General features: G+C 46.0%; 1 protein-coding gene across 1 annotated transcript; it reads left to right on the forward strand.

Annotated features, from left to right (window-relative positions):
- Window positions 1-29,570: 29,570 nt before the first annotated feature.
- Window positions 29,571-429,570, forward strand: DKK3 (dickkopf WNT signaling pathway inhibitor 3). Its single transcript, XM_069623641.1, has 8 exons — window positions 29,571-29,713; window positions 52,683-52,991; window positions 134,459-134,599; window positions 159,398-159,481; window positions 323,733-323,825; window positions 347,954-348,095; window positions 390,357-390,513; window positions 428,748-429,570. Exons 2-8 carry the CDS (start codon window positions 52,776-52,778, stop codon window positions 428,995-428,997), a joined length of 1,083 nt encoding a protein of 360 aa, XP_069479742.1. The 5' UTR covers window positions 29,571-29,713; window positions 52,683-52,775; the 3' UTR covers window positions 428,998-429,570.
- The last annotated feature ends 147,146 nt before the right edge of the window (window positions 429,571-576,716 follow it).

Raw genomic sequence — 576,716 nt, forward strand, 5'->3', positions numbered from 1 at the left:
CTTACCCATGTTTAGATAGCTGTGGTTTATTTTCTCTGGATGCTCAATTAGAGCTGCTAAAACAGAATGCAGTCTAAATGGACTGGTGGAGAAAATTATAGATGTGTCTTACTCATGACATCCAGGACAATTTTAGAAGCCAGTTTAATGTATAGTAACCAGGATAAGCGTGCCACCACTGCCAGTCATGGGAACCATGATCACAGTTTAAAGGAAGCCAATCAGGAGGAATAGATAATGTAATATCTCATTCATGCCCACAAGACAGTCCGGGTGAATAAAGAATGCATTCTCAACCGTGGCTTTTGCATCACATCTCTTTTATGCCACCCGGTATATCAGTAATGCCACTCTTGTTCTCCAGTATTACAGACAATGGGCCTCATTCTAAGTCTGGTGGTGCGGAAATAAGGGTGCTGGTAGCAACGAACCAGCAACCTTTCCGGACCGCCAGACTACAACTATGTCTGCAAAGGCCGTTGCTCATGGTAGGTCTGACCTGCCAGGGGCACCGCCCCCTGCAGGCATGGTTATCACAGAAGCACCGGCATTGTTAACAACAGTGCTGGTGCTTCCATGTCCCCATTCCCGTGGAGCCCTATGGGATTTCACGGGAATGGGGACCTACACTTTCCACCGCCTGATATCCCGGGCTGCCGGGACTTGTCCCGGTGGCACCGGGATATCAGGTGGCGGAACAGTGTTACGGATTCGGCGGCAACCGGTGGGTTAGCGCTGAACTTGTAATGAGGCCCAATGTGAGTTATAATAGCCATTAGAACATTTATGTTAGCATTGTAGCTATGCCAGCCACAGTATCCGCTGTGCCAAGAAGAACATCAATTCTGTCAAACTATATTTTGTGTATGCCGATAGGGATGTCAGCTACAGCCAAGATCTACGTTATTCCACTTTTGACAAAGTTATGTCTGTCTGGATTAGGGTCAAGTATGACAGGATAGCACTTATTGACCTGAATCAAACCATGTGTCTGCATCTACTCAGCTATCATTGACAAAGTCAACATTTTTGGCTTTTGCATGAGATTTTTCCAGGCACTGCCATAATGGTACATACGATGGCAGCAGCTGGCAAAAGGTGTTAGTACATGGGCATATTATGTCAGTGCCTGGCAAATCCCTATGTAACGTTCATATGAGAGCACAGACTATTGGATTTGCCAATGCTTGTTTTAACAGGCATTCAATGCAACGAATACATGTAAGTACACATCTATTTCTTATAACTTAAGTGGCCGAAGACACACTTGGTTAAGACATATTTATTAAATCCTGGGTTGCTTTAGAACTGCAATTAAACCAGTACCTTTGAAAAAAACTGCTGAGAAATAGCATTCGCATCCCCTTAAAATCACTGATCTAGCTGGGCATTTTGGGGAGGGGCAGGTAGTGTATAGGAATGCCTCACAAAAGGGAAAAATACTCAAAAGGCATCCAGAGGACAAATGAGCAGAACAATAAACACAAAATGGGGGGTCCCTAAAACAAACCACTTCAATTTTTGATTCTCAAAAGGCTGACCTCTATTTGGGTACGGCCATTACATTTGGTAGAGAATAAATCTATGTAGAGGCACACAAATAGATATAAAACAGAACAATTTTCATTGTATTTGTTGCATAGGCCAATAGGTCCGACCACCTAACACTTAATAACAATTGCATGTACTGTTGATCAGTTTTAAATTTATACAAATTGATCAAATACTATTTTACATGTAGTGCATATAAACACCGTTAAATCACCACTCAAAATCTGAAATTCAGAATGAACATCACCTGTACATAAGTTGAAAGTGCACTCAATACTTTTATACGTATTTGTTAACTAAATACTGAAAATCACAAAAACAAGACCAATTCTTGTTCAAAATCCACAGGTAAGGAGTGGGGTATTACACACATGGGTGTGGTTACAGGTCTGAATTGATCAACTTCATGAATATACAATTCCAAACCTGTTTTACTGGCCCTATCTAGCTAAGCTAAATAGAATCCATGTATACCAATGCCACATGGTTATTACAATTACAAAGAAAAAACTGTATTTGGTGCCACGTTTGTATAGGCTTTGACTAAGAGCCTGAGTTTGGGTTGCACTTGGGTTGCTTTCGTTGTCCAACACCCCTAATTTTAGTTTTAACAATGTTCACTGACCAGCCATGTTCCTCATAAAAGCAGCAAGGTCTGATAAAGGTTTCATCAAGGCAAGCTGTGTTTTGGCTATGATGACTGTGTGATCTGCCAGCAATAGTATTCGAGTGACCCACCCTTTGGTCCTTGGAAACTCAGGCGCCATGTCCTGCATCCTCAAGATGAATCATTTAAATTCAAATAAGATGGGGACCAGGATACATTCTTGGCGTATGCTGCATGTGACCGCAAATTATTTGGTCTATTGTCCCAAGCTGCCATATCTGACGCCAAGCTGTGTTATCCTTGTAAACAGCCATAATTAAACGCTTGATGAGGCCTATAGGTGCACCAAGGATAAACATAATTTGCTGAAGTTTGGTACAAGATACTAAGGGTCTAATTCACAGAAGCGTATTATAATGGCAAAACCCCATTGGAAAACGCTCTGTGAATTAGGCCCCAAGTCAAACTCAATGCTTCGGTCAACAAAAGCTCAAAATGCCTCCTCTTGTCTGACGAGGCAGCTTTTGGCCATAACTAGATGAAGGATTAGACATTGCTTGGGGATACTATTTCCTTTCAGGAAACCAGGCTAACATGGGGATACAATATTGTCCTCCTTTACCCACTCCCATAATTTGCACTGTATTGCATTTCTTAAAAGCTTGCCATATGAGTCAATAAGGGGAATTGGGTGGTAGCCTGTTGAATCTGCCCTTTGGCCTTTCTTGAAATTAGGGATCATTCTGGCCACTTTCCAGAAGAAAGGATTACCAGGATACATACACCAAAATTCAAGACTCTTGTTAACAAGGTTACCCATATCAACCATTCCATTTTGTTCAAGTATGGCAAACAGCACATTCCAGAGCCCCTTGTCATAAGCCTTTATTGAGAGCCATATACTGGCTCCATGCTAATCGAATTTGGGCAGTGTCATTGTCTGCATGTTTCTATCTCATTCCACAGATTACCTCTTTGGTTTCCTGCACCCCGTATCAAATCACCATTTCACTTTAATTGGGTGTCTGGGGTCACTCACTGTCAGGGTTTGGGGCATCATTTTGACTTTGCTTTAAGGTTCCAAAACATTAGGGCCAAAAACCTCAACGACTAATATGGTCTGAGTGGCAGGCAATGCTCTTCCAATACCATCCACAGGCCGTTGTTTGGAATGTAAATTCTTCCGCCTAAGATTGCTTATGGTGCACCTTTGATCTCCAAGCTATCTAATATCACAATGCCTTGAGTATATTTCACCCTAAAGACTAAGTTTGAATAAGTTCAAGCTGACATCAGCAAATGCTAAAAAAAACTCCGAGGTAAAAACACTGGGCCTCATTACGACCCAGGCGGTAAGTTACCGCCTGGGCCGTGACTTTACCACCATGGCGTAAACTATGTTTACGCCATGGTGGTTGGCGGACTTACCGCCCCATTCCGACCTTGGCGGGGCGGTAAGTCCCCAATCCCCATTTACCCTTCCCCATTCCCATTTTTGCCCCATAGGGCATAATGGGAGTGGGGAAGGCGTTAATTACGCAACCGTAAATTACGGTGGCGTAATTAACTCCATGGTCCCTTAGCGCCATGGATTTTAACACCTGCTAAAAGCAGGTGTTAAATCCGCCATGGCGCTAAGGGACCTCGTACTCAGGCGGTAAGGGTCGGCGCTGTTTACGCTGCCGTAAACCCCTTACCGCCTGGGTCGTAATGAGGCCCACTGTCTATATTCATGGAGAACTGTGCCTACCAGAATAGTACTGGCACATCCAAAAATACAACAGCCCATGCTTGTAAGAAATGTAATTCAGCTAATAGAAGAAAACAGCCTGTGCTACAGAAATACATTTTAAAGTGAGAAAAGTCAAATTAATTATTCAGTGATTGTATATGATGTTGCCATGTTTTTCAAAGAAGCACCTTTTTACTGTACATGAAAGAAATTACTTAAATGCAGCTTTTAAACTTTATACCATAGTAAATCTAATTAGAAATGACATTTTATTTAAATTGCCAATTATGGATGTATTCAGAGTTACAAATACCTTGTTATGTGCATGGCAAAGTATGCCTTTTGTATGGACTTACTTTTTGTCATTACAAATAGAGGTGAGCAGGCCTTTCAGCCATACAGAAGCATAAGCTACTACGAGAGAGAGCTTGGGGCAATGCTGAATAGTGTTCCAGTGAAATCACTGATAGACTCACTCCACTTCAGCCTTGCTAAAGGTCTCCTTATGGGGGAGGTTAAGACTACTATGATACTAGCCTGGGCCATTCAGGGTGGAAAGATTCATTGGGTGCTTTAATCACGAAGAGCCCATGTTAGGGTTGGTCTTCCTTCCTGCTTGTATGAGGTGTGCATGGACTTATGTCTCCTGTTGGAATGTATGTGGTGAGCTTGGAATGGTGAGTGTGGAATGTTTGTGGATGAAGAGGTTCCAGCCCAGGCAGTTGGAAGATGTAGGCCTGGGTGGTGGGAGCCATTGGACTCTTATCCTGATTCTTCGTAATCTCCTGATAACCCGATGTAATCTGATTGCAACTGAAGATAAAATTAAAGTAACCGTGAAGAGTACCTGACAGCGTATAAGAGGATACACTGTATACGCTGTCTGGTACTCTTCACGGTTACTTAAGAGTACAACTGGTGGCAGGCTAGTTTGAAACTCTGGAGTTTTGAGGTGTTTTGTTTTCCGGATTGGTGGAGTCTAGTTCTGGAGCAACTGGTGGCAGGCTAGTTGTTTGAAACTCTGCAGAGTTTTGAGGTGTTCTGTTTTATGGCTCTGTAGAGTCAGGTTTTAAGTAACTGGTGGAAGGCTTGTTAAGTGGCTATACGGAGTTGTGTATGGTCAGGGATCCCTGCAGAGATCCTGAGGATGCAGGTGCGCTTGCATCCTATTTTTATTTTTTTATTTGGAATGTGGTTTCTGGAATCATCAAGGGTGTCTCTCTTGGTGGATTTTTGAGCTTGGCAAATATCACCTTTCTGGCTGTTTCACTCAGTAATGTTAGTGTAACTTTGATGGGGCCCAAGTGTCTGGCCAACACTTGCAGCTATGCGCTGGTGGTTTGGGTGACTGGAGTGACAGCTGATTGCCATTTTATTGGTGGTGTGTTTGTGTGTGTGATTGACCTGTTTAACTGTGTATGTGTAAGCTTCTGTTTGGATTGTGTTGGTGTGTGTGTTGTGTGGGTGCATTGTTCCATTGTTCCGGTCAGATCTTCCTGGGCTGATTGTTTGGGTACTTAGGTAGTTTCCTCGCTCAGGTGCGGTAGGACTTTGTACCAGTCCCGAGGTGAGGAGTTTGTACTTTGGGGTGACAGCACATTGATTCACCTGTGGCAGGGGTGGATAAAAGGATGTCAGAGTTTTTTGAGGGTTGTGGTTGTGTTAGTTTGGTAGCCCAAGGTGGGGCTGGTGATGCTCGAAGGTGTCATTTTCTAGGTTCCCTGGTGGCAGTGGGGAGCACAAGGAGGTCAGGGTTGTATGGTGGTTTAGGAGTGTAGTTGTGGTGGTCGAGTCCTGACTGCGTCTATGTCAGTTACGCTTGGATGTACAATAATTCTGGGAGTTTGGAATTGGGTAGTGTGTGTGTTTGGTTTGGGTGAGTGGGTGTCGTGCTGAGGTAAGGAAGGAAGGGTTGTTAGGGTTGCCTCCTTCCTGCATGGTGTATGAGGATGTGTGTGTTGTTGTATGTGGGTATGCTTGTTGCAGTAAGAGAAGGAGGTGTTAGAGTTTGTTTGTTTGTTGTTTTATTTTATTTATATAGCGTGCCTAACCCAGGGTTATCTGGTTTTATGAGGTGTGCATGGAATTATGTCTCCCATTGGGATGTATGTGGTGAGCTTGAAATGGTGAGTGTGGAATGTTTGTGGATGAAGAGGTTCCAGCCTAGGCAGTTGGAAGATGTAGGCCTGGGTGGTGGGAGCCAGTGGGCTCTTGTCCTGATTCTTCTTAATCTCCTGATAACCTGATGTAATCTGATTGGAATTGAAGATACAATTAAAGTAACCATGAAGAGTACCTGATAGCATATCCAGTGTATCCTTTTATGAACCCAATGACAGAGAGGCTGTCATAACAGTCCACTAAACTCCCAGGACAAAAGGCCTTATGAACAGACCTTCCGAATAATGAGCTTCACCCACTTTTGCAAGTCCATTGAATGAAAACATCTTCTTATGCAAACACACTAAAAGACCAACAGAAAATTAAATTCATGGTGTTAACATACATTAATATCTGAAGTGACCAGAGAGTGTGGGCTCTGGTCAGGCCTGAAAGAATACATTATTGCACTGAGAGTGTTCACCTTTCAGCCCTGACTTCAATTAGATAGACCACATAGCTTTTCTAATGGAAACAGAACAAAGGGGCCTGTCAAAAACCTTAATAATCATTGACTTAGAGGCGCGCTAGCATCTTGAGTGTCATTACTCCAGAAACGAAACCAAGGCTGGGAATACATAGGAAATCAAGGTCCATTTAAAATTGACTTGACACTTGCATGTGGAAACCATTTTGGCTCATAACCTTGAAACCATTTCATGTGTGAACAAAGGATTAGGTGCACTTCAAAGCTAATAGCCTCCTCTTCTATTCGACCACATCTGCCTACTCTGCAATTTGTAATATTTAATAAAATGATTAATGAATGAATCAATAGCTTTATTTCAACAGTCATTATAAAAGCAGCACAAATCAAGACACACAAAGGTAAAATGTACACATGTGAATTCATGAATATAATTATATATAAAATACAATTTTAAACAGCATAAAACACTTTAAAAAGGAGCAATACGTTTGAATCAATTCCAGTGTCATATGTAGTCAATATATCATATTAAAGGGTCCTGAGGGGAAGCACCCAAGCAGGTAGTGACACAGCGCCTCAGCTCCGCTCTGCACTGACAAAATATCCTGAAATAAATATAGTTAAAAGCTGCTTTTGAATCACTGGAACGGCTCCTGTAGTACCGGAGGGCCAACAGTCCCCTGTGGTGTGGCTACCGCTTTGGAGGACTGGAGAATGCAGAACAATTGAGTGTCTGCCTCACTGGACAGTGGCTGGTGCTGGCGGGGAGGTCAATGCAGGGATTCAGGGCCTCTGCAGTGGCACGGCTCCCCAAACCTGCAGCATCCGTATAGTGGAGTCAGTGTTGTGATATCACTGATATTCCAGACTGCATAGCTGGGAGAAGCAACAGATGGGATCCGGTGGCCTCTTCTCCTCCTTGTGGCATTGCTGCTACCCAACCCTCCCTGCCCAGGGGTCGTTGCTAGAGGGAGTGAGGCACAGTGGATCTGAGCGGGATAGGGGTATTGGAGCAGGGTGGCAGGCGCCATTGACTGACGGGGTGCTTGGAACAAGGTGAAGGCACCAACAGGTCAGGCTGAATTGACGGGTTTGTCGGGGTGGCCAAAGATGGTGGCGAGGGACGGCTGAATGCTAGGGGCACAGCAGACATAAGAAGCTGAATTATTGTGGGGAGCACAGTGCGCAATGTGGACTGGTGCAGTGGGTATAATTAAGGGGTGGTGTGCAGTGCCCAGCGCTACGGCTGGGATAAGTTTGTGGTGGCATCCGCTGTGATCTTTCACAGCCAGTAGCGTGATCTAGATTTTAGGGGACAAAGACAATGGCTGTGGGGCCAGGGCTCCCATCCCTGGGAGCTCAGGTTCCGTATGGGTGGTCACGGAGTAGTGGAGTGACCACCGAGGTCACTGTCTAGGCCGGGGAGCCAAAGTGAATGGACTATATCCTGAAACACATTGGGTGCTCTGAGTACAGCCGGCTCTAAGTGCCCAGACATTAATTGTGAGATTGATACAGGAAAATGGTGGATGAAAAGCTGAAGAGGGGGTGCACGCAGGCGACAATGGAACACTACACTACCCCTCCACCACCCGCACCCAAACAGGCCACGCAAGGGCTAGTGGAGGATCGCTCAATGGACGCCGCTGGGCTAACTCTCACAGATGTCATACAGGTCATCATGAACTTCAGATCGGCGCTTGAGCCCAAGATTGATTCTGTTGGCTCGGAGGTGACACTACCTGGCCATGACATTCACAAGATAACCTCTAGGATGGACGCAGTCGAGCAGCATACGTCAGTTGTGGACGATGCACTACAATCCATGAAGCACCAAGTATTGGAGTTTCTTGGCCAGACCAGGGCACTCGAAGAGAGAGACGAGGATGCTGATGGCATGGCTTAGAGGAGCAGCCTGTGCATAATCGGATTGCCTGAGAGGATGGAGTGCCCCTCAATGAAATTATAACTGGAGCTGTGGTGCTTAGAGATTGTGGGTCCCTTAGGCTTTTCAAACTTCTTCTCAGTTGAAAGGGCACATCGGGTGTCAGGCCAGCCACCACCACCACCCTGTGCCCCCGTGCGTGCAATAGTGGTCAAGCTCATCAATTTCTGGGAACGAGGCACCATCTTATTACATGCCACAAAGAAAAAGTGCCCTCTAAATGTGAACGGCGCTAAGGACAACATATTTCCAGACTATACAAGAGTGGTCCAGAAGGTGCAGCAATCCTTTGAAGCAGTTAAGAAACGGCTGCAATCGTGGAGGGTCAAGTATGCCCTTTTTTTCCATCAGTGCTAAAAGTCCTCCACGAGGGTAAAGCATACTTCCTCGAGAATCTGCAGGAAGCCTGTAACTGGATCGACACCGATCTACATAGTACCGGGATAAAGGAGCGATGCAGATCGGGTGACAGCCGGAGGAACAACTCAATGGACATGGCGCCACTGTCGGCTGAAGAGATGGCTCACCAGATTGATGCTGCCTTATCTACACAAAATGATTGCCCACAATGAGTGAGAGCGGGGGGATGCACATTTTCTGTGGTGGCCAAGGAGGCACAGATATTATTCAGTGGAACCGCAGTGTCCGGTTCATGTCAGACATGAAAAATGATGTCCATAGAGTGTGAACCGGTCTTTCCGGTGCAGAGGGGGGACAGGTGGGTGTAAGGTGCAGGAATTTCCTGTTCTTGTTAACCGCTAATCTTACGGTTTGATGATGACAGGGGGGAGTGACAGATACTCAAGGGTTGGGCGGAGTATAGGGTGGGGGAAATGGGGAAATGGCTTTGGGGTTCTCATGGCAGATAACAGCATTAACACTTGCTCCTTCCTTACCTGGAATGTAAATGGGCTTAAGAGGAGAGTGGTATTATGTTATCTTAACAAGGTTAAACTTGAGATAGTCTTTATTCATGAGACCCACTTAAATGGGGTGGAATGCAAATTCTTTGCATGCACCACCTAGTACAGCGGGCTACACTAGTGGCTTGCTGGGGGTGTTGAATATGTTCAGAACATCCTCACCATGGTCCATCTCTAAAATTGGGCGGGACTATAGTCGATCCTTTCTTCTGGTACTGGGGGACTACAAGGGGAGCGCTGGGGTCTCCTGAATATGTATGCTCCTCCCCCACTGCAGCTACATACACTTCACAACGTACAGGAAGCGTTGAAAACATACACAGCAGATACATGAGTTATTGGGAGATATTTCAACAATGTCGTGGGTCCCGCACTACATCATTTTAGCAGGCACAAGTGGGATGGCTAAGTGGCGAACAAAGCTTGCTGCTTACACACTGGCAGTGGGTCTGATGGATATATGGCAGGACCTTCACCCGGATCGCAGGGATTATTCCTTTCACTCTGGTAGACACCTCACGATGCCCCACCTGGACTGCTTTTTTGCACTGCACGACTCTATGCATTGGTTTAGGGAGGTGAAATTCACTGCCCATGGGATCTCAGACCGCTCTCCCCTGTTATTATACTCTCATGCGGTGCGGCCCAGAAGGGGTAACCGCTGGTCTATCTTATAGCATACTGTTAGTTATGTATGATTTACTATTCATCAAGAATTGTGGTGGTGTTCAGAAAGTCACCCGTGACCCATATTTTGATCTGAGGTAGAGGTGCATTGGCAAGAAAGACCGTTTGTAAACTAATTACACAGTTGCTGGTAGCCTTTTTTATATGGCTAGAACATGGGATTTGTTTCATGTTAATCATAGTTCTGGTTGTAAAACAATAAAGATGATACATACCAGTTTGCCGTAAATCAACAAATGAATCAGAGCATGAGTCTCAGATTTATAATGAGCCAGGCATTTTTAAACAAACAACAGTTTGAATTTGAACACAGTATGAGTGGAGGCAAGTGCATCACATGATTGAGTGCCAATATAAACATAGACACATATACAGTAAGCATAATGGTACAGATGTACATATAATTCAAAGAAATGTGATGCAAACAAGTTTGGAAGGGGGGGGAAATAAAGCATATGTGTCCTCAGAGATGAAGAACCCCACTGAGTGTGGGTCTTCCTGCAGTTGAGTGGTGACCAATCCTAGGTAATTGTGTAATTAGTTTACGAACTGTCTTTCTTGCCGTTGCACCTCTACCTCTGATCAAAATATGGGTCACTGGTGACTTTCTGAACACCACCACAATTCTTGATGAATAGTAAATCATACATAACTAACTGTGTGATATAACTTAGACCGTCGGTTACCCCTTCTGTGCCACACCCTGGGCTCTAGCCTAAGGTTCTGGCATATAGGGCTGTCCCTCCTGTTACAACACTATACTCTCATACGTCTACGGCAGGCCAATATCTTGAATGGAGGTTGAACTCGTACCATTTAAAGGGACCTGACAACCTCTGAGTATTTCGAGAATAATACTGTGGCCATAGCAACCCCGCAGACATAGCCGTGCAGGCAGCTAGAACGCGCAGCAGAAATGAACATTTAGATAATCTGGAAACTGTGGATAATGAAAGGGAATTTCTCTCCGGCAACGTAGAGGGCCCTGAAGCGGGTAGGATGATCGCCTGGTTGGAGCGCAGAGGCGGGGGTCCTCAAAATATCCATTAAGTCGTGAATGATCAGGGGGAGGCGGTTTCCGCACCGGAGGAGGTGGCTGAGACGTTTACTGCATACTATGAGTGCCTGTAACAGGCACTGCACACATATCCCACGGAAAGGGCACATGAATTGGAACACTCCTATGGCCTCAAAAAGTTAACCGACCAACTGAAAACGGGTTTGGAAAGGGACATTATGAAGGACAACATTTGAAACACGCCTTGAAACACCTGTGTATAGGCGCGTTACAAATGCCATTTCATATCATAACATTTGGGAGGCCATGTCAGATTTCCTGGTGGAAGTGTGGAATGTATTAGTGGAGAGGGTAGTGGAGCAGGTATGAAAAATGTTCACCCATATTAAGGCTGAGTTCTCACTGCTCCCTGACCTCTGGAGGGCTTTAGTAGTGGTCTTCCCTAAGAGGGACAAACCTCCCGCATTGAGGTAGTCATATAGGCTGATCTCACTGATTAACAGTGAAGCGAAGGTGTTAGCAAACCATTTGCCCAGCGTAATGCCAGCGCTGGTGCATGCGGACCAGTGTGGTTTCATGCCAGGGCGTTCCACTGAAATGAACATCCACCGGGTACACATCGCAATTGATAGGTCCAATTTAACTGTCTCCCCGACAGCCATCTTTTCGATCGATTTTTGAGAAAGCGTTTGACTCAATCTCCTGGTAGTTCTTATGGGACGTTATGTTAGGAATGGGGTTTGGAGAAAAATATATGGGGTGGGTGAAGCTACTCTATACTGGGATAACAGCATCGATTCTAGCCAACAGCTGCTCTTCACAGGCTTTCCCACTGTAAAGAGGGACAAGAAAGGGGTGCCCCTTGTCTCCTCTCCTTTTTACGTTAGCAGTCAAACCCCTGGTGCTGTGGCTTTGATTGGATCCAGGCTGGACCGGTCTGGTGTGACCCACTGGCTGCCATGTAGAGCGGGAGTCCCTATATGCCGACGACCTCCTTTTATTTGTCAGTGACCCGGCAACCTCTTTACCACGGATAGTTGTGAATTCTCAGAGTCTTTGAGGTTTGCAGCAGTCTGCAGCTGAACTGGGATAAGACTGCTATCCTCTTCCCTATACGGGGTGGGGAACAGGAAATGCCTAGTGGGTACGGTTATCAGTTCCAGCGTAACTCATTCAAGTATCTAGGAATACAAATATGTCGGACACAAGAGGATTTCCTCAAGGAAAATCTAGATCCGGTTATAAAACGCGTTCAGGGGGATGCAGTGCATGGGACCTATCTCTTGTTGTCTCTGCTGGTGGATGCAGCTCTTTTCAATTTGCGTATTCTCCCCAGATTCCTGTATATGGTGCAGAAAACACCATAAGACATCACGGAGATGGAATTCAAAAGGATAGAGACAGTGCTACGAACATTACTGTAGCAAAATTCTCAGCCGAGCATTGCATTGCAAACACTCTACTGGGAGGTGGGTATCGGCTTTCCTGATATTTGAAAATATTATTGGGCATCGCAACTGCCAACAAATGGTTGCATATGGATGTGACGCCACCATGCGTGGGCTGCAAACTAGCATGGATGCAGCCGGTTATGCTGCAGCAATATTTATACAGGGGCAGACAAGTGACCAACCTGCCCAAGCCCTGCAGCTAACGAATGGTGTAAAGGGCATGGCACTGAGGAAGATGGGCTGGGATCGCGTAATTACTCTTGAAACCACCCCTGTGGAAAAATAAAACGAAGTCAGAAAATCTGGCAAGGGGTTGGCGGACAAGAACATTGTTCAACTGAAAGATGTGGTGGCGAACGGGAGGGTTATTCCCTTTGCGAGTCTGGCACAGACCCATGATTTACCCCAGGCAGAATATTACCACTATGTCCACCTGACACATGCACTACGGGCACAAATACCCGATATGGAGATACTCCCAACACAATCACCACTCGAATGTCATGATAGAAAAGATAACAACTAAAGCCATCTCTACATTGTACCGGTCCATAACGTCATTCACCTCCTCAGCAGAACTGCAGAAAGACAGATGGGTTCCGGATCTAGATCCTATAGAGGCAGAGGACTGGATTGAGGCACTAACTCATGCGAGGGAGTTCATTATCCCTGCAAAGCTACGGCTAACACACCTTAAGAATATACACAGGGTATACTAGTCTCTGGACAAGCTTCACATACAGGGCTCAGCACTGACTCATAATTGCCTACAGTGTAAACACCCACCTGCACATTCATACGCACAACATGGGATCGCCGCCATGCACTACAGAAGTACTGGTCTGTGGTGGCCACACATCTTTCCAACATCTTGAAGTAAGAAATACTGATCGATCCCAAGTTGTGGTGGTGCAAGTGAGCCGGAATGACAAATTATTCTTGGCAGTAGCAATTGGTGTGGAAAGATATGTTGTCCCACAGGGTTGGAATGACCCTACTAAACCGCATCTCCAAGTAGAAAATAGCGGTGGACACCTGTATGGCACTGGGGCAAAAGGTTTACCAAATGCAGGGTTATCCTGCAAAACACAACAAGATTTGGCAGAAATGAGAGGAGACTGGATGATCGGGTTCTCTGTGTTATGCAGGAGGGGACGACCTGGGTCTCTGACCCGAAGGTCAATAAGTATTGCCACACTGATTGGGCTAGCTGGTGCTTCAGCCTCTATCATTGGCAGCTCCAGCCCCTATCAGCTGGGGATGTGAGGAGGTCTTTTACTGGGGAGGGGTGTTCACTGGTGGGAATGAAGCAGGTCACGAATCACAGGGTCTGGGATACACAGGTTGTCGATCTCTATTACAGGAATAATAAATATATTGATAAAAACAAAATATATTATATTATAATAGTACTAGCCGCTTTGCCCCTGCGAAGGGATGCTTTATATATGAAGCTAGAAACAGCTAAAAAGATTGTAGCTTCAGTGGATAATTTACACAGCTGCAGAGTATCGCTAATACACCCAACACTATGATTTCTCAAACCAAGTAAGCAAATAGGATATTCTCAAACCCTTGTACGAGGGACAAACAAATAGGACATGATAACATTATTCCACTACCCCAAGGCAAAACAAACAACAATCATTGGCTGCAGTATTCCATACCTTCTGCATACATCCTAAAAAGCCTACTCCTTTGGCAATCTGCAATAGTACAGTAAAGGATCATTTCTTCATAACGAGTCCTGATCCGAGTTTTAGTATTGTCCTTAATATTGGTAGGCATATTCCAAAGATCAATCAGACCTAGACATCTTATGACACTCTTGATGTGTCTACACTAGGGCAAAGATTATGCCCCATCTTGATTCTGAATGTCCAATAGACCATCCAAACATTTGAATAAGGTGGGGGACGACCACATTCTAATCCCAAATAAAATTGTCAGGAGCTTCAATTCCATAGCTAAATCAATCCAATCTAACTTCAGCCTTAAACAAACATTTGGCATACTTTTTTGAAAACATAACAGCTTCATAACAAATTCTCTATTGTCATTAACTTGTTAATTTTGACATAGCCCTTAGCTCAGCACCATACAAAATAGCCTTCTAAGCTTTAGCACAGTATATTTGCAAGGAAGGGTGTCCGGCACTGTGGCCATGTGTATTCGCAAATGTACAGATTGCATTGCTAGTTCTTTCTAGCATAGACTCTGCTCTCATAATATATCTGTCCCAAGAGCATTTATTCATAAACCTCAGACCAAGATATTCCTATTGTGTTACCTGCTCGAGTGGTATATCCCCACTATGAATCAATAGCCTGGGCAATCTCTTTGATGGTGTATTTAAGACCACGGTCTTGGTTTTAATCAAGTTAATATCCAGGCCATTATCATGACAAAACTGATTAAAAAGGTCACACTGCTTGCGAAGACCACGCAGTGACATAGAAATGAGCACTGCGTCATCCACAAAAAGTAGAAGCAGGGTTATGTCCTCTCTAAGGGATGGAGCATCCGTTGGAACCTTATCTAGAATACTGAAAAGGGGATTTATAAACAGAGCAAAGTTGGGGCCAAGACACAGTCCTGAGGAATACCCTTTTCAAAAGGAAACATGTGTGTCAGGAACCCTTCCAGAGCCCAACGTACTGTAGCCTTGTTATTGGGGTAGAGAGAGAGATGATAGCTCTCACCAGGGACATTTGAGTTCCTTATCCTATCAATCTTTCCAATAATCTGTTGTGCAGGACTGCACTGACGGCAGGTTTAAGATCTACAAAAGAAATATACAAAATAGTCTTTCCCAAGGAAATATGTTTGTGTAGAAGCAAATCAAATATAATAATTAATATTCATACAATTATGAAAATGAACACCACAAATGAATGCTGCATATGTAGGCGTGCACCTTAGAAAAGGGAGTACAGCAATCCTATATTACTGCGGTCTCGGGATGCTATCAGAAATTATAAAACAAAAAACATTCTACAGTCAAGAATATTAAGAGTACATTGGGCCCTCGCCTCTTTCTAGTCACAAGTATAGAAATTATAATCATCCAATGAAGATCGGGGATGCGTGTTCAATAGAAGTATCTGACGAGGCAGCTGGATAATGGGAAGATTGGGCCAATCACTTAGTGTGTCATAGTTATGACATGGGCATAGGCATAGTTGACAATTTAAATAGTATGAGCATCGAGTGGATAGGGATTCTGGAACTGGAAAAAGCTGCAAGAAAGGCCACCACCTGCGATTATGATTATGAAATGGATGGGTCAATTTAAGGGCTGCAGAAAGAAAAAATCCTGTTCTAGGGGATGAGTCCTGTCGAATAGTGGAACCTGCACAGAAGGGAATTTGATGCAGTCCTACTTCACAGAAGCAGATCAGGAAGGGCCTTGTTGACTGGGAGATGGTCAATCTAAAGGGTCCAGGGTGCTCACAAAACAAAATGTATCCTCTCAAAGGTGAGTATGAGAAACATTGTATGCTCCCAGAAAGGGAAGGTCTTATCAAAATATATTGATTTAAATGGGAAACAAAGAATGCAATCTCATTGCATAAAGAATTGAGTAAGATGTCATTTAATCCAACTTAAAATACGTTTCTGAGTTGTGTGTACAATAATATAGATAGCACGTCTCTGCATTTGGCGCACTGCTCTTAAAAAAATCATTGGCTCTTTGAATTGTAACCTAAGTGTTTTTGCTGAAATAATTAACATGGGGTGTGATATGAAGATGTCTATAGCAGACCCTAATGCATATTTTTCTTGATAATGTATGTTCTGTGAAGGCCATGCTAGTTAATAAGGATGGGAAATGAGAGCGCATTTAATAGCGTCATTTCTACTCACATAGAAATTCTGCAGATATAAATCCTATGCAATCCATTCACTCTTAAATACATAGTACAGAAAAAGAGTCTCACGCCAGTGGGACGTGATCTGCAAAATAAAAGAGATGGGGCACCTATATCTGTTTAATGGAATCCTAAACCCATTCCCCCAAATTGGGTGGGTGAATGGAAAGTCTGTGCGTTCTGAATCAATAACAAAACTTCCCAAACCCAAAACCTGCAGAATTCTAGTGCAAGTTATTGCAAGCATATTGTAAACTGCATGTTGGGGAGCAAAAGCCAGCAGACTACTTGCTGCAGGATGAGAGAGGAATCAAAAGGACTGATCCCTTGGCCTTAACAAACGTCAAACTTTCACAATTTGAATTGAATTTTAATTAGATTTTTCAACACTACTTAGTTGGTTTGATCCATCACGTCCACGTGTTGCTTTTGTGGTATTTTTAATAGTAACGTCAATTTGCAAGTAGCATGTAAATGTTTTGATCCTAATGAATCGTCATCAGTGGCTTATGGCATATCAAACCTCGTGCCTTCCAAACACTGAACTCCTTTCCCAACTGTAGGCTGCGTTGTTTTTTCAATATAAGGAATAACCTGTCTTGATGGGGAAAGTGGCAGACTGGCAGTAACTCTGTAATATGGAGTGCTCATTTCCTGCTCTTCTCATGTATTGTCAACTGCACACATATGTTAGCAGCCCACAGCACCACATTTACACCGAAGGTATTAAGCATGCAAAGGTTCCCTGAAAACAGAATTTGTTGGTAATATAATGTCCTGTGCATTATGTGCAATGGTAACTTTACGTGCAGTTTAAAGATGTTTGCATATTACAGAAAAGAAAATGTTTGAAGTATCCTTCTACTGTTACGGCCCATCTGCTATCTTGATTGCTATGTGGTAAGTGGCAGAGTTACAATTATAATTATAATTAGAATGTTTTAATTATTCAGACCGCAATATGCATACAGAATTGATTACGGAAATGAATGCTTGTGTGTGAGAAATAGTGGGACAAATGCAGGCTGGTACATTTCGTTTTTGTAGAAATGTTGCCTGTGATTTTGTGACATTGTGGTGACTCCACCTGCATGATACTGGGGACCACCTTTGCCTTGATTTCACCTTCAATACAATGATTTAAATAAATGTTAGTTTTGATTAAATCGCCTGTTTCTTGGCAGGAATGGTGGGGTGTGACTCTATTCCTAGGGGGCATTAGATCAAGGTGTCCACTTGATATGTAGTAATCAAAATATAACCACAAAAGTGATAGGTGGAAGGTTTTGAATGAAGCTGATTGCTCTGGGCAACCTTCCGCACCACAGTTTTTTAGCCCGTCTGCACCATTGCAAAAGTGGTCCAGCTATATGCAAATCAGTCAGGTACTGCCACCAATGATAGCAGCCCAGCCAAAGTGCTAGGCCAGGTCCTCTCTGCACGGAAACACAAGCAACCCCAGACATTTTTCGGCCTTGTTGGGCCGCCTCAGTGAGATGCAGCTTGGTCCCCTATGGCACAGCGAGCAAGGGACCCACGTCTGGGCATACTCTGTCTCACATAGTGAGACAAACTATAACCACAAAAATGATGGGTGGAAGGTTTTGAATGAATCCGAACCACAGGCATTTCTCTGGACAACCTTCCACATCACTGTTTTTAAGCCTGCCTGCGCTATTACAAAAGGAGCCCAGCCATATGCAAATCAGCCAGGTACTGCCACCAATGGTAGCAGCCCAGCCCGAACCGCTAGGCCACATTTCCTCTGCATGGAAGCACAAGCAACCCCAGACATGTTTCGGCCTTGTTGGGCCTCCTCAGTCAGGTGCAGCTTGGTTCCCTATGGCGCAGAGTAATCAAAATATATCTTACAAACCGGGGAAAGACATTGGCTGATTGCACAGCAGTTAGTTACTCTGCTAAGAGAGACCCTCAAAATCATGAATTCAATGAGGATAAAAGTAATAATGGAGCAGCATTTGGATTCTAAAATGTCAGCTGGTTACTTAGGTCGCTCTGAGCATGGATGGTGAAGTGTCTTTGCTGCTCTGACAATGTTAGTTTAAAAAGAAGTTTGGGAACATGATCAATGCTCAAACATTGATCCTAAAGATGTACTAGTATAGGTTAGGCAACATCAAAGATGGAAGACTTGGTCCTTGACATTAAGTTGCAAAATGAGATCTACTATAATTAGTCATAGGTATAAAATGTAACTTTCGCCACAGAGGTTGGGTGGGAATAAGGAGGCAATTGGACAGTGAAAGGAGTACCCAGCCAACTGAGATGACAAGTGATTAGTAATTGGAATTAGGAAATATCTCGGGGTGAACGCTGATGGCATCATGTACTGCTAGAAAATCAAAAGAGTTAGAAGTAGGATTGTAACACCAGTATAGGGTAATGGAGCCCATTCACAAGTGTTTCAGAGCGCAACAAGGCAAGGGAGGGGAACAAGGGAGGACAAAACGACGATCTTACTAGGCCCAGTGACATTGAGAACACGCAAGTTCAGGGAAGATGGAATGGGGAAAGTGCAAGGGGAAGGGGAGGAGTGGAAGTGCTGAAAACGAGATCAAAACAACAACAGGTAGTGCTGCCAGCAGGTGCTAAGGCGCAGACAGAGGGTGTCTAATAAGTGCAGGAAGAGGACTCTCGGGTTGCAGATATAGACCCAAGTGCAAGGGTTGCCAGGAGGCAGTGCCGGTATGTGGCTGGGTGGGCAGGGATCTGTGTCCGAAATCAGAGAGTAGCCAGGTGCAAAATGCAGAAGCAGACAGAGATCAGCAGGGCAGAGGAAAAGCGAAGGAAGAAGCAAAGATGAAAGTCTTGAGGTGCTTCCGTAACCGAAGATGGTTCTCCTCAAGTTTCAGAGAGGCAGGGAAGCTATTCCAGAGGGAGGCCTCAGCCGAAGAGAGACGTAGAGTACAGGGTTAAACAAGCATTGGCATAGCCAACACTTTGAGCTTTTGTTTAGGCATGAGCATTGCCTTTGATAGGCACTGCCATAATGGTAGCAACTGCCCATTAGTGGCAACAGTGCAAGTACCTGGGAATATGATAGCTGTGCCTGGCAAATGCTTCTCTAAAACCTATATACAAGCCTAAACTGCTGGATTTGCCAATGCTTGCTTTTAACAGGACTTCAATACAAGGACATGCATAATGCTTATAATTTCAGTCCCTGAATGCACACTTGATTAAGACATTTTTATTTCACCAGTAGAGTATTTACAGCTCCAAACCATTAACTCTCAGAAATAACACTGGCAGGTGCTTAGTAAAGGACAGAAACAGAACCGGTACTACTATGGTGCAAGACTTGCATGACTACATGCTGTATACACAGAGAGTACAGAGAACAGAAGGTTTCACGGTGCTGCTTGGAAAAGAAAGCTCAAAGAGATCACAGAAGGATGTGTTTTGGATGGGGAGGAGCAGGAAGTGGGTGGGAATGGCCATAGGGATTGGCATGGTCACAGGCAGTCAATGGGTGGATAAATAACCAAACAACACCCTCAAGCTATGTGTCTCTCCACATATCCCATCTCCCTCCTGGCTGTACTATAATGCAACAGTTTGAACGTATAGGTGGCGCTTTAGCCACAACTAATAGCTAAAGCTAAAAATAAGTGGAGTCTTCTTTCCCGCAAGATCACAATCCACTTTAAACTCCTTGCAGAAGCTCTATGAATCCAAGATGCTGCATGTCCCTGTGCCCGGTGTTCCACCGTAGCCGAGAGGGTGGAAGGCGGTGACAGTAAGACAGACTGTTATAAGAATGAATTGTAGCAGTTACTTTACATTAAACATGGACATTCCAAATAGATACAAACCCACCGTTAGTTATACACCAGAGCAGGGGGCTGCAATCTTTGGATCTCCTTATATTTTGGATTACAACTCCCAACAGCCCTAGCCAGCGTAGTCAATGTGGGGGGATAACGGGAGTTGCAGTCCAAAACATCTGGAGAAGCACAGATAGCAGACCTCTGCACTAGAGGGGGGCCTTGCCTGAAGTTTCTGTGCAGGTGTTGGAAGTGGTGGGTTCATGAAAGAAGAACAACCAGATCTGCCCTTCTCTAAGTGAATCCGTGACATCGCGCCCCAACCTTCCCTTACAAGGTATCCAAAGCTGCACGCACACATAAAGAATCAGGATTCCCGTGCCCAGCCCATCTCTAGTTTTACAGACACTAAGGTGTGAGACTGGTAAAGTCACTACAAACCGACCTGAGGTCATGTGGGTAAGACCACCTTCCCTCAACACAGCTTCTCTACAGGCTTGGTAGCTCCTCAGGGCATGCTGCTAATTTACTGATTTGAGACATCTGTCTGATGCTTCTGGGCACTAGCCAATGTCAGGTGCATCAGGTTGGTACGCTAGGGTATGAACCAGCTCACGCATAGTGGAGTATCAGGTGGACTCCCTCTAATGCCCAACACGCAGGGCAGAGAAATCCCTGCACTGAGGAACAGAGGCCTGCAGTGTCAGGACCGAGCGGCGAATACCTCTGACTCCACCACGAAGGTACATCTCCTCTAAAGGATCCATGAAACAAAGCCCCTTACACCCTGAAAAGTAAGGTCCATGAGCTATCCTCACAAATAATTAAGCGTGTGCGCTATTCCCACCCACACCAAAAGTTTGGTTAGCAATTGGCAACTGTAGAATATTTAGATTAAGTCAAGTGGTGTCATCTGAGTTAAGGGCAGATGCCAGTATGAATTAAGGACAGATTTCAGGTACCCAACGTTGCCTGGGAGTAAGGCCACACTACCGGAGCAACCGTGGAGTGTCCAGGGAGTGGCCTGGGGTGGCACGTGCTGCCCCTGGCATCTGACTGCCCACCCCAAGTGCCACCACACTATTCTAAACTATGATCATTATGTGTGTGTGTGTGTGCGCTCGTGCTTCATGCCACCCCTGCATAAGTCAGTGCCCCACTTGGGCCACCCCAATCAAAAGAGTCTGGATACGCCACTGTGGAGCAACCCATCTGCCATGTTGGAATTGCTAATTCAGCGGTACCAACCAAAAGAATTGTAAGAATGGCTAAACAAGTTCACCTTCCCTGTGTGGTTTTAATTTGGTGCCACTCTGTGGCGGAACGCTCACATGTAGTTGGTTATTTATTGGAAATGGAAACTGGCTAAGCCACAACAGGACAACAAACGCATGTGAGACAGGCATATTGCAAAAATATACAGCACATCCCAAAGAAACAGCACAACACCTACGCGCATAGCTTCCAAATGTCCTCGACCTACTCAGGGCTCAAGTCGAGGGTACACGCGGGGGGGGACGGAGTCCCCCCACTTTATTTAGAGGGGGGACTCAGTCCTCCCCAGCTAAAATAGAAACATTGGATGTACTCTTTGAATTCATGAATTAAAGCAGACTTTGACCGCAGTCATTAGGTTTGGAGCCGGACATTTCACCACTGCACTATATAACCGATCAAAAATAACAAACAACTAAACGTGAAATATCCCATTTCGGTACTGCAAGTCCCAGGGAAAACATTTGTATTGATTCTTGGAGTTTAAAACAAGCACACCTTTCACCGTTTTCAAAATCACTATTAGAAGAAAATATCCTTTCTTGATTTTGTGCGTGTGTTGATTTTATGAAAGGCAAATGCCATTCGTCCTGTTCAATTTGGGTGGTTATGAAAAGCCAATATAATGATTGATTGATTGATTGATTTCTTGATTGATTGAGCGCTTTATGAATGCGCATATTTCACCTTGATATGCTAATTTCTGGCGACGTCACATCCCATTGCGTTTGTTGATGAGTCCCCTCACTTTAATTTTTAGGACTTGACCCCTGGACCTACTTACTGTATCTTCATGTACACTTTGCACAAACAATACACTACGCACTTTTTATTGGGTGCAACTTTCTAATTCTTACGACACATTAACCAAAACAATGTGTGATTTCTTTGGAACTCAAGCAGTGTTTAAAAAAAAAAAAGAATTCACCGCACAACAATGAACATTTTTATTGAGAGCTTTGCAAAGCGTAACTAAGACTTTGAGAGTTGAGCGCCCACTGACGACATCTGCACTCACAGATGGGAATCCTGGCAGGGGCACCTGAGTCCATCTTCCTTCCCGGGGCGATACATTAATTCCTACTGAGTTAGGTGATAACAGCAGCTACTGCCAGGTGCCAGGAGACAATCCAGTTTGATCTCTGTGTTATGTAAGTGGAATTTTTTTTACTGCTTTAATTTATTACTAAGTTTTTAGCAAACACGAACAGGAATAAACAAAACTGTCCAGAAGACATCACAAGACAAGAAAGGGGGGAAAGGGTACTTAGACAAGAGAAATACTTCCCAACTCCTTCTTTCCAGTCTTATTCCATCAAGGTTTCCCCTATGAAAGAAACAGTGGCCAATACCAGCGAGGTCTTGTCTCCTCGCAGGACCAAAACCCACCACTCCTCTGGGGTCAATGACCTTAGATCCGCTATCAAATGCCCAAAGTGTTTTGTCCTTAGTTCAGTCAGCCCCTGGCATGATCTATAGAGATGTTTTAGAGTTTCCACCGTTTTCTCTTTCTCACAAAATCGACATAGATAGTCTTTTGGTGATGTCGCTGCCATTCTGCTGCAAATATCTCTTTTGTCAAAAACAAATTCAATCGAATCCTTAAAAATTGGTCCCGATACTTTCTGCTCGAGAATTTGGCCAAGTAGCCTGGCAATTCACCCAGGACCCTGGCTTCCTGTTTCAATTAATAGAACAGCTTGTAACGGTTTGCCACTTGTACGTGGTTATACAGTCCAGCTCCATCAGCTTGGTTTTCACCCGGCACAAGTTCTATTTTAGTTCCTCCTCTGTGTATCCTGTCTCCTTCAGTTTGTTTTGGTTGGCCACTACCCAGGCCTTCAGAGCTCAGTTCGATCCCTTCAAGATTTTGTTGTATATAATCTCGGTGGTTCTTACTCCAGAGCCCAGAAGGCAGTTTCTGTAGAGTGCCAGTCGCTTCCAGTCCACCGTTGCCCTTAATGATTGAAGGCCCAATTCTCTTCATACCACCTGAATTCAGATGGAATATGGGACTTTCATGACTATCTTCTAGAAGATCCCTTCCAGTAATGGCCATAGCTTATTAGAGAACAAAAGTATTGTCTCCGAGTCGCAGGTCAAAATAGGGGCAGCTTTCATTTTATAAAAGTTCAAAGTCGGGATCAGTGAAAAGTGACCAAATTTGATATTTAGAATAGTTGCTTGAGTCGCCAATGTTCTAGCCTTTCGGTGCAAGGATGTCACCATTGGGGCTTCAGATATGTTGGTATTTATCACTAGTCCCAAGTATCTGAAAGAGTCAACTTGTTCAATTTGGGATGCCCCAGCCTCCATAGGAATTTTGATTTCTTTTACTTTGTTTTTTCTAATACCAGGATCTTTGTCTTCTCTGTGTTTATCTGTAAGTAATGTTTTCCACATACTCTTTTAATTTATCAAGCTGTCTCTGGAGACCAACAGGCGTTTGATCTATTAAGACCAAATCTTCTGCATAAAGAAGAAGACGACTCAGTGGCACTTCCCCTATACGAGGAGGAACACTTCTAGCTGTGTCTAATGTTTGGTCCAGATCGGCTAGAAAGAGGTTGAAAAGAGCTGGTGCCAAGGGTCTCCCTTGCTTCAAACCACTGGATAATTGTATCTCTTGAGACAACAGACCACACTTATTTAGTTTTACCAGCAAGCTGGTGTTAGAATGGAGCCAGACTAATGGCTTCAGCATAGATCCCGGGCAATTCCACCTCTGCAGTTTGTTCCACAGGCGGACACGTCCCACCCGGTCAAAGGCTTGGACAAAGTCCACAAATGCCAAGTATATCCTAGGTTTTTTGTCCCAAACTTCACCCATTAAGATATTTCTGAGCAATAGGTTGACACTTGTCCCTATCCCTCTTACAAAACCAGTTTGAAACGAGTCATTACAGTCCTCACGATGTGACCATTTGTTCAGTTTTACAAGAAGAAGGGAGCCAAATACCTTATTGATGAAGTCCATAAGGATGATCGGGCGGTGATGAATATTGGGACTGCGGTTGGCTTTCTCCAAGACTCAGGGAGGGTGTGAGTATGAACAATCTGGTCGAATAAGGGATGAAGAAAGTTGGTCCAGTGTGTCAGGTCTTCTTTTATCATGGAGTTGGTAAGGCTGTCGGACCCTGGGGCTCGTGAGTCATTCCGTTTTTTAGGTTCTCCAAGATGTCCTCTAGTCCATGGGAGACGTCCCATGTAACAGATGTATAACATAGTTCTAAGGGGACGAGATCCCTGAAAAAAAACTCAGATGTATTCCCAGTGTTGGAAGCTTGAGTGGAAGGTGCCTACATTTTGGCCAATGCAAGCTGAGTTTTGTTCTCAAGAATTGGTTCTTGTCAGCAATACATTATTTATTTAAGTTTTATAACATGCTACAACGCGGGCAAGCCTGACTACTTAACAAATTATGCTTCATCGTCAACACTCCTAGCATGTACACCCAGCAAGGAACCAGACAGGGCAATGGTCAATAGTACTCAAGGCCAGTTGTACCATTTGTAAATCAATACAATGTGGCTAGCCGGCACCAGCCATGGGATTGGGTTGGAAAAAAGTATGGTAAACTAGCTCAGGTACAGTTATCATAAAATGTCCTAAGCCTGTAACCAGAGACCCCTCATCCTAGGAGGAATTACTCAATGCTCGAAGTGCAGGAACAGAAGTAGTGGATTACTATGTTCCTTGCTGGCCAGCCGCCGCTCACCACAAAACCCATTGCCAAGCCCCCTTCCACGTGGAATCCAACCCCCCCAAACAAACACACCTGCTGTTTAAGGGAATGTTCAGTGCATTGAAGTGCAAGTTTCAACTTATTCCTACACTTTTAGTTTAAAACTAAACCATTCCAGAACGGTTTCTTTTTAAAATAAAAGTAGAGGAACAGTACACCTTTTTGTTAAAAGTAGAGAAGCGCTGCTCCCAAATGTTCCCACTTTTGTATCACTGAATTAGTCAGTCTTTCACGCATACACTATATGTTAAGTCATAGGTCTGAAACCATTGGCTCTCCAGGTGTTTTGAATTGCAATTCCCACCAGCTCTAACCACCATAGACAATGGTGGGCAATCATGGGATTAGAGTCCAAAACATATGGAGAGCCACTGAATTTAAGCAGTGCCTTTGCAATGCTAGGCTGCAGGAGACACCTGCATCAGTGTTGAGTGTTGACAAGTGTGGCAGGCACTCTGACCAGTTACAGCATCTATTAAGTGTTAACGATTGGTAATTAGCAGCACTGTGATTGGGACATGCATTACTAAGCTGCAAGTTGGGTCTCAATCTGCTTCTTGCAAAGTCAATTGAATAGCAAAGTAAGCCTATTTTTAAAATGTTGAAATGCTGACTAAACCATGATATTTGATTGTTAAATGCACAAAAATGTGTTCACATTTGCTGTAGCACTGTACATTTATTTTACATCATGCAAAGCAACATGTTTCAAGCTTGTGCCAATAAATGATTAAAAGCAGCTGACTCTATCACACAGGGTTTTCTGGGCTGTGTCTGAAAAAAGTCACATGTCAGTTGATGACAATCTCAAGTTATCCTGTATCAGCTGAGAAATAATCAGCCTAAAGCTATCTTTTAGCCTCATTGTCAGTATCATTGTGCTACATCTAGTCCTGCATTTATAATGTGCAAAACTAAGAGTACTGCACAAGAATGTAAAATGAACTCCCAAAAGAAGTTAGAACGGCAGAATGCGACTTGTAAGCTTTTTCCAGCCCCATTTCTTGGGGTGGGCAAAGGGGGCGGTCACCCAGGGAGCAGAGCTTTAGCAACTCAGGGAGAGATGCAGGAAGGGGCCCACCCAGACACCTGCTTCTGAGTACGCCGGTCAAAAGTTAAGCATTTCTTTGTTTCCAATAAAGGAATGCATATTCCAAACGCAGCCTCAGAGATTCTCTGGAGACACACATCCCTCCACCCACCCTCTCCAGCTTTATGTTGACAGAGCCTTTAAAGTACGGGGGCAATTTATAAGTGATGTCTCATTTAACAAACCATTGTTTTTTCACCACAGTTATAAGAACTGAACATGGGGCATTTTTGTTCTGAAGGCCAGCACAAAGCATCAGTTATCTGACCACATCTATGCATTCTTCAAAGAGAATTAACATGCCACACAGAAAGTTTTAAACTATGTTCTTTATTTTCATGTCTTTGACAAACCAAAGGGTTTTTTTTTGTTTTATGTTCGTTTTTATTTACGTATGGTGCATGCCTGAGAAAGTACAGGCTACTTTGAGATATGGACTAAATGCATCCGCTCAACATCAAAGAACGTTTAATTTTCTTAACACGCCAACCACTGCCTGATGGGCCCTCACTGGAACTTGGCACCTTGATTAGGAAACCATCGTTCATTGTGTCACAATGCAGATTGTAGTCTGTGGCAAATCAATACAGTGATATGTGGGCAGCAATGATTTGTGTACTGCCCAAGTCACCACTCTGTTTGTTAAGGCATCTACGTGCAGCTCCTCTATGTAAAAGCACATACAACTGTTTTTGTCTGATGTGTCCCATGGCCATACAATAGCAAACTGGGTGTGCCATACTACCCCCACACTTAAACACATAAAGCAATCAAAGAAGTTGCCTGAAGTTGTACATACACTAGGCCAAACACCCTTTCTACACTGCCACACCATGATTTTCACTAGCTTCAGGCCAGCACTAATAAGCAATGCTAATGCCAGCTCTTTTAGAAAAAGCATGGGCCAGCTCTCTTTTGCAGAAATAACCCCTGAGGCCTGGGCAATGGTGAGGAGGTAGTGGCTGAGTAACTGTGGGCCCTTACCACATATTAGAAGACGGTTTTGTTTAAAAAGCTTTATCAGCTTATTACTGGTCAGGCTAACGTTTGTAAGAAGTACAGTCCTTTCTGTACATGTTCCCTTTTTATTTGATGTCTCTTGTAGGATATTTGTTCTGGTCTATAGCTATTTTAATGTTTTGGTGGGTGTTGTGAACAGTGATGTGAGCACCAAGCCTTGTGTCTGTTATGTAATTACTGATTCACACATACAACCTTTTATTCATAGACTTGTTTATCAAATAAAGAGATCTCTGATCATTGTTATATTCCTGAAATACTCTTTGATTTAATGCAAAGCAGACAGGAGCACTCATTGGTGCTATTTGTCCCCCTTTCTCTCACTCATAGGTGTATTTTGAGAAAGTACAATAGGAGTGTAACAGACTGTCCACCTTGGAATGATAACCTTCTATCAGAAAATAATTCATATGGTTAGTCTAGTGTTACCCTTTGCAAAACACAAGTGGGGTGGTGCGAACAGAATGCCTGAAACACAGGGCCAGTGGTCAGTGGGACCTCAGACCGCAGCAGGCTGGCCACACCACAGTGTGCCAGTATGGGCAGTTTAAAACTGCATTCAGGCAAGGCCTTCCTTAAGAGCAGGTGGAAGAGGAACCATTTACTTGGGCAGCAACAGCTGTGTTTTCACATTAGATGTCTTCTGTAAAGTACTTGAATTACAATGTAATGAAACTAGATTAATTTGTTTAGCAGCGATTTATTAATATTGAGGGTGGTTCCTGTGTAGTTTGGGAACAGTGGCGTCGCCAGGAATAAAATTTACGAGGGGGACAGAGAGGGCCAAAGACAAAAGTAGGGGGGGCACAGACAAAAGTAGGGGGGACGCCTATGAAAGGTAATGTGTGACGTCACAAGCACTCCTGCAGATAGGCTTTTGTGCACACCAACTAACCACACCCCACTGCACTTCCCTCCCATCAGAATGCAGGCACGAAACCATTCAGTGACTAATGGACCATCATGAGCAGTTTCGTGGCTACATTCTGATGGGAGGCGCTGCAATACATTCTGATGGGAGGGGCTGCAATACATTCTGATGGGAGGGGCTGCAATACATTCTGATGGGAGGGGCTGCAAGCTGCCCGATCACGGCTAGCTTTGAGACAAAAGGAGTATCGCCGTGTGATCTGCAGGCATTTGTCTCAGTGAGTGTCACAAATAACATCATGAACAGAGAACATGGTCACTGCTCGCCTTAGGTAGGGGTCGCAAGGGGGGGCACAGGATTTTGGAGGAGGGGCACTGGCCCTCGCAGGCCCCCCTAGCGACGTTACTGTTTGGGAGTGACCAGTGCCAGTCAGGAGGCGCATTCTAGTGTTTCGCCCTGGGCACCAAGTTGGCCAGAAGCTGCCTTCAGCTTCTCGCTAGTGATGATGGGTGGGAAGCGTGGGTGGTGTTTGGCGGATTGGCATACTCTTATGTTACTTCACATGAAGATCACTGCTGTGCAGCAGAACACAGGCATTTTGCAGTGCCTCTGTACATGGAAATGGGGGACATTACTAAGTAAAAGTGCCAGTCTTAATGAATACGTTAGGTTGATGCTTGTGGACACTCCTAATGGGCATTGTGTGGTCGTGTAATAAGTTGGCCTAGTAAGCCCACTCCCCCTCCCAAATTTGGGAGTTTACTGCGCATCTGAAAGGGGGCCCAGATTGGCCCCTCAATCCAACGATCCGGCCGAGGGGCCTCAGAGAGTGAGTGGAAGTGAAACTGGAACTTCCTACAAGGCAAATGTTCACATCCCTCACTGAAAAATGTGACAGCGTAGCGAAGATAAAAAGGATTTTCCACGATACCAACAATGAAAGCAGCATTATCTGTGCAACTGCAGCCATCCTGAGAGCCAAGAGAGAACTCACGTGCTCATAAATACATTTATTTTTGGTAGCTCTGGATCTTGGCCGCAGGAATTTGGCACCTTTGCTGCATGCACCCTGCCAAGGCACACATTTAATTCGTTGCGCCCATGCCAATCGTTTTCCAGATTGCTTGAATGTCCCTACGAACGCTCTCTGTTGAATTTGTTTTAGCACTGTACTCGGGCACGGTGAACAACAATTAAAATGTGGAAGCAAAATGCAACACCAACCTTTCGGGGACAGACCCATTGTCAGAATGGAGGCTCCACGCACTGCGAGCCACCAGGCCCGCCCACTTCGTCCCAGGGCCAATGGCAGGCGCGGACGGGCAGCCTCCTTTGCATGATGCTGCTGGCTGCGGCCGGTGGCGGTACTGAGCGCTGAAGGGAGGCGTGGAAGAGGCCGGGCAGCATCCTTGACAGAGCAGCCGAAGCCAGAGAGCAGCGCAGTCACCTAGGGTCCAGCTCTTCTCCGTGCTCTGCGCCTGCAGAGCTGCCTGTCGGGGCGTCGAGAGCAGAGCGCGGCAGCGGAGCCTCCCTGGCTGGGTTTACAAGGTGAGGAAACGCGAGCCGTGTGTGGGACTGTAAGGACGGCGTGCTGGTGTTACTTTACCTGGCCCTGTACTGACTTGGCGGGCACGGTGCGGTACCCAGGAAGAGCCTGCGCCCAGGCAGGGCACTGACAAATTGCACAAGTGTCATAAGGCGGGTCAAAATAGCACCATCTATAGCGCCTGGGTTTCAATATGTATCGGTGGGGGAGGACTGTGGTGTCTGCTGGGCAGCTCCCGTGCCTCATCCTCCGCGACCATTACCTGGTTTCTAAAGGTCACAGGGACACTCCCAAGGGTGCCCGACGTCACCCGACTTGTGGTATCTGCACCACAGGCCCCCTATGCCAGTGGCACTCCGCATGTTCACATCACTCGGGCTGTAATATCTGTAACCCATATCATAAACCACCACCTCTCCAGAGCTGGAGATGCAGCACAGGGCTGTGTTGGTACCAGAGGGCGCTCTGGCATCCTGGCTGCACTGCAGGCTCTGCATTCGGGGGTGCTACTCGTGGCACTGTGTGGCTGCATCTGTGTCCACGGGATACCCCCTCCGCTCACCCCTTAGCTGACCCATGCCTATAACCACGCCCACCATGGACCCCATCTTTTTGCCCTTTCAATATTTGCTCACAGGGACCAGAGTTACTCTTCTCTCCTGCTCTGGGTGTCCTCGGGACTCAACGGGCAATATCAGATCCCCATTAGAATGCCCCTCGTTCTCTCACCACCTTACCCTTCTTGTATTTGGCCCAGGAGGGGTCCCTTCCCAGCTAGATCTACCCAATGCCCCTGTACCAGACGCTTCTTTGATCTCGATTCGCAGACCATATGAGGTGGCAGTGCCCTTGTTGCAGAGGTATCCCACTGCCTACTCCCCCTTCTGGCCCGACTGAAGATGTGTGGGGGCCCATTACAACATGATGGTTGGGGTCCCCTTGCTTAGAGCGGAAAAAAGCCTGAGGCACACGTGGGTTGAATATATTATAATGGAGACAAAGATAAGGTTATTAGCCTCCAATTATCACAAGACGGTCAGACAGAAGGGATTTAAAATGCTAAATGCACGCTGAAAAGCTATACATCCTTCTTTGTCAGCACATAACTGTTGTGGAGGAATCAGTGCTTAAAAGGCAACAAATTGATAACACTTCTGTACACGTGAGGGAAGTGCCATCCTTAAGGGCTCCAAGAAACGCATCTTGTAAAGTGAGCACTGCACAACACACATTTCAAGCCCCAGAACGAAAGTAGTATAGAAAGGAATATTTTGCAGTGTTATAAGTGCTGACTGGCAACACAGGGGCTGTTGCTCACTCTCCCTCTCCTGAGACTCGGGGTCCAATTCAACTGAAAAGGTGGCAAGGCCCTGACTCAGTCCCTGCCCCACTTGGAAGCTTCCATCCCTTGAGCTTTTACGTTAACATGAACTATAAAAGCTGTAACCACCCTGCACCCCCACACATGGAATTCTTGCCTTGTATAGCCTGAGTGCACCCTGTGTTTATGCAATTACCCACTACCCACAGCTTGTACATGCTTGTACGCCCAGATGCCCCCGGGTTTTGTGTGCTTTATAAATGTCAAAATAAATAAATAAATGATGCATTCCCCACTGAGCCTTATTATGTACAGAAGGCCTTAGGAGAAGGCCAATTATTTCTCGCTAATGCAGGCAGCACGAGTCTGGAGTATGCTCACCCTACTGCTTGCTTGGGTACAGCCCCCTGGCAGGAATGCTCATTGCAGGACCGATACTCCTGCTGGAGAGCATGGTGGCCTCCTGTTCATGCAATATGAATACCGCTCACATCAGAAACGATGCAGTGGGTGTTATTTTATGTATGGTTTGTACAATAACTGATGCACATTTAATTAATCTGCACTGATTCTTGCATTGAAGGTGCTCTGGTTTCAAGTGGCTGATACTCCCTTTGGTATGATGACTGGCTTTTCGTGTTGCATTTTATTTATACAAAAGTCAATGTTGTTAATTCTTACCAGCAATGGCTTCAGCCTATGCAAACCATTTGGTCACATTGCAAAATAACGCAACACAGTAGCACACACATGGGGGAGGAGGGAGGAGGGAGTGCGTCTGATTTTGGGCAGTGTGCTGTTGAAATTAGACAGTCCTGTTGATTTTGGTCTTTGGCATTTGCTGCTTGGGCTGTTCTTGCAGTATGGGGCAGAGGTTAGTGGTGGAGGCAGCTTTTGTTGTCACGGGCAGCGTCTAGCTCCAGAAGGGGCACCAAGATTCTAAACGATTCATGGGTGAGCCCTCACAGGGGATGGTGCATGTTTTCATCAGAGAGTTCCAAATGTTTCCACAAATTAGCGCGAGCAACCGAGCGAGGAGCCCTAAATAACCAAGGGAGGTTTGATTTTTAAAAATGATAATGTGCTGAAATGATGCACTTGGTAGCAAAATGTGATGAAAAGTCATGCAATGAATAATTGTTTCTCTACAGAAACAAAGATATTTAGTAAATTTCATTGTTCATGGACAGTTCTATTTTTATTTGAGGGGCCTAAATATTTCCTCAAATTAGCCGCGTGACTAAGCGCGGCGAGAGAGCACAGAATAATTAAGTGGAGAACATTTTTTAAAGTAATGTGCTGAATTAATGTGTTTTGAAGCACAATGTATGACAAATGATGTAAAAAACCATAAAATTTACTGTTTGCTCACATGAAAAACACCCAGAAATGCTATGCCAACACCAGTACTCTAAATAGGAGCACTTTCTATAATTTTTATTAGGCTGCTACCACAACCTATCTATGCCAGTAATGGGCACTTTAAATCACATGCATGAAGCACTTCAACCGATTTGTTGTGGAATGTGTTTTTCTGGTGAGGACGATCTCATAACACACCGAAGTACCATACTGTCCTTGTTGCATGATGTGCCAGCATTGAGAATAATCTCTACAAAGTATATTTCGCGGGTGGAAGTCATCTTAGATAGCAGATTGTATATCTCTGTCGTTGATATACCTTCCTACTTGATGCAAAATCAGCTGCTAGCTTATGTAGTTAAGCCCTTATGGAGAAAATCAGGTTTTCTCTGCAACCTTTTTGTCAATTCCATGTTCAGGGAGAAACTTTGATGCATGAAATGTAAAGTTAAATTATAATCCATTGAGCCCTATTGGCAACATGTAATCATACTTGGGCACCAGAAGGATTGGCAGTTGATAACAGAGACATACACAAATAGGCCAGGTTTTTAGCATCGCCTGTTGGAATTCTTGAGGTTTCAAGAACTTGTGAAGAAAATGCTATTTCAAGATTGGGGGATTTTAAATTAATTGTAATTCAAGAAGCTTCTTTGACTGACCGGGTGACCGTGGATGGTATCTGGGTGTCAATAGATGGCACTGGCTAATCAAAAGGGAAGGCCTCGGGTAGGATTGTTGATAGCTGCTAAACTAAGTTGGGCACGAAAAAATGATCTTTTATATGACACAATTTTCGGCAATGAAAAACTCATCACCACGGCACTGCCGATACAAATACTGTGGAGCGACCACCTCATCATCCCATTCACGATCATCATGCCCAACCAAGTATGCATCCAACCTCCTAAACTCACAGCCACCACAAAAAGAAACTGGAAACACGTCAAAGAAAGCAACCTATTCGAACAACTGGAATTAACCAAGCCCTCAACTGCAGAACTAGAGTTAGCTGACCTAGATGGGAAAGCGGAACTACTACACAAATGGATTTCAGACACAATAGGTAAGATCGCGCCTGAAAAACCATTCACCCCATAAAAAAAAGAGCAACGGCAAAATGGTTCACCCCACTATTAAGCACCATGAAAAAGGAAAACAAAAAGATGGAACTGGAATGGAGGAAAGAATACAACCCAGACAAAAAAAACACTGTTCCAAAAACAAATGCGCGCATACAAGAAGAAAATTCAAAAGGCGAAGAGAAGGCATTATGATGGCAGAATCACCAATGCCACCAACACACAAAAAGAAATGTTTAACATGTTAAAGAGATGAGAAACCCACCCGGCTGCAATAATACCCCAACCCCCTCAGAGAAACTTTGCAACGACCTGGAAGACCACTTCAAGAAAAAAATCAATGATATCCGACAAACCATACAAGAACAACCACCCAACCACGAGATACAACCGAAAGAACCTAATACAGAACCACAGCACAAACTCAAAAACTTTTCAAAAATTTCAGCAGAGGCATTTGCAATGCTAGTAAAACGCAGCAAGAAAGCTGGATCACCCATGGATCCCTGTCCCCCGGACATCAACAAATCAATCCTCGCACAAGGAACGCCAGCAGAATACTACAGAAACCTTCTAAATTTATCTCTCTCGCAACAGGAACCGTACCGAGGATCTTCAAATCGGCATATATCAAGCCACTTCTAAAAAACACATGTGGCGATGTAGAAGACCTCTCCAACTACAGGCCGATCTCAAACATACCCTACCCGGCAAAACTCCTGGAAACCTACGTATATAAACTTACCCAAGAATACATAGAAAAACACCACCTGCTGGACCAAGCTCAAGTCGGTTTCAGACCAGCAAGAGGAACAGAAACAGCATTACTATCCATCTGGAATGACCTAAAAACCAATGCAGAGTCAAACACAACCTCAGCCCTTATTCTGCTCGACCTCTCTGCAGCCTTTGACACAATTAGCCATGACACCCTGACCAAAAGGCTAGAAGACATAGGCATAACAGACACGGCACTACTCTGGACTAAATCATTCCTAGCAGATAGAACAGAAACCGTATGGATTAAACCCTTCAAATCCACTCCACGAGTTAACGACTGGGAGTGCCACAAGGATCTTCACTGTCACCACTATACTTCAACATCTACCAGACTCCGGTCATCAAAAAAATACAACATTACTTGCTACAACTACGCAGATGACACTCAAATCATCTACCAAATCAAAGATTCCGAAGCGGATCATTCAGCTCTAATCGACTGTCTCAAAGAAATCTTCAACTGGATGAATACCAACAACCTGAAAATCAACCCAGGAAAGACAGAAATGATGATCATATCCAAAGACCAAGAGAACGAAGCCGCCACCCCGTGGCCAACGGAATTGGGAACCGCACCAACACCATCTAAGGTAGTAAAAAATCGGGGAGTACTGATGGACAATACCCTAACCTTAGAGCCACAAATAAATGCAACAGTGAAGAAATGCTTTTTCCTCCTCCACACGGCAACAAGAATCCTACCTTTCCTCTCCCTCACACACAAAACACTCACTATCGTCGCCTTCATCATGTCAAGAATCGACTATGCAAACAGCCTCTACCACGGAATACCAGAATACCTCCTGAAAAAACTACAACGGATCCAAAATGCTGCAGCCAGACTACTCCTCAAACTATCCAGAAGAGACCACATCTCTCCTGCCCTACAAACACTACACTGGCTCCCAGTAAAACATTGCATCACCTTCAAAACCATGTGCATAATGCTCAGGGCAATCAGTGGACAAGGAGCAGAATTCCTACAAAAAAAAAATAACATTCTACAAACCAAAGAGGCCCCTCCGATCCAGCAACGAAATCCGCCTGGAACTAAAACCATACCTTAAGAAAAAACTTCTAGGCACCTCCTTCTACCACTTAGCCGCAAAAACCTGGAACAACATCCCAAAAGAGATCAGAAACACAGAAGATCACCACAAATCCAGGAAATTACTAAAAACCTGGCTCTTCAAGAGTACAGACTCAACCTGAAAATCGAAACAGGAAAAAAGGATGACGGAACAGGAAAGGACACTAACATCCCTAGAAACGACAGGGAAGCTCCCGCAATGCCAGGCAGGTGACACAGGAAAGACTTAAAACACAGGTAACACCCATTGAGACAGAGTCTACTATCCCAGCCAATCGCCTCTTCACTCCCCCTCAATTGCTACCATGTACCAAAATATCAATAGGATTGCAGAGACACTTGCAATCACCACATTAGTTGAGTGGTGGACATTGGCAGGCGCACTGGAAGAAAAAAGGGCAGGTAAGGAGGACAGGAGGGGTTGTGATGGAGGCTGGTTGAGGTGGGGGCCAGATGTGAAAGGAACCTTAGTGCAAGATGGGCCCATTTCAGGACAGAGGAGCTTCAAGAGAGACTTGCAAGCCCAGCGCCTCAATTAAGAATAGAGATGCCAACTAACCAATTCTACTAACAATTAACACCTATGCACACACCTCTCAAACTCCAAACCAAACACAACCACAAACCTACAGCACAACAAACCGCACAAACTTCACTACACTGCAAAAACAAAACAAAAACACACATAGACCTCCACAACAGTACACGACGAGTACCGGCTCCAAACACCCCAGGCCCAGCCAACTGACCCACCGGGCTGTGGCCGTCAACAGCACATCACTGCTCTCTTGCACTTTTCCTGCTTCCTCCCACTAACTGACCCTACCTTCCTGTTTCAGAGCTGCCAGTGTGCCAGGGGACCACTCCGGTGGTGATAGTGTGCGGTACAAATGTCCTTTAACATTAACATAACATTAACATGATAAACCCCTATGTATTCAGGTTACTCAAGTCAAGATGCAAGGTGATTTGGGATCAATGCTGGTTATAAACCTTTATTGTAATTACCGAGAGATGAGTCAAGAAGAGCTGATTGAGTATTTAGAACCAATCCTTTTGCTACTAATGAAATGAATCATGTAATAATTGCTAGAAATTTTAATGCGGATTGCTTAACACATTTTCACAATGAGGAAAAAAAGCCTTGTATGGAGCAATATGTATAGTAAGAAAGGTTTGAAATAGGCAATGTTTCTGAGGTAATGGGATCTTCCTCCTCTTAATGGAGGTTTATTTTATTTGATTTGTAGAGTGCACCAAGCATCTGGGCGCTAGTCTTACAAGTTACAAATTTGCAAACTCTTATTTTACAATGTGCACAGTAGCATGCATACAAATAGTTATGAGCAATACATACAATAGTTATTTTATATGGGTAATGACCCGCAAGTCGCGCTCTTCCTTAAATTAATATAGATTTGTAGTATTTAATTTTATAATTGTAAACATATGCGTAGATGTTTGTAGTCCATCAGTATGCAGTATTTATTAACACTTGAGGTCAGCCGACATGTGTTTCGACATCAACGTCGTTCTCAAGGCTGACCGAGTCAATACAGACATAGTTACAATCCAAGAATAAAGAAATGACATAACATCATGCATAAGTGTCAAAAAATATCAATTGTTCAAAATAAATACATATAGGGTTGACATACCCAATATTTGTAGACGCGTGCATGTGCTGTGGGGAAGGAGCAGAAAGATGCAGAAAGTACAGTACGTTACTTATTCAGTATATACATTGAGTAATAAAATATGTTAGTATTGCTGAATAGCTTGTATGCCATGCATTGCTCATGCTAGAATAGCAACCCGAAATCACACCAATATGAGAAGCCCCCAATAAGTTTGTTATATCGAAAGAATTTGTTGACTTACTGTTAAGTTAAAAATTGTGACTTTCCAACTATCTGTAAGGATTCTGAAATTGAAGAGGAGGTGCTACCTTAATGTCCTTGATGCATGCAGTGTATTAAGAGAATCAGATTAAATTATCGTGCTCAGCGCAGATTGATAGAAATGTTATTGAATAAATGAAATCTCACCTATCATCTTTTTAGTCTATATGCGGTAGTTCCAGACACAAAATGTATTCGGAGTTAAGTCCTAGTGCTGTGAGTCTTAAGGCAGACCTTTGTCAATTAGATCATCTGTTGGTACATATCGGTGTAGAATGGGGAAACCAATGTTAATATAAAACTGTGGCACTCGATACCAAATTACACAAGAAGTTGAAAATGCCATCGAAAACGAGCATGCTCACCTTCCACGGATACTATTTTAGTTACGTGGTCATTCAAGGGCTGTTAGTCTGAAATCCCTGTTGGGCACGTATAATTTCAAGAATTCCTGTAAAGTGATAAACAACCTATCAGCTAAGGTCTGATTTGTTATTGCGATCTTAAAAACGTAGCATTATATACTAAGCACTCACCCGTATATAAGGGTTGAATCCCTGTCTGTGTGTTGGTAAGGTGATAAAAGACGAGACTGCTGTGCCCAGCGTCTTATAAGCCAACTAGTCTGAGCCTGTGTGATTCCCTCAGATGCATGAATGCGCATGCGCGTATGTCCTAATACACAGACTTCAATGGAAAACAAGTATTAAGGGTGTGCGCAGGCGCGTTGCATTTGTCCGCTATTGTCAAAGCTCTAACTGAATCTTAATAATGAAAACTCCCTTAAAGAGTGTCAATAATGCAGGAAAGTATGTTAGATGATGAGTGTAACATCCAGAATTAGTATATGCCGGTTAATGGCTTAGATAATTGTAAATCACTATATCCTGATAAGAGGTGTCATTAAGTGCGCCGGCCGAGCAGAGCAGTGCAAGACATAACTTCCTTAATATACATCTTGTGGCACCAATTATTGATTTACATACATTATCCAAAGTTGGTTGAACATGTGGTGAAATCTAATCTTGAGAACTACTTCTGTATTTAATCATACTTGTTCATTCATCTATGGTCATTATAAATCGAATCACCGTTACAAAACACATTGATTGAGGAGTAATAGACATGCTAGTTTCTTCTTTGTATATATTAGTCATGAATTGGTATACATGGATGCCTATTCAGTTATTTAACAGAAGAATTGTGCACATATTGTTGGTTGGCACTAGATAGAAAATTCATAAAAATACATGCATCTCATTATCAGTATTGAGGCCAACTTGTGTGCAGCGCAGAAGACAAATACATTTTGCTTCCATTTGCCTCAGTTTGTGGGTGATGTCACCTCCTCTTTTCCCTAACTTGGCTTTCTTCAGTCCCACAAAAATCGAATGTTTTCCTTGTTATCCATTTGATGCTTGCTTTGCCAGTGTATTGCTAAGGGCAGTCTCGGATCCTGACTCCCCAGACTTGCCAGATGCTCACAAATCCTAATTCGTAATTGTCTGATAGTAGAACCAATGTAGGTCTTTGCACAAACGCATTTCAATGCATATACAACATGCGTAGTTCAGCAATTTAATGAAGTCTCAAATCTGTATCTTCTGTCCATTGATTTCCATGTATTGGGTAACACTGCCATCTACATATTTGCACATTGAACAGGTTCCATATTTGTGGAAACCTGTAATAGGGGACAACCATGTTCTGCTCTCACTGGGTCAAGTATTTTTGATCTGTAGAAATGAGGGACTAGTCTTGTTCCATATGGTCTCTGATCTGGTAAATACAAATCTTGGTTTATCTCCCAAAAACGGTCTAATATCCTTATCAAGTAATAGTATGTTCCAATGTATAAGCAGTAGTTTCTATAGGCATTTAGAATCCCTTAAGAACTTGGTAATAACATCTACAATAGGCTGAATCGTGGATTCGTGCTTGTTAGACTGGAAGGTAGTGGCTCTATCCATTGTACGTTATCTTCTAAGACTGTTATTGATACTCTCCTTAGAATAACCTCTTTGGTTGAACCTGGTTGATAAGAGTTCACATTCTCTGTTAAAGTCTTCATCCTTATTGCAATTCCTGCGTGCGGGCCCTATAGATATGGATTGTAACTATGTCTGTATTAACTCGGTCAGCCTTGAGAACAACGTTGATGTCGAAACACGTGTCGGCTGACATCAAGTGTTAATAAACACTGCATACTGATGGACTATAAACGTCTACGCATATGTTTACAATTATAAAATTAAATACTACAAATCTAAATTAATTTAAGGAAGAGCACGACTTGCGGGTCATTACCCATATAAAATATTTCACTTTACTGGGTATGAGTAGGCGTGCCCTGTCTTTGACCTTTGCAGCGCAGCTCAAATCCCAATTCCTAGCTTGGAGACGTGTAGAGCTCACGCATCGGGTCTTTGCCTACTATTCCATATAATAGTTATGTTCAATGGCAAAGAGAGATACAGTGTTATAGTAAGAACAAGACTAAACTTACATAAATTACATATTTACAGATACTAAGAAGCGTAACGTTCAGTGAAAATCCTTGTCAAGTCAGTGTGGAAGAGTTCAAAGGTGGGCATGTTAACGGGAGCTGCTGCTTTCTGTCTCTTGGAGCCAGAGTTTTACATGCTTCCTCAACAAGTGGAAGGAGGGTTCAGCTCTTAGTGTTAAGGGCAGAGCGTTCCAGATTTTTGCTGCTAATACTGGGAAGCTGATCCCTCCAGCCCTTTGTAGAGTAAACCTGGGGATCTTGAGGCAATGAGTCTGGGCAGATCTGGTGGGACGGGTTGGTAAATTGCGTGCAATGCTGTTTGTCAGGTATTTTGGTGCCTGGTTGAGAAATTATCCTTATTGGCTGTTGATGGTAGGCTTTTCCAGAGTGCTTCTGCATTTCTTTTAAGTTTACGTAGGGATCTAAGGTGCGGGGTAAACCAAGGGTTTAATTGCACACGAGGTTTAGATTTGCGTAATTTTAGAGGTGCTGGTCTGTTAATGGCATTGAGTAAAGTACGATTATAGAGGTCAACTATAGCAATGGGATCCATAAGTGTTGTTGCGGTGTTAATGATAGGCTGAAGTAATGGCTGTAGTTTCTCTACAGTTATGTTGCGTTTGTTTCTAGTGCTTATAGATGGAGCATGGTTCTGTAGATAGGGCTGGTTGTCCTCCTTTATGGTAAAGGAGATCATGTGGTGGTCTGTCCATGCACAAGGTAGATTGGACATCATTTTTATGTCGCAGTTGAGATCGGCTATCCAGTCTAGGGTTCTACCTTTGATATGTGTTGGTTCAGTTATACGGTGTGGGGAATCCTAATTCTGTGATTGTGTTAGCAACTGCGAGTGCCTTGGAGTTTTTAGGATACTGAAAGCCTAAGTTCATATCACCCATAAGGATAACTTGCTAACATGTCTTGATGTTGGCCGATAGAATAGGAGTAGAGAGATGTCCTCTTCGAACATCGATGTGGGGCCAGTGGATCTGTAGATAAGATGGATGGTGATGGTGCACGATGGTGATGTGAGTAGCTTAATGGATAGTAGTTCTGCTGATTGCATGGTTTGGCTGGCAATGATTCTTAAGCCTAGTGAGGTTTTTGAAATGAAGGCGATGCCCCCGCCTTTGGTTAGGTTGGATTCTCTGTCATGACGGATGACGCAATAATTATCCAGAATAGCAAGAGAGAGTAAAGGTCCTGACGCAGTATGGAGCCAAGTCTCTGTGACAGCGAGGAACTCGAGGTTGTGAGTCGTTATATGGTCAGCAATGTCTAGGGCATGGTCAGGCAAAGATGTTGCATTGATGAGGGCCCCTTTGATCAATGAGGAGGTGTTGTTTAATTTAGGTTTGGATTGTGTGGTGCTTCATTCGGATCTGGGTGCGTTGCTTATTGTTTTTTTAGGAGAGTTAGCTGCAATGGTGGTGGGTCTTGGGTTAGAAGGATGATGCCTAGACAGGAATCTGGAGCTTCATCTCTGATTTTTATTTTTTAATGGGCATGGGAGGTTAGGTCTGGGAGTGGTGGTAGAGAGATTGTGTCTTGGGGTAAGTGTGGAGGGGATAGGGTTATCTATCAATAGTGAAGATGTTTGTAGGATGTTCAGTGTTGTTTTGAGACAATGTTGTAAGACTCCTGAGGGGGGGTATTGTCCAGGGGTGGTAGGCTCAATGGTGTGTTTAATATAATTTTGGGTGCTAATGGAAGACATGGTAGCAGGAAACTAGAGAGTGGTATGTCGACTGAAGGGGGTAGGCTCCAGGACATGGATAAACGGACGCAGGGTGATCTAGAATTGGAGTTAAGGTCCATGACAGGTAACTTTGGTGAGCTGCTTCTGATGACGGATAGATATGTAATCCTGATGAGGATTTGGAAATAGGCTAGGAAGAGGAGTATCATGCTCATGGCTCAGCACGTTAAGTTTTATACTAGAGTCAGAAGTAAGAGCAGGTTACTAGTGCTATGGACGTGCTAGAATAGAAGTTGCATAACACCTAACCGCTAGTATAATGCGAGCTAGACGCTTTGAGCTAGCATGGGTTGAGATGCAATGCTAGCATACTGAGAGCAGGCAAAGATGGCAAGGAGCAAATCACGTAGTGTTATCAGGCATGAATGGCAAAGTACAAAAATAATATTGGCAGGCAGGAATGGCAACGTGCAAATCACGTAGTATTATACCCAGGTGTGCTAGGTGATTTGGATAGCAAACACACATGGAGACGTGGGGAACAGTTTTTGAGGATTGATTTTGTTCTTCTATCGGCTAAATTGTTTCAGTGGTCTGAGCATTTTTGTATTAGAAATGGGGAGCCTAGCAGTCACTTGGTACTAGTGGGGATCTTTTCCTGCCCTTACTTTATAGATAATGCTCACCGAGTCCCTGGATTAAAAATTAACAACACAAAAAACAGAATATGATGGAATTAGAACTCCATGACTAGGTCTATGAAGTCCTTCGGGGATCATTGTTTAGAATGTAATGATATGAAAGAAAATTTGAGTAATTATCATTAAAAGTTTTCTGAAGTTCTACAGTACACTATTTCCTGTACTAAGTTTCCAGGTCTATGGGGAATTCCTGTTAGAAGGAGTAATTATTTGCCTGAGATCCAGAAAATTAAGGAAGAGATGCAGAGGAATATTAGAAGGCTTAAAAAGAACTCCTCCCCGAACAACCTTGATAATGATGTTAGAATAAGGAAGGAAAAAGTCATGGACATAAACGAAATAAGACGGTTGTGTGTTATGAAACATCGCATGGCAGGTGAAAGTATGCTGGCCAGCATCCTGCAGAACTCGGATGAGAGTTTCTGGAAGTTAATAAATGAGAAGGATAATCCTCAACTGGAATTGCAGGAAAATGCAATTGTAGAGGATGTCTGGATAGCTCACTTTGTCAACTTATACAAGTCTCAAACCGCAACCCGTGAGTAGGGCTGAAGTGTGGGATTATGAATTTAACAGTATGGACATTGAAATGATAATCCGTAGTGCCAGTGAGTCCCGGGCGCCGGGCTCAAATGTTCTCTGTAATGAGATTCTTAAGCTGGATCCCACTTTTTGGGCTTCCCTATTATAGTGGATTTAAGTCAGTGCTGAATCAGCAGAGGTTTCCTTCAACTTGGCATAATAGTACCTATCTTTAAAAAAGGAGACACATGCAATCCTCTGTACTACACGCCAATAGCCCTTTTGGATACATATTGAAGCATATATCCATCTCTTGTTCTGGTCGAGCTGTCTGCCTGGGCCACCTGCTCAAGGGTGCTAAACCCAAATCAAATAGAGTTTAGACGGAGAGTCGGCTGGTCTCGTTGCGGACTATCTACAACAGATTGCCTGGCAAAAGTGCACATCCAAAATCTATGTTGCGTCCATTCATTTCAAAATGCCTTTTGATAAAATTGATAGGCATCTGTTGAGGTCCATATTAAAAAAAATGGGGGTATCCCAGCAAACTTGCTGTCCATCCTGGTTCATTTGCACTCAGACACAGTGTTGAGACTGAGAGTGACACGGCAAGGTAATACGACAAGGCCTTTAGCTACGTACAATGGGCTGCCCCAGGGCTGTATCCTGGTGCCACTCTTATTCAATATTTATCAGACATTGGGGAAGAACCTGCTGACTCTGTGTTCATCACCATCCATCTTATCTACAGACCCACAGGCTAACCTGTGCAGATGTCCTCTTGCTTTTGGATTGTTGTAGGGTAGGTATTGCCCGCCACTTAGAGGCCTTTCAACAGTACGCAGATAAACATTTCTTGGTTATAAATTCTACAAAATCCAAAATATTGGTTCTTAAGGCGGGCAGGAGAAAAGTTAGTACAAGTTGGAGACTGGGCACTCAGAGCATAGAGGGGGTACGCACTATAAAGTATTTGGGTTTTAAAATACCTGGAAGTAAAATGAAGATGCAACTGATTGATCATATTCTTGTTAAGGCAAAACATATGCTCTGCCAAATGAAGGCACTTCACAGTCGCTATGGACGATTTTCTCTCAAACCGATGGTGAAACTCTATGAATCCATAGTGAGGCCGGCAATTTACTACGGATTTGAAGTGCACCACCAGCAGAATTATTCCAATTTTGATCTTATTGAAGGTCTTTTATGGAAGGGCACTTTGAGCCTTGCTAAAGCTATACCAATGGCCATTATTAGATACAAACTGGGTATCATGGAAGAAAATCCAATTATGCCTCAAGTTCTATCACCCACCATTGTTATGTTATGTTACTTGGCATTTATATAGCGCCTTATATTTCATTGGTATGACCTCAAAGCGCTGGTAGGTTGAACACCCTTGGGAACCATAGTTCAAGTCAGTAGAGAGAGAGTGTTGTATGGTGCGTGGGCGCACCGGATATGTGTGCAGCTGGTGTCGTTGTTGGATGATAGCTGCTTCTTAGCGGTATGTGTGGTGCTGAGGAAATCAGTTGGATGTGTTCAGTCTGGAGGGTGGACACCCAGACTGGGTTCTGGCTGCGTTAGGCCTGAGGAACGCCTAAGCTAGCCGGAATGTGCTCAGCTAGCTGTGTTTTATTAGGGTGATGAGGTGTTTGTGGGGTCATGTTCGTATGTGAACAGCTAGGCCGAATTATCAGGGTATAGCCGTGTTTTAGTTCAGTGATGGTGTATAGGAGAGAGTAAGCACAGTAGTCTGATATGGTGGTTATCAGTAAAGTGCCTCAGACCAGGAACCAGAGCAGGACAGTGTGGACGTACATAGTGACAAACGTATATAAAGTGGCAGGATGGATAGGGGTATATATGGGATACAGATAAATATGGGGATACAGGTACATAGCATATATAGGAGATACAGATATTTGGTAACGTCTTGGTGAATAGGTGTTGCCACCATCCGCACCAACGGCAACATCTGCAACATCCGCAGCATCCGCACCGCACCATCCGCACCGCACCATCCGCACCATCAGTAACATCCACACCAACCTTAACATACGCACAACCATAACATACGCACCAAACGTAGCATACATACTATCTTTAACATCCGCACCTTCAGCCCCAGCATCCGCACCATCTGTGACATCTGCACCATCTGAAACATCTACATCATCCGTAACATCCGCACCAACCATAACATACGCACCAACCGTAGCATATGTAGCATCTGTAACATCCGCTGCAGCATCCACACCAGCTGCACCATCCTCAACATCCGCACCATCCGTGCAGGAATGCACCTTCCGTGACGTCCGCATCATCTGTACCATCCGTGACATCCGCAACATCCGTGATATCCGTAGCATCGGTTCCATCCTCTCCATCGGTTCCATCTACTCCATCCGTTCCATCCACCATTGCATTACATTTATGAACATATGGATAGAGGTAAGTCCTGGTTAGATAATTCGTTCATCCAATCTTGTAGGACACTTCTTAATAACTGCTTGTGTACTATGGAGGAAGCAGTTGACAACATATTGCTGGTTAAAAAGAAATTATGGTAGAGCGACTAAGTTGAAACATTTGAGAAATTAAATGGTTATAAAAGATACAGAGACCTAAATATGATTAATTGGGAATTGGGTTGCTGTGTTCCATATCTACAACTATACCCATCCCAGAGGTTTGCTCGAACTATTCTGGGCTTTTGTTTGAATGTGTTGCCAACCACGGAGAATAGCTTTCTCTGGAAGGATGAAGAATGGACTGGCTCAAATTGTCGTTATTGTTTTTTTGCACTTTGAGTCTCTTAGACATGTATTGCTTGATTGCACCAAGTAAGCTATCTTGAGAAATGACATTTTCTAACGTTTTATTTTGGGTATTAAGCTAAACCCATGGGAATTTATATGAGAGTGATTTTTATTTGGATTATAGTTTTAGATCCTTATTAATGGCCTTGTATCACTATTTGAAATTGTTAGATTTTTAGCAAATTGTAATAAACGTATTTTATAATTGTTGTGATGATGATGTTTGGAAGTGGTGTATTATTGTTATGCATCATCTGTGTATTGTCTTGTGTTCATGTCTATTTATTTAGGCTATAGGACACAAATAGAAAAAAAAAATCCAAAGTTTAAAATTGGTTTTGTAGTGCATCTCCAATACAAAAATGATATAGATGCAAGCTGCCAACAGTACACAGGGACATTTTACAACAGCCACGGTATATGTCAGAATAAAAAAATATTCACACTGGCTCTGCCCATACATTTCCATGCTGGATGCACCAATATTTGCCAAAATTCCTATATAAGAACATATTTGTGTTTCCTTTGCACAGAATGCCAGTAATTATACTATAAGGAAACATGTCCACACTGGCTCGGCAAATGTATGGCATTATCCCAACAAAAGAACATACTGCTGTTGGCTTTGCTTTAAAAAAATACCACATCACAATAGGAACATATGTCCAAACGGGCTGCACAATGTATTCCAGGCTAGACACGTACTAACACTTATCATGTTTGCTTTATTCTTGATGGACAGTGAAAAATGTCATGCCACCGTAAGAAATTGGTATATTGGCTGAACCAAAATACCAGTCTAGCTACATAATAACACATACCATGCTTGGTTTATCATAGCTTTCCAGTCAAACATGTCATGCCACAGTAGAAAAGGGTTAGACTGGCTGTCATGATATCCAGGTAATTGGCCTGATTCTCCTGTGGTCCCTCACTATTGACTATGCTGTTTTGGGGTGTTAGACATTATAGTTCAAAACATCTGGAGGGCCAAATTTGCAGACCCCTGCTTCAGATCATACACAAGGTTTTCCATGTTTGGCCTCACAATGCTCGCCACATCAACCTGTAGCCACATCCCGAGGTATTTTATGATCTTGGGGAGCCATTGAAAGCTGGGTCAATCTAGCTCATACCTTTTAAATGTTCTAGAGATTGTCAGGACTTCCGATTTGGACCATTTGCTCCAGTAAACAGATTTATCTCCAAAGGAATCTATAATCTGCAAGAAGGTCTGTGTTGATAAAGAGGCCTTCTTCAAAACCAGTAGAAGATCGTTGTCATTTAACAAGATCTTTAGTGATTCCCAGTCACAAGCGATACCTTCCAGTGTCTATGTGCTCGCCAACTTCACAGCCACTAGTTCCATTCCCAAGATCAACAATAAGGGTGAAATCAGGCAACCTTGCCTTGGCCGTATTCATTATCATTGATGCTGATGGAGATGCGTACAGAAACATGGTCATAGCCATGGATCCTTTACTGGAGAACTAATTCTCCATAACCTGGGATGTAAACTCCCATTTATCAGGCCAAAAGCTTTCTCAAAGTCTAATGCAAAGCTGACAAAGACTCTCCCGACTCTTGCCCCTTTATCAATGTATGGAACAATTTCCTTCTGTTATCAGGCACATTTCTATGTTTGACTTATCCGCACAGGTTCTCGTTATCTAATTGTTACATCACTTGCTCAAGTCTTTTAACATATTATTAACATTGCTCCAACAATCGATGCACACATGCATACGGTGAAACTATAAGCAGGGCACAAGTCATAAGTCAATAAACTGGGGACAATTTAGCACAAGGAATGCACACCACCAAAGGAAATTACATCGAGGGGCATTACGTCATGGGAGGGCAATGCCAGCTCCTTTTAGTAAATGGTGGTGTACCTGGCCCTTTGGGATACATTCACTTTTCACAATAAACAGATTGTCTTCTACACAGTAGTAATCTGCATGGAAAGTAGCTGCTGAGGAGGAAAGGCTGAATTCCAACAAAGCACAGTAATGTTGGCAAACTACTGCCCACTGTTCCCGCTTATCCTCGCTCCTTGGTCACTCACACTTATTTTATAAAGCTACGCAGGGACTGCAATTGAGATTCTGCACAACCTGGCTTCTAGTGTAGCCTGTTTTAAGTTGCTGTGATATACTGGTAGTATTTCCTCACCTTTATAAATGTAGGACCACAGTTAGGCAAAATGCAAAGGAATGTCAGGTGAGAAGCCAGAATTAGTGACCAGCCGACACCTGACAAGGTATTTATAACTGAAGGGACAGCCCTAAAGTCGGACAGGATATAGTGAGCTGAGAAGTCAAAGTATGTGTACATTGGGTGGTCCTGTCCTCCTAAATTCAATGCTGCAAACAATCTTAAGCAGTAAATGATTTACCCTTCCCAGGTGCCCCATGCATTGGTAGAGAATCCATATCATGTTGTATCTGTCTGTATTGAAATGGTTGGAAATGATGGCCAGCAAAGGCTGATCCAAGACCAAGAGAGACTGCTCCAGTCTACCACTACAGACTGGACCAGTCTACAACTACCACTATCTACATTAGCCCTTCTAAGGCTAAATACCAGTGCCCTACATTAAAAGGACCTGCTGTTTTGTTAATTTTGTTGGTCTGTATAATTGTATGTAAAAACAGTAATTGAATACAGTACCTTACAGCATTGACACTATGAGGATGTGATCATTATGAAGCAATGGCGTGGATACCTCTAGTTCATCCCTTAGTCACTGTGCACTGTATATACAGAACTGTGAAAAATTGAACCTTAGTACTGTTAACTTCTTCTTTCGTTTATACACACAGTTTTTTGACCAGTCCTTGACCCAGTTATGTCATGTTAAAATCATAATGTTTTTGTGTTTTCTCTTTTCTCTTTTAACCCAATGCTTTTCAAGCAAAACTCATAAGAATAGCCACAAAAGTAATAAAAGGGCTACCACGAAACCAAACATAGCTGATGGTTGTTTCTTCACCTCATGATATGGATTCTCTACCAATGCATGGGGCACCTGGGAAGGTTAAATCATTTACTGCTTAAAATTGTTTGCAGCATTGAATTTAGGAGGATAGGACCACCCAATGTACACATACCTGACAAGGTATGACTTCAGATCTGTATTCACACCTCTGCTATTTTGCAGAATAAAAAAAGCCCTCCAGAGGAGTCTCTGTGATATGATACAGGTATACAGCTTGCCGTGATGCATGATGACATTGAATCTTCAATTCAACAGAACAAATGTTTTTACAGGTCAAACAAGCAGTCATCATGGGAATTCAATAAATAACCCTGAACATCTCACTTTTAAATATTTTATTTGTTTTTTTTAAATGCAGGGGAATATTGAATAGTCATCTGCGGGTTAGCCTTAAAATGCAGGTGTGCAGATGACAAACACATCTTAAAACAAACACTAACAGGTTTAAAAGCTTGCAACCCAGCTTGCCACATTGCTTGTGACCCTCACTTAACCAACGGATACTGAAATGGGGCACTATTCATCCTTCCTCAGCTAGCCTAAGGGGGTCATTGTCAACGCACTTAAAATAGTAGAGTGGTCTGGCCACTTACATGTATCATAAACGTGTACTCTAACTCTAAACCCACAGGAATGGATATGGAAGTTTAGGATAATGTATTGGTTCCCATTATCCCACAAACAAATAGGATTCAAGGTACAACTCTCGCTGGGTACCAGATGGCAACAATGTTGCTCCTTACTGTGTTGCAGCAGACTCTCCTCAGTGATTAATCACCCTGACACTCCCATCACCACCTTGCTTTTGTTACATCAATCAGCTAAGACACACCCCAAAGTGGCTCAGTTTCTGATATCGTTCCCTCACCAGACTTATTTGCTATATTATCCCACCACATTCCATTCCCACACCTGCCCACCATGCTCGTTGGATGATTCTTGTTGATATGCAATAGAGCATTCATTCTGGGGCCCATACAGCAACATAATACCCACGTGTCCAACTCACCTAGGATTTCACTTGCACACAGATACTGGCTACTTCCAAATCTGCACTTCTCAACAACTCAAGATCCAACCCTTGTCTCTCCCTATCTTGCAGAACCTAGCACCAGGAGGCCACCAAAATAGAAGTTACACTATCAAGACCCAGTTACATTACATCACATATGCTGGGGCCAGTATAACAGCATGGAGCTTTCAAACAGCCTCACTGCTACATCTGTATAAGTAGTAGAAGGATCCCCCTTTTGTCTCCATCAAAATGTTGACAGGTGGACACTCCCCTGTTTCTGGTCTTAGTTACGCCCCCTTTTGAAATGCTTTGATGTAAACGTAATCTAAATTTGATATAGAAAGATATCCACAATATACATTTTATATCAATTGATATAAAATTTGTATGTTATATAAACTGAGTATACATTTTATATCATTTGATATAAGTGAATATACATTTTATATCAAAATGCTCTAAAGATGAGGGCACCTGGGGGCAGTGTTGTTTGGATGAGGGTTGAGGGCAAAGTGAGCTCTGAAGACAGGTACTGTGAATCTAGGGTTTTGGAAAGTGATGCAGTGATGATGTTGCAGAGGGGTTCTTCCTCGATGTGATAGGAAGCAGAAAATTATATCAAACAATGTTGATATCTTAATAATATACAAATGAATATAAAAAGTAATATTTTGAATATAAAAATGAATATATGCATAATTCATATTTTTGATACACACATTAAAAATGTATATCAACAATAATATTTTTTGTTATAGGAGTTTATATAGAAATGTATATATTTTTAGGATATAAAATGTTTACATAATATTTTAATATAGAGTTGTCCCCCCAAAAATTAAATCAATTTTGATATAAAAATGTATATCAATGTTATATGAACTGGACATAAAGTCTATATAGTATAGATGGCGTCATGATTTTATAATCTCAAGGACACCTGCTAGAAAGTGAGTATAGATGGATATAGCTTTGATACAGAGTGTAAATAGAGACTGGCACGGTAGCCCTATGTGAATTCACTAGTCAAGTGTGCTTCCCAGAGCTTGTACAAAAGTCAAACTGTTGTCTTTTTTTAGTCTACTGCACCTCTTGCGCATCTTGCATGTGTCCCTCTGCCACTCAGTGACCCAGCAAACAGCGTGTGAAAGGGGAATGAGGGAGCTGAGCAGCTGTGAAACAGCACTGTTATGGGAGGGGGCTTTGTACTTCTCATCCACAGATGACTAATACACAATGGAATGCCAAGAATCCCGGCCATTCTGATGACTCACACCAAGGCTCGTGCATTTTCACAGAGGGCAACAGAAAACACAGATCAATCTTTATATTTAGCTTGCCAGAATACAGGATGTTCTGCCACAGCTGTGTAAACACACCCCAGGCAAATACATGCAGACATTTGTTTATCAACTAAACCCAAAAGTAGGCAACACAGCTATTTTTAACTTATGACTGAGTGATGGCACAGGAAACAGCTGCAGGCTGAGCTTAATTTTAAATATTGCTATAATGATATGGGGAGCTTAACTATTCATAATCTATGATGCCAATCTCTAATTCTTGCTGAGTAGGCATGAAATAGAATGCTGTGCTTTGTTGATAATACAAAGTAAATGACTTATCATATCATATTTCCCTGGGGTGTGTTTACACAGCTGTCATAGAACATCCTGTATTCTGGCACGCTAAATATAAAGATCCGTCTGTCAACAAAATGTATATAAAAATGGTATATATAAAAAATACATCTTTATATACACTTCTATATAAAAATAATATTTTTATATGAATTATCATATAAATATGTATATCAACAATATTGTTATACTCATTTTTATATACATTTTATATTAAAAATATTAATTATACTAATTTGGAAATACATTTTTATATATTTTTTTATTGTTTATTTTAGTTTAAAAAAAACCTTTTACACATTTTCTCTTTACATGTCACAGTTACACAATTTTACTATACTTTCTAACATTTTTATATTGAAAAGATTTCAAAATAATTTGATAACATTTTCTGCTTCTTATCACATTGGGGCAGAACTCTCCAAAACCCTAGATTCACAGTCCCTGTCTTCAGCACTCACTTCGCCCTCAATCTTCATCCAAAAACACTGACCCTGGATGCTCTCATCTTTACAGCATTTTGATATAAAATGTATATTCACTTGAATCAACTGATATAAAATGATTACCCACTTCATATACAAATATGCATTTGATATAAAATTGATATAATCTTTGATACCTTTCTTTATATTAAATGTATATTAAGTATATATCAAAGCATATCAAAAGGGGGCAGGACTAAGACCGTAAACAGGGGGCCTGTACACCTGTCAAAACTTTGATGGAGACAAAAGGGGAATCCTTCTACTATTTATGTAGATATTCATGCATACAATTTCAAATTTTTGTTTTGTGTTGAGCATTTTACAAAGCCATACAGTATATCAATTTACCATTTGACAAGAGAACTATCAATTTCTCCGGAACAACTGTGCTCTGGATTTGATTATAGCAATCGCCATAAAAGCTATTTTACTAGGAATAAATCGTTTTGCAACAGGAACTATGAATCATACAAAGATTCAGCCTGGGAAAACCATGGTGGAAGGGAGAAAGAGAACACAATATCTGTTTGCATATATACACATGGTGAACAAGTCTAAAAGTATTGCTGTGTGGATACCACTTTATTGCTTTCTGGCATTAGAAAAATCTCCACCCATTTGACAATAGACGGGATAGAGTTGCATACAGCCCGACACCCATTTACCTAGTAGGAAATACCTCATTTTTAAAATATACTGTATCCAGAGAGTGTGGAAATTTGGAGTGCAGGGTAGCGTCACAACAGTCTAGCTCCACTGTAACATTCAATATTTTTAAGTAGTCCTCATACAAGACCACTAATGTAAATTTTCGACCATAGTGATGGTGGGATTGTTACTGCAGAGCTAGGCATTTTGGGCATTGTGGCTGATCGATTTGACCAGTACAACCAGTGAGTTCCAAAAGTGGTGTTGAGGATTCTGGCCAGTGCTGCTGCTTGGCATTGGAGCAGTGCTGTTGGTAAATTTGGACAATGATGATACATTTGAATTAGTGAAAATATAGCTTGATTGTGTTTTTCCCTTTTTTTTCTCTTGCAGTACCAGTGTCTGGTCTCTACGGTGGTAAAAAAAGAACTCACCTGCACTTGGTCTTTGCTTCTCTTCACTTTTGTGCTGCCATATTTAGCAAAGATGCTGCCGTTCATGCTGCTTGTCCTGGTCCTCAGTTCGGTGGATCCCTCTCCTACCCCACGAAATCTTGAGGATGCAGAGCATGCGGTGGCAGCAGATTCCCTGAACCCCGTTTTGGGTTTTGCCCGAGACGAGTCGAGTTTAAATGAGATGTTCCGAGAGGTGGAAGAACTGATGGAGGATACTCAGCACAAGCTGAAGAATGCAGTGGATGAGGTAATGCACAGATGTGTGCAAACGTCATGCAGCCATAAACTCTCATGTCACTTACCTTTACCCTCATAAGAAAACAGGTGATCTAAAATAGTTAAGCAACAGTAGTCGAGCGGGAGGGGCCTCCCTGGTAGTTACTTCGGGGGCAGAGTTGGGGTTCCTAAAGGACTCTGAAGGCCGTGTTCCACACATGTGAATAAATTCTTAGGAGGGCCTTCCAACTGGGTAATTGTTGCTACTCTGAGTCTTGCCCCTGGAAATTAGTCCGGAATCATAATAACCTCTGGCGAAAACTATTTTTTCACTTCAACATAAAATAACCGTGATTTTAGGTTTTGGAAAAGGGCAATTTCCAATTTATATGCCAAATCTCTTGATTTGAGCGTATGGTTTACTCAGCTATTGAGTGGACCTTTTGCAGTTCATGAAATTTTACCTTCAGCTCAATATGTACATTTACCAAGCCACTTTGGGAAAAAGCACTAGTTGAGAACAGAATGCACCAATTAGCTGTAAGCAGTCATGCTGTGCAGATATCACCGTGGAGTCCCGGCGGGAGCATGGTTGCCCATGAGTGAATGCATTGAAAGGAGGTGAATAGTTGTCCATGTTACCGACACACTCATTGTTTTTGAGAGGCCCTTTTTTAGGTTCAGTCACTCAAAGCAACAGTTAAAATAATCGTCTAATCAAAAATGATTGTGTTTTTAAATGTTACAGAATAAGCATGTATTCTTGGTTCCATGTCATTTCATCGCCTGTAATTTCATCCCCTGTCATTTTAACTTGCACATTCCATTGAAAATGCTCATCAGTTTTTTTTGTGTTTTTTGTGGGGGGGATCCCCCCAATCCCCTCTCCCACACTTATTTCTGCTATTGCCTACCCGCCCAAACCCTTATCTGCCCTTTCCCACCACCCCCTAAAAATTGTGATGAACACATTCGATGGAATGTGCACGTTAAAATGCCTGGGGATGAACATGCAAGCGATGAAAGGACGTTGTACCGTATTCTGCGCCCTGGAGCACTGAGGCTTTTAAGGGTGACTTTTCCAGCCAATGACCAGCCTCTCGAGGACACTCGTCTAAAATTCAGCTTTGGCCAAGTACTTTATTTCACTATTGGATATGGGATAAAATGCCCCTTAGTATAGGGATATTGCAGGTCACTGAGGAGGTTTCTAACCAAATAGAGGAACGAATCCAAGAGCGCAGATCCTTTATCAAGCCACGGATCCCCAAGCTGACTTGATTGGGTAGGGAGTATTTAATCTCCTTATAATGCACACCATCATCCCATTTTAATAGTTTGATCCCTTGCTTACGCTAATGAAAGCGACCCTCGAGCTATGGATAATCTAATCATTGTACAATCCGCTTAGAAGAAAAAAACACTAATATGCAGCATGTAATATGTCTTGCAAAAATATATCTGACACATTTTAATACAATACATTTTAATGGGGGGCTGTGCCTTAAAATAAGTGATAACATGCCAATTGATTCTTACTTTGGTGTTAAATTTTAGCAGTGCAAAAAATAAAATGTTCCTTATCAATTAATTGCTGTAAAATATCACAGAAAGGTACAGTGTTTCAGAAGAAAGGATTATGAAAAGCTAAATCCTAAAGGTCTCCTGTGGCAGCTGGTATTCTGCTCTGTGCTGTCTTGAGCTGCAGGCATTGCAACGTCACTATCCAACTATCATAGACTAGTACAGTTACGGTACTGATGTCATGTTCTTTTGCATGAGAGCTGGGGTGTCACTCCTATGTTGAATTGATGAAACAATTTACAGGCTTTTTTTATAAGGCTGCAATGTATTATTAGCAAATCTGATCTGCATCAACATTGCGTTTTAGAAATTGAAATCACATTTTGATGGTTGACAATATATTGTCTTAATCCTATGTTTTAATGTCTATGTTGTGCTGCTAAAAAGATTCGGGGTAAGAACAATTCGAGTTTGCTCATCAAGTAAAGTGCATAACACTTTTATGAAGCATGCCCATGTGATATGAAACGTTAGCTGAATGCCAAGCGGAAGTGACTTTTCAGAACTAAGTCCAATATTTGATCAACTATTACAATGTTGAACTAAATACTTAATGGTATTGAGTACAGTGCTCCTCAGTGTCAAAGACGTTCAACGATCACACAAGCACACACTTGACGCCTCTGGGGCAGATCAGTACAATATGATCTGTAGTTATCTGAATAAAACACTGGAACCCTAAATAGGCTAATAACATTATTTATTTGCAAGGTTTCATGACTAGGCAGATTGTTCCACTAAGCTACAAAGCAACTGTTGATATTTAGCTGCTGTGAATAAAATGGACACCATTGGTCTTGCACACTGAGCTGATATCAAAGAAACATCAAATGATGCACCAGGCATGTGCACAACAACCAATCTGGTGGCTCCAAAAACGGGCAATACCGCTGGTGGTCTCAGAGCACTTACCTGTGGTCTCCTTTCGATGGCAGCGCTCCTGCCCACCTTTGGTTCCTGAGCCTGGCTCGCACTGGTTCTGAGCTGTTCATAGAAATAGAAAGGGTCCTCTTTCTCCTCATAGGATCTTGCTTCCTATTCTCCTGGTGTCCACAATAGACTTCTGTTTTTACTGTGGAAAACATGTTCACACACCCGATCGCTGAGCATTCGGAGCACAAACAGATTGACCAAACTGAAAACAAACGAGCCGAGTGGTGGCCCGAGTGATATTAGCCTTGCAGCCCTCAGCTGCGGGCTGTACTAAATATATCTGATAAACAGTGTTCGGAGTGAGAGGGAACGGTCGGGAGCGGTGTTCCACTACTTTTACATTTGACTGTTAACAGATCCACTACTTTTTGCAACCATTTGCACCATTCCGGAACTGCTCTTTGTGAATTTAAAGCACACTTCTCCGCTTTACCACTGGATATCATTTACAGCTAAAGTGAAATCTGCTTGCACTCAATTGGCTGTCAGCCAGCATGACTGCAGCACTTGAAAAATGTTTTGCACTTTCCACCTTCCTTCCTACTCTGTCCACCATCGAAGTCACAGTTCCACTACCCTTTTGGTACACTTCTACCACCGCTGATAAAGTAATGTACTTTTTGTGAGACTAATCTATAACTCTGCCTCTAAGAATACAAAAAAGGTAGCAGGCGACCCTCTCTCGAAAGAACACGGCGTGCAGAATCTGCAGTAGAGAAGAGAATTGTAAATGGCCTAATGCTGCAAACATGTTTAAGAAAGACTTATTTTAATAGTCTAAACCGAAGGCAGGGCCAGGCACAGAAAGATGGATTTCCACATGCTAGAGAGGGAATAAGGCAATAGGCTGAAATAGCTGCTTCACTGGGGCTGATCATCCATAAGAAGTTTGGAAGGTATTCATGTGACCCTGTAGTGATTTATTACAAGCAAAAGGTTGTCCCAACCCTAATTTATGGGGCGGAAACCAAATTGATTCACAGAGATCTGGACTGGAATAAGATAGAGGGTCTTTTTTTAAAAAGGGGTTTGACCCTCCCAGGAAGCCTTCCATTCCAGATGATCTGTTACAAATTGGGGTTGTTGTCCTTAGCAATTATGGTAAAGTAAAGTGAAGAGCCCTGGCTCGCCTGAGGAAGTGTCTTTTGGGACATACAAACTCGATCCTCCACGCTATTGGTATATTGTTGGAAGTCCAGATTGGTCGATCTTTGCAAAAATAGAAGGAAAATTGCTTGGAATTGTTAATGGTAGTGGACATCGCTCTAGACACCATGTTGTTGACCTCAGATAAAGCTAAACAGAAATGATGCTGGTATGATTGGGCTAGGACAAGTGAACAGTGTAAACAATATCAAGTTTTAAAAATGTCCAGTATGAAATAAAACTAATGAATTGTCTGCCAAATTATTTACAGAAATGTCCATGTTATGAATATCGTATTTAGGTTTTTAACATTGCGCCTTAACCTGTGGCCAACAAGGAAGTCAGAGGAACAAGGTTGAAATGGCCAACAGATGAATGATACTGTTGTTTCTGTGCTACCCATGATGAATTGGAAACTTGGAGACACTCGTTGGTTGTCTGCCCTAAATTACTCGATAAAAGGAACTTCATTTTGACCAAGTATTTTGAGAGTTTTAGGGCCTCATTACACGGTAGGCGGAGATACAGGCACCATCTTGATGGAAAGGGGAATTGCCTCCCCATTACAAGGTTGGCGGGGCGGTAATTCCCCCTTCCACCATTGCCCTTCCCCATTCCCATTTTTGCCCCATAGGGCATAATGGGAATGGGGAAGGCGCTAATTACGGTACCGCAAATTGCGGTACCGTAATTAGCTCCCTGGGTCGCTTTGCGGGTTGGTTTTTAACGCCTGCAAAAAGCAGGCGTTAAATTCCCCAACCCGCAAAGGGACCTCGTAGTAAGGCGGTAAGGGTTAACGGTCACCGGTACCATTAACGGTGACCGTTAACCCTTACCGCCGTCCGTGTAATGAGGCCTAGACTTTTAACGGAAGAGAAATTCTTGGGGATGATTTTCCGTGGACAACACGTATCACACATTTTAGCAACTATTCGTTTTTTGCTGGCGCTTAATATTTTACCAGATGATGAATATATGGCCAGCTAATATGAATTTGGGTTAATATGAATTTGGGTTAGTAAATTTAACTAATTGTGAATATTGTTTAATTAAATGGACCGTATTAAGTGTTTGGTTTCATGTTATGAATTTGTATAATTGTATTGTAAGGTTGAATTATTTCAGCCAAATCAATAAATAAAAAACATAACTCTGCCTCTAAGTGCAGAATCTGCAGTAGAGAATAGAATTGAAAATGGCCTAATACTGCAAACATGTTTTCCTAAGTCCCTTAAGAAAGACATATTTTAATAGTCTAAATGGCATAGAAGGAGGGATTTCCACATGCTAATGCCATGTCCTCTGACGTTGACCCTTTGAGCCACCATTTAACAAATCGAGCCAATAGAGCATAGCTTGCAATGGTCCATTCTAAAAGTAATTGCTTTGGAAATCTAGGTGTACACTAACCCTCTGACGCCTTTAAGTACTAGTGCCAGTCGTGGTGTAGGTGGCCCTCAATGTGAGATCAAAGAGATCAAAGAGTGATAACCCACTCTTTAACTGCAGCTCTATGATCTAGAGGACGCATGTCGAGCAGCACACGGGTTGCGTTCTAGTGACGTAATGCTGGGTGTTCCCCTGTTCATCACTCCTGCTTCATTAGTGTAAGAAGCAATCCCCTCCTTTTTGAAAAAGTATGTAATTCCCCAACTCCTGCTATAGCAGGGAAAACCCACAGGAATATATGTAAGAAGTAAGAAATAGTGTAAGTAGCCATCCTGTAAGCTCCCCTAGAGCCAGTGTTAATTATACCACTTAGTTGTGACCGGGCCCAGTGCTAGAGGACAAGCCAGATGGGCCAGTTCCAGCACGCAAAGCAGACCCTGGCACGCCCGGAGGGTCGGACTGGGACAAGAAATAGGCCCGGCCACCCAAAAAAAAGTGGCCCACCTCTCGCCTCAAAAAAGTGCCCCACCCCTCGCCTCATGACCCTTGACCTCTGGTGACCCCACCCAAAATTGACATCCGAGGAAGCGATGAAACACAACCTTTCAGCCCTTGAAAAAACAGGAAGTGGCATCAAATAGCATTGTTCCTAAGTACACTACGAAAAATATGGTTATGATTTCACTAAAGTGATACACATGGTGATGTGTATCATTAATATCTGTGTGTATAGATCCATCTTGTCAATTTACTGTGAATGCAAGCCGACGTCCAAGGCCAAATGATAATATGTTATTCTATAGCACTTACGCTTAAGCTCCTTTTTATAGAACAAATATGCATACAATATCACCCAACCTGTGTTGGTACTCATTTATCGACCTCAGAAGGACGAAAGGGTGAGATGGCCTTGCTGGGATTCGAACCTGCAACCTGCAGATCACACACACATCACAGCAGCAAGCGCTCAACTCACTGAGCTATCATATCGGCTATAGTAAAACGAGCAATTATTCTGTAGTAGATACCATTAAACTGGTAACTGAGAATTAACAGCAGACCAGTTAAGTTCATCTGCAGGTCTGGTGCAAAGTTGGTCGCATGTCAAGCCTGCATGCATCTACTTTTAGGCTTCAGAGGTTGGCAAAATAGGGAAAAAAGCGCACTCACAGGACATCCCATACTCTGAGCACTTGTTACCTCATACAAACAAACAAACATCCTGAACAGTATGCCAGGGAGATTGGAAAGATAGACACATGATATGATATGATAGTTTATTTATATAGTGCCTATGCACAATGTGTTTCAAAGCGCTTCAAGGCAAAGGAGGGAACAAGGGACAATACAATGACATTCTTACAGGCCATGAACAGTAAGGATGTGAAATTAACTATCGTACTCGGCCTGACGACATTTCAGATAGTGCAAGAGCTAAGACATAGATAAGGAAGGGATGGGGAGAGTGTGAAGGAAATGGAAACAGACAGGCGACTACTGTGCTAGCCTTGACGGCATTTCTCGCAGAGCCGGAGAAAACAAAAGGTGAGGGAGAGCGGTGCAGAAAGGGAGGGTAGGAACAAAAGAAGTGACTATTCAGATAGTGCTGGATGGGGGGACTAGTAAGGGGTGGGGAGAAGACAGACGAGGTTGCTATCATACTAGGTCCAGGGACAATTCTGATAGAGTAAGTGCATAGAAGAAAGTAAGGGGAGGAGGGGAGGAGATAGGAAAAGGGAGAAGGGAAAAGGAGGAGAGAACAGAGAGTAAGCAGTCAAAAAGAGTGGAGAAGCAAGAGGGGAGAGGGAATACAATTGCAAAATTCAGTAGTAACACAATGTTGCAAGCCAGGATACAAGATGAAGATGGTAACAGCATGATTCAGGGCCACCATGAGTACAAGATGCAAAGGAAGTCCAGCATGAGAGTTAAGAAAGGGTGATACACCGTGAATCAATGAAGTCCATAAAAGTCAAATCCAGCATTGGCCACAAGACGGTCATGGTTAAACCAGAATGTATCAGGACAGACTCCTGCAGAAGTAGGCTGGAGGGAGCATGGCAGGGTAGAAGAATCAAGAAAAACAGGCAACACCTGTGTGCGAGAAGGGGAGGAGCATTACTTGACCCTACCATATTCATCATTACCCACAGAAATATACCACCTGGCACCTTTCCCCACTATGCAACAGTGGCATATAATAAAACCCCTACTCTATGATGCCACACTACCAAATGATACACCACCATGCACAGTCATGCCCCACTACCATTTGGTACCACAATGCTACACAACCCTACTCTGCCTTGCCCTGATAGCATATCACACCATAAATTACAACTGTTCTCCTTCACACCACCCTACCAAGTTGTACACAATGTTATCAAGTCATACCACACTAACGCGCCACTCTATTTTACCATGTAATCGTTTGATGCTGCAACACCAGACTACCTAACTCTAGCATGGCACGCAACCATTCCAAACCATAGTAGCCCATCACACCAAAGGACTGTGTGGCATTATTATGTATCACAATAGTGTACGCCCTGTGACTCTGCCAACTTTATCACAATAGTCCAGTACCTGCCATTCACAGCTGCCAATACCAGTCTACTACATCTTGCAATTATGTAACTGAGAGTCTAGCAAATGACTTCCTTCCAGAGTAGCCAGCCTGTCAGAATCTCATGGAGGATCCCAAAAGGCCGGCCCATCAGGATAGTGGAAGGCGCACTAACATTGGGATGCGCTTCATCCTGGCTTGTTAGGTGTCCAGACACTGGTTGCCAACTGCCAGACCTGCCACTGGTCTTCTGGTGGGAAGCTTGGGGTCCCAGAAGCTTGATGAAACTCGGTGCCCAGCTGTTCCGCTTCATCTATTCTTTGGGGAGCTATTCAGTGTCTTTAACCCCGTAAAGCTGAACCCCTACCTACTGCTCTCAATCAAGACTTAGGCTTCCCAAACACTTTCTAGATTGACAAAAGGACTCAATATCACCAGAACACACAATTTCCAGGCCTGGTTCCTTTAGTGAACAAATGCATGATGGGAGTTGTAGTTATGCTCTATTCAATGCAACAATGCTGATACCAATAAATTATTTAAAGCAATCTGGTACTGGACAGTGTGGCCTTCTCCTGAGTCTCTCAGCGGATAGCATTGAGGGCAGCAGCCCTTTAAACCAAACTCCATTTGGTGAAATTTCTATGCATAATCAGAACTTTCTGGAGGTGCAGATGAAATGCTCATTAGCAGCATGGCAATGCACTAGCTAAATGTGTATTGAAGTTAGAAGGGACTGTTATGTATCCTAACATGTATCACGATATATTGGAAGGCCCCTTCTCTCCCCGAGTTTTAGATTGAAAACATTTAGGAATTGTTATTTATGATCACCTTCCACCAAGTTCAGAGTGCCCCAAACTCGAAATATCAAGTTGTCCCATCTCATCTATGTGCAGTCCCTCCAGTCTTGTGTTTACCTCTTTGCATTCTGGGATATGTAGTCCTGCATTCGCAATGTGGAAAGTGCAACTAGGGAGTACCCGAAGGTGAAGAGTAAACTCACGATTGGATGAGCCGTACACTTATGAGAGTTTAAGGGAAGGCATGAAGCGTGTAGCCATTGGCAGTTTTTTTTTCGTTGGAAAAGCATGTGCAGGCTTCTGAGAGACGCATGGCAGCCCAGAAGCCTGTAGCTGGAAAAGGAACCACCACGCTGTGTAATGAGAAAGGGTTTCAGGTTCACCCTGCAGCTGTCAATAACAGCCGCCTCCTGAACTCTGAGGCGCGCTCTGTGAAAGGGACCAGCGTTTATTGCCAGGGGGATGCTGCATTTTCTCCAGTGCCAGGCAGAGGGACTTGCAGGGGATGGGATTTACCAGTGAGTTGGTCATAGGAACCGTGAATGAATATTCTTTAAAAATAAAATACATAATTAGCATCACATTTTATCAAAAAACTCCCCCGTGGGTACTACTCAAATGAATGAATGAATCGCCAGTTGCACTGTTGGCCACTTTTTCATGGGTGCCCCAGAGTCCGTCCATGGCTGGCTGAGTGCTGAGGAGGTGCCAGGCATGGTGTTGCTGCTTGGTGCTGAAACTGAATTTTCAGTCTGCAGTGTTCGTTACTTTATGTCTGTCTTGTTATTGCTGTGTTGTAAGTTCAAGCGCCCTGATGCCCGCGGGCTACCGGAGCTATACAAAATAAAATACATACATACATACAGTCCTACGGTTGCATTTTTTTTTTATTGCCTTCTACTAGTGACGCTTCCGAAATTGCACACGGGAGAACAGAGCAGACAGTGTAATGTGTAGGCTATGCAACCAGGAGCCAGGGGTTTGAGTCCCTTTAGTACCCGTTGTCCACATAATATTCTATCATTGTGTTGAGGACAACCCATCGCTTTCATAGGCTGCCATCAGCGTCAAGTGCTTAGTAACAGGATAAACCTATCCCATGATAAATGCGCATACATCATGATTCATGCAGGTCACTTCCTAATACAGTCAGAGCACGTTACTACTAGTATACCCCTTCCCCAGGGCCCAGCGTCACTGTGTCTTTCCCAGGACATGGGCAGGACACATGGCCAGGCTAGAGGCTCCCCCAAACTGCCCCCCCGCTGTGGTGGATGCCTAATGCCCACATACCCGTCCCTTACCTGATTCGATGATGTTCTTGTGCTGCAGCAGCAGGCCAGCAGCACTGCTGTAGTAGACAGTGGCACTGGCGGCCTCTCTGCTCCTCCGACAGCTCCTCCGACTCGCCTGGACTTGGTATGCACAGTGGTGCCGCTCAGCTCCCTCTCAGTCTCTCTCTGTGTGCCCGCGGGGTGCCGTGGTGGCCAAAATCATGCCCAGGGTCAGAGAGGCCCAAGGCAAATATCCTGAGAGTTTGTCACGTCACGTGGCGGCACAGAGTCTGTGTTGGGCGGGCTGCAGCCATGTTTTTTATTGACCCGCCCTGCTGTTGTTCCGGCGGCCCCCCCAGCCCCAGGCACAAGTTGCTTTCAACTTTGCAAAAAGTACTACACATTTGTTGTTACTTCCTGCATAGCTGAAAGCAACTTAATGAGAGTGAAATGTTTATGTGTGTGTGCTGTCACTGTGCCGCAGAAAGTGCTGGGGTGGGGGCCCATGCCCAGCAGCCAGCTCCCTCCCAGCCCTGCAGGCAACCTCCAGACCAGCCTGCCCTGCCCCACAGTGTTAGGTGTTACTTCTGACACTAGTTTGCTTTGCAAATTGCACTTCAATCAGAGTCCATATCCCTGGAATCAGAAAGGCTTGGTTTCCTACCTTTTCCTCGCATGGAGCCGCAGGTGCACGGGCGCAGGTGGGTTTAATAAAAAGGGGTCACATCCCAAAAAAAGGCTTCCAACTCCTACGGGTTGTCTGGCTGCCCAAAACATCACTTGCTACCAGTACCCAGGGTGTCTGTTGCTCCTGTGAGCGGACCGCACAGCGTCTCCTCGGCAATCCCAGAGATGAAGCGATGAAGGCGGCAGCGGGAGCGAGACTCGCCTGGACCCCTCTCCGTCCGGAGCTGTATTCTCTGTCTCCCCGTGTGTGATCCCGTCTCTCCGAGCCGCTCAGTGGGGGTGTCGGGAGGAGTGAACATTACAACAAAGCATTCATTGTGGTACAATGAAGTCAATGGCCACTTGATGTGCTATGGTCAAATATTTCTACACTGTACATCAGCTTTTAGGCACAAGGATTTTGTCAAGTGACCGAGGACACAGAGATGGAATGTCTTGTGATGATCGTAACAGAGACAACAGGAGAAAAAAAGTTTTCTTTTTTTTTTTCTTTTTTCTTTTCAAACCGGCCCAGGTGTGTGCAGAAACTGGCCCCCAGTGACTCACCCGCATACACATGATTTCGGCCCGGCCATGGACCAAGTGGCCGATGGGCCAATCCGACCCTGCATGCCCTGCAGGCTTCACTGGGATTTCAGCCCTGCCGAAGACAATCACAAAATTAGCAGTGATCTATAGAGCCTTCATATCATTGCAATATACAATTCTCTTTTGAGCTACCACATTTTTGCTGAAGCATGATTCTTAAAAATATCAATGAAAAATCCTGTTTTTTGATATTTTCGCTGCTCTTCTTACTAACAGTTCCAACTGAAATGGGTCTTATTTTCTTTTCCTGCAAAAATTGAAATCAACAAGAAGTGATCCTTTTAAATTTGTACTACAGAAAGTGACCCACTCATTCATGGCTAATTGGCGTACAGTGCGGCTCCATATATAATAATATTGTCAATTGTCAATCATTTATATAGGCCTAAGCTTGCTCCTAGGTACTGGCACTGCCGCTTGTGTGAGCCGTAGTTCTCCACTAAGGGAAGAGATAAAGAAGTGATGCTGCTATTTGGCTTTGAACTATGCTCCTTTGCCATTGGATGGGTTCTCTTGCCGCTAATGGCCTTGGAAAATAGGGGATGTGTTTGCTTAATAAGATTAGAGGGAACAATGTAAGATAGCTGTGCTTTTGCGTTGGTGCGTGCAGTTCGGAAGAAGTCGAGTTCTGCTTGCACATAGGTTCATGAATGATTAGTGTTGAGGGCACTTGAGGTGTCTGTTTCCAGAGGGGAGGTTCAAGTGCCCAAAATCTGATGGTGTATTGGTTTTATAAATTGGTGGAAGAAGTGTAGATTTTGGATGTTTGTAATGCATGTTGGGAGTGTTGTTTAGTGGGTGTGTGTGGTTGTGGCTTAGTTGATGAATGTATTATGAGGTGGCAAGGAGAATTGGGGGGCATTAGTGAAGTGCATTTGCTTATCTTATCCGGTGGAACCATGCTGACATCCTGATAGTGGTGCATTTCAGAGCAGAGTCACTGTGGGGAGAAGACCAGAGTGACCTGCTGTGGGGGCTAACATCCCTGGTAGCTGACAGCAGGCAGCTCCTAGTGAGGGGGCTTGCTGGATGCATGATCCTTGATTGTGTGGGGTGTCTTCCAGATCATTCCTTTTTGTTCTTCCCTCACCTGGCTCAGGGCCTTTGTCGGCTAGGAGGTCTACATCGGCATCTCTGTGAGTGCGGTGGTTGGGGGTGAGGGGCACAGTGGTCTTGATCACGGGTATTCTTGCTACCAACCACACGTTTGTCTCCCCTCTCTTCCACCAATGTGGGTGCCCCCTGCTGCTCCCACTTTGCCCCGATCCCCCAGGCACTATGCCCGCTAGCAGCTCTTCTTGCCACACCCCCATACATCAGTGAATGAGCCATCTTAATATTACTCATTTTATGAGCCCCGAAAGATGGATTGCCATTGCTTTGAAGGCTCAGCCTCCCTGCCTCGTCGCGCCTTGAAACACTTGTGTATAGGCGCGTTACAAATGCCATATCATATACGCTTGCATCCTGCAGCTTGCACGCAGATCTCGGCAGCAGGTGTTTGAAGCAATTGATTTACTTCATGAATGTCATCCAAAGTATCTCATCTGTAGGTTTACACGTGTTTAGGCGCATGAAATAAGGTTGGTACACTGGAAATGTTATTCTGGAGGGGAGAGCAAAGTAATATCAAAAAGTTCACTGCTTTGAATTAATCATTGCCACTGTCATTTTTATTGTCAGAATTTCATGCCGTAATTGTTTAGCGAGCGTGCACAACTACAGAAGTGGACCAGCCATATGCAAATGAGTCTTGGTCCTGCCACCAGCAGGTGCAGCCAGTCCGAACGGCTAGGCCCCGACCCCTCTGCATGGAAACACAAGCAACCTCTGCTATGTGGCATTAGGTCTAGCAGTTCGGGCCTGGCCGGCCACACTAGCGGTAGGACCAAATCTGATAGACATGCACATGGGCTGGAAGCCTGCACAAAGCAATGCCACTGCTTATGGGTGATTCAAAGCCTCTGACCCATCCCTCTTTGGTTCTGCTGAGTCTCCCTAGGTGAGAGCGTATGCACAGGCTTGGGTGATTTCCTCGCTATGCCCAGGGAATAAAGCTGCGCCTCACTGAGGAAGTCCAACAAGGTTATACCTAAAAATGTCACGGCTAGGATGGGGACTATGAATTGCCCTTGCTGTTATGCGTACCGCAGTGGTGTTTTCGGTTCTATGTGATTATGCAAGTTTTTTTCATCGCAGTAGATTGAATCGATTTTTAACAGTTGACTTTGTCGCAAATATTTGGGGGGGCCCTCCTACATTAACTATTAGCCCAAACCAACCCCCACATATATTTTTGGCAAAATCTGTTAACAAAACTCGATGAAATCTGCCCTGGTGAAATCTGGTGCGCCAAAACCTTCTCTTCCCGTGTTTTCGGCCTTACTAGAATGCATCTTTGTCTGTGCTGAAACCTGCCCCTGACCAGTGAGCGGGAGCGGTTGGGAGCAGTGCTCCTCTGCTTTTTTTAATGAAGTTTTACTGTTCCTATACTTTTATTTTAAAAAGAAACCGTTCCGGAATGGTTTCGTTTTAAAATAAAGGTGTAGGAAGCAGGTGAAACGTGCACCTGATTGTACTGCAGTGAACGTTCCCTTAAACAGCAGGCGCATTTGTTTGGGCGTTTGTATTGTGTGTGGGAGGAGGCGTGGCGACCGCGGGGCAGGCCCGCAGGGAAGACAGTTCCACTCCTTCTTTTCATACACTGCGACCACTGTTCGGACAGATGTTGTTATGACGGCGTTTGGCAAATACTACGGCCCTCCAAAAGCTCATGGTGTGTGAGTACCTGGTTTGTGTGGCGTTGCCCCGTAAGGGCTGCGCACGCGGCGGCGTGACGTTGCACGTCGCCGCGTGCGGCTTAAATAAACGGGGCGTTCCCGGAAGCATTAGAGCGACCGGGGAGCCCGAACCTGACGGACGTGTGCGTGTGAGCTCTGTTGGGTTGGGGGCTCACGGGCACACCTGGGGGCAAAGGACAGACCCCCAACAGTGGCGATGAGTGATGTCGGATGCCCGGGCCCGGCGGTGAAAGGCGTCTGGAATTTTTTCAAACGAACGGAATGTTCACGGACGTTTCGTTTCATGCCGTGGCTGCGGACCGCACATGCGGCTGGCGGCCATTTTGTATACGAGGCCGCGGAACTTCTCGGAGCTCCGGTTCGGACCGAGAAGGTGATCCGGGTCTAATTTTTGGATTTTGTGGTTTCTGAGTGCATGACCTGCACGCCCATACCCAATTTGTGTGTTTACATCAGGTTTTGGGACTGTTACGTCGAGTGTAAGCCAGGATAAGGACTAATATGGTAGGGCCTGCCTAGTCCAGTCCATACACGTGGCTCAATTTTTGGGACTTCTATACGGCAGTGCTTTGCTGCAAGGCGGCAACAAGGCACTTCCTCGCCCCCTTCATCATCAGGACACTCTTTTTGATCCTCTTCATCATCACGAGGTGGTGGCCGTTCTGGGAAGTTCTTCGTGTGTCTGCACCAGGCTGTGTGTGGCAGAGGGGTGCATCCTTCCGCATGGTGATGGTGGGAATCTGAGTTGCGGCCCCAGGTCTGGTAGTGGGGTGCCTGTGCGCTCAGTCCCATGTCCGACAGTGACCAGGACGGTGACACCGCGGATCCTGGGGAAGAATCTCAGGACGAAGGTCAGGCGGCCCAGCCTGCAGCTCTGCAACCGCTGCCACCGGGGAATCAGGGGCCTGCACCACAGGCACCACTAGGGGCACAGCCTGTTGCTCCACAGGGCCCCCCATTATGGCTCAAGCTAGAGCCCAGGCGGCCCTGCAACCGATACCAGAATTCGATCCTACGGGCCCCCCGTCCAGTCTGGGGCCCCGATGGAAGAGGTGGGTGGCCCGCCTGGACATGTACTTCAGGGCTGCTCGAGTGGATGACGATGACAGCATGGTAACCACCATGCTGTACTCGGCGGGAGCCGCGGTTCAGGAGATCTTCGAGTCGCTGACTCCGGTGGACCAGACCTATGGTGAGGCGAAAGCGGCTCTCCTCGCACACTTCCTTCCACTTGCCAACGTGGACTTTGAGAGATTCGTGATGCTGTCGGCCAAGCAGAAGGATGATGAGACCCTGGACACGTTTTACGGCCGCCTGCGCCGCCTTTCCCAAGGGTGTGCGTGGGGGGACGCGGAGGACATTATACGGACAATGCTGATCCAAGCATGCTCCTCCGGCAAACTGAGGAGACAGGTCCTCAGAGAGCCGGGAATCACTCTGTCCCGTATACTAGAACTGGGTCGATGTCACGAAGTGGCTGAGGCACGGGCAAACAAGATGGAAGCGGGTTCACGCTCGATCAAGGCCGAAGAGGTGTGCACTGTGTGGCGGGGCGGCAGAGGAATAAGAAGGCCTGGTGGAGCCCCCCGAGACAGGGCAGGAAGATCGGGGGAGATATGTCAGAAATGTGGCTATGACCTCCCCCACCCCACAGAGTGCCCAGCCGCAGGAAGAACATGTGGCCGATGTGGGCTGCCGGATCACTTCTCGAGAGTGTGTAAGTCGGCTCTACCTGTCATGGTACCCAGAGGTCCTGCCCGAATCTGGACTCCGCGCCAAACCCGGCCATCCAACGTGGCCCAGGTGGATCAAGCGGAAGAGGAGGCTCAGGCAGAGGAGGCTGAAGTAGAGGAGGAGGAAAACATCTTCTTCGTCTCAAGCATGGGGATCCTGAAAGGCAAAAGCAGGAGACAGCCAAGGTGCGTGGTGGAGGTGAACCGCTCGCCTGTTCCCGTTCTGGTGGACACCGGGGCATCGGTCAATGTTATGGCGAGGGGACATTATGACGCTCTTGACCCATTACCGAACCTGGCTGTGCCAAGTGCTCGCATCTTTGCCTTCGGTGGACTCAAGCCCATACCGCTGGACGGAGCGTTCGTGGCGAAGGTGGAGCATGAAGGCTCGAAGATCGGAGCCCGGTTCTATGTGACCCCCATAAGCAACAACACCCTGCTGAGCTGTGCGGCTGCGGAGGCACTCGGGATAGTGAGTTTTGCGTACTCAGCATACCTGGAAGATATCAACGATCTGCTGGACAAGTACGCAGCCCTGTTCAACGGCATTGGGAGAATGACCGGTGATCCAGTCCGGCTACACATTGACGACTCAGTACAACCAATTGCCCTGAAACACCAGAGAGTTTCTTTTCATCTGAGGGAGCAAGTCGACAAAGAACTGGACAACCTGGTGGCCTTGGACCTCATCGAGAAAGTGGAAGGCCCAACACCATGGGTGTCCCCCATTGTCGTGGCCAGGAAACCAAAGCAGCCGGACTCCGTTCGCATCTGTGTGGATATGAGGCTACCCAACAAGGCCATAAAAAGGGAGCAACACCTGACCCCGACCATCGATGACATAATTGCTGAGGTACAGGGGGCCAGATTCTTCTCCAAACTCGACCTCAGAGCAGGGTACCATCAAGTTGTCCTCCATCCGGAGTCCCGGTACATTACTACATTCACCACCCACCGGGGACTCTACAGGTACAAGAGGTTGAGCTTTGGGGTATCGTCGGCTGCCGAAGTGTTTCAGAACATTATCCGGGGTGCACTAGCTGATCTTGAAGGGGTACTCAACATCAGTGATGACATTTTGGTGTTTGCCAACACGGAGGTGATCCACCTGAAGCTCCTGGCCAAGACCTTCGAGAGACTACAGTCATTGGGCCTCACCCTCCATAGGGACAAGTGCGAATTCTTGCGCCCATCAATAGAATTCTTTGGGTTTGTGTTCAAGGAGGGAGGGGTGTCACCCGACCCGCGGAAGGTTCAGGACATAAAGAGTGCACAGCCCCCGGAATCTGTGTCGGAAGTGAGAAGTTTTCTGGGCATGGTGACCTACTGTGGTCGGTTCATCCAAAACCTGGCCTCGAGGTCTGAGCCGCTCAGAGCTCTTACCAAGAAAGAGACCGCCTGGCACTGGGGTCCACTGGAATAGTCGGCGTTCGAGGACATCAAGAGCGCCCTAACAACGGAAGACACCATGGCGTTTTTCGACCCTGCGCTACCCTCGGAGATTGTGGTCGACGCCAGTCCGTTCGGCCTGGGGGCGGTCCTGACCCAGGTGGACCGGGATGGAAACCTCCGGCCCGTAGCATACGCCAGCAAGGCGCTCTCGGAAACGGAGCAGCGGTACTCCCAGATCGAGAGGGAGGCCCTGGCGGTCTTGTGGGGATGCCGACATTTTCGCCTCTATGTGCTGGGGCGCCCGGTGACTGTGGTGACTGATCATAAACCCCTGCTCCCGATTCTGGCAGGCTCGTCATCTAAGTCCCCGGCCAGAATTGAGAGATGGATGCTCGCATTTCTTGAGTACGGGGTCAGGCTGGAATACCGGCCAGGTGCCAACAACGCAGCGGACTTCCTTTCCCGTCATCCCGGAGTGCGTGGGGGAGTGGCGGGAGACACCTGCGCAGAAGAACCGGACGACCATGTCCGGATGGTGGTGGAGGGAGCAACACCAAATGCACTGCCCCTGTCGGAGCTGGAGGCTGCGGCGGCCGAGGATGGGTGCTTCCAGATACTGAAGCAGTCGATGCAAAGCGGTTCCTGGAAGCGTGTCTTGGAAGCTCTCGCAGGACGGACCCATGAGGCGAAGACCGCCCTTGAACAGCTGTGGAAGGTGAAAGATGAGCTGTCCTTCTCGGAGTCGGGGCTCCTGCTCCGGGGGGATCGCATAGTGGTCCCCCACTCCAAAGTGGGTGAGGTGATCGCTTTGGCCCATCACGGACATCAGGGTGCTGCCAAGACGAAGGCGAGGCTGTGGATGAAGGTCTGGTTCCCGGAGCTGGAGAAAAGGGTCGATGACTTTGTGGCAGCCTGTGTATGGTGCCAGGCAGCCTCCCCGGTGCAGAGGGAACCGGCTATCGAAGCAATGCCTCGAGGGACCAGGCCCTGGGAGGTTGTGCATGCGGACTTAGGGTCCACGTCCGTGGGCACCCATTTTCTGGCCATAGTCGATGAGTACTCCCGGTACCCCGAAGTGGAGTTTGTGGAATCGGTGGCATTCGAACATGTGGTAATCGGCGTGGAAAAGATCTTTGCAACCCACGGATTTCCCCTGACGCTGTGCTCGGACAATTGGTCGCCATTTCAAAGCAAACGTTTCTCAGAGTTCCTGGCCAGCTGTGGAGTTCAACATCGAAAGATATCCCCTTTGTGGCCTCGGGCCAACGGCGATGCGGAAAGACTGATGCGAACACTAAACAAGACATTTCGGATTGCGCAAGGACAAGGCCAGCCCCTCCAACGGGCATTGTATCAATTCCTGAGAGTGTATCGCATCACCCCACATGCCTCCACTGGTGTCGCCCCGGCGGAAGTGCTGTTCCGGCGATGCCCCCGGGGTCTACTGCCGTAGATACAGGAAAGAGAACCCAGGATTATCAACGACCAGCAGGTTGAAGCCGACCGACTGGCCAGGATCAGCCAAGAGAACGTGCGCCGGGGCCTGCGGCCCCAGCGGCTGGAACCCGGGGATGAGGTGCTCATCCGGAACCGCCATCCTCACGGGAAGTTGTCCCTACCTTATGAACCAGCGCCTCTGGATGTGGTCGCCGTGAAGGGGTCAATGGTGACGGCCTCCGATGGGCGAACGGCTGTCACCCGTAACGTCAGCTTCTTCAAGAAGCTGGGGGACTCGAGAACTGAACCCCCTCTGGATCCTGGTGTCGCTGAGATCCCTGAGGAAGATGGGCCCCCTCTCGGTGTCCCGGACTCTCCGTGTTGGGAGGCTACTGGTGATGGACTGCCGGTGCCGGAGGTGAGCGGGAGGTACCCCCAGAGGACTGGGCGAGGGAAACCCGCTTACCTCAGTGAGTATGTGTTGGGACAGTTGGAGAGTCGTCCGGGGTGAGGGTGGCTGACATTAAAGGGGCCTGGGTCCAGTTTGGGCAAGTTGTTTGTTGTGTGATATGTTGTGTTTAACTAATAATGTAACTGTGTGTCCTCCTGAAAAAGGAGGAGTGTGGCGTTGCCCCGTAAGGGCTGCGCACGCGGCGGCGTGACGTTGCACGTCGCCGCGTGCGGCTTAAATAAACGGGGCGTTCCTGGAAGCATTAGAGCGACCGGGGAGCCCGAACCTGACGGACGTGTGCGTGTGAGCTCTGTTGGGTTGGGGGCTCACGAGCACGCCTGGGGGCAAAGGACAGACCCCCAACAGTTTGCAAACACTCCATCCTGTGTATTGTGGAGCGTTTTTTGGGGAGCCTATATGATGTAATTACTGGCGGCGGCTCAGACGATTCCTACACCCGATGGAAATGGACATCTTTGTGATCGCACCCCCAACCCCCCCCCCCACACACCCCCCCCCCCCTCCGCCCACCCAGATAAAAACGAAATCTGAGCCCAGGGCAGGGGTAGATGTGACTCCGGCCTGTAGCAACATCGACAAAAATTAAGGAACATAATGCTTCCTGTGTGAGAACATGAATGCTCAATTCCCTGTATTTCTACAGAGTGTGCTTTGTCGGAGCCTGCTTCCGCTGTGCCAATAGACACGACGAACGGGAATCCAATTAGAACACTAAAGCGGCACACAGCTGCTATTGCAGACTGTAGCCTCCGCTTTGCCACCTCTTCCCAGTGGCGGCAGGGGGGCGCTGGCATTTACGGTCACTTATGTGGGGTTCCCCACATCGATAGTCCCCGACTGCCCTGGGTATGCAGATCCTATTCACAAAGGGTCCTTGTGTGGCAGACCATTTCACTCCTGCCTGCCATGGCTGCAGCCAGGGACGTCATTTCACCAAAACGCCAGGGGTAGCGGAAGTGACATCACAGTGCCACGCCCATAAGAGTGACATCACAGGAAGTGATGTCATTTGACCACACCCCACTCGACATCACAGGAAGTGATGTCATTTGACCACGCCCTCCACATGACATCACAGGAAGTGGCCTCATAAAGCATTATCCCCTCAGTACACTAAGAAATATATGGTTACGATATCAGTGTTTTGTGACATTTCATACAAGAATGGATCATCATATGTAGCAGTGTCAAGGTCCATGTTGCCACGCGAAGTGTATGAACCCAAATCCCCTCTTAATCTGGATCTGCCCTGTTAGTTCAACAGGACTACAGAGCGAAATCACATTCTGGGGGGACAGGGACGGATAGGCGGGTATGGGGATAGGGGAAAGCCAGGATAAAAGGCGAGAGGGAGAATATTTCACCAGAAAACATGTATGGCATCCACAGTTTTTAATAATTCTTCTTCTTGTGTTATTTTGGCTGCCAAAAGATTAGTTCAAAATGTGTTCAAGGTGTACAGTGCATTACTGAGCGATGCCACCTTCAGTACCAAAAGCCTCATAAGTCATGTCCCCATATTTTACGGGGAAAAAATCCTGGCTGCATTTTGCATTACTCCCACACTCACCAACACTCTTTATATGCCTAGGTTTCTGTTCCTACATGTTCATTGTCCTCCACACCCCTCACCTCTCCATAATGGTACACATTCCAACAATTAGTACTATTGTATAGATTTTGGGATAATGCCCAACCCTTCACTCTGATCATAAGACTTAAAATGTAGTTTCTTACCAGATTGAGCAGAACAGTGGCTTGACAGATGTGTCCGAGGCTGCTGTTTCAGTGGCATGTAAGGTGAAGATTCTGACACAGAAAGGAAGGAACTCCACATGAAGATGCAGGTCTGAAAATAAAAAACAAATTATCAGAATGGAAGAATCATTTGTACAACAGCACACCAGAATATCATTTGTCATAGAGACAAGATACTGACTGAACGCACTGAGGGGTGTGCTTTCCAGACTACCATTAACTGCAGTGCCCTGCTTCTGACCTTGCAATCCGGTCACCCAGCAGCCTATTCCACCCTCCGTTTCCCGGCATCCCTGGAGCCTGTGGTACCTCTCATCCCGGCACATCTAGCCTCCCCTCACTCACATGAGCACTTGGGGTGACGTGATATTATCGAATTATACTCCTGAAACTGAATACCCTACACCCAGTGACCCTAATGTGGCTGGGAAGAGGTGGATGGTGACGTCCCATCACCATGTGAGGTCATACACTGGGAAACTGGGGCGTGCAGCGTAACCCCTCACTATTTACCCAGAGGCAGAACTGATTATTGTGGCAGATATTCATTGGCCCATTATTTTTATGATGATGATATTTTGAATGCACAGAGCTGGATTCCAGCGAGCACTGAGCAACTCAATATGATCTCTGCTGCATAGGAGGCATTTCAATGAAGATGCAGGAAGGACAGTTGTCTCAGGTAAGGAGCGATTGTGCTGCGAAGTGACTCTGTTGAAAAGTCTACATGTCCCCTTTGTGTGAGGGACCGGCAGGGTTCCACGACTCCCACCACACTTGCCCAGTCAAGGAGGCGTGAGAGAAGGGAGGCCACAGAGAGACAGTACACCCTGCACTCCAGACACACCTCCACAGCACGGACCCAGGGGCCAGAGAAGCACCCCAGGCACAGGGGTCCCTTCCAGATACCAGGGAGCGCACAGACCACACAGCTAGGGGGCCGAGAGCGCAGCCCGCAACACTCCAGATAAAGCCCCCTGATTTGGGCCAACCAAGCCCTGCAGCACTCCAGATACAGGCCCCCCACATCCCACAAACGCACACACAGACTAGAGCAAGCAGACATTTGCATGCATGCACACCCCCACCCCGAAAGCAGAGCTCCCTGCCCTTGGCCACAGGCACCCTGCCAGTGGAGTGTGTTGGGACCCTGATTACATTCTGCTTGAGGAATCAGATTTTAGGCTTTTAGCTCCAATTGTGTATAAGTATTTGAGGTATTACAGATGTGTGCAGCGCACTTAGTTGCTGTATTGAATGCATGCTCCTTCGCCAATGAGGTAAATTCACAAAACCCCCAATTCTATGGAAAGAGGCAGAGAGAAGCTTCATCATTCTCCAATGGTACTGTGTTTTACTTTGTGTATAGGCGCGTTATAAATGCCATAGTATATCATATGTTGACATTCCTTGCCAAAGACATTTTAGAATATTGCAAGGCCGGGACACACATGATACTTTATAAATCGGGGCCACTGTCTATATTCTAGGGACTCTAAGGGGGAGAAACTGGGGTGGCTAAACCTTAGCAACTCGACAGTCCGTGGGGCAGATTCCTAGCTCAGGGGCAACTGGAAGCAAGACGACGTGGGAGCAAAACAGGTTCGATCCCCAGGTCCATGCTTAGAAACCTCTGGGTATTAAGCAACACGTGTAGCTGTTGTCGCCTGAGGTGCCAAGCTATCCGCCTGCGGCCGCAGGCGGGTAGTGGGCTAGCACAGCACACACGCAACCTAGGCTCCACCTGGTCCTGGCGGCCGCAGGGGAATGCCACAAGAGCACACATCTGACCTCAGCCTGGGGCAGGGCTTTAAGTGGGCCGGGGCCTGCCGGGGCTGGGCCCCGGCAGGTTCCGAAATTTCGTTTTGAGGCGGGGGCCTGCCGGGGCCCACTAATCTCCCCGGGCAGCCCCGGCCACTACACGAAAAGGCATTTTTTTCTACAGCCTGAAGCTCTCGCTCGTGTGCGAGAGCTTCAGGCTTCAGAAAAAAATGCCTTTCAGCTATAATGGTGGCGCCGCACCTGCGAGGCATCCCTTTAATCAAGGGATGCACGTGGGCCGGCGCCACCATTATGGAGAAACGTGAGGCCGCTGGAAGCAGAGGCCTTGCTTCCTAAATACTGAAGCTCCCGCGGATTCGCGGGAGTTTCAGTCTTTAGGAAAAAGGCCTCTGCTTCCAGTGGCCTCACCCTTTCAGCCTTAATGGTGACGCTGCCCCTCCCCAGCTGGCGAGGGGCAGCACCACCATTAAGGCTGAATAGGCGAGGCGCTGTCCCCTGCCAGGCAAGCCTATAGAATATAAATGCAGAGATCAGCACCCTCTCCCCATAGGGGAGAGGGTGCTAATCTCTACAAAAGGCTGCCTGGCAGGGGTGCCAGTAGCCCATTGAGCCGGGGCTCGTCAAGGGGGCGTGGCCTAACGGCCCATCAAGACCACGTTGTTGGGCCACGCCCCCTCGATGGGCCCCGGCTCGATTTGTAGTGCCACTTAAGGCACTGGCCTGGGGCCTACGGCGGCACACGCCAGCAACATTAATCCACCCAGCAGCTCACACACACCCGCTCGCCCCCGACCTCAGTCACACACACAACACAGACTGACTCACCGCTGTGTGTTAGCTTGGAAGAAGTTAGTTGGCCTGGACTTTCTGGCACCAAGAGAAACCACGAAGCTGCTGCTGCACGCTGGCTTCGCTGCAGTGCTCACAAAATGGAGGACCACCAGCACGCTGCACCGCTTGAGTGGTGGCCACGCCCCCTCCTCCTCTGATTGGAGGAAATGCCAGAGGTCGCAAGAGAGTGACAGAGGTCGCTGGCCAATCGGCAGCGGTCGCTCTTGCGACCTCTGGCGACCCCCAAATGACGTCCCTGGCTGCAGCCTTTGTGTTGGCAGACTCCTGCTGGCATTCCAGAAGGCTGCTGCACGCCGCATCGCCATTGCCGGATATTTTCACCCCTGTCTCTTTAACGGAAATGGATCAAAATGCAGCCTCATGGCCAGTGCCGAAGCAGCGGCAGACGTCTACCCGCCCTCGCTGGACAGTCTGCGCCCTGCAGATTGCTGCTCTGTGCCATGAGGTGCCCATGCAGGAGACTCGTGACTATGTCTAAAGAGGCCGCCCATCTGTGCAGCATTGGGCTTAGCCCCTTTGCGCTGCATAGGAATTTAGCAACCCATGTAGGGCAAAAAAACGGGGATGATCACGGCCCTGCATTCACGCCAGTTTATGCCTCTGACTGCTCGGCACTGAAGGAGCAATAACTAGAGGAAAACATCCTGGGAAGGTTTCATGGAGCCATGACACTCGCAGAGCGCCCCTCGGCTACATCTAATCAGGTTTGCTTATGACTCACTGAGAGAGGCCAGAGCCAGAATTGAGAACTCACTGTCAAAGTATCCAGTACAAAAAGCCAGCAGATACAAGATACAAAAAGCATCTTTTAAGTAACAATCCACATGGACGCCACACCACAATGAAAGTCTCGCATATAAGAACGATCGGGAGCAAAATGGCACATTTCAGCATATTTCCTAAATGTTCTAGCTGCCGCCACGTACTCACTTCTTGGTCATTGAGCGTGATGTGGAGACTACTCATTTGTTGACAGTTTTACAGACTGGTACATCTCCGTGCCACAGCTGAACAGATAGGTCAGCGAGTTAAGTGCTCACTTCTGCGATCTGTATGCAATTTGCAGAGCCACATATTTCAATCCCAAAGGACCGATTCTGAAGTTGATCAATTGTGTCCCTTTACATTGGAAAATGGTAACACCTACAATTTAAAATGCCACGAAAGGGCAAAGCTGTGGTGTCAAGCACTATATAGCAAGTTATTATTCTCTTGATGCCTCCCCTTGCCTTCCAATTAAGATTAACCATGGCATTCTTTAGCCCCACTCGCAGACGATGAATACATTGAATTGCTCATGCTTTTCTTCAGGCCATCTAAAGTTTGTGCCAGTTCTTTCTGTGAGATGAGAAATCGAGGGGGCTGTTAACAAGCAATGAAAGAGCGGGGTTTGAGCCGTCCCTGCTGCAGCTGAAGAAGCACAAGTAACTCAGTCGGGAGGGTGGGGGCGGGGGCAGTCGTCAGGCATTTGGTGATATTAGCCAAGATGGCTGTGGGCCTAAGAATTGGCAAGCGCAGTCGCCTTTGTGCTGTTGTCAGACTCTACCATCTGCCAGAACCTGGGTTGTGACCTTTCTGCCTAGCATGTGCCCCTTGATTCTGGCACCTCCTCCTCTTCCTGGTCGATCTGGCTTTCCCCTCTACTGACTAGTTCTACTTCCCATCCTCATCAACAAATAACATTATTCTACGCCAGACCTCCTACCCTCTTGGCTTTCCACTTCTCTCCCTGTTTCTGTTTTCCTTCCAGCTGGTACCTCCTCCTCCTTACTTTACTTCCCCTTTGGATGTGTCCCTCTTACTTCAGCATCTCCTCTCCACACCTGGGTTTCTCGCCCCCTCCTCCGACCTTCCCCGGAGGATGTGTTCCCTCCTTGCCCTACACTTCCCTCCGGATATTTGCTGCCACTCCCTCGCCCCCTCCTTTACTTCTTCTCTTTTTAAGATGTCACTTACCTTCTTCACCCTTCTCTTTTCCTCTCTCTTTCCAGCTTGTCTTCACCCCAATAAATGTTGCTCCCTGAACCTGTCCTTGATGACCCAGTTCGCCCTTCCCCACTCCTCTGACACCTCCTGTTTCCCTTCCTTCTGCTCCACCGCCTCCTCACCACACCGTATGCAATCCCCATTTTGCCATTTCTCACACTCCTGCAGTTCCCCCTGTGAGATGGGTTATATTATACATTGGGGTTTCACACAAAAGACTAATAATTGAGGGATTTCCTTCAGCTGGCCACAAGGACTACCAAGCCTTTGGAGGTTTCCAACTAACTGTATTTGAATTCCACCATTGACCAGGGCTCTGGGGACCCAACCCTTATCGGGCAGTCTGCATTCTTGAGGCTTTGTTGTTAGGCAGCACTTCCAGGTCCACATCCTTAGGCTCCAGTGAACTGTTGAGATAAGGTGTGTAAGAGGATTCAATTCAGCACTACAGCCAAGTCAACACCTAGTCTAGAATACTGAATGAAAACCCTTATTGATATATCTTTATGTCCAGTTCATGCGTTCTGGATGACTACCCCTATATAACACCCCTCCCTTGGAATCCCCCTGACCCCACTGAGCCAAGAAGTAGTTCTGTTTTGCAAGTTTAAAGGTTTATTTGATAACTTAAACAATATATATTATATCACGCTTTATAATAAATTAATAATTGGATATCACACTTAATCTGGTATGATAAAGATTAACAACGGAGAATCTGGCACTAGCACACTTCTTGATAATCACTAAGGAGTTGACATGAAATGGATAAGGTAGCAACAATACTTTTATGGTTTCAAATGGATGCAATGTGGAATGAAATGCAGTACAGAAAATACTCAATATGATTTCAACAAAACAATGTAATCACTTTTCTCTGGCAATCCCCTCCCCCCTTTATGCAATGCAAGGAAATGGAAGGAAAGCACACAGTTCTCAGAAATGCAATCAAATGTAATTCAGTTCACCGCAGCAACTTAGACTACAGAAGTTGAAAACACAGGCCCAAATGCTTTTAAAAGTGCTGGCAATGTAGAAAAAAATATGCTAAAATGCTTTTAATTCCCTCTAGGAGGTTCAGGGTGAGTGAAATCAAGTTAATATTAGTCCAGGCTCACTTTAGCAAGGATCTAGGGTGTAACTAGCAGGTTAAACGAATGTTTGGCAACTGAAAGGCAAGCAGCAGCAGATTTTTACACGTGAAGAAATTTGCAAATCGCGGTAAAATGTCAAATCGCGGCTAAATTTGCGAATGCGCCGTTACTGCAAGTCTCTAGCACAAACGGTCACAGAGATATGAGCGATTAAATAAAGGTCGTTTTTCAGATTTGAAATTTTAAAGTTCAAAAAGACAAGTGCAGCTTGCAACTAGAAAATGACAGGTGACAGCTTTGCAAATGACAGGTGACAGTTAGGAGGCAGTTCTACTTAGATTAAAATAGCTTGGATTATATTATTTTAACTAAGAGATTGGTTCTGCACAGTTTTGCTATGTACTCACACTATATTCTTGAGTTAAATGGGCCTCGCCACGGATCTGGTCAGGTTTTAGACTGGACTCTGGTCTCTGCACTTCACAGTGATCTGGGTCAGCTCTCTCTGCTGGTCTGGTCTGGTCTGGGTCTCTGGTTCTGCTAACAGCGGTCTAGGTCAGCTCTCTGAAGGTTGATGGAGGTAAAGTATGGATTTTCCAGCAGAGCGTCCCGCAGCAAATGGATTTGAAGGTCCCTATCTGTCCTGTCTGTCTGCTTTTATGTGTTTTCAAAATGGGTGTGTGTGCAGCATCACTAGACCCTACCCCTCTCCACTTATCATTGGCCAAGCTTTCATTTCTCCCCTGATTGGGGGAGCTAAGTTGTGTCAGAGTGATGTCATTTTACAGCCTGCAGAAAGTCCACTCCTCCTGTCAACTTACACACAAATCTAGATTTGAACCAAATACATATTTGCAGAGGTACATATTGTTTTAAAATCATATGCACCCCTCACATATCACAGGAGGTATACCCTGTTCAAACTCTGCTCTTCCTGGGAGCTTGCATTCAGAAATGGCAATATTTTGCACTTTTTAACTGGTTTGCAATACCGGACATTAACCCAAATTTACACACATGTGCGCAAGGAGTATGGACATTAGTTGATGAAGTGTCAGATTTTTCACATGCACACATTTTGAGTAATATCCTCTTTTCCGCTAAAACCCCCCTGAACATACCACCGGGTCCTAGCACGTCTTAAAACGTGGGCAGAAAAATCACAAGAATTATGGTGTCATTTAAATAATTTTCACAAGTCCGTACTATGAGTTATTCATCTTTTTAGAGTTATGTTCTGGCCGCAAAGGGGTGTGGTTTTCCTCCAGCACAAGGTTGAATTTCTGGTTTTTCCAGTTCTGCCAAGCCAGCTTGCTCTCACAGGCAGTGCCCCTCCCCTTTGTCCTTCCAGGAGGAAGCTACATTTACGACATCTGCAATAAACCATCTGCCTGGGTCAGGACAGGGCTTTGTTCAGAGCTCCTGTATTCTGTGGGGGCTCCCCTTAATTCAATTATCAGAGAGATGGCATATCCTTAGTGTGGCCAGCAAAAGGCAGATAGGCCTGGGAACACAGCTGTGACTCAAGTTTCACTCCTGATGGGGGGTAGTTGCCAGGCAGAATTCAGTTCCTTAAGCCAGGTTTCAGATAAAATGTCACTTTTTGTTCCCCAGTTTAAGTCAATACAATTTTTTACATATGCAGCTAGAATGCTGATTCTAAGTTCAAAACTATGACATTTAAACAATTGCAACCTATGTGACACTCAGAAATAGTCACTCATTTCTTTTAAACATTTAGATTTTTAGTGTCTTTCAGTCCAAATTTACTTAAACTGCTGAAATCCACAGCTCAGCCAGTCTTGTTATAAACCTTCAAGTCACTTCAGAATATAACTTTACATTGGATCCACCTCTCAGTAAGTCTTTCTTTGGCATGTTTTGGGTTCATTTATTCAGTTTTACAAAAAGTAAAATCTGGTGGTTTTAAAACGCCGGCTTTTGGATAGTGGTGAGTACTGGTACTGCACCCATTTTTGGGATTTAAGAAATGAATTCCCCACAATTCTAGGTGGCTTTTGGCAATCAGCATTGCCATTCCCAATGGTTTCAGGCTACTGTGTGGGTAGTCCAATGGTGGTTTTAGGCAGTGTCCTTCTGTGCCCATAACATCGGCAAAAATGAGTGGCAGCCTATTTTTCATGCATTTCCCTGTGCATTTTCTGGGAAGCTCTGGCCATCATGATGTTTTCCATGTCAGTACTGCACAGTTTTGAGGTAGGGCTCGGATGCATGGGTAAATACATCCCACAAGCCCCCCTCTTGCGATGGCCAATCTGTTTCCTGATGGGACTCGCAAGACCTGGGATGTTTCCTCATCTTCTTCCAATAGATGGCACAGTTCAGCATCTTTTCCTCCATCCGGTACTGGTCGATCGGTTCTCCTCGCCGGTCCTGATGGGAATATTGGGCGGTACTCCGGGCCCATTGCATCTTCGTTCCCGTCTCCGGATCATCCTCCTTGGCCCGTCTCCAGGTTTTCTTTCTCCTAGGACGACAAAGGAAGAGCGGCAATACCTATTCATAGACATTTTTCCACCACTGTTGAGATAGTGGGGCAGCATATGCATTTCATCATAACGAAACATTACATTCTTATTTTGAAAAAAAAACAGTATAACTAAGAGACAGTTTCATGCAAATCACAATATTTTAGAGACTAGATGTGGTATGTTTTATGGTTGGAACTGAATTAATCTGAGACAGTACCCGCTAGGATTCCAGAGGATTCCTCCAGTTGTTGCAGAGTGTGCCTGGGATGGCAACATTTCAACTGGTTTATGTGGACCCACTTGTCTTCCCCCGCTGCCAAAGGACCTTTGGGGATGTGGATTTTGTAGGCCACAGGGGAGATCTTGTCGATGATCTCAAAGGGTCCCTTCCATGTAGGCAAAAATTTGCGCTGCTTGGCCTGGTTCCTTTGGAAGTTGTATAGATAGACCCGGTCTCCCACCTGATATTCCTTCCTGGAAGTTTTCAGGTCATAGTGGGTCTTCATGCTATCAGCCGATCTTTCTAGATTCCGCTGAGCATAAGCAAAAGCATGTTGAAGGTGTTTCCTTAAATTCTCCACATACTCATGAGTTGTGGAGGCATTTATCAGTGTCTGCTCTTGGGTCCTATAGAGCAAATGCTGCGGAAGCACCATCTTGCGTCCAGTCATCAACTCAAATGGTGACATTTTGGTTGCAGATGAAGGGGTAGATCTGATAGCCATTAGGACCAGAGGTAATCGGATATCCCAACTTGGCCCAGAATCTGCCACAAACTTTTTTAATATGCTCGCAATGGTTCGGTTATATCTCTCTACTGCCCCAGAAGAAGCTGGCCTGTAAGCAATATGCAACTTCCTTTTGACCCCCAGTATCTCCCACATCTTTGTCATTACTTCACTGGTGAAGTGGCTACCCCTGTCTGACTCAATCCTTTGAGGTAGACCAAAACGAGAAAAGATGTGGTTAATCATCAAGGCCGCTGCGGTTTCTGCCTTGCAATTTGGGGCTGGGAGACATTCCACCCACTTGGTAAACAAGCATGTCACAGTCAACATGTACTTATTCCCCCTAGCAGAGCGAATCACGGGGCCTACAAAGTCGATTTGTAAATCTGACCATGGCAGTGTCATCCCCCGCTTTTGGAGAGGCGCGCGGTGCGTGAGGGATGATGGCTGAAATTGTGCACACACAAGACACCCCTTCAAGTATTGGTCGAGGTCCTGCCCCATGTGTGGCCAGTATGCAACCTCTCTTAAGATTTCCAATGTTGTGTGAAACCCCCTATGACCGGCGGTGGCCGCATCATGGGCGTGACTTAACATCAGGCTTCGGAATGAGGTTGGAACCACCCACTGATCGTGGCCAGCTTTGGATTTCCTTACCAGCAAACCGTCTTGGATTCGGAACATTTTTGGACATTTCATCAACACTCTTAGGTCCTCTTTCCCAATGTAATCGGTATCCGTCAGGGGAAAGTTCTCAGGGTCCTCAAGGTGTTGGTAAAACTTACCAATAATTGGATCCCCCTTCTGAGCTGTAATCAAATCAGCATCAGGGGTCTCCTCACTCCATTGTGCAATTGAAAGGTCGTTGTGAGCATTTGTCTGGGACCTAGTGATAGCAGTGACCTGGATTTCCCCCAACAGGGACTCAATCTCAATTAGATCCCCTTGGATGGCCCCGGTTTTGGCCAGCTGATCAGCTAAGTCATTTCCAGTTTTGTCTGGTCCCTCTACTTTGGAATGACCCTTGAACTTTTTCCAATAGATGGTCATCTCATTCGAGGTGACCAGATCATCAATGTTTTGGATCAACTTCCCATGTTTCAAGGGTTTGTTGTTAGCACATAAAATGCCTCTGGTTTTCCAATTAACCAGGTGCTCCACGAACCCGTTCCGTACATAATCCGAATCTGTGATTATGACCAGTTCGTGGAGTTGATGCTGGACAGCAGTGAGGATGGCCTGATGCACAGCCATCAATTCTGCCACCTGACTACTTCGGGGACCAATTTTGTATCCAGCGGAGGGTTCTGGGGACTCATTCACCCATGCATTCCCTACGCCGGCCACCAGTTCTTTCTCCCCGTTGTTGTCAACATGGTACGAGCATCCATCCACATAGACAGTGGGCATTCCCTCACACTTGTCATCTTCAAAGACTTTGTGTGGGGAATTAAGGTATGCCTCTGTGTTGTCCTTTATTTTTAGACTTTCGTCCTCGAGACAGTTTTCTCTGGCACAATCATGCAAGTCAGCCAGACCTTGCGCGAGGGGACTCTTCTTGTTTTGGCCATATCTGACCTCCACAGGAAAGCCTTGCATTGACAGAATCCAGGAAGTAATTCGGGAATTACTCACATTTCCGGCCCGGATTCTGTCACTTTGGAGATATTGCAGAGGCTGGTGTGGAGTCTCCACTATGATGTGTTCCCCCTGGATAAACGGGCGGTAATTCTTCAATGCCCACACCGTCGCCAGGAGTGCCTTCTCACAATCGTTGAATTTTTCCTCCACAGAGGATAAGGTTTTGCTCGCATAGGAGATTACTTTATTAACCTTGTCATGCTTTTGGTATAATACCGCCGTCAAGCACGTATTAGAGAACCCCGTCTCCAGGAAGAACTCCTTGTTTCTGACAGGGTAAGCTAGGCAAGGCGCTTGTGAGAGGCTTCTCTTGAGTTGTCTTACTGCCTCGGCTTGTTCTGGACCCCATTCCCACTTGACCCCCCCCTTCAGGAGATGAATCAGGGGTCTGGTGATCTCTGTGTAGCCCTCAATGAACTTTCTGCTGTAATTAGTCAGTCCAAGGAGGCTCCTTAGTTCCCGCAGAGTTGTGGGGTCTTTCAATTCTTGAAGTGCTTCCACTTTCTTTTCCTGGGGACAGAGACCCTGAGGAGTAATCTCATGCCCCAAGAAATTAACACGGGTTCTACACCACTGTGCTTTCTGAAAGGAAAGTTTTGCTCCGGCGGCCCTCAACTGCGTTAGAACATAACGGATCTCTGCTATGTGTTCCTCCACAGATGAACTTTTGATGAGGACATCATCTACATAAGCCAGGTTACCCCTCGCACCCAGGTCGGGCATGGCCTTATGTAGGAAAATATTGAACTCATTACCGGAGTTAAGGTATCCGAAGGGAGTCCGGGTCCATGTGTACTGCTGGCCCCCAAAGGTAAAAGCCAGTTTGTATTGGTCCTCCCTACTGACAGGCACGGTCCAGTATCCATTTGTCAGGTCTATTGCAGTGAACACCTGTGACCCCTGGATCTGGGCCAGCCCTTGGTCAATGTAGGGCAGAGGCCATCGGGAAGTATGGACCCGTTTGTTGAGCTCCCTGAGGTCGGCGCAGAGTCTCCACTGGCCGTTTGGTTTCAATATTCCCAGCACCGGGTTATTGAAGGTGCTGTGGACTGGACGGATTATTCCCCTGGACTCAAGGTTCTTAATTATTTCAGTAAGGGACTCCATTGATGCGAGAGGCAAGCGATATTGCTTCACAAACACTGGAGTCATGCCAGGGTCCGTGGGGATTGTTGTTGTGTGGATGTCAGTGCAACCACAGTCATATGAGTCTACCGCAAAGAGATCTTGGAAATCCAAGAAAACTTGTTTCAACTTTTGCTTCTGTTCCAGAGTCACACAGGCGTCAGCTAGGTTGTCTCTCTCTTCCACCATCTGCCTGAAGCCTGGAAAGACTTCTGGTTTGGCTATTTCAGCGGCCTCCTCCAGCTAGGTGGAGAAGTCCCTGGTCAGAGTGCTGATTTGGACTGGAGGCTTCAGGTGGGAAAGGCAGCCCTCATGGACCTGGAAAATCACCTCATCCCTCCTGAAGTCACAAGTCACATCTTCCTTACCATAGGGGCAGGAAGTGTACACCAGGAAGTTCCCCCCATGCCGGGTAAAAATCCTGTCTGGTGTTGTATTGTCCTCACTGTCACTGTCAAAACAGTCCTTGGGGATTGGTCCTAACAGTTCATTTACTAAGTCGATGGAAAAATGTCGGTCATCAACCGCCATTCCAATAATGGTGCCTGCGGCTGGAGTAATACTCTTTAAGTCGCTGTTATCCACCTCTATTAGAATGGTGTCATGTTCTATGTTGACTAATGGAGTTGGGTTTACCCCCAACCCTTGCTGTTGGAGAGAAGCGTTTAGATGTATGTAAGCATCAGGGTTTTGCAAATATTGTCCTCTTTTAGCTTTCACTTCCAGGGAGAATTGTCGGGTCCTTTCTGGGATGGTGACTTCCTCTTTGATCTGAATTTCAACTGCATAAGGTAGCAATTGAGCTGACCTAAATGCTTTTTCTGGATCATCAAAGCCCATGGGATTATCCGCTAATCGGGACCAAGTCTTGAAGTTTATTAGGTCCAAACTAATGGCAAAGCGATTGAGAATGTCACTGCCTAAGTAAAAGGCGGCAGTGACGTCTCGCACGACCCAACAATTATGGACTATGCTCTTGTTGCCAATGGAGATTTTGAGCATACACCTGCTTGGCAGGAGATGTTTGGAATTAGGTGCTTCCAGGTCCATTTCCCATTTGTCTATCAGTTTGAAGGTGGGAATGGCTGGATCTTTTGGGAGTTGGCGGAACATGGCTTCGCTGATGAAGCTCTTACCGTTGTTCACACACACTCGAGCGAGAACAAAGTCCTTCCCATCATTTAACTGAACAGGGATGAACAACTGCTCTCCAATTTGCTGAATATCAGCCAGGCTCTGAGCTGATTTCACATCTTTCTGGACTATTGGAGTGGGAGTTTCTGATTGTGGATTAGTATGGAATCTCAGAGTGTTTCCTTCCAGCGTGGAGTACCACTTTAGACTGGAAGGCAGGTTGATTTTCAGAAATAGAGAGGACCCTCCATCACCAGTCTGTTGTCCTACTGCTATTACTGTCACGTCTGGAATTTGGCTATTCTGGAAGTGAAATTCTACTTGGTCAGATTTTTGTTCAACCATGTGGCAGGTGCCGTTTAAACTAACATGGTTGACACTCCATTTTAATTTTATTGGTCGGCTAGTCTGGGTCCAGAGGACCTTGTTTACGCAATCTATTAGGGGTGACAACCTTCTCAGGAGATCATTCCCTAGTAAACAAGGGGTGCCCTCTGGAGTCACAACTATGACTGGGTGTTTCAACTTGTGTCGCCCAATTTTAATGTCCAAATCTGCCGTCCCCTCGACGGGAATTTCCTTCCCGTCAAAGTTCTGCAGTTGTCCAGGAAGAGAGGTGAGAGGAATTTGGTAATTCTCTCCCCTTCCTGCATTCAGTTCATCAAAGGCCCTTCTGGACAGAAGGGTAGCTTGAGATCCCGTGTCCACCAGTGCCAAAATTGTACCCTGCCCCTGTACTCGGACCGGGGCATAGTATCTTCCCTCCTTCTCCTCAAGGGGGCACAGATAATGCACATTTTTGGACAACTGGTGGGCTAACTTTCTGGTTTTGGACATCGCTAGCGAAGAGATTTGGGCAGAAGTCTGTGGAGAGCCTTGGGAATCTGAAAGAAAAATTTGGCAACTGGAGATCAGAGCCATTGTGGGTTCCCCTGGCTCCGGTTCTGGGCCACCCCCCCCCTTTTGGAGGCAGTCACCAGGATGGGTTTGAACCAGGGGATTTTCTTGCTGTTGGTTCTGGGATGAGATGGTGGGCGGCGGTAGCTCAGTCTCCCCATCTCCCCAGTCTGGATTTGCATCCCTAGGGACCCATTTTTCTTTGGGAGGAGTTCCCCCCTCTCTGAAGGAGAAGATCCTTTTCCCAGGATCCTCTGAGGATCCCTCTCCCTCATATTGGAAGATCTGTACCTCCTCCTCAAACTGTGTTTGGGTCTTTTGTTTCTCCTACCACCCCTCTGCTCCTTAGGAGGCAGACTTTCAGGGGCAAGAGATTTTGTTTCCGGTTCCTGGGTTTCCAGGGGCTGTTTACAAGTGAGGAAGGAAGCTTCCTCCAAGGCTTTACACCCCCCTTCCCCTTGTGCCTCCTCCCTGGGAACCGGTGAGTTATCGGGGTGCTGCCCCCGTCATTGTTCTGGGGCACCAGGTCCAGAGTTGGGTGCGTTCTGCGCCGGCATGCCGATCTGAGGGTTCTGCTGAGCCCTCAGTATGTGACCCAGATCCCGCGCCATGTTTTGAACCTGGCGCTCTAACTGGGAAACCCGCTCAGGCTGATACGGGGCCCTGTTTTCTCCCCTGGGCTGATCCCGGGAAGGGTAGCTGTCCCTCCTCTGGTAATACCCCGGGTTGGGAAGATTTGGGTACCCCTCCACCCTTGGCCTCCCCTCTCCTGGATTCAGTGGTCTGGGCTCAGGGAATTGGGGAAAGAAGGATGGATGGTTTTGGGGCTGAAAGTCGGGTGGATATCTGGGGAAAAAGTTTTGCCCAGGGTTTGGTAAATTTCTGCCCTCCTGTGGAAAGTTTGGAGGGAAGTTCCCTGGGTTCGGTGCTCGGTTGGATCCCCCCCCTTGGGCTGGGGGAGTCCACACATAACCCAGGATGGGTCGATTTCCCTTGTAACGGGGACTTACATAATCAGGAGAGCGAGGGACCCCATTGGTGGGGCTGCCTCCTTGGCTCCCTGTCTGTGACTGGCCCGAGGACCTTCTGGGCCTAGCATTATTAGGTGCAGGTAGGTTTTTAGGCCCCCCCATCTCCAAATCCAAAACGGGGGTGACCTTTACCTCTGCCACCTTGGCAGCAGCAGCGGTGCTGTTGGCTTTGGGGTTTTTCTGGGCATTACTTTTGCTATCTACCGGTTTCTGCACCTCATAGATCCGGGTAGCCTGTTCAATGACCCATTCTAAAGATCTTTTCTCGTGAAAATCCCTCACGAGCTGGGTCATTATGTATTTGGGCAAGGCATGAAAAAATGTATTAATGAATTCTCTACTGTCTGTGCGCACCCTTCTGGTGGTCTGCGCAAAAGCACGTTTCAGTTCTTGCACAAATTCTTGTGGGGCCTGATCCTCCCCACATTGCAAATTGTAGGCTGCCTTGCGAGCCTCTTGAGGATTTCTATGAATGGAAAAATGTTTCAAGATGGCCTCCTTATAGGTGGACCATTTTAAATGATTTTGGTCCTCCAGCCCCGCAAAGAAACTGGAGTATTCCGGGGAGAAGGTCCACTTTACATATTGAATACAGCTTTGGCTGTCCTTCAAATGGAAAGTCTCCATCATTTGTTCAAACAACTCTAAGTGTTCCCAAACAGAATACTTAGCGTTCTTATGGTAAGGCGTGATGACGCTCCTGATCGCCTTAATCTGCTTTAAGGGGTCCTTAAGCAAGGCCCTTTTTGCCTTATTGGCCTTTTTGGTTCGGGTAACCCTTGTCCATTCATCCTCTGACTCAGAGGCACTGCTCCCAGAGGTTCCTGTCTGCTCTTCCAGGTTTTCCCAGATTCTGCGAGCCTGGGAATGGCTGGCAGAATGTGGGGACCTGGTCTCCTGTGTCCTGCGCAGTTCAGAGGAGTCTTCAGATTCCTCCTTGCTGCCAGGATTTGATGGGTACCCCCTCCACTGACCTAACTGGGCAGAGGTTTTCAGGATGCCCTTAATGGGCTTACTCTCCTGGGGTTCCCCACTAAATTGCACTGCGCTTGGGTGCCCATACCCGGATGCCCGCCCCTCCATACCTGGGTGGTACTGGCCTATGAGCCCCATACTTTTGTCTGGATAGTAGTCTGCCATCCCGGTGGCCCGGTGCTCATGTGCGCCGGGGAACATGGGGGTGGCAGAGTCCAGGGACTGAGAGGTATGAGGGCCTCTGGTACTAGGGCTCCTGAGGTTATGCTCCGGAGTTTCCCTTTCCCAGCGAACCTCATCTCTATCCGCCCCTGCTCCCTGTTGCAATACAAGAGCCTGCATTTGTGCCTTTAGTTCCTCAGTTAAGTCCTTACTGGACTCTATCAGTCTCTCCTGCATCGCTACCTGTTGTTGGAGCCTATCATTGTGTTGACAGAGGGCCTCATTTTCCCTCTGTGCTTCCTGGTTGGTCCTGGAGAACTGGGCCAGTCTTTGCTGCAGGAGGGTTACCTCCTGAGCTGTGTCCCTATTGGCCTGCTCCTTTCTTGCTAGAGCATCCTCCACCCTTCTGGTGTGCTCTACCAAGTTCTGGTTTTCTTTTTGGAGATCACCCAGCCCCTGGAGGGCCAGGTGATTTTCTTCAATTTCCTTTTTTAAGTGGCAGACTTCCTGGCCTAAAGTGTCTCTTTCCTGACTAAGAGCCTGCATCTGTGCCGCCAGGTCGTCCCTTTGCCTTTGGAAGGCACCGGCTTTCTGGCGCTCCTGATCAAACTCTGCCTGGGTATCCAGGTCTTTCAGGATCAGTTTATTGCTCTCCTCTTTCTCTCTGTCTAGTTGGATTTGCAGGGTGGCTACCTGCTCTGTGCATGCCCTGTTGAAATTGATCTGTTGCTCCAGCTTTTTCTGGCTTTGCAGTAGGGAGTCCAAACTGTCTTGGCGTTCCTGCTGCAAAGCCAGAATTCTGGTATCCCGGTCTGTCTTTTCCTGTTGCAGGATGTCCATATCCTCTTTTATTTTAATGATGTACTGCCTACTATCATCTTCTGACTCCTGGCTCCTCTGCAGCCTCTGCTCAGAAGAGACCAGGTCAGATTGGACCTTCTCTAACGCCATCTGTCGCTTATTCGCCAGATCTTGGCTTTCAGTACATCTATCCTGCATGTCTCCCATATATAGGTACAGGTATGCCGCTATCCTATCTTGTCGTGTTCATCTTTGGCCTTCGGGGCCATGTATAGTTCACTGAGGGCCACATGTAGTGGACCCTGATCTCTATATATATCTGACCCCGTTTCAGTGACCTGTTGTGTGATTGCCTGCAACCACGCATCCTGGCCCTGTTCGGTCCATTCACCTCTCACAAATACCTTATGTAAGAGGTGCTCTCTGGCTATTTTCATGTCCACGAGTGTCGTCATTCTGGAAATTTGATTTCCTTCCTGACTTACAAGAGTTAGTATTTTATTCTTGCAAAACAGACCGTTTCCTTGGAGCGTTCCTATGAGGAGTGCTTTACAGCGTAACACAGCGTGGTGATCCGACCGGATATGTGTATCTGGTCAGCTGGCACGCTGCATTAATCTGCACAAATGGTAGATCTAACCCAAACGTCCGGCACGAGCCCCCAATTTGTAAGAGGATTCAATTCAGCACTACAGCCAAGTCAACGCCTAGTCTAGAATACTGAATGAAAACCCTTATTGATATATCTTTATGTCCAGTTCATGCGTTCTGGATGACTACCCCTATATAACACCCCTCCCTTGGAATCCCCCTGACCCCACTGAGCCAAGAAGTAGTTCTGTTTTGCAAGTTTAAAGGTTTATTTGATAACTTAAACAATATATATTATATCACGCTTTATAATAAATTAATAATTGGATATCACACTTAATCTGGTATGATAAAGATTAACAACGGAGAATCTGGCACTAGCACACTTCTTGATAATCACTAAGGAGTTGACATGAAATGGATAAGGTAGCAACAATACTTTTATGGTTTCAAATGGATGCAATGTGGAATGAAATGCAGTACAGAAAATACTCAATATGATTTCAACAAAACAATGTAATCACTTTTCTCTGGCAATCCCCTCCCCCCTTTATGCAATGCAAGGAAATGGAAGGAAAGCACACAGTTCTCAGAAATGCAATCAAATGTAATTCAGTTCACCCCAGCAACTTAGACTACAGAAGTTGAAAACACAGGCCCAAATGCTTTTAAATGTGCTGGCAATGTAGAAAAAAATATGCTAAAATGCTTTTAATTCCCTCTAGGAGGTTCAGGGTGAGTGAAATCAAGTTAATATTAGTCCAGGCTCACTTTAGCAAGGATCTAGGGTGTAACTAGCAGCTTAAACGAATTTTTGGCAACTGAAAGGCAAGCAGCAGCAGATTTTTACACGTGAAGAAATTTGCAAATCGCGGTAAAATGTCAAATCGCGGCTAAATTTGCGAATGCGCCGAGCACGATTACAGAGGAACTACAAGGACTATCACTATCGTTTTGGGGTCCTAGGAAAGCCCAGGATCTCAGCTTCCAGATGAAAGTTACTGCAAGTCTCTAGCACAAACGGTCACGGAGATATGAGCGATTAAATAAAGGTTGTTTTTCAGATTTGAAATTTTAAAGTTCAAAAAGACAAGTGCAGCTTGCAACTAGAAAATGAAAGGTGACAGCTTTGCAAATGACAGGTGACAGTTAGGAGGCAGTTCTACTTAGATTAAAATAGCTTGGATTATATTATTTTAACTAAGAGATTGGTTCTGCACAGTTTTGCTTGGTACTCACACTATATTCTTGAGTTAAATGGGCCTCGCCATGGATCTGGTCAGGTTTTAGACTGGACTCTGGTCTCTGCACTTCACAGTGATCTGGGTCAGCTCTCTCTGCTGGTCTGGTCTGGTCTGGGTCTCTGGTTCTGCTAACAGCGGTCTAGGTCAGCTCTCTGAAGGTTGATGGAGGTAAAGTATGGATTTTCCAGCAGAGCGTCCCGCAGCAAATGGATTTGAAGGTCCCTATCTGTCCTGTCTGTCTGCTTTTATGTGTTTTCAAAATGGGTGTGTGTGCAGCATCACTAGACCCTACCCCTCTCCACTTATCATTGGCCAAGCTTTCATTTCTCCCCTGATTGGGGGAGCTAAGTTGTGTCAGAGTGATGTCATTTTACACCCTGCAGAAAGTCCACTCCTCCTGTCAACTTACACACAAATCTAGATTTGAACCAAATACATATTTGCAGAGGTACATATTGTTTTAAAATCATATGCACCCCTCACATATCACAGGAGGTATACCCTGTTCAAACTCTGCTCTTCCTGGGAGCTTGCATTCAGAAATGGCAATATTTTGCACTTTTTAACTGGTTTGCAATACCGGACATTAACCCAAATTTACACACATGTGCGCAAGGAGTATGGACATTAGTTGATGAAGTGTCAGATTTTTCACATGCACACATTTTGAGTAATATCCTCTTTTCCGCTAAAACCCCCATGAACATACCACCGGGTCCTAGCACGTCTTAAAACGTGGGCAGAAAAATCACAAGAATTATGGTGTCATTTAAATAATTTTCACAAGTCCGTACTATGAGTTATTCATCTTTTTAGAGTTATGTTCTGGCCCCAAATGGGTGTGGTTTTCCTCCAGCACAAGGTTGAATTTCTGGTTTTTCCAGTTCTGCCAAGCCAGCTTACTCTCACAGGCAGTGCCCCTCCCCTTTGTCCTTCCAGGAGGAAGCTACATTTATGACATCTGCAATAAACCATCTGCCTGGGTCAGGACAGGGCTTTGTTCAGAGCTCCTGTATTCTGTGGGGGCTCCCCTTAATTCAATTATCAGAGAGATGGCGTATCCTTAGTGTGGCCAGCAAAAGGCAGATAGGCCTGGGAACACAGCTGTGACTCAAGTTTCACTCCTGATGGGGGGTAGTTGCCAGGCAGAATTCAGTTCCTTAAGCCAGGTTTCAGATAAAATGTCACTTTTTGTTCCCCAGTTTAAGTCAATACAATTTTGTACATATGCAGCTAGAATGCTGATTCTAAGTTCAAAACTATGACATTTAAACAATTGCAACCTATGTGACACTCAGAAATAGGTCACTCATTTCTTTTAAACATTTAGATTTTTAGTTTCTTTCAGTCCAAATTTACTTAAACTGCTGAAATCCACAGCTCAGCCAGTCTTGTTATAAACCTTCAAGTCACTTCAGAATATAACTTTACATTGGATCCACCTCTCAGTAAGTCTTTCTTTGGCATGTTTTGGGTTCATTTATTCAGTTTTACAAAAAGTAAAATCTGGTGGTTTTAAAACGCCGGCTTTTGGATAGTGGTGAGTACTGGTACTGCACCCATTCTTGGGATTTAAGAAATGAATTCGCCACAATTCTAGGTGGCTTTTGGCAATCAGCATTGCCATTCCCAATGGTTTCAGGCTACTGTGTGGGTAGTCCAATGGTGGTTTTAGGCAGTGTCCTTCTGTGCCCATAACGTCGGCAAAAATGAGTGGCAGCCTATTTTTCATGCATTTCCCTGTGCATTTTCTGGGAAGCTCTGGCCATCATGATGTTTTCCATGTCAGTACTGCACAGTTTTGAGGTAGGGCTCGGATGCATGGGTAAATACATCCCACAGGTGGAAGCATTCCATGTCCACTCCGCTGAAGCATCTGAGAGCCTCACCAAACCAGGCTTGCAGGGGGCCCGTATGAACGTGATCTGATGCTTTACGCTCCCTCTGTGCAAACCAGTCTGAAATCCTAGATTCAGTTCATCCATGGGTTCCAGCAGCCCCTCATTCATGGGTGGCTGCCATGAAGAAATTATCTATTCTAAAGGGGCCTTTCCCCACTAGTGGTCTCATAGATGATCCTATTTTTTTGCAGCAGGAGTGTTGTGGAGGATGAACTGCATGTCGTGCTGAGAAATTGTGTAGGGGTCTGGATCGTCTGAAACTCCCAAGCTAGTGATGGACTGGAGAGTCTGAGGGATCCTCCATGTTCTGCTTCCAAGGTCTGCATCAGAGGGAGGGTGGGCCATCTGGCCCCTATTGTCTCCACAGTTCCAGTTCCATCGCCCAGCTTCCAACATGGGACTCCATCACACAACCCGCACACCACTCTGCAACCACCCACATTGGCTCCTGCAACACCTTTGAGCCAGTGGACTAAGGTCAATGTATAGACCTTCACAACATGACTTTGTTTTTCAGTGGATTTTGCACTGTTTAGTAGATGTCTGTGTAGCCAAGCTCCAAATTGTTGAAATGCATTCCAGTCTACAATTCTTGTATTGTCTCGGGACATGTCACAACTCAAGTAAAGCTAAACAAAACGTTATTTTCTTCAGTTTACAATAAAAAGAAAGACTTTTCCTTCATTAAATCTCAGTTTCTCTTTCTTTCTCGGATTATTCTTTCTCTCAGCTGGACGTTGCTGTGAGTAGCCACAGTTATGTCTCTGTCAGCTGGCTCACGATTATTACATCTCACAGGTCATGTTTCTTTGCCTCAGAATAACAAATTAATTATTCAAATTAATTAATCTTTTATTACACGCTTAATACCTCAGCCAGTCTCTAAATGCGGGAGTGAGAGTCAAACCTGTGCTGCTCTGCGTTGTCTTGCTTCAAGACAAACGTGTTGCTTCTGATCTACCCTCTTGGCCTAATCTAATCTGCTCTTCTCTATTGGGCAATGTTTCCCTCTCTCTTCACCTCTTATGTGTTTATTATGATTTGCATAGCCCCAACACACAAAGTAATAACTTAAAGAAGCTTACATGTACACATCTGGGTACAGGTATCTTACACTACAAATAGGTTCAACATATTATAAGAAAACATCATCGGACATAGGAAAAATGTAGACGTACGGGCAATCCATGAAGTCAACAATGTTGCTTTCTGGGGTGACTTGAAGTGCTGGAGAATGTGTAAGTGTTCTGTGGGTTGGGATGTTCAGGTGGCACCAAGATGCTAATCTAGGATTTCCTGAGCATGTTTAATTTCTTTTAGAGCTCTTTTGTATCTTTTGGGCTTTAATTCCAATCTAAGTTTGGGTGTGATGCTGTTACACAGAGCTTGTCGCTGTGCTATGAAGAATCTGTTGGTTGAGCTCTTTTTGTGAAGGTGGCATGTTCTATTTTCATGGATGTCGAGTCCCTCAGGGTTCAGGGTGAAACGTGATGATTGAGGCAGTGACCACATGTCTACCAAAGAATTGTTTCGGTGGTGCAGAGTGTTTTGAGTTTGATACTCTTCTCCAGAGGATGATAATTTAGTACTTTTACAGAGGGAGAGATATGGGCCCTCATTATAAGTATGGTGGTCCGGAAATAAGGGTGCCGGTAGGAACATACCACCATACTACAACAATTCCGGGTTTTCAGGGCCCTACCAGCATGGTTGTCACAGAAGCACCGGCACCTTTAGGAACGGTGCCGGTGCTTCAGTGACCCCATTTCCATGAAGTCCATGGAAATAGGGATTTACCATTACTGCCGCTGCTTGTGATATCCCGGTGGCATCAGGATATCAAGCGGTGGTAAGGGTGCTGCAGGGCTGCCGGTAACCCACCGCCTACCAGCAGGTTTTACCGGCATCCCCGTAATGAGCCCCCATGGTCTTATTTTTTAGACTTAATATTAGTTTGGCTGCTCTGTTCTTCACCATTTGCTTTTGTTTGAGTAATCATTCATGTATTCTGAGGTAGAGGGCATTACATTAGTCTAATTAGCTCTGTACAAAAGCCTGTACTCGTTCGGTCTTTAGGTCTGTTGCTAGTAGTGGGAGCATTTTCTTAAACGAAGTTGCAGGTGCAGATTTTTAATGCGTGAACTGATTTGTTTGAAGACTGAGCTGTTGTCAAAAATGATGCCTAGATTTTTGGCTGCTTCTTATAGCATAGGTGTTGACCCAGACTGTGTGGCCATTTGAAGAGTGTTTCATTCCTAAAGCCATTGCATCGATTGTTTTTTCAGCACTGAAACCAGCATTATTTCTCATCATCCATCTTTGGAAGATAACAAGGCAATCAGTAGTTTTGTCATTCTTCGTTGTGCTAAGGGTATCATAAAACACTAGCTGGATGTCATCTCTATAAATTGAAGGTACTCTGTGTAGTTGTTCCTTAATTTTGCCACTGAGCTTATGTAAGTGTTTAAAGAGCCATGGGGGGGAGAGATAATCCTTGGGGGGTACATATTGTAGTAATGTGGGAGTGAATTGTTATTTGTACTTGAGTTGACCTATCACTAAAGAATGGCAATGGCCATTTATGTGACTTTCCTCCAGTTCCTTGGTTACTGTACAATCAGGCTAATAGGAATTTGTGATCAACTGTATCATAAGCCACTGACAGGCGTAAGTAGAAAAGTATGGTATTCTCCTTTTTCGTCTAGTATTTTAAGATATATTCTTTCATGCCCACAAAGGGAGCTTTGTGTTCTGGTTTGGTTGGAAACCAGATTACCTGTCATGGTAGTCACTCAAGGTTTCACTCTTTTCTTGAAGTTGGGCAGTTACTAGCCTTTCTAAAATCTTTGAAAAAAAGGTACATTAGTCGAAGGTCATTATTTGACCATGACCTCTGTACCATTCTTGCTCTTAGGAGTGGTGGGATGATAGCATTTTTAGGGGTGGGTGAATCACAGCCAGATTGTAAGAATGCATAGAAGAGTTCTGTTAGGCTTGGTGCAAGAATGTGGATTTGTTCCCTAATTATTGAAACTGGGGAGGGGCTGCTCAGAGTTATTGGGGCATTAATTTGTCTTACTCATTTTGTAATGTCAGACACTGACCTTAGTTGGAAGTTATTAATGAGAGAGGCTGATGCTGTTTTTGGTGCAGCTAGGAACGTGTATAGGGGCACCAGACCCCTCTCCCCTCAAACCAAGTACAGATAACATGATAAGCTGATCAATGGTTCCAATATTGCAGAAATTAGAATTATAGTGTTTTTAAAGATAAAAAGGTGCATGTGAGCCGCACATATGTTTGTGTCAGAATGACCCAGGAAGTGAAGGGTGCCTCAAGTATTACACGCATATCATGAATATGTAAAAATATATTCTGGAAACTGGATAGAAAATGAGATATGCTTAAAAGTAAATATTGAATCAGCATTTGGTAGTGTGGCCAAACAAACTGAGATATGTTTTAAAATGGATGCCAAACACAAAATGGCATCGTAAGGACAGGTGTCAAAAAGGCCTGAATCATGCTTACGCAGTAGTAGGCTTTTGGCAGCATTTCTCTGTGAAATAATTGAGTCTGAAGATTAAATTTGAAACTTTGCCTGGAAAAGCAGGCATGATTGATGGTAAATCAGATAAAGGCAAGAAAGTTACCAATCAGTACAGATCAGATTAATTACTTGGCAGCAAACAAATGAGCTTATTGGGTTTTCATGGTATGGGACATTGACTGAATCTTGGCAGGAACTTCAGAAGCAGATAAGAATTGTTTTTGGCAGGAGTTAAAGGATGTGTAATTGTATTCGGCTGGATGTAAAATAAGCTTATCAGTCTACATGTCAATCAGCAAGTGGTTGCCAATAATGAGCTCATGTGGGCTTTATGAGTGACAGATAAGCCACCCAATCAAAGATAAGGAGGGTGTTTTTCTCACTAAGAGGACCAATCAGATATGTATCCTGAATTTGCATGTGGGTATTGCATCATTGAAAAAGGCCTACATAAGCAAGTTGATTTCAGAGCTGTGTGTGCCTTTCTAGTGTGTCTTGGGAGCCTGTATTAAAGATGACTGTGAATCACATCTGGGCATCCGTGCCTTTGTTCTTGTCTCAGTGCCAGATTTCACAGATGCCAGAGAGCTTGATGGGATGCAGAAGGACTTCTTTACAAAAGGGTTCCTGCATGTCTACAACTTTGGAAGTTCCCGATGTTTGTAATGGAAAATGTAGCCGTGTTACCATTGAGTTTCTGGGTTGGTATGATTTTATTTTTTGTTTGAACATCCTATAAAGTAAAAATGACCCTAATTTTGTTTTGCAAATCAAAAGTTCTCTTTGAATAAAAGTGTTGTTTATATCTCTTAATCACTTGTCCGTAGCCGTGGCATGTCTAGGGCAGGTGTTTTCTATTTTGTCCACACTAGTGTTAGATGCTTTCCCTTTCCTTTCTAGTCTTCCCCCTTATCTATTCAGTGAGGCAAGTTGCAGTCTGTAGTACCACTTGCTATTTTGTTTGTTCTCCTGTTCGGGTTTTTTCCATGAAGTTGTTGCTAATTTTTTAGTGCTATTCTCCAACCCTCTTGATAAAGCTTGTAGAATAGATTCTTAGGAAACCTACTTGAATTATTATTAGGGTGTCCCTGTGAATTTGGATTGGAAGGCTTCCTTATTGATAAGGCTCAGAGGTCTTCATAGGGTTCTGGGAATGATACAACCTCTTTGTGTTTGTTGGTCTTAGGAACTATTAAATGTTTGGTGACACGATAATGGTCTGTCCAGAATAGGTCCATGTCTTTTGGGTCAGTGGAGGCTACATTCTACATGACCAGCTCTTTTAGTGTACGTCTAAGTTTATGGGTGGGACTCGTCACTCTTTGGGATATTCGCAGAGTTTCCATGTTTGACAGAAAATTCTTGCTTGTATTCCTCTCTAGCCAGAAGATTAGATCCCCCAGTATTATGATTTTATTATTAGTATTTTGGACATCGCTAAGGAACTCTAGCAATGGCGAAGAAGTGTGGATTATAGCCTGTAGGTCTGATTATGACCAGTATGACCACTATTGTCTGTGGCCTGGGGTTTCATTTAAAGGGGACGTTCTCTCAGAAATTGTATTCCTCTAGTGGATAGGGCTATTTTTTTAGCATATTTCAAAAGATCCAATCCCATGCGTCTTACCTTAGATTTTCTCACATTTACCCATGCGAAGCTCACACATTGGAAGCCGCCATCTTGTGCTAATCTAATCTGTTCGTCCATCGCCCTCAGTTCCAAGTGCCCCCATGGCAGTGAATCATAAGACCCGCCCCTAAGACTGACATCATTAGAAGCTTACATCCCTTGTCACAACACCACTGCACATCTCATGTCTCCCATCCACAGACCAACCAAGGCTGATCCTGATTAGCTTCATGGAGCAGGTTAGGCAAATGATTACTAGCATTCAAGGTGCTAGGCTGAAGCACTGTTTGTATACAGCTTATCTGTCCTGGATGGGGTCAACCCTGTCGCCCTGTAAAGCTAAGCAGGCTCACCCTCTGTTGGTTTGCAGATGGGAGACATCATGTTATTATATATTTTTTATTATGGACAAGATTTTTAAATCATAAGATTTTTGAGTGAAATTACTGAAACCTGCACCTTGCCCCTGGTAAACCTAGGCTCTAACCAGTCAGCTAGTGTGTCTCTTGTGCTAGCTGTGATCAAATTAAATTAAAACTTATAAACACAATACAGGTTCAGCAATCACTGAGCTTGGTACTTCCCCTGCAGTCTCCTATCTGCAGACCAGCCCAGGACAATCCTGCTTAGCTTCACAGTCGGCAAATGATTTGTAGCATTTACGGTGCTAGGATGAAGCACTGATTGTATTTGGCTTTACAGCCTGGATGGGCTCGACCCAAAACGCAAAGGGAAATCAGCCCAGGGTCTGGACAATGCTTGAGAAGGAGGATCATGCACTCTCACTGGACCACAATAACACCGGAAAACCCGGTCCGCATCCAACAAGACTAAAAGAAGGCAGTTGCTTGTATTCTGTGACATGCTGACCTCCCCACTGGATGCCCATCACCCGTGGATGCTGTTATTTCACTGCAGTCAGTCTGGTTACTGCTTGGGTGGGTTCCTCCTCTGCTTTTGTGATCTGCACATTGACTAAGGGCATGTCTAAGTGGTGTGTATTCCTTGATACCTCCAATCCAAGTAGAGCTTATGTTGTCAGGAGCCCTGCTCAGAGGGCCAGCCCAGGCAACAGGACCAACAAACCCTGTCTCTCCCCAGCATAGTCTTCACTTGAGCATTTCAGCGCAACGTATTTTGCTGAGCCTGAACACATGGTGAGAGAGGGAATTTGAACAGTTCTTGGAGATTATTTTTGTTCAGTGGGCATGGTAAGTATTATTTGCAAGCCCTTCTCTGTTACAAGCACCCCACACTCAGTTCTCAATACCTTTGTCTCTGCCCAATAAATGTTCGGTTCTGCAGTATAGAGCAACTCACCTTTGAAGGAGGGTGGTTTGGAGCAGCAGGCTATCTAAACTGCAAAACACAAAGTTTAAGTGTACTGCTTCTGACGATTGAATTTATGAAAATTGTTTACAAAAGGAAAGTGCAAGTGTGGATTTTAATAATGTTTCACATTCTATACATTTGAATGTCTAAAGGTAGTACAAAGAAAGATCCTCCTCATTGAGGTAAAACATCATCTTTGCACATTTCTATATTCAGATTATCCATCACAGCATGTATATTTATTCATTGAAGGAAACAGCATATTTGTATCAGAAACACTACAAACAAGCCAACGGGACATGAACATCCTGTGTAAATGAGATGCATAAACCAGTGACAGAACCCAGTGAGACTAGAATTGTACAAAGACCCAGGTGCAGTGGGGGAAGGGGGTAGGGTAGTTACAGAGGGGGGTTATTGGGCAGGGAGTTCAATGTCCTCTTTGCAGGCTCAGAAGGTGCAATTTCAGTGCAGATTTTAAAAAAGTAGATGGTGGTGGAGGTTTCGACTTGGCAGAATAGAGTATTTAAGTGGTGGTCTTTTCAGGGTGGGGTGAAGGTTAGAGCATGATGAGAAGTGGGGGAAGCAGAGTGAACAGCTTGAGAGGGGTGTTCAAGGAGGAGCAGGCACAGGGAACGATTGAGGGGTAGGGAAAGAGGGAGTGCATGCAGTAGGTCAAGTGAAGGAGCCATTGCATTGGGATTGGGTGAATGGGGAGTAAGAGGTGGGGATCCAATACTAGTGAGGGGTGGGACAGTGATCAGAGCAATACAGATCCTTTAGTGACCAAAATGGCAACATTTCAGTCACCTTGGGGCATGAGCTAAAATGGAGTACAAGGGCTTGGAGGTTTACCGTAACAGACTAAGCATAATAAAAAGTTCAAGAACTAGGAATGCTCACGTAGATGGCAGAAGATGTCAAGATAGTCATTTATGATGCTGAAGAGCAGGGGCAGGTACATTGAAGTGAAAAGTTTAGGGGGCAACTTTAGGCCTCGGGGGAAGTGGAATATGCTCTGGGACATAAAATGGCCAAGTAGTCAACACCCTTACCTCGAGTGTCTTTGCAGTGGCGGCTGGTGTATTTTTAACTGGAGGGGCATAAATATGTGTGCCAGATATGCAACCGTGACCGATCGTAGCGAAGGAGTCCGCACCAATAAAGGGGGAGTTTGAGGAGTTCTCCCCTAGAGAAATTGTTTTAAATAATGGGTTAAAATGGTGCCTTTTACAGCACAACTTTTAGAAAAATTGTGTGAAAAGCCAACAGTTTGCCATTGGTTTTCTAGGGTAAGGGTAACTCAGGAAAAAATCCAATAGATGCAAGCCACCAACAGTGCACAGGATCATTTACCAACACATGTTCATGATGCCTTTTCCCACGATATGTGCCCATACAAAACATTTTCACACTGGCTGTGCCCATAAATATCCAGGCTGGCTGCACCATTATACCCTAGTATTCCCATATAAGAACATTCTCACGTTTGCTTTGCGCATAATGCCAGTAATAATTCTATAAGAAAACATGTCAATGTTTGTTCTGTCAATATATGGCAGAATCCCCATGTTCGAACATACTCCAGTTGGCTTTACCATTACAAAGAGTTTAGGTCTACTTGGTCGAAAATATGTGACCTTTTCACATTTGACTGAATTTATTTTGGTAGTTTTTGGTCAAAAAGGCAGGGGGAGACCACCCGCAGGCCCCCCCTTTCCATTAACCCATGCAATATATATATATATTCACTAAAAAAACCTTGTTAAGGGGATGTTATGGTTAAGTTGTGCTACTAAAAACCTGTGGAATTCCCAATTTTTTTCTTTTTTTTATAAACTTCACATTATGGTTCCAATTAAAACCGAAAACCCCCTGAAATTCGCCAGTTATGGTAGCCTAGGCAACCATAACTGCCCGCACCACTGTGCACTGATAACACTAACACCCAGGACATCAAAGATGACATCACAAATGTCATTGATGACATCTCTGATGACAAGGGGTTGTGAATGTAATTTTGGCAAAAAAGTATCAGGGGTTATCGGTACATGTGTAATAAACTCTATACTTCATCACACAATGTAGTGTTCTAAAGAAAATTCCATTACAGTGTTCTTTCTAGTACAGGAACCTACTCATACTGAAATGTAGATATAGGCTGCAGCATACACCACAGAGGTGCTATATTTATATTTTCCAAAGTTGTATAATAAAACGGTGAATGCTCCTGTTTGAGACTTTTCTGGTCTGTGAAACATGTACTAAGTTGCTAATAATTCATCACATACTACATATTTCTAGTAATACCCACAAAACATAAATGGACTACAATTCATACAAATATGAGGCTTATATGTGGAGAGAAAAGTAAGCAAACAGGAGACAGTATCATTAGCAACTGTGTATAATGTACATGATTGTATTCACGCACATAAATGATAGTGTCATGATCTCTGCTTCCAAAAGATCAGGACTTGCCCGACTCCCTTGGAAGCAGACCCATAACCCCGGTTCCGAGTGCCAGCCAGTCCCAATTGGGACCTTTTGGACCCTGTCCTGGCGCCAGTGGCACCAGGTTCATAAAGATGCCCAGTCCCAGCACTGGAAGCGCCGGGCTCATAATGCTTGGGTGGACTTACCTGCAGCAGACCATGCTGCTTACTTACCTGCCAGTTGAACCCCTGATCCTCTTCTGTTTGGGACTACTTTTCCTGTTGGGTGGGGCAGGAGCCACTCCCTAGGTTCAGAACACTGGAACTCTTCTGGAAAGCAGGAACTCTTTTCTTACCTAGGCGTGGCTGTGGAAGGAGACACCTAAGCACTACAGGAGGCTATTTAAACCACACCCGATGGATGAATCTTGCTTTGCGTTATTCTGCATTCTCTGCAGCAGAACGCTCATCGTGTCTTCTGCTTCTGATCCTGGGCCTAAGGGAACAAAGGCTTACCATCCTGGAATCCAGTCTTCAGCAGCACCTGTAAAGACAAAGAAAGAACAGGTTAGCACTACGGTCTTCAGTGGCAGCGCATCTCTTACCTGGTCCATCGGCTGTCACCAACGCCTTGCGCTGCATTCCGGCATCTGAAAGACAAAGGCTTACCTACTCTTCGCATGCTCCGGAGGTCTTCGCACTGCATTCCGGCATCTGAAAGACAAAAGCTTACCAGCTCTTCGCACGCTCCGGAGGCCTTCGGCGCTGCATCCCGCATCTGAAAGACAAAAGAAGGTGCGTTTAAAGACATTGGGCAACTTTATTACTCACGTGCCATTACTCCTTCCCACGCCGAATCCAGTGGGTATTCCAGCACCCTTCAGCTTCTCTAAAGCTCCGAACTTGTACCTGCAAGATAAAAGGGACAGTTAGTGCGCATCGTGAAGCAGGCTACAAGCGCTTACTTACATGCTTCCAGGCGCTTCTATTCCTCACGCGGGTTCGATCCTCAACTCTCATCAGCCAGCCATCCGCCATCGCCGGAACCCTGCAAAACAAGAGATATCATTACAAAAGACTTTTAAGACATTTGAAGTGCCCAGAACTTACCGTTCGTGCAGTTAACGACGGACAGCAGTCCTCTGAGGTCAAGAGGCCTGCACCCTTATCCAGTGAAGAAACTGGTTACGGCACCCTGCCCCGAGGCAGGTGGAGAGCTCGGCGTTCACTTACCTAAGGTGAGGGCGTTAACCTTTGGGGTTCTACAGGAGAAGAGAAAGGGAAGAGGAGAGAGGCACCCAATAACCCCAGTTCATTAATCCCATATTTTCTATCTGCAGACATCTTACTCTTCGAGTCAGACATACAGTGCACAGAGGTCCAGCCCAAAGAGCCAACCGTGTGTTACACATTACCTTTGAAGATACGGCATTCACCCAGTCAAGACCGGCGCCTCTGCGGGAATCAGGTGAGCGTTACAGAACGCAAAGCCTACCGCAAAACTCCCACCCAGGCGCTATGGAAACCTCGGATACCGACCAGCTAGCCCAGTTACTTGGGGAACTAAGAGCAGAAGTGCATGCAGCCCGTCAGGAAACGAATGCTCTAAGAAGGGAACTGATTATTTCCAAGGAGTGAACAGACGATCTCGCTAGACAATTGCTACAGTCACAAGCCGGACAAACTCCGTTACCCGCATCAGGGGCAAATCTTCCTTCAACATCCTCTACGAACCCAGTGCAGATCAACCTACCTGGGAATGTACCTCTGGCTCCGCCCGAACGATTTTCTGGTGACCCAAAGAGGTTTGCAGTATTTATTAATCAGTGCCGGTTGCACTTCTTATGCCGGCCAGCAGCCTTTCCAACTGATCAAGCTAAGGTAGCTTTCGTGCTTTCGTACCTTAGTGGCAATGCGGCAGACTGGTCGATCCCTCTAGTTAATCAAGATGATCCGGTTCTCCATGATTTTCAAGCTTTTCAGCTCAGTATGGAAAAACTGTTTGCAAGACATTCACAGGGGCAGGTCTTGGACAATGAGCTCCTTTCATTGCGACAGGGTAATCAAGACCTTTTGGCTTATATTGCGTCTTTCAACAGACTGATAGTGGAAACTCGATGGCCTGAGGACAAAAGGATTACGCTGTTTTATAGAGGTCTACGTGGAGAGCTCAAAGATGTGTTAGCCCAAGTAGTGAATCCCCCGCAAGACTGTTCGGACTATATTGACTTAGTCGTTCAAATTGACCACAGACTGCAGAACAGAAAGGCCGATCGTTCCAAGTTTGATGCTCGAGTATTTTCCAAACCACCAACTCCTACCAAAGGAGTAGACTCCGGGGAACCCATGCAAATAGGGGGCCTGAAAGGACCACTAACACAAAAGGAGCGGGAAAGGAGAAAACAGCTGCAATTATGCCTCTATTGCAGAAACTCGGGGCACTTTCTTCGAGACTGTCCGGTGAAACCAGCCAAGAAGGCAGTAGGAGCTGCAGTTACCAGGGTCACAAACTCTGAGCAGGGAAACAACCTCGCCCGACAAGAATAGAGGTCCTCTTGCCGAGCGTTAAAACCAGTTCTGTGACCTCGCATTTCGTGATACCTATGGTCCTCATTAGCCCTGAACATCCGGATCGATTACATGTGATTGAAGCTTACCTCGACAGCGGTGCCATCGGCAATTATGTGGATCATGAAATGGTTTTGAGGATGAATCTGACTCTTTGTCCAAAGGCTGTAAAGGACGTCATTACTACGGTGGATGGTACGGAGATAGCCTCCGGACCAGTAACGCATACCACCCAAGAAGTGACGCTAGTAAGTCAAGATGGACACCATGAGAAGATTGTGTTCGATGTGATCAAGGCCCCTCAGTTCCAGATTATTCTAGGAATTCCTTGGTTAGAGAAGCACAATCCTCAGATCGATTGGCGAGCAAGAACGGTTCAGTTTCCAGAATGTGTCTCTACTTGTCACCCTCGACCTGGTGTTGCACTGGCAGCAATTTCCTCAGAGGCTCCCCAGTTACCTCCTGAATACCTAGAATTCCAAGATGTTTTCCGGAAGGATCAGGCTAACTCTCTACCTCCTCATAGGTCTTATGACTGCCAGATAGACCTGATACCTGGATCTACTCCTCCTTGTAGTAGAATTTATGCCCTCACCGAGCCTGAGAATCTTCACCTCCGACAATACCTGGATCAATACCTAGCGAATGGGTTTATTCGTCCTTCCAAGTCCCCTGCTTCCTCAGCTTTGTTCTTCGTTCCAAAAAAAGAAGGGGACCTTAGAACTTGTATAGATTATCGCGCCCTGAACCAGATCACCGTTAAGAATAGATATCCGTTACCTTTGATCCCTGAACTCCTGGACCAAGTCAGAAAAGCATGCATATATACAAAGCTGGATCTTAGAGGAGCCTACCACTTGGTACGAGTAAAAGAGGGTGATGAATGGAAGACGGCCTTCCGCACCAAGTATGGGCTATTTGAATATCAGGTCATGCCCTTCGGACTTTGCAATGCCCCGGCCGCCTTTCAATATTTTATGAACGATGTCCTCAGAGAGCTCATAGATGTGTGTGTTGTTGTTTACATTGACGACATCCTCGTTTATTCTTCATCGGAAACTGAACATCGGAAACACGTGAAAATGGTCCTCGAGAGATTGCGTCAACACAAACTTTTCGCTAAGTTGGAAAAATGTGTTTTCAACGTGACTGAAGTTGAATTCTTGGGATTCATATTATCACCTAGCGGAGTGCGTATGGATTCAAAGAAGGTCGATGCAATTCTCAAATGGCCATCGCCATCCTCCGTAAAAGGTGTTCAAAGCATGTTAGACTTCGCTAACTTTTACCGCAGGTTTATCCCCAAATTCACTCGAATAGTCCAGCCCATCACCGCCTTGTTAAAGAAAAACAAACGTTTTGAATGGTCTACCGAGGCGGAACAAGCTTTCCAGAATTTGAAGACTAGATTTATCTCTGCACCGATCTTAAAACATCCTCGCCCAGAACTCCCCTACATCGTTGAAACTGATGCTTCGAGCCTTGCCATGGGGGCAGTTCTATCACAAAAGGACCCAGTAACCAATCAGTTGCATCCCGTGGCATTTTGGTCCCGCAAATGGTCTCGCCTCCTGAAATCAATTACACTATTACTGATAAGGAACTTCTAGCTATCAAGTCCGCCTTTAAGGCTTGGCAGCATTATCTTCTGGGGGCCCGACACACCGTTACTGTGATTACAGATCACCGAAACCTGCAATATTTGAAAAACGCAAAAGCTCAATCCTCTAGGCAACTCCGTTGGGCACTATTCTTTGCCGAGTTTGACTTCATAATTACCTATCGACCTGGTACAAAAAACGGTAAAGCTGATGCCCTTTCTCGGATGGGAGTGGAAGAACATTTGATCAATCCTAAACCTGTACCTATCATTCCCGAACAAAGAATTCTCGGTGTAATCACCACACAATCCATAGAGGAAGTTAAGGATAAAGCCAGGCTACTGGTAACTCCAGCAGACATACAGAATTGGCATCTGCAGGGAAAGGACTTTACGGTGAAGGACAACCTATTATATTACCAAGAACGGTTATACCTGCCCAGCACAGATTTACAGAAAAAGGTAATCTCTTGTTATCACGATTCTTTAATGGAAGGACATCCCGGTATGACCAAGACCTCGGAAAAGATCAAGCGCTACTTCTGGTGGCCGTCTTGGAAAAAAGATATCAGAGACTTTATAATGTCCTGTGGAGTATGCGCCCAAAACAAGAGTCAAAAGGAAAAACCAGCCGGCCTCTTACGCCCTATTGACATCCCGCCTCGCCCTTGGCATACGCTTTCTATGGACTTCATCACCGATCTACCTCCATGCTCCGGATACAATACGATCCTAGTAATCGTGGACCTATTCTCCAAGATGGCGCATTTCATTCCACTCAAAGGCTTACCAACAGCAGCAACTCTGGCCCGAGAATTTCTCGAAAACATCGTCCGACTGCACGGTTTTCCTTCAGTTCTAATTTCGGATCGAGGTAGTCAATTTATTTCTCATTTTTGGCAAAGTTGCTGTCGGTCGGCTCAAATTGATGTGAGACTTTCGACCAGCCACCACCCTCAAACCGACGGACAAACCGAGAGGACCAATCAAACTCTGGAACAGTATTTGCGCTGCATGCTACAACAAACGAAAAAACTTGGAAAGATATCCTTTGGATAGCCGAATATGCCTACAATAATTCTGTCCACTCGGGAACTGGGAAGACCCCGTTTTTTCTTTTATACGGTAGTCACCCTCGAACCTCGGAGTTGGATCCACTCCAAGATCTTGGAACACCAGCAGTAGACCACCTGCATTCTACCATCACCCAAGCCTTTAAGGAAGCCGTTTCTCACCTTCAAAGGGCTAAAGAACAATACAAGAAAGGAGCAGACCAACATCGGAAGGAAGCCCCCCAATATCAAGTAGGAGATCAAGTCTGGTTATCCACCAAATATCTACCTCTAAAAGGACCACGCACATTCAACCCAAGATACCTTGGTCCCTATTCCATCACTACCATAGTAAATCCAGTAGCGGTCAAGTTGGACTTGCCCCCTCACATGAAGATACATCCGGTCTTCCACGTCTCTCTATTAAAACCCGTGCAACCTCAAACCCGACTAACTACATCTCCAAAACCTATTCTAGTTGATGGAGAACTCGAGTTTGAAGTCAAAAGCATCCTGGATTCCAAGATCTCCAAATCTAAACTATTTTACCTGATTGACTGGAAAGGCTACGGTCCCCAAGAAAGATCCTGGGAACCTGCAGAATATGTCCACGCGCCTCGTCTAATCAAAAGATTTCATCGAACATTTCCTAACAAGCCCAAACCCCCGGAGAAGCCCGGTTTGGGAGGGGCCTTGAGGGGGGGGTGCTGTCATGATCTCTGCTTCCAAAAGATCAGGACTTGCCCGACTCCCTTGGAAGCAGACCCATAACCCAGGTTCCGAGTGCCAGCCAGTCCCAATTGGGACCTTTTGGACCCTGTCCTGCCGCCAGTGGCACCAGGCTCATAAAGATGCCCAGTCCCAGCGCTGGAAGCGCCGGGCTCATAATGCTTGGGTGGACTTACCTGCAGCAGACCATGCTGCTTACTTACCTGCCAGTTGAACCCCTGATCCTCTTCTGTTTGGGACTACTTTTCCTGTTGGGTGGGGCAGGAGCCACTCCCTAGGTTCAGAACACTGGAACTCTTCTGGAAAGCAGGAACTCTTTTCTTACCTAGGCGTGGCTGTGGAAGGAGACACCTAAGCACTACAGGAGGCTATTTAAACCACACCCGATGGATGAATCTTGCTTTGCGTTATTCTGCATTCTCTGCAGCAGAACGCTCATCGTGTCTTCTGCTTCTGATCCTGGGCCTAAGGGAACAAAGGCTTACCATCCTGGAATCCAGTCTTCAGCAGCACCTGTAAAGACAAAGAAAGAACAGGTTAGCACTACGGTCTTCAGTGGCAGCGCATCTCTTACCTGGTCCATCGGCTGTCACCAACGCCTCGCGCTGCATACCGGCATCTGAAAGACAAAGGCTTACCTACTCTTCGCATGCTCCGGAGGACTTCGCACTGCATTCCGGCATCTGAAAGACAAAAGCTTACCAGCTCTTCGCACGCTCAGGAGGCCTTCAGCGCTGCATCCCGCATCTGAAAGACAAAAGAAGGTGCGTTTAAAGACATTGGGCAACTTTATTACTCACATGCCATTACTCCTTCCCACGCCGAATCCAGTGGGTATTCCAGCACCCTTCAGCTTCTCTAAAGCTCCGAACTTGTACCTGCAAGATAAAAGGGACAGTTAGTGCGCATCGTGAAGCAGGCTACAAGCGCTTACTTACGTGCTTCCAGGCGCTTCTATTCCTCACGCGGGTTCGATCCTCAACTCTCATCAGCCCGCCATCCGCCATCGCCGGAACCCTGCAAAACAAGAGATATCATTACAAAAGACTTTTAAGACATTTGAAGTGCCCAGAACTTACCGTTCGTGCAGTTAACGACGGACAGCAGTCCTCTGAGGTCAAGAGGCCTTCACCCTTATCCAGTGAAGGAACTGGTTACGGGACCCTGCCCCGAGGCAGATGGAGAGCTCAGCGTTCACTTACCTAAGGTGAGGGCGTTAACCTTTGGGGTTCTACGGGAGAAGAGAAAGGGAAGAGGAGAGAGTCACTCAATAACCCCAGTTCATTAATCCCATATTTTCTATCTGCAGACATCTTACTCTTCGAGTCAGACATACAGTGCACAGAGGTCCAGCCCAAAGAGCCAACCGTGTGTTACACATCACCTTTGAAGATACGGCATTCACCCAGTAAAGACCGGCGCCTCTGCGGGAATCAGGTGAGCGTTACAGATAGCTGTGTTGCAGGCATGCTTCTTCCCCTATATATGTACATCATAAAATGGGATTAAAATGTAAGGAAAGTATTGTAAAAACATGTGAGAATAGCAATATGTATAAATGTAATACATTTTGAAAAGTTAAGTTTCTGACTGTCAGTAAATAAATCCACCTTGCCTAGATATGGCAATGAAGAAAAACGAAGGGGCTACAAATGTGATGTCATCAGTGATGTCATCTTTGATGTCCTGGGTGTTAGTGTTAGCAGTGCAGAATGGTGCGGGCAGTTATGGTTGCCTAGGCTACCATAACTGGCGAATTTCAGGGCTTTTTCGGTTTTACTTGGAACCATAATGTGACGTTTATAAAGTTTCTTTTAGGGAATTTCCCAGGTTTTTAGTTGTGTAACTTAACCATAACATCCCCATAACAAGGTTTTTTTTTAGTGAATTTCACAGGTTTTTTGAAGGGGAACCTAATCATAACATCGGGTTAATAAAGTTTTTTTGCTCAATATACACTATAATCATGTGATCATGGGAGATATATTGTATAATCTGCTTACTTTATATACATGTAACATAGAACATACATAACCCCCTTGCTATTCATATTTGAAAGGCACGGACTGAGCGCCTGTCTGGAGACAGGCGCGAATGAGCCGACAGTACCCAAACAGTCAGGGGGTATCTGAAATTGTACTAATGTCTTACATCAAAAAATGCGCAACTTAGAAAAAGGACACACAAAGACATTATAAGTACTAGTAAATAAATAGGGAAACCTAAACGTCTGAAACAAAAAACATGCATTTAATGACCATGTGGAATTAAATGGATTGTACCTCTCCGTACCACTCACAAACGAGATAAAACTTGTTCCTAGAACACACCAGGAGGCGTGAATGTCTGTAAAAGAGCAAAGTGGTAGTGTCCTAAGGATACTATAACCGTCCGTATCGTCCGCAGTCAAAATGGAACCGTCCGTAGAACAGGCCGGCATGTTCGTAGTCAAACAAAGTGGAGGTGTCCTAAGGACCCTGGACCTGTCCGTACAGTCATCAGATCATGTACGCACATGCGCAGTACACCCATAAGTACTGGGAATATTGCGCCTGTCCCTAACCGTCTGTCTCACTTGTGTCACACTTTTAATTAGTTTCACGACCCGAACACTGTCTGTAGAACACTGGCACGCATGTGCAAGTTTGTTACAGTGCATTTACTGTCCAGCACATAGGCATTTCCCGCGCAGATGTGTTCAGGATGTCATCATGTGACCGCACCCACGCTGAGCGTGTGGACTAATTTGCGCAGTTTGTCTGCTTCCGCGACATTGCAAAAGAAGTTATACATACATAAGAAAATATTTTACAGTATAAAATCACCATTTCACATGTTGCATGCAGTAGATCTACCTGAGAACGTGTCGTTTAGAATTTTTGCAGCGCTTTTGAGTGGTCAATATGGTCACGAGGCGCACCCCTCCACCCCTATAAATAGCCACACCCCCAAGCTCATCTTCATTGTGCTTCTGGCTATAGCTGTTAGAAGTGTGCTGCCTTTACTGCTGTAGCGACCATTAGGTAACTTATCCTTATGGCATCCATGGCTACTGTTGCTTCATTAGCTTCAGCACCACCCCAAGACCCTCCAGCGCCACCACCTCCCCAAAGGCCTGCAGACGGATGTACGGGTGAGGATGTAGAGATGGAGGAAGAAGAGGATGAGGTGGAGGAACTCCGCACTACTAAAACTCAGCGAGAGTCGTGGGTGTGGCGGTTGTTTTCCGTTTTAGGGAACGTACCGAAAGCACGTGCAAACTTTGTCAGGTGTAACCGGTGCAAGTTGGTGCTCAGTCGCGGGAGACCTGGTGCGTACAGCTTTGGTACGACAACCATGAAGCGACACCTAACTTCGTTCCACAGTGCGGACATTCGCAAGGTGGTGCCATGCGAAGAACGTAGTAGATTGAGTTCCTCCACAGCATCCTCCTTGTCCGATCCTCTCACCACAAGAGACACTTCTGTGGGGGAGCGCATCCCTCCAGCTACCTCACAAGCCATTCGTAATGCTGTTGACCCTTACCTTTCAAGGGTCACAATATTGTGTGTGTATTGTGACGCACTACTCTGCATGGGGGAAGAGTCTTTGAAGTGCTTTTGAGGCTACGGTCACAGAGCACCAGAAGAACTGCTCCCTACCTAAGTAAAGGCCACCCTATATCTTTATCTCTCCACCTGCCCCTTCTTATCCCCGTGGTTGGTGTCCCTTCCTTACCCTCCTTTGCCTTCCTCTCCTAGTGTCTCAAGTCGTCAAAATTAGTAAACTGGAAAATTACAAAAATTAATTAAAAAGGCTCTTTTCAGAGCCGCGTTTCTCAGTTAAAGAATAGAACTATTAAGTGATCATTGTAGGCCCCCGTGCATTTTTGGAAAAGTCCACGGACAGTCATAGGACACACAGAGTAAGCATAACAAAATCAATGGACTTTTTGCTGGGAGTAAGTGGTGGCTCTGAAAAGAGCCTTTCGGTGTTGATGTGTTTCCATTAAAAATAGGAGGTAAGAAAAAACGGAGTGTCAAATAGATGACTATGATGTCAAAAAAAGTCACAAAGCATTTTGTACATTGTGAAGAAAGATCTGATTGCCAGCATATGTGAGATGGACTCCATCTCCACGAAAAATTAAAAAACTACGAAAGAAAATGTTTTCATTGTGGAATGAGGACATGCCAACATCTCTTAGAAAGGCACAAACTGCCTTATTCACATTACGCCTCGCCTTCTCCATTTGTGGACCAAATGCAGAGGAACGCAACCATATCTGTCTTTGTGCAATACGGGAAAAAAAATTTGGCAATTTGGAAACATGTCCATGACCTTTGCAAGTCCTTCCTTCATTGCAAATTGCAAAGAAATTCCAGACACATGGCCTAAACTGTTTCCTCCGCAATGAATGATAAGTATGTCCGGATGACGCTCTGTCTGTAAAGTTGCACAGAGCGGTACCAGTTCCACGCACGCCATGCCAGTGCACTTCTACATTAGGAAATCCAAGATCTGCACATAGACCGCAACTTTCAGCATGCACCTTCAACCAATGTATCCATGAGTCTCCCAAAATCCAGATAATCTGTTTTCGAGAACACAGAGCCATGGCTGTCTGGTCTCCTGTCAGGGAAAAGACGTTCTCACTAAATGTCTCCGTACAAAACACGCCCACTGAACTTTACTGACCAATCCCTAGCTTCGCACATTCTCATTTGCATGTGTCTCCACCCCAGAATCGGCGCCGCCTACAAACTACCGCCATGTTCACAGACAAGTACAGGATTAGAGCGTGAGGATTGTACATTTAAATATTTTCCCATTTTCCCCTTTAAGGTGGGCTCTGAAAAGAGCAGTTTTTTTTTTTTTTGGGGCAGATGCCTTACTGACATGTTATTTTGTATTTTTTAAAATATATATTTTTTCTTACTATACTCCTACAACCATTACAGAACCTTCTCCAAAGTAAGCCGTAAGCCTCACATTCCAAAATAACATGGCATTTCCCAAAGAAGATAACGCAACACCATCTGCTTCAAAATAAGCCGCATTACTGGGAACAATGTTCTCGTGGCTCCAGAAAAACATACCAGCGCGTAACATAAAAGCACGCATGCTGCGATTGATGGTACACCTCCCAATTCCTTGATCAGGACGGAAAACAGAACTGTTGTCCATTTTCCTCTAGTGAGAAACCCAGAAAAAATGTATTTCTCAGTTGGAAATATGTTCATGACTGCTTGCACCAACTGTTCCAAATGGTCCAACAAAGTACGTGCACTCACGTAGCCCAAATGACAAGCACCATAGTGCAAAAGTAGCACATGAGGAGTGGTCATCGCATGCATCTCGGTGCAAACTGGGAGAATAGCCGCAACATTGCAATCAGTCTCAGCGCTCCACACTACCTTTACTCCTCCCAAATGGAAATGGTGCACTACATTCCTACTTTCGGCATAGTGCTGTAAACCATGCACAAAAGTATCTGCAATGACCAAAACCTTCACCCTCTGCACCTCTGCCATCTTCAGTATCTGCACCATCTTTCGATACAAAAGAGCAATGTGAACATCTGATTGGCTCATGGCTACAGTTCACTTTCCATGCTAAATTTGCTGTAGAAACCTGTATGTGACACGCCCTACCCACACACAAGCTTTGTGTACGTGCAGCAAGTAACTCTTAACTAGTACTTCTACCCTTTCAACATCACTCGCAAATCCATTCCCTCATTGGACACAGCTAAGCAGTCACACAACCATCCACCAATCAGATTCAACATCCCTACATCTAACTCCGTCATCAAAATTTTGCACTTCAAATGTACTATTGATCATTCTGAGTACAAGTCGCATATCATTGCAAAGTACCTACTTTGAAAAGTACTGTACAAGTGTCGCAGATTTCTACATACAGCTCCATCGATGCGCACATGTATGCGTATAAAGTACAGGCATGCATATTTTAATCAGAGAACATATTCACCCATGTGATTTCATTTAAACAAATTAATGCCACTAAATTTTCCATTAGAAATGTTTTACTATATACCGCCTACATCAATGCTACTTCCAATACGATCGTATGAGAAAAATAAACGCTCCCGATTGCTGTGGTGACATGGCCCTCTGAGGGTCTCCCGATTTTTTGAAATAGTACTTATAATAAGAAAGTACCAAAATGTTTACCAGCAACTATAATGAGCTATCACTTACAAACCTCTCTGCTATAGATAACACAGCTTAAAAGAAAGGAGGCAATTTCATAATCTAAAAATTTTGCTCATTTCTGAAGCACTTGCAACTAACATACTGCAAGTAACATACAAAGGCAGCACATAGTGAAGTGAAATGCACACATGCACTGTGTGAAATATCAAAGGAGAATACTCTGACGACAGATGCAAAATTAACGGGTACAGTAACATCAATACTTTAAATACACAAAGTTACTAACTTCTTCTTTTTACAATCGCAGTGAAGACTACTGTCCTGAAAATCAACAGCATCTACATTGGAAACGACATATCCGAAGAAACCTGGTCATTCTGCAAAAAAAGTAAGTACAGGACGACCTTTATATTCTAACTATTCCTGAAACAGAGTGTGTGGGTTATGTATTTAGTTTGCACACCAAAGCAAACAGTGATTTCTGAACCATTCTACCCACAAATCCCCATTTATTAAACAAAGATTATCAGGCAGAATGGCTCACAAATCTCCGTCTGTTTGGAACCCAAATAACATACAAAAGCCTTACAATGTTAGTACTAGAAAACAAATACCTGTTTCAATTTAATGCCATTACGTTTACTATTAATGCGTCTCCTCATCACTAGGCCTCTTTGTACTCTCATCTGAAGCACATTGTAGTAGTAATATACAAACCGAAAAAATATCCTCCCCAAATCATTGTAAGAGACCAATGCACATTCACACACCACCACAAAGAGCTTCCCCATCAAACTCATGCACGCATGCACACAGCACACATACATTGTACAACAGACCAAACCATGCCTTCTTTCAACAGACTCCAAAGAATGCCTACCAAAAAGCAAGACCGTAGAAAGGAACAGAGAAGTAGAGCCAATAAAAATAAAAGTGTCCAACCTTACCATCCATCTGTAACAGAGTTTGTAGAGAGCGTTGGAACAATACAGCTAACACAGTCATTTAGCAAAACAAAGGAAGCTTCAACTACCAAAACCTTACCTCCTCCAACAAAATGTGGCACGAAAGACAAAACTCTTCACAAAAAATCGGTTACCAGTACTCCTAATAATGCTACTATTAATCCTGATATAGTGACAAGAACCTATAGTAAAAAAGGTATTTTAGCCAAAATGTTTCGCCATATAGTCCTTCAGAATCTAATAAGAAGAGGACCGAAATCATCCTCAACCCTTAAAACCTACCGTAGAAAATGAATCTTACAAGCTCTCGCGGACAGTGCAATCATGAAAAGGAAGTTGTTTATATTAGTATTAAATAGGATGAAACCACTAACAAAACTAAGTACAAAACTACAAAAGAAACTTATCAATAAACGGACTGTGAACAAAAATAACTTCTTACATATTTGTGGAGGTGAATGGAGTCACACAACAACCACAGAACTATATTTTAATGAAGAAGCATACAAACAAAATCAAACAAACACAATTGCCATCGATAGCAGTGGAGAAGGGTATGAAAAAATCAATCATAGCATCATGAAACAAGAAACACTGCTTAGAAAAGTATCTCCTGAAAACTCAGAATTACCTCTCGATTCGACTAAATCGGACCGTCCAGTGTACAAATGGCCATGCACATCAATGTGTGCCATTCCTGACAAATTATTCAAATCTTTATGTCAGTTCCTCAATCAGTATGTGAAAGGTAAAGACAAAATTAAAATTAAAGTGCTGCAAAATATAGATATCTGTCCAGTGCGCAAATACACAGGACTACAAGGACATTCATTAGCCTGCATTTTCGGACCTATTTGCAAAAGCACCTTCCATGATATCAAAAGGATATCAATACATCATACATATGTAAGAAATCTAGTGTATAAAATATACTACGCTAAAAGTCCAGCTTCAGGATTAGACAATTTAAATAACACTCTTCTGCATGGACACCCAAATATCTACAAGAAGAAATGGACCGTATTCAGAGAAAATATTTTGGAAGTCAAACCCACTTACAAAATGCAATAGTTGTAGAACAGAGTGCCAACAATTCTGCACATAGCAACCTTCTATTACACGCATACAAAAAAGAAATACTACAATTTAAAAGTGCATCAGCTGAAATACCAAACCATGTGTGTGTGTGTGTGTTGCTGCAGAAAGTTTTACAAAAGGAACACAAAAAATATAGACGTAGCATTCAAAATAGAAGACAATGAAGATTACAAATGGTTTGAATTAGCTCTCTTCCTTTAAGCCGAATACAAATATCAAATAAGTGAACCACTAATATTTTGCAGTTACTGCACTACAAAACTAGACAACAACCAAACTCCTTCACATGCTATCACAAATAATTTGGAATTGTTCCGACTACCAAAAACCCTGCAACAACTCAATTTGTATGAGAGCATCATAATTCAAACAGTTCAAGCAATTATACGCCTTCATCCAAAAACAGCAAAAGTACTTCCCTCTGAATTGGTGAAAGGCATTTGTGGCAAAGTAGTTTATTTACCATTAGATCTAACAGAAAATGTACACACTCTAGGAGTGGAACGTTCAATAGAGCATTCTTTAATTGTCTTGGTAAATGGTGTACCAACAAAAGACAAAAGAATTTGGCAACAACTGGTGGACTTACATAAAGTTAGAGAAGTCTTGCAATATCTAAAAGACAATAACGAATACTACAAGGAAATAAATATTGAAGAAAGCTTAAGGGAAACAACTGAAATAATTGAAGAGTCAACAGAAACTGGACAATTCGAACTTCTGGATCCTACTGCAGTATCCACTCTTTTGGACCAGTACACAATTCATCCATTGCATTCCAATGAAAGCATAGATAATGCACTAGAAACTTACCAAATGCGACAAATCAAAGGTTCACCAATGAGCATATGGGAAAAAAGTATAGAAGCACGTGCCTTTCCACTGCTATTTCCTACTGGCAAAGGTGGAAGATACGATGATAGACCCACTCAAATTACAGCATCAGAATACCGCTCATTACGAATGTATTCGCAAGATCCTAGGTTTAGACAAAATGTAGAATACATATTACACCTACTCTTTGAAAGTGAACTAGCAACCCTATGTTACGGAGTTGCACACATTTTGAAATCTGGAACCCACTTTCAAAATATGTCAGCTATGCAATTAATACAAAAAGTACAAGAAAAAGATGAGGTTTTTCTATCAAATATAACAAATTTGTTTGCAAACATGCATGGTACAAAAGAATACTGGTTCCGACGGCATTGGAGACGTACGTTGTATGATCAGAAACCTTGGACCACCGACTTGGTTTGTTACACTAAGTTGTGCAGAATATGCATGGGAAGATTTACATGAGTTCCTACGCATATCAAACAACAACAAAACCGACATACATTTATTAACACCTGGAGAACTTTGCTCTCTAGATCCAGTTAATATGGGCACGACACTGATGCCACTGTTTTGCAGTTCATCCAAAAATATGTCCCTTGTGAAATCCCTTCACAACGGACACATAGTAACCTGCATGGGCAGATTTTACAATTTCAAAGACACAAATGTGGCAAATATTGTCGTCACAAATACAAAAACAAAGGGAAATACTACACCAAATGCCGTTTTGGTTTCCCTAGACCAGTTACAGAAACAGGTGAAGTCAACAAATTCATGTCTTCCGTTCAACACAGTGTTAAAGGTAAATCACCTAAGAACACGTATTACATAAAAAGAAAAGAAGAATCAAAATACATCAATGATTACAATGCAATCATTGCCCTCTTATGGAATGCAAACATAGATGTGCGGTACATTGCAGACAATTCCACTGCTGTTGCACGATATGTTACAGCCTACTTAACAAAAGCAGAAAAAACAGAGCTTCAAGACCTCTGGGATGACCTATCATCAGACAAAACACTAGCTCAGAAATTGTACAGCCTAAGCATAAAAATGCTCTCTCATAGAGAATGTGGTGCCTATGAAGCGGCAGATCGTTTAACCGGTAGTGCTTTGTATGGAAAATCAGAGAACATAGTATGGCTAAGTCTTGGTCCTGCTAAATGTAGAAAAAGAGTTCTGAAATCATATGAGGACCTAGAATCAATTGCCATAAATGATCCCAACAGCGAAGACATTTTAAAAAACAATTTACTGGACAAATACTATCCAAAGAGGAGTAGAACTTTGGAAAGCATGTGTCTATACCACATAGCTCAAAACTTTGCATACAAAAATAATATAAAACCCGATGAAAACAAAGGCAGATATAGAGTCACAGATTGTGAAGGCAGCTTAGTGAAACTTACCAAAGGAAGCTTAATTAATCATGTTAAATTGTCATTAAAAACTCCTCAACAGAAAGAACTATATTGCATGTCTCTGCTACAACTTTTTAAACCATGGAGAGAAGAGGAAGAGATACTAGATAACTATGACTGCTATGAAGATGCTTTCAAAGCAAATGAAAGCGCTATCACCGATGTGAACTTTACGCAGTACAAAACAATGTTGCACAATGTACAGCAACACGAAGAAGAACTTCAGGCCCAGCTAGACAAGGACTCTTCCGACAGTAGTCAACCTTCTGTAACAGGAAGCCAAGAACCACTAGGACAGCCACTAAAGCAAATGAGGCAGAATTAGCGATGACAGAAGTGGAAAACACCATGTGTCACTATCAAGAAAATATAGAAGACTTAACTGTACAACAAGCAAAACTTAACAAAGATCAGCGCACCATTTTTGAAGACGTAACAAAACAAATGGTACATGGTGTACAGCACGAAAATAAAGAATGTACTTGCCAAAATTACAAACCAATACTACTGTACATCAGTGGTGAAGCTGGGTCAGGAAAAACATTCTTAATCAAAATCGTCAGCAAGTTCCTTCAGCAATTGACAAACAACAAACTGTCAGCTGTTGTAACTGCCCCCACAGGTTTAGCTGCCTACAACATAGGCGGTGTCACTTTACACCGATTACTACTTCTTCCAGTAGAACACCAAAACAAATTAGACTATTACAAACTTTCTGCAGAAGCTGCAATGGAACTACGCAGAGTATTCAAGCAAATGAAAATGCTACTAATAGATGAAGTAAGCATGGTCTCCAACCTAATGTTGGCTTTGATTCACCTCAGATTGCAAGAAGTACTTAAAACAAACTACGAAGAACTCTTTGCAGGGAAACACATTATCGTTTTCGGAGATCTTCTACAATTGACACCAGTGAAAGGTGAACCTATTTTTAAAACCTTAGGACACAAACTATGCCGCAAAACGTTTTGCAGCATAGGAAATGTCAACCTTTGGCAACATTTCCAATACAAAGAATTAACAGAAAACATGCGTCAATCTGCAGATCTCACTTATGCCAACATCCTAAAAAATATTAGAGTTGGTGTACTATCTCAAGAAGCACAAGCAATATTGAAAAACCGGCACATTCATGCACTTTATGGCGATAATGCATGTGCTACTGATGTTATGGAAAAATTAGCGCACAAAAATGTCAATTGTATGGCCTTAATGCAAACTCTTTCAAGCTGTTTCAAATTCAATGAAACAATGTTAATTAAAGAAATGCAACCAATAATGGAAATTTGCACCACAGACAAACTAGACGTACATGGTATGACACTACCCATGTGTCAGCAAGCCACAACAAGACTAAATAGCTTAGAAAATTCAATCTCCAACTCAGATGGGTTGGAAAAAATATTAAAATTGTCCTTAAATTGTAGAGTAATGCTTAAAAGTAACCTTGACGTAGAGCAAGGGCTAGTTAATGGAGAACTGGGTACAGTTGTTGGCTTTCAATCATACCCACGTGACACCAACATTCAGTTTGTCAATATTCGCTTTGACAAACTTTCAGAAGTGAAAAGAATAGGGCGCTCAACTGCTCGATTCCTTCTGTTCAAAGACATGTACGTACGTAGAGAAAATCTTTCTCTAACTCTTGCTTATGCAGTCACCTTTCATAAATCCAAAGGTCTTACCCTAGACAAGGCATTGATAGATATAGGAAACACAGTCTTTAAAGAAGGCATGAGCTACATAGCACTATCACGGTTACGTACACTTGACAATCTATTTCTAATCAACTTTGATGCAAGTAAAGCGAACGCTGATATTCCTTGCATTTTAGAATACAATAGATTACGTTCACTGTACATCCCCCATCTCAAATAATATCCTGTTCCAGAAAAAGTAAAACGTGGTAAAAGAAAACTAATTGGAACAGAAATGCAACAGAATCTCACAGCAAATCCTTCAAAGAAAACAAAGGAAGGCAAAGGTTCCTCAAGTACCATAAGCAAAGAAGAACCTATTAGGGAAAGTAAACCAGGTACTTCTTCAAATAGGGAAGACAAACTCTGAAAAAAAGCACTCAGAGTCAGAACTAGCTGGTCCATTCAAATTTTCAAATGAAACTGGTGTAAGTTGCTATCCAAATGTAGCAATAAATATTCTATTGCAATTGCCACCAATCTCTAACAACATTTACTTACCCAGTACAGACCAATTGTGTTTACAAATGTTAGTCCTTCATAGAAATGCAACAAACAATCCTGACAACACGTACAGTGTTCACGGAATAAGACAAGAATTGGACTACTGTGCTGGAATAGTGAAATTCACTATAAACTCACAAGAAGATCCACAAGAATTTCTAATGTACTTACTACAAGTACTGGAAAACAAAAGCATACCTATAAATGAGATTTCATACACCTGGAAACATGCATGCACTCTCTGTAGCAATGTGATACAGGAACAAATCCCAAATGAGCGATTTGTGTATGTATCCATACCTAATTGTGAATCCATTTTATTTCAGCATCTTGTACAGAATGCAAACCATGGCAGATTATGTACTATGTGTAATTCAGACAATCGCTCCAGCTTACTAATACAAACACATAGTAAGTACATAATACTTATGCTGCTACGTTATAAAGCAGATGGTACCAAAAACAACTGCAAGCTGACTGGATTCACACACGGTCAAGTGTCACTTGGAAAGAAAATCTTTACAACAGTAGGTATAATCTACCATGCAGGAGCCACAACCAATGCAGGTCACTACACTGCATACATTAAAAAGAAATGTGGATGGGTGGAATGTAATGATAGCACTATTACTCTAAAGCAGAGATTACCAGCAAATCTTACAAATGCGTATTTAATCTTCTTGAAGGCAAAATTTAATAACTAATGTGTACTTCTACATTACCAAAAAACGAAGTGAAAGACTACAAACAGTTAGAATACGCATTCAGGTATCTAACTGCCCAAGACTGTATAACAACGACACAGATAAATGAATACCACAGATCCGTAACAAATGCACAGTTAGAATACGCCAACTGGTATCTAGCTGTTGTTTAAAAATCAGCAACAAGGCAACAAACATAACATTAAGCAAAAGGAACAAGGAAACACTCAAAGAAAACAAAGAAATAGTTTGTAGCATAGCAAATTAAGGCATTTTTTTAATCCGACAAGGATTTCTTTTTCCCTTCAGACCCAAGGATTAGAAACACAAACACAGAAACTGAGCACAATGCACAGTACACTGGTTTGTGAACTAAATATGAGGGTAAAAAAAAACTGAACTTTCTATTATACTTTGTAAAAAATCTTTATAAAATGCAAACACTAACATGCTTTTTTCTTTTATCACAGAAATTTAAAAAAGGCTACTTTCGCCAAGTACTGCAATCATGTAACACATGTATGAATTCTGAAAAAATTAAAAAGTAAGTATAATAACAGTCATTTCATACATATGCAAATGTACACGGCTAATCAATGGCAGTAATATGGTGCACTGCCTGTAGGCTGGGCCTAGCATCTTTGATGTACAACCTACCACCTACACCCTACAGCCAAGCAAGCAAGACTATAGGTCCTACCCACAACCATCACTCCATATGAAAACCATGGTGCTTCTATTTTCACTACTTCTAAGTTTAGTTTTTGGTGCATTGTCTGCAGCCATGCAGCCAAGACACTACAACCTGCACACAACCACCGCACCACACCACGCCCATTAACCTCACTGCTTATGACTTCAGTGCTGGCCAAAGGCCATGCACCCAAGACTCTGGGTGCTGCCAAGAACCACCAAAGCATATCGCAACCATTGTGGCATCTAATTTCAGTACGTATAAACTTGGTTTTGGGAGCAGGGCCTTTGGCCATGCTCCCAAAACGGTGCGCCCTCCCACAACCACCTGAATAATGTTTCATAGTACGAGTGTACCTATACCTGTGATATGCTGCAGTAATTGTGGCCACAGGCTACATACTTGGCTGTAAGTCTATAGATTTCTCAATGTATGCAGTATATAAAATCCATAGTGTATTACAACTGCAGTGCTTATATCTTTGTTCTTGGCTGCATGCCCTTCGGCCATGCACCAAACACTCTATGTCTGGGCCACAACTACCACACCATATCATATTCATTGTGCTTTTAAAACACTACGGATGAATTTGCTGTTGGGTGCAGGCCCTCCCCACAGCCACCTGAGTGATGGTCAATACTATGGGTGTATCTATAGCTGTGATATGCTGCAGTGGTTGTGGCCAGGGCCTAAAGTCTTAGGTGTATGTCCATACATATTTCAATGTGTGGGTATGAAGTGATTTATAGCTCCAGTGTTTACAACTTTTTTCTTGGGTGCATGGCCTTCGGCCATGCGGCCAAGACTCTACACAATCCCCACAAGCATATGAGCGATAATGAATACTACAGGTGTACCCATTGCTGTGACATGCTGCGGTGGTTGTGGGCAGGGCCTAAATCTTTGGAAGTATGACCTACGGCCTACAGCCTACAGCCATGCACCCAAGACTCTACGGACCTGCCCACACCTACAAGATACATACTCTATTGTATGGGTGGCATGTATGAATATCATATGCTGCTGTGGTTGTGGGCAGAGTGTACATACTTGGGTGTAAGGCATACAGCCTGCACCCATACATCCAAAAGTCTACGTCTTGCCCACAACCACCGTAGTATGTAAAACCCATGTTGGCTGATAAGTTAAGAGGTTATAACTTTTTTGTTGGGTGCATGGCCTTTGGCCATGCACCCATGAATGCAGGGCCTCCCCACAACCACCTGAGTGATGTGCAATACTACGGGTGTGTCTATAGGTGTGTATGCAGCAGTGGATGTGGCGAAAGTATAGACTCTTAGCTGTATGTCCATAGATATTGCAATGTATGGGTGTGCAGTAGCTTATTACTCTCATGCTTACAACTTTGTTCTTGGGTGTATGGCATTTGGCCATGCACCCAAATCTGTGCACACTCTCCACAACCATCTAACCCATTAGCAATACTACAGGTGTATCCATGGGTGTGACATGCAGTGGTGGTTGTGGCCAGGAACTACAGTCTTGGAAGTATGGCCTTCGGCCTACAGCCTACGGCCATGCACCCAAGACTCTAGGCCCTGGTCACAACCACTGCAGCATATTACACCCATGCTCGCTTATACATGAGTAACACACCCATATAATGAAACATTATAGCTGTAGCATGTACTCATTTTGTACCCAGGACTCAAGGCCCTGCCCACACCTACCAGATACGTAATAGAATGTATGAGTGTGATGTATGAATGTGATATCCTGCACTGCTTGTGGGCAGGTTCTACAGTCTTTGGTGTATGGCCTACAGCCTGCAACCATGCACTCAAAACTGTACGTCCTGGCCACAACCACCGCACTATGTGAAATCCATGTTGGCTTGTAACTTTAGAGTTGACAAGTTTGTTCTCGGTTGCAGGGCCTTTGGCCATGCACCCAAGACTGTACTCACTCTCAATAACCATCTAATTGATAATCAATACAACAGGTGTATCCCTTGGGTGTGACATGCTGCGGTGGTTGTGGCCAGGGCCTAGAGTCTTGGAAGTATGGCCTTCGGCCTACAGCCTACGGCCATGCATCCTGGCCACAACCGCCGCAGCATGTCACACCCAAGGCGGCATACTAATCAACAACACACCCATAGGATGTAATAACGATATTTACTCAATTTCAATGTTCGCTAACACCACGCGTGTCCTTAGAACAGTTTCAAGGTGCCTTTGCACAGCACTGTGTGAAATACGACCCTTATTAAAGCCTCATTTTCTGTAGGTGCAAACATTTCAAACAAGGCGGGCATAGAAAATACATCATTAACACCTACTTCCTGAACAAATACAGTTTTTCTCCCATCTCTTAGTGTGTGCACCTCCCCAAGTACTGTGACACAGCAAAATAGTTTTGAAATAGCATGTTCCCGCTGGTTGCCGCTGCGCTGTCGGCAGATCCAAGATGTCGGGCGCATCCAAACAATCTGAAGCAGGACACGTCTCACTGCAGCCAATCGGCAGACACGTCCCGTGTCCGCGTCCATGATGCCAGCCCCTTAGCCAATCGCTATCTTGTCTGCTGAGCGAACAGGGAAGTGTGACTGCGGAGCGGACATAGATATCACTAATGTTTTGAGACCTACTTTTTGGTTGTTTTAAAGAAAATTACTGCACAGATTGTCACCAAATTTACAAAAGCACGCTTTCGGGACCAAGCCCCTGCCCCTGCCGCAAATTTGGTGAAAATCCATCCAGCGGTTTAGACTGTGGGCGTGCGCAAACTTTTTCCCCTATTAAGTCTAGGGGAAAAAAATACGTTTTGGGACCCCCCCCTATAACTTTTCCCCCCCTGGACCAAACATCACCAAACTTTGCAGAAAAAATCAGAGTGGCCCATATACTTTTTTCTGCAATGTTTGGTGAGGATTCGTCCAGGGAGAGCGGAGTCATAGGCTGCCCAAAAAGTGCTCTTCCTATGGAAACAGTAACTTAACCATAACTACACGGACACTACCATGTCCGTGTAATATATATATATATATATATTGAATGTGATTGTGTGTATGTGAGGTGCTGGAGGGGAACAGAGGTCAGGCATGGTATTTATTATTGGTCATCTATCATAGATGGGCAGTAAAAAAAAATGACATGCCTGTGCCCCGGGTCCCACAGTGCCAAACACACTCACGCAATCAAAGTGATTATCTGTGTATGCAAGGCTCTGGTGGGGACCAGGGAGGCAGGTATGGTATCTCTTATTAGGCATCTCTCCAGTAAAAAAATACCAGGCCTGTCCCTTGTGCTCCAAAGTGCCTAACAAATGCACACAATCAACATGGTTATGTGTGTATGAGAGGTGCTGGGATTCCCAGGGGTCAGGCATGGTATTTTTTACTAAACATTTATCATAGATGCCCATTAAAAAAATGCCATGTCTGTCCCCTGCACCCCACAGCACCAAACACACGCACACAATCAAAGTGATTATCTGTGTATGCAAGACACTGGGGGGCCCAAGGGAGCAGGTATGGTATTTTTACTAGACATGCGTCATAGATGTCCAGTAACAAAAATACTATGCCTGCCCACTGGGATCCAAAGTGCCCAACACGGAGACACAATCAATGTGATTATGTGTGTATGCAAGGTGCTGGCGTGGCCAGGGGACAGGCATGGTATTTTGACTACACATTGTGGGATTTACTGACCCACTAGGCTCTGCCCTGCGACATCCCTGCGTGCTGGTGGCACCAGAACCAGCAAAATGGCAGCAAAAAGACCTATGCGCGCTAAACCTCTGAAAATTGCACAGTGAAATCGGAAAAGATGGCTGCCAATCTACTTTGCCTATGTCAGTAGTGGAAGGAGACCACACTGCTGAAACGTGTCACTGGGCTGCCCACAGAGTGAAAATGGAAACTACATGAAAGGCAGTGCTTTATTGCGAGGAAACCCAGAAGTGCTCTGAAATCCAGAAAATATCCAACATCCTTACTGGGTGTTACCTGTCACTTTATTTAAGGAATGAACATGAGCACACAATGTCAGGAAAAGCAAAATCCATCAGAATACCCACATTAAAAAGTGTGCTTGTCTGTGAAAATCTGTCAAGATATGGGCGCAATACCACCGGCCGCCTGTATGACAGCTGTCATTTAATTACATTGGAAGCTTAAACCTGTGCAGGTAAAATCAAATGGTCGGAATTACGTGACTTGCCATCAAAAGTAATATAGGTTGAAACTATTTAATCTCTATGTTTTAAAAGACTGGAATTAGAGTTCTGTTTGCCTCTTTTGAAATTATAAGTTTATTTTAATCAAAGAAAAATTTAAACAAAGTGATTTTTAAAGTAACTGATGCCAGCCAAAACTACAAAGCAAATTCCACAGTTTATCCCAACAAAAGGCACCTCCCTTCTGCTCTCTGGCTCAGGAACTCACATGAAGGTGTTAATGAAGAGGGGAGGGGATCTGAGCTGCTGCTCCTGGGAGAGACAAAGGACTTCCTTGATTGAAAAGATATGCAGATGCAAGTGTCAGCAGAAGCCCCTGTCGGAGGAAAGAAGCGGGGATTGATCTTGAGCCACCAGAACTTTGGGGGCGGGAACAGACAGTTTTGTTTATTCTTAAAGCACAGAAAAGTATATTTTTGAAAAGGACTGACAAAGGACTGTGTGAATTTGTAAAAATTGGAAAATTACAGTATTGTTAATGTGGAATTTTTGGTCATGTTTTAAAAGTACTCAGGACTCTGTGCTATGTTCAGGTACATGACTGCAGACATTGTCGTTTTGTAGCAATTGTATTGATGCAAGAAACATGAAACTTCATATGATTATGCCCATATATAATGTGCACATATGTGTACATTTGTGGACAAATCTGACATTGGGTACCATACCAAAAGTGTGAAAAATTGCCAAATCTAGACCCAAGCTCTCACCGCGACGGGGCTTGGAGGAACACTTGCTCCAGAAAATCTGTGATAAAATATGCTGTCGCTATCAAGTTTGTAAACTTGTAAATATGCATTATAGGAAAAGTAGATTTCATGTGCAGAAGCAAAGGGGAGGTTTTCCCTGGATCATAAAACACATCGTCATGATGACACTCTGTTTTCTTCTCAAATCAAGGGAGAGGAAAGACCCTAGCCAATAGAATACCAGGGGGTGTGGTTAGGATAAGTCAGCATACCCAACCCTTTAGGAAATACATAAATAGAGACAGCTTAGGACCTAGAGGACACACACATTCACCCACCAACTGATTGCTGGCGGAGCACTTTGCAAGAGAAATCCATATTCCAGACTCCAGAACTTTGAAAGCAGAAAGGCCCATTTCCAAAGCTGAACCATTCTCAGCTTGGCCTTTAAAAAAATCCAGAAACCAGATTTTACCCCAGACCTCTAAGGGGAACCAAAGAACAGCCTGGCTGTGCTATGCTGCTTTCTTGCTAAGAGTTCTTGCCAGAATCCAAAGATCCAACCCAGTAGCCGAGCTGTGACCAGATAGCTGCGAACCAGAACCCATCAGATCCAGTCCACTCCCACCGTGCGGTGTCCAGAGTGCCTTGCTGATTGCAGAACCAGAGCGCCTTGAGTCCACTCCGGTGTGCTAGCAGGATTCTTTTCCAGAAAGATCCCTGACCAGTTCCCTGATGGGCCCATTCCAAAAATTGGTAGTGAGTATCCATAGCATAGGATTGTCACTAGCATATGCATTGTCAATAAGTAATCCTATACAAACCCATTCTCTTATATCCAGAACTGCATTGTTAAAATCTTTTTGTCTTGCCTGAACTCTTTCTCTTACCCTATAGTCCTTTGTAATAGTAGTGTTTAAAATCATCTTTGCGCTGATATATATTCTGAAGAAAGGCAAGCGTCTCGGCAGGCCAAACCATCCAGTGATATCCTGGGCTGGTGGCTGCGCTGTCGTCTAGTTTGCATCTTCATAGTCTCCCCTAGTGTAAAGAAACCTTGTTTGTTAATTTTAAAAAGCGCATTCTGGTTTTGCTATTTTGACTCTCTCTGAAAAAAATTACCTCCACAAAAACCTTCATAACTTCTTCACCATTTATGCTAGAAACGGAATTTAAGTGTCTAATTGAAGCTAACATCCTCAACCTTTTAACAAACCCAAAACCGCATAGTTATTCCGCAATCGCGCATACCGCACGCAGAAAAGTTTGCCGCATATTTTTCATTTGGCTCAAATCTATCATGTGTGAAATAGCTGTTCATTGCATCTGGCCTCAGAATTAAGTTTTCAACTTGCTAGTTACTCAATAATCATTGCTAGTGTTTGTCTGATACCATACACAGTGGCTCCCACTAGTATTGAACCCATTTTAGTGAAGTAAATCCATTTTCAGTGTTTTTACCATCCATGCAAAGCCAACTTTATACCATTTTTGACAAGTTTGCAATAATTCCTGTTTCTCTCTCTGAGTTTGCTGGGGGGAAATTGGGATTGATACTCCTTTGTTGAATTCTGTATTCCTGAAACCTGTTTTCTCTCCTTCCAACTCTTTATATTGCATATTGGGGGGATTGAGTAGTGTGCAGGGGCAAAGAGTAATCACATTGCATTTTTGATTGAACCCACACCAAAGTATTATTCTATGCTGCATTATTTTTCCTATCATTACTCCGTGTGATTAAAGTGATTTATTGGGACATCACCCCATTGGTGATCATTGTATAACCATTAAAATAGTGATATATATCTATATAGTGAAATTCATATAATAAATATTTTTAACTGCGCAAACCAGCCTGCTTCCTGGTTCAGTGTGACCGGGGGGGATTCAAAGAGAAGGGCGTGATATAAGGGTACATCATTCAGAAATAAAAGAACTTATAGACATAAATAAATAATTAAGGATTTCAATTGTGCATCACACGCTAGGCATTGACTAAGGTGGAGTGCCGGGTTGAAATCACTTACAACATCTATGAATGATGTCCAGTAAAAAATGCAATCCCTGTGCCCTGGGCCCCACAGCGCCTAACATACGCACACAATAAAATGGATTATGTGTGTTTGTAAGGTGCTGGGGGGCTGAGGAGGCAGGCATAGTATTTTTTTACTAGAAATCTATGATAGATGTCCAGTAGAGTAAATGCCATCCCTGTCCCCTGGGCCCCACGGGACCCACAGCCCCACATACAGGCACACAATCAAAGTGATTATGTGTGTATGCAAGGTGCTGGGGGGCTCAGGAGGCAGGCATAGTATTTTTTACTGAACATCTATGAAAGATGTCCAGTAAGAAAATACCATCCCTGTCGCCTGGGCCCCACAGCGCCTCAGAAGGAGAGCTTATTTTGGCCGGTGGGGAGTGGGATTGTGCCACAAAGGCTTTTTTTTAAATGCCTTTGTTGTACAAACCTCCCACCCCCACTCGCCAAAATCAGCTCCACGGACAGCACAAACATACACACACAGACACACTGTGTGTTTCCGCTGGTACACACACACACACACACACACACACACACAGATATTAATATAGCATTCACACAAGCGCCCATCATTATGCACACACTCCTAACACAAGCATACACACATCCGTACACATTTAAATTATAAATAAATGCACATACACACGCATTTACACAACATACACACAGAAAGCACTCTCTCAGTCACACCAGCATCCATCATCATACATTCACCTAACAACACAAGCATGAATGCATCCATACACATAATTTAAATAAAATAATGCATGAACATGAACACACTTACCTATTGCCATGGGTCCTGAAGTTTCCTCTCCAGTGCTCCAGCCCCTGCTATCATGAACAGGAATCAGGAAGCTTCCTGGTTCCTGCATATGCGTGCAGGGGCCTGAGTGTGGGTGAACAGACGCCCCACTTCAGCCTTCTCTATCTGTATGTGCGAGGACGTGCAGGAACACCCCCTTGCACATACAGACATGCAGTTCCCCAGCCAGCATTTCCAATGAGCCAGGGAAGGCTGGGGAAGTAAAACGCCTCCAGCCTTGCATGGCTCATTGAACTTGCTGGGCTGGGGAACTGTAACTGTCCAAGGGAAGCAGTGCTCCCTCAGCTGAAATAAATTGATGAGGGAGCGCCCTGTAAATCACTGAGCTGGCTCCTCCATCATGGGTGAGAGGGGGCCAAGACCCAGTGGGCCGACGCCCCCGCCCCTTTGCTGTGTATGCCAGGCACAGGGACACCTGGAGTCAGGCTAAGAGGTTGGGAGGAGACTGTATGGGGCAATAGAGTTCTACTCTTCCCTGGAAATGTCTGACTCTTTAAACAGACCAGGCAAAGCAGTCCGTATGGTGGAGTGGGCTCAGCGCCTGCTCCAAGCAATCTGCAGGCTCAAGTATTGGCCCATAATTGAGGATGGCACTTCCAAGGGTTCTACTTCCGTCTGTTCAGGCTCAGCTTAACTGCCCTAGTCATATTAATCCATCATGCCTTCCCACATTCTCAAAGCTAAGGCCCTATCATCACCTTGTTTATAGGAGCAAACATTTCCTATTTCACAAAACCCAATAAGTACAATGACTCAGTGTAATGGTATGTCTTCCAATGTATCACACTCACAGATTGTTCATTCAGGCTTTTAATGGCGCTCGTGTGTTCAGACAATCTGTCACACGGTTTTCAAATAGTGCTGCTATATACAATTTACGCGAAACGCAAGTAATGCGATACATTTCAGATTATGTTTGACAATTGACTGCAAGGTTCAGCCAAGCCTTGCAGCAAACTAGGGCATCATGTATCCTTTAGCTTAGGCAGCTTTCTATATGTAATTAAAGGTTTTCATTAAGTCATTTTTCAGATCATTAACAAGTTGTAATAAGTACAATATGCTGTAATCATTCAAACATTTCCTCATCACGAGTGTTGGTATTTAGTCTCTTAGTGGTCAACAGATAATTCCATGCATTTCCTGAAACACTGGTCACTATAGCCCCAGTAAGAGAACCATTGTATCAATGTTGTCAGGAAGTGAGTAGTGTGGTGCCTGGATATCCAGCACCCGCTACCCCCTTTAGATATGGCAATCCAAAGGTGGTAGAAAAAACATCTGGAAGGTGATAAAAGAAATAACGTGGAGAGGGATATAAGTTCCAAAGGAGCCTGTTCCCCAGTCCCCCTCCCCCATGCTGTAAGAAAAGAAAATAAGGTTGGTTAACAGTGCCAAGAAACAATACCCTGCCCACCAGTCTCCAGAGAAACAGCATACCTGATTACCTGATGATCAGTCCGGGGTGGCATTTGGAAATGGGTTCAATAGAAGGGTTCAATGGATGGGTGGGCCCCCTGATGAATGGAGACTCAACATTGCAATCAAGGAAATGCAGAAGTATGGGTGTGTGCAGGGGTCAACCCAAACTGTCTGGAATGAGCACGGGCAGTCCAAGGATGTGAGGCTCTGAGAAGGGCAATGGGACTAACAAACTGGTAACAGTCCATTTGAGTCTCGAGGTGCAATCAGATAGGGAACCAGGGAAGAGAGGGATGGTCAAGGAGAAGTCTAACAAAGAATGTACCACAAGGAGTTTCAAATAAATGCTCTGTTTGCATGCAGGCCAAGTGATCCACAAACAGACGAAGGAGGGCAATCCATAGAAGTACAGTGATCAAAAAGGAAGTTGGCAACAGAGAATTCAATGTAGGGGTACAACAAGCACTCATTCCAGCGATGAACTGAGGGTTACCACGGCCTATGGGAAGGAGCCTTTATGGCATTGAGCATGGCATCATGGCCTCTGCTATCTAGGTGTTGTAGTGATGGTTGCTTCAGTTATAATCATCATTCCCTTCACGCGTAAGTGGTACAATGAGGAAAACATCAGTGAAAGCATCAAATAGGGTGCCGCAGCCTAACATGCGTACATGCTTCAGAGTCAAAAATGTCTAAATGAGTGCAATTGCCATGTGTTTTTAGTGATTCGCCATAAGCAAGGCTGCTCATCAGCTTTTATGGGTGTGTGTTCTCTGCATACAGCACCAATTTAGTCGGATCAGTTTACTATGCATTCTTGTTTTATTTGTACCTTCTTGTTTAAGCACAAGGTCCAAAAAAACCACTCTCCCTTTGTTCCATTCCAATGTTGGTTATATATTTCTAGCATTGCTGTTCAAACTAGCTACACATTCTTCCAAACTCTTGGATATAAATCTCCAAATATAACTATCGTCTGCAGATAAATAAAATGTTTTGTACTTCTGGTGTATATATGCACTCCATTTCACATTTACACATACATAATTGCCATTCAAGGGGTAAAGGATTGCCCCCATCAACGTGCCACATGTTTGGTGATGAATTGTGTTGTCAACCATGAAGAAATGTGTATTTAATTTAGGATCCAGCTTATCCAACATCATCTTACTCTGTTAAAAATAGGTCACTGATTTCTCAAACAGGAATGAATTATCTGGCAGATCCAGTGCCCACTGTTTGTTGAATCGGATTTGTACCAAGCACGGCTGCCATTTGTATGGTCTCCAGGTGCTCTGGCAGATATGGGAGGGAACTTATGTTTGATTAGTTGGGAGAAGTGAACAAGTGCAGCACGTTTTATCCTGGGCATCCAAAAACAGGAAATGGTTGTGTTTTCTTTGTATACAGTGCGTTATCCTGGGCATCCAAAAACAGGAAATGGTTGTGTTTTGTTTGTATACAGTGCGTTACCCTGACGACGGGGAGCTATGCTATATGCGGTGATGGATGCAGATAAGCGTGCAGGTGGGAGTCTAGATAGGTCCAGTTACTTAGTAGCTCTACGCACAGTCCATTGTGTGGTACTGTGCAGTGTGCTCCTCCTGTGGGAACATTGATGCAGATGGCAGTATAGTGAGGGAGCGGCTGGATGGCCAGCCACTAAAAAGTAAACGCTAAGATGAGATATGCGAGTGTATTGCCACCAACATGCAGAAAATACATTGGTATTGTGCTGTGGCTAAGGAACGATTGGTTGCTGCGGGGGGATTGCTTTAAGGTCAGCTGGAATCCACGATACAGTTCGAGGGAAGAAGTTTGGACTACGTTCTAGAACAGAAGTCATGAAGCGTGTATTAGCGACATATGGAATGTTGACCTGTGTTAACTGTATACTACGATAATACGTTTTTTCTAAAAGCAATCACTATTCGTATAGCTTCCAAGTTTAGGATATGGCCTTCAAGGATACAATGGGGGAGAAACCTGTAGAATAGGCCTCTCCGAATACATCTCTGGATCATATAATGTCCTCTCGTCTACGTAGCTCAGGAGCTAAAAACTGTTTCCCAGGTTTTAAATGTCAGGGAACTCATCAACTTGTTGGAATTCAATATTCTGCTGTTGCAGCGCAGTCTGCTCGACTGTTTCAGAGAAAGCCCTAATGGAGTATTATGCAATAGCAGTCTCCTGAGCTGCGATCTAAACACGATAAATAACGCTTGACGTTAATTGGTTGGGGGCCGTTTGAAACTGCTCAGCTGTTGCCCTGTTTCACTGCTGCTGTGTTGCGCCCAGTTGCTGTGAAATAAACCCCTCTGTTATGATCTTGTAGATGGAAGTGGAGGCGGAGAGTCCAGAGGAAGCACGACCAGATGTGGACCTGGAAAAGCTGCCACCAAACTACCATAATGAGTCCAGTGTAGAGGCGAAGGCTGGAAACAAAACCATTCTCACTCTCCAGGAAATTGATAAGGTACGACTCACTGTGCAGTTTCTTTCTAAATCCTCTCATCCTGTAAACGGAAATGTCTTTCATGTCTCATAATGGATGCTGTTGTACCCTAGGCTTGCCTATAAGTCCCTGACTAATGGTTAACACATGGCTTAAGCAGTAAGATTGCTCAGTGGGTAGAATTTTAGCTGAGGAAATCTTATAACTAACAGGACTGAATCCCTGTGGGGAGACGCAGTCTTTACTTATCCTGTGGTTGATCAAACGATGACCACTGATTTGGGCAATAGCCATTATTGGCACCAAGGGGCAATTCTGTTTATGGTACATGCATTCCTTAAACAACAAGTTAACACTGGAATTGGGTACATGGTCCTGGCACTGGATCCAGTGCTGCATTACATTATCGCAAGCTGGTACCTACTCTTTTTGTGTACAACTGTCCCCTCCGGCGCCTGTATCACAATGACACAGAGGGCTGTTTTTATCTGCTCCTTTGTGATTGTCAGCTGCCGCTGGCGCATACCTCAGTATATGTCCGGTTGGTACAATCCCAGTGTGCTTCCAAATTGACAATCCCAGTAGACTCACACTTCAACATTACCAGTTTTAAAAGACCAGTATATTCCCAGTTTGACTATCGCAGTATATTCTAAGTTTGCAAAATCACAGTATTTTTACCGTTTCACAGTCCCAAAATACACTGTTTGCAAAAAACCCAATTTAGCAATCCTAGTATACTCCACTTGACAATGCCAGTATACTCCCAATTTGAAGATGTCAGTATACACCAAATTTGACAACCCAACCATAACTCCAGTTCACACTATTTCAGTACCCTATCAATTTGGCAGTTCAAGTACACTCCAGTATAAAAACCTCAATACACTCCCAGTTTGCATTATCCCTAAATAGTCTCAGGTTGTCCATCCCAGTGTATTGTGAGGTTTCCAATCTCAATATGAATCCCATATTTGTACAAACCTACTTTATTGCCAGTTTCACATTTTCAGTAAACTCACAATTTGGCAGCCCCAGTATATTTGCAGTTCGTAGTAGTTCAGTAGCCCTCAATTTGCTGTTACTCAATGGGGGTCATTAGAAGTACAGCAGTCCAGAAACAAGGGTGCCGTACCGCCAGACTACAACTGTGCATACCGGTGCCCTTGTGAGCAGCAGGTCTGACCTGCTGGTCGCATCGGCCCTGGTAGGCACAGTTGTCATGGAAGCACTGGCATCGTTACAAACAGTGCCGCTGCTTCCAAGTCCCCATTCCCATGGAGTCCTATGAGATTGGGGATTAACTTTTTCCTCCGCCTGATATCCCAAGCCACTGGGACTTGGAATGTCCCGGTGGCACCGGGATCTCAGGCTGCTGAAAGGGTGTTACAGTCTGGCAGCAGCCTACCAGTAGAACCGGCAGGTTACCGCCAGATTTGTAATGACCCCCAATGTGTATATTCAAGCTCAAAATATATTTACCAACTATAAAATCTCAGTAGTACATTCTCAGCCTAGCACACCCCAGTCTACTTTAATTGTAATGATCTCAGGTTAATCCCAGTTGAATTAATCCCAGTATATTCCCAATTTTCACAATACCAGTATAATTTCAGTTTGACAACACAGAATGCTGTACTGAAAAATCCCAAATTAGCCCCAAATACCATGGAGGGCAGGCCACCTGCTGTTGGAGAAATCCTGCTTGGCAGCACAAACTGAAAAGTCTCGCCACATAGCCCTATCCCCCATAGGGCATAATGGCAGGCATGTGGAGAGGCACAGGAGCCACCTCACTGAAATATGCCTACAGCAACAAAATGGGGGTCATTTTCCAATGAGCAGAGTCCACTTCCAAGGTGTAGCAGGAGTTTGAAGCATGAACATTCTCCCTAACACTCACCCCCTCCCACCCTCCAGACTAAGGTACACAAGGATTTAATCCACTCCTGTATGAATCACTTGTTCCAGTCATTCATACTTTCTGGAGAGACCATCAGCATTTTGGCGATTGCATCCTGACCTATGCTCAATGGTAAAATCAATCTCTTGGAGGCTGATAGACCATCTAAGTAATTTAGGATTTTCCCCTTCATTTATATTAACCATCTCAAGGGTTGGTGGTCAGTTTGAATAAGGAAATTAGAACCATGCAAGTATGGCCTAAACCTCCTCAATGACCACATAATGGAAAACACTCACGCTGTATGGTTGCCCACCTTGTTCCATGGTCCTTCAGTTTTTTTACTGATGAAGCAAATATGGTGTTCCCTTCCTTGCTCATCCAGTTGGCTTAAGACTGCACCTATTCCTGTATTTGAGGCATCTGTCTGTACAATAAAGGATTGGGTATAATTAGGAGCTCTTAAGACTGGAGCTTTGAGGAGGGCCTTTTTCAGCCCTTCAAATGCCTTGTCACACTTCTCATTCCATCTGACTTTCTTAGGAAATTTGGGAGATGAGGTGACATTTAGGGGAGAAGCTATGCTCACATAATTTTCAATGAAATTCTGGTAGTACCCAGTGAGACCTAGAAATGCTCTCACTTGGGTTTGAGTAGTGGGGGTGGTCCAGTCCTGTACAGCTTGTACTTTACTAGGCAAGGGTCTAATCTCACCTCCTCCTACCCCATGTTCAAGGTAGACCACTTTGCTCTGACCAATTTGATATTTACTTGCCTTTATGGTAAAATGGGCCTGTTCCAGAGCCTGCAAAACATATCCTAGGTGGTGAAGAAGGTCTTCCCTAGTGGGGCAGAACACTGCAATGTAATCCAAGTATGCCATGCAGAAGTCCTCTAACCCATTTAGAACCTGGTTCACCACCCTTTGGAATGCAGCAGGTGTATTCCTTAGTCCAAAAGGCATAATCCTAAACTGGTATAAGCCTCCTATTTATCTATCTATCTATCTATCTATCTATCTATCTATCTATCTATCTATCTATCTATCTTTCTATCTATCTATCTATCTTCTATCTTCTATCTATCTATCCGTAGGCCTCAGAGCGCTCGCAAGACAGACAACGATAAAAAAACAGGTCATCAGGAGGAGGGGCACGCTAGGTTGACTTAAAAATTGTCTAATCCTTTATCAAACTGGAATCTTTTTATGCACTTTTTAAAAATGGCATTTGATGCACATTCTCCAATGGAGTCATGTTCCATAAGGTGCCCATACATCAAAGTTTGAACCACCAATTCATTTTTGGGTGGCTCATGGTTGATGTAGTGTGAGGGCGTTTGAGCCAATGGTACATCTGAATGGGATCTCCTGGGGTGGGGAATGCAGTGTTCTCCTTGGCATGGTCTGCCAGTGCCATGTGCCATTTGCCAATAGCTCAAGGTCACATCAAATGTACTGAGGAACTTGACAGCTCCAGATTTGTCCACCAGCTCATCTGTCCTGGTAAAGGATGTGCAACAGTCTTTGTGACTGCATTCAGAACCCTATAGTCCACAAAGAATCTCAACTCCTTGGTTCCTGCTTTTGGCACTAATACAACTGGACTAGCCCGTAGACTGGTGGATGGCTCTATAACCCCAAGGTCAAACATCTTGTTGACCTCTTCCTTTATGTGAGTTCTGACATAATGAGACATTCTGTAGCCCCTGCTTTTGACAGGGAGACTGTAGCCTGTGAGTATAACATGCTGCCCCCAAGGGATCCAGCCTGGTGTCTCTGAAAACAGGGAGGCAAACTGAGTCAACAGAGCGTTGCACTCCTCCTGCTGCAGAGTCAGATCTGAAGATAGCTTAACTCCTTCATGTATCTCATCTGAAGGGCGTCCCCTGAGGAGATCAGGCAGCAGAGCTTCTCTCTTCCTCCTCTTGATCAGAGGCTAGACGCAAGGCAACTCGTTCTGGTCTAGAGATAGGCCTTCAAATGATTAGTGTGAAAGACCCTAGGGGCCTCCTTGGGGTTGCCCACGTTCACTAAATAATTAGCCTCTCCAGGTTTGCCTACAACTTTAAAGCGTCCAGTGCATTTGTCCTGTAAGGGCCTCTGCCATGTAGGAACCATCACTAGTACTAATGGATTTGGAGTAAACTCCACCATGTTGGCCTTCTAGTCATGCCAATGCTTGACCAGAGCCTGACCAGCTTTCAGGTGTGCATATAGTACCATCCTCCTTCTGAGGCCTAGTACATAGTCAGTGACACGGACTGGCTTTAGGGATGGAGCACTCTCCAACCCTTCTTTGATCAGGACGAAAGGGTCTCTGACTGGATGACCATAGAGGAGCTCAAAGGGGATGAAACCCACCCCAACTTGAGGCACCTCTCTATAAGGAAATAGAAGGCGTCCAGTTAAACCTTTCTACCAGCCCATTCGTTTGTGGGTGGTAGGCAGTTGAGAACTTGCAAATTACTCCACAGTTCTTCCACATGGTCTGCATGTAGTGGGGCATAAAATATAACCCCCTGTCAGAGATAACTTCCTTAGGAAACCCAACACTGGTAAAAATACCAAGGAGGGCCTTAGCCACTTCTTGGGAAGTAACAGTTCTCATAGGTATTTCCTGGGGATATCTGGTAGCATGGTCTACCACAACCAATATATATTGGTTGCCTGAGGAGGTTGGAGAGTCTAGGGGACCAACAATGTCAATGCCAATCCTCTCAAAAGGAACTCCCACCACTGGGAGGGGCAGTAAAGGTGCCACATTCTTGGAACCGCTTTTACCAGAGGTCTGGCAGGTGTGCCAGCTCCTACAATGTTTTTCAACATCTGCGCCATCTTGGGCAAGTAGAAGTACAGAAAAAGTCACTCTTTGGTCTTCTTGGAGCTCAAGTGACCAGCCAGAGGAATCTCATGTGCTAGTTTTCGGAGCTTGGATCTAACCTCCTAGAGTACTACCAGTCACCTGAAGTTCCCTGGGCTAATTTCTGTAGGCTCACTATAGAGGAGACCATCCTCCCAATAGAGTCTATGCTTCCCTGGCTCTTGGCCTTCCAGTTGGGAAGGTGTCTGTTGTCTCAGACCTTCTAGAGAGGAAAACTCTATTTGTTATATACTGAAATCTACCCTAGAGCGTCCATCTTCTGCAATGAACGTCTGCAGCTCAGGATGGTCTCGAGGATCCAGATCTTCCAAGCAGGGAAGGAACTCCTCCAGCTCTGTCTCACCAGTAGCTGGCTCTTTGGGAGTTGGTTCGTCCACCCACTTAGCCTCAGCTGGGGATGGACTTTGGACCTCTCCTTGGTCTCTTTCTTCTTTCTTGAAGTGGAAGGTTGTCCTGCCTGCTGGTTTGATCTCAAACAGTCTCTAAAGGTTGCCTCTCTGGCTGATCTTGTCAGATCCTGTTTCTTTTTGCTGGGAGGCCAGGGGGTACTGGAGACTGCTCCAAGAGTCTTTAAGTCATTACCCAACAGGACTCTTCCAGGTACTTCGGTTTGCACACTAACAGGAATTCTCTTACAGTCATGTTATTGCACTGGATAAGGGCTGGCAAAATAGGAACGATACGGATCTATTCCACACACACGCAGTACAGCACATGCTGCATCACATAGATATTACCGTTTCCAGGGCAACCTACCACAACAGAGTAAGCCTGAGCCCAGACGCGAGCCACACAGCGTTGTGCTCGTATATTTCAGCAGCGACCTGCCACCTCGATGTTTAACATTTCAGGTAACTGACTAGGCATGCATTATGATATCCTTTGCCCACTTATACAAGAGCGACACTTAATGAAGCTCTATCTTTTTCACAGTTCCACGATTCTATGAAGGCGTTTTAGCTTCCTAGGCAACCCCACATTACTCTGTAAGCCTGAGCTTACACACGAGCTACAACAGCACTCTGCTCGGCAATTTCAGCAGCGGTCAGCCGCTCCCACGCTTTGCATTTTTTCAGGTAACAATGTCAACTCCATTATACAGAATCGTCACAAACTCACGTAAAAGAGCCTAAACATAATTAAGTTTTATCATCTTTTCAGACCAGCAATCACGACCATATAATCAGACACTAATGATTGCTTTGTCTCCGTGAGACTGCTTTATGGAGTTCCACACATGTGCATAGCAGGTCAGTCCTTTGACCATTCTCTTAAGTTCAGCCACGCTATTAACAAACATTTTCTATTTCTAAAAATGTGCTCATTTGCCTTTTACTATTATTTGCTTTGAAAATCTTTCTGACATCGTTCTGATCCACCATAATTGATGAACATTTTGGATGATGACCAAACCTATTACCCACTTTGTGATATAATATTGGTAATGTATGTGAAACTCACTACTGCAATTTGAATGTCCAATCATGCTTCTGTTTAATGTTCTTTCTAATGATTATTATGCTGTGACTCGATGTATGGTTTCTCATATTCTAATTGTGGACACTATGGTTGTCTTGTTAATTGTTATAATTATTTAAGAGATTTAACCAGAAGGCAAATTTAAACACATATGTTCACAGGCCCTGAGGAAGGGTTTCTTACCCAAAATGCATAGGCCTTAATGTGACATTTCAGCCTCAAAATTCTAATTCCCCTGCAGGAATTACAGTTTATGAAAATAATAAGCAGATTAATATTAAATAAAGAAGTATTTGTTTTATAAACCACAACAAGTTTTTGTTGAACTTTAAGTACTATATGAAACCACACCAGAGTGGTACATAGGAGTGCGGCCCACACCGCTGGCTTCACAGCCAAGGTCTTTCTTTTGTGATTTATACCGTGTTCTACCACGGAGACACTCTTTCCAGCGGGTTTGCACCCTAAATTTCCAAAGAAGTATTTTTCCTATTTTCTGAACACAAATCTTGTCAAAAACATACGTAGTGCAAAGCTCACTGCCATTTTTATAGTTTCTGGTAACCTCCCTCTGGTTTGGCCCCAGAGGTTTCACTAGACCTTCATGGCTTCCCTTGGTATTTACCCATGGGGTGTTTGTGGCCCTCTCTAGGTGGTGGAGGATTAGAATTGTCTTGACTATCTTTCTTGTGCTTTTTCCCCTCATCCTTTTTCAGAGTTGCCCCAGAATCCTTATGAGTGGCCCTGTTGGCTACCCATAGGTCAGCAGCTTGAACTAGGCTCTTGGGATAAAGTTCCTTGGAGTAAACCAGGTGGTATCTCAGCTCAGGAGAGCAGGCATCAAACATATTCTGTAGTAAAATAAAATGTCTCATTCCTTCAAAGGAGATCACTTTGTAACCCTTAACCTAGCCATCTATGTTTTTTCAGGTATTCACAAACCCAGGTAGCTGAAGGGGTACCATCTTTCTTTTTATGGTCTCTGAATCTTTTAAAGTATTGTGAAAGAGTCTTCCCAAACCTGACTATAAGAGCCTGTTTGACTAGTTTATAATCTTTCCTGTCATTGGCATTCAACTCCATAATAGCAGATAGTGTGCGGTACAAATGTCCTTTAACATTAACATCTTAACCATTCTGGTGAAGCCTAGACATGATCCATGCAACTAAATAATTCCCACAAATAGTGTGCAAACCATTAGTGAATTCAAAAGTACTCAACCTATCCAACACATCAAGTTTAGGATTAGACCTACTTACAGCGCCTTTTGGTAGGCGCGGTCTCTTGGAACTAGTAGTATGAGAAGACCCTGTAAAGGAAGCAAACTCAAGGGACACCTTTTTCATATCATACTCATGCTGCATTTCCCTTTCTCTGAGCCTTCTCTTCTTGTCTTTGTCCTCGGACTGTGTTGCAGGTTTCTCAAATTTTAGTTCCAGTCTCATTCTTTTCAAGTGAGAGATGAAGAAGGAATTATTTTTGCCAACTACGCTGACAACATGTAATGTGTTATTCCATTATCAGGGCTACATAGTGAGGATGAATTTAAGGTGAACAAAGCATATCGGGCCATTCAATGTTGGATGATCGTGAATGGTCTGGCACTGAATAGTGCCAAGACAGAGCTCCTGATCATTGGCTCAGATGCCAGGCTCGCAAAGTTAGGCTTAATGTACAAGCATTTCAATATAGATAACTGTAATATCGAGGTCAAGACGAAAGTGAAGACCCTAGGCTTCTTTATGGATAATAACTTAAACATGAAAGCTCAGGTTAATAGTCTAGTCTCCTCTTCTTCCTATTTATTCAAGCTGCTTTGGCATCTTCGCCCACTGACCTCTGAGAAAAATGCAGAAACGCTAGCCCGAGCCATAATTGGCTCTAAGTTGGATTACTGCTGTAGTCTTCTCATTGGCATAGCACAGGCAGGCCTGCCCCGTCTCCAGGTCATCCAGAATGGAGCAGTAAGGGTCGTGAAAGGACTATGTCGAAGGGTCCATTTGTGTCAGAATCGAGACAGAGCCTGCATTGGCTCCCTGTACATGCCAGAGTCCGCTTTAGGATGCTCCACATCACCCATACATGCCTTAATGGCAGGATGACATTTAGTAGAAGCGATTGTTAAAAAGCAAAATGTGAGATCCCTCCGATCCAATAATTCGAACATCATAAAAACCCTGCGCTGTAAATCTACTAAAACCCACAATAGAGCCTTTAGCATTGCAGCTCCATTGGCGTGGAATGCACTGCCTCCCGAAATCAGAATCATCAAATTCACGGAAATGTTTATTATTCTGCTAGACCCCAAGGAACTTGCCTGGATACTTAAGTTTGTCGACTCAGGTCTCTGATCTCTAGAGCACATTATACGTACCATTCTTGTCTGTTAATTGTTTTTTGTTGGTGCCCTTAAGCCCTTGGGTACCTGGTGCGCGATATAAATTAACCAACATAAACATATTCTCGGGTTACATTATGACCCACAGGCTTGTGATAGAGGTTGTTGAGGTACAGGAGAAGGCGGTGGAGGGGAGTTACTCACCTCCTCACCTTCTGACCCATTTGGAAGATTGGACCGAAGCTCTGAACTATCATTCTCACCAATTTCTTCCATATCAATATTGGAAGTAGGGTTATGGGCCTACTTCCAGGATTTTGGTGATTAAACAACTTTGTAATCAACTCAGTTTTCTTCCTTTTAAACTCAGTCCCCTTGTTCTATACACATCTTTCAATTGTTCCATTGTAAGTGCACCCAGGGACTGTTCATTAAAATTATAAATTTCTGGCTTTTTTCTTACAAGTTAACTTTACTTTTTGGTGGAGCTAGACTTGTGGATGGTTTATTTGGGCACAATACAACCAATAGTCACTGTAATCCACTCTACACCAATCCCACCACCGGACACCGGTTTTAGGCAAGAATTTGTAAAGTCTAACTGGTGTGGGACTTAACAAGACTTATCTCTTGGTATTAGAAAACCCATCTTTTAATATAGGCCTGAACTACACAGGTTGGTAGAGTGACCGAGCAGCCAGGCTTATCTTAAGAGGAGTAATGTGCGGTGTACAATGAAATCAGTTAATACAGGTATCCAAGTAAAAACTTACACACTTAAAGTTATCGTATGGGATACATTACTCACCGTAATCGTATTTCTGATGCTTGTATCTGCTTAGATTCACATGCTGTGCATAGGCCGACATCTAGTGGAAGCTGCGGAGTATTACAGTTTGTTTTTCGAAAGTCGAAAATGGGCGTCGACACAGGCGTGCCAGTAATACTATCCCTAGTGTGACGTCCACTGTACCCAAGATCCCTCACGCGTCTAGGATCCTCAGATTGTATTTTTTCTGACATGAGGAAGCATGAGGAGTAGCGTGAGTACAGATAATCCAAGCAGATAGACAGAAAGGTAAGACTACAAGTAATCATGCGCCTTCTCTCGGAGGGGAGGAAGGGTGGGTCGCATGTGAATCTAAGCAGATACAAGCATCAGAAATACGATTACGGTGAGTAATGTATCCCTTCTGAGGCTTGTGGAATCTGCTTAGATCACATGCTGTGCATAGATTAGCGAGCAGTACCAGAAGAAGGAGGTGGGATGTGAGAAGGGTCATGAGCAAACAGGTGTCTTAGAACCGCTTGTCCCACTTGTGTATCTGTCTTGGAATGAGTGTCAATGCAGTAATGCTGAGTAAAAGTGTGAATAGAGCTCCAAGTAGCTGCTTTGCAAATGGTGTCGAGGGGAACATTTGCAATGAAAGCCAGAGTGGCACCAATGCCTCTAGTAGAGTGGGCCCTTGGCGTAAAAGGCAGAGTCTTTTCAGAAAGAGAGTAACACAGCTGTATACAGTTGATAATCCACTTCGAGATAGCGCCCTTAGAGACGCGATCCCCCTCTCTGCCTGTAGCTACGGAGACAAACAGTTGATCTGTTTTCCTTAGCGGTCTGGTTTTATTTACATAGTATAGGACCGCCCTACGCACATCTAGGGTGTGTAGTTTCACCTCAGCCGAGCCTTGCGGGTTTTGGAAGAAAGCCGGAAGCTCGATGGACTGGTTTACATGGAACTTGGATATGAATTTAGGTGAGAACCTAGGGTGTGTGCGTAAAACCAGTTTGTCCTTGTGGATAGTAAAGAAAGGATCCTGCACTGACAGAGCCTGAATTTCACTGACTCTTCTTATGGAGGTAATGGCTACTAAGAAGGCCGTTTTATAAGTCAGGTGTTTGAGACTACTTTTATGCATGGGTTCGAATGGGGGTCCCATGAGCTTAGCTAGCACCACGTTGAGGTCCCATCCTGGCGGTGGGTTCGAAATAGGAGGGTGAAGTCTCTTTACTCCTTCCATGAAGGCTTTAACCACCGGTACTTTCCACCACGAGACCCTGTTATGGGATGTGGTGTAAGCCGAGAGGGCTGCCAGGTGTACTTTCAGCGAGTTAAAAACCAACCCTGCATCCAGCAGGTGGAGCATGTATGTCACAACGTTGGAAGGAGTGCAATCAACCGGGTTGATTTGTTTATTCTGGCACCAGATAACGAATCTTTTCCACTTATCAAAGTAACAGTGCCTTGTATTTGGTTTCCTGGACTCCTTTAGAATGTCCATACACCTCTGTGGTAATTTGAGATGTCCAAACTCTATGACTTCAGGAGCCATGCTGCTAGGTTCATAGAGTTGGGTACCTGATGCACTGTTTGACCCTGTTGCTGGGACAGTAGGTTGTCCCAGGCTGGGAGTCTGATGGGCTCGCACACCGCCATCCTGCGTAGGTGTGGAAACCATGGTTGTCTCGCCCACATGGGAGCAACTAGGATGAGCGTCATCGATTCCTTGTTCATCTTGTACACCACCTTCCTGATGAGAGTAGTTGGTGGAAAAGCGTACGCAAACATCCCTGACCAGTTCATCCACAGGGCATTCCCTTGGGAGTCCGGCTGAGGGAACCTGGATGCAAATCCTGGGCATTGTCTGTTTTCGCTTGTGGCGAATAGGTCTATAGTGGGGAAACCCCACTGAGAGAAGAGATCTTCTACTACGTCTTTGTGAAGGACCCATTCGTGTTCTTTTGGGAGGGAGTCTCTGCTTAGAGCATCCGCTATGGAATTGAGCTCCCCTGGAACATGTTGCGATGACAGGAAGATGTTCCGTCTGAGTGCCCATATCCATATTTTCTGGGCAAGCTTGGACAGATTTGGCGAACGAGTCCCCCCTTGCTTGTTCAGATAGAACATGGCTGTCGTGCTGTCCGTCCTGATCTGCACCGACAAGTTCAGTAGATGGGGCTCGAACGCCTTTAGCGCTCGGAATACTGCCAGAAGCTCTAGCAGATTGATGTGGTTCTTGGCTACTGAGTGAGACCAGAGACCCTGAGCTGTGTGGTGGAGATGGTGAGCTCCCCATCCAGTCAGGCATGCATCTGTAGTCACCACGGCTTGTACTTCGGGATCGTAAAAGGGTTTCCCCTTTGCGAGATTCTCTCTTGTCCACCAGTGTAGGCTCTGTACGAGTGTTGGCGAAACGACCACTAGATCGTCCCACTGACCACTTGCCTGAGACCACTGTTTCGCCAACCATTCCTGCATGGGACGCATGCGCAGACGCGCGTGGGGGACCAGGTAAATGCATGACGCCATCATGCCCAGTAACCGCATAACTTTGCGTACTGTTATCTGTTGACCTGACTGATAATGCGGAATTTGCAGAAGTATATTCCGAATTCTCTCTTCCGAAGGGAAGGTTAATCCTTTCTGAGTATCTAGGATAGCTCCTAGAAACTGTTTTGAGGTGCTTGGCACCAGACTTGACTTTTTCTCGTTGATAGAGAAGCCTAATTCGTGGAGGAGGTCGAGAGTCCTCTGAATGTTTGACCTGCAAATTCCTGGGGTTTCCCCCGTTATGAGCCAGTCGTCCAGATAAGGGTACACCGGGATTGCCTCCCTGCGTAGGTGTGCAGCTGCCACCGCCAGTACCTTGGTGAATACCCTTGGTGCTGAAGCTATCCCGAAGGGCAGTACCTTGAATTGGTAGTGGCGACTGTCCACCTTGAAGCGCAAGTACTTTCTGTGCGCTGGGAGCATGGAAATATGAAAATAAGCATCTTTCATATCCAAGGTTGCCATGTAATCCCCCTTTTTTAGGAGGGGGATTACCTCTTGTAGCGTGGTCATACGGAATTTTTGGGGCTTGACATACTTGTTGGCAGGCCGTAAGTCCAATACTGGGCGCATTGTCAAATCTTTCTTTGGCACAAGGAAGTAAGTTGAATAGATACCCTTGTTTACCTGGTGTCCTGGGACGAGTTCTATCGCGTCCTTTTCTAGCAGAATGGCGATCTCCTCGAGAAGGATCCTTTGATGCTCTAGGGAGTGCACTCTTTGTCGTGGAGGATGGTTCCGGGGACGCTGCAGTAGTTCTATACAATATCCTGCGGATACTGTTGACAGCACCCATCTGTCTGAGGTGATCCCTTCCCAAGCCTGGGTGAAGGTGGAAATGCGTCCCCCTACTGGGGTTGCGTGACAAGGGACCCTGAACTGAGCGTCACTGTTTTGGTGGAGGCGTGCCACCTCCCTTGTTGGGGCTGCCTCTGCCTCTTCCACGACCTCTCTTGTTACCCCTGCCGTAACTCTGGGTAGACTGCTGGTTGTTATTCCATTGTGTACCCTGTCCCTGGGCATAGTTGCCTCTTTGTGAATTTTGGCCGCGTGGGCGACGAAAATTACTGTTCCCCCTCTGGTTAGGGGGTTTGTTGGTAAGCTGGCCAAGGGATTTGAGAGTCTCATATTCATCTTTGGCATTTTTAAGTGCGTCTTCGACCGCTTTCCCAAACAATAGGTCGGGTTCCACTGGCTTGTCTATTAAAGAAGCCTGGGTTTCTGTCTTGAATCCCGACTGCCGTAACCACGCATGTCTCTTGATAACAGTACCTTCTGCTATCAATCTCCCTGCGTTGTCAGCGGCGTCGAAAGTTGCTTTTAAAATGCAACCAGACACGGCTCTCCCCTCTGCCGAGATCCGAGCCAGCTGGCTCTTTAACGGTTCTGGAGCAGAGGCAATGAGCGCCGCGACTTCTTCCCATTGATGGCAGTTGTAACTAGCCAACAGGGTGGTGGAATTCGCAATCCTTGCTTGGTAGGCGGACGTTGAGGCTACCTTCCTGCCAAACCCGTAAAGTTTTTTGCTCTCCTTGTCGGGAGGAGCTTCTGATGAAGATAAGGGCGTGCCAGCCCTTTTTCTAGTGTTGGTAACCACTAGGGAATCTGGTTTAAGATGTCCCCTTATATACAGAGGGTCAGACTGGGCTGCCCGGAAATCTTTTCAATTCTGGGGTTGACAGCTCTGGTGAGGTTAGGATTCACCAGGGAAGGCTCTATTCTTCGTTGGATGGATTTGAGGATAGGGATGGTCTGAGCGACCGGTCTCCTCTCTCCTACAAACTCCTCCGCGAAGTCCCTTTCCTCCTGTACACCGTGGGTGTCGATGTGGAAATGTTCCGCTGCTCGAGCGAGAACCTCGTTAAGGAGGGGCTGGTTATCAACTGGAGAGTCGGTAACTGGGGCTTCGCTTTGTGCTGGGGAATCTATTCTGTAAATTTCCTGCTCATTTTCTCCCTCCTCCAGGTCCTCATCATCTGCATAGTAATCTGTCCCGGTTTGTTCTTCCATAATTTCAAACTCCTGGTCCTCTTCAGGGAAAACTTGTCCCTGGTAACTGGGGAGTGGAGTAGAATATGGAGTGGAGTAAGGTTGAACCTCGAAGGGTTCAGGTCTTTCGAACCGGGGCTTTTTACTTAGCAGGATAGGATCGGAGGAGCCTGAGGGTGTGGCCCCTTGAGGGTTATATGAAAGAAAATGTTCTGGGTTCTTATCATAAAAATCAGCCAAGGAAGACATCCTAGACATAACCCTGTCTATGTCTTCACTGGACCATTCCCTGGAACAGGGTATTACCTTAGTAGGTGTTGATTTATGGGACTTTTCAAGGGTAGACTTGTGTTTGCTTGTCTGCCTAGGGTGAGAGGATGGCTTTACAGGAGTGGAAGGCTGTGCTTTCCGCTGTTTCCCCCCCTCCCCGTGCGTGGAAAAATGTTTTCCCTGTCCCTTGGAGGCCCCAGAGACTTTCGACGCCTGGCGCCGAGGGTCTGGAGAGGTATCTGTGTGCTTCGGGCGTGGGGCCTCACTGGTGTTAACCGCGGTCTCGGTATCTTGGAGCGCGGCCTGGGGGTGGAAGTCGTCTTCGTCTCCCGACGATCGAACTTCAGTTAATGTGTGTAGCGAGGCACTCTTGGCAAGAGTGGATGATTGCCTTGCGTCGTGAGGTGATCTCGATCGAGAGCGCCCAGAGGACACCGAGTCGGACCGTTCTTTTTGTGCCTCTTTCCGGGAAGTCGACGTCGTCGAGGTCCGGTTGGTCTTAGTGTGTTTAGTGTGTGTTAGGTGTGTAGCGCTTGCGTCGCCGGGGGTCTTCCCCATAGCCGCCCTGCCGGACGACCTTCCGAGGTCGGGGACCTGCGCTCGCCGGCTGTCTTTCGATGCCATAATGCCCTCGCCGTCCGAAAGTACGGCGTCGCTGCCATCGCTGAAGGCGCCCTCCGCTGCCATGGCTTCCTGCCTGGCGTGGTGGGCCCAACGCTTTGTCGAACGGTCCTTAAGTGTCTTAGGTTTAAACCTACTACACGCTCTGCAGTTCGCTTCGGGGTGATCCCTCGGCAAGCAGAGATTGCACGTGGCGTGCCTGTCGACCCAAGGGTATTTGCGATTGCACTTGGGGCAGAATTGAAAAGGGGTACCCTCCATACGCACCTTAAGGCAGCGGGCTGCTAAGTGTAGGAATATATAAAATGTAACTATATATCAAGAGTGAAGAGTATGTACCACCCCCCACTCTCTCTACTTGTAAGGGCCGAGGCCAGCGGCCTACTAGGCCCGGGCCGAGGCCAGCGGCCTTCCGAGGCCCAGATCCGTCGTGCAGCAGTCGACGGTCGATGACTTCTCCAGCCGTCGTCGAGGTCGAGGGTCGACGTAGGGGTGGGGAAGGGAATGAATAAGAATTATAATTATAATAACAGCAAAAGTATGGCTAAGGCCAGGGAACTCCGCAAGATGCTTCCGACCAGTATGGCGGAAAAAAACAATCTGAGGATCCTAGACGCTTGAGCGATCTTGGGTACAGTGGACGTCACACTAGGGATAGTATTACTGGCACGCCTGTGTCGACGCCCATTTTCGACTTTCGAAAAACAAACTGTAATACTCCGCAGCTTCCACTAGATGTCGGCCTATGCACAGCATGTGATCTAAGCAGATTCCACAAGCCTCAGAAATATATTTATTTATATATACACAAGGATAATTAGACAATCTTTATAAAGCAGCAGCTAATAGTAACATTAATCCAAAAATGAAGATTCAATTCAACAAGAGCAATAATGTAGGTGAGTAAACCTTTCTTGTGCTAAACATATTCTAGCACACTAATTGACGTCATTTGAGGTCAGTATTAACACTTATTCGTGATCACCATTACAATATTGAGTTTCAAGGAGGGAAACGTTAAAGTCAGATCAGAACATACTTTGCAAGTGGTAAAACAGTTAGATTCTCCCAGAGGGATGTAGGCAGTCTTTTATCCCAGCAATAATAGTGTTCAACAATTAAAACCTGTATGGGATCAAGCACTGTCAAAGCCAACAGGTTCAGAAGGGGGCCTTTAGGGCGCCAGGGCCGCCAGAGTCAATGGGCCAGTTCAAAGTTCTGATGCTCTCTTCTTAGAATATATATTTTTTTAAATAGTCAGTAGTTCAGTAGAAAATCACAGAAGCTCAAGAGGAGCCACCTCGAAGAAGCACAAGCTTGGAGGCCAGTGCAGGGGAGTAGAGGTCAACTCAAAAAGGTTTAAAATAGTACTCCACAAGCTAGGAAGTACCACAAATGGCAAAAGGTAGATGTACCCCAAGCCCCACAGTAGCTGTGATTTGAAGAATTGGTTCCAGCTAGATGCCTTCCTGTTGCAATGTAGCAGACTATTGCTCCTGGTCCTTGGTCATGGTGACGAAAGGGAGGACATCTGACGGGCTTCTGCGGCAGCACTCGAGAGAGAGGGGGACTCTGCAGAAATTGATTCTTCTTGATTAAGCTGCCTTTTGTGGTTTTGGTGCCTTTTTCTCAGTGCCAAAGAAAAATGAACAGGTCTGGTTGAAAGTTACTTGATCCCTCAGTCTCTGACTCTGGCGAGTGGACTCTGGATAAATATTTCCTGCTTCTGTAGGGTTCTCTGGATGCCCACAATGTTTTGGCTGGATTTGCACTTTCGAAGACAATACACTCAATGATGGTCAGAGTTCCCCGGGCATTGGGATTCTGCAACCTTGGAAAGTCACAGTAGGTTGGAAGTTGTGCCAAAATTAAGCTTGCCTCAAGGCTAGTTGGTCCCACCTAGGGAGGAAGTTGTCCCTGGTGGAGCTTCCCAGTTAAAATGAAAACAGGGTCAACACAGCTGCAGGGCTTCACCGGGCACTTTGTAGTCAAGGAGGGTGCTGCTGGTGTCTCTCCACATCTTCTTTGATGGTTGTTGTCCTCCAGTGGTCGACTCTGCCTCTAGTCCCAAAGCCCTTGCCTTTTAAGCAAGTTCCCATTCATTCACAGCCCCTCGGCTGTCAATCACCCAATCTGAACTGGTTTCACTCAGGCACACCTAAAGACAAAGGACAGGGACGTTTCAGGACCCTCCCTCACTTCCTGCCTTTCCAGGCCCACTGGAGCCTGGGCGGGCTTCAGGAATGAAGCCCGCCAAAGGCAAAATGCACAAAGGACTTAAACCCAATTCAAACAACAGAGTAAAAGCCCAGAAAGAACTAACTGACAGGAAATGGTAAAAAAAGAAGACAGGGGCCATTTCGGGAAAACGCTCACCCTTAGGTGCTATACAGCAGCTGAGAAATCAGCCTGCAGATACATGGCACAAAGGTAGTAAAAAAGAAACCACTGCCAATATCCATTCAAGTTAGTGTAGCAAAATGTTACATGAGAAGTCGAATAAGGAGTTACTATGTAACACCCCCATCCCCTCCCCCACACACACAGCACTCCACATAGGGTGGTGTGGGCTGGACCCACAAAAGAAAAGGTAAGTAAGACAAAAGTCATCTAATGTTCTTAGGAACAGTAGTTCACCCAAGAAAATGTATTTAAACATTAAAGGAAGTCCAAGGGACTTCGAAGTTGCACTGCACCGAAGGTGCTGTGTGTCACCATGCAAAAAGCAGATGCTATGGAGTTTACCAGACTCCATTAAACAGTAAGAAACCCAATAATTCTAGTCAGAAAAACACACGAGGGAGTGAGGGGAAAAAGTCCCACTCACTCAGGAGTAAAAGTTAAACAGCCCTGAGTCCAGCAAAAGAGCCTGGGGTCTCTAAGGTTAAGTGGAATGGGCACAGAAAGCAGAATTCTCCCTAACACCTGCTAATGAGTAAACCGATTCTATAGGAATCCATTAGTTAGCGCCACCTGCAAAGCATCATTTGAAGGCAGTGGCTGTTTTAAAGAGTGGATCGTAAACCTCAAGAATAAAGTTCATTTTGCCTGTCTGCAGTTTCACACCAGGTTTTGAAAATTGAATGGAGTGGAGCAACAGCACACGAGTGCCGACGTTGGTGGTCCCATACATGCAATTTACATTCTTGTTTCAAATCTCCTTGGATATGCAAACAGCTGCACTTGACTCCTAAAAAAGTGTGCATTGATAATTTAAAAAAAGAAGGCATAGCCATCTGTTTATCATATTCTTTATTTGGATACGCCCATCTTAACATGACCTCAGACTTGCATATTGCCTTACTTTCCCCCTGTAGTCCCTCCTGTGTAGGAAAAATAAAAGAATTGCACCTGCCAGGGCTCTAAGTAGGATGAAGATGTGTGCTCAGTGCTTCACAAAATAAGGCTAGGGCTAACAAGCAGGCAACTAAGTAGGTATCCTTTATGGCTAGGGTAGGAGCCTACTATGTGCCCAATTCATGGAAATATCTGCGTGGAAAATAGGGGCTTTGCATGCCAAACCACGCACAAAATTCCATTTGTCCCTTCATGGAATCGACTGTGCTGTACTTTTTCTTACTTTGCGAGGACTTTGTGCAGGCTGGCCACGTCACTGCAAGAGGCAGACTGCCTTGCGCGAGACACCATGCAGAGCATGGTGTGGCTTGCACAGAGGGCAGGGTAAGGGGCGGAACTTGGAAAATGAGGACGAACAAGGCAAAAAGTGGGCGTTACCAGACAGGGCCCGCAGACAGTCCATCGCCCGCCTACTGTTGTGAGGAACAATACATATTCATGGGTCCAAGCGTGCATCCTGTCGAAGGGGAAATGGCCACGCAAAGCCCTCATACTACGGCCACCCGAAGGAAGGCGTAGAGAGACTTGTGCATAGGATTCATCATGCAGGAGTAAGATCGGGTGTCAGATTTAGGGGTGTGTGTATGCAGCCATGGTTCCAGTCTGATTTAGGAGTGCACATACACAGTGTAGCGGGATGCAGGAATGATTTACGGGGGTTCACGCACAGAATTTCAGAGTTTTACCTGAGTTGGGATAAATTGTACGAATGTTGTTGTGGTACTGGTAACAGTTACGGGGAACCCTGCGCAGGATCCCCGAGAGGCAGGCCTGCTTGTGGGGGACACCATGCACTGTTTGAAGGGTGTGTGTATTTGCACCTGGGGGAGCATGCAAAGGTAGCTGTTCTGGCTGTTTTTTGCTTTGCGTGGGGTGTGTCGGGTGTGTTCCGGCTGTGACTTTTTATACCGTTACTTTGCAGACAATAACATGAATACATTGATCGTGCATTTTTTATTACGCTAGCAGGCTCGCGCAGTGTCGTTCTCTGCGTGGCCTTTGCAGGATAAATGCACTCTTTTGCAGGAATCCGGCCCTGTATGTCGACAAGATTCTGGTATGAGTTGAGCCTGTGCTGCTGAGATATAGGTGTAAGCTGAGCAATGCAGGTGAGAGGGGTACTGTGGTGCATGCACTTGCTGCAGGGATTTGGCTGTAATGTACAGGTTCCAATCCAAGTAAGATGGTGTAATTTTTTGTTTACAAACCAAATATGTTCAATTAGAAAGCGTCACACATACTCTCTTGTGAGCAGGAGTGGATCTGATCGAGGACAAGTCCCCAAAAAAGTGACAAGAAGATGTTACGGTAGTGTTCCGGCAGGGCTTCATTGGGGGCCAGAGTTTTATTTTTTGGCCAGTCTCTTTGTTTCTTTTAAGCAGCACATCTGGAAGCAAAAGGCATATTTTATATCCGAAGGCTTCAATAGGCACAAGCATGCCCTGGACAGTGGGAGTGGTCCTTTTCTTGGGTGATTCGCATGTAAAAGCCCCTTCTAGACTTCTCAATCAGTGCCTAATGCAAAGTACATTCTTTTCTGATGGACAAATCTTCGTTTATACTTAACAATTCTGCCAGTCTCTTATGTCTGCTTGGTTTTGGAACATTGCAAATTGTATTCACATCATGCATTATAACAAGTGTTTGCCGCGTTAAACAATGACTGTGGTGTGTGGTTACATTTTGGTGTGCGTTTAATTTTTCAAAGCAATACCAACCATATGCTTGTACTCCGAGATGTCAAGTTAACCCCATGACATATGCCAAATAATCAGCTAGAAGATCACAGTCTATTGGGTTCTGGTACTTGGTGTTCCTCAATCATAATGTGGGAAAGCTACAAAGAATATATAGGAATTCAAAATGGCATGCAATAAACAAAAGAGAGGACTTGTGGAACCTAAGAGCTTTATGTCTGCATATTTTGAGAAATAAAAGTGTCACTGAAAAAGTTCTGGCAGGTGAGAAAAGTGGGTAGTAATGGGTCTGCCTTTGCAGCTGTACAGTTAGTAGGCATGGCGATTTCTGTTGTGTGGCAGAAGAGAATACATGTGCCTTTACTTAACATGCGGGCTTACCACCTGTCGTCATGAAGGTGAAGGTGGGGGTGAGGTGTGCGGGCGCACACACATTACGGTCAAGTAGGAACACTGGTAACAAGGGTTACACAAACATGCTATTTTCAAAGAGAACTGCAGACAGGAAATGGATTTTATGGCAGTGCAGCAAAGGGAAATGGGTACAGTGGAATGGTGAAGAGGTGATTCTATGTTACGTTACTGGGATTTATACCGCGCACCGCTGCCATTTGCATGGTCTCCAAGCGAGACAGAGAGATAGAGAGAGAGACACAGAGAGACAGACACAGAGAGACAGAGAGAGATCGAGAGAGATAGCGATAGAGAGAGACACAGATAGAAAGAGATAGCAATAGAGAGACAAAGAGAGACAGAGAGAGAAAGACAAAGACAAAGCGAGACAGAGCGACGCGGATAGACAGAGAGAGACATAGAGAGATAGACAAAGAGAGAGAGAGACAGGGCGAGACAGAGAGAGACAGGGCGAGACATAGAGAGACAGGGAGAGACAGGGAGAGAGAGAGAGAGAAAGAGGAAGACAGAGGCAGAGAGAGAGAGGGAGTGAGGAAGACTGAGGGAGAGAGATAGAGAGAGAGCGAGAGAGATAGAGGGAGACAGAGAGAGACAGAGAAAGAGAGAGAGAGAGAATAAACGTAAGATAGATTTGCTGCTTTGTTGATGCTGTGGGTCTGTTTCTAGGTGGCCTGTGTCAATGTTATACAGCAGGGGCGAAGTGTGAGAGAGATGATGGGGAGAACGTGACAAATATGCTTTCTGAATGGAAGCTGGCTGAGGTTTTGTATATGTATACGTATCTGCAGAGTGCAAGGTGTGTGTAGCCCTGTCATGTGAATGACGCTTGCACTGCCACCAACTGTGTTAAACCAGTTTTGTGGTAAGAAAGCTTGCCCTGCTGTACTTGTGTTGCGATAAAGAAACTGAAACTGCTGCATCCTTGTAAGAAGCTTGCACTACTGCCACACGCGTGCGATTGTTCTGTGGGTGACAGACATACATGGCTGCTACCTGTGCTGTAGATGTTCGCTAGTTTGGAAGCTTGCCCTCCTGCTCGCAGGGCTCTGTTGGCCTGAAGTTTGCGCTTTAGTTGCCAGTGCTGGAACTGTTGTGGGATGGAAGATTGCACTGCTGCTGTCTACGCTTACTTGTCTGAGGGACCTTTACATTTCTGATACCCATCCTACACACACCTTTGCAGTCGATGGGGACCTTGAGTTGCATCTGGCTCTGCTGGGCGAAAGCTAGTATCTTGAAGTGCTGCTGTTAGAAGAGTGCGCGGCTGCTTCCTGTGGTGAACCACGTGTGTGGGCAAAGCTTGCGCTGCTTCGATTTGGGCTGCATCTGTTCCGAGACTGTTTTGTCTTTGCCATACTTCTTCAGCGAGTGGAGTGTATCCTGCTGTTGCCTGCACCTCGCCTGTTCAGTGAATGTGAAGGACGTTTGCACTGCTGTCTGTTCTGTCTGCAAAGCATAGCAGCTAGGAAAGCGGCCTGACAATTTTCTGTGGGCAATATAGAAACTGGCAGGTCAATTAGAACCTAAGTAGACGATGTATTTGGCCTGGATTGTCATATGAACCTGTGAAGCTATTTCTGGCGCATGGATCTGTAAATGGGTATATGCGGCTATACTTGAGAATGTCAACTTCTTGAACCTAGGGGTGGACTGGCCTATAGGGAACTCTGGAGATTTCCCGGTAGGCCTCTGCACCCTGGGCCTCTTTTGTGTGGTATTTCCATATTTTCTGATAGGAAAGGGGTTGGGAATGCTGAAAATGTGTAATATGGGGCCACTTTGAACATTATTTTCAGGGCCTCTTTTGGTTCCCAGTCCACCCTGCTTGAGCCTCGGCATAGGAAACTGTTCCAATAGATGAGGGAGTAAGTGGTAGGTAGCAATGTGAGGCTGAACCTCAGCACGTTGGCATATGTGTAAATATCGGGGTGAATGAGGGTTACACCTGGGTGCACGGTGCTGGACCTGGGCGCATGAGACTAAACCTAGGCATGTGGTGATGTTCCTGGCATATGATGGCCGTGCATTGGTATGTGATCCTGTACCAGGACATATGAAGGTGTTTCTGGCATATGCTGACTGGGCATGCCAGGCTTCTGCCATGCATCATATGACGGGGTCTCCAGGGGTGGACCTGAATGAGGGGCATAGGCGGAAAACTGTACCTAATGAGCATGTCTTGCTGATGTTTGCCGGCAATCCAAAGGATATTGGGTCCTCCATTGAAACCTCTTCTCAAGTTGTCTTATAACCCCACCCAAATAAAATGGAGGCTGGCTCCACCCCTTCCCGAGAGCACTAACATGTTGCAACACCATTTGAAACATTCTATATTTAGAGAGAAACCACATTCCCCCCGTGAGCACCGTTTTTCAGGGTTGTTTCACCAAATCGTTAAATTCCCAATGCCTCTGTCAATGGCAGTTCGCACCCATGACCGTGCGCTCCGGAGGGTGCTGGGTGCATGGGTATGAGGATGTCAAACATGGGCATCGAGGCTTGACGGGTGGCAACAAACACGTCACGTATTCACATACACACCCACTTTTCTAAACACCTCGAGAGTTCACTAGGGAACATCTCTGCAATCCACAAGAACCAGTGGACTCCAGCCACTCTGATTTACTGGGCTCTAAAGCATCACCCAAATGAACAAAACCCTGGCATCTTCTTAGGAGCACAGGTGCTGAAGAGTGCATCTAATCACTCCTAAGCGTTGCCCTGCCTCGCAGGAGCCCCATTCAAAAAGGCAAGCAAGTGGGAAGCAGGGGGTTGTATTTCAAAGTGTGTGAACCACTTTTAAGGCACTGGACAAGGTACCTTACAAACTAAGCCGCATAGTTAAAATAGTAAGGCGGGGAGCACAGTTCTCACATCCCTGACCTGTTCCTACACCATACGTTGCATTGTAGCCCGAAGTGAAAACTATCTTCATTTTTTTCGTTAAACAAAAATAGTTTTTTTGCACAAAATGCACATTTTAAAACTTGTTTGTATTAACATGCTTAATAATTCACTTACCCAGTGTACACGGGGGAACCATTGATCAGTTTGCTAGCCTATTTTTACTTTAAATTAATGTTACAAAAAACAACCGCGATATGAAATGGGGACTTGTTTTTAAATATGAACTATGGTCCAGATTCTAAAAAAAAGTGGTGCAAGTCAAACCAGCATTAGCAAAGCAAACGGTTTTGGCTTTTGTGTAAGCATGGGATAGGCATTTGCCGGGTACTGTCATAATGGTACTATCAAGCCATAAGCTGGCAATAGCTGGAAAATTGTATGATTATCTACGAAGATGCTAGCAGTTAGCAGTGCGTGGCAAATGTCTTTCTAATACATGTACATACGCCCACATGGTTGGCTTTGGCAAAGCTTGTTTTTAACAGGACTTCAGTGCAAGAACAGATTTAAATCATCAGGTGGCTGAAGGCACACTAGGTTAAGACATTTTGACTACACCAGTAGCACATATAACCTACTTAGAAATAATGCTGGCATGCCAAAGTTTGATGTTACTGTTTAATAGAGCTATCTCAACGAGATCCTAGGAGATTTGTTTGGGGCGACAAAGGGCAAGTGGTGGGTGGGAATTGCCATGGGGATTAGCATGGCAATTGGCAGCCAATGGGTGGGTAAATAACCAAACAGGATGCACAAGCTGTATGTCCCGCCTCACATTTCATCTCACTCGTAGCTGTACTCTTATACAATCGTTTTGGCTTATAGGTCACGCCGATAACCAAGACTGAAAAGTAGAGAGGATGCACTATTTTTAATTGTGCCATGTTAAGACATGTTCAGGTCACCTTAGTCACAGAGGTGACCTGTGCATTTTTTGGGGGTTGCGTGGCAGCAGATAATATGCACAAGCCTTACATACATGTATTACAGGCTCCCAACATCCCGGTGGTTGCTGGGAGCGCATTTCACGTTGGCAGACTATTTAAGGGCCCATTATTGTGAATAATTATTGAAAAGAAAAATGAAAGCATTTCTATCGCAGTTTGAGGGATAGAAATGCAAGTGCAACCGCAGCTTTTCAAACCGCGGCTGTCACTGTCAAGTTTTGCACATCCCCTTGCGCCAGTTGCCAACAGATTCAGACGAATGTGTTGCCTTTCTGATCGTGTCAAGACACATTCCATTTGTGAATTGAGTGTGCGCACTGAAATGTGCAGACATGCCCCATTATTTGAGCAAATGCGCCAAGGAGGTGGGAAAGAGCATCTCAATAGGCGCATAAAATGCCCTTAGGAATAGGTTTCTTTTGCGCAGGTGATGAGATGCTCATTTGGTCTTAACTGTCAATGTTAGACTGGGTTAGATAACCCATTCCCAAACTAGGGAGATTAAAAATATATATATTAACACTAGTAACTGTGCAAGAGGGAGTGCCTTCGGCTTTTTCCGAGCAGACTGTATTCCACAGCTGCAGATGTTGATACTGAAAACATGAGATCCATTCGAGGGCAGCAGCGAGCGCCGACCAGAGTTGTGTTACCGATTAAAGTCACCTTTGCTTTGCCTTGCCAGGTAACGGATAACCGGACCGGATCAACCATCTTTTCTGAGAGCCTCCTCACATCCGTAAAGGGAGAAGAAATAAAGAGGAATCACGTAAGTGCAAAGAAAGATCACTCGCTCCCTTTGAATCCTCCTGGCAAATCCACAGAGAGCTGCCGCGCGCCCAGCGAGCTCTGGGGTTTGCTAGATATTCATAGCCAGGCGCCTTCTCCACTGAGCGCAGAAACCACACGCAGCCATGCCTGCCAGGAGCTGGCACTCGGACAGAGCAGCTCTGTGTGCCTGCTCGAGGATGCATCAGACAGTGGCCTCCCGTGCGCCGCACCAATGCCATCTGTTGCAGGCTCGCGCACGCCGCGGTTGCTTGGAAACCTGGTGGAAGAACTCTTTAAAAAAAACCGTTTGGCATTTGATTATTGCTTAGCAGAAGCTGCTATTACGAAAGGTCTAAAGCATGCGCGTAAAAAATGCTCATTTGTTATATACTGTTCAATTAAAAGGGGGATCTTTTTAAGCAGAGTTTAGCAATTGAGCGCTGCATATCCAGAGCTATTGCACTGTTATGGCTCTGTGGTCTATGGTGTGAATTTCACAAAGATGTCACCTACACTGGAACCAGATTGTGGTTTATTTTTCCTACCCCATCACCACTTCCTGGAATCATTTGTTGTTGAATATTCATCTTTTTTTAATCGTGTTACAATCGAAATTCGGTTTTTCACAAATATAATAAAAAATGTCATACATTAAATAAAATAACACAGAAGTCCAAACGGGTAGTATATTAAAACCACATAAAAGATAAGGAAATACAAAAAATGTAAAAAAAAGAAATTAGTATTTTATCAACTTACTTCCGAGACAAAAAAAGAAAATAATACCATTGAACATTGATTCAAAAGTTGAATATTCATCATTTGCACTATTTTCTTTGACATCTATCTCCCTTGCCATTGTATAACTGTCCCTTGCATACATTAAGTTTTGGCCTACAGAGGTGGCACGAGAACCCGCATGAGAAAATAAAAGGCACGGAAAGTGTATGTGGTTTGGTCAGCTTTTTTCTAGCTTTTGTGGAGGGATACACATACGCCATTGGTGAATGTTTGTGTCCTTAACGAAAAGGCTGCTTTAAATCAATCAGAACCTGTATTTGCTCTATTCTGAAGCCCGCAGTAATTTGGTTAATTATTTGTCTTTTGTAATGACATGTTTTCTTTTGTTTTTATGATGAAAAGGTAAAGTCTATTGGTGTCATGTTGCTCATTTCATTGGCATGATCTGAAGAAAGTAGCAATATATAAAAGTTGAAATGTCAAAACAAAGGCCTTCCTCCCCCTAGTCACATATGTCTGCCTATTTGTTTTTGACTATAATCAAAAAGAAATTGATTTTTACAAGAAGAAGAAAACTGAGTTAAAATCATTCTCCCGATGATCAGATGAGTCACACAATTTACACATTTAGTTGTGTGCTTATTAGGAGCAGAGAGTCTCTGTAGAGTTACTGACCCTTGGAAGGGAGGAAGAGAGTTTTGTTCTGGGCTGCTGAAGGAGGAAAAGTCCAGAGAAACGAAGATCGACGATAGCTTAGGGTTGGCTTGCGAGCTGTTGTTGGATTGGCTCGATGGCATTTGTTTTCGCAAAGGCTGCTTCCATTAGCTTAGCTGTTGCCCCCGCCATCAAGCTTTTTCACCCGAGATCAGGCGGCACCACCATGTGTCTTCTTCTACAAACACTGAGTTGACCCACAAGGGAGCCAAGAAGGCTATGCACTCTGCGTTTAAGATTGGACAGTTTAACAGCAGGTGGGCGACTGTTTCTTGGTTGTCCGGAATTTTGCAGTCTGCAGGTTGTAAGATTGGCTTGGCTTCTTATCGCTAGGATCTCTCTAGTATGTAGTAGATTAAGCGCGCTCTTAAGAAGATTTTAATGAGCTTTTTGTCTGGAAATTTTGTACAGTAAGCCAAGGGGCTTTTTAATTTATTGTATGTTGGAGGTAAGTGTTTCAAGAGCTTGATCGCCACTGCTTTTTCACCTGTGATTATCCAGTCTTCGTTTTTGAGCTTTTGGATCACTCTTTGTGGATTGACTATCAGGTCATCTGTGGTGCACGCTAGGTTTTTCAATTCGTTTTTTTGATGTTCAGTCCAGTTATGGAGTGCTTGGCATTTAGTTGACTTGAGCTCGTTCTCGATAATGTTGAACATTGGGAGACCATCTTGTATCAGTGTCTTCCTGTAGAGTGACATTGAGGACACACTGACAGTTGCTTCCAATGACAGGAATCCCAGCTCTCTTCTCACGCCGATATTGGTATTGAGTTGGGCAGACCCAAAACCGTTTTCCAGATGTATCCTTCCAATTTCTGCCAGACAGATTTCGGCATGGTGATTGTTGCGTCCATACCATATGTTAATGCTGGTACTATTTTGCCTTTGTAAAAGTTGATAGCTGGTTACAGCGAGAATTTGCCGAACTTTCGGTCGATCAGCCTCATTTGCGAGGTCAAGTGTTTTGCTTTGTCCCAAAGATATTGTTGCATTTTGGTCTCCTGTAGTGACCCGTCGATGATGACTCCAAGGTACTTCAAGTGATGAACAACTTCAATTTGCATTCTGTTCACTGACCAGGTTTTGTTGTTTTGCGGAGCTGTTGGTTTTTTAGCAAAAATCATGATTTTAGTCTTGCTGTTGTTTATAGAGAGGTTGTTGGCTGCCATATATTTGCCAAGCTTGTCCAGCTGTCGTTGGAAGATGGGTTTTTGCCCAAGGTTGTGGACTCATTGCTATTTGTGACGGGTAGAATTTTGGCAGAAGTAGCTCAAGTATCTCCGGCATGCCATGTGGCTGTATCCGAGAATCTGTTGCTGGCATTTGCTTAGTGTTGTCTGTTGTCATCAGTTCAGGTTGAGTGGCTGTCCCTGTATCAGTGGTATTTACCTGCCTATGTGGCCGTCGGATTACTTCGCCCACCACAGTGTCGGATTGTTCCGCTAGCGTAGCTAGTGTTTTTCTGAGTTTGGACAGTGAAGGGTTTTCTTCCAGAGCTTCCAAAATTTCCGCATCTGAGGGTTTGAAGTCAGTGGGTAGTTTCCGTTTTCCTTGTGTTTTGAAGAAGTTCAACAAGGCGTTCGGGAGTAGAGGGGTCGGTAAGATGTTTTTCCCAGTGGCACGTTTTTTGCTGGTCGTTTTGGTTCGCTCCATTCTCTTTTGTGTTAGTTCCGTCTTTTTTTTGTGTGATGACGTTTTCATTATTACCTTGTGTAGAGGGGACTTTGGATTTAGGACTTCCTTTTTTTTATATGGAATTCTTTTTCTATTTATAGAAAATTTGGGGTTTGATTTCATGATATCAGCCGAAGTAGATTGTTGAGCAAGGTCTAAATCTGAGTTGGCAGCGTGTGGTCCACTCTGATTTGTTTGCCCCATGTTTAATTCTTGGGCAGGTAAATGGTTCTTTTCAGCCAGTAGGTCTTGTGTCTGCCTCAGTGTCTCGACTGGGGTCTGAATAGTCAGAGTGGAGACTGTGTCGTTGGAAGTCAGTCGAGATACTGGAGGCTCTGATGTTTTTTCTGGCGAGTGAGCTTTTTCTGAAACGTTGATTTTGGAGGATGCCTCCTCCGCGGATGCGTGTACAATAGCCATTGTACTGGACCTAGCAGATGTTCCCCTATGCAGCTGGCATGCATCAGAGTTAATAGGCCGATTGTTATGTTGCCCCGGGATCAAGTCCACCGGGGGCAGTCGTGCCACTGGGGCACTTTCGGTCGTCATAGCCATTGAAGAAGGCAACTGCGTGTCACAACTCTCAGTGCTTCGGTCCCTGGGTAAATCCAGTTGGAGAGCTGGGTCACTCCCCTCTACCTGAGCCGCAGCCCCAAGGCCCCCTGCGAGGGGTCCTCCGACCTGCTCGCAAGTAAGGCCACTCACCGTGATGGTAGGGGGGCGGTCGGCGCAGGCAATCGTGTCGGGGAGCACCCGCTCTGATGATGTGTGGCTCCTCCCACCGGGCCCGCCGAGGGGAGCCACATTGGAGACATCAAAGACGAGGGCAGCGGTGGTGGCGGTCCGCTGCCTGTTGACGGGGAGCACCTTGAGTTCTTATCTGAGATTAGTTGAGGTATTTGCGTCATTTCTCCCGTATTACTGGGATTCAGCAGGGGTTGAGGTAGAGCCGAGGGAGCAGGGGGGTCAAATGTTCTGCCCACTACAGGTGTGGAAGTTGGTATACACAGGTTGATGAGTTGTTTCAGAGTCGTGTTTTATTTTTTTGATGTGGCTCCTGAGGCAGCGTTGCTCAAGGTCTTCCTCCATTTTCCACAGGCAACGGGCGTTGTGGGTCTAATTGTGAGCGCTGGTGTTGATTTTCCTGCTCTGGCCCTGGTGGGATTGAGGTAGTATGAGTTTCTGTGTAAATAAGTGCGTAAAAGTGTGTAAAGACGGGAGTTTTCAAATACATTCAGGATGTTCACAGTTCACAGTCACTTCAGAGTCTTCAATAAATCACACACAGGACTGCCTAAGAATCTTTCGCCTACCTCAGTGTCTGGATGACGGAGGCCCCCAGCCCCCTGCTGCGGACTGATGCAGACTGATACTCTGCACGATACTCAGCGCACGCTCTGCGCTCACGAGGTCCTTTTAAACGGAGTTGCCCTTGCTTTCCCTTAAAGCCACAATCCACAATCCACAAGGTTGGAGCACAAAAACAAAGCGAAGAACGCCGATTCTGGCAGCAGGTCCTCTCGCTGCGAGGTCTGATGCAGACTGATGCAGACTGATACTCTGCACGATACTCCGCGCGTGCTCCGTGCTCACAAGGTCTTTTTAAAGGGAGTTGCCCGTGCTTTCCCTTAAAGCCACAATCCACAATCCACAAGGTTGGAACACAAAAACAAAGCGAAGAACGCCGATTCTGGCAGCAGGTCCTCTCGCTGCGAGGTCTGATGCAGACTGATGCAGACTGATACTCTGCACGAAACTCTGCCTATAGAAAATCCCAAACTATTGGCCTCACATTGCTTTTTAATTTTGGGTGCAAATATAATCAATTGGCAGATTTTCTAATTCTGCTTTTCGGTGCTATTTGTTGTTTGATTTACTTTTGACTCTGGCCCTTTGCCAGCGGGTACCCGCAGGTGCGTGCGTGCTTGTGTTTTTCGTCCCTCTAGCTGTGCTTCATATAGAGTCGGTGCGTGCCACTGGAGATATCTGGTTGTCTCACAGTGCCTGCCCGTCACTGCATTTCTCCCTCACGTACAAAGTCTCTGCTGTCTCACAGAGTCAACTGGCTGATGGCACCCGTGGGTGTCCTAGAGAGTTCGCGAGTCTGTACGAGATTCTGTGCGTACATATGTATGAATGTAGGCACTTTCTAGATAGCAAGTCTAGCTGCGCAGAAGCACCAGAACTCTGTAGAGATGAAGGGAGGGTACAGCGAGCAGCAAAGCGGGCATATGAGATTCTGCTAGGATCTTAAATATCTGATAACAAGGCGCTCTTTGAAAAGTGGAGTATTTCCTCAGCGGACAACACCCTCATGTACATTCGAATGGTGTTCCATTTTATGGGTTCAGCAAAATAACCAGTGGAGCCAAGATGCTGCGACAGTTACCCATATTGTTTCCCCAATGATTACTGACGCATTGTGTAAGTGTTGGCAATAAAAAGGCTGTGGGTTTTTATTGTACATTACGTAATATTACAAAAAATAAATAGTCATAATAATAATAACCATATCATGCATGATGTACACTTTTGGGCAAGAGGTCCAGGGTTGTGCCCCCTGGCCGTGCCGCCTTCCTCTTCCCACGAAGATGTGGGCCCTGTTCGTGGCCCTGTAACATGGACCCCGTTCATGGCCCTGTATTTCTTTTCTTCTCCACTTTTGTCCTTCTTTTCTTGGGTGGGTGGGGTCTTGGGAAAAGAAAAGTTATCTGCATAAACAGATCAACTTGTGGTGCTCTGTACGGAGTACCAGGTTTGTATTATTTGCTGCCCAGGCAGCCCCTTATATTCTCTTAGAATGGCCCTAGGCACTGCATGTGTGTGGGAGTGGCTTTCCCCGCCCCCGGCCAGCTGGTGCCAACAGCAGTTAGTGCCTCCTGGTGACCCTCGCAGGTCACCAGCTGTTATTTCCTGCCCCTCGGATTTCTCATGTAGGTGCGGCACATGTTAAAGTGCTTCCCACCTTGTGAGGCCCCATCCTGTCCTTCCGGTCTCTTTGTAGCTGAGGTAGATGGGAGGGGGGTGCAGACCATGTGTCTAGCAGCCTGTGTTCTGCCCCTCCCCTTACTCCCTCTTGCCCCCCAGGTTACTTGCCCGGGCTTGCGAGCTGCGGGGTGCCCCCTCAGCAGTGCTGGCTATAACCAGTGGAGCCAAGATGTTGGCGACAGTTACCCATATTATGTTTGCCGAATGATTACTGACGCATTGTGTAAGTGTTGGCAATAAAAAGGCTGTGGCTTTTTATTGTACATTACATAATATTGCACAAAATAAATAGTAATATTAATAATAACCATATCATGCAAAATGATACTAGAAAACTCAGACATCTTCGCACCCATACTATTTAAAATTATTAACACCTCTTTCAGGGATCAGTCAGTCCCTCAGGCCATAAAAAGGGTCACCGTAACTCCCTTGGTTAAGAAACCAGGCTTAGACCCAAGAGACCCCAGCAAACTCAGGCCAGTCACAAATTGTAATTTCCTACTGAAAATCATGGCTAGGGTAGCGACCTCACAATTACAGGCGCATGTATAAGTTTCTGAATCACTTCATCCGCAACAGTCAGGATTTAGACCAGCACACAGTACGGAGACTGCCATGATAGACCTTCAGACAAAGATGCTTAGCATCATGGATAAAGGGAAAGCAGGTCTTCTTATCCTACTAGATCTCAGTGCGGCCTTCGATCAGCTACACCATAATCTGCTCGAAGTGGCGCTGGGTAAAACGGACAATTGTTAATCAGCAGCAAACAAATGGATAAGGTCATTTCTAAAAAACAGGACATCTCGGGTCCATTGGGGAGACAAATTCTCCACAGAAAGAGAAATTCTTAGCGGGGTACCACATGGAGCCAGCATGTCACCTCTACTGTTCAACCTGTACATTAGATTCCTATGCCACGTACTAGATCACGCAAACATCTTTTTCACAAACTATGCTGATGATACGCAGCTAGTGATGGAACTCAGTGGGGACCACAAAAAAGATAATGATAACTTACTCTGGATTTACACCATCATAGAACAGTGGATGGACACAAACTGGATGTGCCTAAATGGCAAGAAAACCGAGTTGATGGTCTTCGGATCTCATCAAGCCTGAAACTCCCTCTTTCCAGTTTACTGCTCGTTACAGATTGAAAATACACAGATCAAGGTTCTGGATAAAATCAAAACATTAGGCATGATGATGGAAGCATCATTAGGGGCCAAAGCACAGACGCAATATATACAAAAAACATGTAACTACTACCTAAGATTTCTCAAATCCATCAGACCATATCTGTTGGAGGGCAATTGTGCCACTGTGGCCAGGGCAACCATTCTATCCCACCTCGATTACGGGAATGTGCTGTTGGTAGGGGCAAATAAAAAATGCCTCCAAATCTATCAGATCATACAGAATAATGCGGTCAGGATTATTAAGTACAAATCCAAATCCGACCATATCAGTAATTCCAGGAAGGAGCTGCACTTGCTTAGAGTTGAGAGCAGAACCCAATTCAAGGCCCTTACCCTAGCCCACAGATGCATCCATGGGAAAGCACCAGGGTACTTGAAATCTAAAATACACACATACGCACCCATCCGCAAATTAAGATCAGCGGAACAAAACAGGATTGCGGTAGCCACGCACAAACGCAAGCTTGGACTGGGCAAATCCTTTCTGATCATCACAGCAGGCCTATGGAATAATCTGCCTATTAACATAAGAAAAGAAGCTAACTGCCTACGCTTCCGCAAACTGGTGAAGACTGATCTCTTCAACTAAAACCTGCATATAGGTTCACTCAGACATATGCACTAAGCACCCAGGTTTTGTCTTGTTTATTCATGTTTGTTTTCACGTGTCCATGTATCTGCGCCCCGAGACTTGCAAGTTAGAAATTAATAAATAAATAAATATTATGTTTGCAGAATGATTATTGACGCATTGTGTAAGTGTTGGCAATAAAAAGGCTGTGGGTTTTTATTGTACATTACGTAATATTACACAACATAAATAGTCATAATAATAATAACCATATCATGCATGATGTACACTTTTGGGCATGAAGTCCAGGGTTGTGCCGCCTGGCCCATGCCGCCACACCTGTATGGGTTATCGGACATCCAGGATCCTCCAAAAGTTGCTCCTCTATCTTTATCAATGGCCAAATTATCTGCCAATTGCAGGTGGAGCTCACCCCTTCCCTGTGACCGGCATTGCTCCTTGTGGTTTTTTTTTTCATTACCTGGTCTAACTCGTGCAGGGTTGTATTCTAATGCTGTAATTATTCCACCTGTTATTGGTCCAGCTCTTTGCTATGATTATAGCTTGGTATGGTCTTCCCTTATGTCTTGGACTCTTATTTACCCCTGCCTAGGCATCTGCTTTTTATTAAAACTTCTGTTTGTTTAAGGTAGGCTGTCCCCTGTCTTCCCCTGAGCCCTGGTGGCTGCTGCTCTAACCGTTTCTGGTTTTAATCGGTTCTGAGCACCCTTCTATTTCATACATTTGCTGGAGTATTTTCTTACAAACTTCTGGCCATTCTGCTGGGTCTTTGACTTCCCTAACCCTTCTCCCTGCGCCCATTCTGCATGCGCAGTGTTTGTGGTATGCTGCCCTAGCATGACTTTATACTGTATTCTATGTGGGCTGGCCCAGTATTTGTTATTAAATGCACTTACTATTATGTTAGTTTTTGTACATATTCTTTTTCAGAGCCCCCAAGTACTAACTTAGTTTATAGTATTGCTGTTGTTAGCCACTTGCTATATTGTGTTGAGTGGTGTTCCCCACTGCTTTTGTGCTACCCACAGCCCCTTCTCGGCCCACGCCGTCTGGCGTTGACCTGGTATATTGTGTTGAGTGGTGTTTGCCACTACTTTCTCAGCGAGTCCCCTTTTATTTAAAAAAAAAATCAGTTTTCCTGCTAGTTGCAGTCCTTTGGCCGCAGCCATCTGGCGTTGTCCTGTTGTTGCCTTACTTATTTGTAAACTGTACTTCCTCCAGAATTTTCCAGTGTCTTGTGCGCTATTGCTGCCCTATTTACTAAACTTCTAAATATCTTTTAACTGACTTGTTTTTGTCTGTGATTTGTCTCCTTACTCATTTCTTTTTTGTCTGGGTTTTCCTGAAGTTCTCCGTTGATCCCTGTCTGCTTCAATTGGGCTTCTGTTGGACCCTATTGCCTTTCATTTTCTAGCCGCCGTTTCTCTGGTTTGCCCCGCCTGTGTCCCTTTCTGGTAGTTGCTGCTAACTCCTTAATTGCTTACTTACAGTTTTGTTATTATTTGTCTAAGTACGTCTGTGCTGGTGAACAATGTGTGTGCGGGGACGTCCTTATGTTATGCCCCATCATTATGCATTTTCCGGGTGACCGTGTTGGCGCTGCGCTATTTTGCCAAACCCCCCTGTAATGGATGCGTTTTTTGGTTGTGGGTGTTGGATACATTCCTACCCCTATCTGCTGTTGTCTTTCTTCTTCTTGGGGTGTGGGGGTTTGATTGGCATGCCGATTCTAGCCTCTCTTGACCCTATTTTGCGGAGGGAAAATTGTGTATTGCTCCTGTAGGAGGTTGGTTGTAACCCCTGCCTCCTTTGTGTTTACTTCACCATATACCGCTGCCCCTTATTTTGGCATATTCTTTATAGTTTCCTTCACCCCTTTAATCTTCCCCCACTTTTTCTGCTCTAACGCTGTTTTGCAGTAGCGTTTATGTTATTGGAAACTATCCCCCCTGTTGCCCCTTTGGCTGCCCGTTGGTAAGTGCCTCGATCTCTTGTTCAGGCCCAAATCTTGGTTGCATTGTGCACTGCTTTATAAGCTGTTGTGCCTGTTTCTTAACTCTGTCTCTGAGTAAGCTCTTAAAAGGAAAACTTTTTAACAATGTTTCATTATTTGTACGGTGCTGTCACCAAACGTTGTACCTGTTTATCTGTAAATAGCAACTAACCGAAATCCGTGCTCTTTCGTTTTCCTTGGGCGGATAAAAACTCCGTTGTCCTAGCCGAGATCTGAAACTGGAAACTGTGCTCCCCATATTATCAGTCTTATATTTCTGTGGGGGTTTTCTGTTGTTGTCCCCCGGCATGTTGGCGCTGGTCGCCAAAAAATGCGGCACATTATTGTGTCCTTTGCTGGCTACTAGCCCTTGCCCAGGTTGTCTTGTGTACGCTGCTCTGTTCAGTACTCCGCTCGGAGTCCTGACTCTGCCTTTACTTTCGTTCTGCTTGTTTAGTTCTCCTAAATTTCCAGGGACTAGCCTTGGCTTTTGTCTGTCTGTGTGGGTGCTTTTCGGCCCGACCGGCTGTGCTGACAGCATTTCTCACTTTGTGTGCCTTCTCCCCCCACCTCCCGGGGTGCTTTCTTGCTTACCTTGACCTTGGTGCTTGGCGCCATTTCTGCTTCTCCTCATGGCTCATTGCTGTCTCTTCTAACTGCCCGGAGTCCTGCCAGTTTTTGTGCTTTTTTGCTGGATTGTCGTTGCCCCGTTCGGTGCCTCTGTGCACTTGTACCTGCCTAACTCTGTGCACCCGACCTGCTTTTCTTTCACTCCTTATGGAGTGTTGCGTGAGACTGGGTCCCCCGTCTATGGGTTCTCCTTATATTGTGGCAACAACAAAACACAGTGTGTGGTGTGTTTACCCATTTTCAGGGCTTTTCTTTTTCTTCTTATTCTGCATACACAGAACTATTTTGCTGTGTTCCGTTTGGATTGCTGCGTGGAGTGGAGGCCCCCATTTGTGGGTTCTCCCTCTATTTGCTCTCCATCACCTGGCTGGCCTTTTTCTTTGATTTCATGTTCCCCTGTTTGTTCGGGACATTTTTTTACTTGTTTGTTCTCTTACTGCAGATGTTGTGGCTGTTTCCTGCTATGCCTTGGTCAACCATTTTGTTCACCATCGTTGCAGCCCCACTTCTCGTTCCGCTTTCCACATGTCAATGTAAGAGTACGTCTGGCTGGTCCAGATTTGGCTGTGAGTCCTCCACTCCCAGTAACTGGCCACCGCCTAATATTTTTGTTGCATTCCGTTCGGATTGCTGCGATGAAAAACTGGCGACTCTTTCTTGCGGGTTCTCCTCTTAATCGCCTCCCTTTGTTCTGGATGCCTTACTTGTGGTTCTTATCTCTTCTTGGTTCGGAGAGAACATTTTCACCCTGCGGCATTGCCCTCACAACTTGTGTCGTGAAGGGGTCTGACTCGCTGTCTCTTTTTTTTTACTGAGAGCTCTCTGCTCCTGTTACGCAACAGTCTTGGTACGATTTGTTAGTTGTAGTTGCGGTATGTTTTTCTGTCGTCCATCTGACCCTCTTACTCTTGTTTGAAGAAAAACTTTAAAGTCACCATTGCTTGGGGTTCCCAGAGGAAAATTAAACCCACCTTTGTGAATTGTTGCTTTATGCAGGGTGGTGGTGTTGTGGTGGTTAGTTGATGTAAAAAATTCCTGGTCTTTCTACTTTTGCTTTTGCATTCTGTTGACTCCTCATCTTCTCATCGTGTTTTTAACATTACCAATGCTAAAAATTCGGCTTGTTTAAATAATTGCTTAATTCCTAGTCGTGGAATCGGAAAAAACAAATCTATGCTGTTACTCAGTGTCTTATTTTCAAGACGAGTGTGTTGTTCTGGAGCTATTTGCCTAGACACGTATCTCTTCTTTGCTTGGGGGCCTGCTCCCTGTTGTAACCTCCTTTGATGTTTGCCCCACTGTATTTTGGCTTGATATGTTGCTGTGGTAACCTTGGCTGGGCTTCCTTTCGCTGCTTGGCTGTGTCTTGTTTTTTTATCAGGCTTTTGCCCTGTTCTGAAAAACAAAAAGTGCCTTAAATGTGGAAAAACGTCCGACACTTAAATGTCTTCACGTGCTTTCTCCCGCTCAATTCCTCTATGTGAATGCAGAGGAACTTTTTCGTTGTAAAATACTTTTTATTTTATTTTATCCCTATTAGGGACTTGAACCCAAGCCTTGTTGATATCAACCCAGTGCAACATTGCACTGCGCTATCTTGCAAGTGCCTGTTGGGGCTGCTCCGGGTCACCGGGCAGCCCCATACTTGTGTCGGGTAGCACCCGACAGCACACACAGAGGTGTGGCGATCACGCCGCTAGATGAAGGGTGGGGGATCATCCCACCTGCTCCGGAGACACCGGAGCTCCACACGTGGCCGGCTGGCAACCGGCTTACCGCGGCCCCGGCTCTGGGGGCACCCAGGCCGGGCTCGCCACCCTGGCCTGACTCAGAGGGCCAGGGAAACACACAGGGACGGTGTTGCCTGGCAGGGGCACCGTCCGGACGGCGTTGCCCGGCGTGGGCACCGTCCTGGAGCTGGGCCCCCTCCTCGGGCCCAGCACACATGGTGAGGCGCCAGCATGGCGCTCACAAGACACACACACACACCACGGAGCCAAGATGGTCTGACTGACGAGCCGGAAGTGGCTCGTTCTCTTTATTAACTTGGTCATGTGGTTCCCCATGTGACCAAGACAACACCCGGGAAGATACCATGTCTCCCAACAGGGGAGACATGTAACAGTGCCTTGATCTGGGGAGATTCAGCTTACTACCTAAACATTGTCTACTTTTTCTGACTGCCTCCCTGCTTTTATTGCACTCCTCGTGTCATTTTGTGGTTTATTATTCGTATTCATTTTACCCAAGCTGTGTGCTGCCATTTGCTGCCTTCCTGAGCTCGTGTAAGTAAAACCATGTAGCCCAGATTTGCTCAATAACGTGTGGCTGTTCGTGCTCTGCGCTCAGTTTTATTGCTCTGCGTGGTCTTGCTCCCAAGACCCGTGTTTCTTGCTACGGAGCAGAGCACCAAACTCGTTGGGGAAACTTCCCTTTGCATTGTTTGTCAATTTCGGTCACTCCCGTTGCCTGGTAACCCTCACCGGGACTTATCTCCTCTGCCATGCTCTTTCACTGCTGCTCGGCGTCCAGAAAGTGCGCATCCCACGCGTTAGTCCTTGAGTACACCGCTGCTTCTGGCTGCACAGGTCGCCCGCTGGAGCTTCACCTTGGCTGCCGCTGAAATCGTTCCTTCTCCCTGCCTGGCACGGTTTCACCGGTGAGTGTGTTTTCTCGTCTTCTATCAACCTTGCTCACTGTGCGGTATTGCTAATTTAATTTAACCCATGCCCCCACTGGAAGATTTTTTGAGGCCTCACTTGTCACCATCGGTGTGTGGTTCCAAATTCTTTGGTTTAGTCGGCCACCAATGATCACGGTAACCTTTCTTGCTCATGCAGATGAAAACCCTGGCAAGCCAAAGTTCAAGTTTTACCTTTCTTCTTACTTCCGTGCTGTAATATATTTCTTGCAATCGAGCGCTTCACTGCGTGGTGATCTTTCTGCTTCCTTTCATCAATGTAATTTGGTTTTGCATTGCAGTTCCTTGCCCTGGAACTGTACGGCAACAAAACTCCTGCCTTCATAGTTACAACAGCCCGTGCCCCGCCGTGCTCACTCTTGCTGTTTAGCTGTCCCCACCTGCTGCCTTTTGGTGCCGACACGGCACCTGGTCCTGCAGCTCTTTACCCCTCTTGTTCCCAGAGCACGGTAAAGCTCACGGGCAGCAAGACATGATGCTTGTAACACATTGGAGCTAGGCCAAGCCAACAATGTGTCGGGGAAAACAGGACAATGTTTTAAAAAAAAGAATAGGTATCTGCATAAGCAGATCAACTTGTGGTGCTTCGTACGGAGAATCCAGGTTTGTGCTGTTTGCTGCCCAGGCAGCTCCTTATATTCCCTTATGATGGCTCTAGGCACTGCATTTGTGTGGGGGCGGCCTTCCCCACCCCCGGCCCGGCTGGCGTCGGGCAGTTAGTGCCTCCTGGTGACCCTTGCATGTCACCACCGGTTCTTTCCTGCCCCTTGGATTTCTCATGTAGGTGCAGCACATGTTAATGTGTTTCGCACCTTGTGAGGCCCCCGTCCTGTCCTTCCTCTTTGTAGCTGAGGGAGATGGGGGTGGGGGCTGCAGACCATGTGTCTAGTAGCCTGTGTTCTGCACCTCTTCTTACTCCCTCTTGCCTCCCAGTTTACTTGCCCGCGCTTGCGAGCTGTGGGGGGCCCCCTTAGCAGCGCTGGCTAGAATGCTTGTTCCTTTGTTTTTACCTCTTGCCTTTCTTAGTGATGATCCGGCTTCTTGTGTTTCACTGGCCTTAGGAGATGGTGAGATCTAGGCCCAGGTGTGAGGGTGGGGCCAGGGAATTGGTTTGTCAAAGCCTCTTAAGTGCTGCAGGCTAGCCGGAAGCTGATGGGGCTGCAGCAGCTTGAAGTTGGGCCTGATATAGTCACGCTTCCTGGTGCGTTTGATGAGATGGCTTCACTGGATGGCTTTCAGAGGAACTTGGATGGAAGTGGAGCCACCAGCGAGGAGTTTGTTGACACCATCAATGTGAGAGGATGAGGGCTTCAACCACGGTTCTGAAGTCTGAGGCCTGGATAAAAGGTTTGATCTTTCACAGGAGGTTGAGCTAGCAGCAGGCAGTCTGTCATCTTGGAAATGAGAGCAATGTGTTTATGGTCAAACCTATTTACTTAGAGATGGGTGCGAGCTTGGGGGTGAATCCATCCAGCTTCATTTCTGTCAATCAGCTATGTACTTTGGTGAGCTACATTGTTTTCCTGAAAGAGATGGATTTAGCTTTTTGTTAGATTGAGCTTCAGGTAATCATTTGAGATCCACACTTGAAAGAGGGAGAGGCAGAGTCAGGTGATAGATGTCTCTGGTGAAGCTGACCTTCAGAAAGAGCCAAGTATCATTGGCGTATAAGTCAATCCTGAGGTCCAGGAGTTCCCCTAATGGCTCGGGATTAAAGATGACTGGGGAGAGAATGGAAATCTGCAGGGTTCTGCAGGCTATGGGATGCCAGCAGTTTGTGTTGGTAGCCATTTGGAGAAGCTGGTGTCTGTTTTCAAGGCAGGATTCAAACCATAGCAGGATTGGTTAAAGCCCATGTGGCGTGCTTTGCGAGTGGCTGTGATGGAGATAGTGTAGATGTTGAATAGGACTTGAAAACACAGGTTCTCCCTGATCAAAGATGTGAAGGTTGTTGTCAATGACCTATGTGGTTCTCTCAGAGTCTATGAGACTCGAAGAGAAAATCTGTGGAGTCTTTTGGAGAGCCTGTAGATAATTCAGATAGCCCTGGGAGCTCCCAGGGAGTCTTGGGTTCTTCATATAACCAGTAATTTCCAAGCGCCAGAAAAAGGGAGGATAGAAAACAAATATGTCATGGGGGCCATGTCTGAAGTGACACAGGTGAAAGCTGAGCATTGGAATAGTTTTGTTCAGGATCCTGAAAGGGAGATTGCTAGATAATAACACTACCATAATGTAGTCCTTTATAGAGCAAGTATGAATACAAACAAGCATTGGCAGAGCCCACCTGTTTTTAAAATAATGTTTGTGTTGATTATGAAGGTGTGCTGTATTTTCCTAGTTTTGTGATATTATGTTTGAAAATGCAACTTGCAAGTGTTAGAGAGAGCAAACACTGAATGGTAATGGAGTTCCCTATTTATTCCCTGAGCAGTTATGTACACACTTGTGTCAGGTATGGGAAGGGATCAGCACTCCTCAGTAGGGCTGATATCAAGTCACTGGGCCAGTTCAGCACACTTGCTGCAAGTATGCTGGCGCATTACCAGAGTGCAAGACCTTATCTGCAGGGCTGCTTAGCTTTCAATGGCACAATACCTGCAACTGTCAACAGTGTTCTTTTAATTTGGATGCTGCAATTGACTACTCAACTGGGCTGCTATACAATATTATTGTACTGACACTTATTGGAAGTTTTACCAGTGAGGTTAAGGAATGAAGAGGCATATAGTCGTACTTCCACTATTACTCATCTTGTTGTGATCCATACTTATATAGCTTAAATAGAGCATGTTTCGTAGCATCTACCCTAACTTAAAATGGCTAAACAGACTAGCATTACAGAAATCCTGAATAGAGGTGGCTTGGCCATGTGAGCTGCAGAGTAGCTGCATAGCCCACAAATCTATTTTAACACTGTACACAAGAAATATACCCAATGCCTACAGCAAACAGATTCAAGAAACACAAAAAACGAGTACAGCACTAAACGAAGCAGTGCAAGCTTCCCTATTACAGAGGGAAGATACAGCCCAAAGAACGGCAGTGCAGGCCCTATTCACACAGAGGCAGGAGCTGTTTAATCCTGGCATGTGCTGTTCCATGCCAAATATTAAGGGCCCTTCACAGACGTTTTTAAAATGTTCTCTATTCCGCTGGGGCTTGGTCATGACTTTTGTTTCAAGAGGGTGGCTGTGGCACCACCCATCCTTCAATAAATGAATTGGAATTGTGCTGATGGATCCTGGAAAATTGTGACCAATTGGATTCTGCTCTGCAGGAGTACGAGGATGAGTAGCGGCGAAAATGTCACCTCAGCACATTTCTACAAACCAAGAACCAATACAATCATAGAAGTAAAACAGGCACAGGTAAGAGATATACCCTCCTCACCTTTTGTTGTAATGTGGGCTGAGAGAAGGCTATGTTCTGAAGAGGGATTTGAAGGTGATCCAGTAGTGACCCAAACAACACAGTAATACTATCCAAAATAAGGGGAATGTCCAATCAAGGTTCTAGAAAAATATATATATACTTAGTCAAACACACCATCTGCAATAGAACTATCTAGAAGACACTGTACAAAATCCACCCCTGTGGAAAGACAGAGACAATGCAACAGATAGAAGAATACATACAGGGGTGGTAGGCAAATTGTCAACCACAAAAAAGATATATCTTTGAGTGAAAAAAAGTGAAACATTGACCTAACCAGTCTCCAGCTCCCAAATGAACCAAGAGGGCAGTTATTGGCCACAGTATCTCGTTTCAGGTCTTTGGTGGGTCGACCTTGCCTGAACCGTTTTTGAGCAGTGATGAGAGTTGATTAAGCTCAGTACGAGCATGGTGGATCGTGTGGGCCCAAGCAGCAAGCGGGCATCAAACTGGTTCAAATGCGATAGCTTAGTGTGGCTCTGAGGCTGCATTTGGTCAGAGTGCTCATCAGGATCTCTTTGAGGTTGGGCTGAGTTGAATCAGGTTGTAAACGCCGGAAAGGGCCAATAAGTGACACTGCTGCGGTTCAAGTCAGCAGGCGGCGGTTGTGAAAATGTTGATCCTGTTGCTCCAATGTCGGTTCAGTGGAGCAGCTATTCGAAGGGTGAGTCGGGTTGAGTCGCGTTGTAAGCACTGGTCTGAGTCGGCAAGTGACTCACTAGTGGTTCAAGTTGGGTCTGGGTAGCGGGACGTTGACTTGAACCTAGCAGGTGTCAGACGAAGTGAGGGCATGATGCAGCGACGAGCGGGATGTTTGTGTAAGCATTTGTTCGGAGGAGTGCCAGAAAATAGCACCGGCAGGATCCCTCAGCATCGAAGGCTTTGAATTTGCATCGATGGCCGTCTGTGCTGTGAAACCCACTTCAGGGGCTCAAAGACAGGGCAGGAGTCCTTTCAGGGTCTGCACTACCAGCCCTGGGAGATTCTGGTGCAGAATGGCAGACCCTGCCCCACAGCAAATGTCACCCCTAATGTGCCCTGGGAGTGGATAGGGGCAGAGCTCTCATCTGCCTTGGACTGCTTCTTCTTCCCCTCAGTGGTTGAGTACTACTCTCCCAAAAGAGGTCCACTGAATCCATCTCCGGTGTTGTTCCAGAGTGAACCAAAGAAGTGTTAGGAGACTCCTTTTTTATAGGTAAATGTGCACAGGTGATTAGACTAAAGTTAGCCTGCCTTCGTCGTCCAATCCCTGTTCTTGAAAGAAGAGGCCTTTGCCCTTCTGACATAACTGCGAAAGTGCTTTGTTCTAGAGGTACTGGAAGGGAGAGGAAGGAGAGAGAAAGGCAGATAGAAAAGAAATGGTGGAAGTCTTCTTGCATGGCACAGAGCTCTCCTGATTACTCTGACCTTGACCCCTTCATGTCTCACTAGTATCAAAAGCCTTAAAAAATGCAGCACCCACGTGTGAGGCTACTATGTATGAATGGGTGTGCTCCTTTGATGCCTGAGCCCAGGGCAGCACCTGTTGGATGGCTGTCTTTGGCAGAGGGCGTTACCTACCATCACAAAGAGATAAAAGAAGAGGCATGGCTATTCAGGTTCCTGTGTTGTCATTTGGCAGGCTTAGCCCGTCTGGCCAGAATATACCTTCCACAGCTGAGCTGACTCACAGAAGCTGACATATCAAAATGGATGAGGCTGTAAAAAATTAGAATACCATCCGCCATTCCCTAAATCAAGTATGGCTTATATTTAAAGATTCTTCTGCCATCAGTAAGTACACCCATAATTACAGGGTTTTGGAACAGGGGTGCATATCTTCAATGCAGCCCCTGCACTGCAGAGACCTGGCTGTCACTCCATCTGTCAAATGGGCACCTGTGACGTCTGAACCTGCTATGTACCACTGGTAGGGCAGACGCTGCAAACCAGGGTACTGATACAGCAGGACACAGGTACACACTATGCTTTTGGCATGGAGATTATGAAATAAGAATCTGATAAGAAGTTTACCTTTTTAGAGATGGAATTAACTGCATCATTTTATTATTTAAGGAAAATCAAAAAAGCCAAGGCTTTCACACCCTTGCCAGATGGCAATTCATCAGAGTAGCAGTGTGTAAAATGGCAACAGAACAGCCATTGAGGGGGCATGCATGTTTCAAGCTGTTTATGTACCCCTGCCTGAATGAAAGGAAGGCTTGGTTCCTTCACTGACACGAAAGCCGGGTTGCATCTCGACGACAGACCAGGTAGGCCCAAATTATTGAGTTATCACTCTACTATATTTGTAGCATAATTATATATTTGTATACATTTTCAAATGCTGCCTCTCACACATATTTCAATTTGAATGACTTTACCGCTTCAGACTATAACCTTAGATGTACTACTTACCAGCCTTCGGGGTCAACAAATCTCATGTCAACTCTTATGTGTACGTAATGCACGCAGGGACCCTCTTTATATTGCATAACCTCATTTACACTTTAAGGTCCATTGTACGCCTTTAGCTTTTGACACCTTTAAGTAGATCAACAAATAAACATCTAATGGGTGCTAACATGCACTCACTGTACAACTCTTGTAATGCATGTAAAACCTATGACAATATTGCCTGTGTTGTAGTTTGGCAATGTAGAAATACCTGCTTTGTAGTTTTAGGAGGCTAATTCAATGGGCTGGTACATATACACCGCCTAAACTGATTGTTTCATCCATTGTGATGAAATAGGTTTGCTCCTATGCCACTGAACAGAGCCTGTGTAATGGGTTTGGTGTCTACTTTCCTATTGCAGATGGTACATATTACTATGACTTGATACCCTACTCCCAATCATTGCACTAATGTTTACTCACAGCACCTAACAACGATCATTCATGTTCATCCCTCATCAAGTTGCAAAGCAGATGGGGGATCACGAGTAACCCTCCTTCCAAATCCCCTTTCCCTTTTGTGCACATTCACCTTTACCACGCCAACCCTTACACTTCCGGCAGTTGGCTTGGCACCCCAGATAATCCACCTGGTTTATCGAAAACTGTATATGGTGAAGAAGTCTCCACACTTCATATGCATGCTTGAGCATATCTTGAGTCTATGCACAACCGTGGGCCGACTAATTTCAGTATCACACAATGAATGTGCTAGAAGTTTCCCCTCACAGAAAATTGCGTGGCATCATAGGCAGGATTGTGTTGCTTATTTTCCGGATTTTAGTACCCTTTCACTGATTACACGTACACCTATGCTACCATAATCATACGCCCTCCCCTTTGACACCCTCCCCAGTTGTTGTCCTACTTCTTTGGTGATGTCTGGCCCATCTTTGTACCTTTCTCCCACAAATCACTGTCTGGTTAACTTTGTCTGGGGGCACAACACACCATTATGTGGCATACGGTCAGCAACATCAGACCACTACAGTGGTTATGGGTGCAGTATAAACACGTATTAGCTTAACATTTGAAAGCGCTTCAGTCCTGCAGAAAAGTGTCAGTACTGCCTGAAAGAATAAACTTCAGTCTTGCAGAGAAATACAGTCATTGCCACTTTCAAAACTCTGGGCCTCATTATCACTCTGGCAGTGAACGTTCCGGTAAATACCGGCATGGCTGCCGCCGGAGTCATTTTTTTCCCGGCGGCAAAAAAATCCCCATTCCCATCGATTCCCATTGGACTCGATGGTAATGCGGAGGATGGATGCAGCGGCACTGTGTGCAACAGTGTGGCTGCATCCGTCAAGGTCTGCGAGCGGAGCGGGTGCCATTCTGCTCGCCAGGTCAGACCTGGCGGGCTGAAGGCACGCGCTCGCAGAACTCGTAGTTTTCCAGCCTAGAAACAACAGTACCAGCAAGCTTACCGATACCGTTGTTTCCAGACCGGCAAACTCGTAATGAGGCCCTCATCCTGCAGAGAAATAGCCTTACTTTATTCTTTAAATATTGCAGTCCTGAGGGAAATTCTGTCACATTCCATACAGTGTTTTCCCAAAGTGAAGTGCTGGAACTGTCCGATTTCATGTACAGCAAAAGGTGTGTCATCCAGCACCCAAGGGGTATCAATGGTTCTGCATAATAAAATGTGATGCATAACAGAATGTGACCTTAAATAAGGCATTACAGGTGGTATAGTGAGTGGTAATAAATGGAAAGTGCAGAATGAGGGAGGAGGAGGAGGGAGGAGGAAAGAGAAGGAGCGAGGAGGAAGAGGAAACATTGTGGAAAAAATATGCGTTTTACAGCCCACTGAGCCACTGATATGTCTCACAAATGCACAATTTTAAACAGTTATGTTCTCCCAATTAATGTTTAGCAAATGTTGTAGCAAATGAGTCATTCCAAAGCACAGTGACCAGTGTCATTGATCAAATAGAACATAACTTCTAACAATTATACAGGGGATTTCCCCTACCTATTTAATCTGTTAAAAGTGCCGAAGTGTTTTTTTTATTTGTTGTTTACGTTCCCAGCTCACTGAAGGGTTGGGCTCTCCTCTGGTCCCGGGGAGATCGTTTTTATTACTTGGAGTTGCAATAAATAAAGCAAATAGGGAATGGAGGGTCGGTGGGACTTAATAAAAGGCATGTTAACAAATATAATGAGAAGTATGGTCTGAAAAGTTGTAATGATGTAGAACCTTGTTCCCGAAGGAAAATAAAGGCATTAAAATAAAAAAGTGAAGACATGGGCATATTAACATGCTATATATAGATCTAAAGCTTCAGTAGCAATTTGATGATGTTTTAAAGGGGCTTTCACGTTGATAAGTAGACTCCTGTAATCGATTCCCTTCATAAGCAACTCCCCACAGTGGAGTCCATAATCAATGCTAAGGAGCACCAGCACATCTGGCGGGAACCCACCCTGCTCAATCGGAGCCAGTCCTCCAGCGACCCCTTAACCATTGAAAATGCCCATCAGTTTACAGGTCCCCTTCTAAGTGTACAGCAGCCTTCGGTAACCAAATTGGGGCAATGCACATAATAGTGCATGACATGGCCTCATATCAGCACATAATAGTGCATGACATGGCCTTATATCAGCACATATGTATTTCAACTTTTCTACAAGGAAATTATAGCTCAGATTGTGTAATGCAGTGCAGAATAGATTACTAATTATGCAAGCGCAGCAGTAGTACATCTATTCCGTCCAGTGTCCACAATGCCACACGAATATACAATGTAGCTCGAATTAAATGATGTTGATGTATAGTTATTAGCCAATGTAACACACATGTGCGAGCATTGAGCACAGTTCCCCGGTAATGCACTTATTTTGCTCCATGACTGCAGCTCCACAGCAGTACACACATTTGTTGCATTTTGAAAATGACAGGCATTGGTATTTAGAAACCCATTAGTATGTTAAGACACAAAGTTACAAATAGAAATACACAAGTTAATAGGTGGGGCAGGCACACCCACACATAAGAAGAGACACTCATGCAGTTGCCCAGAGGCAGGCACCATGTGCACTATGACTAACACTGAGGCATGCATTCACTCACAGACAGACTCACAGGCAATCTTGCACAGAGTGAGGCAATGGCAAACAGCGAAATAGGCACTTACGCACATGAACAGCTCCAACCCTCTGCCAAGCACTGAAAAGATAGCAGTATGCATATGCAGCAATAACATTAACTTACCCCCTTAGGACAGCTGTCGCATCCCAGTACAAAACATTGCCCTCCACCTCGAGCCAGATGACAGATGTAAAGACAGTTTGTACTACCTTGCAACTGTAGCCTGAGCAAAAACCCAGCCCCATCGTTGGGGTGGGAGATGCTTTCTGCCCTTTTCTGCCCTTTAGTGCGGGCCCAACGGAGGAGATAAGAGCAGCAAACCTGGGAACACACTCCCTCCTCCCGCTGCCCTACTACCTGCACTGCTGAAGCTGGGAAGAAAACGTCAGACACCAAACAGCTGCAAGCCTTTGATCGACGCCCAACCCAAGGAGTGGGGCTGCAGGGGGTGGAACTTGAGGCTATTTCAACCACGGTTGGAGGTGAACATCAGTAGATCACTGGAGGAGAGTATAAGGAGGCGGCATAGGGTAAACATAGGCTGTAGGAGAAAATCAGGAAGTGGTGGCAAAGATTTGGCAGCAGAAGGCTGGGAAGCGGAGAGAATCCAGCTCTGGTGAGCTTCTAGTTAGAAAAGCGTAAGCATTGCCCAAGGCAAGGGTGTAAGGGAGAGGCCCTGATCAGAAGGGGTTGAACCCATGGTGGGAGGGGGAACGGACATGTGGCATGGTGTTGGGGAGTGCAAGGAACCGAAGAGGAGTAGAGAGGAGAGACAGAGGGTAGAAACCAGGTCCCTGGTTATAAGAGAATAGTAGGGCCCCCACAAACTCCTAGCAGGGAAAACTGAACAGAAGACCCTAGTGTGTCCTCTACACAACTGAAACAAAGGCTCTGACTATTCCTACAACTCAGTGCAGAGAAATGGCAGCAGCTGCAGAACCTGAAGAAACTATCAGAGGTGGCTGGTTGAGTGTCAGGGAGGAAGCCAAAATCAAAACGAGACCTTTGGACTAGTGGAATGCTGACAAAATACTTCCCTGACACTTTATACTTGAATCTCTTTGCCCACGTTTTGACCCACGTATGACCCAAGTATGAGCTCTTTTGCATTGTGGAGAGGCAGGGGAAAAGACAGCCCAGCAGAAGGGGATAATGTTGAAGTTCCGTCCTAGTCCGGCAACTATTTGTTTTTTGTTCTGTTTGAAAGCCATACATGCACTTTATTGAATAAAAAACACTACACACTATACATGAGGTAAAGGAGTGCCCAGTGATGCAGGAAGTCGAAATTGGTGATGTTGAGACCAAACCTCTGGTTCCATGTGGAGGGGGTTGAGCATATGGTGCTAGACTCCCCTCCACTGCCTCTCAACAGCTTTTCTTCTGTTGATTCATCATTGAGATTAAGGTCCTCCTTCACCACCTCCTCAGCATCTCCACTTTCCCGTTTCCAACACTACCCTCTTCTCCTGCCACTCTGAGGAAAGATTAAAGCCACAGCCTGCCAATCTATTACACACTGGGGCTTTCACAAAGCTCCTGGCCTCCACGTCAACTTTCACCCTTCCCACCCCACCAAGATCCTGCAGTCCACAATTGGTTATTAAAGAGCACGGGATATGAAGTTTCTTGTGCTGGTTGGTTGGAGTAACCTATGCAGAGGTTCAAGCAAGCTGGGCAGCCATGTAGGATAATGGCCCTCATTACAAGTTTGCTGGTAACCCGCCAGTAATTCCGGTGGGATACCAGCAAACTGACTTACCATTTCCACTGCCTGATATCCTGGAATTACTGGAATATTACAGGTGGCGGAAAGGGTGGTAAATACCCACTCCATGGAGTCCAGTAGGACTCCATGTAGTGGATTGCTGGTATTTCCGGCACTGGTAATACCGGCTGTTTTCTGCAGGTGGGGGCCTGATTCACCTCCAGCTCTGGGCTGGAAGTACATCAGGGAACCCCCACTGGCAAACGTGTAGTTTGCTGGTCTGGGGAAAGTGCTGGTCACGGTATTAATGCCACGTTTACTGCCATTTTTCCCAGACCGACAAACTTGTAATGAGGGCCTTTGTCTTGAGAGCTTTCGTGAGTAGAGGTGGCCCTCCAAGGATCAGATGTTGGTGGGAAGAGAGTTCCAGATTTGGCGCTTGCACAAAGAAAGCAGAACATCTATTGGGGATTGTTCTAATCTGGTTGTAGCTTGACAATTTCCATTGGAGGAATTCTGGTCTTACTTTGTGAAGGGCTCAGTGAGTGATGCACAATGCTTTGAGGGTGGCCATGTGCTTGACCAGAAGCCAGTGAAGAACTTGCAAGGCTGGGCAAATGTATTCTCTCAGACCCAAGTGTGAAATTAATCTTACTGCTGTGTTTTGTATGTGTTGCATTATTTGGGCCAGCTAACACAAGTGTGTTGTTAAGTAAATTGGCACAGCCAACATGAGTCTTCTACAGTGGCAATAGATATATATATATTTCTGAGGCTTGTGGAATCTGCTTAGATCACATGCTGTGCATAGGCCGACATCTAGTGGAAGCTGCGGAGTATTACAGTTGGTTTTTTCGAAACTTGAAAATGGGTGTCGACACAGGGCGTGCCAGTAGTACTATCCCTAGTGTGATGTCCACTGTACCCATGATCCCTCATGCGTGTAGGACCCTCAGATTGTTTTTTTCCGCCATACTGGTCGGAAGCATTTTGCGGAGTTCCCTGGCCTTAGCCATACTTTTGCTAAATATTGTTATATTTACCCATTTCTCCACCCCAACGTCGAGTCACCGAACTTCCACACTCGACGCCGGCCCGGAGAAGAATTCGACCGTCGACAGCTGCACGACAGATTTGGGCCTCGGAAGGCTTCCGGCCTCGGCCCGGGCCTTGGAAGGCCTCTGGCCTCGGCCCTGCAAGTAGGGAGAGTGGGGGGTGGACAAACTCTACACTCTTTTGGTATATAGGTACATTCTTATATATTCCTACACTTACTAGCCCGCTGCCACAAGGTGCGTATGGAGGGTACCCCTTTCCAATTCTGCCCCAAGTGCAACCGCAAGTACCCTTGGGTCGACAGGCACGCCATGTGCAATCTCTGCTTGCCGAGGGACCACCCCGAGGCGAACTGCAGAGCGTGTAGTAGGTTTAAACCGAAAACACTTAAGGACCGTTCGATCAAGCGTTGGGCCCACCACGCCAGGCGTCAGGAGGCCATGGCAGCGGAAGGCGCCTTCAGCGATGGCAGCAACTCTGTGCTTTCAGACGGCGAGGGCAACGTGGCGTTAAGAGACAGCCGAGCGCAAGTCCCCGACCTCGGAAGGTCGTCCGGCAGGGCGGCTATGGGGAAGACCCCCGGCGACACAAGCGCTACCCATAGCACTTCCACAAAGCACATGAAGTCCAACCAAGACTCGACGCGCACGTTGAGTTCTCGGAAAGAGGCATATAGAGAACAGTCCGATTCGGTGTCCTTTGGATGTTCTCGATCTAGATCGCCGCATGACTCCAGGCAATCATCCACTGTTGCCAAGAGTGCCTCGCTCCCCAAGGTAACGGAAGTTCGATCGTCTGAAGAAAAAGTCGACTTCCATCCCCAGACCGCACTCCAGGAGTCGGCGCCCGCAGACCACGTAACAGCGGCTCCCGAGTCCCTACCTCCACGTTCTAAAGATAGGGACACTACCCCCGAACCTCGACGCCAGGCGTCGGAAGGCTCCGGAGGAGCGAAAAAACAGGGAAAACACTCTTCCCACTCCACATAAACAGATAGACAAGTCCCAGTCCTGTTATCCCAAGGACACCTGCTAAAACCAGTAAGTCTAGTCAGGATAAGGCAGAGAAAGCCCCAGAAAAGATCATTCCCAGTTCTAGAGAATGGTCTAGTGATGATAGACAGGGTTATGTCAAGGATGTCTTCATTGGCAGATTTTTACACAAAAAACCCTGAACACTTTCTCTCCTATACTCCCGACGGGTCAGCACCCTCAGGCTCTAAGGATCCAATACCTCCAAGTAAGAAGTCCTGGTTTGAAGCCCCAACACGGTCTTCGGACCCCTTCTATATACAGCCCTACTCCCAATATCAATGGGATACATCCTTTTGTGAGGATCCAGATTTGGGCATGTTGGAAGAGCAAACTGGTACGGGCTACTATGAGGATGATGAGGACCAAGAAGAGGAAGACCCTGAGACCTACAGAGTAGATTCCCCGGTAGAGAAAGAACCCCCGATTACCGACTCCCCTGTCGACAATCAACCTCTCCTGAATGAAGTTCTGTCCCGAGCGGCAGAACATTTTCAAATTGACACACAGGGTGCTCAAGAGGAGAGGGACTTCGCAGAAGAGTTAGTGGGAGAAAGGAGGCCTGTTGCTCAGGCCATCCCTATCCTTAAGTCTATTCAGAGGAGAATAGACCCTTCACTTTTAAATCCTAACCTCACCAGGGCAGTGAACCCCAGGATTGAGAAACTTTTCAGGGCAGCCCAATCAGACCCACTGTATATAAGGGGGCATCTGAAACCGGACTCCCTGGTTGTTACTAACACCCGTAAGAGGGCTGGAACACCCTTGTCATCGTCCGAAGCTCCTCCGGACAAGGAGAGCAAGAAACTGTATGGTTTGGGCAGGAAAGTAGACTCCACTTCCGCCTACCAGGCAAGGATTGCCAACTCCACCACCCTGTTGGTCAGCTACAACTGCCATCAGTGGGAAGAAGTCGCGGCACTCATAGACTCCGCCTCAGAACCCTTAAAGAGCCAGTTGGCACGAGTTGCGGCGGAGGGAAGAGCCGTGTCCGGTTGCATTTTAAAAGCAACCTTTGATGCCGCGGATAACGCCGGAAGATTGATAGCAGAAGGAACTGTTATCAAGAGACACGCTTGGTTACGGCAGTCTGGATTCAAAGCTGAAACCCAAGCATCTTTGTTAGATAAACCGGTGGAGCCGGATCTGTTGTTTGGTAAGGCGGTCGAGGACACGCTCAAAAATGCCAAGGACGAATATGAGACACTCAAATCCCTAGGCCAACTAACCAACAAACCCCCTAATCAAAGAGGGAATGGCAATTTTCGTCGCCCACGTGGCCAAAATTCCCAGAGAGGATCTAACTATTCCCAGGGGCAGGGTACACCACGGAACAATAATAACCAACAGTCTACCCAGGGTTACGGCAGGGGTAATAAAAGAGGACATGGTAAGGGTAGAGGCAGTCCCAGTAAAGGAGGCGGCATGCCTCCACAAAAACAGTGACGCTCCATTCAGGGTCCCTTCTCACGCAACCCCAGTAGGGGGATGCATTCCCAACTTCACCCAAGTTTGGGAAGGGATCACATCAGACAGATGGGTGCTGTCCACAGTATCCGCTGGGTACTGCATAGAACTGTTAGAGCGTCCCCGGAACCATCCTCCCCGACAAAGAATACATTCTTTGGAACACCAGAAGATCCTCCTCGAGGAGATCGTCAATCTGCTAGCAAAGGGCGCGATAGAACTCGTCCCGGGACACCAGGTAAACAAGGGTATTTATTCAATTTACTTCCTTGTGCCAAAAATAAGATTTGACAAGGCGCCCAGTATTGGACTTACGGCCTGAAAACAAGTATGTCAAACCCCAAAAATTTTGCATGACTACTCTCCAAGAGGTAATCCCCCTCCTAAAAAAGGGGGATTACATGGCAACATTGGACATGAAAGATGCCTATTTTCATATTTCCATGTTCCCAGCGCACAGAAAGTACTTGCGCTTCAAGGTGGACAGTCGGCACTACCAGTTCAAGGTACTGCACTTCGGGATAGCTTCGGCTCCAAGGGTATTCACCAAGGTACTGGCGGTGGCGGCAGCACACCTATGCAGGGAGGCAATCCCGGTGTACCCTTACCTGGACGACTGGCACATCACGGGGGAGACCCCAGTAATTTGAAGAACAAACATTCAAAGGACAATCGACCTCCTCTTCGAATTGGGCTTCTCAATAAACGAGAAAAAGTCAAGTCTGGTGCCAAGCACTTCCAAACAGTTCCTAGGAGCTATCCTAGACACTCAAGAGGGGTTGACCTTTCCTTCTGAGGAAAGAATTCGAAATATACTGCTGCAAATTCCGCAATATCAGTCCGGTCGCCAGTTAACGGTACGCAAAGCAATGCGGTTGCTGGGCATGATGGCGTCATGTATTTACCTAGTCCCCCACGCGCGCCTGCACATGCGTCCCATGCAGGAATGGTTGGCGAAACAGTGGCCTCAGGCAAGTGGTCAGTGGGACGATCTAGTGGTTGTTTCGCCAACACTTGTACAAAGCCTAAACTGGTGGACAAGAGAAAATCTGTCCAAGGGGAAACCCTTTTACGATCCCGAGATACAGGCGGTAGTCACAACCGGTGAATGCCTGACAGGGTGGAGAGCTCACCATCTCCACCACACAGCTCAGGGTCTCTGGTCTCACTCAGTGGCCAAGAATCACATCAACCTGCTAGAGCTTCTGGCAGTATTCAGAGCACTTCAAGCGTTCGAGCCCTACCTGCTAAATCTGTCAGTGCAAATCCGGACGGACAGCACTACAGCCATGTTTTACCTGAACAAGCAAGGAGGGACTCATTCGCCAAATCTGTCCAAGCTTGCCCAGAAAATTTGGAAATGGGCACTCAGACGGAACATCTTCCTGTCATCGCAACATGTTCCAGGGGATCTCAATTCTCTATGCTCTAAGCAGAGACCCCCTACCAGAAGAACACGAATGGTGTCTACACAGAAGAGTCGTAGAAGATATCTTCTCTCAGTGGGGCTTCCCCACTGTAGACCTATTCGCCACAAGCGAAAACAGACAATGCCCAGGATTTGCATCCAGGTTCCCCCAACCAGACTCCCAGGGGAACGCCCTGTGGATGAACTGGTCAGGAATGTTTGCGTATGCTTTTCCACCAACTCCTCTCATCAGGAAGGTGGTCAACAAGATGAACAGAGAGTTGATGACGCTTGTCCTGGTTGCTCCCATGTGGGCGAGACAACCGTGATTCCCACACTTACGCAGATTAGCCGTGTGCAAACCGATCAAACTTCCGGCCTGGTACAACCTACTGTCCCAGCACCAAGGTCAAACAGTGCATCCTCAACCCAACTCAATGAACCTCAACACTCAATAACACAAATTTCTTCCTACAGCATGCGTACTGTACTTCAGCTGCAATAAAAGGCTCGCATATTTTGAGCATGGCTCCTGAGGTTATAGAGTTCGGACATCTCAATTTACCACAGAGGTGTATGGACATCCTAAAAGAATCTAGGAAACCAAACACGAGGCACTGCTACTTTGACAAATGGAAGAGATTTGTTATCTGGTGCCAGAATAAACAAATCAACCGAGTTGATTGCACTCCTTCCACTATTGTTAAATACATGCTCCACCTGCTGGATGCAGGACTGGTTTTTAACTCACTGAAGGTACACCTGGCAGCTCTGTCAGCATACACCACTTCCCTTAACAAGGTGTCGTGGTGGAAAGTACCAGTAGTTAAAGCCTTCATGGAAGGAGTAAAGAGACTTCACCCTCCTATTTCAAACCCACCACCAGGATGGGACCTTAACGTGGTGCTATCTAAGTTCATGGGCCCCCCATTCGAGTCCATGCACAAAAGCAGTCTCAAACACCTGACTTACAAAACGGCCTTCTTAGTAGCAATTACATCTATAAGAAGAGTCAGTGAAATTCAGGCTCTGTCAGTGCAAGAGCCCTTCTTTACTGTCCATAAAGATAAACTGGTTTTACGCACACACCCTAGGTTCTCACCTAAGTTTATTTCAAAATTCCACGTGAAGCAGTCCATCGAGCTTCCGGCTTTCTTCCAAGACCCACAAAGCTCGGCTGAGGTGAAACTACACACACTAGATGTGCGTAGGGCGGTCCTCTACTATGCAAACAAGACCAGACCGCTAAGGAAAACAGATCAGCTGTTTGTCTCCGTAGCCACAGGCAGAGAGGGGGATCGCGTCTCTAAAGGTGCCATCTCTAAGTGGATTATTAACTGTATCCAGCTGTGTTACTCACTTTCTGAAAAAACTCTGCCTTTCACTCCTAGGGCCCACTCTACAAGAGGCATTGGGGCCACTCTGGCTTTCATTGCAAATGTACCCCTTGACACCATTTGCAAAGCAGCTACTTGGAGCTCTATTCACACTTTTACTACTGCATTGACACCCATTCCAAGACAGATACCCAAGTGGGACAAGCGGTTCTAAGACATTTATTTGCTCATAACCCTTCTCACATCCCACCTCCTTCTTCAGGTACTGCTCGCTAATCTATGCACAGCATGTGATCTAAGCAGATTCCACAAGCCTCAGAAGGGATACATTACTCACCATAATCGTATTTCTGATGCTTGTATCTGCTTAGATTCACATGCGACCCACCCTTCCTCCCCTCTGAGAGAAGGCGCATGGAGGCTTGTAGTTCTTACCTTTCTTTATATCTGCTTGGATCATCTGTACTCACACTTCTCCTCATGCTACCTCATGTCAGAAAAAATACAATCTGAGGGTCCTACACGCGCGAGGGATCATGGGTACAGTGAACGTCACACTAGGGATAGTATTACTGGCACGCCCTGTGTCGACGCCCATTTTCGAGTTTCGAAAAACAAACTGTAATACTCTGCAGCTTCCACTAGATGTCGGCCTATGCACAGCATGTGAATCTAAGCAGATACAAGCATCAGAAATACGATTACGGTGAGTAATGTATCCTATATATATATATATATATATATATATATATATATATATATATATATATATATATATATATGAACAGCCAGCATTAACAGGTCTTCTTCCTATGGCATATATCAGGAGTACTGGACAAGCATTATAGCATTATTCATTGTGTTATACAGTAACAACGTTATGCTGGAACATATTGTGGGGCAAGGCACCATGTAAATGTGTTGAGAAATTCCCCTGCATACTGTTGGCACCCTTACCAATTTTATTCACAGAAAAGTGTGCTGTAATAAGCACCATTATCACCCAATATTTTAAAACATTTTCTAGGAGAGAGAATCCCCTGCAAAAACACCCTTGGTTGGTTGGGGCACCCTCACTACACTCGATGTTTGCCTCTCACTAGTGGTAAATATTTAAGACCCTCTTGTCAAATTGCCAGCCACCTCTGCTCCCCACCCCTGTGCTTTCCTCTTCAGCTCCCAAAAAGTTATTCATTCGAAAAATACATAGTAGCTAGGACACTTTCTGCAACCCGGTCTAGGGGCTCAATCCTAATTGTGCCTGCTTCAGAGCAACGAGAAATGAGATGGCAGCAGGGCAGACCTGGGCAATCACTGATGGGGATCACCTGCCCCGTATTCTGCCGCACACTGTCTGGAGCCTTCTACCTCTTCAGGGCACTGCACAGGCTATCCTGAATGCACAGAAAACAGAATATGGTGGTGGCTTGATTGCTTTTCTAAAAAAACACAAATTGACTTGTTTAATAATTGAATACTACATTTTAAGATGCTGAAATATGAAGTTTGTTCAGTTTAGTTTGAAGACATCAATATGTGTTCATTCAATGACAGGAATACTTTTGGCAGTAGATGGAGCCGGGGGTAATACATTAGAAGCAGCCCTGGGGAATGTTGACCCCTGACTTTAGCCGTGATCAGCTGCACACTTTGCCAACGGTATGAACATTTGTCGCAGCTTTTGGAAAAGAGAGAAAAGTAGATTAGAGACAAAGGGCCGGATCCATGGAGAGTTTTCCTATGGGATTGCACCATTATAAAACACTTCTGTGAATTAAGCCCATAGAGTGAGCAGGAAAGAGAAACAATATACAATTATTCATGTTTGCTTCCTATGTTTTCCATCAACATGACTACGTGGCTTCGGTTAAGTGTTCTGATGAGCATCACTAACATAGACAATGCCTCCAACTATACCACACTTATGTTAGCAAGTCCTAATAATGCCGGCAATCTCACTTCGATGAGTGAAAATAAGTGTTACGGTATTATTAGAAAATGTCTATTAAACATTTACATCCAGCAACTGCGGCTCTTGCTTGCTTTGGCTGCTTCCCTATTCCCTTGTGAACTCCAATTTCTTTTTCCAAAGCCACAATTTAGCTGACACTGCAAATACTGCTTTTGTTATTCCACTGTCTCGGGTAAGATGTATTGGTTAAGGTTTCTTCAAGTACACTTTAAGCAGCCAGCTTCTAGTATTTCATGAGCTGAGGCAACTCTAGAGCGATTCTTGTTTTGTCGTTGCAGCATGTTTGTGTAAGGCACGCTTAGTGTTGGCGCCTTCTGTTCCATAGCCTTGAACCAATGTACATTTAATACAGACCTGAATTTTGCATCTAAATAGACTTTCTTCTCTGCTAATGTGGAACATGCTATTCTGGAAGAGGCTTAAATAACCATATATATTTATATATTCCTCTTACGCCCTTAGTAATTAAACCTGTTCCTATAAACGCAACTCGGTTTACAACCTCTGAAGAACACAACATCCCTGGTAGGGTTTTGCAGGTGACCTTCACGTTACGCCAATGTTCTATAGTGGGAACAGGATTGCCGGAGCCATTTTACAAACCCTCTATATAAATGTTTAACACCAAAGTGCTAAAATATGGGAGCCTTTTATTGCAGCTGAAGTACAGTACGCATTCTGTAGGAAGAACTTTGTGTTATTGATTGTTGAGGTTCTTATTGGTGGAGTCAATCTTTATTCATTTATTTATTTTGTATTTATTTATTTATTTATTTGAGCGTTTCCATGTGCCACAAGACAAATTGGGGGAGAGCAACATAGGAAAAAAGTAGAACAACAAAATGTTTATGTTGGCCTTGTGACAATCCTACCGTGCAAGTGCAAGAACAAGGTGGTAAGCGATGGGGGTGAGGGGGAGTATTGATAGGGGAAACAGGGAGGACAAATCAAGGCCTAGTAGGATCGTTTTGTTTTGTCCTTCCTGTTTCCCCCCACCCTCCTGTCTTGTTGCGCCTCGAAACACATTGTGTATAGGCGCATTATAAATACCCAATACATAAAATAAATAAAAGGGTCACCTTGAGCACTCTGATGAGGGTCCCATAGCCGCTGATACAGACGTGAACCTCTATATAGAACCTAGCCCCAGCAGCAAGGCAACCTGCTGTGGAGCCCATGACTGCAGTGACATTACCATTACTTGATCATTGCTGACTGCTGCCGCTGCACCATTGATTCCCACGTCCAGCATGCCCTCAACAAGCCAAACCATTTGGCAATTGGAGTCTTCTGACTCATGTCCTTTATCCTACGGACAGACAGCCAAATACCCGTCGAATGAATGATCTGGGTGACATCAGCAGCTCATGTGACTACTCCTCAACTTCTTTAAGAAGCATCCCAGGGTGCCTCCACCTGGGCGTCCATTCTAAATAGCAGATGAAAATAAGGGCAATTCCTGCTTTAGAGTTTTAGGGCATAAAAATGTCAAGGGCCAAAACCCATGCTGGCCTTAACCCATGTAATCATATGCATCACTCTCCGCTGTCTATACCACACTTTCACTGGCATACACAAACACACAACCCACAACCCAGTACCAATGCATCTTTAATCCACACAACCTCTTCAACATCCCACTCACAACTGCCCAGCAAATGCCACTGGAAACACTAACTAAGGCTCACTCTGCAGTGCTCCAGGTCACAGCAGTTGCAGGTCTTATCTTTTCATCTCACTTCATGTATTCATCAACACGTGCTATGACAATACAATTGTAATCCATAATAAAATAGGAGCAATAAACAACATACAAGTGCCTTAAGGGGGCAATTAAACCATCCATCAAAACATTTCAAACTCTCAGAATGAGCTTGTTTTAAAATGCACCCAGGTCTGCTACCAGAATGAGTTAGCAGAGCACCCAACTTATCTTATGACCACACGCAACTACAACAGAATCTTCATAATAGAAACATGGCTCAGTCGCACAGCCCCCAACCACCTTGACATCCTTGTCCAATTTGGGTACAGCACTCAGCAGATCAACAACATAGAGATGACCGGAGGTGGCCTTGCTGTTCTCCGCAACAACCCATACATGTCTTACTACTCAATTCCATGGATATAGAAACGTTCTACTGCCCACTCTCCTGTGCTCAAAATGTTACCTTCCACCTGACCTACAAACCACCCCAGATCATCATTGCGATTAGCGAAGAAATCTCTGACCTCATCAGAGCAACCGTCAACCACTGTGTCAACTTATTCCTCTGAGTTATCAATCTGACAGAACATTAAGTAGCAATACACAGAAGCAATCTTTCATCTCCTGGACTCATTTTCACGACGCACAGCCCCTCACAGGCCCCACCCACAAAGAGGAAACCCGCTGGACATCATATTTATTGCATCACCATATTTCAACTGCCTTCCACCTCTATGACTATACTAGCCTCACACCACAGCCATGTCTATCCCGTTCTAGCACACATGGCCCACACACCAGGGATTCCAAAACAATTTGCTTCCCTAAAAAAACTCAACGCACTGGAACACCTCACTACAATGGCACCCCTCATGCGCACTGACTGGCACTGCTAACATCCTTGCACTGATGAAATTATCATCCAGCAAAAAAAAGCTATCAGTATCCTGGTATACACAAGAAAACATTGACCGCGAAGCTGCCATTTGCAGGCAAGAAACAATATGGAGGAAATCCCAACAACAGGAGTACTTCACGGCCTTTAATACAGCGAGTTCAGCTCGGAGGACTGTTATCTCCTCAAATATCATCACTACACAACAGCCAAAGGGAATGCCTCCAACACAAGCGGATCCCTCTAAGGCACTCTTCAAGACTTGTCAGTCACGGAATCAGTCCCTAGCTGTTTCCCTTGCACCCGAATCCATAGAGAAAAGCAACAGAGTCCACACGTTGTTCACAGACAGAATTGGCAAGATTCCATACTGTGTTAATGATACCAAACCCACTATAGATGTACCAACCAATCCACCATGACATCGCCCCAAACAGTCAGAATTCAAACTCATAACACTGAAAGTGCTCATCAAAATCCTTGCAAAACTAAGTTCAAATTATATAAGGATGATGTCATCACATCCACCATCTGGAAGAATATCCTCATTATAAAGGCCTCACTCCCTCAAGGCATTTTTCCTGGTGTTCTAAAAATTGTGCAACTCCTTCCCACATTCTACTCTGATGGCATAGCGAACTACTGCATCACTCATTTACTTTTCATTGGAAAGGTAATAGAAACAATCCACAGCTCCACAACACGATAGCTGACCTCCCTCCCTTTCAAATACCAATTTGCTTTTAGTCCCAGATGCAGCAATGAGTTCTCTACCATCGAAATCATTGACAAGTCACTCCTAATCATGGGCAATGACCTTCCATTCCTACTCCACCTCTGAGCCACATTCAAGACGGTTTTTCGCACAGCACTGCTCAAAAACCTCTCCACCTGCATGTGGTTTGATGCCTCATTTCTTCACTAGTTTAACTCCTCACTAACCAACACTAATTCATCCAGAGAGACACACGCAGATCTCAATGACAGCTAGTAGGACACACTAGCAACAGAATACACAGGGGTCAATAAAGTTTAACACTTTTATTCAATACTGCAGGTCGAGTGAGGTAAACACCGATAGGGACTAGAGGATTCAAACTACAAATCATAAAGCATAGTAATACAAAGTGTCAGAATGGGATGACCTATGTGTCATAATGTTCTATCTATTGGAATGCTCGCCCTCTCTAGTATTCCCAAGCTAGCACACAGTCTAAGGGATTTAGTGTCCAGTACGCCTCTTGGCTCTAAATTATAATCTCAGGGGTGTAGCACTCTGCCTGATTCTTGGCTCACAGACTCAGGGTTGTAGCACCTAGATCACGCCTGGCCTCATAATTTAGCATCCAACCCAAATCGTGTGCTTGTACCTCCAGGCCATGGGCCAGCACTCACTCTAATTCTGTTTGTGCCTGGCTCGCAGACCTCCCGTGTCTGCTGCCTTGCCTGCCTCTCACAGAAAACCTGGCATTCCACTGTCTCTCAGTCTATTTAGCCACCCACTGCCCTCCAGATCTTGCAGTACCTCCTGGTGGCATCTACAATGCCCCTTGTTCCTTGGGCAATCCTGTCTCCTAACTTATCTGCAGGCATCTTGCCAGAGGTTGGTAGGTCTCTCTCCTTTCCTGACCTCGCTGCTGACTTCATACTTCTGCCTCCATGACTCATAACCCCTCCCACAAATAGGGATCTTTCGTAGAGTGTTTCATCTTGGTCCACCCTAGTTAAGGTCATAGCACTTCCTGCTCACAGAACTCTCTTGGCCATGGTGCCTCCAAACTTCAATAGTTTCCACCTGTATATCACCTCTTCCAGTCCTCCACAGATCCTCCCCATGTGCTGTTATGTTGTTATGTTAGGCCATGTTATGTTATGTTAAGATAACTTATAAAGTGCACGGTCACCCAAAGGTATCATGGCGCTGAAAGAGAGGAACAGCTAGCATAAGCCATCTAAAACAGTTAGGTCTTCAGGGCTCTTCTAAATAGAAGATGATTAGGCACATTTTTTAGCGAGAGAGGCAGGTCATTCCACAGTTGGGCTGAGGCCACAGAGAAGGCCCGCCCACCCATGCAGGAGCGACAGAAAGGTGGCACACAAATCAGGCTGGTGGAGGCAGATCGCAATGTTTGATTTGGGCAATAGCGGGTAAATTTAGCCCGCAAATATTCTGCACCTGCATCATTCAAGGCTCGATGAACCAAGCAGAGTGCCTTGAATTCAATACGCCGGGCCACAGGCAACCAATTGAGAGAGCGAAGAACCGGCGTAATATGAGCCCCATAAGGGGATCCAGTCATCACATGTGCAGCCAGATTTTGGAGCCATTGGAGAAGGCCCTTAGGTTGGGCCAGGTATAAGGAATTACAATAATCCAGCCGACTAGCAACCAGAGCAGCTACCACCGGGGCCTAAGATCCACAGGTAGAAAGGGAAGTACCTTTTGTAATATTCTCAAAGGATAATGGCCAGCTTTACAGACCTCAGACACCAGTGCGTCCATCGCCAAAGTGGAAGAGATGACCACTCCCAAATTCTTAACCATGGCGACTGGAACAGGAAGCGGGCCAAAGAAAGATGGCCAGAAAGAGGACACCCAGAGTGCAGGATCAGGAGGAGAACCAACCATCAGTACCTCCGTCTTGTCTACATTTAGCTTCAGCCCATTGTGGTTCATCCAAACCCCTAGGGCTGACAGGTACCGCTGCAAGCACAACGGCATCTCAGCCTGATCGAGATCAAGCCGGACCAGGATCTGAGTGTTGTTGGCATATGAATAGCACCTGAAGCCGAAGGAGTGGATGAGACACACCAATGGCCAAATGTAGATGTTAAAGAGGATTGGAGACAAGGCGGAGCCTTGGGGCACCCCACAAACAAGGGAACAGAAACAGAAAAGGAAAGGGGGAGTGAGAGTCTTTGAGGTCTATACGTCAAAAAAGAAGAGAACCAAGCTAAAACTTGGGCAGAAATTCCGATCTGAGCGAGGAGAGCCAGCAGGGTAGGGTGGTCCATGGTATCGAAAGCCGATTAAGTAAAATCAGGGCAGCCACCCCCCTGCATCAACCAGCCTTGCCATGTCCTGCACGCACACCAGCACACTTTCTGTACCTCGTCCGGGTCTAAAACCCGATTGGGCAGGATCAAAAATGCTAGATGACTCCATAAAAGATGACAGAAGAGGTGAAATCAAAGACCCCAGAAGTGTCATAAAGGCAGGGAAAGGTGAGATAGGACGAAAATTGGAAGAAGTGCAGGATCAAGAGAGGGCTTTTTGAGAAGGGGAATCGTTGTCGCCATCTTCAATTCTTGAGGAATAGGACCCATCTGACAGGAGGCATTTATAGCTATTGTGATCCCACCAAGTAGATCAGGGAACATGTCCTTCAATACTGCCAGAGGGACAGAGTCAACTGGTCAACTGGGGGCGCTGATTTAAGATGGCAGATAGCGCCAGAGATTTCCAACTCAGTGATCTTTGGAAAGAGGGACCATCCCCTGCTGTGCCTATTCCCCTCCTCCTACTTCTCTACCCTTCTCTCAATTGGTGTGAGATCACATGACTTGGTGTGACTTGTCCCATTGGCCTTCTAGTCTTTGCTGCCCCCTCATTCTTTATTTCTGACATTTAGTCACCTAGTGTAGGGAAGAAAGGTTATAAAACCTAAGGGTGGCACCTTGGATTACATTGTTGTTTTCTCTCTGGAGGCGTTTTGTCAGAAGTCAGTATTCTTTTCTACTGTTTTAAAAAGGTTAACCATTTGTATTTCTGTTTCCACAAATGTAATCATGAAACAGGTAAGGCACCTTTTTATGGTTATTTGTGATACTTGCATTTCTCACATTACCCTCTTGCAAGCACTAACTTTGATATCATAATTTCAGACTTGTCTTACTAAAATTGATAAGAGAAACATATGGTGGGCCAAACAGTATGAATATTCCCCAATACATGACTCAACTAAAGTTGAGTTAGGTAGCTATCTCAAACATATTGCCATTTGTCACAAAAATGTTGTTGTCGTCTTCTGACACCTGTTTACCATCTTAGTAGCTTTTATAAAGGTGAATTATCACATGAACATCTTGATTTGATTGATGCCAATTTTGTTAATTGAATTAAAAATAAGAAATGGCAGGTGTCAATGCATTTGAATTATTTCATTAAATGAGCATGAACCTTTAGGTTATCACACCTTAAATTCATAGTGTGACTTTATATTAATGGTAATGCAGCCATTACATTGGTGCAATGATACATGATGCTGAGTATTAATCCATTCTATCTTAAAGTACTGAGAGTTTGCAGTGTAGGTCCTTGATTTGATCATTACCTTGCATTTGTGAAAGTGGTAATGGTCAGTGTTCATTTGCTGAAGCGTATTGCAATGTATCATTAGCCTTGCCAGTGATGGTTTGACATTATGAGGGTGAGGTTTGTATCACTATTAATGTCAATTCTCAAGATACATGAAATTTGCCAATATTATTAGTAGGTGAACTGAACAGCAGTGTTGTTACCTTTCAATCTGAGGTCTACGCTTCTGGCGACATCTGCCTCTGTGATGTTGTGAGAAAATGTTAGATGGAATGTAGTGCTCTCCATTAAATAATTCAGGTGAAAAATGGCTGAACATTGAAATATCATTTAGTTAATGTTAAACATAAGACCAGATGTTCTACTGAAAAACGAAATTAAACTCAGGCAAAATACCCAAGATGGCAGATTGAAGCATGCACACATCTCAAGTGTCAGATCTTTTTCATACATGTACTGCCAACCCAGGCCAGTGGTTGTTTTCTGTAGAGTCCGGTTGCTGGTGGAGATGATGTAGTACTGGACTGGTGACCACATACGACAGTCTGTATTGTGATTGCAGATTGTGCCCAGGTCCTAACTCTTAATGCAAATGTAGCAGAGTGGACAGGTTCTCCACCTTCCACACCTGGTACTCTGATGATGCTTTATTCATTTCCCACCATACTTAAGTATACGTTTCTTAAACTGTGAAGGATGAGACAGTGCGTTGCAGCAATTCGTTGACTCTAGATCAGAATTCATACCTATACAAATTAAAAAGATTTTTTAAAATACAATCAAGATAAAATCTAAAATGCTGAATGGACACTTAAAACAGTGCAAACATACACAATACATTTTAAACGCAGCACAAATACACAATAAACGAAATAAAAACCTTTGAGGACCCCAGATTCCAGACAGCAGAGGAAATTTACCCAACTGAAAGAGGCAGATATTAATCTGGCAATATTCAAGCAATGAGTCACCCTGGAGCCACCAGAAACAATGAACCTTGTTGAAAGACAAGCGTCTTAGTCTTAACTGTAACACAGCATGGCACAACGTTTTATTAGGGAAGAAGAAGCCATGAAGGGTGTTAAGGTAAAATGCAATGTGCTTATGTCTGTCCTGTGTGCTATGATTAAGTGGGCCATGGATTGTTCGCCCCAAAACAAAAAAACTGTTGCCCTTTTCAGGCCTGAGCACAACAATGCTTCAAAATAGGAACGCAATAAGGCCAGGGGCTGTGAGAAGTTGCACAAAGCTGAAATGATCACAGAGATGGGAGCCTTGGAATCCAGGGAGGAATCAATTGCACAGAACCGATGGATTGTACAGAAAACACCAACCTACTTCCAGTATCCAGAGAGGGCAGAGATGAAAGTCAAGGAAGGTCATGAATTGTGCAACAGGAGACACTCAATGTTTAATAGATTGGGTTGCAAAAAGTGAGGCCACATCAAATACTCAATTGCACCGAGACCACCCCCATGGCTTAGGACATATCTCAATGATTGCATAGAATTGAATGTTGCATGGGTTCTGGTGAACCAGGAGCCCCTGACTCAGCAGCACCTCGGAAGCTGATCCATATCAATGCTAAACAAAGTTAAAGACAGGATCAGCCTGGGACACCCCACACAACATGGGAAGAGAGAGACGGAGGAGCTAATCTGTACAGCCAGGAATGGGGCACACTGGTTTAGTACCCATCCCTTGTTTCCCATATGTGTGGACAGAATGTAATTCAGTGTGTTCCGTATTTGGTTATGCCACAGGCAGGTCATCAGTATATCGAGGCATAGCAGCAGGCACGCGTTCCAAATATCTGTATGCACATGCTGCCCACCACCTCAAGAGTTGGTTTCTCAGTTCTGCAATAAACCTGGGAGTCACACTGCCAAGAAGATGATGAAAGGTAGGAATGCAGTTGATTTTCTGTGCAATGTTCCTGAAACTTGAATGAAAAAGCAAACAGTGTCTAAAGTCTCTGGGGTCTATGGAAGCTATTTTAGAAAGGACAGGCATCTGCCCGTCTAGAGATAGCGGCACTTTGGACCAACATCAAAAAACAAATCCACTCGCAAAAGTGAGAAGCCATCAAAATGTGGAGGTGACCTTTGTGTTGCAAGTGGTAAAGCCTTGGTGAAATTGTATTGTTTACCCATGATCTTTGAGAAATCGTGTTAATGTTAGCTGCAAAGAGAGAATTCATTTAATTAGCTTTGTCCAGGTGTTACTGTTTTGGAGAATTGGTTAACACATTTGTAAAATGTTTATTTGAGTCCTGTATAGAAAGTCAGTCTGTCTTGGGCTTCTAACAGACTGTGGGCCTCATCACGATTTGGGCGGTATCCCGACTGTAATACCGCCCAACTGTAATAGCGTTAGCGCCCACCGGTCCGGTGATATTTCAGGTTTTGGTGTTAACAGTAAATCCCCGTTCCCCATTCTGTCCATTGGATCCAATGGGGTATTTTTTGGCGCTAATGCCAAAAACAGGGCACTAAATGCAATTTTCACCTCCAGAAATAAGCTGGAGGTAAAACAGCCCATTTAGCGTTCAACTCGTGATAGGGCCAGCCCTTAAATGCAGTGGTAATACTGTTACCGCCGCATTTAAGCGCTACAGCCCAATTCGTGATGAGGCCCTATGCCAGGTTTTTTCACAATATCCAATGGTGATTTGTTCACATGGGAGACTTTGGGAGTCCCAAAGGACACAGTGGCATTGCACATTTAGAAATGAAGAAAACATGTCCAAGTGATATCTGATAAGTGTAAGGAACTCATGGTGGCAACAGTAAAGACAGACACAAGTGATCACAGTTCAAGGGTGTTTATTAAACTGGATATGCATGTTGGAAAAACGCCTAATCTAAACCTAAAGCTAAGATGGGAGCAAGCTACGACCATCAAATGAAAAATAAGGCAGTCCTAGTGGCGTCTTGTCATATAAAAAGGGCATATACTAAAAAATAACTATTTCCAGTCTCTACAGCTAAATATGAAAGAGTGTGGGATAGGATACACAAGAAAGAAAAGAAGTGTTCACACATGATAAGTCAGGATGGGTTAACCAGGGGTCTCCCTTCCCCACATTTTGAGCACGGGACAAGGTGGGACTCCTGAGCACAGCACACTCTCAAGCTTTCCCAGCATGAGGCGACAGTTCTGTTTTCAGCTATTAGGACCGCCCATCGTCAAGTCACTTTTCTCTTAAAAGTCTCTTGCCTTCAAGGACCTGACGTATTCAAATTAACAAATCAAAGTTCCTTTTTAAATGGATCTTGGGTGATGACTTTTCAAACAGTTCCTAGCAATATCAGGACCTTCAGTGGTTAACTTTCTTGCTTCTGATGGCCTGATAGATTCAAAATAACAAACAAAATGTCCTTTCGGGTTGCACTTGGGGTGATAATTCTCCACCCCTGGGAACCCCCTTCCAGGCTCAGACCCTCTCAAATATCAGCCTCCCTCTGTTGGGATCACTACGGCTTGTGTGGTTCAAAAGATTCCTCTATCAAATTCACCTGTTGATGGGGTGATGCTTCTTCCCCCCTGGATCCCTCTTTCCGGGCTCAGACTCTTCTCCAACATCAGCCTCCCTCTGTCGGTTTCACCGTGGCTTGTATGCAAAGACATTTTCAACGTTTGTATTACCAAATCTTACTGTCTTTTTTAAACAACGCTTGATGGACACCTCTATGTTGGGTTCACCTTTGTCAACACACTGTTCATTGGGACTTTATTCTTTGCCCTGTTCTGTAAGCATCCCTCCATCGGGTTCACTCTTGCCAATTTTACAGTTTCTATGCTTCCTTTGGTTTACAATCGTTTGCCGGTCAAAGACTTTCGATTGTACATAGGATATTGCAAGACCCCTGTATAACCACTTTGACCTCTCTTGCTTGCGGCTCTCCCGAAAACAATTTGGTATCAGTAGTTTCAACCAAACGTGGGATCAACCAGAGTCTCTCGAGTGAACACCCACATGGTGTCGGACCCTTCTACTGTGTCTCACCCATCTGTGTCCCACTTCCACTCCCTGAGGACCCCCCATCCAGGTGATCCTCCCTCACTGGTCCATCTCCAGGAACTGGATCCAATAGCGAAGGCCATGTCCTGGCCACCTGGAGGACAGATCCCTGGGGACTAGTCAGGGAGACACCTTCAGGTTTCTCACATAAGCAATCAGTCAAGATAGCACAAGGTAGACTAGTTTACTGTGGCTCATTGTTGCCTCCCCACATAAAAAAAAAAGATGGCACCCTTCCCGCGTGTGAATACTTTTAATACATATTCTAAATTAAGTGTGAAAATTCGACTTCTTGCTGTGTTGGCATTGACGCTGTCTTTCTGAATTAATTACTAAGAATATTGTACCAGTGCCGTACGGTGCAGCACTACTACATTCATTATTTTAATTAGATTCACCAACATGAGGTAAATAAAATACCAAATGGCAGTAACAAAAATATGTGAGAAATTAAAAGCAAACATGATGCTACAGCAAGAAGATGAGAGGGGACAGCAAGCAGATGAGATTTTAAAAAAGAGTGGAAGGAAGTGAGAGTTGGGCCAGAACGTAAAGAGAGAGTAAGGTCAGAGTTTATGGGCCAGGAGGTCAAATGGACTGAGCATGCGGCACAAGTGTAACAAACAATAAGAAAAGAGAAGAAGACTAAAGAGGGTGGCTAGGAGCAGAAACAGAAACAAAAAAGGATACGCTGCAGGGCCGTGAGTGCATTTGAAAATAATCCATTAATGATTAAACTGAAGATAGGCAGGGAAGGAGAGCCAATGAAGAGCACCAATAAATGGAGAACGATGAGAATGGGGAAGGGTCAAATATCAAAAATGCATAGTAGAGTTCAAAATGAAATGGAGCAGAGAAAGAGAATAAGCCAGGTGACCCAAAAAGAGTTGAGAGCAGTAAAGCAGGCTGGAAAAAACAGTATAACAATGAGCACTGTAAAAGCAGTAAGAAAATGATTGCTTTTTACGAATGTTGTTGAATTGGAAACTGCATGACTGAACAACAGACGAATTTTGATTATTAAATGGAAAGAGAGGAATCAAAAAAGACAATAGGAATTTGGGAAAAGGAAGAAAGGGTAGAAAGTTAGGAAGTAAGTGAATGGAATGAGGAAGATGGGCAGAAAAGAAAATAATTTCGATCTTAGATGGATAGAGTGGAAAAGCATCGAGAGTAAAATGCATTTCAGAAATAGAAGCATGAAGTTGATCAGTGGAGAGAGAATAATTTGGGAGCCATCAACATAAAAGTAATAGCTTAAGCAAAAGGAAAGAATAATAGGGGACAGATGAATGGTATGAAGAAAGGATAGCAAGGAGACAAGAATTGATAGTTGCAAGACCCCAGAATATAAAGGGAGAAAATAATAAGAGTTGCCAGCCTTGGAAACAGAATTGGAATGATTAGAAAGATCAAAGGAAAATCTAAAAAGAGCAAAGCCCGAAACATCAAGAATAGAAAGAGAAGAACAGACAATAGAATGATCCACTGTGTCAAAAGCTGCAGATAAGTCCAAAAGAATAAGAAGAGTGGATTGCTTGGAGTGACGGGTTGAAATGGTGAAGTTAGTCACATGGAGAAGAGCAGTTTTGATTAGATGAGTAAGACGAAAATCAGATTCTTAGATAAGGTAAGGTAAGGTAAAGTGGTCTTATATAGTGCCCTTCTGCCAATAATATTGTCCTTGTTGTATGGTGTGCTATAAAAAAAAGGGGGGGTTAGTGGGATAGGGGAGTTGACGATGAGCGGAAAGGCTTTGGTGCTGAATGAGCACAGGTCGTAAGCACCCGTTATCAGTGTGTTGAATATGGGTTCTGCTATGTCCATACTGGGAAATATGCTTTGGGGCTTGGTAGCTGTAAATGTGGTCCAAGGTTTAAGACAGGGACGCCAAGCGCGCAGGTGCGCAGGTGCCTGAGCACCCACTGGAAAGACAATGTGTACTAAATGTTCCTATACTCTCAATGGAGAGCCCTGAAAATACAGTCACTGGCACCCCCCAGCAAATTCAAAAGTTGTCTCCCCTGGTTTAACAGGATAGCCGTGGATGCATTGGGGTGGAGTGGAATTGGGGTGTTGATAGGGAAAAGATAGGGTAGGAATATGTCTATAGTGTTCTAGGCCTTGTGGGTCATCTGATGGAGAGTGGATGTGGTGGAGTGATAGGGATTTTTTCAGATATATTCATGCCTCATTTGCTTTGTATCTGCAGCCTAGACTTCTTCATAGGGTTTTGTTGAATTGACTGTTTGCGTGCCTATACACTTTATGAAATGAGATGTATGGAAATTGGCCATTCAGGTTGGGCTAATTTGGGTTTGTTGTTTTATGTCTAGTTCGCTTAGCTGAAGAGCCATGTTTTGAACTGTTTCCTGAATGTCGGGTGGGTTGCTTCCAATCAAAGATCTTTGAGTAGGGAATTCCCAAGTTTGGTATCCAATATGGAGAGGGAGGATCGCCCTTGTAGTGATGAAGGAGTAATTATAATCAAGATAGAGAGATTGAATAGATGGGTGCATTCAACCAGTTCACAGAGAAAGGGAAAAAGGCGGGATGTTAATTTCAAGGAAGAGATGCAGCATGGGAAGGTGTTTTTTAAGAATTGGTAGAATAGTGGCATATAAGAAACGAAGAGGGAAAATGTGGGAGGAAATAGAGTTGATTAAGGAAGAGAAAATGCTGGCAGCCATCACCTCTTTGTATGCCCAGACGTGGGTCCTGTGCCTGCTGGGCCTAGAGACCCAAGCTACTCCTCACTGATGAGCCCCAACAAGGGCAAGCATGTTTGGGGATGCTTGTGGTCTCGTGCAGAAGGGATGGGGGACTAACAGTTCAGGCTGGACTGCCCCTTTTGGGGTGGGGCCAAGCCTGATTTGCATATGGTCTTTCCCCTTCTGTAATGGCTTGGCAGGCGAAGAACTGTGGTCTGGAGGGTTGCCCAGAGCATTGCCAGTGGTTAAGATTCATTCTAAACCTTCCAGCCATCACATACATACATATATATAAAATGTAATTTCCATAAGCACAAAATACCAACAAAGATAAAGATATCAGATCCATTTACATAGACTATACTCAGCAGTCATAGGGCCCCATTTCCCAAGGGGTGGGGCATTTCATGCTGGTGTAATGCTTTTACACCTTCATTTAACATTTTGCCCCATTTTGCAGCAGTGACGTGGTGGTTCACAGGGCAGAGATAAAATCTCCACTGTGTTCACCTCATCTGTTTTGTCAGTGCGTATTAACGCACGCCTGTATGAAATGTTTAGGCATGCATAAAACAAATGGATCCGTCTCGGTTTTGCACCTGTTCAAAATCAGGCGGATTTCATAGGAATCCATTTGTAAACACCAGCTGCAAAGCATAATTCGTAGGCAGCGTTTACTTTCCACAAGCAAGAGAGGTAATGGAACAGTAAAAGCAAGTTTGCCTTGCGTTTGCTCTTTCCTTTTCCCACTTGCCTCGTAACTGCTTTAAATTGCATGCAGGGGACCCAATAGCAAGTACAGTCTAACGTTGGAGGTCCCGATGCATGCCTTTTAGATTTATTACAAAATGCGGGTGACAATGTAGCATGATCTGTGAAGACGACCTGAATCAGCGAGTAAAGGATAAAGCAAAAATAAATGTTCACAAAGTTATTACAGCAGTGCTACGCTGATGCTCACTGTGAGGCCACGGATGAAAATGGGCAGAGTGGATCGGGCTGGTTAATAGACAGTTTGGTGTCAGACTGGTTAATACCTGCCCCTTTGTATTTAATGAGACTTTCATCTAATAAGATTTGAAAAAAAGTTCACAAAAACAGGGTTGCACATTTTAAAGCATTTCTGGCCCAATAATACATGTGTGCAGTTTTCCCCCACATATTGTTTCACAAAATAGCACAAAATTGCATTTTGAAAACTCATCTCAATTCTCATTTGTAAGAATGAGCGTCTGTTTTAAATGCATAATAGTTCATGGGTTCAATGTGGTTTCATTTACACAACGATGTTTCACAGTGACAATTTCACATTTGCCATACAATCATTTTCACCCTTCATTTAATGTGGGGGTCAGCCTGTGCTTCCCTCCTCTCTGCCCTGTGCGATCACCTGGGAGGAGACAGGGCCCAAGGTGGTGAGGAGATTCCGTGGGCTGAGACACTGTATTTTCCCTCTGACAGGAAGACTGCTCCCAAGCTACCAAAAGAGGCAATGGCTTATTGTCATTTTAATGTCGCTAAACCTCACATTAGATCTAGGGTTGTAACGTAAGGTTATCAAATCTGAGCAAACTTTACTAAAGGAAATATCATTGTGGGTATCCCAAACTAAACACCCTCCTCAATCCCAAGGGTACAATGTAAAGGATTATGGAAATTCTGTCTTCAATAAACCATCGTCCTCTGTAACATCTAATTAGCATTGCTCCTCTCTTAAGAACTTTAAGGGAATTAAATCTACCCCTGCAAGTAGTTCATATATTGAAATAATTACCTTTGTTAAAGGGAAGTAAGTACAAGTCCCAGAATTCCAAAAGGACTGAGATGAGAAAGAGGGATGAAGAGGCATGAAGATGTAGTAGTCAGGTAATTAAGCCTAACAGCCATTGCAGTAGTCAGGCGATTGGGCTTAACGGCACACACCTGAAGGAACCTCGGAGGCTTAAATGGCTACCTTAGATACAGGCAGAAGGAAGGAGTGGAAGGAGCTGAAACTTTAGCTGGAGTGCAGGCTATAGCAGTAGAAGCAGAAAGAAGGCACATGGCTGGTGAACCACACAGGAGGGGGAGAACAAGAGGGACAATGGAACGTGGAAGCAGCTGATTTCACCTGCAAGTTCTGAGAGAGTCCTGTTCTGCCAGAGACTGAAGTACAGAGGCTTCACAGCGGAAGATGTGCAGGAGAAACCGTTTTCCCCATTTGATCCTGATTGCCGTGGTCGCCAAGCTGTGGACATGCAGGAGACCAAGGCAAGAAGCAAGTGGCAAGCCAAGCGTCTCAGGAGCAAACGAAATTCCCAAAACGCGTGGCCGGACCGGAAACACATGTTCTGGAGAAAGGTGTGGGTCCTCAGCAAGCCATAACCAGTAGAAGTTGTAGAGGAAGTCGGGAAAGCAGTGCAACTAGCAGAGGAAGTGTCTAAGAAGCCGGTGAATGAAGCACTTTGTACTAACACATTGCGCAAGCCTTGCCAGTAACAGTATCCAGCTCCTTATTAACTCGCGTAAGGCTTTATCCGAGTGAAAGTTGTTAATCGCATCTACAATACTATGGGCAATGGAATTGTAGCACTCGCGTATAACATGTAAGACCTGTTACTCGTGTGAGAAGCTAACATTACTGAAACCCATTGTTCCATTATAAAAGACTGTTGGTGTATAAAGGAGTGGTCGCGTGTCCCTAATTAAGGTGAGGGAACACTGCTAGGACCGTTACCGAATACTTAACCTTGAAAGTACACGAGTTACAATCTAGGCTGAACACTACCTTAAAGAATGGTTGCGTGTGCCTAGTTGAGATTCCCGAAGGAGCCCTGAACTCTATCCTCTATCTTTACACGAGAATACAATTATATATCCATCTTTAAATCTTGAAATCTACTTCAAAGAGAGGTTGCATGTGCCTAATTGTGTTTTCTACGGAAAGAGTGACTCTTATACTGTATCTAGAAGTGACATACCTTTCATTCTTATGAAGTAAAGACTATAAAGTGTTGAAGATAAGAACAAGCATTATCCAAGCCAAGAGGCACCCCATATTGATAGTGAAACCAACCTTTCTACGTGTTAAAGAGGTTTTATAGTGACTGTTTCGACAGTCAAAGTTTCTGCATACAAATGTTTTTGACACAAAAGCATCGAAAACAAAAGTTCTGAATGCATTTTTTTGTATTCATTTTTTTTAATGGGGGGGTTCGGGGGTTTCCCCCCTGTGGGATGTTTTTACCCATGCATCCAAGCCCTACCATAAAACTGTGCATTACTGGCATTGAAAACATCATGATGGCCAGAACTCCCCAGAGAGTGCACAGGGAAAACATGAAGAATAGGCTGCCACCCATTTTTGCCTATGTTGTGAGCACAGGAGGGCACTGCCTAAAGCCACCATTGGGCTACACACACTGTAGCCTGAAACCATTGGGAATGGCAATGCTGATTGCCAAAAGCAACCCAGAACTGTGGGGAATTCATTTTCTTAAGGTCAGAAATGGATGCAGTACGGGTGCTCACCACTATCAGAAAGCCGGCGTTTTAAAACCACCAGACTTTTGTGTAAAACTGAACAGATGAACCCAATCCAGGCCAAGGAAAACAATGTAAAACTATATTCTGAAATGACTTGAAGGAAGTAATTATTTAATGTATATGTAAAAATTGTAAGTTTGATTTAAACTGGGAACTAAAGTGACATTTAGCTGAATTCTGCCTGACAACTACCCCCGACAGGAGAAACCTGCTCAGCCACTCTTCCCAGGCCTAGCTGCATCCTGCTGCCCCTGCCAAAAGGAGATGACACCTCGCTGATTGAATTAAGGGAGGGTTACCTGCAGACTGGAGGAGGTTGAACAAAGCCCTGTCCTGGGCTCAGGCAAATGTTATATTGGGGGGAAGGGGTCGTAAAATGGCTTCCTCTTGGGGGAAACTGGGAGGGGCAGTGCCTCTGCTAGCAAGCTGAGCTTGGGGGAAGTGGATAAACCAGTTATTCCACCATGTGATGTGGGAAGCCACACCCCTTTTTGTCCAGGGCATAATTTTAAAAAGATAGATAACTCATAGTGCGGACTGGTCAAAATTATATAAATAATATCATTATTCTTGGGATTTTTCCGTGCACATTTTAAGAGGTGTTAGGACCTTGTGGTGTATTCTGGGGGGTTGCTAGCGGAAAATAGGGTCTTACTCCAAATGTCTGCATGTTAAAAATCTGACACTCATCAATTAATGTCCATACTCCTTGCACACATCTGTGTAATTTTTGGTAAATGTCCGATATTGGTAAACCGAACAAAAAGCGCAAAATGTTGTCATTTCTGAATCCCAGCTCGCAGGAACATGGGGCTTGAACAGAGACCTGTCTTAATTCATCTGTAATATGTACATGTAATGTCAACCACTTGTGTATCTGGGAAATATGTATTTGAATCAAATATAGATTTGTGGGCAAATTGACCAGAGGAGGATCCTCTGACCAATAAACAGACCTCATCATGATGACAATCCATTTCCTTCCCCCAATCATGGGAGAGGGGAGAATTGGCCCAATGACAAGTAGAGAGGGGCAGGCTCAGTTATGCCACGCACACACCCACTTTCTAAACACATAAAAGCAGACAGTGCAGGACAGGTAGGGAGATTCACTTTCTACTTTCTTGCGGGACGCTTTGCCGGGAGACTCCAGACTTCAAATCCATCAACCTCCAGAGACCAGAGATCCAGAGAGACCAGAGATCCAGAGAGACCAGAGATCCAGAGAGACCAGAACTGTGCAGTGCTGAGAGCAGAACCAGAGACCAGACCGCTGTTCAGAACCACCCGCCGGAAGTCCCGTCCAACCTGACCAGATCTTGACGGCTTATTTCAAAACTATAGTGTGAGTACTCACTGTGCAAAACCAATTTCTTAGTTTAAAATAATCTAATCCAAACTATTTTACCCTATTAGAACTGCCTCCTAGAATCGTGTCATTCTGTCATCTTTAAAACTGAAAACTGTCATCTTTCATTCTGAGCTTTAAAATTTCAAATCCGAAAAACTACCTTCACAAAATCGTCCGTATCTCCAGAACCGTTTGTGCTAGGAGCGGAATTTAACTTTTATCTTAAAGCTAAGATTCTAGGCTTTCCAACGAACCTGGAACCGACTTGCTACTCCTTATAGGGCCTCCGTAATTACGCTCGATGCACGAAATTAAATTTGCCGCGATTTGACATTTTGCACAATTTCAGCCACATGTAAAAGTCAGCAGCTCCTTGCTTTCCCCTTTGCTAAAATTCGTTTTAACCAGCTAGTTACTCTTAGAGCATTGCTAAAGTGAGCCTGAACTAATATAAACTAGATATCACCCACCCTGAACCTCTAGAGGGAATTAAAAGCCTTTTTTGCACTTTTCTCACTTCATTGTCATCACATTCAAAGCATTTTGGGCCTGTGTTTTAAAATCATACCTGTTCTTCTATAAGCTTGCTAGGGGGGAACTGCGTTTCGTATTGCATTTGTTGGGATTCTTGAAGACTGTGTGCTCTCCTTCCATTTCTTACATTGCATAGGAGGGGGAGTGAATTGTCAAGGAAAAGTGATTACATTGTCTTTTGTTGAAGTCATATCAAGTTTATTTCTGTACTGCATTTTCTTTCATCATTTCATTGTCCTTGAAGCCATAAAGCATTCTCAGCTACTTTATCCACTCTATTTCACTTCTAAGCCATCAAAAAGAGTGTACCACTGTAACATTATCCATTGTTGATCACTATCATCTTCACAAGTGTGCTAGCAAATATTAATTTACTATCAAAGTGTGATAGATATATATTGTTTATTTTTTCAAATAAACCTTTTACATTTGCAAAACAAATCTACTTCTTGGCTCAGTGGGGTCAGGGGGATTCTAAGAAAGGGGTGTTATACAAGGGTTCATCATCCAGATTATAACTTGCCATAAAAATATATAAATAAGGGCTTCCCTTGGGCATCCCAGACAAGGCACTGACTTAGTGGGATTGCTTGATTGGAGTTACTTACACCCCAATCCCCCATTTTCTTTTTAAAACAAACTTTCTTATTTATCCGAAAAAAAAGAAAACCTGTAACATGAAAAAAATGCATTTTAAACTTTTTTTTTCGATGCTTTTGTGTCGAAACTTTTGCATGTAGAAACTATTTTTTCGAAATTATGACTGGGCAGCGTTAAAGAGCAATCCAGATACACTGTGAAGTTAATAATAATCAACTGGCTGAAGATACAAGTTTACACGTATTACCTGAAGCTAAGAGAGTGGCACCACGGCTCTGGGTAATTATTTGGGGCTGTTAGCTGGCAGAAAGGTGGGAGTAAAGATGGAAAAGGGGAATTTGTTACTTGTGAGAAATATTTTTATGTAGACTCAACCTGTAGTGCCAGCGACTGTGGAAGCCAGAGAGAAGTGATTCTTAAAGGCACATACAGGTTGTTATTGTGGCAGACAGACAAGAGAGGCGAAGAGGCTGCCCCTTGTTAAGAAGGTTATTTAAAGGATGAGTTCCTTGCCTACCTGCATAGGTTGACGTTCTTAGAGTGTATCTTGTTGAAGCCTGTCTAACAATTCAAAGTACTGAAGCTGTGGTGGTATATCTGGTTTTCAGTGGATGCAACATTGCAGTAGTCTGAACCAAGTAAATAACTGTGGGAGAATACCTGACCGTTGTCATAGTAAAAACAAGTAGAGGTGTGGTTGTTGAAGTAGAAGCAGCAACATTAAGAAGTCATCCTGACAAATATACCAATGTGAAAACTAAAACTGTAATACTAAAACTGTAACTGAAGGAGTCATAACTGTTTAAGAACTGTGCATTAATGACAGTAGGGATATCAAAATTACTGAAAGAAGAGATACATTATCGTGACCAGGATTACCATTGGTGCTATTGTTTTTTTCGGAGTTGGAAGTGGGTCTTTCATTCAGGAACAAAGGTATGTTGCCAGTGGAACTTTGACAAACTTTTACTTTGGACTGTGAACTAACAAGAGCTGGTTCACAACCTTTCTTTTTTTTGTTTAACATTATTGTGTTGACTTTGAATTCTGGGGAAAAACATTACCCAGGAGAAGAGAAGGTCATCCAGACATTGATTGATTGATTGATTGGGCATTTATAACGTGCTTCATACCCGGAGGTCTCTAAGCACGGACCCGGGTCTCGAACCTGCGTTGCTCCGCGTCGTCTCGCTTCCAAGGCAAGCACGTTGCCCCTGAGATATCCTTCCAAGACGTTGTGCTAATATTGTTTGTTCTGTTATATTGCCACATATTTTCTTTATGTGTTTTGTTGTTTCGTTTGAGGGCCAATTATCCCATGTTAGTGGATGTTCCCTTAGTTTTAATCAGGCAGGTAATTCCTCAGTAGGGTAGGAATAGTGAGGTATTTTTGAATATATTTTCTTTAATAAAATGGCACATTTTGATAAATCAACAAGTAGTTGTTTGCCTCACATTACTGACCCTTCACTCCTCCCACCCCACACCCCTCCTGTCTTGTCCATGTGTAACCTCTACCATGTATGCTGAGGCAATTAAAGTGCCAGGACAAACAGTTCACTCTCAAAAGGGAGGTGTTGGAACCACTGCAGACTGTTCATGGCAGTTCAGCATCAATACAACAAAAGTCGCAAAGGTGACTATTTTCTCTAATTCTCCACTCAACCAAATGCAGTCAAACCATGAAACAGTTATACATTTAGAATGTATGTCCTCTTCCTGGTGAAGTATAGGACATTTATATCCTTGCGCTATACCCTTGTGGTAGTATGTACTGTTTTCCCATACATAAACATTGAAAGAGAGAGAAGGAAAGGGATTTTTGCTGGTTTATATTATAACCAGGAACATGCAACAAAAACATTTTTATGATGGAAAATGCCTCAGAGCAAGAATGTGGGGACATAGTCAAACAATAACCTTGGACTTCGAAGACAAAGGCCCTCATTACGACCCTGGCGGAGTGGGTTTACGCCAGCGTTATTCGCGGCGGACCCGTCCGCCCTACTACGAGTTCCCGTAGCGCCATGGAACGTTTTCCGCCTGGTTTTTCCGGGCGGAGAAATCCATGGCGCTACGGGACCTTGATGTTAATTACGCCACCGTATTTTGCGGTGGCGCAATTAACGCCTTCCCCACTCCCATTATACCCTATGGGGCGAAAATGGGAATGGGGAAGGGTAAAATGGGGAATGGGGATTTACCGCCCCGCCAAGGTCGGCATGGGGCGGAAAATCCGCCAACCTCCATGGCGCTATCGGCAGCTTTCCGCCGTGCTGCGCGGTGCATTTAGCACCGCGATTTCCGCCAGGGTCGTAATGAGGGCCAAAGTCTCCTTGTTTCCCACCTTTCAGAATGTGTGGGTTTGGGGGGCTGTTGCATGCTGATAAGATGGCCACCATTGTTTAGAGCTCCGGAGCCCGCACTCTGTTTACTGATATTATCCTCCTGTTAGAGTGCTGGTCCAATATCCTTCTTTAGAGTGATGCCACAAAATATGCTCACTATGATCTGGGCATTGTCTCGGCTGATTATGCTGTTGCAAGGTTACACCAGAGAGGTGCAGCAATGATGCACGCAATGGCCTTCGTTGATGCGGCGAGCGCTGAAGAGCCGGCCTAGATTTCCGTGCCGAGGGAAACCGCACAACAGTGAAGCATTATAAAGCAAGGCTGATACTGCAGTAGTGTGCCCAGCCCGTGATATTCGCTAGTGCCTACGCATTGCTCTGAGCGCAAGAACAGGTGCCGGTGCACAGAGTCCAGAGCTGCTGTATTATTGAGCAGCCTCCTGAGCCGCCTCTCCCATGTTGATGGTCACACAGGGGGGGGTGGAGATGACTTTATCGGTCATTTTTAAGGCTAGAGTGTAAATAAGCTAATCAGCAGATGGAGTCCTATAGCCACATGGTCACACTGAAAGAAAAGGGCAGTGTGCGGTTGAACAGACTGAACAACAAATACATAATTGTCTGAAGAAGAAAGTCAAGGCAAACAGCAGCAAGGATTTCAGGATAATGACAAAACTGAAAAAAAAGTGCAGATTGTTTCTATGAAAGGGGCGATCACGCATGGTCCCAGCGCAAGAGCAGGTTAGTGCAGATAAGAGTTGCAGGCTGTGAAGGCATCATGGAAAAAAACACAGACAACCGATTCCACATTCAAAACAACCTTAATGACTTAAATATCAGGATGGAAAGAGGCCTAACTTGCCATATGCTAAGATGGAATTTCTGTACCTAAATAAAATTTAGGAAAGTCTGAGTCAAAGAGTTCAATTTAGGAATCTGTCTGTGTCCAAACCCTATACTTGCCCTCCCAACTATATCTGTACAATGTGTAGGGATGTCAGCAACCAAAAAGAAAACAGTGTTTAACACAAAGTTCTGAGCTTTTTCTAGCTCAGAGCTTCCTTTCAGTCCCTTCCTCAGGTATAAAACAGTTCCACAAAGAAAAGTCTCAATATTCCCCTTCTTGGATTTAGGGTGCAATAGTCTTATTCCGGTCTCAGGGGTTTCCTTCCCCAAGTCAGGACTGGGGTTCCATTACCCAAGTTCCAAATCAAACAGTTCAAACAACCTTGAAATGAAATTCTCCTGGTCGGGACTCAGGGTCCCCGTGCCCAAGTTTCAAATCAGACAGTTAAACAAAACACAAAGTACCCTTGTCTCCACAGTTCAGTTAATGTTGTTTCAAATATTTTTTCAGATAATTTGTAGCTGTCACACAGGTTGATAATTTCACTGTAAATCAGAATTCAGTATCTTTTGTTTGTATGTTAGTTAAAGTCACATTAGATCTCAGCATACTGTGTTTTGTTTAGAATTATATTCCTTTTAGCACTTCAACATATAATGTTTGCTTAGATTTAAAGTTTTTTTCCCCTTGTGGGTTCCATAGATTTAAATTCGGTTTGGTAGCAATGTTTGAATTCAATTCGGTATTCAATAATTATACATCTTGCTTATGGTTCATTTTCACTTCATCTGTAGTTCAAAATTTGTTTGTTTCGCTTTAATGGCTTGATGTTCGTAGACCTTTGCAAATGTGTTTTATGATACATGCGACCACTCTCATACAAAGTAATCCCATTTGTTTGACAATTGACAATTAAAGTATCGGAGACCACTGGGCTGGGCTTCATTTATACACCTGCAGCCCCGTGACAGGCTGCAGGTGTGGTTGACCAATCAGCCTGGCCTGAGCACAATTAAAGGCACACGCCTAACCTCCACTGCTCTTAGCAGGCATCTTCTTTGTCCCAGTATTAGAGTGGTAAAATAGCATAGTCTTCATTGCTCTTAGTTGCCTCTTCTTTGCCCCAGTACTGTCAAGTGTCAATTGTGGAGAAATGAAATGAGGGGAGCTGACTTATAACAGTCCATTAAGGTTGGGGAAGGGTTCGGTTGTCACTAGGGTAAGGGGAATACCATCTCTCACCCATTTTATATTTACCCCTTTTTACCCGTTTCCTGTTACGTCTGGACTGGTGGTATCTCATATCCTTTTCTTGGCCAATGGGACATGGATAATAATATTCCATAACTGCTCTTGGTATAGAGGATTCTTCCTGAAAGGGAATTGTGGAGTACTGCACCTCGCCTGAGTATGTCTCACTCCCATTCCCCAAAGACTCTCCATCCGGGTGATCCTCCCTCGCTTCTACGCCCCCAGGGTCAGGATCCAACAGTGATAGCCGTTCCCTGGCCACCTGAGAAGAGGACCCAAGGGAGGTAGAAGTGAGAATACTGTCAGGTTTCTCACAAGGCACCTGAGTCAGCACTTGCTTTTTATTTCACTCACCCTCCCTACCCCCAATAGCAAAGCTTGGCCTGGTAAGATGCCAGATGCTCTCCTTGCTTGTTAAGGGATAGGGACACTGAATGACACTGATAGAACATGATGGGGTATGCTGTTCCCTGACTCCCAGAAACCCTCTGTATACCTTTTGTCTCCCTCGAAAAGAAACAGAGAATAATAAAAGTCTGTTAAACCCCCCATGTGGCATTGCAGGACTAAATGAAGCACACAATGTTGCTGAATCAGTCCAAACGCGTGTGGACGGGGGAGAGCACTTGAATCGTTGTGTAAAATGTAATTGCTTTAGAAGATTTCTTGGCTCAAAGTAGCTCATCTCATGATAAGGAAGTTGCTTCTCCACCAACTAGCATTGCATGTTGTGAAAATGCTGTAACTTGATGGAAGAATCCCAATGTGTCTGTTGTGTACCATGTGGCTTTATAGTGGGAGATGATACTGAAGACTGTGTGAAAACTGAAATGTTTCTTTTGGGATGCTAACTTAATTTCACTGGAAAAGACCCCCCTGAAGAAGTGCTGATCATTGTTCATTAACATCACAAGGAACGAAACATGTTGGGATATGTTAAGCTACATCATTGTAACTGTGTAAAAAGTCATTAGGTTATGGATCTAGCTACATTTCAGTAGTAACTAGAAGAGATCAAAACTGTGGCAGTGTAATATTTATGGATGATTTGTTGCAACCTAGTGCTTTGAAATTGGTTACCAGTATGTGTTTTTTGAAGTATAACTTAAAGTTGTGGAGGTGTCAGTAATTGTACAAGTCACTTTATTGGGGTGTTCATGTCACTTTCGAATAGTTAGAATAATTATGTATTTTGAAAAACAAAGTATATTTTTTTAGGAGTCATTCTAGATTCACATGATCTGTCTATTCAGTATTCAAACTAAAAAATAGTCAGTAAAAAGTGGTAAAACTATTTAGGGTTGCCAGTAAGCTTTATGTTACACTAGCTATTGGCACACACTTACACAATGGGCCTCATTAGAAGTATGGCGGTAAGGCAACAACAGCGCCGGTATCGCTACCGGCACCGTTGCTACCGTACCGCCATACTAGGAGTTCTGCTCGTGGGTGCCCTTGCAGCCACCAGGTCTGACCTGGTGGCAGTACCGGCACCCGCGAGCTGAACATGAGGTTAGCACCGGTACCGTTATTAACGGTACCGGTGCTACCACCCTCCCCATTCCCATTGAGCGCTATGGGGCTCAAATGGGAATGGCGATGTACCGGGCCCGGCACCCAGGAAAGGGCAATTACCGGGTCCGGCTGGGCCGGAATAGCCCGGTAATTTCCCATTCACGGGTGCCGCACCCGGATGCGAGTTTGGAGGTAGCTTTGCCGGTAAAACTGGCAAGGCTTCCTCCAACCTCGTAATGAGGCCCAATGTATTGTTGAATGGGTCTGTTGTGCTTCTTTTGTATATTATGAGGGATGACCCTTTCAATATTTTGCCCGGGAGTCTCTCTTTGTGTGATGTGTTCAAATCTGTCAACCCACAAATGTACTTGCCTAAAGCTGACTTCCAGAATTAGCCACTTCTTCAGAAGCAGGATAAATGCAAGTTTCTGCAGTAAATTAACAGGGAATCCTTCAGAAACCATTTAAAAACCTATGATCGATTACATTTGAACTTATGGAAACACACATTCATTTTCAGCAACACTGAACTCAAGACTGGGCCTGTTGCCCACAGCATAGAGAAACAGCTGTATGTGATGTTATCTTTGATAAAACACTGTTCATTTTAAACATTGGTGAAAAATATTGCTTCCAAAAACATCTCTGATATATCTACTGCCTGGAGAGTAAAATAAAACATTGGGCCTCATTAAGAGTCCGGCAGTGGCCGTGCTGGTAAAAACAGCATGGCTGCCGCCAGAGTCATTTTTTTTCCGGTGCCCGAGAATGGGGACTTACCAGGGCATTACAGCCCCAGCGGTCCCGGTAATTGCCCATTACCGGGCGCGGGAAAATATTACTTAATATTCCCATTCGAGTCCAATTGTGGAGGATGGATGCACCGCACCATTCATGAATGGTGCCGGTGCATCCGTCAAGGTCTGCGAGCGGGTGCCGTTTCGCCCACCAGGTAAGACCAGGCGGGTGGAAAGGCACCCGCTCGCAGATATCGTAGTTTGCTGTTCCGGTAACAACATTGCCGGTAGCTTACTGGCACCATTGTTACCGGACCGGCAACCTTGTAATGAGGCCCATAAACTTATAAAAGACTGTATACATACAACCACACTTAAAACAATTACCACAGTCCCAAAGTATACAGACATATTCATACAATCATTCTGTACACCTCAAGGTACAAAATTATGAATCATAAATCTCATTTAAAATCTTAACAACATATTCACAATAACTTGCCATATAATACATAAAATTAAAATCATCACCCTATAAAACCTTTCCCACAACTCCTGTATATATTACAAGTCCCAATACTATTGGTATATTTGAGTAAGAAACTATATCTTAATTTACAAAGGTTCCAGCATTCCATCACTAAGTGCTTGATAGTTTCAATAACCATCTCACCACAGAGCCGGCAATAGCGTTCAGTTCGGGGTATTCCTGTCCACTCCCCGATGATTTACAAAGTGTTCACTGAATTAAATTTAATGGCCATATATCTTCCCACTGTCAGCTATGCGGCTGGTCTTGTGCGGTTCAAATATGTATCTAGAAACACTCAACTATTCGCAAGTAATGCCACATTTACAATATTTTGTTCCCTCACCTGTAGCTGCAGAATACATTTGACCAAGTGTTTAAACTTACTATCTGTTAAGTCTACCATACTTCCCATATGTTTCACCACGTTGCCTCATGATACTGTTTTTTAATTGTCACTTCATTTAGCCATAAGCATTGCAGACATGACGTAATAGTGATCCTTGTTCCGACCCCTTAATTTCCTGTTCAACAAAGCATGCTTCTGTATGACCATATCAATGCAGCTGGTTAAATTACATTCAAGATAGATGTACTCAATACTTAGGGGGGTTTTCATTTTCAAAAGTTATCTCAGCATTTTGGCTTCTAAGGCTCTCATTTGTTTTGCATGATTCCATCCCCATATTTCCACTCCATAAGTTATTTATTTTATGTATACAGGGAGGACAATGTTTGATAGGTGCATGCCAAAAGGTGTGTTTTTAGTAGGGTTGGTTAGTGGTAGTACCCTATCCTACCCCCACCGTTTTGATTGGCTGTGTCCCGTGTCCCATCCCCTGTCGTATATTTTGGAGTGCTACACTTACCACTCCTAAATTGTGTGAAGATCAGTGGGTTCTCAATGGGTTATTTAGTGCTGGTAGCTTCCCCCCCAGCGTTCAGACCAAGTGCTGCCCATATACCTTCCTACTTAGCTCACCCTGGTGTGCGTCAACCACCACCTCCATGGGTTCCTGTGCCTCGCGGTTCTTCAGTTCCGAGATCGGGATACCTCTCTCCCCACATTTGTTCCTCTAAAGCTTTCTGTCAGTGATCCAACCTGGTTTGACTCAGTGCTCTAGATAAGATTTTGAAGTGGGAGTATTCTATTCCCTGTTTTTTAACGTTGGAAGTAAAATTATTTTAGAGAGTAAAAATGTAAGTCCATTTCCCAGTGGGGGTATTATATAAGCGAGTAAAAGTATGTTTTAACTGGGAAACGGAAATGTTTTTGTAATAATTATTTCTTTGCACCTAGTTATGCATACAGATGAAAAGATACATGTTTACGTCTTCCGATCAGGCAGTAATAATAGCAGTTTCTTCCTCTGCTACTACGTGCACTGCTGGTCCAATCATATCCATGGATCTGTTGAGTGAAAGCAGGGGCACAATGTCATATGTGTCTGTTTGCCATTTTCTTTTGGGAGTATTTTTACCCTGAATTGTTGTTTTTGGGAACATTTACCTATGTCTAGGGAGTAAAAATTGCCAATGTACACCTTATCTGTAGGGCTGGTCAGACCCCTTTCTTTCCCTGTTTCCCGTCTGACCCTCTGTAGGGAAGGGTCCACCTCAGTCTCCCTCCCATGTGGACAGGTCTCTTCTTCTCTGCACTCCACTCTAGTCTGTCTTACTCCCCAGTCCTTCTTGTGGAGCGAACGGCTACATTTAGGCTCAACAGCAAAGCAGCGACACGTAGATCTGAGACATATCAGAACATGATAAAAAAGCCCACATTAGAGGTACCTCAGTATATGGAGAAATGGCCAGGGGAAGATAAGAAATCAGATTTGATGGGAAGCAGTGAGCTTCTTAAAATGGGGGGAGCTTCTTACAATGGGGTGAGTTTAAGGGACATTCTGACAAGGTTGTGGGGGGGGGGGGTAAATGGAACAGTCACCAGGGACAATACATGGGTGGACATAAATAGATTAAGCACAACCAAAATAAGACATTTTTAAATGCAGGTAGCGGTACGGCCAGCTGTGTTAGGTATGTGACCATGATGGATGAAGTGCTAGAGTGGATGCAGTAAAAAGTGAGTGACAGCGAATAGGTGAGGAAAAAATGTTAGCTAGTAAACAGATGAGAGGGGGGTTAAGAGGGTAACTCTGAGGTGAGGAGGGAGGCTTTTAGTTTGGTTTTGAACAAATCGTTGTGGACTGTTTCTCGGATATCCAGGGGAAGAGAATTCCATGCAAGTGGAGCAAGAAGAGAGAAGGAGCGGAAGCGAGAGGACGAGCAGGGAGAGTGAGGTGCCACAAGGGTAGTCAAGGAGCCCAGGCAGAGATTACGAGAGGGCTGTAGAGTTGGATAGATGATGATAGACACAGTGGGGCCTTTCCATTTCCTGTCAGAGCAGCTCCTACCCATCTTTCTTTTATCTTGATGCTGTAAAGTGTCTCATATATACTTTGTGAAGTATTTTAAAACACAAATAAAAATCTGTTAATGTTTTATAGCTGTTCTGTTTCTCCTTGATTATCCTTTTAATGTTTAGCATCACACCCTAGACAATTGAAAGGGCCGGTTTGCAGCCGAGGGCCTAATGTATCATCTGCAGGTGCAGAACCTGCTGCAAAACATGTTGTTCATCCCTCTCCTGCTTGTGTAATTTTAGCATATAATGAGGCCGTGGGGATTCGCCTTTGGCTCTGAAGAGCAGTTTGGTTGTTTCCTGTGTGTGTGTGTGTGTGTGTATATCGGTGTTAATAAGCTGATGACACACATCGTGGAGCGGATAAATTAATGGTGATGAGGTAAACACGACGACTCCATTTACTGCAAACATTGTAATAATATCGAAAGTAAAAGGTTCACGATTGAATCCCTTATCAGATGTCCTTGCAGGACTCTCACACATCTAGCAACTTACGAGAACATGCAATATATGTAGCTGTCTTATTATTTAACCTTTATTTTCTTGCAGATTTCACAACAGGGTAAGGGGGCAAACTTGTTGGTAAGGGATTGTAGACATGAAATAAAATGAGTTAACATCAAATAATCAAACCGATTTGTGAGAAGGCCAAATGGGAGATGAGTGTTGCAATAGTTGGCATTACAGGAAAGGAAGTGAATGGGAGATACACGGAAACTAAAAGCGAAACATCAGTGGACAGAAGCGTGGCTTGTTGCCGCTTAGGGCTTTAGGTCTTTCTTGTTTTAGGTCTAGCTTTTCAGTGGAGTGTAGCTGGTGGACATTGAATGACTGTGCAGTTTGGGATATTTGCGTGTGTTTGTGTTTCATTGAGTTTTTGACTGCACTATTTGTACATATTGGAAAATGCACCATATTCCCATGGAGTGGAATCGCACAGTCGTGTTTTCGGATTAAATATTATCTACTGTGATAATAGGGGATTGTACATGTACTTGAACCAAAACCCAAGAATGTCCATCATAAGCTCAGATCATACCACCATACACCAGTTATCGGCATTACATGTCTGGTTAGTGTCATAAAAGGTCCTGGTACTTTTATTATAAGACCTTTTTCGTCATGATATGGCTGCTTACTTACTGTATATACAAAAGGTGTTTCCATTCCCATGAAATGCCCAATTCAGTCCCATTACATACCCAGGCCAATAGACTGCCTGACTTTGTGGCTTCACATGCAGTGGAGATGTCACTACCCTCGTTAGTTACTTATTGACATCTTATGGTCAGGCATCATTAGTCTATGCCCATGTTAATCCCTCATATGACATGTATTGCCATGCCATGGCCAGGTTATTGCAAAATCCCCCTCTTTAGGACCATTAATAGGATTTTGAAAGTTTTAAACAACTTTTAAGAAAACGCCAGGAATTTGTGACGATCCTTCAGATAGCGTCACTTCTCCCCAGAGAGGAACCCCTTTCCATGATGGTAGGGAGGTAAGGCTGCTAATCCATAGTGCCCCTAGGGGTTGTGACAAGCGGAAGGACCTCATGGAGAGTAACTCCCCTCCTGGGATAAGGACACAAGTGGAAGACACAGCCCCTTTAAACCCTAACCCCCGTAGGCTGATGTTAATGCCCGAATCTTCTACACCTAAAATCACGTCTGAAACTATGTGTTATTGTAAAACATCATAACACCCTGATTTTACAGGGACGAAGGAGAGCATGAGAACTCTACAAATGAGCGGGAGGAATGCTCGACCAGCTGCTGTCAACTTGGACTGGTGTTACGCTGGGGCCGTCCCTGCTATTTAAACTGAACAGCAAAGAAGGACTGGGTTCTTTGTCATCTTCTGACCCATGCAGCAATCGGTCATGCAGTTCTGGTGAAGTCAAACCTGGGCTTCGAGAGACTGCAGCGAGGCACATCACCAGAACGAAAGAGACACACAGCGGGGTGCCCCGGAAGCGTCTTGTGAGTCGGTTGGGAACCGGCGCAGTGGATCTGGTGACACAGAAAGGTGGTGTCACAACCTGTGGGTGGATCGTCTGACAATGGTGCAGAGATCGGCTATCGTAGCCTACAGCAGAACCGTATCAGCGAGGATGCAGAGAGTACAAGAGACTGTGCTGGTGGCGTGACTTGTTGTGGGTGCACTGACTGGTCCAATAACAGCGCCACAACCACCAACACCAATTGGCTGCAGAGAGAAGCAGGCCGCACAAGTAGCGTGAAAGCAAAAATTAAGGTAGAGAGAGTGGACCCGCTACCCCTGGCGAAGGCGGTGAACAGTTACCCGGGAGAAGGTAATGAGAACAAGAGCAAGTTCGGGGAGGGTGGGAAGACTCAAGGCTGTAACTCATGAAGTAGTGAATCACTTTGTAGCACAATTCCTTGGGCAGTTCCACAAGAGTGTGGTGCTGGAGAGTCAAGAGGAACTCTGGGAGCATCTTCGTTATCTCAGTGGGCACCGAATAAAGATTGTAAGGAAAACAAATTGTGTTGAAACTTCCTTGAAGGAGCTACAAGTCTTTCTAAAATATATGAGGAACGTTGGGGAACCAGCTAGGAGAAGGTAGTGATTCTCCTAGCCCCACGAGGACCCTGTAAGACTGTATTGTTTGCTAGGAAAAATCTGGAACATTAATGGAACTTTTACTTAAAGAATACTTGGTGTCTTAGAGACATTTATCATGCAGAAGAAACAAGTCATTCTCTTGGGTCACGACCAAAACACAAACTTTATTATTGTTTATTGTAGGGACAGGGGATATAGAAGCTTTTGGACTGGGACAGTGCCTTTTGATTTGGACTTTCAAAGACTTCCTGATGAGCACCCAAGTTTCTTTAGTTTAGCTAGGTAAACCCCATTAGAGTTAAGGAGCGATAGTCACCACTTGGTCAGTCTCTTCATTCCTTGTCGCCAAAAATGATAACAAATATTTGTTTTCCCGTTCTTTTGGCGCCAGACAATATATTAAGAAAATATTTAGTAACACTTTTTAAAAAAAGGCTTTTTCGTCTCTTTAGGGAAGGCAGACACCCCATAGTGCCTTTGCCATTGCTTTTTGTCTTGTTCGAAAGAACCGTCCAGTTCAAAATAGTAATTTTTATTTTATTTACAACACTGACCAGGCAGGTCTGTAAAGAGAGAAAATAATGCTGACAAGCCTGTAGGGATGAGCCATTGACAGAAGGATTCTGAATATAGAATATATAAAAACATTATATATAGAATCTATAAAAACATTAACATAATTCCTGCCGCTTGGCTCTCTCACAGGACCATATTATTGTATATAGAGCATGCTGACACTGTACCTATCAATAATATCACAGCATTATGAGAAACATCATCATCCAAACTATGACATTATAGCAGCACTAACAACAGCAGGAGGAATGTTTGCATACAGACGTTATATCTAAGGTCACTATGTTGCTATGACTCAGGAGGATAGCTCAGGGGCAACGTGCTCGCCTTGGAAGTAAGACGACGCAGAGCAACACATGTTCGATCTCCGGGTCCACGCTTAGAAACGTCTAGGTATTAAGTGTTCTATAAATAACCTATCATATCATATTGTGGCCTACTGAGACAAGCTGTGTAATGCCTTCAGTTTGAACTCTAAAATCTTATTGTACGAATCTCCTGTCCTCATCAAGGTTAGTAGCAAATTGTCAATATATTGAGAATTAGGTCAAAAGACGCTACTTATTTATGCCATACTCTGTCTCCCGACATAGCGGCAACTCACTGGAATCAACAGATTAAGAATTGGAGTGATACTTCAAAAAGCCACATGTTTTATTTTTCCTCTGGGAAGATCAATGCCCTGTTTCTCATAAATAGACATAATTCTTTGTTAATATTCAATTTCTGATATGTATTGATTCCATGATCACTTTTTATGTAATCACATACACCCGACACCTCAATCTGTCTTCTCTAAAGATGTCACAGACATCCACTCCTTACGAGGAAGTGGTTACTTGACAACAATCCAAGATTGTGCAGCGTGTTCAAATGTGATAAAATAAAGGCTTTCGGTGGTGAGTTAGTTTACTGAAGACAGCATCAACATGGTTTTATAAGTGTTAAATAAGTGGTTATACACTTTCTTTACATCAGTGTACGAAATTGAAGTCTGTGATTGCTCCTTCAACAAAGGTTGATGCGATTTCATGAGTGCTATGTTCTATATTTCAGCCTCTTAAGAAGCCTAGTGCGTTTCGTAATTTCGATATAAGATGTTTACTTTAACATATATCACATTTTCGGTGTTTTAATTTATACATTGGTCACAACTGCTCAGCTTAGAAAGTACAAACAGTATATTAATTTAATTTTCCACATACCTGTACTCTAGTAACCTGAAGTTCAATTCACTTTGACTGCTAACTAGTTCACATAGTCAGCCCTCGCCCTACTCCTAAACAACATCTCTCAACCGTAGGACTCTAGCTAACTACCATCACATCAGCAACCAACCTGGATTTCAAAACCCTTCAAAAACATAGTGCTTTTCAAATTCCCTCTGCCCAGACATGGTACTTAGGCCCTATCTTACACCATGTACTTATCAAAAGACTACAAAATGAAACTACTACCTCTCTATCCATGCCTAACTGGATCTGCTTAGTGCAGAGCTTATGTGACATGTAATTCCTATAGGTGTTTGCCCCAGTCACACCCAGTGCCCTTGAAGGCTCTCTTTGTGTGTGCCTTTTATGAAACATTTATATGCACCCTCTCGTAGACATCTCATAATAAACCAACCTGCATTTCAGTAGCTTTGTTCACACTTTGCACTCCTACTTTGACACTCAAAACTACCTGGCATTCAGCAGGTGACAGGAGCAATTCAAATACAATACGAAAAGCCTGGCATTGAAAAAGTCATGGATCACAAGGCAGGAAAACAAACTAAAGATTGGTAAAGCAATGTTGATCCAGACAAATCTTTTTCACCGATCAACCTATCGCCTTCATAACATCAGCAAAAGAGATCAGTGTCTGCCCGGAACCAGAACTAAACATATACACACATAGGCAGAGAGAAAATGGGAGAGCAGTGTGCCTATTCTCCAGTTAGGTGAAAAGTGGAGGGTCTGTGGACCTAGATGTTAGGGAGGAGCCATTCCTTGAAGAGTAGGGTCTTGAGCTCCTTCCTGAAATGTAGAAGCAAAGGGGCAAGTCTCGTGTTGAGGGAGAGGAGGTTCCAGAGTTGTGGAGCACCGACCGAGAATGCCTGCCTTCTTGTACTTTCCTTCCTGCACCAGCAGAGTTCAAGTCTGCACATGTCCTTACTTCTGGTGGATCGTAGGCCTCCGGAGATGCTGAGATTTTCAGCGAGGTTGCTTGGGGACTTCAGGAAGACGGCCGTGTAGATGATGCAACAATATTTGAAGCTGGTATGTGCTTGCAGAATGAGCCAGTGCAGTTCGATGCGGGTCAGGGTTATGAGGTCGAATTAGCAAAGTCCTTTTATTGGTCCTGCTGCAGCATCTAGCACAAATCTCCGGAGTGCTAGGGTGATCACCGGAAGGCCTTCCAGGAGGGCATTGCCACAATCCAGGTGGGAGAGGATCAAGACTTGGCCAGCAGATCTGAAGTTGTTTGCCAGGCTGGAGGGCTTGATTTCCTGCAGGAGGGAAAGTTGGTACCGAGCCATTTGTGTCTTCCTTGCTGAATGCTTCTTGGTGGGGAGCTCTCTGTCAATGTAGAACCCAATGGACATGGTACAGGTGTCAGCTGAGGTGTTAAGAGAGCCAGGTCTGAATATCAGGGTGTTTATTGTTGTTGGTCATCAGTAAATTAATTCCATTCATAAAACCTACTAATAAAACACTGGCTCTGCTCAAAATAAAAAAAGTGCAAACATGCAGCTGCCCAGCTGTTCTTTCTTCCAAAAAAGGAATAATGTAGAAACCTTGCTTGCTTCCCTTGAGTGCCAGAACCAAATTCAGAATCCTCGTCCCTGCTTACTAGTGTCGAAATGACCCAGCACCACAACTCTCCATACTGCTACATCCAATTGAAAATCGCAGCCTGCATTCCCTTCAGACCACCTCCCCACCCCCGCTCCAGATGACGCTCCATTTTCCAGATATGTTTGAAGAAGGGACGGCATTTCTGGGTGCATTCTCCCATTCACTGGACTATTCTGTCCCTTCATGTCAGCTGTCTAACACCCCAACACTCACCCATTCTCTGACATAGTGAGCTGCTAGAATGTTTTCCAGCCCACTATTACTGTAAACTACACCAATGGTTATGATTAGTGCAAACATTTTCCATTCAACCTTCCTCACTTTTATATAAATCGACCTTCGTGGCACGGCAATACCCAAATGTGGGGCAGAAGCTCGATGTGTCTGAAGACCCAAGCCACACCTCATTGATGACGCTAAAACGTGCCTGGGGTTGCTTGAGGTCTTGTGTAGGTGGTATGTGGCCCAGTATTTTGTACTACTGTCCCTGTTCAGGAGGGGCCAAGCCTGATTTGCTTACAAAGACGGTCGGACGGGGACAGAAAATCGGTCCTGGAACCAAGTACCATTTGCCCAGTGCAGTAATTTATCAAACTGGTCCAATTTGTCCTAAAAAACGGCCTGTGACAAAAAGCTCCAGTATATCGGGCTGGCCTGCATACAAACAATGGTTTGGGGGCTAGCAAAATGCATGTCCAGTGGTTATAGTTAAATCAAAGTTTATGCATCCGTTTTCGGTGTAGCAACTATAGATGGCAACACCCCAATGAACGTATCTACCAGGGGCCTGTAATCTCAGCGTTGGCTGATATACTGCGTTAGACCCAGGAAGCCGGCAGCACAGAGCATTGTGTGTAGTGTGCACGATACGAGAAGCTTAGAAAATAAAAACAAGGAAAACATGCTTACATAAACTGAATCAAACACAGAATCCACATTTACAGCCCTTCCCCATTTGCCATCAGAAACAGGGTATACCGTGTCATCGACCTTGGTGTAACAAAGGTACTAATAATGCTTTTTCTGTAAAAGAATCTACAAAACAGTACCTGTACTTTTAAAGAAATTGCTGTCCTATGTTCTTTTACCCCATATCAAATCTGCAGCCTGCAAAGCCATCAGCATGCGGTGGTTTCGGAGTGCAATACATCAGCAGGTTTTACTTGCCCTTAAACCTTTTGAATGCAGATTTCTTTCTAAGAGCTAACAGTAGGAAAATGTTGGTTTTGAGGTTTAGGTAGTCAAATAAACCATAAGCTATACGTTTCTGTTTCATTTACATGAATTATTGAATAAAGCCTTCATAACTGAAGTGTTTGGAAGCCATTTTTCACTAAGTAGTTTCTGAGCTGGAGTCCTGACAGAAGTAAAATAAATCTTAAACCAACAAGTTCATTACCCGTCTTAGTTTAAATTCATTAACAAAGGTTATTGAATAAGGTATGGCCTTCATAACTGACGTGTTTGGCAGCCATTTTGCACTTCACAGTCTTAAAGGGAGAGTACAGACAGAAGTTCAACATGGTGGCACGTTCAATCACGTAAGAATGTGCTAGAATGTAGAGTACTGCATAATGGGCTATTTATATAAGCTCCAGTGTGGGCTAGAAATGGGCAGTAGGACATTCACAGCACGCTAATGTGACATAATCTGTCAGCATGTCGGGAGTGGGAGAAATGCGCATATCAACGTGGGTGACTGAAGTTCTCTTGTGACAGTTCAAGATTGTCTGTGTTGTCCCTTGTCAGGCTGCAATGGGGGCAGGTTTTGGTGCCAGAAATGACAAAGGCTCCTCATTGAACGCCTGTCAATACCCTTTAACTATTTTGCAGATGGCAGGGAGGTGCGTCAGGATTTGGAAGTAGGGGGAGGAGGGCTGTCAGTCCCTTTCCTAAATCTTTCATTAGTATCTGTAGGGCCCTAGATTACACTTTCCAGACATCAAATAATTGTATAGGTGAGCATAGTGACTCCAGATTGCCTCCGATATTGACCACTTGTCTTCAACAACCAATTAAATGATGTCATTCCTCTTTAGGCTTGGCTAGAATGTATTGCTGGCTCCTGCTCAGAACAAACATGCCTTTAAAATAGAACCATTGCTCAGAAGACAGGTCTGTTGATGTAGATTTCAAAACGTGCAAGCTGTTGCATTACTCTAAGTGTGCAGTCTTGTTCCCAGGAAAATGCTGTTAAACACTGGCATAGTGATTGGAAACAGCCAGCTGAAGCCAAGGCAATGATGGTTGGTTATTCGAACCGTCCAGCAGCAGCCACAGGCTTGTTTACCCATGAGAACATTCTGCAATTTTGAGACACATTGCGGGAAGTAAATAGTTTGAAACATTTGAAGCTCCTTGTTTTTCTAGCTTTTCAGCGACTGCATGCACACCATGCACAAGTATAGATATGTGCACCTCAATGTTTGACCATTTGACAAATTACACCAGAGACTGGAGGTGTTGCTGTAATTATGGGAAATTAAAAGCGATTAGTCAACATATTGCTTCATGTATACTGCCAGACCTAGGGCCTCATTACAAGTATGGAGGTAGCCAGGCCGCTTTTAGCAGCGTGGCTACCCCCATACCGGGTACCGGGACCGTGTTCCTTGAATGGGGAAATACCGGGCCATCCCGTCCTTGGAGGGCCCGGTATTCCCCCATTCCAGGAACCCGGACCCGGTACATCCCCATTCCCATTTGAGCCCCCATAAAGCTGAATGGAAATGGGGAGCACGCTAACAACGGGCCCGTTAATGACGGGCCCGTTGTTAGCATCCTGGTCTGCTAGCGGGTCCCACAAGCAGACCTCGTAATGGGGCGGTAGAGGGTTAACGGTGCCGGCAGCTCTACCGGCGCCGTTAACCCTCTACCGCCTTCCTCGTAATGAGGTCCCTAGTCGCTAAGAGTTGAAGTTGCTCGTCAGCTTTAAAGCAGTTGCCAATTAATTTCTTATCACCATAGTAGGTGCTCTGAAACCTGCAGCTTGCATGCTCTATGCTCTCCTGGCCAAAACAGTGAACTCCAGTGGCTCTGATTTCCTTCAATATTAATCTCACCTGATCAATTTTTCTGCGGGTGATTATATTTTCATCTCTTTGAAAATAGGTCAGATCATGCGACTACTAAAGAAACCTTTTGTGGTTCCATGACATGTGTGCAGTGGTCCTCTGTCAACAAGCCTTCTCTGTTTGGAAAGGTCTATGGAGAATTGTGTTACGATCCAGCTGAACCATTATATGGCTGTCAACAACTTTGCTGCGATTCATCAGTCTGGCTTCTGTGCGGGGTGAAATTCCGAGGCAGCAACCCAAAAGGAGCTTGATGACTCCTTCTGTATAATGGATTAGGGCAATTATTGTAACTTACTCCTGTTGTCTTCTGATGCAATTGATTATAGGTTTTCTTTAGATACTGGAGCCTGGATGAGAATTGAGGATGTGGTGTTTTTTAATCGTTCTGTCCAATAGGTATCTGATAAGGAAAGCTGCCTTAAGAATAGCTTGTCTTCTGCCCCTGTTTCCTATAGGTACAACAAGGATTTATTTTGACAGCTATCCAGTTCAATTTGAATGTTGAACCGATGTAAATCATTTCTAACTTTCTCTGTGTGTCTTTGAGAGGACATCAGGCCTATGGGGAGTTCCATGTGAAAAGCTCACAGCCAGAAAGGCTGTTTTCACAAAATACTGCAACAAAAAGGCAGTGGTGTGGCCCACGAAATCCATGTAAGGGGACACCCCTGCAACCCCTGCTCCCCTTGTGCGGTAGAATGGAGACCCTTTTACTGGATCACACCACAGCCTTTTTGCTGTGATTTCTTTCTGAAAACTGCCTTTTTGGTGGCATCCTTTTCACTGGCTACCATGCACATTGGGCTCTGCCCTTGATAAGCAGGCTCTTGCAACTTCTGTACCTTTTCCATTTCACCTGCTGAGTGACTTAATATTACAGCTCATGTGAAGAGCTGAGAACACTTCTCCAGGTGTTAGTAACCACAAGCTTTTACAGTGATGGCTGGGATTACAAAGTCCTCAATGGTTCGTAAGGGTGCAGAAGGAGGAGACTGACACACAGGTGACATGATGACTGATATAGACTTGTATTAGTCAAGAACATAAAGAGAAAATCTAACTTTCCCTACGTCTAAGATGGCTTTCCCTGCCTCAACTAAAAAACTAAGGTTTCTGTCGGACTGTCTGTGTAAATAAATAGTCCACTGTCCAGTGTCAATAACCCTACTTCTGTCCCTGACATTCAACCTAAACTAGAGATAAAGTAGACCTTATTGGTCCAGAAGAATGACTCCCATTTTCTGGGATGGGATGCAAGTTTGTTTCCAAGTGTTGGTTTCTTCTTATGGGAATGGTCCCCTTCCCCGGGTCAAAATTGTCCTCGAACACAAAAGGAAAAGTTCAAGTACTTTTCTTGGCACAGACACTGCCTATCTTTTAAAACTCTATATCCAAAACTTTGTATCACTTTGGTTAGCAGGAGAATGATTCCCTTCCCCTGGTCTTCCTTACCAGGAGAATGACTCCCTACTTCTGGTAACTAGGTTTCAGTGTTTGATAACATAACCAGGGGGGAATGACTCAACTCCCCTAGTTTTTGTTACCACTTGGTAGCACAGTTCAACATCACCAGGGGGAATGACTCCCTTCCCCTGGTCTCTCCTTCACTTTGGTATCACAGTTCAACAATACCTGGGGGAATGACTCCCTTTCCCTAGCTTCTCTCTTACTTGGGTATTACAGTTAAGCACTTTCAGTCATTCAGTTTCAGGGTCCCAGAACCAGGCTTTCCCGTCTCCAGACTTGGGCAGACTTGGTTCACTCTCTTGCCAAGCACTGCCGTGAGGAAGGTGGTTTGTAACTATCTTCTCTTGTTGGTGTTGGTCCGAGACCTGTATTTCTCTACAGCTTTGATTTGGCAGACCTGGTTCACTTCCCTCCAAGTACTGCCACAAAGAAGATGACTTGTATGATCTTCTTTTGTGGTTGCGGGTACCAGAACAGAGTTTCTCTACGGCTTTGATTTGGTAAGCCTGGTTCACTTTCCTGCCAGGTACTGCCACAAAGAAGATAACTCTTACAAATCTTCGTTTGTGGGTCTGGGTGCCAGACTTGAGATTTGCTATTGTTTTTGGCACTTTTAAAGTTGTGTTCTCTCCCAGGGGCTTCCTTCTCATCCTTGCTCTCTGGGTTAAAAGCCTTCCACGACTCTGTTGTGCCGCCACCATCTGTCTCAGCAACCCCTGTACCTTTAGGGTTGTTGCCGGTGTGCTTTGGTCAGTTTCGGGCTCTTCTTCCTGCTGCAGATTTCTCGTGGCTTCCTGTGTTCCTGGTTGTGCTGTGGTGGTTCTGCAGTGTTTGGTCCCTCGCAGAATGTGTGTCTTTACTCTACCGCAGGGTCCCACTGCATCACATTTCTGGACTTCTCCTTCTACTTCCTTCCAGTTGGCCTGACCATGGCGGACCAGTTGGGTACATTTTTGCCTGCCCGCTAGTGTCTTGGTTAGCAGCCACTTCTGTTCTCCACATCGCACAACTCCTGCACTTGTGGTACTTCCAGGGAGGGCTTGACAGCCCACTTGACAACATTTTAAGTCCTTCTTTCATCTTTATTGCCAATGGACATAGAAAACTAGAATGTTCATTCAAGTTCTCACCATTACTCTTTCTTGCTTTGCACCTCCTCGTCATCCCAGTACTTGTCAAGAAGATCTCCCTTAGGTAGCCCCTGTTCTTCCTCGCCACAGTGCTTAAGTTGTCAGGATTACAAACATACCTGGAAGTATGGGATACAGAGTTGGTCTTTGTGGGACAGTAAGGTGTGTAGGGTGTGGTTGGAGGGTTATTGATAATGATATTGATATTTTATTTCTATTGTGCTCGTACACAAGTGTTTCAGAGCGCGACAAGGCAAGGGAGGGGAACAGGGGAGAACAAAACAGCATTCCTACTAGGCCCAGTGACATTGAGAACGCGCAAGTGCATGGGAGCGGGGGAGGGGAAAAGTGCATGGAAGGGGGAGAAGTGGAAAGTGCGAAGCAGAGGAGAAACAGATAAATAACAATAAATAAATAATAAAGGCAACAAACAGTGGTAGTGCAGCCAGCAGTTTGCAAGTGCTAGGTTTAAGGCATCAGCCAGGGTAGGTCTGATAAGTGCAGAAAGTAAAAGGGGGGTCTCTATGGGTACAGATAAGGACCCCAGTGCAAGGGGTGGCCCAGAGGCAGTGTGGGAGGGTGGCAGGGTGAGCAGGTACCAGGGCTCGGGGGACAGAGGGTGGCCAGGTGCACAGTGCCAAGAGAAAACAGATCAGCAAGGGAGAGGGGGAGCGAAGGCAGAAGAAAAGAGGAAGGTCTTGAGGTCCTTCCGGAGCCAGAGATGGTTCTCCTCAAGTTTTAGAGTGGCAGGTAGGCTGTTCCAGAGGGAGGCCCCAGCCAAAGACAGAGATCCACCCCCAGCTTGTTTCTTTGAAAAATGACTGACCCTGAGGGAGTTGGAGGTAGAGGAGCGAAGAGCTAGCTCGAGAGAGTAGGTATTTGCAGAGGGATAGCTGAAGGTATTTTGGACCCAGGCCCTAGAAAGCCTTGTGGACAATGCAGATGGTTTTGAATTTAATCCTTGCATCCAATGGGAGCCAATGGAGAGATTTCAGAGCTGGAGAGATACGATCCCTGGGCTTGAGGCCAAGGACAAGGCTTGCAGTCCTGTTCTGGATTAGTTGCAGAGGGTGGAGAGTAGAAGCAGGTAGATTTAGAAAGAGGCTGTTACAATAGCCCAAGCTAGAGAGAACCAGAGCTTGGGATATCATGAGCTTCTGGGGGAAGGAGAGGAAAGGCAGAGTACCTCTGAGGAGGTGCAGTAGGAAATTTGGCTTTTTAGAGACCTCAGAGATGTGGGCGGAGAAGGAAAGGGTGGAGTCAAAGATGACCCCAAGGTTCTTAGGCTCGCAGGTGGGGTTAGGAAGAGGGCCAAGGGAGGCCGGCCAGAGAGTGAGGGGAAAGGATGGTGAAGGTGTGCTGATGAGGAGGATCTCCGTCTTGCTGGCATTCAGAAAAAGATCATTGGCACACTAATCATGAATGGCAGTTAGGCAATCAGAGATGCGAGAGGGAGAGCAGTTGCCAGGTATTGGTTGAAAAGCCAGGGCGAGAGGTTAGAACCCTGGGGAACACCACCACAGGTAGAGAGGAAGGTAGATGAAAGGAAGGACCCAAGTTGGACCTGGGAGGGTCGATCTGAAAAGAAAGAGGTCAGCCAGGCCAGAGCCTGATCAGTGATACCCAGGTTTTCATGGAGACGGTTGAGCAGGATGGTACGGTTGACCGTTGGCATAGCGTGGCATACCGTTGGCATACCGTGTTCTCCCGAGATATAATCTGCCTTGTCCCCAGAAGGGAAGTCTCTTGCCAAGAGATCCTCCCACTGAGTCCCACCCCCAGGGGACTATCGGGTAGCAGCCTCACCTTCTTGGCCTCATGGGAAGGGGCTTCCCTTGGGAAGAAGTGACGACCTCTCTGGAATCATCAAAGGTTCCTTTAAAAGTTGTGCAGCACTTTGCTGCTTGCGTTATGATCCATACCAGCAAGTTTGTTTGGATTTTAGGTTGGTTAGTTTGCCTCATAAATGCAATCATTTGGCAAACCTGCTTACTTGACCATAAACTGAATATCTCAGAGTTGAAAGGTATTTAGAAACAGACAGATCCTCCAATTAGAGACTGCATACGTTAGGAAAGGCTGAACCCCTAAGCATTCTTCCTATGGGCTCGCAACTGCACTTTGGAATTGCCTTCCCTCTGGCCGCCCCTGTTTAACTTGTTATTAGAAAAAGTTTAAAACTTCACCTCTTGGACTTTGATTCAATGTATGTAATAATGATCTTTCTATGACCTCCCCCCACTATTAAATGTAGCAATGTTTTAATTTTAATGGTTTTTATTTTGTTACTTTTGTACATCATTCGGATGGCAGTGGCATAATTTGTGTTGAGAAATATCTATGTGAAATAAAATTAAAATAAATGGGGGTGGCACCAGCCGGAGTGGGCATTGGAGAAAGTGAGGACTAAGTGGTGATATCAGGGTAACATGACGGAGGGGAAACAGCTGAGGAGGGGTGACATTATCAGGAGCTGGAGGAAGGTTTGGATTATCCAGAGTTGGGGGAAGGTGGTAGAGGGAGCAAGGAGGAGGATGTGACAGGAGAACTCTGGTTTTGGGACCACGGGAATTGGTAGAGACAAAACTGATTGGGGCGATCTGCGCACCATATCCTTGGGTGAGATTAAAGTTGGAGGTGTATGATGGGAAGTTGAGGGGCAAGTGGTGGTTGAACAGCAGGAGGATTGAGAAGTGACTACAGTAGAGAGTTCAGGCCCAAAATGGGCTAAGAAAGAAAGAAAGGACTCGGAGGGGTAAGTAGAAAGAGGGACGTAGTCAGGAGCAACTCAGAGGAGTGAAGGAGGGTGGGCCTGAAGGAGCAATGACATTGCAGAATAGGTTGGCTAGAGCTCTCCTCCTTTCTCTTCCTGGCCGGGAGGTGGAGGTTAAGGGCCAGTAGAGAGCTGGACACAGACCTACACATGCCCAGAGAGAGTAGCTAATTATTGTTGCATACTTCAATAAAGCAACTTCATCTAAGCAGACTGGACGGGGGTTGTGGCAGCGTCTTGTCAGGCACACACACCTTGGCAGTATGGACAGGCTGAATTGCACAATACTTTGTGATGGCACATTTTAAATGTGTGTGCAAAGTGGTGAATGGAAGGTTGAAGGTGGTATACGACTTAAAGAAGCGCTGATCTACTAAAGGTTACATGGTTGTTTTTCATTGTTTGAGAAGGGCGTCATGCTTCATGTATGATGTGAGGAAAATATGAATTCTACACACAAAAAAGATATAAACGCTTTTTGATGTGTCAAATGAGAGCATACCATAATATGGGAGATAGTTTACCACTTGTTTTTTTTGTGACATATGTTGTCTTGAAAGAAGGTAGATAGCTGGGCAGCTAACTGATGCCTTGTGCAGGCTTTTCAAATAAAAATGCCTCTATTGCATTTCTTATCCGCCTAAACTTTAAAAACCATCACATACAAATAGTTTTCTATTTAAATGCTCTGCCATAACAAAGAGAGTTATGTACCACAGTATTTGCAGACCCTGTAGGACCTAGTGTGCTGAGTTTGCTGGGCCACTGGTGAGGGGATAGGCGGGGGGGGGGGGGCGAGGGGTAGAGGATTTGTCTCCAGCCCTCACAGGGGGTTGGGAGGTAACATTGCAGCCTTGAAAGAGTTAATTGCCAAAAAACAGCAACCCTCTTCTGGACGCACGCCGTTAGTTGGTATGCCAGGGGCAGCTAGTGGGTACGAGTGTGCCCCGTGAGCGTGGGCCCGGGGGGACAGCACAAGCTGCCTAGGTCCTGGATGACCGCTCTGTCATCAAACCTGCTCCACCTTCAGTGGAACCATATGAGAACTGAATCCCAAATGCGGTTTAGAGTCTGCAGTCAAAGAATGTTTCTATCCCATGCTATTTTGATTTGTTTTGTCAATGGGTGTACATCAAGCAGGGCAATCCGAGTGGTTTGCACCCATTAACAAATTAATCGTTAATGCCGCCTGTCATGCGTGTGCATGGCGGGTGACATGTACATGGATTCCTATGAAATCTGCATGTTTTCTGCAGTTACACAAATATGCTGATTCCCTCCGAATTCCAAGACGTCTCCACCCTCATCAAAATCGCATGCGGGCAGAGATGCTGTCAGATTTGTATGTAGAGTGGACTGGGGTGGTGGCATAGAAGATTATGATCCCTGCCCCTACGCCATCATACAAATCCCCCTAAATCGCAGTGAGAAAAAAAAAACATATGCGTAAAGTACTTAGGGACAAAGTAGCAGAGCCCTGGGGACGGACAGGCTCACAATACAAAACACGTCTTGCCTCAGTCTCTTGTAAAACCTTTTTCAAATTATCACAATTTGCACAAATTGAAGTTCGTTAGGTTATTAGTTCATGGAGTAAATAGCAACCCAACCAGTGGCAGAGCCAGGGGGGTTAGACGTCCCCCCACCCACGCCCCCCTCCATCCTGGTGCCCAGTGCTGCTTCTGCTATTGAACGCAACCCGCATGAATCCTTCCTAGGGATGGACTTTCACATTTCATGGATGAAAAGCTTCACCAGCCCTGCCCTTCTGTGCTAGCAACTGGCTTCTGCTTTGCCCGCCTACAGAGAAGGGCGCTCTCGAGACGGCTCCCAGCAACTAGAATTGTGTTCCCATTCGCCATCTGTCAGAGACCTTAGTTTAGGCTGACGGATTGTGGCACAGACCAAACTTGTGGCGTCACTAGCCGAGTCGTCACTGAAAGTCATTGCCTGCTGGCGCCTTCTACCGCTGGCAGTGGGAACGTGTTCCGAAAGGCGTGCCTTGCAGCCGAAGATAGTTCGTGCACTAGGCAAGCAGACAGTAAAGTCATTTTCGGGAGAGGTGACTCAGCTCTGCAAGCTGTTGTTGACAAGTCTCATCATATAACAAGGCTCAGTCTTCCTGTTCCGTGATATGGAAACTATGCGCAAGTGACTCACACAGTAACGTTTTTAATGTGTGTGATAGCGCCTCCCCAATGGTTTTACGTGTATAAGCCATATGGCCTGAAGTCTTTAGCTTATCTACTGCGACAGTACAAGCATTGGCAATGTCAGTAGTTTGGGCGTTCACTGATGTTCTTGGCATGTTGCATTTATGGGCACATGGGTGCAGGAAGGAGAGTGCAACATTTGAAAGGAGGATGCGATCAGGTGTGCAATAGAATGAGAAAGGGAATAGAGAAACAGAGGAAGCCATCGATAGAGGGTGCTGTTCATGATGGGAATGTTTGTAAGTGAAAATGGGTCAGAGTGAGAGGGTAAGAAATAAAGAGACAGTATAAGAGGTAGGATGACATGGGGCAATGTGGATGGCGGAATGGAGGTGTAGGGTGGGTGGAGCCAAAGAGGGGGTATTGTTGTGCATGGTGGGGATAGAGAAAGAAGGGGTAGGGTTGAGTAGAGAGAGGGGTAGCATGGGGGGTGGCACAGAGAGGGGGGTCGTGTTTTGTGTGGAATTCTGGGTCTTGTGGTTTTTCACAAACTCAAAATTGCAAATTCCCAGCTTTACCAAACGAAAATTTTCAAGGCTACCATATTTCCACACCAAGCATGTACAGGGGTCCTAATGACCAAATCCCTCCGTACATTGACTTTTACACATTACCTCTACCTCCCTCCACTCACGTCACCTAAGTGTGCGCTGTGACACTCCTTGCCCATTACAGTGTTTGGATTTTCGTGTCCTGCTATTTGTGACAGAACCCAGCTGCAGGACATGTTTTTAAGGCTATGTTGTAATTCACAAGCACAACAATGAATGAAGCCATATTCTTTCATCAGCATGGTATATGGAATTGTACATTTCAAAATTGGGGCACTAATTTGCGCTGCTTGCTTTCAAATAAAAACACCAACGATTACTTGTGTCCAGGGCTGCGAGTTTGTGTTGCTTTGCTCGATACACATAGGGGCACTGAACAGGGAAGGTGATGCGAATGACAGTGGAGAGAAACACAATCTCAACGAACATCAAGGGCCTGATTTACAAAGCCTTTTCCAATGGGGTTTTCCCATTTAAAAGTGCTTTATTTTTATTTATTTTTTAACTTTTTATTTGTCATTTTAAAATATTAAACACAACACTAGCATCAAAATAAGGCCAGTGGGTTAAATCCAAACAAATCAGATGATTCTTTCCCAGTGAGGAAAGACATAGAATAATAGTTCCATTCTTCCCTTGAAGTAATATATCATAGAACCATCAACTATATCAAACCCTATGCAATTATTACTAGATATGAAAGAGAGAAACAACAAAACAAAACAAAGACCTTCACAGGCATGTACAGACAATACAACACAACTCACACAGTATTATCCCACTCACACACATCTTCACAAATGACATGTTCGCCCAACTTTTCCAATTGCTGCAATGATAAACTAGCCTCAACATTACAATTCATTAAATAGCCCCCATGTCTCCAAATACTCATCCTCTCGTTTCTGTTTTTGCAGCATATGTTTCTCATAGCTGGATAGAGTCTGCAAATCAGACAACCATCCCTCTACCTTTGGATTTTTTGTTTGTTTTCCAAACCCTCAGAATGTGCTTAGTTGCCATCACCAGCATCTTATATATCCAGCTACCATAGTCTTGAGCCATCGTACACCTCCCAGTATCTGAGAGCAGGATTACTGAATAAGGAGATATAGGAAACACAATTCCCAAAATTGTATGCAACCTGTCCAGAACTTCCCCCCAAAAACCGATCACTCTCGTACATTCCCATAACATGTGTAGCAGGGCACCTCCCCTCTGAGCACATCCCCAGGAAGATTCCTCATTTGTTATACCTAAATCAAGCATCCGTACCGGGGTCCAATACAGATGACATTAAAATCCTCTGACAAATGAATCACAGATTCAGATCAATTTTTGATCTCGTACCCACCCTAAACAAAATATCCCATTCCTTTACGGTTATGTCTTTGCCCAGCTCTTTCATCCATGCTTGCTGTAATCTTTCCCAGGAGGCAGTACATGAACCCTCCATAGGCATCATTTTCAGGAATGTTGAAACCATACGAGGTGGTGAATTAAACATATTACAAGCCATCGATTTTATCCCTCATTGGTCCATTCAGCGTCCCCTTTCTCTGCATAAGAAGGGACCTCCTTAGTTCCCTCTATCCTAAACTAATGTTGATTCTAAGAGAGTCAAAAGAAATCATCCGCCCTTCATTCCAAACATCACACACTCTTAAAACTCCTTTCTTTAACCAACTCCGCCAGCATTAGGTCTTATTATCAATTTGTAGTCCTGGGTTGTACCAGAAGCAGGGACGCCATTTAGGGGCCCCCTCTGAGGTTCCTGTGCTGTGGACAGCAGCATGTGGCTCTTTGTTTCTGAAGTGGCTCATTTTCTGATAGCTATAGCTGATAAGATAGCTCAGTGGGTTGAGCACTCGCTACTGCAATGTCTGTGTGACCTTCAGGTTCGACTCCCAGCAAGATCAACTCAGCCTTTCATCCTGCAGAGGAAGATAAACGAGTACCAACACAGGTTGGGTGATAATGTATCTATATTTGTTCTATATGAGGGGCTTAAGCGTAAGTGCTATATAATAACACATCATTGTCGTTTGCCTTGGACATCTGCTTGCATTCACAGTAATTTGGTAAAATGGGCCTATATGGGCTGATATTAATGATACATATGGTGATCCATTCTTGTACGAAATGTATGTCACTTTACAGTGATATCTAACCATATTACCTAGAAGCAATGCTATGTGATGCCACTTCCTGTTTTGTCAAGGGGTAAAAGGTTGTGTTCCATCACTTCCCGTGATGTCACTTTGGGGTGGGGTCAAATCACATCACTTCCTATGATGTCATCAACAGTCAAGGGTCGTGTGGTGTCACTTCCGCTACACTGGCATTTTGGTGAAATGACATCCCTGACCACAAGGATGCTCCAGAATAAATCCATACATTCTCACCACAACACTGCTATCCATGAAATAACTGCATCTCTAGTTGCCGCTGTAGTGGGTCATTTTGTGATGGAGTTGGGCATTTTTCCCATAGAATATATATCTCGCAAGGAATACGGCAACAACTTAGATTTCTCTATAGACATCCACAGTGGCATGCAATTATCCCTCTCAGTGAACTAAGGTGCAGACTTTTATTAATATAAAGCCTTTATGGTAATTCTCCAGATTAGGATACCCAAAACCCCCCTCTCGCACAAAATGCATTAAAATGTATCATGGAATCCCAGGCCTCTTGCCTTCTCCCCATAGGAAATTCTGAAAGACTTTGTAATACGTCTGAGAGCCTTCTTTGGAAATCTCAGAGGAATTGATTGAATAATGTAGAGAACTTTGGGTAAAAGCACCATCTTAATTGCATTCATTTTTGGCCAAATATTGAGCATGAAGCAAATCCATTTTTACACATCCCGTTGAAGAATCTCTATCAATTTGTCTATATTAAAATCTACTATGTTCTTCAGTTCCCGGACCAGATGAACTCCCAAGTACTTCACAATTGTGTTAGCCCATTGACAGTCCCAAGCAGACTGGTCTCCACGTGGATGAGAGGCCTACTTCTCCCAGTTAATTTTGTGATCTGATAGGAGACCTACTTCCTAAAGCATGAATTTCAGTCTCCCCCATCCCTCTTTTGGGTTGGCCAGGATTATGGTCATATCATCTGCATGACACATAACTTTGATCTCACTATCTCTCACCCTGAGACCTCGAAGTCCCTGTTCCTTTTGTAAATGAAACCCTATGTGTGTGAGAAGAGTGCACACATTGCAGTACCATGCGGATGTTGTGTGAAATTATGTCTGCATTTCTTGTTCCCTGGTGATGCTGAGGGTGTAGGTTTTGGCTTCTAGACTGAAGAAATGTGGGGTCCAAAAATCTACGTGGTTAGCCATGTTAAAAACTCTCATATATTGAAGTGATGGACCAAGACGTCACTTCAGGGTGAACCGAGGTGTGTGTGTGCAGGGTGCTAGGCAGAGCGGGGATTCAAGGGATACAAAAACAGTATAAGATAAGCGTACTGTGTGTGTTAAACTGCAACTCCCCATGTCATCGCGTCAGTTGTGTGTTGGGAAGTGGGGTTCTGTTGCTGATGTCTGCTCTTACTCCTTCCGGTGAAATGACTGCGTGTGACTTCTCAGTAAAAGTTAAATAGCTTGTGACCCAAATGGGCGAGGAGACTGCGGCCTGTGAGTGGCTGTTCTGTGGTTGAGGGTGCTGGACCACTATCCCCTCCCACAGACGTCCACGTGTGATGGCAGACAAAACCAAAACAATGTGGGGAGCAAGAGCCCGAGGGGGAGAAAATATGAGCCAGGCCTGGAGGGAGAGGTGAGCAGCATCCATCAAAATCAACCAATGTTTTGACGGTCACTGTGGGGCACAATCGGCGCACGTGGACATAAGAGGGTGCTGGGCTAAAATGCCACCGACTGATGTGCATAGGATAAGAAGAATTAAGTATCTTGTCAAAAGGGATCAGCCCCTTAGCACTGAGGGCAGCTGCCAGCCTCGTTTTGGCCCCCATGTCCACATCGGCAGCTAGCGCTCTGCCTCATTGGGGAGCTGGAGGGTAAACAACATGCCACGGCAGAGAGAATGGGCACTTTTGTTTCGCTCCGCCGCCGCGAAGATCTCAGACCCAGGCATAAAACCTGAAACCTGCTGTCGAAACTTGAAAGCAGTAGCGTCTGTTCAAGGGTCTCCCGTGAGAATTAGAGGAAGGGGCAGGATTGGTACTAGCGAAGGACTACTGGGGGAGGACTCTTACCCCACTCTCACCTTGAGCAAGGGGTTTTCTGGTACCCTTGGGCGGAGATTGTAGGGTGCACATCTTCTATGAAACAATTTAGTTGTAAAGGAAAAGCGCAGATTTCTTCTCTGAAATAGAGGTATGCATGAGACTCAGTAACAGGTCATGGCCTGTGGATAAAACTATCTTTTACAGACCCAGTGAAGTGGTTTCATACCCAAAGCACAAAATGTTGTCACAAGACGTGAGGGCAGAGTGCAGACTCAAGTCACGAGGTCCACAGCAAATCACTACACAGCTGGGAAATAGGAAGCCCAACCTATTGGTTTCTTATAAAGCTGCTAGTTGCAGAAAATCGTGTTAGGGAGCTCCTCATTGGGTAATACAGCAGAGGAGTTTGGAAAAAGAGATTTAAATGAGTTGGCCATTTCATTCCATGGCATTGCTGGTTGCTATGCTAACCTGATATTTTGTGCTCAGAATCCCATCTCCCTTTCAACAATGGTTATGGCAAGTGAGTGGCTTTTGCCAAAACCACAAATGTGCAGTACGGCTGTCACACACGTTAGCACATGAAGCGAGTGTGGCACTAGATGGGTACATGGTATAAGAATACCCTCAGCTTCTCCTTACTACTTTACCTGTTTTTTGCTGCAGGCAGACGAACATGACAAGTAAGTTGAACACTTTTAACAACCCCCCGGCGAGTAGGTTCTCCATCTGTTGTACGTTAGTAGAATTAAAGTTTCTGTAATGCCCATCTGTTCTTTTAAATGTTTTCCTACTTCTTTGCATGGATGCAGATAGGGGTACCAGCTGCTACCCCAGGCATCATCTTACAATTCCCAGAACTCTCCCTTCCTTCCCTGGTTGCACAGGCAACACAAGGCCAACTACTCTTTAAGATCCGAGTTTGCCTGCTTTAGCTGCCACCCCCTTGTCACTGTGGCTGTCACAGGGTTTGGTGACACCCTGTGCAAATAATTTGATGTGGACCCCTTTTTATTAGTGTTTCATGTAGAATGCTTTGGGAAAGCTCTAAACAAGTAATGGATTATTATAAATGCCCAAGTGTTTGCATCAATAAAACCAAGCATAGGCTCAAAATAATGGCATTGTCTTAAACAAGTGTTGCTTTCAGTAGGACTTCTGTGACACATATTCAACTTCATACATGCCTGTATAAAAATTAAATCCAATTGTTTCTATGCTTCTTTGTGATATGATTGACTCATATTATATAAAATCATGTCTGAAGTTGAATGAGACAGGGTTAATACTGCATTGGCAATGAGATGATGATGCCTTCATACAACTTTCTGGGAACATAAATTAGGATGACACCAATCTATGCATTGTGCATATTTACATTTCTGAGGCTTGTGGGTCTGCTTAGAATCGCATGCTTTGCATAGACCGACATCTAGTGAATGGTGCAGGTGCAAAGTATTACATCATTTTTTGGCGAAGTCGAAAAATGGGACATCGACGGGGCATTCCCATAATACTATCCCTAATGTGATGTGTGCAGTACCCATGATCCTTCACACGTCGAGGTCTTCAGATTGATATTTCTTACAGCAAGACTTACATACTTCTTTATATGTGACTGTCTTCCTTGCCGGAGATCATTTGATGGAGCCTACTACTGTCCATCGATAGCAGGCCTCTTGATTCCGGAGGATCGGCAGTCGACGGTCTACGATGTCCCCAGGCCATTCAGCCTACACAATAGGGACAGCGGGGGGAAAGACATATGCACCTTATTTTTATATTGGAGAATGTCTCAATTTAATCCCCCTCCTAATTTACAAAGTCTCCCTGTCCACCAGCTTCTACAATGGAAAAAACTCAATTCAAATGTTGCCACACATGCAATAAAAAGTTCCCCTGGAAAGATACACACAGGTTATGTAACTATTGTGTCCGTAGAGATCACCAGGAGGATAAGTGCCAAGTCTGCAAGCTCTTCAAACTGAAGTAAATAAAGATCGGCAGTCGAAGCGATGGGCAGCCTACGCGATGCAGCCTAAGGCATTCACTGAAACCCTTGCAGTCGTGGAGACTCAGAGGCAGAGCAGGACAGCCCCAGTTTCATTAGCAACACCAGGGAAAATACTGATTGGCCACCTTTAGATTCCCATGAGCCAGTCCCCAGCTCAAGAGGGCAGACGTCAAGCACTGTTGCGAAGACTTCCTCTGGTGACAAGGCCTAACATATAAAACATTCTCACAGGGACTGGCCAGTATCGGCATCCGACACAGTACGCTGAACAAGTTGAAACACACTGATACACAAAAACACTCAACTCCTGTTTCGATGCATATGTCGAAAAGAGTTTTTCCAAAACATAATCCTCAGCCCCAAGTGATTCTCACTCGACCCACTTTTCAAAACAGTCGCAGACACCAAAAATAACTTCTTTTGATCCAAAATGAGCTATTCGGACTACAAAACAGAAAACTCAAGTACTGAAATCAACAATTTCGGCGCTAGTTGCTAAAATTCAAAAGTTCAGTAACAAGGACAGTCCCACTACTATTACCACGTCTTTAAAAAAGAAAATGCCCGCTCAAAATGAGGAGCAGGAGGATCAGGGGGAAGAGGTAGCCTTTCCACTTATATCATCCCCCACTTCATGGACAAAAGAGATGTTTGAACAAACCATGAACAAAATATCCTCCTTTATGGGGTTTTTGGATAAATGTCCAATTAAGAGAAAGCACATTGTTTCTGAAAAGGTTATACCAGAGAAAAAGATAAAACAGGTGCCCCCTCCTACATGTGAGGACAACATTGAGGTAGAGGAATTTACAGAAGATGAGGACACATTTGAAGAAGATCCAGGGACTAACCCTGATGGCTTCCCTCTTCTGTCCCCTGAGATTATCGATGATCCTGTGTCCTCCTCCCCATAGATGACAATATTCTATACAATGAGCTTTTAAAAAAGGCAACAGACTACTTAAAAATAGAGAAACATGAGTTTGAGGAAGATAGGGATTTTGTGGATGAAATCCTTAATGAAAATAAACAAATAGTACATTAGCAGTGTTCACTCGTTTTTTTTTTTTTGCAGGCCACCATGGAAAGGGAAAAGAGACTACGTGTAGTCCCTTCTCCCCTTCCATGGGGGCCATTTTCTTTGTTTACTATGGTTGCCACGGAAAGAGAAAATGGACTACATTTTCCAGTCCGCTGCAGCCATTTTTGAACTTTTGTTTTTTTCGACTGCGAAACACAACGCGTCTCGCAGCTGAAATAAAAAAACCTGGTCTAACGGGCCGGGGTACTAACGGCAACAAGCCCTGAGCCGGCGGGCCATTACCTTATGCTGTAATGGCATGCTGGCTCAGGGCTTATTGCCTGTATATATAAACCCTATTTGCAGTCAGTCTTAAACCTGGCCCAACAGACCCCTTTTACATCAGAGGGCATCAACACCAATACGCACAAGAGGGCAGGAACACCTTGAGGCTCTTCTGAAGCACCACCAGACAAGGAGAGCACAAATATATATGCTCTATGTGATTAGCCTTCATAGGGCCCAGTGGGACAACATGGAAGAGCTGGCTAAACACTAACATGAGCCCTTAAAATCTCAGATGTTAAAGCTTTTAGCAGAGGGTAAACAATCGGCTAATGCAGTGATTGAGAACACACTCGATATTGCCAAAACAGCTGGCAAACTTGTAGCCAATGCAACCCCAGTCAAGTGACATGCCTGTTTAAAAGGTTCTGGTTTCAGACCTGAGACTCAAGCCACCCTTCTAAACATGCCTATTAAGGACAATGTTTTTTTCAGCAACTGTGAGAAACCTGACTGTGTCTCCCTAGCTAGTCCCCGGGTATCTGTCATCCAGGTGTCCAGGACTTGGCCATCGCTATTGGATTCAGTTCCTGGGGGTGGGCCAGTGAGGAAGGATCACCTGGATGGGGGGTCCTTGGGGAGTGGGAGTGGGGCAACGACGGGCAAGATCCAGTATCCCCCTACTTTTGACACCTTTTCCCCATCCTAACACATAGGATATTCCAAAACACTGCCCCCCTTGCCACACATGAACACTTTTTCACAACACAAAAGACAACGGACTAACACCAGAGCCATTTACCTGACGTGTCCCAATACTAGGGTCAGGCAATTGACCAGAGTCACACACACTTGATGGAACTTTACCTTCCCCACAGGGATAAAAGGTGGAGCACAAGGGCACAGGACGAGCAAGGCAGACCGCACTACATAAGAGCTAACTCAAAATGGCAGTTCAAGAGGAGGAGGAAGACGGTGCAGACCAGGAGGAGACAAGGAGAGGGTCGACCTTGCCCTTTCCAACCAAGGCCCATGGAACCTCTGCAGATGGAACGATAAGTGTGCAAAAAATAGCCAATGTGTATGGCAACAGATGTGCCCGGTACGCAAGACCCTCCTCCACTGATTACCAAGCGGGGGGAGAGACGCTGGTCTCAGTGGTACAAACCATGACTCCAAAACATCAGAAAGCCAAAGCAGTTCATCACAGCCGGTGAGTCGAGAGGAGTGTCGATAAGAAACCGAAACTGTGTTGAATGAAAAGTAACCGAAGGAAATATAGAACTTTGAAAAGCAAATGTATACTATTGAGACTGAGGGGGAAGACCAGATACAAAGAAGTCCGGCACCACGTGGGTGTTCATGCAGGAAACTCTGAGCGATTACCCAACGATAAAAAAACTACTGTTACCAGAAGGCCTTGGGGAGAGGCGAAGAACGGTCAACGTGGTCATACAGGGGTCTTGTAAAATCCTGTGTACCGCTGAAAGACTTTAACCAACAGAGAACTGTGTAAGCTAAGGGAAGTGAACCCTGCATGTTGAAAATTAGCACATGAACTGTTTTTTGTGAAAATTAGCAAGAGTGAACTTGGGCGAGGGATGCTAATGAAAAGGGACAGAGTCTAAAAGTCCCATGAGGAATTGTTGGTAAAAGTCGACAAGACTGAACCTGGCAGAGGGAAGTCGACAACCAGGGGCAAAGGCCAAAGACCTCGTTAAAAGGCCATTTAGATACATGAAAGCGTGAACATTGCAAGACAAGGGAAAAGGAAGTGCTCTCCTTGTCTTCTGAGGTTCGGGCCCAGCCGAAAGAGATCCAGGGGTGGAAAGTTACCAGCCAAAGTTTGCTGAAAAAGGAATTGTCTTGTTAATTGGTTGAATACGTCCAAAGGGTCAGCGCCCACAAGAGGGGACCCAGGAGTGAAGCCATCACCCAAAGTGTTCATAGAACAGAACTGTTTGTTTGTTGAGAATATCAGGCCTTGAAGGCAAGCGTCTTTTCATTATAAAGAGACTTAACCATCAAAGAACCTGATAGCTGAAACGGAACTGTTACCTTGTGCTGGGAAGGCTCGAGCGTGTGCTGTGCTCCAAAGTCCCACCTTGTCCCGTGCTGAAAACATGGGCAAAGGAGACCTCGAGGCAATCACTTCCTGACTTATTATTAGTGAACACTTTTTTCTTTATTTTGATACCCTATCCTGCACTCTTTCTGTAATTAGTTGTAAGGAATTGGCCATAGGTTTTTCTTAGTATAGGTCCTTTTAATTTGACACAACGCCACTAGGACTGCCGTATTTTTCATTTGATGGTCAACACTTGCTTCCATCTTAGATTTAGGTTTAGTTTAGGCAATTTTTGCAGCCTGCATTTATAGTTCCATAAACACCCTTGAACTGTGATCACTTGTGTTTGTCTTTACTGTTGTCCTCATGAGTTCCTTATATATGGTGTCAGCAGTGGGATGTGAATCAATTGAAACAAATTGGGGAGCCCTACAATTTCAAAAACTTAGTCCAAGAGCCTCTAACCCTTACATTATTACCAAGGAATCAATAGGGTTTGATATTTGCAGTAGTAGGGAAGCTACCATTCCCCCTGGGAAGAGATACATGATTTCTACAGACTTGGTTTTGATAACCCCTGTGTGGTGTTACATTTGATGAGCCCCAAAATCTAGTCTAGCGTGGTAGTTTGGGATAGATGTCTTAGCAGGCGTTATTGATCACGACTTTAGGGGAGATGTGAAGGTTCTCTTACAAAACCATGGCGAGATCAAATTGCCCAGGGGATTTTGGAAAGAGCTCTATTTCCTCAGTTTAAAGAAAGTGAACCAGATACATCAGCAAGAGGTAAGTTAGGCTTTGGCGATGAATCAATTGACATTCAGGAAAGGAAGGGAAAGGAATCCACCATCTGTCCAGACTTGGCCTTCGCTCAGTGAAACTATCCAGTTCTCGCTGAAACGTTTTTACAAGCAATCCCAGAAGAAGAAGGTTTAGAGAAAGGGAGTCCCTTTTTCTTTTTTAAATAAGGATTGCTTTACCGAAACGAAACATCCTTAGAGGGTATGGTAAAAACACAACAATTGGTAATACTCAAAAGCCATCGAAAGTTTGTACTGGAAATTAAACATTCCCACTTTGCCGGGAGGCATTTAGGACACTCAAAAAGTCAGGTGCCTATTATTGGAAAGTTTTACTGGCCAGGTATCCATGTTGATGTAAAAACATTCATCGAAACTTGTGAAATGTGTCAAAAGACCAGCATGCACATGCCAGCACCTGTCACTCTGAATCCGTTACTGATTATAAAAATCCCCTTTTCCAGAATTGGTATGGACATAATTGGACCGCTTGAAACCTCCAGATTAGGAAATAAATATGTCCTGGTGATCGTGGATTATTCAACCCGATACCTCGCGGCCTTCCCAATGTGAAATAATACCACCCAGCAGACCCTTAAACATTTTCTACTGTATTTTTCCAGGGTCAGTTTCCCTAAGGAAATACTGACGGACCAGGACTAGAATTTTATGAGTAAGCTTATGGCAGAGGTCAAACAGTTACTCCACATCACCACCTTGCGAACCTCTGTGTATCATCTCCAAACCGTTGGCCTGGTAGAGATATTCAATAAGACCTTAATCCTCCGAAAACTGGTAGACAAGGACGGGAAAGACTGGGAGCGCATGATCCCATGGACACTATTTGCAGTAAAGAAACCCCCCCCCCCAACCTCCGCAGGTTTCTCTTCCTTTGAGTTGCTCTATGGAAGAGAGCCCAGAGATGTCCTCGACATGCTCTGGGAAGCCTGCGAAGAATGAGAAGAGGCCACTATTTCCAACTTGCAAACCGCCACCTGAATGCGAGGACATATGAAGCTTGTCCAGGACTTAGTTTGCACTCACATGGAAAAGGCTCAAAGCCAACAAAAGGCCACCTATGACAAAAAAGTAAGTTTCAGATCATTTTCCATATGACAGAAAGTACTAGTCCTCTTACCAACCTCAGAGAACTTTCAAAAGAAAAAGGATACTATTGAGAAAGAGAGGGGGGGCACCAGATACAGAGGAGTACAGCACCATGTGGGTGTTCACGCAGGAAACTCTGGGCGATTATGTTATGTTATGTGTATTTATAGTGAGTCACCCAAAGGTATCATGACGCTATAGAGAAAGGTCAATGTCCCTATGCCATCTAGCAGAGAATCTAAAACAGGTGAGTTTTTATGGCCTTTCTGAAAGCCAGGTGGTTGGACAGATTCTTCAGTGTGCAAGGGAGATCATTCCACAGCTGTGCTGCCACCACCGAGAACACCCAGCCTCCAATACGGGCACGGTGAGCATATGAATAGCACCTGATCGTCACCATATGAATAGCACCTGATGCCTAAAGGAGTGGATGAGACACATAAGAGGCCAAATGTAGATGTTAAAGAGAATGGGAGACAAGGCAGAGCCCTGTGGGATCCCACAACCCAGAGCTGAAGAACCCAAAAGAAAAGGAGAGAGTGAAAGAATCTGAGTTCTATCAGCCAGGAAGGAAGTAAACCAGCCAAGCACCTGCCCAGAGATGGTCGTCTTTGCCAGGTGGGCTAGCAGAGTGGAATGGTCTAAAGTGTCAAAAGCCACCGATAGATCTAATAATATCAGGACACCAACCCCACCTGCATAAACCAGCCTGGCCATACCATCCTGCACCGATACCAGCACACTTTCTGTCCCCCTTACAGGTCGGAAGCCAGACTGAGCGGGGTCAAAAGGTTGAGTGGATCCCACGAAGGAGGAAAGCAGTGGGGAAATGAGAGAATCAAGAAGCTTCATTAAAAAAGGTAGAAGCGAAATAGGACGATAGCTAGTAGGCAGAATAGGATCCAGGGAAGGCATTTTTAGGAGGGGGATCACAGTCATGACCTTAAGCTCCGGAAGGGTGAACCCTATCTGGCATGACTATTGACTGCCACCGTGATCTCATTCAACAGCTCGCAGGAGATCTCCTTCATCACAGCAAGGGGGACAGCATCAGACGGAGCACCTGACTTAATGCGTTGACTAGCCTCGGATATCTCTAACTCAGTAAATAGGGGAAAAGAAGGCCAACAGTAAAAAGACTACCTTAACCAGAAGGCCTTGGGGAGAGGTGAAGAATGGTCAAAGTGGTCATACTGGGGTGTTGTAAAATCCTATGTACTGTCGAATGTCTTTGACCGACAGAGAACTGTGAAAGCTAAGGGAAATGAATCCTGCATTGGAAAAATTAGCACATGAACTGTGTTTCGTGGAAATCCTCCTTGACCTCTGCTCTGCTTTTGGCATGGTCAACCACGCCATGCTGATCAGTCGACTCAGCGAGAACCTAGGCATCACAGATCAGGCCTTGGTGTGGCTGACCTTCTTCCTCCTGGACCGACCCTCCAAGGTCCAACTTGGGTCCTTTCTCTCCACCACCTCTCTCTCCATATGTGGTGGCCCCCAGGGCTCTGTTCTCTCACCCTGGCTCTTCAATCTCTATCTGGCCCCTTTGGCCAGCTGATCTCCACCTTCTGTTCTAACTTTCAGTGTTATGCGGATGACACTCAGCTCTCTATCAGGCTTCCCTCAGCTTCTCCTCCCTCGCTCATAACTGACTTATCCGCGATTCAGGATTGGTGCACCTTCAACAATTGCTGCCTTAATGCCAGTAAGATGGAGATCCTTCTCATTGGGACCCCTGCTTCCGCTTTCCCACTCTGGCTGCCCTCCTTGGGCCCTCTAGCCATGCCTTTGACTCCACTCTCTCCTTCTCTCCTCACATCACAGACCTTGCCAATACCTGAGAGGTATTCTACCTTTTCTCGCTTTCCCCCAGAAGCTCACTGTCTCCCTAGCCCTGGTTCTCTCTGGGATGGACTTCTGCAAAAGACTCTTTCTCAATCTGCTTAACTCTACTCTTCACCCCCTGCAACTAATCCAGAACAGGACTGCAAGACTCATCCTTGGCCTCAAGCCCAGGGACCATATCTCTCCAGCCCTGAAATCTCTCCATTGACTCCCGGTGGATGCAAGGATCAAGTTCTAGACACTTGCATCATCCACAATGCTTTCTGGGGCCGGGGCCCTCACTACATCCAACTCTCTCTGCCAAAATACCTTCCTCCGAGATCCCTTCGCTCAGCTATCTCCAACTCTCTGAGGGTCAACCTCTTCTCCAAGCAGAGATTTGGGGGTAGCTCTCTCTCTTCTGCAGGTGCCTCCCTCTGGAACGGCCTCCCTGCCCCTCTCAGACTTGACCCGGACCACCTGAAGTTCCGGAAGCAGCTCAAGACCTTCCTTTTCTCCTCTGCCTTCTCTCTCTCACTCCTTTGCTAACTTCATTTATTTATTTGTACATTTAGGAAGTGCACAAAGCCTGTGGGTATCCAGGCGCTAGTTACATGGGAGAAAAAAGCAGGAAATGAGGTGGGGGGTGGGAGGAAGGGGAAAGAGTGTCAGTTAAAAAAGGTGGGTTTTGAGATGTTTCCTGAAGGCGTTGTAGGAGGGTTCATCTCGCAGGTAGGGGGGTCATTCCTGAGATGTGGAGCGCAAATGAGGAAGCTGGCCCCTCCTGCTCTTTTCCTGTTGTATCTTGATGTGACAAGTCAGTGTTTGTAGGCAGATCCTATTGGTCTGGATGAGGAGTGTTTTTTTTTATTTTTTCAACCAGGTATTGGGGCATCCTTGGCGAGGCCCCTATGGGTGATGGACAGGATCTTGAACTTGATTCTGTCCTTGACCGGGAGCCAATGGGCAGCCTTTCTGGCCTCCAAGATGTGGGCATGCTTGCCAATGTCTAGTGCCACCCAAAGGGCATTGTTTTGAATTGTTTGCAGTTTGTGTAGGATTCTTGAAGAAGTGCCGCACAGTAGTGAGTTGCAATAATCCAGTTCGAATCATATTAGGGCACAAGCAACTTCAAGGCAGTTCTCAGCAGTGAGAAAGGGTTTGCTACCATTTTTGAGTTTAGTGGCATAGACTGAAGAGGAGGCTAAGTGAAGAATCCAGGTAAACATCTATGATCTTGATGGAGGGTGCCACTGGCATAATGTGGCCATCGATGGTGAAGGATTTGTATGCCTTGTGCCAGGTGGGCAGGGAGGTCAATAATGAGGAGTTCAGTTTTCTCATCATTGAGGCAGAGACTGTGTGTGTGGCCATCCAGGACTGGATGGTTTTGTATATAGAGTTTATTGTGAGGGTGTCTTTGGGGTGATCACCAATGAGGGGAATGAGGATTTGGGTGTCGTTGGCATAGTTGGTGTAGGAGATGCCAAGGGTATCCAGATGGTTGAATAGGGGTTTTGTATACACATTGTAGAATGTGGGTGAGAAGCAGGATCCTTGTGGTACACCATAAACGGTGGGCGTGGGTATGGTGGCAGCCTTCCCGGCAAAGACTCAGGAGGATCTGTCGGACCGGAAGAGGAGATCCATTTGGCTGCACCCAGCGAAAAGTGGGCAGCAGAGGTGAGGGTATGGCATAGGATCTCGTGGTTCACATGGTCGAAGGCAGCCGAGAGATGGAGCAATAGTAGGAGTGAGAGGGTGCCCTGGTCATTGGTGGTGTCAAGCTGGTTCTTCAAATCTAGAATGTTTGGGGCAGAAGCCTCATTGTCGGGACCCCAGAACGTGGTGAAGTTCAAGGAATGATTGGATCTGTAAGTATGCAACTCTGTGTATAATTTTCTGGTGGAAGGGGACGGTTGTGATAGGTAGGTGGTTGGCGAGGAGTTTTTTTTTTAGCAATGGAGAAATCCAGGATTCCTTGAGAGAAACAGGGACTGTGCCAGTGACGAAGGAGGTGTGTATGATGGTGGTGATGTGGGGAAGTAGGGATTCTGCGCATTTCTTTACCTGGGAGGCTGTGCAGGAATCTCCCTTGAATCGGGTGGGCTTGAGGCCTTAAATGATGTTTGTGAGGGTAGCCGTGCTGATTGGTTGTAACTGGAAGGGCGGTTGGGTGTAGGGCTGAGGGAGGAGAGGGCTAGCGAAAATGGGACTGGTATGGATTTTTGTTTGGATTTAATTTTTACTTGCAGTTGAGAGGTTTTGTTTGTAAAGGTGTCGTGGATGCTGTTGCAACAGGCGTTGGCTATTGTGATGGATGGAGATGGGGTGATGGGTCTCTAGTTCTATAAGGATGGAAAAGATTTCACGGGAACTTGAGGTAGCTTTGGTGATTCTCTCATTGTAAATGGCTGTTTTCGAACTTAGGATGGATTGCTTTTAGTTGAGAGAGATGTTGGAGAGGAGGGCTTTGTTGGTAGGGGTGGGCTCTTTATGGCAGGCGGCTTCTTCTGCTCTTTAGTAGAGTGGAGGCCAGGGGTGAATTAGGAGTTGAGGCGAGTTGTTTTTGGTCTTTCTCGCCTTGAAGGGGGCTAAATGGTCTATGGTTGTGTGTAGTAAAGTGTTGTCATTCTCAACTAGGAAGGTTCTGTCCAATGTTGGGGAGAGTGGTACCTTGAGGCGAGAGATGGTCTTTTCACTGGTCAAGTTGCAGATGCTGCAGGCCATGATAAGTGCAGGGCTCGTAGCTGGCTTGACAGGTGAGGCAGGAATGGGAATGGAGAAGGTGATAGAGTGGTGGTGTGAACACGGGCATGGGAGGTTGGATAGGATAGATATATTACCGTTATGGTCTACAAGCCAATCTAGGGTGCGACTGTGGAGGTGTGTGGGTTCTGTGACGCGTTGGATGCATCCTAAGTCTTCCAGGCTGCACCGACTGGTTTTTTAGTACCCTCAGAGTCTCCCTGGGTACCAGGCTCCTCCATGACCAGTCCTCCTTGCACTGCCTCCTGACCTATACCCCGCACTTAGGGGCTGTAACTGTACCCTCTACAGTCCCCTGCCTCCTTGCGCTTTTCAAGAGCCGCACTGCCCTGGCTGCACTTACTCAGAGCCATGCTGCCCTGATCACAATTTCCCCTTACCCTCTCCCTTTGGCTTCCCCTTCTCCCTTCCCCCTGCACTTCTCGCTGGTGCACTTGCACGATCCGAACGACACAATACCTAGTAGGATTGTTTGTCTTGTCTTCCCTCTGTCTTTCCTCCCCTGTCTTGTGACACCTAGAAACACCTGTGTACAGGTGCGTTATAAATGCCATATATCATACCCTAACATATAAAGTAAAGCACTGGTAAATATCGCCTTTGACCTTCACTTTTACACTGTGTTTCTGGAAATGTGTAAATACCTCCCACTATTAACAATTGTGGGAGCCATCCATAATGGTTTATTTTTCAATCTACCTGCTTTTACCAGGGTGTAAAAGTCAGACGGATTCCATAGGAATCCATTGGTGTTCTGCCAACATAAAAATGCATGCTGGTGGAAAACCAATCGAATTCGGCAGGGGGACATGTAAGAACAGACAAACACGTTAAGCCCGATCTGCTCTCCAACTTCGCCTGCCAAATCATACAAAATCCTGCAGCACATAAGTGGTGATTAATGCTTTTACCTCCACTTTATCCACTCCGCTTGACTTGGTAAATGAGCCCCTGTGATTGTAGCTTTATTTTCCTCATCCTGAATGGAGCCTACAAACTCCAGCATAGAAAATAATGAGAATGCATAAAAATAAAAATGTCATAAGAGACAAAGTGTAATGAAATGCATGACCAGGTTATTGTTGTTCTGCATCCACTTAATTTCTAATAACCCAACAATCAAACCTTATATAATTTAAAGATAAAAGTGTCACAACAATGGTCACTGCCAGTTACCTTTTCATATCTCTAATCACTTCCTGTTCTAAATAATCTGCCTCTGAGACACATTAAAAAGATAAGACCTCACTGGGAGGGCCTGTGTATCCTTGGCTGTTTGTGTTTGAGGCGAAAGAGGCAGAGCAGAGAGAGGGACCATGGGCATTTGTCCCTGGTCCAAATGTTAAAACTACCTCTGAGTTCATTCTTTAGGAAATATTTAAATACTAATGTGTTTAGTTTGAAAAGATGTATCTTTAATACTTTTCCCACAACATTAAAGAAAACACTATTCTCTTTTGTTTATTTTCCAGGTGTTCATGATTCACCTTCAGAGAGGCAAATGTTTATTGGGGGCGGTGTGGTGGGGTCCCATAGCAAATCATTTCCATTTCTGGCACTGCCTAAACACCCAGCACCTAGGATTTACATCATACTTTTTAAACAAGTCCCACAATACACCTGATGTGTTCTGTTTGCATGCCAACTCTGTCAAGTTACTCAAACAGTATGAGGTTATCAATTCAGTACTTATCAGTTTGAATCTTTAAAGGTTCTGGCAGTTAAGGCTAGGCTTCCACACAGACAAAGATACATTCTATTTAGGTTGGAACCCCACTTGCAAGTACTCGTGAGAAGATCTGAAACTGGTCCATACTTGCCACCTTAACCTTGTCATTCTCAGGTAGGGCCTTATTGGACCAACTCAGTGAGGCGCAGCTTATATCCCTAGGCATAACAAACAAAGCACCCACGTCTGGGTATATATACTTTCACTTAGGGAGACAAACTGAAACCAACATGCACAAGCAAAGCCAACAGCTTCCGCTGTTGATTAGGTATGAATAGGGATTTGCCATGCACTGCCCCAAGGGTATCACCTGGCCATAAAATGGGAACATCAGGGGAACTGTGCGAGTACCTGGGCATATGATGTCATTGACTGGCAAATGCCTGTCTAATACCTATACACAAGCCAAAACTGCTGGCTTTGCGATTGCTTGTTTTAGACCTGACTCCCGTGCAAGGAACAGGGGCATTGACACAGATATTTCTTATAAAATCGACTGGCTGAATACACACATTAAGAGATTTATTATCACACTAGGAGCTCATTTACAGAGGCAATTAAGTAATTAAATACTCACAAGAATGCTTAGATATAACACTGCCAGGTCCTATACAGTGCACAGATTAGTGTTACTTTTTGATAGAGCTTGCTCGAAGAGTTCCCAAAGGGTGCATTGTGGTGGTGAGGGGCAGAGAGGAGGTAGTAATGCCATAGGCATTCACATAGCCATGGCTTGTCATTGGGTGGGAAATGACCAAACACGCCTGTCGAATGTGTGTTTCTCCTCACATCCTGTCTCCATCTTATCTGTGTTCCACTGCAAAAGTTCTGGCTTACACCTAGTAGGCACAACTAAAAGGGGTGGATGTAAGTCTCAAATCAATCATAACTACCGGCATTGCTCTGGCCAGCCTTCCATACCAGTGTCTGCAAATCAGCCTTGACCCTGCCAGTAATGTGAGAAGCCCTGCCCAAAATGCTAGACTGCTAGACCACAAGGCCTAAAAATGCCAGTGCTTGCTTATGTTCCAGTGCAGAGGGTACATGACCTAGCAATTGAGACTGAGCTGCACCTTTTGGTGGCAGAATCAAGAGTCATTTTCTAATGGAGTGTCCCCTTCTGCAATGGCACAGATATACTAAAGAATTATGGCATGGAATGTTGTGCAGAGTAATGATAGTGGTAATGTTTGATTGAAATCCTTGCATCTATGACTTTTTGATTTTACTACTCTCCCCTCCAGAATTACATTTTTGTTACTACCAACCTAATTTTGTTTCACTTCTACTTAAGTTGTTAATGCAGCAGAATATATATTTTCAATGTGACAAATCTTTGAATAACATCAATTCTTCACATGGTCTCCCTGTAAGACTAGGATGTTGCGGCCGCTAATCAATATTCCCCCTAGGGGTGGTAAAAAGATGGAGGACCTTCCAGGCAAGGGCTCCACTCTTGGGGACAAGGTCGTACATTCTGGGCCACAACCAACTTATTCCCTTAATAGTCCCATCATCCAGCATACCAGTACACCTCCAGATAAGTCTTGCTGTACTCAGATGCTATATTGTAACTTGTTACGGTCCAGTAGTACTAGGATGAGGAAGCCCCAAGGAGGCATAGAGTTCGCCTCAGTAAAACAGACAAAAGACTCTTGTAATTCTCCAAAGATGAAAACGCCTATAAAAATGGAAGAAGCACTTGCCTTGTTGTCAAACCCAGCCGGGAGAGGCAACAGGTGCAGGAACCAGCTGGAGCGTCAAACGATGTGGGCAGACCAGAGTCGGAGGAGAGCATAGGACGCCGGAAGAGCTTGGAAGGAGTTCTCTGTGGGTCCAGCTGACGCAGGCCTGAACGCGAAGCAGGAGAGAAGAGCCGAGCGACATACAAGAGCGTGGTGCTGCCACAGTGCTGTGGAAACCGGAGAGAGAAGCCCAGTGCTTTGGAGAGATGATCCCCAGTCCCAGTGGCATGCTGAAATCCCTCAGAAAGTAACAGGAGATGTGAGATACCCAGAAGGGTCACCGGGTGGAAGATAGACCGGTCAGGGGCCCTAACACTTGTATACTTAGCATCCGAGGAAGGTTTCTTCATCCCAGTGGTGACAGTAAGCCCACTGACCACCAGAGACTGGTCAAAGACCTCAACCAGTAAAAAAACAATCATCCGAGGAGAGCTTCCTCATTGCAATGGCGACAAAAAGTCCACTGACCACCAGAAATGGGTCAGAGACCATAATCAGTACAAACTAAACATACGAGGAGAGTTCCCTTGTCGCATTGGTGACAACAAGTCCACTGACCACCAGAGACGGGTCAGGGACCCCAAACATTGTAAAATAAGCATCCGAGGATAGCTCCATTGTCACAGTGGCAGTAATAAACCCACTGACCACCAGAGAAGGGTCTGGGACCCCAACAAAAGGGAAGTGAGCTAGGAAGGAGAACTTCCTCATCGCAGTGGTGAAACTAAGCCCAGTAATCAACAAAGAAGTATTTGGGACTTTGCTAACACCAAAATAGAGTGGCAAAGCGTACATCAAGCTGACGATTGAGAACAAAGAACTTTTTAGACAACAGGAGAAGGGAGTCATTCCCCTGGGGAAGTGGTTAAAGCTCTTGGGACAAACTCTAAAGACTCCAGAGAAAGGGAGTCATTACCTCGGTCTTTGTTGTGAACTGTGCCAAGAATTACAAGAGAAGGGAGTCATTCTCCTGTTCCCAAACTGGGAGTTTTGCTGGAGATGCCAGGGGAAGGAAGTCATTCCCCCTTGCATTAATGGAAACTGTGTAGACCTATACCAGGAGAAGGAATCCATTCTCCTGGGCGCGGAAATTATATAAAGGCTGTGTGAAACCTGCAAGCCCGGGGAACTGAGTAATTCCCTGAGTCGTACCAGGAGGATAGCTCAGCGGCAACACGCTTGCCTTGGAAGCAAGACGACACAAGGCAACACAGGTTCGATCCATGTGTCCGTGCTTAGAAACCTCTGGGTATTTAAGCACATTATAAATACGCAACTAAGACAAAAAAAACAATTACACAACAAAAAAAAAAACAATTCCTGTAACAGCGCCTCGATGCCCGCGGGCTGTGTGAGCGTTTTAAAAATGCAAAAAAAAATAAAATGAAAATAAATTCCCCCTAGCATTCCTGTTGCAAGAGAGCATTATTTTAAAATGTTATCAGAGCATCAGGGGAGGGGATACATTTTACAGGAGAAGGAACTTTCTGTAAGATTATCTTTCAGTTGCAGTGTGAGGGATAGAAGTAAGTTGTGACACAGGACAGTGAGTTTGATTTAACAGAAATTCTGATGGGCCCGTTAGTATTAGTTTTGATGCAGGGAAACCCCTCTTTGAATATAGGGATAGTGAGGGCCTTTTTATGCACAAATAAAAGTCTATAACTACCACCATGCCACCTTTTGTGTCAGCTTCCTTCTTCAACACCCTTACAGGCCCAAGTCGATTGATGCATCTTCTGCAGATATTTCTGTGCAAGCAACATCATGTGTCATTTATTGTTTGATGGAGTTGAGCATTTTACTAAGCATGATGTGAAAAAACACTATATTCCCAGAAAAAATGAGCATACTTTAAATTGCAGAAACCATCTTTGTGATTTAAGGTTTGAGAAAATAGTTGTAGGTCTGCTTAAGTAAGTGTGCTTGATTAAGTGTGCTACCTCACTTAGAGGTGTGATTGGCCCTTCATCTCCCTAGTCATTTGTGCTTTCATGGCTGTGGAGCATAGATCATTGTCCAGGGCAAGCAAACAAATCCTGGCTGTGCCTACTGCAGTGCAGCCTCTCTGAATTCTATTTGGAAGACCAGATACAAAGAGGTCCGGCACCACGTGGGTGTTCATGCAGGAAACTCTGAGCGATTACCCAACGATAAAAAAACTACTGTTACCAGAATGCCTTGGGGAGAGGCGAAGAACGGTCAACGTGGTCATACAGGGGTCTTGTAAAATCCTGTGTACCGCTGAAAGACTTTAACCAACAGAGAACTGTGTAAGCTAAGGGAAGTGAACCCTGCATGTTGAAAATTAGCACATGAACTGTTTTTTGTGAAAATTAGCAAGAGTGAACTTGGGCGAGGGATGCTAATGAAAAGGGACAGAGTCTAAAAGTCCCATGAGGAATTGTTGGTAAAAGTCGACAAGACTGAACCTGGCAGAGGGAAGTCGACAACCAGGGGCAAAGGCCAAAGACCTGGTTAAAAGGCCATTTAGATACATGAAAGCGTGAACATTGCAAGACAAGGGAAAAGGAAGTGCCCCACTTGTCTTCTGAGGTTCGAGCCTAGCCGAGGGAGATCCAGGGGTGGAAAGTTACCAGCCAAAGTTTGCTGAAAAAGGAACTGTCTTGTTAATTGGTTGAATACGTCCAAAGGGTCAGCGCCCACAAGAGGGGACCCAGGAGTGAAGCCATAACCCAAAGTGTTCATAGAACAGAACTGTTTGTTTGTTGAAAGTATCGGGCCTTGAAGGCAAGCGTCTTTTCATTATAAAGAGACTTAACCATCATAGAACCTGATAGCTGAAACAGAACTGTTAGCTTGTGCTGGCAAGGCTCGAGCGTGTGCTGTGCTCCAAAGTCCCACCTTGTCCCGTGCTGAAAACATGGGCAAAGGAGACCTCGAGGCAATCACTTCCTGACTTATTATTAGTGAACACTTTTTTCTTTATTTTGATACCCTATCCTGCACTCTTTCTGTAATTAGTTGTAAGGAATTGGCCATAGGTTTTTCTTAGTATAGGTCCTTTTAATTTGACACGCCACTAGGACTGCCGTATTTTTCATTTGATGGTCAACGCTTGCTTCCATCTTAGATTTAGGTTTAGTTTAGGCAATTTTTGCAGCCTGCATGTACAGTTCCATAAACACCCTTGAACTGTGATCACTTGTGTTTGTCTTTACTGTTGTCCTCATGAGTTCCTCATATATGGTGTCAGCAGTGGGATGTGAATCAATTGAAACAAATTGGGGAGCCCTACAATTTCAAAAACTTAGTCCAAGAGCCTCTAACCCTTACATTACTACCAAGGAATCAATAGGGTTTGATATTTGCAGTAGTAGGGAAGCTACCATTCCCCCTGGGAAGAGATACATGATTTCTACAGACTTGATTTTGATACCCCCTGTGGGGTGTTACATCTGATGAGCTCCAGAATCTAGTCTAGCGTGGTAGTTTGGGATAGATGTCTTAGCAGGCGTTATTGATCCCGACTTTAGGGAAGATGTGAAGGTTCTCTCACAAAACCATGGCGAGATGAAATTGCCCAGGGGATTTTGGAAAGAGCTCTATTTCCTCAGTTTAAAGAAAGTGAACCAGATACATCAGAAAGAGGTAACTTAGGTGTTGGCGATGAATCAATTGACATTGAGGAAAGGAAGGAAGAGGAATCCACCATCTGTCCAGACTTGGCCTTCGCTCAGCAAAACTATCCAGTTCTCGCTGAATCATTTTTACAAGCAATCCCAGAAGAAGAAGGTTTAGAGAAAGGGAGTCCCTTTTTCTTTTTTAAATAAGGATTGCTTTACTGAAACGAAACGTCCTTAGAGGGTACGGTAAAAACACAACAATTGGTAATACTCAAAAGCCATCGAAAGTTTGTACTGGAAATTACACATTCCCACCTTGCCGGGAGGCATTTAGGACACTCAAAAACTCAGGCGCCTTTTATTGGAAAGTTTTACTGGCCAGGTATCCATGTTGATGTAAAAACATTCATCCAAACTTGTGAAATGTGTCAAAAGACCAGCATGCACATGCCAGCACCTGTCCCTCTGAATCCGTTGCTGATTATAAAAATCCCCTTTTCCAGAATTGGTATGGACATAATTGGACCGCTTGAAACCTCCAGATTAGGAAATAAATATGTCCTGGTGATCGTGGATTATGCAACCCGATACCTCGAGGCCTTCCCAATACGAAATAATACCACCCAGCAGATCCTTAAACATCTTCTACTGTATTTTTCCAGGGTCAGTTTCCCTAAGGAAATACTGACGGACCAGGGCTAGAATTTTATGAGTAAGCTTATGGCCGAGGTCAAACAGTTACTCCACATCACCACCTTGCAAGCCTCTGTGTATCATCTCCAAACCGTTGGCCTGGTAGAGATATTCAATAAGACCTTAATCCTCCGAAAACTGGTAGACAAGGACGGGAAAGACTGGGACCGCATGATCCCATGGACACTATTTGCAGTAAAGAACCCCCCCCCCCAACCTCCGCAGGTTTCTCTTCCTTTGAGTTGCTCTATGGAAGAGAGCCCAGAGATGTCCTCGACATGCTCTGGGAAGCCTGCGAAGAATGAGAAGAGGCCACTATTTCCAACTTGCAAACCGCCACCTGAATGCGAGGACATATGAAGCTTGTCCAGGACTTAGTTTGCACTCACATGGAAAAGGCTCAAAGCCAACAAAAGGCCACCTATGACAAAAAAGTAAGTTTCAGATCATTTTCCATATGACAGAAAGTTCTAGTCCTCTTACCAACCTCAGAGAACTTTCAAAAGAAAAAGGATACTATTGAAAAAGAGAGGGGGGGCACCAGATACAGAGGAGTACAGCACCATGTGGGTGTTCACGCAGGAAACTCTGGGCGATTATGTTATGTTATGTGTATTTATAGTGCGTCACCCAAAGGTATCATGACGCTATAGAGAAAGGTCAATGTCCCTATGCCATCTAGCAGAGAATCTAAAACAGGTGAGTTTTTATGGCCTTTCTGAAAGCCAGGTGGTTGGACAGATTCTTCAGTGTGCAAGGGAGATCATTCCACAGCTGTGCTGCCACCACCGAGAACACCCAGCCTCCAATACGGGCACGGTGAGCATATGAATAGCACCTGATCGTCAGCATATGAATAGCACCTGATGCCTAAAGGAGTGGATGAGACACACAAGAGGCCAAATGTAGATGTTAAAGAGAATGGGAGACAAGGCAGAGCCCTGTGGGATCCCACAACCCAGAGCTGAAGAACCCAAAAGAAAAGGAGAGAGTCAAAGAATCTGAGTTCTATCAGCCAGGAAGGAAGTAAACCAGCCAAGCACATGCCCAGAGATGGTCGTCTTTGCCAGGTGGGCTAGCAGAGTGGAATGGTCTAAAGTGTCAAAAGCCACCGATAGATCTAATAATATCAGGGCACAAACCCCACCTGCATAAACCAGCCTGGCCATATCATCCTGGACCGATACCAGAACACTTTCGGACCCCCTTACAGGTCGAAAGCCAGACTGAGCGGGGTCAAAAGGTTGAGTGGATCCCATGAAGGAGGAAAGCAGTGGGGAAATGAGAGAATCAAGAAGCTTCATTAAAAAAGGTAGAAGCGAAATAGGACGATAGCTAGTAGGCAGAATAGGATCCAGGGAAGGCTTTTTTAGGAGGGGGATCACAGTCATGACCTTAAGCTCCGGAGGGGTGAACCCTATCTGGCATGACGTATTGACTGCCACCGTGATCTCATTCAACAGCTCGCAGGAGATCTCCTTCATCACAGCAAGGGGGACAGCATCAGACGGAGCACCTGACTTAATGCGTTGACTAGCCTTGGATATCTCTAACTCGGTAAATAGGGGAAAAGAAGGCCAACAGTAAAAAGACTACCTTAACCAGAAGGCCTTGGGGAGAGGTGAAGAATGGTCAAAGTGGTCATACTGGGGTGTTGTAAAATCCTATGTACTGTCGAATGTCTTTGACCGACAGAGAACTGTGAAAGCTAAGGGAAATGAATCCTGCATTGTAAAAATGAGCACATGAACTGTGTTTCGTGGAAATCCTCCTTGACCTCTGCTCTGCTTTTGGCATGGTCAACCACGCCACGCTGATCAGTCGACTCAGCGAGAACCTAGGCATCACAGATCAGGCCTTGGTGTGGCTGACCTTCTTCCTCCTGGACTGACCCTCCAAGGTCCAACTTGGGTCCTTTCTCTCCACCACCTCTCTCTCCATATGTGGAAGCCCCCAGGTCTCTGTTCTCTCACCCTGGCTCTTCAAACTCTATCTGGCCCCTTTGGCCCAGCTGATCTCCACCTTCTGTTCTAACTTTCAGTGTTATGCGGATGACACTCTGCTCTCTATCAGGCTTCCCTCAGCTTCTCCTCCCTCGCTCATAACTGACTTATCCACGATTCAGGATTGGTGCACCTTCAACAATTGCTGCCTTAATGCCAGTAAGATGGAGATCCTTCTCATTGGGACCCCTACTTCCGCTTTCCCACTCTGGCTGCCCTCCTTGGGCCCTCTAGCCATGCCTTCGAGTCCACTCTCTCCTTCTCTCCTCACATCACAGACCTTGCCAAAACCTGAGAGGTATTCTACCTTTTCTCGCTTTCCCCCAGAAGCTCACTGTCTCCCTAGTCCTGGTTCTCTTTGGGATGGACTTCTGCAAAAGACTCTTTCTCAATCTGCTTAACTCTACTCTTCACCCCCTGCAACTAATCCAGAACAGGACTGCAAGACTCATCCTTGGCCTCAAGCCCAGGGACCATATCTCTCCAGCCCTGAAATCTCTCCATTGACTCCCGGTGGGTGCAAGGATCAAGTTCTAGACACTTGCATCATCCACAATGCTTTCTGGAGCCGGGGCCCTCACTACATCCAACTCTCTCTGCCAAAATACCTTCCTCCTAGAGCCCTTCGCTCAGCTATCTCCAACTCTCTGAGGGTCAGACTCTTCTCCAAGCAGAGGTTTGGGGGTAGCTCTCTCTCTTCTGCAGGTGCCTCCCTTTGGAACGGCCTCCCTGCCCCTCTCAGACTTGACCCGGACCACCTGAAGTTCCGGAAGCAGCTCAAGACCTTCCTTTTCTCCTCTGCCTTCTCTCTCTCGCTCCTTTGCTAACTTCATTTATTTATTTATTTATTTATTTGTACATTTAGGAAGTGCACAAAGCCTGTGGGTATCCAGGCGCTAGTTACATGGGAGAAAAAAGCAGGAAAAGAGGTGGGGGATGGGAGGAAGGGGAAAGAGTGTCAGTTAAAAAAGGTGGGTTTTGAGATGTTTCCTGAAGGCGTTGTAGGAGGGTTCATCTCGCAGGTAGGGGGGTCATTCCAGAGAGCTGGAGCGTAAATGAGGAAGCTGGCCCCTCCTGCTCTTTTCCTGTTGTATCTTGATGTGACAAGTCAGTGTTTGTAGGCAGATCTTACTGGTCTGGATGAGGAGTGTTTTTTTAAATTTTTTCAACCAGGTATTGGGGGTATCCTTGGCGAGGCCCCTATGGGTGATGGACAGGATCTTGAACTTGATTCTGTCCTTGACCGGGAGCCAATGGGCAGCCTTTCTGGCCTCCAAGATGTGGGCATGCTTGCCAATGTCTAGTGCCACCCTAAGGGCATTGTTTTGAATTGTTTGCAGTTTGTGTAGGATTCTTGAAGAAGTGCCGCACAGTAGTGAGTTGCAATAATCCAGTTTGGATCTTATTAGGGCACAAACAACTTCAAGGCGGTTCTCAGCAGTGAGAAAGGGTTTGCTAGCATTTTTGAGTTTAGTGGCATAGACTGAAGAGGAGGCTAAGTGAAGAATCCAGGTAAACACCTATGATCTTGATGGAGGGTGCCACTGGCATAATGTGGCCATCGATGGTGATGGATTTGTATGCCTTGTGCCAGGTGGGCAGGGAGGTCAATAATGAGGAGTTCAGTTTTCTCATCATTGAGGCAGAGACTGTGTGTGTGGCCATCCAGGACTGGATGGTTTTGTATATAGAGTTTATTGTGAGGGTGTCTTTGGGGTGATCACCAATGAGGGGAATGAGGATTTGGGTGTCGTTGGCATAGTTGGTGTAGGAGATGCCAAGGGTATCCAGATGGTTGAATAGGGGTTTTGTATACACATTGTAGAATGTGGGTGAGAAGCAGGATCCTTGTGGTACACCATAAACGGTGGGTGTGGGTATGGTGGCAGCCTTCCCGGCAAAGACTCGGGATGATCTGTCGGACCGGAAGGAGGAGATCCATTTGGATGCACCCAGCGAAAAGTGGGCAGCAGAGGTGAGGGTATGGCATAGGATCTCGTGGTTCACATGGTCGAAGGCAGCCGAGAGATGGAGCAATAGTAGGAGTGAGAGGGTGCCCTGGTCATTGGTGGTGTCAAGCTGGTTCTTCAAATCTAGGATGTTTGGGGCAGAAGCCTCATTGTCGGGACCCCAGAACGTGGTGAAGTTCAAGGAATGATTGGATCTGTAAGTATGCAACTCTGTGTATGATTTTCAGGTGGAAGGGGACAATTGTGATAGGTAGGTGGTTGGCGAGGAGTTTATTTTTTTAGCAATGGAGAAATCCAGGGTTCTTTGAGAGGAACAGGGACTGTGCCAGTGACGAAGGAGGTGTGTATGATGGTGGTGATGTGGGGAAGTAGGGATTCTGCGCATTTCTTTACCTGAGAGGCTGTGCAGGCATCTCCCTTGAATCGGGTGGGCTTGAGGCCTTTAATGATGTTTGTGAGGGTAGCCGTGCTGATCGGTTGTAACTGGAAGGGCGGTTGGGTGTAGGGCTGAGGGAGGAGAGGGCTAGCGAAAATGGGACTGGTATGGATTTTTGTTTGGATTTAATTTTTACTTGCAGTTGAGAGATTTTGTTTGTAAAGGTGTCGTGGATGCTGTTGCAACAGGCGTTGGCTTTTGTGATGGATGGAGATGGGGTGATGGGTCTCTAGTTCTGTAAGGATGGAAAATATTTCACGGGAACTTGAGGTAGCTTTTGTGATTCTCTCGTTGTAAATGGCTGTTTTCGAACTTAGGATGGATTGCTTTTAGTTGAGAGAGATGTTGGAGAGGAGGGCTTTGTTGGTAGGGGTGGGCTCTTTATGGCAGGCGGCTTCTGCTGCTCTTTAGTAGAGTGGAGGCCAGGGGTGAAATAGGAGTTGAGGCAAGTTGTTTTTGGTCTTTCTCGCTTTGAAGGGGGCTAAATGGTCTATGGTTGTGTGTAGCAAAGTGTTGTCATGCTCCACTAGGAAGGTTCTGTCCAATGTTGGGGAGAGTGGTACGTTGAGGAGAGAGATGATCTTGTCACTGGTCAAGTTGCAGATGCTGCAGGCCATGATAAGTGCAGGGCTCGTAGCTGGCTTGACAGGTGAGGCAGGAATGGGAATGGAGAAGGTGATAGAGTGGTGTTGTGAACACGGGCATGGGAGGTTGGATAGGATAGATATGTTACCGTTATGGTCTACAAGCCAATCTAGGGTGCGACTGTGGAGGTGTGTGGGTTCTGTGACGCGTTGGATGCATCCTAAGGCTTCCAGGCTGCACCGACTGGTTATTTAGTACCCTCAGAATCTCCCTGGGTACCAGGCTCCTCCATGACCAGTCCTCCTTGCACTGCCTCCTGACCTATACCCCGCACTTAGGGGCTGTAACTGTACCCTCTACAGTCCCCTGCCTCCTTGCACTTTCAGAGCCATGCTGCCCTGATCACAATTTCCCCTTACCCTCTCCCTTTGGCTTCCCCTTCTCTCTTCCCCCTGCACTTCTCGCTGGTGCACTTGCACGATCCGAACGACGCAAGACCTAGTAGGATTGTTTGTCTTGTCTTCCCTCTGTCTTTGCTCCCCTGTCTTGTGACACCTAGAAACACCTGTGTACAGGTGCGTTATAAATGCCATATATCATACCCTAACATATAAAGTAAAGCACTGGTAAATATCGCCTTTGATCTTCACTTTTACACTATGTTTCTGGAAATGTGTAAATACCTCCCACTATTAACAATTGTGGGAGCCATCCATAATGGTTTCTTTTTCAATCTACCTGCTTTTACCAGGGTGTAAAAGTCAGACGGATTCCATAGGAATCCATTGGTGTTCTACCAACAAAAAAATGCATGCTGGTGGAAAACCAATCGAATTCGGCAGGGGGACATGTAAGAACAGACAAACTTGTTAAGCCCGATCTGCTCTCCAACTTCGCCTGCCAAATCATACAAAATCATGCAGCACATAAGTGGTGATTAATGCTTTTACCGCCACTTTATCCACTCCGCTTGACTTGGTAAATGAGCCCCTGTGATTGTAGCTTTATTTTCCTCATCCTGAATGGAGCCTACAAACTCCAGCATAGAAAATAATGAGAATGCATAAAAATAAAAATGTCATAAGAGACAAAGTGTAATGAAATGCATGACCAGGTTATTGTTGTTCTGCATCCACTTAATTTCTAATAACCCAACAATCAAACCTTATATAATTTAAAGATAAAAGTGTCACAACAATGGTCACTGCCAGTTACCTTTTCACATCTCTAATCACTTCCTGTTCTAAATAATCTGCCTCTGAGACACATTAAAAAGATAAGACCTCGTAGGAAGGGCCTGTGTATCCTTGGCTGTTTGTGTTTGAGGCGAAAGAGGCAGAGCAGAGAGAGGGACCATGGGCATTTGTCCCTGGTCCAAATGTTAAAACTACCTCTGATTTCATTCTTTAGGAAATATTTAAATACTATTGTGTTTAGTTTGAAAAGATGTATCTTTAATACTTTTCCCACAACATTAAAGAAAACGCTATTCTCTTTTGTTTATTTTCAAGGTGTTCATGATTCATCTTCAGAGAGGCAAATGTTTATTGGGGGCGGTGTGGTGGGGTCCCATAGCAAATAATTTCCATTTCTGGCACTGCCTAAACACCCAGCACACAGGATTTACATCATACTTTTTAAACAAGTCCCGCAATACACCTGATGTGTTCTGTTTGCATGCCAACTCTGTCTCGTTACTCAATCAGTATGAGGTTATCAATTCAGTACTTATCAGTTTGAATCATTAAAGGTTCTGGCAGTTAAGGCTAGGCTTCCACACAGACAAAGATACATTCTATTTAGGTTGGAACCCCACTTGCAAGTACTCGTGAGAAGATCTGAAACTGGTCCATATTTGCCACCTTAACCTTGTCATTCTCAGGAAGGGCCTTATTGGACCAACTCAGTGAGGCACAGCTTATATTCCTAGGCATAACAAACAAAGGACCCACGTCTGGGTATATCTACTTTCACTTAGGGAGACAAACTGAAACCAACATGCACAAGCAAAGCCAACAGCTTCCGCTGTTGATTAGGTATGAGTAGGGATTTGCCATGCACTGCCCCAAGGGTATCACCTGGCCATAAAATGGGAACATCAGGGGAACTGTGCGAGTACCTGGGCATATGATGTCATTGACTGGCAAATGCCTGTCTAATACCTATACACAAGCCAAAACTGCTGGCTTTGCGATTGCTTGTTTTAGACCTGACTCCCGTGCAAGGAACAGGGGCATTGACACAGATATTTCTTATAAAATCGACTGGCTGAATACACACATTAAGAGATTTGTTATCACACTAGGAGCTCATTTACAGAGGCAATTAAGTAATTAAATACTCACAAGAATGCTTAGATATAACACTGCCAGGTCCTATACAGTGCAAAGATTAGTGTTACTTTTTGATAGAGCTTGCTCAAAGAGTTCCCAAAGGGTGCATTGTGGTGGTGAGGGGCAGAGAGGAAGTAGTAATGCCATAGGCATTCACATAGCCATGGCTTGTCATTGGGTGGGAAATGACCATACACGCCTGTCGAATGTGTGTTTCTCCTCACATCCTGTCTCCATTTTATCTGTGTTCCACTGCAAAAGTTCTGGCTTACACCTAGTAGGCACAACTAAAAAGGGCGGATGTAAGTCTCAAATCAATCATAATTACCAGCATTGCTCTGGCCAGCCTTCCATACTAGTGTCTGCAAATCAGCCTTGACCCTGCCAGTAATGTGAGAAGCCCTGCCCAAAATGCTAGACTGCTAGACCACAAAGCCTAAAAATGCCAGTGCTTGCTTATGTTCCAGTGCAGAGGGTACATGACCTAGCAATTGAGACTGAGCTGCACCTTTTGGTGGCAGAATCAAGAGTCATTTTCTAATGGATTGTCCCCTTCTGCAATGGCACAGATATACTAAAGAATTATGGCATGGAATGTTGTGCAGAGTAATGATAGTGGTAATGTTTGATTGAAATCCTTGCATCTGTGACTTTTTGATTTTACTACTCTCCCCTCCAGAATTACATTTTTGTTACTACCAACCTCATTTTGTTTCACTTCTACTTAAGTTGTTAATGCAGCAGAATATATATTTTCAATGTGACGAATCTTTGAATAACATCAATTCTTCACATGGTCTCCCTGTAAGACTAGGATGTTGCGGCCGCTAATCAATATTCCCCCTAGGGGTGGTAACAAGATGGAGGACCTTCCAGCCAAGGGCTCCACTCTTGGGACAAGGTCGTACATTCTGGGCCACAACCAACTTATTCCCTTAATAGTCCCATCATCCAGCATACCAGTACACCTCCAGATAAGTCTTACTGTACTCAGATGCTATATTGTAACTTGTTAAGGTCCAGTAGTACTAGGGTGAGGAAGCCCCAAGGAGGCATAGAGTTCACCTCAGTAAAACAGACAAAAGACTCTTGTAATTCTCCGAAGATGAAAACGCCTATAAAAATGGAAGAAGCACTTGCCTTGTTGTCAAACCCAGCCGGGAGAGGCAACAGGTGCAGGAACCAGCTGGAGCGTCAAACGATGTGGGCAGACCAGAGTCGGAGGAGAGCATAGGACGCCGGAAGAGCATGGAAGGAGTTCTCTGTGGGTCCAGCTGACGCAGGCCTGAACGCGAAGCAGGAGAGAAGAGCCGAGCGACATACAAGAGCGTGGTGCTGCCGCAGTGCTGTGGAAACAGGAGAGAGAAGACCAGTGCTTTGGAGAGATGATCCCAAGTCCCAGAGGCATGCCGAAATCCCTCAGAAAGTAGCAGGAGATGCGAGATACCCAGAAGGGTCAGCGGGTGGAAGATAGACGGGTCAGGGGCCCTAACACTTGTATACTTAGCATCCAAGGAAGGTTTCTTCATCCCAGTGGTGACAGTAAGCCCACTGACCACCAGAGACTGGTCAAAGACCTCAACCAGTAAAAAAACAATCATCCGAGGAGAGCTTCCTCATTGCAGTGGTGACAAAAAGACCACTGACCACCAGAAATGTGTCAGAGACCATAATAGGTACAAACCAAACATACGATGAGAGTTCCCTTGTCGCATTGGTGACAACAAGTCCACTGACCACCAGAGACGGGTCGGGGACCCCAAACATTGTGAAATAAGCATCCGAGGATAGCTCCCTTATCACAGTGGCAGTAATAAACCCACTGACCCCCAGAGAAGGGTCTGGGACCCCAACAAAAGGGAAGTGAGCTAGGAAGCAGAACTTCCTCATCGCAGTGGTGAAACTAAGCCCAGTAATCAACAAAGAACTATTTGGGGCTTTGCTAACACCAAAATAGAGTGGCAAAGTGTACATCAAGCTGACGATTGAGAGAAATAACTTTTTAGACAACAGGAGAAGGGAGTCATTACCCTGGGGAAGTGGTTAAAGCTCTTGGGACAAACTCTAAAGACTCCAGAGAAAGGGAGTCATTACCTCGGTCTTTGTTGTGATCTGTGCCAAGAATTACAAGAGAAGGGAGTCATTCTCCTGGTCCCAAACTGGGAGTTTTGCTAGAGATGCCATGGGAAGAGAGTCATTCCCCCTTGCATTAATGGAAACTGTGTAGACCTATACCAGGAGAAGGAATCCATTCTCCTGGGCGCGGAAATTATATAAAGGCTGTGTGAAACCTGCAAGCCCGGGGAACTGAGTAATTCCCTGAGTCGTACCAGGAGGATAGCTCAGCGGCAACACGCTTGCCTTGGAAGCAAGACGACACAAGGCAACACAGGTTCGATCCATGTGTCCGTGCTTAGAAACCTCTGGGTATTTAAGCACATTATAAATACGCAACTAAGACAAAAAAAACAATTACACAACAAAAAAAAAAACAATTCCTGTAACAGCGCCTCGATGCCCGCGGGCTGTGTGAGCGTTTTAAAAATGCAAAAAAAAATAAAATGAAAATAAATTCCCCCTAGCATTCCTGTTGCAAGAGAGCATTATTTTAAAATGTTATCAGAGCATCAGGAGAGGGGATACATTTTACTGGAGAAGGAACTTTCTGTAAAATTATCTTTCAGTTGCAGTGTGAGGGATAGATGTAAGTTGTGACACAGGACAGTGAGTTTGATTTAACAGAAATTCTGATGGGCCTGTTAGTACTAGTTTTGATGCAGGGAAACCCCTCTTCGAAGATAGGGATAGTGAGGGCCTTTTTATGCACAAATAATAGTCTATAACTACCACCATGCCACCTTTTGTGTCAGCTTTCTTCTTCAACACCCTTACAGGCCCAAGTTGATTGATGCATCTTCTGCAGATATTTCTGTGCAAGCAACATCATGTGTCATTTATTTTTTGATGGAGTTGAGCATTTTACTAAGCATGATGTGAAAAAACACTATATTCCCAGAAAAAATGAACATACTTTAAATTGCAGAAACCATCTTTGTGATTTAATGTTTGAGAAAATAGTTGTAGGTCTGCTTAAGTAAGTGTGCTTGATTAAGTGTGCTACCTCACTTAGAGGTGTGATTGGCCCCTCATCTCCCTAGTCATTTGTGCTTTCATGGCTGTGGAGCATAGATCATTGTCCAGGGCAAGCAAACAAATCCTGGCTGTGCCTACTGCAGTGCAGCCTCTCTGAATTCTATTCACTCTGAGGTTCCTGCTGCACATTTAGTGCAAAGTGACCCCCCACACCATAACACCCCCACTCCCTCCGGTCCCACATTCAAGGCCTGCTTTCTGGGGGGTATGGGGTGGCTTTGTGGGGGCAGGCCCCACTGGCCCACCTGCTGGAGCCAGGCCTGGGACAGGAAGGAGGGAAACGCCCACAGAAAGATGGAGGAACCCTTATCCCAATTGAGCTGTGTTCCCTGGCTGTCCTAACTCCATCTCCTCAGCCTGCAACTTCAAAGGCTAACTGTTGTGCGGACTAAATTGTTATTCTTATGCTGACAACACCCAAATCCTGATCCGTCTAGACCAAGATGAGGTTGGGACCTCGTCATGCCTTCATGACTGTCTGAAGGCGGTTGGGGACTGGATGTACCAGAACTGGCTTAAACTTTATGGCGATAAAACGGAAGTAATGGTGGTGGGTTGTCCTCCAGACCCCTCACTGTGGACCCCTGCTTTCTGGCCCATCTCTGTGGGTCCTTTTCCTGGCCCAGTGAGCAAAGTGAAAAATCTAGGTGTCATTCTTTCCCGCCTCCCTCTCTATGTTGAACCAGGTCACAGCTGTGTGCCAGTCTGCCCATCATCAGATTAGAGTCCTCAAGAGGGTCTTACCCATGATACCAGAAGCCATCCACCCCCCCCCCATGGTGGCTGCGTTAGTCCTTACATGGCTAGATTATTGTAACTCTCTTTATCGCAACCGATCGGCCTTACGCTGCGGCTTCAGCGCATGCAGAACCTGGCGGCCAGGTTAGCCACTGGTTCTCCCTACGGCGCTCATATTTCTCCAGTGCTCCATCGACTCCATTGGCTTCCAGTGGCCCAACGTGTCCATTTTAAGTCACTCTGTATTGTCCATCGTACGGTCCACGGCAAAGGAGCTGAGTTTCTGCAGTCCAAATTCCTCCGCTATAACCCTGAACATGACTTACGCTCCTCCACCACTAATCTTCTTACTGTCCCTAGTTTTAACCATGTAAGGGTTGGCGGCAGGGCTTTTTCCATTGCCACCGCCAAACTCTGGAATAATCTTCCACTGTCACTCAGAAGCACTCCCAACCATCTCGGTTTCAGAAGAGCTCTCAACGCCATCTTATTTTAGCTCCCTCGTTTTTCTTCATTGGTTCTCCTTCTGCAAGCAGTTTTCCTCTCCAGAGCCATGATGACTCTGTGCGACTGTGTGCTATATAAATTCACATAACATAACATAACAGTGCAATCCTGTAACGTGAGGCAGCCTTTTGTCATGTACCTAGCTCTTTGATGCCAGACTCTCCCTTGTCTCCCCTGCTGGAAGATCGCAGGTCTGGCAAGAGGGTGTTACCGTCCCTCCTAGAGAATGAAGAGAGACAGAGTACCCTGTCCTATTGTCTCATTCAGTGGAATTAAGACTGACAGGAGCCTGACATCCACACAGTCTCTCAGAGCTGTCTACATTTTCACAGTTGACACTGGTATGCTATGAATCAGATGTGGCTTTCATAATATGTGAAACTTCAGCCACCATACCCCAACTCAGGTATGGCTTCTGTTTATAGAGTAAACTGCCAGTAGGAGGAGAGTTCATCATAATTATGTAGTTTTAGAACAGAAGTTTAAAGATTAAAAGCTCTTTTTTATTTTTATTTTATTTTATTTTTTATATTTTGTCGTTTTGTTTTTGTTTTGTTTTTTGTTTGAACATTGTGTTAAGACTGCTGTATAGGTATAACTGTTATATTAAGTTTGCAGAATTCCATGGTAAATTTGTTTTGATTGTACTGTTTTTGTGTGAAAATAAATAAAACATTAATTTGTATTTAAATGCAGTCCCTGTGCTGCAAAGACTTGTCTGTCACAGTGGCTGTCAGAGTAGGCACCTCTGACTGCTGAACCTGCTCTGTGCAACTGTAGAGCAGGTGCTGCAGATCGGGAGACTGATGCAGAAGGACACGTGTCACTATTCTTTTGGTTTGGAGTTTGGTGAAGGAGAATCTTGTTAACAGAGCACCCTTTCTGAGATAGAATTACCTGAATCATTTTATTATTAATAAAAATCAACAAATCCAAGGCTTTTACGCCATTGCCTGATGGCAGTCCTTCACAGTGTTACAAGCCCAGTAACCTGTAACCTGGGTGGGAAGCATTCTCTGCAGGAGGTTGAAAGAGTGGGAGATGATTCCAAGATGGCTGCCTATAGGGGGATGATGTGCTAATCGCAGCTCATCTGTGGCCCCATTCTAAAGGTGTAATCTAAGCTGTCTTTGCTTCCCCCCACCTCTGGGAAAGGGTATAGTTTCCAGCCTCCGTCCAGCTAGCAACAGCGTGTGCGACCCAGAACAACAAGGGTATTCCTGTGATGGAAAGGGTGACGGCTGAGAGACCGAAGAGTGCAGGGGGCGTGGCAGCTATCTCGAGCAGCTGATTTAGCAGAGCCCCGCTCGCGAGGGACGCAGAACGTTCTATATCTCCTAGGTTTCCCGAAGAGAAGGTTGTTTGCGGCATGGTATGTTTGGAGCGCTTCAGGAAGCAAAGAAGCATCAGATGACCAGGCGGGTGACGGACTAGGAAACCGTGTGAGTGCCCACCAGCGAAGTGGAAGGTGTGGGGGGACTGTGGCCTCCCTGAGATTTCGAGAGCGACTGGCCCCTCTGGGACACTAACATCAGTGGTGCAAGAAGGGGGCAATGCTCATCTTTTCTTATTTATATCTATGTGGCCCAAAGCATCTATGAGGAGGACTGGAGAAGGGTATCACAGGCCTCTGCCAAGGCCTGTGCCAGCTAAGGAGTACAATAAGCTACAGAGAGGAGCACAGGTGTGGAGGAGTGAGGAAGCCCATGGCTATTACAGCATCCTATTAACGGAAGAGGCACATGGGGGGGGAGATTCGCTCCTGTGCCGGTGGAAGGTTTAGGGACTATCAACAAAGGGGTAGCTCCTTTGTTGATACTCCTGGTATGACTCTGATCTTGTCACCCTTAAACACAAGTGCAGGGTGGCAGTGAGGAAATGGCGTGCTTCATGTTCATCCTCTGACAAACTGGCCTGTCGCCTGCTCCAAAGGCAATACCGGCTCTCCGTTCTCACCAAGAAGAGAGCCCTTATCCAAGCCCGCATCACTGCGGCATCTAACAATTCGGCCAAACTCTTTAAAATCTGCAAGGAGCTGGCCAATCCTGCTGCAGTATCTACCTCTCCTGTCCCCTCCCAGGCCCTCTGTACGGCACTGGCCTCCCACTTAATTTCAAAAACTCAGGACATCCTGTCCTCACTCTCCTCCTATCACCTCCCCCCTCTATTCCCTGCCCGTCCTCTGGCCCCTCTGCAGCCACCCCTCCTCTCTCCTTCTCTGCCTTTCCCCTTTTTTCTGCTGACAAGGTTTCGAGACAAGTCCGATCTATGAAAGTCTCGTCAAAAGAGGTCCACCCCAGTTCCTCCAAAACTATCAAGGACCACATCAACTCCTTGGCTCCTGCCCTTGCTGACTTCTGCAATCACTCCTTCGGCTCTGGAGTCTTCCCATCCCCTCTCAAGCACTCCCTTGTGCACCCCCTTCTTAAGAAACCCTCTTCTGACCCTTCCTGCCCAGCTAACTATCGCCCAATCTCTATCACTCCCTTCCTGGGCAAGCTCCTGGCCATCTCCCAGCTTAATCTCCATGCTGAAGCTGTTGGTAGCCTTCATGACCATCAGTCTGGCTTCAGAGCCGCCAGAAGCACAGAAACTGCTCTCCTGAACATCCGTGAGGATCTACTCTCGAACCTTGACTCTAACATTCCATGTGTTCTCATCTTGCTTGATCTCTCTTCTGCCTTTGATACTGTCAACCATACCATCCTGCTTAACCGTCTCTGTGATAACCTGGGTATCACTGGTCAGGCTCTGGCTTGGCTGACCTCTTTCCTCTCAAATCGACCCTCCCAGGTCCAACTGGGGTCTTTCCTCTCTGACATCTTTTTCTCTACCTGTGGTGTCCCCCAGGGTTCTAACCTCTCTCCCTGGCTGTTCAACCAGTATCTGGCACTTCTTGCCCACCGCATCGCTGCTCTCTGCCCCAACTTTCAGTGCTATGCGGATGATACCCAGCTCATTTTCAGGCTACCCTCGGCCTCCTCTTCTCCTTCCCTCATCTCTGACTGTCTTTCTGCTATCCAGGAATGGTGTGCCGCCAACGACCTCTGCCTTAATGCCAGTAACACTGAGATTCTACTCATCGGCACACCCACTCCCTCCTTCCCTGCAGCTCTCTGGCCGGCCTCTTTTGGCCCTCTTCCTGCTCCTACCTGCAAGGCAAAAAACCTCGGGGTCATCTTCGACTCCACACTCTCCTTCTCTCCTCACATTTCCGACGTTTCTAAGAAGTCAGACTACCAGCTGCACCTCCTCAGAGGTATCCTTCCTTCCCTCTCCTTCCCCCAGAAGATCACTGTCTCCAGAGCCCTGGTTCTCTCGAAGCTGGACTACTGGAACAGCCTCTATCTAAATCTGCCTGCCTCTACTCTCCGCCCGCTGCAACTCATCCAGAACAGGACTGCGAGACTTGTCCTTGGCCTCAAGCCCAGGGAACGTATCTCTCCAGGACTGAAATTAAGTTCAAAACCCTCTGCATTGTCCACAAGGCCTTCTGGGGCCTTGGGCCAAAATACCTTCAACTCTCTCTTCCTAAATATCTTCCTTCTCGAGCTCTTCGCTCATCCGTCTCCAACTCCCTCAGGGTCAGTCGATTCTCCAAGCAACGAGTTGGGGGGAGATCTCTCTCTGCAACAGGGGCCTCCCTCTGGAACAGCCTTCCTGCCTCCCTGAAACTTGAGGAGAACCATCTCTGGTTCCGGAAGCATCTCAAAACCTTCCTATTTGCTTCTGCTTTCTCTCCCCCTCTCCCCTGCTAAATCACTGAAACTGAACTGAATCAGCAACTGGGCCACTCGCCAATCTCGGCCCTTAGCCCAGCCACTCTCCCCTGCACTGCCTCCCTGGCAACCCCTGCACTACGGGACTGTCTCTGTATCCATACAGCCCCCCTTCCCAGCACTTGTCTGCACTTATCCTGCACTTGCCACCAGCTGGCCCTTATTATTTATCTTGTATTTTACTAATCACTTTGTACTGCACTTTCCCCTCTCCCTTTCCCCCTTGCACTTTTCCCGTCCCCCCTACCCATGCACTTGCGCGATCTGAATGACACCTGGCCTAGTAGGATCGTTTGTTCTGTCTCCCCATGTTCCCCCCTCCCTGCCTCGTCGTGCCTTGAAACACTTGTGTATAGGCGCGTTACAAATGCCATATCATATCATATCATACCTCATTGAGACCTCCATATCACCAGCAAAGGGGCACACCCTTGTCTTGCCGCATCCTCCAAATGTGTAGAGATTGAGACTGATCAGATAATCGTGATGAGGGGGCGCCTGTCAAGACAAATTCTAAGTGGCATTGCATAACGGAGTGGAGAACAGTCCTGCCAGGATAATGCAAAAGGGGCCAAAATAGTGCTGGAATTTAGGCCTCACCCATAACAGAACTCCCTTGCGCAGCATGTAGCCGCAGGCAACACTCACGCTGGTACGACGCAGATTGGAGCAAACTGTGTGCAGCAAGTCTTTAAGTCAATGGCAATAGAGACAGCCCCCCCGCTGGTTTTTGTAGGGCAGGACCAGTACACTTTGGCACCCGGATTCTATCGGACGGTGAACAGGGGATTGTCCAGTAGACAACCTTAAGGGAGGCACATGTCGAAAACCAAAGGAAGAAGATGGAATAAGGGTACCCTGGCACATCCCACGACGAACACCCGGACGGGCTGAGGGTATGATCACCAGGTGTTGATGGACATAGGCGCAGGGAGCTTCAAGCGTGGCCCAATCTCAACAATCACTATCACGAGATGAGGAGATTCCAGGACATTGCGACACTGTGGCAATTACCAAGGAAGCATTGATGCAATGTTTAGCGGACCATCAGCAACGTCTTAAGGAATCTCTTCAAGAATCTTTTCAGGAGCAGATTTCCTCCTTAAAAACGGACATAAAGAGTGCTGTACAGGAAATAAAAGGTGAAATCTGGAAATTAGGAGAGCGAGTAGAAACGAATGAGCGAGCCTTGCAGGAACTGGCTGAAGATTTTCGGAATAACGATGAAGCACTAGAACAACTTGCACGGATGTTGCATAATTTAGAGCTTCAGTGCGAAGATCTTGAGAATAGATCAAGGCACCCGAACATTCATTTTAAGAATGTTCCGGAAGAGATTTCGGACAAAGATCTTAAGCAATCAATTCAAGCCTTTCGTGCCGACCTGCTCTTGGTGAGTCCTCAGACGAGATTAATCTAGATAGGATTCACAGAGTGGGACTGACAAGAAAAGAGCCGAGGGCCTAACCAAGGGATGTTTTGGCAGCATTCACTTCTTATGGGCATAAAGAAGACATTTTGAGAGCAGCACGAGTAGGCACGTCTTTGACCATCAATGGCTCGGAAGTACAGCTCTTCCAGAACTTGGCATACTCCACTCCCATAACAGAACTCCCTTGCGCAGCATGTAGCCGCAGGTAACACTACCACTGGTACGAGGCAGATTGGAACAAACTGTGTGCAGCAAGTATATAAGTCAATGGTAATAGGGACGCCCCTCCCTGCTGGTTTTTGTAGGGCAGCACCAGTAAACTTTGGCACCTGGATTCTATCGGACAGTCAACAGGGGATCGTCCAGTAGACAACCTTAAAGGAGGCACATGTCGAAAACTAAAGGAAGAAGACGGAATAAGGGTACCCCGGCACATCCCACGACGAACACCCAGACGGGCTGAGAGTATGACCGCCAGGTGTTGACGGACATATGCGCAGGGAGCTTCAAGCATGGCCCAATCTCAACAATCATTATCAGGTGACGAGGAAATTCCAGGACATTGCGACACTGTGGCAATTACCAATGAAGAATTGATGCAATGTTTAGAGGACCATCAGCATCGTCTTAAGGAATCTCTTCAAGAATCTTTTCAGGAGCAGATTTCCTCCTTAAAAACAGACATAAAAAGTGCTGTACAGGAAATAAAATGTGAAATCTGGAAATTAGGATAGCGAGTAGAAACAAATGAGTGAGTCTTGCAGGAACTGGCTGAAGATTCTCAGAAAAACGATGAAGCTCTAGAACAACTTAGACCGATGTCGCATAATTTAGAGCTTCAGTGCAAAGATCTCGAGAATAGATCAAGGTCCCCAAACATTCATTTTAAGAATGTTCCGGAAGAGATTGCGGACAAAGATCTTAAGCAATCAATTCAAGCCTTTTGTGCCGACCTGCTCTTGGAGAGTCCTCGACGAGATTAATCTAGACAGGATTCATAGAGTGCGACTGACAAGAACCAAGGGATGTTTTGGCAGCATTCACTTCTTAAGGGCAGAAAGAAGACATTTGAGAGCAGCACGAGTAGGCACGTCTTTGACCATCAATGGCTCGGAAGTACAGCTTTTCCAGAACTTGGCATACTCCACTCTACTCAAAAGGAGGCTGATAGGACCTGTCTCCAGAATTCTTAATCAGGAGAAGATTTGATACAGGTGGAATATTGCCGTTTGTTTTGCTATTTTCCTGGAAGGGCAGGCAGTTCATAGTGACAATGTGTGAATAAGGCCTTGATGTGGTAGCACTAGAGAACAGTGACCGGACTGGGACACAGAATGATGGGGGGCGAACCACCCAGCAGAGTCGGCAATGGGAGTGGTCCACAATGAATTGAGACAATAGGAAAGCCCGGGCACCGAGAGGTTGGGAAAAAGCCGGTGGGCACGCCACGTACAGAGGGGTGATGGAGGGGGGACCCAGTTCATTGGTAAGTGAGGGCTGTGATATCAGACTTAGACTTGTTGGGGGGGGGCAAGGGAGTCTTTAGGGATGGGGCAAGGCTGGGGGTTGGGTTAGGGGGCCTGATTGGGATCTTAGGGAGAGGGTTAGTTTATCTCTCTGCAGGTGGTACGATCCATGTAGTTTACCGGTACGTGACTGGGGATTTTCCCCATAGTTGTCAATAGGACCCATGAACTGGCCTGGGGCATGGAGGGATAGGATAGGGAGGGGATGGAAGGGCGAGCTGCTGGGCATGTGAGGTTGTGTGGGTTGGGGAAGTGGGCAAGACAGTAAGAGGTATGGTGTGAACATGGGTCACTTACACTATTAGCGGGGCAGGGCGATGCTAACATGGGGGTTCCCAATTTTATTTTTATTTTTTTTAAGTAATTTATTTGCATTTTTAAAGCACTCACACAGCCTGGGGGCATCGAGACACTGTTAGAGGAATATGTCTTAGTTGCGTATTTTTTACACACTTAATACCCAGAGTTTTCTAAGCACGGACCCGGGGATCGAACCTGTGTTGCTTCATGTCGTCTTGTTTCCAAGGCGAGCACGTTGCTGCTCAGCTATCCTTCCGGTACAATGGGGGCCAGTGAATAGGGGGATGGAAATTGAAAGGTTGGGTCCTTATTATGGGTTTTAAAATCACCACATACAATATTAGAGGGCTAAACTCACCGGCATAGCGATGTAAGTTGAAGCATTTTTTGAGGTGCGAGAAACCGGATTTTCTCATGCTCCAAGAAATCCACATATGCAAGAAGGATACATTGTGAATCCGATTATGGGGGTACCCTCAGATTTTTCAGGCTAATGCGAATGACAAGAAAGCAGGGGTTCTGATAGGGTTTAGAAATAATCCTCACGTGAAGATTTTGGGTCCAACTGAAGATAAGCAAGGGAGATACCTTTTCGCTAAGTTTCGCATTAAGACAGAGGTATTTACTGTAGCAACGGTGTATGCACCTAATTCTGGACAGGATGGTGTTCTTAGGACCAGCTTGGCGGCACTTGAAAACTGTCATGATCTCTGCTTCCAAAAGATCAGGACTTGCCCGACTCCCTTGGAAGCAGACCCATAACCCCGGTTCCGAGTGCCAGCCAGTCCCAATTGGGACCTTTTGGACCCTGTCCTGGCGCCAGTGGCACCAGGCTCATAAAGATGCCCAGTCCCAGCGCTGGAAGCGCCGGGCTCATAATGCTTGGGTGGACTTACCTGCAGCAGACCATGCTGCTTACTTACCTGCCAGTTGAACCCCTGATCCTCTTCTGTTTGGGACTACTTTTCCTGTTGGGTGGGGCAGGAGCCACTCCCTAGGTTCAGAACACTGGAACTCTTCTGGAAAGCAGGAACTCTTTTCTTACCTAGGCGTGGCTGTGGAAGGAGACACCTAAGCACTACAGGAGGCTATTTAAACCACACCCGATGGATGAATCTTGCTTTGCGTTATTCTGCATTCTCTGCAGCAGAACGCTCATCGTGTCTTCTGCTTCTGATCCTGGGCCTAAGGGAACAAGGCTTACCATCCTGGAATCCAGTCTTCAGCAGCACCTGTAAAGACAAAGAAAGAACAGGTTAGCACTACGGTCTTCAGTGACAGCGCATCTCTTACCTGGTCCATCGGCTGTCACCAACGCCTCGCGCTGCATTCCGGCATCTGAAAGACAAAGGCTTACCTACTCTTCGCATGCTCCGGAGGTCTTCGCACTGCATTCCGGCATCTGAAAGACAAAAGCTTACCAGCTCTTCGCACGCTCCGGAGGCCTTCGGCGCTGCATCCCGCATCTGAAAGACAAAAGAAGGTGCGTTTAAAGACATTGGGCAACTTTATTACTCACGTGCCATTACTCCTTCCCATGCCGAATCCAGTGGGTATTCCAGCACCCTTCAGCTTCTCTAAAGCTCTGAACTTGTACCTGCAAGATAAAAGGGACAGTTAGTGCGCATCGTGAAGCAGGCTACAAGCGCTTACTTACGTGCTTCCAGGCGCTTCTATTCCTCACGCGGGTTCGATCCTCAACTCTCATCAGCCCGCCATCCGCCATCGCCGGAACCCTGCAAAACAAGAGATATCATTACAAAAGACTTTTAAGACATTTGAAGTGCCCAGAACTTACCGTTCGTGCAGTTAACGATGGACAGCAGTCCTCTGAGGTCAAGAGGCCTGCACCCTTATCCAGTGAAGAAACTGGTTACGGCACCCTGCCCCGAGGCAGATGGAGAGCTCGGCGTTCACTTACCTAAGGTGAGGGCGTTAACCTTTGGGGTTCTACAGGAGAAGAGAAAGGGAAGAGGAGAGAGGCACCCAATAACCCCAGTTCATTAATCCCATATTTTCTATCTGCAGACATCTTACTCTTCGAGTCAGACATACAGTGCACAGAGGTCCAGCCCAAAGAGCCAACCGTGTGTTACACATCACCTTTGAAGATACGGCATTCACCCAGTCAAGACCGGCGCCTCTGCGGGAATCAGGTGAGCGTTACAAAAACATTGCAGAGGGGTATAATCATATTGACAGGGGGTTTAAACATAGCTTGGGACGCAGAGATTGATAGAAGCTGTGTAGGATATGGGACGCAGAGATAGATGGAAGCCATGTAGGATATGCACCACGGGGCACACCATCCCTGAAACTTAAAGAAAAATTCAAACAATTGGGGCTAGTCCATGTGTGGTGCGTCTGTAGGGGTAAGGAAGTGGGATTTACCTTCTATTCGCTTGTTCATAGAACCCAGTCGCGTATAGATTATATTTGGGTGTCTTCCAGGTTGGCAGGACATATATCCATAAAGTATCCCTGGGGGCGATTGCGCTACCTGGTCACGCACCCTTGGGCGCAATGTTAGACGTGACATTTCGACGACGGGGGCAATGGCAGTGGGTAATACCTGAATGGGTCCTTGCTGACACAGTCTTGTCAGCTGAGATAGACGAGAAGATTCAGATTTATTTTAGAGAGAATTAAATGGTAAATACCTACCCGGGTATATGGTGGGACGCCTTTAATGCGGTAATGAGGGGTGAATTGATTGCATGTAAGGCCTTGAGGGAAAAGCTGAGCCGGCAGCTACAGGAGGACTTAGAGGCGCAGCTTAAGGATATTATGCTAAAGATGGGTAACTATGCAACGAGGGACACAATGAAAACCCATAGAGCAGTTTGTGGGCAGCTTGAGTTATTAAGAGCTAGAAAGGCAGAGAGGACCCTTCTTAGGGCTAAACAGTATTAGTATGTGAAGGGTAATAGAGCAGGGAGGCTATTAGCACAATAGCTGAGACAGAGGGGAGGCAGCCCAAATGATCCTAAGAATTAGGGAGGGGGAAGGAGAAGATGTGGTAGGAACGGAGGGAATCATAGGATGTTTTGAACGCTTCTATGGGGCTTTTTATTCCTCAGATAGGCCTCGGGATGAGCCACAGAACACTTATTTGGCTGATGTATCTCTCCTGACGCTGTTGAGGGAAGATAGGGAAGATCTGGAGAAGGATATCACAGAGGAGGAAGTTAGTGTGGCTATTGGAAAACTCCCCTTGAATAAGGTTCCGGCCCCGACGGCTTTACAGTCGACTTCTATAAAAGATATCGGAAAACCCTTATCCCCCATTTAATGCGACTAGACAACTCCTTTGAAAGCACTGGGTACATTACAGCCTCGATGGATCAGGCTAAACTGGTGATATTCCTGAAACCGGGCAAATACCCGACACGATGTGGGTCCTATCGCCCAATAGCGCTAATTAATATTGACGCTAAAATATATAGCAAGATTCTAGCTTCTCCACTGGTGGATAGACTAGAAACCTTTATAGGATCTGATCAGGCAGGTTTTATTAACGCAAAACTTTCGACAACACAAGAAGGGTTTGTCATTAATAGAAAAGGCTGAGAGGCGTGGGCTTTCAGCGGTTCTCCTTGCTTTAGATGCCAAAAAGGCATTGAACCGGGTGCAATGATCGTTTTTCTTTTGAACGATAAGTATGGGGTTTGGTTAACGTTGCCTCTGGAGGATACAAGCCAATTATCAAACCCCTACCCTGCGGCTGTGCATAAATGGACAGCTTTCTAACCCTATCCAATTGGAGAAGGGGACTAAACAGGGGTGTCTGTTTTTTTCCCCTGCTCTATGCAATTTTTCTAGAACCCCTTCTGCAGCCTCTATGTGAAGCACCAGGAGTGAAAGGTATTCGTTTTGGGGGGTCTGAACATAATATAATGGCATTTGCTGATTATATGCTGTTGGCTTTTTCGGACCGGGCAGAGTCCCTAAGGGCGATAGCCTCTGAGTTGGCATTGTTTGGCGAAGTGTCAGGTCTAAAAATCAATACACATAAATCAGAGATATTAAATCTTACATTATCGATGGAAAAGGTAGGGGAGATATGACAGTGTACCCAATTTCAGGGGGCAGAAGAAATCATCAAATATTCCAAAATATCCATATTACAAAGTCAATGACAACGCTATATGAGGCAAACTATCCCCGGTTACTCAGCACCCTTAAAACAGACCTACGACGTTGGAATCCTCTACATATATCGTGGATGGGGTGGATGGCCTCGATTACAATGGTGACAATCCCACGCTTCCTTTACTATTTTCCGGCCCTCCCGGTCTCCCTACTCAGGAATTCTTTTAAATCACTCAGTCGCCTATTATCTGCATTTATATGGCATAATAAAAGACCGCGGGTGGCCCTGCAAACTCTAATGGTTCTGAGGAATAGGGGAGGAATGTCAGTTCCCGATTTTAGACAGTACTATTGGGAGGAGGAGCAGTAGTATGGGAAGAAGAGGAGCAGTCGTGCGAAAGGAGTAGTAGTCGTGTGGGAAGACGAGTGGTAGTAGTAGAGTGGGAGGAGAGGGAGAAGTGTCCACATCAAATGGTGGAGGCCAGAGAAAGGCAGAGTGAAATATCAGAGGGACATAAAGTTGGTGCGGGGGAATCGAGAAGAGCAGGCAGCTAGAGAAGAAGGGCAAGGTAACAGTGGTCATAAGTGGAACAAGGTAAATCGTACAGAGCAATTGCAAACTATGGCCCTGTTTCCCATTACAACGCTAACCTGCGGTGAGAGTAGGGAAAGTTAGGAAGTCCCTGAAGGATTTAGTGAACCAGTATTTGGGGAAACCATCTCAAGGCCAAGACAGCAACCAGATAGTAGGGGTTACCATTCGGTAGCACTAGCTGGGAGTTATGGACGCTTGGGTTAGAGAAGAGATCCCATGGGAGACGAGAGAGACAGAGGTGGCCCTAGCACTAAGCCCCAAACCCCTTTTCCAGCTCGTGTCTTGGATTGACCCATCGCCTGTCTCTATCCTGAAGAATATTCAGAACAGTCAAGACCTTATGCTGTACCTCAATAAAACCCTTAGAATTTCCTTGCAAGCCGATGAATTTTTAAGGCCATCTGTGACAACACAAATTCACATATAGGAATATAGCCAGAGATAATGCAAGAAACAGGTCATCCAGGATGTTCATGCAAGCTGCAGAGAGTCCAGGTAGCAGGGTTGTGATCTCTGTGCATAACACAGCCGAGAAAGGGGCACAATGAGAGATACAGTCACATTCCTTTTGTAGCCAGACTGCACCCTACTATGTTGCTGCTGGAGGATGAAGAGTGGCAATAATGGCAGAGGGAGCGGACACTAAACTGATGGCACCAGCAAGTTAACCTACCTTTGAATGCATCCAAGCTAAAGTGTGGATATATTCAGAAGTAGCTGTTAATGAATGCACTCTGCGGGAAAGGGGTGACATTCTGTGTTACAGGCCATGAAGCAGTGTTTGGAGAATATTGGAGACTGGAGAACAGCACCAGAGGCTGGAGAGATGGAGGGGAGTGGTGATATGACAGCAGTGGAGAGTAGGAGAAAGTGTGGTGATCTAAGAGGGTCAAAGAGGAGGTGGCAAAATCAGAGGCTTAGAGAGCAGGTGGTCGCAGTTAGGCATAAGGGAGTAATAGAGATGGTGATGGCATCAGAAGGAGTTCAGTTGAAAGAGGAGGCGATAATGTACGGACACAGGAGTGGAAGCCAAGAGGAGGTGGTAGAAACCAGGATACAGTAGGTGGTGGAGGAGGGAACAAAATCAGAAGGATTAAGTGAAACAGAGGAGGTAACATCGGAGGGAGATAGTAGAACACAGATGGTGGGAATAATACCACAAATTTAAGGTGATACTGAAGATAACATAGAGGAGGTTGGAGGTGTAACATCAAGAAGAGACGAAGAGGACATGCCCAGAGTAGGAGCTGGCTTAGAGATAACAGTGGGCAGAGAGACAGAACCTGAATGGTAAGAGCTGAATTAAGAACACCAGGTGGTGAGAAATGGACTGAGCGGAATAAAGAGGAACACATAGATAACCAGAGCAGGCAGATTCGTTCAGTCCTGGTTGGCTCTAGGCTGGTTCAGACAGTGGGACGAGTAAGGAGATGGTGTCAAGGAGATTGTGAGATCAGAGAGGTGGGCCAAGAGCAGCCAGGAGGGAGCCCAGACCAGACATGACCCTATGGACCTCTCTAGCTCTCCCTTTTTGCTATGTCTGCTGACTGATCTGATCAAAAAACTCTCTCTTTTGAAGAGAGCAGACACGGAAGACAGAGCATTTTGAGCAAACAGGGATTTAACCCCTTATCATATCAGAGTGAAGCAGACTTTAAAGAACCAATGGCAATCTATCAATAACAACATGACTATTTGACTATGCCCTGTTTCGAGAAAAGCCAACGGCCGAAACACGTGTCATCACAAAGGGTAGTACACTATGGAGAAAAAATAATGATATTTAAAGAAAATTTGGCGCTTGTCTTTAATAGGAGTATTGTGACTTTTACTGATTTCTCAGGAATACTCTTTAATTTAAGGCTGGGTAATAACTAGGAAGCCAGAGCATGCAGCAAAAAAGACTGCCATGAAGTTGCGGTTGAGCGTTTTAACCTTCTCTTGCTCAATAGTTTGAGGGTTCCTCAAGTTGATGGGAGGAAGCAAGTTATAGCTGACTTATTGGTAATTGGAGATTCACAGATGTACAGTGTTACCCATACGCATTTTACATAGTAGGGCTGGGAATAAGAAACACAATTGCAGCTGTATGGGAACTTTTCAAACCTTTTTTCAAACGTATAGCCAGATCCAACAAGGTGGTCATGGACCACAAAGACCGCTTCATACTATAGGTTACTGGTGGTGAATCTGGTGAGGTATTTATTTCCGAATATTTAGTCAAACACTACTTCCTAAGGTTAAAGCACACACTGGAGCAAAAGGTTATTGGTATAAGTGAAAGGTTAGATAGTTGAGCATCAGATGGCAACAGAAGGATTGTACACATAGAGGCGGGCTCTGCAATCTTTGGCTCTCCAGAGGCCTTGGACTACAACGACCATCAGCCCTACCCAGCATAGCGAATGGTGATGAAACATGATATGTCATAATCTGAAACATCTGGAGAGCAGCAGGTTGCAGAGCTCTAGCACAGAGAGAGGAGGGTAAAGGTTGAATTGCATCATTATGGCTATGGAGTGGGAACATCTGAGGAGAAAGTTCAGAGACTGGGTCCTCCTTTGAGGGGTCCAGCCCCTACCTTACATTTGAAATGTACGTCATACGTAAGACAACTCTTGGCTTTCATAAAGCTGTCACCATTAACCTGAGGCAGTAATTATCCACCTGCCACGCTGGTAATGAATGCATACACACTAAACAAGTGACTGAAGCAACATGGTTGCATAAATGCTCTAAAAATACCACTGCAATTCAGGCCTTAATAATAAAGGTTTGCACAACACAGGAAAGCACGCAACTTGCTGCCAACTTACTAAATAATTCACTTTTTCCAAAAGCACTTCTGTTTCCGAGCCGACGCCCACTGCAGGCGACTTTGTTTAGTCTCTGCATCTGCGAGCATTTAAGTGCCATAATGTTTGAGGGTCTAATTGGCAAAGATTCGGCTTTTTACATGCATCACTTCTCGCTCCTACCACCACTGCCTCGGTCTGGAGGAGACCACAACACGCATGAGTAATGCCTGCGGCAGCTCAGCCAGGTTAAAAACACCAGGTCAGCTTCCAACTGCGTATTAGTCATGTGGCAGAGCTGTCCAATAACATCTGCCTTCCCACGTCGGCGGGTGCGTTCTGCGGTGAAGGAGTTGTCTGTTTCAAAAAGATCAAAAAGCAACGCGTCTTCGTAATGCCAGGTTATTGAAGGTGCTAATGTCTGGTGGGTGGGGGGATGTTGCTATTCAGGTTGTCGGATATGCCCCTCGGTGTGGCTTCTATGGCGTTATTTAGATTATCTGCCTTTCAAAGTAATTAGTTTAACAACAGTCAAAATAATGTTTATGTAACATATTTAACAATGAGACCGATTTTTGTTGAGATCACTGAATATGAGCAGCAGCTGCACCAACATGGCACTGAGGACTGGGAACATGAGATAAGTACACTGGGGACAGGATATTTGCAGACTGATAACAAGGGCAACAAAGATTAGCGACAATAAAAGGGATCTGTAGAGTTGGATCATGGGAACTGGAGAGTTGTATCGAGGGCACCCTAGACAGGCAGCAAGAAGACTCGGAGCTAGCGCACTCTAGACTGGGATAAAGTCGAGACAGTGAGGAAAAGCGCTGGGGACCAAGGAACTCGTGACATGGAGTAGAAGCTGGAGAACTGTGGGTAGGAGTACAGGAAGCAAGCCAACAGAGACTGAGGGGGACAACAGGGCTCTGCATGCAAAAAATCGCAGACCACGAGAGGGTCAATAAACATGCTCACTGCAAGAGGAAGGAGTTCTTGAAACAAGCAGTTTAAATACAGCCCCCCCTTAAAGGAAACACCTAGGCTGAATAACTGCCCTTGGAGTTACAGGCCTGAAAGTGAAAGGGAAGCAGGCCCCTCAGACCCTTGAGAATTGCAGGTGTCCGAATGTGCAGTTGTTGAGAACTGCCAATAAGTGCATAATGGTAAGTGTACTCCATACAATCAAGTACTACATTTTCATCCCGTTCAAAACGGAATGCAAAAGTACTGAATAGTAAAATGGCAGCTCCGGTTTGACTCTGGTGATGCATTGTAGTCCACAGATGGCTTCTCCTAGCGGTCAGGTGGCAGAGTTGTTAAAGCACTGCACATACACTGTTTAGACTGAACTCGACAGGTGGGTGTATAAATAGCCTGTATGCCATAGCATTGTTGTGACATGGTGGACCTTAGTCTATTTTTACCCATGACTGGTGCACTCCGTTTGTCAGCATTGTGCCAATGCACCTGTGATAAGATGTTAATGAAGCACTGCCTCCATTCATTCCTCCTGGGGTGTCCATGGCATGCTCTTGGGCCTACCACTCACTGCTCTCCCGTTAGTCTATATGATGTCACAAGGTGAGTGGTCTCGACAAAGACTCCAAAATTCAAGGTTCAACAAAAAAAGCTTTATTAAGGATGTAAGTTGGTCCAAATTCAAACTGAAATAGTATGTCAGAAATACAGTTGGTAGGTTCAAGCCTGTCTTTTCAAAACAACAGAAATGTCTCTCCAAAAGCCTCTGTGTTTCTTCCTGTAGTCAGACACACACTACGTTAGTCTCGTGTCCTGGTTTTCTCTTTCAGGGTAAAATTCACGTCTGCTGTTCGGTGGTTGGCACTCAGATTCTCTGCTCCTAGCTCCAATTCAAGTGTAGATCAGCTGGTCTAAATGGCCCATAGCTTCTCCCAGAGGCAAGACAGTCTCAGACATTATTCAGGTGCTTCTGTGGGCTTTCTGCCACATCTCTGCCCAGGGGCACTTGATCTATATACCAGCAGCCCACTCTCACTGTTCACCTCGCCCCTCAATATAAGCTCACATGGTCAGATCTTATCATGGTTGGTGTTTTGAACCCACACATCACACGAACCTGCACCCTCTACAACAACCATCGTGGTAACACTGCTCCTCCCCAACAAAGGGGTAGCCCATCAGAAGATACACCCCAGCCGCCCAGTTGAACATTCTTGGTGTGGGGTAGGAGGTGGACCCAACACCAAAGCCACAAGGCTAATCTTCAGCTGGGCAGGTGGCTCTCCAGAAATCCTGTGAGATTTCAGCAAAATCACATGCAACATCTTGGCTGGGCAGGGCTATATACGCCCAGCCCAAAACACATGCTCGGGGTTTTGGCAAGCAAGGCTGCACCTGCATCTGTGAGCCTCCCATGCTTTATCCAAGAAGCCCAGTAAGGAAGGATACTTACCTGCTCAAATCACTGCCGCTGCCATCACGGGTCCAGAGTTCTATGTTGACTCGCTGAAGAAACACAAGAGAAGGCATCAGAAAAGGCAGCAGAACCCAACAGATAAAGGAAAAGGTACAGACTAGAATCTCAGCAACTTACCTTAGTTTTCGCCCAACACCCACACCAGAACCCCTGCGGGAACCTGGGAAAGAGACTTCCCGGAGGAAAACCTGTGGAAAAGGAGACAAGAGAAGCATTAGACTAGATTAGGACGCCAAGCACACAGCAAATCGCATATCAGAGAACAAATACTTTGGTCACAGTAAGGAGACCCAAGATAAGTGCTAAGCACTTTTCAACACTGCAAAGACATTACAAGTGGGAAGGCAAAAGGAAGCCGTCTACAGCTGGACTGGGTCATTGGCTGAGTGAAGGAACTGAGTCAAGCAGCTCTGGGCCCCCTCTACCTCGCATCAAGGTAAGAGAATAACCTTGGGGTACAGAGGAGGGGGTTACACGAGGTGAGGTCACAGGGCTTCAATTTAGGGTTCCTCTTTTCCCGGTACAGACAACACAACCCCCCCTACAGACAACAGAAAAGAGCACATCCCACCGACAAACAACGGCAGAGAGTAAGCCGCCTTCACCACTCATAAACCCAACCCCTCCACCCGATCACACTAGTGCACCATAAGGATGCCATCCGTGATCAGTGTGAGAGTGGTGAGGACTTACAGCAGGGAACCTCCATGGCGCGCCCGCAAGACCCCTGCAGGTAAGCGTTGCATATCTCCTCAGACCTCTCCCTCACAACTGTTACTTTTGGGGTGCATGTTCTTCTCCATTTTTCCTTCACTCTTCTTGCAAGCTAACTGCGGCTCCCTTCATCTCCTCCTTCTCCTCAAGTCTAACTCCTCCAACTCCTTTGATCCTCTTTCCACCACCTTCAGTCCAGTACCTACGGAATCTTCCAAACTCTTGACTCCTACAGTCACCACCCTCTCCTCTGATATTATTCCAACATTGGGCACCTCTGCTCCTCATTTCACCATCTCCTCATCCTGCTCCTTTGCTCAACCTTTTATCTCCCCCTTCCTCATATCTTGTTCCTTTTTCCTGCTTCTCTTTTCACAAAATCCTGCTCCTCTTTATCCCATTCTCAGATTGTGTTTTGCTCTTTCGGCTCCTCTGCTTCTCCTTTGAGCCCCAGCCTCCTCTCTTCCGGTAGCCTCCCTTTTCTCCATCCATTGCCAAAAACACACCACATCCCTCTCCAAACTCCCCCATCTAGCCTTCTTTTGGGAGTTCTCATATCCCCCTCCCCTCCTCTTGGGCTGTGCTCCCAGTGAGTTTCTGCTCATGTGAAGGATTGTTTGCTGATGTGATTGACGTGGTTTTACCAGGCATTTTAATCAGGTGAGCTTATTTATGGAAAGCAGTTGTAACGCTCACCTGACTCCCACGGGGGCGCTGACCTGGTTCGCGCTGCTGTGACCTCGTCTAGGGTGATGCGCAGGGTTCGGAAGACGGACTGGACCGGGCCCCAGATCTGGCTTGTCTGACTCGCAGAAGTATCCTTCTGTAGGTGAGAATAGGGGGTTAACTGTCTGCGGGGTAATTCAATTGGCCTCCCATTTACCCCTCTCACCCTCCTCAAAACCCTTCTGTGCTTCCCCGTAGCGTCTCACCTTAGGGTCGGGAAGGACGAGCTCTCCATCCTGCTTCTGATGCAGGGGCGCGTTGGTATCCAGTTACGTCACTGGATTTTCGGATGGGTGAGAACCAAACTTGCTTGGCTTCCAGGTAATTTTTTCTATAAGTGGTTCCCCTTGTGTCCATGCATTAATGTTCTAATGCTAGTGTCTTTTTCCCCATAGGGGCCGGGGTACGGAATGCCGGGGAACAGGCACCGACCCGAGGTGAGCGGTGAAATCCTTGTGGAAATCAGGTAAGTCTTTAATGAGTGTTTTGGTAATGTCTTTTCATTCACTCATTAGGGGCCGGGGTCCGAAAATGCCTGGATGCGGCGCGGACCCGAAATGAAAAGGGAATGACCCAACAGGTAAGTCTTGACATGGAGTTTTAGCTTCCCTTTTCCCTTCTTTCTCTCACCTTTGTTCTTGTCTTTTTCTCCCTACGCGCGGGGGCGCGACTGCGAATCCGGATGGTCGCTGCTGAACATGGAGGCGCCCTGTAAAGGTGAGTAGAATGCGGCGCTGCAGCGATCGATGCGATGTGCTTTTAAAAATAAATGTCTTCCTTTTCAGGATTGTCGGCGAAATGTCTCTGGGATGCAGATTTAGCAGGTGAGGCCTTTTCCTTCTTCTGTTCTCTTGTTCCCTTCCTTTGCAGGCGATTCAGGATGCTGGCAGGTGTGGCAGAAGTCAGGATGCAGGAGCAGACACGGTGAGCGTCCAGCTGCTAGATGCAGAACAACGCGAAGCACGTGTGGCTGATCGGGTGTGGTTTAAATAGCCTTGGAAGAAGTTCCTAGAATGTGTCCTTCCTCCAATCAGGTATGTATCCTTCCCCGACCACGCCCGGGTGGTAAATGAGTCCCACAGGTAAAGTAGTTCCTTTCAGGCCTCAAGGAGGCCGGGGTTCTGCAGCATGGTCTGCATCAGGTAAGTGCAACCAAAACACTTTCATAATGAGCCTGGCGCCTATGGCGCCAGGATTGACGTTTTCTATGAGCCTGGCGCCGTAGGCGCCAGGACGCTGTCCAAAGGGCCCCTATAAGGGGTTGCTGGGACCTTCCCCGGGGACTTGATGTCCGCTTTCGAGGACGCAGGGCCTGAGCCGGCTCCCCGGGAGCAGGCATCGTGACAGCACTCCCCCCAAGGCCCCTCCCAAGGTTGCTCTCTCCGGGGGTTTTGGTTTGTTTGGGAAGAGTCGGTGGAATTTCCTGACTAATCGAGGTGCATGCACATGGTCACTGGGTTCCCAGGACCTCTCCTGAGGTCCGTACCCCTTCCAATCAATTAGGTAGAAAAGCTTTGACCTAAAAATTTTTGAATCTAAAATGTTCTTCACTTCGAATTCGGGTTCCCCATCTATTTGAATAGGTTCTGGAGGTTTGAGTAGTCGGGTTCCGGGGACCACTGGTTTCAGAAGTGACACATGAAAAACAGGGTGAATTCGCATATTAGCTGGTAAATCAAGTTTAACCGCTACTGGGTTAATTATTGCCGTAATAGAATAAGGTCCCAGATATTTTGGGTTAAAAGTTTGAGGCCCTTTGAGCGGTAAATGTCTGGTAGCTAACCACACTTGATCCCCAATCTGATACGGAGGTGCTTCACTCCGATGTAGGTCAGCATTTTCCTTGTATTTTCTCTTGGCTTGTTGTAAATGCGTGGTTGCCTCTTTGAAGGCTCGGGTAATGGTAGAATGCAGATGTTCTACTGCGGGCACTCCGAGGTTCTGAGGTGAGTCGAGGTTTGAGGTTCGAGGGTGATGTCCAAACAAGGTATAAAAAGGACTATGGCCAGTTCCAGAGTGTACCGAATTATTATATGCGTATTCGGCTATCCAAAGAATGTCTTTCCAGTTGCTTTCAGATTGCTGTAACATACACCATAAGTACTGCTCAAGGGTCTGATTTGTCCTCTCGGTCTGACCATCGGTCTGATGGTGGTGACTGGTCGATAATCTTACGTCGATTTGTGCCATTTGACAACATTTGCGCCAGAAGTGGGAAATGAATTGGCTTCCCCCGTCAGAGATTAGTATAGATGGGAATCCATGTAGCCGAACAATATTTTCGAGGAATTCTTTGGCTAAGACAGAAGCTGAAGGTAAACCTTTCAAAGGAATGAAGTGGGCCATTTTGGAAAACAAATCCACAATTACCAGAATGGTATTGTATCCCGAACAAGGAGGCAAGTCCGTAATAAAATCCATTGATAGGATGTGCCAGGGTGCTGGCGGTATGTCTAGAGGTTGAAGGAGACCGGCTGGTCTTTTCTTTTGACCTTTATTTTGGGCGCAAACACCACAGGATATCACAAAAGATTTAACATCTTTTCGCCAAGAGGGCCACCAGAATTGTCGTTTCACCTTTTCCATTGTCTTGGCAATACCGGGGTGTCCCTCTATTAATGTATCATGATAACCTGAAATAACTAGTTCGTGTAAATCCTTGTGCGGCAGGAATAAGCGTCCTTGGTAGTAAGGTAAACCATTATCTATGGTAAAGTCTGATCCCTTTTGTATCCAATCCTGTAGGACTGTAGGGTCCAGGAGTTGTTTCACTCTGACTTGAATGTCTTCAAGCGTCTGTAACAAAGTCATGCCTAGAATTCTCTGTTCGGGAATTATTGGTACTGGTTCTGAGTTTGTATCAGATTCTCCCATTCCAATTCGGGATAAGGCGTCTGCTTTGCCGTTCTTGCAGCCAGGCCGATAGGTAATCACGAAATCAAATTCAGCGAAAAAAAAAGCCCATCGGAGCTGCCGTGATGACTGAGCCTTGGCGGTTTTCAAATACTGTAAATTCCGGTGATCAGTGATCACCGTGATGGTATGTCGAGCGCCAAGCAGGTAATGCCGCCAGGCTTTAAAAGCGGACTTCATCGCTAACAGTTCTTTGTCAGTGATTGCGTAATTAATCTCTGGTGCCGAGAATTTTCTGGACCAAAATGCTACGGGATGCAGTTGGTTGGTTTCAGGATCTCTTTGAGACAGAAATGCTCCCATGGCTAGGCTGGATGCATCAGTTTCGACGACATACGGGAGATCTGGACGTGGGTGTTTCAATATAGGTGCAGAGGTAAACTTAGCTTTTAAATCCTGGAAGGCCTGCTCGGCTTCTTCAGACCATTCAAAACATTTATTTTTCCTCAAGAGTGCAGTAATGGGTTGTACTATGCGTGAAAATTCCGGGATAAACCTGCGATAGAAATTGGCAAAGCCGAGCATGCTTTGAACCCCTTTTACAGAGCTAGGTGATGGCCATTTGAGGATGGCATCCACTTTTCTTGAGTCCATTCGGACTCCTTTGGGTGTCAGGATGAAACCGAGAAACTCAACTTCTGTGGTATGGAAAACACATTTCTCCAGTTTAGCAAATAGTTTGTGTTGGCGCAGTTTTTCCAGAACTGCCCTAACGTGTTTTCTGTGATCAGATTCCGAAGAGGTGTACACTAGAATGTCATCGATATAGACGACAACACAAATATCGATGAGTTCCCGAAGGACATCATTCATGAAGAATTGGAAGGCAGCAGGCGCATTGCACAACCCGAAAGGCATTACCTGGTATTCGAATAATCCATATTTTGTACGGAAGGCTGTTTTCCATTCGTCGCCTTCTTTTACTCACACCAGATGATATGCCCCCCGGAGATCTAACTTGGTGTATATGCAAGCGTCCTTCACCTGGTCAAGGAGTTCAGGAATCAGAGGCAGAGGAAAACGGTTTTTAACCGTTATCTGGTTCAATGCGCGGTAATCGATACAAGTTCTAAGGTCGCCTTCTTTTTTAGGCACGAAGAACAAAGCCGAGGATGCCGGGGACTTTGACGGGCGGATAAAACCATTGGCGAGGTATTGATCCAAATATTGTCTCAAATGCAGGTTCTCAGGTTCGGTAAGGGCATAAATCCTGCTACAAGGGGGTTGTGCACCAGGCACCAGATCGATTTGGCAATTGTACGATCGGTGAGGAGGTAACATGTTTGCCTGTTCCTTTTGGAAGACGTCCTGAAAGTCCTGGTATTCCAGAGGTACTTGCATGGAGGCAGAGGTTACAGACGCTAGATTAATCTTCAGGTTTTCTGGGTAACATGTTTGTGCACAATCCGGGAAGGTTATTCTCTTAGCTCGCCAATCAATTCGAGGATTATGTGTCTCTAACCAAGGAATTCCAAGAATAACCTGAAACTGTGGAGCCTTGATTACATCAAACACAACTGCCTCCCGATGGCCGTCAGGACCAATAAGAGTCACCCCAGTAGTGAAATGTGTTACCGGTCCAGAGGCAATTTCAGTTCCATCGACTGTGGTGATGACATCTTTGCTGGTTTTAGGACGGAGAGGGAGGTTAATCCTAGAGGCCAATTCACGATCCACATAGTTTCCAATAGCCCCACTATCGATGTATGCCTTTATTGCATGCAACCGCTTAGGCTTTTCTGGATCTACGAGAACCGTTGGCACAATGAAATGCGAGGTCTGAGAGTTAGTTTTCAAGCTCGGCAAGCGCACTCCTACGCTTGTCGGGCTGAGTCGTTTCCCGAAACAGAGTCTTCATGGTTTTTATCAGCGGCTCCTACCGCTTTTCGGGGCGGTTTTGCCGGGCAATCTCGTAGAAAGTGTCCAGAGTTCCCACAATAAAGACATAATTTTAACTGCCGCCTCCTTTCACGTTCTGTCATGATCACTGCTTCCAAGGAGTCAGGAACAGCCCAACATCCTTGGAAGCAGGCCCCTAACCGTTATCTTAGGCACCAGCCGGTCCCCACTGGGACCTTTTGGACCCTGTCCTGGCGCCGGTGGCACCAGGCTCATCAAAGTCATCGGTCCCGGCACTGGAAGCGCCGGGCTCATATTATGTATGAAGATGCTTGGGTGGACTTACCTGCAGCAGACCATGCTGCTTACTTACCAGCCACTTAGAAGTCCTCTGTGAACAGGAACTACTTTCTTACCTGGGTGGGGCAAGCTCCACTCCCTGGATACAGAACTGGAACTCTTTTCTTACCTAGGCGGGGCCGTGGAGGAAGACGCTTCATCACTCCAAGGCTATTTAAACCACACCCGATAGATGAAACATGCTTCGCGTTATTCTGCATCTGCAGCAGAACGCTCACCGAGTCTATTCCAGCCTTTCTTCTTTCGATCCTGAACCTGCAAGAATTATACTTACCATTCCTGTATCCAGTCAACAACAGCACCTGCAAAGACAAGAAACAACAGGTTAGCAAGGCAACCTTTACACGCAGTGCCTACTCACCTGATCCATCGGCTGCGGCCATTTCTTCACGCTGCACCTCCGCCTGTGAAGACAAAAGCATTGTTATTACTTACCGGCACTCCGCGAATTCCGGATTTCTTAACGCTGCACCTCCGCCTGTGAAGACAAAAGCATTGTTATTACTTACCGGCACTCCGCGAATTCCGGATTTCTTCACGCTGCATCGCCGCCTGTGAAGACAAAAGAAGAGACATTAGACAGGTATTTACTTACGCCCATCGCGCTCGTCACAATAGAACGCCTGCAAATACTCCGGCGTCTCTTCAGCACGAACTAAGCAGCAAGGGAAAAAGACAGTTTGAGCGCTTGCATTTACTTACTCATTTCCAGGCGCTTCACTCCATCTTCCATCTCCAGAGTCCTGCAAGACAAAAAGGGAAAAGCATTATACAGAGTCCTGTTCAATATTAACGTGCCACGCACCTAAAGACTATAAAGACTAAAAAGGTGTCCGGAAACTCACCGCTCGTGCAGTTAACGACGGTAACGATCCTCTGAGTTCAAGAGGCCTATGTTTCACCAGTGAAGGAACTGGCAACGGCACCCTGCACCAGACGCAGATGGAGAGTCCAGCATTCACCTATCTAAGGTGAGCACGTTGACCTGGGGGCTCTACGGAGAAGCTAGGAAGAGAGGGAGAGAGAGAGGGACATTCAACAACCCAGACCCTTAACCCCCCATATTCTTTCACCTGCAGAAACCTCACCCTTCGAGTTCGACACACAGTGAGAAGAGGTTCGACCCCAGAAGCCAATCGAGTCCTGCACATCACTTTTCAAGTCGCAGACACCTTCCTGCCAAGACCAGCGCCTCCGTGGGAATCAGGTGAGCGTTACAGGTTCCTTTTGAGTTAAGGGTTCTTTAACCCCTCCAATTTGCATAGGCTCAGAGACATCAACTCCCTTGGGGTTAGCGTGGGTCTTGACCAACACCCGGGTCTCAAACCTGGACCGATCTGTTTTTCTGTTTTGAAGTCTGTGATCCAATTGGACCACTAAGTCTATATATTCTGTGCATTCTTGGGGCGGATTTACAACTTGGGCCAAGACATCTTTAAGTTCTCCGCGTAGACCTCGATAAAATAACGTGACTCTTTTATCCTCTGGCCATCCCGTTTCCACAATTAGTCTATTAAAGGTTGCAATATAGGATAGGAGGTCCTGATTGCCCTGTCGCAGGGATAGAAGTGCGTCATCCAGAGCCTGCCTCTGAGAGTGTCGAGCAAATAACCTTTCCATGCTTGCTTGAAATCCTTGAAAATCACGGAGAATCGGGTCATCTTGAGTAACCAGTGGAACTGACCAATCGGCAGCGCAGCCGCTGAGATATGACAATACAAAGGCTACTTTGGTCTGATCATTAGGGAAGGCCCCAGGTCTGCATAGGAAGTGCAAACGACACTGATTCATGAATACGGCAAATCGTTTGGGGTCCCCAGCAAAGCCTTCAGGTGGGGCCAGCGGCATGTTTCCAGGTAGATTTATCTGCACAGGGTTACTGGGAACCACAGGAGCGGGGTTCCCTCCGGAACAGGGTAGAAGAGTTTGTCCAGCTTGACCTTGCAAAAGCTGTCTGGCCAGGTCATCAGTTCTTTCCTTTGATATTATTAATTCCCTCTTGAGGGTATTAGTCTCTTGACGAGCGGCATGTACTTCGGCCCGTAATGCCCCCAATAATTGGGCCAAATGATCAGTCTCAGAAGTTTCCATAGCGCCTGGGTGGGAATTTGTAGGAAGGCTTCGCTTTCTGTAACGCTCACCTGACTCCCACGGGGGCGCTGACCTGGTTCGCCCTGCTGTGACCTCGTCTAAGGTGATGCGCAGGGTTCGGAAGACGGACTGGACCGGGCCCCAGATCTGGCTTGTCTGACTCGCAGAAGTATCCTTCTGTAGGTGAGAATAGGTGGTTAACTGTCTGCGGGGTAATGCAATCGGCCTCCCATTTACCCCTCTCACCCTCCTCAAAACCCTGCTGTGCTTCCCCGTAGCGTCTCACCTTAGGGTCTGGAAGGACGAGCTCTCCATCCTTCTTCTGATGCAGGGGCGCGTTGGTATCCAGTTACGTCACTGGATTTTCGGATGGGTGAGAACCAAACTTGCTTGGCTTCCAGGTAATTTTTTCTATAAGTGGTTCCCCTTGTGTCCATGCATTAATGTTCTAATGCTAGTGTCTTTTTCCCCATAGGGGCCGGGGTACGGAATGCCGGGGAACAGGCACCGACCCGAGGTGAGCAGTGAAATCCTTGTGGAAATCAGGTAAGTCTTTAATGAGTGTTTTGGTAATGTCTTTTCATTCACTCATTAACGCTGATGTCTTTTTCCCCTTAGGGGCCGGGGTCCGAAAATGCCTGGATGCGGCGCGGACCCGAAATGAAAAGGGAATGACCCACCAGGTAAGTCTTGACATGGAGTTTTAGCTTCCCTTTTCCCTTCTTTCTCTCACCTTTGTTCTTGTCTTTTTCTCCCTAGGCGCGGGGGCGCGACTGCGAATCCGGATGGTCGCTGCTGAACATGGAGGCGCCCTGTAAAGGTGAGTAGAATGCGGCGCTGCAGCGATCGATGCGATGTGCTTTTAAAAATAAATGTCTTCCTTTTCAGGATTGTCGGCGAAATGTCTCTGGGATGCAGATTTAGAAGGTGAGGCCTTTTCCTTCTTCTGTTCTCTTGTTCCCTTCCTTTGCAGGCGATTCAGGATGCTGGCAGGTGTGGCAGAAGTCAGGATGCAGGAGCAGACACGGTGAGCGTCCAGCTGCTAGATGCAGAACAACGCGAAGCACGTGTGGCTGATCGGGTGTGGTTTAAATAGCCTTGGAAGAAGTTCCTAGAATGTGTCCTTCCTCCAATCAGGTATGTATCCTTCCCCGACCACGCCCAGGTGGTAAATGAGTCCCACAGGTAAAGTAGTTCCTTTCAGGCCTCAAGGAGGCCAGGGTCCTGCAGCATGGTCTGCATCAGGTAAGTGCACCCAAACACTTTCATAATGAGCCTGGCGCCTATGGCGCCAGGATTGACGTTTTCTATGAGCCTGGCGCCATAGGCGCCAGGACGCTGTCCAAAGGGCCCCTATAAGGGGTTGCTGGGACCTTCCCCGGGGACTTGATGTCCGCTTTCGAGGACGCAGGGCCTGAGCCGGCTCCCGGGAGCGGGCATCGTGACAGCAGTCTCCCGTGTCCTCTGGACCTAGGCTATGATTAGCTAATCCGCCATGTTGGATTCACTCTGCTACGCAACATATGTGGAAGCTTCAGAGCTTTAGCTGAGAAGGTGGTGCCAGCACTTCTCTCCCGGCTTCCTCATCTGGGAGCAACTTGTCTGTTTGACTAGCAGTAAGTGGTGCAGTCACTATTGGGAAAGTACGCTTTGCTTGGGAAAAATGAAAACATTTTATCCACTATAGGATCTGAGTTAGAGGGCCCACAGAGCTGGCATTCGCAGCAGCACTTCCTACTATACTTCAGACATTCGTTAAAGGCACAGATATTGTAATAAAGGAGGCCAACCCCCGCAACCTGAGCAAGGTGTTGGAGGATACCAGGGTATCCTCGGCCACACCACCCTGGAGCCTGCATCACAAAGAGAGTGGGAACACAGTTGCCCCTCATGGTCACCTTTGCCCACAAGCCTGCAGCAAGGCAAAGGACATTTTCACAACAGTTAATTAATGCCACCTTCTCCACTATTTACACATGTAGCTTCATCTCTTTCATAGGCCTACAATATCCCAAAGTATTAGCAAATATCTTCTTTTTGCAGCTCTCCGTCTATTGACATCAATGGAATTCCCAACTGTTTGCTATGATTTGAAACCTGGCCTGACTTTTGGAGGTAAGTAAAGCCTTTTTGGTTTACTTTCCTTGTTCAGTTCTTCTCTTTTGGCGGAAATGGTTAGCCCATCAGGTTACCACTACAGACGATGCTGCCCACTTTTGTGAAATCCCTTTGTTGTTTTACTGCAGTAAACATTATGTTTCATTGAAGTGCTGCAAGGGTACTTTGTATCCCTTTTTGTTTTTGTTTGGTAACATTTCTGTTACTTTTGGAGGTATCCAAGATAGGCTGGTGGCAGCACATTCTTTTCTACTTTCTTTTTAGTGTTTCCCGCATTCACTTTTGCATTTTACTGCACACCCTTTTAAGAATCATATCCTGAAAATGGCTGTGCCTCACATTTTTCGCTCTATTCTTTGGCTTTTGCCCTTCTTCCTACCTACCCAGGTCAAGAAATGCCATAAATGGTAAACCCTTTCCTGGGAAAAACTTCCAGTTTCCAGAGGCAAGGCAGCAATATACGCCTCTGGCCTAATGTGGGAGGTAGGGCTGTCTCGTCCCAATCCAGAATGCAGCCAGGAGTATGTCTGTTGCTGGGTATATGTGGGCAAGATGCTGTCCATGATTGAAAAGCTCTTGCCAGTTTAAATGGTGCCGAACCTTGCCCTTGGTTGGCCTCAGGCAACCCGAGCTTAAATTTGGGATAAAAGGGGGAGTCCTGCAACAGTTCTTCAGATCACCGTTCGGAGTCAAAACCCCTACAAAGAGTTGCAGACCACAGAAGACCCAAGAAGGACTATTGAAGGCATCTAGCATTGCCTCCAGCCAAGTCCCAGTTAATCCCTGTCTCTCTGCATCAATCTCCAGAAGACCATCTTCAGTGCTTTGACCCTTACCCCGGTGGCACCAACCACTCCAAAACCCTGAATGAGGATCCAACCCTCAGAAGCCTTCGGAAGCATTGCAGAAACCATCTTGTGGAATGACCAGTTTAATCGAGGGCATCTTTGGGTAATTGGTCCCGGTTATGAGTGTTGTCTTGGAACGCCACAGGTCTTCAGATTGTGGACCAAGACCTGTCCTCCTGCAGCTGCTACTCTCCAACATGAAAATGCGCCTTCCGGGAGAAGATGTGTTATTATCACCACAAGTGTCACCTGCAGCCCTCTGATCGGGGTGTTCTTCAATGCTGCCCATCCCAGGTGAGTCCTGGGGTTTCCTGTTGTGGTAAGACCTGTAGTGGTCATCACCCTGAGGTGCCTGAGTCTTCCAGCTTCAAGGTAGCATAAACCCTTGCGTCGGTGCATGGAGCCACTGCGTAGCCAGAGCAAATCCTGAAACCAAAAATCTACTAGTCCACCCACTGCCCCTGGACCTCAAGCAAATGGACATTCAACTGAAGTTAGTGAGCCTGGAGAATTTGAAAACTCTAGGGGTAGTCACTCCGTGAATTGGAGTAATGTGGGGAGTTTCCAGGTATGCACTCCTCTAGAGTGGTGGGTTTGGGTGAGCACCCCTAATCTACTGAATTTACCTTTGTTTTCTTCTTCTCAAGAACATTTACTCACCTGTTGACTTTACCAATCACTTTTAAAGCCTTCCAGCTTCCTGCAACATGTACTGGGACTTTTGACTCTTTGAAGCACTAGACCGACTTACCTTAGCAGGGAAAGCTTCTAAAGTGGTAGCAGTGTTATTTTATAAAGCAGTGTATGTGTTACTCATCTATTTTTACAGTTTTTAGTGTAAAGTGTTGGTGACGTCTAGTGAGATCGCCAGCTGCATCGGTGTGAGTATATGTATAAATACATGGCCACATAGTGGGTCCAAAAGGAACATATTGAGGGAACATGTACAGTGGACATGGCCAAAGGCTGCGGCATGGCTCATAAAACAACTTTGGTATAACAAAAAGCTTGCTAATCACCAAAGAAACATTAGTTAAGGTGCAGTTAAGTTGCACAGATTTAACGCAACAAAACCCTTGAAATTCAGTGGATGTGGGATGTCATGGCCAGCTTAACTCTGCACACTCCCATTGATGTCTCCCATAATGCTATGTCCCTCATAATGCCATTTTTTTTGTCATTGAGAATGCCTTCTCGTATAATATGTATGTGCCCATGGGCTTTGCAAAGGGAACGTGCCCAGTTATGGTGGTCATGACTTCCCACATCCGCTGAATTTCAAGGGTTTTGTTGCGTTAAATCTGCGCAATTTAACTGCATCTTTACTAAGGATTTTTTCTGTTAATTTAAAGGATTTTGTTATACCAAAGTTCTTTTACAGGCTATGCCGCAGCCTTTGGCCATTTCGACTGTACATGTTCCCCCAATATGTTCCTTTTGGACCCAATAGGTTGCCGTAGCCACTGTAAATGCCTTTTGGGCCCACTAGCCAGGGCCTTCGGCCGTGCCCACAGTCTATTTTAAAACACTACCAGGCCACAAGCCATGGCCTACCGTGCATGTTCTCGCAATATGTTTCTTTTTGACCTACTATACATGTCTTTTGGGACTACTAGCCAGGGTCTTCTGCCCTGGCCAGTGAGGAGAGCCTTTGGCCATGCCCACTGCACAAGTCCCCCCAATAGGTCTCTTTTGGACCCACTAGATGGCTATGGCCCTATACATGTCTTATGGTCCCACTAGCCAGGGTCTTCAGCCGTGTTCACTTTCCATATTGCACCATTCAGTTCCTTAAAGTAACACAGTAGCCATATCCTTCGCCCATACTCATTACCACACACCTCAGTGTAGCTGTAAGATTCCACTTTGTTATATTAATCTCATGTTGTAACTCACAGTTTTATTTTAATTTTGTTTTATTTTTCCGATAAGTGCATTTATATTAGTAATGTACTCCAAATAACCCTGATTGACTGTAAACGGCTGCAAATAACTGCTGTTACCGTAAACAGCATGCACAATCCCAAACCCATCTCTGCCCTCTTAGGCACTCACCAAGTGTCCCCCTCCTCTTGTCATGCTCCCCCACTCCCTTCAAGCCCCTTTCCCCCTCCCTGGCCCTTTCCATTTCCCCCAACACTCATCATTTCATGTGATGCACTTTCATTCCCAATCCCGTTCTCTACTATAACTGTGGTTATCCCCAGTATAACCCTGTTTATGCGAGCTCTGAACTTGCTCCCCAGCCCCTACACCCAACTCCTCAATTTCACATGTTGCCCTCTTTCCCCCTCCCCACCTCTAGCCTGAGGCCATTTCATCCTTTTTTCCTCCTCCAAATGGCATTTTTTTCCACTTTCTGTTTTTGGATAAGCCCAGTAATACCCGTTATAATCGTGGTTCTCTCTTGCATCGAACAAAAACAAATATGCCGGCTTTTCATTTCTGAAAGACCTCTGCTTTAAAGCACCATGGGAAAAATGTTGCTATAATTTTGGGAGAAGGGACACCCCCCTTCCCCATCAAATATTTTAAAAACTTCTGGACAGAATAACTGGACAGAATAACCCCAGACCCCTCCCAGAAATCAAGTCAACGCTTCGTGCCCAAGTTGTTTCGTACCTGGTCCGATTCCGTCCAGCGGACTTTCCTGTGCGCTCAGCAGAAATGTGGACTTTTTCTCCATGGGGAAATTAATGAGAGTAGGCTGAAAACAGTGTTTATTTTCTTTCTTAATAACATTTTCATTTTGTAACAAATATTTCCCATGATTTTCATTCTGGGGGCAAGTGACAAACATGTTGTGTGCAAACTATCAACCAATGGCGATGCAAGTCAAAATTTATTAGCAATTCAATTTTTGGGTTTCCCATGGAACTTCATACTCAACTATAGAGAGGCGACCGCTGCACTATAATATATACATATGTGTGTGTTTCTGTATACGTTTTTTGCTTTACTGATCATTTCTTACCTGAGATTTTACAAGCCTAGAGTGTGTTAAAGCCTAATAAATAGAGTATTTCTGTACATTCTGTCTAATTTGCTTTGAGTGTGTGTGTGTGTGTGGCACATTGTACCATTAAATAGCCCCTACATATCGTCTGAATGTTTGCCTTACTCCTCTGCTACACTATCTTGATGGAGGTTGTCTAGACTGAAAGGATGATAGCCTTGTTAGTTAACTAGGGTTACAATGCATCTATAAAAGATCATCCAGGTCAATATTCCCTTATGTCCTGGACTCGACCATCCAAATATAAGGGTGTAGACAACAATACCTTTTATCACACTAATCTACCAACATTACAATACATGGCAACAAAATATTAATATTCAACAATGTATGTGAGTGTAATATTTATAAAATACATCATACCTACAATTAAAAGGGTCCAAACTCGATCAATAATACAATAGTGTAGTACATATTAAATTCATCAAGCAATGGTTGAAAAACAGAAACCACAATATATAACACAAATATTTATCAATGGTATCATCCAATTTATTAAATCAACAGCAACATTAAATCAAATGTTTTTTTAACATACACAAGACTACCACTGAACAATCAAGTATTGGCATAATCAATTATTGACCAAATAAGTTCCTCTTGTACTAGTGCATACTGAATCATTAATTTTATAGACAATAGACATATCCAACACATGCATGGGTCTGTTTATCATTTAAAAGTTCTACATATTTTCTGCATTAAATAATGGCATCCTCAAGTATATGTGTCCAGAATTCACAAACTAGTATGGCCTGTTAGAATCCTCCCACAGGGCTGAGTCTGAAAATCCATTATAACACAAATAATAACTTAAAAGCATTTATCTTAGTCGGATACTTGAGCATGTGAGCATTTTTGATATTGGATCAGACTCAAGGTTACGTTCATACTCATTTGTGCAGGTTAATGATGCATCTGTCAAGTCACAAAAAAATGTGCCTATCGTAGTACCATAAAACAAGCACTAGACTTCCATTAGGAGCAGTGGAAGCAAAATTACATGAAGTTAATACAAATGAGAGTACAGCAAAAATCAATTGAGACATTTCCAGACCACTAAATGTAACTAAAAAGAATATTATACAAGTGATAATGATACTAGAAGGAAAAGAGTGAGTGGCTCGTCATCATTCAATCCTTGATGTGAAATGCCTATGTGAAACTTAAACCACTGAACATAAAGTTCATCCTCCTCCTCGGAGGTTCTACCCAATGCACCCACGTCCAGAACTGGCTGACAGTAATGGAACTCTGCAACTTCTCCTGCAATTTGCCCCGCACCACCATTGGCTGTGACCTTTCCTTTTGTTAGGATAGTTTCTTGTAGAGCTCTCTGCCTCATATCCTGGTGCTTACCTAGAAACTGGCCAGAGAAGGACATTGAGTGGGATGTTTCCAAAAACAAACTATGGTCTTCCATCAGTCTCAGTGCTAGAGGAAGGGTGTTCCACAGCAGAGGCACAGTGATTGAGAAAGCTCTGCCACCGACCAACTTCTTTTTAAACCGGAGCACAGCTAGACGACCAAGATTCGCAGAGCAGAGATTTCTGGTAAAAAGATAAGGAATGATTTTCACTTGGAGAAAAGAAGCGCCTTGTTTATTAAGGGCTCGATGGGTCAGACATAAGGCTTTAAACTTGATCCTTCTATCATGGAGGAGCCAGTGAAGCTTGGTCAGGCTAGGTGAGAAATCACCATATTTTAGTAGGCCGACAACCAGCCGAGCTGCAGCATTTTGAAGGGTTTGCTGCCACTGGATAAAATATTTAGGCTAGGCTAAAAGAGCTGCAGTACCATAGTCAAGAATGCCCGATAAATCTGAAGCGACAATAAAGCCCCAAAGTAACTCTGGAAGAAAAGGTAGCACTTCTTTTTAAAACTTTCAATTTAGAAAAACATGCAGAGAAATGCAAGACGAAGTTCGGAGTCCCCGAGGAGGAAAGATTTCACTACTCACAGATCCGCCATTGGATCTCTCAACAAGTCATCAAAGAGCGAGGCTCTAGAAACTTAACACCCCTAGAGCTCACGCTAACAACTTCTCCTCTGAGGGGGAAAACCTCCACCCTCTACAAACTCCTGGAAAAGTCAAACCCAGAATTAAAGGAAAGATATATGACCAACTGGGAAAAAGACCTGGAATGCCCTTTGGACCCAGAGGCATGGAACAGAATATGGCAGAGGCTCCACAAAAGCACCAAGTGCATCACCAACAGGGAAGGAGGGTATAAAGCGTGCTACAGGTATTATTTCACGCCGGACCAGCTGCACAAAGCCGTCGCCATCACGTCCCCGAACTGCTGGAGAGGATGCCCCCAAGAGGGATCGCTATTCCACCTACTCTGGGAATGCCCGAAAGCAGCGCACTACTGGAGAGGAGTTCTGAAGCATATCCAAGCAATCACGGGTCTCTCCATCCCATGGGCTCCCGGAATAATCCTACTGGGGGACACGGGGGACGGGGACATGCCCTTATCGGGGAACATAGCCCGGCTGTGCACCAACTGCTAACAGCGGCTAAGATAGCCCTCGCCAGACTCTGGAAGCACCCTGAAGGACCCTCTATACCTCTATGGTGGGCTAAGTGTTGGGACATTGCCACAGCGGAAAAGATCACAGCACTCCGCATGGACAACCCGAAACCCTTCCAGAACACATGGCCCCATTCATGGACGACACAGAACGCTTCCCTGCACTCACACAAAGGCCCCCAATCACCCGCTGGCTGTACTAACCGCCGAGGAACAATCACCAGGCAGATACTGCACCTCTCCCAGGAGGGACTACCCCACTCCCCTAGGTCCTGATTAATCGAGAGGCAGACTATGCAAAGAATGAATTGTGCTATACTATATCTTGCTAATACTGATGTCTTTTGTGTTGTGTTAAAAATTTATAAAATATCAATGTTGGAAAAAAAAACATGCCTTGCATGTGGCACTGACCTGCAGATCCAGTGACAAAGATGCTGCCATTTTGAAACCAAGTTTTTTTTGCGCAGTCAACCAGTGTGGGGAAAGTCCCTAAATTAGAAGGCTAAAAGTCAGGGGTCCAAAGATGGTATGCAGTAGGTGGGCCCACGACTAGCAAATCATGTTTTCACCATTTAATTTAAACCAATTGGCATTTATCCAATCCCTTATGCCTGCCAGATATGCTCTAAGACACCCAGCTGTCTCCTGAAGATGTTGGTCTACTCTAAGGATAAACTGAGTGTCGACAGCGTATGAATAGAAACAGCAGCCATAGGAATGGATTAAGCTAGTGAGAGGCTGAATGTAAATAATAAAGAGTATGGGGGACAACGCTGAACCCTGATGTACTCCACAGGTAAGGGGGGAAGGCTTAGATCTAAAAGGCAGTAAATAAAGCGACTGAAAGTGGTCTGACAAAAAAGATGTAAAGCATCGGAAAGCTGTACCTGAAATACCAACCTCTTTAAGTCGTTGACACAATACCGAGTGCTCAATAGTGTCAAATGCAGCCAAAAGGACTAATACCTGGTACCTAACAATGGTAAGGTCATCAATTATAGAAATGATGACTCATTCAGTCCCCATAAGTGGGTGAAATACAGATTGGAAAGGGTCGGGGCTCAGGGCATCCTCAAGAAAGTTCCTAAGCTGTGGCATAACTATTGCCTCAACGACCTTCATTAGAAATCTAAGACACGAAATTGGGCAAATGTTCGCGAGCAATGTAGGGTCGATAGTGGGCTTCTTGAGGAGGGAAATGACTAATGCATGCTTAAAAGCAGTAGGCACAACCCCATGGACTAAATAATAGTTTATAACAGGGTTCATGAATGGGACTAATTCAGAACGGATGCCTTAAGGTCATGCAAAGGAATCAGGTCCAATGGGGAGCTGGATTTAAGCCGTAAAACCGCTTCAGTGAGATCACCATCCATCACCTCATCAAATTGAGAAAAAGATTCATGATGAGATGGAGATCACAACGCCTGCAAAAATATAGCATCCAGATTGTATTTTCCATACATTTGCAAGAGGAGTCATTTGAGAAAAATGCTAAATTTTCCCAATTTAACAAAGTAACCAATTATGAACTTCGTGTAATTACACAGGCGTAAAATACATTTCACAACACCCTCTACGTGTACCCTACTGCCTGCAGAGCATTCTACTGCTTTCTAGCCAGGATCACACTATATACATATTACTGGGCACCTACGAATCAAGCAGGATAAAAGAGTATTTTGCAAGGCAGGGTCCTACAAGAAATAAAAATACAGGACTCTATTCTGTGAAGTAAAATGTACCAGTGAAAAAAGCAATCTTCGTAAAGTTCTATTATTTGTGAGGACAAATGTTTTGGTGTGCTCAACTCATTGCTCCCATAGCTATTGTCCAAGAGAAAATATGTTATGCTCAAATACCAAGTAAGTTATGTTGCAAAAAAATCCACAATGACAAAGAAAAGAGAAACTGAAGTCTAGTGCCTGCAGTGAGTGCAAAAAACACTTCCACATGGAAACTTGATGAACACTGATTGTCTGCTACAGAACCTTTGCTAAAGCTGACTATCTAATCAGCAGCATAGAAGGTGAATGTCTTCTGCTCCAGGATAGAAGTATGCTTGCAGAAATGATGACTTGGGTTCTTTGAGGAAATATGTCAGCGGAGGCCCCTCAACTCCTGAATGCAGCAGGGGCAGAATGCCTTCTTCTCCTGTGCACTACTCATCCCACCTACCACCTTTTGTCAATGCAAGGATCCAGACCCTCTGCCTCGTTAAGTTCACATTCTGACATCAAAGCTGCCGCTGCTGTGCCAAGTTGGACACCTTCTTGGAGGTGGAGATGGATTCCGGTGAGTCCACTGCAGCCAATTGGAATAAGCGGGAAGCCTCCTTGCCTCATTTTGGGAAGAAGTGGGGAAGCTGTGCTGTTCTGCTCTTGGTTGGTTGTCCTGATCTCTTGGCTGTCTATTTATTGTCGCCAGATGCTGGGTCACTTCCTCTCCAAAATCTCAGTCTCTGGTCTAGAATTCCACCCGTTCAGCAGCATGGCAGATTAAAGGTAGGACTCCTATAAATCTCCCCAACGTGCAACTGTCCAAGAGCTAGTCTGGCCATGCTTCTGGAAAAAGACATTTTGTCATTTTCAGAACATACGAACAAAATTGACCAATACATAAATGAGTTTCGTTTTATACATTTTCCCAATTTCGACATTAATTTTATTTGTGTAATGATGAATACAAATTGGGGAACTCAGTATGCATCCAGTAACTAGTGTTTGCTTAGATGCTGTAATGCCACTTCCCAGCTGCTACAGAGTGTAGTAATTTACAGAGAGCTATAAGAAGGCTACGGACTAAAACACTGAGGTCCTCAGACAACTTCACAAGTAGCTAAAAGGTGTCTTTTCAGTTGCTTTTGCCTATGTAATGAAGGCCTGCTCTAATCTCATTTCTGGGTTCAGATTGTTCCAATTCTTTGATCCTAAACTTCTCTGGGGTTTCTCCTCAGGCATTTTTGCCTGATTCCAATGGCAGGGCCTGGGTATCCCAAAATGGAGGATACTCAGATCACCTGTCAAATTCAGCATGGAGCTGCCACCAATCCATACCCTGCTCTGTGGGCCACACACAGGTGCCCAAAAAAATACACTAGGGGTACAGGGTTGTACCCCCCATAAGTGTATCCCTTGTGCCATAAGGGTATCCCAAGGGTCTGTACACCAAACCAAAAAGAGGAAGAGCTGCACTGCCAGGAGGCAAACATGGATTCCTGGGCAGAAAACAATACAGAATACACATGAAAAAGGACTACAGAACAAGGGCAGGAAAGCCCTGGCCCTCCGATGCATTTCCAGAATCACAATGGGTGAGTGAGTGTTTGGATGGTTGAGTGAGTGGGTAGACTGGTGAGCAAAAAGGAGGTGAGCAGGTGGATTGGTGAGTGGATGGAAAGTTGCTTCTGTGGAGGGGTGTATGGATGGATTGATGAGGGGTTGAACAGATTAATCAATGGATGTGGGAGTAGGGAAAATGGACGGTTGAGTGGGTGTATGGATGGAGGACTTTGTGGTTAGATTATGGGTGGGTGGGCAGTCGACTTGTGGATGTGCCAATGAATGGATGTTTCAAACTGACCAATTATGCTTTTGAAATGGAAATAACTGCATCAATCTGTTGATTTACCTTACCTACTGTAGTCAATACATAACAAAGGATATCAAGTGTCTAGAACCAGAAATTGCATAGGTTCCAGACCAATGGGCCCAGAACACAATTCAAAGAATAACGGTTGTTGAACCATGTCCATGTCTTCCGGGGGTGGTGGAGGTATAGGACGAGAAGGTTAAAAACCTGGCAGGTGCAGCACACCTCTCACAAAATATCCTGAAGAAAGAAAAATCTTTTTACCTGAAAGGCATGTCCAAATAGCATGAAAATACTGGGATGGTCTCACGATTAGGCATGCAATGTAGGTGAGGGGAGTAAGTAGGGCAGTGGTCTCATTAAAAATAGATCATTGGAATATTATGTACATCAGATTACCCACAAGGATGATTCACCAACTACAACTACTACAAAACAAAGCGGCCAGGCTGAAAGTAGATCTTAGATTAAGAGACCATGAAAACTCAGGTGGACATAGTATTTCCTTCACAATCCTTTGTGGCACACTGGACGACTTCAGAGGGGGACCTTTACTCTCGATGCTATAAATCGTACACTCCATTGAGGAAATGAAGACGAGCATCGGAGGGAAAACCTTTTTTTTAAATTAGATACAGAGGTAGAACATTATCAGCACTGGGACATAACCACATGAACAATCTAAGAAACACAATTGGGATTGAAGTAAACCGTGTATCATTCAGGTGAACCGTAAAAAAAAGAAATACTCAAATGGCCTTTCAACTAAATCAAACTCTTATTATACCTATATGCCATTTCCATGCATGTGTACCTTTTGCATAGCATGGAGTGTGATTTACAATTACTGTGAATGGCTATGATACTGGCGCATCCCACTGCCCATCACCACATAATCCAATAGGGAATCTCAACAGCAAAGGTAGAGACCAGTTTTATTTCTATACAGCTGGGCAGAAATGGGAAGAGCAATTGGCCTAGTATGCCATCTGCAAAAATGTGGCCCCGAACACAGAAACCTCAGGGTTTTTATAAGGTTTTACACAATGAGACTTATACCAAAAAGTCAGTATGATGTATTTAGTTGGTTGCATTAGAATTGGACCCATCCTCTGGCCTTCAGGGGGCATGGCTTTATAGCATCAATCAAGCCCTGTACTATTCCACTTGGCTACCCACCACCTTAACACAGGCTGATCATGCACCTAGTCCCTCTCTGCCTTCTTTGTATCTAAGATCTCCTCTATTCCCTCTAATATTAATACTGGAGCTGCACCTCCATCAGCTGCCTATGGCTCCACTGGGCCCTCCCCGGCTCGGGGGTCCTGGTCGTCATTTCCCATTTTCTCAGAATCTGACATTGTGGCAGCTATACAACGTTTGAAATCGGCCTCCCCGACTGATTCCGCTGGCCATGTTGAAGTAAAACTCCCAATCCATCATCTTGCATATTACTGTTGTAGTAAAGGCCTCGTTCACAGATGGAGTGATCCCCTCCACACTTAAGCATGCTCTTGTGATCCCGTTATTAAAAAAAACTTTGTTAGATCCTGAGGTACTGGCCAATTACTGACCCATGTCACTGCTTCCCTTCCTTGTGAAACTGCGGGAAGCCTTGGTCTCTCCCTTACTGTCTACATTTCTTGAATCCTCCTTTTTTTTAAACTTTCAATCGGGTTTTCGGTCGGGCAGGGGCACTGAATCTGTCCTTAAGTCAGTGCTGGAAGACCCTGCTCGCCTGGTGGATCGGGGGGTGTCGGCGTGGTTGGTCTATTAGATCTGTCAGCTGCGTTCGAAACAGTTGACCACCCCACCCTGATCTCCAGGCTGTCCTCTGCTGGGCTGTCTGGTAAAGATCTTGACTGGTTCATATCCTTCCTTGCTGACTGCTCACAATCGGTTTCCCTCCCGCCTTTTTGCTCGAGTCCGGTCTCACTCATCTGTGGTGTGCCACAGGGATCTGCTCTCTCCCCTATCTTGTTCAATCTCTACATTAGGCACCTTGTGTCCCTCATTCTGTGACATGGCTTGCGCTATTATTCTTACGCTGATGACACACAAATCTTGGTTCGGCTTGACTTAAATCAAGCTGAGACGGCCACTCGGTTTAGGTGTTGTCTTCAGGAGGTTCGGGAATGGATGACATCCAATTGTTTGAAACCTAATGGCAGTAAGACTGAGGTGTTGGTGGTAGGCAGCGCCTCACCCCTTATTTACTGGACTAATGATTGCTGGGCCACCACACTTGGCCCTCTTCCGGTACCTGTGCTATCTGTGACCAATATGGGGGTGAGCAAAAGCGGCCATTTTAAACTTTGCATACTCAGGAAAGGCCTTTCTTTTGTGCCTGAAAAATGCCAGGCCCCTGGGGTAGCTGAATTGTTTTGACTACTGCAACTCGTTGTACTTAGCTCAGCCATGCTATTTGGTCAACCGCCTTCAGCTGCTGCAGAACGCTGCTGCTAGAGCTGTCCTACGGCCTCCTTTGGCACCCACATGACCCCTTTACTGAGGCAGCTCCATTGGCTCTCGGTAGAAAAGCGGATCTTGTTTAAATCTTTGTGTATGGTGCACCGTGCCTTCAACGGCGTGGGACCAGAATACATTCAGGACAAATTCCTGCACTACATTCCTACTCGGTGCCTCCGCTCACAATCCGCATTTCTCATTGTGGTACCCAGCTTCAGATTGATGCGCACTGGCGGTCGTGCCTTCTCAGTTGCCAACACTAAGGCTTGGAATGCTCTCCCCTTGCTGCAGCGCAAGATCACTGATCACCTCGACTTTCGTCGTCTGCTAAAGACATCTGTATTCTAAGTCCTGGCTGTTAAGGTTTTCTGTTCACATTCTTAGCGCCATGGTGCCTTCGGGCGTATATGCTCTCTACAAATCTACATAACATAACATAATACCTAGTGCCCACGTGACTCTCTTTCAAGTTCTTATGGCGTAAAAATGCCTTCAATTGCGGTGTTGAGCTGGGAAACTGGGCATTTCTGAGCCCTATACAGACTAGTGTTAGTCCAGTTCACATACTGTGCAAGTTGCATTTTGTTTGGCACAAGGGTGTATAGACGTGGCTGATATGTCAGCCACGTCCAAACGTCCCTTGCGCCAAATCGACAGCACCAGAAAGGCTTCTGCGCCAAAATGGCTGCCGCGCCGAAGCGGTCATGCCCTGGTACAAATGTTCCCACGCCTAGTCTTCAGAGCAAGCTCGGACAAGCCAGACGTCCAGATGGGGAAAGACATGGATGCCTTCCCTTCTGATTCGAGGCGCTTCCACTGCCAGCAGCTTAGTGAAGACCCTGGGTGCCAAAGAAAGGCAAATTGGCAGGACCTTGAATTGAAAGTGCCGGTTCCCCACCGTGAATCTCAGGCACTTCCTGTGCCTCCTGGGGATGGGCACATGGAAGTAGGCATCCTGTAGATCCAAGGAGACCAGCAGATCCTGCTGGAATAAGGCCTGAAGAATCTGAGCTAAGGTGACCATTTTTTGCATGTCCTTGCACAAGTGCAGGTTCAAGAGCTGCGGATCTAAGGTGGGGCATAGATCCCTATTCTTTTTTGGCACCAGAAAATAAGTCAAATACCAACCGCATCCCCGTTCCGAGAGGGGTACTGGATCTATGGCTCCTTTCATGAGAAGCTGACAAACCTCCTCCAGCAGGAGGGGTTTTGGAGGCTGGCCCTGGTTGACCACAGGGTAGTCTGGAGGGCATTGAGCAAAAAAGAGACAGTATCACTTGTGAATGACATTTAAAGCCCAGGCATCGGAAATTGTAAGAATTAATTCCTTCATGAACCGGGAGATCCTGCTTCCCACAGCGGTGGGGTGGTGGAAGTCTGATTCATTGGGGCTTTGCATGGGGGCTGCTAAGGGCAGAGGTGGACAAACCTCCTCTAGGGGAACCCCTTCCCTGATCTGTTTTAGAGCAGTGCTGCAACTGTGTTCCTCAGGGAGTCTGACCTCTGCCTCTCTGGGCATAAGAGGTGTAAAAGCGAAAACCTCTGCCCCTCCCACCATGGGGGGTTGCAGACTGTTGCTGTCGGACCACTAGGCCCAAATATTTCGCAGTCACCTTAGATGCCAGGAATTCTTGGAGAGACTCATAAGGTTTTTTCAAACGGCATGTCCAGGGGTTTTGCTCAGACATCTAGGGCAAAACCTGGTGTTCGTAGCCAGAAGTATCTCCTAAGCATTGTCCTGGAAGCTATAATCCTGATCATGCAGTCAGCAGTGTCCAGGGCTGACTCAAGGATTTGGTGGGAAGCCTTCTTGCCATCCTTCACTAAGGCCTCAAAACCATCCCTCGTTCTGCCTGCCAGGATGTCTTCTGCCGCCTCTGAATTCAGTGACCAGAGACCAAATGAGAATGTAGCTAGGGCACAGGGGGCATTAATACATCTGAAACCCAGGCTTGCAGAGCTTATAACCAACCTCTTCTCTTCTTATCTGGGGGCAAGGAGTGGAAAGCCGTTGTGTTCAGGTTTGTCATGGTGGCCTGAACAACCAAGCTTTCAGGAGATGTGTGGATGGACAGGAGCAGTGGGTCATAGGTACTTGCCTTCTTTGCTAGGTCTTTGTCAATTATCATAACGGAGACAAAAATAGAGCAAAGTTCCAGGGCTGGTGCTTCTACAGCCTGGTTGAAAGGCAGTATGGTCTCTTTTTTTGGGGGCTCGCATCCAGAATGTCTGTGGACTTGTACTGCACCTTTGGCCGAGAGGGGGCCGACAAACCCAAGGGGTCAACCACTTTAGCAAGCATGCGCTAAACAGCCTCCTGAGGCTTACCTGTAGTGGCAGCAGAGAGCATGTCGAGGTCTGGGGAGGTGTCCAGGCCACTTGCGTCCCGAAAATCAGTAGCAAGATCCACCAAATCACCTTCTCCATAAAATTCCTCTTTGAAGTCCTTAACCTCCTTGGGGTATAGGGGTCCTGATCCAAATGGAATGGGGTCCCAATCCTCTTCATAAATATCCTCTGTTTGGTCCATGAATGCACCCCTAGGGAGCGGAGCATATTCTCTAGGAACTAGTACTTGTTTTAGTATTCCATTCAGGATTTGGCAAACACGCTATAAGCATGGTCTTTTTGCTTCACATAAGGATTTATTTATATCAGGTTGGTTTATAATGAGATGTGTGCTTTTTAAATTCTCTATAAAACTAGATTATTTCCACCCTTTATAATCATATATTAACACCTTTCTAACCACTTGAACACTTGATATGTGGTGAAGTGTCTAATGTGCAGACAAGCCTCTGATCCCAGCTTCATCTCCCTTGAAATCCACTGCTGCAAAAAAGAAAGGACCAGAAAACAAGCCTTCTCTGCCTACGCCCCAAGACTATGGAACCTCCTCCCCATCAGACTCACTCCCACGCTCCTACAATTCAGAAAATAATTCACGGCCTACCTATTCAAGGAGTCTCTCCTCCTCAACACCCAGGCCATCATGTTGCCCCCCTCGCCAACAGACTCACTAGATGCCATCCACCCCTCTCCTCCCTGTCACTCTGTACAGCTGTACCCCTCTGCATCCTACCCCCGCTGTATATCTCTTCTGTTGTTACCTCTGAAAAGTGCTCCGTTATGCATCTGTACTGTTGTGTACCTCTGTAAAATGTGCTGTTGTGTATCTGTATTGTTGTATGCCTCAGGGCCTCTTGCTGTGCCATACAAATAAATGAACACGTCAGGCCACACCGCGGCTCTGGGACAGAGCGTTAGGAAAATCAAAATCTTTACCCAGTACAGAAATGTAGGTATTTACGGTTAAGTCACTGATTTATAGAGCAGCAAATTAGGGAAGACATCACAAGAGCACAGATACTTTTTTAAGCTATACATGCATAGGGAAGCAAGAACATAGGGCTAATTAGCAGGTATGTATAGATTAACTAAGGACAGAAAAGAGACATTAGTGCCATGGGCATGTTGTTGTTTGGAAAACAGATATGGGTGGACAGCTGTCTAATAAGTCTTGCATATTTGGAAGGTCTGCATCTTCTTATTGTGCACAAATGGATGCACACATGTTCTGGTCATGTGCTGCACTCAAAGCGTTTTGGGGGGACATCCTGTGTGCTCTCTCTGAGATAGTGGGTACTGTCATCGACCTGGACACGTTGGCCTTGTTGTTTGGGAGATGGAAGGGGGACGGGGTCAAGAGAATGACTACATTTTTGAATGTGAGCTGCATGGTGGCTAAGAAATGCATACTGCAATGTTGGAAACACCCTTCTCCCCCCACCATCAAAATGTGGCTCTCGGCCCTCACCTGGACACAGACGTGTGAAGAGGAATAAATCGCCTCTCTTGGCTCCGGCCGGGTCACCGATCCAATAATGGTAACGTGTACTGCTGGTCTTTCTACTGCCCCATACCCTGTAAATTTGCCAATTGTGTCTGCATATCAATGTAATATGGAATGTATCCACCTACCTGTTATTTAATGCCTGATGTGTGTATTTGCCTTTTACTTCTGCCAATAAAAAAAAGTAAAAAAAAAAAGTGCACAAATGGGAGGTTGGAGGTAGCCTTGCCGGTTTTATCGGCAAGGCTACCCCCAAACTCGCATCCGGCTCCGGCACCCGCAAAAGGGTAATCACTGGGCCATTCCAACCTCGGCAGACCCGGTAATTCCCCTTGCACGGGTGCCGGAGCCTGTACGTCCCCATTCCCATTTGAGCCCAATGGGAATGGGTAGGATGGTAACAGCGGTACCATTTATAACGGTACTGTTGCTACCATCATGTTTTGCTCACGGGTGCAAGGGCACCCACGAGCAGAAGTCCTAGTATGGTGTACGGTAGCAACGGTGCCGGTAGCGATACCGGCGCTGTTGTTGCCTTTCCGCCATACTCCTAATGAGGCTGCAAAATTGTTAAATGGCATCTGGGTTCATAGCGGCTCCACAGAACATCGTAACACTACACCCAACATTTGCAGGAGAAGCATGGGGTAATTCGAATCAGCCAACACTTGCTGATGAAACCTTGGGAAACAAAGCTCATTTACACTTATTTGATGGGATTGCCCTTTTAGCAATCTATTCGGAAAGGTAGTTTGAACACTACTTAGCACATTTTGGACATTTTGCTACTTAGAGACCGGACAACTGTGTTGTGGGGAGCTCCCGTAATGCACATTTACCCACTAAATTAAAAAGCTTGCTGTTTGATCACACTGCTTATCCTTATTTACTTATTTATTTTTATTTATTTATTTATTTATTTATTTATTGTTCGCTTGTTAGGCACTTATACAGAAAGTAAATACTGTTTCAAAGCGCCCTTGCTGATAAGCTGTCAGTGGTAGTAGTTCCAAATGACCTGCCTGCATTCTTACAGTGTGCTGTGGCTCTCATTCATTCAATATGTTTCTAAGTATTGCAACAAGCTCTCATGTGTTGCAGAGTTAAATAGCTTTAAAAAGTTGTAAATTCATCTATCAATGAAATATTATTGTAAAACCATTAGAAGTTCACTTGTTACTTAATATATGTGTTCAATTAAATGGTTGCTCTTTTTGCCTGGTGGTAAGGGGAAGATGGCAGTGGGTTGTTAGTTTCTAGTTGATGGATGCTGGTCATGAGGGCAGGGATTCAAGTACTGATTGGGGCCGATTGTATTTTTCTTCTTTCAAAATGCAAAGGGTGCAAAATGTTTGGTCGCCACTAGCCAATGGCTAGTGATGATTGACTCTTGGCGAGCACGAAATGGTGAGCTCTGTATATGTGTAGAGCTGGAGAGGTGAGGGACTTTTTATCACTGGCAACCAGCTTGCAACCTGAACTTTTTTCACTTGCCTTCCATAAAATACTTTAAAAACTCCTACTCAAAGGGCGAACAACATAAATTACCTATTTCCTGCCAATTGCTTCCCATCACTCTCCCACTCTTGGACTTTTCACACACCTGAAGCATCAGGAGAGAGGTCAAAATTTTGGTGTCGTCTCATGCCTTAACCATATCTTTATTTTATACCCAAAAGCAAAATGGGAACAAGCATATAGTGTTCCCATGGCGAAGTTAGGAAACTCATGTGCAAGTACTAACACCTCATCTCTAACTTCCATCTTACTACCAACACCAATAATAGACTATTGCCAGATGCTGAGCGGATTCGGTTTATCCATTGCTATGATTTAATCTGTCTCCAAGAGACATGGGCTATGCATCCTCTTGAGTTTATAGCATTCAGTTTGTTCTGTTTCAATCCAACTAAGGGCCCGAGAGGTAGGCCTAGTGGTGAGCTGGTAACACCCGTAAACCCTGCCCTGGACATGTTAGCCAAATTGATGCCATCTGGCTCGGAAGATCTTTTGTGCCTTGAGTTCACCAATATGGATGGGAACCACTTGCTGTTATTTAATATATACAACAGAGCTGGTGGGCAGAACAGTTTAGAAAGTTTGAAATGTATGAGGTTTTTAATTAAGAAACTACAGACACAGGCCACTTACACACCAATAATCATGGCATTGGGGGATTTTAATATCCAATATGAACCCCCTGGCACTCCTTGATGGTTTATTGGATGCCCAAGATGCTGCACTTGGGATACATCCCGAAGAGTCAGCAAAATCCAGAACCCATCCAGCTTCAGTGGAAGTAGCGAGACTGATGTGTGAGCTAGGAGTAATAGCATGTAATGGGAGAGTCCTCCCTGACAAGCCTGAGAGTTATACCTACCGAGGCCATCAGGGAAGGTCTCAGATTGATTATGTAACAGTAAGCATGGCTGATTGGCTTAGGATCAGCAGTATGGAAGTGATTACATGCAGCGATAGTGACCATTGCCCCCTGAGCTGCACATTGAGTCTTGAGAAAAAGAGTAGCAGTAATTTAGGGGGTCGGAGGGACGAGAATTCTATTGTGGTTACAGGACATTCTAAAAAAGTTTTGAAATGGTCTGCATTAGATCTGTGTGTAGTAAAACCAAGAATTCTTGCGAGTATTGTAGTAAACATTCAGGGCATATGTCTAAGTGATGGAATCGCCACGAATGTTGGTGACTTGTACAAGGATATGACGAAGATATATCCCCATTTCTTTGTCAGACAATCTTAGAAAAGCAGGAATCAGGCATTAGCTAATAAAGGATGTTTTATTAGTGATTACAGCAGGCAAAGGAACTCTTATTAACCTACCTTAAGAAAGCCCCCCCGTTAGATGAACTACACTTGAAGAAGCTAAGGGAAACTTATAAGAAATTGGTTGCAACAAAAAAGGCAGATTATAATGAGAAAAAATTGGACGCTCTGTTGAACTATTGCAAGAAAGGAGATCAGGTGAACTTCTGGAAGTTAGCGAGTGGGGATGAAGGGAAAATGGGCAATCTGTTGCTGAGTCACATTTTCCCAAGTGAGTGGTGTATTTTAGTACACTGTATGGAAAAGACCACAATGTTCCTGAAGTACTTAGGGAAAGTGGTGAAATGATAGTAGAGAGAAGCGAGTTTGATATTTTCTCTATAGCTGAGGTGATAGATGCAATCAAAGGCTTGGGAAGGGGAAGGCTCCCGAACCAGATGGTCTACCAACAGACTTATTTCAGGATGAAATCATTATTTGGGCCCCTTTGTTAAAACGAGTGTTTGAGGATGTGGCTTAAACAGGGAATATACCAGATTCTTGCCGCAGTGCTACTATTGTGCCAATTTGTAAAAAGGGGAATTATAAAAAGCTGGATAATTATAGAACCACTTCACTTCTGGACGCCCCAGGAAAAATGGATGTAAAAATGTTAAACACATATTTACAAGTATGGGCCATTGGGAATACTATTTTAAACCACCTCCAAGCGGGATTCCGGCCCGGTGTTAGTACTGTGAACCTATGCCTCAGACTGAATGCAATCTTGGCCAAATATATTGCAATTCAGCACTCTAGGATCCATGCGGTCTTCATGCATGAACCTTCGTACAACCTTTGATACTGTCTCCCGTGATAAACTATGGCCAGTACTGAAAGTTGAGGGTATACCAGAGTCACTTGTTTAATATCCAATCTCTATATTGCAACAATAGAGCTTCTGTAAGGTAGGGGCTGGATGGCCAGATTACGGAGTACTTTGCAGTGGAAAGAGGGGTTTGGAAGGGGTGTGTGCTAGCCCCCCTCCTGTTCTGCTTGTACATGAATGCTATAATAGAGGAGTTGCTGGCTGCCAGTCTTGATGTACCAAAGCTTGGGCTGGATAGGTTTCCAGCAGTCCTCCATGCTAATGATGCTGTATTGCTATCTACTACCCCGATGGGATTAAGACAGTTTGAAAATATTCATAGAGAAATGCCAGGCACTCTCAATGATGTCTTTAAACCTTGAAAAAATGAAGGTAATGGTTTTCGGCAGAAAGAGGCAGAAAAAGATCAAGTTGAAGGTGCTGGTTGATAACTACGAGTTAGAACAGGTCCCTACTATGATTATTTGGGCATAACATTTGCAGAGGATTTATCATGGTCAGTCCATCTTGTTAAAGCCACTGCAACATTGGAGAAATACAGTGGGGGGTATTCAATGTTTATTTAATAAACTTGGAAGGAGTGCGATTTCCCATACTGTAGAATTATACCAATAGCAAGGTAAGGCAGCAGCAACTTATGGGCAGAATTGTGGAGCCACTGCCTCCTAACTGAGCTGTGTATAGTGGATAATAACTTTTTGCGGAGTCTACTAATGCAGCCTAAGGGAGCACCAATGGCACGTTTGAGATGGTAAAGTGGTCTCAAACCAATAAATGAAGTAATTGCCAGACCCCTTCTGTATCGGATTAGACTCTGAAGTGCTCCTGAGCTGGCATAGTTTAGGGAGACTCTGAGCAGTCAGTTACAAGTGTCTGGTGCTGGCTCGCTAGTTTGGCCTCAATTTGTTTAAAAGGGCCTCTTAGAACTGGGCCTCATGGATAACTGGGTAATTCCAGAGGGTATAACACAGTGTGTTAAAGCTAAAGTAAAATTATATGCCAAGAGGTAATTTTTAGTAAAATGGAAAGGGCATGTGCTGTGTTGAAAACGGGGGCACCTTATTTAATGTAAAAACGGGTTGCAGGATTTGAAATATATCTGGATTGTGTAACTCCTGCATATGCCCAAATGCTGTTTGTTCAGCTGCGTACTAACACCTTGAGGGTAACTGAGTTTACATGCAGCTGGACAGCAGCTCAGGAAAAGCACTGCAGGGTCTGTGGCCATACAGAGGAAACAATAATGCACTTTCTTTTGTTTTGCCCAGGATACGTTCGGTTGAGGAAGTATTATTTATTGAGAGTATTCCCATTAAAGGATACTAGGATTACCGAGCTGGCAGTACATTTTTGTAAAAGTACCTCGGAAGTAAACCTGATTTATTTTGTTGCAAAATATATACATAGGGCATTGTTATACAGGGCTAAATGTTTCTGACACAAATGTATGAGAACTCTATGAATTTTAAATGTATTTGACACACATGTACGGGAACTCTATGCATTTTATTATGAATTGTATTGTGTATTACTATTATGAATGTTAATTATCGACTATTATGTTTGTCTGTTTTATGTTATGTCAAGATGCTTTCATGGTTTTTATACTGAATAAAGCTATGTACAACACAAACACCAATGGCCTTCATCTTCCCTTATTGTAACATCCTATCTGTCAAAATGTCATATAGTTGCAGTTCAGCAAGACTACTCCCCATATATCGAATGCTCATCTGGTTAACATTGGTCTACGTGAAGGTTTGCTATAGTTTTGGAAACTACTTAAAAAGAGACCTGTTCAGTTCCACTTTCCCACAATGCATGAGCTTCTTCCTGCCTGTATCAATCGATCGTAACATCTCACAGCCGTTGACACGTAATGTGCTCTGTCCCCCTTGGCAACTAAATAAGAACATAAAATATAACATTCACATTCTGTTTTTCCCACATGTAAATCGTGTTCACACCCACTGGGGTTTATTGTACTATACAACACATTTAAATAAATATCATAGGATTATTGTAGCAGATAAAGTACTTCCAAAATACTTCCAAGTACCAAATCCATTCCACAACCGTTGAATCGTTTCAGACTCACTGTGTTGATGTACACTGCACTTTGATTGTAATTGCTATCCAAATCCAATCTACCAACTTCAGCTTGCGTAGACTTTTAATATAGACATTGACTTGCTTCTGGATTAGGTTGAAACGACATACAGTAACTGAACAACTATGTATTGTTTTTTTAGGAGTGTTTTATAGATGAGGATTGTGGCACCGGGAAATACTGCCAGATTACAGCCTTTGAATATAAATGTTTACAATGCAAATCCCAAGAAAGAGTAAGTACTGTCGATTACATATGTTTTCTTTTTTATTGTCAATGGTTTTAATTTAAATGTATTTATAGATATGCGAATCAACATGGATGTCGAATGAAAAGTGGTTATGTAACATTAAAAATGACAAACATATAATTTAAAAATGTATTTAGCCAAAATTGTCACAATTAAAAATAATGAAATTGATAAATCAGAAAATCAAGATTTAGTCATGCAATAAACCGTCCGACTGTGGTGCAAGCATCATGGTTTGTCATCTCTTGAGGATGCTGTTAAAAGAAGTTATGATTTTTCATACAATGAGGTTTAGACCAATACTTCCTTAAACATTGCCAGGCTCCATTCCCCTCTGTTGGCAATGTCTGCCATTTAGTACAGAATGTTATACTTTCATCTTCAAACAAAGGATAAGTAAAGAGTATATGTTATAGTTATGTGTATGATATAATGAATTTGCTGTTTTGTTGTCCAATATGCAGCAGAAATCATCATTTTGATTTATATCCCATTTCCTTTACTTGTATGTGTACAACTCTCATATAATATGTGCGATACTTCGCCAGCACTAGACGTTTGCATAAACAACACTGCCTTCCTTTGCCACATGCAAACTGTGTATAAGGTTTATTTCCTGGCTTCACAGTTACTGTACATCTGTCAGATAAGAGCTATATTGCATGAAGATGTTCTGAACCCATATGAATGAGTGTGATACCATATATGTGTGGACTAGCCTGATTATTTAACACACAGTACCACTTCCAGTGCTCCCAAAGTTGCCTATCTCCAACCTCTGGAGTTAGCCTTGCATTAAGAATGTGGAATTGGTCATTAACACAGGCATTTCTGGAACCCCAGATATACCATAAACATTAAGAGATGGTTTTATTGCCTAACTGACTCAGTTGCCTAATTTGAGTCTGTGAGTCAAACAAATATAGAGTGTACGTGTCTTCAGTATTTCAAGCTGATTATATGTACTGTCCCCCACACCTGGGCACCATTTGGGGCTTTTAAGGCAGTTTTAGACATGCATACCCTTTTTGTGGGTAGCGAGGAAGCACTGCAATAAAGCTTTTTACACCGCCACAGGATTCATGAAAGTGGTGAGGGCATGTTTTCATTGGATCTGAATGTGGGTACACCCAACTATTGTTGAATGAGAGGACACAACATGAATATTTGAAGTGTGAAACCTTCACCACCCATACTTTCAACAAACCACCTCTGTCTGTAGACATGCTCCAAGCACAACCGTTACAGATGTTTTCTTTCACCAAATTTCTATTTGAAGCTCATTCTCAGCTTTGTAAGGGTGGCTCGTGACTAGGGAGAAAAGAACCTCATTGTCTGAATAATCATGGCTAAAACCCCAGAGAGGTTTAATTTTTATCACTAGTGATATATAGTTGGGGGAGATCATCTAAATAGGCACTGAAGGTGAAGAGCGCCAGCATGCAGCCCTGCCACAGGGCATCCTCTGCTTCTATTTTCTGGTCCAGGCACACCCCATCACAACACACTGTGGTCCATTTATTCTCGCTACATTCATGCAACATTCCTAATAACTGTGGATCCATGCCGTGTTGGCATAATTAGTTCAGAGGGTCCAGTAACATCATCTATCTATGTCAGATATTAGTTTTCTATGAATTTATTTAATGGCAGAATAACCCTAATTTAAATTGTCCCACAATAAAACAATCCGACCCCACAATTTTGGAAAAGAAACAGGCTGTTTATATATAAATATGTTGCTGTATTTATAATAACAAATCCAGGAATTAAAGGTGGTCCCCTAACTTGCAAGGGTGAGGAGGTCACCCACAATATTTCAAATAAATGGTACAACGTCCTTTCCTCAACAGACTTTTTTTGATGTTTTTTTAATGAAAACCTTTTAACAAAAAAACTCATTGGAAAATATAGGTGGGTGGGAAAGTGCGTGTAAGTGGTGGGGGGTCAGGAATAGGGAAAAACAATAGGGGATGGGAGCTTTGGGGGGAAGCCCCCTAAAAATAAAAGAAATACAATTCAATTTGTTTTTTCATTGAAAAATATTTGTTAAAAAAACGAATCGAAAAAAAATCTGTCCATGAAATGACAAAGACCCAAATAAATACAGGAAGCTTGTCTATGAAAGTAACACACAATCTGCCTACTATTGTCACTAAAGTTATCATTCCAATTCACACAAAATAGAAAAACAAGAATGCCTTCTCGATAATACGATAATATACTCTGCAATGTAGATGTGCACATTGACATTGATTGTGCGATTCAAAAAGGTAAACCAGTTCTTCAAATAAAGATTCATTAAATTGTCTCTGAAACCATTGACAAGTATTGGTATCAGAGAAAAATATTTGGTTTAGTATATGCTTCTCTGATTCATGGCTAATTCAAGTCTAAAAACTTGGACACTGCTTGTAACAAATTATTGGTTCCTAGTTTACGCTAAAATACAAGAATGTTGGGAATTACCTTTGTGAAGCTGAATTGGTTGCAATGTTTTATTTCTTGAAATGCTTGGGTTTTGTAAATTATGTTTCTTTTTGGAATGTGTGCACAGCAATACCCAACTCTTTCACTGTTCTCCAGAAATCAAGTTCAGCCTTACAACACCCCAATTCAATATGTTCATTGTGGGATAGATTGCAATTATTTTATTGACTATGGCAGACACCAATCACAAACGCTTGCCATTTCACAATTCAATTTTGGGATATTTGTGACTGCCTTATTATTGTGTATCTACCCATGGTTACAATTGTAGTTATTAACTATGAAGGTCATATGCCTTGTACTGTATTCCCCTTTCCGTAACATAGTTTGTAAACAGGGCCCCAAAAATACTTTTATTTGCTCTCTTGGAATTATTTAATTGTTGTGGCATCTGTCTAAATATCCTGAGATCATTGTACTGACGTTTGGTTTGTCTTTGAAAGGGGGAGAACAGGTAGGGAAATTAACCGGTGCAAGGAAGCACCGCCAGATAAGTGCTTCCATTCAGTCTGTCCACCAGCTCCCAAAATCCTTCTCAGGTAACCTGGCTCTGTCCTGGGAAAATCATTTAGTTCCATTCTGAAAAGGCATTCTTAAGAAGAATTCCCATCAGCTACAGCTGGACCTGCAAACTACTTTTCTTCTGTTTTCCCAAAACTTTCTCTCCTTTCTATGTGTTTGAGTTTAAATACCCAGCAAACTCTACCCATGCAGCATCATTTGTAACTTTGAAATTGACTACAACCTGTGATAGGTTCTCTCACTTGCACACACTAGGTCCATCCTACTTGCCTTCATTGGCCCACTGAATTCTCTGTCATAAGAGCAGTTATTAGCTGTGAGGTAACCCTCCCCTCAGGAATGGAGAATCAGAATTGGACTGGAATATTCATTCTTCTTACAATTCCTTGTAGGAACTTTCAATACTAATAATACTAATAAGAATTGTACCTACATATTCATAAGAATATGCTGAATCTGGAGACGTCATTTATGTTCTTATCACCAACTTATAAAAATTACGGAAGTTATATATAATTCATATAGGTTAATATATCCTTTTTATATGCATATGGTCTGTTTTTTCACACTGAATCTCAAGCTGTATCCAGTTTTTAATAGGATCAAGGATTCCAAAGTTACATCTAAACATATATTTCTAATGGTCATAAATGCATTTGTTTTCCTTTACACATTTATCTTGAATTACATGCTTGCCTTGCTCTTTCCATCAACAGAACCACCTCTGTGAAGATATTCAGTGGAAAAAGCGATCATTTTAATTGGCTATTTAATTAAACATTTACATTCTTAATGAGGCCTTATTGTTCTGCCAAGTTTTGAGGTTAGAGTTTATTCACAGAATCTGCTCTAAGAATACACTTACTAATCCACCAGACACTGAACTTGTTGACCTTCCGGGAATCTTAAAATACAAGTGATTGGATTTGAGCTGAATCCCCATTTAAAGCTTGCATTCAATGTATTGTTTTGTAATTTGGAATCAGTGCCTTTCTCCTCAAGTAAACACAGCTGTGCCTTTTTAATTCCTTGATCAACGTGACTGCATTAGTATTTGGAAGTTCCTGCATTCAAGAGAGCTGACACCTCCACACACATACAGTTTCAGATAAACCAAAATTCACAACTTAGGTTCACAGAATGTAAAAGCTACATGAGATATACTTTGACCCATTTAACAGAAATGTGGTATTACATCATTTGTACTCATAATGACACTCCGACAGTGGGCGTGCCACATTCATATATATACTAGTGCTCATGTGTGATTCTTGTAATATCTTTCTATGTGTCATTGCCTTATACAATACTACAATTCAAGTGGAACAGTTACCCTGTTCTTTTCTCACATGGCAACAATCATGCAAATGTGCCTTTAAAAAGAATGAATTAATATGTCAATGTAAAGAAATTCTGAGTTTGCATATTTTAATGGGGAGCATTATAGTCAATCAAATAATACTCTAGAGTCCTGACAAACTGCATTTAAAGCAGAAAAAAGCAGGCATAGGGTTTTTGTACCCCACACTCCAGGTAGTCGCCGATCATTTGCGACAAGGATTTAACAAACATGCTTTTCAAACCCCCTGAAACAATACTTTATAAACAGTCAGAAAGAAGGGCTGTCTACATGGCCCAATGTTGCAAGAGGGGGAAGTAAATAGCTTCCCTGTACTGTCAGTATGTGAATAATTATTCTGTGGGATGCTGGCATTGTTATTCAACCCCGCCAGATGTCCAGGACCTTTTCTACTCAAGGAGGTACTTGTTAAAAAAGGTTGTTCAATTGACTAGCCCAAAAATGAGTGGCAGATTTCAACATATCAGTAGACCCCATTGTGATGGTGGGGCTTTAGATGTGTTGGCACCCTACTTGTGCTAACTTGCATGTGGCTGGAAGCTTGGTAGTATTTTATTGTAGTTTTTACAGCTATTAAGTTGATGGTTGCTGTTCCTCGCATTATTGTGATCTATTATTTCCTTAATATGATTATTTTTGTGGATTTCCCAAATTATTTAAAGAGTAGAGTGCCGCCTTTAAGTGTGCATTAGTTTCACTGTCTTCCAGAATTTCCTCCCATCCATATTAAGGAACGATTGTTGATTCTTTGCCAACAAAGACATCTAGGATAGAGCTGTGTGATATTTTCATTGCTCTATAAAAGGTAAAGTATAGGTGAATTTTATCATTTATAATTTAACTGAGATAGTGCCTCAGGTTCGAATTTCTGCCCCTACAATCATTGTCATACCATTTATTAGTGAACGAGGCAGGGACCATCTTTGATGGTTTGGGGTTGTTTATTTTGTATTCATTAGAGACCATGAAGTGATTCAAACAAAAACACTGTACAATAGGTCTGATTGTCAGCATTAGAAATCCCACTATAGGTGTGTTATAAAAGCCACAGCAAAAAGCTACTGTCTGATACAAAAACCTATGGAGTGGAAGGTACTTGGACCATCATGAGGGTACTGTGAGGGTACAACATAGAATGACGGTTACAAAAATCGAATTCAAGGTGTGCACTACTAACAGTGCATACGATTGCGCATTCTACTCCCTCTATTGTCCCCTCCTCTGCTAACCATTCACTCATCCACTTCAACGTCTCCATCCCTGCCCCATCTCACCCCCATTCCTCTCCTATCACCAAGAGAAAAGTAAAGTCTGACTAAATTAACCCTTAGCCTGACCAAGTTAAGACCTCACTTTGGGGCTCTTCCCCTGCTGTCCACTTTAGCAAACTCGCCTCTTACAAATTGACAACACATCTATTTTCCTCCCTCTGCTTGCACCATTGAAGGATATCTGGAAAATCCAAGCTTTTGTCTCCTAAAAACTACCTGTGCTCCTCATGTCACTCTGCTGACACCTTTGTCGTATACTTCTACAAAAATCCCAAAGAATATGTGACACCGTTTGCACTTCTCCCTCTCTCACACAAGCCTCCTTTGCGTCATGACCACCCATTCTTCTCTATCCCAATTTTTATACCCATATCTCACTCATCCAAACCATTGTGTTGATTCGGTCACCTCCATAATTATCAAACAGTCTGCACCTGTCACCTCCTCTTACCTCACCTCCCTCTTCAACTGGCATCATTCTAGCCGGCTACAACATAGCACAGTCATACCCATAAATAGTAACCCCACAGAGGGGACATAGCCGATGGTGCCAAAATGGTAACCATCCAGTTTATTCTGGCTGCCCATGGGAGGAAAGCTCCATCCCTCCCCAGATTCAAAGAAGCACCAAAAGTGGTTTTGCTGCAGCGGCACCCCAGGTGGCATTAGCTTCAGGAGCAGCACCAACAGAGTCTAATGAACTGCACGAGATTCCTAGCAAGGTTCCCCAATGCTACCCTAGCAAATGCGACGTCCCGCCAATTACTTCGAGGAGATACCCCGGCTTTATGCAGCAAAGTGGGATGTCCAATCCTTCTCCCGTTCTTAGGAGATAATGTTGGGGCAAGTATGCAGCAATTCGAACACCCAGTGAGTTGAGGGTTAATGCATGGTTCCTTGACTCTGGACGTGGCGCACTGAGGACCACTGGGCAGCCTGCCTCCATGAGCAGATGTATTTGATGCACTTTACTGGGCCTGATCTGCAGCCTGAGGGAGAATGCAACACCCTACCCATAATTATCCTTCCGCCTTGCCGATTGTGGGATGGGACTTCCCCTGTTGCCCATCAAAGTAGGTATCAGGAGATATGACCCACAACACAAAAAAAGACACGTGCCCATCCCAATCTACCCCAATAAAGAAACTAACTGTGTGTTCCTGAGTGTGACTATAGAAGTAGGTATCAGGAGATATGACCCACAACACATAAAATGTATGCAGTGATTCAAAAGTTTAAATGGTAGAATTTTACAGTTTCTAAATGTGGTGTTCAGAGGTTTTTTATAAATAAAATCTGGCAGTGGGCTTAAGCAGATAAGCAAGATGAGATGGCCTTGGACACAGTGTGCTAAGAAGTCTAAAGCAATGCATCCTTCCCAAAACTTGTTTTCCCAGTTCTAAGGTTGTGAAATATATCTTGTGATTTATTTGCACCAGGGGCTGTTCGGACAGGCGACTGGGATGTACCCTGCACTATTGAACCTCTGTGGGGGAGTGCACCAAGTATAAATATAGGTATAGGGAGGAAGATTGTGTATGCAAAAGTATTTCATCCATTTTTAAATACTGTGGCTCCCTGAGGGAACTCCAATCAGCAAGAGGCCACAGCCTCCATATTGTAAATTCATAGCGGTAGCAAAATGCCCCTGCATCACCCATCCCCCTCTCACTGGGAATCCTATCTGGCAAGCAGCTACCAGGAGGTGTACAAGGAGACTGAATTACAATAGGGGATGTCCTCATGGATATCTGCAAGAAGAACATAGTCCTTAAATTCATTTTGGTCCCTGAGCTTTCTCCAATAAAGAGAAATGAAAAATAAAAAAATGGGGATGTCAGCAACAACTTACCCAGACTTTGCTATTGATAAAAGCACTGAAATATGTGCGCTTATGAAACAAGACCTAGAAGACTGTCTGAGCTCATTGAAAGAAGAGATAATGCAGTAGGTCAAAATGGAAATTTAGAATGCCACAGAGACCATCCGTAAGTCATTGACAGATCTTTCTCGAGATATGAAACAGATCAACTTGAGGATGGGAGATGCATAAACCTCTGTGCAATCACCACAGGAAGATGTCATACATCTCCAGGGCGATTTAGCAGATGCCAAGCCAAACATGAAACTCCTCGTCACCACAGTTGACATTTGAAAAACTTTCATAGGAGGGCGAACCTAAGCATAGGAGGCATGGCAGGGGGATCCGGGGTAACTGACCTCAGAGGCTAGGTCCTCTAAATGTTCAGAGAGAGCTTCAATGACATAGCAAAAATAGCATCACGCTGGACAGGATTAATAGACGGGGACCATCCATAGAGCAGCGAAAGCTCAGCCCTGAGCTGTTATGACATGTTATACCTATGCTACTAAAGAGCATACTATAAGAATCTAGGACCCTGGGGACCATTTCCCATATGGGTCAGTCATTTTTTATCTACCAAGAAATTGCAGGTCTCGCCCTACAATAGAGGCAGTCATTTTGCCATTCAAACAAGCTACAGAAAGCGAACATCAGGTATAAATGGACTTTTCTGTGCGGCTTCCTGTTTACGTGGGAAGGAAAGGAAAACAGTCATGTTGTACCACATGGGAGGAGATGGCAAAGACCTGAAGAGGAGTAGACCCTCCCCCTCTCTGGTAATAGATGAAAATGTCATTTAAGGGCATGTGTCCCGCCCTCTTGTCCAGTTTTTAGCATTGTAGAGGTTAGAGGCATAGTTCATTGAGGCAGCAAGGTTGCCCTTATCATAGGCAGGTACATTAGAAAATAGTTAACAGTACACACATTTATTTAGGACAACATAAACAAAGGAATACTTACATTGCACACAACATAATGAACACACAATATAGATTTCTGCTATAGAACATTGGTCAGCAAAAGGCAGCCATTCCATTACAGATGGCTACAGGCCTCAAAGCCCCATGAAAATTTATAAGTGTTGAGCAAACCGAAAATGGAATGTCGTGTGCAAAAAAGGAGTGCACTGGGCAGAAGCCAGTATGTAGTGATTCAAAAGTTTAAATGGTAGAATTTTACAGTTTCTAACTGGTGTTCAGAGGTTTTTTATAAATAAAATCTGGCAGTGGGCTTAAGCAGATAAGCAAGATGAGATGACCTTGGACACAGTGTGCTAAGAAGTCTCAAGCAATGCATCATTCCCAAAACTTGTTTTCCCAGTTGTAAGGTTGTGAAATATATCTTGTGATTTAGATTATGTGGAAAACACCTAGTCATGATGATTAGCATAAATTAGGTAATTTGTGAAAGAAAATGATCATGTGGTTCAGGAAGTGTTTATGTCCAATGGAAACCAAGTGATGTATTTGACCTTTAAATTGGCCTATCAAAAAACAAGGTTCATATTAGCATAAGGTTATTGTGTAATTTTTGCCACCCTATAAAATCATGAAGGATGCAGAAATGCAGAGAGAGAGATATATGTTTTCTGGGCTGTAAGGCAAGACATTAAAAAAAACAGGATGTTCTCTGCCAGCTGCCTGTGCGTTTCTTTTTTGCATGGTATATTTTTATTTCGAGGGACGGATGACTGAAAGGAGTTATGGCTAGGAACTGGACTCTTTAACAGATCAATGGCCATCTGTTAAACTCAGACTTGGATGAAGCAAGGCAGAGAAGATGGGAGAGGATACCGTGATGTTGCCGCAGGCAGAACACTGAGAGGATTCAGAACCCACCAACCACATAACTCTACACCCAATGAGTGATAATGAGTAGAATATAGCTCAACAATGAGGGAAACATGTAAAAGACTTACTGTTCTATTGGATATCTTTAGGCTTTGGGAAGGGGCAGCCTACACAGGGCAGTGACAGGTAGACATTGATCCAATCACATTGTTAATGTTGTCCTTGAAGGTGTGATTCGAATAGTACTGCCACATCCCATCCTGGTTATTATGTTGGTTACGTTATTGTTATTTATACTAGAGAGTTGCGAGAACTACTACCAGGCAGTTGGGAGTAGTTTCTTTACTTACTTTATATATTGACTTGCCACCGTCTGTTGCCGACACATTGACACAAAGACACCTCACCTACACAATATTCAGCAAAGTACTAACCTTTCATGTAACCAATGACTCAATTACCTATAATGTAAGAGGACTGAACTCCACCAAGAAAGGAATTCAAGTGTTTCAAAAAGTGATGGGTGTACAGGTGGACGTGGCATCCTCCGGGAGACTCATTTAACTACCAGGCTCCACTGTAAATACTTTAGACTCCAATATTTATCCTCATCTAAACAGAAAAAAAGGAAGGTAGGGATACTAATTTCAATTTCAGTTACAACAGAGCAAAGAAGGACAAGCAGGACATATATAGCTTTGTGACAGCGTTACTAAATAGAGCCTGGCTATCTATAGCTTCCTGGCTATCTCTGTGATCTGACTGAGGGACAAAATTATTACTGGTGCACAACAACGAAAAATCCTCTTTCCTTCGCTATGGGGTATCTTGTTTGGTAGGAGACTTTAATGCAGGCTTAGACACAAATTGGGACACTTCCAACAGCTCTTATTCGGGTATTACTCTGCCATCCTGCAAGCTTCCAGTCCCAGCACGGGACAGAACGCGAGGCATCATGTTGTTTCAGGGGTAATATTTCTTACTGCTGTTGGACATTTACGTTTATGGATATCTTCATTGAATAAATAACACTTTGCACTTTATAACGAGTGCCCCAGGCTTTTCCTCTAATGTAGTTAGTATTTGCTTATATGGGCAACACTGTACAGGTCTTGTTATTCTATGGTTTCTGTGGATGAGCTTCATCCATGCCATGAGGCACCCACTGTGATGGAGGTTTTGCAACTACGAAGCTAAGTTGGTTCTGTTAATTTATTGGTTTGCCGCCTTCCTGCTGACAAGATGTGGAGTGGCTTTCTTTTGGTTTTAAAGAGAGGGAACCAATATCAATTACCATTGCATACTGTGGTTGTAGTAACTGCCTAACTTCACACGGTTTTAGATTTTCAGTCAATTGGGGGAGGGAGGCGGGGGTTCTTTCAACCGTTAACACTAAACAAGGAATGAGTGCTTGAGTGGTCCAGGTTGGTGAGTGTGGTTTTTGATTGTTTACCATCTCATTTTAAGTGCATTAGTTACATCATTGGTTATTTTTAAAGCCATTATGTTACCCATCTGTGGCTACACAATGCCAGAGATGTTAGAATGCAAAAGGAGAGCAGCTGCACACTTTTTATTGAAAAATGTCAGCACAGGAGCTGACAAGCAGCAGACACATGGTTTATCTGCAGGTATGACAGTCCAACAAAAAATTGACAACCTAGAGAGGCTTAAAAAACATGAAATTTGCTAATGATGGGAATCTATGACCGCACAAATGTATTTGGAATAAAAACATACTCCCAGAGGTCTATGGATAGTAACTATTCCCACACACAAAGATATCAACTGGCTTCTGATTAAAGAATGGACTGAACACACCAACACATCCTTGTTTAATATGATGCAAACTCTTAGCAAATTTGCCAACACTGACCGCGCCAAACTGATTAAGGATATTGAAGAACTGGATGAACAACTTTTCATGTCAGCAGAATCTGATGAATGCAAGAAACATGTTCCATGAATGGAAGAGAATTTGGAAAAATCTGAAGGCAAGATTAGATTACTGGAACACCAAACATTTTAATTGGATTACGAGCAGGGTTGAATCTGTAATTTTGGACGACATTTTGATCAACCTATCAAAGACCAATTGAAGAAACAGGTATCTGGAAATAACAATTCAACAAATATAAGCATCGTTACATCACGTTCTGAGACTGAATCTTCTGACCCGGAAGTAAGACTTAATTTTTGGGAGGAACTCAAATTGTTACATATGGAAAGCAAATTAGGAATGCAAGACAAGAGGACCGAGACCCGGCAGAGTAAAAAGGGAGGAAAAAAATACAAGACGGGGTAGATGGTGCACTAGAGGTAACTTCCCAAAATCAGATTACACGCTATGGCAAGGGTCAGAGAGCAAGAGGGAAGGTTCGTCCAATGAAGAATACAAACTGAAAATATTGCATCTTGGAAAGAGTTATCTCTCCTATTGAAAAATCTGTTCTTGAGTTGGGGTTATCTTTTTCAACCACTCACAGTTATGATTTTACTACTACTCATATTGGTTTGTTTAAATTCATTAGAAAGTTACAATTGAAGAAATGTTTCCTAACTAGACAACTTCAGCACTATTTGATTAACACGCTGAGTATGAAACTATCAAACCTTTACCTGTTAAATATATTTCTACTCTAATATGTCTTGATGTTTTATAAAACATGAATTGAGAAAGTGGCATTGACTTAGATGGACAGAATATAATCATTCGATTTGGCATATCTACTGATTTGATTACGGGAAGTAATTTGAGGATCAAATCTAAATTCTGTCCTAATTTATCAAAGAACAAAATGTATGTTTTCAATGAACTTGTTATTAAAGATCTGACAAATTATCCAGTATGAGTAAACACAAAAAGCAGAATCTCTATAGACAACAACGACATGCCATTGGAAGAAGCGAATAACCAATTACAAGACTCTGCTTGTTTAAAACTGTGGATGCAGAAGTTTTAATACAAGCTAAGGAGATTTATGATGAAATGTTGGAACTATGTATAACCAAAATTGTATTCGATTGGGAAGATGTTTTATTTGTAAAGTGTCAACACCCTCTTAACTCAATTCTGTATTTGTTTCCTAAGGTGCACAAAAGTATTCTCAATCCTCCTGGGAGACCTATCATCTCATACAATAATTCACTCTTTTTTTCAACCTTTTGTACTAAGTTTGAATTCCTACAATCAAGATGCATCTATTAGAGAAATTGCAAAGTTTAATATGGGAAGATAGTTACATCTTGTTTTCTCTAGATGTGGTATCTTTATATACCAGTATTATTCATGCTAATGGTATTGAAGCCTGGTAATATTATTTCAATTCTCATTCCATAATCATCAAACAGCGAAATTACATATTGATTACCATGTTACAGTTTTGACTTGAACACAGCATTTTTATGGTTGAAGGAAACCATTACAGGTAGAAACAAGAAACGCTAAGGGTTCTTTGATGGTTCTCACATATGAGGAATGGAGTGGGCACCACCTGATGATTCAAAGCATACTCTAATCAATAGTGCCAATGGTTTGACGCAATACAATTGCGTCAAAGATGACGCAATTGTAAGAGGAGCACTACCAAATACCCAGTGGCTTGCACGGTCAAAAGAACTGGCACCAGTGAATTATAGCAGGGTAGCTATAATGTGGTGTGCTCACGTATAGTATGTTAAGCAGAATAATCAAAGTTTTAAATAAGTAAATTTAACGTGTAGAAAAAACATTCATGACCATATTTGACAAAATTCAATGTGTTTTAATAAAAAATCATTAAAATGCAAAATAGAAACGGGGAAAAGGGCCAATGCATTTCAGCTCATACAGATCCTTCTTCGGGGCCAATCGGTTTCTAAGTGAAAACAATACCCATCTCAGCACGATTCTGTAAAACACGCACAAAAACAGAATAGACGAAATGTGCATGCAGTGCTAAAAGCAGGTGAAAGCAGCTATGGTGGTAGTCAAGGGGATGAGGACACTGGGAGTGTCAATCTTCCTGTGACTAGCGTGCAACAAGCATGGTGCTCCAAGCAATAGTGTGCCGCGACAGGTTCCTACATAAATTAACTTGTATATGGGATGGTGAGAGGAAACAACAGGATGGTTGGTTAAACATAATTACTTGGAACATATTGTAGTTTGGTATTGCTTTATTGATGATTTATATCTGATCTGGAATGGTCCAATGCATCTTTCGATAGAGTACCTTAAGATTTTAAATAATAATTAATTGAATTTGCAATTGACATGTACCACCAATTCAGACTTAAAGAGCTGATATCTTTTTATGTGATTTTTCAAATTAGAGAGAATCAATTGATCATCTCATAATATAGGAAACTGTGATGAATCCTGAGGAGTCATCACTGATTTCTCGCCAAGCATCACCTCCGATGTGGCCAGGGGACATCAGCCGCTACCTTATCCTGACACTAGGGGTGGTACAATGAGGGAGGATCACGTGGGAGGAGACAGCTATCAGGGGAAGGTGATGACCCCAGCAGGAGGGATGCAGTATTCTTCCCTTCCTAGAGAAGAAGACCTCATAATTCCTAAATTCTTGATGGCTTGTTGTCACCATACAAATTCCTCCCCTTGTAAAATATAGAAACCCCTTCCTCTAAATCACTCTAGAGTCTAGACAGAAGTCCATTCATACCTCATACACACATAACACACACGTAATATCTCCTGTCTCTAATGTTTTTCTAAATGAAAGCCCTAAAAAATATCATTGTTGGAATCCTAGAAATTCTATGGACTCCAACTCCCATAAAGCCTCAAATACTGAGACGAGGAAGAGGAAAAAGGAGTTGGTGCAGATTGAAAGAAACACCAAGTTGAATATGCAGACTAGTTGTTTTGTGGATCTCGAGTGCATGGGATATTTAAAGATGGTATCCACACTCTAGAGAAAAGCAGAGCCAGAGAGGAAGGCAGAGCGAGAGATCGAGAACGAATCCCTTCCAAGACATCAGCTCTCCATTGTGAGCTTAACGGCATGACTCAAGGCCAGTAGAGATGCTGCAGGCACTGTGGGAGGCACATTGGAGCACCAGGAGCAGCAGCACAGCTACCGAAGATACGGTTGTGCCGAGAAGCAGCAGCCTTTGGTCACAGTCGCAGAGAGAAGCCTGCGGGAAAGCACAGAGCTGCTGGGAACACTGAAGGAATGTCTGAAGGGCAAGTGATATGATATGATATTTTATTTATATTGCGCCAATATACAAGTGTTTCAAGGCATGAGTGAGGCCTTCAAAGAGAGGAAGCTTCATCTCAGCAACGTGCCATGGGGCAGGAACGCTGAAAGACACCAGCACGTCTACCAAGAGCTATTGGGGACCCCGGGGCATACTGACAGGCACTTAGGCAAATAAGAATATTTGGATAATGACCAAGTACAAAGACAGAACCTGAACAAGTCCCATGTATGAGATTTCAATGTGGGGAAAGTTGGAACAAGTGTTACCCCAAGCAAACAAACACTAATGAAAATATTAAACAGCAGAACTTGAACAAATCCCCATGTATGATATATCAATTTTGGGAAAGTTGGAACAAGTAGTACCTCAAGTCAATGAAGTGGAAGCACGGTGAAGTAATACAACTGTACTGTATTAGAGGACAGTGAAATGAGCACATCAGGCAGTGAACATTTGGGGAGTGGGGGCGGGATAACTGGCAGGAGAGTATACTAGGGAATCTGCAAGCCACAGAAAGAAAGGGATTCCTGGCAGGGGAGTATTCCAGGCAATCCACCCAAAATATATGGAAGTATAAGACACTGTGGCAAGATACCTGGCAGAGGATTATACCAGGGGAACAAAGGAGTTGATGCAAGGAAGCCCTTGCAATCAAAACATCAGGCACTTTTGAAGTTAAACAAGAACTTTAAAATTGTAGTAAGATACCTAGCAGGGGAGTTTAACATGGAATATGAAGAACCTTCTAGAAGATTCCTGGCAGGGGCGTTTACCAGGAGGTCCACTAAAGTCACAGAAAGAAACGTATTTACCTTGCAAAACACATGGTAGAAATGTATACCAGAGACTCTAGGAAAGCAGGCATGTAAGGGTGTGAAGTTAAACAAATACCTTTTCATGGTGAGACCAAAATACCTGGCATAGGGTTATACCCAAAGACCTTCAGAGCTCACAGGAGGATTCCTGATAGACAAGCGACTCAGGTGATCTGTCAAGATACCAAAGAGGTTAAAGAGAACCTTATATGGAGCATCTCATTGAATCAGAAATGTTTTTGTGAACTCACTGCTAAGAAAATCTAGGAAGATCTAAATGATATGGGACATATTGTTTGCACAGGAACTTTCTTAGCGTGGTATAAAGAACCAAAGGAATGATTGTTTGAAAGAGACACTTTTGCCATCCTTAAGAATCTGTTTGAAAGAAACACTTTTGCCATCCTTAAGAAACTGTTGTATGAAAGAGACACCTGTGCCATACTTGAGGAACTATTGTTTGGAAAATACACTTTTGCCATCCTTAAGATATTGTTGTCTGAAAGAGACTGCTTTTGCCATCCTAAATATCCAAGCAAAGGGAATCACCATATGGATGCAATGGTTTCTCCTTTGAAAAGACTGTTTCTGTTGAATGTATCTACTTGCTTTAATTGTGAACACCTTTTGCCAAACATAACTGAGAGACATTTCCTTGCACCCTTAGTTGTTAATTTCTATTGTGAGGGTCAGATTAGTATGTTTTGGACACAAGGGCAATTGATATGTTTTTGATGACTGGATACAGACTGATCTTTAGTTTTAGTTTCCTAGGTAGGGACACTCTCTTCAGGATAGGGATAGAAAGGCCTTTAGCCAATCCTTTTATTTTAATAAAGATGTCTGATAATGAAAATATTACAACTTTCTGTCCGCTTCTCATTTCTGACCCCTCACAAAACCCACTACTTCTATTTTACATGCTAAAAGCCGACACCTCAAAACTTTTGAGTAACAGTATTCCTTTGGGTGAATTTCTGCATACTAAAAGAAATTGCTCCCAAAGACACTTTGTTGAAGAAGTGAAAACTATTGGAACACGCTTCTTAGGTAGAGGTTATTCGTTACACACTGTTGACAATTCCTTTGTCAAAGACAATTCCAAAATTATTGGTGATTTACTAAAGAGAAAACCAAAAAGCAATGACTTACAAAAATCTGTAAGGTTCATAACCACATTTAATTGTCAAACTGATGATATTCGGAAGCTATTAGCCAGACATTGGGATATTCTCTGGACTGACAGAGATCTCTGTGAAGTTTGAAAAGATTATCCTCTGGTAACTTTCTTTAAAGCACCTGCTTTGAAATAACTAATATCTCCTAGCCTGTTACAACATGACAACCAGGATAGGAATTAGCTGTTGAACCGTAAACGATCCAATGTTTTTTTTTTATAAATGCAACAATTCCAAAATGTGTGATTTAGCTGTTCAGGCAAACCAGTTTAGCTATATATAGTTTAGCTATATTTAGGTTTGGTTAAAAAAATGAAATTACTTGTTTAACGACATATATGATATATGTCATGTCTTGACCTTGTGGTCTTACTTTTATAGGATCTACTATATGTTGATTAAACATTTGTATATTGCGCCATTACACAGCAATCAAAAACAAGGATACAAATGATCCATTAACTATACAATTTTCCAGTGGTCAAAGTGAATGGGGACAGTCAGGATCGGCATTCCACTACTTTTATTTTTTTACTATTAATGGATCCACTACTTTTTGCAACCATTTTCAACATTCAGCAACTGCTTTGTGAAGTTAAAGCACTCTTCTCCACTCTACCACACAAAAGTTGTTACAGCTAAAGTGAAATCTGTTTCAACACAATTGCCTGTCAACCAGCATGGCTGCAAGACTTGAAAAATGTGTAGCATGTTGATCTCTTCCTGCCGACTCTGCCCCCCAATGGGGTCACATTTCCATCGCTTTTTTTGGTACACATCTACCACTGCAATTTTCTGAACGACACAACAGTGATCCTTCACAGATGACATTCTGTGGCATTGCACATGTTCCAGAGCACACCAGCAAAAGAAATGGAACTGTGAAATTGCACCAATTGGAATTGAGATTGATAGCAGAATTTGAAACTCTGAAACCCCACGGCCATAATTCTGATGAAGAATTGTATGCATTTTTAGTTTGCATTTTTGTTAATTCCTCCTTACTTGCTATGCGTTCTCTTGAGTGCTGTGGAACTTGTCTGTTTTCAACAATTGTTCACGCTTGGATGAACAGCGCTGGCGAGCACCCACCTGAATGTGTTATATTTATATACATAATTTATGTCAGTAGACTAGTCAATGTTCCTATTTCATGTTCGATCACAATGCTCCTCCACCCCACCCACCTATTCCCATCCAGCATATTATCACACATGTTAAGGCCATCCTACAGAGGAAATGCCTGTATTCTGTCTTATGTTCTACTAAAAAAATGCAAATAAAAATAAAATACCATTTGTACATCATTGCAGGTGTAATTGTAAATCATGGAGGTGGGGTGAAGACACTGTAGTTGTGAGAGGCTGGAAGAGGAGGGGACTCCTTGGGTTTACCAACTCTGTGTGTTCCTTACAAGCAGTATGGTTGTCAATAACTGATTTTCTGATCTTAGTAACCCTGTTGATAAAATAAGTGATGTGCTTGAGTATGAATGTTACCTTTAGTAACTGTACATTGGTAATTTGGTGACCTTGCAACACGTGGAACTGCAAGAAAAGGATGAGCGGTAGGTGAAATGGGATAGATGGAGAAGCATCCACAAATGCTGTAGTGTTGATGCTTGCAAGCCGGAAGTACCTGAGTCCAGGGACCGATTTGACTTTAAGTGGGTAGTGGCTGAAAGATCTTGAGCTTGTGTTTTAATTGCAAGAGAGTGCCTAAAGTCGATCATTCGAAGGCGATGATGCGACAAGCTACTAGTGCTATCACACTGTATGAGTGCTAGGGGAGTGAGTAGTGGTATTGCTCAGTGTGGTGTGTTTGTAGGCAGTTGTTATATATGCAACCATTGATTGGGTGAATAGTGCAAGGTGGCAAAGGATGGAGATGGGAGTCGGCTGAGGGGAAGAGGATTGATTGAGAAAGAAAGTATATTTTAGTTAAAAACTACAGGCCTGGTGTTGTTGGACTGTTTGGTTATCAACTCTGTTAACAATTGTCCTTGCTGTTCAGTTCAAAGGACATGGAGAGGCCAACCCAAATAAGTCGATCTCCTGTACTTTTTGGCTGGCACGTTGTGTGCCGGCCCATTTCATATTTCAGAGAATGTCAGTCTGATTGTACTTAGAGGTCTTAGGAAGATTGACACAATGGAGTCCAATCTTCAATAGTCCATGGCTGATGAGTACATTTGTGGCATCTGCCTGTGACTTTAGTCAAGCCAAGTTCAGCCTGATTGATGCTACTGATAGTGGACATCTATTGTTCAAGGATTTTGTGCAGTTCATGTACTGGTGTGTGACATGTCCTCTGCCTGGAACTGGCAGTATCAAGGGAAGTGCAGTACAATGTTCATAGGGAAGTAATTCTCTGTGCACCCTTCCTTGATCCCTGCACCAGGGCAAAGGACAGTCACATGCCACAGCCCTATGGACCTACTCCCCAAGGAAGAAAGTGTAAAGCGCTCTCTGGCAAGTCCCCAAACCATCCATGGGACACATACACCCAGCCTAGTCTCAACATTTACCCCCTGCCCCAGGATTTCCGGCAGGTTTGGGAGGTTTGCGGTACAGGCCCACATGGCCTGCTCAATTCGCACATTCTATGAAGCCCACATATCCTAACCTCTCAATCCAAACCCATAACTAGATGGGAACAAATTCACTACTGAACAGTGCATGTGCTGGAGAAGCCAGAGAGTTGTATCTCCCTTACACAGCCCTCAGCCCTGCCACCATAGCGAGGATCAAATCCGAGATGAACACGAGTTCTCTTAAAGGTTTAGTTAATCCCCTTGTAAACCAGCCAGTAACAGGTGATCAGAAAGAGACCAGCCAATTCCAGGACAGCCCAAAATTAATCACGCAGGTACAGACCCTCACCCAGTGTCCCGCCCAAGGGGAATGATCTCCATATATAAGCTCAGGCTCCCTGCCAGTCTGTGGTGGTGTCCGTAGAGGGAAGACTGATGCTCTTGGGAGGGAAAAGCTTTTGGAAGTCTGGAGGAAGGACTGAAGCTGATGAGAGAAGATATTTGTGATTAGATGGAGGAAGTTGGAGAAAACGATGTGTACATGAGGGTGAGAGGAGAAGAGAGTTTTGCAAGACCACAGGGGGAGAATGAACTGGAAGGAGAATTTGTGAGGCCAAAGATGAAGTAAGAGGAAAGAGAGTTTGTAAGGCCAGAGAGGAACAGTTGGACCATGGACTGAAACAGATGATTTTGAAGGCAGAGTATACCTAGAGGAGGAGGTTGAGAATAGAATTAGACTGGAGGCATATAGCATTACAATTAGAAGGTTGGGACTGGAGTGTTAACTGGAGGAACAGTGTAACAAGAGGAGTAATTTTAGACAAGGCAGGAGATTGGAGGGACAGCATACCAACTGGAATAGGTTAGGAATAGAGGGGTCAGAGGTGGAGAACATGACATGGAGAAGGTTAGGAGTAAAGAGGAAGTTGGATGCAGAGCACAGACATAGGGGAAAGTTGGGAATTGAGAGGTTAGTGGTGGAGAATATTAGGTGGAGTAGATTAGGAATATTGGGACCACTGGTGCTGAAGAATATCAGATGGAGATGGAATGTAGGAAGGGGGTTACTGGAGTGAGAGAAAAGGCTGGAATAAGACAGGAGCCTGACAAATAAAGTGATTAGAGAGGAGAGGAAGGAGTAAGAGAGAGAGTGGGTGGAGAGAGTTACCAAAGAAAGTAGAGTGAGCACGGATTAGAGTGGTGAGAAGGGGCACCAGAGGGAAGGTTTTAGCCAGATAGAAAAAGTAAGTTCAGACGGGCTTTGATCAGTACATTAGAACAGGCTAATAAAGTAGATGGGGCAAGTGAAAAGGGAAGACCTTGGCTGCAGTCCTCCTCTGTGGCTTGACCAACCAACTTCTAGGAGTTCGCCTCCACATTAAGGCTAACATACCAGAGCTGGACACCCTGTGATTCAAGAAGTTCCACTTATACATTTGCATCCTTGAAATGATGCAGAAGAGCCTACAGGCCGGGACTGGGCCTGATTGGGGTATACTGAAAAGGTGCAAACCACTCTAAAACCCTAGACACAGACTTTTGATTTGGTTTTTGGACTTTTCCGTTTGTGCACAGCTTCTCAACAGGGTATGATGACCGCTTGAAATCCTGAAATATGTTAGAGGCTGTAACCTTTTTATGGGAGTGGGAGTTGGAGAGAGAGAAAGAGAGCGAGAGCGAGGGGGAGAGAGAGAGAACTGAGAGACTGTCTCTTAGAGCCTTACCATGAAAGAGGACAACTCTGAAGGAAGAAACCTCAGGAGTTAAGTTGGTCTGCAACCACTATCGTTATTACGTTGTCCCATCCTGTACAAGACCCCTAAATAAAATTATTTTTCATTTGTGCTCCTGTTTTGTCTGCTACTTATCTCATTGTCGCTACATGACATGATGTCAGTTAAATCACTAGTTTGAAGGATATTGTTATGGTGAGGTGCATTTTATCTGTGCACAGACAGTTCGGGATAGAATTCCAGAGTTTGGCAGAAGAGTGAACGAAGTTCCTCTGTGGTGTTTCTGACTGAAGCTTAACACCATTACTAGGGCTGTTTTGCTAGATCGAGGAGCTCCCGAAGATTTGTAGTGGATGAATTCCTTTGTGGTGGATTCTGGGCCCCTGCCATGGCAGATGTGTTGGGCAATGTTTATCATTTTGAAGTGAATCCTCTGTTTGATCGGGATTGTGTGGAGTCAGGTGATGTGTCTGTGTCTTTGGAGTCTCAGAAGATGTCTACTTGCCACATTTTGGACTCTATGTATCCTGTTCAGTAGGCAGTCCGAAAGCTAAAGGAAGAGGCTTTTGGCATCATCTAGTCTTGTAAGTCAATGTAATAAGTGTCATGCTTTTGTATGTGAAGTTAACATTTAGCGTAATACATTGTATTGTTCAGAGCTGAACGAAGCAGCTCTTTACAAAGCCTTTAACATGGGGTCCAAGTGGGAGGGTGCTGTCCATCATATTTCTGAGATTTCTTACCATTGTCATAGGCAGGAGGCAAGATCCCATTTGTCCATGCCAGGGCAAAGGTATTGGGATTGGTGGCCTAAAGCCACAAATCAGGAGCTCAGTTTTGTTTGGGTTAAATTGTAGTCTCTTTTTCATCATCAAGGAGTAAATGTGTGTGAGGCATTTAGCAAAAACCAGTGCCTTTGATGAAGAGGTGTTTGTGGCTTGTAGATGATATATGTATAATCAGCGCAGTTGAAGCAAGTGAGCCTGAGTAATTTATAAGTTACAGGAACAGGGTCATGTAGATGTTAAGAAGGAGAGATGGCTGACTGGGTCCCCCGGGTATGCCTAATGTTGGTATCTGGTGCCATGACCTAAAGGTGGCTATATATGTTATTTTGGTCCGGTTATAGTGTAAATCAGCTCCTTCTAAAACAGTGTCCTCTGCACTCTGTAGCAGGATCTCGTTGATCAAAGTATCAAAGGCAGTGATGTCGAGAAGGACACGTGAGCATCTATGTGCACATTTCGAGGATTTTTGTTGTGAATGGCGTGTTGGAGATTAGTTGGTAGCTTGCTGGGCCTTTGGAATTGGCAATGTCTTTTTTGTAGGAGACGCTTGAACTCGGCTGTTTTGAAAGTATGAAGGGAGACACCCTGTTTGACGGCAGTTTAAGGAAAGTTTGGACGGGAGGTGCTAGTGTGGGATGCTTCATTATTCGTTTTAAAGGCTGAGGCGCATGCACTACTGCTTTGTTGCTAATATGGTTAGGAAATCCTGGATTCAGAACAAACAACAGGCTGTCAGTGATGGAGTAGGTGGTTTGCTCTGATGTTTCCATTGCTGGGATTTCTGGCACTGGTCCTTTTTTAGCCTACGTAGTCCTAGATTTGTCAGATTCTGTCGCTCAAGGGTGTTGCATTGGAGCATCAGAAGTATTGAGAAGATTTTGGTGATATGTTACTTGCTTAATAGATTTTGAACTCTCGGATAGTTTTGAAAACATATTTTCGGCAATGTTGCAGAGTCTACAGTCACTATAATTAATGAGCCTTTTTTGCTTTGATCATTTGTGCTCTGTATTTTTTACAGCCCTCACTTGTAAGCCACTTTTTCTGTTGGAAGGTTTTTTTGCAGTGGTCACTTGTAAGCCACTTTTTCTGTTGGAAGGTTTTTTTGCAGTGGTCACTTGTAAGCCACTTTGTCTGTTAGAAGGTTTTTTTGCGGCAGTCACTAGTAAGCCACTTTGTCTGTTGGAAGGTATTTTTCACAGCGGTCACTTGTAAGCCACATTGTCTGTTAGAAGTTTTTTTTGCAGCGGTCACTTGTAAGCCACTTTGTTGGAAGGTATTTTTCACAGCGGTCACTTGTAAGCCACGTTGTCTGTTAGAAGCTTTTTTGCAGCGTTCACTTGTAAGCCACTTTGTCTGTTGGGTGGTTTTTTGCAGTTGTCACTTGTAAGCCACTTTGTCTGTTGGGTGGTTTTTTGCAGTTGTCACTTGTAAGCCACTTTGTCTGTTGGTTTTTGCAGTGGTCACTTGTAAGCCACTTTGTCTGTTAGAAGGTATTTTTGCAGCGGTCACTTGTAACCCACTTTGAGAAGGTTTTTTTGCAGCGGTCACTTGTAAGCCACTTTGTCTGCTGGAAGGTATTTGTTGCATTAGTCACTTGTAAGCCAGTTTGTTAATTTTTTTTTTTTTGCAGCGGTCACCTGTAAAGCCACTTTGCCTGTTAGACAGTATTTTTTGCAGTGGTCACTTGTAAGCCACTTTGTCTGCTGGAAGGTATTTGTTGCATTAGTCACTTGTAAGCCAGTTTGTTAATTTTTTTTTTTTTGCAGCGGTCACCTGTAAAGCCACTTTGCCTGTTAGACAGTATTTTTTGCAGTGGTCACTTGTAAGCCACTTTGTCTGCTGGAAGGTATTTGTTGCATTAGTCACTTGTAAGCCAGTTTGTTAATTTTTTTTTTTTTGCAGCGGTCACCTGTAAAGCCACTTTGCCTGTTAGACAGTATTTTTTGCAGTGGTCACTTGTAAGCCACTTTGTCTGTTGGAAGGTATTTTCGCAGCGGTCACTTGTAAGCCACTTTGTCTGTTAGAAGGTATTTTTGGCAGCGGTCACTTGTAAGCCACTTTGTCTGTTGGAAGGTATTTTTTATCTCTAGGTTTGCTCGAGAATCCGGTTTTCTTTTTGAGGTCATTAAGTTTAAGGTGAACCATTAGACAGTATGTTGAGAAAGTATGAAAGGCTACTGTGTGGCCAAAGTGTTGAGTTCATGTTCATCCAATATCCATGTATTCGATCACAGGCTGGGGACGGAGGCTTGGCGTTTTTTCAAGGCTCATGTCCAGATTGATTTTCTTCCATAACCTGATTGATGCTGGGGCGATAGCGGGGGGAGAAGGGAGGAGCCTTCGTCGTATTTGGTATTGGTAGTGAAATACTGGTGCACTTCAGTAAACCTTCATCTTGTACTGCGGGCAAGGTGGTGGTATTCCTGTAATCTGGTGGGGCAGTGCAGTCACAGTCATTATCAAGTGCTAATCTGGGTAAAACACCTCCCTCAGCTGTAACATTGCCCTTTGTGTTTCTTTCTGCTAATTACCCCTCCATTCATTTTTATGAGCAGTGCTCTCGGGATGCAGAATGCTGCAAGGATGAGCTGTGCGTCTGGGGTTTCTGCACAAATGGAGTCCTTCAGGGAGGCAATGGGACCATTTGCGAAAGACAGGAGAACTGCAGCCCTGGGCTCTGCTGTGCCGTTCAATCAGGTAGGCTTTTTTTTTACTATTTGAAATACTCTGTTTTAAGAATGCCTGTGTGGCAGTTTTCCTTCTACACATGATAATAATCTGAATGAAAGAACGCATAACAGCATCGCTTGTTGGCCTTGGAAACTGCATGGGTCGTAAGATAAGTGACTTCTTCTGAAAGCGGTTACTCTCACTAATTAAGTCAACGGGAGAAATGGAAATAGACGAATAGGCGGGGCATCTCCTTTTGCTGGCAGGCAAGCTATTAACCAAATTGTCTGTACAAAAAGAAACGACAAGAATATTAACCACGTTTCTATAAATGGATGGAAATAGCAATGCTTATGGCCAAATCTGCTCGCACAGCCACCCACAGGTAAAGCATTTAGAGAACACAGGTCCCAGAGAACAGAGTACATACAGAATAATGTACCTTTAACTGTACAACATAAGGTCATTAAACGTTGCTAAGGGCTTCTGGGACATAAGAGGCATCAGTGCTTTATATAGGCAGAGAACTCCGGGTCACTTTTATCTTCATAATGTACTTCTAAAAAGGGCCTTCTATTCTATATCATCAAAACAAAGAATAGTAGACAAATAAACCCGTCTTTTCAAAATAGCGAAAGGAATGTCCCTGTAAAGGTTTAGAGGAACCAGCTATTTACATCATACCCAATATCTGACCCGTTTTAGATGCAGGTTTGGGCTTTTGCGTGGGAATAGCCTCCGATCAGGGATGGGCCTCGAACCAGGGAGGGCCATCAAGCAAGGAGTGCCAATGGTTCTTGGATGAGGTGCATGAATGGAAAGGTTCTCTTTATCTGGGTAGAGCAGTGAAAACGTTTCTCGACAACAATGTGATCATGTCTCTGAAAGATCAATGTATTGAAATCAGCTAGTTCCATCCATAAAAGCTGAAAAATAAATTATTCTGAATTGGAAATACATTTATTATATCACAGCAATTATATGTAAGCATTAAAACCCATCACTGTGGGCTTGACCAATATTTATGTGCCCATAAACTCAATTTATGGGCCCAAAGTGAGGATGACAAGGAGAGGTTAGGACACAACTTCAAGAATTGTGGGTGGCAGTGGGCTTCACAACTGGTAGGGCTGGCCACGGGGCTAGTTTTTAGGCTTCGAAACTCGTTTGGCAAAAAACAAGAGGCAAAGTGAGGAAAGTCTACTCAAGATTATCTCTGAGCAACTGCTTTACATTCGGCTAGCAAAAGTGGTGCCTCTGATAGCCCTGGTTGCAGATAATGCTTAAGATGATGATGGTGGATACAGATATTGAAAGCAGGAAACCCAATGTAAACTCCATGTGGAAGGTCTAAGGAGGAAGAGCGGGAGGCATTCATTTTGGCAACTGCCACACCGATAGCCATCAGAAGCCATGGCCATACAAGTAATTATTGTCTGAAAGGCCTGAATCCCTATTGACTATCAGTTTTCCAATGTTCCACTCAATGTGCTAATTAAGCTTTATAAACCAGGACCGAGTGCTGTACCAGTAGTTGTGGGCCCTGAACGCCTGAGCATATCGAGGGTTTTTATTGGGGGGTTAAGGGTCCTTAAAGCTTGGTATGGTGCAAGGGTGGGATTCATCAGAAAGAGAGAATATAAAAGGCCATTAGAGCATGAATGGGTGATGCAAGAAATGCCTTAACATACCTACATAACAGACCTGTTAGTGTTCTCTACTTCCTAGGAGTAATGCCCATATAATATGGGTAACATAAAAATCCAAACACACAACAAAGTCCAGTTATATCACCCTTACTTATATGATCGCAAGCTAGAGACTTTGCTATTCTTGCCCTCCAACATCCACTAAATATCCCTCATGCAGTGACTTGCCCTAGCATGTGCTGATGCAGCGCGTGTCTAGGGTTAGGGGATAGATAAAGAAATTGGCCTTAAGCTCTTAGAAGGCCAATATCTAGAATTTGTTCATTGGCGCAGCTGATAATGAATACCAAAATCATACTAAAATCCAGATTAGCCAGAATTGGAGCACAGAAGGGAGTCAAACCAATCTTGTGTCTCCCCACTCATCTGCTCACTGTGAATTAAAAACAAAAAACTTTTTTCACCAAGATGTCTAGTTGCTAATTAGACATTCCATATATCTGTGGTCAACAGGTTTCAGTGGGTTTATTGATGTATTTTCTCCCACTTTCTTTAGGACCCAGTGCACATTGCTACTTCCTTTGCCACTCGTCAATGGTAGGCTTCACAGAGTTAAACTCCCACACCTTCACCCTCATGGTGTACCATTTGACTGATGTCTCCTTTGGGTGTAGCTGATAATCACCTCATTTGTAGTTATTTAATTCACCATCACTGTAGTTTCATCCTGTTCCTCGGGGGTGAAGCGAGTGGAGGCAGTCTCTAAATCTGCTGCTTGACTAATCTGCAGCTGCTATCTCATTCTATTGTATGTGAGCATTTAATCTCATTGACCAACACTGCATACATCTAGTGGATACAAAGTTACCTCCAGGCTACATTTAAGGGTGAGTGCTGCTGTGGCATAACATTATTACCCTTGGTGCACAGTAAATGTACTTTACTGTGCATCAAGGTTAAAGCAAAAATCATAGGTGTTATTGTGTGGCAAGACTGTCCTATATTAGTAGTTTATTTAGTTTATTATTTATAGGGCGCGCCATACCCTGGGGCATCAGGGCGCACAGGACAAGAATATGCTCAGCTTAGTTACAAGTACATAATAAGTAATAACAGTGCAAGGGTATCATACAATGTACATTATATAGTAGGCATATATATACACGGCCGGAACTAGGTCCAGAGCCAACACAGTTTAACAGGTGTGAATATACTATCGGGAGTATACACATTAGTAATATATACATTAGTAATATACATACAATATATAGTATACAATAATATATACAGCAGTAATATACAGGTATCATTCCAGTGACATTCCAGTGCAGAAGGAAGTTGAATTAGATAGTCTGGAATAGGGGTGCCAGTGGAGCTTCAGTTAGTTTACCAATGGAAACAGTCAGGGCAGGGAAGTTAGTTAGGCGTCATTTACTCTCAGCCAATTGATCAAGTTCTGCCTGAATTTCGCAAAGGGCTGGGGTTCTCTGATGCCAAGGGGTAGTGAGTTCCACAGCTGTGCTGCCTTGACTGGGAAGCTCTGTCCTCCTATAGTCGCGAGTTTAAATCGCGGGACTTGTAGGCAGTTAGCATTTGCTGTTCTTGTGGGTCTGGTCGAGGTTCTAGGGTGTAGCCTATCCTTAAGGTATGGTGGTGCTTTGTTGTAGAGGCACTTGTGGGTGAGGGAGGCAATTTTGAGTTGAATTTTATCCTGTGTGAATAGCCATTTATGTTGTCTTCTTACCGAGGATATATGCTCCTTTCTGCTAATCTTGAGAGCTGCTCTCAGGGCATTATTCTGGAGGACCTGGATTTTATGAATAGTCTGTTTATTTGCCCCAATGTATAGTCCATTGCAATAATCCAATTTGGAAAGTATGAGGGCTCTGGCAAGCGTGATGCAGCTGTCTGTAGAAAGGAATTGTTTGCTCGCTCTGATGAGTTTGCATGTGTATGCGGTAGCTGAGGCTAGGGAATTAACTTGTTTAGCAAAGTTCAAGGTGGCATCTAGGTAAAAGCCTAGGGTCTTCACTTCCTTAGCTACTTTTATGTTGTTCCAATCGATGATGAAATTGGCATAATCCGGGCTGAGTTTGGTTATGTATGTCGGGGTGCCTAGGATAATGAGTTCAGTTTTGTCATCGTTCAGGCATAGGCCGTGTGTGGCCATCCATGCCTGAACGATGCTGTAGACTTTATTCACTAAGGCCAGATCCCTGACGTAGTCACCTGAAAGCGGGAGGAGGATCTGGGTATCGTCTGCGTAATTAGTGTAGGCAATACCCAGATGATCCATTTCGTCAAAGAGTGGCTTTGTGAATACATTGTAGAGGGTGGGTGACACACAGGATCCCTGAGGTACCCCACATGTTATGGGGATCGGGTCTGCTGAGGCTGAGGGAGAAAAGACTCTCATAGTTCTGTTACTCAGGAAAGACTTGATCCATATTATGGCCTCTTTGGAGAAGTGGGCTGCGGAGTCTAGGTGGCTACATAATACTGTATGGTCGACTAAATCAAAGGCCGCTGAGAGGTCTAGCAGTAGGAGAAGGGCTGCTTGGCCGTTGTCTCTACATTGATCTATTTGGGCCTTGAGATCGATTAGGGCTGTCTCAGTCCCATGCTGTGGGCGGAATCCGGATTGTCGTGTTCCAAGTAAAAGGTTAGATTCAAGGAAGTTTTGTATTTGCATGTATGCCACTTTGTCTAAGATTTTTAGAAGAAAGGGCACGGTCGTGATGGGCCTGAAGTTGGTAGGAATGGCCGGGTCAAGGGTTTGCTTCTTTAGGAGTGGCAGTACCCAGGACTCCTTTAGGTTATTTGGTACAGTGCCTGTGGTAAAGGATGAGTTGATGAGTTTGGTTATGAATGGCGATAATTCTCTCGCAGCATCCTTGATTAGTTGGGCAGGGCATTGATCACCTTTACAGTTGGATGGTTTAAGTCCCAAGATAACTTTTTCTACCTCAATGGTCGATACCTTAGCGAAGCAGAAACGAAATTCTTGTTTAGGTTTAGGTTTTAACGGTGGAACTATAGTCTGTGGGATATGAGGTGTAAGAGAAGCTTTTTTGAGGGCAATTTTAGTTTGTAGATTGGCTACTTTGTTGGTGAGGGCCGACTGTATGCTGGAGCACCAATTTTTATCCTGGGTGCAGTATTCTTGGGGGGCAATAGGAGTTTCTAGTTCTTTAAGGATGCTGAACAATTCTCTGACACTAGATTTAGATTGTGATATTCTGGTGTTGTACGTTTCCTGTTTGGCTAGTAAGATGTCTTTCTTATATTGGGAAGATGCCTTAGCTAGGTTGAGTTTGTTTTTGGCTGAGGGAGAGAGTCTCCAGGTGGTTTCAAGATTTCTTTTGTTTAGCCTGAGCTTTTTTAGGTGAGGAGTGAACCATGAGTTGAGATGTTTCATCGGTTTACTATTACGTAGCTTGAGCGGAGCTATGTGGTCAAGGGCTGTGTTGATAGTTTCATTAAATTGTTTGACTAGCACATTTGGATCCGTGTCCGCTGGGAGCGAGTTCAGATGTGGTAGTATGATGGGCAGCAATTTTTCCACCGTCATAAGTTTTTTGTTCCTCGTGGGCATGGGAGGGGCAAGTGGGGACTGAGTCGTGGCCGAGTTCGTAGCTACTGTGAATAGTAATAGATGGTGGTCAGTCCAGATCTGGGGTACAGTCTCTGTGATGGTTACTCCACAGTTATGTTCCGCTATCCAGTCTAGGATGCGGCCTTTGTCATGAGTGGGAAGGGAGACTTTCTGGGAGAAACCCAGTTCTTCAAGGATCAAAGCTGTAGCTGTGGACTGGATATCCTAGGTTGAAGTCGCCTAGCACTATTGTTTGGGAGGTGCTTTTTAGGTTGTTGGATATGGTTGTAGATAGATCCTCAGCGAAGGTTCCAGTAGGACCTGGAGGGCTATAGATAAGGATGAGGTTCAGTGTTTGGGAGTTAGCGGTGGCAATTTTGACCGCAAGGCATTCGCAAGATTCCGAAATAGGGGTTGTGGTAATTCTCATGTCCAGACTAAGCTTGGTTATGAAAGCTAGGCCCCCACCTCGAGAGGTGTGTCTGTCTGCTCGTAAGATGGTATGATTGTCTGGAACTGCTAATGATAGGGCAGGGCCTGCTGCATCATGAAGCCACGATTCTGAGATAGCCAGGAAATCGAGGTTGTCTGCGAGAATTATGTCTGAAATCTCTGTTGCATGCGCTACTAGTGACCTAGCGTTAATGAGCGCACCTTTGAGCTGATGTTTGTGACTTTCAGGTATGGGGTTCGTGGTACTGAAACTCGCAGTGGTGATAGATTTGGAGCAGTTTTGTGTGAGTTTTTTGAGATTGCTATCTTTATTAGTATATTCTATAATTGGCTTCGACAGTAGGTGTTTTTTTTTGTGGAGATTGAGTTGTTCAATTTTCTTGGCTGGTAATTTGTGCAATTTAGGTAGGCGTGCGCGAAGTTTAAAGTTTCTGTCTGTGGTACTACAAGGCATTTGTAAGATAGTATCTTCCTGATATTGGTTCATTATAGGTCCTATGATTTGTTGTGATATCGGCATGGTGTGGTATGGGAGGTGGGTAGGGAGTGGCCTGGTGCTGTGGGACAGTATGCTAACTTTAGTAGCTAGGCTAAGTGATAATGCTACTAATATGATGGAGGAGGTGATGAGGCGGGGTAGCTTAGCTATCCTACGGTTGGCAGCAATAGTTTGTTTCACTAGATTTAGGGAGTACATGCTAACTGGATAAAAGTGAGCGGCCTGGATGCGACAAACAAGCCAGGTGCGGTTTGGAATTCAGGTACATGTAAGAATGCTTAGTGCCGTTAAGCTAGGAGCGTCTGACTGGCTAGGTAAAAAATTGAGATATTTTAGTGTATTTCAAGATAGCTAGGTATAGGCGGGCTAACTGAGGCTAACAGACATTGATACGTTTTAAGGTGGCAGGATGTAGATAGACTAGGTGGCATTTCACAGTATACAGCAGTCTGAGTGCCCCTAGAATCAAATATGCAGGATATAACGTAGCTAGATTCAAATATCAGGCATATCAGTGAATGCAGTGTAGAATATAGCGCAGCTAGATTCAAATGTCAGGCATATCAGTGATTGCAGTGTAAAATACAGCGCAGCTAGATTCGAATGTCAGGCATATCAGTGAATGCAGTGTAGAATACAGCGCAGCTAGATTCAAATGTCAGGCATATCAGTGAATGCAGTGTAGAATACAGTGCAGCTAGATTCAAATATCAGGCACAGTAGTTAGAGCGAAGAGCAATATACACCAGGCTGAGGGGTGTGCAAAGTTAGGTAGTTAATGCAGATAGGCAAGACAATGTAAAGATCAGCCAAGTTGAGTGTACCACAGTGAATTGCTAAGGCATGGCGAATCATAAACAAGACAGAACAACCTAGGATAAGGTGCAACATAAATCAGATAGTCATTTTAGCGACCATAGGGCACCACATAGATCAAATGTAGACCATTAGCGACCGTAGGCCAACATATGGTGCAGCAGGGTTGCATCTAAGTTCAGAGTGATGCATCAGCTGAGAAGCAGTTATGCGACACATGGTAGGTACATTAGGATAAAGATGTAATGCAGTGAGGCCACATTGCGCAGACTTAAATATGAACTAGCAAGCCCAGGGGGCCTACCTTAATAAGTGCGGGAAGCTCCTGCTTCACTCTGCGACTTCACACTGCTCCTGCAGTGGAGGCGAGGCTCCTGTTCCTCCGGTGTTTTAGAGTGCTATGGCGACCCGGCGCCCAAGCGGCGAACAAAGGCAAACAAGGCCTTTTACTTCTGGCCTTCTGCGACTGGCCGGCTTCCTTCCGCCTGCCGGCGGATGTGTCCTGGGTAAGTAGGTTGCTCAGCAACTGCTTTGAGCCTCGATCTGAGGCCGCATTGCGCCGGCCATTTTGGGACCAGGCACGGCTCGGAAAACAGCTGATCGTCGGGTACCGCGAGTGTGGGAGGCAGCTGGGGGTGGGTGAGGCGCTTGCGTTGTGCTCACCATGCGGTGGGGGTGTAGGTCCACTGACCTAGGGGTGCAGGCTCTGGTCCACTGACCTAGGGGTGCAGGCTCTGGTCCTGTAGGCTGCCGATGTGTCCACGCATGGGTGGGGGAAGGTGGATGCTTTGAAGCAGGGGGAGAAGGGCTCCTGCCCTCTCGGACTCCTGAAGGCGGGTGAATGGAGTCGACAAAGGCAAACAAGGCCTTTTACTTCTGGCCTTCTGCGACTGGCCGTCTTCCTTCCGCCTGCCGGCGGATGTGTCCTGGGTAAGTAGGTTGCTCAGCAACTGCTTTGAGCCTCGATCTGAGGCCGCATTGCGCCGGCCATTTTGGGACCAGGCACGGCTCGGAAAACAGCTGATCGTCGGGTACGGCGAGTGTGGGAGGCAGCTGGGGGTGGGTGAGGCGCTTGCGTTGTGCTCACCATGCGGTGGGGGTGTAGGTCCACTGACCTAGGGGTGCAGGCTCTGGTCCACTGACCTAGGGGTGCAGGCTCTGGTCCACTGACCTAGGGGTGCAGGCTCTGGTCCTGTAGGCTGCCGATGTGTCCACGCATGGGTGGGGGAAGGTGGATGCTTTGAATCAGGGGGTAGTAGTGCCAGGGGGTAGTAGTGCCAGTCTGCATATACTTTCTTGATGTTTACCACATCAAGAAAAAAAGAGATATTACTTAACTGACTATTGGAGTTACTCTAAACTGTACTTCAGTTTTTTTTTAATGAACTCTGTGGTTTGAGCGCAAGACACTTTCCCACACTCAATTTTTCTGTGTATACTGACATCAAACTTTGTGGGAAGTTTGAGGGAAGAGAGTACTCGCTGCCACCTTTGTGAAATCAAGAATAATACGAGAGTGGAACTAGCGCACAATATCCATAACGATCCCACAATCTCAATTCAGACTACTTTCTTGATGTGGCATGGCATTTTTTACTCGGCTTCAAGGGAAAAGCAATGATAAGTGGTATTACATTGCTAGATTGGCCCGCATTGGTGGTGCCAGTCTGCATTTACTTTCTTACTGTGGTATGGCATTTGTTACTAGACATCAAGGGTAAAGCAAACTTGATGAGTGTTATTATGTGGTTAAGATGGCCTATATTGATGGCTCCAGTCTTGCCATATATGTTGAATGTGTAATGCCATTTATGTACTGGCTGCAAGTTATTTGGTAATACTGGCATATATTGGTGCAGTCTGCATAGACACATATCTTATGCTGGCATATGTTGTGGGCAAAGGCATCATGAAAATGTGTTGGAAAATGCTTCCTGTGAACTGTTGTTGACTGGCATCTATTGGGTTTTTTCATGTGCTACCATACAAAACCGATTTCAACTGTGTAGCTTTTTACCCAATTTTAGACAGAAAGTGCTTTAAAATGCACGAAGTTAACGCATTATTCACAAATAATCTCGTGGGAGGAACCCACCCGTGCCCCAGCTTGGTCCCTCCCACATATTTGGCGCAAACAGTTCAAAAATTCACCAGCTGTCACTGGTCAGCATAAAAGGAGGCAGCCTGGCCCAGACTCCTGGGAGCAGCCGAGAGCACAGGTGCAGACAGTGGCAGGTGCAGTCGCTGGTCACAGAGGAGAGCTGATGATTCACTACACAATGCGCTGTTAAGATTCCCCTTTTTCCTTTAAACAGTTTTGTCAACGCTTCTGGACGTTTTCGACCCTTCTCCCCCCCTCTCCCACATTTTCGTCTTTTTTCCCCCCTCCTTCATGGAGCATTTAAGCAATACACATTGTGATTGTGATTTGTTTACTGTTCTGTCCCCACCCCTTTCCCTCAAGCAGGTGGCTCAGTGAAAATGTGATAATGTCACTTCTGGAGATGTCACTTCCGGTGATGTGACTTCCCTAAAATCTGGGCATCCCCAGGAAATTCATAGGTTGGTTGAGCTGCTGCTGGTTCTGCCTCACTTTCTCCTTTCCATTGGCTGCAGGACACACCTGACTTTAGAGACCAATCGAAAGCTGTGCTTTCTCTAGGAGCTGGGTCACACAGGTGGGAGACTTTAAAAACCCCTCTAAGCCTCTCCCCTTTTTCCAACACGTTTTAGTTGCAGGCTCTGGTTGTCTCTATGCTTGCTGTGGGCCTGGATTTTCGGTTTTTGTGTGATTGTTTTCCTGTGCTGAGTTTGGTTTTAAATTCGGCTGTGGCGGATGTCAAAATCTCTACTGTTCTGCTGCTGTCTCTTTTCACTCCCAGTTAATTTTCGGCTACCCCACCTTTCTCCTGGGGTTCTTCACTGGTTGGTAGGTTGGGTGTTTGGTGTCTCATCTCCGTTTGACAAGAAGAAATCAAGTACATTCCCTGCCTGGTTTTGATTCCATTCCCCAGGCTCCAGTCTGTTTTTTTTGTGTGGCATCCTGGTGCACTCTGGTAACTGTAGTCCTGAAACAGTAAATAGAGAACGCAGGACAGAAAGAGTACCAGGAGGCATCTCACGTGTTACTATCAATGATATTCAAGGCACTTGTGGGGGGGATTAAGGAATGGATCCGCCTAAATCCTCCCTGCATCTGGGGGTGGGCTGGATTTTGTCCTGTTAAGCCTTCTGCCCCAGGATGGGAGGGCTCCCTGTCCTTCCTTTACAGGGTTATGACCCTAACTCTGCCACAAGATAATGGGCTCAATATGGGGCTGACGGTAAAACCCGCTGGTAGGCAGCGGGTTACTGGCAGCCCGTAAAACCTTTACTAGCGCCACCGGGAAATCGGAAGCAGCAGCGTTAATGGTAAATCCCCATTTCCATGGTGTCCCACAGGACCCCATGGAAATGGTCCTGTGGGACACCATGGAACTACCGGTTCCAGTGCTTCAGTGACAACCATGTCAGTAGGGGCCTGCAAACCAGGCAGGTCAGGCCTGCCAGGGGATCCGTGGTTCCTACTGGCATTGCTGTAGTGTGGCGGTCCAGAAGGGGTGTCAGTAAGTTCCTACCGGCACCCTTATTTCCGGACCGCCCTTATAATGAGGGCCAATGTATTTAAACCAGCTACACTATTTGTTACTTTAGCATGAAATCATTCTCCCAGACGAGCAAGCCATTTACAGCCAAGCAACACATCAGTAATGCTATTCTATTTTATTCCCAATGTACAGCATTTGATCATGTTTCAAACAAGTGCCTCCTCTATACTGCCAATCTCGTCTCTGCTTTTGAATCCATCATTATTCCACTTACCACCCCATCTGACATGATGGTGTCCATTTCTGTCTCTTTTTAACTCTCCCAATCCCCCTTCTGTAGTGGAAAAATAGCTGCCAAATAATTCATACTTATCTTGGAAAACAACATCCCAGTTCAGATTCCCTTTATTTTACATAAATCAAAACACAGAAGGCCTTATTGTGAATTTCTTCCAAAGAGATGTGTACATTTTATAAAGATTTGGTAACAATGTTAACCGCATGTATGTGAATACCTGAACTGAAATTGCAACCATCTGAAATGTAGCATCTCGTTTATCAGATAGCTAAATATGAAAACTATATAAAGAGTGCCTGATTCCAGCTAGAGCTTACTTGAATTCAAACTTAAAAAAACCTTCTCAAATGATGTTCTCTAGCCCCTGAGATTTTTAAAATGCTATAAAAGAATTCTGTTGATGCCTTTCCAATGCCTGCATATGATTCATAATGCTGTTAATAGGTCTTTGCAAAACTGAAGAGTGATGGAAGGAAAATCAATGAACTGATCATAACCAGCGACAAGTGTTCTGGGCAGCCTTTGGTTCCATTGCTAGTCAGCCAGCTGTTCCATTACAGATTGAGAAAAACCTTCGCAAACCAGGCTTCCCGGCACTCCAAAAAGAGCAGTGCAGCTTGAACCACTAGCTCTTATCTCTTCTACATGAGACACCAAGCAACCACTGACATGTCACAGCATCATCGCTGGGGTGTAGCTTTGGTCTTAAGGCACATCAAGCTTGTGATTCACATCTGGGCATACTGATGTCACTTGGGGTGACTTTTTTGGGCGAAAATGATTTATGTCTGTTGTGAGTCACCCTGCATGGTAGGCAGTATGCCCAGAAAGAGGTCACATGCTTGCTGTGTCTAGGTAATCATTCAACATCGCACTGATGACCCCCAACGATGCCAACACATGTTGGGTTGCTTGCATTTCCATGACAGGAGATGTGGTCTAACAGTACAGCTGGACTTCTCCCACTGCTGGCAGGAGCAAGATTGATTTGCATATGGCTGGTCCTCAGTAATGGCACAGACAGGTGAAATGATACAGCTATGGTTGCTTTCCATACCAATGTCAATGGCCAAAGCTTTCAAATCATCACTTTTTAGTGTCTGCTGTTAGCCTTCCTAAGTGGGAAGGAGCTTACCCAGACGTGTGATGCCTGATTGATGTGCTTGAGAATCAAGAAACACTTTACAGATGAAGTCTAACAAGACTGAAACATGTTCCTGTGCAGAGTTTGCATACGACTTGTCCAGATGGGCTACAAACCAATGGCTAGAAGCTGCCCACAACAATGTCTCTGGTCATGCTTAGTTTTGAACGTTCAATCCATCACTTTTTGCTGTCTGTTGTGGGTATCGCTGGGGAGTATGCTCAAACATGGATTCTCTTACTCCCCCTTACTGATGAGGCCCGCAAAGATAACAAAAAGTGCACGACTAGCGCTCGAGGGTTTAAAGTAAATTGTGATCTATGAAACATAGGCTGCATCAGCCCTTGCGCAAATGTTACCAGGACTGGATATTTGCAGAAGCAGAAAAGATAGGACACAATCATTAGAGCTCCAAAACAAACAGTAGGCTAAAACATGTATGGGACATAAAAATGCACAGAATGAAATCTCTGCCAGTACAACCGGTGAATATCTGGTAGTTGTATAAGTTGTCATTCATGATGTAATTGAGAAATGTCAATATCCTTATTCAGTCACAATCACACAAATAAGCACCTCAGCAAAACCCTTTAAAAAACTCAACCCAAGTCATGTGACAAGTATAAAGCAAGAATTTAGGACAGTGATACATCTCCAAGCAGATGCCAAAAAGAGTTGCTGGAGAGTCAAAGAGTTCAATACAAAAGCAAACTTGAATTATTTTAGACTTTTTAATCCTTGAGCCTTTCATGGCAGCATTTAAAAGAAACAAAAATTAGCTCCCTAAGAATTCTCCAGAAATAAGTGCAAAACAAACAATGTGAAAAACCATACACAGTGCTCTATGCATTGTTAAACTAGCACTGGCAAAGCCAAAGGTTTTAGCTTTTGTGCAGGCAGGAGATAGGCATTCGCAAGGCTTTCCTATCATATGTGCATGTAATCACACCATTTTCCAGCTGTTGCCATTGTACGGCCATGTGTTACCATTGTGTCCGACCCTGACAAATACCTAGCTAATATCTACATGTAAGCCAAAGCTGCTGGCTTTGTCAGTGCTTGTTTTTTAAACAACCTTAGTACAAGGAACATGTATAATCACACCATTTTCCAGCTGTTGCCATTGTACGGCCATGTGTTACCATTGTGTCCGACCCTGACAAATACCTAGCTAATATCTACATGTAAGCCAAAGCTGCTGGCTTTGTCAGTGCTTGTTTTTTAAACAACCTTAGTACAAGGAACATGTATAAATCAAGTGCTGAAAGCATACTTGGTTAAGACATTTGTCATTACATTAGTAGAACATTCACAGCTGCAATTGAGCCATTTACTCTCGGCAGACTGCTTAGAAATAACAATGGCAGGCCAATGTTTAATGCTACTACTTGATATATCAATCTCAGGGAGATCCCAAGAAGGTTTGTTTTAAGTAGGGGTGCAGGTAGTTGAAGTGACTAGCTATAGGGTTTAGTGTGGCCACGAGCAGTCAATGAGTGGGTAAATTACAAAACACTCACAAGCTGTGTATTCCTCCTCATATGGCATCTCTCAATTTCTCAGGCACAACGGTGCAACAGGGCCTACCTTACTGCTCAACCTTGACTGGTAAGAAGATAAGAAAAGGTAAGAAAAAGCAGTGCAGAGGCCGACTTCCATTGCTTTCTCCCCCATCCAACTCAATCATGCTCAAAGCAAGCCCTGCCTTCCTTCCCCACTGTTCGTCTCGTCCCCTCCTGCTGTCCGCCCCTCATGCACCTGGATTGGTGTTCCTCTGGGTCATCTTACCCAGGAACACAAAAGACTGTATATGTTCAGTAGAGGTAGGAGCTTGCTCCTTGTCTCATGCCCGTGGTGCAAAAGGACCTACCTTGTTGCTCACCTTGACTGGGACAAGGTAAGAAAAAGCAATGCAGAGGTCGATCTCCATTGTTTTTTCCGCATCCAACGCCATTGTGCTCCAAGCAAGCCCTGCCTTCCTTTCCCCCACTGCCCACCTCATACACTCCCACATCACGCCCTTCCTGCACCTGGATTGGTGTTCCTCTGGGTCTGCTGACCTAGGAACAGAGCACATTTAGGTGATACAGACAGGGGAGTCTTGACCGCGCAGCCGAAGAAGGGCAGAGAACAAGGGCAGTTCCCTGTTTGTCTGTTCACCTGTTGCCCAGCCATGCTTTGCTGCCCCTCACCAATCCATGAACATGGCTCAAACAAGTGTCACCTGCCGAGATGCCCATCAACAAGCAATATTAACCAAGGAATCTGAAGTAATGTGGTCCGCTTGCTCACACACCATGCTGGAGTGTGGAGGTAAGTTAGTGGTAAGTTTATTCCACGACTGTGCGCACCCTAGCAGTTATATGGGACATAATACTTGAGCATTCATTCCAGCACAAAAACTCTGTCACTATCAGAACCCACAAAACACAGACCCCACCAACACTCCAACATTCCATGTGACCTTATACCATTCTGCCACACACACAAATGCCAACTACAACACGTCTGCCTCCCTGAGAACCACAGAAAGAGAAGGATCTACTATTCACGCAAACCAACCCTCGCATAATCTATGTGTGGCCAAAACACAGACCAATTAAGATCTCCAACCAAACTACCACAAGTACCACCAAGCAAAAAAACTGTGGGGACCACATAAATGAGCCACACACCTGTGGAGACACAATAAACCAACACCTGAAGATGGACACAACACAAGGCTACCATACCCACAGTGAACCACCCTAACATGCACATGCTCCAGCAGACTAGAACAACTGGAACACGCCTTGAAGGAAACAAAAGAAGACAACACAAATGCTGTGAAATCTTAAAACTGGTACGCCAAGACAGCAAAAAGGAGAATGAAAAACTCCATCGCCAAATGAAAACTCCCAAAATGGAAACACCAACTCCCAATGAATAAGTCCAACACCAAATGAAATCCAACACCAACTCTGACTCCAATTGGAACCACAGCCCAAACCAAAGTCCAGCTCCACTCCCGCCTTACACAAACTGGGTAGACCCACAAATAACACTGTAACAAAACAGTGATTACTCACTCAACCGCAAGGCTGTAACCAACAGCCATAAGCAGCATACAGAACCCACCCAGCATTCTGTACCACTCTAGCACCCTAATCAAAAGCTGTAACCAACAGTCATGTCAAAGTGCAGAAACCACCCAGCACCAAAAGTGTAACCCACAGCTCTAACCAACAGCATCACACAACTGCACCACCTACAGATTCTACCTGGTACTCCGTAACACTCAACACCATAACCAACGGTGTCACCAACAGCTGTAACCAACAGCCAACACCAGCCCACCGAAGCCACTCGGCATCCTGTCTGACCACCACACGACATACATCTACCACACACAGAATCCACCCGGCCATTCTGTGAACCCAACCACAACTGCGAACCCACGCCAACAAACCACTGTAACCAACAGTGTACAACAAACCGCATAGCTGTAACCAACACCCATACCAACATACAGAACCCACCCAGCATTCTGTACGATACCACACCACACACTACCACATGACCGTAACCTTCAGCCATGACCATTATAATTATACAGAACCTACTCGGCATTCTGAAATACACACTCGTTCCTTCACACACCCACACAAGGACAAAATGCACAAAAAGGCAAGAACAAATAAAAGAGGCACAATGTGACCTTAAAGGTCCTTAAAGATAACCATCACCAGCTCCCCGTACCCACTTGTCCAAAGAATGTTCGCCACCCCACAAAACTAAACACCTGCAGCAGGAACATCAATGAACACACCCAAATGCAAGGAAGCAACCGCTCCTGCATGTCTATGCTGCCCATCTGAAAAAGTAAGACATCTGAATGTAATACAATAGGGACACAAATTGACTTTATACGGTACACAGGGGCCACAACACAAACACTCACCACATTGTCCAGCAGGCCCCAGAACAAACATTTACCCGTGACCAACTCCAGTATACAACATCACAAACCGCCGTAAATCACAGGCCTCCCCAACACAACTAAATCCATCAGTCTTCTGACAAAGTAATGCCCTTCAGCTGAATGTAAAAACTCCATACGTCAGGGTCCAGTTCACGCTAATTGGCCATCATCTGGCACAGCCATGATAAAATGCCATGCTCGCCACCTCCGCCGCCGTACAAACAGAACACCTTGATTCCGGATAGCAGTTAATGTTTTGCGAAACATCATACTCCAACAAACGAAAAATGCACCTTCTCTTCACTTCTTCCTCCAAACAGCCTTGCCCGGGGTCACAATGCTGATGTTTCGTCCCTGCTCGATGGGACACAATGTCCAAATGTCTTGTTTCCCACAGTCTTGTGTCACCGTTGTCAGCGTCCAAACATCCACTTCCGCCCTCATCACCACCAAACCCTTTTGTCCCTTCAAAGCCACATGCTGGCTGCTCTGCCATCAACAAAATGCCAGCGTGCACAGGATCACCTTGGCAACGTTGTCTCTCCGACGTTGCACCATCATATGGTGTGGAATCTCCACATCAACTTACTTTTCCATTGCTGCACTGTCACGTGAGCCGCCCCCCCTAGCGTCATCACTAGGTCACCAACTGTGGACCTAAACGCACCTCTGAGCCCCATGCTCTGCTGGAACTTGCGCTCTCTCCAGCTCTCCTCTGCTCAGCTTCTACTTCCTCTCCTGCACCACGGGCCTGGGACGCAGACACAGAACACTGTTCTTAACAGCTGAGGCTGGTACTGTGTTTCCCCTCCGGCCAACACCACTGGGCCGACCCCTTCACGTCCAGCACACGACATCTTCCCCAGCTCACCGCCGCATTGGATGACTGGTCCGCTGCTGCACTGCCCCTCCAGGCCTGCAGACTCTGTGTCCACCCTAGGCAACTGTAAACAGTCCAGCAGACACATTGTCTGCCCTGGACCTTCACCAGTCAGCAGTTCATGTACTATGCTGATGCTCACACGGACTCCACATGGACTCATCAATGATTCCCGATCACCTTCCTGGGACAAGACCACCTGCAGCTGTAACAGCACTGCAGCCCCTGCACCACCCGGCCTGCAGGACTGCCTAGGACCAATCCCTGCTGGTCCCAAGCACGCAGGCATCTTCCTGGATGGATGTCACTCTGGAGGCCAGTATACTGTCCTTCTGCTGCCCCCTCCAAGCAGCCAAAACCACCTCGTCACCAGTGAAGTGATGGGGTTTGCCTGCTCACAGACTATGCTGGAGTCTGGAGGTAAGTTTGTGGTAAGTTTATTCCATGATTGTGAGCACCCTAGTAGTTACATGGGACATAATACTGGAGCATCCATTCCAGCACAACACATTCTAACTGTCACTGTCAGAACCCACAGAACACACCCCACCAACAATCCAACATTCCATGTGACCTCACGCCATTCCGTCACACACAAATGCCAACTACAACAGAATGCCATAAAAAACATGTGACTGGAAATCACGTGATAAATAAACCTGCAGTGAACCAGACAGCCCTACAAGACTTGAACCAAGAAGACCAAACATCCCAATTTACCACAACTGAGAGCCAACTAACACCAAGAAACAATACGTATAACTACCCTCTGGAAGAGAGCCCCTTTGCCAGAACAAGAACAACATCACTTTATTTGTCGTGCTACCCATCAACCTACTACCCGCTCGCACAACCAACCATCCACAAACACCCCAAACACGTAAGGAGAGATACCAAAAAACACAGCGGACAGACCTGTAATGCACAGAAGATGATCATTTGATCCATATAACTTCAACACACTGTTCATCACTAAAAACTGGCGAGACAAAAAGAATCAACAACACATTTAGACAGGTGACTCTGAAGAACACATCATCCCACAACTCAATCTTATAGATCTACTCAATGACAAAATGGAAGCTGCAAACCCCAGTGCAGAATCCAGAAGAAAGACAAATCAATACCAAAGCAAACCACATTCAAAGGACAAACAAGCCCAGGAGCACAAAACGATTCACCACAACCTAGTCAACACCAGATCAATGTCAAAACAAACTACACAGATATACAAAATCCTCAGTGATGAAGGAATAGACATCCTATTCCTGAGCAAAACCTGGCTAATGCAAAATGTCATGGTAGTCACACACAAATCCTTACAAGGCAACTTCAAATTGAAACAAGCCAACAAAGGAGGGGGCCTCACCGCTGCACAGAAAGACCACCTAAAGATGACAACAGCACCACCAGTAAACATCCAAAACTGTGAATCACTCCTCATCCACTTAGCCTTGACCACCAAACCAACCTTTCGTTTCCACTCCTCTACAGACTGCGACATACAACCCTCCTTTCAGGGACAGATTTGAGGATGCCATTACCAGCGATTACATAAAATATGACCACTTGATCATACTAGTAGACTTCAATATCTGGTTTGATGAAGAAAACCCCATATCGCCTAAACACTGGTAAATCAACTATCAATGATGCAGCTACATTCTACATCAATTGGTGATGAGAGAGACCCACTCATCAGGGCACACCCTAGATGCTATCATTTGCAAAAGAAGCCTTGTTACAACTGCACACCCTATGTAGATTCTCTGGCGCGACCACACTAGAATACCCTTTGTGAACCATGCCCCAACATGAATACAAGCTACCCTCCCAAAATCCCTGCCAATTCAGAACAGAAACTGGAAATCCATACATATTATAGACCTAGACAACAGACTGGAATCCACAAAACCAGCAACTACTGTCTTGGATTCATCCAACATTGAAGAAAGAACTGAGGCAATCCAAAAATGGATTAAATAAATACTAGATGATATTGCACTGAAAAAAAATTCACTCGCTCGCTAAAGAAAACAACGGCAAGCTGGTTCTCACCCCACCTGAGAGCACTGAAGAAAACTAACAGGGAACTGAACCAAGAATTAAGGAAAAACTACAATCATAAAAAATAAATTTCTTCACAAAAACAGATACAACTATACAAAGCCGAAATCCTCAAGGCAAAAAAACGATACTACACCGAACATTTCAATAATGCAAGAGACATACACAAAGAGATGTTCAGCATCTTCACCATCTAAGAAACCCGACAGCCTGAAACAGCATACCCACACCTTCACAGAACTGTGCGATGACCTTGCAAACCATTTAAAAAACAAAATCACAAGGGTCCAGCAATTCATCAAGAGTATGTCCAAGAACACCCAAAAACACCCTTAGCCTGCCAACCCCAGAACCAACCACAAGACTAAACTGCTTCTCACCCATTTCAACAGAAAAAATCATCAGCCTAGTGAATCAATTCAAAAGAGCAGGCTCATCAGCAGACCCTTGCCCACCAGGCATGTACAAGACTATCCTTATCCAAAAAAACACCAGCAGAATACCTACGCAACCTCTTTAACCACTCAATGGCAACAGGAAAGGAACCACGTAGCTTCCAATTGGCATACATCAAACCCCTCCTTAAAGACCCCTCAGGAAATACAGAAGACCTCAGCAATTACCAAATGAAATCAAACATCCCGTACCCGGTGAAACTCCTAGGAAGCTACATATACAAACAAATCCTAGAGCATGTAGAACATAACCAGGTATGGCACAAGTCGGTTTCAGACCCCTGAGAGGAACAGAAACCACACTATTGTCCATCTGGGATGACCTAAAAATTAACGCTGATTCAGACATCCCCTCAGCGTTAATACTACTAGACCTAACAGCAGCCTTCAACAGAGTTCACCACAAAACCCTCATCTGAACACTCAGAGAAATAGGAATCTGCATCATGGCACTACTATGGTTAAAATTCTTCCTGACAGAAAGAACGGAAACTGTCGAGGTGGCCCAAAAGTCCCAGGTAAGCCCAGAGTCAATTCAAACCAGACTCAATGACATAGTAGACAAAGTGCATGGCAAAACCCAACTTTATTTGCATTAAAACAAAGCTGGGACAGCATAAACACATTGAAGTCTCGTCGCCATCGACATATTTATCAAATACAGCTGCTCTAATACTACAAATGTGTCATCAATGGCATCATAACATCAGTTTACACAACCTATAGGGAACAGGGATAGGTTAGTGGGTTTGGTTAACTATAAATTCCATAAGTGTTAAACATTTTCATTGGGTTAACATATCTGATAGCTCCACCTGGAACCACCACTATATTGATAAAGGTTAAACTACATCATCTTCATGGCAAGGGGTTGGTTGGCATACTACTTGATGGACGTCATGTCTCTAAGGATTGTGATGGGTCTTCCCATTGCTTACCAACCCTGGACAATTGGCAGATAGTCAGCATATGAGCTAGACATAGAATAGGGGGAGAGAGGCCCATGGAATATTATTCCTTCAATTAAAAGTTAACATCCCTCAATCTCTGGCCATGGACGACCAGGCAATCCCTTTGTACTTTGCCTTGTTTGGCACCTCATGTCTATGTGTGTGTATGGGACCATGTCAGGTGTCCTATAGGTGTTTGCTTCTAATGAATGGCCAGTGTTTTCCAATTATCGGTCACGTGCGATGGGACCTTGTTTGGAATAGATTTGCCTTCTATTTATTGAGATTTCAGCTAATATTAATGTGTGTGTTGGGTTTTATATTACCACTGGTGATAAAAGTGTTTTGGCTTAATGTTATAATGCACCTGGCTAACAAAGGCTGGTTGTGCTCTTGTAAAACGTTAATTTGGGAGTACACTCCTTATCTCTTGGGAATTGCTATCTCGTGTCTTTGCTCCGTTGTTCCGATCCTCCCTAATTTCACTCTAACTTTGGCACCAGTGGCCAGCTACTGTCTGAGCCCTGCATGGATAAGTATTTCTGTGGATTCAGCCTTTTGAATTTTCCTGAGGCTTTGTGACCTGTGCTCATTTAGAGACATGCTGCAGCTTCCATTTTTAATAAGATGGCTGCCACACTATTCTATGTTGGTTAGCTATATTTGTATGCCGTTCTTATTACAATCACCTTATACATTGATCATGTTAGTGTTTTTCGTGCCTGGGGATGCTATGTTAGTATTCTTCATTTCTAAATGCATATATTACATATTGTTTGTGTTCTTCATGTTGAATGCATATTTGCTCTGTGGCTAGTGCATGCTTTTCTACTGTTACAACGTTAGTTAGAATGCTTTTGCCATATTCATCTCACATTGTTCCCAAACATTACTGTACCTGTGGGGAATAAGGGTGGAACGGCTGTCTCAGTGAGTAACGTCTCTCACCTTTTCGGTATTGATATGGGGGAAGGGGAAGAAGCTATGGGTGACATATTCATCTGCCTACCAACAAAACAACATGGCTTACCCCTTTCAACTCAGCACTACACACAACAACCTGCTGACTCCCACAAGGCTCTTCACTCTCGCCATTACTATTCACCATCTGCTTGACCTAACTCATCAATCTCATCCAGAGACCTGGACTCACCTGCTACAACTATGTAGACAGCACAACATTCATCTATAAATCAACACTACTGGAGAACCAGACCAAACCCTCACCAACCTCCTCACAGAAATAAACAAATGGATGAGCACCAACAGCCTTAAAGTCAACCTGGACAAAACAGAAGTCATGAACACGCCCAACAGCCTGTTGACCCAACACCACATTCCATGGCCTACTTAAATGGGAAACCGACTGTAACTATCCAAAATAGTTAAAAAGCTCTGAATATTAATGGACAACGACTTAACACTCGAACCACAAGTCAACACAATGGTAACAAAGTGCTTCTTCCACCTACACAGTCATGCAGATACTACCTTTTCTCACCTTCCCACGCAGAACACTCACTGTCATCTTCCTCCACCAGACTACCTCGCCAAACACTACAGCAAATACAGAACTCAGCAACAAGACATCTCCTCCGATTCACTAAGAGAGAACACATCACACCAGCACTGAGAACACTACAGTGGCTAGAAGTTAACAAAAAATGTTTTCTTTCAAACACACTGCATAAGCCACAGATCAATCCTCGCCAAGGAGCATATATTCATGCCATTTGTGTTGGCATATGTAGCATCACGAGCACTGTATGGCAATGGGTGGTTTATTGACGTTTTAAGATGGTACAGCAGACGTACGGACCAGAAGCCCGGACCAGTGACCACCATCTAGCTCTGAAGGGTTCAAACCAGTCTGAGACCCAGCTCAGGCCTATGCCCCACTCCCCCGGATCCCCTTGTGGCCCATGGTCCTACAGTGGTCCATAAACCCAGTTGTTGGCTCTAAAACCAGAGGTCAAAATAATTTTTTTTTATAAATCTGTGGTGATATTGAAAGCCTCTGTTGAACACTCTCATCAGGGTCGGGTGACCCTCACAGAGCCAAAACTGCCTTTTTAACTTTTTGAGGCCATATTGTACATGGTCCCCTCTAACGTTGCCTCAAGTGCACATTTCTGATGTTCTCACAATATTGCTGTCTTCAAACACTGCTAGATGGCTGAAGGCCACAGTTGACATCTTGCAAAATATATGTGTCCCCTCTTAGGAAACCAATTAGTCTGTCTTTCAGTAGCCAATCTGTTTTCTTCATAGCCGGGTCCTGCCCACAGGCACAAAGACCAATCAACTCCCAGAAAATGCACAAATAGTCCACCGGGAAACAAATTACACCGACAGGATGTTGGACACTTTTGGGCAGATTTAAAACAAACATCTGGATAGAGTTGTGGCAAGCAACAAAATGATTGTGAGTCAGATTAGACGTAAAATCCTCAAAGGTTTGGCACTTATTTATCCAGCAGTTCAACATGAGGGTGAGAGAAAAAATTGGCCTAAGAAAGGGCATTGGAAAAGCAAGTTTTGAGACCTGCCCCTTGTTGAGATACTCCAAAAAAACCTTTTAAAGGTTGAATCTTGTCTATATTTGTCTATATTTATTTGGATACTTGCATACAGATCTGTTAAATGGCACCAATGGCATATGCCGCTGAAAAATAGACCATCGATAGGTAGTTCAACTTAACCATAACTACATGTTTTGCAGTGTTTATATCACAAACAACACTGATTTTAAATCCATATTTCATCGGTATGATGTCATCCCTTAAATTGTTTTCCATAATTGAAAGTGATGACATTTTCCTGGGAACATGTATTTCTCCCAATGGGAAGCCTAGCATATCAACCTCGTCAATGAGGTTAATTGCTCTTCATGTATGCCAATCATTTCAAATAATCAAAACCTTGTATGCTATTGCCCTCCATGCAGATCTGTACACTGGTGCACACAGTGAGCTGGAAAATGCAGGGAACAGCTATGAACCAAAGCAATCATACTGTGTTGTTAAATCAGCAGCTATTAACCAACGTTACCACTCCACTTTGTTAAATCAGCAGCTACTGTCAGAGAAACGATAAACAAGCATTCTGGTCCATTGTTAGGCATTGACTGCAGCCAGCATCTCTGAAAGCCCAGCTTGTGGGGGTTTTCATGCTGTGGTTAACAGTGACTGCTGGTCAGCATGCGTGTGGCAGTAGAGCCTTCACATTGCCCTCCATTTTAGAGACCTTATTGTTGCAGCTCTGGAAAATGGGCACTAGGTCCTTTGGGGACAAGAACCTATGCGATTTTTTTTTGTGTGAAATTGTTATGAGGGTTAGGGCTTGGCCTGTCCATCTTGGGATCAGTAAGGTGTTTTCCAAGGAGTTATCTGGTGGAGTTCATACCCTCAGGGGTGCGTCTCCTTGCTAAATTCAACCTTACCTCTTTGCCACTGACGTCACCTTCCACCACTGAGGCTTTGGGACCCTAGCTCATACCCTACTTGTAACATTTTCCAAGCTCTCCACCAATGACAGGGACCTGCTCTATCCTGTCTCGAAATTCATTAGTATTTACTGGATGTGTGATGGCGTGGGGATCCAGGAGTGTCTTCCCATGACTCTCTGTAGGACATGCATCATGACGTGGGTGGTTAAACCCAGCAACTGACGACCACTTCATCACACAGCCTAAAACATGAGACTTTGTTACAACCCCCCAATCCCCAAATGCAGATCCATACTTAGAAGTGGCAGCTGCCTAAGTTTGGACGATCCCAAAGGCCAACTTACTGGCCAAAACGCCACATTTCATTTTAAAATGTACAAATGTGGATGGATTTTTGGCCATTACAATAATGCTCTTCAAGCAACAAGGCAGCGAACAATCGATTATTTGAAAAATGTACTCCTGAATAATCACAGTGAGGAACAAGGTCCAAGAAGCATACTTTTCTGTTTTTATTTTCGTACAACCATGTTGATGTTTAGTTGCTTGATCTCACAGATGGTGACAAACTTCTATAACGAAACTGTAAGCGTTTTATCTGTACGTGGCATCAGAAGAGCATTGTCTGATAAACATAATACATGGGTGGCTAGGCTCTCAATTGCTGAAACATTCAACCCCAATGACTGGAAATAATTATTCAAATCGTAGATAAAAATGTTGAAATATGTGGGTGCCGAGAAACAGCCCTGCCTCACACTCTCAGCAAAGGTAACTGACCGGTTTATCATTCTGATATGGTCATAGTAGTGCAACAAATGTTTGGTCCATCACTTCTGCTGCCAATGATTGACACAGTAACTGTTGATTCACTGGACTAAGTGCAACTTTTCGGTATATAAAAATTAAAAAAAACATTGCTTTTTGATTTATTCATATTTCTCAGTAATGAAGATTACCCAGGCGTAGAAGCGCAGGAAGTATTGATTCTATTAAAGACACAGAAGTGAGCATTATGATTAACTTTCTTTGCCTGTGCTCTCCAGCAGTTTCAAAACTTACAATATTTTATACATAATAAAAAACAGATCAAAGCTTTCAATGTTCTTTTCCGTCTTTAAAAAAAAATGTTTATCTGGACTACAACTCCCTACATCCAGTCTCACTTCTGTAGTCCACTCAGCACTCCCCACACATCTTATGTCACTTCCTGCAGGATGCCTTCCCCTTTCTTGAACTGCTTTGAATAGTCCCAAAACACAACTGTCTCTGAGGCAACTGAGACTATGCCAACAGTAATACGTGGTCCGCTCTCAACTACAAACCCGATCCAACCTCGACAACTCCTTGTTGAATTTGAAAAAGTGTTCCCTCCTGCGCTCTGCAGTGGTCAATCATTCTTCTGCTCTTCCCTTATGTGAGAAACCAAACGTCATATTGGGGTGGGTGTACGCAGCCACAACAGTACAAATCAGAACATTACAGAGCATGGTACACCATCATCTCATATCCCCCCGCTGCCAGGTGGGACTAAGGCTCGCCACCATGTCTTGAATAGAATCTAGACTACCTGCGCTTCTACGCCTGGGTAATATTCATTCTAACCTAATACAGGAGGTGAGCATTATGCTTGTTCAAAGCTGTTCATAACTGTCGCTGCTGCTGACATTACTGGCTTAAAATAAAATGCTCTAAAGGGGGAATCTTTAGACCAATCTGCTGCTCTCAATATGTCTTGCAGACTTGCTCCTGCTGCAAAACCATTGAAGCCATTCCACCCCTCACTGAGTGCGCCACAAAGGTGGAAACATCCACCCCTGCCTGCTCCATCACTTTTCGGAACCATCTTGCTATAATCATTGAAGCCACCACTTTGAAGGGTTTTCTTCTCGCTATAAGCAGCTTGGTCACCTCGATGGTCTAAACTCTTCTGTCCTGCGCTCATATTCCTTGACGCCTGAAGCTACACATAGCTTGGGCTGCCCTGGCAAGCACGGGTATGAAATGACTTTAGAATTAGTCTTTGTCCTTCTTACTACATTGAAGGTTACACCCTCTGGGAAGAACCGTTTTCTGTCCATCTCTTATGCCCTGACATCGGATACCCGTCTGCACGAAACCAAACACAGAAACATGGCCAGCTTCCCGGATAACTGCATTAGACACAAATCCTTGCTGCATAGCGAGCCTAGGAATAGCTCTAGCACTTTTTTGACATTCCATATATACCTGTATTTCAGCGTTGGTGGGGATCGGATCTTCACTCCTCTCAACAATCTTACTACTGCTGGGTGCTCCCTGACTGGATTCTTGTCTATTAATTCATGCCCGGCTGAGATCGCTGCTCTGTGAACCCCCAGAGTCCTGAATGCTCTACCTTCTTCTGCCAGGGCTGCTAGATAGTTAAGCACCTGGACTAAAGGGGCAGAAATGAGATGTATGTCACATCGACGGCACCAGGACTCCCACTTACACCATGCTGCGTCCTAGCTCTGGAGTGTAGAGGGAGCCCAGGACTCCTTGGTGAGCTTTGCAGCAAGTCCTGAAAGGCCCAGCATGCTCCACTTAGCCCTGATACCTTGCAGGCAAGCAGTGGGAGGGCGCCCTTCATCCTCAGAGGATGGCATCGACCGGCCAGGTCCCGTATCAGGTCCTGATTCTGAAAAATCCAAGGAAAGTTCCATCAGAACTGGAAACCATGCTTGCGACTTACAGGCTGGGACCACCAATACCACTTTTGCCTGCTCCGTGCACACTTTCACTAGCAGTCTGCCTGTCATCACGAAGGGGGAAAAGCTTAGTGCCTAGTGCCTCCCCAGTGATTTTGTTAAGGATTTCAATCGGGTGATACACAACGGATCAGGACACTTGCCCCTAGCCTTGCATGTAGCGCGCAATTGGAATGCTTTCTCTCTATTTTCTACAAATTCTTTTTGAGATGGCACACAACCCGTCTCACACCCCCTTTTACAGACACCCTGGGTCACAATGGACCATGAACCAGGCCGGTTGGTGTGAATCCAATATTTATTTATTTTAAAATTCAAAGAAATCACACACATTTTAATAGTGGGCAGCAATCACCAATGGGGGTGATCATTTCAATGAAAACCACTGAAATACACTTGGGTAACCTTCTACAAGAACATATCCAAAGCACAAATGAATAGGAACACTTTCGAAATTCGGTTAGATAGCACCTGAGTAAAGATTTGCCCCTGCAATGCTCTCCCAAACCCCAATGAATCAAATTTGGAGTGGATAGAAAGAAGCAGCAGGTAGTCAGGGATATGAGATAGCAAACAGAATCAGAATCCGACATTCACTCACAAAATAAGAGGCAAAACCCTTTGCAATGGCATGAAATGACACTCGGAACTTGATAAATATTTAATTCATGTATGGTTAAATCAATGAGGCAAATATGATTTCTCACAATAGCAGGAATGCATAAACACTAGCAACCACAAGTCAAGTTATCAACAAGTTATCAACAAAAGGCATACAGTTCAAAAGGAAGTTGAAAGTAAGAACACGATGCAGCCGAATCACATGTTGAAAAGCTGCATGTTTCTCAATTGCAGCTTTAAATGTCAAAAACGGTTTTTAAGAATAACAGGTGAAATACTCGAAATTGGAATGCGTTTTTTGGGCTGGGGAATAGATGCACATTGAAGGGACAATATAGAAGTGAAAGGATGGCCATAGCTGAAGAATTGGATGAGATTGGCAAGATAAAAGGAGGTTCGGTTTTGGAAAAATAAAGCCATTGAAGAGAGAAAATCGGGTTGGAAAGAAAAAGACCAAGTTTACTTATACTAGATTATCAAGAAGATAGCGCTGCCCATGAAACAGGTTAAGCGGCCGGATTAACCCGCTCCACGCCACGTTTCTCTTTATGTGGAAATTACTTAAATTATTCAAAATATTACTAAGGAGTTACAAGAGGGGTGAATAAAAGAATGGCACTAACACTAGGAAATCACGGACAAGATGCACAGAGAATTCTGACATTTGGACAAATTACCAAGGCATGGATAGGGTTGCTTAAAGAGTGGAACAAAGACAAAGGGTAAGGATGGGGTAGGCTATGTGTTATGGGATGGGTAATACTGAATTTGGGATTAGGAACAGTCAACTGGGATCTGGACTCCAAGGCTCGGGTCACCAGGTAGCGGCGGACTCTCCTAGCAGAATAACAGCTGGGCCTGTCTGGTCACTGGATAGCAAGTACAGCTGGATGGCAGGGGTACAGCGGGTATGCAGTTAGTGGGCAAAAAGCTGGTCTGGTCACAGGACAATCCCTAAAAGGGTACCACAGCTTTTCCCCTTGTTCTTGGGGGGTTTTTAGTGGGATTTCTGGATCTGGGCCTTGCTGAGATAGGGTCAGCTATGTTTTGGCCTGGCAGTAGAATCTGGAATCTGGCAAGATGAATGTAGAATATCAGGATACACAGGGCTGGAAATTCTGGAGAGCGTGTGTCCAGAGTTCTGTCAGCCTCCCTCATTTATAAGGCATGGTGACATCATATGATTATATGGTGGGGCAGGTTTAGCTGGGCACGCCTCTAAACAACTGGATTGGTCAGGGGTGGTTGTAACCGCCTTGCTGTCAGCTGGTTAGATTTTTAGGGACATGAAATCAGCTTTTTGATGTGGCTTTACAATTCATAGGATCATCCCACAGTTACTTTAGCTAAAACCATTCTTCACATAGATCACACATTTACGCAATTGTGGCATTTTTACAAATTACCTAGGCAGATTACATATTTCACGCAGAGCATGACAGTCCAACTCTCTAGTTTGTGAGACTTTGTTTCGTCCGTCTAATAATTTTTAGTCATTTTCAGTGATAAATATTTAACCTAAAATTCTATAACTTTATACATGGGTATAGATTATCATAAGGCATGTAAGTATTGAATTTCAAAGTGGCATCAGGTACACTTTTCTCAAAATCTCCAAATCTCTGCCATTTCTGTTCCCAATATGGCAGTGAAGGATACCACGTCTTGTTTAAAAGTCACAAAAATTACATTTAAACTGTTAACTTTTTACATTCCTATGAAGTCCTGTCGCAGAGATAAAAGTCTTAAAAGTTTATTAATAAATTAGTATTTTGAGACACATGGTCAGCATTGTCTACCACACAAGGGCATAGCTTACAAGGCTGCTCTTGAGTTGGCTTTGAAGCGCCCAGTAAAAGTTGTGAGGACGTGTGATTTCCTATCTCACATGTATGTGTCCCAGAATCTCTATTGTAATAGGCCTCTGCCCAGACGAAAGTCTGATGGGCATGGGATGTTTATTGCTTTTGGTCCATTCAAAGTTTTCAAAGGTAGTAATTAGCACGCATGTGTCCCAGGTCTATTGTAGCTCCTTCTGTTGCTAGCAACCCCCCAAGCAGAACCTGTTTGGCTAGTTTCAGAAGGCAGTCCATGGGCCTCATTAGGACCCAGGCGTTAAGGGATTAACAGCGCTGTGAAAGGTGTCGGCGCCGTTAAACCCTTAACGCCTTATTACGAGGTCCCTTTGCGGGACCCAACCTTAACGGCTGGTCTAGACCAGCCGTTAAAGTAGGGGGCCGCAAAGGGACTCTCGAGGTAAGTACGGTACCGCAATTTGCGGTACCGTACTTACCGCCTTCCTCATTCCCATTATGCCCTATGAGACAAAAATGGGAATGGGGAAGGGCCATAGTGGCATGGGGAATTACCGCCCGCCAACCTTGGAATGGGGTGGTAATTCTCCATTCCGCCGTGGCGGACTCTGGCATCGACCATGGTGCTAATAGTTTTCCACCGGAGCCCTAATGAGGGCCCATGTCTTTATTTCTTTATTTTATTTTATTTTTGGTCTGAATCAGAAGCAAGCCTGTTGAATAAAACATATATACTATATTTTTCTCAGCAAAAAACCCTTTACATTGCTAGGCAAGGACACGTTTTTATTCAACATTTTACTTTTAAGACAGGCATTTGACTTCACAATATTGGTTTTCAGCCCCAGTCAGTTTCTTTATACAGCAATTTGTTCAAGACACAGGTTCACTGAAATTGACATATGCCCATAAAGCTAGGGTTTCTTTGAAGCATTTATTTTTGACATTTTGTAACCCAAAAGTCAAGCATTTTTCCATGCAGCTGAAATGGAATTTCTGTTGATTTCCCAGATTTGGTCTGACACAGCCTGCCACTCAGGAATAATGCTCTCTCCTGCTGGGGCACAATCGGAATATGGATGGGCATTGCAGGGCCTTACTGATAAAAGCAGAGTAATGTAGAACAGATGAAAAGAGCATCAGAGCAGCATGATTTTAAATGTAAACTATTTCCCTTTTTCCATGGGAAACTTTGGGCTAGCAGCAAAGCAGCGCAGCTTTTCACTTCGCTTCTTTGGTACACACAAGAACACACCCTGGCAGCCTTTCTCGGGGTGCTCCCTGTTCCGACTTGCCTAATGGTGCTTGGCAAAACAGTGCAGCCATCCTTTTGTAGCTGCAAAATGCAGTTTTGATGCGAGGCAGTGGTACTCAAAGGAGCCAGTGCAGCCATTTTGCCATTAACTGCTGAAGTGCAGCTTGGTTATGGATGGGAATTCTGCAGAGTGGGTCAATGTATCCCACAGTGCAGAAAAGCGTCCATCCCCAGGGTGCTAAGATCCAGCCTCCAGCTGAAAAATCAGACGTTCAGTGTTCAGTCTGGACGCGAGTAGACCTATCTCTAGTGGTCCCCAGAGCACCGATATCATCGTGAAAACATTTGTCTGAATCGTCCAGTCTCTAGCATCTAACAGGTACCTGGAGTTCCAGTCTGCTGTCAGATTCTGTTCCCCGGGGATGTACTCGACCCTGACTGAAACACGGTTCTCCAAGTAGAAATGCTAGAAGTCTTTTGCCAGCTCAGCCAGCATCCTGGACCCAGGTGATTTATATCCCTCACCAATGACATGTCCATCTTGAGCAGGATGCAGCAGTTTGCTTTCCCTCTGGCGAATGACTTTATTGCAAACAACCCTGTTCCAGACAGTTGTGTTGAAGTTTCAATTCTTCTGGACTTCACTTTCCTCCTGTTTCTGAAGAACCACATGTCGTGCCCCAGCCAGATCTGCTGGTGTCTGATTCTATAACTAACTCTGGAACTCGCCGAAGATCGCTCGCCCGTTCCAGGCTTCTATGTTCTGGAGCCACTACTGCAGCTCTACTCTGCTCTCCTGATCTAAGGGAACCAGTTGGTGATACCTTATCCCCTGATGGAGGTGACTTACCTTCAATCTTTAAAGGGCTCTGTAAAGTAAGGGCTACCCATGACCATCACCTAGATTGAGGAAGTAAGCAGGCCTACTACTCTCTCTAGCCCTCACAGAGATATCACTTCCTTCCTGAGACATGCCCTGATCTCCTTTTTGGTATCTCTATCACAAGCCCCAGGAACACTACCCTTTTCCTGCAGCTACTAGCAGGATATCGTCCAGGTAGATGACCATGCGAATGCCTCTCCCAGGCTGTCGCTGCCACTGGCCTCATGAGTTTTGTAAATGCCCACAGGGCTGAGGAGAGACCGAACAGCAGTGTCTTGAACTGCCATGCACATCCTCACCACAGACACCACAGAAAGGGCCTGTCCTCTGCTGCTAACGGCACCGTCAAGTAAGTGTATTTCACGTTTATTCATGGCAACCAATCCCCCCTCCATTTTGAAGTGTCTGTAGGGGATTCACCCATTGAGGTTTTTCAGTTTGATCACTGGCCTCACTTTGTCCTTCCTGCACACTAGAAAGGGGTTGCTGATGAACCCGACCTTCCCTGCTGGCTCTATTGCCCCTTTGCCCCTTTGCTTGCTAGCTGGGAAAGTTCCTCCTGAAGGATGCTCTCCTCCTCTTGAGAGAAGATCTTATTTGGAGGAACCCTGCACTGCTCAGGACGCTCTACAAACTCTAGTCTGAAGCCTTCTGCTGTCTGTAAGGCATCGCTGTATAGCTTGCACAAAGCAGTCCTTCCCCCTCACCTGTTTGGGCTGACTGGAATCTGGTGTATCCGCTTCCCCTGTGGTTTTAGGTGGGCTGTCCTCTTGCCGGGAAGAAGGAGTTGTATCGTGTGGAATCCAAATATTGGGCTCTATGTCCTTGGGGCCTTCTCTGAGAGGCATGCAGACTGGATGTGCGGCCGCTTTAAGAGCCAGTCCTGGCAAAAACGCTGCCAGGAAAGATGTTTTTTATGGGCGCTTGACCTTTCTGCGGTGGCCATATATGGCCATATATGTTGCTCTGAACTTGCCCATTTCTTTCACGAATGCCTCTCCAAACAACAGGCCGTGCGCCCCTTTCCCCACTTAGTGTCATGATGCCTACCTCCAAGGAGCCAGGTCCGACCCAGCGACCCCAGAGGCAGGCATCATTTCCCCCAGGCGAGTGCCAGCGGGCCCAAGCTGGGGCCCTTTGGACGCAGTCCTGGCGCCTTAGGTGCCAGGCTCATGTTGGACCTCTGTCCTGGCGCCTTAGGCGCCAGGCTCATAAAGCTAGACATGTGTTCAAGTGTTTTCATGTGCACTTACTTGATGCAGACCATGCTGCCACATCCAGGCCCTCTTGAGGCCTGAATGGAACTACTTTACCTGTGGGACTACTTTCCACCCGGGTGTGGTCGGGGAAGGATACATACCTGATCGGAGGAAGGATACACACTTGGGACTTCCTCCAAAGCTATTTAAACCACACCCGATCAGCAACTCACGCTTCGCGTTGTTCTGCTCCTCGCAGCTGGACGCTCACCGTGTCAGCTCCTGCATCTGGACTTCAGCCACGCCTGTCAGCATCCTGGGTCACCTGCAAAGGGAGACAAGAGACCTTACCAGCTAAATCTGCACCACGGAGACATCACCGACAATCCTGAAAGGGAAGACATTATTTTTAAAAGCATTTCGTTACGATCGCTGCAGCGCTGCATTTCACTCACCTTTCCTGGGTTCCTCCATCTTCAGCAGCGATCATCCGGATACACAGCCACTTCCCAGAGCCTAGAGAAAAAGACAAGAATAAGAGGTGAGAGAAGGGAGGGAATAAGACTTACCTCATTTCATTTCGGGTCTTGCCGCTTCCAGGCATTTTCCAGACCCCGGCCCCTATGGGGAAAAAAGACAAAGACATTGAATGAGCGTATGCAAAGTCAGTTCCCGAGCGCTCATCCAGAACTAACCTGCCATTTACTGGAACTGGAACTGCACGTTTCACTTCGGGTCGGTGCCATATCTCTGGCATTTCGAACCCCGGCCCCTAGGGGGAAAAAAGACAAACATTAGCGCTTGCTGCAAAAAGACAATGAACATTATTATTAAGCTTGGACTTTTGAACTTGCAACAGAACTTTTACAGAGCCTTACCTGAATAGTCAAGCTTACCTGAACTCCCATCAATCCTCAATCCAGTGAAGTAACTGGGTTTCAACGCGCCCCTGCATCAGAAGCAGGATGGAGAGCTCACCCTTCCTGACCCTAAGGTGAGACTTCACGGGGAATCGTGGAAGGGTATCGTGGAGGGTTGGAAGAGAGATGGAGGCTTGATCATAACTCAGTCAGTAGGTAATACTCCCTTTTCACGCACAGGGGAATATTCCTGCGAGCCGGAGAAGCCAGAGTAGAGGGCCCTTCCTGTCCATCTTCAGAGTCCTGCGCTTCACCATTGAAGAAGCATCAGCACTCGAAGCCAGACCGGCGCCTCCGTGGGAATCAGGTGAGCGTTACAGAACGCAAAGCCCACCCACAATTTCCCACCCGGGCGCTATGGAGATGTCCGAGACTGACCAGCTGGCCCAGCTTTTGGGGGAATTACGGGCAGAGGTGCACTCAGCCCGCCAGGAGACTAACGCTCTCAAAAGAGAACTGATCTTATCCAAGGAAAGAACAGATGACCTAGCCAAAAGGTTATTACAGGCCCAGGCAGGGCACACTCCTTTACCTAATTCCGGAGACATTTCCACATCAATGGGTTTGAGTAACCCGGTACAAATTAATCTACCTGGACACATGCCTTTGGCCCCCCCTGAACGTTTTGCGGGGGATCCCAAGAAATATGCCGTCTTTATGAACCAATGTCTTTCACACTTTCTATGCAGACCCGGAGCCTTCCCTAACGACCAGACCAAGGTAGCCTTTATACTATCTTACCTCAGTGGCAGTGCTGCCGATTGGTCTATTCCATTGGTAAATCAGGATGATCCCATTCTCCAGAATTTTCAGGGCTTCCAGGCCAGCATGGAAAGGTTGTTCGCTCGACACTCTCAAGGACAGGCCCTTGATAATGAACTGCTATCCTTACGACAAGGTAATCAGGATCTTCTGTCCTACATAGCCACCTTTAACAGACTGGTTGTGGAAAATGGATGGCCAGAAACCAAAAGGATCACATTGTTTCATCGAGGCCTGCGCAGAGAGCTTAAGGATGTTCTAGCTCAGATAGTAAACCCACCCCAGGTCTGCGCAGACTACATTGACGTGGTGGTTCAACTTGATCACAGACTTCAAAATAGAAAAGCAGATCGGTTCAAGTATGAAAACTGAGCACCGATCAAAACCCACGCTAACTCCAAGAGTACCGACGTATCTGAACCTATGCAAATCGGTGGGGTTAAAGGACCATTAACGCAGAAAGAACGAGAGAGAAGGCGGCAAATGCAACTTTGTCTGTATTGCGGGACTTCCGGTCACTTTCTTCGAAATTGTCCAGTTAAACCACTTAAGAAGGTGGTTGGAGCTACTGATAACGAATTAGTGACACCTGATTCGGGAAACGACCTAGCCCGGCAAGCGTAGGGGTCCGCTTGCCGAGCTTGAAAACTAACTCTTTGACCTCGCATTTTGTCATGCCAATGGTGCTCGTGGACCCAAAACAGCCTCAGCAGTTGCATGCTATAAAAGCATACATCGACAGTGGAGCTATTGGAAATTACATAGACCGTGAATTGGCTTTCAGGATTAAGCTTCCTCTCCGCCCGAAAGTAACCCAAGATGTCATTACTACAGTAGATGGAACCGAAATAGCCTCAGGGCCTGTAACGCATTCCACTGTTGAAGTGACACTGGTGGGTCAGGATGGACATCAGGAAGCAATCGTGTTTGATGTGATCAAGGCCCCACAATTTCAAGTAATTCTTGGAATTCCTTGGTTAGAAACACATAATCCCAGAATTGACTGGCGAGCAAAGAAGATAAGTTTTCCTGATTGTGAACCAACTTGTTATCTAAGAAATCCATCTATGGGTCTAGCCTCAGCAACTTCCACCCCTGTACAGCTACTGTCAGAATACCAAGAATTCCAAGACGTTTTTCAGAAAGAACAGGCTAACACGTTACCTCCCCATCGGTCTTATGATTGCCAAATCGATCTGGTACCCAATGCTCAACTACCTTGTAGTAGGATTTATGCTCTTACGGAACCTGAGAACCTGCATTTGCGTCAGTATTTAGATCAGTACCTAGCCAATGGTTTTATTCGCCCGTCCAAGTCTCCTGTCTCTTCAGCTCTGTTCTTCGTGCCGAAAAAAGAAGGCGACCTTAGAACGTGTATAGACTATCGCGCCCTAAATCAAATAACGATTAAGAATCGTTATCCTCTGCCCTTGATCCCTGAGCTTATCGACCAGGTGAAAGACGCTTGTGTGTACACCAAGTTAGATCTCCGAGGAGCTTATCACCTGGTGCGCATAAAAGAAGGCGACAAATGGAAGACTGCATTCCGCACCAAGTTTGGGCTCTTCGAATATCAGGTGATGCCCTTCGGTTTGTGCAATGCACCTGCCGCCTTTCAGTACTTTATGAATGATGTTCTTCGGGAACTTATCGATGTCTGTGTCATTGTTTACATTGACGACATCCTGGTGTACTCTTCTTCAGAATCTGATCACAGAAAACATGTTAGGGCAGTTCTTGAGAAACTGCGCCAGCACAGATTATTTGCAAAACTCGAAAAATGCATTTTTCATACCACAGAAGTTGAGTTTCTCGTATTCATCCTGACACCTCAAGGAGTCCGAATGGACTCGCGAAAGGTGGACGCCATCCTCAAATGGCCATCTCCAAGCTCGGTGAAGGGAGTTCAGAGCATGCTCGGCTTTGCCAATTTCTATCGAAGATTCATCCCGGAATTTTCTCAAACAGTCCAACCCATCACCGCTCTCCTAAAGAAAAACAAACGCTTTGAATGGACTCTTGAGGCCGAACAAGCCTTCCAGGACCTGAAAACCAAATTCACCTCTGCACCTGTATTGAAGCACCCGCACCCAGATCTCCCGTACATAGTGGAAACCGATGCATCCAGTTCGGCCATGGGAGCTGTTCTGTCGCAAAGAGACCCAAAAACTAACCAACTACACCCAGTGGCCTTTTGGTCCAGAAAATGTTCTCCTCCTGAAATCAACTACGCAATCACCGATAAAGAGTTACTGGCCATCAAATCTGCTTTCAAGGCTTGGCGTCACTACCTTCTCGGGGCAAGACACACCATCACCGTAATTACGGACCACAGAAACTTACAGTATTTAAAAACGGCCAAAGCTCAATCTTCACGACAACTCCGATGGGCTCTATTCTTTGCGGAATTTGATTTTGTAATTACCTATCGCCCTGGCTGCAAGATTGGAAAAGCGGACGCCTTATCCCGGATTGGCATGGAAGAACCTAATTCGAGCTTAGAACCTGTGCCCATCATACCTGAGCAAAGAATCTTAGGCTTAACTTCATTGCAAACTATTGAGGATATCCAAACGCAAGTAAAACAACTTCTAGACTCTTCAACCTTACTGGAATGGAGTCAAAAGGGTCCTCAGTACACCGTTAAGGAAGACTTACCCTTCTTCCAGGAGCGGTTGTTTCTGCCAAGTAAAGAATTGCAAGAACTTGTTATTGCCCATCATCATAAATCTTTAATGGAAGGACACCCTGGTATCGCTAAAACGGAGGAAAAAATCAAACGCCACTTCTGGTGGCCTTCTTGGAGAAAAGACATAAAGTCTTTTGTACTGTCTTGTGGAATTTGCGCCCAAAACAAGGCTCAAAAGAAAAGGCCAGCCAGCCTACTTCAACCCTTGGATATTCCACCGGCGCCATGGCACACCCTGTCAATGGACTTTATAACAGATCTGCCTCCTTGTGCTGGTTACAACACAATCCTTGTAATTGTGGACCTATTCTCCAAAATGGCTCACTTTATCCCTTTAAAGGGTTTGCCTTCAGCTTCCACCTTGGCCAAGGAATTCCTGGAGAATATAGTTCGCATACATGGTTTCCCTTCCATATTAGTCTCGGATCGTGGAAGTCAATTTATCTCACATTTTTGGAAGAAGTGTTGCCAACTAGCACAAATAGATGTGCGGTTATCCACCAGCCACCACCCCCAGACCGACGGACAAACCGAGAGAACCAATCAGACTCTCGAGCAATATCTTCGGTGCATGTTACACCAATCCGAGTTACATTTGGATCGCAGAATATGCATACAACAATTCAGTGTATTCTGGAACCGGACAAACCCCCTTTTATACTTTGTATGGTCACCATCCTCGGACCTCTGACCTAGATCCACCTCTGACCCTGGAAATGCCCGCAGTAAATCATCTGCATTCCACAATAACCCGAGCCTTCAAAGAAGCTGCAACTCATTTACAGCAAGCCAAGAAAAAGTATAAAGAAAACGCTGATTTGCACCGAAGTAAAACTCCTCCTTACCAAGTAGGAGACCAGGTATGGCTAGCAACTAAACATTTACCCCTCAAGGGCCCGCGAACCTTCAATCCCAGATTCATAGGACCTTATCCCATCAAAGCTATAATCAACCCAGTGGCCTTTAAACTGGATCTACCGTCCAACATGCGTATTCATCCAGTTTTTCATGCATCACTTTTGAAGCCAGTACAACCAGGAACCCGATTGTCCAAGCCTCCAGATCCAGTTCAAATTGAAGGGGAATTAGAATTCGAAGTTAAAGACATTTTAGACTCCAAGGTGGTAAAGTCGAAACTCTTCTATCTTGTAGACTGGAAGGGATATGGACCTCAAGAGAGATCGTGGGAGCCTAGTAACCATGTCCACGCACCTCGATTAGTACAAAGGTTTCACCGGAGATTTCCGAACAAGCCCAAACCCCCGGAGGGAAGAACCTTGGGAGGGGCCTTGAGGGGGGGGTACTGTCATGATGCCTACCTCCAACGAGCCAGGTCCGACCCAGTGACCCCAGAGGCAGGCATCATTTCCCCCAGGGGGGGGTGCCAGTGGGCCCAAGCTGGGGCCCTTTGGACGCAGTCCTGGCGCCTTAGGCGCCAGGCTCATGTTGGACCTCTGTCCTGGCGCCTTAGGCGCCAGGCTCATAAAGCTAGACATCTGTTCAAGTGTTTTCATGTGCACTTTCTTGATGCAGACCATGCTGCCACATCCAGGCCCTCTTGAGGCCTGAATGGAACTACTTTACCTGTGGGACTACTTTCCACCCGGGTGTGGTCGGGGAAGGATACATACCTGATCGGAAGAAGGATACACACTTGGGACTTCTTCCAAAGCTATTTAAACCACACCCGATCAGCAACTCACGCTTCGCGTTGTTCTGCTCCTCGCAGCTGGACGCTCACTGTGTCAGCTCCTGCATCTGGACTTCAGCCACGCCTGTCAGCATCCTGGGTCACCTGCAAAGGGAGACAAGAGACCTTACCAGCTAAATCTGCACCACGGAGACATCACCGACGATCCTGAAAGGGAAGACATTATTTTTAAAACCATTTCGTTACGATCGCTGCAGCGCTGCATTTCACTCACCTTTCCTGGGTTCCTCCATCTTCAGCAGTGTTCATCCGGATACACAGCCACTTCCCAGAGCCTAGAGAAAAAGACAAGAATAAGAGGTGAGAGAAGGAAGGGAATAAGACTTACCTCATTTCATTTCGGGTCTTGCCGCTTTCAGGCATTTTCCAGACCCCGGCCCCTATGGGGAAAAAAGACAAAGACATTGAATGAGCGTATGCAAAGTCAGTTCCCGAGCGGTCATCCAGAACTAACCTGCCATTTACTGGAACTGGAACTGCACGTTTCACTTCGGGTCGGTGCCATATCTCCGGCATTCCGAACCCCGGCCCCTAAGGGGAAAAAAGTCAAACATTAGCGCTTGCTGCAAAAAGACAATGAACATTATTATTAAGCTTGGACTTTTGAACTTGCAACAGAACTTTTACAGAGCCTTACCTGAATAGTCAAGCTTACCTGAACTCCCATCAATCCTCAATCCAGTGAAGTAACTGGGTTTCAACGCGCCCCTGCATCAGAAGCAGGATGGAGAGCTCACCCTTCCTGACCCTAAGGTGAGACTTCACAGGGAATCGTGCAAGGGTATCGTGGAGGGCTAGAAGAGAGTGGGAGGCTTGATCATAACTCAGTCAGTAGGTAATGCTCCCTTTTCACGCACAGGGGAATATTCCTGCGAGCCGGAGAAGCCAGAGTAGAGGGCCCTTCCTGTCCATCTTCAGAGTCCTGCGCTTCACCATTGAAGAAGCATCAGCACTCGAAGCCAGACCGGCGCCTCCGTGGGAATCAGGTGAGCATTACACTTAGTAGGTGGCGAGGTCTCCCAGCTTGCTGCCAATTTTTAGTAGGAGGCTCCTCCATCGCTCTATGGACAGGGCGCACTTCACATTACTGAGTAAGCACACAGCCCTTTGCTTCCCAGTATACATAGACCTATCTGCCAGGTCCATGATTTTTGCGATGAGACCTGACAAATCGAGAACTTTCTCCTGACAGTTTCGCCAGGAATGATCCATGCCCTTGCGCATGCCCTTTGATGATTAGATGACAGAACAGAGCGTCTTTGAATGGAGCTCCAGGGTCTGTGCCACTCTCCCTGCGAGCTCTGGGTACGGGCACGTGGGACAAGGTTGCCATTCCAAAGACCTTGGGTGCCTGATCGGATCAGGGTCATACATATCTGCCAATTCGACCTTAGTGTGCTTTTCTTTTCTGAGCCTCTTCCTCCCCTCTCAGGGTTGGGTCAGACTGTAGTCTGGCGCCATCGCCAGTACTAACTTATTACTTCCTGACAACCTGTCTGGGTCTCCCATGTTGTCTTCCCCTGGGGATGGGGGTTGGAGGCTTGTCAAGTCTGACTGTCGCAATAAAAGCTTCTCTGATCTTCTCAAATGATCTGGTCACCTGAGGGGTAGTCTTCTTTTTTCCTTTTGTCCTGGCTCGTGGGGGTAGAAGAAACTTTCCTCTTCCAAGCATGTGATACCCCCTGGTCCTGCCCCTATGCTTGAAGGTGCGTCTTGGGTGTGCTGCTGCACTTAACTCCTGCGCTCTTCTATTTGCTTCTCCCAATCAGGTACTCCAGCAAGTCAAGCCTATCCTGAAGTGGCTTGACCCCTTGTGCCACTGCTATGGCTAGGGAGTCCTGCAGCACCCTTTTAAAACTGAAGGCAAGGTCTGAGTCTTCCATCTGCTTGCCTGCCTCACTCCACATGTCATACTCGTATTCTGACATCTCTGGAAAATGAGGTAGGGTCCTGATTCACCTGTGCCTAGTGCCTGGACTTGCAGGCTGAATAGCGCGGCCTTGGGGAGACTACCCTGCTATGGCTGGAGGCACTGCTTGGCTCTGGTGCCTCTATTAGTATACTGGGCAAGCTGTTCTCATGATTGCAGCTGCTGGTGGCTTTCCCGCTATGTTTTCAGCAGCCTGCACTGCCTTGCTGTGCTCAACCTGCAAATTGTCTGTCCATCACGTTTTGTTGTCTTCTTTATTTCTTTTTCTATTTTTCTTTTTCCTAAATATTCCTGATAATTGTCTACCGAGTCCTGTAACGCTGGAGCCCTGTGGAGTTCACTTTGCTGCACGAACATTAGTGAGTCGCACTTGAGCAGCTCCTCCATGGAGCTCTCAGGGTACGGTGGCTCTGTAGGTCCTCTCTCGTCTTCTCTCATTGGTGCAGTGACCCCGAGGGCGGTCTCTTCTCCCGGCTCAGGGCTGGGCTACCCGCTCTCCTTGGTGATGCGACGCACCCCGAGGATCTGCTCCTGGTCCCCGGCATCACCTCGCGCCACGTCAGGCGAGGAAAGTGGCCCTCGCGAATTCGACTACAGCGACCAGAACGCTAGCTGAGCGCCTCTGTATAAGCTACACTCGACTCAATATCAATGTGCAACATAATCACCCATATGTACAATAAAAGGCAAACTCTAATGAAATGAACACTTGAACAATCGATAGCCATAGAAAGGAAAGCTACTTAACTGCAGATGAGCAGGAAACAAAGAGGAAGGCACCCTGCAGGAAGTGACATAAGGGGTGGAGGGAGAGCTGAGTGGACTACAGAAGTGAGACTAGATGTAGGGAGTTGTGGTCCAGATAAAAAAATATATATAAAAAGACAGAAAAGAACATTGAAAGCTTTTGCTTGTTTTTTATTATGGATAAAACGTTGTAAGTTTCGAAACTGCTGGAGCAATTTACACAACCAGCTTCTCTGCTTTTTCCTACATTTCTGCCTCCACCAATCATTGAACTCCGCCAATACCGTATTTCCCTTCCTTCACATCTGCATCTTCTCTTTTCCTTCAGATAGTGAACTCAACAATATGTAAAAGTCCATGTTTAATCAAACCTTTTGGTCCTGGTAGGGCACGGATTGACTACAAAATAAAAACGTGATGCTCAAATCAGCAAGACCCAATTTATGTTAACCATGTTAGCTGTGCTTCTTCCACCAACTACCACCTGGATAGACACAGTGACTAACCACAAAAGCATTTTTTTTAAAAAGAAAACGGTGAAGTCCTTCTGGATAAAATGGACTTTGAGCAGATGAAGTTTTGGCAAATTTTCATTTCAATTTCACAAACATATATACATGTGTTATAACAGCCCTTTTCTGTAGCTGGTACGTAGCAGCACATATTATTCATTGGCACCAGCTTACTGTATAGGGATATCAGGGTATGCTTCTGTGGGTTCCCTGCTGTAAAGATACGCCTTTGGCTCGCTGGGTTCCAAAGCTGCTTGACTTGATGAAGGCACTGCACATTTGTAAAGTTAGCAGCGGATTTAAGAGGTTCTAAACTGTGTACTCTCAGGGAGCACCCCACTGTCATGAATGAGTTTAGGACCCAAGTATTGGAAGCACAACAAGAAAAACCTCAGACGCCCCCAATTCAGGGTATCCCTACACGGTTGGCAGTGACTGGATCTTGAGGTTTAGATCTGCATTGAACATGCAGATCCGGTTAGCTTCATCACAGTACTTCACCCAATCAGGATACAATTAATTTGAGCAGAAGTAAAGGAAAATGTATGAAAAGCACTACGTAATAGCACAAAATCGATGGTCTCAATCTCTATATAAAAACAAGTGACTAACATTATTATACCATAGTGCAACATGTGGTGATGTTTTAGAGCTTGAACATTGGTAACTTTATCACAAAAATTGAATACCATGATTTCTGCCCTCTTGCTATAGATCTCCTGTTTCCTGTGTGTTCTCCATTGCCCACAGAGGGAGAACGTTGTCATAGTCCCTCAAATAATCTCCTAGAAGTGATCACGTGGGGACTAGAATCGGATAGCGTGCTGGATCGATGCCCCTGTGCCACTGGATTAACCTGCCAGACACAAAGGTAAGTCATGCTGTGACAGTGGAGTTAATTTGTGAGCAGGTGTGTGTTTCTCAGGACAGTTCTTGTGATGGTGTCACTGTGCCTAACCAGTAAGATTCAAAAGGTTATTAAGTTCTGCTATGAGTATGTGGACTCCTCCGTGGCAAGTTCAAAGTTAAATCGGATAAAATAAATGGGCGTAAATCACTAAAGGAAGCTGTAATTCCAGATCGGAGATGTAAAGCGAAGGGTGTTTGAGGAAAAAATAAAGATTATTTATCATAAATAGACAAAAAAACTAAAATACCAGAAGACAAGCATTGTCAAACTACACCCCCAGAATCTGGAACAACATCCCCCAGATATCACTCATCCCACCCCTTCTGCACCTAAGACAGGAGCTGGAAACGCCTCTCTGGAGCAGCACCTTGCCCGACCACTGACAGGGAACCACCCTGGCCCTCCGGCCCCCAGAGGCATCAGATTCGTCCATCTCCCATCTCTACATTATACCCTCAATTTCCTATTGTTTCCTACCCTTTACTATCAACCCTGAAACTTTCTTACCCCACTGGTTGTAAAGTGCAGCTAATCATCCTTGCTGGTTCATGCTACACATGCATAAATACATGCTAATCTTTAACAAGAAAATTCCAGAAATTGTGACAAACCCAGTGCGTATGGAAGACTCTAGTGCCATCGGAATGCTTATTTTGCAAGTAGTAGGATGTTATTTTTAATGACTAGACCATCCACTTGTTGCTCTCATGATTCCTGCCCCTCATGTCCCCAGCTCTCCAAGATGTCGGGCTGGAGCCAGGCCACCATCACCTACATGGCCCTCAAGGGCCTCTCCATCCCTCCAAAGACCCACTTGGAGTCAGACTTGGCACTTGTGGCACCAGACTCACTCACTCCCATAGGATAACATTGGGGATTGGACTTGTAGTGCATTGATGGGGACAAGATGGATGCCCCCACATATTTTGGTTCCCAGAACTGCATGTGCAGTCTAGTCTTTTGGGTGTGGTTCAGCCCAGAGACACCTGGAATACCCAGAGACTATTTAAGCCACGCCCAGGCTGAGAAACATGCTTTGTGTTTTCTGCACCTGCATCGTGATACTCACTGTGTTCGGATCGTTCTCCAGTAGGCCTGCATCTTTCTTCTGCGCCCAGCTCCTGCAAGAACAAGAACACCATTAGGAACAGCCTTACCTTGCGGTGCTTCTGCCCATCATTCATCACTCCTTCTGTTCTGCGGGCATCATCGGCGGTGTCATTCCCATCCCGGCACGCCGCTTCCTAAGGAAAAGGGAAAAGAACAGAAAAAAGGCATTAGTAAGCATTCAGCAAATCTTCGCTTATTTTTAAAGACTGTATGAGCTTCAAACGCTTACCTGAATCCCAGCCCTCTGGGGGAACTCTGTCACCAGAATTTCTCATCCATCTGCAAGAGGGAAAAGACACTCCAGGTTAGCGTGGAAACATCTAGAGGCACCGCATAACGCGCTTACTCACGGCATTTCTTCTTCATTACCGCTTCCACGCTGAAAACATCAGTTCAAAACAAATACGAAAGGGTCGCATCGCGCTCTCACTCACGTTCAGCGCTACTCATCTCAGCAGCACGTCGCCGTCCACTGACGCCGGCCATGATCTAAGGAAGGAAAGGAACGAAGTTAGAGAACTGTTCAAAAGACTCATTATACTTACCTGTCAGACTCTTTCCAGTGAAGTAACTGGGCAGCAATGAGCCCGCATCAATCAACGCGCCCCTCCACTGAAAGCAGGACGGAGAGCACACTCTCCAAGAAAACAAGGTGTGCTGTGGATCGAAGGGAAGGGTTGGACCCCGGGAAGAAGGGGTTCAAGCACACAGAGATAATAGAGAGTTAAACTCTACCAATCCTGTGTTTCAGGCCCAGTCTCCAGTCGAGTAGACTCCAGGGAAGGGTTCGAGGTTGTGAGAGGTCAGAACAGACTGAGTGACGTCCCTGTGGATACCAGGTGAGCGTTACAGTTCCCTAGTGTAGTCGTCATTCTGTCATGGTGTACTTATCACTTTCACCTAAAAATGTAGACATTATGCCCACATCACATCATGGCCACCTACTACAACATCTCACTTTCTTCAACTGCGCACAAAGCAACATCATTGCGAAAACAGATCCTACTTTTGTAGATGGGTAGGAAATACTGCTGAAGAATGGTAAACAATCCAAGCATTAACTCTTTCATAAATGCAGACATCACTCTTCGTGATGTTCTCAAGCGGAACTGGCCTTTTTGAGCTGATGTAAAATTGCTATTAATAATAAGGCTCTGTATATGGACCTTTAGCTATTCACTTGGACTATGATGTAATTATATGTCATGGCAGGGTGTTGTCATAATGCCCTTATGACTTAAGTCAGTGTCGGCATAGCTCTTGGATGGGAAGAGAGATTTTTAAGAAACAAAGTGGCTCGGGGTCAGGGGTTACCCGATTGCTTTTACTGCCAAAACCAGGTCAAAATCATGGACATATCAGAGTAGCTATAACACACATTATCCAAACAAAACGGGTGTGTGTGTGTGTGTGCGTGCGTGTGTACTGAGATGAACGTACAAATTACAAAACCATCCATCCATTGTACACACACTGGTGCATGCATGCGTATATATACTTAGTGGCAATGCTGCGAGCAACCAGTTCTCTAAAGTAGTGCATCCACACACCAAATCATTAGTTGGGTGACAGAATCTGGCTTCATGATCTTCAGAATTATAGCAGGGACAGTTTACGTGCGTCACAAGATAGCAACCTTCTTTTCATCAGCAGGACACTGAGAACAAGGCTATTTGACCTTTTCTTTGCAAACACCATGCATTCTTCAGGATGCGGCAGGCTACAAACATAGACGTGATGTTCTCTTCCTGTCGCCGCAACGTACTTTCGTTCATTTTCTCCAGATTTGGGTGATCCTTTTCACCCTGTCCCTTAGGTCATCTTTCTTCAAAACAGATGTTTTTGGAGACTGAACTAAGATGCAGCATTGGGGAGCCCAGATTGGAGGTTCCAACGATGTCTAATTTGAAAACATTTGTTTTCATTTGCGCCTGTGCTTGCAAAGGATGGCCAATGTAGGAGTGCTCTTTCCACGCCCTGTGGACTAGATGGTTTTTAGCAGAGGAGTTTCTTTTGCCTCTATTGCCTATTGGTGTTATCTGAGACTCATCAAATCTTGAACTATAGGCCACCTCTAGTGTCAGCTCTGCAGATGGAAAACCATTCACTAGTCATGAGATCTTCAGATGTTTCATTCACAGGGTCTGACATTTGAAAATCATAGGCCCCACATTTCTACACACAGGACAGATGCCTTCCACATTTTCCAGCTAGCCTCTGCCAATGCATGGAGAGATTTGTTTTATGTGCTGCTAACAAAACCCAAGTTGGCATTATCACATTGCTCTGCTTAACTGGTTGTTGAATTGATGTATGGTTTCCAGTGGCATTACTAATCCTTAAGAGTAGGTAAGCATATTCACTGACTTCTTCTAGTGGTTTCCCACCAAGTCTTACGATGCAAGATTTCTATTTTGTAAGGTGGCCAACAGTATGATCTTAAATTCTCCATGTTCAAAATCAATTACATTGTTGCACAATACCTTTCAAGAATGACCAGCTGCACAGAAAGGTTGTTTCATTTTCTCGCCTGCAAATGGGAATCATAGCCATGTACTCGTATATATACACTATATCTGTCATCATTAAAGCAATGTGCTACCTGAAGGCAGTAGAGGATTGGAGCCACAGAGTTCCCCTCCCAGTCCATGACCCCATCTCTGAGCCTGAAGACCAGGAGCCTAATGATCCGGGCTATAGTAAGTCACCTTCTCTTTTCCAGCAACCTGTACCCCTATTTTACTTTAGGTACTGAAAAGGGAACCTATTACCAATCAAGCAAACCTTGTTATAAATCTGCAGGATGCCTTGTTAAAAGAGAAGAGTCCAACTTACTTTCAAACCTCACCCCGGGAACCATTGTGAAGACGTCCTCCCCAAGGCCTTGTGTTAGTGACAAGAAAAAGTGTGCCATGAAAATGCAGAGTGGACTAAAATGCTGGAAAAACTACAAACCAGCTCTTCAGTGTACCATTGTACATGCTAGATCCTGTAGACCAGATGGGATCCCAATCAGCACTCACCACTGTGAATGAAAGATTCAGTGCACAATGGATGCTGTGACGGTGGGAACCAGCCAAGCTGGTGAGTAGCTATGGTTTGCCAGAATGAAGCCAGATGCTGGCAGCAAGTCTTTGGGCAGGACCAAAGGTGGCTACCAACTCTTATGAAGACTAACAGCTGCGGGCCCATAAAACATGGAGCTAAAAGCATAATTTACCACCTGAGCCTATTGCAAAGCTTGAGACACACAAATGCAGAGAACAACCAATGTGTAGGCCCAGGAGGTTGGCCCATCAAGAGGGAGGCGCATGTTTATGTTTATGTTTATGTTTAATCATGTATAATGCGCATCGAGGTACCCGAAGGCTTAAGGGCGCAGAAAAAAACAAATACAATCAAGACAGATCAGATTGTACAAACAGCAAAAAACAAACAACAAGGTGTCGAACATCCATGGGAGAAATAACAAGCTAACACCCTAAAGAATAATAAACAACTAAGGCTCAATTATACATACTAAGGGGTACATATATAAGAGACTCTGTAATACCGATATAAATCAGAGAATTAAATTACAGATAGACGACCCTCTGGGGAGATATTTACACATTTTTAGGAACGCAGGTAAAGTACTAAACCCACATTGCACTAGAATGCAGTCATTATTAGAGTACGAGCACCAGTCCTTTAGGTCCAGTCTACGGAGAATCTTCCAGTCAGATAATCTGACCACACCCGGCCCGGTTCTTTGTTTAAGCCAGGCTAGGACCTTGTAGCGCATGGCTTCTCTAGACTCCGGGCCATCAACCTTGCAGATGTTAGTAATAACAAAGTTTCTCTGGTCCATAACAAAGTCATGTATACTCGAGTCATCTACTTTATGCATCTGACACTTTCTTAGTCTCAGATTTTGCGTAGATCCCACCTTAAAACTGGCATTCGCAGATGTAGGTTGTTTGATCACTTTTGATCCAAGATCTGGGAAAATACCAGGAGAGAAGGAGATGATTCCTGTACAGGGCCGGTGGAGTCAATGTTGGAAGTTTCAATCCTTTTATTGGCCGCCATAATAGGCCTGATGGGTGCCAAAGGCTCCCTACTAGATGGATCCGTTTGTGAGGCCTGCTCTAGCAGCTCACTTAGTATATTAGCTTGACTGGCCTTGTCCCATTTAGATAACTGAATCCCAGCGATAGACCCAAGGGGCTCATTAGTTTGTGAAGCAGAATTAACTCTCGGTGATCATAGGTCTGCCACCCTAAAGGGCTCATTGGTTTGTGAAGCAGTGTTATCTTTCGGTGAACGTAGGTGCGCAACCCAATTATTTAATGAATCCATCAAAAGTCCAAGATCAAAAGGGCTGGTACACAAGAATGTGTCTTTAGCAATACTGGCCATGAAACCTGTCCATTGAGTGAGAATTAGTTGTTCTGATTGAAAAGGGTTAGACCTAACCCTCTCTTGTGGGTCACCGTTAAACTGCCTAGAATAATCCAAATGAGTCCTTGTATGTTTCTCAGACCCTTCTAGGGGTAGGGAGACAGCAGGAGTGGGGTTCGGCTCCATAATGTCACTATTATCAACTCTTGGAGTGATCCCCAACAATGTGGGTACTGCGAGATTAGGCATCAAAAGGGAATTATCAGGTTCTTGGGTTGGACATTTAAGAGAGGAGGCATCATGCTCAACTTTGTGCATTTCCAACTCCGGGAAATCACCCTGCAATCTCTGTTTCCTATGAGAACTGCGGGTCAGGACCTCCAAAATATGGTCTCTGGCAGACAAAAGGGGAAGAGGTCACCAAATCTACTGGTCTCACTTCTGCCAGTCTTGCAAAGGACTTGTCAAGCGGTGCAGTGGTATCAAATTTATAATCCTGATCCCTCGATTGTAAAACCATAGTCACTTCCCTTTTTACCGACAGCCATGGTATCGACTGGGATCAGGCACCTTAAGTAAAGAGATAAACCCTAAGAGCAGGGTCCGCGGCACAAAATCATCGACTGACTGGGCATGTAAAATATGTAAAACAGGTAAGCAGCATAACTACAACAGTATAAAAGGCCTATGACTGCAGGGAAGGCCAGAGCAGTCAATCGGGGACCAGGGAGGTGGTGGAACTCTTTCTTGCCTCTGTTCGTGTTTAGTTTCAAAACAGTTGTATTGTGTCTTCTCTAGCCATGTATTCATAGGCTGTCTTCAATTTAATACAAAAAACAAATAGTGGGTGAAAAGTCACTATAGTTTTTAGAAAATGCCGATCACTGTATGCAAATCCTCATAGAAAACATGAGAGAGCAAAACGATAATTACATCCGGTAAGTGTAAGCCTTTCCTCCTATACATCTAGACATATTCAGGTTGTTATAGAGTATATGACAATAATCTTCTTTTATAGGTTTGGGCACTTGTTAAAATACGGAACTAAACTTGTTTAATGCAGAGAGCAAGCTCTTTCTCAAGACCTACGTTTCTGTTAGCTCCCTAGAAGGGGGGCCCTGGTTTCTGTCCGCTCCCTAGAGGGGGGGCCCCGAGTTTCTGTCACATCCGAGTGGTCAACAGATGAAAAGACACGTGACATACATTTGCTTTCTCCTTTTTTTGTATCAAACGAAAAAGGGAATCGGTTTTGTAGCAGAATGGCTTTTCACAAGTCTGTCAGGCTTTCCTCAGAAGTATGGTCCTCAGTCCTTCCCTCTTTCTTCCAGTCTCTGCGATTCATGGTACTCCACACTTCCTTCATGGCCGTTGTCATAGTAGGCAAGATCTGGTGTTAGTCCACCTGGACTCTCCTAGCAGGTGCCCTGACCCAGTAACCTTCAGTCTTCTAACATCGGGCAACTGCACAGCATGTACTGTATCAATTAATCTTTTATAACACACTTAATGCTGTAGACCAGTCTCTAAGCGCGGGACCAGGATTGAAACCTGTATTCCTCTGTGCTATCTTGCTTCCAATACAAACATGTTGTCCCTGAGCATAGGCCCAGCGAGGATGGTTGTTATATCTTCCTTTCTGATGATCTTCCATAACACAGTTGAAAAAGTCCTCAAGGTTTTTGGTTGCAGCTTTAGGCCCCTGCACTACTGTATGTTCTTCTTCAGAAGGAACATTCGGAGAGCCATATCGTATTCCCCTCCCTTTTTTACTTCCAGCTGTCCCTCTCATTCCCACCTCCTATCTCTGACACTCTGCCGTCTCAAATGTTCCTCTCACTTTCCTCAGTTCCAGTCTTTCTCTTCCTGCCCTCCACCTTCCATCCTCTGATTTTCATCTTCCTCTCTCATTCACTGTAGGTCTCTCTCCACCCCTTCAGATCCTCTCATCTGCTTTCTCTCTCTCGTCCTTTCCTTTTCTCCCCTTTTATCTTTCTTCCTCCTTTCCTATTCTTTTCTCTCTTCCTCCATTCTTTTACTCCTTCAATTCCTCTCCCCTGTTCTCGTTTATCACCTTGATAAAAACATTGATATTAGATCTTAATTTAGCCTCATGGTGGAATGAGACCTGTAACCACAAGGTTACTTCTAAGAGTATAAAATTAAGGGCATCTATGATGAATGGGCACTAAAGCACTTTATGGATAACCAAACATCAGAAACTCTTTCATTAAATTACTTATGTATTAAAACAAATTTAGGTTGTGAACCCTATTTTGTTATGGGATAGGTCCAGGTATATGTGTCCGTGGGCCAACCCCCACTGTCTCCCAGACAGGAGCCCAACTGATTCTTAAGTGGGCACGAGGGACTCCAATCCGCAGAGCCGGTATGTAGAAGGGAAACATAAGAATCTGGTGGAAGAAACAAACCCAAAATTACTACGTGATTGGCAACCACACGTTAGTCACACCAGGCTTCACAAGAAGGAGGAATTTACCTGAAAAGGGGTGTCCTCAAAGGTCCAAAGGATGTAACACACAATAGGACCAGAATACCGTCACGCCGGCACGAAAACAAAACGTAAGGCCCTGCAGGGCAGCACAAGAGGGCTCACAGAAAAGGAAAGTACAGGTACATCAAGTTCAAATCCAAAATGGACACAGTAACAGAGGAAACAAGGTAAGAAGCACAGCAGCTCAAGCAGTAGAGGAACAATCGAGGTAATCGAGGAGACAGAGCAAGGTTTGGTACATAGCAGGTGAGATCAGCAGAAGGACAGGCAAGTTAAACCAGGAAGGGGAGCAGCGTTTGGTACATGGCAGGTTAGAGCAGCAGAGGGACAGGCAAGGCAATCCAGGAGGTGTAGTAGGGTTCGGTACACAGCATGTTAGAGCAGCCGAGGGACAGGCAAGGCAATCCAGGAGGTGGAGCAGGGTTTGGTACACAACTGGTTAGAGCAGCAAAGGGACACGCAAGGCAAGCCAGGAGATGCAACAGGGATTGGTGCATAGCAGGTAAACAGAGACAAGGTAAGGGTGGCCAAACCACCAGAAAGATTCACTGAAGTGTTGTTGAGCGCTTGGCCTTCTTCAAAGCCTCCTTTCTAGCTACTGTTTGCCTGACATTGCATCCCATTGTATCCCCCTGTTTTTTAAGGGTGCTCAACCTCTGTGCTGGGCTCCGGTCCTGAAGAAAGCGCTAGACTGCAGCTTAACCCCCTGAAACCGGTAGACGATTACAAGTGGTTAGGCTGATTCCCTGAACCCCCAGGACACTCAGATTGATTGAGAGACTGGGTTAACAAATCGTTTTAAATGGATAAAGCAGAGTTTACTGCATGTTCTATCACACTGAAGAAGGAGGAATTAAAGTAGAGAATACTCCCCCGAGTGTTTTTGGAATCTTTAGGTGTATTCTTAATAGGAAAGTAGTGAGTTAGTTTATGGGCAGTCCTTCTTCTATCCCCTTTCTCAGACAGGCAGCACGTCAGCGCCAACTAGGAAGAGAACAATAACTGAAATGAGGGTTAGAGTTTCTAATAGGGAGATCTTGCGAGCTATAGGCCACCAAATGTGACATAATTCCACTTGTTTGTAACCGACGAAAATCGCACAGTGCATCACAGACGAGCCGAACTTCTTTCACGAATTCTAAGAACCAACCAGAGAGAAACTATCTCTGCAATATTGGAAACCAAGAAACTTGGAAACATGCAGGCCAACATGCCATAAGATAGAGAGAGACTCCCCTGAGCAGTAAATAGAAAACAACAATAACATATATCCCCTGAAGAACCGTCCCACCAAAGGCGGGGAAACGCGTGTTGGGATAGACTTAAAAAGGACATGGATAAACAGCAACAAAGTACATACTCTATGTACTCTATTGAAAGGACAGAAAACAATCCAAAGTGCTAACAACAGTAATTGTTTATGATGATACAATAAACATGTCTGTTGAACACGGTTACAAACAAGTGGAATTATGTCTCTTTTTTAACAAAACTGTTAAGAATGTGCATGCGCAGATAGGCTGATCCTTCATGAAACTAAAACCCAAGTGCATATGTCCTGCACAGTCTCAGACTTGGATACAGCAACCCGCAGCAGATAGCACCAACAGACAAGCCTAAGTAACAACAAGGAGGAGCGCCAAACGCTGCCTAGACTGTACCAAGCATTATTAAAAAAGGCCACCAAAGGAGAACGGCTGTTGCGCACATCTAAGATGGCCGCCTAGTTCCAGAGCTCCGGCTTCTATAAATCCTTCAAGATACGCATCCTCTCTCAGGGCCGCCCGCGGAACAAACGAAGCGCGTCGATCTGTGTCGTAAGACCTTGGGCACATACTGGAAAAAATTTGGGCCGCTCCGCCGGACCGTGTTGAAGATACACCGTCCTGAAGATCCTGCGGACAGAGGCTGGGACATTGGCCGCCCGTGAGTTCCGGGTGATCTTCCCCTGAAGCCGCGGGGGGAGGGGCCGGATCGAGTTGGAGAGGCCGCGCTTCGACCAAACTCTTTGAGGTGATTGGACCATCGCTGCCGGCTGATGTGAGGGTGCCACGTCGGTATATATCGCCGCCGCGTGCTGGGAGTGGTGAACGCGGTGGTCCCCGCCAGCGGCCACGTGGTGTGCAGCCGCCTTGCTACGCGGGCCACTGTTGCTCCGACTCCTGTGCCTGCAGAGCTGCCCTTGGCTCCCCTGATATCTCCTGCTGGCGGAGTGCCCCTTCACGTGTGGACGGACGTTAAAAACAAGTAGGAACAAGTGGGGCAACGCATGAAGAGGGTGGACACCCCAAACAGGATCTGCCGAGGAGGGGGCATTTTATCCAGCTACAGCCCTCCCTGGGCGATAACCCTTACACGCCTCTCCTGCACGATAAGTGGATCTAAGCTCACTACCAACCCTGTATAGAGTCCGTGCCATACGTTGGGCGGACGGGGCTGAGGGCGCTGGAAGACGCGGTCTACTTGAATCTACACATGGGCCGATACGAGCAGAAGGGAGCACGCCCCAAGAAAACAGGCCCAATGGACTCCTTGGCCAATTCCCAGCCCAGTGGGTCCGCGGTGCCCCCGTCGCAGCAAGTGGACAATCAACCTGAGTTGCCAATGGAGGAGAGGGTGGACCGATTGATGGCCATGGTTCAGAAGGGCTTCCTGGCGGTGAACAATAAATTGGATGACATAGGGGCAACAATCAGCTCCTTGAAGGCGAGGGTGGACAAGGAAAGCACATGGATTACTGAGGCCGAAGGCAGGATCGCTGTCAATGAAGACTCGATACAACAACATGGCCGCGATATTGCCCAGCTGAAAGGGGACCTCTGGAAAACCCTTGACAAATGCGAGGATTTGGAATCCCGTTCCAGGAGGAACAATGTCCGTCTGGTTGGGGTGGCTGAAACCTTTGGCAAAGGGTCTATGGAACGTCAGGTAGAGGCCCTTCTGAAGGAACTCCTGGGTCCCGACTCATTTTCGGGCCATTTACTTGTGGAGCGAGCACACCGTACATCGGCGCCTCCGACCAGACCTGGAGCCCCACCTCGTACAATAATTGCCTGCCTTCTCAATTATAGGGACAGGGACGCTATCCTGTGGATATCCAGGGAGAAGGGCACCCTATTCCATGAAAACAACAGAATTCACATATATCCAGACTTTTCCACCAATGTGCAATCACTTAGGAGATCCTATGAACCCGTCAAGAGACAACTGAGACTCCGCCAGGTCCCGTACTCCCTTGTCTACCCAGCGAAAATGAGGATTCAGCATGGAGGCACGGCTCATTTTTTTGAAAATCCAACCGAAGCCATGCTCTACATGGAAGCCTCCATCCCTCTACCAACCCGGGATCGGGCCGGGAACCAGAATCTGCCGCCCGAGGGTGCGGTGGAGCCCGACGAGCCCGCGGGTTGATACATATATATTTTTTTTTCGATGCCACACTGCTATAATGTTTTAAATGGAAGGCTGTAGGGTGGCCCTGAAGGTAAATGTTTGTTGGAATAGAGCCGTGCAGACTTCCTGGATCGGCGGTCGTACGAGTGCAGCACACACCACCAGGAGTGTTCCTAGGTTATGTTTTTAGGGGTACATCGTCCAGTTGGGGTTGATGATGCGGGAGAGGGTTGGGAGTGGAATAGCGATAGAGTGTTGCCGTGCGAAATACCGGGCTTGTTGGGGGAACCCATATTTCGGGTTGTTATAGCGGTTAAAATAAAGAGCGGTTTAACAGCTGGATACCCATTCTCCCTGCGTAAAGGGCGGGAGTATGGATGTATGCCTGGTTTCATCTACGACCATGACACAGGTCAATAAGGGCTTGAATGTTAAGCTCCTTTCCTGGAATATCCGGGAGTTAAATAACCCGATTAAGGCAAGGAAGATCACGGCACACATCACACGCCACAACCCTCACATTCTTTTTATGCAGGAGACACACGCGCTCGGGCAGGTCAATACTAAACTTCTACCGAGGTGGGGGTCACACAGATACTATACAGAATACTCAGCACAATCCAGAGAAGTGTTGACTCTCATACACCCCAAATTGTGTTTTAAATATCAGTCCAGCAAAATAGACCCACAGGGTAGATACGTACTGGTGTGGGGGGAATTGGCGGGGCACCAAGTGCTTCTGATCAATACCTATGGTCCCAATTTAGATGACCCACAGTTTTATTGCACGATACTGGATATGCTATCATCATCTGGGGGGACACAAATACTCTGGGGTGGCGATTTCAACATGATATTGGACCAATCCCTGGATCGTTTATCGACTGTCCCCAGAATCCCCTCCAAGGCCGCACTGGTAGTAACACAATTAATGGAACAGATGGGTATGGTAGACGTATGGCGTGCATTACATCCAAGCGAGAAGAAATACACCTTTTACTCGTCGGTGCACGACTCTCATTCGCGCATTGACTATTGGATCGTTAGTCAGTCCCTATCTGGGGCGATTTCCCAATGCGATATACATCCCTGTACCCTTTCGGATCACTCGCCGGTATCGCTTGACATTAACTTTAGCGACGTCTCCCCCCCGGCGAGAAGATGGAGGATGCCCCCTGCAATCCTAAGAGACCCCAACATATGTGAATCGTTGCATATAGAGATTGCGGAGTTCCTAGAACTAAACGAGGGTTCGGTTGCCACTTATGCCACACTATGGGATGCATTCAAGGCCTGGGTCCGGGGAGCTATCCTGGGCAAGTCGACTGGTATGTTGAAGGCAGTACGTGAGGAATTGGGAGTGGCCGAGACAAAAATTGACCTGTTACAGACCCAGTACAGCATCACACAGGATAAGGGAACCCTGGCGCAAATACATACCACGCTAAAAGAATTCCACAAGTTGGCCCATAGAGAAGTTCTTTATATGGCTGCTCCAGCTAAAGCCCGACGATACGGGGAAAGCAATAAGGCTGGGAGATTCCTAGCCAACATGCTTAGGACTGATAGGCTCCATAACCCGATCCCGAGCATACAGACACCGACTGAAGGGACAGTAAACAGAGACGAGACATTAACTCTGCTTTTACTGAGTTCTACTCCTCCCTCTATTCCAACCACGATAAAAAAACCAAAGAGGACACATTTCAATATCTGGATAATCTCAACCTTCCCACATTAATGGCCGAAACCCGTAATATACTAGACAGGCCAATCACATCAGAGGAGATTGCAGAGGCCATGAAAGCTCTATCGAGCGGCCGTTCCCCCGGCTCGGACGGCCTTCCTGCGGAACCATACAAAGAATTCTCTAGTGAATTGGCCCCGATACTGCTGAAAGTGTGGGAAGAGGCAATGAGCCTGCGGGTTCTCCTGGAATCAATGCGAGAAGCAATCATCACTGTCCTTTTGAAACCCCGAAGACCGCCACAAGACATGGCGTCCTTTCGGCCCCTGTCTTTAATCAACACTGACGCAAAAATCTTTGCAAAAGTGCTGGCCACCAGACTCCTGCCATACATGCCGATCCTGGTTCATCCTGACCAGGCCGGCTTTATACCAGCCAGATCCACGGCTCTCAACCTAAGACGCCTATTCAATGTTATGGCACAAATAGACCCAGATGCCAAGGCGGCCGTGGTCGCATTAGACGCCGAGAAGGCTTTTGACTCTGTTTCCTGGGCATACCTCTTTCTGGTGCTGGAGCGGTTTGGGCTCGGCCAGTACTATATCAACTGTGTCCGATTATTATATACACAACCGACAGCTAAGGTCCTGACTAACACCACTCTCTCCCCGTCATTCCACCTATACAGGGGACCAGGCACGGATGTCCCTTCTCACCCATACTTTTTGCTCTGACCATTGAACCAATGGCGGAATTCATACGTCAGAACCACTCACACAGAGGTCTTAGGATGACCAGCCCCCCTCAGATAATATCACTTTACGCTGACGACACTTTACTATATGTCTGTGACCCTAAAGAAAACGTGCAACACATCATGTCCGACATACATGAATTCTCAGAACACTCGGGTTATAGAATTAATGTACCGAAGTCAGAAATATTTCCCCTTACTGACGGCACGGGAGACCTAGCTGAAATAGAGGGATTTAGACCTGCCCCCACCAAAGTACGTTACTTAGGGATAATGGTCGCCAGAGATAAAACCCTGCTATATACGCACAACCATGGGGAACTGTTGTCAACCCTTTCGACCAAACTTCAGATGTGGGCTAGCCTTCCACTATTCCTGTATGGCAGGGTTGCGCTACTTAAAATGGTGGTCCTCCCCAAGCTCCTATATTACTTCAATAACATCCCACTTTGGCCTGGTAAACCCTTCTTTTCGAAACTTAAATCAATCGCCTCCTCGTTTATCTGGAATGGGGAAACTGCCAGGATGGGTTGGGATAAGATGGTTGAGCCTTTCGTGCAGAGAGGCATCGCGGCACCAGACTTCGAGCTTTATTATTTATGCGTGCAAGCGCAATTTGCAAAGCATTGGTTCGACCCAGAAGACACTGCCACATATTGATTGAAAGCACTCTGTTCGCCCAAACAACATACGCTCAGTCCTTCTTAACCCAAGCTATGGGGACATATGCCTGTTCGACCCGGTATACACGACCACTCATGCTTGGGCCAGACTTTACAAGGGGCTAGGGCTGGAATCCCCCCACGACCCGGAAATCCCCCTGTGGGACTTCTCCAGCATTTCCCCCACATTTGATCGAGCCCTCCAGCAATCCTGGGACCCTAACAAGCTTTTCACACTACGCGACATGTTCCCGGATGGTGAGTTCTGTGACCTCACGAGCTTTACTGAAGCGGTGGGGAGGGGCCAGCTTAAACGCCTTCAATATTACAGGATGAGGGCTGCTTTCTCGGCGAAGTGGCCGACATTTCCGCAGGAACCCCAGTCCCATGCATGCATTAGGTCAATAGTGTCAATGGGCGGTCACGGCAAGGGGGTCTCTATGCTATATTCATTGGTGCAGACCCATTCCCCATTGCGCAACACGATGAGAGAAATCTGGGAGCGAGACGTGGGCACTCAGATAGCTGAGGTCCGCTGGGCCCGGTACTGTCAGCTTACTCGATCAGTGTCCATGAATGCTGGGCTCCGGCTGATTCAGTTCAAAGTTTTAAACCAATTACATTATTCCCCTGCCAGATTAGCTAAATTTGTGGAAAATTGCACAGGTGCCTGCTCCAAATGTAACACCCCCAATGCGGGGCCTTATCATATGTACTGGTCATGTCCGTTAATTGTGGAGTTCTGGAAGGAAGTCGCGAAGCTCCTTGAAGATATCACAGCCATCCCGGCGACTCTCTCCCCCCTGAAATACTTGTTGGGCGATATAGGCAAAGTAAAGGAAACCACAAGGTGATTATTTAACATTTCTTGCATTATTGCCAAACGCTGTATTCTTAAATGTTGGAAGGCCTCCACCGCCCCAACCAGGGCCACTTTCTTAAAAGACCTTTGAATGGTAAATGACGATGGGGAATTATTTGTATTGTCAGTTCCGTCACCATGTCGCCCCAAAGATATTTGGTCATTGCTACGCTTTTACCTGTGCGACCTGGACTCGGACCCTGATGCAACACCAGGGTCCTCGCCTTCATTTGCAATGTCTACTACTCTTGTACTGGTTGCTCTCATGTCTGAAATCTCTGATGTCTTCCTCTTCCGCTCCTCCCTTAAATTGAAGATTGTAAAATAATTAAGCTATGTTCTGATATGGTTATATTGTGTCTTGCTGCTGACCTACTCTCTCAATAAAAATATGTTTTTTTAAAAAAAAAAAGGCCACCAAATGTGTAGAAGTGAAGAATAGAATCTTTAAAAACGTCGTTTGTGTTGTGTGATAAAACTGTGAGCAGCAGGTGGAAGTTGCTGCTCTTTAGCCTTTGACCTTGACAGTGTTTTGCTGGTCCGGGTCTGGTAATTTCCTCCCTACATCTTCCTGGCACTAACCATGTACCCAGGCTAATGGGACTTCTATGATGCAGGGGATGGGATGGGGTTCCTCTATGATTCCCTATGTATAACTTCCGAGGCCTACATCACAGAGCGGGAGGCAGTCCCCAGAGCACAGGTTCTCCCCAATCCCATCCTCTTGCCTCCAACATGTGACTTTTTTGTCCCAATTCCTAATATGTGTTGGTTAATCCAAAAGCCAAATACAGCTGTAGTAACAGCAATCATAGAATGCTGGTTACTCATGAGTATCATGGTGGCCCCTCCCTGGAAGATAAAAGAACCTTATGCCTTGACCAAGCGCTTGTTATCAGCACAAACATGTTTCGGCACTAGTTATATCTGTAACTCGTTCGACTAATAAACACAAAGAATGCCTTTTTGAATAGACATACTTTAACATGCACATTTCTGCACGTATGTCAATATTGAATATTTCTAATAGTGCAAATGGACAAAATGTTGGTATTTCTCAACAATCCAGTATTTCTCACGAGGTACTGGCTAAGTACCTCCCACACCCTGTGACCTATTGCCGTCTACAGAATGCTTGGATATACAAGTCTCAGCAGCCACATTCCCTTCTGGTGCAATAACCAGTGGAAAGGCGTTTTCAAGGAACCCAGGCACTGAGCCAAAAAATACCTTACTAGATGCATCATTACTTTTTTATATTGCTTTATACATTCCATAACGCAACATTTTTCATTGTCCAGGAATATTGGTAAACACATTGTAGAGGAGTTGCATTTACGGCCAATGGACAAGAAAATACACGTGCCCTCACGAGTGAGCAATCTACTTGTAACAATGGCAGCTTTGCCATCTGAAACTCCTCTTCAGACTGTTAACTGTAAATGGGTTGCCAATCTGACAGGAAACAGCCTGCTTGGAAAGGTTGGACTTGTCAAGCCAATTGAAAATAAAGTAAAGAACTACATCCCACAAATGAGAATATTTGGGCTCAGGTGAGCAGGCAGATTGGATTCCTTTCCTAAGGAGGGCATACCAAATGATCTTGCCCATTGGGAAGTAATCAATGTAAGGACGCTCTGCTGAGATAGCAGATCTATCCACACTGATGTGTATGTAAGACTTCTCTTTGGAAAAATGGAAGAGAGGAAATGCGTGATATGGGTGATAGAGGAATCTGAAGGATTGAAATACGGTTCCGCGCTCCAGATAGTCGATCTAGTCCAGGATGCTCTGTAATTCTTTGATGTGCCTAGTGGCAGTATAGCTAGGGTCAACACCCTTACCATGCTGATTGAGAAAAGGATCCCAAAGAAGGGTTTGAAAAATGGGAAGCACTGGAAAATCTGTAGAAAGTTTCAGAAGAGATGGCTAACAAGACTTTGTCTGCCAAAATGGTATGGTGTCACAAGCATGCGGTACATTATAGAGAATAGGCCCCCTGGCGACTAAAGAATACGAAAAAGCTCCCTCTGACAACTATTTGCTGAAATCCCTGAGATGCTGAGAGTTCCAATCTGCAACCACTGTGTGTAACCACAGGAAGTATCCAGCCTGGAGGGAAATCATTTGATCCAGGCATTAGTGCCATAGGTCTTTGGCTTGTATGGGCATGATCTTGGATTGTTCTCCTTCCTATATGCTATATACAGCATGCTGCTGAGATGGGGACCATCCATTGAAGAATGCAAGACTGTGGCAACTCCCTGTCCAGATTTATTATGCTGAAATAACCTACCAGATTTCAAGACTATTGACATGTATCTGTTTCTCCTTGTTGGGCCACTTCACCGATGGTAGATGATGGCATGCAATGAGCTCCTCGATGCAGATTTTTTAAAACGGATTCTATACCAAAGACTGGAGTCAATCCAAAGATTGCCTTGCCATTCCAGGCCTCCATATGGTGGAGTTACACTCCAGAGGGAAGAACAGACAGCTAAAAGACACATATATGTTCACCCTTTTCTTTATTCTTTGTTGAACATAACAAGGAATTGGGGTTAAAGCAAATTCTGGGATATATCTACAACGTCAGGCTTTCCTTCGGGCCAGGGCCCCACCCTCTCTCCCCAGACAGGTCCACCTTATACAGCAAACAGTTGATCAGAGTCTGTTGACTTTATAAATGTCTTACTGCGAAGACAATCAAATATCATCCCTCCCCACTCACCTGGTGAGGATGGGATTGGTGGCGATAGTGCAACTTGACCAGGATGTTTTTAAATGTATTTTATTTATTTGGGTTTCTTATTGAGTGTGGACCTATCCTCGAGAAGCAGTGAAGTGCTGCGCAACAATGGGTACATGGGAACAGAGGTAGAAGGCACAAGCTACACCAAGGCTCTTTGATACAATTAAGCAACAGCAGAAGTAATTAGGGGTGACGTGGTATTCATTGTAGTAATAGCGAGTGTTCATCATACAGAAAGCTGAACAGCATATGCAAGCCAAATCCAGGGCAAACAGAGCATGAGCCTTATCCAGAATACTGTAAAAGACACAGGGCTTAATAAAGGAACAGTTTCCAACTGTTTGTGACACCTGGTGTATCCAGTGTTGTTCCATTATCTGAACCTGTTAAAGAACATAGAACATTGTCTGGGAGCAGAATATCTCCCACACTCTGCCCCAGAACATTTCTTATTTTCTCAGTATCCCCTGACAGGTTGGAAGCCGCAAGGGAGTCACGACTCGACCTTGGAACAGAGATCCTGTTATTGAGTAGCCTCAGTGTACCTACCTAGAGTTCACCATCCCTTCCTCCAGTTCCAGTAAGACTGCGCTGACCTGATATCAGTCCTTGAACAGGGGGTAGGAGCTGGGTGCCCCAGTTTCAGAGGGGCTCTATTCCAGGGGACTTAATGCTCTGTGATTCACCAACGCCGCTAGCTTGCACAAGTGTGAAAAAAGAGATATCCCTGCCTTCTAAACCTGAAGCACTATTTTCTGGGAGCCAGGATCAGTGCTCCAAACAAACTTTGAAAAACTACCTTTTTTGGGAGCCAGGATGTGTTTTACTTGTTCAGGGCTAAACCAGACTCTACTCATCACAGTAAAAATGAGCCGTGTAAAACAACAAAATAACACAGTACTAATCTGAGTCTTGAATATCATCTTCATTTAATTTTTCACAACAACCTGTCCTTTGTGTTCTCGGTTAGTTGTGAGCTCCTCAGGATGTCACACTGGTCCTCCAAGACTCGTGGTTTAGCGGACACCCCTGCCTTGGAGCCTTTGGCCATCGGGATGGGGGGTCAGGCATCTAACTCTTTCAGGATCTGTGGACCCTGTGGTTATCAAGCTTTCCCCCTTTTGGCAGTGCCAGGCAACCTTAATAAGGAATATTTGCATCAAAAGTGAACGAATGTAAAAGTTATGATAATTTGATAGCCTGCACAAACCGAAGATATTTCATTGTACATGAATGCCAAGTCTTATGAATTAAGGAAAGTTTGCATAATGAGGAAAATCACATCAAGGATATGATTATCACGGAAACTTGGCATGAGAAGGAAACCTATATGTGGAATATTTGCATTAAAAAGTAATGTTAAAGGCATGACAATCTAACATGAAGGAAAGCCTGTAATCTCAATGCATAGTGGATAACAGAGGAGAGGGGACAGTGCAAGGGGGAAAGAAGAGTGCAGAGGAAAAACAGATGAAAGGAGAGAATTAGTGAAGGGGTGAGGGTTGGAAGGAAGATCTGAGCAAGGAAGAGTTAGCAATGTACAGACAGGCTAGAGCAAAAGGTTCAGAGGGAAGATAGGTCAGGGAAATGATGTGAAGTAGTTGGGCAGAGAGACTGAGTGATGCGGCAGGGAAGGAGGGAGTTCCAGCCCCACACTGTCGCTGATGCAGTACAGTGCTCTTGCAGCACATGTCAGGAAGGTGGAAAGGCTGTGGAACAAGAGGAAGGGTGGTGCGGGAGAGATATGTGACAGTGAATTGACAACGTGGTGCAAGTGATATTGGGATATGCAGGGAGAGAGATATATAGGGGGATTACGTTGCAAGCAGGCGCATGTGGCACAGTAAGAGTATGGCAAGAAAGCAGTGTTTAGTCAAATGGGTATAAAGGGATGAAGCTGGCGTTGCAGGAGGAGGGGGTGACGAGGGACAGATAGATAATACATCTTTCGATGATCATGAATCTTTGGCACCCTTGTGCTGGCCCAACTCTCCACTTTCACTACCTGTACGTGTTTCATGTGTGCTGCAGGCGAATGCGCTTGTTTCACCACCTAGTCATTTTGGTGTGTCCCCCGACAGATGCTATTGTCATTTTAAAGGGGGGAATCTTTTTAATGTTTATCTACGCCCTCAATGGTTCAGCCGCTGCTGCGTCCGCCCGTGCAAGGATAGTGACTATGAAGGTAGCATAAGTGGAAAGTGGAAAGGTGGGGCAGCACAAGGATGCCAAAGATCCATGATCATCTACTAATGTATTTTCCGTCCTGATGAAGGCCACTGCTACTATGCTGTGGGGACACTACGGATGGGTCGACACCATGCAATTTAGGCAGAAACACAAAGTGTCAACTTTGATGTTTAGTTTGCTAGCAATTTTCATCCTGGGCGGTCTTCGAGATACCTCAGTGGGAAAACCTGGGCCATAAGACTGTACAATAGGTCTAAATGAAGCACATGACCAGGCCAGAGTCATGATGACTTTGCTATGAAACTGTAACAAACATCTTAACTATGTAATAATGGTTTTTGTTGGTTTCCCTCTTTACAAATATTGTACGCATGTATATTCATGATGCGTTTTGATAGCCCTTACACCTTACGGGTACTAACCTTGATGAACACTGATTCACCGTGGAAAGGTATTGCCCTAAGATGTTATTTGCGCTCCAGAATATGTGCTTTTAAATCGGTGTAAGGATTTTAGCTTTTGCAAATGAATAAAATAGTTTTGTGCATGTTCTTTTCTGTTTTGATAACCTACCACACATTCCGGTTTCTGAGCTCTGATTCAATCTCGTGTAAATGAGGCCTACAGGACATAGTGCTCGTATGCATGGATGTGGCAGGGTGCCCTACATTCTCTTGTGTGATATCTTCAAGGACAAGCCGAATCCTGTATGTTGGGGGCCCTTCAGGTACATTTTCATAATCCCTGAGGGCTTTCGAGTGTTGGATTTATTTTGGCATAGTTATCTTTGACAATTGCTTTTGTGAAGTTATTAAGTTGATGTTATCCGTATGGATACAGACACCTACCTATGTTTTTATTGTCTTACATTGAATTTATTCTATGTAAAAATGTTATCTTTTTTCATGATTGCTTCATTGTGAAATATTTAACCGGAACACAATTAAATGGAATACAAAAATATGCATTATGAAGGGATTGTTTTTGGCCTTGAGAAACAGTATCATCACAAAATCAATACTCATCACATTAATAATCGTAGTGTCTGTTTTAAAGGTGGAGACAAACTGTCCCAGAGTTGAAGGTTGGAAAGGTTACAGTGGGGTGACTGGGATTATAAAACAGTAGTTCAGCCGTCCACAGCCCAACATCAGTAAATGGCATCCATTATTTTATGTAAGGCACAGGGAAAGTACATTTTGTCTGACTATTGCATAAATGGGGTCAGGCGGCTTAAAGTGGAATAGGGATGGATTAAGAGCAGGTGTTTAGAAACCAAGAGATACAAACGGGGATGGGCAGATGGCTACAGGTGAGAACATACATTAGATGAGATATCATCAGGCAATCAGAGCAGGCAATGTGAAGCAGAGAAAGAGTAGCTACAGAATAGCCTTCATCAGAGCTAGGCACTCAGATTGTTTCATTTTTACTAATGAGCTTGCTTCCACCATACCATAAAAAGAGATGTATGCTAAAAAAGGGGAACTATCCTCTATAAAAATGTGTTGCTTTAAGTGGGACAGATAATCAAGTATACTTTATACATTCATGGTCAAAACAATAAGCCACAGATATTTTAGAAGTAGGTCTGGAGCAAGTATTCTATGTACTGAAAGAATAGTAAAGATGAATGAGAATATAGGACTGAAAGTGGTGATGTACAGGCCCAGCTACAGATCTTGCCTTTCCACTCCGGCAAGCCATCAAAAGCTCCCCACAAGGAGGTGGTCTACAGGATGCAGTTGCTGATCACTTTCCCTTGACTTTCCCATTCTGATTTTAAAAATACTGTTATTTGATACTGTCTGCATAGCAGGTTCATGGCTCTGGTTTATTTTACTCCCACAACATCAGTCACTATAACATTATAAGTGACGTATTAAATAAAATGGCATCTTGAAGAAGATTGTTGTTTTTGAAACTATTGCTACTGTTTATTTGTTTAATATTTATATATGATTATGATCCCCAGTATATGCCATAATCTTTGTAACTCCATCCCAAAACCTTGACAGCCATCTTCTCAAAAATATCGTAGAAAACTTCACATCTTTCTTATATACTTAAGAAGGTATAGATTTGAAAGTTTTTTGCAATCAATTTCAGGGAGCTTTTTAAAAAATAAAAATGGCAAAATGTAATGTTACCAGCATATATGAACAGGCGGATGTCAAGGATGCACCATTGTTTTTGTCTAAAAAAAGGGGAACGGCTTCTCAGGACACGTAAAAATCAACAATTTCTCCTTTGACAAATTAGCAAAAATCAGATTACATCGATTGTAACACCACCGCAACACACTTACATCAATCCCCCAAGGGAAAATTCAGGTGTGAACAGAATTCGAAACCTCCAGGCTCACAGATATTCTCCCATCTCTTAAACCTACCGCATAAGAGGAAAGTATCCTCCCATCATCCATCATCAGATCACTCAAGGGCCAAGTGCTCTGTTCCTTGTTCTGATTACCCCGTCATCCCTCGCACAGGAGGCCTTCCCTCTGTCATTCAAAACAGGCTAAATATGCCCACTTTTCAAAACCGCACATCGAAAACCATGATGCTCTAGCCAACCATTCCATTATCACAACCATTCCCTTCTTGGGGAAAGTCATAGATCACTCTGTAGACCTACAGCTGCAGGAAAGAATGCTCCTAAGCAGGTTGCTACAAGATCACCCATCCGGTTGTTGGCCCAAAAATAGCATGGAGACACCTACCCTACAGGTTGTTGAAGATGCATTCATTACACATCATGGACAAAGGGGACGTATGCCTGCTGATCGTTCTTGATTTAACTTTACTTACACATGTCAACATGGATGTGGTTTGTAACCTGTCGGCAGTTACCAAATAGTGCACATGGAAACTTCATATCATTACGCCGTCCAGGTGGATGTGGGTCTGTCAGGAGGATGACAGGGATTAAAGAAACCAAACATACTCAGAAATGTGCATTTAAAATCATTTATTAGGGAGCCCTTACAGTGATTATGCAATATTAAATGGAGTAGCATAATAGTGCAATAGAAATATCCGAATATTTCTGTAGGCTCTCTATAACTGATAGTTCAGGGAAACTAACAGATCAGAATTGCGCTCCTACCACTTTGTAATGTTCCCAGATTTCCTTCTCATGTCAGAAAAACAAAGTCTCTAGTCGGCAAAGTATTTATTTTTAGAGTCCTTGATGTTCCGGGTACTTAGGACTCACCTTCTCTGGGCATGACCTCTGCTGTACTGGGTTTATTGGGACATCTCTCCTTTTCTTCTGCACCTCAGTGTGAACTCGTTGAGTGGTCTGTTGTACTTCGGGTTCCCACTGTACATTGCTCTTTGTTGAGCATATTAAACATGTTGGGCTCCCATGTCAAGAAAAGGAGGGAACTAGGTGAAGGTCGGAGCAACTCCCAGAATCCTGGATGTGGGACAGGGAATTTTGATAGGGTAAAGGGTGGCCAACTACACTGCCGGCCGTTCTCGTTCTCTCGTTCTCTCGTTCTCTCGTTCTCTCTCTCTCTCTCTCTCTCTCTCTCTCTCTCTCTCTCTCTCTCTCTCTCTCTCTCTCTCTCTCTCTCTCTCTCTCTCTCTCTCTCTCTCTCTCTCTCTCTCTCTCTCTCTCTCTCTCTCTCTCTCTCTCTCTCTCTCTCTCTCTCTCTCTCTCTCTCTCTCTCTCTCTCTCTCTCTCTCTCTCTCTCTCTCTCTCTCTCTCTCCCTTCCCACTCAGGCTCCATATTCTACTCTTCTAAATGAACTTCTACATAGAAACTCTTCAAATTTCCTTTCTCTCCTGTACAAGGATTCAACCTTATATTTTCACTTGCCATCTGTGGGCCCCAATATACCTTCACTTTCACTCCTTCATTACTGCCAGTGTCCTCTCCTTCTTAACTTCTACGAGCACTGAATTCCTCTGCACCACTGTCACCCTTGTTAGCACTGCTAGTACTGTTCTCGTCTTTTTTATGAGTGCCACCCTCTACTATCGCTCACACATTCTTAACCCCTTTGGACACCTTCTTCACTCCTCTGAACACTGCCCTCCTCTATACTAGTGTCGCCCACTTTGGCTGCCTTTTTCCAACTCCTGGGCTATTGCCCCATACCTCTTTTGGCTCCTCAAACTGGTCTCCTGGTCTCTCCTCCAGTTCCCAGCTTCCAGTATTCACTAAACCCCTGGTCCTGTCCTCCAGTCTCCTGGGACTTGCTCAATCTCTTGCTCTCCTCTCCAATCCTTCTCAAACAAAGTCCTGTCTCCTCTCTCAAGTATTTTAATCCTATTCCAAATACAAACATTGCTAGACATAATTTGGAGATTTACAGCCTCTCTCTGATTAAACGATTAATGGGGATGCAGGTATATTAGATGAGAGGTTTTCACCCTTTGGGATAGCTTACAGCCCTGATGTGGGGCTTGGGATTTGCATGTTTCTCTCCTTGGGTGGTCTTCTTTCTGCCTGCCACACCTTGGCCCTGCCTTCCAGCCTCTTTCTGGATTAAGGGAACTCATGTGTGTCTCTTTAGGCAGCAGGTGTAGGGATTGGCTACAGGTCCCACCTCTGAGATTGGCTTCCAATTTGGATGTGGTAAATGGTTCTGGCTAGTCCCTCCTCTTCTTTGGTCTACTCAGGTGTTCACACCCTTAACCCCAGCCCCCGGGGTGGACTTCCTTACCCTTTCTGTTCCTAACTGTATGAGAGGGGAAACTTTGTGTGATTGATGACTGGCTGACTGCTGAGTTCTCCCCACCTTAATTCAGTTCCCCCGTCTTTTCTCTTGGTTCATATTGAATTCATGTGCCCCCACAAGGAGAGTAAAGTGTAAAGTCACTGCCGGTTGTGCGGGACCGCAGTTCCGCACTACCATAAAATGGGTATTAGCTACAGAGTCCCCAATTTCAGTGAAAATTAAAATAGTGTCAGCTGTGGAGAGCCTGATTTCCTTTCTCCCATATGGTTCAACCTTCCCAGGTGGAAGCCTCCACGGTTGGCTCTGGCACCCCTGATCATATGCCATGGGGACACTTAACTTTCCTGATCGTGCATACAATTAAGCCCCTTCTAAGGAAGATTCCCTTCCAAAAAGAAGGGTAATCTATTAGGCCTCATGGGTTCCATGTATTAATATCCCCGCAAAAATATCGCCATATTTTTGCAGCGATATTCAGCCATGGACCCTGCGGGGGACACCCCGCAACCCCTGCATTATTTTTGAATGTGCAGGGGACACCCCCGCAACCCCTGCTCCCACAAATTATCCCCCCCTCCAAAATATCGCCTATGGCGAGACAGACGACCATATGTACGGCAATATTTTTGGTGGGGATAATATGTAGGGATACCGCCTCGTGGGACTGAGCCCTACCTTTGGATGGATTCCAGTCATAGTAACCAGAAGAACCTCCTCATACCACTCCCACAATTATCATCTGCTACCTTTGAGAGGTGCCCAACCCCTTGGTACCCCTTCAGTGACCTCTAGAAAGAGGCAGGTAACTTTGTCACAGGTCCCACAGAGGTCAGTCCTGTCACCGGTCATATATAACCTAGACATGGAGCCTCAACGAGCTCTCCTCACCAACCAGGATATCTCCATGCACCAATATGCTAACGATACACAAAATCTCAGCCACATTGGTGACACTGCTCAACTAGAATGCCACCTCACACTCATTCAGTCCTGGGTGACAAGCATGTACCTAAGACTCAAAATCACCAAAAACAGAGTTTGCACTCCTCAGAAATCCTCCTACGCAGTCACCTATCCAAAAATGGGTATCAGACATGAACTTCGAAGGGTTTATGCTGACCCTAGTTCCAATCCCTGGTGTTTACCATTTTTTGCAGCCTTTGATTTGAATAACAAATATCCATTAAAAAAACAAAAAAACACTGCATCTAAGACTACTACAAAATATATAAACCTGCCTCTTGTAGCCATTGTTTAGGGCATCTGTCCAGTCACTGGTCCTCCGTTGCCAAGATGGAGAAAAATGCACTCCTGGTTGAGGCCCCCGCCTCAGGCCTTGCACCTCTAAATGCGGTTTAAAATGCCACCACATGACTAATTTGACTAATTGCTGATATCAAGAAACTTAATCATATCTCCCCGACACTTTGGGTGTAATGATTTGGATCCTGCTCTGCAGAAGTGCAACAAGGAGTAGGAATAAAAAGGCCATCTCAGCCCTCACACTTCTACAAACCAAGAGACAACGAATCATAAAGGTAAAATAGGCCCAGTTAAGAGATTTACCTCCTTCACCTTTTGTGGTAACGTGGGCCGAGTGAAGGTCGTGCTCTTAAGAGGGGTGTGAATGTCATTCAGTAGCGAGCCAAACCACCATGCATAACAGTCCAAAATAAAGGGAATGTCTAATCAAGGTTTAATAAAAATAGATATACTTTAATAAAACACACCATCTGCAAGATAACTAAATATAAAACACTGTACAAAACCCACCCCTGTAGAAATGCAACAGACTGGAGAAAGTAGCAATCTGAGCATGAATACAGGGGTGATAGGCAAATTACCAACCACAAAAAAGATGTCTTTGGGTGAAAGAAGGCGCTGAGGTGAACTAACCAGTCTCTAGGGTCCCGGTGGACTGAGCAGGGAGTTCAGGTTCAACAGCCGGGTCAGACTGGCACAAGAAATAGGCCCAGTCACCCAAAAGAAGGTGGCCCACCCCTTGCCTCACGACCCTTGATCTCTGATGACATCACCGAAAGTGATGTCATTTGACCCCACCCCAAAGTGACATCCCGGGAAGCGATGAAACACAACCTTTCACCCATTGACAAAACAGGAAGTGGCATCAAATAGCATTGTTCCTGAGTACACTAAATTACTGTGAATCTAAGCAGACGTCCAAGGCCAAATGATAATATGTTATTGTATAGCACTTATGCATAAGCTCTTTTTTATAGAACAAATATGCATACAATATCACCCAACCTGTGTTGGTACTCATTTATCGACCTAAAAAGGATGAAAAGCTTTTTGAAAAAAAATATATATATATTTGAAAAAAATGACCAGCCCAGGCATAGCCAGAAACCGGCCCTTACTTCCCAGGGATGATTTCGGTCCGGCCACGGGCCGAATAGGCCGAGGGGCCAATCTGACCCTGTTCAACAGTGCCAGGGTTTTGGTTCTTGGTGGGTTGACTGATGTTGAACCCCGTGTTGAATGTAGATGCTAGCAGATCAGGATCAGTTTGGGCACATTTGGATCGGGTGGGACCTTGGCTGCATCGATGTGCAGGTCGGTGAGGCATTCATTCGAGGGCTAGCTAGGCCGAGCCATGGTTGAAACCTCTGGTTAGCGTTGTTGTGTGACTCGCCAGTTGTTCGGGTCGGATACCGGTGTCGAGCAGTAGCTTCGGGCCTAGCAAGTGACAGGCGCAGCTAGAGCATGATGCAGCATTGAGCTAGTTAAAGTGCAATCAATAGTTTGGATTGGTGGAGGAGCACAAAAGCCAGTGCCAACATCTTCCCTCTTGTCCAAGGTGCGGTGAACACGGAGCGACCGGTACGGTGCGGCAGAACAGGGAGCTTCAGCTGGTCAGGCCCTCCGGCTGCTCTGAGGCGCACTCAGTGGGACTCAAGTACAGGATGGTTCCATGTAGGGTCTGCTCTCCCAGCTTTAAGAGATTCCGGTGCAGACTGGCAGATCCTGGTCCACAGCAAAGGTTCACCAGCAATGTGTCCTGAGAGGGGATAGGGAGCAGATCTTCCTTCTGCCTGGGGCGGCTCCTTCTTCACCTTAGGCTGAGGAATTAGAAAAGTGCAACTTTCCCAAAGGAAGTCCAGTGAGTTCTCAGCTGCAGTTCTAGAGTGAATCTAAGAAGTGGTGAGAGGCCCCTTCCTTTAAAGGCAAAAGCCTGCAGGTGATTGGGCCACTAAGGCAGGCTAGCTTTAGTCCAATCACTGTGCTTGAAAGAAGTGGGCTTTGCCCTTCTGACATCACTCCCAAAGTGCTTTACTCTATAGGAAGTGGAAGGGACAGAAAGTAGAGAAAAAGGCAGAGAGAAACAAATTAATGGAGGTCTACTGCCACTGAACAGATTGCTCCCGACTACTCTAACCCTGCCCACTTTCCTTCTCACTAGGATCAAAGGCCTTTAGAAATGCAGCACCCTGTTGTGAGACTACTTCCTATAATTGGGTGTGCTCCTTTGATGCCTGGGCCCAGGGCATTTGCCTGCTGTATGGCTGTCCATGGCGGAGGGTGTTACCTGTCCTCAAAAAGATATCAAATAAGGGGCATGGCCATTAAGGTTCCCGTCCTGTCAGGCTCAACCCATCTGGCCCGAATACACATCACCTTCCACAGTTCAGCTGGGCTAACAGGAGCTGACACATTTGTGATATCAAATTGGATATGGCTGTAAAAGTTATGAGAATACCATCCACCATACCCTAACTCAGGTATGGCTTATATTCATAGACTAGCAGAAGTACCGTCTCTATGAACAGGGTCTGTAGACAGACATGATAACACTGATCCTGTAGGCTGCTGTTCCGCTGATCACTTTATGTGCTTTGCACTCTGAAGTAAACTGCACTGAGAATGGGTGCGTGTGGCTGGCTGACATACCCCGGAGCAGACGTTGGGGGGAGAAGAGGGTTGTTGTGCTGCTGCATACTGGGACCTTCTGTGCTCTCTCCCCCCTGTTATCTCATCCTGGCATGGTGCAGTTCTTTGTGGTACACGGCAGTGCAAATATCTTGGAAACCATGCATCCTAGGTCATGGACCTCGAGTTTTGTTCCTTGTGTCGGAACCGGTCCTTCTACGGCCACATTGATGTTTTGACGATTTCAGGCAACCATCTCATGTGCGAAGGTGCTGATATCTGGGGAAAGGGGTAGGGTGTCTAAATGTCATGTAGCTAGTAATGTCCGGAGGCTTCTAACAGGTAACTATACAAACGTTGGTGCAGATTGGTGAAAGGGTGTGGAATTGTATAAGGAACAACACTTTGCCAAGCCACAAACACATTTGGACTCATGCTGAAACCTGAGGAATGGGGGGGCGTGGGGGTGTCCAAATATCATGTAGCCAGTTGTGTCCGAAGGATCCTAACAGTTAACTATGCAAAATGTGGTGCAGATTGGTGAAAAGGTGTGGAATTGTATAAGGAACAACACTTTGCCAAGCCACAAACCCACAAACAAATGTTGACTTGTGCTGAAATCCGGGAACTGCAGTGGGTTGTCCAAATGTCACATAGCCATTAATGTACGGATGGTCCTAACAGGTAACTATGCAAAATGTGGTGCAGATTGTGAAACAGTGTGGAATTTTATAAGGAACAATGCTTCGCCACAAACCAACAAACAAATGTTGACTTTTTCTGAAATCCGGGGAAAGGGGTAGGGTGTCCAAATGTGATGTAGCCAGTAATGTCTGGAGGGTCCTAACAGGTATTTGGTGCAGACTGTTTTTTGTTATTATTATTATCGTATTATACAGTAAATACAAATCAACTTTTAATACGTCAGTATATCAATGGACAGTAAAAAGGAAATGATAAGACAATGTGATATAAAAACATTTCCCCATAAAAACCAATTAGAAAACAAGAATATCATGCCAAAAGATTCAAAATCATCACAGTCTTTCTACAGAAAATAGTACAATATCTGATGTATGCCTCGTGGATTCTGGTAATGAATGTGGACCAAAGTTCTTCCATCGGAATAGTATCTTCAGTTCCCATAGCCGTTTAAGCGGTCCGCCGGAGGTTCACAAGTGAAGGCCATTCGGTCAACAAATCTTTTACAGTTTCCAATGAACCGTCACCACAGAAACGGCATAGTCTATTTTCTCTGGATATTTTCGACTAAGCTGCAGTTACCTCAAGGGACTTTACAACATTAAACTTTATTTTAATGTATTCTCACACCAACGAGTTTCCCACAAAATAATCAACAAAAAAGCCAGAGAAAACCACCCGATCCAGAATATAGTCGATAAATACTGCAGAATTTCTCTTTGTAGCCAAGTCAATGATAGGTTGTTCACGGCTAATCTCAGCTAATGTAGCCTTCATGATTTTTTAAATATTTTTAAATGCCAGGCTAATGACTTTCTTGGGGAGCAAACCAAGCCACCTGTCAGGTATTGATGTAATTTTCGCAATACAATTTGCCGGCATGGAACCAATTTTATGCATTACCACATCATAGATCAACGCAGACAGGTTAATACCAGCATCAACTTCCAGTACACGCTAGGGCAAGAGAGACAAAATTTCACATGCATCAGGTCAATGGCACATTCCAAAAATACCAGTTCAGTGGCTGTGCGAGGAGGAAGTCTAATAAGTCTCTTTAGTATATTGCGCTCTAGTTTGATATGATATGATATTTTATTTGTATCGCGCTCATACACAGGTGTTTAATCATCTCTAATACAGTTTTGAAGGCCCAAAGCTCGGCACCATACAATATAGTGGAAAGGATTTTAGCTTGATAAAATGAATCAGAACTCCCACCGAGTAGCCGCCACCATTATTTGCAGAGGAGTTAATACCCCCGCCAATCCGGGCAGTGTGGATGTTCAATTTTTCACGGTGCAGCGTACCCCTTAATTTAGGGTCTAAACGAATACCTAGATATGTATACTCGAGACCACTTTGAGTGCCTCCTCGCCCATATGCCAGCACACCCTTGTCACCTTTTTCAGAGTTGGTGAGAAGACCATTGCCTTGGTTTTAGTTATACTCACTACTAACACATTTAATTCTGTGTAAGTTTTCAGACAGTCCAAGGACGACTGTAAACCTCCAGCGCTTTGGTCAAGTAAGACAAGGTCAACTGCGTATCCCATCCATTGCAGGGGGGTGCAACGAAATTTCGGTGGAATGGACTGTTGGTTATTAATGGCCTCGCCAAAATCTGACAAAAAATCTGACAAAAAATCAGACCTGTCGTCCTGCCATGTTGGTCCAAACGGACCTTCACCCTAGTATACTCGGTATACAGTCTTTATAACGAAAACTTAATAACAAATGATTTTATAACAAAAATTAAATAATTAAACAAATAACGAAAATATATGTGGGGGTTAAATCTTGTGGGGTAGTGGTTGGGGTGGGTTTTTAGCAAGGGGAAACAGGGGTTTTGGGTTGGAAACACCCCAATAAAATGAAAAAATACATTTGTTATCTTTTATCGTTATTTTTCATTCTTTATACATTAATTCGTTATAAAATAGTTTGTTATAAAGGCATATAACTGTATACTCATGGAGCTGTACGATCATCTTTAATAGACCAGGAGAGATGTTCAAATTGGTCAGTTTAGACCATAACCTACCCCTATCTACGGTGTCAAATGCTGCGCTAAGATCGATAAATGCCTCATAAACTGTGTTTGTTGGATAGTGGTGACCAGGGCCAAGCCATTAACAGTGGTATTTAGGCCTTTCCGGAACCTTGTCTGATTGATAGGAATAACATTCTTAGACTCAGCCCATGCCCCTATCTCATTCAATAGGACACGAGCAAAGATTTTAGCCGCGGCATCTAACATTGCCAGTAGGCGATACGTACAGCGGTCCGCGTGGCTACCCTTTTTGAACACTGGGACGATGAGACTGTCTCTCGATGAAGGTGGAATGACCTGGGTCAGACCAATCAAGCGAAAAAGCCAATACAGTGACGAGGCCCATAAATCCAAGTCCACTTTAATTAATGTGTTACAAAACCCCGTCAGGACCAGGGCCCCTGGATGACTTACTGGCACTAATTAAGCTACGAATATAAAGCAGATTGTTCATGAATGCCCAGCTCACGGTGGAATGTGTACTCAAGGTAAACCCCCCCCAACCATCTCGCCCAAAGGTCCTCTCCACATGTGCAGCCAAAGCCTGTTCTGTGACACCATTTATAATACTTTTGTTGGTGTTAACTATCTTCCAGAACCCAGCAGAATTGGTGGTAACGGAAGTAAACTAGATACCTCCAGCGTGAGCATTCAACCTGGTATTTATGTTGTTTTAACCACTTATAGTAAGTGCTTTTTAGATGTTTGACTTTTAATATGTGCTCAACCAAGGTTGTGTCCCTTAAGGCCTTAGCACATAATTCTCTGCGTAACTCACTCTTTTTTTCTTTAATGTGTCTGTCAAACAGGTGCCAATGTATTGTTTTAGGGCCGATACCAATGCAAGAAAAAGAGCCAACCCTAACAAGGACACTAATGTTGATCTTCTCTATACTATAATATTCATAATCTGTAATGGCCAATTTAGCAGAAACCGAGGCTGAGGTAGCTTCGATGGACTGGCACATCCTCATATATTCACTTAGTTGGTCTTGTGCCACAAGGTTCGCGTCCCCCAACTTATTGTCACTCAAAGAAATCCAGTTCTGTTCTGGGTTAATGCTCAATTGCCCAGATTGTACAGGACTAATGGGTCGATGAGGCAATTTGAGAGCGGCTACAAAGGGATACTAATCGCTCTCCTCTTGTTGGGCAACACACATGTCAATAATAAGTGACAGAGATTTGGCAAAGAAAATATAATCTATAATACTACGACTATGGTGCCCAATTCGAGTTTGTTGAGGAGGAGTGTCAGATGGGATAGCTACATTGGCCAAGGTAAAACCGGCAGAATAAAGCAGTCTCGTCCTGCTCAGCCCCCGCTTACATGTATTAGCAAGGCCGCCAGACTGCATGGGCGAGAACACATGTCCTCCTTCCCATTCCTTAAGATGAGCATGCGTGGGGATTCTAGAGTTTAGGTCCACACAGATCAAGAAAGGAGAATTACCCGGAAAGTTGTTTATTTGTGGTTCTGCTTCTTGGAGTGTCTCTTATTAAAGGGGAATCTGATCAGCAGATTCCCCTTTCAGAGATGGAATTACCTGCATAATTTTAATAATTTAATAAAATGAAAAAAGCCAGCGCTACTACACCCTTGCCAAATGGCAATCAGTCACACCGGGAACTACACTAACTGCCAATACCAGCAGGAATCCTCATCAAAACCACATACAAGCCTGTCATGATGCAAGCTCTCTATCTAATAAGCTAGTCTTTTGAGGTGATTAATGCAATTCCAGTAGATGTAAGCTAGGGAAACGGGAAACCAAAAAATGGTGGACAGAAAAAAAACAAGGAAACTGGCCTTCTCCTGCTATGCCCCTCTATTGTGCAACACTATCCAGTGAACTGCACAGCACTAACACTTTTGCAATTCAGAAAAGAGTTAATCCCCCTTCCTATTCAAATCATTCCTTGGCTAACTCTGTAACCTCAGCAGCACAGCCAGCAAGTCGGCCTGCTCCATTATCTGCCTGCACCCCTGTACTATGGGAGAAAATAAAGTCCACACAGCCATAGCAAAAGACAGAGTCTGTTCATTACAATACAATACAATAATCAGCAGCATATCATTTTCTAAACTAAAAACAAGAACATCAACCAGTGCACAAAATAGAGTCTTTTTATTCACTTTTTCATCCACAATTGTTAGTTCCGCTTAATATTGCTAACATCTGCCTTGTCCCAAGGCCTACTGAGGAAAGTCCACATTTCTCATAGTACCAGTGGCTCTAGCTGCTTCAGCCTCATAATAGCATGTTCCAACTGTTATCACCTTGTATGGATATTGTTCATTGCTAAAGCTTAAATGCAAAACCTAGAATATGGTTTTATTTTTCCAATGTACCATGTCTCGCACCTTGTTCCGTGCTCCATGGCTGTTCTGGCTATGCTTGTGCTGTGTGTGACGATTCACTAGATGTCGCCCCTTCTCTCTGAGGGGGAACCCTTTCCCATGAGGCCAGGGAGGTAAGGCTGCTACCCAATAGTCCCCCTGTGGGTGGTATAATGCGGGAGGATCTCATGGGGAGGGACCTGCCCTCTGGGGATAAGGATGACCATCTAGGGTACAGCTCTTATGAGAACATCATAGCCCCACATCTAGCCTCTCCTTCCTCTTCTAACCTCTTTGTAGACAGTATACCTATGTACTGTTATAAGGCAGAGAACATCAAGGTTCTTGAAAGTACAGAGACAAAGAAGAACGACAGAAACCTAGGTAATCCAAGTACTGGGACGAGTTGGCCCTGCGGAGCAATTTAGATGAAGAATGTGAAAGAGATGAAGTACACATACAATGGGCCCAGACACTGCTGCCAACATTGTAGAAAAATCGACAATGGACAAAACATTTGGTGTCGGGCAGCTGCGTAAGACTGCAGGTGTGCTGCGCACTGAACGCTGGAGATTCAACCCTGTATCCCTGATCCGGAGGGAGAGAGCTCCAAGGACGCTGGCAGTCCACTTCGTCTGATAATCGGAAGGTCTGCAGGAGCAGACCTATGCACAGCAGTGTCGAGAGGAGAAAGAAACACAGATGGCAGCTGGGAATGCTGTTGCATAGCCGTGGGGAAATCAGCATGCCGGAGAAGCCAAACAGAACGCCTGCCATCCCAGGAAGCCCCCCAACAAGATAAAGGGTGGCATGCGAAACCCAGAGGGGACACACGGCAGCTCACCAAGAGGGCACATGCAGTTGTCCCTAAGCCCCTTTGCAATCATAACGCTTGGGTGACATGGCAGCGGCAGGAAGCCTACAAAACTTCTCCTCCCCATCGCAGTAGAGGAACAAAGACCGTTGATCACCAGGGAAGGGTCGAGGACCTCAATCACCATAAAGGGAACTTGAGAGGGAGAGTCCCTCATGACAGTGGCAGAGATAAGCCCACTGACAGTCAAAGGAGGGTCGGGGACCCTAAACAAAATATGAGTCATCTTCCTTGTGGCAGTACTTGGCAAGGTGGTATATCTAGAGGACCAGATCAAAGAAGAAGAGTAGCCAAGGTCATGGACCCTCCTAACTCTTAGAATTGGGTGTTGTAGGTGTGAAGTTTAAAGGAAAGAAGACCAGAGGAAGGGAGCCATTCCCCCTGGTTGTAAGGAACTGATAACAAAATACCAGGAGAAGGGAGTCATTCTCCTTGTAACCCGGACCGGCAGTAAGGTCCAAAAAGGCTGGCAGAAGGGAATCATTCCCTCTGGGTTATCTTAGACCGAACGTCAGGAGAATTCTCCTGGCTCACCAAAAAGTATTGCTTGGAAATTTACCATCAGGGGAAGGGAGCCATTCCCCATGACAACGTGCAAGACACATGCCTGTTCTAAGATTCGGGAACTAATTCAACAAACCAGGAACCATAACCCATGAGAAGGGAGTCATTCTCCTGGGACATGAACAGTACTGCCTTATTCTTTAGTTTCTAGTGTAAGGGACAGAAGAAAGGTTTTTCTTGGCACAGGATGGTGGACACTTTTGAGTTGACAGACATCCACCTTTAGGAATATAGCAAGGATAGGGTTTATTTTTCTTTCCTATTTATTAAACGTCTTTAGTCCCAAACATGCCACCTTTGTGTCAGCTTCCTTCTTCTGCACCCTTACAAATGCTACTCACTTACTTTCAAAATACTTAATATTTCATATAATATATGGAAGCCTGCAATATCTGTATAAAAGCCTGGAAATACTTTTCTTCTCACAGGCTAGTTGTGACATCACAAATGGCCTGTCATTTAGATAATGACATCACAACTGTGTAGTAATCAGTTATTACCTTTCAGCTGTGACATCACAACGTTAAATATCAATTGATTTATATACAATATTGGATCCTATATATACTATTAGTATGACAGCATTGGTATTATGTTATAAATAATATGAGTGGCCATGCTTGCATGAGTTATAGTTTAAATTTGAATGCATTTATTAATTAGTTATAAAACAGAATATTGATATTTCTATATTCGTTATTTACTATCAAATTAATCAATAGTTATTTTCATTGATCATATTACAGTCAAATGTGCCAAAAAAAAGTAATGCCTTAAGAATCTTGGGGTGAAAGCATATATGGTACACCCCAATTCAGAAACAATGGGTGTTAATAGAACTAGGTTGTCAGTTCAGTAATGGCTAAGGCCTACCCATTCCTATTAGAGAGGACCGGAAGGCTGATAGACATACCATTCGTGTTCCAAGACCTAGACACCACATGAACAAGACAGGCTACACAGAGTGTTGCATCAGTTTGGAAAGGAGTCTGATGTAAGCTACGTCTCGGCAGATGGTTGCCCCAAACCTTGGTTCACTTCCCTGCCAAGTACTGCCACGAGAAAGATGACTCGTACCACTTTCTTGCTTTGGGTCCCAGACCCTGATTGCTCTTCTTCTTTGAGCTGTCCCACTTGGTTCACTTCCCTGCCAAGAACTGCCATGAGGAAGATGACTCATATTTTGTTTAGGGTCCCCGACCCTCCTTTGACTGTCAGTGGGCTTTTCTCTGCCACTGTCATGAGAGACTCTCCCTCTCAAGTTCTTTTAATGGAGATTGAGGTCCTCGACCCTTCCCTGGAGATCAACGGGCTTTGTTCCTCCACTGCAATGAGGAGGAGAAGGTTTGTAGGATTCCTGCCCGTGTCATGCCACCCAAGCGTTATGATTGCGAAGGGGCTTAGGGACAACTGCATGCGTGCTCTTGGTGAGCTGCCCTGTGTTCCCTCCGGGTCGCTCATGCCACCCTTTACCTTGTTGGGGGGCTTCCTGGGAAGGCAGGCGTTCTGTTTGGCTTCTCTGGCATGTTGCTTTCACTGTGGCTATGCACCAGCATTCCCGGCTGCCATCTGGCTTTCTTCCTCTGCTGTGCACAGGTCTGCTCCTGCAAACCTTCCGATCATCAGACGGAGCGGACTGCCAGCGTCCTTGGAAATCTCTCCCTCTGGATCAGCGACGCACAGCTGGAAGCTGCACTACTCTTCTTGGGATTCCAATGGAAAATGTCTGACAACTCTGTGACTCCCTGAATATAGTGTGGCACTGGAACGAGCCGGCCTTAGCCGTTACTGAACTGACAACCTAGTTCTATTAACACAGCAGGTTGAGTGCCTTATGAGGCCTCATGAGCACAGTGAGACATCTGAGGGCATATGTTCTAGCTCTTCTGCCTACTCCTACTCCTCTACACCCCCAGAGTAAAAGGATTCTGGGAGTGTTGATCACCTAAACATGCCGAATCGGACCCCTGTTTATCCTTGGTTTAAAGTGACATGCTGAACAGATGTATAGACATTCCGTATTAGCAGGGACTGAAGGAGGGCAGGAATTCCAGAGTTCAGAAATGCTCTCAAGGACTGGGATAAGGCAGTTTTGAATATCCAACCATTCTTGAGTATAAAGAGATGCTAAGGTGGGATGGGCGTGGGGGGGCGTGCATCGAATATCATTCTTGTAAATCCCAGAGATTTCTGTGTGCGATGACGGAGTTGGGGAGGGCGACAGAACTGTGTTTTGTACCCGAACTATTGTTGGGCCTAGAGATACTCAGGTTGAGCAGGGATACTATTGTGCATTCGTCAGTGAGCATGCGCTTGGAGAGCCTCTGAAGATGACAGCTGTTTGGGACTAACAATGGGCACCCCCAGAGAGTTTAGTGAGACTTGGAAGTGGCAGGGGAAGTATGGGCTTTGGCAAACAGAATGATTTTATGTTTGCAGAATCATGCCATCGGTGGACTTGAGTAATCTAAACTAAGTGGTTGAGGCATATTATTCTTGTTGAGTGTAAGAATTCCTTATTTTCCTTATGTTCCCATTTGTTTGTTTGGGACGCCCCTTTGATTGTACCTGCTGAGCCTTTCATGCCAGATCCACCCTTTAATCTTTGATAACAGTTGTAAAGCTTTGTTATTTAGCTTCAGATGTGCTCTGGATAGGCTTAGTTCAACAGGTTAACATGAAAGAATTCCATTGCCATACTTTCTGATGTAATGTCAGTTCTGATTTTAAATGCATGAGTGTCTGCTATTAATCATTTGATGTTGTGTTTTCAGCGATGATTTCATTCCACTTTGTCAGCAGTCATCCCTGAGTGACGTTATTAGAAGCAACGAAGAAGCCTATGAAATGGAGGACCTTCCACTTTTTAGCGCAATACCCATAGAAGCGATTGACGACTTTGACAAGAGCAAGATTATTGAGGCCATGAACAACGAGTTAGAAGACCTGGAAATGGACATTTCAGATAAAACTGATGTGCTAGAACCTGAAATGCCAGACCTTATTCTGGAAGGAGACATCTAAAAGAGTACATAGGCAAGCATGCCATTACCATGAACCGAGCAGTTATCCTAGTGGTGGAAATTAGGAACTCTTCCCCAGGATTAAGTTCACCAGCAGGAACAAAGGTCTTGAGGTCAATGACATCAGTTTTACATGCCACTGGGGCCACAGTTCTGTGTGTTAGAACAAGCATGCCACAGCTTTTAATATCTATGTACGGTGTTCACTAATGTCATGCAGCCCAGCTCCCCAGCCTGAACTTGAGTTACAAAAGTAAAGTAGCACCCTTGTTTTAACAAAATAAATCTAACAGTTGTGTGCATGGGAGTCACACAGACAAAATGGATGCACGTGTCTCCTTGCAATTAAATGTCATGGAGGGTAATTATTGACATTACCCTCCTCCACTACACACCCTTTTCACATGTCCACCACTGATTGCTATTGTTTATCATTTGCTTCTTTGTATAGACCATGGCCACGTTCACTCTGCTGGATAGAAGTGCAATAAACCCAGTTATTATGTTGATTCTTAAGATTTGTATAATGCTCTTCTCTGAATGTTAATTAGACGCATTAAATATATGTGGTGTACTGTAGTGTCTCATTGAAGGAAGAGGAAATTAGTTGCTGTATTTCTATTGTACTTCTGATATCAAGTAATGTCTTGGTGATTCTGATGCACTCAGGGCTGCCATTACAGAATTCTGTAATAACACAAGGAAGTAAGAAATGGATTCTGGAATGAAAAGCTTCCACGCTGCAAGATGTAAAGTAGGCTGGAAGGATGATAACAGGTGTTTAAGCCTTACGCTTAATATGAGAAAGAAAGATTATTCCCCATTAACTCTGTGCTCTATCTCCATAAATCCTGAAGAGTATGTTCTATAACCTGCACCCTGCATCTCTCCAGACGTTTTGGACTACTTTTCCCTTGAACTCCCCTCATTGATTCTGCTGGATAGGTAGGATGGGAGTTGTAGTTCAAAAAATCTCTAGAGCCAGAGTTTGCAGTCCCAGGACCTACATACAAAAGTTGCATTGCCAGGTACTCCATTAAGGCCATCATTTTTAAAGGGGCGAACATGGCAATCTAGTAAGGGTGGTGAGCATTTCCTGTGTGGGCACCGTGACCTGGGGTTCTGGCACTGTGCAGGTCTCCTAAAGGTAGCTCAGAGTGATCAGTATACTGATCCCCAAGAAGTGGACGTATTAGTGAGGACAGTGCCTGCTTTTCCCATGCCAGGAAAAGGCAGGTGCAGTCCACAGAAATCAATTGGGCAACGATCACCGACATCTTTTGCAGGTTCAAGTTCACCATCTTCCGAATAAACACATAAGACCTTACATAGGAGGTTATAGAACCCCATCATTTCATCATATTGCAATCTAATGGCTGAAAGAAGACATTAAAGCGTCGCTATTACAGCAATGAATAAACATGATTAAGAGGGGGCACAGGGGTAAGAGTGTGATCAGCAGCACTGGGATAAGTGAGCGAGGTCAATGGAAGGGGAGGTCGTGGGTATGGGTGCGCTGGTGAGATACAGTGGCACTGCCATGAAAGACAGAAAGATCAGAAGCACATGAGTAAGAGGCAGAACGACTAGATGTAGAAGATTAATGTGAGGGAAACCAGAGGCACAGGTCAGAGGCAGCAATCGGATGTTCGTGTGTTAGAAGCAGAGTGCCGAGGCATTAGGATTAGAGACAGAGATAACATTCAGAGGGATAAGAAGAGGTGAAACCAGAGTTGAAAGGGTGAGAGAAAGAGAGACCAGCGTTCCAGCCGTGACATGGAGATAAAGAAAGACAAAAAAAGGTAAGCGACACAGAGTAATACAGAGGCACAGGGGTGAGCATGAGAGACCCTTAAAGCTACATAGGTGGCAGAGATGACTTGTGCATTTTGGTCTCTCACTTTTCCTCAGGAAATACCACCAGTTGTAGGTTGGTTCGTATGGACCAGCCTTTCACCACCTAAACCATCACTTCCTGTAGCTTAGCCTCATCTCTCATCTCACAGCAACCTCAATGTTGGGACCTTTTCTTCCACTTTGTTAACTCTGGCAGTCACCTTTGACAACCTTTGCCAAATGAGCAGGACTATTGAGCTTAGCCCAAATTCCAAAAAACCTCTCAAGACTCACCCTTTTTAGCACATGAGCCCAATTCATCTTAGTAGGTATAATTTATTTTTACAGGGCTTCTCCCCATCCTTCGTACAGTTGGAATGTGATGTCCCATTAACTTGTCATTTCGACTGTTAGACTCTGGGCCTGATCACGAGTTGGGCGGTAATCTGGTGGATTTTCCATCGAGCGGTATTAGCACTAACGCCAAGCTCCCACTGGAAAGGCTGCCAGATCACTAGTAGGCGTGCACACGCACAGGGACATGGCCTTAACGCAAATAGCGCTCGACGTAGAAATTGGCCAAGAACCCGTAAATCCAGCACACCGTGCACCACCACTGTGCAAATAGCGCGTGCTGATAGCACGCGGGAAACGCATCACTGCAGGAACGGGAAATAAAGCAGCAGCCATTTTGGAAATCACAATCCGTCGAATATCACAGCCCCTGCAAGCCATCCCTGGGAAGAGTGAAAAATGTCACAGAAGCGCACTATGGGCAAGTAAGCCCTAGACAGGGTCAGGAAACCCAAATTCAGTGACCAGGAGCTGGCTGTACTTGTGGAGGAGGCAGTGACCCACCATGAAGAACTACATGGTGCACAGCAGCGCAAGATAAGCGGGCAGCGTCGGGCGCAGATCTGGCAGGAAATCAACCAGAGGGCGTCTGCAGTGGGGCGCATGCCCCGGGATGGGGAGGACTGTCACAAGCGCCTCAATGACTTGCATGTCAGAGTATGTGGCATACTATCCCAGCACAGGAGTGCAAGGAGGGGCACTGGAGGAGGGCCACCACCACCCGAGTTCACGCCCTGGGAGGAGAAGATGACAGCACTCATTGACATGGGCACCATAGAGGGAGTCGGCAGAGCGGAGGCTGGCACCGGTATCCAGCAGGCTGCTGGTGAGCCCCCCCCCCCCCAAATACATGAACCTGTAAGGACCACACATGCAGACCCTGAGTGAATGAATGTGCATGCAATGTGTGTGAGGCACAGCAGACACCCATAACTGACCCCTTGTACCACTGTACTGTAGCACCCCTAGACTCCCCTGTACGTGCACTGCATCAATGCAAGGGCCAGGGTACAGACATCCAAAGCCATGGCACAGCTACGTGGAGTGTGAGTGTGCATGAATAAACCCCCAGCACCATGTGCATGGTGCATCCCCATCACGCATGTGATGATGACACACAAACATGTCTGTGCAGTGTCCCTCCACACCAACACATTCCACCAATCACAACATGGGGAGTGAATACAATGCAAGTGAAATGCATGATTGCCACTGTCTACAATCCCTCTTGATGGCATGAAATTCATGATACTTATGTAGGCCGCCCTGAACTCAATCCACACCTTATGTACCCTACAGGCACACGGGGATCACCACAGGATGACGATGACGATGAGGAGGCCACTACATCACAGCGCCCGAGGCAGTGCTCCTCGACCAGCACCACCAACCCGCAAAGTGGCCACCCGGAAGCAAACCGACGCCGGACCCATCCCACATCACCACACCGCAGCCCAGCCAGATGGCTGCAGCACCCACATGGCCGCAGGGGGTCAGCACCTACCTCACCCCAACCCATCATGCAGACACTCGATGTAGAGGAAGTCACCTGTGGGTCAGAGCCCGATGAGGGACAGATACCTACAGCTGTACCTCAACCAGGACTGTTGCACTCACCCAGACTCAGCAACACCGAAGGAATGGCCACACCTCAGCGGAGCCCAGAGCCAGTCACACAGGTAGCACACACCCCATGTGTGCATGTGCGTCGTGTCCGAACACCAGAGCCTGACGTTGACAGACCATCATATGGCACCCCAGATGATAGGCATTCGGACCACATCAGCCCCATCCAAGCTGCCAACAAGTCCCCATTCACCCCCCCTCCCCCCAGGCAGCGCACAGCTGCCAGCCCGGTCCCCATCACACCCGGGGTACCTTTCGTCACGGGAGCTGCCGTGATGGCACGTCTGGACATAATTGGGGCCAAACAGGCAAAAGTAGAATCCATGGCTAAAGTGCACAGCTGGCACATCAAGGCCATCAGCGGAGCCATACGGCATGCCAGCAAGTACATGGCTCGAGACAACACGCGCACCCAGAAAGTGGTGGAGGGATGCACCGCGGCCCTGACAGGTTTCGGCCAAAGGGTACGGGAGCTGTGCGAGGCAGTAGCTGCACATGCAGAGCAGACAATGGAATCCATAAACCTTCTCCGCCAGCAGCTGCAGGTTACCGGGTCACTCCCATCGACCTCCACTACACCAACGGAGGGATCCCTGGAGCCTTCACTTAGGCGCCGTTCATTGTGCCACCTGAGATCCCGCACACCAGAGGGGCCAGGACTTGGAAAGCGCCCGCGACCATCATAAATGGCCATGTCACTGTTGTGGGTGCCCTGAGAACATGCACCTACCTGCACTGTTTTGGGGAGTGCACTGGGGGGATGGGGGGATTGTGTGCTGGGTGTTAACTGGGGGCAGGGGGATTGTGTGCTGGGTGTTCACTGGGGAGGGGGGATTGTGTGCTGGGTGTTCACTGGGGAGGGGGATTGTGTGCTGGGTGTTAACTGGGGGGAGGGGGGAGAGGGGATGTGTGCTGGGTGTTCACTGGCGGAGGGAGGATTGTCAAACATAATAAATCACGTTCAAAATTCATACAAAGCATGGACAGTCATGATTGTGATAAAGTGCTCTTTAATGTTCAAGTGATATGTGTCAAATGTAGCCATCACCCGTATCAAAAATAATTCCCAATCAAGCCCTGTCTGGCCAACCTCCCCTCCCTCACCCATCCCTGTGTACACATGCACAAGCTTCTGGCACATCATCATCTTCACTCTCATCCCCAGGTGGCTGCACATCAGCATCGGGGGCAGTGGCACATTTCTGCGACAGCAAATGTTGTGCAGCATGGCACATGTAAGTACGATTTTGCCAACTTTTTCAGGTGCATACATCAATGCCCCTCTCGTATGGTCTAGGTACCGGAAGCGTGCCTTCAGCAGTCCAAATGCCCTCACCACGCAGATGCATGTAGGTCCATGGGCAATGTTGTATGCCCACTCAGCTGGAGTGTGTGGATGATGCACAGGGGTCATGAGCCACGTGTACTGGGGATATCCAGAATCACCTGTAGGGGAGAGAATACAGGTATGAGGACAAGGTTGGTTCAGTGGGTGCACAAGTCTCAGTCATCAGTGACATTGGCAGCAGAATCAAGTTTGTGTTGAAGAGGTCATGCTATCTCATTGCAATGTTGGCATACACCCTTCGCCTTCCGGGACATGCATGGTCTGAGGTTGCCATGCAGCTGTGTATCTATGTATATGTGAGTTGTTATGTGCATCACACTCATGTATTACATGTGGACTAGTTATCATATGGTCACTTACATTGTGGTGTGTGCTGTGCTAGGGGCAGCATTGCTTCTTTGAACTATTTACTACTAGTACCACCCCTGTTTCTAAATGTAACAGTACTCTGTCCCTTGTCACTGGAGCAAGGGACCCTTCAATCTGCTTGCGCATGCAACATGTTGTTAGCTCATGTGTCATTGGCATTGCCTTTGGCTGCTGTTGGGTTTGCTGATTGGCACAATTATGTACAGTTCTCCAGGCATGTGATTGGCCAATCAGGGGTCAGTGTTTCAGGGATGTACATTGTCGTGGATCAAACTACTTGTGTGTAGTGCTTTTGTGGATGTGCCTACTTTCGCGCAACATTGGCATGACAGTCGGGTGGCCAGGGTGGGATGTCTCTGCTGTGTCAGGGTGAGAAGCAATACTGCGACACACATAGGAGGCTTTGTGGTAGTTGGGCTTCCATATGTGACTGTGCTGCCACATGTATTTGCCATTCAGACTGGGTGTCTTCTGCTGTGTTCAACATGTCCAAGGGTTCTCGTGCGAGGTACATGCATGGGAATGTTGCAGTGCTGGTGCTGCCTATGTCTCCTGCTAGCATGCCGGGATTTCACTGTGTATGTCCAGCCCCATCAGATGTCATTTCACATGCATTTCGGACTACATTTGTACTCACCCAGCATCCATGTGTTTTGGCCTAAGCGTCTTTCAATGTGCGCTGGCAGGGTACTGTTGCGCAGGACCATGGAGTCGTGGGTGGATCCTGGATAGCGGGCACAGCAGTGGCTGAACGTGAGGTCAGGGCTACATGTCATCTGCACATTCATGGAATGGTAATTTTTACGGTTTCTGTAGGCTACCTAATGTGCCTGGGGTGGTACTACTGCTAAATGTGTGCAGTCCAGGGCTGCTATGACATTCGGGACTTGGGCCGTGGCATGGAACTGACCCTTCAGCTGGTTCACCTGTGCCTGTGTGGCTGGCAATGCAATGTGCTCATTCACATGGAGCAGCAGTGCATCCAGCACCTGTCCCAGCATGGCACTAAAGGTGGACTGGGCCATGCCATGCATCAAGGCAACAGTGTTTTGGTAGCTGCCAGTCCCAATGTATTGTAGCACGGACACAAGGTTCACGAGCGGGGGCACTGCAGTGCTGATAGCTATACAGCTGCCGATGTTAGCCTGGATTGTGTCCAGAGACTGGGTGATGGTTGCCCTGTCCAGCCTATACTCGGTCACCAACTACCCATCAGTTAGGGCCCGGGGTGTTGGCCTGACCCTGTGGATGGCTGGCCGCCTTGCTGGTGCTGCTCCACTCCTCCTCCTCATGCCCACCACCCTCTGCGCTCCCAGGGCCCTGACCTGGTTGGCTGGCCTCTGTAGCTCCAGGCGCAACAGGTAGATGTCCACATCAAGGCTCCTGGCTCCAAATGGCAGCATGGTTTTTGAAAGTGTGTGTCGGGTATGGGTGCGTCTTTTGAAGGCCTCTGATTTGCATTGGTTTCACCTGGGCCCTTATTGCTGTCTCCTCCCTGCTCCTGCTGGTGTAATGGTGTTGTGGAGGGTGTGTTGTGCATGAGTGGGTCCTTTGTAGGCCTCTGATTTGCAATGGTTTCACCTGGGCCCTTATTGCTGTCTCCTCCCTGCTCCTGCTGGTGTAATGGTGTTGGGGAGGGTGTGTTGTGCATGGGTGGGTCCTTTGTAGGCCTCTGATTTGCAATGGTTTCACCTGGGCCCTTATTGCTGTCTCCTCCCTGCTCCTGCTGGTGTAATGGTGTTGGGGAGGGTGTGTTGTGCATGGGTGGGTCCTTTGTAGGCCTCTGATTTGCAATGGTTTCACCTGGGCCCTTATTGCTGTCTCCTCCCTGCTCCTGCTGGTGTAATGGTGTTGGGGAGGGTGTGTTGTGCATGGGTGGGTCCTTTGTAGGCCTCTGATTTGCAATGGTTTCACCTGGGCCCTTATTGCTGTCTCCTCCCTGCTCCTGCTGGTGTAATGGTGTTGGGGAGGGTGTGTTGTGCATGGGTGGGTCCTTTGTAGGCCTCTGATTTGCATTGGTTTCACCTGGGCACGTTTTTCTGTGTCCTGCGTTCTTTTACATCCAGCATTTGGCTAGGGGTATTTTCCGTCCTAATTTTCACCGCTTTTCTGGCACTAATAGTGCCTACGCCGGACTCGTGATTGCTCTGTAATAGTGCGAATGGATACTGGCGCTATTACAGCCGGTGCTATTACAGCCGGCTGTACTTGCGCCGGCTGTAATAGCGCTGGCGGTATTTGTACTTGTGATCCGGCGGACCCTTAAATGCGGCGGTAATAGCATTACCGCCAGATTTAAGGGTTACTGCCAAACTCGTGATGAGGCCCTCAATGTTTCTGATGGTCCCTTTAGATCCTGCATATTACGTCACCTAGGGGCTCTGACTCCACTGCCCAATCATGCAGCTTAGCTCCCGATCCACCATCAGAATGGATTCATCATTTGCTGTTCCAAGAAGCTGCACTTGCCATACATCTCATAAATAGAGGCAATATGCATTATTTATACTGCACAATTTCAGTATCCCTTGCTCACACTTTATCTTCTTTCTAATACCCCCTAAATCACTACTGAATTTGGGGCCTTCCGGCATCTAGTAGGGGACGAAGGCATCTGAGCTAGCACACACATATCTGGCAATACCTGCTGTGACTGGTCAGGGGTGTCTCACATCTCCCAGATCAAAAGGCTGGCAGTGCAGCCGTTCCCAGTTCCAGTACTGGCAATTAGGGATGTTGTGGGAAGACACTATACTAGTCTGTATACCCCAACAATAGACACACCTTAGGGCCAGCTCTCATCTAAGCCACAATCCCCCGCACACAGATGCTACACCCAACCAAAGCTGCCACAGCTCTTCGACCCAAGACTGAATGTACGAGTCAGTGGTAAGTTTTTCATCACATGCCCAGGGCCATCAGACGCAACCATCTACTTCCCATGTATTGGGTCAGCGTGACAGCACCAGGGAAGTGAACATCCCAATATGGCCGCAATCACTGGTTGGGCACCAAAGGGGCACTACATTGGATCAGCATATCTAATGATATCATCTGGGTTTACTTATTCAACACTCACACAGGTCACATAGGGTCAGGGTGGTATGCCACAAGCTCTTCTCTGAGGGAACCCAAGTGGCCAGTAACACATGGCTGTCTTTATGCCTTGCCTGCCCCCTCCTACCCAGAGAGCTTTATTACTTAGCATCCAACTGCAACAGCAGGCTCTGTCATCTTTTCCTTGACTCCTGCACCAACATGACTGCAAATCTGCAATCTACTTTCTGGGTGAGTGTTCATCGGCTGCAGGTCAACTCCCAGCACGGCCACAAGCAGATCAACTCTGGTGGCTGCACATTTTGTCTGCTAGGAGGCTTCTTCACTGAGCAGATCCCAAAACTCATTTCACTACTGCACATTGCACGCCGGCCATCTTGAACACCCTGCTGTGGGCTAGGCAGCATAGCTAAAATGGGTGGTGGTTTCAATTGGTAGGTGATATTAGCAGAAATGACTGGGCACCGGAGGACATTTTTGCAACTTTGTTGTAAGCTGCACTTCACTCCACTGTTTCTTTTTGCAGCAATATCAGGACGTTAGGGCTTTAACAAGAGGCAAACAGCTTCATAGTCTGCTCCTGTAGCAGCTTCCCATGCTCCAACAATAAAGGTGACCAAGATAGTGGGATAGAGTTGAGAGCAATTAGGGTCAGACCACTTAAAGAACGCAAAAGCACAAAGGCAGAGGGGGACCCCAGAGACGTATTTGAGAGACGGAAAGTGGACGAGGAACAAATGAAGACCAAGGACAGAGTGCAGAACCCAAATGTTCAGTTATGCACATGGACACAAATTCCCACCCGAAAAAAACATTGGGCCTCATTACAAGTTTGCCGGTCGAGGAACTATGGTACCAGTAAGCTTGCCGGTACCGTAGTTCCTGGACCGGAAAACTGGCGGACAGAAAGGCACCCGCGAGCACAGCATGTCAGATGCACGGTGCCGGTGCATCCGACCTCCCCATTCCCATTGAGCCCTATGGATTCCGGCCCCTGACAATGGGGACATACAGGGTCCTCCAAGTTCGGAATGGCCCTGTACGTCCCCATTGCCAGGGGCCGGAAAAAATGCAACTCCAGCGGCAGCCGTGCCTATGTGACAGGCACGGCTATCGCCAGGGTTGTAATGAGGCCCAATGTGTGCTTGGGGGTCAGAAGATATATATTTGTTTGTCTGGGTCCACATTGATTATAATCCTTGCAAAACAATATACAAACATATTAATCCACTGCCAATTTAATGAAAATCAAATCACCTGAGGCAGTAACATAACAGAGATATACATCACACACCCAAATATAGCTAGGAGAATGTGAAAATGCCACAGAAAGGAATTTGGTAAATATCTGGTCACGCTTTTCAGTGCACACAGATCTTCACCGTTGGCATATACTCCATGCCCTGATGCGATTGTCCATTGCCTCACTAGCAGAGGCTTGCAGTGGTATTCTCATTGTTCCCTTTGTAATGTAGGAGATTTGCATCCTGAACCTCTGTGTGATTGAAAGACCACTCCAGGTGTGGCAGCATTCATTGGCATTCTCACCAGGTTCTGAATGCCATGATCCCCCATGTTGTGGATCACATTGTGTTCCCAATTGATTCCAAGACAATGAATAAACCCGAGTCAGGCCTTCACAAGACGACATGCCTTCTCAACATTGTAGGCATGATTGAAGACACACATATGGCTTTCACACCAACAAAGGCACGCAAATGTATGTTCTTCAAAGTATCCACAGCATCAACCGGCAGGATTTTGGGTAGACATGCGATGCCAAAATGTTAGTCACACCTATATGTTCAAGGTTCCCCGGGCCAATACATGGCATCATAGCCATGCATTACACCACTGTGCCACGGTTCATGATTTGCATGAGCAGCAGGCATGCAACAAAGGCATGCAAATATATGTTCCTCAAGGGATCCACAGCATCAACCTGCAGAATTTTGGGTAGACATGTGATACCAACATGTTAGTCACATCTGTATGTGCACAGTTCCCTGGATCAATACATGGCATCATAGCAATACATTACACCAATGTGCCACGGTAGATGATTTGCATGAGCAACAGGCATACCTGGCTAATAGGTAACTGTTTGACCTCATTTGAAAGGGCACAACCTCAAGCCTGGTAAACAGAACAAACTCCACACAAGACAGAGAATTTCTCTCAGAGAACCAATGCTCCAAACCTCTAGAACAGATACGGTCAGCTCGGCAGGCACTAGAGCATAATCAGGAATTGGGGTCTCCCACCAATCCGCACAGATACTCACAAATACCAATATTCTTGCGCTCTCCTCTACACTAACAAACCATAGAATGCAGCTATACCCCTTGACCAATTTCAGCCTAGCTGCACACATTCCTACACACCGCCATGAACACTTCAACAGTCTTTAGAACGCAGCTATATCCCACAAATAACTTGGCCTAGCTGAACACAATCTCATACACAAGCTCCACCACCACCACAATGCAGACTACGAGGTCAATGGCCTTGCTGCACACATTCTCTCACACAACCACTGCACCACGCCTAGCATTAGAATGCAGCCACACACCACGTAAACCATACTGAGTGCACAGAAGCACTATTTACTACCCTACACTCTCTCCACTGACCTGGAGTACGGTCCTTGAGGGCATTCAACACATAGCACTTTTAGATCATACCAATGGCTTGTAAGGCACTATACAAATGCACAATAACATAACAAAGCATGTGCGCCTGCAAATAGCATGCAAAGAATCAATGAGGACTCATTTATGTGTGCCCCATCACTCCCACAGGGGATGCTTACTATCCATGCAGACCATTCTGACCCCTGTGCACATCAGGATTGTGACCCCTGTGCACAATCCCCAAACAGCTGCAGAGCTACAATCATGTTCATGAAAAGACAAACAATGTGTACTGAGTGTGCCTTTGGTCTGTTAAAAAGGAAATGGCATTATCTGCACTGTACAGGTGGTCCACATATGTATGAACTGGGCGAGGAGTGCAGCATCATCCTGCTATGCTGTAACCTCCAAATGATCACCATTGCATCGGAGAGTGCCGCTGCCATCTGATCATGATGAAGCCACTGGGGATGAGGGAGGCAACCCAGAGGCTTCAGCAGAAGAGGGGACATTCACACACCCTATAAGACAGGCAAAGATCTGTGATTTCCCGGTAATACCCAATCTGACCAAGAAATATTGTTCGAATGGGAGATTTGATCAAATACGATCATTACAATCAAATCTCTCTTTCGAACTGCATTATAGTGAAAAAGGGGAGCGCGGGCTGCGGGGGTGTGTCCTGCACGCTTGTTCACTATAATGTCAATGGGATTGTGGGGTGGCCCCCGCTCCTGACCGCTTAAAGATTTTTTTTTAAAGAAAAGGGGACCCTGCGGCGTCAGATACGACCCTCATTAGAGGGAGGATCCGACGTTGCAGGGATGAAGGAGAAGCAACAGGGGTGGCAGGGAGAAAAAACGTAAGTAGGGGAAGGGCATGGGGCGTTTAGAGTATGGCATGATTTGATTTGTTTGACTGAAGTGAAAACACAATCACAGCGAAATTGACTGGGGTCAATTCCACCGCAAATCTTTATGCTTCGGTCAAACAACCCAAATCCGATTTCTCTGCAGGTGAGTTTGCAGCCACTCATCGTAGTGCCCACAGAGGAAGGGGACTGAGTGATACAACAATCCATGGGAACACATGCAACTGGAAGTCTACACAATTCGTAACACACCCAGTGGTTGAAGTGAGCGGGAGCGGTCCGGAGCGATGTTCCACTACATTCGTTTTTTACAGTTAACAGCTCCACTACTTTTTGCAACCATTTTCACCATCCCAGAACTGTTCTTTGTGAAGTTAAAGCACACTTCTCCACTTTACCACTGTATATCAGTGACGGTTCAACTGAAATCTGTGTCAACTCAATTGGCTGTCAACCAGCATGACTGCAACCTTTGAAACTACTTTTTTGATACACTTCTATCACTGACACACCAGACAAATGTGTGGGCACTGTGGCCACACATATCGCTGTCCACCTCATATTTTGACCGACTGTGTGCCCCTATTGGTGGCCAGGTGGGGTGGAATGCAATACAACTCCACATCCTCCCAGTGTGCAAGAGGGGCCCTCATATGGATAGATGTAGCAGTCCCATCACGTGTGTTGGAGGTTTTGACATACAATGAGGGAAGGTATGTTATCCTATACGGGCATATAGGCCAAACGGAAGTCTGCATAGTAAATTTGTGTTTCCCAACACTGGGATCCCGGCGTATGTGAAGAACTTTAGTAGTAAGCTTGTTAAAGGGAGGGACTTAATGCTCTTGTGGGGTGGAGATTTTAATTGTGTGCATGATGCCCAGTTCGACCGTGCGTGTGAAATGTGAACAGTTATGGGGTAGGTTGTCGAAATTTGATCATGAGGCAAAGCTGGAACAGATACACAAAGAGGGAGATACATCTGGGGGAATGTTGTCTCGGCTATGCAAGCGAGAGCAACCTATGATTTATTTATTTATTTTTACCATTTGTAGAGCACACACAAACCCGAGGGCATCAGGGCGCTTTCACCATTTACTTGAGCTCAAGTGGGGCAAAGGCATAGGTGTAGACGAGAACATTACAGGCATTACAGTTGTGGTGAGCAGTTATGAGGCCATAAGGTAGACCTAGAGGATGCAGTTCATGCAAGGTGATAAAGTTGCATATCATGGTGAGTACATAGATCAAGGGCCTCATCACGAGTTGGGCTGCAGCCCTTAAATGCGGTGATAACGGTTTTACCGCCACATTTAAGGGCCGACCCTATCACGAGTTGTGCGCTAAATCGACTGTTTTACCTCCAGCTTTTTTCTGGAGGTGAAAATCCATGTTTTTGGCTGTATTACAGCAAGCTGTATTAGCCCGCAGTATTAGCACCGAAAATTCCGCATTGGATCCAATGGACCCAATCAGGAATGGGGATTTACCGTTAAGGCCCAACCCGTGATCCGGTAGTAATACCACCAGACCGGTCGGTGCTAGGGCTATTACAGTCGGCGGTATTACAGCCGGGAATACAGCCCAACTCGTGATGAGGCCCTAAATCAGGGTAATATCTGTATATTGTAACATGCGGGCTGCTGTGGAGGACTATGGGGTTTATGAGAATAGCCAAGTTTTGAGGGTTTTGCCAAAGATCCAGTATGATTCTTCCGCTCTGAGGGCAGGTGACAGTGAGTTCCAGTATTTGGCAGCCAAAACTGGAAAGCTTGACCCTCCTGCTTTGGTTCATTTGAACTTTGGTTGGGTCAGCTTGTGGGAGTATTGGGCTCTGGTGGGTCTAGGAGAGGGTACTTCGTTAATGTTTTGTACTAGGTAAGATGGGGCTGTGATGGAGATGCACTTGTGGGTGATTGAGAGGGTCTTGAGTAGAATTCGGTCCTTGATGGCTAGCCAGTGAGCAGTTCTCCGGGCGGCGGAAATGTGTTCAGAATGTGGGATGTTGAGGGCAGCATGTAAGGCATTGTTCTGAAGGGTTTGGAGTCTTTTTAGGTTGTGGGTAGATGTGCGAAGAGGACATTGCAATAGTGGAGCCTAGAGCCAATAACAGCCCGGGCAATAGTTAGGCAATTGTCCCTGGAAAGAAAGGGCATAGCTGCATTGAGCAGTTTAGTCGAATAAGCTGCAGCGGAGGAGATGGCATTTACTTGTCGGATCATGGAGAGAGTAGCGTCAAGGTAGAAACCTAATGTTTTTACAGAGGAAGAGACTGGTATCAAGCATCCGTCAATATTGAATGTCAAGTTGAATCTTCAGGTCCATAATAATGACAACATTTCTCTGAGATGAGAGTGGGCCCATTGGAGGTTCCAGACGGCTATAAATGATATTTGTAAAGAGTTTTATGCACAGCTGTATAGCCATGAGCGACCTTTGCCCCTGGAAGATATTGATACAGTTCTTGAGCAGATAAGAGCAGGTCATGTCTATTTCTGTGGAGGAGGTAAAGGGGGTGCAGCACTAGCTTCAGGTAAGGCCTCAGACGGGGACTGATTACAGTCAGAATTTTACAAGGCATATAGCTCATTGTTGTCAAAACCGTGATTGCAGATGTATGAGGAGGCCTACGACAAGGCCATTCTCCCACTGGGAATAAGGAAGACATTGGTAACGCTGATACTAAAGCCAGAGAAACCTCCTGAAAGTTGTGATTCGTATTGACCATTGGCCTTACTGAACTATGATGCCAAAATTCTCACGACCATATTGGCCAACCGGTTGCATGGGGTGATATCTACTGTAATACACCCAGATCAGACAGGATTTATCCTGGCCAGTTGTACGTCAATAAATCTACGCAGATTACAGCATGTGATAGATCGCACCAATGGGTGCCCATGACATCTGCTGTTGGATTCACTGGATGCTATAAAAGCCTTTGACTCAGTGTTTTGGGAGTGGATGTACATGGTGCTAAGGAGATTTGGGTTTGGGGAGTCATCCATACGCTGGGTAAATTGCTCTACACTAGCCCAGTGGCCAGGCTGAAATCTGGGAAGTGTATTTTGGGGCTGTGGGACATACAGAGGGGAACTCAGCAATGGTGCCCGTTGTTGCCAATGGCATACATATTGGCATTAGAACCAATAGCGGCATTTCTGAGACAAGCATATTTGGCTGCGGGCATACTGATAGATGGCAAGAGACACCTTATCTTGCTGTATTCGGATGATGTTTTGTTGTATCTATTCAAACCAACGCATCAATTCACCATTATAATGGAAGTCTGGATGTTTTTGCAAGACTGACTGGGATCAAGTTCAGTAAAGACTCTTGTCTATTTCCTCTTGAATGACTTAGAGGGGAGGATGTGTTTAATTTTCCAGAGTTGGGGCTGAAATGGGAAATAAATAGGTTTAGGTATCTAGGAGTCCAGATAGTGCACAGCTTGACGGACACTCATATATATAATACTGTCAGAGCATTAGATGGGATACAGCATTCCACAAAGTCCTAGATACGCTTGCCATCATCACTTATAGGTAAGGTGTCCATAACAAAGATGGGTATACTCCCGAGATTGGTATATGCATTCTCGAATGTTTGTCATTACATCCAACAGCTGGAGGGGATCCTTAGGGTCTTTCTGTGGGGGGGAGGGGTTGTTATAGGATTGCTCTGAGTACATTATACTTGTCATATCGGGAGAGGGGAGTACAACTCCCATAATTTGAATGGTACTACCTGGCAGCGCAGCAAAGATTTGTGGTGATGTGTTTGGCAGATGAGGAAACGGGCTTGCAACAGCAAGTGGTGCAGCCGAGTAGATGCAAGGAATGTTTGTGGTCACCGGAGGCATGTATGAGTGCTAATTGTTTGTTGCTACATTTGGGAAGGCGGATATGGGCTAGGGTACTAAAGGTGATGCGCCTGTCACGCCCGTATGCTAAGAACACTCGGGTGATGGCGTATGCCTGCACTAATCGAACAGAACTTGGGGAAGCCAAAGTTTGGGAAAGACATGGGGCAAACACATGGGGAGACATGTTCAAGGATTGGCACTTCAGAGAGTTGGATGACCTTGTGAGGGAGGATGGTAATTCTTATGTTGCATGAGAGTTCGCAAAGTGGTTAAGCAGAACTGGGGTGGGCTGCCTGAGGAACCGGCCGAAGATGTGCTATTATCCTTATTATACCAATTGGAGGATGGAATCAAGCTGACCATCCGCTTATATGAATACATCAGAGGGATAAACAAACATGTACATGACAAACTGAGTGGCAAATGGGAAGGGGATGCTGGGTGCAGATCACCGAGGTACAGTGGGAGCAGGCATTGTCTTTTGTTAAATATGTGTAGCAAAATGTGAGGTTTTGTTAAATACAACTTAATGTTCTGCATAGGACATATATGGACCCCTGTAGAGTAGCTAAATTCGGACCAGTAGCAGCTACTGTCTGTGGTGTAATTCAGAGGGAACAGACCTGATACACATGCTATGGCAATGTGTTAAAGTGTAAATTATTGGGAGCCAAATAGAACAGACATGCAGGGATGTGGGCATCGTCAGGTGTGAGTGGACCCCACTGGAGTGCCTACTGGGCAAATACCCAAGGCCCTCTAAATACAAACACGTGTTGAAGTTTATGGACTTAGCTTGTATACTAGCGAAAAGACGGGTGGCTATGTCCTGGAAGTGTAACCAAGGTCCTATGTATAAGCAATGGCAGGGGGAATTTGAGCGCTGGAGCATGGCAGACACAAGGGGATGGGCAGGCGCTAAATGAGGGGAGGACGATGACCAATCAGATCAATTTGCAACATGGAAGAGCCTGTTGCTAGCAATGTTCCCACCCTCAGATGAAAGACCACCCTGAACTATGCATAGGGCGATAACATGGGCATTTATGAAGTATTATACATGCCTGCAATATGGTTGGATGTGTCTTGCCCTTCACACTGGCAAAAGACATGCATGAACCTACTTTGGCACAAGTTCTATCCATAATCCCTGGAGTGTTGATTAGCCATTCAGGTGTTTGAGCTCTTGTGTACAGTAGTTTAAGTCATTACTGTTTGGAATTAGGTAAGGTTTTGCAGGTACGCTGACTTGTTGCTGTTGAAATATGACAATGTTTGTAACTGTTAAGATTGTAAATGCAGACTACATGCTATTTTATGTTATTTTGGCAATATTTCTGTACCTTAACCATTTGGAAAGCAATACACAGACATTTAAAAATAAAAAAGGAATGGGGAACGAACTAGAACAGGCGCCGGTTCCCATCCACATAAGTGAAGGGAACCAGCGATGCAGAGAGATGGGGTAGTTGGCGGCACACAAGGAGGTGTGCTGCCCACAGGTAAGTAGGGGGCGGTGGGGGATCGAGTAAGGGCATGCCACTGAAATCATGCATGATTTCACCACGGCGCACATTTCGAATTCGACATTTTCACATTCAAAATTACACGCTGCTGTAAAATCACGTACATCTATTATAGCACAGCTCTGTTTGGAGTCAGTAGCTGCTGCGATGCGCCCTTGTCAATGATCAGTAGCAGCCACAGCTTTGACGGTGCAAGGTTCACCTTTTGAAGAATCTGTTCCCAATTCATCATTTATGTTGTTATTAAAGACAAACCACAGCACATGGCAGTGTCACGATATAATAAGCATAGGCGGAGTGGCTGCAGAGTGGCAGTCTCTGCAGTGTTCTCTACGTGCTTCCTGGTTACTGTGTGCCCTGAAGTCTTTCCACAGTGTTTGCTGCAGTGAGGGTGGGACTTACCTTCAAAAACCCTCTTTTCCCGCGGAGCAGCCACGGAGTGGCTACAGAGCGGCATTCTCTGCAGTGTTCCCTACGTGCTTCCTGGTTACTGTGTGCCCTGAAGTCTTTCCACAGTGTTTGCTGCAGTGAGGGCGGGACTTACCTTCAAAAACCCTCTTTTCCCACGGAGCGGCCGCAGAGTGGCTGCAGAGTGGCAGTCTCTGACGTCTATGGCAGCGAAGGCGGCAAGAGCTACAAATAGAAAGGCCAGTGCTCCCCCCGCCCCTGCCAAAAAGACCCTGCTGCTTGATTCAACAAACTTTGCTTCCACCCAGCCTGAGGCGAAGGGTCCTCCTCTACGGAGTGCCAAAAAAGGTATGGCCCACCTGGGAGCAGGCTTGTCCCCCCACGGACGAGAGGTGGACCTTTCCGCAGTGCGGCAGGTGCCCCGCGCCACCATTGAACTTCAACCCTGCCCGCCGGATGATCCAGAGCCCTACTGCGACATTCATCACCCTACCTCTCCCGAGCCCCCCACTCCCGCTTGCTGTCTCTCGCCGTGTGAGGCGGGTCCAGCGTTGCCCCTTAGAGAAGAGGAAACACTGCCCGTCAAAGGTGAGGTGGTGCATGCGGGTGGGGAGGGGGTAGAGAGGGTAGAGGTGACTCTGAACTGGCTGAACAGTCCGATTTTCCGCCTTCTGTGTGCACGGCTCTCGAGTCTGCGCTACAACCCCCTCCACCAGCTACCGCTTCCTCCAGAACGGAGGAGCTACAAGACCAAGACGGGGAGGGGGAATCCATAACTCTGCCAAAAACGGATAACGGTGTCAGAGGTTCAACAAACATCATAGTGGTCCCCACTCTACACCACCCCCGCCCAGTTTTGTCGGAGGAACCATTGGGGGGGGTCCAACCCCATCAGATCAGGGGGACGGGGGGGCGGAGCAGCAAGGGGCACCCGAGGAGTCGAGCCTGCTCAGCCCGTGACTACCCTGAGAGACCACTCAAAGGACAGTAACGCCAAAGCCCAACACGTCTCTACGAACGTCCTCCACCAAAAGAAAAAGGGAGTGCCGGCGCGCAGAAAACAATGTGCCCACAAGCGACAAAAGCCTGGGTTTAAAGCCCAGCCGACCACACGCATAAGGCCTCTTCAATTGGCTGAAAAGACCCAGAAAGCCCCCCAAAAGGGGGACACAACTCTGCTGGAAGCAAACAACAAGTTCTTCTCAAACCTCTTAAAAAAGAAACCAACTGCCTCAGAAGAACTCTCGGACGCCGAGATTTTGAAAGTCATTTTGGAGCAAACATCCCTGTCTAAAAATCTTGGGGGGACATCCAGCGAGGGCCCAGCCTTTTCGCTGGAACCAACACGCTTCTCATTTACCAACTCGGTACCTGATGCCAGAGTCAGATGGCACTTTGGTTCGCCGCGACCTGGCGCCTCCCCCCTGCCGAGACAACCCACCATCATTTCAAACGACAAGGAGGAGGACCTAGACTTCCTCCTTCCAAGGCGGCCTGAGGCTTTATCGAAGGTCTCTCCAAACCTAGGGCCACAAGCCGGGGGGTTAGCCGTCCCTCCTCTTGTATTTGTGGCCGCACTGCCTCCACCTATGCCTGCATCACGCAACACTGGTTCCCAGCGACCTTTGGAGAATGTTGAAAATGGATTAAGTGACTTCGAGTGCAACCCGCCTGGTTTGCCCTTGCTTGCACGGGAGCTCCGAATAGAAGAACTCGGTCGTGGCGATCTTACACAGGCCCCTTCTTCACTGGACAAGTTCCGAGGCTTTTCCTCAAACCTTGGCATTTCAAGTCTCTGACATTAGAGAAACCTTAAGGCCGGGTGGGGGCTCCGTGGCCCCTGCCCCCACTAGCCCGGCTACCAACGGAGTCGCAGTAGGGGCCCAAAACCTGAGCTCCCAAATTCAATCTAGCCCTATGAGAACTCGACGCGCAAGTGCGCTACCAAGCAATCCACCTAAAGGCTCCCCGTCGAAGAAGACCGACTTAAGGTTAATCATGTCTACGGTAACATTGGCTATGGCTCGTTCTGTAAACTGTACGAGTAGATAAACGACTCGTTAAAAGACCATACTTCCATCATAGCAATGATGAACAGTCGCCTGATCTTCCTAGAGGGCTAAATAAACGCACTCAACAACAAAATGGAAAAACGCTCAATGGATGAGTTGCCTGCTCAAGTCCGAGATGGTGCAGAATTTGCCAGAAGTGTGACCCTGACTATACCAACACGAGTTCCACTTCTTGACTCCAGCTCTCAGACCGCCCACGCATGGCCGATCCCCTTGCCCAAGGGACAAACGGAAGCACCAGGGGCAGGAACCCCCGTGAGGGGCACCACGGGGAAGGAAGCCAAGACGCCAATTGCCAAAACGAATAGTGCTATCTACAATGAAAACATTCCCATTTTACCGGACCATGATTCGACTCACGATCCCAAGGGAAAAGTAAAAGCACGTGCAAACAAAGGATTTGCTATTTTCCAAAACCAGAAAGCAGTTCACTCTGCCTCCTCCCAATCAAATCGCATTCGAGAGGCGTCTCCAACAAAGGAAGGGGGCCCCGTATCTGGACGGAGAAATCTCTGCACCCAGAACTATCGGCAACTCTTGCTCGGCAGGAAAATTTACATCGGAAGGGAGGGGAACCCATCAGGGGCAGCCCCTCAACAACCAAGGTGAGTGACCCAGAAGTGGATGGGGACTTGTTAAACCTCAGAGTGTACACGCTATCTGATGACCAGGAGGACAGCAGTCAACCCCAGCACATCGACGAGGAGACTTCACCCTTTCAAACTCTAGAAAACCGTTGCAAGAAGCTTATAAAGAAGTCCAGTTGGGGGCCGGGACCCACCAAGAGCCAACCCCAGGATCATGCACAATACCCAGACAAAAGAGCGAGAAAAGGCCAGGCAAGTCCACCCCACTCCCCTCCTAGACGAAGAACTGAGGGAACTGCCTCTTCGCCCGTATCTAGAAATGTTCCAACATCCAGATGGGTACATGCCACCCGCGCTAAACGGCTATCTGGAACGCAAAAGTACCCAGAAACCTTCAACAAGGGAAACAAGACCAGGAACTGCTCTAATCCCATCCCAAAGCAAGCCCCCCGGAGATCGGCTCGTCGTTCCAAAACAGAACGCACCTTCAAAATCGAACAACTACCGGACAATAAAAAATATGTGGTACTGAACCGTGGTTTCATGCTACAACTTTTTAAATGTGTCCCGTCGCTTAGACGAGTGGAAACTAAAGACCTTTCCCTGTTAGAACCTTTTCATGAAGGGAAAATCGCCAGTGCCTACCTTTATGTGCACACTAACTGGGCAAAAATCAGGATCTCGGAGGCTGCCGAACACCTACTGAAGCTGGGGTTTGATTTGTTTGAACTTGAAGAGAGTGCTGACCCCACCCCCCAACGAAACCTTCTGAGATGGCCTGGTCTAAAAAACCTCTTCTCTCTACGAACCCAAGTAGCAAATCACAATTGCCTCGGACAAACACGGAGCCGACGCGCCCGGAACAGCAATTCCCAAACAGAGACCATACCACTCCGGATTGCCACACATGGAGCACGCCTCTGAGTCCTCGTCTAGTAACAGATACTCTCCTTCCTACTAAAGACGTGCAAAGTAACCAAAGTGCTTACAAAGACCCTATGGGAATAGGCAGATTCCCGGCAGGCCCTATGGCAAAAATTCAACGTACCGTCATCCAATCTCCTAAATCAAAGGACTCAGGCCTTCAACAAACCCTCAAACCAGCCCCCTTATCCCAATTATGGGCCTGGATACCGAAGGCTCTGACGCTCAGCAAGAACAAGTAGCAATCCGCTAAGTACCCCTTCGCTCCTCTCTCCGCCAGACTAATCGCTGGGAAAGAAGAGATGTCTTTGGGGTCATGGAACACGTGTGGATTTCTGCATCTGACCAAGAAAGGGGATCTAAACCTTGGATGCTTTGACATAATCTGCATACAAGAGTCCTGGATGACAGCACGACCCGTCATGGATGGATACGATATTGCATGTGCTTCAGCGACTAAAGGGATTTTTGGCCGACCCTCTTCCGGCCTCATAACAGCCATTCGCTGTGGTTGCGGTCTACACCTCAAGAAAACATTGAGATCGACTACATATCTTCTTGCTACGGAGGTAAGCTGGGAGCAGCCTGTGGGGGAAATGGGGACACCCACACAGCTGCTCTTAATTGTCATCAATGTTTACTGGAACCCTGTAGCCATGCGTGACTCCGCTTTCATAGCCTTGATTGGAGAGACTATTGATGGAGCTCTTGTGAACTGTCCAAAGGCTCTGCTGATCCTTTGTGGTGACATGAACGCCACCTGGCCCTCGCAGGAAGCTACCTGGCTCCCCGTACCTCCTTCATCGCCCAGAAACAGACGTGGATCAAAGTGGCTGTCTCTGATGTCCTCTAGAGACGTGCTCTGTGCTGGTGACCTATTCTCTAGAGTAAATAGACCACCAACTTGGGAAAGAGGCACCTCTCACGTGGATATTGATCATATTTTTGTAAGCAGACAACTTGCAATCTTAACCACCTCGTTCAAAGTTCTTAAATCCTCAGATAGCGACCACAATCTGTTGGCCCTAAAGTGGAAGACTCGTCCAAAGGAGAACTTACACATGGTTGCACAAGTGGAGTCTAACAACCAACAAAACCGCCTAAAACTCTCGCCGGCCTCCAACCTGAAGATCAAGTACCCTTACCAAAAAAAAAGGAACCAAACTTGGTAAACAGCAAGTCCCATTACTACCAGATTATCAACCTCTCCTGGTACCATTCATATTGCAACCTAACAGCTTTAGACGCAGAAACAAACCCCACACGCATGAGTACAGCAGAGAACTGGTCGAGAAAAGGCATCTAGTGAGGAAAGCGAGAAGAAAACTGCGCACTTACCCTTCGTTAGAAAACCAAGCCCGCTTCAACAGGATCCAGCTAACCTACAAATCCTGGATCAGACAACACCAGGCACATCTCTACCAACAAGATGCGGAAGCTATGCTGAAGTTGGTCTGTGGCCACTACCCACGGGAGTTCTGGTCCCTGCTAAGATCCACTTCTGCCCCCCTGGAAGTATCACCAACAAACCCTATCAGTGAGGAAGAGTGGATAAACTTTTATAAAAACTTGTTCCAGTCACCGTCGGCTCTAACTCCTCTCGAGACCCGCATCAAACTGGAGTCCTGGGTAGATCTGAGCGACAAAACAGAGATAACTAAGGTTCTCCAAAGGCTCAAACCATCCAGAGCACCTGGTCCGGATGGAATCACCAACCTTGACCTCAAACAAAACTCAAAATATTGGTCCACGCTGATTAGCGAAATTTTTAAACGATGCAAACAATCTAGACAAATTCCGTCCTCATGGACCACATCTATCGTGGTGCCCATATTTAAAAAAGGGCGCAAAGAAGAACCAAAAAACTATCGCCCTATAGCACTGCTGTACACTATCGGCAACGTTTTTGGAGCACTGCTCTTACAACATTTCCAGTGATGGACAATGCACGCTGTGTGTGCCGACCCGTTTCAGACAGGGTTTACCAAAAACAATGGCACGGCGGCAAACATCATGTTCCTCAGCGCTCTAAAATGCAAAGTCCTCGGAGGAGCACCACGAGTCTTCCTGGCGTTCGTAGATCTGGCGCAAGCCTTTGACCAGGTAAACAGAGCGAAATTGTGGGAAAAGTTGAGACTCTGAAACTGTCCTACAGAAATTCTTCAACCGATACAAGCACTACATCAAGACACCAAGCTCTGGGTGAGGCTGAACCAAGCGGGTTTATTATCGGCAGAAATCCCAGTGGGAAGAGGAGTGAAACAGGGTTGTCCATTAGCCCCGGCCCTCTTTAGTGCATACCTTGGGGATTTCAAGGACTCTGAACTACCCATTCGCTCTTTTCCCCCGTCCATGGGGAATCAGAAAACTACAAGGTTACTATATGCAGATGACTTGATCTTAATGGACATGACCCCGATTGGCCTCCAGCGCCAGCTAGATAATCTGGCCGTCTACACCAGAGCAAACGACCTTACCATCAACGTATCCAAAACTAAGATACTGGTCCTGGAAAAAAGGAAACAAAAGTCCTGGCATTTGGAGGGGGTCGCTCTAGAAAAAGTCAATAGCTTCAAATACTTGGGAATAACTTTTGACTGTTCAAGCATTAATTCAACCCTACAGAGCTCCTTAATGGACAAAGTAAACAAACTGGTGGCACAAGCCCACGCTCTGGACAAAAAATTTGGACGCTTCTCTCTGTTACCAATGATCCGATTTTACCGCGCAAAGGTGGTTCCGTCCCTTACCTACGCAGCGGAAGCCCTGCCGCACGCACCAGGACACCTGTGGCTGCAGTTAGAGGGTTACTTTTGGCGTACGGTATTAGGCCTTCAAAAGTCAACATCTATGCCACTAATCAGAAGAGAGCTAGGCCTTCTCTCTCTGGGAGGGACTACAGAGATAAAACCAATGATGCTATACAGGAAGACGCTGCTCCCGGACTGCCCGCACCTACTAGCCACAATACGTGCAGAAACTCTAGCCGCATGATGTAACGTGCTAAATTCTTGGCCAGCAACGTGCAAAACGAAACTGCTGGAAATCCAGTCCTCAGAGGTCGATCTCGTCCGGCATCTGAAAAAAATAAAAAGGAAAATGGGTCGAGCTTGACTGGATCAAAACCCTGGACAATGCAGCAAAGGCGAAATCAGTCAGTCACCTCCCGCCTTACCAACACAAATTGAACTCAGTTCCAAATCACCTGAGTAAGTTCCTCAGCAAACCAGCCAGAAACTTGTTCCTGAGAGCACGCTTAAACCTGCTGGAAACAAATGAGATTCTAAAGCGTAGAGGACAAAGCAACTCAGACTCATGTCGTTTCTGTAAGAACGAAGCAGAGGTGGAAACCATACGCCACTTGCTATTAAACTGTCCAGGAACAAAAGAAATAGGTGAGAAATTTCTTTTACCGCACCTCTCGGCATCATACACGAAGGAAGAGGAACTGTGGTGGGGCCGCTTAATGAGCGGAGAAAGGACAACTTGGACAATTGCCACAACACAAACCCTTAAACTTATCCTGTCCTCGCGGCCCTCAAAGTCGGCTTCTTAATAACAACCTAAGCCATCACAGCAACATTTCAGGAACTTTTCTTCGTTTTCTTCCTTTCGGCTTTTCTTCTTCTCCTTCTTGGACTGCCTTGGTATATGCTTTTGTTGATCTACAGTTTCTTCTTCTCCTTCTTCTAGAATGTTTTGTAAAAACCATTAAATTGATTAAATCAACTAAATAAATAAATAAGCATTAAATGTTGTGAGAGTCACATAACTATGCAACTATAACTGATAATCTCCTGACACCAAGAAAAGACCTGTTTGACACACTAATGCCTACTTAGTTACCCTAAGTATACCCTAAGTATACCCTAAGGTATCCTACCAATCCTAATTCAGAAATGGAATGCCGCAGATTTTTTTCATGGGTCATGCATACTGCAGACAGTGCATCTATCATCTGACAGGAAAATAACAGTGGTAAAGCAGTGTCTACTACACCAGAAACACATCAACAGCCTTACGGGCTCTTTCTAAACCTGCAGGCGAACTTGGTGCAACTGCAAAAGTGCACCAACTTTCAATATGTACTTGTCATTGTAGATACATTCCCAGGTTGGGTAGAAGGCTTCCCATGCAGAAGACCAGACACAATTACCATTGGAAAGATACCCATCAAGAATTTTATATCACGGTTTGGAGTGCCGGTTACCATAAAAATTGCCAGAGGTACCCATTTCAGAGACCAACTCATGAAGGAACTCCGAACTACCCTTAACATTCACCACAGGATCCACTGCCCACACCATCTACAGTCAATAGGGCCTGTGGAGATAGAAAATGGAAATCTATCCATATGCAGGTGCGAGAAACTGTACCAAAGAAACCAGAAGTCTTTCACCTTCAACAGCCTGGTGACTTTGTTATTTTGCTTCAATTCTAGTGGAAAACAGCACTATCTCCCAGGTGCCGTGGACCCCTTTCAGGAAATGTTGGCTACTGGGACTCTGATAAAGGTGAGCGATATTGCCATCTAGGTGTACTCTTCATATTGCAAGAGTATTATTGCACCTTATAATGGAGAACAAGTTGTTAATGATTAATGTCCTGGTTGGGTCCTGTTATTTCCTGGGAAAAGTGAATGACATTTGCCAATTACAGGAATAAAAGCAATTGCAGCGACGGCCAAGGTCAGCAAAGAGTATCAACCTGACTACTATCGTAACTGCATCAGATGCAGTCATGCCCTCCTACCCCAAGAGGAATTGGACAACTTTGTATGGTGGTACCTGTGATTTGGGGGGCTCATGGGACTGAGGCATAGGGGGTCATTCCGAGGTTGGCGGTAAGTATTGGTTTTTACCGGCATGGCGGAAAGAGCGAGTCCGATCTGGTACCACGCCGCTATTTACAGGCTATTCCGACCTCGCGGGCACAAGCTTTCCGCCAGGCCGGTAAATCCCCTAGCGGCATACCGCTAAAGGCCTTGTTAAACCCCTTAGTGGCATGAAGCGAGACGTTCTTTACAACACCGCCATCGTCCGCTAATTAACGGATACGGAAATTACGTCATCGCACAGGAACGGGAAGGAGCACGGCAGCCATCTTTAAAAACACAATCCATTGCCATCCTCTCCAGGCAGCACCCTTGGGACGAACCTGAACTTCGGAAAAGGCCTACACAACCGCCAGCTATGCCCAAAGCCCCGAAAAAGTCAGCAGACCGCCTCCGTAAGCTGCGCTTCAGCCCCGAGGAGCTGCAGGCCATGGTGGGCCACCTGGAGGAGCACGCAGACATAGTGTTCAGCAGCGACATGCGCAGAGAGGCAGTGGTCCGGAAGAAAAATATATGGGCAGAACTTGCTGAAAGGGTGAGCGCAGTAGGCACCACCCCCCGCACCCACAGGGACTGCCGCAAGCGGTGGGACGACTTGCGGTTGAGGGTGCGGAGCATCCTCGCAGCCAACCGCAGCCAGGCACTGCTGACTGGAGGTGGACCAAGTTCACCAATGAAACTAGCGCCATGGGAGGAGACCTACGCTGCATTGATTGGCACAGAATCAATCGAGGGCGTCGGTGAAATGGAGTGTGGGGCTCCGTCGTCTGCTGATGGAAGTGAGTGTCCAAAGTCAACACCGCCAATGGCAAATACATGTTGAATACACTTCCAAGCCCCGTCCAATGCACCTTGTCATACTGCCCTCCACCTATTCTGATAATGGCAAGACAACTGTCACCAAGGGACAAGTGCTACCACATAATGCCCCCCAACCGCAGTGCAGTAACTAGCACATCCCAATAAGCACACTGTGCAGCAGGCTTGGCAGTGTGCGAGTCAGACTGCACATGACCAGGCCAGGATTAGTGACTCCCACACCTGCGTACATATCCGACACATCTGTAGAAACCAGTGATGTAGTAACGGCCAAAATGCCACCAATCCAAAATGACTGAAATGTGAATGCTGCCATTAATGACATTAGCGTCTCACACAACCACTCATGTTGTACCTTTGTTCTACACCCACAGGCAGTGAGCATGAGGGCGATGAGCCTGAGAGAAGCCGTCCCACCACATCCAGTGCCAAAGGCAGGGACCACGGCGTACCGGCCAGGAAGGACAAAACCACCACAGCTCCTCCAAGGCCTATTGAGGTTGCACCACCCCCATCCCTCACTGCATCAGCGCCTGCAACAATCACCACACCAAGGTCAGAGGAGTCCAGCATCTCTGGGGAGGTGGCAGCCAAGGCCCCTCTGCAAATCCTGGACAGCCCCTCGTCCATCTGTGGGGCGTCAGAGGACTCCTACCCCACTCTATACACCCCCGAGCCATGCAATGTCCCCCAGGTGTCGTGCATGGACTCTGGGGAGGGTTACACACCAGTCCGAAGTGCACGTGGTGGTGCACCGGGAGACGCAGATCCGGTGCCCAGTACCCCATTCGAGACCCAGTCAGGGCGTGTCGACCCAATCCCCAGCCGGGATGATACACCATCCCAGGAAGCACTACGTGCAGGACAACTCACTGCCCTCATCACTGACTTCAATGAGGAAAACCGCCAGGGCAGGTTGGAGTTACTTGAGGAGCTTAGACAAATGCATCAGGTGTTCACGGAAAGCACCAACGGTGTGTGTGAGGCACTTGGACGCATTGCAGACGCGCTTGTGGCAGCACATCTCATTCCTGCAACTCAGCAGGAGGACACCCCCACAACCAGTCCCCCCCCCCAGCAAGCCCAGCGCGCCGCTTGCTGTGTTCTCAGCGGCGCAGGAACATGCCCCCCCGGGCACCGGGAGCATGGATCAATAGACAATTCTGTCACATGTGGCCTCAATGTGCCACACGGGACTACTGTTGCGGAGTTGGGGGGGGGGTGTGCATGGGAGTTGGGGGGTGAGGGTGTGTATGGGAGTTGGGGGGAGGGGGGAGGGTGTGTATGGGAGTTGGGAGGAGTGAGGGTGTGTATGGGAGTTGGGCGGAGGGGGGTGAGGGTGGAGGTTTTGTTGTACACGTGTGAACCTACTAATCCAATACACCGGTTGTGCATAAAAAATATCAGAGTGGACATTGATCAATGTGCATGTGTCTTTTAATGACTCACAGTGCATGGTGTACATGTATCCCCACAACCAGTGCCCGATGCCCTGTCATCCTGACACCCTCAACTGACTTGAGTGTCAGAAATATTGTCCAATCAATGATCGCCACACGGCACATCCCTCCTGTGCATCTGCACTGTGATGCTGTCCTGCCAATTCTTCATCCACCCCCTCATCATCATCTGGTGGTAGCAGTCCCAGGTCAGGGGGCAGTGGCACGTTCCGACGGATGCACATATTGTGCAGCCTTACACATGCCATGGTGATCCTGGCCACCTTCTCGTGGCTGTTGATGAGTGCTCCACCCAAATGGCTGTGGCAACAAAATGGTGCCTTCAACAGGCCAAATGTCTGCTCTATGTCCACCCGTGTACGGGTATGGGCTCGATTGTAGTCCTCCTCATGCCTGTTCTGTCGGTTTGCGGATAGGGGCCATGAGCCACGGCTTCAAAGGGTAGCCACCATCACCTGCATGGAAGGGGAATGAAGGTAAGTGTTTGTACATTGATGGTGGCGAACTGTAGCAGTCTTGCATGGCAGCTGGTGATTCCTGGCCATACACACATGTCCCTGGTTGCATCAACCCCATTACTGGCCCGGCTATGTGTCCTGTGCCATGGAATGATGGAGGGGTAGCTTCTTCACGATGGCTTATGGTGTGCATTCACATCTTGTTGCACGTGCACCGTATATGCGTGCAGCAGTGTTGGCCTGAATTCATTGATGTGTTGGGTTCTGTGAGATTTGGTGGCAGGGGGTGTTGACTGTAGTCAGTAGCATACTTGTCTTACTGCACTGATCAGTACCATGCTGACATGCACCACTACTATGGGTGTGCGGAACCAGTGACACGCTGCTGTATCCCTGTTGGGCTCACTTCTATGCACTCCCAGGGACGTCTGTCTTGTGTGGTGGGATGCAGGAGGCTGCGAGATAGTGCATATGCAGTGCATAGTGCAGGATGCCCTTACGGTGTATGAGGTCCGCCGATGAGTGGTGCTTGTGTTGTGGTATTGGGCCAGGTTACCTGTCGGACGAGTAGTGTTGTATTTTCTACATTCTAGCATCTCTGTGAGGTTAGGCAGTCATGTGCCATATCGATTGCCTTGGGGCACTGTGTTCTGTGGGGTGCACATCGTGCACCGGCGTCAACATTCCCACACAGGTGTAATATGCACCCCCCCTTTCCCACCAAGTTGGGGTATGCATCCACCCTACTCATGGCCCCAATGCGCTGCCGTGGCCCAATCAGGTGATTCACCAAGCAGCCAGGCAGGTTGTCCAGCATGTTGCTCCATACAGCGTGGTAGCATGGAGTTCCGCAGGACCAGGGGGTCATGTGTTGATCGGGGGTATCGGGCACAGCAATGTGTGATGGCTTTACTTGCATTTCATACCATCTGGACGTCAATGGAGTGGTATTGATTGCGGTTGCGATACGCCACCTCCATTGCATGTGGAAAGACCAATTCCACGTGGGTGCAGTCGAGGGCACCTATGCAATTTGGCATGCCTGCCAGTGCATGGTAGGCAACTTACGTATCCAATATCTCCTGGGGTGTACGGGGTAGGGATATGTAGTCCCTTGTGTGTTTGATGAGGGCATCCAGCACTTGGTTGAGTATCTGTGTAAATATGGCCTGTGGTATGCCATGCATGTGCCCCACTGTGTGCTGCTACGTGCCTGTGGCAAGGAAGTGGAGAACAGACACTACCCTGAGTAGAGGGGGGATTGCAGTGTGGATTTCTATGAGGCTCACTATGTCGTCATGTGTCAGGTCCACTATGGTGGTGATGGTGTCCCGGTCAAGGCGGTACAGGGTGTGGATCTGCTCTGGTGTGAGGTTGAAGGGGGAGGCTCTGATGCGAGGGATTGGGGGCTGCCGGCGTGGTAATGGTGGCTGCACCGGTAGGGCATGCTGGGCCTGTCTCACCCTCCTTCTCGTCCTGTGTATCCTCTGTCGTGGGGGCTGTGGTTGTTGTTGTTGTTGTCGTTGCTGCCTTGCAAGCAGGGCCTTCAGTTCCAATAATCCTGCTACAATTGGTATCATCTTGGTGTGGGAGGGGGTGTGGTGAGTGGGTGTGCTTCTTTTGTGCTGTGCCAGACTCCATTGCCTCCACCTGTGCTGGTTGAGTGCACCTGTGCCTCTTGGAAACACTGCTCAGGGTTTCTTAACACCTTCTCGGCGATGCCGGTATTTACTCCATGCCAGTAAGGTACTTTGCGGCCTTGTAGAGGCTGTTTTTGCATGTCCGCATGACTTGGGATCAGCTCCGGTTTACGCCATGCCACTAATTTCAGCATGGGGTGTCGTGCGCGCGCCACAAGACCGCTATTTATGGCCTCGTACTTTACGGCGCCGTAAATAACGGCCTAGAGGGTCAGAATGGCCCGTAAAGGTAAACGATGCCGGTAATCCTTTACCGGCATCGTTTTTCCCTTAACGCCCAACTCGGAATGACCCCCATAGACTTGCTCTTAGGATTTCTCCCCTCATCTGCTAAGTGTAAAGAGGAACAGGTTGTTTACTCATGCCATACGCTCCCTAATTGGCTGTCTAATGCAGTTGATGCAAATGCTTTAGCATCTACTTATCTGACACATGATGCAATTCCCATTAATCAGACTCAAATTCCTGTTAACATCTTCCCAATACCCATAACTCTCAGTGAACTGAACTGGCTCGAGCCGTCTCGCATGCCTAATCTGTTTTCTTATTTTGTATCTAATCAGTATTTTATTTTATAGATGGTGATCGATACAAGGAAAGAACCTCAATCTGGTATAAAAATGGCACCGTTCAGGTAACCGTATGGATGTGACTCCTCACATTGTGGGAAGAATTTCATACAGGAGAAAGGCTGATTTTCCTGAAGTAATTGATATTGTGGCTGCCCCTGGCATGTGCAAAGTAAAAGGGATGCGACAGAAGCTGGTGGCGAGTTTAATTGGTACAACGATAATTATTGTTATTTGGTGATGCTGCTGAGTTTAGTAAACAAAATGACCATCAAAACATTATCAGTATGTAAGCCATTTCTTTATTGCTACCCCCAGGCAGATCCAGGAGTCTATTCTTTTTCCATCTTTTTTCCATAATTCAGGCATTTGTTTCTCATGCCATGAACGCAACAGAATTCAAAAGTGCAACCATGGTATCTCCACAGTCCGTTTGGTGCAAAACAGATTTGTGAAACTTGTCGTGGTATAGGCACACATTGGGCCTCATTACAAGTATGCTGGTCCTGAAATAGCGTTACCGGTAGAGCCATACTGGCACCTTTTTCTGGACCGGCTTAGTCTGAGTTGCGATGCCGGTAACACTGGCACCGCAAGTGACCCACTGCTTCCGGAAACACTGTTGGCGGAATCTGCGGATTGTTGTGGCAGCCGTGCCTGAGATATTGTGCAGCGTTACTAAGTGCAAATTCTGAGCTACACAGACACGCAATTGCTGGCATGGACATGCCGGTAGCAACGTGAAACCAATGCCGGAAACACCAGCATCACGGAGAAGGCATTAAGTAGATTCAGGTGTATAGAAACATGCCACAGGTGCACAAAATCAACACAGGTGGTCCCACTGAGCAGTGCTACAGCACAAAAGGACCAATCCCATACCCACACCCTTTACAACACCACACTGCTAGCAGTAGCAGTACTGGATCTGGAGGTCATGCCTGCGGGCCTATTACTTGAAGAGGCAGGGATGCAGAAAATGCAGCAGAGGCGCTTGAGGAGAAGGGGGTCCATCATGGGCCAGCAAAACCCCAATGTCCAGCAGGTTACACCACGCTGACGGCCACCAACTCCATGCTTAAGGGCCACACCTTTCATCCTGAGCCAAGGCCAGATCCACACCCTGTACCGGCTAGACAGGGGCACCATCACTGCAATAGTGGACATGATCCATGACGACCTGGTCAGCTTCAGTACAGCCACCCCTTGCTCAAGGTAGTGTCTGTGCTACATTTCCTAGACACAGGCACATACCAACACACTTTTGGTGAGCTGCATGGGATCTCGCAACCCTGTTTTTCGCGTGTCTTGTTCCAGGTCATTGATGCACTCCTGCATCACGTTAGAGACCACATCAGCCTACCCACGACTGCTGACCAGGTTTATGGCACAAAAATAGCCTTCCATGCCCTTGCAGGCATGCCTAATGTCATTGGTGATTTGGACTGCACACATGTGGAGCTGGTGGGAAGGCATGCTGTGGAGGCAGTGTACCGCAACACAAAACGTTATCATACACTGAATATTTAAATGGTGTGTAATGCCCACCACCTTATCACCCATTGGTGCGCAGGATTTCCCGGTTCTACCCACGACTCTATGGTGCTGCGCAACTCCACGCTGCCTCAGTACATGGCATGTCACGGTGGACAGCATACCTGGCTGCTGGGTGAGCCTAACTACAAGGGCATGTGCACTGTTGAATTTGGGGTGGGGGGGCAGAAAAGACCATAGCTCACCTGGCTGCCGGGTGAGTCTACCTACAAGGGCATGTGCTCTGTTGAATTTGGGGGGTGGGGGGGTTGGCAGGACTGACCAAAGCTCACCTGGCTGCTGAGTGAGTCTAACTAAAAGGGCATGTGCACTGTTGAATTTGGGGGTGGGCAGAAAAGACCATAGCTCACCTGGCTACTGAGCGAGTCTAACTAAAAGGGCATGTGCACTGTTGAATTATGGGCATGTATAACACACATCACCAGCGGCTGTGCACAGTATATGCATCAATCCATTATTCCTCCTACTTTTTTCACTCATACAATTACTAAAACACCATGAAAGTGCACAGAGGCCGGATAGGGAGGTTAAAGGGGTAGGTAGACAATGAATAAGAGCAAGGATCATCAATTGCGACAATAGTACAACAAGTAAAGTAACAAAAGTTAAGGGGAGACGAACCTACTTTGTGTTGTGAGTGTATTAAACATGCAAGTGTACAGGTTTTACTCAAGGTGCAACACAGTAATAACATGCCTGAGTGCAAGGCCTTGACAGGCGTGTCTCAATATTTGAAAAAAATACAGTGCATACATGACAACATCAAATCCGTAACAGCAATGAACAAAATAACTACATGTACCAGAATGCACCACACCAAAGTGACAACAAGAAGTACAGACACAATCAAGCAATCCCACAACACCTGATGCACAGACTTATGCTCCCACCCACGAAACAACTTTTGTCTGCACACCAATTGGGCAGGTCATCTGCCTGCTAGAATCACACATGCATCTCATTAGAAATCAAAATGTACCCTAGTACACGGACACATTTGTATAATTTCTTTGTAACACAATAGTGACACGTACAGTACTTCCATTTGTGTCAGTTGTACTAAAAGGGTCAGAGGTCATGTCTATGAATGGGCCATGTGAATGCCACTGCACACCACACACCCAACTCGCACACTGACAAAGTGCATTTCTGGTACCCGAAATAGGACATATGCCAGCTAAACTGCATTTTGCATGTGCATGGTTGTCTTCTCAAATGAACACTATACACCCTGTGCCAACCTGATATGGGCAGAAGTATGACATTGTACACTGTCTGTTGCTCCCTTGCACGCGTCGCAGGAGATGAACTTATACAGCACTACTTCTAAACACCTGTCACACATCCGGCACAGGCCAGCTAGTGCACTGGGCACTGAGCACTGCACATAAATAAAATCACTCACACTGAAAAATCAATGTCCATTCATTTTATTTTCAAAACCAACTATATTGGAAAATATATACAAATGTGAAATTAATTAATTCCAAATACTATACACCCCAACTACCCCTTCCCACTGCACCTCCCCAACTGTCTCTGGCCAACTTCTGTCATGTTTTGCTATGTACATTAGCACGAGTCACAGACAGGGCATGTATGCGTCCATGGCCTACTTGCGTCCCCTTTTTGGCTTCGGTGTGCGGCTGTATGCAGGGTGGGACAGCTGCATGGAACGCCGCCTTGGGCTGCTCTGCACATAACTACCTGGTGTTGCGCCTCAAGATGGAGCGGGGGTAGTGCCATGGGCCGTCAGCCCAGGAAGTCCTGGAGCAACACGGACATCGTTTCGGCAATGAAAAACCACATGCTGTTGCCCTCCCTTGCCCTCTGTGACATCTGGACAATGGCACATGTGCATCGACAAAGTGCATGTTCATTACGTCTGCCGCTGGCATGCATGCTCTCCCACATGAGCTTGGCCTCCTGAAGGTGCTGCTGCACCAGGGATGTTTGTTTGTTTTGTTTGTTCATTTATTTATTTATATAGTGCGCCAAACCCAGGGGTAAAGGGGCGCTTAGGTGAGTGGTTACAGGATACAGTTTATACATTTCGATATGTTTTACAATTTATACAGTTTAGATAGTTAATACACATTTATGGTACAAAACAATACAATCGAAGCGCAGAGGTAAGAGAGAGTGAATGCTAAGAAATGTGTATGTGATGTCATGAGTGCAACGATGTAGTGTTAGTTTTGTTCAGTATCCATGTAATGACATGGTTTCTGAATGATTGAAAGGTTGAGATGGATTTAATGTCTAATGGGAAAGTATTCCAGAGTTGGGAGGCTAGAACCGGGAAGCTGGTTCCGCCGGCTTTTTAGGGTGAATCTGGGCACCGCCAGGCATAATGTGTTGGTGGATCTTGTAATTCTTGAAATGCATGTGAGTGCATCCTGCCGTTGTTCCAGCCTGGTGAGGCGGCCTTCAATATCCCTCACACTGGGGAAGGGGGGATGTTGGGGGCTAATTGGGCCCATGCAGCTTGTGGGGCCTGCGGTGGCAGTGCAGGAGGGACAACATGGGCCTGCGGTGGCTGTGCATGAGGGACCACAGGGGCCTTTGGTGGCTGTGCAGGAGGGACCACATGGGCCTGCGCTTGCTTGACGGATGCAGCTGGGGTTGCAGTTGCACGTCTGCCTGTTGAGGCTGTGGAGTCCTGGGTTGAGGTTGAGGTGGTCCTTTTGGCATCGACGCCTGTTGCCCCTTGATGTGCTGGGATGGGCATCCTCATTGCCAGATGATGTGCCTGAGGGAGTCAGAAAGGCAGGACATCGTTGAAGAGTGTGGGTTGATGAGGTAGACATTAATGCTTTGGCTTTTTATGACAGTGCTGTGTCGGGGACATGGCATGGTGCACACATGCTTGTGTCATAGATAATGTACATGTGGATGTGTGATGTACCTACATGGTGTGTGGTGTGCGCCGGAGATACTGTTGTGGTGTGCTTGTAATTTCTGGGTAGGGTATTAGGGGTGTGGCACACAAGCTGTGTGATGTCGTCTTGTGGAGGGTTGTACCACGGATGGGGTCACCATGTGCCTGCTACCAGTAGCACGTACAGCGATCGGTGGACATTTGTGCACATTGGTCCGGCTGGCTGGAACGAGGGAGTCACATGTTTCCTTGGTGTGTGATGCTGGTCATTTGTGGGTGGTGTATGTGCTTGGCACTGGCGTGACTTGGTACCTGGGCTAGCACGGCAGAAACACACCAGTTTTGCTGTGGCAGGGGGATGTGGGTCTAAGTACCAGTGGGAGCATGTTATGTTGACGATACAGGGTGCCTGTACTATTTTCTATGTGTGATTGGGGTATGAGTGAGTTTTGTGGTGAAGGTGTATGTCGTATGTTGTTGTGTGCAACCAGGTTGCAGGAGGGGGTGGGGGGGAGGCAGGGCTGTATTGGTGTTGTGCACAACTCACTTGACGTGTTTTGCAGCTGTAGTGTGTGAAGGGTGGACAGGGAGGTTGATGTGACATTGGGGTTACGTGTACTCACCAGCCTCCTCGGATGTCATGGCTCCGGCCTCCGCAGCACCAACACCTTCAATGGACTTGAGGTGCATGACACTGCTGCACGTCTCCTCCCAGGGCTGCAAGTGGATGGGGGATGCGCTGCCGCCACCTGTGGCCATGCCCTGGCTGTGCTGGGCCGACAGGAGGTTGTGCATCCTCAGGCGCAGGTCATCCTACCTTTTTTGGCAGTCACGCACAGTGCAGGGGTTTGTGCCAACTGTTGTTACTTTTTGTGCAACCTCCTCCCAGATTGTCTTCTTTCTGAACTGTGCCTGCCTGCGTTGGTCGGTGCAGCACTGTTGTTACCTGTGCCGGTGGACTTCCCTAACAAATGTTCTCTTGCAATGGCCATAATTCGTGTTAAATATTACTGACTTTTATATAACACTTGTGTTCAAGAATACTGCCTTTTATCCCCAGAGTATGTCATAGCGAGGTATTTGCCTGCCGTAAGAAATAAATATCATCTAATGGTATTGGCTCGCTTTAGGGTGAATTGTTTAACACTGCGATCTACTCTTGGGACATGGTATGGCTGGGGTGACATGGGAGGATTTGTGCCTGCAACTCTGGTGGTCTAGAGACCCCAATGCATGAGTTTTTAGTCTGTGAATTGTAGACCCTATCAAGAAAACAATACATAGTTCCATTTTTGTGTGAACGTGGCTTTAATCAATGCAAAACAGCATTTGGTTTTCTATTTCTTCTTTTAGATGCACATGTAAGTGACTCCGTTGCTAATGTCATTATTGCTGTTTTAAAGCTTAGAGCTAAAAAATATAACAATTTAAACTTTTTGTGTAAATTCTATGACAAAACCAGAGGCGAGCATTATGCTTAATCTCCTTTATTACTGCTTCCTACAGCCTTTCAAATCTTTCACTTTCTTCTTATTTTTTTTTTAAACAGTTTGAAACTGCCAAACTGGCAAAAAACAAACCAACAAAAAAACATGATGTGAAGGAGTGTCCAAACAACAGCTCCCATGAGACCTAGCAGCTTAGTAGTCCTCAGCCTCAGTCCTGCTGTCCAATGAGGGCTCACCTGCTGGTACAAATCCCTGCTGCTATAGGTCCCTTCCTCTTCTTTTTTGCTGCTACCCAACAGCTAAGTACCCTTTTGGATTATTTTACCATTACAGAGGGGTCCAAGTTTATTATTAGACAAAATGTGCCTAGCGCGTACAATATTATTGATATGGTGATGTATATGCAAAGTCTTTGAGGCGCACAGCGTAGTTAACGTTACAGAGGTGCACGTTCGTAACTTTCAAATGTCATTCTTTACTTCATCAAACACGACCGAGCCGCGAGTGATCTCTCTCGCGTTGAGCTCTGGTCGCAGAGTCATATCATTTCAGGATTACGGCGAGTTTCCACAGTGCGACCCGATCGTCTAACATAGCCGGTGACGCACTGTGCATGCGCGATCAGCTTCCCTATCTCCAACGTTCCGAAAACTAACAGGAGAGACTTTAGAGCACTCCAGAGCATATTCGAGTAAAAAGCAAGCGATTTCACAGCGTTTCAACAGTACAACAGAGGCGGATTGTGTATTTGAAAGAAAACATATTTTTTTAAAATGGAGATTTGAAACGCATGACCACTACAGCTGTTGATTTATCAGCCAGGTGGAATTGACAGGCTATTAGTGCCTTCAGCTACACTCCCCTCTACATATATCCCAATTATGGCCTGTGACAGGGGAGATGAGGATTGGCGCGAATAGAGCGACCAGGAGCAGGTACTGGAAGAGGAGGAGATAGACCTCTCACACAGTTTAAGAAAAGTATTTGGAGAATCCCTTGTAAGAGCAGTGGCTCGGGGAGTACAACCTCTTCAGGACAGATTACAGGTCCTTGAGAACATACTGGGCACCACAGCTGGCTTACATGACGATCCAGGTGAGGGGACCTCCACTAATAAGCCTCTGGAAAACACCATAAGGGGGAGGAAAGTCGCCCGGAAGAGAAAGCACTCTTCTACCCCTGGGCTCATCGATGGGCAAGAAAGAAAAGCCCCAGGAGGCAGCAGATGCCTTTAACAGGCTTAAAAACGCTTTTCTATTAAAATCAGCAGTGCCCAGCCTCGTACCCCTACGCCAGGGGCGAAAAACATAGGTGAAGCTCTTTCATCCTCAGAGGAGTACGATCAGGAAGAGGAGCAAGAGGATGACAACAGAAGTCTAGGTAAAGAGAGCATAAGATTGCAGAGCAAAACAACCTGAGAGAATAAAGCCAGCATAGTGGAGAGTGCCCAAGATGAAGAAGCCATATCAGATATGTTTGAGACAGATACTATTAGGCAACCTAGATCCACAGAGTGGACTCCGCCACCAAGAGTGGCTCTGTACATGTCTCAGAAAATACGAAAACCACTGGAAAGAGACCAGGTTTCGCCTCAGAGCAGAATGCCCTAGGCCCGAACTTACCGGAACGGTAACTGATACCCCGGAACTTGACTCTAAAATGCTTACATTTGTCACTAAGGCAGGAAAGGACGCAAGGATAGGCATGGACCGGGCCTGGAGGGCATGCCAGGACAAGATCCTGGACCTGACAGGGCCCATCGCAAAGATCATGAACCTGGCAGAGAGATCCAAGGACACTGGGGAACCAGTAGACCCGTTCATTTTGTCGGACTGGGGCCAGAAGGCTGTATGCATGCTAGGGAATGCGAACAGCGCAATTTCACCTGAAAGGCGTAGAACAATGCTGTTGAAGATAGACAATACATTCAGAGACCTGGCCTCCTATGAAGCTGTGAGAGAGCACAGGGTTTGCTCTTTGGAGAAAGGTTTGTAAAGGAGATTAACAAATTTGTGGGAACTTATACCGCCTTGGAGAAAGCACAGGCATCAATAAGAAAAGTCTTCCTAGGAAGGGCTTTTTCAGGGGCCAGTCGATACAGAGGCTGCTCAACTGGCCGATACAATTCAAACAGAAGGCCCCAAGGACCGAGAGCCCAATACTGGGAAACTCATCAGCAAGACGCCTTCTTTCCCAACAGAGGTAGAGGATTCAGGGGCCGCAGGGGCAGAGGATGCTTCAGACATCAGAACAGTGCCACAGGTGAGAGAGCACACAGCGATATACCCCGCAGTAGGAGGGAGAACCCTGCTTTTCATACACAATTGGCGCAAGCTATCATCAGACGCGTGGGTTTTACAAACCGCATAGGGTTTCCATCTAGAGTTCATAGAGACTCCAATACAGCCAAACCCCCCACCGCCCATGCGCAGCTCGCAAGCAGAGACTATGTTATTAAATACAGAAATTCAAGTGCTTGTGCACAAACAAGCCATAGAGAAACCACACACAGCATGTTTCCTGAGCAACATGTTTCTGGTCCACAGCAAGGGCAAGATGCGGACAGTCATCAACTTAAAAAAACTAAACAGCTGGTTACTATACAGACACTTCAAGATGGAAAGAATTCATCTGCTAGCAGATCTACTCAGAAAGGACGATTGGCTAGCGCGTCTAGATTTGAAAGACGCATATCTGACAGTGCCCATAGCACCACAGTACTGTCCCTTCTTAAGATTTGTATGGAAAGAGGAGATATGGCAATACAAGACCCTGCCATTCGGTCTAGCCTCAGTGCCATGGGCCTTCACCAAGCTTATGAGATGAGGGAATTTGGATGATCATCTATCTGGACGGCATCCTATTTATGGCAGAGGACAAGGAAAGGTTGCAGAAGCAAGTGCAATGGGCGACATCCCTGATCTCAGGCTCGGATTTCTGGTCAGCACAGAGAAATCGGCACTGACACTCTGCAAGAGGATAGAATTTCTAGGCTTTATGATAGATACGAGGAAGGCCACACTACAGCTCCCGGCGGTCAAGATTAAGGTCCATAAAGAAGGATCTGAGGACAGCCCTCAGGAAAGCTGCTATATCGCTTCGGAATCTAGCCAGGATAGTTGGACTCCTCGCAGCCTCTATCCAGGCAATTCTTCCTGGCCCATTACATTATCGAGCTCTTCAGAGGCTCAAGATCAGATACTTACAGAAAGGATGGAGATATAATCACCAAGTACCTCTGGACGAAGACAGCAAGGCGGAGCTTCTCTGGTGGCTCCACAGTATGGAAGCATGGAACGGCCAAGACATATTTGGAGATGTACCAGAGCTTATTATAGATTCAGACGCCAGCAGATCAGGCTGGGGGGGTCAGATACGGCCACATGGAGACAGGGGGAAAATGGTCTTAAGAGGAGCTAGCACTCCATATCAATTGCTTGGAACTCCTCGCGGGCTCCTTCACAGTCAAAACATTTACCAAAGACAGGGCACAATGTTGCATCCTCCTACGGATGGACAATATATCGGCAGTGAGATATATCAACGCGCTAGGGGGCACGAAGTCCAAGATGCTAGCAGAGCTAGCGAAGGATTTCTGGCACTTTTGCCCAGAGAAGAAGATCTCGATCAAAGCAGAATATCTTTCAGGAGCGATGAATACAGTAGCAGACTGGGACTCCTGGTACTTAATAGACTCGAGCTACTGGAGACTACACAACTCAGTCTTCAACAAATTACAGCAGAAGTGGGGACCTTTGCATACAGACTTATTTGCCTCAAGACTAAATGCTCACCTGCCGAGATATCTCAGCTGGAGACTGTATCCAGAAGCGGTAGGGGCATATGCGTTCCTACACAGCTGGGGGGGTCACACCCATTATGTCTTTCCCCCCTTCATGATGCTGGGAAGGGCACTAGCAAAGGTACACAGAGACAAGGCGGAGCTAGACATAGTGACACCGGAATGGAATCGCAAGCTTGGTTTCCAGTTCTGATAGAACTTTCCACAGATTTCCCCCAGAGGATTTCTCACAGAACGGATCTCCTATCTGATCCAGCGGGAACCCTGCATCCTCTGATACAAGACCTGGACGCGGACTCTTCTAGCCTGCAGAATTTCAGCCACAGATGGTGTTTGGCAGGACTTATAGAGGAGGCTACAGAGTTTATCAAGGTCTCATGGGCCCCTTCCACAGTTCGGAGCTATAATTCTGCTTGGCAGGCCTGGGAACTATGGTGCAGGGGGAGGAGTATTCCTCCCATTTCAGCCCCTATAGTCCAATTCATACATTTTCTAGCGCCCCTAGCTACTAGAGGCAGAGCTTTTAGGACAGTGTGAGTGTACAGGTCAGCCATCTCAGCTGGACACGAGTTAGTAGATGGAGTCCCGGTAGGAGAGCACCCAGCAGTAGCAAGGCTTCTTAAAGGGGTTGAAGTAAGCAAGCCTGCGCTACCTAGATATTCATCCGTTTGGGATGTTAGCAAGATTCTGCAGTTATTCGAACAGTGGCAAGGAACGACCCTCTTTCAGGGAGACAACTATCTGGTAAATTAGCCACATTGCGCAACAGGGAATGTGTGAACTTCGAAACATGTTTTGTAAATACCTATGAGGTTATAAGCAAAAAAAAAAAAAATTTGCCACATTACTCTGCCTCGTATCATGTAGAGGAGTTTCAGATGTCAATGCCCTGGAAATAGACAGAAAGGATTTTATCCAGAGGGCGTAGCATTTAATATCACGCAGCGTACTAAGACCAACTCTACAGTTATTACATACCCATATTTCCCAGATAACTGCAAACTCTGCGAAGCACAGTGCATAAAATGCTATGAGGCAGCAACAGCAGCGATAAGGCCATAGAGTGTGACTCACTTATTGATAGCGCACAGAAAGCCATATAAAGCAGTGGCTCTGGCCACTATAGCGAGATGGTTAAAAGAGGTCATGGAGCTAGCAGGGATCGACACTTCTGTCTTTGGAGCTCACTCAACCAGAGGAGCTATGGCTTTGAGAGCTTTTGCAGCAGGAGTTCCACTGCAAGAGATCATGAAGGCAGCAGACTGGTCCAGTGACTCGGTTTTTAGAACCTGCAATTTCAAGCCAGTCTCCAATATTGCCTCAGCAGTAGTACAAAGCTTTTAACAAGCATAATGCTCGCCTCCGTTCTTGTCATAGAATGAAGATTGCCCAAGCTCTCAGCGCAGGAAGTCTTGATTCTATTAAAGACACAGAGGCAAGCATTATCCCTCCCACTTGGAATTTCGCTGAATGAAGAAATGTACAGTATATTATGCATTAATATTATGTATTAATATCGATATGAGCGAATCCCCATCCCTAACAATATCAATCACTTTTCACGTAGGAGACGAGCAAAAGAATTCTCGAGATTGATTACCCAGGAGGTCAGCAGGGAGAATATGGAGAGGGGATCCAGGTAAACTGGAGAGGTGCTAAGCAGCACAGTTTAGCAAAGACAGAACAAGTTTTCTAAGACTGTTTACTTAGACTGTTGTATGTGTTGAAGCAGCTCGGAAAAAGAAGAGGAAGGGACCTAGAGCAGCAGGGATTTGTACCAGCAGGGGAGCCCTCATTGGACAGCAGGACTGAGGCTGGGGACTACTAAGCTGCTAGGTCTCTTGGGAACTGTAGTTTGGACACTCCTTCACATCATGTTTTTTTGTTGGTTTGTTTTTTGCCAGTTTGGCACTTTCAAACTGTAAAAAAAAAAAGAAGGTGAAAGATTTAAAAGGCTGTTGGAAGCAGTAATAAAGGAGATTAAGCATAATGCTTGCCTCTGTGTCTTTAACAGAATCAAGACTTCCTGCGCTGAGTGCTTGGGCAATCTTCATTATAATGATATCTTTGTATTTATGGACATGGACTTTTATGGTACTTTGCGGCCATAAATAAAGTAATATAAAGTAACACGTCGACTTTTGCTCTTGGGAACGCTTGTTTTCTCCCAAACTCGCTCTTAGATATGCACAGAACATATTCACAAAACCTCTGTCTGGCACTTTTTTGGGCCTGGTTTATGTAGGATCATATGAATTATGAAACTAGTTTTGTCCAGTTTACACAAAGCATCGGATTAAGAAATATGGAGAGTCGTGTTGCTGGAAGGGGTGAGCTAAGCTCCTGAGCAGGAAGTTCACAGAAGGAATTAGACACGACACATCCCCTGTATATTTGCATTAATGACGGACCAATGCCATTAGGGTTTGTAATGTGTCTTTGTCATCATCATCATCATCATCATGTTTATTTCGGATATGCATCAAAACAAGCCATAAAAACAATGCAAAGTACACATATATAAACATTTAAAACACAAAGAAACATATCTTCATAAAAACCACATCAGAAATAGCAGCAAAGAGAACATTCCAGATACAATTCATTAAATGGTGTGAATAAACTCATTTCAGGGCAGTATACTTAACAAGCATTTCCTTAAATACAGTACTATTTTCAGATACGAGAGTAAGGACCAACCCACACATGGTGAGTCCACACACAGCAAATATATTAAAGCAGGCCGATATTGTACAAAGACCCGTTCCTGCAATAGGGGTTGTGTGACTCGTCTTCTGGCTTGTACATACACAGGGCAAAAGAAAATAAGGTGTGCTAGGTCCACATAAGGAGCATCACATACTGGACAAGATCAATCTGCGCTTCCCCCAACCATGCTGTCACCACAGCTCTTAGGCAAATGCAATTAAACCTTGCCCTAGATATGAGGATACGATCTGCAGGAAATGCCGCCCAAAGCAGATAGTGATGAACACCCGTAGACATTATTGTCATGATATGATATGATATGATATGATATGGCATTTGTAACGCGCCTATACACAAGTGTTTCAAGGCCATCAGGCCACTATTCTTTGGTTTCATGATTTCAATACTTTCTCTGTCCATTCTCACAGATTCATAGAGGCATGCAGTCCATCGGTTTAATTCTCCCCGGGAAAGCATGCTGCTGGGAGGGTACAAGTGCGTGGTATTGATCACCCTCAACTGTTTCTTAATGTGAGACAGCGATGGGATCTTGTCTCCTGGGTCCTTGTCTATCAAAAAAGTGATCAATTCATGGGTAACGCTTTATCATTTCCCCATAACCTGAGCCAATGTAATACTGACTGCAGGGAAATTGTTTCCCCTATTGGTGTGCAACCCAGTTCCATGTGTACTCTGAAATTCGGAGCTGAGGCATGCAGCCCCAATAGGTTCTTAAAGAACTGGTTCTCCAGAGTCTGAACCGTACCAACATTGAGTGACCCCACAGTTCTATCCCAAATTTGGCCACTGATGCTGCTTTTCCCCTGTATAGCTGCAGCAATGGGGAAATTGGCTTTGCTTTAAACGTAGACATGGCCCTGGAAACCCCACCCAGGGCCTGCTTGAACTGCCGGGACTGTTTAGACATATGGGCCATGGCCCCGACATTTGCGTAGAATCTGGACCCCAAGTAGTCAAAGAAATCGACCCTGGGGATAACACTTCCTACCGTACATTGCCCTAAAATTGACCCTCTGTCTCCCCTTCCAGCAGGGCATCACCGCTGACTTTGCTGCATTTACCACTAGAGCCAACCCCTCCATAAAGACGGCGTACTCCGAGATGAGTGCCTGTAGAGCTCTTGTTGTGCGGGTAATCACGACAGAGTCATCTGCATACACTACAACTGGTAGGGACTGACCACCCATTTTTGGGACGTCAGGGAAAGTCTTTAGGAAGTGCTTGTGGAGACCATTTATATATAGGCAAAAAAGCAGGGGTGCCAACACGCATTCCTGGCAAACCCCCAGTATGATTGGAAAAAAACCTGTACAATGCCCATTGGCACCACATCTGACACATGCTTGTGTCTTTGTGATGCAGGAGGTTTCTTTCTGCTGAAGGCCTAGACAATAATTCCTAGAATGTTCTCAACTTCAGTTTGGCTATTAGTCACGTGACAAGATCTGAAGGCTGGGCCAGGTTTTTGTGGCCAGTTCCCTTTAGGTTAAGAGGCATTTGTCCTTTGCCTTGCAAGGCAAGTAGAGCTATCTCTGAGTTGTCACTACTGTTGCATAGTAACCTCCCTGGGAGCATGGTAGCTCCCAGGATGTTGTCATGGGTCGCGTGGCAGTAGCCACGTGACCAACATAATAAAAGCCATGAACCGCTTCCAGCTCGTCAGTCACACCATCAAGAGGCTCCGGTGTCGTTCTTTGTTTGCACCATGCTGGTGCTGCACCGTGTTAGCTGGGTCCAAGGACGGGGCCCAGCACGAGGACGGCGCACCTGCTGGGCAACGCCATTCCAGGGTGATCCCTTTGCCATGTGACCATGGCTGGTTGAGGCGACCCCGGCCTGGGTGCCCCCAGAGCCGGGGCCGTCGTGTGCTGGGTGCCCCCAGCCACATGTGGGCTCCAGTGACCTGGAGCACAGTGGGGTGATCCCCACTGCCTTACCCGCGGCGTGATTGCCGCCCTGAGTAACCTTCGGGTGATCCCAACATGTGTATGGGGCTGCCCGGTGATCCGGAGCAGCCCCCATAACAATGGCGATGAGGGAAGGGGCCCCACGTGCCCCGAAGCGAGATAGTGAGGCGGGCCCAACTCCAACTGTGCCCGCAAAGAAAACATGGTGGGCAAGCTGCCTGCCCATCCCCTGAGGGAGATGGAAGAAGTCTGCGGCATCGACCGCGTGGGTGGCTGCGCCCCTCCCCCACCTTGGACGCGGACTCTGCCGCAACAAGGGAGGGGAGAAACAGATGGGCGGCGTCGGCCGCAAGAGGAAGAGGGTATCCCCCCCACCATCACCGACAGGAGCGAGGATGCCGTTTCCCCTCCCCCGTGGATGCGAGAGTGCCCGCGGCGTTGGCCGCAGCGAGGAGGCGCTGCCCCTCCCCCACCAACGTCCCACAACTACAACTGGGTCTGCAAAGGAACTGCCGGCCCGTATGAGGGAGGATCTGCGGCACGTGACCGTGTGAGCCGTTGCCCCTCTCCCATCTGTGAGGGAGAAATGCTTGCGGCCTCGGCCGCCACAAAGGAAATGGTGGCGTCGGCTGCAACGAGATGCACGGCGGCCCCCCTGGCCGCAGCAAGGTGAGTCTGCCCCCCCAACCGAAGGCGGGCCCACCCCCATCGGTGCCCACGAGCCGGGAGGAAGTCCGCAGCAGCCCCCAAGTGCCCAGGGCATGCCGCGGCGAAAAATGAAAAAAAAAAAATGAGGATGCAGGCCCAAATCCACCTGGGCCTGCAAAAGTAACAATGGAGGCGAGCTGCCCGGCGGCTGTGCCCAGACACAGCAGAGCGCCCCACAAAGGCCCATAACGGGCACAACAAATACAAAGGAGTGGGCGTGGCCGAAACAACCTGGGCCCGCGGCGGTGAAAAGAAAAAAAAAGGGGGGAAAGACCTCCGCATCGGAGCATGTGCAAAGGAAAAGTGGGGGGGAATGTAACACTGCACGGCAGTGGGATGCAGCACCACGAGTACCCTGCCACACAGCAGGCATCCAGCCCACAGAATTGTTAATGAGGATGCTGGTGATGAGAACGTCAAGGCCTGCAGAACCTCCTCATTCCACCATTATGAGGGAGCAAGGCCAAGAACAAGCAGCAAGGGGAATCTGCTGGGGGCTCCGTCACGAGGTAGAAAAGGAATAAAGGGCGGCGGCCCCGCACGAAGGAGAGCAGAGTTGGCCCAGCCCGCACTGCAATGGAGGGGTGATGAGGGAGGTGAAGCGTTATAGAACCGCACATCGCCCTGTGAACAGCATACACAGGCCCAGGGTCTACACCTTCCACACAGAGAGGGCTGAGTCCATTGCCCAGCAACGGGGTAGTGGCTCCATCTGGAGTGCTCGTGCGCCCTCAGCATCACCTAACTCTCCAATCCAAACCAGGTGTCCAAACAGCATAGACGCCATCATTTGTGTCCCTTTGTCGGTGTCCCCCGGCGTTTCCAGGCGCCGTGGTGTCGGCCCTGGAGTAGTGCAGTCATCTGGCCACCGCTAACACCATGCCACGAGGTTTGCCCTCCAGACTGTGGACTTGGCCGATCTGGCCCCTGGGCCTCACCAGGTGCCGCTTTGCCGGCCCTCGTTCGACTTTGGTGAGTGTCCAAGATGAACGTTGGTGAAGACCCTAACTGGTCTCCTGCAACTCCACCAGTGCGGAAGATGGACATCATTATCGACACCCCCATGAAGTCCGAGAGTCTGCTGACACAGTCTTGCTCAAAATGACCCAGCTGGTGGACAATGTTATGTGGTGTACATCCGTACACATAGAATACTTCATGTGGTGCCAGGGGCTCGCACTGGTGTTTGGTGTGTTAGTTGAACCACTCACCCAGGTTAATAAAGTGGTGAACAATTAGTAGAGTGGTTATAGGAGCAGTAGTGTGTAGTGGCGCAAGCTTTGTTTTGTTGTTATTAAAAAATGGAGTGGTGTTGCATACTAACCTCCCTGGGAGCATGGTAGCTCCCAGGATGTTGTCATGGGTCACGTGGCAGTAGCCACGTGACCAACATAATAAAAGCCACAAGCCACTTCCGGCTCGTCAGTCACACCATCAAGAGGCTCCGGTGTCGTTATTTGTTTGCACCATGCTGGTGCTGCACTGTGTTAGCTGGGCCCAAGGACGGGGCCCAGCACGAGGACGGCACCCCTGCTGGGCAAAGCCGTTCCAGGGTGATCCCTTTGCCATGTGACCATGGCTGGTTGAGGCGACCCCGGCCTGGGTGCCCCCAGAGCCGGGGCTGTCGTGTGCTGGGTGCCCCCAGCCACATGTGGGCTCCAGTGACCTGGAGTGCAGTGGGGTGATCCCCACTGCCTTGCCCGCGGCGTGATCGCCGCCCTGAGTAACCGTCGGGTAATCCCGACATGTGTATGAGACTGCCCGGTGATACGGAGCAGCCCCCATAACAACTACCCTTAATTGATGCATGAGCTTGCTTTCCCTGACACCTCTTAGAAAACTGGATTTTGAAAATAAACGATTCTGAAAAAGGGCTATTTCTGCAAGACTCAGTGTCAGCTAAACAGACATATCAAGGTGAATTCTTATCCCGTTTTGCAAGATTAAAGACAATGAGGTCATGCTTTCTCATCTTGACATGGCATATCGTTTGAGCACTTCTCCATGAACCACATATATATATATTTTTTTCAATCAAACATTTTATTAAAGATTTCACATTAACACATTGGCATTGCACAATCACACAATTTGACATAGATAACACCCCACATGTCTGGGTGGCTGTAGGTTGGCCAACGTACTTGTAGTAGTCAGTTTCCCATGGGGGCCCCTGGCCATAGATCAATATCCCCCGACCCCGCCCCCTTTCTGCCAATTCAGTTCTCATTGGAGCCAGCGCGCTAGCAGGGGCCTTCTGGTAAGGCATGGGTATTTTATGGCTTAGTCCATAAACGGCACCCAGGTGTTCATGAAATACTTCAGATTCCCTGTCCGAATAGCTGTGACCTTTTCGGCCACCACTATTTCCCAACACTTCGACCACCATAGAGGGACGGAGGGGCCGTCCGCATTTTTCCAAAGCCTGGCCATTGCAACCTTCGCAGCTAGTAGAAGATGTGTGCAGAGCCAAGATATTTTCCCTGATAATGGGAATTCCCCGCCACCCTGTGTCCCCCAGGAGCACAACTCCGGGATCCCATGGAATTGCCAGGCCGGTGATTGCCTTTATGTGGTCTAACACCTCCCTCTAGTATGTTTCGGCTTTTGGACAAGACCACACTAGGTGGAATAAGGAACCGCTAGCTGAACACCCCCTCCAACAGCTTGGGGACATTTTGGGAATGGCTTTGTTTAGCTGAGCTGGGGTTACGTAATATCTATAGCAGAATGTGTAGCCTCCTTCCCTATTTGAGATGCATTGTGTGCTCTTGTGTAGCCTGGTCCAGATCTTACCCCATTCCTCGATCTCTATCTCACGGCCTAGGTCCCTCTCCCAGTCTAGCATGTACTTTTCCTTTTTTCCGGGTTTGTTCTATCCAGCAGACGGTAGAGTTGAACCATATATTTTATCTGTCTTTGAAATCGCAGGGTGCAGATGTTCTTTTGGATTCCTTAAAGACACTTATACAGTCTGCTAGACGATTCAAGAGTCTATGTTGCAGGTCAGGATTCATGAGCCATGTCGATATATTGTCACGCTCACCTGGGTCTCTGCGGGAGCAATGGATTCCTCCGGTTTCATTCACTCGCTACCCTGGACTGGAAAGCTGACCTGCCAAGAGAACGGGTTTTTAGAAGGATTTTTGGGAAGAAGGTGCTCTAACCCTCCCTTCACCCCCCCATTTGGCCCAAGCGAGGTGTTTACTCTTGTACGGGCGTGGTTCACCTTTTGGTTTAGTTTGGTGCACTCTCCATCCTGCATCCGCAGGGGCGCTATAGTCTTGGGGCGCAGGGGCTAGTTGCTTCACTAGGTCCTGGTGGATGATTGGCGGCTGACCCTCAGTTGAAGTACACTCTTCTCAGCCGTTGCCCAGTTGCTGCACTGGGAGTTATTTGCATGGAAGTTCTGTTCGTAGACTTACCTCCTGATGATCATGTAGCTGCTTATGCGGGTAAGTTCAACTGTGGGCTGCAGGTAAGTTCTATGGTGGCCTTGGAATCAGCCGTAGTACGAGTGAGTTTATGGTGGGCAGTTAATTCACTGGTTCTGGGATCAGCGCAAGTTGTGAAGCGGAGAGCGGGTTGCTGACTGATGAGCTTCGGGCTGTGGATAAACTGTGCTTTAACTAATGTTCTTTGTATTTGTAGGTGTTTCCAGAAGCGGAGCAGCTGACAGGATGCGGCCACTGTGGAATCAGAAAGGTGTCTGGAGTGGAGCAGCTGACTGGATGTGGCCGCAGTGCAAAGTATTCCGCTCAGCTCGCACACGAAGGTGAGTAAGTACGGGTGCAATCATGGTCGTGCGGGAGACAGAGGAAATAGCTGCGCGCAAACACTTACTGCTTTCTAACTTGTTCTTTTTCTTTTGCAGGTTCGGAACGTTACCGCGACAAGGAGAGGAGGAGCGCTTGCTTCGATCGCGGATACAGGTGAGGACATCCGATGGAAGTCCGGGCTGTGGTGAGCATGTGCCTAAGGCTACATAGAGCACATGAAGCACGGGCTAGTCTCTGGGCATGGCTTATATAGGCAGACACACCCAGACACTAGAACAGGCTGCACAGTTCCTGGATGTAACACAGGCGCCCATGTTGGAGTTACAGGAAGGAACTAGAAATAGAGGCTGTGCCTGAACAAAATCTATGGGAGTGAAGTGCACTCTATGACTGCCTAAATTAGTGTTTTGCTTGCCAGGCCTTTACCCATTTAGCCCCTATTTGTGCTTTCCAACTTCCCCATGTGTTTGTGCTAGTGAGGAATGGGAACCCAGGCTAGTACCCATGTCCTCCCCCTCAAGACCCCACCCAACGGTGTTCTTCCTGGTCCGAGTTTGGTGGGATTATCCCGATGGAATTTACATAGCAGCCGGGGAGCGTAGATGTTCTCGCTTGGCTCCCATGATCTATCCTGTGGTCCATACTCTTTCCAGTCCACTAGATAGTATAGGGTATTCCTTGTCACCTTGGAGTCTATAATACTCTTGACCGCGTATTCTGGCTTGCCGCCCTCTACCACTATTGGAGCCGGGGATACTGATACTCAAGTCCCCGGATGCACAGGTTTTAGTAGCGAAACATGGAACACCGGATGTATGTGCATGCAAGGTGGTATTGCTAGTTTCATAGCTACAGGGGTGAGTACTGCTTCGATCGTGAAAGGGCCTAAGAATTTAGGTTGGAATTTCTTTGGTCCCTTAAGTGCTATGTATTTCGATGCCAGCCATACAGAGTCTCCTGCTTGATACCTGTGGGCCTTCTTTCGGTGTTGATCGGCATATCTTTTCTGTATTTCCTTAGCGGTTTGTAAGTGTGCTACCGCCTCTTTGGCTGCCCGGGTGATGTGTTCATGTAGGTTTTGACTGTGGGCATCTCAATTGCTTACGGTGGGTCGTATATTGAAGTCTGTGGATTCTGCATTTAGAGCACAGCATTTCTTCCAGAACTGCGACACAAACTGACTCCCTCTGTCGGATATCACCACAGATGGAACCCGTGTAATTTTACTATACGGTCAAGGAAGATTTGGGCTAAAACCTAAGCCGAGGGTATTCCTTTCAATGGTATGAAGTGGGCCAAATTTAGAAAAAAGGTCAACCACCACCAGGATGGTGGTATACCCGGAGCAAGGAGGCAGGTCCGTGACAAAATCCATTGAAACAGTGTGCCAGGGAGCGGGGGGCCTAGCCAGGGATTGTAGCAGGCCGGCTGGTCTTTGCCTCGATGCCTTGTTCTGAGCGCAAATCCCACATGAGTTGATGGTATCGCTCCACCAAGTTGGCCACCAGTAGTGTCTTCTAACCTTTGCAAGAGTCTTAGCCCCTCCAGGGTGATCTTCCAGGGGTGAACTATGATAGCTGGCAAGAACCTCCTCCCGTAGAGCACGCATTGGCAGGTATAGACGCTCCTGGAAATATGGGAGGTCATCTAATACGGAAAAGTGAGCTCCTTTCTGGTTCCAAGTTATCAGTTCTTCCGCGGACATGCTGCTCTTTATTTCTTCTTTGAGCGCATCCAGCGGTGAGAGGGTACCCCCGCAAATGCCTAGGATCTTATAGCTAGGGATGATTTCTACTGGGTCTGGATTGCTATAGGCCTCTTCTCCCTTGTCGATGCGAGACAGTGCGTCTTCTTTACCATTTTTGACACATGGTCGGTAGGTGATCACAAAATCGTATTCGGTCAGTAACAGTGTCCAGCAAAGCTGTCGTGACGACTGAGCTTTAGCTAAGCGCAAGTATTGTAAATTCCGATGATCTGTTATTATCGTGATGGTATGCTTGGCTCTGAGTAAATAGTGCCTCCAGTCCTTAATGGTGTTTTTGATTGCTAGTAGCTCTTTATCCGTAATCGCATAGTTTAAGCATTGACCACTGTTAGAGGTCACAAGCTGTGCCACAAGTAGGCTCCCATAGAACCCTAATGGCCTCAAAAATTCTGCAAAAGGCCCCTGGAGCCAGTCCTGGTGCCTAACAGAGAGGTGGTGATGACCTCTGGAGGCCCCTCTAGATCTAAGGGAATCTTTTATAAGGACCCCTTGAAAAAGCCTAACGCAGGTTCAGAAGTTGTAACAACTTCTGAGGGACTGGTCAACCAGATCCCCTATAACTTTAAAAAGACTGATGTTCCTCAAAGGGTTTGTAGGTCATATAGTTTACAAAGGAAAACCTTTGATTTGACCATAGAACATAGGTCAGGGTGTCACCACCAAAATGCTGATGGTCTCTCTAGGATGTATGTCATCGACTAGAGGTATGAGATTCATCCAGGAGTGGATTAAATCCTCCTGTCCCTTAGTCTGGGGCAGGGGGCGAGTGGTAGGGCGAATTCTCTGTTTAGGCTGAATTTCCTAACCTAGTGAGTCCCCCAGCAGCTTTGCTGGATTTCTGGAGTTTGTTTTTTTCTCCTGCAAAGAGTGAGACTCTTTTTCTCCTACTCTTGGACATGATTTGTAGTGTTCCTTTGACTGTTAATGTGTTTTATGGGCTATGGGGTCCTTTACTCCATAGGGTCTCATGTGTTTTTACTATGTGTGTTACACAGCACCCTCCGTGCAGTGACACAGGGGTATCATAGTGACACCCCACCATAGACTCCATACCCTGGGACTGACTACTGTCTCCCAGGGCATGTAAAGTCACCATTGGCTTTACTAGTCCCAAATTATGAACAGAAACCAGTACAAACCATCATATTGTGGACATACTGGTCGGGGCAATTCGATTGCCCCAGGGTCTGTTAGTCAAGAGGGCACGTCTCTGTCCCCCCGATCGAGTTTTGGCTGGTGGCAGTGGATACTACTTTTTATATTCGACCACGAATATATCTCTATGGGATTTTCCCATTGTTCGAGGCTACCAACTTTAATTATTTAATTCTCCTAGCCTCGAACATACCACCGGTTTATTTATTTACTATTAATTCGCCGGTTGGTATTTTTTGCCAGAACCCGATTCTAAAATGGCGTTTGTGTTCTCTTCTTTGACTCCAACCCAAGTCGAGCCCTTTGTTCCACTTTTTGGTAGGCTTCTCCACAGAAGCCTCCAAAAGTGGTGCCACTCTGTCTGGGTACCACAGGGGGCGTGGGAGGGGGTTTAGGCACCCTGGACTGAGTTTCCTTGGTAACTCAAGTCGCACTTTTGTGTGATTGGCCCAAGTGGTGAGTTGGCTGGCTCACCACTCAGCATGTTTGATTGACAGCTAGGCTGAGTGAATGGGGGTGTGCTGCATAAAAGCAGGGCTTTTGGGACTGGAACTTCAGAAGTCGCCACAGGACCTGAGAATCCGACGAGGGAGAAGCTGAGCCGACCTGCTACGACGACACCACCGGTAGAGCCCTGCGGAACCGACTCACCACTTCCCGATGACAGAGAAGATCTCCCGGCTGGAGAGTCTTCTTCCCCTGACTGGTGGGCACAATCAGTTTACCTTCTTTTCCTCGCATCCCAGGACGTCTTGTGGTGGAATTGCCTGTGCCAAGCACCCCGGCAACCGGATAGCCACTTACCACTGGACTGCGAAAAAAAGGACCGCTCCTTTGTGGCTGAGAACTCTGCGGCTGGTTTCTTCCCTGGCAGTGCAACGGACTCCTGTCTTCCTCCCCGACGAGATCCTCTCTTCCCCCGGACGAAGCACCGAATTGCATCCGCTGCCAGGAACAACTGCCCCCGCTGGAGTATTCTCACCACTTTAAGGTACCGTGTCCGCCAGGCCTCCCTTTCTAAAGATTGCTACAAGGTAATAATAATCCCTTAACCTTCTGGACTGGGCTGGCCGCCTTGACCATCTAACTGGTCCCTTTCTTTTGGTCCAACTCTTTCTGAACCTTTTCGAGACTTTTGTGCACTTTTCCACCGTGTGACCTTGGACACATTTCGTTCTGATCCTCTTGAAGTGGATCCGGCTTTCTGAACTCTAACTTCACGGTTTGACTCTGCCTTCCTCTCTTGCTGTGTTCTTTTGAAAGTGTTGGGATCTGTTTCAATTTATGCTCTGCCTTTCTCTCCATTTTAAACCGAATTATTAGAGTGCCATCTACGTTAAGGGCTCACCGCTGTCTGCAAATAAGTGGGGCTTTACTTAAGACTTGTCTAATATTCTTTTAAGGGAGTGTATATCTTTTAGTGACCGTGTTTTTGAACTGCTTAATATTAGTGCCTGTGTGTTTTATTAGATGTGGTTTTAAATAAATAATTATATCTCTTTTACACCAAGCTCTGGTCACTGTTTGCTTGTTCTACTGTGTTCTTGTGACCTATTGTGAATACTCTGTATACTGCCTAACTCTTCTTGAGGGAAGTCTGACTGCTCAGCCACAGCTACCAAGTGAATCTGTGTGGTACAGACTGCTACCAAGTGGGTTTACTGCCAAACACCTGTAGTCTTAAATCTTTGGCAGTGGTCCCAGAGGGAACTGCACAGGTTTCTGCCTAACAATCTCCCTCTTTCTTGGGAACAAAAAATAGGGGAGAGGCTGCAGGTGACTTTGAGGGATGGATGAAGCCATTTGCTAGGTATTGGTCTAAATAATTCCTGACGTGGGTGTTCTCTCCTTCTGTCAAAGTGTAGATCCGGCTGAATGGTGCTTGTGCCCCAGGTAGTAAGTCAATTTGGCAGTCGTAGGAACGCTGAGGAGGAAGTGTATTAGCTTGCTCTTTACCAAATACGTCTTGATATTCCTTGTATTCGGTAGGTAGAACTCCTGTTATTCCTAGCACAGGCATCGACTTCGGAGATGCAAGTAACGGATGTACTGATGTACGATTCTTATCGTAACAGCAATTGCATTCCCTCGGGAAGATCAGTGCTCTAGCACGCCAGTTTATTTGTGGGTTATGTGCCTCCAGCCAAGGCATGCCGAGAATCACCTGAGACTGTGGGGCTGCGATGAGATCGAACCAGATTTCTTCCTTATGACCGTCTTGGCAGAGCAGCGTGACCTCAGCCGTGCAGTGAGTAACAGGGCCGGAAAGTAGTTGGGAACCGTCTACCGCGGTTACGTTATCGGCTGTTGTTTTTGGGCAAACCAGTAACCCTATCCGGCCAGCCGTTTCCAAGTCCAGTTACCGATGGCCCCGCTGTCCACAAAAGCTTCATTTGCATGCACCTTAGACGAGTGTTGTGGATTTATAATGATAACCGGGATAGAAAAGTGGCAGGTCTGTGGTGTCTTATCCGCGCTCGACAAACCGACCTCTATGTCTGTCAGGCGTTGGAGTTTTCCGTCTCGTCCGTACCTTTGCTCCCATCCATTGCCCCTACTGTCTTTCGAGGGGGTTTAGCTGGACAATTGCAAAGAAAATGACCTGATTGGCCACAATACAGGCCTAACTGTTCTTGCCGTATCCTGTCCCGCTCTGTCTTAGTGAGTGGACCTCGTACTATGCCTAATTGCATGGGCTCAGAATGCATTTCTGCAGGTGGGCGGGCAGGTGTCTCCTTGGCCCGCACACAGAATGTTCTGCCTTCCGAGTGGGCACAATCAGTCTTCTGGTTCTGCAACCGATGATCGAGCTGGAGTGCTAGGTCGATGTATTATGCACAGCCATCTGGAGGGTTCACTACTTGTGCCAGTACATCCTTTAGCTCTCCACGTAGACCACTGTAGAACAAAGTGGTCCGCTTCTCTTCAGGCCAATTTGCCTCAGCCACCAGCCAATTAAATGTGGCCACATATGCCAGGAGATCCTGACTACCCTGTCAGAGGGATAACAGCTCATCGTCTAAGGCCTGTCCTTGGGTGAAACGAGTGAAGAGCTTTTCTAACTCCTGCTGGAAACCAGCATAATTGTGAAGCAAGGGGTCATCCCTATTTACTTACGGGACCGACCAATCCACTGCATGACCCCTAGAAACGATAGCACAAAGGCCAACTTAGACTACTCTGTAGGGAATAGTCCTGGTTTGCACAAAAAATGTAGACGACACTGGTTCATGAAGGTTCCAAACCTCCATGGGTCCCCCACAAACCTCTCTGGTGGTGCTAATGGAATGTTGTCTGGGATTACTACCTGTACAGGGGTTATGGATTGGGATTGTGGCATTGGGGCTGATGTATCTCCCCCTGGCAGTGGGGCCCGACCTGCCTGGGTCTGCAGTAGCTGTCGGGCTATCTCATCAGTTTTGTCTCTATTTACAACCAGCTCACGCCTCAAGGCGTTTGTCTCGGCGGAGCAGCATGTACCTTCGCCCGCAACTCCCCCAGAAGCTGGGACAACTGATCTACTTCTGAAGTCTCCATTGCTCAGGCAGAGTGGTTTACGGTTTGCTTTGTGTTCGGTCATGCTCACCTGGGTCTCTGCGGAAGCAATGGATTCCTACAGTCTCGGTCTCTCACTAGCCTGGAATGGAATCCTGAACTGCTAAGAGAACAGGTTTTTAGAAGGATTTTTGGGAAGAAGGTGCTCCAACCATCCCTTCACCCTGCCACCCCCCGTGACCCAAGCGAGGTGTGTACTCTTGTACGGGCGTGGCTCACCTTTTGGTTTAGTTTGGCGCACTCTCCATCTGGCATCCGCAGCAGCGCTGTAGTCGTGGGGCCCAGGGGCTAGTTGCTTCACTAGGTCCTGGTGGATGATTGGCGTCTGACCTTCAGTTGAAGTACACTCTTCTCAGCCGTTGCCCAGTTGCTGCACTGGGAGTTGCATGGAAGTTCTGTTTGTAGACTTACTTCCTGAAGACCACGTAGCTGCTTATGCAGGTAAGTTCAACTGTGGGCTGCAGGTAAGTACTATGGTGGCCTTGGAATCAGCCGTAGTACGAGTGAGTTTATGGTGGCCAGTTAATTCACTGGTTGTGGGATCAGCGCAAGTTGTAAAGCGAAGAGCGGGTTGCTGACTGATGAGCTTCGGGCTGTGAATAAACTGTGCTTTAACTAATGTTCTTTGTAGGTGTTTCCAGAAGCGGAGCAGCTGTCAGAACGCGGCCACTGTGGAATCAAAAAGGTGTCTGGAGCGGAGCAGCTGACTGGATACGGCCACGGTGAAAAGTATTCCACTCAGCTCGCACACAAAGGTGAGTAAGTACGGGTGCAACCATGGTCGCGCAGGAGATGGAGGAACTAGTTGCGGGCGAACACTTACTGCTTTCTAACTTGTTCTTTTTCTTTTGCAGGTTCGGAGCATTTCTTTGCAGGTTCGGAGCGTTGCCGTGACGAGGAGAAGAGGAGCGCTTGCTTCAATCGCGGATAAACAGGTGAGGAAATCCGACGGAAGTCCGGGCTGTGGTGAGCATGTGCCTAAGGCTACAGAGAGCACACGAAGGACGGGCTAGTCTCTGGGCATGGCTTATATAGGCAGCCACACCCAGACACTAGAACGGGCTGCATAGTTCCTGGATGTAACACAGGCGCCCATGTTGGAGTTACAGGAAGTAACTAGAAATAGAGGCTATGCAAGAACAAAGTCTATGGGAGTGAAGTGCACTCTATGACTGCCTAAATTAGTGTTTTGCTTGCCAGGCCTTTATCCATTTAGCCCGTATTTGTGCTTTCCACCTTCCCCATGTGTTTGTGCTAGTGAAGAATGGGACCCCAGGCTAGTACCCATGACAGTCCTCCCTCTCAAGGCTACACCCAACGGTGTTCTTCCTGGTTTGGTGGGATTATCTCGATGGAATTTACATAGCACCTGGGGAGCGTAGATGTTCTCGCTCGGCTCCCATGATCTATCCTGCGGTCCATACTCTTTCCAGTCCACTAGATAGTATAGGGTATTTCTTGTCACCTTGGAGTCTAGAATAATCTTGACCGCGTGTTCTGGCTCGTCGCCCTCTACCACTATTGGAGCCGGGGGTACTGATACTCAAGTCCCCGGATTCACAGGTTTTAGTAGCAAAACATGGAACACCTGGATATATGTGCATGCAAGGTGGTATAGCTAGTTTCATGGCTACAGGGGTGAGTACTGCTTCTATCGTAAAAGGGCCTAAGAATTTAGGTTGGAATTTCTTTGGTCCCTTAAGTGCTATGTATTTCGATGCCAGCCATACAGAGTCTCCTGTCTGATAGCTTGGGGCCTTCTTTCGGTGTTGATCGGCATATCTTTTCTATGTTTCCTTAGACGTTTGTAAGTGTGCTGCGCGGGTGATGTGTTCATGTAAGGTTTTGACTGCGGGCATCTCAATTGCTTACGGTGGGTCATATATGGAAGTCTGTGGGTTCTGCATTTAGGGCACAGCATTTCTTCCAGAACTGCGACACAAACTGACTCCCTCTGTTGGATAGCACCACAGATGGGAACCCGTGTAATTTTAAAATATGGTCAAGAAAGATCTGGGCTAAAACCTGAGTCGAGGGTATTCCTTTCAATGGTATGAAGTGGGCCATTTTAGAAAAAAGGTCAACCACCACCAGGATGGTGGTGTACCCGGAGCAAGGAGGCAGGTCCGTGACAAAATCCATTGAAACAGTGTGCCAGGGAGCGGGGGGCCCAGCCAGGGGTTGTAGCAGGCCGGCTGGTCTTTGTCTCGATGCCTTGTTCTGAGCGCAAATCCCACATGAGTTGACGAAGTCGATGGTATCGCTCCACCAAGTTGGCTACCAGTAGTGTCTTCTAACCTTTGCAAGAGTCTTAGCCCCTCCAGGGTGATCTTCCAGCGGTGAACTATGATAGCTGGCAAGAACCTCCTCCCGTAGAGCACGCATTGGCAGGTATAGACGCTCCTGGAAATATGGGAGGTCATCTAATACGGAAAAGTGAGCTCCTTTCTGGTTCCAAGTTATCAGTTCTTCCGCAGACATGCTGCTCTTTATTTCTTCTTTGAGCGCATTCAGCGGTGAGAGGGTACCCCCGCAAATGCCTAGGATCTTATCGCTAGGGATGATTTCTACTGGGTCTGGATTGCTATAGGCCTCTTCTCCCTTGCCGATGCGAGACAGTGCGTCTGCTTTACCATTTTTGACATATGGTCGGTAGGTGATCACAAAATCGTATTCAGTCAGTAACAGTGTCCAGCAAAGCTGTCGTGACAACTGAGCTTTGGCTAAGCGCAAGTATTGTAAATTCCGATGATCTGTTATTATCGTGATGGTATGCTTGGCTCCGAGTAAATAGTGCCTCCAGTCCTTAAGGGTGTTTTTGATTGCTAGTAGCTCTTTATCCGTAATCGCATAGTTTAAGCATTGACCACTGTTAGAGGTCACAAGCTGTGCCACAGGCAGGCTCCCACCAAAACCCTAAGGGCTTTAAAACATCTGCAAAAGGCCCCTGGAGCCAGTCCTGGCGCATTTGGCACCAGGCTCATATGCGGTAAGGAGAGGCTTATCAGACTTGCTTTCATTTATGTACATGGGTCTTTAAATCCAACATGGAAGCAACTGCATAGCTCAGTTCTTTTGAACCAAGCCATGCGGTCTAGTGTCTTGGGTGTGGCTCTGCCTGGTACTACTTTACCTGGTACTACTTTACAAGGGCTATATAAACCACACCCAGACTGCAGCACACGCTTCACGTTATTCTGCAACTAGCAGCGTGACACTCACCGTCTCCAGCTCCTGGTCTTCAGCATCTTCCTGTAATCCTGCAAGAACAAGATTACTTGTCTTACCTGAGAACCACCATCCTACGCTCAGCATCTCAACCAGGCCGCAACCTGTGGAAACTGAGAGAAGAAGAAACATCACCTGTGAGTACTAGCTTAAGGAATTCCAGCATCCTGCAGCCACAGCTCCCATTCGAACACCGCGACCTGCAAAGCAAGAAAGGGAAAACGTTATTAGACGCGCGCACTTCCAAAACATCGAATTCCATCATTCTTATCAAATTTCCATCGTGCTATGCAGCGCTTCCCTCCACAACTCCACGGCAACACCCTGCAAGAGAAAAGGAGAAATATTCAGGTTCGCTTTCAATATTTAATGCCCGCATAGCGCTTAACTTACCTTAACGGATCCCTGGGGTCAGTTTTCATCGTGCTATCATCCGCTCTCCGCAGAAACCTGTGAGGAGAAGAAGAAGAGAACACAGGTTAGCTTCAAAAAGACAATAAAGAACGCAGCACTTCGCGCTTTCCCTTACCTTAAAACGTGCCTACTCATCCAGCACAACAGCATCAAACCTTCGCACCTGTAAAGAAGACGATAAAGACATTAAGGGGATTTCCACCTGAAAGCAGAACTAAGACTTACAATCAACAAACCTACCTGGCTACCAGCAGAGTCGGGGTCACAGCAGGCCTGGACCCGCAGAAAGGCGCACTGCACCAGTGAAGCAACTCGGGAATATCGCCAACAAACGCCAAGTGCCCCTGCACCAGACGCAGGACGGATAGCCCACCCTACAAACAATTAAGGTGAGAAAGACTAAGTAGGAGCGGGATCGGTCAGAGGGAGGTGGGAGATTTACCCATTAGAGACAGTTATCACAAATCCTCCCTTCTGTGATTGCAGATTCGTAATTCCACCCTGGGCAACTACGTATCCAGGGTTCGAGATCTCAGAGCCTTCCAGACGGCCCCGGGAATATCAGGTGAGCGTTACAGTTTAGTTCTGCTGGGGAAACTTTCTTCGACCAGAACGCCACAGGATGTAAGTGGCCAATTTCAGGATTTCTTTGGGCTAAAACTGCTCCCATGGCTACACTGGAAGCATCAGTCTCTATGATGTAAGGGAGATCGGGCTGTGGATGCTGTAATAGAGGAGCTGAAGTGAAAGCTTCTTCTGCTGTGGGCGTCCATTCAAACTTTCGATGTTTGCGGAAGAGAGAGGTAATAGGATGCACCAGGTGTGAAAAGCCCGGTATGAAGTGCCGGTAGAAATTTGAAAAGCCTAAAAAGCTCTGTACTCCTTTTAGGGATGTGGGTGAAGGCCAGGTGAGTATAGCTTCTACCTTTCTATTGTCCATTTTAATGCCTTACAGAAACAGCACAAACCCCAAAAACTCCACCTCAGAGACATGGAAGGAGTGCTTTTCGAGCTTGGCCTACAGATGGTTTTCGCGTAGCTTGCAGAGTACTGCTTGCACATGTGTAACATGGTCTTGTAGGTTAGACGAGTAGATGAGGATATTGTCAATGTACACCACTGCACACACGTCGAGTAATCCCGTAGTACATCATTCATGAAGTGTTGAAATGCCGCCGGGGCATTACTGAGTCCGAACAGCATCAACTGATACTCGTACAAGAGGTACCTGGGGCGAAACGCGGTCTTCCATTCATCACCCTCCTTTACGCGCACCAGTTGATAGGCTCGTCGAAGGTCTAATTTTGTAAAGACTTGCGCTTGTCGTACTTGGTCTAGCAAGACCGGAATTAACGGTAGTGGGTGTCTATTTTTTACAGTGAACTGATTTAGTGCCCAGTAATCAATACATGTTCGGATATCTCTGTTAGGGAGAATTCTCTGTTTAGGCTGAATTTCCTAACCTAGTGAGTCCCCCAGCAGCTTTGCTGGATTTCTGGAGTTTGTTTTTTTCTCCTGCCAAGAGTGAGACTCTTTTTCTCCCACTCTTGATGATTTGTGGTGTTCCTTTGACTGTTAATGTGTTTTATGGGCTCCTTTACTCCATAGGGTCTCATGTGTTTTTACTATGTGTGTTACACAGCGCCCTCCGTGCAGTGACACAGGGGTGTCATAGTGACACCCCACCATAGACTCCATACACTGGGACTGACTACTGTCTCCCAGGGCATGTAAAGTCACCATTGGCTTTACTACTCCCAAATTATGAACAGAAACCAGTACAAACCATCATATTGTGGACGTACTGGTCGGGGCAATTCGATTGCCCCGGGGTCTGTTAGTCGAGGGGGCACGTCACCGTCCCCCCTGATCGAGTTTTGGCTGGTGGCAGTGGATACTACTTTTTATATTCGACCGCGAATATATCTCTATGGGATTTTCCCATTGTTCGAGGCTACCAACTTTAATTATTTAATTCTCATAGCTTTGAACATACCGCCGGTTTATTTATTTAATATTAATTCGCCGGTTGGTATTTTTTGCCAGAACTCAATTCTAAAATGGCGTTTGTGTTCTCTTCTGTGACTCCAACCCAAGTCGAGCCCTTTGTTCCACTTTTTGGCGGGCTTCTCCACAGAAGCCTCTAAAAGTGGTGCCACTCTGTCTGGGTACCACAGGGGGTGTGGGAGGGGGTTTAGGCACCCTGGACTGAGTTACCTTGGTAACTCAAGTCGCACTCTTGTGTGATTGGCCCAAGTGGTGAGCCGGCCGGCTCACCACTTAGCATGTTTGATTGACAGCTAGGCTGAGTGAATGGGGGTGTGCTGCATAAAAGCAGGGCTTTTGGGACTGGAACTTCAGAAGTCGCCACAGGACCTTAAAATCCGACGAGGGAGAAGCTGAGCCGACCTGCTACGACGACACCACCGGTGGAGCCCTGCGGAACCGACTCACCACTTCCCGACGACAGAGAAGATCTCCCGGCTGGAGAGTCTTCTTCCCCTGACTGGTGGGCACAACCAGTTTACCTTCTTTTCCTCGCATCCCAGGATGTCTTGTGGTCGAATTGCCCGTGCCAAGCACCCCGGCAGCCGGATAGCCACTTACCACTGGACCGCGAATAAAAGGACCGCTCCTTTGTAACTGAGAACTCCGTGGCTGGTTTCTTCCCTGGCAGTGCAACGGACTCCTGTCTTCCTCCCCGACGAGATCCTCTCTTCCCCCGGACGAAGCATCGAATTGCATCCGCTGCCAGGAACAACTGCCCCCGCTGGAGTATTCTCACCACTTTAAGGTACCGTGTCTGCCAGGCCTCCCTTGCTAAAGATTGCTACAAGGTAATAATAATCCCTTAACCTTCTGGACTGGGCTGGCCGCCTTGACCATCTAACTGGTCCCTTTCTTTTGGTCCAACTCTTTCTGAACCTTTTCGAGACGTTTGTGCACTTTTCCACCGTGTGACCTTGGACACATTTCGTTCTGATCCTCTTGAAGTGGATACGGCTTTCTGAACTCTAACTTCACGGTTTGACTCTGCCTTCCTCTCTTGCTGTGTTCTTTTGAAAGTGTTGGGATCTGTTTCAATTTATGCTCTGCCTTTCGCTCCCTTTTAAACTGAATTATTAGAGTGCCATCTGCGTTAAGCGCTCACCGCTGTCTGAAAATAAGTGGGGCTTTACTTAAGACTTGTCTAATATTCTTTTAAGGGAGTGTATATCTTTTAGTGACCGTGTTTTTGAACTGCTTAATATTAGTGCCTGTGCGTTTTATTAGATGTGGTTTTAAATAAATAATTATATCTCTTTTACACCAAGCTCTGGTCAGTGTTTGCTTGTTCTACTGTGTTCTTGTGACCTATTGTGAATACTCTGTATACTGCCTAACTCTTCTTGAGGGAAGTCTGACTGCTCAGCCACAGCTACCAAATGAATCTGTGTGGTACAGACTGCTACCAAGTGGGTTTACTGCCAAACACCTGTAGTCTTAAATCTTTTGCAGTGGTCCCAGAGGGAACTGCACAGGTTTCTGCCTAACACTGGTGTACAGCGGTGGGATTTGTATTGAGTATACACTTTAGTGTGCTTTTTTGAATACTTTAGGACAACTAACCACAAAGCTTAGCACTAAAAAGCTGATTTTCTAACTATGTCTGCTATTTAGAAAACCAAAGTCTGGGTGGTGCAGAGGAATCTACCCCCCCAGCAAATGTAGAAAACAGTGATGGTATTGATCTAAATCAAAGTCTTGATAATGAGTCAGAAGAGAAAAGTAAACCTAATGAAGTTAGCCACTCTGAGCCTCTGTCTGCCTTACCTACTGTACCTACTGGGCCTATACCAGGTCCTACATATAACCCTGCTTATTTTGAACTTGAAAAAATGAAGCTTGAATTACAGTACAAACGTTTTATTGCTCAATCTGAAAGAAACCAAGAGCTAGAGTTCAGAAGAATGAATGCCCAGGCTGAGCAGAAGCAAGCTGAGTTAAGACTCAGAGAAATAGAGCTTAATCATGAACTAGAAATGAAGACGTTGTCTGTGGAAAATGCTTTTCTCTCCTCTGGTTCGTCTAGGAGTTCCAGTCCCAAAAGACCCCGGATGCCTAAGGAATTAGTGGGTATGTATGAACCTAAGTTGGATGTGTTGGATTGGTTAAAAATGTTTGAGTATAATCATGGGCTCCAGGACATCACAGGGAAGGAGTTACTTCCCTGGTTGTTCTCTAGTTTAGTTTAGTTTAGTTTATTATTTGTATAGCGCCGCCTGGCCCTAGGGCATCCGGGCGCTTGCGATTAATACAACAAGAATAATGAATACAACAAGAATAATGCAGCAGAAATGTACAAATCGATTACATATTTACAAATTTACACTCTAGGCTTCCCCCTGTTGCAACTGATGTGGTAATGGAGTTGGGGGAGGTGGATAAGAAGGATTATGAATGTTTGTTTGTTTGTTTATTTATTTATATGGCGCACCATACCCAGGGGCAGCAGGGCGCAGGCAGAAAGAATATGCGAAGCTTACAATGTTGCAGAAATATACAGTTCGGATAAAATTATAGACGTATGCAATTAAGGGTTACAGGAATGAGAAAAATACAAAACTTCACACATAAAAAATATTAATATCTATACAAGGAGTGAAATATACAGATATGTACAGGGGCTGTTTGTGGCGAGAGCAAAGGCCTCAAACAGAAAGTATCAGTATCTATACAGAGGTGTAAAATGTACAATTGAATGTGTGAAACTAGCTTTGATAGCTAGATTTGGGAAGACCTCTTCCCAGTACCTTAAGAGGTTTAGGACCCTCAAAAAGCAAGATGGTACCCCTTGGGCCACCTGGGTGAGTGAGTGTTTGAAAAACTTAGAGGGATGGATTATGGGTTACAAGGTGAACACTTATGAGGGAATGAGAAATATTGTTATGTTGGAGTCAATTTATGATGCCTGCTCTCCTGAGCTCAGACAGCACTTGGCTGATTCAAAGGAATTAGATTCCAGGAAGCTAGCTAAGGCTGCTGACTTGTGGGTTGCCAACAGGGCCACTCACAAGGATTCAGGGGTCACCCAGAAAAAGGATGAGGGAAGGCAGCCACCAAAAGGGAACCAAGAGATTTCTAATACCTCCCAAACCAAAGAGGGCCCCAAACAACAAAATAACCAGGGTAAGCCCCAGGGTAAACCACAACAGGCTAGTGTACCTTCTGGTCACAAACCAGAAGGAGGTCAGGCCAAGCCACCCTTCCAGAGAGCATTTGGAACATGCTATCTCTGTGGGGCAACTGACCACATCAAAGGAGATCCCAGATGTAAGGGTAAACCTACAGGGATCAGCACAGTCTCCTTAGCCTTCACGCCTGAGGAGGAAGTCCAAATGGCTAGTGCTCACTTTGAATTCTTTGCTGAAGAACCTTTGTGTCTTCAAGCAAGTGTAACAGTAGAGTCCATGGGTCTGGTTAGGGATCAGAATAGGAGTGTTCATAACTCCATACCAGAAAACTCTAAAGTTTATTATATGGACAGTGTTCTTGTCAATGGTCAGGATACCCCTGCCAGGCAAGACTCTGGGGCCAGCAGAACAGTAGTGGATGAAAGCTTTTTCAGGCCTGTGGATGTTGCTAAGGCACCCAAAGTTCCCAGTAAGATGTCTGGAGGCCCTGTCCAAATGGTTCCAATTCTACCAGCCCTCATTCAGTGTAATGACATGACAGTGTTGATTCCTGTCAGTGTTCAGACTGAGGTGCCTGGGAGAGTCCTGTTGGGGAATGATCTAAGAACTCTAGGAGTAGTATCCAGTACCCCCAGGCCTCCCAGTATGGAGACCCAGAACCAAACCAAATTGGCTAGAGAGGCCACCTTAAGGAGCCACTCTAAGCCTGTGGGGACCTCTACTGAGAACCCCACTACAAGCCCTGGTGTGGGTAAGTTGACCTCTGACCCAGGCAAATTTCAGGCTAACATGTTAGGGAAATGGGAGCCCCAACCAAGCTCCATCATTGTTCCCCCAGTTATAGAGTCTGTGACTCTCCCTGCTTCTGAGGAAGAGGTGGATAGACCTACTGGAACCCTAACTAGGCCTAAGAGATCTGGTAATTCTCAGTGCTGGTGGAAAACCAGAAAAGAAAAGTCTAAGGCCAAAAACCTTCAGACTGTTGGACCTTCCACAGAAGACTCCAACCCAATTCCTAGTCTTAAGGGGAAAACTCCTAAAGTAGGTAAAGGTAGATCTAAGAGGAAGGAGAAGCCTGTGCCTTGCTTATCTCCATCCCCTCCAACCAAGAGGCCTAAAACCCAACCTTCGCCCAACAGAGAGGTGGTGAGGACCTCTGGAGGCCCATCTAGATCTAAGGGAATCCTTTATAAGGACCCCTTGAAAAAGCCAAACGCAGGTTCAGAAGTTGTAACAACTTCTGAGGTACTGGTCAACCAGATGCCCTATAACTTTAAAAAGACTGATGTTCCTCAAAGGGTTTGTAGGTCATACAGTTTACAAAGGAAAACCTTTGATTTGACCATAGAACACAGGTCAGGGTGTCACCACCAAAATGCTGATGGTCTCTCTAGGATGTATGTCATCGACTAGAGGTATGAAATTCATCCAGGAGTGGATTAAATCCTTCTGTCCCTTAGTCTGGGAGGGGGGGGGGGGCGAGTGTTAGGGAGAATTCTCTGTTTAGGCTGAATTTCCTAACCTAGTGAGTCCCCCAGCAGCTTTGCTGGATTTCTGGAGTTTGTTTTTTTCTCCTGCAAAGAGTGAGACTCTTTTTCTCCTACTCTTGGACATGATTTGTAGTGTTCCTTTGACTGTTAATGTGTTTTATGGGCTATGGGGTCCTTTACTCCATAGGGTCTCACGTGTTTTTACTATGTGTGTTACACAGCACCCTCTGTGCAGTGACACAGGGGTATCATAGTGACATCCCATCATAGACTCCATACCCTGGGACTGACTACTGTCTCCCAGGGCATGTAAAGTCACCATTGGCTTTACTAGTCCCAAATTATGAACAGAAACCAGTACAAACCATCATATTGTGGACGTACTGGTCGGGGCAATTCGATTGCCCCGGGGTCTGTTAGTCGAGGGGGCACGTCTCCGTCCCCCCTGATCGAGTTTTGGCTGGTGGCAGTGGATACTACTTTTTATATTCGACCGCAAATATATCTCTATGGGATTTTCCCATTGTTCGAGGCTACCAACTTTAATTATTTAATTCTCATAGCCTCGAACATACCGCCGGTTTATTTATTTAATATTAATTCGCCGGTTGGTATTTTTTGCCAGAACCCGATTCTAAAATGGTGTTTGTGTTCTCTTCTGTGACTCCAACCCAAGTCGAGCCCTTTGTTCCACTTTTTGGTAGGCTTCTCCACAGAAGCCTCCAAAAGTGGTGCCACTCTGTCTGGGTACCACAGGGGGCATGGGAGGGGGTTTAGGCACCCTGGACTGAGTTTCCTTGGTAACTCAAGTCGCACTCTTGTGTGATTGGCCCAAGTGGTGAGCCGGCTGGCTCACCACTTAGCATGTTTGATTGACAGCTAGGCTGAGTGAATGGGGGTGTGCTGCATAAAAGCAGGGCTTTTGGGACTGGAACTTCAGAAGTCGCCACAGGACCTGAGAATCCGACGAGGGAGAAGCTGAGCCGACCTGCTACGACGACACCACCGGTAGAGCCCTGCGGAACCGACTCACCACTTCCCGATGACAGAGAAGATCTCCCGGCTGGAGAGTCTTCTTCCCCTGACTGGTGGGCACAACCAGTTTACCTTCTTTTCCTCGCATCCCAGGACGTCTTGTGGTCGAATTGCCTGTGCCAAGCCCCCGGCAACCGGATAGCCACTTACCACTGGAACGCGAATAAAAGGACCTCTCCTTTGTAACTGAGAACTCTGCGGCTGGTTTCTTCCCTGGCAGTGCAACGGACTCCTGTCTTCCTCCCCGACGAGATCCTCTCTTCCCCCGGACGAAGCACTGACTTGAATCCGCTGCCAGGAACAAATGCCCCCCCTGGAGTATTCTCACCACTTTAAGGTACCGTGTCCGCCAGGCCTCCCTTTCTAAAGATTGCTACAAGGTAATAATAATCCCTTAACCTTCTGGACTGGGCTGGCCGCCTTGACCATCTAACTGGTCCCTTTCTTTTGGTCCAACTCTTTCTGAACCTTTTCGAGACGTTTGTGCACTTTTCCACCGTGTGACCTTGGACAAATTTCGTTCTGATCCTCTTAAAGTGGATCCGGCTTTCTGAACTCTAACTTCACGGTTTGACTCTGCCTTCCTCTCTTGCTGTGTTCTTTTGAAAGTGTTGGGATCTGTTTCAATTTATGCTCTGCCTTTCTCTCCCTTTTAAACCGAATTATTAGAGTGCCATCTGCGTTAAGCGCTCACCGCTGTCTGAAAATAAGTGGGGCTTTACTTAAGACTTGTCTAATATTCTTTTAAGAGAGTGTATATCTTTTAGTGACCGTGTTTTTGAACTGCTTAATATTAGTGCATGTGTGTTTTATTAGATGTGGTTTTAAATAAATAATTATATCTCTTTTACACCAAGCTCTGGTCAGTGTTTGCTTGTTCTACTGTGTTGTTCTACTGTGTTCTTGTGACCTATTGTGAATACTCTGTATACTGCCTAACTCTTCTTGAGGGAAGTCTGACTGATCAGCCACAGCTACCAAGTGAATCTGTGTGGTACAGACTGCTACCAAGTGGGTTTACTGCCAAACACCTGTAGTCTTAAATCTTTGGCAGTGGTCCCAGAGGGAACTGCACAGGTTTCTGCCTAACAATCTCCCTCTTTCTTGGGAACAAAAAATAGGGGAGAGGCTGCAGGTGACTTTGAGGGATGGATGAAGCCATTTGCTAAGTATTGGTCTAAATAATTCCTGAGATGGGTGCTCTCTCTTTCTGTCAAAGTGTAGATCCGGCTGAATGGTGCTTGTGCCCCAGGTAGTAAGTCAATTTGGCAGTCGTAGGAACGCTGAGGAGGAAGTGTATTAGCTTGCTCTTTACCAAATACGTCTTGATATTCCTGGTATTCGGTAGGTAGAACTCCTGTTATTCCTAGCACAGGCGTCGACTTCGGAGATGCAAGTAATGGATGTACTGATGTACGATTCTTATAGTAACAGCAATTGCATTCCCTCTGGAAGATCAGTGCTCTAGCACGCTAGTTTATTTGTGGGTTATGTGCCTCCAGCCAAGGCATGCCGAGAATCACCTGCGACTGTGGGGCTGCGATGAGATCGAATAAGATTTCTTCCTTATGACCGTCTTGGCAGAGTAGCGTGACCTCAGCCGTGCAGTGAGTAACAGGGCCGGAAAGTAGTTGGGAACCGTCTACCGCGGTTACGTTATCGGCTGTTGTTTTTGGGCAAACCGGTAACCCTATCCGGCCAGCAGTTTCCAAGTCCATGTAGTTACCGATGGCCCCGCTGTCCACAAAAGCTTCATTTGCATGCACCTTAGACGAGTGTTGTGGATTTATAATGATAACCGGGATAGAAAAGTGGGAGGTCTGTGGTGTCTTCTCCGCGCTCGACAAACCGACCTCTATGTCTGTCAGGCGTTGGAGATTTCCATCTCGTCCGTACCTTTGCTCCCATCCATTGCCCATTCTGTCTTTCGAGGGGGTTTAGCTGGACAATTGCAAAGAAAATGACCTGATTGGCCACAATACAGGCCTAACTGTTCTTGCCGTATCCTGTCCCGCTCTGTCTTAGTGAGTGGACCTCGTACTATGCCTAATTGCATGGGCTCAGAATGCGTTTCTGCAGGTGGGCGGGCAGGTGTCTCCTTGGCCCGCACACAGAATGTTCTGCCTTCCGAGTGGGCACAATCAGTCTACTGGTTCTGCAACCGATGATCGAGCTGGAGTGCTAGGTCGATGTATTATGCACAGCCATCTGGAGGGTTCACTACTTGTGCCAGTACATCCTTTAGCTCTCCACGTAGACCACTGTAGAACAAAGTGGTCCGCTTCTCTTCAGGCCAATTTGCCTCAGCCACCAGCCAATTAAACCTGGCCACATTTGCCAGGAGATCCTGACTACCCTGTCGGAGGGATAACAGCTCATCGTATAAGGCCTGTCCTTGTGTGCAATGAGCGAAGAGCTTTTCTAACTCCTGCTGGAAACCAGCATAATTGTGAACCAAGGGGTCATCCCTATTTACTAACTGGACCGACCAATCGCTGCACGACCCACTAGATACAATAGCATAAAGGCCAACTTAGACTGGTCTGTAGGGAATAGTCCTAGTTTGCACAAAATGTAGACAACACTGGTTCATGAAGGTTCCAAACCTCCTTGGGTCTCCCACGAACCTCTCTGGTTGTGCTAATAGAATGTTGCCTGGGATTACTACCTGTATGGGGGTTACGGATTGGGACTGTGGTATTGGGGCTGACGTAGCTCCCCCCAGCAGTGGGGCCAGACCTGCCTGGGTCTGCAGTAGTTGTCGGGCTATCTCATCAGTTTTGTCTCTATTTACAACCAGCTCACGCCTCAAGGCGTTTGTCTCGGCGGAGCAGCATGTACCTTCACCCACAACTCCCCCAGAAGCTGGGACAACTGATCTACTTCTGAAGTCTCCATTGCTCAGGCAGAGTAGTTTACGGTTGACTTTGTGTTCGTTCATTCTCACCTGGGTCTCTGCGGGAGCAATGGATTCCTCCTATCTCGGTCTCTCGCTACCCTGCACTGGAAAGCTGACCTGCCAAGAGAACAGGTTTTTAGAAGGATTTTTGGGAAGAAGGTGCTCCAACCATCCCTTCACCCTCCCATTCCCCATGAACCAAGCGAGGTGTGTACTCTTGTACGGGCGTGGCTCACCTTTTGGTTTAGTTTGGCGCACTCTCCATTCTGCATCAGCATCAATGCTGTAGTCTGGGGAAATAGGGGCTAGTTGCTTCACTAGGTCCTGGTGGATGATTGGAGGCTGACCTTTAGTTGAAGTACACTCTTGTCAGTTGTTGCCCAGTTGCTGCACTGGGAGTTATTTGCATGGAAGTTCTGTTCGTAGACTTACTTCCTGAAGACCACGTAGCTGCTTATGCAGGTAAATTCAACTGTGGGCTGCAGGTACGTTCTCAGGTGGCCTTGGAATTAGCCATAGTACGAGTGAGTTTATGGTGGCCAGTTAATTCACTGGTTGTGGGATGAGCGCAAGTTGTGAAGCGGAGAGCGGGTGCTGACTGATGACATTTGGGCTGTGGATAAACTGTGCTTTAACTAATGTTCTTTGTCTTTGTAGGTGTTTCCAGAAGCGGAGCAGCTGTCAGGATGCGGCCACTGTGGAATCGGAAAGGCGTCTGGAGCGAGCAGCTGACTGGATGCGGCCGCTGTTGAAAGTATTCCGCTCAGCTCGCACACGAAGGTGAGTAAGTAAGGGTGCAACTTTGGTCGCGGGGGAGACAGAGGAACTAGTTGCGCATGAACACTTACTGCTTTCTAACGTGTTCTTTTTCTTTTGCAGGTTCGGAGCAGTGCCGCGACGAGGAGAAGAGGAGATCGGGAAACAGGTGCGGAAATCTGATGGAAGTCTGGGTTGTGGTGAGCGTGTGCCTAAGGCTACAGAGAGCACACAAAGCACGGGCTAGTCTCTGTGCGTGGCTTATATATGCAGCCACGCCCAGACACTAGGGCCTCATTATGATTCCAAAATTGTGTCCTGGTTCCCTGAATGGGGAAATACCGGGCCATTCCGAGTATGGAGGGCCCGGTATTTCCTCCTTCAGGGAACCCGGGCCCGGTCCTTCTCCATTCCCATTCGAGCCCTCATAGGGCTCAATGGGAATGGGGAGGGAGCTAACAACAGGCCCATTACGAACGGGCCCGTTGTTAGCTCCCTGGTCCCCTCGCGGGACCCGCTATGGACATCTGGAAAAACCAGACGTCCAGAGCGGGTCCCGCAAGGGGACCTCGTAATAATGCAGAGTGGGTTTAACGGAGCCGGCACCATTACCGGTGCCGTTAAACCCATTCCGCACAAGTTGTAATGAGGCCCTAGAACGGGCTGCATAGTTCCTGGATGGAACACAAGCGCCCATGTTGGAATTACAGGAAGAAATAAAGGCTATGCCAGAACAAAGTCTATGGGAGTGAAGTGCACTCTATGACTGCCTAAATGAGTGTTTTGCTTGCCAGGCCTTTAACCATTTAGCCCCTATTTGTGCTTTCCACCTTCCCCATGTGTTTGTGCTAGTGAGGAATGGGACCCCAGGCTAGTACCCATGACATATATTCAGCAATGTTACTTGATGCCTGTACAGTTTAGGGGTTTATCCTAGGTATCAAACCTGGCCAGCGCAGCAAGATCAAGTGCAACAGGGGAAGGTGGTCTGAATATCACCATTCATAGGGCTTTGCAAGGGCAATCTGGATCATCTGCATGTTTAGTTTCAGTATCTCCTTTGGGATAGAGGAATCTAGCAAAAGGTGTAAAGAAAACCCCCAACCATTTAATCCAAGGAGTATTCCATTATAATTTGCATTTGGATACAAAGAGCCAAGTGTTCACATTCAGTGTTCACATACAGAAAAGACACTGCTTATTTCCACGTTTGCCCATTATAGTGTCTTTTAGGCATTTGGCAGCTTCTAGAAAAGATCTGTTCAAAGTATTCACCTGAACAATATGCACACCTGGTATTTGTGTTGATGTCCCTCTTACGTTCCTTGATATGAGAAAATGGCAAATAAGCTTCCCTTGGATATCAAGTCTCCTTGTATAATCACTAAGTGCATGGTAGTCTTGTTTTGTGTTGAGACCTAAATACAACTTTTTGCTAAGAATGGAAGGAATGACTTCCACCATGTTTATGTGATATATTGTTTCTTTATCCTTCAGGTTTTAAGTTGATCCACGTGTGCCGCTCCCCAAACCTCTGCAGATTAGTGATTGTAGAGTGAGATATGGGCCTCATTCCGAGTTTGGAGGTAAGAAACGGTAATTTCCGGCATGGTGCAAATAGCGTGTCCGAGTTGGCAATAGACAGCTAAAAGCGGCCTATTACGACTTTGCGGGCACAAGCTTTGCGCCATGCCGGTAATATACCTAGCGCCATGCCGCAAAAGGGCCCCAAAATGCCCTTACTGGCATCAAGCGCAATGTACATAACACTACCGTCATAGAGCAAAGCGGCAATAGCGGTGACCGTACGTAGTGGTCACCGCTATTAACGGTCACCGTTAAAAAGCGGAACCGGAAAAAGCATCATCGCACAGGAACGGGAAGGAGCACAGTGGCCATCTTTAAAACCACAATCCATTGCCATCCTGACCGCACAGGACCCGGAGGCATCCAGTGAATACAGAAATCGACCATCAACTCCACCATCATGCCGAAAGCACTAAAAAAGGGAGCTGCACGACTCAGGAAGGAGCACTTTAGCCAGGACGAGCTCTAGGTGATGGTGGACACTCTCCACGAAAATGCAGACACTGTTTTTAGTGGTGACATGCAGAGGGTCACGATCATAAAAAAGAAAGAGATCTGGGCCTTGGTAGCCCAAAAGGTGAGCGCCGTGGGCAACACCCCCCGCACCACCAAGGACTGCCGAAAACAGTGGGACGACCTACGGCTGAGGGTGCGTGCCATCCTCTCGGCCAACAGAAACCAGGCCCAGGATACAGGAGGAGGGCCCGGTTCCCCCATCAAAATGATGCCGTGAGAGGAGACGTGTGCGGCCATGATAGGCCCAGAAGCCATAGAAGGGGTTGGCGACATGGAGTGCGGGGCAACGTCATCCGTCGATGGAGGTGAGTGTCCAAAGTCAATACTGACAATGTATTTGTTATGAAAGTCAATGCCAAGGGCTGGGCAAGGTGTCACGTCATGGTTGGCCAAACCCCCCCCCTCCCAATTGAATCATGCTGAAACAAGTGGGACCCAGGCTGATGGCAGGTGCAAGGCTGTAACCCATATGTCACATACCACACAAAGAGGCCTATTCCGTGAGGCACACAGGGCTGTTGATGTAAGCCAGCACAGTACCTGGCCAACATGAGTGACCCAGACATATGCATGCATTCACCATCCAAGCATAGATCAATGTGCCGCTCACCACCCACATGGCCACAACTCACTAGAATCCCATTCTGATAACGTAGGCAGGTCCAAATGCCGACTTGCAACACATTGCTCATGCCATCTCTCTCTTCCACCCCCACAGGCAGCGAGCATGACAGCGAGGACCAGCCAAGCAACCGGCCCAGTACCTCCAGGGGCAGAGTCAGGGTATGCCGTCTACCTGCAAGCAGGAAGACACCGCAAGCCACACCACCGGCAAGGCCCATGGAGGGTGCACAACCTCCACCCCCACCCCTACCCCACCCAGCACTGGCGCAGGACGCATGCCCCACGGCCCACTCTGAGGAGTCCAGTGCAAGCAGGAAGACACCGCAAGCCACACCACCAGCACCGGCAAGGCCCATGGAGGGTGCACAACCTCCACCCCCACCCCTACCCCACCCAGCACTGGCGCAGGACGCATGCCCCACGGCCCACTCTGAGGAGTCCAGTGTGGCTGGGGAGAATGCAGCCACGGGCCCACTCAGTGTTCCAGACAGCCGTCCAGCTACATGTGGAGCAACTGAGGCGGACACCGATGACATCGTCCACACCCCTGATGCACAATCATACCCCCAGGTGTCATACAGCGACTCCGGGGAGAGTGATACCCCAGGGCTTACAGGTCAAGGAGTGCAACATGCCAGTCCTGTATCCTCTTCCCCTACTGAAACACAGAAGATGCATGCAGGCCAAATTCCGAGCGGGCCAAGCACATTTGACACATTGGCCATGGATGCAGAGCGCTCTCGCCAGCTCCTGCTCACAGGCCTCATTGATGAGTTCATCAGGGATAATCGGGAGTCCAGGTAGGAGTGGCGCAATGAACTACGGGCACTGGGCAAGGTAATCACAGTGAGCACGAACCGGCTATGCAAGGTCCTAAGCCGGATTGCAGATGCCCTGGAGGCAGCACCTCCCACACGACAGCCCCAGCGGGAGGACACACCTTCACAAAGCTCCTCCACCCAGACCAGCCCGCTCCGTCGCTCAATGCGTACATTGCGCCGCCCCAACATGGATCCCCCTGGCTCTGGGAGCGCACCTTGACTATGCTGGCCCACACATGTGGCCTATGTTGCCCTTATGGGACTATTGTGGGGTTGTTGTGGGGGAGGGGGAGGGTGGTGAGGGTGTGTATGGGAGTTGGGGAAGGGGGGTGAGGGTGTGTTTGTGATTTGGGGGAGGGTGGTGAGGGTGAGGGTGTTTTGGGAGTTGGGGGGAGAGGGAGAGGGGTGGAGGTTTTGTTGTTCACATTTGAACTTATTCAATACACTGGTTGTTCATCAAAAAACTACAGAGTGGACAATGATCATTGCACAGGTGTCATTAAATTTCTCACATTGCATGGTGTACATATATCCCCACACCCAGTGCCTGATGTCGACATCCTCACACCCTCTGCTGACTTGTGTATCAAACATATTGTCCAATCAATGTCTGCCATACGGCACGTCCCTCCTGTGCATCGGCACCGTGCTGCTGTCCTGCCACTTCTTCCTCCTCCTCCCCTTCCATCATCATCAGGTGGTAGCAGTTCCATGTAAGGGTGCAGGGGTAATTTCCAATGGATGCACATTTTGTGCAGCATTACACATGCCATGGGGATTAGTAATCCTTTACCGGCATCGTTTTTCCCTTACCTCCAACCTCGGAATGATCCCCTATGACATACTGCCACAGCACCACTAACTGGGATAGTGCTACTGCCTGGATCAGATCAAGTTTACGTTCCAAATATCTGTCTTCTGGGACCATTTGTCCTCCAAACATTCCTGGTCCAGTCTCATGCGCAGCAAACATGATAAGTGAACATAGAGTATAAGGCTATATCCCCTTGCAGAGTCATCTGCTATGCAGTCACACTTTTCGTTAGCAAAAGATGCCTTTTACAGTAGATCCAAAAACTCTCCTCCATGGAATATGTTTTCCTGAAAACAGCTTCTAAAAAGTGGGTCCCCTGTACTTTACAAAATATTGATTTGCACGAGCTTACTAGGTGACCAAGCAAGGCAAAAACTTCAAATTTTATCTGAAAATCGTCCTGAACATTTTGAAAGAATTGTCCTTGATAAGCCAGTTGTTCAGGTATGGGTTGCCACAGCGTCAAAGGCTGTGTGCAGCAGTTCGGGCACATGTGCTGCCAACACTACCATGCTTGGCTCCTCTGAAACACTCCTGGTAGTTACCTGTGGAGGTTCCCAGTCTCCCACAATGGCCTAGGCAGAGTAACAGCGTTGGGGCTGCCTTATTCCCCCATCTGCACCTGTGCAGAAGTCCGTAGTTCCTGTGACACGCATGCGCAGTCTGCTGTACCTTGGCTATCGGAGCAGAAATGCAGCAGGAACCTCGGTTCCATGCTGGCTCCATCACATGCTGCTCTGACAGTTCAGACAGCGTGGCTCAAACCTCTATTTTCCCAGGCAAGTGACGCTGTCCTGTTTCTTCCTGTTTTCTGTCTGGTTGACCTTAGTGACGAACCAGAAAGACAACTCGGGCCAATGACTGACATGTTTTAAGGGTGTTATTAAAGTAAATTAAAACTCCTAACTTGCCCTATCTCAAGTTCCCTACCTATAACCTTAATCGAATTGTGCTTCTCAAAAGAAAATAGTCCTTAGTCCAAAACCTTATCCAACTAATCTGGCCCTACCACTTCGGAAAACTCATTAAAAGAAAATCCAGAGCAATGGCCTCTATCTTCGACTTCTGCCTGGCCCAGTCACTTGTATGGCTTGTTGCTAGATTCCAAATTCGTCAGTATAAGACAGTTCACAACATTCTTGCAGACTATGTTGGTCAATAGAAAATATCCTCCATACCTTGGAAAAACAAGTGTTTTTCACAGACCATTTCCCCCAGTTTCAACTAGGTGTTTGAACACCTCCAGGCTCCATTTTAACACAGTTCTCTTTACAACTCCTCCATGGCTCTTGGACTCCCCGAAGTCCTATGACCCTCTCCAGTCTTGATGCAAAGTGTTTGTATCTCCTTCACTCTGACTCACATTCGGGTTTCTCAGGCACGGATAACCTCGTCGGCTTTCCCAGCCTTGATTCAAAGTGTTTGTACCTCTAAGCGGTGGTCTCTCTGTGGGAGTGTTAACTTCCCTCTGGCTGCTTGTATCTGCAGCCAATGTCCTTCTGGCATAGAGCTCGGGATCCAGGCTCTCCCTGGTGATCTGGTCTAGGCATCGGTTACCGGACCACAGGAACAACACGTCTTCTCTGTGGTCGCGCCACCAGTGGAAACTGGTGCTTCTCCGTCTCCACCTCTCCCCTGACCTTGGCTTCTCGGTCAGACAGGGCACCAGCCTTCTGGCATCTGGCTAGCATTTGGGTCCTTCTCCACGCTACCGCAGGCTCCACGGTCGAACCCCTCCTGGACGTTCTCTCTACAAGGACTCAACCTCTGCGTAGGAATTACACTCCTCCCTGAGTAGGAGTTCCACTTCCATTCACAGTTCCTCCGGTGTTTATTCACTTCATCACAAACAACAAGGGTGTGTCCTTCTTATTTGACTGTGGATCTCAGACTAAATTCAGCATTCCATGAAACCAAAGAGATGGAAGCAATTTCACTGTTTGGTGGATTTAAAACAGGAGTAAAAACAGTTTTCCCAAGTCCCATATAGGCAGACAATGTAGCCCGGACCAGTGAGATCCTACCTATCCAGAGCCCTACGGAGGGTCTTGCAGAGCAGGCTCACCTCCCTAGCCTTGTCTAGCCGCACAGGGGGTGGGTCCCCTCTGGGGAGAAGGTGGAAGGGACTAATTGGCCAGATTTGTCACATACTCCTCCCATTAAATGAGAGGATCCCCTTTGATTGGAAAGCGGGAAACAACTCAGAAAGTTCACATTGCCTTGTTCTTTTCTTTTTCAATGTTCTACTGAAAGTTTCCCTTCTTTAGAGTATAGTGTTCGTAGTTGGTTGCTGTTTTTCCAGGTCCACACAGATGGTTATTCTTCTGAACATATTTCCCAAGAATAGGAGGGAGTGTACTTGGTAAATTCTCTCTCAGGAGGATGATGTAGGAGTTTGGGTAAGGTTGGGAAGTCGGTTTGTATGATCACTTCCTCCGGTAGGCCATGTACTGCAGCTGTTTTTATATTTGTGGGGCAGCCTCTACCTTCTAAGGTGAGGGGAATTTTGGAATAAGTTTCCACGTCTGCGAGGACACATGTGATTTTCACTGCCCCTCAGCCCTTTAAGGTTTTCCTCATAGATTAAGCTCCCGGAATCAATCAGTGCTTTGGCCTGGATGTTGTTGACTCTGATGATCACGTGACATTGGAAGGGCTGAGGGTTACAGTAATATACAGTGGCCTGTTCTAGGTTTTCTATCCTTTCCCGTCTTTTGCCCCTAACAAACCTATCTCCATAGGCTCCTCTGTGCGATTGCTTGGACAGAGGCATCCAAAGTGTCCTTTTTCTCTGAGGGAGAAACACGTGGTAAGGGAGGAATTATAGGTTTCAGAAGTCCAATGTCGTATCCTGGGGTTCATTTGGGTTTGGAAATTTCTGAGGGAGGAGATTCAAGGTCTTCCTCCTCTGAATCAACGGGGAGTTTGATCTAGAGGGCAGTATGTCCTGGTTTCTCCATGGTCATACCTCTAGAGGTTGTCCCTAACAAAGGTTTTATTCCCCAGTGACCAAGACGTGGAAGGCGGTCAATGGGTTTGGCCATATGCTAGAGATGAGGGTCTGACTTTGGATCGAGTCACTGAAATCCCTCCTCTTTCACCATACGTGGGGAACCAGAAGAAGGACTCGGACCAATGACTAGCATATTTCAAGGGTGTTTATTAAAAGTAAAATAAAATTCTTAGCTTGGCCGATTTCAAGGAGGGAAGTTACCTACCTAGAAATTAAACTAATGGTGCTTGTCAAATGAAAACAGTCCTTAGTTAAAAATCCATCCAAGTAAGCTGGCCCTATCACTTTGGAAAACTTAACTAAAAGAGAGACGCGAGCAAGGGCCCCTATCTTCAGCTTCTGCCTGGCCAAATTGCTTGGAAGGCTTGTCGTTAGCTTGAAAAATCATCAATATGATAAGACAGTTGACAACTTTCTTGAAGACTTTGTTGGTCAATAGAAAATATCCTCCTCATGGTTCCCTCTTCCTATGGAACACAAGGGTTTTTCTCAGACCATTTCCCCCAGATTCAACCAGGTGTTTGAACCCCTTCAGGTTCCTTTGAACACAGTTCTCTTTAAAACTCCGTAGCTCTTGGACTCCTGAAGTTCTATGGCCCTCTGGCAGACTTACTTTCTCTCAATCAATGTAATTCACATAGGGCGCTGGCCCACTCATGTTTGGTTTCCCCGGCTCCGGTAACCTTGTTGGTTTCCCCAGCCTTGATGCAAAGTGTTTGCATTTTCTACACTCTGACTCACATTCTGATTTCTCAGGCTCCTGTAACCTCATCGGCTTTCCCAGCCAGGATGCAAAGTGTTGTATCTATTCCAATCTGATTCACAAAGGGAGCTTTCCCGTTTGAGTTTCTCAGGGTCCCATAACCTTGTTAGCTTTCTCAGCCTTGATTCAAAGTGTTTGCACCTCTTTCATTCTAATTCACTTGTGGCGCTTGCCCACTGAGGTTTCTCAGGCTCCAGTTACCCCGTCGGCTTTCCCAGCCTTGTTTCAAAGTGGTCATACCTCTCATTTGTAGTCTCTCAGTGGGAGCGTTTGCTTACCTGTGGCTGCTTGTCTCTGCAGCCAACGTCTTCCTGGCGTAGAGCTTGGTGTTTCGGTCTCTCCCCAGTGTTCTGGTCTTGGCGTTGGTTACCACACCACAGGCCTTCTCTGTGGTCGTGCCACCAGAGGAAATTGGTGCTTCTCTGTCTCTGCCTCTCATCCGATCTTGTCTTCTCGATCCTACAGGACCCCTGCCTTCCAGCATCCGGCTAGCGTCCAGCTCGCTCTCCATGCTACCACAGTCTCCAAGGTCGAGCGTGGCTCTGCCCCTCCTGGACGTTCTCTCTATAGAGGCTCGCCTCTGCATAGGAATCACACTCCTTCCTGCGCAGAGGTTCCTATTCCATTCACAGTTCCTCCTGAGTTTATGTATGTCATCACAAACAACAAGGGTGTGTCCTTCTTTCACTGTGGCACTCAGACTAAATTCAGCATTACCTGAAGCCAAAGAGATGGAAAGAATGTCACTGGTTGGTTGGTGAGTTAAAACAGGAGTATTCCCCAAGTCCCATATAGGCAGATTATGTAGTCCGGACTGGGAGGTCATTCTGGACTGGGAGTCCTCATCCATGAGAGGGGATAACTCCCAGTGAGGTCCCACTTGCCCAGACCCCTAGGGAGGGTCTTGCAGAGGAGGCTCACCCCTGTAGACTCACAGGGGGCGGCTCTGGGGGCAAGGGACGAATTGATCAGATTTGTCACACATTTCTCTCTCTACTGCCTGAATCTGCCTCTGGGGGCTCTTTGCTTGTCATCCTCTCGGAGTCCTTCCTTCCATCGGTCACTCATTTCCAGTCCTTGCACTGTTGCTTCACCATGTTAATCCATGGGTGTCTGCTGTTTCATGGTGCTGGAAGACTTTGTCCCTGCCTTGGATTAAGGGTATTTTGTAACCCTTGTCCTGGTCAGGGGAGCGCTTTTCTCTACACGCCTTCTTACCAGCCGCCTCCAGTACAACGCTGCAAGGACCCTGTTCCGAGCCAGAAGCCCCCTAGGAGGTACCAAAGAGCATTACGCTGCAAAGCTTGACATAGTTTGACAAAAGTATTTTTGAGATTTCTCAAGTGACCAGCCAACACACCCTGAAATGACAAACAGGAAAATGTGTCCAAGTAACACAAGACCACCTTTAAACGTGACAGCAAGCTGAATACATTGATTCCAGTAACCTTTATCATGTGGTGCTTCAATGGATGTGGTGTTTCTCACCAGTGTATTGCTTCAAAGCGATTACATCTTTCAATTCCTTTTTGCACGGTAAATTTGCACTTCTGTCCATCTTGTAAACACAGGCATGTTGAGGCTCCATGAAAGGGGACTCATATTAAGACCTAATCCTCTTTTGATAGTTATTTGAGAAGATGCTTGTGCCCTGTTTGAGATACAGCTAGAATACTTTGTACTGCTAATTTCGATCCCTCAACAAAAATCGGAGGCTACTGTTTTTTAACTACCGAGATGTGAAAGATGTCTTGCAAGTCTATAGCACCTCTTGTTTTATGCAGACAAATCTGATGGCCGGCAAGTATTCAAAACATTTCTTTTTTTTAGACATTGGTGATTTATTTATTCACCAGTTTTAGGACTAGTATTGAGTCTTAGTTGATCAATGTGTTCCTTTCAACTAAGGATCCCTTTTCCTCATTAAGCTTCAGGTATTCTGTGAGGTGGAGTTGCAGATGATGGATCAGAAGGTCTAGGGAGGATAGCTCAGGGGAAACGTTCTCGCTCCCCACTTAGAAACCTCTGGGTATTAAGCGTGTTATAAATAACCTATCATATCAGAAAGAGAGGCCACCTACTAAGTGATGTTAACCCAGAGGTGGTGTATGGAGGATAACCCAGGGCCTATTCCCTCTTTCTGAACTCCCTGCATGTATCAGTGAATGGGCCCCAGAGAGATGCGGATGGGCTCCTGTAGTCTGAGATTCACAGGCACACGCGTAGTAAAAGCAGTAGTGCAGCCCCAAACCCCTGTGAGAGAGGTCCTGCAAACTGTAGCTTAACCCAAAGCATAGAAGGATGTTGCAGGTTGCAGAGAAAACCGTAAAAGCGATTTGTGGAACAGGCTGCAAGGCTCACCAGCTCTGGAAGTCAGCCAGGCAGCAAAGCACCCTGTTCCTGACACAGGAAGAGCTATGTTCTAGTCAGGAAGCAACCATGACTAGACTGCCTAACTCCAAAGTGGCAGACAGCAAATTTAACCTACAGACCACAGAGCCGCAGAATGACAAACAAAACAACCACTCACACATGAGGAGCAGCTAGATTGGTCTGGCTCAGCCAAGCAGGTGGTCCAGACCATTGCCTTGCACAGGTGTTCCTGCTTACAAAAACAAAGCCCCCAGTATTGGTAAAAGAAGGGTATATAAATGGGCAAGCCACAAGCTGGAGTTTGGAGGCAGACTGTAAGGGCAAGAGAAGCAGAGCAGAGAGACAGAGTAAGGAGGGCAAGTACTGGAAGTAGTAGAGTAGAGAGAGGTGAAGGCAGGTAGGTGAGATTGCTGTGGGGGCAGTGAATAATCAGGTGTAGAGGAGGCAAATATCTGGAGAATGGCGATGAGGAAGAGAATGACAGGGAAAGATCTAGAGGAGGACGGTAAGAAGGGAAACATTGGAGTAGGAACAGTCTGGAAGGTGGAAATGTAAAGGTAGCAAACGTCTGGAAGGATAAGCATAGGGTGAGAAAGGCAAAATATTGAGAACCAACAGGAGATATTGGAGGAAGTATAGAATGGAGAAATAAGACCTGCAGAACCCCGGGGCCGGTTGAGAGCTAGAAAGTAAGCAAAATGACATGAGGTGATAAGTGAAGTTAGTGGATCAAGTAGTGGAGAACAGACAAGACAAACGGGCAGGGGCTTCTGGGAGCCTGTATAACCTGGCTGTGGCTTGCGTATAGTCCTGTGAGGGCAACCACTGCCGAACAAACAAGGTGGCGAATGTCCAGAGTCTTTAAGTGACAGGAGACCAACAGGTTCTACACTCCTCCTTTCCCCATACAGTTCTCTATTTGAGTCATCCTATGACATGGGACCAACAGGTTCCTCATTTCTTCCTTCCTCGGATGTTTCTCCTTCCAACTCATCCTGGAACATTGCATGGAAGAGCGAAGTATCCCCTGTTACTACGCCACCATCTTTCACACCAGTTACTATGGGCCTCTTGACAGTCATACCTATTAGTGACTCTTGTTCATGGCTGGATCCCATCTTCCTTCGTTGATTCTGCCTACTTAGTACACATTCGCTTTCACTCACTGGCATCTGATTTTCGTCAATTCTCCTCTTGCGAGTTATCCAATGTACATTGGCCTGCAGCCTTCTTCTTTCCATGTCCATGTCCATGTCCATGTCCCCCCCCCCATTTTCAAAATGCTTTGTGGCTAGATCTTTTCTTTGATTTGGTTTTACTGCTTTTACATGTCCCAGCTGGGTTTGATGCATTTCCACATAGCTACTAGCACTAGGTTGTATGTTTCCTCACTCCCAGTACAATCTTGCCTCGGGAAATCTCACTATGCCACACCTCCTCTTTGGTAGCAATTGTGCACTGGGTCTCCATGTTGTCAATGATGAGACTGCCTCCTTGCACATGATCCAGAAGTGATTTCTCTATCCACATCTCTTACACATCCGACCAAAAGCTGGACATCTACCACTGTGTGGGAAATCCAATCCACATCTGTAACACTTCTTTTCAGGTCGACTCCTGCCTTTACCATCCCATGCGCTTTGTCAGGTGGACAGGTTCGAACATCGAGATTGCCTCTGTCTGTTAGACCTGATACCAGTAATGGTATTCAACTCACTTTTGTTTTCCATATTGGCCACTTGCTCTTCAGTTCTTTCATACACCCATGCCCATTCCAGGACTTCTTTTAATGGGAGAGGCACTCTTAGAAGATGTCTCTGAAGTTGTGATGACGTACACCCATCAATTATTCTCAGCCTTATCGCCTCATCATCATTAAAGCTTGCAAATTCACAATATGTTGCCTTTCCCTTTAATCTTAATGCAAATTGGGCAATTGTTTCATGTGACCTCTGTGTTCACTGGTTAAATGCGTACTGTTCATAGTCCTGATTGGGAGGAACTACCAAATGTTCACCAATAGCAGAGACCAATTGTTCATACGTTGTTCTTTCCTGAGCCGGAATGCTCGTCACCACATTGTTCACCTCCTCTCCCACCAAATTAACCAATATGTCAATCTTGTTTGAGGCATCCTGGTTTCCCACTGCTCTCAAAAATTCCTCAAACTCCTCCATCCATTCTTGCCACTGTCGTCCCTGATCTTCCTGTGGCTCAAGCTTGAATGGTTCAGGGCGCCGTAAATAACTTACTGGTATCATAGCATTTTGGACTGCACTTGTGTTTACTTGAGTAACCAGAGACATTGCTACTCAATTTCGGGAGAGCACTGTCTCATAAGAATCATCGTGGGACAATGTAAGAAGACAGCCAAGAAATGTATTGGAATGAAGATGATGATTGACATGGATACTATAATTGGTAAACAAGTGCAGACAGTATTCATGAGAGCATAAAGAAACGTACCCTTGCACCTCCAGGAACTGAGTTCTATTATCCTAAAGATCAGAAGGAATATGTGGGACGGTGGATATTCTGTGCACCAGCAGGAGATTGTTGTCCGATGACCTGAAATGTGGATGAACATATAACAAATGCTGGTCACTTGAGGGGGTGACAAAGATATTGGTGCTGAAGAAAAGAAAATATGATGAAATGATAGAAGATGAAGCAGGAATTGCAGAGGAGGAGGCAAAGAGTTTGGTTGAGAACTCGACCAGAGAGGGGAATGTAGAGGAGCAGGTGGACACCACCTCCCCGATCTCTACTCCCTTAGCACCATTCCAGTGGAATGACAGACGAGGAGCCTCAATTGGGAACCCGAGCATGAATCCATGCAATATTCCTGTACCACGTTGAGTATATGAGAGAGACAATATATACTCAGGCAACCATTTAGAGTGTACCCACAAGCTGACATAGTAGAGGAAAGCTACCAAGAAGGATGTCCTTTGCTGAGCTGCCGAAATGCAGCCATGAACAGAATGGATGTACATTAAAGACAAAGGGCCTCATTACGACCCTGGTGGTACGGAGTGAACGGCGCCGTAAAAGGTGCCGGCGCCGTTCACTCCGTACTGCCGCATTACGAGTTCCCCTCGCGGGACACGGTAAGCACACCTGGGAAAACCAGGCGTGCTTACCGGGTCCCGCGAGGGGAAGAGGGAGCAAACAACGGGCCATCTCGTAATGGCCCGTTGTTTGCTCCCTCTCTCATTCCCATTCAGCATATGGGGGCTGAAATGGGAATGGGGAAGGACCGTGTGCGGGTCCTTGGAGGGAGGAATTACCGGGCCTTCCGAACTCGGAATGGCCCGCTAAGTCCTCATTCCGAGGACCCGGACCCCGACGCGATTTCGGCAGCAGCCATGCCGCCAATAGTGGCATGGTTACCGCCGAACTCGTATTGAGGGCCAAAGTCTAAAGACAGCAAAAGAATGTCATAAAGATGATACGAGAACCTATGCTGAAACAATATGAAAATACTTAAAGATGACGATGTAATTGGAACACTAAGAGAAACATGTATTCAATGATACAGTAATCATGAAGACAAAGAAGAATGAAGTGACTCACTGGTCAATAACTGTAAATACCCCATAACGCAAGGTAGAAAGAACACATAGAAGCTTGCTTATAAGAGGTATATATTCAATGTTTAGGACGACAATTAGAACAAGATGGACGACGGTTTACGTCAATCAACCCAGCTACCGCAGAATTCATGCCCAGAATCCCGAAGTGAATAGTGACCACAAAAGTGATGGGTGGAAGGTTTTGAATGAATCTGTACCACTGGCATTGCTCTGGGCAACCTTCCACACCACCGTTTTTTAGCCCGTCTGTGCCATTGCAAAATGGGTCCAGCCATATGCAAATCAGTCAGGTACTGCCACCAATGGTAGCAGCCCAGCCTGAACTGCTAGGCCAGGTCCAGTCTGCACGGAAACACAAGCAACCCCAGACATGTTTCGGCCTTGTTGGGCCTCCTCAGTGAGGTGTAGCTTGGTTCCCTATGGCGCAGCGAGCAAGGGACCCACGTCTGGGCATACCCTCTCTCACATAGTGAGACAAACTGTGACCACAAAAGTGATGGGTGGAAGGTTTTGAATGAATCTGTACCACTGGCATTGCTCTGGGCAACCTTCCACACCACCGTTTTTTAGCCCGTCTGCGCCATTGCAAAATGGGTCCAGCCATATGCAAATCAGTCAGGTACTGCCACCAATGGTAGCAGCCCAGCCTGAACTGCTAGGCCAGGTCCAGTCTGCACGGAAACACAAGCAACCCCAGACATGTTTCGGCCTTGTTGGGCCTCCTCAGTGAGGTGTAGCTTGGTTCCCTATGGCGCAGCGAGCAAGGGACCCACGTCTGGGCATACCCTCTCTCACATAGTGAGACAAACTGTGACCACAAAAGTGATGGGTGGAAGGTTTTGAATGAATCTGTACCACTGGCATTGCTCTGGGCAACCTTCCACACCACCGTTTTTTAGCCCGTCTGCGCCATTGCAAAATGGGTCCAGCCATATGCAAATCAGTCAGGTACTGCCACCAATGGTAGCAGCCCAGCCTGAACTGCTAGGCCAGGTCCAGTCTGCACGGAAACACAAGCAACCCCAGACATGTTTCGGCCTTGTTGGGCCTCCTCAGTGAGGTGTAGCTTGGTTCCCTATGGCGCAGCGAGCAAGGGACCCACGTCTGGGCATACCCTCTCTCACATAGTGAGACAAACTGTGACCACAAAAGTGATGGGTGGGAGGTTTTGAATGAATCTGTACCACTGGCATTGCTCTGGGCAACCTTCCACACCACCGTTTTTTAGCCCGTCTGCGCCATTGCAAAATGGGTCCAGCCATATGCAAATCAGTCAGGTACTGCCACCAATGGTAGCAGCCCAGCCTGAACTGCTAGGCCAGGTCCAGTCTGCACGGAAACACAAGCAACCCCAGACATGTCTCGGCCTTGTTGGGCCTCCTCAGTGAGGTGTAGCTTGGTTCCCTATGGCGCAGCGAGCAAGGGACCCACGTCTGGGCATACCCTCTCTCACATAGTGAGACAAACTGTGACCACAAAAGTGATGGGTGGAAGGTTTTGAATGAATCTGTACCACTGGCATTGCTCTGGGCAACCTTCCACACCACCGTTTTTTAGCCCGTCTGCGCCATTGCAAAATGGGTCCAGCCATATGCAAATCAGTCAGGTACTGCCACCAATGGTAGCAGCCCAGCCTGAACTGCTAGGCCAGGTCCAGTCTGCACGGAAACACAAGCAACCCCAGACATGTCTCGGCCTTGTTGGGCCTCCTCAGTGAGGTGTAGCTTGGTTCCCTATGGCGCAGCGAGCAAGGGACCCACGTCTGGGCATACCCTCTCTCACATAGTGAGACAAACTGTGACCACAAAAGTGATGGGTGGAAGGTTTTGAATGAATCTGTACCACTGGCATTGCTCTGGGCAACCTTCCACACCACCGTTTTTTAGCCCGTCGGCGCCATTGCAAAATGGGTCCAGCCATATGCAAATCAGTCAGGTACTGCCACCAATGGTAGCAGCCCAGCCTGAACTGCTAGGCCAGGTCCAGTCTGCACGGAAACACAAGCAACCCCAGACATGTTTCGGCCTTGTTGGGCCTCCTCAGTGAGGTGTAGCTTGGTTCCCTATGGCGCAGCGAGCAAGGGACCCACGTCTGGGCATACCCTCTCTCACATAGTGAGACAAACTGTGACCACAAAAGTGATGGGTGGAAGGTTTTGAATGAATCTGTACCACTGGCATTGCTCTGGGCAACCTTCCACACCACCGTTTTTTAGCCCGTCTGCGCCATTGCAAAATGGGTCCAGCCATATGCAAATCAGTCAGGTACTGCCACCAATGGTAGCAGCCCAGCCTGAACTGCTAGGCCAGGTCCAGTCTGCACGGAAACACAAGCAACCCCAGACATGTTTCGGCCTTGTTGGGCCTCCTCAGTGAGGTGTAGCTTGGTTCCCTATGGCGCAGCGAGCAAGGGACCCACGTCTGGGCATACCCTCTCTCACATAGTGAGACAAACTGTGACCACAAAAGTGATGGGTGGAAGGTTTTGAATGAATCTGTACCACTGGCATTGCTCTGGGCAACCTTCCACACCACCGTTTTTTAGCCCGTCTGCGCCATTGCAAAATGGGTCCAGCCATATGCAAATCAGTCAGGTACTGCCACCAATGGTAGCAGCCCAGCCTGAACTGCTAGGCCAGGTCCAGTCTGCACGGAAACACAAGCAACCCCAGACATGTTTCGGCCTTGTTGGGCCTCCTCAGTGAGGTGTAGCTTGGTTCCCTGTGGCGCAGCGAGCAAGCGACCCACGTCTGGGCATACCCTCGCTCACATAGTGAGACAAACTGTGACCACAAAAGTGATGGGTGGAAGGTTTTGAATGAATCTGTACCACTGGCATTGCTCTGGGCAACCTTCCACACCACCGTTTTTTAGCCCGTCTGCGCCATTGCAAAATGGGTCCAGCCATATGCAAATCAGTCAGGTACTGCCACCAATGGTAGCAGCCCAGCCTGAACTGCTAGGCCAGGTCCAGTCTGCACGGAAACACAAGCAACCCCAGACATGTTTCGGCCTTGTTGGGCCTCCTCAGTGAGGTGTAGCTTGGTTCCCTATGGCGCAGCGAGCAAGGGACCCACGTCTGGGCATACCCTCTCTCACATAGTGAGACAAACTGTGACCACAAAAGTGATGGGTGGAAGGTTTTGAATGAATCTGTACCACTGGCATTGCTCTGGGCAACCTTCCACACCACCGTTTTTTAGCCCGTCTGCGCCATTGCAAAATGGGTCCAGCCATATGCAAATCAGTCAGGTACTGCCACCAATGGTAGCAGCCCAGCCTGAACTGCTAGGCCAGGTCCAGTCTGCACGGAAACACAAGCAACCCCAGACATGTTTCGGCCTTGTTGGGCCTCCTCAGTGAGGTGTAGCTTGGTTCCCTATGGCGCAGCGAGCAAGGGACCCACGTCTGGGCATACCCTCTCTCACATAGTGAGACAAACTGTGACCACAAAAGTGATGGGTGGAAGGTTTTGAATGAATCTGTACCACTGGCATTGCTCTGGGCAACCTTCCACACCACCGTTTTTTAGCCCGTCTGCGCCATTGCAAAATGGGTCCAGCCATATGCAAATCAGTCAGGTACTGCCACCAATGGTAGCAGCCCAGCCTGAACTGCTAGGCCAGGTCCAGTCTGCACGGAAACACAAGCAACCCCAGACATGTTTCGGCCTTGTTGGGCCTCCTCAGTGAGGTGTAGCTTGGTTCCCTATGGCGCAGCGAGCAAGGGACCCACGTCTGGGCATACCCTCTCTCACATAGTGAGACAAACTGTGACCACAAAAGTGATGGGTGGAAGGTTTTGAATGAATCTGTACCACTGGCATTGCTCTGGGCAACCTTCCACACCACCGTTTTTTAGCCCGTCTGCGCCATTGCAAAATGGGTCCAGCCATATGCAAATCAGTCAGGTACTGCCACCAATGGTAGCAGCCCAGCCTGAACTGCTAGGCCAGGTCCAGTCTGCACGGAAACACAAGCAACCCCAGACATGTTTCGGCCTTGTTGGGCCTCCTCAGCGAGGTGTAGCTTGGTTCCCTATGGCGCAGCGAGCAAGGGACCCACGTCTGGGCATACCCTCTCTCACATAGTGAGACAAACTGTGACCACAAAAGTGATGGGTGGAAGGTTTTGAATGAATCTGTACCACTGGCATTGCTCTGGGCAACCTTCCACACCACCGTTTTTTAGCCCGTCTGCGCCATTGCAAAATGGGTCCAGCCATATGCAAATCAGTCAGGTACTGCCACCAATGGTAGCAGCCCAGCCTGAACTGCTAGGCCAGGTCCAGTCTGCACGGAAACACAAGCAACCCCAGACATGTTTCGGCCTTGTTGGGCCTCCTCAGTGAGGTGTAGCTTGGTTCCCTATGGCGCAGCGAGCAAGGGACCCACGTCTGGGCATACCCTCTCTCACATAGTGAGACAAACTGTGACCACAAAAGTGATGGGTGGAAGGTTTTGAATGAATCTGTACCACTGGCATTGCTCTGGGCAACCTTCCACACCACCGTTTTTTAGCCCGTCTGTGCCATTGCAAAATGGGTCCAGCCATATGCAAATCAGTCAGGTACTGCCACCAATGGTAGCAACCCAGCCTGAACTGCTAGGCCAGGTCCAGTCTGCACGGAAACACAAGCAACCCCAGACATGTTTCGGCCTTGTTGGGCCTCCTCAGTGAGGTGTAGCTTGGTTCCCTATGGCGCAGCGAGCAAGGGACCCACGTCTGGGCATACCCTCTCTCACATAGTGAGACAAACTGTGACCACAAAAGTGATGGGTGGAAGGTTTTGAATGAATCTGTACCACTGGCATTGCTCTGGGCAACCTTCCACACCACCGTTTTTTAGCCAATGAAGAGGCTGTTCATTGGCCTGAGACCAAGTAGGCTGTTTCGAAAGATGAAGGCAAAGTAAGAAGGTAGTCTAACAAGTAGACCATGTGCGAAGGACATATTTCTGAAGATTAGGAGGAACAAGAACATTTATAGATGCCATGTATTGAACACTTAAAAGTTTATGAAGTTTCTATGGAATAGAGTGAGCATGTCTCTAAGGGCCAAAGAAGCAACTGCACCCAGTATAATTGAATCAAATAGTTTAAAATACACTGTCAAAATAGATTAATTTGTGGTCTCTTAACACATGACTAAGAGCTTGCAAACAAGGGCTATTCATTAGACTTGAAACTAAGATAATGGTGGTCCTACACTCCCTTGAATGTTCCGGGACAGTGCAGACTGGCAAGGTCAATCTTCAAACAGAGGACACTGGCATGAGGCCTACTGATGAGAGAGGGTAGACTAATTGGGAAAACAAGGGAACAGATGCCGTATCTCAAAGCACCTAGGTTTCGTTTCTATGTACTTGCTGCTAGCGAACCAAATGTCTCGGTTGGATTTGGGTTGTCAAACCAATCAGAAAAGCCTGCCATGTACTTTTACACACAATGTTGCAAGTGTTATTCTGCTGCCATATTCTTCGCTGTAATCAGTATTAGACGTAATTAGAAGTAGCTCAGGGCGTGTCCTACAGATAAGCGACCACTAATGAGAGACTAATACTCATGTATTCTATATGTAGACATGTTCCCCTAATCCAATCCCACCCCTCGATAGGTTTTAGTAATATGTCACGTAGGATGATGTCCTAGGCGCATCTAGCATTATATAAGCTATGTATAATCAAGAAATAGCGTGATCCTGCATGAATCAATTTGATGAATGACGATTAATCCTGCTTTCCTTCATTGAGACAAAAGCAGTATTTTACCATCTTCTTTGAGTATGTCCGGTTATTTGGTCTGAGACATTTTATTGGTAATTCCATCTAGCACTAAGACGCCTAAAGGTGCTAGAGCACAGGTTAATCAGTGGGAACTAGTGAATGTAAAAGTTAACAAGGCCATGGGAGCAATTAATGCCTTTGCGGGCACTCACGGTGGACATAGTCTCCAGTCGATAGGTAGGTTATATAAAACGAACATTAGATAAATTATGACTTATGGGGTCAAAATATGGGGTGGTAAGTTTACCACATGCCTGACAAAATGAGCAGGCAGATGCCTAAGGAAACCTTTAGGACACATAGTTGTTACCGGTCGAATACATAACTCTGGAATCCAATATGATTACCTGTAAAGCAGTTGTCTGACAAAAGGTATTATTATTACATAAGAAGTTAGTTACCACTGGTGATGACACCCTGATTCAGGGGTTATGGTTGGCCTGCAGGTCTATGAATGCCCTGCTGAGATGTTACCTTTTGGAATGTATTGAGACCCAAGCGGACAAATTAGATGTGGGAATTTTACAACTTCCGACTGGTAAATTTAAGGTGGCATTACGAGGGTTACTGCACGCCCAAGATAGAGACCAACACATTGGGCCTCATTACGAGTCCGCGGTAACCGCGGCGGTAAAACTGCCTGGTTACCGCCGGACTCGTATTACCATTCCGCCTCCGTGATTCCCGGAATTACCGGGGCATTACAACCCCGGTTTTCCGGGAATCACAGAGGCGGAATGGTGTTAATCCCCATTCCCATTGAGTCCTATGGGTCTCGATGGGAATGGGGATCATGGAAACACTGGCAGCATCTTGTAATGCTGCCGGTGTTTCCTCGTCTGCCTGCAGGCGGGCGGTGTTAAACCCGCCAGGTCAGACCTGGCGGGAACATCACCTCCCGCCTGCAGGGGTCGGACTCAGGCGGTCCGGAAACAACGAGATGCTGACGGTGTTTCCATGATCCCCATTCCCATTGAGTCCTATAGGACTCAATGGGAATGGGGATTAACACCATTCCGCCTCCGTGATTCCCGGAAAACCGGGGTTGTAATGCCCCGGTAATTCCGGGAATCACGGAGGCGGAATGGTAATACGAGTCCAGCAGTAACCAGGCGGTTTTACCGCCGGACTCGTAATGAGGCCCATTGTGTTCTTGACAACCAAATCTAACAGTAGGGAATTTCTACGCCATATTGAGAGTGGTCGCCCTCCAGCGGCTTGCCCAACGGCGTACCCATATGGTAATACTGTTAGGAAAGTCCAAGGTTTGCACTCAAGAGGTCTTTTTTTGTGCTTTTTACTTCCTCACTTCGAGAGAGAATGGGGATAGGTGATAGTGTAGTAGTTAGAGAAGATGGGTGAGATGGTGAGAGCCATAGGGACGCAAGAGGATAGTATGGGAATGAGGAAGGTGGCCAGTTAGGCACCAAGGCAAAAACGCAATTCAAAAGGAAAGTGACTTTTCAATCATAGGCCTTAAAGGCAAGCATAAAATGGTGCAGAGATGAAAGGGCATAGCTAAATCCGATTTTAAAACATAGGCCTTAAATGTAAGCATACAATGCATTTCATTGGCTGCCTGTATGCCCTCATTGAAGGCGTTAGGTGGGCACCTTGGTATGACTCAGGAAAGTAAATTCTATTGTTATGTGGGCACTGGTGCTCAGTTCTTATAATCCACATGGCACCTCATAACACGCTGCACTAGTTTGAACCCCCTAAGGCAATCCTTTTTAAGAAAATATAGCAATGAAGGTTCGAGTTTGGATATGCAATGGTGATGATTTTAACTTAATTTATTATGTTGTAAAATGTTGTGGTTTTTGATATCTTGAAGGATTTGTACGATATGTGATATTATTTTGATACCCTGAAAGATTTATATTATTATTTATTATTTTTGCATTTTTAAAGCGCTCACACAGCCCGCGGGTTTATTATTTTTGCATTTTTAAAGCGCTCACACAGCCCGCGGGCATCGAGGCGCTGTTACAGGAATGTTTGTTTTTTAGTTGCGTAATTGTTTTTTTTTTTTAAATCTTAGTTGCGTATTTATAACTCGTTTAAATACCCAGAGGTTTTTAAGCGCTGACTCGGGGATCGAACCTGTGTTGCTTTGTGTTGTCTTGCTTCCAAGGCGAGCACGTTGCCGCTGAGCTATCCTGGGGGAGGGATATACTACGTTCTATTCCATTTAGAGGTTTATGGTTTGTTGGATATGTGTATAAGGCCTTTTACAAGGCTATATGTATACTGAAATAAAAAAAGAAAAGCTGCATAAGGTATAAACCAGCTGTCCTCAGAGATATTACAATCATGAGAACATGTGTACCCAATCAAGCTTTCTGCCACTATATGCCAGAATGCCCTCTGGTTTGCCTCTGTGCAGACCTTTTTGATTGCACCACTTCTGTATAGCTTTTCCTCGGCTGGCTGATGGTGTGAGCATCCTCACCTTTACCTAGCAGGTTTTCCATACACAATAACAGCTGGTATTTGGCTCGTTCACAATCGGTATCAAACCAGCTGTTAACCTGCGTGGCCTTTTCTCTCACAACTTTGCTGCTACTTGTCTCATAATGGTCTGTTATACGTGACGGCCCCAGAGTAGCAATGTTGGGGCTTGAAAAAAAGCTTCCAGTAAGGGACAATCTCAAAGTATAATGAGGGAATGTCATTGCCAATTTACTCTGGGGGAGTGCACCCACTGGGACATAAATCCAGAAATAAAGGTAGATAAAACTACTGGGTTGTAGTCACTTCCCAAAGGAGCAGCCACTTCAAGCCTATCAAGTAGATGCCAACTAGGTAAGTCAACCGGAACGGGACGCACTAATCATGATGGAAACTCTCCAGGTGATAATACTTCTGATTTTGCCAGCAGCTTCCTTCCCTCAATAGAGCTTCACTGTGGCTACTATCCTATTCCAATCCGTCCAAGCCAACAGAGATTTCTGAGATTTGAAATCAAGGGCGTGCAATATCAATTCAGGGTGCTCCACTTCAGCCCCAGGTCCACCAGCCATGCCATCTCAAAGGTCTTGGCTCCACTGGTTTGGTTGCAACACAGCCAACAGATTACTGTACACCCATACCATGATCACAGACTCACTCATTTCCCCGCCCCCCCCACTAGCACAGGGTTTCCTGGACACCAATGGAGTGTGTTCCCTCCTCTACATCTTCATCTGTGCGCTGGAACTCAAGAGGTTCTCACTGTTGCCTTTCCAATGACTAGCGTTTATCAGGGGTCTGTTCAACACTGCTGGAGAGTTTGCCCAGATCATCTTCCCCCTGCACAGATCATTCAGTTTATAGGCCAGATTCTCGACACTCCCTAGGAGGGAATGGGGGGAACTTTGTAGTCCCTTGGGCTAGACTCCACCTCGAGCCACTGTTGAATCCTCCTCAGCCTGCCATGCTCACATAATCTCAAGCGTAAAAAAACATTGGCACTGTTATGCGTACCATATTACAATGTTTTGCATTTCAATCAACACTCTGTCTCCAAGACCCCCTAGTAGAATGCCTTAGCACCTACACACCAACCAAGTGCACCGCAATTCTACAATGTGTAGATATTCATAGCAGATGCCAGTTAGATGGGATGGGCCATACCCATGGATCCTCACTCTCTTTATAGCCAGTGATAGGCATGTTTGAAGTCATTGGAAAATAAATAAAATAGTGGTCCCATCATTTTTTGTGTGAAGAAAAAGAGCAAGGGTTGGAACCTATAGCTCTTTTTGGCCTCATACAGTGTTTTTGTTGGTCCCATGGTAAATGGCTGTCATACCCGGGATAGATATCCTTAAATTCAAAAGAGCTATCTTTGATTGAAAAGACTCTGATGGCACTGCCTCCAACAGGAATGCTGTGCTAATCCACATGCACAATGTTGAGGCAAGTTCACATGAACTGGCTGGTAGCGGCCAGGAAACAAGATGACACTTACTGCAGTCTGATGCATACAGACTCCTGTGCTAGGCAGAGGAGAATCCGCTGTCCCTCTAGGCCTCCTATATTCCCAGTATGGATAACACAAGGGCAAGTGAGCACAGCAGGATTTGCCCCTGCGCTTTGGAGTAGTCACTGAGGAGGTCTATGTTTAGAGCAATTTGCAACAGATTTGGTTTTTCCAGGGTTTGACCATTGTGTGTCACAACTGGACGCTCACCTTCCTGAATCCTATGAAAAGGTGAAGGTTATTCTAGTGACTGCCAGATGGATGAGGAAAGCTTGCTTTCCACTCCTTCTACAGCTAGCATGCACTTACATCCTGCTCCTGCTTGTCCCCTCACCCCTGAGATGGCCAGGCCTTTTGCCTTTGACTCTAAGATATATTTCAATGGTGTCCTGGCTACTGAGATGTCAGGGCTGGTCCGGTTTGACATCTGATATTCAGGGTTCCCTCAGCCCTTCTACTCTTACCTCCCATGCCAGTAACTGGAGATCTTTCTCCATCGGGTGTGGCACGGCCCACTTAGTCCTACTATCCTACAACACCATCCATGTTCTAGAGTATCATCAGGATGTGTTTGGTCGTTTCATCACTGCAGGCTTATTTGGCAGGCATCAGAGTTTCACGTGTCTCGCGGAAACTGGCCCACACACCTCCTTAAGAAGTTTGAGATCTCTCGCAAAAGGATCTCCTCACGTATTTCCCCACCTGGGGGGCTCCCCTTTGTTTTTTACGCCATTTGGCTATTTGCTTTTTATCCAGTGGGCGATGCCAATGGGCATTTTGTCTTCTAAATGCTTTGTTAGGCAGAATCCTCTGCAGTACCCTTAGGGAACACTACAGACAATTAGGTCCACAAGTGGTAGTACAATTTCACCTTTGGTACAACCATGTACTACACAGTTATAGTGGTAGCAGTAGCAGAGCAGCCAGACTTATCTCAAGAGCAAATGAGCAGTAATAGGGATTACACCAAGGACTACAATTACTGTGACTCAAACAAACACTGACTCAAGGTTTCTGGTTAAAAAATATAAGTACATTTATTTTTAAACTATCTGTTCACAAAACACTTCACTTCTATTAAACAAAACCACACTCTAAATATACCACACACAACCAATTCCTTTGGTTCAGGTCAATTCAAGGTAAGTACATTAGGATTTGACAGACCAGTGTTGTGAAACAAAACATGTTACCGGGGGTTAAGCAGCGCTCACTTTTTGATAGTAATGACAGTTCGGTCTTACGAAAGAAAAGCGTACCCGCGGGGAGAATTGTAACCGTAGTCAAAACACATTTAACGCATTGAATAAAAACCAAGGAAAAAGGGGATACAAATCATAGGCAATACTTTTGTCAAGGCTCTTGAATCAGAGGACATATTCTAAGAGACAGATAAAGTCAATAGGCCTGCACCAGTGTCAAATGGAGCAGGGCTCTGTTGTCGAGGATCCCATGATTAGAACAGTTAGAGATTAACGTTGCCAGGAGTACTTGGATATTGTCAAAGGGAGGCAAAAGTTATAAGAGGGAAGGAAGAACAGGACAAGCCTTCGTTAAAGAAAAGGGTTCACCCCGATTCCTCAAGGTCGGACAGAGAGAACGACTAAATGGACACAGTACCTTATTCGAATGAAGAAAGCTGGTGCCACGGCAGTTGTTCCTGGTAGTTCCTGCAGTCTCACGGTTCCTGAAGCTTCAGTCGTGGGGACAAGAAGGAGGATGTCTGGAGCGATCTGCACTACCCAGGGATGAGGCCAGCAGCAGCAAAGCAACAGTGAATAAAAGGTACGTTCCTTTAAAACAGGAGAGGGCTCTTCTGATGGCTATCCGGACCACTACAGCTTAGTGCAGCGATTTCGACCCAGAAGAGGATTCTCTGGCTGTAGAAAGGTGATCAGGTTGATCCCACCAGGCTCAAGGGAAGAAGACTCCAGACTGGATCTTCTCTGTCGTTGAAGGGTAGATAGCTCAGGATTGGAGCAGGGCTTCACCGGGACTCGGGAATTGCAGCAGCCGTCTTCTCACATTCAGCCCACCTAGACACCCAGACACCAAAGGAGGGCTTCTTCACAGAAGCCCGCCAAAGGACGGCGAACAAAGAAGGCAAACCTGGTTTGCCGCGCAAAGTAAAACACAAGAAATATGTTAACACAAAGAAATGGCGACTAAACCCGACCGGAACAAAAATAAAGTATATTTGGTCAAGCAGGTTTATGTTCGAGGCTAACAGAATAGCCTAAAGCAGTAGCACGTTTATACACTATAATCGCGGTAGAAAGGTTAGGGTAGATACCACTGCCACCAGCCGAGTCTTCGTGTTAATGGAGCGAAACAAGGCTCCGGTAGGTACAGACAAAAAAGGGATCAGACTTAACCCTTTCCAATACTCCACGTAATATGGGTCTGTAGGTTAAATGTCTACATAAAGTAAATGGAAACTTTACCTGTTCCTGGGGGACAGTAGTGAGCCCCAGAGAAATGGAGTCAGTGGAAAGTCTTAGAGACAACCCTGTGTCACTGTAATGAAGGTGCTGTGTAACACACACAAAAAGTTGGGTTCATGGAGTGGTGTGGCTCCAGAGCCCAAGATCACACAAAAAGTAGAAATACACATGGCAAAACACATGTAAGAGTGGGAAAAAGGTTCACACTATTACCAGGTGGAAAAAATAAACCCCAGAAATCCAGCAAAGCTGCTGAGGGACTCACTAGGTAAGGGAAATTAGCCATAAATGAGAATTCTCCCTAACATGCTTCTTCATGGTCTTCGTGTACTTGGCAAGAAGGTAAGGGGAATAAGGTGCCCTCTTATGTACACCGCTCTACCTATATGCTTTACAGTCTAATTCTCTAGCCTGCCCTCTCTAGCCCCTCTTTCCCAGCCCTGGTCCGTGCAAGGGTGTACTCTTCCCTTCCCCGGAGCAGGGACAGTTCCCATGGATACTACCACCCCGACCCACCAGTGCAACTGGATAGGGGGGCTCTGCGCCTGCCAAATAAAATCGCTTTAAACAGGAGATGAGCTACACCCTGGTTATTAGATGACTAAAGGACACAGGCGCCAGAGTGGATTTCTTATGGGGATCCCAATGGGGACCCCTCTATATTAAACAGCTTCAAATCTTTCAACTTTACCCTAGGATTCCGCTGGCGGGAACTCCATCTAAGGGGGCCGGCTATGTCACCTCCCCCTTCCATGGATGGGTCTCAGGGACCCTTAGGATGAGTTTGCCACAACCATTCCCATTCCAAAGCTCAGGTACCACCCACATGGAGTCTGAGATCAAGAGGATGGCTTCTATGAGTGGTCCCATCTGGCAAGGCCCCTATAAGTAGTCCCATCTTGCAAGGCAGCCTGGGGCAGGCCAGCAATTTATCCCACTACCTCATGCCAGGCAACCTCCCCACTACCTACTTCTTAAACTAATGGCGATAGGGGGACTTAGATAGAAAACTATGATACGGTTCCTTCTGCGAGTGCTCATCGTTAGGTTTTTTAATATAGAAACAAACAACTGCCACATCAACAAACCAACTCCTCTTATTTTAGTAATCTAGGTGTTCTTGCAGTAGGTGAACTTTTTACACTTACTTTTTTTTGACATTTTGTCTTTATCCTCCGGTACCTGTGCCCTGTCACTGAATGTTGCGAAAAGGCTTTTTCAGATATAGGCCCACACAACCTCTGCCTGGGGTGCCTGAGCCCACCATTACAGTTTTTGCACTATGAGTGACGCACTTGCTTTTAGCAGTCTGTGGTCCTGGCTGTCACGGTGAGAAGGCATGTTTCACCAGGATCTGCAGAGGGACTTGGATGAGTTTGAACCAAAAAAAAGGTTGAGTACATCAATTCTGCCCCGTTTCAGTCAAGGCTGCCTGCTCAAGAAAATATTTCTCGAGTGTCACCAGGCCGGGACAGACTCAAGAGTTCTTAGGAACATGAGTTATTGCACACTACTTAAAACAGCCAAAGGTGCCCCCGTTCCTAAATCACATGACTCAGCGTTTTACCCCAACACCAGGGCCTTCCCAGAGGTGCCATGCAAGTTGTCACACGGCCAAGGTGTCACATAAATGTAACCACAAAACATTCATGTTTTATTAGGCCCGTTTGTTATTCACATCGAGTTGTCCCTAGCGGGGCCCTGGGAATGGAATATAATGGAATGGCGTCAATTCGTATACTACCGAGTTTCCACGCGTGGATGTGCTTGTGACGGTACTGCTACTTTCCGCGCCTCACGCTGTTCACGCAAAGTATTCCTGGCATAAAGCCGAGAATTGTTTTATACACTGTCTCACTTTTAACTATTCCGAAGAAAACGTGCTGCATAATCCCGAATGTGTGCACTGCTGGGACTTCTCCTAAAGTGCACATTCCATTGCTGTCTACTGTGTGTTTTGGGTTTCACATCTAGGTGCCCCTAGAAATGGGCTTTGAATTGTTGCATGTTGTGTACCACGGTTTTAAATCTAGAAGCTTCTGTGAACGTGCTTTGCCACACATGTTGCCTGCGCCCATATACCCTTAACAAAAAGCCTTGGATAGTCCTGCATAATGCCTCCTAGCTAATTATCCCCGCATTGCTTCAGAACCGTGTTCTGCAGTGTTTACTTATAGCCATACTGCACCGCTTTACCGCGTGCCTTGCTGAGCTCATCCCAGGTACCTCTGGAGTAGCACACCGAACTGCTTAGTATCAGTTTCTGGGCATTACAGTCAGTGATAGAAGTGTACCAGAAAAGTTGTGAAACTGTGACTCGAGCGGGGGACAGAGTAGGAAGGAAGGGAACAACTTACAACAGTTTTCAAGGGGTGCAGTCATGCTGGTTGACAGCCAATTGAGTTGGAGCAGATTTCACTTTAGGTGTAACTGATATCCGTTCCGGAATGGTGAAAATGTTTGCAAAAAGTAGTGGAGCTGTTAACAGTAAAAAAAATAAATTTAAAAAAAGTAGTGGAACACCGCTCCCAACCGTTCCCGCTCACTTCGACCACGGATTACAGTTGATATTGCGTTTCAGGTTTGTTCACATATAGGTATTCCTAATTGTGTTGCATAGTTGGGCGTCCATTTGATAGTCAAACACCACAAATTGTGCTCTGCATTGCTCATAAGTAGGTTTTAAAGGACCTGACAGATTACACAGCATCTCACATCCAACTATCCCTTGGAGGGCGCTCTGCCACATTTCACACCCCATGTTACTCACTCACTCCTAGGTATCCATAACAAAAGAAATGCACTGTTTTTCACAAGGTCACACTTCTAACTACCCCTAAAAAAACTTGCTGCATTGTCTCGAAACTGTAATGTGTTGACCTTACATATAGGCATCCCTAAACACGACCTTGCATTGCTGTATGCTGTGTTCTGCTGTGCTCCGCATCTGGGTGCCCATGGCATGGCGCATCAAGTTGTGCCTTCTATATACTGTTATGCTTCATATTCTGAGTATCCCTGGAAAAGAGATTGCATTGCACCCGCACCCAGGCATCACTAGGAGGGTGCCTTCCACATTATATACCAATAGGTTTTGTTTTAGGTGTCCTCCTGAAAGGGCATTGCAAGGTACACACATTAAGATATCCCTAAAATAATGCTTCAAATGGCCTAATTCCATATACCTTTGTGTTTCATATCTGGGTGTTCTGTGCAGGGCAGACACTTCGTTGAGCTGTTTCATATGTGTCTTTCTCTGTGAAGGTCCAAACCAACACTTCAAGCTTCATGTTGCTCACACCTAGAAATCGCCAACTAAAGCCTTGCATTGTTTTACATGCTGTCTCACATCTAATCGCCCCCAAGACAGTGCAAATGCATGGATTCTATATTGTACTCTGATGCCTTTGCAAATAGACAGCACAGAAAAGCACATGGCACTGCTGGTGTGTTTCATATCTGCCGGCTCTTTTCATATACTGTGGTGTTTCATATATGGGAGCCGATGTGATAGAGTGTTGCATTGTACTTACCCCTTGCTATCCTTTACACAGCCCATTTACAGGGTAATTCATAGAATTTCGCACAAAAATGGCGCACGCAACTGGCGCACAGTGCGCGCGTGCGAATGTCTGCGCCAGCCGCGTGCACTAAAATCGATTTCCGCGCACAGCGTATTCATGGATTTTAGCCTCCAAAACCAGCCGTGGCGCAGCGACCCTGCAGCAGCGCCACTTACGCCCCCAAGAACGCCCTTGCGCAAGGAAAAGCCATCAAAATTCCCAATTCAGCGCAAAGGGCTGCGCTAACCCTGGACCAGTTTACAGGGCTGCCAAACAGCAAACGCCAAGCGGGGAACGTGTATTACTGGGGTTCGCAGGAAGTTTCACACGCGATTTCAGCAGGGTACGTGCATTACGGGGTTCGCGGGAACTTTCATACGCAAAATGGCCTGTGCGAGTGGGGTATGTGTATTTCAGGGGTGCGCGGGAAGTTTCACACGCGATTGGCCTGGGTACGTGTATTTCAGGGGTGCGGGGGAAGTTTCACACGCAATTGGCCTGGGTACGTGTATTTCAGGGGTGCGCGGGAAGTTTCACACGTGATTGGGCTGGGTACGTGTATTTCAGGGGTGCGCGGGAAGTTTCACACGTGATTGGGCTGGGTACGTGTATTTCAGGGGTGCGCGGGAAGTTTCACACGTGATTGGGCTGGGTACGTGTATTTCAGGGGTGCGCGGGAAGTTTCACAAGCGATTGGCCTGGGTATGTGTATTTCAGGGGAGCGCGGGAAGTTTCACACGCGATTGGCCTGGGTACGTGTATTTCAGGGGTGCGCGGGAAGTTTCACATGCGATTGGCCTGGGTACGTGTATTTCAGGGGTGCGCGGGAAGTTTCACACGCGATTGGGCTGGGTATGTGTATTTCAGGGGTGCGCTGGAAGTTTCACACGCGATTGGCCTGGGTACGTGTATTTCAGGGGTGCGCTGTAAGTTTCATGCGCGATTGGCCTGGGTATGTGTATTTCAGGGGTGCGTGGGAAGTTTCACACGTGATTGGGCTGGGTACGTGTATTTCAGGGGTGCGTGGGAAGTTTCACATGCGATTGGCCTAGGTACGTGTATTTCAGGGGTGCGCAGGAATTTTCACACGCGATTGGCCTGGGTACGTGTATTTCAGGGGTGCGCGGGAAGTTTCACACGTGATTGGGCTGGGTACATGTATTTCAGGGGTGCGCGGGAAGTTTTACACGCGATTGGCCTGGGTACGTGTATTTCGGGGGTGCGCGGGAAGTTTCACACGCGTTTGGAGCAGGGTACGTTTATTACTGGGCTGCGCATGAAGTTTCACACGCGATTTTGCTGTCAGAGCGAGGAACGCGTATTTCGGGGGTGCACGGGGAGTCCTACACGTGAATTGGCAGTGTGGGTCCTCCCAAGTGTCCCCTCTACCCCCTCCACGGCCCCTGCAGGCAGCCCACACTACAGGGGACTACCCTGCACCCCTGGTCATGTCCCACAGGCAGCCCATCCACCATGGGCATGCCCCCCAGCCAAGCCACATGTCACGTTGCAATATGATCACCAACTCATGTCTCCCAGCACCCCCACCCCCCCAGCAGTGAGGGGCACCTGTCAGCAGGCCCCCGCTCATGTCCCCCAGCACCCCCACCACCCAGCAGTGAGGGGCACCTGCCATTAGGCCCCCACTCATGTCCCCCAGCCTCCCCACCCCCCCATCATTGACAGGCACCTGCCAGCAGGCCCCGAGACATGTCCCCCAGCCCCCCCAACCCCCCATCATTGACAGGCACCTGCCAGCAGGCCCCAACACATATCCCCCAGCACCCCCACCCACAGGCAGTGAGGGGCACCTGCCAGCAAGCCCCCACTCATGTACCACATCCCCCCCACCCCCCAGCATTGACAGGCACCTGCCAGCAGGCCCCGACACATGTCCCCCAGCACCCCCACCCCCCAGCATTGAGGGGCACCTGCCAGCAGGCCCCCACTCATGTCCCCCAGCCCCCCACACTCCCAGCATTGACAGGCACCTGCCAGCAGGCCCCGACACATGTCGCCCAGCACCCCCACCCCCCAGCAGTGAGAGGCACCTGCCAGCAGGCCCCGACACATGTCCCAACACGTCATCACAATCCAGATCCCTGGCTCTTATGGCCACCCAAATCCCACCCCACGCCACCCCAGTCCAAACACCCAACCAAGCTTTACATCCACTCCAAATTGAAATCCCCATTACATGATAGATTACAAATAAGCAGTATGCACATGAGTACAAGTCTGTCAGACCCACAAAATGGCAACACATGACTGAGAAAACCCACATTGTGACATGCATGAAACTAATGAGAGAAGACCACACATTGAAGTAAGAAACAAAAATGTATTCAAGTCAAAATGAAGGGAATGAAATCAAAACACACAATAATGCCAATAATAATCAAAATGCATCATGTCCCAGAAAATGATAAATAAATAAAATGAGAAACCAAATTAATCCAAATGAAAATGTGTCCAAAGTCACTGTCCAACAAAGCAAATCCAAAGGGAAAGAAAAGTGTAATATCCATTGCTCCATGGTGAAAAAAAAAAAGTTGAAGGAGAAAAATCCACTGTAAAACTATGTACAAATAGCAAATCCAGGGTCCATAAGCCCAACGACATAAAGGAAACCTACAATGAAACCTACCTAATTACTAACTATATACAAAAATGTGGGGGATAGTCCACGCGCCCCAAATGAAAGAAAAAAGAAATGAAACTTAACACTAATGAACTATATACAATGGCGGCGGGCAAGTCCAACGGCTCACTTGTTGATGTCATGGGCCAGGGCATCATCGAACTCCTGTTCAATGTCTTGGAGGCGGGCCTGTTCACTGGCCCAGAGGTCTTGCAGGGATAACGCCATGTCCACCTCCAACTCCCTGCGAATTCCCTCGAGGCACTCAGCCCACCTCAGCGCCCTGCGCATGGAGTTCTCCGCCCTGACCATTGTGAGCCGTGCCTCCTCCGCCCGCTGCCGCTCCGCACCTATCCTCTGGCCCAACCGCTGCCACACGGAAGACACTCCCATTCCAGGGTCCTCCTGACCTCCGGCCGATGCCTGGCCCTCTGATGTAGATGGCCCTGAGCCATGATGCCTCCCACGTTGAGCCTGCCGCTGCCTCTGACGCAACTGCCTCTGCCAGCACGACAGCATCCAGGCTGATGGAATCCACCGACGCCATCGTGCACGTGCCCTGCCCGATGATGCCGGCACATCCTCCATCTGCTGGGGTCCAGTTGCTGGGGTGTCCACTCCTGCTGGACCTCCGACTCCCAACTGTGGCAGGGATGGGATCCCCACCGAGCTGGCTGCGTTGGTCAGGGCAGGTCCACAGGGGGCCCTGGTGGCATCTGGGCCGGAAGACGGCATGGAGAACGACAGGCGCATAGTCTCCACAGAGGAGAAGAGGGCCGCCAGAGTGGCCGACACATGTACAAAACCCCTGACCATGGACACTCCCAACTGGGCCACGTTGGCACGCTGCTCTTTGTGATGACGTGCGTGCTCCCCCCGGGAAGCACGCACGTCATCACGAATGTCATGCGTGTGCAACACAACAACAATCAGGACCTTCTCCATACGGCCAGGGGTCCCCTCGTCCGCAGGTGGAGGAGTGTCAGATGACATGGACATCCCCCCTACCTGCGGACGGGCCTGGGATGGGGCATCCCTGCTGGTGCATGGTGGTGCAGTCACAGTGTCAAGGACAGTGACATGCACAGGCACCTCCACGGCGACCTGTGCTGCCTCCTGCCACTGCCCCTGGACTGCACCACTTGCACCAGTGGTACCACCCCCACCAGGCCCCATGTGCGGCTCAGTAGCGAACTCCTCCTCCTCTGTGGAAACCACTAACCTGGATGGCTCTGCACCGTCTTCCGCCATTGCAAGCCCCTGTGGGGGCTCACCCACCCCTTCCGCTGCAGGCGTAGTGGCAGACGCAGCACCAGTCCCCTCACTCTCGGACGATGGTAATTTCTGGGAGGGTGACTGGGCCTTGTGTCGCCGGCCGGTGGGGGCATCCCCGCCGCTTTCCTCCACAGTGCCGTCTCCGCCCTCTTCATCACTTGCCGCTGTGTAGAGGGAGACATAGAACACAAGCATCAGGGTACTGTACAATGGTCCCCTAGACAGAAAACAATAGATGAGTGGCACTGTCAAACATCACTTCCATCATGTCCCTCCACAACACATGGGTCAGTGCAGACAAAACACATGCAGTAACAGGCATGGCGCATGCTTTGAACATTAGCATACATGTCCAAGGGACACTTGAAACATACAATGCTGGTTTGAAACTCACATGCATCATGGGTCATGCCTATCACATGCACACACTTCACCGTAGTTTCATCCATCTGGCCTCGTATACCCCAGACACAGTGGATACAAGGATGAGTAGGCCGCATCAGTGAATCTGAACATTGTCACAGACATGTGTCATGCATCCATGGCATTTACAAGTCACAGACACGCAAGTCAGACACACAGACATGGACACCATGCATGTCCATGACAGCAGCACCCATCTCTCACACCCCATCCATGTCCAATAACAGAGACAGGCATGCATTAATGTGTGCATTCCACATGCTGCTGAGCATGTTGCATTGTAACACATGCACCAACCATGTGGTTCACACATTACTGGTCTCACATGCATGACCATGATGTCCCTACACACTCAAAAACGTACATGGCCTATTTCACACATACAGGCAAGTATCAGACAACCAGCACCCTGCAACATGCCCTGTCTCACACAGTAATGCTTGGCCACTTACCGCTCAACTCCAGACGGGTCTGCCTCCGAAGGATCTGGGCGTGGAGCGCTGGGCCTACGCGTCCCAGGACCCTCATCTGGATGGTACTGATGCTGCTCCGGGCCTACCTCCACGAGGTGCCGGGCCTTTATGAGGGTCCTGGACCTCAAGTCCTCCCAGCGCTTTTTGACTTGCTTGATGTTGTGGGTTGCCACCCCCTCCGCGTTGATGGCAAACACAAAGTCGTCCCAGATCCTATCCCGTCCTTCCTTGTTGGCGCGTGATGTTCAGAAGAGGGCATCATAATTCCCCAGGACATGCTCCACCAGGACACCAACTTCCTTCTGACTGAAGCTGGTGGCCCTCTGCCCCTCTGGCTGGGGGTCGCCAGTGGTCTCAGATGGTGTTTGCCCCGACATGGCGACCCCCGAGGCAGGCGTGGGTGGGCAACTGTGTCTTGGGGCTGGGCAGCGATGGTATCCCAGTCGGGAGTCTTCTGTTCCAGCAGGGGGTGGACACAGCAACTGGACCCCTGCAGATGGCTGATGTGCAGGCACCAAATAGCAGGGCACGTGGGCAGCAGGCAGTCAGGCAGCAGCAGATGGCAGGTGGGAGCGTGCTCAGGGCTCTGGGGGGCAGGAAAATGGCCTTCAGGACAGGAGCGTGGTCTTCCGTATGTTTTTGCGTGGCCAGCTTGATATGGAGTGTTTTGGCACGTGAAAATCTTGCACGTCAGCGTGTAATTCGAGGAAAGGGCCTTTGCGCGTAAGTGCGTCAGCACACGCACACGATTCCATTGGACCACAGGCCCTTTTCATTTGGATTTTAATTTGGATTCTCATTTTATTTATCATTTTTTGGGACATGCTGCATTTTGATTATTATTGGCATTATTGTGTGTTTTGATTTCATTCCCTTCATTTTGACTTGAATACATTTTTGTTTCTTACTTCAATGTGTGGTCTTCTCTCATTGGTTTCATGCATGTCACAATGTGGGTTTTCTCAGTCATGTGTTGCCATTGTGTGGGTCTGACAGACTTGTACTCATGCGCATACTGCTTATTTGTGATCTATCACGTAATGGGGATTTCAATTTGGAGTGGATGTAAAGCTTTGTTGGGTGTTTGGACTGGGGTGGTGTGGGGTGGGATTTGGGTGGCCATAAGAGCCAGGGATCTGGATTGTGATGACGTGTATGCTGGGGGACATGTGTCCGGGCCTCCTGGCAGGTGCCTGTCAATGATGGGGGGGCGGAGGGGCTGGGGGACATGTGTCGGGGCCTGCTGGCAGGTGCCTGTCAATGATGGGGGGGGTGGGGGGGCTGGGGACATGAGTGGGGGCCTGCTGGCAGGTGCCCTGCACTGCTGGGGGTGGGGGTGCTGGGGGACATGTGTGGGGGCCTGCTGGCAGGTGCCCTGCACTGCTGGGGGGTGGGGGTGCTGGGGGACATGTGTGGGGGCCTGCTGGCAGGTGCCGGTCAATGATGGGGGCTGGGGGGGCTGGGGGACATGTGTGGGGGCCTGCTGGCAGGTGTCTGTCAATGATGGGGGGGTGGGGGTACAGGGGGACATGAGTGGGGACCTGCTGGCAGGTGCCCCTCACTGCTGGTGGTGGGGGTGCTGGGGGACATGTGTCGGGCCTACTGGCAGGTGCCTGTCAATGCTGGGGGGTGAGGGGGCTGGGGGACATGAGTGGGGGCCTGCTGGCAGGTGGTCCTCACTGCTGGGGGGTGGGGTGCAGGGGGACATGAGTGGGGGCCTGCTGGCAGGTGCCCTGCACTGCTGGGGGATGGGGGTGCTGGGGGACATGAGTGGGGGCCTGCTGGCAGGTGCCCTGCACTGCTGGGGGGTGGGGGTGCTGGGGGACATGTGTGGAGGCCTGCTGGCAGGTGCCCTTCACTGCTGGGGGGTGGGGGTGCTGGGGGACATGAGTGGGACATGAGTGGGGGCATGCTGGCAGGTGCCCTGCACTGCTGGGGGGTGGGGGTGCAGGGGGTCATGCGTTGGTGATCAGTAGTGCAAGCTGACATGTGGCTTGGCTGGGGGGCATGCCCATGGTGGACGGGCTGCCTGCGGGACTTGACCAGGGGTGCAGGGTAGTCCCCTGTGGTGTGGGCTGCCTGCAGGGGCGTGGAGGGTGTAGAGGGAACACCTGGGAGGACCCACACTGCCAATTCACGTGTAGGACTCCTCGGCACCCCCGAAATACACGTACCCTGCTGAAATCGCGTGTGACACTTCCCGTGAACCCCAGGAATACACGTACCCCACTCGCACAGGGCCAATCGCATATGAAACTCCACGCGAACCCCAGTTATACACGTACCCCACTCACACAGGGCCTATCGCGGGTGAAACTCCATGCGTACCCCAGAAATACACGTACCCCACTCGCACAGGCCCTTTTGTGTGTGAAACGTCCGGCGCACCCCCGAAATACACGTACCCGGATCCAATCGCGTGTGAGACTTCACGCAAACCCCAGAAATACACGTTCCCCACTCACACAGGGCCAATCGCGTGTGAAACTTCATGCAAACCCCAGAAATACATGTACCCGGATCCAATCGCGTGTGAGACTTCACGCGAACCCCAGTTATACAAGTACCCCACTCGCCCAAGGCCTATCGAGTGTGAAACTTCACGCGAACCCCAGAAATACACGTTCCCCACTCGCACAGGGCCAATCGCGTGTGAAACTTCATGCAAACCCCAGAAATACATGTACCCGGATCCAATCGCGTGTGAGACTTCACGCGAACCCCAGTTATACAAGTACCCCGCTCGCCCAAGGGCTATCGCGTGTGAAACTTCCCGCGCACCCCCGAAATACACGCACACACTATTTTTCACACAGCGGGTGTCCGTATTTGTCACGTACCCCTTTGCACATCATTTGTCCTAGAGGGACACAGTATGGGACATTCATCATAGCTGTATGTACGTGCTTTTTGTTAGCGCACATTTTTTTCATGCGCAGGGACGCTACCGCCTGCCTTCGTGTGGCGGACTTGTTTAGATCTGTGCGCGTCTTTGCCCGTGCGCTGGTTTGCCCTATTCGATTCCATGAATACGTGTTGTAGGTGAGCGTGTGGGCGTTCCGCGCACTTGCCTCCTGTACTTCCCCTGTGACGCCCACATTTTCACGCGTTGTTCCCCATTCCACGTGTCACGCCCCGTGCTACGCCTACTTTTGTTGTGTGCGCCGCGCTATGTGCACTTTCGCTGTGCGCTTAGCGCACACTGTTTGAAGGCGTTTGCGCCAGCATGCGCCGAACAGGATTTCAGCGCACATCCATGGATTTCCACACGCACGGACGTCCGTGAATCGCTGTGCGCGGGTTTCGCTGCGATTTTCACACTGGCACTGCGATTTGCACGCTTTCGCACGCTTGCGCTGAAAATTTCAGCACACATTAATTCCATGAATCGGCCAGTTAGTTGTTCCATTTAGTTTACCTTTGTGATTCATACATGTGTGCCCCTCCGAGAGTACATTGCCAAGGACCTGTGATCCATCTTGTCCACATCTAGATACCCCTAACTAAAGGCCACACATCTATCTGTGCGTGGGCATGCTTTCTCATTCAATTTTTTAGGTCTTACATTTTGCAAGGATCAGAATTTGCACTCAACACTAGCCATTGGCGGGATGTGCTTGGCTCTTGGTGGGTGGGAGATGGTCTGCTTTGTGCGTGGGGTGAATGCGGAGTGGTGGTGGTTGACTTTTGTGTCGTTCAGCTTGAAATGTTTACCTCTGCTCTTTGTGTTCAGAAATAGGCATCACTAAAAAGCACAGTCCATTGCTGTATTTTATGCCTTCTTGTGTTTAACATCTATGTATTGCTAAATACCCAGACTAAAACATACTCCCCTTCACTGGGTTAACGGGGGCCCCACCAGGTCATGTCCTGGGAGAGGGCCCCACTCGGAGAAAAGAAAATGGAAAATACTTTTTCCCCCCAAAAAAACCCACTTCTTTTTGTTTTCACTTTGCATTCATAAAGACATTATTTCTGTAACAGAAATAATGTCTTTATGAAGGCAGATTGACTACAAAAAGAAACTTTCTTTTTGAAGATCCCCCCACCTCATGCAATGGAAGACCCTAGGTTGGAGGCCTCTAGTTCATGGGGTGGGGAAACCCTGTGACTTCAAAAAGAAACAGTGGGCCGTATTATGAGTTTGCCGGTTCGGAAACAACAGTACCAGTAAGCTTGCCAGTACCGTTGTTTTCGGACCGGCAAACTACGAGTTCTGCGAGCGGGTGCCTTTTAGCCCACCAGGTCTGGCCTGGCGGGCAGAATGGCACCAGCGTGCAGAACTCAACGGATGCAACGGCACCATTCATGAATGGTGCCGGTGCATCCGGCCTCCCCATTCCCATTGAGTCCAATGGGACTCAAATGGGAATGGGGAGTAATATTTTCCGGCGCCCTGGAATGGGCAATTTACCGGATCCGAATGGGCTGTAATGCACCGCTAATTGCTCATTCCCGGGCACCGGAAAATTCAGGACTCCGGCGACAGCCATGCCGGTATTTACTGGCACGGCTACCGCCAGGGTCGTAATGACCCCCAGTATCTTTTTGAAGTCACTCTGCATTCATAAAGAAATTACTTCCGTTATATTCAGTTCTTAAAGGAAATCGTTTCTTTATGAAGTCAACGTGACTTCAAAAAGAAACAATTTCTTTTTGAATTAATAGGGCTCCCCTTAACCCAATGACGGTTGAGTGTATGGTGAAAGGGTGCACACTTAAATGTATAGGTGGCTACCTGTGTGAGTGTATGGTGAAAGGGTGCACACTTAAATGTATGAGTGGGTGGCTGGGTGTGCCTGTGTGAGTGTATGGTGAAAGGGTGCACACTTAAATGTATAGGTGGCTGGCTACCTGTGCGAGTGCATGGTGAAAGGGCGCACACCTAAATGTATGAGTGGGTGGCTGAGTGTGCCTGTATGAGTGCATAGTGAAAGGGTGCACACTTAAATGTATATGTGGCTACCTGTGTGAGTGTATGGTGAAAGGGTGCACACTTAAATGTATGAGTGGGTGCCTGGGTGTGTGTGCCTGTATGGTGAAAGGGTGCAAACCTAAATGTATGGGTGGCTGCCTGGGTGTGCCTGCATGGTGAAAGGGTGCACATTTAAATGTGAAGATGGCTGCCTATGTGAGTGAATGGTAAAAGGGTGCACACTTAAATGTATGGGTGTGTGCCTGTATGGTAAACGGGTGCACACTTAAATGTACGGGTGGCTGCCTAGGTGTGTCTGTATGGTGAAAGAGTGCACACTTAAATGTATGGATGGCTGGGTGTGCATGTGTGCATATGGTGAATGGTGTGTGCACTTGTGTTCAGGGGTGCAACAAAACCTACATTTCGGGGGGGCTAACCCTTCAAATGTTGGGAGAGGCGCTAACTTGATGGGCGGTGGGAGGGGGGCAAACTTATTTGTGTGGGGGGAATCCAATTTCTTTACGCATTTTAAAGAGCCTATTCTAGTGCAGCTTCAATGTTACACACAGTTAACTCTCTGCCACTTATGGACTGCTGCGAGAATTGAGTGGTCTCCTGTTCCCTCTCTACCCTTCCAATCACTCCCCTGGCATGTAAGAACTAAACCCACATCACGATTTCAATTGGCTGAAAAATTTGGCATTTGAATACAGGTGCTAACAGTGAAATGCTTTATGTTATTAATTGATGGGCTCTTGTTAACAGTAAAACCCAGGTGCCGTTTAACATCTTTGTCCTGTTCATCCGGCAACTGCTCTGAACGTCAGCCAGGTCGAGTCAACATAGCCCAACATTTGGGGGCGGAGCAGTGCTGAATCCCAGTCAGCTCAATGGTGTTGCACCACTACTTGTGTTTAATGCCTTGATTACTTATTAGTAATCTTCATTACTCCTAGCCCTATTCTTCCTAGTCCCACTACTTGTGTATGAGGCACTCTGCCTCATACACAAGTACTGGGATATGGTAGAGGTACATGGAGGTAATGACTGACTTAGCTACCTGTAATCTTCATGGCTCCTAGTCCCACTCTTCCTCATCCCAGTACTTACCTATGAGTGAAGGAGCCTCATATGTAAGCTCTGGGACAAGGAAGAGGAACGTGGAGGTAATTCTGGGCCAAGGAGCTGATTTTTGAGGTTGGGGTAGGGGTGGGAGGGAGAGGGGATGTTTGTGGAGGGCGGGATTATGTTACAAGTCATAATGGTTGTCCATGTCCAGTCTAAGCAGGCATGATATGTGGTATTAGTGTCTACAGAGGCATTTTGGTGCAGCCAGACTTGTCATTCCTCGGTTTGTTATGACTTTTTTTTTTATAACTGGGCATTTCTGATAAAGCAGTCCTGCTAAGTGAAATTACCTGGCTAGACTGGCATTACGGTACTGCCAGACTAGTCGTTTCTTACTGGGGCATTGGATATTTTTCTGGGAATCTGTGATAAAATAATATGATATAAGTAATTTATAACGCGCCTGTGCACAAGTGTTTCTAGGCGCAACAAGACACAGGAGGGAAGATAGAGGGAGGACAAGACAAATGGCCTTGTGTCATTCAGAATCTGCAGGTGTGAGAACGAGAAGTGCAAGGGGAAAGGGAGGCAGGAAGTGCAAGGGCAAGGGAAAAACAGGGCAGCAGTTCTCTGAGTAAGTGCAGCCAAGATAGTGCAGCTCTGAGTAGTGCAAGGAGAACAAGGGACTGTAGGGTTACAGTTACAGCCCCTATGTGCGTGGTAGGCCCAGAGGCAGTGCAGGGGTGACTGATCAAGAAAGAGTCTGGACATAGTGAGACTCTGAGGGTAGCCTAGCAACCAGTCGGTACAGTAGACAGGTTGGTCCGGTAGGCCAGGTGAGGAGGGAGAGAGAGAAAGCAGAGGAGAAGAGGAAAGTTTTGAGCTGCTTCCGGATCTTCAGATGGTCCGGCTCAAGCTTGAGAGGGGCAGGGATGCCTTTCCAGAGGGATGCACCTGCATAGGAGAGAGATCTACCCCCGTCCCCCACTCTCTGCCTGGGGAAGTGTCTAACCCTTAGATAGTTGGAGGTAGCTGAGCAAAGGGCCTGAGTAGGAAGGTATTATGGAAGAGAGCGATAGATGTATTGTGGGCCCGGGCCCAGAAAGCTTTGTGGACAATGCAAAGGTTCTTGAAATTGATCCTTGCAGCAACCGGGAGCCAGTGGAGAGATTTCAGGGCTTGAGAGATATGATCCCTAGGCTTGAGGCCAAGGATAAGTTTCGCAGTCCTGTTCTGGATCAGTTGCAGAGGGCAGAGAGCAGAGGAAGGCAGGCTGAGAAAGTGGCTGTTGCAGTAGTCCAGCCTAGAGAGAACCAGGGCTCTGGAGACAGTGAGCTTCTGGGGGAAGTGAGAAAGGGAAGAGTCCCTGTGAGGAGGAGCAGCTAGTAGTGGGACTTCTTGGCGATGATCGAGATGTGAGGCGAGAAAAAGAGAGTGGAGTCAAAGATGACAACCACGTTTTTTGCCTCGCAGGAAGGCAAAAGAAGGGGGCCCAAGGTGGGTGGAGAGAGTGCGAGAGGGAAAGCAGGGGCAGGGGTCCCAATGAGAAGGAACTCCATCTTACTGGCATTAAGGGAGAGATCGGTGGATGAGCACCAATCCTGAAACCCGGATAGACAGTCAGGAATGAGAGAGAGGAGAGGACTCTGAGGGGAGCCTGAAGGAAAGCTGAGTGTCGTCTGCATAAGAGGAGAAGGTAGAGATCAGGTGGGCCAAAGGGACCATGAAGAGGTTGAAAAACCAGGGTGAGAGGATGGAGCCCTGGGGCACACCACAGGTATAGAGAGATGTGGTGGAGAGAAAGGGACCAAGGTGCACCTGGGAGGGACAGTCAAAGAGGAAGGAGGTCAGCCACTCAAGGGCCTGATCTAGGATGCCCAGGTTCTCATGGAGTCAATTAATCGGGATGGCGCGGTTGACTTGCCGAAAGCAGAGGAAATATCAAGGAGGATGAGGACAGAAGGAATGTTGTAATCCAGTTTAGAGAGCAGATCTTCACAGGTGTTCAGGAAAACAGGTTCCATGCCTCTGGCAGCTCTGAAGCCAGACTAATGGTGATGGAGACAACCAACAGATTAAGTGTTGAGAGTAAGCTGGAAGATGGCCAGTTTTTTTCCAACAGTTTGCCCAGGAAAGGGGTGATGGATATTGGGTGATAGTTTTCCAGGCAGGCAGGAGAGGCAGACGGCTTCTTGAGGATTGCGTGCACAAAGGAGTGCTTAAGGGGAGAGGGGAACAGTCTAGTGATGGATGAAAGCGTGATTACAGAAATCAGCCAAGGTTGGAGCAAGGGTGTCAATATGGTCCTTGATGGTTCTACTGGAGCAGGGGAGCACCTGTTTGGACAACACATTCAAAGATCGGACTTGTCTAGAAACGTCATCAGGTATGGTCAGAGAGAAAGAGGAGAAAGGAGGAAGAGAAGTAGAGCTGGCAAATGGGCGGTCAAGAGAGTAAGAGTGAGAGGAAGAGGAGATGGGGGACTGGATGTCCTGAGTTTTAGCAGAGAAGTGAGAGAACAGAGCCATACAAAGAGCCTGGGAGGGAACAGGAGAGGTAAAGACCGCAACAGGATTGACCTACGAGTTTGGCCATGTTGTTAGAGGCCACAGAGACGCAGGCTTGAATGTGTGTTTTCTTCTTGATGTGTTATTGCTTCGACTGGCATTTTAGTGCAACCAGTCTAGATATGTCTAAATTTGGCCTGCCGTGCTTTACTGTGATGTTATTACACTGGTCTACATTGTGTAGCCAGCTGGACATGTTTTCATTGTGGCATGGCATTTTTAATAGCAAAGCATTAATGTTCTTGTGCACTGTTGGTGACCTGCATGTATTGGATTGGTGTTACCCTACAAAACCATTGCAAACACTCTGGCTTTTTAGCCAATTTTTCTCGGAAAGTGCTGTATATTGCATTAAAACACATATTTATATCTTTCTCCTAGTGCAGTGTGTGGCATACCCCTTCAACAGCACATTTGTGCGTATTATGCAAGCGTAATAATCTAGGCCGGCCCAGAGTGTGGCACCACCTGTGATTTGTTGCTGAGTTGGGGGGGGCCCCCTCAGCAAGGCTCGCATGGGGGCCCCCACATTTTGTGTTAAGCCACTGCTCCCCTTGATGTTGGGAGAATTGTTACCCCCCATCATTTCGTATTTTACACTTAGACTTCCTCAGAGTAAATGTACCACTGTTGTGCATTATATCGTTCAATGCACCCAGTCACACTCAGGTAAGAGATACCCCATGATAGTAACATATTGTCTGCATCAGCATCTTTACAGTTCCCATACCTCAGTGTATGATGCTGCAGGTGACAATGTGACACCCAAGGAAGGACAGCAGAGTTGAAACATACCAATCCTACAGACACAACATCAATACTACAAACACTGCCCAACCGTCCACTGATATGCTAGCATATACAACACCGAGCAAAAATGACCCAGGGGTAGAACGATACAAACCCTGCTTTGGTTCACGCTACCTTCATATCTCCTGACATTCTATGCACCCTTCACGGGACACACCAAGAGAAAACTCCGGAAAATACATATACGAGAACCAGAACCTTGGAAACCCACCCCCCAAAGTCTACCTTACATGCAACCAACTAAAAAAATGGGCCACTCATCATAGGTACAGAAGCCCGACACCACATGCTCTTAAGAAGAATTCTCCACCTATACACTACTTTTATCAACACAGACCACCCAGCAACCACTTTCATCCTAGAATCAGATGAAATATATTATTATTATTATGGTATTTATTGAGCGCAGACCTAGCTTCAAGAAGCAACTGAGTGCTTTACAGAGATATACACCAATACAGATGCATAACAGAGCACTTTTCAGTGGTAACAGAATAGATACAGTGGGGGATAGGATACAGAGGGAGACAGATGAGGGGTACAGCAATCCGCAAGATGATGGTCTCTAGAGATAGGTAACCCCTACGGTCTACTTTCTTCTCTGGCTAGCGGTGAGGGCATAAAGACATATGCTTTATCTGCCCGTTTCTTTTTGTGACTTCCTACGGGTACTGTCTTCTTCCCCAGATATCAAATGTTGTTAAAATTGTACCAGACTCCGACATCTTGCTCCTTACACTCTTCCCTCCACTCACTCCTTCTCTTTCTCCCTCCTTCTCCTGTGCTCGTGTCTCTCCCTTTTTTCCTCCTGCCCCACCACTCTTCATGCATTTTCTTTCTCCTCTCACCTTTCCCCACCCTCTCCTTACCTCAATATACCCCTTTCATCTCTCACCACACCCCTCTTCTCTCTCTACAACGCACCACACTCTCTCTGCATGTTTCTTACCACTATCTTCACCCCCCAAGCTTCACTCTGCCCTCATGACTACTCCCATCCCTCATGCCCTCTCTACACCGTCCCACTGAATACTTTCTCTCAGGTTCACATTCAAATTCCCCCTACAGTTCTCTTTCTCATTCACTGTTTACACCTCCTTCTCACAATACACTACATAGAACTGGAAGCACCCTCTCTTACAAGCAATACCTCACCTTCATTCTCTCTCTATACTCCAGCAGCCTCTACCACCTTCTTCTCGACCTGATACACCATCCTTGCAGGTCTCTTGGTATGTCTCCACGCTACCGGACCTCACCCGAACAACCCATACTCTGCCTCTTATTCATACCCCTTTTATACTGGTCTCTTCCTGATTTTAACTTACTGCTTCACTCCCACCTATTGGTTCATGCGCTCACCTGACTCTGTGGGCCAGCCTGTGCCTGTCGTTTCCCCAGAGGCTTGGTTACAGCGGTTCACAGCTTTAAAAGAATCCTCAGAGGTCCTGCCCTTTTTCCATCATGGTTTTGTTTGAAGTCTATGATAGTGTGGTTGCAGCCAGGAGTTCAAACTGCTTGTTCTCCCTGTGGCTTTCATCCGGTGCTGGTGTGTTTTGTTGCCACTGTGAAAATGCATATATTCAGGTTAGCCTTAAGCTCCCCCATTTTGTTTCATGCACTCACTCCACCTTGCAGAATCTCCTATTTGGAGCTGCAAGGAATCACTGCACAAGAGTGCCGAGTTTGCTGTAGCAAAGAAATGAGCTCATTGTTATCACAGGCTTGGATCTTGCACAGGCCAGACCAAGCGCGATCAAATATTTTCATCTGCAGCTCTTAATTGCGTTGGTCTCACAAATGCACGTACTGTTAGAAACCAAAAGGTGTCTCACTGACTAGTCCCTTGGCATCTGTTATCCAGGTGGCAGGGGCACAGCCATCGCCATTGGATCCAGACCCCTCAGGTGGACCAGTGTGGGAGGATCACCTGGATGGGCAATCCCTGGGGTGTGGGGCACCTGGAGGAGAGACGTGGTATCCTGACACCCATTTCCTTATAGATCACCCTCATTCTATATACTATCCAGGAACCTTATCCTCACCCCCCCTTTCCTACACACAATTTGCTGCAGGGACAAAGTGCTTCAAAGAAAGACAGACCCACACACAACCAGTCCGTTTGACATGTCCCGATATCAGGGTCAGGCAGTCAGGCACGTAATCTTGATGACTCACACCTGAATCCTGTTCTCTTTCCCCACTGGGATAAAAGGTAGAGCAGGAGAGCACCTGTGAGGCAAGGCGAGAAAGGAGAGCAGAACCAGCTAAGTGTCAGGAGAGCAGATTCCGTGAAATTGGAGCGCCTATGGAAGCAGGGCAAAAGGGGCCATGAGGCGAGAGAAGGGCTGTGGTCCGGCCAGCTGTAGGGTGAAGATTGTGCAGACTTTTTCAAAGGAATCCTCCCTGCTAATGCACAAGCTGAAGGCGGGCCCTCCTTCGGGTGAACAATGGAGTTGAGAGGAGGCGACCCGTGCCGTGCCGATAGCCTCGGCTTCAAGGATACACTGGATGAATGGTATCGAGCGCCACTGGTAAGTGAACTATGAGACTGGCTGGCATTATCAAGTGAAGATGCCAAAGCGTTTGATGATGCTCAGAGGGTTTCGTGAAACAGCGAACCAAAGTACATTGTAACTAGAACGGTGAATGCAGAAGCTGCCCCATCATAGAAAACCACAATGGAAGCCTGCAACATTGAGAATGTCTTTATGACTGAAATATGCTAAGAATAACGACATGGTCCGGTAGTAGAATATTACCTTCTCGAAAGGCTCTGCATCCAGAGTGAAAGTGTTAGATTGAACGAAAGATAATTGGAAAGACTGCGAATAGCAGAAGGCCTAGGAGAGGCCAGCCCAAGTAAAGTAAAAGAAAGTCAAAGTGGTCATTAGAAGGTGCAAGCAAAATCCCCGTACAATCGAAAGTCCTTGACAAGTGGGAAGCGAAGTGAACAATTGGAAAGTAAAGCAAAGTGAACTATGTTGTAAAGGCAAGTGTGAACCCGAGGGAGGGATGCCAAAAGAAAGCATGGAGAAGTGAATCCTGCATTTTGTTAAAGTGACTAAACAGTGGTGTAAAACGAAGGTGAACCCAACAAGGGGGGTATCACGAGGAAGCCGGGGAAGAGGAGAATCTTGCATGGTGAAAGATGTAACGTGGGGAAGGGAGTACACTAATTCAGCTGTCCTGAACTATCAAAACCCTTTTGGACATTTTAGTTTGTACTACACTCTTTATGTTATCTATATCATTGTCCCACACCCTTTTGTTATATAGAGTAAGGATTTGGTAATAGCTTTTTTAGTATAGGCCATTTTGTTTGACACAGCAATACTAGGACAGCGTTTTCCTTATTTTGATGGCTGTAGCTTGCTCCCATCTTCGATTTAGGTTAAGATTAGGTGTTTTTCTCGCCCTGAAACTTTAATAAACCCTCTTGGAATATACTCCTTGTATCTCTCGAACTTCTGATAACCATGCCTTCCTTACAGTACTCATAATAAGAATAGTTTCTGACAGAGGAGATGTTCTATTCTGTTTTCACCAGGAAAGTGTTATCCTAAACAAACTACAAAAACATGCCGTTACATAGTATAGTAACACTCGGTCATGAAAACAAAAGATAATATTGGCAGGAATGTTTCCTTTCAGTGAGAGCAGTCTTGTCTTGTAAGGTCAAAAAGTTAGAATGTACAAGCATGAAATCATGACTAAAATATATGTTTTCTCAAAACCCTATACATTGCATGGAGCTGTAAACCATCTATGACACCTTTGACATCACACTCGCAGCAGAACTCATGTAAACTGGAGTGCATAAAAGGATGTGATTTTCTTTCTTTCTGTAAATTGCTCACTTCTGCACAGCTATTGCTGGTTAGAACCTGAGTCTTCTTGAACTGAATGAACTTTGTACTGTAAACGAGATAAGCAATACAGACACGGATAAGAGTATAAACAACAGTTACCAGATTTTGGTTTTACACCAATTAAGTTTGAAGAGGGTTTCTGTGTCCCTCCTCACTCCCAGTTCATTTTCTGCTACCCCACCTGGGATCCATCTGGAGTTGCCAGTTCGGATGATGGTGGTCTCATTTCTGTTTGGCTAAGAAAGAGTCAGTACTCCAGGCTTCAGTCCAGATTTTCTTTGTTGCTCCTAGGTGAGGTGTCTTCTGAGAGTTGGAGTCCTGAATTGGAAGAGGGAGCATTGGCCAGAAAAGTACTGCGAGGCATCGTATGACAAAGAGTGGTACCTATATCAAATTTCAAGGCACAATGAGTTTTAGGGATGGGAACACCCCCAACTTCCTCCCCACAGGGTCATGAAAGTGGTCCTGTCACATTTCAGAGAGGTACTTGTGACAGGGTCAGAGATATAACCGTTTCAAACAGGTGATGGAGACCCCTTCAAACCTAGGTTGGGAAGCCTACCAGAGTCAGTCCTGCCCCAGAGTTGGAATGTGAGAGTTGAAGCAGCCCCAGTCTCTGTTCCTTCTACTTGTGTTCATTCGCATGAAATGAGTACCACATTTTCCTCCCCCATACCTGTTCTGCACAATTCTGGCCATTCTCTCTGTTTGTCCCTAAGCACTACCTACGGTTCCCAAAAGATCTGGCAGTGGAGAAGGAAAGAAGCAGCCCCAGATACAGAGAGCCAGCCAAAAACTACAAAACCACAGAGCACCCTGCACTGCAAACCAGCGGTCCAAATACACTGTGTGACACGTACATGTGGAGAATTAATCTCACCTTCTGTGAGACTGCAGAGTGGTCTGCACCACAAACTGGAAATCCCAGCACTCTACTTAACATGCAGCGAGACACTTTGGTTACTTGCAGCAGGATCAGAGATCACCCCCACGTCAAACCAACCAATCAGACTCTGCGGGCTCCAATATGAATTTGGACATTGATTGTGGTTGATATGGCCGCCATTTCCAATTGCAGGAGGGTTCACGTACGAGACGTGGCAGGGCTTATACCCCCTTTATGTGTTTTCTTGCTTGTACCATCTCCCCTGGGGAAAGGAAAGTGAGTAGTTTGCCCAGTGAACCAGCCGAGGAAGAGAACTAATGGAGGGGGAAAGAGGAGTATAATAAGGGGCACAAGAAACAGAAATATGTGGGTTTTTTGAGTGAGATCAAGGGAGAAAGAGGACAAAAAGACAAAGCGGAGGAAGCACGGTACAGAAGAGCATGGAGAAGGATTGCTAAAGGAGTATGCAAGTTAGAGGGAGAAAGTGGTGCTTGGATGTAATTGTGTATGCAACGTGTCTAAGTGAGACTAACAGAGGCAGAGCGGGGCTATGAATGAGAGTAACTACAGTGAATGAGTGAAAGGAGGGTGACTGAGGAAGAAGATGTGAATAGAGTAGTAGTGACATGGGGAAGTAGTCATGGGGAGAGCAGTAGTGTGGGGAGAGTAGTAGTCAGAGGAGAGTAGGAGTAAGAAGAGGATATAGGTCAATAGAGAGGGAGAGACAAAGGAGAGTGGGTGGAAGAAAGGGAGGAGTAGAAGGATGGGAGTGGAAGGATTTAGCATCAGGGTGTTGGGAAGCAGAGAGGGTCTTCCCACCCCCGTAGGCGATACAGAACAAGAACTAGACGCTAATAGAGCACATCCAGAGAGCAGGGGGAGCGCATACAGGGGTGTGCGCAACCTCCATGCATTAAAAGCTATATAGTAGATGAGTGTGAATGCCATCTTGGCAAGCAGCAGCCATCTTAGAAGTGTGTCCCAAGCGCTGCAAACAGCATTTTGTGTGTTAGTATTAGGCCCCTTGCATGAGTGTGAATGCAACCCCCACCCTGGCCAGGTCTGAGAGATCCACAGCCTCCTCCATTGTTCAGAAAAGTTACAGGCCCTCGCACCCTCGGAAGAATGCGACCTGCAAGGTCATGAGAAGTGAGCTGAGCGCCTCTTTGTAGTAGCATCCCACAGAACAGATAGCAAGACCCTCCTGCCCCCAATGATCCCCACACGAGAAATACTGCTTTGCCATGCTTTCATCCAATGACCCCTGCATGCCATGTCCCTGTCCAAACCCAGACCACTGACCATAAAACCTTTATACCCATCGATCGATCACTAAGATCAGAAGGCAAGGCTATGTGCCTTCAGTAACAGGTGCCATGATTTGTGCAGTGAGGCGCAGGGTGGCATCAGAATTATACCCTAAAACCAAGGTGGGGGACGTTGGGGGTTGCTGATCGTTCTGGGAGCAAGTAAAGTGTGTATGAGTGAGTGTGACCTGGACCCTCCCCCAAGGCCATCTCTCTATCAGCCAGGTGCACTGTTACAGCAGCTAATTAATTTTTAGGTCAGCTCACTACGGATGACGAGCCCAGCAGCACCTACATGAACAAAGATGGACAGATAAAGATGGACCAATGGCCTGGCATCCCATATGGAGCAAGCCCTACAGCTATAGGCCTCCACCTATCCATAATGTTGAATAGCACTATATACGTTGACGTCACTAGTGACGGTGTTTGCTTATAATGTACCACCCCCAATGGACCTCAGAACGTTCCGCAGTAGCAGAGTTCTTTGCTGATTCATTCTTATTTTTGTTCTTCTTTCCAATGTGTATTGGGCCTTTTTCCCTAGCGGGCTGCATTTTGCCTTCAAGGGCAAGGAGTGCAAGGGTGTGAAAGGAAAGGGCCAAGCGGGCTCTAAGTATCTGGAAGGCACCCATTTGTTTATTTTTCATTTATTTATATACAGGGTGCAAACATTTTCTTTTGATCACAAAAGAACGTACAATAGATAGGAAATCAGAATTGACAAGAAGCAGTGAGTTCTTACAATTGGGTGAGTTAGAGTGATATTCTGACCAGGTTGCATAGGGGAATAAATGATATGATACAGCATTTATAACGCGCCTATACACAAGTGTTTCAGTGATTCAATGGAACAGTCGCCAGGGACAGTACATAGATGGACATGCATAGATGAAGGACAACCAACCTAAGACATTTTAATGCAGGTAGACGGTACAGCCAGCTGTATTAGGGATTGTGACGCTGATGGATGACGTGCTAGAGTGGAGGCAGAGAAAGGGGGGGACAGAGGCAAGTTAGAGGCGAGGAGCAAATGTTAGCTAGATGGCAGATTAGACATAGGTTAAGAGGGCAACTCTGAGGCGAAGAGGTAGGCTTTTACTTTGCTTTTGAAGAAATCAATGTGGACTATTTCTCAGATGTCTGCGGGAAGAGAATTCCATGCAAGTGGAGCAAGAGAAAGATCAGGGAGGCCAAGGTGCCACAAATGTAGTAGAGGAGTCAGAGCAGAGAGCACGAGAAGGCTTGTGGAGTTCGATAGAGGAGAGATACGGAGGTGCCTTAAAGTGGATAGATTGGAGAACTAGGAGAAGAAATTTAAACGTGGCCCTATTTTGCATCATCAGCCATCCAGCCTGGTGACGATGTGAAGTGAGGGATTTCAACAAGAGCCTTAGTGATGAAGTTAAGTATCTTGTCGAGAGGACACAAAGCATAGTTGGGGAGTTCAAGATGATGCTGGCACAGTAGTCCAGTTTAGAGAAGACAAAGTGGCTAAGAGATGCTTGGTGGTGTTGAAAGGAAGGAGGTGCCTGATTTTCCCAATATTTAGGAGACTAAGGTGAGCCCCTGTTGCAGTTTTGGAGATTAAATTAGAGAAAGGGTCAGAAGGGTCATCGATGATGCTGAGGTTTCTAGCCAAAGAACAGTATGAGAGAGTGTCAGTTGGGAACTGGATAGGCAGGGGAAGAGATGAGCATGTATATTTTAGAGGGACGAAGAGCACTTCTGTTTTGGTAGAATTTAATATGTGAGAGGACAAAGCCATCCAATATCTAATGGAAGAGAGGCAGTTTGCAAATTTGAGAGAGGGATCAAAGGAGAGTTCAGGAAAAGAGAAGAATATTTGGGTGTGGTCAGCGAAGAGTTGATACAAGAACCCAAAGGAGTCGACCAGTGCACCAAGAGCCGGGGTAGATGTAAAGAGGAGAGGCCCCCAAGACAGAGCCTTGTAGCAGACCAACGGTTAGAGGAGTGAGTTGAGAGGTGTTGTTGCACCAGGTGAAAACAAATTGTTGAGGTGTCCGGTAGAATTCTAACCAGGCAAGGGGTCCATTGAGAATCCCAAGAACAAAGAGTATTGAGGAGATCAGAGTGATCAACAGTGTCGGAGACAGGTCAACGAGAATTAGGATAGGTTGAAGTGTTTAGCAGAGAGGATGAAGTTGGAGCCCTTCATGAGAGCAGTTTCTATGAAGTGAGAGGACGGAAGCCTGCTTGCAGGGGGTCTTGAAGGTTGTGCATATCTAAAAAAAATTGGCAAGATGGTTGAACACAACCCTTTTGAGCACTTTAGAGTAGTGCAGAAGAGAGACACGGGGTGAAATTTCACCGGTAGATTTGGCTCAGCCCCTTGCATTTTTTTAAGAGAGGGTTGACCCTGGGCGTTTTGAAAACAAAAGGAAGGCAAGCAGAGTCGAATGACAGGAAGAAGAGTTGAGTGAGGTGAAAGGCAACTAAGGGGGCAATAGGCTTGACTAGCTAAGGAGCCAGAGGGTCTGATGGGGCACTAGAGGTGTTAGCGTTCATCAGTAGAGATATGACTTCTTTAATATTAGTGTGACTAAAGTGTGAGATAGAGGCAGAGGATGATGGTAGAGTAGGCGGAGTGTAGAATGTAGGAGGAGGGAGTGTAAGGAAGGTCAGGAGAGTCTCTCTAATGTTGGGCATGTTTTCAATGAAGTATTCAGCTAGGTCATTTGCTGTGAGTGGAGTTGACAGACATATGTTTAAGAGTGAGTTTAGGGTGCCCTGTAGCTGGGGAGGTTGGTTGGAAGGAGAGTGAATGAGGGTGAGGTAGAAATCTGTTATTGCTCTATCAGGAGAGGACTTGAGTGTTCAGGGCAGAGAGGTGGAGTTTTAGGTGCTCATGTGAGTGGGCACGCCTCCATTTATGCAGCAATCAAAGCATGTATGTGCGGGGAGAGCGTATGAATGGGGTGACCCATGGTTGAGGACGCTGAGACTAAGGGGTGAAAGTTAGCCATGTTTAGTGAGAGGAGAATGAGTTATAGCAGGGATTGGACGATGAAGAAGCAGTGTTAGTGGAAGAGGCATCAGTTGTGAAGGAGAGAAAGGGAGAAATGGCAGTAACAGCCGGCATTGTTCCCTTTAGATGATAGGTTTGGTAAAGAGTATTAGTCAACGTATTTTGTTTCTACATCTTTTGTCAGTTTGATCGGCCCATATGAGGTGGACAGAGGGCCTCATTACATGTTGTGCGGTAATGGAATACCGGTAAAAATTTACCGGTACCGTTAATTCCCTAAGCCAATCACGACCCGAACCCACCGCTATCTGCGCACCCGTTAATTACGGTGCCACTAATAGCGGCAAGGCCGCGGGCGCGCGACCCCCAGGCCGCAATTAGCGCCATGGCGCTAATACCAGGCCATCACAAGCCAGGCGGACATGGTATTAGCGGCATGTAAAACACCCAAAAACCCCTTACCAGCATGGCGCTAATAACGGCATCGAAAAGCACCCATTAAGAGACCTGAGCAGTGTACCCATCAACTACAGGTGGACACAATCAGCACAGGTGCATGCAATGGAGACAGGCAGCACAAAAGAGCACACCACTCCCCTACCCACACCCCTTCCCACACCAAGATGGTGCCAATAGCAGCAGCATGACATGACAGCCTTGACTACATGATAGCAGTGCAGCACCAACAACAACAGCCCACACCAGAGGTGACCCGTAACAGGTACCCATTCCTCACACCATACAGGCAATGCCAGTGATCCACTGAGGAGGTGGCTCCCAACACCTGTACGGAACCCACAGAACCAGCAGGAAGAGGACAACAATATAGTACATCCCTCCAATGACAGTGCTCCGCTGCCTAAGCGGCCTGGGTGTGGCACTCCTGTACGGCCGTGTCAAAGTGGCAAAGACAACCATGGCATGTGTAGAGCATCACAAAATGTGCATATGATGGAACGTGCCTATGCCACCTGAAATTGACATGCAACCACCAGAAGAGTATGATGTGGCTGAGGATGAGTGCGGTTGGAATGCCCCGGCAGGACATGAAACAGGCAGTGCCAAGGAGGCACACGATGTATATCAGCATCTGATTCTGTAATCTCATCATGCACCAAGGTGAAATAGCATGGACGTAGATGGGAATTGTTGCCCTGGTGCATGTTTCGAGGCCCACAAAGGACCCTGTCCACAATGAATGACACATACACAATAATGGAGACCACGCTTGGGTTTCAAACTCTGAACAGTGTATATTGAACATATTGTGGTACGAAAGTGCATTACCCAAACTCCCAAAATACACCCTTACCCCCCTCCCCCCTCAACACACCCAAACAGACCCTTACCCCCCTCCCCCCTCAACACACCCAAACAGACCCTTACCCGCCCACCCCCCTCAACACACCCAAACAGTCCCTTACCCCCCTAAACACACCCAAACAGACCCTTACCCCCCTCCCCCCTCAACACTCCCATGTGAGTCTCATGACGTGATTGTGTCCATCGCCACATGTGGCACACGAATCCTGGTGGCCCTATTTGCCAGTGCCTGCATCGTCATGTGGTGGTTGTGAAGCCGTGCGCCGCAGGTTCCGCATAGACCGGCGCAGGGGACTAGTCTGGCGTGAACTCCCAGACGAGGAGGGGCCTGGTTCTTCCTGGGCCGTGAGTGGGCACCAACGCTCAATAGTGTCTGCTATGCGGTTCATGGCCTGCCGCAGTTGGGCCATTTCACTGCAGATTCGGCTGGTGCATGCCTCCATGCCCTCCCTTGTCTGCTGTGCCAATGTAGCAATGTCCTCCCTCAGGCGGACTGTCTCTGCCACATGTTGACCTACTAGGCCACTCATCTCGTTCTGCCTCTGGTAGATGCTCGAGAGGTCATGTCGCATGGTGGGTGCTGGTGGGATGGCTGATGCACCTGGTCCCATTGCACTTGCATCAGGAGAGGATATCTGGGGGCTCCATATCCCTTCAGGGGTGGGTGAATCTCCATGACTACCCGGACCTGAGGAGTACCTCGGGCTTGCCAGTAAGGGGCTTGTTGGTCTGGGGCTCTGGCTATCAGCATCAATGGCAGGTGTGTCCTCCTCATCTGAAGGTGGGGCCGTGGCTGCTGCTTCACCCGTTGAGCTGGTGGCAGCAGAGTGCATTCCCTCGATGCTCCCCTCACCTGCTGGGAGACACACTTCCGTGGGTGCCACGACGGGAGCAGCCATGGCCTGTGGATGCGTGCAACTGGTGTTCCGGCTGCTTTTGTCCCTGTGGTCATGGACACTCGTCCTGGCTGCCCTTGTGGATGTGGCGGTGTCCCCTGTGGCATCCCTCCTTGCTTTTTTGCTGGATGTGGGAGCAGGTGTGGAAGTGCGTGCCTCCTCAGTGTCAGTGTGTGATCCTGCAAGGGTGAGAAATGTTGACAACCATCAGTAATGGGTCGACCTGCCTTGAGCAAAATGAATACGTCATGCCGTTCTATGCATTCCGGGCTCTTCAGTGTGGATGCAGGTAATGGGGATGTTGGGTGGGTCATGCATGAATGGGTCTGTGTTATTTGGGCATGTGGTGATGCATGCATGTCTGTTTGTGGCTGGAGCCACGGCATTGATATGGACACATGATTGGGGGGAACATCACACTTCACTGTGCATTGTTTGATGCATACACTCACCTCCATCGGACGAAACGGCCACGCCATGCTCCATTTGTCCAACTCCCTCAATGCATTCCACCCCGATGGTTGATGCGCATGTCTCCTCCCACTCGGTGAGCTTGATTGGCGATTCACTTTCTCCTCCTGTGCCCGTAGCCAGGTTGCGGTTCACGGATAGAATGTTCCGCACACGGAGCCGGAGGTCATCCCACCTCTTTCGGCAGTCTCTGACTGTGCGGGTTGTGGTGCCTACCGCGCTGACCTTGTGGGCTACCTCTTCCCAGATGGCCTTCTTCTTCACAATGGTCTCCCGACGCATGTCGTTGTTGAAGACGACATGAGCATTGTCTGCTAGTGTCTGCATTAGCATCAGGAGCTCCTCCTTGCAAAACTTCTCCTTGCGTTGCCGCTCAGACGATTTTTTAATGGCCTTGGGCATCTTCACGGTGTCCTTGGTGCATTTCCCAACGTGGTTCCTGGTAAGGTGTCCTGGATAAGGGGGATGGCAATGGATTGTGTTTTTAAAGATGGCCGCCGTGCTCTTTCCCGTTCCGGTGACGCTATTTCCGTTTCCGCAATATAGCGGTGACCGCTATTAGCGGTGACCGCTAATGGCGGTCACCGCTATTTGCGGAAACCGCTATTTGCATGTGGCGGCAGGGCGGAAGTGCTAACAGCGCTTTCGAGGATGCCGTTAAGGGACTTTTTGGGGACTTTTGCGGCATTGCGGTAGGCTCATTACCGGCATGGCGGTAGGCTCGTGCCCGCGATCTCGTAATGGCATGCAATTTGCGGCCTCTTGCGAGGATGGACACGCTATTTACGCCATGCCGGTAATTGCCGGTTTTTACCGCATACCGTGTAATGAGGCCCAGACTCTCTTAAAAAGCGAGCTTAACATAGGAATGCATTAACCGACTCAGTTTTGGTTGGTTCCTTTTGCACATTTATTTTGTGTTCGAAGTAGTCTAAAATGGGTGCCACATGTTCATGTGGATGCCTCTGTTTCAGATTTTCTTGAAAGAGGCTAATGAATCAGGGATGGCTTTATGGTTTCATTATATGTTTGGTGGACACTGTTTTTTTCTTAGATGTCTCATGATTTAGTCTTCCAAAACCTAGGGAGGAGTAGAATGGAATGTTGTAATTATTTTCAGATGTTTTCCCTGATGAAGGAGCTGACATGGATTTGGATCTTTTTCTCTTTCTACAAATATTGCAAGATTCTTTACAAGGAATCATGAGACTAAAGGGTTAAATTGATCAGAAAAAGTCCTATTACTTTTTAGTTTTGACTTTTTTGTTTCCATTACAATTTGTTTGACGTTACGATCATAACATTTCTTTGATTTCTTTTAACCAATTAAGGCGTGGTCTTACCATTTGGATACACCCATGGTCTGATGAAGCTTAGCTGGTCCATGTTAAATCTATATCCGCTCCTGTCAAAACAGTGTCTGCATCTTTTCCAAAGTGGAAAGTTGGACAAGGAAGGCAAGCTCAGTGAGCAGATCCCAAAGTTCTCATTGAAAGTCCATAAGACAGCATATTGATTTGGCTTCAAGTCCCAATTTATTGGTCACAGAAAAGCCGACACGTGTTTCGACCTTTCCGGTTGTTATCAAGGCTGTACATTAATCACAAAATAATGGTATGTTCATGTACTCAAATAAGAAACCATGGGCAAAAAATAAGACATCCCAAACATAGTAAAGAACACGAAAAAAGAATAACATATCAGTGTTCAGTAAATGGTTGAAGCCAGTGAGAAAGAACAATAATGATCCAAAATAAAACAGAAGGAAAAGTTTGTTTTTCACTTTTGGTGATAATGCGCATGTGGGAAGTTGCAACATAGCGTGGGTCCAGAGTTGTGAAGAACAGATTTGTATATGAAGCAAGAAATTTGTTACCTAAAACAATGATGGAAAAAGACCCTGAATAGTGTAAACAAACGGGTAGCTATTTCAGTTTAAAGTAAACAAATTGTTGAAAAGGTAATTGAGGTAAGTTTAAAGTAAATGCGCAAAGCAAAGACAATGACGGAAATAAACTGACTTACCCTCCAGTGGGTATTTTTCTTTAAAGTAAAGAGGAAATTCTAGAAAGTAAAATTGTATGTTATAATGTAAATATTGCTCATAATGAATGGTACAAGTCTGAAAATAAAAGTCTGAGGAGTGGGCTTTACCTGAAGCTAAATGCTCTTAGATGTGACGGGGTCAAATCCCCATGACAGAGTAACATCAACAAATCTGTATGGGAGCTGTACAGGTAACTCAGTGTAAATGCCGCCGAAAAGGCGCAAAGTGACTGCCCGTGTGATGTCACGTGCACGTTTTGCGGGTGACGTCACGTGCACACGCACCGCGATTGACGTCACTGCACGTCGTCAGGTGCGGCCCGTAAACGGTATAAGTATACAACAGAAATGATATAAAGAACAGGTTGCGTATTAGTCTAATCTCAAAAGTGAGTATGACAATAAACTCAAAGTCGCTGGAATACGTATTACAAAAGCAACATGCATATTATAGTTAATCTGAATGTAGGGAAAGGCGTGGCTAGTATAATTGGCATGCTGCACGTGTGTCAGATTTTATTGAAGACACTAGATTCAGTGTGAATGATGGGGCCAGAAGTGAAAGTAATTGCAAGATGGATGTGCAAATTCCCACAACACATTATGAGGTGTGAGAAAGATCTCAAGGCCGCGATTGTCTATGTCAACAGAGATCATCAAGGAGTGCAGGGGCAGGCAAAAATATCATTAATTCTTTGGATGAACTCTCAATAATAGCATATGAATTATGTTAAATACTAATGCCAATAGGACGTTAAAAGGGCAGGAGAGGGCCATTCCGGGAGCACACGTGGGTCAGACCTTTTTGGGCATCTGGCCACTCTAAAAAAAGGGGGTACGGGTATCATTCTGCATAGAGACCAAAAGCTCACGGAAGTGTCACAGTGGGAAAGAGAAGACGGGAGAGCCATGGTGGTGTTGGGTAACCTAGGTGATTCAAGGATTTCCCTGGTAGCAATATACTGCCCCAATGTAGGCCAGAGTAAATTCCTCAGAGAAGCGCTGGGAGAAGTGATGGCAAAGGCGGAGGGACTCCTACTCATGGGGGGAGACTTCAATATGTGGGCGGATTGGGAACGAGACCATAGCGGTGAAAACGCCCCCCGAGACAGTCATGGAAGAGGACCCCAGGGTGGCTTCAGAGACCTGATGTGGAGTTATGGGCTGGTAGATATTTGGAGGGAATTATATCCTACTAGGAGGGGATACACTTTCTTCTCCGCGGCCCATGGTACGAGAACCAGAATTGATTACCTATTTGCGGGGCATCAGCATATGAGTAGAATAGAGGCCTGTGAGATAAGGCCGTCCAGCTGGTCGGACCATGGCATGGTCTGGTCGCACATCAGCATGGCAGGCCTGAAATCCAGAGACTCCTTATGGAAATGCAATGACTTCCTCCTCAGAGACGTAGTTTTCAAGGAGGGAATGATAACAGCGATCAGTGAATTCTTTGAATTTAATGATACGGGCGAAGTTAGCTGTGAGATGGTTTGGGAAGCAGCGAAGGCCACTTGGAGGGGGAGACTGATTAGAGAGGGGTCTTCCAAGAAAAGACTCAGGACCCTCCTCGCACATAAACTGAGGTCAGAAATACTCCAACTAGAGCAGTCGGAGGGAAGGGGGGAGGAGGAGAAGGAAAGAGACCTGGATAATGCAAGAGGGAAGAGACAGGAACTGAGGGAACTGGAAATGGGCAAAGTGGTGGCTGGCCTACAACACCTCCGCCAAAGATACTACAAGAAAGGTGACAAGGCCGACGCCATGCTGGCAGCCAAACTCCGGGGCCAGAGAGCGGATAGATGGGTGACCAAGATAACAAGTAGTGTGGGAGGTGAAAGATCGGACCCGGAAGGCATAGCCGAAAATTTTGCAGGTTTCTATGAGACCCTGTACACAAGGGAAGGGAACATGGATCAGGAGGAGTTGGGTACATACCTCGGCGGGGTCACTCTCCCCGCCCTTAGCCCCACGGTGGCGACCACTCTAGACGCCCCGATAACAGAGGAAGAGCTACTCAGGGCAATTGCGGGACTGAAGCTGGGTAGAGCCCCGGGGGAGGACGGGTTCACCGCAGGCTTCTACAAGGCCTTCGCGGGCCACCTGGCGGGCTTCCTGGCAGGCCTCTTTTCCTACATAATGACAACTGGGAAAGCCCCCCCGTCTTTTGGTAAAGCCCTCATTACAGTGATTCCAAAGGAGGGGGAAGGACCCGGTGGACTGCCGCTCTTATAGACCGATCTCTCTTTTGAATGTGGATGACAAATTGTTCACTAGAATCCTTGCTACCCGGCTCGAGGATCATATGTCCGGGCTTATCCACTCGGATCAAGTGGGTTTCATAAAAGGAAGACAGGGGGCGGACACCCTTAGGAAGACCTTACATCTCATGAGGGAGGCAGCGCCAAGGGAGAGTAACCCGGTCCTGGTGTCCATTGACGCCGAAAAGGCATTTGACCGGGTTGATTGGGGTTTCCTACATAGCGTGCTCCAAAAACTGGGACTGGGAGAGGGAATCCACCGGGCGATTGGGGCCCTGTATGTGACCCCATCAGCCAGAGTTACAGTGAATGGGCGCCTATCCCGCATCTTCAACCTCCAGAGGGGGACCAGGCAGGGCTGCCCCCTATCCCCGCTTCTGTTCGCTATGACTATGTAAGTAGTAGCAGAATATATAAGAGGATTGGCTAGTATACGAGGCATTGATGTAGGCGACCGCACCTTCAAGCTGGGTCTTTACGTCGATGATATCTTGCTACACTTGAGAGACTCCGCTAGGTCGGTCCCCGCCACATACAGGTGATTGAACGGTTTGGTGGTTTCTCAGGGTTCAAGATCAACATAGCTAAATCAATGATCTTCCTGTTTGCCTCGGACAGGGACCTGGAGGAACTGGACCCTCTGGGACTACAAATTTGCACTGAGAATTAACATCGTCAGACCCGACGAAGACTTCAATCAAGCCAATTACCCTCCCCTGTTTGATAAAATATTCAAAGACATGGAGAGATGGGGAAAAGGTCAAATATCCTGGATCGGACGAATAAACGCTATAAAAATGAACCTTCTTCCCAGGGTACTTTACGTCTTTCCCGTTCGAAACCCCTGATGCTTACCTTATAGAAGCTAAACGACGTATGCTGAAATTCATACGGCAAGGCCAAAAACCCAGAGTGGGATACAAAACCCTCACGCTTCCTAAAGGCAGAGGGGGACTTGCCCTCCCAGACCTTCAAGCCTACCATAGAGCGGCCCAGCTTAGAGCGTTGGTCCCCCATCTCAGGGAAGACCCCGACAAACAATAGATATATCTAGAGAACTCCCTTCTGAGTCCGGTCATGGTGGGAGAATGGCTATGGGTCCCTCTGAAAAAGCTCCCTCGCAGAATTAAGGCCCATCCAATTCTAGGCACTATGTGGAAGGCATTGGCAGGTAAGGGCAACAGCGACAAAATAACGACATGGCCCTCCCCCTTGAGCCACATTTGGTCCACACCAGTACTGGAGATGATACCGGGACACGAACACTATCAACCCAGGTTCGATGCCGGACTAAGCAGGGTCGGCCAACTTGTAAAGGAGGAGACATTCATAGGTATCCAAGAACTGGAAGAGGCCCTGGGGATTGGTACTCTCTCCCCTCTTCTATATCTACAACTTAAAGGCGTCCTAATGAAACCCAAACTAAAACCAAGTGTGCAACTAAAGCTCACCCCAGTTGAAAGAATCTTGGACACCCACGTGGAAATGAAGGGACTCATATCTCTCCTTTACGGAGCTTTATTGTCTACCAGAGAAGGATCGACCAGGGGCCTCAGGAGGAGATGGGAGGGAGGATCTAAATATTAGACTTGGAGACAAACTCTGGGGGCGCCTCTGCAATAGGGCATACAAGACCTCAATCTCCTGCCAGTATAAGACACATGCCATTAAACTTCTTCATAGGTGGCAGTATGATCCAGTTAAACTCTCCAGGATGTTCCCCGATGTGGTCCCCAAGTGTTGGCAGGGTTGTGGAGAAAGAGCCAACTACTGGTACATGTGGTGGACATGCGATAGGGTCCAAGCATTCTGGACGGAGGTCCTCAGATGGCTGAGGGAGGCAGGAGAGGGGCCCTACCCACTAGATCCCATGTTATTAATATTTGGATTACAACAAAAAGATGAACATTGGGAAAAGCTTCCAGACCTGACACACTCCCTGTTATTGGCGGCCAGAGCCACGCGAGCCAGAACCTGGAAAAGAGCTGCCCTCCCCAGTAAGAGAGAATGGGTGGCAGTGGCCAAGGACATCTACTACATGGAAAAGCTAACGGAAGCAATCCAGGGCTCGAGCTCACGCACAATATCTGAGTGGCTACAGTTTATGGAGGCGTTTGGCAACGTTGGGGACGAAACCTGATGCCCCCATAGATGGGCGACCCGGCCCCACAAAACCCATCCGAGCCCACAACATCTGATGACTAACCCCAGATAGTCGGCCTACCACTGACTTACATGAGCCTGCCGGGAGCTGCCCGGAGACGCTCTTGGGTGGACCAGCTGAATCCACATACTGTGATAAAAGGTGGGGTTGGGGTTGGGAGGGGGTAAAATGGCAGAGATCTATGACTCCATTGTGTGTGTTTTTTCAGGCTCGCGCCTACAGTTGTTTAATTTCGATGTGTCATTTGTTCATATGAAAACTCAATAAAATTGATTAAAAAAAAATACTAATGCCAAATGATTCAAATATATACATGTTTGACAACGACAAAGATTAAGTTTAACATTATCCCATGTGTGTGATGCTTAGTAGCTACCCTAAAGTGGAGTCAATGACTTATAGTAAATGAGATGACAAGCCATAAATATTACAAACATGAATGACATGGCAAATATAGTGAAGATCCATAAATGACAAACATGCTGAAGAACTAAGCACGTGTATCAGCTGGCAAGGCAAACAGAATATAAAGTAACATTTATAGAACAATACCAACAGTGGCATCTGGCACATGCTCATAGAAAGACATGCATTTCAAGGTGCAAATTCAATCCAACTGTGGTGCATCTGAAATGGCAGATAAGTTTACATTCGAGCCTCCTGAGTTTCATGCAAAAATTGCCACCACGTTTACTGGTATGGGCCCTGGCCAGACCCAAAAACTGTATATCTGATTTATTGGCTAATTGGTGTTCTGTTTGCCAGTGCAAAGCTGATGGTAAGTTAACACCAGTTTGTTGAGACTTGAAAGATGTTCTCTTATGCAGATTCTCAACTGCCTGATCGTGCTTGCTATGTATAGTTTCTTGCAGACACAAATAATTGCGTAGATCACAAATTTGTTTTTACAGTTGATGACATCTCTAATTACAGTTTGGATCCCATTCTGATCAGCAAAAGTCTGACAACTAGGATAGGCATATTGGCACTGATTACAATTACCACATTTGAAAAAAAACTTGTTTGTTGCAACCATGTTGTTTGTCTTGCTGTATCGGGAGGATCAAGAAAGGAAAGACTGAGTCGATTTCGAAGAGTATTGGCCTTAGTAAAAATGAAGTTAGGCCTATCAGAAACATATGGTGTTAGATCTGGGTCCAATTTTAACAGATGCCAAGGTTTAGAAGCAAGTTTAAACAAAGTTGAAGAGTCACTTGTATAGTGAGTGATTAAAGAGACCGGTCTCTGCTTGATGACCAAATGAGATTTGGTTCCCAACAAATCAACCTGTTTAGCAGATTGATATTTGTGGGATGCCTTGTATAGTGAGGAAGCTGGATAACCCTGTTGCTGGACGACTGGTGAGCTGTATGCATTCTGTGTGGAAATCAGTATCTTTTGAACAATTCCTCCTTGCTCTATAGAACTCACCACAAGGGATATTAAGTATGGTGGCTTTTTGATGACAGCTTTTCGCATGCAATATGGCATTGACAGATGTAGGTTTGCGAAAAGTTCTGGTTTGCAGTATGTTATCTTCAATAAAGATTTCCAAGTCTAAAAAAGTAATCATATTGGAGCTTGAGTGACAAGACAGAGTAATTCCAAAGTTATTAGTGTTGGTATGAGTGACAAAATCTTCAAATGAGCTATTGGTGCCTTGCCAAATGATTAGAATATCGTCTAGGTATCTTTTCCAACACACCAGTTTGTTTTTGAATTCCAGTTTATCAAGAATATGGGTTTCCTCAAAGTGTGACATGAACAAGTTTGCCAAAGACGGTGCAAACTTGACGCCCATGGCAACATCTTTTGACTGCAAATAGTACACATTGTTAAAGAGACAAACATTATCTCCTGGGCAAATTTGGGAAATGATTTGACCATTTGGATGTGACAATGGTTAGATGCTGATGTATTGCGAAAGATATAGTCAATTGCCTGAATGGCTAGATCGTGTTTGATATTAGAATATAAGGCTGAGACATCAAGGGTAGCCAGATGAAAGGAGGGTTGCCATACCACAGTTTGCAGATATTGTAAAACTTGTGTACTGTCCCTAATATAGGTGCTCATTTTTATGACAAAAGGTTGGAAAATCTCATCAAGATACTGAGAAATGGCTTCAGTGACCCATCCGATGCCACTCATAATAGGCCTCACTTCTGGCAAATCTTTAAAATGCTTGTGTATTTCTGGCAAAAAATACAGAGTGGGCATCGTAGGGTCAGTGATAGTAATGATTTTTTTCTCATCATCTGTTAGAAATCCTTATGTATACCATTGTTCAATTAGAAATTGTAGATCCAATACCATTCTTTTTGTGGGATTTTTGCTGAGTTTGATATAGCGGTCTGGTGTTTGTAAATGTTTCAGTCCCATCTGAATGTAATCCTCTGTGTTTAGTATGACAATATTGCCAACTTTGTCAGCTTTCTTGATGGTAATGGTGGGATCTTCCTCTAGTTGTTTCAGAGCTAATATTTCTTGTGAATCCAAATTACAACGATGAGCTTTTTTAGATGGATTATCCAAAAGACTATATAGATCCTTAATCATCGCCTTATGGAAAGTATCAATGATATTGTCACTACCAAAGATAGGTATAAATTTGGATTTGGGTTTGAGCTCCATGATATTTAAATGCCTAGTTTGAACATTAAGGTCTGACATGATTTGCTCTCTAACTGGAGGTGAATCTGTGTGAGAGATACCAGTGTCTCAATATGATCAATATCCAGCATGATATGTTGACCAAGCGGAGGTACTGGTGGTTTGGGAACAAATGATTTCACCCGAGTAGAAAACATTTTTTTTTGTTTCAATTTCCTAGTGATCTTAAAAAGGTCTATCTGGAATTGAACAAAGTCTGTATGATTGGAAGGGGCAAAAGAGAGTCCTTTATTAAGAACCTTTATTTGATCATTTGTCAAATTATGGTTAGACAGATTGACAACTAGATTGGCCTGATTCACCTGCTCAACTGTTTCTTGGCGTTGGCCCTTGTTAGAATTCCTGTCCGACCGGATTCTAGATTTGAGTTTGCCTCCCCTGCTACCCCTGGCATGGAAATAGGTATTCGCATATTTTGCACTGGGGGATCTCGAAATCTTACTTGTTTTGTCTTCCAACGTGGTGCTCATAGTTGCATGGTAGGTCAAGTACTTTCCCAGGCTAACACTCTACACCTCAAACCTGAATTGATGATGCAGAACTCACACCCGCCCGCCTTGTTGTTGCAGTTTCCCCACCATTGTGCAGTGTTTTTTGGGTAATTTTTAGTGTTGGGGGAGGGGGGTCCAGGTGCAGGAATAATACAAAAAATATTTTAAAAAGGTAGTGGGGGGAATGTAGAACCTTTCAAATCATATATATTTTCATTGCTTTGGGTAGTGTAGAGTCAGTTATCCTAAAATTCAGAGGACCTTTCTCCGAGACATTGGGGATAGTGGGTGTGGAAAGCATAGCTTTTTCCTCCTTCTGCGCAAAGGCAAACTAATACCAGCCTTCTCCTGATTCTTTCTGGATGTGGAGCACAAAGGCATCAGTCACGCTTTGCACCACAAATATATACACTAGTGTGTCCTCAAAAGGCACGCCCTAAATGGTGCTAGAAAAGGGACCTCTTTGCGTGTTAGTGATTCCAGGGATTGTCCCAAGGGACTGAAGGGCATTACCATGACTGGTACTTTGGATGTGGTTCATCTGTAGCATCCCAATCCGCCTCCTCTTCATATGGATGCAAAACATCCTGATTGTTGGCCACCTATTCCTCCCCATCTTCTTCTAGGAAAAACAATATTTCATCCTCCTTTAATTTCCAAAAAGGTTGTGTGAGAGTCTAGACAGATGGTTCTTCTGCCATCTTCTGTGGGTACAGCTTGCATGGAGAAAATATTTTTCTTAGAGCAGAGATTTGTTGCTTCTTAGTGTCGCTTGCTTTTATATCCCGATTGTTTCTCAGCGTTTTTTTCTTTCTCTTGCTGTTTTGTCTTCACCGCAGGTTTCACACTGTTATCTAGTGGGGGTGGCTTTAATACAGAGCACCTCACCAAAAGTACCAACATGGCTTACGTCTATGCTGATGAACCCAACGTCGATGTAGTCATTGAGGAAGCGTATACAGATGGTGCAGACATTGATGTTGCAAAGGTCGAAGGTTTCTGCATTGATGGACATGATGGAGAGGGTCTGTCAGGTGAGCGGACAACAGATCCAATGGTGAACCACTGTAGGTATCAAGACACTCAATGGTCACCATCAGGGACAGCAAATATGAATTTTCAAATGGGGATCTGGAGATGGCAGCAGCAGATTTCTCAGACCCCTGATCCAATGGATGCCTTCTGGATGGTAGTATGGAATGTGGATGGGAAGAACATTTCTTCAAAGCTTTTTTCCTACTGACCTTGGTCTTGGCACAATATTAAATCTCTTTCTTGGTTTAAAGGAGACCCATGCTCTGATTCCACACAGCACATACATAGATCTCTCGTTTCTTGCCCTCACACAAAATCATTGATCCTCTTCTAAGAGATTGCTGTGCCCATATTTTGAGCAGGAAAGGCTCTTCCTCTTTTTAATTAATTCCATTCTCTGCTGCACCTAACTCAGATGTTACACTGATAAACAGGAGTCAATCTGACGCCAACCCAGAAAAAATCTTCACTTAGAAATCTGGTCAGAGGAAGACTGAGTTCTAAGGGACTCAGATACCTACACAGGAGGTTTGAATCTAAGGTGTAAAATGGTTGGGGTGGAGCATTGAAGTGAGGAGGACTGGTGATAATCCAGATGAAACAAAAACGATTGGCCTTAGGAAAAAAGCCATCACCTGCGGCTCATGCATAACAATGCTAAAATATATATGGGAGCAAGTTTTTTTTCTTTTTTGGCCAGGGATTCCCATTTCAACATCAAGGAATATTACATAAGCATGTGACTCTCCAAATGATCCAATGCTGGTAGCTTTTTGCTGCATTCACTTTGCATATCTTGTGTGGGAAACAGATGAAGCCTCAGGTGCACTTGGACTACTCCTCACGCTACTCCTCACGAAGCAAACATTTGGACACTTCAGTTAATCAAAATTAATCATTGGAAATATTTTTCTCTGGGACAACTTGCTTATTTAAAAAAGGTACACAAATCTCACTCCCCTCCTTTCTGTTCCTGGGGACTTTAATTTGACTGACAAAGGGGCTGGACATTTCCCCAAGCTAAACAATGGTGGGCAAAGGACTGGAATGAAGATGATCTCGTGGTCACCTTCATCAAGAGCCTGCTTTTAAGACTGGATAGTCACATGGTGCAGGGCGCATCCCTTACACCCATCAAGCAGAGAACATGTGGGAGAATGGAAATATGGTTTTGCAACTTCAAAGCACAGTTCATTAGAATCCACTGAAAATGGGGGGCTCTGTGACTGCTGCCCCTTTGAGGAAATACAGTTGCATGGGTATAGCATCCCCTTATAACTCAACAGAGGGAAGAACAAATTACTTATTTCTCAATGTTTTTGACAGAAGTTCCTCACCTCTGATATTCTATGTTCAGCGCAGCTGTCCTCTGAAAATTAGCCACAGGGGGGCACAGTGCAGCTCCATGTCATGTCCACTTGGCAAATCTATGCACTGGACATGACGTCAGAGTAGTATATTCATAGCAGCAGCAAACTCATGACGTAATTTCCGCCTTATTTTCTGGCACTCATCCACTGATGGGCCACAGACAATAAGGTATACCGGTATCCGATAGAGGGGCAGGTTGGGAGGGTAGTGAGGAATCTGTTGGAGGAACATCAATCAGAAAGAAAATTACTGAAAAGTAGATATTTGTTATGGATTCCTTCCTCCCACAGATTTCTCCTCTGTGCTAGACTCTCCTAGCAGTACCTAGATCTGGAGGGAGAAGGGAAGTGAGAGGGCACCTCCTAGACCAGAACACAATGAAGTACTGCTCTACTGAACCAAGCGTCCTGCCATGAAAGAGTACAAATAATAATGTGTGCAGCAAGGCCTTTGCAGCTACTTGGCAAATCTCCAAGGCAGGGACCCCCCCAACCTCCCCTGCAGGGTAGAGGTGACAGCCAGGCCTCTGGTTGAATGAGCCCAGAAGCAACATATTTCCCAGTCAGACCGTGGAATTCCGAGATGCTGAGGATGATGCACCTTGACAGGGTATATTTAAGCACAGCCCTGCGCCCCAGGACGAGCACTTGCTTAACCCGCAAAAAGCAGATCATCTTTCCTGACATCCCTTGTCTGAGAGATGTAGTAGCTGAGGGCTCGCTCTGGGTCCAGCAGATGAAATCTCTCCTCAGACTTAGAGGGTTGTGGTGGAGGAAGAAACACAGGAAAATTGAACTTTTCCCGGTATTACCCAAATTGACCTTTTGCACAATTGACCTTCATATTATTTTAGTTATTTTATATATGTATTGGGTTGGTTTTGGATTATAAATAATATAAGGGGATTGAGTGGAAGGTTGCAGGGGGTTTTGGATTGGGTGGAGGGGTTGCGGTGGGTTTCCCCCTGCATATATGTCCTAATTGACCTTCTAAATTAGGTCAATTCTCCCGAGGTCAATTCTCCTGAGGTCAATTATGAAAAGGTCAATTAGTATACAAACATTTTCCCAGGGAGATGGACTTCTGAGGCAACCTTTGGAGGGAAGGACGGCCTCAGTCTCAAAGTCACCTTATCAGTTAAACCTTTTCTACATGGTTGTTTCCAAGGAGAACACCTGGAGTATCTTCACCTGCCCTCAAAGTGACATCTTCCTTTGAAGGTGGGTTCCCCTCTCACAGCCATTGCCTCTGATCCACACCACCCCACTTGCCAGCAGTCTCTGATTCCGCTGCCACACCTCCCATTTGTGTGCCTGTGCCCACTCTGTCCTCCAAGTTACTTCCACCCCATTCTCGCCTTAGCACACCCTGTACTGCCCTTTCCCCATCCCTTCTTACCCTGACATATGTCAATTCCTGTGCTGTGCTTTGCAATGCGGTAAAGAAATTGTGAAGCAAAGCTGTCACGGTAGCGTCCCACACTGCAAATCTGACACCGTAGATATATGCTACCTAGAGGACTACCAGGGAAATCACCTTAAGAGTGAGCAATCTTAATGAAAATGAATGTAGGGGCACAAACCAAGCACTCATCAAGTCAGCACGCAGGAACAAGAAACTGGTGTCGGGCAAACTTGTTCCACAATTCCAACCAAAACTCCAACAGTAGCAATCGCTAAGAACGAGCCTTGTGCAGAGGTCCTTTTAAACATTGAAATGGCGACCAGGTATTCCAGTACAGTGACAATTTGAGGGCCAGTCCGGGCCAACAAGAAGCAGAAAAAAGGAGTTAGGACAGGTGAAAGGGTCCAGACCCCTTTCCAGATACCAAGCCAAGAAAGTACACCATCTGCAAGCATAAAAGTATTTAGTGGCTGATCTCTGAGATGAAAGAACTACACCCCAGGAAGTCACCTGATGAAGCCCACTACTCATATCTCAGCAACCAACCTTCTGAAACTCGGGTGGAAGACCCGCTTTTCCAATGGGGAGAAAAGATCTGTTCTTGATAGTAGGCACCAAAGAGGAGACATGGAGCGGTCCAGAAGCTCCTGGTATCACGTCCACCAGGCCCACTGATCAAAGTCAATGTGGGCTCAAACAGTTGCAGCTTCTAGAGAACTAGCGGTATGCCAGGAAACGCAGGAGATCTAAGTTCCACTTATCAGTGCATTCTCAGAGTTCCCTGCCAAGGAAATTCTCTGGAGCAGAAGAACTTGCGTTTCCTGTTGACACTGAAATCTAACAGTTCAGCCTGAAGAGTCCCAACAAGGAGAAGATCTCCTGGCAGAGCTCCCAGGCCAAAGGCATCCACTATGACATCTCTGTCCCAGCCGAAAGGGCCGCTGTCCAAGATACGCTGTTCTCCAGAGTCCAGAACAAAAATCGAATCGCTCATCGGCACGGAGGCAAGGAAACCACACCACCTTGTTTGAAGTAATGTATGTTCATTGTGTTAGGACCAGCAGACATTTGGGACTTCTTGAAGTGTAGGGAGAAAACTGTGAACGTGCAGTACTGATGTGCAGACGCATGGTCGGATGAGCCAATCATCCAGGTAAGGAAAGAACTGGATGCCCTCCCACCTGAAAAGCTGAATGGCAAGACTAAGACCCCACCATAAATGTCAGTTATTTGCTGCGCTTCAGATGAATCGGTACATGGGAGTAGGCATCCTGGAGATCGGGAGACACCAACCAGTCCTGCAGATCGAGGGCCTGAAGGATCTGGGCTAGGGTGACCATCTTGAACCTGTTCATACATAGATACAAGTTTTGGAGATTCATATCCAGGATGGAAGCAGGAAACCGCCCTTTGGAACCAGAAAAAAAAGAGAATAGCAGCCTCAGCCTCTTTCAGGACAGGGCATTAATTCTATGGCTTCCTTCCCTTAAATCTGACGAACCTACTCCAACAGAAGTTCCGGAGGCAAAAGGAAGCTTGAAGGAGTATGGTCTGCAGTGCATTGAAGAAGAGGGAGTCAATAGCCCCCGAGGGACCTGTAATGCCCAAGCATCAAAAGTTGCATGATGAAAGTCTGCACTGAACAGGGAGATCCACTCTTTCACTGGAGTGCAATGTTTGAAGTTCTCTTCACCGGGTCTTAATACTTGGGGGCCATGGAAGGCACTGCCAAGGTCGCAATGCACACGCTCTGGCCCCACTGCCTCTTCACTGACCAGGGGGACTGCATAGCTGTTGCTTGCCTGGGGGCACCTGTCCCCTGCCCTGGTGGGAGTTGAATGGAAAAGGTGGAAAGTCCCTCACCCTGACGGCAGGAGCCAAGAGTTGTTGGACAGACAAGCCCAAGGATTTTTAGTTAGTGACTTTGGAAGACTGAAACATTGGTAGAGAGTCGTTCACTTCGGCATCTAACAGGTTGTGCCTATCAAAGGCCATGCCCGTGAGCCTTGACTGAACGTCTGGAGCAAACCCTGAGGGAGGTACTCATCCAGGAGTGCCTTCTGATGACTTTTCCAGTGGCCTTTGTACACACCACAATCAGCAGTAATGAGGCCTGACCATGGTCTGGTACACCAGCTGTCTACCATACATGACTAGGGCACTTAAAGCCCCCCCTCATATCTCTCACACCACAATCCAGAAAACGTGGCCAAGGAACAAGACTCACTGACCATCCTGAAGGCGAGCTGCTTGAGGCAAACACCTTGCGGGCCCAGGCATCCAGCCTCTTGCCCTCCATGTCAGGGGGCAAGGAAAGGAATGAGGTAGTTTTTAGATTAGCGATCAGAGCCTGAACACGCTCTCTGGGAAGGCATAGTTTAAGAAATAGGCTTGGTCTGAGGGAGCAGGACAATGTTTCTTCCCCAATTCACGGTCCACCACATGGACTGAGGATGGCTTCTCCTAGGCCTCTGCAAAACAAAAGAGGTGATGGCTGGAAGGTTTTGAATTCATCTTAACCTCTGGCAGTGCTCTGGGCAACCCCCCAGACCATTGTTCTTCGCCTGCCAAGACATTACAAAAGGGGACAGACCATATGCAAATCAGGCTTGGTGCCATCCCAAAAGGGTTACTTCAGCCCAAACTGCTTGGCCACTTCCCTTCTGCATGAGACCACAAGCACCCCCAGACCTGTTTCGGCCTTACTGGGCCGGTCTATAGACCCAGCCAGGACAGGACCCACATCTAGGCATACCCGCCCCACTGCGTGGTGACAAAGCAACAAAAAGAACAGGTGATGGATAGCAGTTCGGGCAGGGCTGCTCCCATGGGGGGCAGTACCTGACTGATTTGTGTATGGCGGGACCACTTTCGCAATGGCACAGATGGGCTAAAAAACAGGGTATGGAAGGTTGTCCAGAGCGATGCCAGTGCCTCAGATCAATACAAAACCTTCCACTCATAATTTTTTTGGTTCAATTTGTCTTGTCTCCCTATCTGAGAGCGGGCATGACCAGACATGGGTCTCTTGCTCGCTGTGCCATAGGGAACCAAGCTGCACCTCACTGAGGAAGCCCAAAAAGGCCGAAACATGTCTGGGGTTGCTTTTGTTTCCGTGCAGAGGGGACCTGGCCTAGAAATTCGGGCAGGGCTGCTCCCATTGGTGGCAGTACCTGACTGATTTGCATATTGCTGAACCGCTTTTGCAATGGCACAGACGTCTAAAAAACAGTGGTGTGGATGGTTGGCCAGAGCAATGCCAGTGGTTCAGATTAATTCAAAACCTTCCACCCATCAATTTTTTGGTTTCATTTTTCTCCTAGGCCTCCAACATCAGTGCCTGGTTGAAAAACAGTAAGGTAATTTTCTTTGTGGGTCTTCATCCAGGTGGTCAGACAACGCAAACTGAACCTTAGATCAGGTGGGTACCGACAAGCAATGCTTTGAGTGGGCTGGGGCTGGGCCCCCGGCAGTCTCCAAAAAGTGGGGCTGAGCCGGGGCCCTGCTGGGGCCCACCGGTCCAACCACGCCATTGCGGGACACATTATCACACCACGGGCGTAGCCGCGAAGGGAGATGCGCCCGCCATTTTATGTCAGGCATGCTGACAGTGTCAGTCACTGTAACTTCCTCTTGTGACCCCTCAAGTGAAAGGTCGCAAGAGGAAGTGATGATCCCTTTGTTTGCCCTCCACAGGTCACTGACCCGCAGCGAACCCAAGGGCTCTGTGATCGATTCTGCAGATTAGATAACGGATGCCCCAGGTTCACAGAGGGTCAAAGACGCCTCGGGCTCTGTGATCTATCTGACCTGCAAAGCAGAGCACAGATCACCGAGCTTGAGGCGTCTTTGTACATTGGCAAAGCTTTCTAGAAGAAGCCTTGAATTGGGTAAGTTTCAAGCCATCTTTTATAAACATAGAAATAGGTTTCATATTTCTATGTTGATAAAAGGTGGCTTGAAAAGTACACAAACAATGGTAAGGTAAGCACACAAATATATAAATGTGTACATACATTTATATATTTGTTTGCGCACATTACTATGGTTTGTGCACTTTGTAGGCCATGCCCACCATACAAGCCACGCCCACAAATAAGACCCCCACCCATCCATTTCTTACCACTTTTAAAGCACTGCCGACAAGCCCAGTGTTTCCACCAAGTTGCCCATCAGTGGCGGGCAGTCAAAGAAAAGGGCTATTGCTGTTTGGACCTGTTCGGACCAGGAGGATCCACGGTCCAACTCCCTGCTAAAAAAGCAGGTAAGCATGCACCAACATGTGTTTACACCCTCTGTCCCAACAGGCCATCCCCACCCTCTCTGGTCCCCCCATGTTGTTCCCTTGTGCACCCCCCTTCCTGCACACAGGAGTCTGTCCTGATACATTCTGGTTTCACCATCACTGTCTTGTGGACAATGCTGGATTTGACTTTTATGGACTTCATTCATTCATGGTGCGTCACCCTTTCTCAACTCTCATGCTGGACTTCCTTTGCATCTTGTACTCATGGTGGCCTTGAATCATGCTGTTCCATCTTCATCTTGTATCCTGGCTTGCAACATTATGTGTTACTACTGACTTCTGCAATTGTATCCGCTCTCCTCTCTTGCTTCTCCACTCTTTTTGACTGCTTACTCTCTGTTCTCTCCTCCCCTCTCCCTTTTCCTATCTCCTCTCCTCCTCCCCTTACTTTTCTCTATGCACTTACTCTATCAGAATTGTCCCTGCACCTACTAAAATAGCAACCTCGTCTGTCACTCCCCTATCCCTTTACTGTTGCCCCACCTCCCTCCAGCACTATCTGAAACGTTGTCAGGCCTAGTACGATAGTCGTTTGTTTTTTTCCTCCCCTCCCTTTCTGCACCCCTCTCCCTCATCTTTTGTTTTCCTCCGGCTCTACCAGAAATGTCGTCAGGCCTAGTACGGTAGTCACCTGTCTGTTTCCATTTCCTACCCACTCTCCCCCTCCCTTCCTTATCTATGTCTTAGCTCTTGCACTATCTGAAATGTCGTCAGGTCGAGTACGATAGTTAATTTCACATCCTTACTGTTCATGGCCTGTAAGAATGTGGTTGTATTTTCCCTTGTTCCCTTCCTTGCCTTGAAGCGCTTTGAAACACATTATGTATAGGAGCTATATAAATAAACTATCATATCATCTTTTGAAAAGAAGCATAAGGCTTACGAGGACAGCATTGTTAGGATGCCCAACTGGGATGAGGTGTTGAGTCCCCTGGCCTTATGTAGATTGGAGGCCAATTCCATCACATCTCCCCCTTCCCTGTAGAATTCTTCAGGGAAGTCTCCCGCCTCTCTGGAGTATTGTGATTGCAACCCAAATGGGACGGGATCACCCCCTTTGCCAAAGTTAGCTTCCACATGAATTTGCCCATTGGAAGCGGGGCACATCCTCGGGAACAAGCTGGTAGGCATGAGGTAGTGGCCGTGTTAAGGGTCGCTGTCAGCTCTTCCAAGCACAGTGGGCCCACTGATGTTACCGCCGCCATGGCTTGGGGCCTAGCATCTTTTCCCGGATTTCTCGCTATTCCTCTGGAGTTGAGGATTGAGTGGGAAATGGTACCTGTGAAAACCAAATCCTCCTAGGAGTTCAATGGTGGCTCCTGTTCCTTGGTGAAGAAGAGGAATGGTGTTTTGAAGAACCACCATGGGAACTTGACCTCTTGTGCTGCATCTTCTCCTTGTTGAGGATCAGTCTTCTTCGATCCTCCACTCTCAGCACGGTGACTTCGTAGGAGTGCTTTTGTCATCTTTGTCAGAAAAGGTAACCAGTTTTGCGGTATGCACCCTTAGGGTACATGTATTGGCACGACTCAAAGACCTGTGGGTCGTGTTCCTCCACCAAGCAGTATAAACAGATGCTATGGGGGGGTCAGAGCCATACATTCGTCTCCTACAACCCACATAGGGCCTAAAGACAGAGGCATTACCGTATTAGGCAAGACGCAGTAAATAGAAGCTATTGAAGAGGCATTATCGAAGCGTACAGAGTGCACGGAAAAAAGAAATGCAGTCATGGGGGTGGCATCTGTCCCTAATGTATATATACACACATACTCGGACCCCAAGTCATGTCATGTCATGTGTGGGGCGTGCAGAGACACTGAGCAGAACCGATGCAGAGCCGTGCCCGTAGTGGCAAAAAATTCTTCATAAGGCAGCTGCGCTTGAGGCAGAATACTATAGATGAGGAATCCATGGGAGGAAGTAATTCGAAAGATGACACGAATTAGGACAGGCAATTCAAAGGCCTGCCAGCTGTCCACCAAGAAATGTGTCTAGTTTCATACAGTTAAGAACAGAAATGCTAGGGAAGTCAAATCAAGGGGCAGGGTGTGACAGAGATAGGACTGCTAAAGAGGAGGAACCGGGCACCCCCAAATTTCACATCAGTACTGGAAGCCATTCTCAGGGGTGGGGCCCACCAGCTAATCCCTACAACAGCTGCATGAAGAGCCACAGCCAAGTTCAATTCCATCATAGAGAGGCTAGATGGCAGAACCAGGGAGGGGCAGACAGCCCTAGACTCGCTCAAGGGAAGGGAAAACCCAGTCCCAAGTAATGTTTCAGATCTGTAAGCCATTCCTAGGGGCACATCCAAAAGCCACATCTCACCAGAGAGGATGGCAGGTAGGGCTTAAGCCCTACAAGCTCAGTCTGTAGTGAAGGTGTTTGAGTTGGAACTGGAGATAGAACAGTGGAGACAGGAGTTTGGAAAAGGTTGGAGAAAAAATGAACTGAGCAGAATCTAGGAGAGTGGGGCAGAGGTTCCGCCAGCTGGGCAATACTCAAACCTGGCCGGAGGGGAGACCCAGGAGACCAGATCAAAGGCAAGCAGCAGGAGAGAGGTGGCTAAAAAAAAGAGAGTGAA

This window comes from Ambystoma mexicanum, chromosome 11, assembly GCF_040938575.1.
Source record: "Ambystoma mexicanum isolate Mex_15411 chromosome 11, UKY_AmexF1_1, whole genome shotgun sequence".
NCBI lineage: Eukaryota > Metazoa > Chordata > Amphibia > Caudata > Ambystomatidae > Ambystoma > Ambystoma mexicanum.

Bases quoted from the DNA above. Each gene is read 5' to 3' on its own strand.
- DKK3 (XM_069623641.1), top strand. From the start codon at position 52,776: ATGCTGCCGTTCATGCTGCTTGTCCTGGTCCTCAGTTCGGTGGATCCC. The intron at 134,600-159,397 runs GTACGACTCACT...TTGCCTTGCCAG, and splicing joins CTCTCCAGGAAATTGATAAG to GTAACGGATAACCGGACCGG. The intron at 390,514-428,747 runs GTAAGTCATGCT...TTGTGTTTTCAG, and splicing joins TTAACCTGCCAGACACAAAG to CGATGATTTCATTCCACTTT.